General features: G+C 41.3%; 2 protein-coding genes and 1 long non-coding RNA gene across 5 annotated transcripts; 1 reads left to right on the top strand and 2 right to left on the bottom strand.

Moving 5' to 3' along the window:
* The first annotated feature begins 3,101 nt into the window (after positions 1 to 3,101).
* LOC132394237 (inorganic pyrophosphatase-like) lies at positions 3,102 to 239,223 on the top strand. The gene is made up of 11 exons (XM_059970116.1): positions 3,102 to 3,364; positions 188,356 to 188,420; positions 200,442 to 200,495; positions 203,223 to 203,342; positions 205,791 to 205,877; positions 208,233 to 208,359; positions 222,289 to 222,416; positions 224,855 to 224,940; positions 226,876 to 226,945; positions 231,356 to 231,395; positions 238,090 to 239,223. Exons 1-11 carry the CDS (start codon positions 3,217 to 3,219, stop codon positions 238,116 to 238,118), a joined length of 954 nt encoding a protein of 317 aa, XP_059826099.1. The 5' UTR covers positions 3,102 to 3,216; the 3' UTR covers positions 238,119 to 239,223.
* A 1,397-nt stretch (positions 239,224 to 240,620) lies between these two features.
* On the bottom strand, positions 240,621 to 418,367 carry LOC132394236 (methylcytosine dioxygenase TET2-like). 3 transcript variants are annotated; one of them, XR_009512229.1, is made up of 12 exons: positions 418,028 to 418,367; positions 417,665 to 417,718; positions 293,947 to 296,851; positions 289,170 to 289,260; positions 285,068 to 285,161; positions 280,527 to 280,735; positions 275,755 to 275,905; positions 275,001 to 275,090; positions 264,570 to 264,707; positions 261,039 to 261,399; positions 260,280 to 260,393; positions 244,305 to 244,426 (listed from the first exon to the last, which is right to left on the bottom strand). XR_009512229.1 is itself a non-coding variant. In XM_059970114.1 (11 exons), exons 3-11 carry the CDS (start codon positions 296,804 to 296,806, stop codon positions 243,213 to 243,215), a joined length of 5,208 nt encoding a protein of 1,735 aa, XP_059826097.1. In that variant the 5' UTR covers positions 296,807 to 296,851; positions 417,665 to 417,718; positions 418,028 to 418,367; the 3' UTR covers positions 240,621 to 243,212. The 3 variants fall into 3 exon arrangements, 2 of the variants coding, with proteins under 2 accessions (XP_059826097.1, XP_059826098.1); XM_059970114.1 differs by lacking the exon at positions 260,280 to 260,393 and having other exon boundaries at positions 240,621 to 244,426; XM_059970115.1 differs by lacking the exons at positions 260,280 to 260,393; positions 417,665 to 417,718 and having other exon boundaries at positions 240,621 to 244,426.
* A 13,045-nt stretch (positions 418,368 to 431,412) lies between these two features.
* LOC132393717 (uncharacterized) lies at positions 431,413 to 433,805 on the bottom strand. Its single transcript, XR_009512051.1, has 2 exons — positions 433,720 to 433,805; positions 431,413 to 431,851 (listed from the first exon to the last, which is right to left on the bottom strand). It is a non-coding gene; the product is annotated as an uncharacterized LOC132393717 (long non-coding RNA).
* Positions 433,806 to 473,288: the final 39,483 nt, after the last annotated feature.

Here is a 473,288-nt window from a genome sequence, read left to right as displayed (position 1 = left end):
CAGTTTCTTCCCCCAAGCTATCAGACCCCTCAATACCCAGAGCCTGGCCTGATACCTTGCCCTATTGTCCTGTTTATTACTTGTTGTAATGCCTCCACTCTTTTGTGCACTTTATTCAGTCCTGGGTAGGTCTGTAGTCTAGTGTAGTTGTTTTTTTTTCTCCATGTTTTGTTTTACATAGTTCAGTCTAGTTTCTCCATGTTTTGTTTTACATAGTTCAGTCTAGTTTTTGTACTGAGTCATGTAACACCATGGTCCTGAAAAACGTTGTCTCATTTTTACTATGCACTGTATCAGCAGTTATGGTCGAAATGACAATAAAAGTGACTTGTTGACTTGATCAGGTTGGAGGCTACCCAGACAGAATATAAGGTGTTGTTCCTCTGAAGACAGTGGAGGAGGACATGGATTGACATATCAGAATGGGATTGGGAACTGGAATTAAAATGGGTGGGCACTGGGAGATCCTGCTATTTCTAGTGGATGGAGCATAGGTGCTCAGCAAAACAGTCTCCCAATCTACGTTGGGTCTCACCGACATACAGGAGGTCACACTGGGACCCCAACAGACTCATAGGTGAGCTTCTAGAAATGTCACCATTCTCCATCCCCTTCTCCCTCTTTCACCTTACCTCCTTGCTTGCCCATTGCCTCTCTCCCCCTTTTCATTCTTCTATGGCCATCTGTTCTCTTCTATTGGACCTTCCCTTCTCCAGCCCTGTGTCTCACTCACCAATCAACTTCACAGCTTTCTTCACTCTCCCCAACCCCGGTTTCACCTCTCACCTTGTGTTTCTCTCCCCGCACCCCCCCCCCCTTTTAAATCCACTCCTCAGCTTTTTTTCTCCGGTCCTGCTGAAGGGTTTTGGCCCAAATCGTTGACTGTACTTTTTTCCACAGATGATGCCTGGCCTGCTGAGTTCCTCCAGCATTTCATGTGTGTTCTTGCACCATACTAGACAGTTTCTTATTCTAATTGTGTATTCTGTAATAATTATCTATAAATTATAAACAAGAGAAAATCTGCAGATGTTGAAAATCCGAGCAACACACACAAAATGCTGGAGGAACTCAGCAGGCCAGGCAGCATCAAGGGAACAGTCGACATTTTGGACTGAGACCCTGCGGCAGTTTATAAATTCTGGTTGATTTATGTTTTTGTGGGTGCTACTTCTAGCAGGGGCGCTGACAGAAATATTTCAAATGTCATTAGAAACAGGGATTGGCGTATTGCTCATGTGGTTCCATTGTTTAAAAAGGGTTCTAAGAGTAAACCTAGCAATTATAGGCCTGATGGTTTGATGTCAGTGGTGGGTAAATTAATGGAAAGTATTCTTAGAGATGGTATATATAATTATCTGGATAGACAGGGTCTGATTAGGAACAGTCAACATGAATTTGTGCCTGGAAGGTCATGTTTGACAAATCTTACTGAATTTTTTGAAGAGGTTACTAGGAAAGTTGACGAGGGTAAAGCAGTGGATGTTGTCTATATGGACTTCAGTAAGGCCTTTGACAAGGTTCCACGCGAAAGGTTAGTTAGGAAGGTTCAATTGTTGAGTATTAATATTGAAGTAGTAAAATGAATTCAACAGTGGCTGGATGGGAGACACCAGAGAGTAGTGGTGGATAACTGTTTGTCAGGTTGGAGGCTGGTGACTAGTGGTGTGCCTCAGAGATCTGTACTGGGTCCAATGTTGTTTGTCATATACATTAATGATCTGGATGATGGGGTGGTAAATTGGATTAGTAAATATGCAGATGATACTAAGATAGGTGGTGTTCTGGATAATGAAGTAGTTTTTCAAAGCTTGCAGAGAGATTTAGGCCAGTTAGAAGAGTGGACTGAAAGATGGCAGATGGAGTTTAATGCTGATAACTGTGAGGTGCTACATTTTGGTAGGACTAATCAAAATAGGACATACATGGTAAATGGTACGGCATTGAGGAATGCAGTAGAACAGAGTGATCTAGGAATAATAGTGCATAGTTCCCTGAAGGTAGAAACTCATGTGGATAGGGTGGTGAAGAAAGCTTTTGATATACTGGCCTTTATAAATCAGAGCATTGAGTATAGGAGTTGGAATGTAATGTTAAAATTGTACAAGGCATTAGTAAGGCTGAATTTGGAGTATTGTGTACAGTTCTGGTCACTGAATTATAGGAAAGATGTCAACAAAATAGAGAGAGTACAGTGGAGATTTACTAGAATGTTACCTGGGTTTCAGCACAGAAGTTACAGTTGAACAAGTTAGGTCTTCATTCCTTGGAGCGTAGAAGTTTGAGGGGGGACTTGATAGAGGTATTTAAAATTATGAGGGGGATAGATAGAGTTGACATGGATAGGCTTTTTCCATTGAGAGTAGCGGAGAATCAAACAAGAGGACACAAGTTGAAAGTTAAGGGGCAAAGTTTAAGGGTAACACGAGGGGGAACTTCTTTACTCAGAGAGTGGTAGCTGTGTGGAACGAGCTTCCAGTAGAAGTAGTAGAGGCAGGTTTGATTTCATCATTTAAAAAAAAATTGGATAGGTATATGGACAGGAAAGGAATGGGCTGAGTGTGGATCAGTGGGACTAGGTGAGAGTAAGCGTTCGGCATGGACTAGAAGGGCCGACATGGCCTGTTTCCATGCTGTAATTGTTATATGGTTACATGGTTATACTTACATGATACTATGTGCTGGGGATACCGCTTTAATTAAGTATTTCATTGCACCTGTGCATACACGTACTTGTGCATGACAATAAACTCGACTTTGATTTTGGTTTTACAGCACAGGATCCCTCGCCAGACAACAAAGCAGATGCTGCTGTCAATAGAGCGTAATACAAGTGAAATTGCCTGTTATGGATGGGCACCACCCTGACTGACATGCTCCTACCAATACCAACCAGTAAGGTTCAGGCAGGAAGTGGCTGCAGGCGCTCTCCGGCACTGGCCAGCAGGGGGCAGCAGAGGGCGGTCGGCCGCAGGCGCTCTCCGGCACTGGCCAGCAGGGGGAAGCAGAGGGCGGTCGGCCGCAGGCGCTCTCCGGCACTGGCCAGCAGGGGGCAGCAGAGGGTGGTTGGCCGCAGGGGCTCTCCGGCACTGGCCAGCAGGGGGCAGCAGAGGGCTCAGCCCGAGAGCGGCCGACCCTGGAAGGCAGGCTTGTACCGACGGGAGGAAAAGAGTTGCCGGCACCACCTTATCTCTGGAGATTTCTTCCGTTGCCGAGATGCAAAGTATTTTGCGCGCAGTTACCAATGCTTTCTCATTATTGCGTTTGGGTAGAAGGCAGGGAGTCGAGGCTGCGAGGATGCGGCATTGTTACAGCAAGGAAGAGCGCGGAGAACTTCACAGTCCCAGCTACCTCCTGTACCTGAGTGAGTGACCATTGGCCGCCCGGCAACCGGCCCTAGTAACCGACCCCAGCAACAGGCCTCTGACCCCGGCAACCGTCCCCAGCAACAGGCCTCTGCCCCCGGCAACCGGCCCTAGTAACCGTCCCCAGCAACAGGCCTCTCCCCCCGGCAACCGGCCCTAGTAACCGACCCCAGCAACAGGCCTCTGACCCCGGCAACCGTCCCCAGCAACAGGCCTCTGCCCCCGGCAACCGGCCCTAGTAACCGTCCCCAGCAACAGGCCTCTGACCCCGGCAACCGGCCCTAGTAACCGACCCCAGCAACAGGCCTCTGACCCCGGCAACCGGTCCTAGTAACCGACCCCAGCAACAGGCCTCTGACCCCGGCAACCGTCCCCAGCAACAGGCCTCTGACCCCGGCAACCGTCCCCAGCAACAGGCCTCTGCCCCCGGCAACCGGCCCTAGTAACCGTCCCCAGCAACAGGCCTCTGACCCCGGCAACCGGCCCTAGTAACCGACCCCAGCAACAGGCCTCTGACCCCGGCAACCGGCCCTAGTAACCGACCCCAGCAACAGGCCTCTGCCCCCGGCAACCGTCCCCAGCAACAGGCCTCTGCCCCCGGCAACCGGCCCTAGTAACCGACCCCAGCAACAGGCCTCTGACCCCGGCAACCGTCCCCAGCAACAGGCCTCTGCCCCCGGCAACCGGCCCTAGTAACCGTCCCCAGCAACAGGCCTCTGACCCCGGCAACCGGTCCTAGTAACCGACCCCAGCAACAGGCCTCTGACCCCGGCAACCGTCCCCAGCAACAGGCCTCTAACCCCGGCAACCGTCCCCAGCAACAGGCCTCTGCCCCCGGCAACCGGCCCTAGTAACCGTCCCCAGCAACAGGCCTCTGACCCCGGCAACCGGCCCTAGTAACCGACCCCAGCAACAGGCCTCTGACCCCGGCAACCGGCCCTAGTAACCGACCCCAGCAACAGGCCTCTGCCCCCGGCAACCGTCCCCAGCAACAGGCCTCTGCCCCCGGCAACCGGCCCTAGTAACCGACCCCAGCAACAGGCCTCTGACCCCGGCAACCGTCCCCAGCAACAGGCCTCTGCCCCCGGCAACCAGCCCTAGTAACCGACCCCAGCAACAGGCCTCTGACCCCGGCAACCGTCCCCAGCAACAGGCCTCTGCCCCCGGCAACCGGCCCTAGTAACCGTCCCCAGCAACAGGCCTCTGACCCCGGCAACCGGTCCTAGTAACCGACCCCAGCAACAGGCCTCTGACCCCGGCAACCGTCCCCAGCAACAGGCCTCTGACCCCGGCAACCGTCCCCAGCAACAGGCCTCTGCCCCCGGCAACCGGCCCTAGTAACCGTCCCCAGCAACAGGCCTCTGACCCCGGCAACCGGCCCTAGTAACCGACCCCAGCAACAGGCCTCTGACCCCGGCAACCGTCCCCAGCAACAGGCCTCTGCCCCCGGCAACCAGCCCTAGTAACCGACCCCAGCAACAGGCCTCTGACCCCGGCAACCGTCCCCAGCAACAGGCCTCTGCCCCCGGCAACCGGCCCTAGTAACCGTCCCCAGCAACAGGCCTCTGACCCCGGCAACCGGTCCTAGTAACCGACCCCAGCAACAGGCCTCTGACCCCGGCAACCGTCCCCAGCAACAGGCCTCTGACCCCGGCAACCGTCCCCAGCAACAGGCCTCTGCCCCCGGCAACCGGCCCTAGTAACCGTCCCCAGCAACAGGCCTCTGACCCCGGCAACCGGCCCTAGTAACCGACCCCAGCAACAGGCCTCTGCCCCCGGCAACCGTCCCCAGCAACAGGCCTCTGCCCCCGGCAACCGGCCCTAGTAACCGACCCCAGCAACAGGCCTCTGACCCCGGCAACCGTCCCCAGCAACAGGCCTCTGCCCCCGGCAACCAGCCCTAGTAACCGACCCCAGCAACAGGCCTCTGACCCCGGCAACCGTCCCCAGCAACAGGCCTCTGCCCCCGGCAACCGGCCCTAGTAACCGTCCCCAGCAGCAGGCCTCTGACCCCGGCAACCGGCCCTAGTAACCGACCCCAGCAACAGGCCTCTGACCCCGGCAACCGTCCCCAGCAACAGGCCTCTGCCCCCGGCAACCGGCCCTAGTAACCGACCCCAGCAACAGGCCTCTCCCCCCGGCAACCGGCCCTAGTAACCGACCCCAGCAACAGGCCTCTGCCCCCGGCAACCGTCCCCAGCAACAGGCCTCTGCCCCCGGCAACCGGCCCTAGTAACCGACCCCAGCAACAGGCCTCTGCCCCCGGCAACCGTCCCCAGCAACAGGCCTCTGCCCCCGGCAACCGGCCCTAGTAACCGACCCCAGCAACAGGCCTCTGACCCCGGCAACCATCCCCAGCAACAGGCCTCTGCCCCCGGCAACCGTCCCCAGCAACAGGCCTCTGCCCCCGGCAACTGGCCCTAGTAACCGACCCCAGCACCCATCTCTGGTGACCGTGTGCTGCCTGGTACTGGTACTACCCATGCACCAGAGCCTCCCCACCCCGTTCCATAGTGACAGAAAGTTTTCGCCATGGGACTGGCTGGGGTCAGTGCTCAACATTGCAGAAATAAATCACCACAGCACATAAAGCTAAGATCCGAGTCGGGATGAGTATAGAATGCTTTGATGGGCAGCACGAACATGGTGGGCTGAATGGCCACAGTCTGAAGTCAAAGAAAAGTTCAATATCATACACACAAATATACGAATGGACATGTGCAATGAAAAACTGAGCTGCAACAATATTATAAGATACTCCAGTCTGTCCACCATTTCATCATGGCTGATCCAATTTTCCTCTCAGCCCCAATCTCCTGCCTGCTCCCCATATCCCTTCAGTCCTGACCAATCAAGTATTGAACCTCTGTCAATTGAACATGTAATGATTTGGCCTCCACAATTCCCTGTGGCAAAGAATTCCACCAATTTACCACTCTCTGCCTAAAGAAGTTCATCCTCATCTCCATTCTAAAAGGATGCCCCCTATTCTGAGGCCATGTCCTCTGGTCCGAGACTCCCAACATAGGATACATCCTCTCCACATCCACTCTATCAAGGCCTTTCATCATTTGATAGTTTTCAATCAAATGGGACACCGGGACTGAGCGTAGGTGTTCAGCGAAACGGTCTCCCAGTCTGTGTCGGGTCTCACCAATATATAAAAGGACACACCGGGAGCACCAGGCGCAGTATACCACACCAGCCGACTCACAGGTGAAGTGTCACCTCGAAGGACTGTCTGGGGCCCTGAATGGTGGTGAGGGAGGAAGAGTAAGGGGAGGTGTAGCACTTGTTCCGCTTACAAGGATAAGTGCCAGGAGGGAGATCAGTGGGAAGGGACGGGGGAGACGAGTGGACAAGGGGGTCGCGTAGGGAGTGATCTCTGCGGAAAGCAGAAAACTTAAAACTGTGCCCTCTTGTGTTAGCCATTACAGCCCGGGGAAAAAGGTTCTCACTATCGACATAATCCTCATATACACCACCATCAGGTCACATCTCAACCTCTGTTGCTCCAAGGAGAAAAAGACATTTTTAAAAAAAAGTGAAATAGTCCTTCAGGACAACTCATCCATAGCGACTAAAGTGTTTCCCTGAACTAGTTCCATTTTCCCAGCTTGCTCCATAACGACCCCAAAGTGTCTCCCTGAACTAGTTCCATTTTCCCAGTTTGCTCCATAACGACCCCAGGAGTCTCCCTGAACTGGTTCCATTTTCCCAGTTTGCTCCATAATGACTAAAGTGTCTCCCTGAACCAGTTCCATTTTCCCAGTTTGCTCCATAACGACCCCAGGAGTCTCCCTGAACTGGTTCCATTTTCCCAGTTTGCTCCATAATGACTAAAGTGTCTCCCTAAACCAGTTCCATTTTCCCAGTTTGCTCCATAACGAACAGTGTCTCCCTGAACTCGTTCCATTTTCCCAGTTTGCTCCGTAACGACTAAAGTGTCTCCCTGAACTAGATCCATTTTTGAAATTTTGCTCCATAACGACCACAAAGTGTCTCGCTGACTGAGTACCATTTTCCCAGTTTGCTCCATAACGACCAAAGTGTCTCCCTGTACGAGTTCCATTTTCCCAGTTTGCTCCATAATGGCCAAAGTGTCTCCCTGCGCTACTTCCATTTTCCAAGTTGGCTCCATAACGACCCCAAAGTGTCTCCCTGAACTAGTTCCATTTTCCCAGTTAACTCCATAATGACCAAAGGGTCTCCCTGAACTAGTTCCATTTTCCCAGTTTACTCCATAACGACCCCAAAGTGTCTCCCTGACCAAGTTCCATTTTCCCAGTTTGCTCCATAACGACCAAAGTGTATCCCTGAACTAGTTCCATTTTACCACTATGCTCCATAACGACCAAAGTGTCTCCCTGAACTAGTTCCACTTTCCCAGTTTGCTCCATAACGACCAAAGTACTAGTTCCATTTTCCCAGTTTGCTCCATAACGATCAAAGTGTTTCACTGAACTAGTTCCATTTTCCCAGTTTACTCCATAATGACCAAAGTGTCTCCGTGAACTAGTTCCATTTTCCCAGTTTGCTTCATAACGACCAAAGTATCTCCCTGAACTAGTTCCATTTTCCCGGTTTACTCCATAATCACCAAAGTGTCTCCCTGAACTAGTTCCTTTTTACCAGTTTGCTCCATAACGACCAAAGTACTAGTTCCATTTTCCCAGTTTGCTCCATAACGACCAAAGTGTCTCCCTGAACTAGTTCCATTTTCCCAGTTTGCTTCATAATGAACAAAGTATCTCCATGAACTAGTTCCAATTTCCCAGTTTACTCCATAATCACCAAAGTGTCTCCCTGAACTAGTTCCATTTTCCCAGTTTGCTCCATAATCACCAAAGTGTCTCAATGAATTAGTTCCATTTTCCCAGTTTGCTCCATAAAGACCAAAGTGTCTCCCTGAAATAGTTCCATTTTCCCAGTTTGCTCCATAACGACCAAAGTGTCTCCCTGAACGAGTTTCTTTTTCCCAGTTTGCTCCATAACGACCAAAGTGTCTCCCTGAATTATTTCCATTTTCCCAGTTTGCTCCATATCAACCAAAAAGTGTCTCCCTGAACTAGTTCCATTTTCCCAGTTTGCTCCATAACGACCAAAGTCTCTCCCTGACTGAATTCCATTTTCCCAGTTTGCTCCATAATGACCAAAGTATCTCCATGAACTAGTTCCATTTTCCCAATTTACTCCATAATCACCAAAGCGTCTCTCTGAACTAGTTCCATTTTCCCAGTTTGCTCCATAATCACCAAAGTGCCTCAATGAATTAGTTCCATTTTCCCAGTTTGCTCCATAACGACCAAAGTGTCTCCCTGAACTAGTTCCACTTCACCACTTTGCTCCATAACGACCAAAGTGTCTCCCTGAACTAGTTCCATTTTCCCAGTTTGCTCCATAACGACCAAAGTGTCTCCCTAAACTATTTCCATTTTCCCAGTTTGCTCCATAACGACCAAAGTACTAGTTCCATTTTCCCAGTTTGCTCCATAACGACCAAAGTGTCTCCCTGAACTAGTTCCATTTTCCCAGTTTGCTTCATAACGACCAAAGTGTCTCCCTGAACGAGTTCCTTTTTCAAAGTTTGCTCCATAACGACCAAAGTACTAGTTCCTTTTCCCAGTCTGCTCCAAAACGACCAAAGTGTCTCCCTGAACTAGTTCCATTTTCCCAGTTTACTCCATAACAACCCCAAAGTGTCTCCCTGAACTAGTTCCATTTCACCACTTTGCTCCATAACGACCAATGGGTCTCCCTGAACTAGTTCCATTTTCCCAGTTTGCTCCATAACGACCAAAGTGTCTCCCTGAACTATTTCCATTTTCCCAGTTTACTCCATAACAACCCCAGTCTCCCTGAACTAGTTCCATTTTCACAGTTTGCTCCATAACGACCAAAGTCTCTCCCTGACTGAATTCCATTTTCCCAGTTTGCTCCATAATGACCAAAGTATCTCCATGAACTAGTTCCATTTTCCCAGTTTACTCCATAATCACCAAAGCGTCTCCCTGAACTAGTTCCATTTTCCCAGTTTGCTCCATAATCACCAAAGTGTCTCCCTGAACTAGTTCCATTTTCCCAGTTTGCTCCATAATCACCAAAGTGTCTCAATGAATTAGTTCCATTTTCCCAGTTTGCTCCATAAAGACCAAAGTGTCTCCCTGAAATAGTTCCATTTTCCCAGTTTGCTCCATAACGACCAAAGTGTCTCCCTGAACGAGTTTCTTTTTCCCAGTTTGCTCCATAACGACCAAAGTGTCTCCCTGAATTATTTCCATTTTCCCAGTTTGCTCCATATCAACCAAAAAGTGTCTCCCTGAACTAGTTCCATTTTCCCAGTTTGCTCCATAACGACCAAAGTCTCTCCCTGACTGAATTCCATTTTCCCAGTTTGCTCCATAATGACCAAAGTATCTCCATGAACTAGTTCCATTTTCCCAATTTACTCCATAATCACCAAAGCGTCTCTCTGAACTAGTTCCATTTTCCCAGTTTGCTCCATAATCACCAAAGTGCCTCAATGAATTAGTTCCATTTTCCCAGTTTGCTCCATAACGACCAAAGTGTCTCCCTGAACTAGTTCCACTTCACCACTTTGCTCCATAACGACCAAAGTGTCTCCCTGAACTAGTTCCATTTTCCCAGTTTGCTCCATAACGACCAAAGTGTCTCCCTAAACTATTTCCATTTTCCCAGTTTGCTCCATAACGACCAAAGTACTAGTTCCATTTTCCCAGTTTGCTCCATAACGACCAAAGTGTCTCCCTGAACTAGTTCCATTTTCCCAGTTTGCTTCATAACGACCAAAGTGTCTCCCTGAACGAGTTCCTTTTTCAAAGTTTGCTCCATAACGACCAAAGTACTAGTTCCTTTTCCCAGTCTGCTCCAAAACGACCAAAGTGTCTCCCTGAACTAGTTCCATTTTCCCAGTTTACTCCATAACAACCCCAAAGTGTCTCCCTGAACTAGTTCCATTTCACCACTTTGCTCCATAACGACCAATGGGTCTCCCTGAACTAGTTCCATTTTCCCAGTTTGCTCCATAACGACCAAAGTGTCTCCCTGAACTATTTCCATTTTCCCAGTTTACTCCATAACAACCCCAGTCTCCCTGAACTAGTTCCATTTTCCCAGTTTGCTCCATAACGACCAAAGTCTCTCCCTGACTGAATTCCATTTTCCCAGTTTGCTCCATAATGACCAAAGTATCTCCATGAACTAGTTCCATTTTCCCAGTTTACTCCATAATCACCAAAGCGTCTCCCTGAACTAGTTCCATTTTCCCAGTTTGCTCCATAATCACCAGTCTCAATGAATTAGTTCCATTTTCCCAGTTTGCTCCATAAAGACCAAAGTGTCTCCCTGAAATAGTTCCATTTTCCCAGTTTGCTCCATAACGACCAAAGTGTCTCCCTGAACGAGTTCCAATTTCCCAGTTTGCTCCATAACGACCAAAGTACTAGTTCCATTTTCCCATTTTGCTGCATAACGACCAAAGTGTCTCCCTGAACTAGTTCCACTTCACCACTTTGCTCCATAACGACCAAAGTGTCTCCCTGAACTAGTTCCATTTTCCCAGTTTGCTCCATAACGACCAAAGTGTCTCCCTAATCTATTTCCATTTTCCCAGTTTGCTCCATAACGACCAAAGTACTAGTTCCATTTTCCCAGTTTGCTCCATAACGACCAAAGTGTCTCCCTGAACTAGTTCCATTTTCCCAGTTTGCTTCATAACGACCAAAGTGTCTCCCTGAACGAGTTCCTTTTTCCCAATTTGCTCCATAACGACCAAAGTACTAGTTCCATTTCCCAGTTTGCTCCATAACGACCAAAGTGTCTCCCTGAACTATTTCCATTTTCCCAGTTTGCTGCATATTGACCAAAGTGTCTCCCTGAACTAGTTCCATTTTCCCAGTTTACTCCATAATCACCAAAGTGTCTCCCTGAACTAGTTCCATTTTCCCAATTTGTTCCATACCGACCAAAGTGTCTCCCTGAATGAGTTCCATTTTCCCAGGTTGCTCCATAACGACCAAAGTGTCTCCCTGAACTAGTTCCATTTTCCCAGTTTGCTCCATAACGACCAAAGTGTCTCCCTGAAATAGTTCCATTTTCCCAGTTTGCTCCATAACAACCCCAAAGTGTCTCCCTGAACTAGTTCCATTTTCCCAGTTTGCTCCATAACGACCAAAGTGTCTACCTGAACTAGTTCTATTTTCCCATTTTGCTCCATAACGACCCCAAAGTGTCTCCCTGACTGAATTCCATTTTCCCAGTTTGCTCCATAATGACCAAAATGTCTCCGTGAACGAGTTCCATTTTCCCAGTTTGTACCATAACGACCCCAAAGTGTCTCCCTGAACTAGTTCCATTTTCCCAGTTTGCTTCATAATGAACAAAGTATCTCCATGAACTGGTTCCATTTTCCCAGTTTACTCCATAACGACCAAAGTACTAGTTCCATTTTCCCAGTTTGCTCCATAACGACCAAAGTTTCTCCCTGAACTAGTTCCATTTTCCCAGTTTGCTCCATAACGACCAAAGTGTCTCCCTGAACTATTTCCATTTTCCCAGTTTGCTCCATAACAACCCCAAAGTGTCTCCCTGAACTAGTTCCATTTTCCCAGTTTGCTCCATAACAACCCCAAAGTGTCTCCCTGAACTAGTTCCATTTTCACAGTTTGCTCCATAACGACCAAAATCTCTCCCTGACTGAATTCCATTTTCCCAGTTTGCTCCATAACGACCAAAGTGTCTCCCTGAACGAGTTCCATTTTCCCAGTTTGCTCCATAAAGACCAAAGTGTCTCCCTGAAATAGTTCCATTTTCCCAGTTTGCTCCATAACGACCAAAGTGTCTCCCTGAACGAGTTCCATTTTCCCAGTTTGCTCCATAACGACCAAAGTACTAGTTCCATTTTCCCAGTTTGCTCCATAACGACCAAAGTGTCTCCCTGAACTAGGTCCATTTTCTCAGTTTACTCCATAACCACCAAAGTGTTTCCATGAACAAGTTCCATTTTCCCAGTTTGCACCATAACGACCCCAAAGTGTCTCCGTGAACTAGTTCCATTTTCCCAGTTTGCACCATAAGGACCCCAAAGTGTCTCCCTGAACTAGTTCCATTTTCCCAGTTTGCTCCATAACGACCAAAGTGTCTCCCTGAACTAGTTCCACTTCACCACTTTGCTCCATAACGACCAAAGTGTCTCCCTGAACTAGTTCCATTTTCCCAGTTTGCTCCATAACGACCAAAGTGTCTCCCTAAACTATTTCCATTTTCCCAGTTTGCTCCATAACGACCAAAGTACTAGTTCCATTTTCCCAGTTTGCTCCATAACGACCAAAGTGTCTCCCTGAACTAGTTCCATTTTCCCAGTTTGCTTCATAACGACCAAAGTGTCTCCCTGAACGAGTTCCTTTTTCCCAGTTTGCTCCATAACGACCAAAGTACTAGTTCCTTTTCCCAGTCTGCTCCAAAACGACCAAAGTGTCTCCCTGAACTAGTTCCATTTTCCCAGTTTACTCCATAACAACCCCAAAGTGTCTCCCTGAACTAGTTCCATTTCACCACTTTGCTCCATAACGACCAATGTGTCTCCCTGAACTAGTTCCATTTTCCCAGTTTGCTCCATAACGACCAAAGTGTCTCCCTGAACTATTTCCATTTTCCCAGTTTACTCCATAACAACCCCAGTCTCCCTGAACTAGTTCCATTTTCACAGTTTGCTCCATAACGACCAAAGTCTCTCCCTGACTGAATTCCATTTTCCCAGTTTGCTCCATAATGACCAAAGTATCTCCATGAACTAGTTCCATTTTCCCAGTTTACTCCATAATCACCAAAGCGTCTCCCTGAACTAGTTCCATTTTCCCAGTTTGCTCCATAATCACCAGTCTCAATGAATTAGTTCCATTTTCCCAGTTTGCTCCATAAAGACCAAAGTGTCTCCCTGAAATAGTTCCATTTTCCCAGTTTGCTCCATAACGACCAAAGTGTCTCCCTGAACGAGTTCCAATTTCCCAGTTTGCTCCATAACGACCAAAGTACTAGTTCCATTTTCCCATTTTGCTCCATAACGACCAAAGTGTCTCCCTGAACTAGTTCCACTTCACCACTTTGCTCCATAACGACCAAAGTGTCTCCCTGAACTAGTTCCATTTTCCCAGTTTGCTCCATAACGACCAAAGTGTCTCCCTAATGTATTTCCATTTTCCCAGTTTGCTCCATAACGACCAAAGTACTAGTTCCATTTTCCCAGTTTGCTCCATAACGACCAAAGTGTCTCCCTGAACTAGTTCCATTTTCCCAGTTTGCTTCATAACGACCAAAGTGTCTCCCTGAACGAGTTCCTTTTTCCCAATTTGCTCCATAACGACCAAAGTACTAGTTCCATTTCCCAGTTTGCTCCATAACGACCAAAGTGTCTCCCTGAACTAGTTCCACTTCACCACTTTGCTCCATAACGACCAAAGTGTCTCCCTGAACTAGTTCCATTTTCCCAGTTTGCTTCATAACGACCAAAGTGTCTCCCTGAACGAGTTCCTTTTTCCCAATTTGCTCCATAACGACCAAAGTACTAGTTCCATTTCCCAGTTTGCTCCATAACGACCAAAGTGTCTCCCTGAACTATTTCCATTTTCCCAGTTTGCTGCATATTGACCAAAGTGTCTCCCTGAACTAGTTCCATTTTCCCAGTTTACTCCATAATCACCAAAGTGTCTCCCTGAACTAGTTCCATTTTCCCAGTTTGTTCCATACCGACCAAAGTGTCTCCCTGAATGAGTTCCATTTTCCCAGTTTGCTCCATAACGACCAAAGTGTCTCCCTGAACTAGTTCCATTTTCCCAGTTTGCTCCATAACGACCAAAGTGTCTCCCTGAAATAGTTCCATTTTCCCAGTTTGCTCCATAACAAACAAAGGGTGTCCCTGAACTAGTTCCATTTTCCCAGTTTGCTCCATAACGACCAAAGTGTCTACCTGAACTAGTTCTATTTTCCCATTTTGCTCCATAACGACCCCAAAGTGTCTCCCTGACTGAATTCCATTTTCCCAGTTTGCTCCATAATGACCAAAATGTCTCCGTGAACGAGTTCCATTTTCCCAGTTTGTACCATAACGACCCCAAAGTGTCTCCCTGAACTAGTTCCATTTTCCCAGTTTGCTTCATAATGAACAAAGTATCTCCATGAACTGGTTCCATTTTCCCAGTTTACTCCATAACGACCAAAGTACTAGTTCCATTTTCCCAGTTTGCTCCATAACGACCAAAGTTTCTCCCTGAACTAGTTCCATTTTCCCAGTTTGCTCCATAACGACCAAAGTGTCTCCCTGAACTATTTCCATTTTCCCAGTTTGCTCCATAACAACCCCAAAGTGTCTCCCTGAACTAGTTCCATTTTCACAGTTTGCTCCATAACGACCAAAGTCTCTCCCTGACTGAATTCCATTTTCCCAGTTTGCTCCATAATGACCAAAATGTCTCCGTGAACGAGTTCCATTTTCCCAGTTTGTACCATAACGACCCCAAAGTGTCTCCCTGAACTAGTTCCATTTTCCCAGTTTGCTTCATAATGAACAAAGTATCTCCATGAACTAGTTCAATTTTCCCAGTTTGCTCCATAACAACCAAAGTGTCTCCCTGAACTAGTTCCATTTTCCCAGTTTGCTCCATAACGACCAAAGTCTCTCCCTGACTGAATTCCATTTTCCCAGTTTGCTCCATAATGACCAAAATGTTTCCGTGAACGAGTTCCATTTTCCCAATTTGCTCCATAACGACCAAAGTGTCTCCCTGAACTAGTTCCATTTGCCCAGTTTGCTCCATAACAACCCCAAAGTGTCTCCCTGAACTAGTTCCATTTTCCCAGTTTGCTCCATAACAACCCCAAAGTGTCTCCCTGAACTAGTTCCATTTTCACAGTTTGCTCCATAACGACCAAAGTCTCTCCCTGACTGAATTCCATTTTCCCAGTTTGCTCCATAATGACCAAAATGTCTCCGTGAACGAGTTCCATTTTCACAGTTTGTACCATAACGACCCCACAGTGTCTCCCTGAACTAGTTCCATTTTCCCAGTTTGCTTCATAATGAACAAAGTATCTCCATGAACTAATTCCATTTTCCCAGTTTACTCCATAATCACCAAAGTGTCTCCCTGAACTAGTTCCATTTTCCCAGTTTGCTCCATAATCACCAAAGTGTCTCAATGAATTAGTTCCATTTTCCCAGTTTGCTCCATAAAGACCAAAGTGTCTCCCTGAAATAGTTCCATTTTCCCAGTTTGCTCCATAACGACCAAAGTGTCTCCCTGAACTATTTCCATTTTCCCAGTTTGCTCCATATTGACCAAAGTGTCTGCCTGAACTGGTTCCATTTCATCACTTTGCTCCATAGTGACCAAAGTCTCTCCCTGACTGAATTCCATTTTCCCAGTTTGCTCCATAATGACCAAAATGTCTCCGTGAACGAGTTCCATTTTCTCAGTTTGTACCATAACGACCCCAAAGTGTCTCCCTGAACTAGTTCCATTTTCCCAGTTTGCTTCATAATGAACAAAGTATCTCCATGAACTAGTTCCATTTTCCCAGTTTACTCCATAATCACCAAAGTGACTCCCTGAACTAGTTCCATTTTCCCAGTTTGTACCATAACGACCCCAAAGTGTCTCCCTGAACTAGTTCCATTTTCCCAGTTTGCTTCATAATGAACAAAGTATCTCCATGAACTGGTTCCATTTTCCCAGCTTACTCCATAATCACCAAAGTGTCTCCCTGAACTAGTTCCATTTTCCCAGTTTGCTCCATAACGACCAAAGTACTAGTTCCATTTTCCCCGTTTGCTCCATAACGACCAAAGTGTCTCCCTGAACTAGTTCCATTTTCCCAGTTTGCTCCATAACGACCAAAGTGTCTCCCTGAACTATTTCCATTTTCCCAGTTTGCTCCATAACAACCCCAAAGTGTCTCCCTGAACTAGTTCCATTTTCACAGTTTGCTCCATAACGACCAAAGTCTCTCCCTGACTGAATTCCATTTTCCCAGTTTGCTCCATAATGAACAAAATGTCTCCGTGAACGAGTTCCATTTTCCCAGTTTGTACCATAACGACCCCAAAGTGTCTCCCTGAACTAGTTCCATTTTTCCAGTTTGCTTCATAATGAACAAAGTATCTCCATGAACTAGTTCCATTTTCCCACTTTACTCCATAATCACCAAAGTGTCTCCCTGAACTAGTTCCATTTTCCCAGTTTGCTCCATAATCACCAAAGTGTCTCAATGAATTAGTTCCATTTTCCCAGTTTGCTCCATAAAGACCAAAGTGTCTCCCTGAAATAGTTCCATTTTCCCAGTTTGCTCCATAACGATCAAAGTGTCTCCCTGAACTATTTCCATTTTCCCAGTTTGCTCCATATTGACCAAAGTGTCTCCCTGATCTGGTTCCATTTCACCACTTTGCTCCATAACAACCAAAGTGTCTCCCTGAACTAGTTCCATTTTCCCAGTTTGCTCCATAACGACCAAACTGTCTCCCTGAACTAGTTCCATTTTCCCAGTTTGCTCCATAACGACCAAAGTGTCTCCCTGAACTATTTACATTTTCCCAGTTTGCTCCATAACAACCCCAAAGTGTCTCCCTGAACTAGTTCCATTTTCACAGTTTGCTCCATAACGACCAAAGTCTCTCCCTCACTGAATTCCATTTTCCCAGTTTGCTCCATAATGACCAAAATGTCTCCGTGAACGAGTTCCATTTTCCCAGTTTGTACCATAACGACCCCAAAGTGTCTCCCTGAACTAGTTCCATTTTCCCAGTTTGCTTCATAATGAACAAACTATCTCCATGAACTAGTTCCATTTTCCCAGTTTACTCCATAATCACCAAAGTGTCTCCCTGAACTAGTTCCATTTTCCCAGTTTGCTCCATAATCACCAAAGTGTCTCAATGAATTAGTTCCATTTTCCCAGTTTGCTCCATAAAGACCAAAGTGTCTCCAAGAAATAGTTCCATTTTCCCAGTTTTCTCCATAACGACCAAAGTGTCTCCCTGAACTATTTCCATTTTCCCAGTTTGCTCCATATTGACCAAAGTGTCTCCCTGAACTGGTTCCATTTCACCACTTTGCTCCATAACGACCAAAGTGTCTCCCTGAACTAGTTCCATTTTCCCAGTTTGCTCCATAACAACCAAAGTGTCTCCCTGAACTATTTCCATTTTCCCAGTTTGCTCCATAACAACCCCAAAGTGTCTCCCTGAACTAGTTCCATTTTCCCAGTTTGCTCCATAACAACCCCAAAGTGTCTCCCTGAACTAGTTCCATTTTCACAGTTTGCTCCATAACGACCAAAATCTCTCCCTGACTGAATTCCATTTTCCCAGTTTGCTTCATAATGAACAAAGTATCTCCATGAACTAGTTCCATTTTCCCAGTTTGCTTCATAATGAACAAAGTATCTCCATGAACTGGTTCCATTTTCCCAGTTTACTCCATAATCACCAAAGTGTCTCCCTGAACTAGTTCCATTTTCCCAGTTTGCTCCATAACGACCAAAGTACTAGTTCCATTTTCCCAGTTTGCTCCATAACGACCAAAGTGTCTCCCTGAACTAGTTCCATTTTCCCAGTTTGCTCTATAACGACCAAGGTGTCTCCCTGAACTATTTCCATTTTCCCAGTTTGCTCCATAACAACCCCAAAGTGTCTCCCTGAACTAGTTCCATTTTCACAGTTTGCTCCATAACGACCAAAGTCTCTCCCTGACTGAATTCCATTTTCCCAGTTTGCTCCATAATGACCAAAATGTCTCCGTGAACGAGTTCCATTTTCCCAGTTTGTACCATAACGACCACAAAGTGTCTCCCTGAACTAGTTCCATTTTTCCAGTTTGCTTCATAATGAACAAAGTATCCCCATGAACTAGTTCCATTTTCCCACTTTACTCCATAATCACCAAAGTGTCTCCCTGAACTAGTTCCATTTTCCCAGTTTGCTCCATAATCACCAAAGTGTCTCAATGAATTAGTTCCATTTTCCCAGTTTGCTCCATAAAGACCAAAGTGTCTCCCTGAAATAGTTCCATTTTCCCAGTTTGCTCCATAACGACCAAAGTGTCTCCCTGAACTATTTCCATTTTCCCAGTTTGCTCCATATTGACCAAAGTGTCTCTCTGAACTGGTTCCATTTCACCACTTTGCTCCATAATGCCCAAAGTCTCTCCCTGACTGAATTCCATTTTCCCAGTTTGCTTCATAATGAACAAAGTATCTCCATGAACTAGTTCCATTTTCCCAGTTTACTCCATAATGACCAAAATGTCTCCGTGAACGAGTTCCATTTTCCCAGTTTGTACCATAATGACCCCAAAGTGTCTCCCTGAACTAGTTCCATTTTCCCAGTTTGCTTCATAATGAACAACGTATCTCCATGAACTGGTTCCATTTTCCCAGTTTACTCCATAATCACCAAAGTGTCTCCCTGAACTAGTTCCATTTTCCCAGTTTGCTCCATAACGACCAAAGTACTAGTTCCATTTTCCCAGTTTGCTCCATAACGACCAAAGTGTCTCCCTGAACTAGTTCCATTTTCCCAGTTTGCTCTATAACGACCAAGGTGTCTCCCTGAACTATTTCCATTTTCCCAGTTTGCTCCATAACAACCCCAAAGTGTCTCCCTGAACTAGTTCCATTTTCACAGTTTGCTCCATAACGACCAAAGTCTCTCCCTGACTGAATTCCATTTTCCCAGTTTGCTCCATAATGACCAAAATGTCTCCGTGAACGAGTTCCATTTTCCCAGTTTGTACCATAACGACCACAAAGTGTCTCCCTGAACTAGTTCCATTTTTCCAGTTTGCTTCATAATGAACAAAGTATCCCCATGAACTAGTTCCATTTTCCCACTTTACTCCATAATCACCAAAGTGTCTCCCTGAACTAGTTCCATTTTCCCAGTTTGCTCCATAATCACCAAAGTGTCTCAATGAATTAGTTCCATTTTCCCAGTTTGCTCCATAAAGACCAAAGTGTCTCCCTGAAATAGTTCCATTTTCCCAGTTTGCTCCATAACGACCAAAGTGTCTCCCTGAACTATTTCCATTTTCCCAGTTTGCTCCATATTGACCAAAGTGTCTCTCTGAACTGGTTCCATTTCACCACTTTGCTCCATAATGCCCAAAGTCTCTCCCTGACTGAATTCCATTTTCCCAGTTTGCTTCATAATGAACAAAGTATCTCCATGAACTAGTTCCATTTTCCCAGTTTACTCCATAATGACCAAAATGTCTCCGTGAACGAGTTCCATTTCCCCAGTTTGTACCATAATGACCCCAAAGTGTCTCCCTGAACTAGTTCCATTTTCCCAGTTTGCTTCATAATGAACAAAGTATCTCCATGAACTAGTTCCGTTTTCCCAGTTTACTCCATAATCACCAAAGTGTCTCCCTGAACTAGTTCCATTTTCCCAGTTTGCTCCATAATCACCAAAGTGTCTCAATGAATGAGTTCCATTTTCCCAGTTTGCTCCATAACGACCAAAGTGTCTCCCTGAACTAGTTCCATTTTCCCAGTTTGCTCCATAACGACCAAAGTGTCTCTCTGAACTATTTACATTTTCCCAGTTTGCTCCGTAACAACCCCAAAGTGTCTCCTTGAACTAGTTCCATTTTCACAGTTTGGTCCATAACGACCAAAGTCTCTCCCTGACTGAATTCCATTTTCCCACTTTGCTCCATAATGACCAAAGTCTCTCCCTGACTGAATTCCATTTTCCCAGTTTGCTCCATAATGACCAAAATGTCTCCGTGAACGAGTTCCATTTTCCCAGTTTGTACCATAACGACCCCAAAGTGTCTCCCTGAACTAGTTCCATTTTCCCAGTTTGCTTCATAATGAACAAAGTATCTCCATGAACTAGTTCCATTTTCCCAGTTTACTCCATAATCACCAAAGTGTCTCCCTGAACTAGTTCCATTTTCCCAGTTTGTACCATAACGACCCCAAAGTGTCTCCCTGAACTAGTTCCATTTTCCCAGTTTGCTTCATAATGAACAAAGTATCTCCATGAACTGGTTCCATTTTCCCAGTTTACTCCATAATCACCAAAGTGTCTCCCTGAACTAGGTCCATTTTCCCAGTTTGCTCCATAACGACCAAAGTACCAGTTCCATTTTCCCAGTTTGCTCCATAACGACCAAAGTGTCTCCCTGAACTAGTTCCATTTTCCCAGTTTGCTCCATAACGACCAAATTGTCTCCCTGAACTATTTCCATTTTCCCAGTTTGCTCCATAACAACCCCAAAGTTTCTCCCTGAACTAGTTCCATTTTCACAGTTTGCTCCATAACGACCAAAGTCTCTCCCTGACTGAATTCCATTTTCCCAGTTTGCTCCATAATGACCAAAATGTCTCCGTGAATGAGTTCCATTTTCCCAGTTTGTACCATAACGACCCCAAAGTGTCTCCCTGAACCAGTTCAATTTTCCCAGTTTGCTTCATAATGAACAAAGTATCTCCATGAACTAGTTCCATTTTCCCAGTTTACTCCATAATCACCAAAGTGTCTCCCTGAACTAGTTCCATTTTCCCAGTTTGCTCCATAATCACCAAAGTGTCTCAATGAATTAGTTCCATTTTCCCAGTTTGCTCCATAAAGACCAAAGTGTCTCCCTGAAATAGTTACATTTTCCCAGTTTGCTCCATAACGACCAAAGTGTCTCCCTGAACTATTTCCATTTTCCCAGTTTGCTCCATATTGACCAAAGTGTCTCCCTGAACTGGTTCCATTTCACCACTTTGCTCCATAACGACCAATGTGTCTCCCTGAAATAGTACCATTTTCCCAGTTTGCTCCATAACAACCAAAGTGTCTCCCTCAACTAGTTCCATTTTCCCAGTTTGCTCCATAACGACCAAAGTCTCTCCCTGACTGAATTCCATTTTCCCAGTTTGCTCCATAATGACCAAAATGTTTCCGTGAACGAGTTCCATTTTCCCAATTTGCTCCATAACGACCAAAGTGTCTCCCTGAACTAGTTCCATTTGCCCAGTTTGCTCCATAACAACCCCAAAGTGTCTCCCTGAACTAGTTCCATTTTCCCAGTTTGCTCCATAACAACCCCAAAGTGTCTCCCTGAACTAGTTCCATTTTCACAGTTTGCTCCATAACGACCAAAGTCTCTCCCTGACTGAATTCCATTTTCCCAGTTTGCTCCATAATGACCAAAATGTCTCCGTGAACGAGTTCCATTTTCACAGTTTGTACCATAACGACCCCACAGTGTCTCCCTGAACTAGTTCCATTTTCCCAGTTTGCTTCATAATGAACAAAGTATCTCCATGAACTAATTCCATTTTCCCAGTTTACTCCATAATCACCAAAGTGTCTCCCTGAACTAGTTCCATTTTCCCAGTTTGCTCCATAATCACCAAAGTGTCTCAATGAATTAGTTCCATTTTCCCAGTTTGCTCCATAAAGACCAAAGTGTCTCCCTGAAATAGTTCCATTTTCCCAGTTTGCTCCATAACGACCAAAGTGTCTCCCTGAACTATTTCCATTTTCCCAGTTTGCTCCATATTGACCAAAGTGTCTCCCTGAACTGGTTCCATTTCACCACTTTGCTCCATAGTGACCAAAGTCTCTCCCTGACTGAATTCCATTTTCCCAGTTTGCTCCATAATGACCAAAATGTCTCCGTGAACGAGTTCCATTTTCTCAGTTTGTACCATAACGACCCCAAAGTGTCTCCCTGAACTAGTTCCATTTTCCCAGTTTGCTTCATAATGAACAAAGTATCTCCATGAACTAGTTCCATTTTCCCAGTTTACTCCATAATCACCAAAGTGACTCCCTGAACTAGTTCCATTTTCCCAGTTTGTACCATAACGACCCCAAAGTGTCTCCCTGAACTAGTTCCATTTTCCCAGTTTGCTTCATAATGAACAAAGTATCTCCATGAACTGGTTCCATTTTCCCAGCTTACTCCATAATCACCAAAGTGTCTCCCTGAACTAGTTCCATTTTCCCAGTTTGCTCCATAACGACCAAAGTACTAGTTCCATTTTCCCCGTTTGCTCCATAACGACCAAAGTGTCTCCCTGAACTAGTTCCATTTTCCCAGTTTGCTCCATAACGACCAAAGTGTCTCCCTGAACTATTTACATTTTCCCAGTTTGCTCCATAACAACCCCAAAGTGTCTCCCTGAACTAGTTCCATTTTCACAGTTTGCTCCATAACGACCAAAGTCTCTCCCTCACTGAATTCCATTTTCCCAGTTTGCTCCATAATGACCAAAATGTCTCCGTGAACGAGTTCCATTTTCCCAGTTTGTACCATAACGACCCCAAAGTGTCTCCCTGAACTAGTTCCATTTTCCCAGTTTGCTTCATAATGAACAAACTATCTCCATGAACTAGTTCCATTTTCCCAGTTTACTCCATAATCACCAAAGTGTCTCCCTGAACTAGTTCCATTTTCCCAGTTTGCTCCATAATCACCAAAGTGTCTCAATGAATTAGTTCCATTTTCCCAGTTTGCTCCATAAAGACCAAAGTGTCTCCAAGAAATAGTTCCATTTTCCCAGTTTTCTCCATAACGACCAAAGTGTCTCCCTGAACTATTTCCATTTTCCCAGTTTGCTCCATATTGACCAAAGTGTCTCCCTGAACTGGTTCCATTTCACCACTTTGCTCCATAACGACCAAAGTGTCTCCCTGAACTAGTTCCATTTTCCCAGTTTGCTCCATAACAACCAAAGTGTCTCCCTGAACTATTTCCATTTTCCCAGTTTGCTCCATAACAACCCCAAAGTGTCTCCCTGAACTAGTTCCATTTTCCCAGTTTGCTCCATAACAACCCCAAAGTGTCTCCCTGAACTAGTTCCATTTTCACAGTTTGCTCCATAACGACCAAAATCTCTCCCTGACTGAATTCCATTTTCCCAGTTTGCTTCATAATGAACAAAGGATCTCCATGAACTAGTTCCATTTTCCCAGTTTGCTTCATAATGAACAAAGTATCTCCATGAACTGGTTCCATTTTCCCAGTTTACTCCATAATCACCAAAGTGTCTCCCTGAACTAGTTCCATTTTCCCAGTTTGCTCCATAACGACCAAAGTACTAGTTCCATTTTCCCCGTTTGCTCCATAACGACCAAAGTGTCTCCCTGAACTAGTTCCATTTTCCCAGTTTGCTCCATAACGACCAAAGTGTCTCCCTGAACTATTTCCATTTTCCCAGTTTGCTCCATAACAACCCCAAAGTGTCTCCCTGAACTAGTTCCATTTTCACAGTTTGCTCCATAACGACCAAAGTCTCTCCCTGACTGAATTCCATTTTGCCAGTTTGCTCCATAATGACCAAAATGTCTCCGTGAACGAGTTCCATTTTCCCAGTTTGTACCATAACGACCCCAAAGTGTCTCCCTGAACTAGTTCCATTTTTCCAGTTTGCTTCATAATGAACAAAGTATCTCCATGAACTAGTTCCATTTTCCCACTTTACTCCATAATCACCAAAGTGTCTCCCTGAACTAGTTCCATTTTCCCAGTTTGCTCCATAATCACCAAAGTGTCTCAATGAATTAGTTCCATTTTCCCAGTTTGCTCCATAAAGACCAAAGTGTCTCCCTGAAATAGTTCCATTTTCCCAGTTTGCTCCATATTGACCAAAGTGTCTCCCTGAACTGGTTACATTTCACCACTTTGCTCCATAGTGACCAAAGTCTCTCCCTGACTGAATTCCATTTTCCCAGTTTGCTCCATAATGACCAAAATGTCTCCGTGAACAAGTTCCATTTTCTCAGTTTATACCATAACGACCCCAAAGTGTCTCCCTGAACTAGTTCCATTTTCCCAGTTTGCTTCATAATGAACAAAGTATCTCCATGAACTAGTTCCATTTTCCCAGTTTACTCCATAATCACCAAAGTGACTCCCTGAACTAGTTCCATTTTCCCAGTTTGTACCATAACGACCCCAAAGTGTCTCCCTGAACTAGTTCCATTTTCCCAGTTTGCTTCATAATGAACAAAGTATCTCCATGAACTGGTTCCATTTTCCCAGCTTACTCCATAATCACCAAAGTGTCTCCCTGAACTATTTACATTTTCCCAGTTTGCTCCATAACGACCAAAGTGTCTCCCTGAACTATTTACATTTTCCCAGTTTGCTCCATAACAACCCCAAAGTGTCTCCCTGAACTAGTTCCATTTTCACAGTTTGCTCCATAACGACCAAAGTCTCTCCCTCACTGAATTCCATTTTCCCAGTTTGCTCCATAATGACCAAAATGTCTCCGTGAACGAGTTCCATTTTCCCAGTTTGTACCATAACGACCCCAAAGTGTCTCCCTGAACTAGTTCCATTTTCCCAGTTTGCTTCATAATGAACAAACTATCTCCATGAACTAGTTCCATTTTCCCAGTTTACTCCATAATCACCAAAGTGTCTCCCTGAACTAGTTCCATTTTCCCAGTTTGCTCCATAATCACCAAAGTGTCTCAATGAATTAGTTCCATTTTCCCAGTTTGCTCCATAAAGACCAAAGTGTCTCCAAGAAATAGTTCCATTTTCCCAGTTTTCTCCATAACGACCAAAGTGTCTCCCTGAACTATTTCCATTTTCCCAGTTTGCTCCATATTGACCAAAGTGTCTCCCTGAACTGGTTCCATTTCACCACTTTGCTCCATAACGACCAAAGTGTCTCCCTGAACTAGTTCCATTTTCCCAGTTTGCTCCATAACAACCAAAGTGTCTCCCTGAACTATTTCCATTTTCCCAGTTTGCTCCATAACAACCCCAAAGTGTCTCCCTGAACTAGTTCCATTTTCCCAGTTTGCTCCATAACAACCCCAAAGTGTCTCCCTGAACTAGTTCTATTTTCACAGTTTGCTCCATAACGACCAAAATCTCTCCCTGACTGAATTCCATTTTCCCAGTTTGCTTCATAATGAACAAAGTATCTCCATGAACTAGTTCCATTTTCCCAGTTTGCTTCATAATGAACAAAGTATCTCCATGAACTGGTTCCATTTTCCCAGTTTACTCCATAATCACCAAAGTGTCTCCCTGAACTAGTTCCATTTTCCCAGTTTGCTCCATAACGACCAAAGTACTAGTTCCATTTTCCCCGTTTGCTCCATAACGACCAAAGTGTCTCCCTGAACTAGTTCCATTTTCCCAGTTTGCTCCATAACGACCAAAGTGTCTCCCTGAACTATTTCCATTTTCCCAGTTTGCTCCATAACAACCCCAAAGTGTCTCCCTGAACTAGTTCCATTTTCACAGTTTGCTCCATAACGACCAAAGTCTCTCCCTGACTGAATTCCATTTTGCCAGTTTGCTCCATAATGACCAAAATGTCTCCGTGAACGAGTTCCATTTTCCCAGTTTGTACCATAACGACCCCAAAGTGTCTCCCTGAACTAGTTCCATTTTTCCAGTTTGCTTCATAATGAACAAAGTATCTCCATGAACTAGTTCCATTTTCCCACTTTACTCCATAATCACCAAAGTGTCTCCCTGAACTAGTTCCATTTTCCCAGTTTGCTCCATAATCACCAAAGTGTCTCAATGAATTAGTTCCATTTTCCCAGTTTGCTCCATAAAGACCAAAGTGTCTCCCTGAAATAGTTCCATTTTCCCAGTTTGCTCCATAACGACCAAAGTGTCTCCCTGAACTATTTCCATTTTCCCAGTTTGCTCCATATTGACCAAAGTGTCTCTCTGAACTGGTTCCATTTCACCACTTTGCTCCATAATGACCAAAGTCTCTCCCTGACTGAATTCCATTTTCCCAGTTTGCTTCATAATGAACAAAGTATCTCCATGAACTAGTTCCATTTTCCCAGTTTACTCCATAATGACCAAAATGTCTCCGTGAACGAGTTCCATTTTCCCAGTTTGTACCATAATGACCCCAAAGTGTCTCCCTGAACTAGTTCCATTTTCCCAGTTTGCTTCATAATGAACAAAGTATCTCCATGAACTACTTCCATTTTCCCAGTTTACTCCATAATCACCAAAGTGTCTCCCTGAACTAGTTCCATTTTCCCAGTTTGCTCCATAATCACCAAAGTGTCTCAATGAATGAGTTCCATTGTCCCAGTTTGCTCCATAAAGACCAAAGTCTCCCTGAAATAGTTCCATTTTCCCAGTTTGCTCCATAACGACCAAAGTGTCTCCCTGAACTATTTCCATTTTCCCAGTTTGCTCCATATTGACCAAAGTGTCTCCCTGAACTGGTTCCATTTCACCAGTTTGCTCCATAACGACCAAAGTGTCTCCCTGAACTAGTTCCATTTTCCCAGTTTGCTCCGTAACAACCCCAAAGTGTCTCCTTGAACTAGTTCCATTTTCACAGTTTGGTCCATAACGACCAAAGTCTCTCCCTGACTGAATTCCATTTTCCCAGTTTGCTCCATAATGACCAAAATGTCTCCGTGAACAAGTTCCATTTTCCCAGTTTGTACCATAATGACCCCAAAGTGTCTCCCTGAACTAGTTCCATTTTCCCAGTTTGCTTCATAATGAACAAAGTATCTCCATGAACTAGTTCCATTTTCCCAGTTTACTCCATAATCACCAAAGTGTCTCCCTGAACTAGTTCCATTTTCCCAGTTTGCTCCATAATCACCAAAGTGTCTCAATGAATTAGTTCCATTTTCCCAGTTTGCTCCATAAAGACCAAAGTGTCTCCCTGAAATAGTTCCATTTTCCCAGTTTGCTTAATAACGACCAAAGTGTCTCCCTGAACTATTTCCATTTTCCCAGCTTGCTCCATATTGACCAAAGTGTCTCCCTGAACTGGTTCCATTTCACCACTTTGCTCCATAATGACCAAAGTCTCTCCCTGACTGAATTCCATTTTCCCAGTTTGCTCCATAATGTCCAAAATGTCTCCGTGAACGAGTTCCATTTTCCCAGTTTGTACCATAACGACCCCAAAGTGTCTCCCTGAACTAGTTCCATTTTCCCAGTTTGCTTCATAATGAACAAAGTATCTCCATGAACTAGTTCCATTTTCCCAGTTTACTCCATAATCACCAAAGTGTCTCCCTGAACTAGTTCCATTTTCCCAGTTTGTACCATAACGACCCCAAAGTGTCTCCCTGAACTAGTTCCATTTTCCCAGTTTGCTTCATAATGAACAAAGTATCTCCATGAACTGGTTCCATTTTACCAGTTTACTCCATAATCACCAAAGTGTCTCCCTGAACTAGTTCCATTTTCCCAGTTTGCTCCATAACGACCAAAGTACTAGTTCCATTTTCCCAGTTTGCTCCATAACGACCAAAGTGTCTCCCTGAACTAGTTCCATTTTCCCAGTTTGCTCCATAACGACCAAATTGTCTCCCTGAACTATTTCCATTTTCCCAGTTTGCTCCATAACAACCCCAAAGTGTCTCCCTGAACTAGTTCCATTTTCACAGTTTGCTCCATAACGACCAAAGTCTCTCCCTGACTGAATTCCATTTTCCCAGTTTGCTCCATAATGACCAAAATGTCTCCGTGAACGAGTTCCATTTTCCCAGTTTGTAACATAACGACCCCAAAGTGTCTCCCTGAACTAGTTCCATTTTCCCAGTTTGCTTCATAATGAACAAAGTATCTCCATGAACTAGTTCCATTTTCGCAGTTTACTCCATAATCACCAAAGTGTCTCCCTGAACTAGTTCCATTTTCCCAGTTTGCTCCATAATCACCAAAGTGTCTCAATGAATTAGTTCCATTTTCCCAGTTTGCTCCATAAAGACCAAAGTGTCTCCCTGAAATAGTTACATTTTCCCAGTTTGCTCCATAACGACCAAAGTGTCTCCCTGAACTATTTCCATTTTCCCAGTTTGCTCCATATTGACCAAAGTGTCTCCCTGAACTGGTTCCATTTCACCACTTTGCTCCATAACGACCAATGTGTCTCCCTGAAATAGTACCATTTTCCCAGTTTGCTCCATAACAACCAAAGTGTCTCCCTGAACTAGTTCCATTTTCCCAGTTTGCTCCATAACGACCAAAGTCTCTCCCTGACTGAATTCCATTTTCCCAGTTTGCTCCATAATGACCAAAATGTTTCCGTGAACGAGTTCCATTTTCCCAGTTTGCTCCATAACGACCAAAGTGTCTCCCTGAACTAGTTCCATTTGCCCAGTTTGCTCCATAACAACCCCAAAGTGTCTCCCTGAACTAGTTCCATTTTCCCAGTTTGCTCCATATAACCCCAAAGTGTCTCCCTGAACTAGTTCCATTTTCACAGTTTGCTCCATAACGACCAAAGTCTCTCCCTGACTGAATTCCATTTTCCCAGTTTGCTCCATAATGACCAAAATGTCTCCGTGAACGAGTTCCATTTTCACAGTTTGTACCATAACGACCCCACAGTGTCTCCCTGAACTAGTTCCATTTTCCCAGTTTGCTTCATAATGAACAAAGTATCTCCATGAACTAATTCCATTTTCCCAGTTTACTCCATAATCACCAAAGTGTCTCCCTGAACTAGTTCCATTTTCCCAGTTTGCTCCATAATCACCAAAGTGTCTCAATGAATTAGTTCCATTTTCCCAGTTTGCTCCATAAAGACCAAAGTGTCTCCCTGAACTATTTCCATTTTCCCAGTTTGCTCCATATTGACCAAAGTGTCTCCCTGAACTGGTTCCATTTCACCACTTTGCTCCATAGTGACCAAAGTCTCTCCCTGACTGAATTCCATTTTCCCAGTTTGCTCCATAATGACCAAAATGTCTCCGTGAACGAGTTCCATTTTCTCAGTTTGTACCATAACGACCCCAAAGTGTCTCCCTGAACTAGTTCCATTTTCCCAGTTTGCTTCATAATGAACAAAGTATCTCCATGAACTAGTTCCATTTTCCCATTTTACTCCATAATCACCAAAGTGACTCCCTGAACTAGTTCCATTTTCCCAGTTTGTACCATAACGACCCCAAAGTGTCTCCCTGAACTAGTTCCATTTTCCCAGTTTGCTTCATAATGAACAAAGTATCTCCATGAACTGGTTCCATTTTCCCAGCTTACTCCATAATCACCAAAGTGTCTCCCTGAACTAGTTCCATTTTCCCAGTTTGCTCCATAACGACCAAAGTACTAGTTCCATTTTCCCCGTTTGCTCCATAACGACCAAAGTGTCTCCCTGAACTAGTTCCATTTTCCCAGTTTGCTCCATAACGACCAAAGTGTCTCCCTGAACTATTTACATTTTCCCAGTTTGCTCCATAACAACCCCAAAGTGTCTCCCTGAACTAGTTCCATTTTCACAGTTTGCTCCATAACGACCAAAGTCTCTCCCTGACTGAATTCCATTTTCCCAGTTTGCTCCATAATGAACAAAATGTCTCCGTGAACGAGTTCCATTTTCCCAGTTTGTACCATAACGACCCCAAAGTGTCTCCCTGAACTAGTTGCATTTTTCCAGTTTGCTTCATAATGAACAAAGTATCTCCATGAACTAGTTCCATTTTCCCACTTTACTCCATAATCACCAAAGTGTCTCCCTGAACTAGTTCCATTTTCCCAGTTTGCTCCATAATCACCAAAGTGTCTCAATGAATTAGTTCCATTTTCCCAGTTTGCTCCATAAAGACCAAAGTGTCTCCCTGAAATAGTTCCATTTTCCCAGTTTGCTCCATAACGATCAAAGTGTCTCCCTGAACTATTTCCATTTTCCCAGTTTGCTCCATATTGACCAAAGTGTCTCCCTGATCTGGTTCCATTTCACCACTTTGCTCCATAACAACCAAAGTGTCTCCCTGAACTAGTTCCATTTTCCCAGTTTGCTCCATAACGACCAAAGTGTCTCCCTGAACTAGTTCCATTTTCCCAGTTTGCTCCATAACGACCAAAGTGTCTCCCTGAACTATTTACATTTTCCCAGTTTGCTCCATAACAACCCCAAAGTGTCTCCCTGAACTAGTTCCATTTTCACAGTTTGCTCCATAATGACCAAAATGTCTCCGTGAACGAGTTCCATTTTCCCAGTTTGTACCATAACGACCCCAAAGTGTCTCCCTGAACTAGTTCCATTTTCCCAGTTTGCTTCATAATGAACAAACTATCTCCATGAACTAGTTCCATTTTCCCAGTTTACTCCATAATCACCAAAGTGTCTCCCTGAACTATTTCCATTTTCCCAGTTTGCTCCATATTGACCAAAGTGTCTCCCTGAACTGGTTCCATTTCACCACTTTGCTCCATAACGACCAAAGTGTCTCCCTGAACTGGTTCCATTTCACCACTTTGCTCCATAACGACCAAAGTGTCTCCCTGAACTAGTTCCATTTTCCCAGTTTGCTCCATAACAACCAAAGTGTCTCCCTGAACTATTTCCATTTTCCCAGTTTGCTCCATAACAACCCCAAAGTGTCTCCCTGAACTAGTTCCATTTTCCCAGTTTGCTCCTTAACGACCAAAGTCTCTCCCTGACTGAATTCCATTTTCTCAGTTTGCTCCATAATGACCAAAATGTCTCCGTGAACGAGTTCCATTTTCCCAGTTTGTACCATAACGACCCCAAAGTGTCTCCCTGAACTAGTTCCATTTTCCCAGTTTGCTTCATAATGAACAAAGTATCTCCATGAACTGGTTCCATTTTCCCAGTTTACTCCATAATCACCAAAGTGTCTCCCTGAACTAGTTCCATTTTCCCAGTTTGCTCCATAATCACCAAACTGTCTCAATGAATTAGTTCCATTTTCCCAGTTTGCTCCATAAAGACCAAAGTGTCTCCCTGAACTAGTTCCATTTTCCCAGTTTGCTCCATAACAACCAAAGTGTCTCCCTGAACTATTTCCATTTTCCCAGTTTGCTCCATAACAACCCCAAAGTGTCTCCCTGAACTAGTTCCATTTTCACAGTTTGCTCCATAACGACCAAAGTCTCTCCCTGACTGAATTCCATTTTCCCAGTTTGCTCCATAATGACCAAAATGTCTCCGTGAACGAGTTCCATTTTCCCAGTTTGTACCATAACGACCCCAAAGTGTCACCCTGAACTAGTTCCATTTTCCCAGTTTGCTTCATAATGAACAAAGTATCTCCATGAACTGGTTCCATTTTCCCAGTTTGCTCCATAATCACCAAAGTGTCTCAATGAATTAGTTCCATTTTCCCAGTTTGCTCCATAAAGACCAAAGTGTCTCCCTGAAATAATTCCATTTTCCCAGTTTGCTCCATAACGACCAAAGTGTCTCCCTGAACTATTTCCATTTTCCCAGTTTGCTCCATATTGACCAAAGTGTCTCCCTGAACTGGTTCCATTTCACCACTTTGCTCCATAACGACCAAAGTGTCTCCCTGAAGTAGTTCCATTTTCCCAGTTTGCTCCATAACAACCAAAGTGACTCCCTGAACTATTTCCATTTTCCCAGTTTGCTCCATAACAACCCCAAAGTGTCTCCCTGAACTAGTTCCATTTTCCCAGTTTGCTACATAACGACCAAAGTCTCTCCCTGACTGAATTCCATTTTCCCAGTTTGCTCCATAATGACCAAAATGTCTCCGTGAACGAGTTCCATTTTCCCAGTTTGTACCATAACGACCCCAAAGTGTCTCCCTGAACTAGTTCCATTTTCCCAGTTTGCTTCATAATGAACAAAGTATCTCCATGAACTGGTTCCATTTTCCCAGTTTACTCCATAATCACCAACGTGTCTCCCTGAACTAGTTCCATTTTCCCAGTTTGTCCCATAATCACCAAAGTGTCTCAATGAATTAGTTCCATTTTCCCAGTTTGCTCCATAATGACCAAAATGTCTCCGTGAACAAGTTCCATTTTCCCAGTTTGTACCATAACGACCCCAAAGTGTCTCCCTGAACTAGTTCCATTTTCCCAGTTTGCTTCATAATGAACAAAGTATCTCCATGAACTGGTTCCATTTTCCCAGTTTACTCCATAATCACCAAAGTGTCTCCCTGAACTAGTTCCATTTTCCCAGTTTGCTCCATAACGACCAAAGTGTCTCCCTGAACTAGTTCCATTTTCCCAGTTTGCTCCATAACGACCAAAGTATCTCCATGAACTATTTCCATTTTCCCAGTTTGCTCCATAACGACCAAAGTCTCTCTCTGACTGAATTCCATTTTCCCTGTTTGCTCCATAATGACCAAAATGTCTCCGTGAACGAGTTCCATTTTCCCAGTTTGTACCATAACGACCCCAAAGTGTCTCCCTGAATTAGTTCCATTTTCCCAGTTTGCTTCATAATGAACAAAGTATCTCCATGAACTAGTTCCATTTTCCCAGTTTACTCCATAATCACCAAAGTGTCTCCCTGAACTAGTTCCATTTTCCCAGTTTGCTACATAATCACCAAAGTGTCTCAATGAATTAGTTCCATTTTCCCAGTTTGCTCCATAAAGACCAAAGTGTCTCCCTGAAATAGTTCCATTTTCCCAGTTTGCTCCATAACGACCAAAGTGTCTCCCTGAACTATTTCCATTTTCCCAGTTTGCTCCATATTGACCAAAGTGTCTCCCTGAACTGGTTCCATTTCACCACTTTGCTCCATAACGACCAAAGTGTCTCCCTGAACTATTTCCATTTTCCCAATTTGCTCCATAACAACCCCAAAGTGTCTCCCTGAACTAGTTCCATTTTCCCAGTTTGCTCCATAACGACCAAAGTCTCTCCCTGACTGAATTCCATTTTCCCTGTTTGCTCCATAATGACCAAAATGTCTCCGTGAACGAGTTCCATTTTCCCAGTTTGTACCATAACGACCCCAAAGTGTCTCCCTGAACTAGTTCCATTTTCCCAGTTTGCTTCATAATGAACAAAGTATCTCCATGAACTGGTTCCATTTTCCCAATTTACTCCATAATCACCAAAGTGTCTCCCTGAACTAGTTCCATTTTCCCAATTTGCTCCATAACGACCAAAGTGTCTCCCTGAACGAGTTCCATTTTCCCAGTTTGCTCCATAACGACCAAAGTACTAGTTCCATTTTCCCAGTTTGCTCCATAACGACCAAAGTGTCTCCCTGAACTAGTTCCATTTTCCCAGTTTGCTCCATAACGACCAAAGTGTCTCCCTGAACTATTTCCATTTTCCCAGTTTGCTCCATAACGACCATAGTCTCTCCCTGACTGAATTCCATTTTCCCAATTTGCTTCATAATGAACAAAGTATCTCCATGAACTAGTTCCATTTTCCCAGTTTACTCCATAATCACCAAAGTGTCTCCCTGAACTAGTTCCATTTTCCCAGTTTGCTCCATAATCACCAAAGTGTCTCAATGAATTAGTTCCATTTTCCCAGTTTGCTCCATAAAGACCAAAGTGTCTCCCTGAACGAGTTCCTTTTTCCCAGTTTGCTCCATAACGACCAAAGTACTAGTTCCATTTTCCCAGTTTGCTCCATAACGAGCAAAGTGTCTCCCTGAACTAGTTCCATTTTCCCAGTTTGCTTCATAATGAACAAAGTATCTCCATGAACTAGTTCCATTTTCCCAGTTTACTCCATAATCACCAAAGTGTCTCCCTGAACTAGTTCCATTTTCCCAGTTTGCTCCATAATCACCAAAGTGTCTCAATGAATTAGTTCCATTTTCCCAGTTTGCTCCATAAAGACCAAAGTGTCTCCCTGAAATAGTTTCATTTTCCCAGTTTGCTCCATAACGACCAAAGTGTCTCCCTGAACGAGTTCCTTTTTCCCAGTTTGCTCCATAACGACCAAAGTACTAGTTCCATTTTCCCAGTTTGCTCCATAACGACCAAAGTGTCTCCCTGAACTAGTTCCATTTTCCCAGTTTGCTCCATAACGACCAAAGTGTCTCCCTGAACTATTTCCATTTTCCCAGTTTTCTCCATAACAACCCCAAAGTGTCTCCCTGAACTAGTTCCATTTTCCCAGTTTGCTCCATATCTACCAAAGTCTCTCCCTGACTGAATTCCATTTTCCCAGTTTGCTCCATAATGACCAAAATGTCTCCGTGAACGAGTTCCATTTTCCCAGTTTGTACCATAACGACCCCAAAGTGTCTCCCTGAACTAGTTCCATTTTCCCAGTTTGCTTCATAATGAACAATCTCCCTGAACTAGTTCCATTTTCCCAGTTTGCTCCATAACGACCAAAGTACTAGTTCCATTTTCCCAGTTTGCTCCATAACGACCAAATTGTCTCCCTGAACTATTTCCATTTTCCCAGTTTGCTCCATAACAACCCCAAAGTGTCTCCCTGAACTAGTTCCATTTTCACTGTTTGCTCCATAACGACCAAAGTCTCTCCCTGACTGAATTCCATTTTCCCAGTTTGCTCCATAATGACCAAAATGTCTCCGTGAACGAGTTCCATTTTCCCAGTTTGTACCATAACGACCCCAAAGTGTCTCCCTGAACTAGTTCCATTTTCCCAGTTTGCTTCATAATGAACAAAGTATCTCCATGAACTGGTTCCATTTTCCCAGTTTACTCCATAATCACCAAAGTGTCTCCCTGAACTAGTTCCATTTTCCCAGTTTGCTCCATAATCACCAAACTGTCTCAATGAATTAGTTCCATTTTCCCAGTTTGCTCCATAAAGACCAAAGTGTCTCCCTGAACTAGTTCCATTTTCCCAGTTTGCTCCATAACAACCAAAGTGTCTCCCTGAACTATTTCCATTTTCCCAGTTTGCTCCATAACAACCCCAAAGTGTCTCCCTGAACTAGTTCCATTTTCACAGTTTGCTCCATAACGACCAAAGTCTCTCCCTGACTGAATTCCATTTTCCCAGTTTGCTCCATAATGACCAAAATGTCTCCGTGAACGAGTTCCATTTTCCCAGTTTGTACCATAACGACCCCAAAGTGTCACCCTGAACTAGTTCCATTTTCCCAGTTTGCTTCATAATGAACAAAGTATCTCCATGAACTGGTTCCATTTTCCCAGTTTACTCCATAATCACCAAAGTGTCTCCCTGAACTAGTTCCATTTTCCCAGTTTGCTCCATAATCACCAAAGTGTCTCAATGAATTAGTTCCATTTTCCCAGTTTGCTCCATAAAGACCAAAGTGTCTCCCTGAAATAGTTCCATTTTCCCAGTTTACTCCATAACGACCAAAGTGTCTCCCTGAACTATTTCCATTTTCCCAGTTTGCTCCATATTGACCAAAGTGTCTCCCTGAACTGGTTCCATTTCACCACTTTGCTCCATAACGACCAAAGTGTCTCCCTGAACTAGTTCCATTTTCCCAGTTTGCTCCATAACAACCAAAGTGTCTCCCTGAACTATTTCCATTTTCCCAGTTTGCTCCATAACGACCAAAGTGTCTCCCTGAACTAGTTCCATTTTCCCAGTTTGCTACATAACGACCAAAGTCTCTCCCTGACTGAATTCCATTTTCCCAGTTTGCTCCATAATGACCAAAATGTCTCCGTGAACGAGTTCCATTTTCCCAGTTTGTACCATAACGACCCCAAAGTGTCTCCCTGAACTAGTTCCATTTTCCCAGTTTGCTTCATAATGAACAAAGTATCTCCATGAACTGGTTCCATTTTCCCAGTTTACTCCATAATCACCAACGTGTCTCCCTGAACTAGTTCCATTTTCCCAGTTTGCCCCATAATCACCAAAGTGTCTCAATGAATTAGTTCCATTTTCCCAGTTTGCTCCATAATGACCAAAATGTCTCCGTGAACAAGTTCCATTTTCCCAGTTTGTACCATAACGACCCCAAAGTGTCTCCCTGAACTAGTTCCATTTTCCCAGTTTGCTTCATAATGAACAAAGTATCTCCATGAACTGGTTCCATTTTCCCAGTTTACTCCATAATCACCAAAGTGTCTCCCTGAACTAGTTCCATTTTCCCAGTTTGCTCCATAACGACCAAAGTGTCTCCCTGAACTAGTTCCATTTTCCCAGTTTGCTCCATAACGACCAAAGTATCTCCATGAACTATTTCCATTTTCCCAGTTTGCTCCATAACGACCAAAGTCTCTCTCTGACTGAATTCCATTTTCCCAGTTTGCTCCATAATGACCATAATGTCTCCGTGAACGAGTTCCATTTTCCCAGTTTGTAGCATAACGACCCCAAAGTGTCTCCCTGAATTAGTTCCATTTTCCCAGTTTGCTTCATAATGAACAAAGTATCTCCATGAACTAGTTCCATTTTCCCAGTTTACTCCATAATCACCAAAGTGTCTCCCTGAACTAGTTCCATTTTCCCAGTTTGCTCCATAATCACCAAAGTGTCTCAATGAATTAGTTCCATTTTCCCAGTTTGCTCCATAAAGACCAAAGTGTCTCCCTGAAATAGTTCCATTTTCCCAGTTTGCTCCATAACGACCAAAGTGTCTCCCTGAACTATTTCCATTTTCCCAGTTTGCTCCATATTGACCAAAGTGTCTAACTGAACTGGTTCCATTTCACCACTTTGCTCCATAACGACCAAAGTGTCTCCCTGAACTATTTCCATTTTCCCAATTTGCTCCATAACAACCCCAAAGTGTCTCCCTGAACTAGTTCCATTTTCCCAGTTTGCTCCATAACGACCAAAGTCTCTCCCTGACTGAATTCCATTTTCCCTGTTTGCTCCATAATGACCAAAATGTCTCCGTGAACGAGTTCCATTTTTCCAGTTTGTACCATAACGACCCCAAAGTGTCTCCCTGAACTGGTTCCATTTTCCCAGTTTGCTTCATAATGAACAAAGTATCTCCATGAACTGGTTCCATTTTCCCAATGTACTCCATAATCACCAAAGTGTCTCCCTGAACTAGTTCCATTTTCCCAGTTTGCTCCATAACGACCAAAGTGTCTCCCTGAACGAGTTCCATTTTCCCAGTTTGCTCCATAACGACCAAAGTACTAGTTCCATTTTCTCAGTTTGCTCCATAACGACCAAAGTGTCTCCCTGAACTAGTTCCATTTTCCCAGTTTGCTCCATAACGACCAGTCTCCCTGAACTATTTCCATTTTCCCAGTTTGCTCCATAACGACCAAAGTCTCTCCCTGACTGAATTCCATTTTCCCAATTTGCTTCATAATGAACAAAGTATCTCCATGAACTAGTTCCATTTTCCCAGTTTACTCCATAACCACCAAAGTGTCTCCCTGAACTAGTTCCATTTTCCCAGTTTGCTCCATAATCACCAAAGTGTCTCAATGAATTAGTTCCATTTTCCCAGTTTGCTCCATAAAGACCAAAGTGTCTCCCTGAACGAGTTCCATTTTCCCAGTTTGCTCCATAACGACCAAAGTACTAGTTCCATTTTCCCAGTTTGCTCCATAACGAGCAAAGTGTCTCCCTGAACTAGTTCCATTTTCCCAGTTTGCTTCATAATGAACAAAGTATCTCCATGAACTAGTTCCATTTTCCCAGTTTACTCCATAATCACCAAAGTGTCTCCCTGAACTAGTTCCATTTTCCCAGTTTGCTCCATAATCACCAAAGTGTCTCAATGAATTAGTTCCATTTTCCCAGTTTGCTCCATAAAGACCAAAGTGTCTCCCTGAAATAGTTCCATTTTCCCAGTTTGCTCCATAACGACCAAAGTGTCTCCCTGAACGAGTTCCATTTTCCCAGTTTGCTCCATAACGACCAAAGTACTAGTTCCATTTTCCCAGTTTGCTGCATAACGACCAAAGTGTCTCCCTGAACTAGTTCCATTTTCCCAGTTTGCTCCATAACGACCAAAGTGTCTCCCTGAACTATTTCCATTTTCCCAGTTTTCTCCATAACAACCCCAAAGTGTCTCCCTGAACTAGTTCCATTTTCCCAGTTTGCTCCATATCTACCAAAGTCTCTCCCTGACTGAATTCCATTTTCCCAGTTTGCTCCATAATGACCAAAATGTCTCCGTGAACGAGTTCCATTTTCCCAGTTTGTACCATAACGAACTCAAAGTGTCTCCCTGAATTAGTTCCATTTTCCCAGTTTGCTTCAAAATGAACAAAGTATCTCCATGAACTAGTTCCATTTTCCCAGTTTACTCCATAATCACCAAAGTGTCTCAATGAATTAGTTCCATTTTCCCAGTTTGCTCCATAAAGACCAAAGTGTCTCCCTGAAATAGTTCCATTTTCCCAGTTTGCTCCATAACGACCAAAGTGTCTCCCTGAACTATTTCCATTTTCCCAGTTTGCTCCATATTGACCAAAGTGTCTCCCTGAACTGGTTCCATTTCACCACTTTGCTCCATAACGACCAAAGTGTCTCCCTGAACTAGTTCCATTTTCCCAGTTTGCTTCATAATGAACAAAGTATCTCCATGAACTGGTTCCATTTTCCCAGTTTACTCCATAATCACCAAAGTGTCTCCCTGAACTAGTTCCATTTTCCCAGTTTGCTCCATAACGACCAAAGTGTCTCCCTGAACTAGTTCCATTTTCCCAGTTTGCTCCATAACGACCAAAGTATCTCCATGAACTATTTCCATTTTCCCAGTTTGCTCCATAACGACCAAAGTCTCTCTCTGACTGAATTCCATTTTCCCTGTTTGCTCCATAATGACCAAAATGTCTCCGTGAACGAGTTCCATTTTCCCAGTTTGTACCATAACGACCCCAAAGTGTCTCCCTGAATTAGTTCCATTTTCCCAGTTTGCTTCATAATGAACAAAGTATCTCCATGAACTAGTTCCATTTTCCCAGTTTACTCCATAATCACCAAAGTGTCTCCCTGAACTAGTTCCATTTTCCCAGTTTGCTACATAATCACCAAAGTGTCTCAATGAATTAGTTCCATTTTCCCAGTTTGCTCCATAAAGACCAAAGTGTCTCCCTGAAATAGTTCCATTTTCCCAGTTTGCTCCATAACGACCAAAGTGTCTCCCTGAACTATTTCCATTTTCCCAGTTTGCTCCATATTGACCAAAGTGTCTCCCTGAACTGGTTCCATTTCACCACTTTGCTCCATAACGACCAAAGTGTCTCCCTGAACTATTTCCATTTTCCCAATTTGCTCCATAACAACCCCAAAGTGTCTCCCTGAACTAGTTCCATTTTCCCAGTTTGCTCCATAACGACCAAAGTCTCTCCCTGACTGAATTCCATTTTCCCTGTTTGCTCCATAATGACCAAAATGTCTCCGTGAACGAGTTCCATTTTCCCAGTTTGTACCATAACGACCCCAAAGTGTCTCCCTGAACTAGTTCCATTTTCCCAGTTTGCTTCATAATGAACAAAGTATCTCCATGAACTGGTTCCATTTTCCCAATTTACTCCATAATCACCAAAGTGTCTCCCTGAACTAGTTCCATTTTCCCAATTTGCTCCATAACGACCAAAGTGTCTCCCTGAACGAGTTCCATTTTCCCAGTTTGCTCCATAACGACCAAAGTACTAGTTCCATTTTCCCAGTTTGCTCCATAACGACCAAAGTGTCTCCCTGAACTAGTTCCATTTTCCCAGTTTGCTCCATAACGACCAAAGTGTCTCCCTGAACTATTTCCATTTTCCCAGTTTGCTCCATAACGACCATAGTCTCTCCCTGACTGAATTCCATTTTCCCAATTTGCTTCATAATGAACAAAGTATCTCCATGAACTAGTTCCATTTTCCCAGTTTACTCCATAATCACCAAAGTGTCTCCCTGAACTAGTTCCATTTTCCCAGTTTGCTCCATAATCACCAAAGTGTCTCAATGAATTAGTTCCATTTTCCCAGTTTGCTCCATAAAGACCAAAGTGTCTCCCTGAACGAGTTCCTTTTTCCCAGTTTGCTCCATAACGACCAAAGTACTAGTTCCATTTTCCCAGTTTGCTCCATAACGAGCAAAGTGTCTCCCTGAACTAGTTCCATTTTCCCAGTTTGCTTCATAATGAACAAAGTATCTCCATGAACTAGTTCCATTTTCCCAGTTTACTCCATAATCACCAAAGTGTCTCCCTGAACTAGTTCCATTTTCCCAGTTTGCTCCATAATCACCAAAGTGTCTCAATGAATTAGTTCCATTTTCCCAGTTTGCTCCATAAAGACCAAAGTGTCTCCCTGAAATAGTTTCATTTTCCCAGTTTGCTCCATAACGACCAAAGTGTCTCCCTGAACGAGTTCCTTTTTCCCAGTTTGCTCCATAACGACCAAAGTACTAGTTCCATTTTCCCAGTTTGCTCCATAACGACCAAAGTGTCTCCCTGAACTAGTTCCATTTTCCCAGTTTGCTCCATAACGACCAAAGTGTCTCCCTGAACTATTTCCATTTTCCCAGTTTTCTCCATAACAACCCCAAAGTGTCTCCCTGAACTAGTTCCATTTTCCCAGTTTGCTCCATATCTACCAAAGTCTCTCCCTGACTGAATTCCATTTTCCCAGTTTGCTCCATAATGACCAAAATGTCTCCGTGAACGAGTTCCATTTTCCCAGTTTGTACCATAACGACCCCAAAGTGTCTCCCTGAACTAGTTCCATTTTCCCAGTTTGCTTCATAATGAACAATCTCCCTGAACTAGTTCCATTTTCCCAGTTTGCTCCATAACGACCAAAGTACTAGTTCCATTTTCCCAGTTTGCTCCATAACGACCAAATTGTCTCCCTGAACTATTTCCATTTTCCCAGTTTGCTCCATAACAACCCCAAAGTGTCTCCCTGAACTAGTTCCATTTTCACTGTTTGCTCCATAACGACCAAAGTCTCTCCCTGACTGAATTCCATTTTCCCAGTTTGCTCCATAATGACCAAAATGTCTCCGTGAACGAGTTCCATTTTCCCAGTTTGTACCATAACGACCCCAAAGTGTCTCCCTGAACTAGTTCCATTTTCCCAGTTTGCTTCATAATGAACAAAGTATCTCCATGAACTGGTTCCATTTTCCCAGTTTACTCCATAATCACCAAAGTGTCTCCCTGAACTAGTTCCATTTTCCCAGTTTGCTCCATAATCACCAAACTGTCTCAATGAATTAGTTCCATTTTCCCAGTTTGCTCCATAAAGACCAAAGTGTCTCCCTGAACTAGTTCCATTTTCCCAGTTTGCTCCATAACAACCAAAGTGTCTCCCTGAACTATTTCCATTTTCCCAGTTTGCTCCATAACAACCCCAAAGTGTCTCCCTGAAATAGTTCCATTTTCACAGTTTGCTCCATAACGACCAAAGTCTCTCCCTGACTGAATTCCATTTTCCCAGTTTGCTCCATAATGACCAAAATGTCTCCGTGAACGAGTTCCATTTTCCCAGTTTGTACCATAACGACCCCAAAGTGTCACCCTGAACTAGTTCCATTTTCCCAGTTTGCTTCATAATGAACAAAGTATCTCCATGAACTGGTTCCATTTTCCCAGTTTACTCCATAATCACCAAAGTGTCTCCCTGAACTAGTTCCATTTTCCCAGTTTGCTCCATAATCACCAAAGTGTCTCAATGAATTAGTTCCATTTTCCCAGTTTGCTCCATAAAGACCAAAGTGTCTCCCTGAAATAGTTCCATTTTCCCAGTTTACTCCATAACGACCAAAGTGTCTCCCTGAACTATTTCCATTTTCCCAGTTTGCTCCATATTGACCAAAGTGTCTCCCTGAACTGGTTCCATTTCACCACTTTGCTCCATAACGACCAAAGTGTCTCCCTGAACTAGTTCCATTTTCCCAGTTTGCTCCATAACAACCAAAGTGTCTCCCTGAACTATTTCCATTTTCCCAGTTTGCTCCATAACGACCAAAGTGTCTCCCTGAACTAGTTCCATTTTCCCAGTTTGCTACATAACGACCAAAGTCTCTCCCTGACTGAATTCCATTTTCCCAGTTTGCTCCATAATGACCAAAATGTCTCCGTGAACGAGTTCCATTTTCCCAGTTTGTACCATAACGACCCCAAAGTGTCTCCCTGAACTAGTTCCATTTTCCCAGTTTGCTTCATAATGAACAAAGTATCTCCATGAACTGGTTCCATTTTCCCAGTTTACTCCATAATCACCAACGTGTCTCCCTGAACTAGTTCCATTTTCCCAGTTTGCCCCATAATCACCAAAGTGTCTCAATGAATTAGTTCCATTTTCCCAGTTTGCTCCATAATGACCAAAATGTCTCCGTGAACAAGTTCCATTTTCCCAGTTTGTACCATAACGACCCCAAAGTGTCTCCCTGAACTAGTTCCATTTTCCCAGTTTGCTTCATAATGAACAAAGTATCTCCATGAACTGGTTCCATTTTCCCAGTTTACTCCATAATCACCAAAGTGTCTCCCTGAACTAGTTCCATTTTCCCAGTTTGCTCCATAACGACCAAAGTGTCTCCCTGAACTAGTTCCATTTTCCCAGTTTGCTCCATAACGACCAAAGTATCTCCATGAACTATTTCCATTTTCCCAGTTTGCTCCATAACGACCAAAGTCTCTCTCTGACTGAATTCCATTTTCCCAGTTTGCTCCATAATGACCATAATGTCTCCGTGAACGAGTTCCATTTTCCCAGTTTGTAGCATAACGACCCCAAAGTGTCTCCCTGAATTAGTTCCATTTTCCCAGTTTGCTTCATAATGAACAAAGTATCTCCATGAACTAGTTCCATTTTCCCAGTTTACTCCATAATCACCAAAGTGTCTCCCTGAACTAGTTCCATTTTCCCAGTTTGCTCCATAATCACCAAAGTGTCTCAATGAATTAGTTCCATTTTCCCAGTTTGCTCCATAAAGACCAAAGTGTCTCCCTGAAATAGTTCCATTTTCCCAGTTTGCTCCATAACGACCAAAGTGTCTCCCTGAACTATTTCCATTTTCCCAGTTTGCTCCATATTGACCAAAGTGTCTAACTGAACTGGTTCCATTTCACCACTTTGCTCCATAACGACCAAAGTGTCTCCCTGAACTATTTCCATTTTCCCAATTTGCTCCATAACAACCCCAAAGTGTCTCCCTGAACTAGTTCCATTTTCCCAGTTTGCTCCATAACGACCAAAGTCTCTCCCTGACTGAATTCCATTTTCCCTGTTTGCTCCATAATGACCAAAATGTCTCCGTGAACGAGTTCCATTTTTCCAGTTTGTACCATAACGACCCCAAAGTGTCTCCCTGAACTGGTTCCATTTTCCCAGTTTGCTTCATAATGAACAAAGTATCTCCATGAACTGGTTCCATTTTCCCAATGTACTCCATAATCACCAAAGTGTCTCCCTGAACTAGTTCCATTTTCCCAGTTTGCTCCATAACGACCAAAGTGTCTCCCTGAACGAGTTCCATTTTCCCAGTTTGCTCCATAACGACCAAAGTACTAGTTCCATTTTCTCAGTTTGCTCCATAACGACCAAAGTGTCTCCCTGAACTAGTTCCATTTTCCCAGTTTGCTCCATAACGACCAGTCTCCCTGAACTATTTCCATTTTCCCAGTTTGCTCCATAACGACCAAAGTCTCTCCCTGACTGAATTCCATTTTCCCAATTTGCTTCATAATGAACAAAGTATCTCCATGAACTAGTTCCATTTTCCCAGTTTACTCCATAACCACCAAAGTGTCTCCCTGAACTAGTTCCATTTTCCCAGTTTGCTCCATAATCACCAAAGTGTCTCAATGAATTAGTTCCATTTTCCCAGTTTGCTCCATAAAGACCAAAGTGTCTCCCTGAACGAGTTCCATTTTCCCAGTTTGCTCCATAACGACCAAAGTACTAGTTCCATTTTCCCAGTTTGCTCCATAACGAGCAAAGTGTCTCCCTGAACTAGTTCCATTTTCCCAGTTTGCTTCATAATGAACAAAGTATCTCCATGAACTAGTTCCATTTTCCCAGTTTACTCCATAATCACCAAAGTGTCTCCCTGAACTAGTTCCATTTTCCCAGTTTGCTCCATAATCACCAAAGTGTCTCAATGAATTAGTTCCATTTTCCCAGTTTGCTCCATAAAGACCAAAGTGTCTCCCTGAAATAGTTCCATTTTCCCAGTTTGCTCCATAACGACCAAAGTGTCTCCCTGAACGAGTTCCATTTTCCCAGTTTGCTCCATAACGACCAAAGTACTAGTTCCATTTTCCCAGTTTGCTGCATAACGACCAAAGTGTCTCCCTGAACTAGTTCCATTTTCCCAGTTTGCTCCATAACGACCAAAGTGTCTCCCTGAACTATTTCCATTTTCCCAGTTTTCTCCATAACAACCCCAAAGTGTCTCCCTGAACTAGTTCCATTTTCCCAGTTTGCTCCATATCTACCAAAGTCTCTCCCTGACTGAATTCCATTTTCCCAGTTTGCTCCATAATGACCAAAATGTCTCCGTGAACGAGTTCCATTTTCCCAGTTTGTACCATAACGAACTCAAAGTGTCTCCCTGAATTAGTTCCATTTTCCCAGTTTGCTTCAAAATGAACAAAGTATCTCCATGAACTAGTTCCATTTTCCCAGTTTACTCCATAATCACCAAAGTGTCTCAATGAATTAGTTCCATTTTCCCAGTTTGCTCCATAAAGACCAAAGTGTCTCCCTGAAATAGTTCCATTTTCCCAGTTTGCTCCATAACGACCAAAGTGTCTCCCTGAACTATTTCCATTTTCCCAGTTTGCTCCATATTGACCAAAGTGTCTCCCTGAACTGGTTCCATTTCACCACTTTGCTCCATAACGACCAAAGTGTCTCCCTGAACTAGTTCCATTTTCCCAGTTTGCTTCATAATGAACAAAGTATCTCCATGAACTGGTTCCATTTTCCCAGTTTACTCCATAATCACCAAAGTGTCTCCCTGAACTAGTTCCATTTTCCCAGTTTGCTCCATAACGACCAAAGTGTCTCCCTGAACTAGTTCCATTTTCCCAGTTTGCTCCATAACGACCAAAGTATCTCCATGAACTATTTCCATTTTCCCAGTTTGCTCCATAACGACCAAAGTCTCTCTCTGACTGAATTCCATTTTCCCAGTTTGCTCCATAATGACCATAATGTCTCCGTGAACGAGTTCCATTTTCCCAGTTTGTACCATAACGAACTCAAAGTGTCTCCCTGAATTAGTTCCATTTTCCCAGTTTGCTTCAAAATGAACAAAGTATCTCCATGAACTAGTTCCATTTTCCCAGTTTACTCCATAATCACCAAAGTGTCTCAATGAATTAGTTCCATTTTCCCAGTTTGCTCCATAAAGACCAAAGTGTCTCCCTGAAATAGTTCCATTTTCCCAGTTTGCTCCATAACGACCAAAGTGTCTCCCTGAACTATTTCCATTTTCCCAGTTTGCTCCATATTGACCAAAGTGTCTCCCTGAACTGGTTCCATTTCACCACTTTGCTCCATAACGACCAAAGTGTCTCCCTGAACTAGTTCCATTTTCCCAGTTTGCTTCATAATGAACAAAGTATCTCCATGAACTGGTTCCATTTTCCCAGTTTACTCCATAATCACCAAAGTGTCTCCCTGAACTAGTTCCATTTTCCCAGTTTGCTCCATTACGACCAAAGTGTCTCCCTGAACTAGTTCCATTTTCCCAGTTTGCTCCATAAAGACCAAAGTGTCTCCCTGAACTAGTTCCATTTTCCCAGTTTGCTCCATAATGACCAAAGTGTCTCCCTGAACTATTTCCATTTTCCCAGTTTGCTCCATAACAACCCCAAAGTGTCTCCCTGAACTAGTTCCATTTTCCCAGTTTGCTCCATAACGACCAAAGTCTCTCCCTGACTGAATTCCATTTTCCCATTTTGCTCCATAATGACCAAAAGGTCTCCGTGAACGAGTTCCATTTTCCCAGTTTGTACCATAACGACCCCAAAGTGTCTCCCTGAACTAGTTCCATTTTCCCAGTTTGCTTCATAATGAACAAAGTATCTCCATGAACTGGTTCCATTTTCCCAGTTTACTCCATAATCACCAAAGTGTCTCCCTGAACTAGTTCCATTTTCCCAGTTTGCTCCATAATCACCAAAGTGTCTCAATGAATTAGTTCCATTTTCCCAGTTTGCTCCATAAAGACCAAAGTGTCTCCCTGAACTAGTTCCATTTTCCCAGTTTGCTCCATAAGAACCAAAGTGTCTCCCTGAACTATTTCCATTTTCCCAGTTTGCTCCATAACAACCCCAAAGTGTCTCCCTGAACTAGTTCCATTTTCACAGTTTGCTCCATAACGACCAAAGTCTCTCCCTGACTGAATTCCATTTTCCCAGTTTGCTCCATAATGACCAAAATGTCTCCGTGAACGAGTTCCATTTTCCCAGTTTGTACCATAACGACCCCAAAGTGTCACCCTGAACTAGTTCCATTTTCCCAGTTTGCTTCATAATGAACAAAGTATCTCCATGAACTGGTTCCATTTTCCCAGTTTACTCCATAATCACCAAATTGTCTCCCTGAACTAGTTCCATTTTCCCAGTTTGCTCCATAATCACCAAAGTGTCTCAATGAATTAGTTCCATTTTCCCAGTTTGCTCCATAAAGACCAAAGTGTCTCCCTGAAATAGTTCCATTTTCCCAGTTTGCTCCATAACGACCAAAGTGTCTCCCTGAACTATTTCCATTTTCCCAGTTTGCTCCATATTGACCAAAGTGTCTCCCTGAACTGGTTCCATTTCACCACTTTGCTCCATAACGACCAAAGTGTCTCCCTGAACTAGTTCCATTTTCCCAGTTTGCTCCATAACAACCAAAGTGTCTCCCTGAACTATTTCCATTTTCCCAGTTTGCTCCATAACAACCCCAAAGTGTCTCCCTGAACTAGTTCCATTTTCCCAGTTTGCTCCATAACGACCAAAGTCTCTCCCTGACTGAATTCCATTTTCCCAGTTTGCTCCATAATGACCAAAATGTCTCCGTGAACGAGTTCCATTTTCCCAGTTTGTACCATAACGACCCCAAAGTGTCTCCCTGAACTAGTTCCATTTTCCCAGTTTGCTTCATAATGAACAAAGTATCTCCATGAACTGGTTCCATTTTCCCAGTTTACTCCATAATCACCAACGTGTCTCCCTGAACTAGTTCCATTTTCCCAGTTTGCTCCATAATGACCAAAATGTCTCCGTGAACAAGTTCCATTTTCCCAGTTTGTACCATAACGACCCCAAAGTGTCTCCCTGAACTAGTTCCATTTTCCCAGTTTGCTTCATAATGAACAAAGTATCTCCATGAACTGGTTCCATTTTCCCAGTTTACTCCATAATCACCAAAGTGTCTCCCTGAACTAGTTCCATTTTCCCAGTTTGCTCCATAACGACCAAAGTGTCTCCCTGAACTAGTTCCATTTTCCCAGTTTGCTCCATAACAACCAAAGTATCTCCATGAACTATTTCCATTTTCCCAGTTTGCTCCATAACGACCAAAGTCTCTCTCTGACTGAATTCCATTTTCCCAGTTTGCTCCATAATGACCAAAATGTCTCCGTGAACGAGTTCCATTTTCCCAGTTTGTACCATAACGACCCCAAAGTGTCACCCTGAACTAGTTCCATTTTCCCAGTTTGCTTCATAATGAACAAAGTATCTCCATGAACTGGTTCCATTTTCCCAGTTTACTCCATAATCACCAAAGTGTCTCCCTGAACTAGTTCCATTTTCCCAGTTTGCTCCATAATCACCAAAGTGTCTCAATGAATTAGTTCCATTTTCCCAGTTTGCTCCATAAAGACCAAAGTGTCTCCCTGAAATAGTTCCATTTTCCCAGTTTGCTCCATAACGACCAAAGTGTCTCCCTGAACTATTTCCATTTTCCCAGTTTGCTCCATATTGACCAAAGTGTCTCCCTGAACTGGTTCCATTTCACCACTTTGCTCCATAACGACCAAAGTGTCTCCCTGAACTAGTTCCATTTTCCCAGTTTGCTCCATAACAACCAAAGTGTCTCCCTGAACTATTTCCATTTTCCCAGTTTGCTCCATAACAACCCCAAAGTGTCTCCCTGAACTAGTTCCATTTTCCCAGTTTGCTCCATAACGACCAAAGTCTCTCCCTGACTGAATTCCATTTTCCCAGTTTGCTCCATAATGACCAAAATGTCTCCGTGAACGAGTTCCATTTTCCCAGTTTGTACCATAACGACCCCAAAGTGTCTCCCTGAACTAGTTCCATTTTCCCAGTTTGCTTCATAATGAACAAAGTATCTCCATGAACTGGTTCCATTTTCCCAGTTTACTCCATAATCACCAACGTGTCTCCCTGAACTAGTTCCATTTTCCCAGTTTGCTCCATAATCACCAAAGTGTCTCAATGAATTAGTTCCATTTTCCCAGTTTGCTCCATAATGACCAAAATGTCTCCGTGAACAAGTTCCATTTTCCCAGTTTGTACCATAACGACCCCAAAGTGTCTCCCTGAACTAGTTCCATTTTCCCAGTTTGCTTCATAATGAACAAAGTATCTCCATGAACTGGTTCCATTTTCCCAGTTTACTCCATAATCACCAAAGTGTCTCCCTGAACTACTTCCATTTTCCCAGTTTGCTCCATAACGACCAAAGTGTCTCCCTGAACTAGTTCCATTTTCCCAGTTTGCTCCATAACAACCAAAGTATCTCCATGAACTATTTCCATTTTCCCAGTTTGCTCCATAACGACCAAAGTCTCTCTCTGACTGAATTCCATTTTCCCAGTTTGCTCCATAATGACCAAAATGTCTCCGTGAACGAGTTCCATTTTCCCAGTTTGTACCATAACGACCCCAAAGTGTCTCCCTGAATTAGTTCCATTTTCCCAGTTTGCTTCATAATGAACAAAGTATCTCCATGAACTAGTTCCATTTTCCCAGTTTACTCGATAATCACCAAAGTGTCTCCCTGAACTAGTTCCATTTTCCCAGTTTGCTCCATAATCACCAAAGTGTCTCAATGAATTAGTTCCATTTTCCCAGTTTGCTCCATAAAGACCAAAGTGTCTCCCTGAAATAGTTCCATTTTCCCAGTTTGCTCCATAACGACCAAAGTGTCTCCCTGAACTATTTCCATTTTCCCAGTTTGCTCCATATTGACCAAAGTGTCTCCCTGAACTGGTTCCATTTCACCACTTTGCTCCATAACGACCAAAGTGTCTCCCTGAACTATTTCCATTTTCCCAATTTGCTCCATAACAACCCCAAAGTGTCTCCCTGAACTAGTTCCATTTTCCCAGTTTGCTCCATAATGACCAAAGTCTCTCCCTGACTGAATTCCATTTTCCCTGTTTGCTCGATAATGACCAAAATGTCTCCGTGAACGAGTTCCATTTTCCCAGTTTGTACCATAACGACCCCAAAGTGTCTCCCTGAACTAGTTCCATTTTCCCAGTTTGCTTCATAATAAACAAAGTATCTCCATGAACTGGTTCCATTTTCCCAATTTACTCCATAATCACCAAAGTGTCTCCCTGAACTAGTTCCATTTTCCCAGTTTGCTCCATAACGACCAAAGTGTCTCCCTGAACGAGTTCCATTTTCCCAGTTTGCTCCATAACGACCAAAGTACTAGTTCCATTTTCCCAGTTTGCTCCATAACGACCAAAGTGTCTCCCTGAACTAGTTCCATTTTCCCAGTTTGCTCCATAACGACCAAAGTGTCTCCCTGAACTATTTCCATTTTCCCAGTTTGCTCCATAACGACCAAAGTCTCTCCCTGACTGAATTCCATTTTCCCAATTTGCTTCATAATGAACAAAGTATCTCCATGAACTAGTTCCATTTTCCCAGTTTACTCCATAATCACCAAAGTGTCTCCCTGAACTAGTTCCATTTTCCCAGTTTGCTCCATAATCACCAAAGTGTCTCAATGAATTAGTTCCATTTTCCCAGTTTGCTCCATAAAGACCAAAGTGTCTCCCTGAAATAGTTCCATTTTCCCAGTTTGCTCCATAACGACCAAAGTGTCACCCTGAACGAGTTCCTTTTTCCCAGTTTGCTCCATAGCGACCAAAGTACTAGTTCCATTTTCCCAGTTTGCTCCATAACGACCAAACTGTCTCCCTGAACTAGTTCCATTTTCCCAGTTTGCTCCATAACGACCAAAGTGTCTCCCTGAACTATTTCCATTTTCCCAGTTTTCTCCATAACAACCCCAAAGTGTCTCCCTGAACTAGTTCCATTTTCCCAGTTTGCTCCATATCTACCAAAGTCTCTCCCTGACTGAATTCCATTTTCCCAGTTTGCTCCATAATGACCAAAATGTCTCCGTGAACAAGTTCCATTTTCCCAGTTTGTACCATAACGAACTCAGTGTCTCCCTGAATTAGTTCCATTTTCCCAGTTTGCTTCAAAATGAACAAAGTATCTCCATGAACTAGTTCCATTTTCCCAGTTTACTCCATAATCACCAAAGTGTCTCAATGAATTAGTTCCATTTTCCCAGTTTGCTCCATAAAGACCAAAGTGTCTCCCTGAAATAGTTCCATTTTCCCAGTTTGCTCCATAACGACCAAAGTGTCTCCCTGAACTATTTCCATTTTCCCAGTTTGCTCCATATTGACCAAAGTGTCTCCCTGAACTGGTTCCATTTCACCACTTTGCTCCATAACGACCAAAGTGTCTCCCTGAACTAGTTCCATTTTCCCAGTTTGCTCCATAACGACCAAAGTGTCTCCCTGAACTATTTCCATTTTCCCAGTTTGCTCCATAACAACCCCAAAGTGTCTCCCTGAACTAGTTCCATTTTCCCAGTTTGCCTCATAACGACCAAAGTCTCTCCCTGACTGAATTCCATTTTCCCAGTTTGCTCCATAATGACCAAAATGTCTCCGTGAACGAGTTCCATTTTCCCAGTTTGTACCATAACGACCCCAAAGTGTCTCCCTGAACTAGTTCCATTTTCCCAGTTTGCTTCATAATGAACAAAGTATCTCCATGAACTGGTTCCATTTTCCCAGTTTACTCCATAATCACCAAAGTGTCTCCCTGAACTAGTTCCATTTTCCCAGTTTGCTCCATAACGACCAAAGTGTCTCCCTGAACCAGTTCCATTTTCCCAGTTTGCTCCATAACGACCGAAGTGTCTCCCTGAACTAGTTCCATTTTCCCAGTTTGCTCCATAACGACTAAAGTGTCTCCCTGAACTATTTCCATTTTCCCAGTTTGCTGCATAACAACCCCAAAGTGTCTCCCTGAACTAGTTGCATTTTCCCAGTTTGCTCCATAACGACCAAAGTCTCTCACCTACTGAATTCCATTTTCCCAGTTTGCTCCATAATGACCAAAATGTCTCCGTGAACTAGTTCCATTTTCCCAGTTTGTACCATAACGACCCCAAAGTGTCTCCCTGAACTAGTTCCATTTTCCCAGTTTGCTTCATAATGAACAAAGTATCTCCATGAACTGGTTCCATTTTCCCAGTTTACTCCATAATCACCAAAGTGTCTCCCTGAACTAGTTCCATTTTCCCAGTTTGCTCCATAATCACCAAAGTGTCTCAATGAATTAGTTCCATTTTCCCACTTTGCTCCATAACGACCAAAGTGTCTCCCTGAACGAGTTCCTTTTTCCCAGTTTGCTCCATAACGACCAATGTACTAGTTCCATTTTCCCAGTTTGTACCATAACGACCCCAAAGTGTCTCCCTGAACTAGTTCCATTTTCCCAGTTTGCTTCATAATGAACAAAGTATCTCCATGAACTGGTTCCATTTTCCCAGTTTACTCCATAATCACCAAAGTGTCTCCCTGAACTAGTTCCATTTTCCCAGTTTGCTCCATAATCACCAAAGTGTCTCAATGAATTAGCTCCATTTTCCCAGTTTGCTCCATAAAGACCAAAGTGTCTCCCTGAACTAGTTCCATTTTCCCAGTTGGCTCCATAACGAGCAAAGTGTCTCCCTGAACGAGTTCCATTTTCCCAGTTTGCTCCATAACGACCAAAGTACTAGTTCCTTTTTCCCAGTTTGCTCCATAACGACCAAAGTACTAGTTCCATTTTCCCAGTTTGCTCCATAACGACCAAAGTGTCTCCCTGAACTAGTTCCATTTTCCCAGTTTGCTCCATAACGACCAAAGTGTCTCCCTGAACTATTTCCATTTTCCCAGTTTGCTCCATTACAATCCCAAAGTGTCTCCCTGAACTAGTTCCATTTTCACAGTTTGCTCCTTAACGACCAAAGTCTCTCCCTGACTGAATTCCATTTTCCCAGTTTGCTCCATAATGACCAAAATGTCTCCGTGAACGAGTTCCATTTTCCCAGTTTGTACCATAACGACCCCAAAGTTTCTCCCTGAACTAGTTCCATTTTCCCAGTTTGCTCCATAATCACCAAAGTGTCTCAATGAATTAGTTCCATTTTCCCAGTTTGCTCCATAAAGACCAAAGTGTCTCCCTGAAATAGTTCCATTTTCCCAGTTTGCTCCATAACGACCAAAGTGTCTCCCTGAACTATTTCCATTTTCCCAGTTTGCTCCATATTGACCAAAGTGTCTCCCTGAACTGGTTCCATTTCACCACTTTGATCCATAACGACCAAAGTGTCTCCCTGAACTAGTTCCATTTTCCCAGTTTGCTCCATAACAACCAAAGTGTCTCCCTGAACTATTTCCATTTTCCCAGTTTGCTCCATAACAACCCCAAAGTGTCTCCCTGAACTAGTTCCATTTTCCCAGTTTGCTCCATAACGACCAAAGTCTCTCCCTGACTGAATTCCATTTTCCCAGTTTGCTCCATAATGACCAAAATGTCTCCGTGAACGAGTTCCATTTTCCCAGTTTGTACCATAACGACCCCAAAGTGTCACCCTGAACTAGTTCCATTTTCCCAGTTTGCTTCATAATGAACAAAGTATCTCCATGAACTGGTTCCATTTTCCCAGTTTACTCCATAATCACCAAAGTGTCTCCCTGAACTAGTTCCATTTTCCCAGTTTGCTCCATAATCACCAAAGTGTCTCAATGAATTAGTTCCATTTTCTCAGTTTGCTCCATAAAGACCAAAGTGTCTCCCTGAAATAGTTCCATTTTCCCAGTTTGCTCCATAACGACCAAAGTGTCTCCCTGAACGAGTTCCTTTTTCCCAGTTTGCTCCATAACGACCAAAGTACTAGTTCCATTTTCCCAGTTTGCTCCAAAACGACCAAAGTGTCTCCCTGAACTAGTTCCATTTCACCACTTTGTTCCATAACGACCAATGTGTCTCCCTGAACTAGTTCCATTTTCCCAGTTTGCTCCATAACGACCAAAGTGTCTCCCTGAACTATTTCCATTTTCCCAGTTTGCTCCATATTGATTAAAGTGTCTCTCTGAACTGGTTCCATTTCACCACTTTGCTCCATAACGACCAAAGTGTCTCCCTGAACTAGTTCCATTTTCCCAGTTTGCTCCATAACGACGAAAGTGTCTCCCTGAACTAGTTCCATTTTCCCAGTTTGCTCCATAACGACCAAAGTCTCTCCCTGACTGAATTCCATTTTCCCAGTTTGCTCCATAATCACCAAAGTGTCTCAATGAATTAGTTCCATTTTCCCAGTTTGCTCCATAAAGACCAAAGTGTCTCCCTGAAATAGTTCCATTTTCCCAGTTTGCTCCATAACGACCAAAGTGTCTCCCTGAACGAGTTCCTTTTTCCCAGTTTGCTCCATAACGACCAAAGTGTCTCCCTGAACTAGTTCCATTTTCCCAGTTTGCTCCATAACGACTAAAGTGTCTCCCTGAACTATTTCCATTTTCCCAGTTTGCTGCATAACAACCCCAAAGTGTCTCCCTGAACTAGTTCCATTTTCCCAGTTTGCTCCATAACGACCAAAGTCTCTCACCTACTGAATTCCATTTTCCCAGTTTGCTCCATAATGACCAAAATGTCTCCGTGAACTAGTTCCATTTTCCCAGTTTGTACCATAACGACCCCAAAGTGTCTCCCTGAACTAGTTCCATTTTCCCAGTTTGCTTCATAATGAACAAAGTATCTCCATGAACTGGTTCCATTTTCCCAGTTTACTCCATAATCACCAAAGTGTCTCCCTGAACTAGTTCCATTTTCCCAGTTTGCTCCATAATCACCAAAGTGTCTCAATGAATTAGTTCCATTTTCCCACTTTGCTCCATAACGACCAAAGTGTCTCCCTGAACGAGTTCCTTTTTCCCAGTTTGCTCCATAACGACCAATGTACTAGTTCCATTTTCCCAGTTTGTACCATAACGACCCCAACGTGTCTCCCTGAACTAGTTCCATTTTCCCAGTTTGCTTCATAATGAACAAAGTATCTCCATGAACTGGTTCCATTTTCCCAGTTTGCTCCATAATCACCAAAGTGTCTCAATGAATTAGCTCCATTTTCCCAGTTTGCTCCATAAACACCAAAGTGTCTCCCTGAACTAGTTCCATTTTCCCAGTTGGCTCCATAACGAGCAAAGTGTCTCCCTGAACGAGTTCCATTTTCCCAGTTTGCTCCATAACGACCAAAGTACTAGTTCCTTTTTCCCAGTTTGCTCCATAACGACCAAAGTACTAGTTCCATTTTCCCAGTTTGCTCCATAACGACCAAAGTGTCTCCCTGAACTAGTTCCATTTTCCCAGTTTGCTCCATAACGACCAAAGTGTCTCCCTGAACTATTTCCATTTTCCCAGTTTGCTCCATTACAATCCCAAAGTGTCTCCCTGAACTAGTTCCATTTTCACAGTTTGCTCCTTAACGACCAAAGTCTCTCCCTGACTGAATTCCATTTTCCCAGTTTGCTCCATAATGACCAAAATGTCTCCGTGAACGAGTTCCATTTTCCCAGTTTGTACCATAACGACCCCAAAGTGTCTCCCTGAACTAGTTCCATTTTCCCAGTTTGCTTCATAATGAACAAAGTATCTCCATGAACTGGTTCCATTTTCCCAGTTTACTCCATAATCACCAAAGTGTCTCCCTGAACTAGTTCCATTTTCCCAGTTTGCTCCATAACGACCAAAGTGTCTCCCTGAACTAGTTCCATTTTCCCAGTTTGCTCCATAATCACCAAAGTGTCTCCCTGAACTAGTTCCATTTTCCCAGTTTGCTCCATAATCACCAAAGTGTCTCAATGAATTAGTTCCATTTTCCCAGTTTGCTCCATAAAGACCAAAGTGTCTCCCTGAAATAGTTCCATTTTCCCAGTTTGCTCCATAACGACCAAAGTGTCTCCCTGAACTATTTCCATTTTCCCAGTTTGCTCCATATTGACCAAAGTGTCTCCCTGAACTGGTTCCATTTCACCTCTTTGATCCATAACGACCAAAGTGTCTCCCTGAACTAGTTCCAATTTCCCAGTTTGCTCCATAACAACCAAAGTGTCTCCCTGAACTATTTCCATTTTCCCAGTTTGCTCCATAACAACCCCAAAGTGTCTCCCTAAACTAGTTCCATTTTCCCAGTTTGCTCCATAACGACCAAAGTCTCTCCCTGACTGAATTCCATTTTCCCAGATTGCTCCATAATGACCAAAATGTCTCCGTGAACGAGTTCCATTTTCCCAGTTTGTACCATAACGACCCCAAAGTGTCACCCTGAACTAGTTCCATTTTCCCAGTTTGCTTCATAATGAATAAAGTATCTCCATGAACTGGTTCCATTTTCCCAGTTTACTCCATAATCACCAAAGTGTCTCAATGAATTAGTTCCATTTTCCCAGTTTGCTCCATAAAGACCAAAGTGTCTCCCTGAAATAGTTCCATTTTCCCAGTTTGCTCCATAATGACCAAAGTGTCTCTCTGAACGAGTTCCTTTTTCCCAGTTTGCTCCATAACGACCAAAGTACTAGTTCCATTTTCCCAGTTTGCTCCAAAACGACCAAAGTGTCTCCCTGAACTAGTTCCATTTTCCCAGTTTGCTGCATATTGACCAAAGTGTCTCCCTCAACTAGTTCCATTTCACCACTTTGTTCCATAACGACCAATGTGTCTCCCTGAACTAGTTCCATTTTCCCAGTTTGCTCCATAACGACCAAAGTGTCTCCCTGAACTATTTCCATTTTCCCAGTTTGCTCCATATTGACTAAAGTGTCTCTCTCAACTGGTTCCATTTCACCACTTTGCTGCATAACGACCAAAGTGTCTCCCTGAACTAGTTCCATTTTCCCAGTTTTCTCCATAATCACCAAAGTGTCTCAATGAATTAGTTCCATTTTCCCAGTTTGCTCCATAAAGACCAAAGTGTCTCCCTGAAATAGTTCCATTTTCCCAGTTTGCTCCATAACGACCAAAGTGTCTCCCTGAACGAGTTCCTTTTTCCCAGTTTGCTCCATAACGACCAAAGTACTAGTTCCATTTTCCCAGTTTGCTCCAAAACGACCAAAGTGTCTCCCGGAACTATTTCCATTTTCCCAGTTTGCTGCATATTGACCAAAGTGTCTCCCTGAACTAGTTCCATTTTCCCAGTTTGCTCCATAACGACCAAAGTCTCTCCCTGACTGAATTCCATTTTCCCAATTTGCTTCATAATGAACAAAGTATCTCCATGAACTAGTTCCATTTTCCCAGTTTACTCCATAATCACCAAAGTGTCTCCCTGAACTAGTTCCATTTTCCCAGTTTGCTCCATAATCACCAAAGTGTCTCAATGAATTAGTTCCATTTTCCCAGTTTGCACCATAAAGACCAAAGTGTCTCCCTGAAATAGTTCCATTTTCCCAGTTTGCTCCATAACGACCAAAGTGTCTCCCTGAACGAGTTCCTTTTTCCCAGTTTGCTCCATAACGACCAAAGTACTAGTTCCATTTTCCCAGTTTGCTCCATAACGAGCAAAGTGTCTCCCTGAACTAGTTCCATTTTCCCAGTTTGCTTCATAATGAACAAAGTATCTCCATGAAGTAGTTCCATTTTCCCAGTTTACTCCATAATCACCAAAGTGTCTCCCTGAACTAGTTCCATTTTCCCAGTTTGCTCCATAATCACCAAAGTGTCTCAATGAATTAGTTGCATTTTCCCAGTTTGCTCCATAAAGACCAAAGTGTCTCCCTGAAATAGTTCCATTTTCCCAGTTTGCTCCATAACGACCAAAGTGTCTCCCTGAACGAGTTCCTTTTTCCCAGTTTGCTCCATAACGACCAAAGTACTAGTTCCATTTTCCCAGTTTGCTCCAAAACGACCAAAGTGTCTCCCTGAACTAGTTCCATTTTCCCAGTTTGCTGCATATTGACCAAAGTGTCTCCCTCAACTAGTTCCATTTCACCACTTTGTTCCATAACGACCAAGGTGTCTCCCTGAACTAGTTCCATTTTCCCAGTTTGCTCCATAACGACCAAAGTCTCTCCCTGACTGAATTCCATTTTCCCAGTTTGCTCCATAATGACCAAAATGTCTCAGTGAACGAGTTCCATTTTCCCAGTTTGTACCACAACGACCCCAAACTGTCTCCCTGAACTAGTTCCATTTTCCCAGTTTGCTTCATAATGAACAAAGTATCTCCATGAACTGGTTCCATTTTCCCAGTTTACTCCATAATCACCAAAGTGTCTCCCTGAACTAGTTCCATTTTCCCAGTTTGCTCCATAATCACCAAAGTGTCTCAATGAATTAGTTCCATTTTCCCAGTTTGCACCATAAAGACCAAAGTGTCTCCCTGAAATAGTTCCATTTTCCCAGTTTGCTCCATAACGACCAAAGTGTCTCCCTGAACGAGTTCCTTTTTCCCAGTTTGCTCCATAACGACCAAAGTACTAGTTCCATTTTCCCAGTTTGCTCCATAACGAGCAAAGTGTCTCCCTGAACTAGTTCCATTTTCCCAGTTTGCTTCATAATGAACAAAGTATCTCCATGAACTAGTTCCATTTTCCCAGTTTACTCCATAATCACCAAAGTGTCTCCCTGAACTAGTTCCATTTTCCCAGTTTGCTCCATAATCACCAAAGTGTCTCAATGAATTAGTTCCATTTTCCCAGTTTGCTCCATAAAGACCAAAGTGTCTCCCTGAAATAGTTCCATTTTCCCAGTTTGCTCCATAACGACCAAAGTGTCTCCCTGAACGAGTTCCTTTTTCCCAGTTTGCTCCATAACGACCAAAGTACTAGTTCCATTTTCCCAGTTTGCTCCATAACGACCAAAGTGTCTCCCTGAACTAGTTCCATTTTCCCAGTTTGCTCCATAACGACCAAAGTCTCTCCCTGACTGAATTCCATTTTCCCAGTTTGCTCCATAATGACCAAAATGTCTCAGTGAACGAGTTCCATTTTCCCAGTTTGTACCATAACGACCCCAAACTGTCTCCCTGAACTAGTTCTATTTTCCCAGTTTGCTCCATAACGACCAAAGTGTCTCCCTGAACGAGTTCCATTTTCCCAGTTTGCTCCATAATCACCAAAGTGTCTCAATGAATTAGTTCCATTTTCCCAGTTTGCTCCATAAAGACCAAAGTGTCTCCCTGAAATAGTTCCATTTTCCCAGTTTGCTCCATAACGACCAAAGTGTCTCCCTGAACGAGTTCCTTTTTCCCAGTTTGCACCATAAAGACCAAAGTACTAGTTCCATTTTCCCAGTTTGCTCCATAACGACCAAAGTGTCTCCCTGAACTAGTTCCATTTTCCCAGTTTGCTTCATAATGAACAAAGTATCTCCATGAACTAGTTCCATTTTCCCAGTTTGCTCCATAATCACCAAAGTGTCTCAATGAATTAGTTCCATTTTCCCAGTTTGCTCCATAACAACCAAAGTATCTCCATGAACTAGTTCCATATTCCCAGTTTACTCCATAATCACCAAAGTGTCTCCCTGAACTAGTTCCATTTTCCAAGTTTGCTCCATAATCACCAAAGTGTCTCAATGAATTAGTTCCATTTTCCCAGTTTGCTCCATAAAGACCAAAGTGTCTCCATGAAATAGTTCCATTTTCCCAGTTTGCTCCATAACGACCAAAGTGTCCCCCTGAACTATTTCCATTTTCCCAGTTTGCTGCATATTGACCAAAGTGTCTCCCTGAACTGGTTCCATTTCACCACTTTGCTCCATAATGACCAAAGTCTCTCCCTGACTGAATTCCATTTTCCCAGTTTGCTCCATAATGACCAAAATGTCTCCGTGAACGAGTTCCATTTTCCCAGTTTGTACCATAACGACCCCAAAGTCTCTCCCTGAACTAGTTCCATTTTCCCAGTTTGCTTCATAATGAACAAAGTATCCCCATGAACTAGTTCCATTTTCCCAGTTTACTCCATAATCACCAAAGTGTCTCCCTGAACTAGTTCCATTTTCCCAGTTTGTACCATAGCGACCCCAAAGTGTCTCCCTGAACTAGTTCCATTTTCCCAGTTTGCTTCATAATGAACAAAGTATCTCCATGAACTGGTTCCATTTTCCCAGTTTACTCCATAATCACCAAAGTGTCTCCCTGAACTAGTTCCATTTTCCCAGTTTGCTCCATAACGACCAAAGTACTAGTTCCATTTTCCCAGTTTGCTCCATAACGACCAAAGTGTCTCCCTGAACTAGTTCCATTTTCCCAGTTTGCTCCATAACGACCAAATTGTCTCCCTGAACTATTTCCATTTTCCCAGTTTGCTCCATAACAACCCCAAAGTGTCTCCCTGAACTAGTTCCATTTTCACAGTTTGCTCCATAACGACCAAAGTCTCTCCCTGACTGAATTCCATTTTCCCAGTTTGCTCCATAATGACCAAAATGTCTCCGTGAACGAGTTCCATTTTCCCAGTTTGTACCATAACGACCCCAAAGTGTCTCCCTGAACTAGTTCCATTTTCCCAGTTTGCTTCATAATAAACAAAGTATCTCCATGAACTAGTTCCATTTTCCCAGTTTGCTCCATAATCACCAAAGTGTCTCAATGAATTAGTTCCATTTTCCCAGTTTGCTCCATAAAGACCAAAGTGTCTCCCTGAAATAGTTCCATTTTCCCAGTTTGCTCCATAACGACCAAAGTGTCTCCCTGAACTATTTCCATTTTCCCAGTTTGCTCCATATTGACCAAAGTGTCTCCCTGAACTGGTTCCATTTCACCACTTTGCTCCATAACGACCAAAGTGTCTCCCTGAAATAGTTCCATTTTCCCAGTTTGCTCCATAACAACCAAAGTGTCTCCCTGAACTAGTTCCATTTTCCCAGTTTGCTCCATAACAACCAAAGTGTCTCCCTGAACTATTTCCATTTTCCCAGTTTGCTCCATAACAACCTCAAAGTGTCTCCCTGAACTAGTTCCATTTTCCCAGTTTGCTCCATAACGAATAAAGTCTCTCCCTGACTGAATTCCATTTTCCCAGTTTGCTCCATAATGACCAAAATGTCTCCGTGAACGAGTTCCATTTCCCCAGTTTGTACCATAACGACCCCAAAGTGTCTCCCTGAACTAGTTCCATTTTCCCAGTTTGCTTCATAATGAACAAAGTATCTCCATGAACTGGTTCCATTTTCCCAGTTTACTCCATAATCACCAAAGTGTCTCCCTGAACTAGTTCCATTTTCCCAGTTTGCTCCATAATCACCAAAGTGTCTCAATGAATTAGTTCCATTTTCCCAGTTTGCTCCGTAACGACCAAAGTGTCTCCCTGAACTAGTTCCATTTTCCCAGTTTGCTCCATAATCACCAAAGTGTCTCAATGAATTAGTTCCATTTTCCCAGTTTGCTCCAAAATGACCAAAGTGTCTCCCTGAACTAGTTCCATTTTCCCAATTTGCTTCATAATGAATAAAGTATCTCCATGAACTAGTTCCATTTTCCCAGTGAACTCCATAATCACCAGTGTCTCCCTGAACTAGTTCCATTTTCCCAGTTTGCTCCATAATCACCAAAGTGTCTCCCTGAGCTAGTTCCATTTTCCCAGTTTGTACCATAACGACCCCAAAGTGTCTCCCTGAACTATTTCCATTTGCCCAGTTTGCTCCATAACAACCCCAAAGTGTCTCCCTGAACTAGTTCCATTTTCCCAGTTTGCTCCATAACAACCCCAAAGTGTCTCCCGGAACTAGTTCCATTTTCACAGTTTGCTCCATAACGACCAAAGTCTCTCCCTGACTGAATTCCATTTTCCCAGTTTGCTCCATAATGACCAAAATGTCTCCGTGAACGAGTTCCATTTTCCCAGTTTGTACCATAACGACCCCAAAGTGTCTCCCTGAACTAGTTCCATTTTCCCAGTTTGCTTCATAATGAACAAAGTATCTCCATGAACTAGTTCCATTTTCCCAGTTTACTCCATAATCACCAAAGTGTCTCCCTGAACTAGTTCCATTTTCCCAGTTTGCTCCATAATCACCAAAGTGTCTCAATGAATTAGTTCCATTTTCCCAGTTTGCTGCATAAAGACCAAAGTGTCTCCCTGAAATAGTTCCATTTTCCCAGTTTGCTCCATAACGACCAAAGTGTCTCCCTGAACTATTTCCACTTTTCCCAGTTTGCTCCATATTCACCAAAGTGTCTCCCTGAACTGGTTCCATTTCACCACTTTGCTCCATAGTGACCAAAGTCTCTCCCTGACTGAATTCCCTTTTCCCAGTTTGCTCCATAATGACCAAAATGTCTCCGTGAACGAGTTCCATTTTCCCAGTTTGTACCATAACGACCCCAAAGTGTCTCCCTGAACTAGTTCCATTTTCCCAGTTTGCTTCATAATAAACAAAGTATCTCCATGAACTAGTTCCATTTTCCCAGTTTGCTCCATAACGACCAAAGTGTCTCCCTGAACTATTTCCATTTTCCCAGTTTGCTCCATAACAACCCCAAAGTGTCTCCCTGAACTAGTTCCATTTTCACAGTTTGCTCCATAACGACCAAAGTCTCTCCCTAACTGAATTCCATTTTCCCAGTTTGCTCCATAATGACCAAAATGTCTCCGTGAACGAGTTCCATTTTCCCAGTTTGTACCATAACGACCCCAAAGTGTCTCCCTGAACTAGTTCCATTTTCCCAGTTTGCTTCATAATGAACAAAGTATCTCCATGAACTAGTTCCATTTTCCCAGTTTACTCCATAATCACCAAAGTGTCTCCCTGAACTGGTTCCATTTCACCACATTGCTCCATAACGACCAAAGTGTCTCCCTGAACTAGTTCCATTTTCCCAGTTTGCTCCATAACGACCAAAGTGTCTCCCTGAACTAGTTCCATTTTCCCAGTTTGCTCCATAACGACCAAAGTGTCTCCCTGAACTATTTCCATTTTCCCAGTTTGCTCCATAACAACCCCAAAGTGTCTCCCTGAACTAGTTCCATTTTCACAGTTTGCTCCATAACGACCAAAGTCTCTCCCTGACTGAATTCCATTTTCCCAGTTTGCTCCATAATGACCAAAATGTCTCCGTGAACGAGTTCCATTTTCCCAGTTTGTACCATAACGACCCCAAAGTGTCTCCCTGAACTAGTTCCATTTTCCCAGTTTTCTTCATAATGAACAAAGTATCTCCATGAACTAGTTCCATTTTCCCAGTTTGCTCCATAATCACCAAAGTGTCTCAATTAATTAGTTCCATTTTCCCAGTTTGCTCCATAAAGACCAAAGTGTCTCCCTGAACTATTTCCATTTTCCCAGTTTGCTGCATATTGACCAAAGTGTCTCCCTGAACTGGTTCCATTTCACCACTTTGCTCCATAATGACCAAAGTCTCTCCCTGACTGAATTCCATTTTCCCAGTTTGCTCCATAATGACCAAAATGTCTCCGTGAACGAGTTCCATTTTCCCAGTTTGTACCATAACGACCCCAAAGTGTCTCCCTGAACTAGTTCCATTTTCCCAGTTTGCTTCATAATCAACAAAGTATCTCCATGAACTAGTTCCATTTTCCCAGTTTACTCCATAATCACCAAAGTGTCTCCCTGAACTAGTTCCATTTTCCCAGTTTGTACCATAGCGACCCCAAAGTGTCTCCCTGAACTAGTTCCATTTTCCCAGTTTGCTTCATAATGAACAAAGTATCTCCATGAACTGGTTCCATTTTCCCAGTTTACTCCATAATCACCAAAGTGTCTCCCTGAACTAGTTCCATTTTCCCAGTTTGCTCCATAACGACCAAAGTACTAGTTCCATTTTCCCAGTTTGCTCCATAACGACCAAAGTGTCTCCCTGAACTAGTTCCATTTTCCCAGTTTGCTCCATAACGACCAAATTGTCTCCCTGAACTATTTCCATTTTCCCAGTTTGCTCCATAACAACCCCAAAGTGTCTCCCTGAACTAGTTCCATTTTCACAGTTTGCTCCATAACGACCAAAGTCTCTCCCTGAACTAGTTCCATTTTCCCAGTTTGCTCCATAATCACCAAAGTGTCTCAATGAATTAGTTCCATTTTCCCAGTTTGCTCCATAAAGACCAAAGTGTCTCCCTGAAATAGTTCCATTTTCCCAGTTTGCTCCATAACGACCAAAGTGTCTCCCTGAACGAGTTCCTTTTTCCTAGTTTGCTCCATAACGACCAAAGTACTAGTTCCTTTTTCCCAGTTTGCTCCGTAACGACCAAAGTGTCTCCCTGAACTAGTTCCATTTTCCCAGTTTGCTCCATAATCACCAAAGTGTCTCAATGAATTAGTTCCATTTTCCCAGTTAGCTCCAAAACGACCAAAGTGTCTCCCTGAACTAGTTCCATTTTCCCAATTTGCTTCATAATGAATAAAGTATCTCCATGAACTAGTTCCATTTTCCCAGTGAACTCCATAATCACCAGTGTCTCCCTGAACTAGTTCCATTTTCCCAGTTTGCTCCATAATCACCAAAGTGTCTCCCTGAACTAGTTCCATTTTCCCAGTTTGTACCATAACGACCCCAAAGTGTCTCCCTGAACTATTTCCATTTGCCCAGTTTGCTCCATAACAACCCCAAAGTGTCTCCCTGAACTAGTTCCATTTTCCCAGTTTGCTCCATAACAACCCCAAAGTCTCTCCCTGACTGAATTCCATTTTCCCAGTTTGCTCCATAATGACCAAAATGTCTCCATGAACGAGTTCCATTTTCCCAGTTTGTACCATAACGACCCCAAAGTGTCTCCCTGAACTAGTTCCATTTTCCCAGTTTTCTTCATAATGAACAAAGTATCTCCATGAACTAGTTCCATTTTCCCAGTTTACTCCATAATCACCAAAGTGTCTCCCTGAACTAGTTCCATTTTCCCAGTTTGCTCCATAATCACCAAAGTGTCTCAATGAATTAGTTCCATTTTCCCAGTTTGCTGCATAAAGACCAAAGTGTCTCCCTGAAATAGTTCCATTTTCCCAGTTTGCTCCATAACGACCAAAGTGTCTCCCTGAACTATTTCCATTTTCCCAGTTTGCTCCATATTCACCAAAGTGTCTCCCTGAACTGGTTCCATTTCACCACTTTGCTCCATAGTGACCAAAGTCTCTCCCTGACTGAATTCCATTTTCCCAGTTTGCTCCATAATGACCAAAATGTCTCCGTGAACGAGTTCCATTTTCCCAGTTTGTACCATAACGACCCCAAAGTGTCTCCCTGAACTAGTTCCATTTTCCCAGTTTGCTTCATAATAAACAAAGTATCTCCATGAACTAGTTCCATTTTCCCAGTTTACTCCATAATCACCAAAGTGTCTCCCTGAACTAGTTCCATTTTCCCAGTTTGTACCATAACGACCCCAAAGTGTCTCCCTGAACTAGTTCCATTTTCCCAGTTTGCTTCATAATGAACAAAGTATCTCCATGAAATTGTTCCATTTTCCCAGTTTACTCCATAATCACCAAAGTGTCTCCCTGAACTAGTTCCATTTTCCCAGTTTGCTCCATAACGACCAAAGTACTAGTTCCATTTTCCCCGTTTGCTCCATAACGACCAAAGTGTCTCCCTGAAATAGTTCCATATTCCCAGTTTGCTCCATAACGACCAAAGTGTCTCCCTGAACTATTTCCATTTTCCCAGTTTGCTCCATAACAACCCCAAAGTGTCTCCCTGAACTAGTTCCATTTTCCCAGTTTGCTCCATAACGACCAAAGTCTCTCCCTGACTGAATTCCATTTTCCCAGTTTGCACCATAATGACCAAAATGTCTCCGTGAACGAGTTCCATTTTCCCAGTTTGTACCATAACGACCCCAAAGTGTCTCCCTGAACTAGTTCCATTTTCCCAGTTTGCTTCATAATGAACAAAGTATCTCCATGAACTAGTTCCATTTTCCCAGTTTACTCCATAATCACCAAAGTGTCTCCCTGAACTAGTTCCATTTTCCCAGTTTGCTCCATAATCACCAAAGTGTCTCAATGAATTAGTTCCATTTTCCCAGTTTGCTCCATAAAGACCAAAGTGTCTCCCTGAAATAGTTCCATTTTCCCAGTTTGCTCCATAACGACCAAAGTGTCTCCCTGAACTATTTCCATTTCTCAGTTTGCTCCATATTGACCAAAGTATCTCCCTGAACTGGTTCCATTTCACCACATTGCTCCATAACGACCAAAGTGTCTCCCTGAACTAGTTCCATTTTCCCAGTTTGCTCCATAACGACCAAAGTGTCTCCCTGAACTAGTTCCATTTTCCCAGTTTGCTCCATAACGACCAAAGTGTCTCCCTGAACTATTTCCATTTTCCCAGTTTGCTCCATAACAACCCCAAAGTGTCTCCCTGAACTAGTTCCATTTTCACAGTTTGCTCCATAACGACCAAAGTCTCTCCCTGACTGAATTCCATTTTCCCGGTTTGCTCCATAATGACCAAAATGTCTCCGTGAACGAGTTCCATTTTCCCAGTTTGTACCATAACGACCCCAAAGTGTCTCCCTGAACTAGTTCCATTTTCCCAGTTTTCTTCATAATGAACAAAGTATCTCCATGAACTAGTTCCATTTTCCCAGTTTACTCCATAATCACCAAAGTGTCTCCCTGAACTAGTTCCATTTTCCCAGTTTGCTCCATAATCACCAAAGTGTCTCAATGAATTAGTTCCATTTTCCCAGTTTGCTCCATAAAGACCAAAGTGTCTCCCTGAACTATTTCCATTTTCCCAGTTTGCTGCATATTGACCAAAGTGTCTCCCTGAACTGGTTCCATTTCACCACTTTGCTCCATAATGACCAAAGTCTCTCCCTGACTGAATTCCATTTTCCCAGTTTGCTCCATAATGACCAAAATGTCTCCGTGAACGAGTTCCATTTTCCCAGTTTGTACCATAACGACCCCAAAGTGTCTCCCTGAACTAGTTCCATTTTCCCAGTTTGCTTCATAATGAACAAAGTATCTCCATGAACTAGTTCCATTTTCCCAGTTTACTCCATAATCACCAAAGTGTCTCCCTGAACTAGTTCCATTTTCCCAGTTTGCTCCATAACGACCAAAGTGTCTCCCTGAACTATTTCCATTTCTCAGTTTGCTCCATATTGACCAAAGTATCTCCCTGAACTGGTTCCATTTCACCACATTGCTCCATAACGACCAAAGTGTCTCCCTGAACTAGTTCCATTTTCCCAGTTTGCTCCATAACGACCAAAGTGTCTCCCTGAACTAGTTCCATTTTCCCAGTTTGCTCCATAACGACCAAAGTGTCTCCCTGAACTATTTCCATTTTCCCAGTTTGCTCCATAACAACCCCAAAGTGTCTCCCTGAACTAGTTCCATTTTCACAGTTTGCTCCATAACGACCAAAGTCTCTCCCTGACTGAATTCCATTTTCCCGGTTTGCTCCATAATGACCAAAATGTCTCCGTGAACGAGTTCCATTTTCCCAGTTTGTACCATAACGACCCCAAAGTGTCTCCCTGACTGAATTCCATTTTCCCGGTTTGCTCCATAATGACCAAAATGTCTCCGTGAACGAGTTCCATTTTCCCAGTTTGTACCATAACGACCCCAAAGTGTCTCCCTGAACTAGTTCCATTTTCCCAGTTTTCTTCATAATGAACAAAGTATCTCCATGAACTAGTTCCATTTTCCCAGTTTACTCCATAATCACCAAAGTGTCTCCCTGAACTAGTTCCATTTTCCCAGTTTGCTCCATAATCACCAAAGTGTCTCAATGAATTAGTTCCATTTTCCCAGTTTGCTCCATAAAGACCAAAGTGTCTCCCTGAACTATTTCCATTTTCCCAGTTTGCTGCATATTGACCAAAGTGTCTCCCTGAACTGGTTCCATTTCACCACTTTGCTCCATAATGACCAAAGTCTCTCCCTGACTGAATTCCATTTTCCCAGTTTGCTCCATAATGACCAAAATGTCTCCGTGAACGAGTTCCATTTTCCCAGTTTGTACCATAACGACCCCAAAGTGTCTCCCTGAACTAGTTCCATTTTCCCAGTTTGCTTCATAATGAACAAAGTATCTCCATGAACTAGTTCCATTTTCCCAGTTTACTCCATAATCACCAAAGTGTCTCCCTGAACTAGTTCCATTTTCCCAGTTTGTACCATAGCGACCCCAAAGTGTCTCCCTGAACTAGTTCCATTTTCCCAGTTTGCTTCATAATGAACAAAGTATCTCCATGAACTGGTTCCATTTTCCCAGTTTACACCATAATCACCAAAGTGTCTCCCTGAACTAGTTCCATTTTCCCAGTTTGCTCCATAACGACCAAAGTACTAGTTCCATTTTCCCAGTTTGCTCCATAACGACCAAAGTGTCTCCCTGAACTAGTTCCATTTTCCCAGTTTGCTCCATAACGACCAAATTGTCTCCCTGAACTATTTCCATTTTCCCAGTTTGCTCCATTACAACCCCAAAGTGTCACCCTGAACTAGTTCCATTTTCACAGTTTGCTCCATAACGACCAAAGTCTCTCCCTGACTGAATTCCATTTTCCCAGTTTGCTCCATAATGACCAAAATGTCTCCCTGAACTAGTTCCATTTTCCCAGTTTGCTCCATAACGACCAAAGTGTCTCCCTGAACTATTTCCATTTTCCCAGTTTGCTCCATAACAACCCCAAAGTGTCTCCCTGAACTAGTTCCATTTTCACAGTTTGCTCCATAACGACCAAAGTCTCTCCCTGACTGAATTCCATTTTCCCAGTTTGCTCCATAATGACCAAAATGTCTCCGTGAACGAGTTCCATTTTCCCAGTTTGTACCATAACGACCCCAAAGTGTCTCCCTGAACTAGTTCCATTTTCCCAGTTTTCTTCATAATGAACAAAGTATCTCCATGAACTAGTTCCATTTTCCCAGTTTACTCCATAATCACCAAAGTGTCTCCCTGAACTAGTTCCATTTTCCCAGTTTGCTCCATAATCACCAAAGTGTCTCAATGAATTAGTTCCATTTTCCCAGTTTGCTCCATAAAGACCAAAGTGTCTCCCTGAACTATTTCCATTTTCCCAGTTTGCTGCATATTGACCAAAGTGTCTCCCTGAACTGGTTCCATTTCACCACTTTGCTCCATAATGACCAAAGTCTCTCCCTGACTGAATTCCATTTTCCCAGTTTGCTCCATAATGACCAAAATGTCTCCGTGAACGAGTTCCATTTTCCCAGTTTATACCATAACGACCCCAAAGTGTCTCCCTGAACTAGTTCCATTTTCGCAGTTTGCTTCATAATGAACAAAGTATCTCCATGAACTAGTTCCATTTTCCCAGTTTACTCCATAATCACCAAAGTGTCTCCCTGAACTAGTTCCATTTTCCCAGTTTGTAGCATAGCGACCCCAAAGTGTCTCCCTGAACTAGTTCCATTTTCCCAGTTTGCTTCATAATGAACAAAGTATCTCCATGAACTGGTTCCATTTTCCCAGTTTACACCATAATCACCAAAGTGTCTCCCTGAACTAGTTCCATTTTCCCAGTTTGCTCCATAACGACCAAAGTACTAGTTCCTTTTTCCCAGTTTGCTCCGTAACGACCAAAGTGTCTCCCTGAACTAGTTCCATTTTCCCAGTTTGCTCCATAATCACCAAAGTGTCTCAATGAATTAGTTCCATTTTCCCAGTTAGCTCCAAAACGACCAAAGTGTCTCCCTGAACTAGTTCCATTTTCCCAATTTGCTTCATAATGAATAAAGTATCTCCATGAACTAGTTCCATTTTCCCAGTGAACTCCATAATCACCAGTGTCTCCCTGAACTAGTTCCATTTTCCCAGTTTGCTCCATAATCACCAAAGTGTCTCCCTGAACTAGTTCCATTTTCCCAGTTTGTACCATAACGACCCCAAAGTGTCTCCCTGAACTATTTCCATTTGCCCAGTTTGCTCCATAACAACCCCAAAGTGTCTCCCTGAACTAGTTCCATTTTCCCAGTTTGCTCCATAACAACCCCAAAGTCTCTCCCTGACTGAATTCCATTTTCCCAGTTTGCTCCATAATGACCAAAATGTCTCCATGAACGAGTTCCATTTTCCCAGTTTGTACCATAACGACCCCAAAGTGTCTCCCTGAACTAGTTCCATTTTCCCAGTTTTCTTCATAATGAACAAAGTATCTCCATGAACTAGTTCCATTTTCCCAGTTTACTCCATAATCACCAAAGTGTCTCCCTGAACTAGTTCCATTTTCCCAGTTTGCTCCATAATCACCAAAGTGTCTCAATGAATTAGTTCCATTTTCCCAGTTTGCTGCATAAAGACCAAAGTGTCTCCCTGAAATAGTTCCATTTTCCCAGTTTGCTCCATAACGACCAAAGTGTCTCCCTGAACTATTTCCATTTTCCCAGTTTGCTCCATATTCACCAAAGTGTCTCCCTGAACTGGTTCCATTTCACCACTTTGCTCCATAGTGACCAAAGTCTCTCCCTGACTGAATTCCATTTTCCCAGTTTGCTCCATAATGACCAAAATGTCTCCGTGAACGAGTTCCATTTTCCCAGTTTGTACCATAACGACCCCAAAGTGTCTCCCTGAACTAGTTCCATTTTCCCAGTTTGCTTCATAATAAACAAAGTATCTCCATCAACTAGTTCCATTTTCCCAGTTTACTCCATAATCACCAAAGTGTCTCCCTGAACTAGTTCCATTTTCCCAGTTTGTACCATAACGACCCCAAAGTGTCTCCCTGAACTAGTTCCATTTTCCCAGTTTGCTTCATAATGAACAAAGTATCTCCATGAAATTGTTCCATTTTCCCAGTTTACTCCATAATCACCAAAGTGTCTCCCTGAACTAGTTCCATTTTCCCAGTTTGCTCCATAACGACCAAAGTACTAGTTCCATTTTCCCCGTTTGCTCCATAACGACCAAAGTGTCTCCCTGAAATAGTTCCATATTCCCAGTTTGCTCCATAACGACCAAAGTGTCTCTCTGAACTATTTCCATTTTCCCAGTTTGCTCCATAACAACCCCAAAGTGTCTCCCTGAACTAGTTCCATTTTCCCAGTTTGCTCCATAACGACCAAAGTCTCTCCCTGACTGAATTCCATTTTCCCAGTTTGCACCATAATGACCAAAATGTCTCCGTGAACGAGTTCCATTTTCCCAGTTTGTACCATAACGACCCCAAAGTGTCTCCCTGAACTAGTTCCATTTTCCCAGTTTGCTTCATAATGAACAAAGTATCTCCATGAACTAGTTCCATTTTCCCAGTTTACTCCATAATCACCAAAGTGTCTCCCTGAACTAGTTCCATTTTCCCAGTTTGCTCCATAATCACCAAAGTGTCTCAATGAATTAGTTCCATTTTCCCAGTTTGCTCCATAAAGACCAAAGTGTCTCCCTGAAATAGTTCCATTTTCCCAGTTTGCTCCATAACGACCAAAGTGTCTCCCTGAACTATTTCCGTTTCTCAGTTTGCTCCATATTGACCAAAGTGTCTCCCTGAACTGGTTCCATTTCACCACGTTGCTCCATAACGACCAAAGTGTCTCCCTGAACTAGTTCCATTTTCCCAGTTTGCTCCATAACGACCAAAGTGTCTCCCTGAACTAGTTCCATTTTCCCAGTTTGCTCCATAACGACCAAAGTGTCTCCCTGAACTATTTCCATTTTCCCAGTTTGCTCCATAACAACCCCAAAGTGTCTCCCTGAACTAGTTCCATTTTCACAGTTTGCTCCATAACGACCAAAGTCTCTCCCTGACTGAATTCCATTTTCCCGGTTTGCTCCATAATGACCAAAATGTCTCCGTGAACGAGTTCCATTTTCCCAGTTTGTACCATAACGACCCCAAAGTGTCTCCCTGAACTAGTTCCATTTTCCCAGTTTTCTTCATAATGAACAAAGTATCTCCATGAACTAGTTCCATTTTCCCAGTTTACTCCATAATCACCAAAGTGTCTCCCTGAACTAGTTCCATTTTCCCAGTTTGCTCCATAATCACCAAAGTGTCTCAATGAATTAGTTCCATTTTCCCAGTTTGCTCCATAAAGACCAAAGTGTCTCCCTGAACTATTTCCATTTTCCCAGTTTGCTGCATATTGACCAAAGTGTCTCCCTGAACTGGTTCCATTTCACCACTTTGCTCCATAATGACCAAAGTCTCTCCCTGACTGAATTCCATTTTCCCAGTTTGCTCCATAATGACCAAAATGTCTCCGTGAACGAGTTCCATTTTCCCAGTTTGTACCATAACGACCCCAAAGTGTCTCCCTGAACTAGTTCCATTTTCGCAATTTGCTTCATAATGAACAAAGTATCTCCATGAACTAGTTCCATTTTCCCAGTTTACTCCATAATCACCAAAGTGTCTCCCTGAACTAGTTCCATTTTCCCAGTTTGTACCATAGCGACCCCAAAGTGTCTCCCTGAACTAGTTCCATTTTCCCAGTTTGCTTCATAATGAACAAAGTATCTCCATGAACTGGTTCCATTTTCCCAGTTTACACCATAATCACCAAAGTGTCTCCCTGAACTAGTTCCATTTTCCCAGTTTGCTCCATAACGACCAAAGTACTAGTTCCATTTTCCCAGTTTGCTCCATAACGACCAAAGTGTCTCCCTGAACTAGTTCCATTTTCCCAGTTTGCTCCATAACGACCAAATTGTCTCCCTGAACTATTTCCATTTTCCCAGTTTGCTCCATTACAACCCCAAAGTGTCACCCTGAACTAGTTCCATTTTCACAGTTTGCTCCATAACGACCAAAGTCTCTCCCTGACTGAATTCCATTTTCCCAGTTTGCTCCATAATGACCAAAATGTCTCGCTGAACTAGTTCCATTTTCCCAGTTTGCTCCATAACGACCAAAGTGTCTCCCTGAACTATTTCCATTTTCCCAGTTTGCTCCGTAACAACCCCAAAGTGTCTCCCTGAACTAGTTCCATTTTCACAGTTTGCTCCATAACGACCAAAGTCTCTCCCTGACTGAATTCCATTTTCCCAGTTTGCTCCATAATGACCAAAATGTCTCCGTGAACGAGTTCCATTTTCCCAGTTTGTACCATAACGACCCCAAAGTGTCTCCCTGAACTAGTTCCATTTTCCCAGTTTTCTTCATAATGAACAAAGTATCTCCATGAACTAGTTCCATTTTCCCAGTTTACTCCATAATCACCAAAGTGTCTCCCTGAACTAGTTCCATTTTCCCAGTTTGCTCCATAATCACCAAAGTGTCTCAATGAATTAGTTCCATTTTCCCAGTTTGCTCCATAAAGACCAAAGTGTCTCCCTGAACTATTTCCATTTTCCCAGTTTGCTGCATATTGACCAAAGTGTCTCCCTGAACTGGTTCCATTTCACCACTTTGCTCCATAATGACCAAAGTCTCTCCCTGACTGAATTCCATTTTCCCAGTTTGCTCCATAATGACCAAAATGTCTCCGTGAACGAGTTCCATTTTCCCAGTTTGTACCATAACGACCCCAAAGTGTCTCCCTGAACTAGTTCCATTTTCGCAGTTTGCTTCATAATGAACAAAGTATCTCCATGAACTAGTTCCATTTTCCCAGTTTACTCCATAATCACCAAAGTGTCTCCCTGAACTAGTTCCATTTTCCCAGTTTGTACCATAGCGACCCCAAAGTGTCTCCCTGAACTAGTTCCATTTTCCCAGTTTGCTTCATAATGAACAAAGTATCTCCATGAACTGGTTCCATTTTCCCAGTTTACACCATAATCACCAAAGTGTCTCCCTGAACTAGTTCCATTTTCCCAGTTTGCTCCATAACGACCAAAGTACTAGTTCCATTTTCCCAGTTTGCTCCATAACGACCAAAGTGTCTCCCTGAACTAGTTCCATTTTCCCAGTTTGTACCATAACGACCCCAAAGTGTCTCCCTGAACTAGTTCCATTTTCCCAGTTTGCTTCATAATAAACAAAGTATCTCCATGAACTAGTTCCATTTTCCCAGTTTACTCCATAATCACCAAAGTGTCTCCCTGAACTAGTTCCATTTTCCCAGTTTGTACCATAACGACCCCAAAGTGTCTCCCTGAACTAGTTCCATTTTCCCAGTTTGCTTCATAATGAACAAAGTATCTCCATGAACTAGTTCCATTTTCCCAGTTTACTCCATAATCACCAAAGTGTCTCCCTGAACTAGTTCCATTTTCCCAGTTTGCTCCATAACGACCAAAGTACTAGTTCCATTTTCCCCGTTTGCTCCATAACGACCAAAGTGTCTCCCTGAACTAGTTCCATTTTCCCAGTTTGCTCCATAACGACCAAAGTGTCTCCCTGAACTATTTCCATTTTCCCAGTTTGCTCCATAACAACCCCAAAGTGTCTCCCTGAACTAGTTCCATTTTCACAGTTTGCTCCATAACGACCAAAGTCTCTCCCTGACTGAATTCCATTTTCCCAGTTTGCTCCATAATGACCAAAATGTCTCCGTGAACGAGTTCCATTTTCCCTGTTTGTACCATAACGACCCCAAAGTGTCTCCCTGAACTAGTTCCATTTTCCCAGTTTGCTTCATAATGAACAAAGTATCTCCATGAACTAGTTCCATTTTCCCAGTTTACTCCATAATCACCAAAGTGTCTCCCTGAACTAGTTCCATTTTCCCAGTTTGCTCCATAATCACCAAAGTGTCTCAATGAATTAGTTCCATTTTCCCAGTTTGCTCCATAAAGACCAAAGTGTCTCCCTGAAATAGTTCCATTTTCCCAGTTTGCTCCATAACGACCAAAGTGTCTCCCTGAACTATTTCCATTTTCCCAGTTTGCTCCATATTGACCAAAGTGTCTCCCTGAACTGGTTCCATTTCACCACATTGCTCCATAACGACCAAAGTGTCTCCCTGAACTAGTTCCATTTTCCCAGTTTGCTCCATAATGACCAAAGTGTCTCCCTGAACTAGTTCCATTTTCCCAGTTTGCTCCATAACGACCAAAGTGTCTCCCTGAACTATTTCCATTTTCCCAGTTTGCTCCATAACAACCCCAAAGTGTCTCCCTGAACTAGTTCCATTTTCACAGTTTGCTCCATAACGACCAAAGTCTCTCCCTGACTGAATTCCATTTTCCCAGTTTGCTCCATAATGACCAAAATGTCTCCGTGAACGAGTTCCATTTTCCCAGTTTGTACCATAACGACCCCAAAGTGTCTCCCTGAACTAGTTCCATTTTCCCAGTTTTCTTCATAATGAACAAAGTATCTCCATGAACTAGTTCCATTTTCCCAGTTTACTCCATAATCACCAAAGTGTCTCCCTGAACTAGTTCCATTTTCCCAGTTTGCTCCATAATCACCAAAGTGTCTCAATGAATTAGATCCATTTTCCCAGTTTGCTCCATAAAGACCAAAGTGTCTCCCTGAACTATTTCCATTTTCCCAATTTGCTGCATATTGACCAAAGTGTCTCCCTGAACTGGTTCTATTTCACCACTTTGCTCCATAATGACCAAAGTCTCTCCCTGACTGAATTCCATTTTCCCAGTTTGCTCCATAATGACCAAAATGTCTCCGTGAACGAGTTCCATTTTCCCAGTTTGTACCATAACGACCCCAAAGTGTCTCCCTGAACTAGTTCCATTTTCGCAGTTTGCTTCATAATGAACAAAGTGTCTCCCTGAACTAGTTCCATTTTCCCAGTTTGTACCATAGCGACCCCAAAGTGTCTCCCTGAACTAGTTCCATTTTCCCAGTTTGCTTCATAATGAACAAAGTATCTCCATGAACTGGTTCCATTTTCCCAGTTTACACCATAATCACCAAAGTGTCTCCCTGAACTAGTTCCATTTTCCCAGTTTGCTCCATAACGACCAAAGTACTAGTTCCATTTTCCCAGTTTGCTCCATAACGACCAAAGTGTCTCCCTGAACTAGTTCCATTTTCCCAGTTTGCTCCATAACGACCAAATTGTCTCCCTGAACTATTTCCATTTTCCCAGTTTGCTCCATTACAACCCCAAAGTGTCTCCCTGAACTAGTTCCATTTTCACAGTTTGCTCCATAACGACCAAAGTCTCTCCCTGACTGAATTCCATTTTCCCAGTTTGCTCCATAATGACCAAAATGTCTCCCTGAACTAGTTCCATTTTCCCAGTTTGCTCCATAACGACCAAAGTGTCTCCCTGAACTATTTCCATTTTCCCAGTTTGCTCCATAACAACCCCAAAGTGTCTCCCTGAACTAGTTCCATTTTCACAGTTTGCTCCATAACGACCAAAGTCTCTCCCTGACTGAATTCCATTTTCCCAGTTTGCTCCATAATGACCAAAATGTCTCCGTGAACGAGTTCCATTTTCCCAGTTTGTACCATAACGACCCCAAAGTGTCTCCCTGAACTAGTTCCATTTTCCCAGTTTTCTTCATAATGAACAAAGTATCTCCATGAACTAGTTCCATTTTCCCAGTTTACTCCATAATCACCAAAGTGTCTCCCTGAACTAGTTCCATTTTCCCAGTTTGCTCCATAATCACCAAAGTGTCTCAATGAATTAGTTCCATTTTCCCAGTTTGCTCCATAAAGACCAAAGTGTCTCCCTGAACTATTTCCATTTTCCCAGTTTGCTGCATATTGACCAAAGTGTCTCCCTGAACTGGTTCCATTTCACCACTTTGCTCCATAATGACCAAAATGTCTCCGTGAACGAGTTCCATTTTCCCAGTTTGTACCATAACGACCCCAAAGTGTCTCCCTGAACTAGTTCCATTTTCGCAGTTTGCTTCATAATGAACAAAGTATCTCCATGAACTAGTTCCATTTTCCCAGTTTACTCCATAATCACCAAAGTGTCTCCCTGAACTAGTTCCATTTTCCCAGTTTGTACCATAGCGACCCCAAAGTGTCTCCCTGAACTAGTTCCATTTTCCCAGTTTGCTTCATAATGAACAAAGTATCTCCATGAACTGGTTCCATTTTCCCAGTTTACACCATAATCACCAAAGTGTCTCCCTGAACTAGTTCCATTTTCCCAGTTTGCTCCATAACGACCAAAGTACTAGTTCCATTTTCCCAGTTTGCTCCATAACGACCAAAGTGTCTCCCTGAACTAGTTCCATTTTCCCAGTTTGCTCCATAACGACCAAATTGTCTCCCTGAACTATTTCCATTTTCCCAGTTTGCTCCATTACAACCCCAAAGTGTCTCCCTGAACTAGTTCCATTTTCACAGTTTGCTCCATAACGACCAAAGTCTCTCCCTGACTGAATTCCATTTTCCCAGTTTGCTCCATAATGACCAAAATGTCTCCGTGAACGAGTTCCATTTTCCCAGTTTGTACCATAACGACCCCAAAGTGTCTCCCTGAACTAGTTCCATTTTCCCAGTTTGCTTCATAATGAACAAAGTATCTCCATGAACTAGTTCCATTTTCCCAGTTTACTCCATAATCACCAAAGTGTCTCCCTGAACTAGTTCCATTTTCCCAGTTTGCTCCATAATCACCAAAGTGTCTCAATGAATTAGTTCCATTTTCCCAGTTTGCTCCATAAAGACCAAAGTGACTCCCTGAAATAGTTCCATTTTCCCAGTTTGCTCCATAACGACCAAAGTGTCTCCCTGAACTATTTCCATTTTCCCAGTTTGCTCCATATTGACCAAAGTGTCTCCCTGAACTGGTTCCATTTCACCACTTTGCTCCGTAACGACCAAAGTGTCTCCCTGAAATAGTTCCATTTTCCCAGTTTGCTCCATAACAACCAAAGTGTCTCCCTGAACTAGTTCCATTTTCCCAGTTTGCTCCATAACAACCAAAGTGTCTCCCTGAACTATTTCCATTTTCCCAGTTTGCTCCATAACAACCCCAAAGTGTCTCCCTGAACTAGTTCCATTTTCCCAGTTTGCTCCATAACGAATAAAGTCTCTCCCTGACTGAATTCCATTTTCCCAGTTTGCTCCATAATGACCAAAATGTCTCCATGAACGAGTTCCATTTTCCCAGTTTGTACCATAACGACCCCAAAGTGTCGCCCTGAACTAGTTCCATTTTCCCAGTTTGCTTCATAATGAACAAAGTATCTCCCTGAACTAGTTCCATTTTCCCAGTTTGCTCCATAATCACCAAAGTGTCTCAATGAATTAGTTCCATTTTCCCAGTTTGCTCCATAAAGACCGAAGTGTCTCCCTGAAATAGTTCCATTTTCCCAGTTTGCTCCATAACGACCAAAGTGTCTCCCTGAACGAGTTCCTTTTTCCCAGTTTGCTCCATAACGACCAAAGTACTAGTTCCATTTTCCCAGTTTGCTCCGTAACGACCAAAGTGTCTCCCTGAACTAGTTCCATTTTCCCAGTTTGCTCCATAATCACCAAAGTGTCTCAATGAATTAGTTCCATTTTCCCAGTTTGCTCCAAAACGACCAAAGTGTCCCCCTGAACTATTTCCATTTTCCAAGTTTGCTGCATATTGACCAAAGTGTCTCCCTGAACTAGTTCCATTTCACCACTTTGCTCCATAACGACCAATGTGTCTCCCTGAACTAGTTCCATTTTCCCAGTTTGCTCCATAACGACCAAAGTGTCTCCCTGAACTATTTCCATTTTCCCAGTTTGCTCAATAACAACCCCAAAGTGTCTCCCTGAACTAGTTCCATTTTCCCAGTTTGCTCCATAACGACCAAAGTCTCTCCCTGACTGAATTCCATTTTCCCAATTTGCTTCATAATGAATAAAGTATCTCCATGAACTAGTTCCATTTTCCCAGTGAACTCCATAATCACCAGTGTCTCCCTGAACTAGTTCCATTTTCCCAGTTTGCTCCATAATCACCAAAGTGTCTCCCTGAACTAGTTCCATTTTCCCAGTTTGTACCATAACGACCCCAAAGTGTCTCCCTGAACTATTTCCATTTGCCCAGTTTGCTCCATAACAACCCCAAAGTGTCTCCATGAACTAGTTCCATTTTCCCAGTTTGCTCCATAACAACCCCAAAGTGTCTCCCTGAACTAGTTCCATTTTCACAGTTTGCTCCATAACGACCAAAGTCTCTCCCTGACTGAATTCCATTTTCCCAGTTTGCTCCATAATGACCAAAATGTCTCCGTGAACGAGTTCCATTTTCCCAGTTTGTACCATAACGACCCCAAAGTGTCTCCCTGAACTAGTTCCATTTTCCCAGTTTGCTTCATAATGAACAAAGTATCTCCATGAACTAGTTCCATTTTCCCAGTTTACTCCATAATCACCAAAGTGTCTCCCTGAACTAGTTCCATTTTCCCAGTTTGCTCCATAATCACCAAAGTGTCTCAATGAATTAGTTCCATTTTCCCAGTTTGCTGCATAAAGTCCAAAGTGTCTCCCTGAAATAGTTCCATTTTCCCAGTTTGCTCCATATTCACCAAAGTGTCTCCCTGAACTGGTTCCATTTCACCACTTTGCTCCATAGTGACCAAAGTCTCTCCCTGACTGAATTCCATTTTCCCAGTTTGCTCCATAATGACCAAAATGTCTCCGTGAACGAGTTCCATTTTCCCAGTTTGTACCATAACGACCCCAAAGAGTCTCCCTGAACTAGTTCCATTTTCCCAGTTTGCTTCATAATAAACAAAGTATCTCCATGAACTAGTTCCATTTTCCCAGTTTACTCCATAATCACCAAAGTGTCTCCCTGAACTAGTTCCATTTTCCCAGTTTGTACCATAACGACCCCAAAGTGTCTCCCTGAACTAGTTCCATTTTCCCAGTTTGCTTCATAATGAACAAAGTATCTCCATGAACTGGTTCCATTTTCCCAGTTTACTCCATAATCACCAAAGTGTCTCCCTGAACTAGTTCCATTTTCCCAGTTTGCTCCATAACGACCAAAGTACTAGTTCCATTTTCCCCGTTTGCTCCATAACGACCAAAGTGTCTCCCTGAACTAGTTCCATTTTCCCAGTTTGCTCCATAACGACCAATGTGTCTCCCTGAACTATTTCCATTTTCCCAGTTTGCTCCATAACAACCCCAAAGTGTCTCCCTGAACTAGTTCCATTTTCACAGTTTGCTCCATAACGACCAAAGTCTCTCCCTGACTGAATTCCATTTTCCCAGTTTGCTCCATAATGACCAAAATGTCTCCGTGAACGAGTTCCATTTTCCCAGTTTGTACCATAATGACCCCAAAGTGTCTCCCTGAACTAGTTCCATTTTCCCAGTTTGCTTCATAATGAACAAAGTATCTCCATGAACTAGTTCCATTTTCCCAGTTTACTCCATAATCACCAAAGTGTCTCCCTGAACTAGTTCCATTTTCCCAGTTTGCTCCATAATCACCAAAGTGTCTGAATGAATTAGTTCCATTTTCCCAGTTTGCTCCATAAAGACCAAAGTGTCTCCCTGAAATAGTTCCATTTTCCCAGTTTGCTCCATAACGACCAAAGTGTCTCCCTGAACTATTTCCATTTTCCCAGTTTGCTCCATATTGACCAAAGTGTCTCCCTGAACTGGTTCCATTTCACCACATTGCTCCATAACGACCAAAGTGTCTCCCTGAACTAGTTCCATTTTCCCAGTTTGCTCCATAACGACCAAAGTGTCTCCCTGAACTAGTTCCATTTTCCCAGTTTGCTCCATAACGACCAAAGTGTCTCCCTGAACTATTTCCATTTTCCCAGTTTGCTCCATAACAACCCCAAAGTGTCTCCCTGAACTAGTTCCATTTTCACAGTTTGCTCCATAACGACCAAAGTCTCTCCCTGACTGAATTCCATTTTCCCAGTTTGCTCCATAATGACCAAAATGTCTCCGTGAACGAGTTCCATTTTCCCAGTTTGTACCATAACGACCCCAAAGTGTCTCCCTGAACTAGTTCCATTTTCCCAGTATTCTTCATAATGAACAAAGTATCTCCATGAACTAGTTCCATTTTCCCAGTTTACTCCATAATCACCAAAGTGTCTCCCTGAACTAGTTCCATTTTCCCAGTTTGCTCCATAATCACCAAAGTGTCTGAATGAATTAGTTCCATTTTCCCAGTTTGCTCCATAAAGACCAAAGTGTCTCCCTGAAATAGTTCCATTTTCCCAGTTTGCTCCATAACGACCAAAGTGTCTCCCTGAACTATTTCCGTTTTCCCAGTTTGCTCCATATTGACCAAAGTGTCTCCCTGAACTGGTTCCATTTCACCACTTTGCTCCATAATGACCAAAGTCTCTCCCTGACTGAATTCCATTTTCCCAGTTTGCTCCATAATGACCAAAATGTCTCCGTGAACGAGTTCCATTTTCCCAGTTTGTACCATTACGACCCCAAAGTGTCTCCCTGAACTAGTTCCATTTTCCCAGTTTGCTCCATAACGACCAAATTGTCTCCCTGAACTATTTCCATTTTCCCAGTTTGCTCCATAACAACCCCAAAATGTCTCCCTGAACTAGTTCCATTTTCACAGTTTGCTCCATAACGACCAAAGTCTCTCCCTGACTGAATTCCATTTTCCCAGTTTGCTCCATAATGACCAAAATGTCTCCGTGAACGAGTTCCATTTTCCCAGTTTGTACCATAACGACCCCAAAGTGTCTCCCTGAACTAGTTCCATTTTCCCAGTTTGCTTCATAATGAACAAAGTATCTCCATGAACTAGTTCCATTTTCCCAGTTTACTCCATAATCACCAAAGTGTCTCCCTGAACTAGTTCCATTTTCCCAGTTTGCTCCATAATCACCAAAGTGTCTCAATGAATTAGTTCCATTTTCCCAGTTTGCTCCATAAAGACCAAAGTGTCTCCCTGAAATAGTTCCATTTTCCAAGTTTGCTCCATAACGACCAAAGTGTCTCCCTGAACTATTTCCATTTTCCCAGTTTGCTCCATATTGACCAAAGTGTCTCACTGAACTGGTTCCATTTCACCACTTTGCTCCATAACGACCAAAGTGTCTCCCTGAACTAGTTCCATTTTCCCAGTTTGCTCCATAACAACCAAAGTGTCTCCCTGAACTATTTCCATTTTCCCAGTTTGCTCCATAACAACCCCAAAGTGTCTCCCTGAACTAGTTCCATTTTCCCAGTTTGCTCCATAACGACCAGTCTATCCCTGACTGAATTCCATTTTCCCAGTTTGATCCATAATGACCAAAATGTCTCCGTGAACGAGTTCCATTTTCCCAGTTTGTACCATAACGACCCCAAAGTGTCTCCCTGAACTAGTTCCATTTTCCCAGTTTGCTTCATAATGAACAAAGTATCTCCATGAACTGGTTCCATTTTCCCAGTTTACTCCATAATCACCAAACTGTCTCCCTGAACGAGTTCCTTTTTCCCAGTTTGCTTCATAACGACCAAAGTGTCTCCCTGAACTAGTTCCATTTTCCCAGTTTGCTCCATAATCACCAAAGTGTCTCAATGAATTAGTTCCATTTTCCCAGTATCCTCCATAAAGACCAAAGTGTCTCCCTGAAATAGTTCCATTTTCCCAGTTTGCTCCATAACGACCAAAGTGTCTCCCTGAACGAGTTCCTTTTTCCCAGTTTGCTCCATAACGACCAAAGTACTAGTTCCATTTTCCCAGTTTGCTCCATATTGACCAAAGTGTCTCACTGAACTGGTTCCATTTCACCACTTTGCTCCATAACGACCAAAGTGTCTCCCTGAACTAGTTCCATTTTCCCAGTTTGCTCCATAACAACCAAAGTGTCTCCCTGAACTATTTCCATTTTCCCAGTTTGCTCCATAACAACCCCAAAGTGTCTCCCTGAACTAGTTCCATTTTCCCAGTTTGCTCCATAACGACCAGTCTATCCCTGACTGAATTCCATTTTCCCAGTTTGATCCATAATGACCAAAATGTCTCCGTGAACGAGTTCCATTTTCCCAGTTTGTACCATAACGACCCCAAAGTGTCTCCCTGAACTAGTTCCATTTTCCCAGTTTGCTTCATAATGAACAAAGTATCTCCATGAACTGGTTCCATTTTCCCAGTTTACTCCATAATCACCAAACTGTCTCCCTGAACGAGTTCCTTTTTCCCAGTTTGCTTCATAACGACCAAAGTGTCTCCCTGAACTAGTTCCATTTTCCCAGTTTGCTCCATAATCACCAAAGTGTCTCAATGAATTAGTTCCATTTTCCCAGTATCCTCCATAAAGACCAAAGTGTCTCCCTGAAATAGTTCCATTTTCCCAGTTTGCTCCATAACGACCAAAGTGTCTCCCTGAACGAGTTCCTTTTTCCCAGTTTGCTCCATAACGACCAAAGTACTAGTTCCATTTTCCCAGTTTGCTGCATATTGACCAAAGTGTCTCCCTGAACTAGTTCCATTTCACCACTTTGCTCCATAACGACCAAAGTGTCTCCCTGAACTAGTTCCATTTTCCCAGTTTGCTCCATAACGACCAAAGTGTCTCCCTGAACTATTTCCATTTTCCCAGTTTGCTCAATAACAACCCCAAAGTGTCTCCCTGAACTAGTTCCATTTTCCCAGTTTGCTCCATAACGACCAAAGTCTCTCCCTGACTGAATTCCATTTTCCCAATTTGCTTCATAATGAATAAAGTATCTCCATGAACTAGTTCCATTTTCCCAGTGAACTCCATAATCACCAGTGTCTCCCTGAACTAGTTCCATTTTCCCAGTTTCCTCCATAATCACCAAAGTGTCTCAATGAATTAGTTCCATTTTCCCAGTTTGCTCCATAATGACTAAAATGTCTCCGTGAACGAGTTCCATTTTCCCAGTTTGTACCATAACGACCCCAAAGTGTCTCCCTGAACTAGTTCCATTTTCCCAGTTTGCTTCATAATGAACAAAGTATCTCCATGAACTAGTTCCATTTTCCCAGTTTACTCCATAATCACCAAAATGTCTCCCTGAACTAGTTCCATTTTCCCAATTTGCTCCATAACGACCAAAGTACTAGTTCCATTTTCCCAGTTTGCTCCATAACGACCAAAGTGTCTCCCTGAACTAGTTCCATTTTCCCAGTTTGCTCCATAACGACCAAATTGTCTCCCTGAACTATTTCCATTTTCCCAGTTTGCTCCATAACAACCCCAAAGTGTCTCCCTGAAATAGTTCCATTTTCTCAGTTTGCTCCATAACGACCAAAGTGTCTCCCTGAACTATTTCCATTTTCCCAGTTTGCTCCATATTGACCAAAGTGTCTCCCTGAACTGGTTCCATTTCACCACTTTGCTCCATAACGACCAAAGTGTCTCCCTGAACTAGTTCCATTTTCCCAGTTTGCTCCATAACAACCAGTGTCTCCCTGAACTATTTCCATTTTCCCAGTATGCTCCATAACAACCCCAAAGTGTCTCCCTGAACTAGTTCCATTTTCCCAGTTTGCTCCATAACGACCAAAGTCTCTCCCTGACTGAATTCCATTTTCCCAGTTTGCTCCATAATGACCAAAATGTCTCCGTGAACGAGTTCCATTTTCCCAGTTTGTACCATAACGACCCCAAAGTGTCTCCCTGAACTAGTTCCATTTTCCCAGTTTGCTTCATAATGAACAAAGTATCTCCATGAACTGGTTCCATTTTCCCAGTTTACTCCATAATCACCAAAGTGTCTCCCTGAACTAGTACCATTTTCCCAGTTTGCTCCATAATCACCAAAGTGTCTCAATGAATTAGTTCCATTTTCCCAGTTTGCTCCATAAAGACCAAAGTGTCTCCCTGAAATAGTTCCATTTTCCCAGTTTGCTCCATAACGACCAAAGTGTCTCCCTGAACGAGTTACTTTTTCCCAGTTTGCTCCAAAACGACCAAAGTGTCTCCCTGAACTAGTTCCATTTTCCCAGTTTGCTCCATAATCACCAAAGTGTCTCAATGAATTAGTTCCATTTTCCCAGTTTCCTCCATAAAGACCTAAGTGTCTCCCTGAAATAGTTCCATTTTCCCAGTTTGCTCCATAACGACCAAAGTGTCTCCCTGAACGAGTTCCTTTTTCCCAGTTTGCTCCATAACGACCAAAGTACTAGTTCCATTTTCCCAGGTTGCTCCAAAACGACCAAAGTGTCCCCCTGAACTATTTCCATTTTCCCAGTTTGCTGCATATTGACCAAAGTGTCTCCCTGAACTAGTTCCATTTCACCACTTTGCTCCATAACGACCAATGTGTCTCCCTGAACTAGTTCCATTTTCCCAGTTTGCTCCATAACGACCAAAGTGTCTCCCTGAACTATTTCCATTTTCCCAGTTTGCTCAATAACAACCCCAAAGTGTCTCCCTGAACTAGTTCCATTTTCCCAGTTTGCTCCATAACGACCAAAATCTCATCCGTGACTGAATTCCATTTTCCCAATTTGCTTCATAATGAATAAAGTATCTCCATGAACTAGTTCCATTTTCCCAGTGAACTCCATAATCACCAGTGTCTCCCTGAACTAGTTCCATTTTCCCAGTTTCCTCCATAATCACCAAAGTGTCTCAATGAATTAGTTCCATTTTCCCAGTTTGCTCCATAATAACCAAAATGTCTCCGTGAACGAGTTCCATTTTCCCAGTTTGTACCATAACGACCCCAAAGTGTCTCCCTGAACTAGTTCCATTTTCCCAGTTTGCTTCATAATGAACAAAGTATCTCCATGAACTAGTTCCATTTTCCCAGTTTACTCCATAATCACCAAAGTGTCTCCCTGAACTAGTTCCATTTTCCCAGTTTGTACCATAACGACCCCAAAGTGTCTCCCTGAACTAGTTCCATTTTCCCAGTTTGCTTCATAATGAACAAAGTATCTCCATGAACTGGTTCCATTTTCCCAGTTTACTCCATAATCACCAAAGTGTCTCCCTGAACTAGTTCCATTTTCCCAGTTTGCTCCATAACGACCAAAGTACTAGTTCCATTTTCCCCGTTTGCTCCATAACGACCAAAGTGTCTCCCTGAACTAGTTCCATTTTCCCAGTTTGCTCCATAACGACCAAAGTACTCACTGAACTATTTCCATTTTCCCAGTTTGCTCCATAACAACCCCAAGGTGTCTCCCTGAACTAGTTCCATTTTCACAGTTTGCTCCATAACGACCAAAGTCTCTCCCTGACTGAATTCCATTTTCCCAGTTTGCTCCATAATGACCAAAATGTCTCCGTGAACGAGTTCCATTTTCCCAGTTTGTACCATAACGACCCCAAAGTGTCTCCCTAAACTAGTTCCATTTTCCCAGTTTGCTTCATAATAAACAAAGTATCTCCATGAACTAGTTCCATTTTCCCAGTTTACTCCATAATCACCAACGTGTCTCCCTGAACTAGTTCCATTTTCCCAGTTTGCTCCATAATCACCAAAGTGTCTCAATGAATTAGTTCCATTTTCCCAGTTTGCTCCATAAAGACCAAAGTGTCTCCCTGAAATAGTTCCATTTTCCCAGTTTGCTCCATAACGACCAAAGTGTCTCCCTGAACTATTTCCATTTTCCCAGTTTGCTCCATATTGACCAAAGTGTCTCCCTGAACTGGTTCCATTTCACCACATTGCTCCATAACGACCAAAGTGTCTCCCTGAACTAGTTCCATTTTCCCAGTTTGCTCCATAACGACCAAAGTGTCTCCCTGAACTAGTTCCATTTTCCCAGTTTGCTCCATAACGACCAAAGTGTCTCCCTGAACTATTTCCATTTTCCCAGTTTGCTCCATAACAACCCCAAAGTGTCTCCCTGAACTAGTTCCATTTTCACAGTTTGCTCCATAACGACCAAAGTCTCTCCCTGACTGAATTCCATTTTCCCAGTTTGCTCCATAATGACCAAAATGTCTCCGTGAACGAGTTCCATTTTCCCAGTTTGTACCATAACGACCCCAAAGTGTCTCCCTGAACTAGTTCCATTTTCCCAGTTTGCTTCATAATGAACAAAGTATCTCCATCAACTAGTTCCATTTTCCCAGTTTACTCCATAATCACCAAAGTGTCTCCCTGAACTAGTTCCATTTTCCCAGTTTCCTCCATAATCACCAATGTGTCTCAATGAATTAGTTCCATTTTCCCAGTTTGCTCCATAAAGACCAAAGTGTCTCCCTGAAATAGTTCCATTTTCCCAGTTTGCTCCATAACGACCAAAGTGTCTCCCTGAACTATTTCCATTTTCCCAGTTTGCTCCATATTCACCAAAGTGTCTCCCTGAACTGGTTCCATTTCACCACTTTGCTCCATAATGACCAAAGTCTCTCCCTGACTGAATTCCATTTTCCCAGTTTGCTCCATAACAACCCCAAAGTGTCTCCCTGAACTAGTTCCATTTTCACAGTTTGCTCCATAACGACCAAAGTCTCTCCCTGACTGAATTCCATTTTCCCAGTTTGCTCCATAATGACCAAAATGTCTCCGTGAACGAGTTCCATTTTCCCAGTTTGTACCATAACGACCCCAAAGTGTCTCCCTGAACTAGTTCCATTTTCCCAGTTTGCTTCATAATGAACAAAGTATCTCCATCAACTAGTTCCATTTTCCCAGTTTACTCCATAATCACCAAAGTGTCTCCCTGAACTAGTTCCATTTTCCCAGTTTGCTCCATAATCACCAATGTGTCTCAATGAATTAGTTCCATTTTCCCAGTTTGCTCCATAAAAACCAAAGTGTCTCCCTGAACTAGTTCCATTTTCCCAGTTTGCTCCATAACGACCAAAGTGTCTCCCTGAACTAGTTCCATTTTCCCAGTTTGCTCCATAACGACCAAATTGTCTCCCTGAACTATTTCCATTTTCCCAGTTTGCTCCATATTCACCAAAGTGTCTCCCTGAACTGGTTCCATTTCACCACTTTGCTCCATAATGACCAAAGTCTCTCCCTGACTGAATTCCATTTTCCCAGTTTGCTCCATAATGACCAAAATGTCTCCGTGAACGAGTTCCATTTTCCCAGTTTGTACCATAACGACCCCAAAGTGTCTCCCTGAACTAGTTCCATTTTCCCAGTTTGCTTCATAATGAACAAAGTATCTCCATGAACTTGTTCCATTTTCCCAGTTTACTCCATAATCACCAAAGTGTCTCCCTGAACTAGTTCCATTTTCCCAGTTTGTACCATAACAACCCCAAAGTGTCTCCCTGAACTAGTTCCATTTTCCCAGTTTGCTTCAAAATGAACAAAGTATCTCCATGAACTAGTTCCATTTTCCCAGTTTGCTCCATAACGACCAAAGTGTCTCCCTGAACTAGTTCCATTTTCCCAGTTTGCTCCATAACGACCAAATTGTCTCCCTGAACTATTTCCATTTTCCCAGTTTGCTCCATAACAACCCCAAAGTGTCTCCCTGAACTAGTTCCATTTTCACAGTTTGCTCCATAACGACCAAAGTCTCTCCCTGACTGAATTCCATTTTCCCAGTTTGCTCCATAATGACCAAAATGTCTCCGTGAACGAGTTCCATTTTCCCAGTTTGTACCATAACGACCCCAAAGTGTCTCCCTGAACTAGTTCCATTTTCCCAGTTTGCTTCATAATGAACAAAGTATCTCCATCAACTAGTTCCATTTTCCCAGTTTACTCCATAATCACCAAAGTGTCTCCCTGAACTAGTTCCATTTTCCCAGTTTCCTCCATAATCACCAATGTGTCTCAATGAATTAGTTCCATTTTCCCAGTTTGCTCCATAAAGACCAAAGTGTCTCCCTGAAATAGTTCCATTTTCCCAGTTTGCTCCATAACGACCAAAGTGTCTCCCTGAACTATTTCCATTTTCCCAGTTTGCTCCATATTCACCAAAGTGTCTCCCTGAACTGGTTCCATTTCACCACTTTGCTCCATAATGACCAAAGTCTCTCCCTGACTGAATTCCATTTTCCCAGTTTGCTCCATAACAACCCCAAAGTGTCTCCCTGAACTAGTTCCATTTTCACAGTTTGCTCCATAACGACCAAAGTCTCTCCCTGACTGAATTCCATTTTCCCAGTTTGCTCCATAATGACCAAAATGTCTCCGTGAACGAGTTCCATTTTCCCAGTTTGTACCATAACGACCCCAAAGTGTCTCCCTGAACTAGTTCCATTTTCCCAGTTTGCTTCATAATGAACAAAGTATCTCCATCAACTAGTTCCATTTTCCCAGTTTACTCCATAATCACCAAAGTGTCTCCCTGAACTAGTTCCATTTTCCCAGTTTGCTCCATAATCACCAATGTGTCTCAATGAATTAGTTCCATTTTCCCAGTTTGCTCCATAAAAACCAAAGTGTCTCCCTGAAATAGTTCCATTTTCCCAGTTTGCTCCATAACGACCAAAGTGTCTCCCTGAACTATTTCCATTTTCCCAGTTTGCTCCATATTCACCAAAGTGTCTCCCTGAACTGGTTCCATTTCACCACTTTGCTCCATAATGACCAAAGTCTCTCCCTGACTGAATTCCATTTTCCCAGTTTGCTCCATAATGACCAAAATGTCTCCGTGAACGAGTTCCATTTTCCCAGTTTGTACCATAACGACCCCAAAGTGTCTCCCTGAACTAGTTCCATTTTCCCAGTTTGCTTCATAATGAACAAAGTATCTCCATGAACTTGTTCCATTTTCCCAGTTTACTCCATAATCACCAAAGTGTCTCCCTGAACTAGTTCCATTTTCCCAGTTTGTACCATAACAACCCCAAAGTGTCTCCCTGAACTAGTTCCATTTTCCCAGTTTGCTTCAAAATGAACAAAGTATCTCCATGAACTGGTTCCATTTTCCCAGTTAACTCCATAATCACCAAAGTGTCTCCCTGAACTAGTTCCATTTTCCCAGTTTGCTCCATAACGACCAAAGTGTCTCCCTGAACTAGTTCCATTTTCCCAGTTTGCTCCATAACGACCAAATTGTCTCCCTGAACTATTTCCATTTTCGCAGTTTGCTCCATATTCACCAAAGTGTCTCCCTGAACTGGTTCCATTTCACCACTTTGCTCCATAATGACCAAAGTCTCTCCCTGACTGAATTCCATTTTCCCAGTTTGCTCCATAATGACCAAAATGTCTCCGTGAACGAGTTCCATTTTCCCAGTTTGTACCATAACGACCCCAAAGTGTCTCCCTGAACTAGTTCCATTTTCCCAGTTTGCTTCATAATGAACAAAGTATCTCCATGAACTTGTTCCATTTTCCCAGTTTACTCCATAATCACCAAAGTGTCTCCCTGAACTAGTTCCATTTTCCCAGTTTGTACCATAACAACCCCAAAGTGTCTCCCTGAACTAGTTCCATTTTCCCAGTTTGCTTCAAAATGAACAAAGTATCTCCATGAACTAGTTCCATTTTCCCAGTTTGCTCCATAACGACCAAAGTGTCTCCCTGAACTAGTTCCATTTTCCCAGTTTGCTCCATAACGACCAAATTGTCTCCCTGAACTATTTCCATTTTCCCAGTTTGCTCCATAACAACCCCAAAGTGTCTCCCTGAACTAGTTCCATTTTCACAGTTTGCTCCATAACGACCAAAGTCTCTCCCTGACTGAATTCCATTTTCCCAGTTTGCTCCATAATGAACAAAATGTCTCCGTGAACGAGTTCCATTTTCCCAGTTTGTACCATAACGACCCCAATGTGTCTCCCTGAACTAGTTCCATTTTCCCAGTTTGCTTCATAATGAACAAAGTATCTCCATGAACTGGTTCCATTTTCCCAGTTTACTCCATAATCACCAAAGTGTCTCCCTGAACTAGTTCCATTTTCCCAGTTTGCTCCATAATCACCAAAGTGTCTCAATGAATTAGTTCCATTTTCCCAGTTTCCTCCATAAAGACCAAAGTGTCTCCCTGAAATAGTTCCATTTTCCCAGTTTGCTCCATAACGACCAAAGTGTCTCCCTGAACGAGTTCCTTTTTCCCAGTTTGCTCCATAACGACCAAAGTACTAGTTCCATTTTCCCAGTTTGCTCCAAAACGACCAAAGTGTCCCCCTGAACTATTTCCATTTTCCCAGTTTGCTGCATATTGACCAAAGTGTCTCCCTGAACTAGTTCCATTTCACCACTTTGCTCCATAACGACCAATGTGTCTCCCTGAACTAGTTCCATTTTCCCAGTTTGCTCCATAACGACCAAAGTGTCTCCCTGAACTATTTCCATTTTCCAAGTTTGCTCAATAACAACCCCAAAGTGTCTCCCTGAACTAGTTCCATTTTCCCAGTTTGCTCCATAACGACCAAAGTCTCTCCCTGACTGAATTCCATTTTCCCAATTTGCTTCATAATGAATAAAGTATCTCCATGAACTAGTTCCATTTTCCCAGTGAACTCCATAATCACCAGTGTCTCCCTGAACTAGTTCCATTTTCCCAGTTTCCTCCATAATCACCAAAGTGTCTCAATGAATTAGTTCCATTTTCCCAGTTTGCTCCATAATGACCAAAATGTCTCCGTGAACGAGTTCCATTTTCCCAGTTTGTACCATAACGACCCCAAAGTGTCTCCCTGAACTAGTTCCATTTTCCCAGTTTGCTTCATAATGAACAAAGTATCTCCATGAACTTGTTCCATTTTCCCAGTTTACTCCATAATCACCAAAGTGTCTCCCTGAACTAGTTCCATTTTCCCAGTTTGTACCATAACGACCCCAAAGTGTCTCCCTGAACTAGTTCCATTTTCCCAGTTTGCTTCATAATGAACAAAGTATCACCATGAACTGGTTCCATTTTCCCAGTTTACTCCATAATCACCAAAGTGTCTCCCTGAACTAGTTCCATTTTCCCAGTTTGCTCCATAACGACCAAAGTGTCTCCCTGAACTATTTCCATTTTCCCTGTTTGCTCCATAACAACCCCAAGGTGTCTCCCTGAACTAGTTCCATTTTCACAGTTTGCTCCATAACGACCAAAGTCTCTCCCTGACTGAATTCCATTTTCCCAGTTTGCTCCATAATGACCAAAATGTCTCCGTGAACGAGTTCCATTTTCCCAGTTTGTACCATAACGACCCCAAAGTGTCTCCCTGAACTAGTTCCATTTTCCCAGTTTGCTTCATAATGAACAAAGTATCTCCATCAACTAGTTCCATTTTCCCAGTTTACTCCATAATCACCAAAGTGTCTCCCTGAACTAGTTCCATTTTCCCTGTTTGCTCCATAATCACCAATGTGTCTCAATGAATTAGTTCCATTTTCCCAGTTTGCTCCATAAAGACCAAAGTGTCTCCCTGAAATAGTTCCATTTTCCCAGTTTGCTCCATAACGACCAAAGTGTCTCCCTGAACTATTTCCATTTTCCCAGTTTGCTCCATATTGACCAAAGTGTCTCCCTGAACTGGTTCCATTTCACCACATTGCTCCATAACGACCAAAGTGTCTCCCTGAACTAGTTCCATTTTCCCAGTTTGCTCCATAATGACCAAAATGTCTCCGTGAACGAGTTCCATTTTCCCAGTTTGTACCATAACGACCCCAAAGTGTCTCCCTGAACTAGTTCCATTGTCCCAGTTTGCTTCATAATGAACAAAGTATCTCCATGAACTATTTCCATTTTCCCAGTTTGCTGCATATTGCCCAAAGTGTCTCCCTGAACTAGTTCCATTTCACCACTTTGCTCCATAACGACCAATGTGTCTCCCTGAACTAGTTCCATTTTCCCAGTTTGCTCCATAACGACCAAAGTGTCTCCCTGAACTATTTCCATTTTCCCAGTTTGCTCAATAACAACCCCAAAGTGTCTCCCTGAACTAGTTCCATTTTCCCAGTTTGCTCCATAACGACCAAAGTCTCTCCCTGACTGAATTCCATTTTCCCAATTTGCTTCATAATGAATAAAGTATCTCCATGAACTAGTTCCATTTTCCCAGTGAACTCCATAATCACCAGTGTCTCCCTGAACTAGTTCCATTTTCCCAGTTTCCTCCATAATCACCAAAGTGTCTCAATGAATTAGTTCCATTTTCCCAGTTTGCTCCATAATGACCAAAATGTCTCCGTGAACGAGTTCCATTTTCCCAGTTTGTACCATAACGACCCCAAAGTGTCTCCCTGAACTAGTTCCATTTTCCCAGTTTGCTTCATAATGAACAAAGTATCTCCATGAACTAGTTCCATTTTCCCAGTTTACTCCATAATCACCAAAGTGTCTCCCTGAACTAGTTCCATTTTCCCAGTTTGTACCATAACGACCCCAAAGTGTCTCCCTGAACTAGTTCCATTTTCCCAGTTTGCTTCATAATGAACAAAGTATCTCCATGAACTGGTTCCATTTTCCCAGTTTACTCCATAATCACCAAAGTGTCTCCCTGAACTAGTTCCATTTTCCCAGTTTGCTCCATAACGACCAAAGTGTCTCCCTGAACTATTTCCATTTTCCCAGTTTGCTCCATAACAACCCCAAGGTGTCTCCCTGAACTAGTTCCATTTTCACAGTTTGCTCCATAACGACCAAAGTCTCTCCCTGACTGAATTCCATTTTCCCAGTTTGCTCCATAATGACCAAAATGTCTCCGTGAACGAGTTCCATTTTCCCAGTTTGTACCATAACGACCCCAAAGTGTCTCCCTGAACTAGTTCCATTTTCCCAGTTTGCTTCATAATGAACAAAGTATCTCCATGAACTAGTTCCATTTTCCCAGTTTACTCCATAATCACCAAAGTGTCTCCCTGAACTAGTTCCATTTTCCCAGTTTGCTCCATAATCACCAAAGTGTCTCAATGAATTAGTTCCATTTTCCCAGTTTGCTCCATAAAGACCAAAGTGTCTCCCTGAAATAGTTCCATTTTCCCAGTTTGCTCCATAACGACCAAAGTGTCTCCCTGAACTATTTCCATTTTCCCAGTTTGCTCCATATTGACCAAAGTGTCTCCCTGAACTGGTTCCATTTCACCACATTGCTCCATAACGACCAAAGTGTCTCCCTGAACTAGTTCCATTTTCCCAGTTTGCTCCATAACGACCAAAGTGTCTCCCTGAACTAGTTCCATTTTCCCAGTTTGCTCCATAACGTCCAAAGTGTCTCCCTGAACTATTTCCATTTTCCCAGTTTGCTCCATAACAACCCCAAAGTGTCTCCCTGAACTAGTTCCATTTTCACAGTTTGCTCCATAACGACCAAAGTCTCTCCCTGACTGAATTCCATTTTCCCAGTTTGCTCCATAATGACCAAAATGTCTCCGTGAACGAGTTCCATTTTCCCAGTTTGTACCATAACGACCCCAAAGTGTCTCCCTGAACTAGTTCCATTTTCCCAGTTTGCTTCATAATGAACAAAGTATCTCCATGAACTAGTTCCATTTTCCCAGTTTACTCCATAATCACCAAAGTGTCTCCCTGAACTAGTTCCATTTTCCCAGTTTGCTCCATAATCACCAAAGTGTCTCAATGAATTAGTTCCATTTTCCCAGTTTGCTCCATAAAGACCAAAGTGTCTCCCTGAACTATTTCCATTTTCCAAGTTTGCTGCATATTGACCAAAGTGTCTCCCTGAACTAGTTCCATTTCACCACTTTGCTCCATAACGACCAATGTGTCTCCCTGAACTAGTTCCATTTTCCCAGTTTGCTCCATAACGACCAAAGTGTCTCCCTGAACTATTTCCATTTTCCCAGTTTGCTCAATAACAACCCCAAAGTGTCTCGCTGAACTAGTTCCATTTTCCCAGTTTGCTCCATAACGACCAAAGTCTCTCCCTGACTGAATTCCATTTTCCCAATTTGCTTCATAATGAATAAAGTATCTCCATGAACTAGTTCCATTTTCCCAGTTTGTTCCATAATCACCAAAGTGTCTCCCTGAACTAGTTCCATTTTCCCAGTTTGTACCATAACGACCCCAAAGTGTCTCCCTGAACTATTTCCATTTGCCCAGTTTGCTCCATAACAACCCCAAAGTGTCTCCCTGAACTAGTTCCATTTTCCCAGTTTGCTCCATAACAACCCCAAAGTGTCTCCCTGAACTAGTTCCATTTTCACAGTTTGCTCCATAACGACCAAAGTCTCTCCCTGACTGAATTCCATTTTCCCAGTTTGCTCCATAATGACCAAAATGTCTCCGTGAACGAGTTCCATTTTCCCAGTTTGTACCATAACGACCCCAAAGTGTCTCCCTGAACTAGTTCCATTTTCCCAGTTTGCTTCATAATGAACAAAGTATCTCCATGAACTAGTTCCATTTTCCCAGTTTACTCCATAATCACCAAAGTGTCTCCCTGAACTAGTTCCATTTTCCCAGTTTGCTCCATAATCAGCAAAGTGTCTCAATGAATTAGTTCCATTTTCCCAGTTTGCTACATAAAGACCAAAGTGTCTCACTGAAATAGTTCCATTTTCCCAGTTTGCTCCATAACGACCAAAGTGTCTCCCTGAACTATTTCCATTTTCCCAGTTTGCTCCATATTCACCAAAGTGTCTCCCTGAACTGGTTCCATTTCACCACTTTGCTCCATAGTGACGAAAGTCTCTGCCTGACTGAATTCCATTTTCCCAGTTTGCACCATAATGACCAAAATGTCTCCGTGAACGAGTTCCATTTTCCCAGTTTGTACCATAACGACCCCAAAGTGTCTCCCTGAACTAGTTCCATTTTCCCAGTTTGCTTCATAATGAACAAAGTATCTCCATGAACTAGTTCCATTTTCCCAGTTTACTCCATAATCACCAAAGTGTCTCGCTGAAATAGTTCCATTTTCCCAGTTTGCTCCATAACGACCAAAGTGTCTCCCTGAACTATTTCCATTTTCCCAGTTTGCTCCATATTGACCAAAGTGTCTCCCTGAACTGGTTCCATTTCACCACATTGCTCCATAACGACCAAAGTGTCTCCCTAAACTAGTTCCATTTTCCCAGTTTGCTTCATAATGAACAAAGTATCTCCATCAACTGGTTCCATTTTCCCAGTTTACTCCATAATCACCAAAGTGTCTCCCTGAACTAGTTCCATTTCACCACATTGCTCCACAACGACCAAAGTGTCTCCCTGAACTAGTTCCATTTTCCCTGTTTGTACCATAACGACCCCAAAGTGTCTCCCTGAACTAGTTCCATTTTCCCAGTTTGCTTCATAATGAACAAAGTATCTCCATGAACTGGTTCCATTTTCCCAGTTTACTCCATAATCACCAAAGTGTCTCCCTGAACTAGTTCCATTTCCCCAGTTTGCTCCATAACGACCAAAGTACTAGTTCCATTTTCCCCGTTTGCTCCATAACGACCAAAGTGTCTCCCTGAACTAGTTCCATTTTCCCAGTTTGCTCCATAACGACCAAAGTGTCTCCCTGAACTATTTCCATTTTCCCAGTTTGCTCCATAACAACCCCAAAGTGTCTCGCTGAATTAGTTCCATTTTCACAGTTTGCTCCATAACGACCAAAGTCTCTCCCTGACTGAATTCCATTTTCCCAGTTTGCTCCATAATGACCAAAATGTCTCCGTGAACGAGTTCCATTTTCCCAGTTTGTACCATAACGACCCCAAAGTGTCTCCCTGAACTAGTTCCATTTTCCCAGTTTGCTTCATAATGAACAAAGTATCTCCATGAACTAGTTCCATTTTCCCAGTTTACTCCATAATCACCAAAGTGTCTCCCTGAACTAGTTCCATTTTCCCAGTTTGCTCCATAATCACCAAAGTGTCTCAATGAATTAGTTCCATTTTCCCAGTTTGCTCCAAAACGACCAAAGTGTCTCCCTGAAATAGTTCCATTTTCCCAGTTTGCTCCATAACGACCAAAGTGCTTCCCTGAACTAGTTCCATTTTCACAGTTTGCTCCATAACGACCAAAGTCTCTCCCTGACTGAATTCCATTTTCCCAGTTTGCTCCATAATGACCAAAATGTCTCCGTGAACGAGTTCCATTTTCCCAGTTTGTACCATAACGACCCCAAAGTGTCTCCCTGAACTAGTTCCATTTTCCCAGTTTGCTTCATAATGAACAAAGTATCTCCATGAACTAGTTCCATTTTCCCAGTTTACTCCATAATCACCAAAGTGTCTCCCTGAACTAGTTCAATTTTCCCAGTTTGCTCCATAACGACCAAAGTGTCTCCCTGAACTAGTTCCATTTTCCCAGTTTGCTTCATAATGAACAAAGTATCTCCCTGAACTATTTCCATTTTCCCAGTTTGCTCCATATTGACCAAAGTGTCTCCCTGAACTGGTTCCATTTCACCACTTTGCTCCATAACGACCAAAGTGTCTCCCTGAACTAGTTCCATTTTCCCAGTTTGCTCCATAACAACCAAAGTGTCTCCCTGAACTATTTCCATTTTCCCAGTTTGCTCCATAACAACCCCAAAGTGTCTCCCTGAACTAGTTCCATTTTCCCAGTTTGCTCCTTAACGACCAAAGTCTCTCCCTGACTGAATTCCATTTTCCCAGTTTGCTCCATAATGACCAAAATGTCTCCGTGAATGAGTTCCATTTTCCCAGTTTGTACCATAACGACCCCAAAGTGTCTCCCTGAACTAGTTCCATTTTCCCAGTTTGCTTCATAATGAACAAAGTATCTCCATGAACTAGTTCCATTTTCCCAGTTTACTCCATAATCACCAAAGTGTCTCGCTGAAATAGTTCCATTTTCCCAGTTTGCTCCATAACGACCAAAGTGTCTCCCTGAACTATTTCCATTTTCCCAGTTTGCTCCATATTGACCAAAGTGTCTCCCTGAACTGGTTCCATTTCACCACATTGCTCCATAACGACCAAAGTGTCTCCCTGAACTAGTTCCATTTTCCCAGTTTGCTTCATAATGAACAAAGTATCTCCATCAACTGGTTCCATTTTCCCAGTTTACTCCATAATCACCAAAGTGTCTCCCTGAACTAGTTCCATTTCACCACATTGCTCCATAACGACCAAAGTGTCTCCCTGAACTAGTTCCATTTTCCCTGTTTGTACCATAACGACCCCAAAGTGTCTCCCTGAACTAGTTCCATTTTCCCAGTTTGCTCCATAACGACCAAAGTCTCTCCCTGACTGAATTCCATTTTCCCAGTTTGCTCCATAATGACCAAAATGTCTCCGTGAACGAGTTCCATTTTCCCAGTTTGTACCATAACGACCCCAAAGTGTCTCCCTGAACTAGTTCCATTTTCCCAGTTTGTACCATAACGACCCCAAAGTGTCTCCCTGAACTAGTTCCATTTTCCCAGTTTGCTTCATAATGAACAAAGTATCTCCATGAACTAGTTCCATTTTCCCAGTTTACTCCATAATCACCAAAGTGTCTCCCTGAACTAGTTCAATTTTCCCAGTTTGCTCCATAACGACCAAAGTGTCTCCCTGAACTAGTTCCATTTTCCCAGTTTGCTTCATAATGAACAAAGTATCTCCCTGAACTATTTCCATTTTCCCAGTTTGCTCCATATTGACCAAAGTGTCTCCCTGAACTGGTTCCATTTCACCACTTTGCTCCATAACGACCAAAGTGTCTCCCTGAACTAGTTCCATTTTCCCAGTTTGCTCCATAACAACCAAAGTGTCTCCCTGAACTATTTCCATTTTCCCAGTTTGCTCCATAACAACCCCAAAGTGTCTCCCTGAACTAGTTCCATTTTCCCAGTTTGCTCCTTAACGACCAAAGTCTCTCCCTGACTGATTTCCATTTTCCCAGTTTGCTCCATAATGACCAAAATGTCTCCGTGAACGAGTTCCATTTTCCCAGTTTGTACCATAACGACCCCAAAGTGTCTCCCTGAACTAGTTCCATTTTCCCAGTTTGCTTCATAATGAACAAAGTATCTCCATGAACTAGTTCCATTTTCCCAGTTTACTCCATAATCACCAAAGTGTCTCGCTGAAATAGTTCCATTTTCCCAGTTTGCTCCATAACGACCAAAGTGTCTCCCTGAACTATTTCCATTTTCCCAGTTTGCTCCATATTGACCAAAGTGTCTCCCTGAACTGGTTCCATTTTACCACATTGCTCCATAACGACCAAAGTGTCTCCCTGAACTAGTTCCATTTTCCCAGTTTGCTTCATAATGAACAAAGTATCTCCATCAACTGGTTCCATTTTCCCAGTTTACTCCATAATCACCAAAGTGTCTCCCTGAACTAGTTCCATTTCACCACATTGCTCCATAACGACCAAAGTGTCTCCCTGAACTAGTTCCATTTTCCCTGTTTGTACCATAACGACCCCAAAGTGTCTCCCTGAACTAGTTCCATTTTCCCAGTTTGCTTCATAATGAACAAAGTATCTCCATGAACTGGTTCCATTTTCCCAGTTTACTCCATAATCACCAAAGTGTCTCCCTGAACTAGTTCCATTTCCCCAGTTTGCTCCATAACGACCAAAGTACTAGTTCCATTTTCCCCGTTTGCTCCATAACGACCAAAGTGTCTCCCTGAACTAGTTCCATTTTCCCAGTTTGCTCCATAACGACCAAAGTGTCTCCCTGAACTATTTCCATTTTCCCAGTTTGCTCCATAACAACCCCAAAGTGTCTCGCTGAATTAGTTCCATTTTCACAGTTTGCTCCATAACGACCAAAGTCTCTCCCTGACTGAATTCCATTTTCCCAGTTTGCTCCATAATGACCAAAATGTCTCCGTGAACGAGTTCCATTTTCCCAGTTTGTACCATAACGACCCCAAAGTGTCTCCCTGAACTAGTTCCATTTTCCCAGTTTGCTTCATAATGAACAAAGTATCTCCATGAACTAGTTCCATTTTCCCAGTTTACTCCATAATCACCAAAGTGTCTCCCTGAACTAGTTCCATTTTCCCAGTTTGCTCCATAATCACCAAAGTGTCTCAATGAATTAGTTCCATTTTCCCAGTTTGCTCCAAAACGACCAAAGTGTCTCCCTGAAATAGTTCCATTTTCCCAGTTTGCTCCATAACGACCAAAGTGTCTCCCTGAACTATTTCCATTTTCCCAGTTTGCTCCATATTGACCAAAGTGTCTCCCTGAACTGGTTCCATTTCACCACTTTGCTCCATAATGACCAAAGTCTCTCCCTGACTGAATTCCATTTTCCCAGTTTGCTCCATAATGACCAAAATGTCTCCGTGAACGAGTTCCATTTTCCCAGTTTGCTCCATAACAACCCCAAAGTGTCTCCCTGAACTAGTTCCATTTTCCCAGTTTGCTCCATAACGACCAAAGTGCTTCCCTGAACTAGTTCCATTTTCACAGTTTGCTCCATAACGACCAAAGTCTCTCCCTGACTGAATTCCATTTTCCCAGTTTGCTCCATAATGACCAAAATGTCTCCGTGAACGAGTTCCATTTTCCCAGTTTGTACCATAACGACCCCAAAGTGTCTCCCTGAACTAGTTGCATTTTCCCAGTTTGCTTCATAATGAACAAAGTATCTCCATGAACTAGTTCCATTTTCCCAGTTTACTCCATAATCACCAAAGTGTCTCCCTGAACTAGTTCAATTTTCCCAGTTTGCTCCATAACGACCAAAGTGTCTCCCTGAACTAGTTCCATTTTCCCAGTTTGCTTCATAATGAACAAAGTATCTCCCTGAACTATTTCCATTTTCCCAGTTTGCTCCATATTGACCAAAGTGTCTCCCTGAACTGGTTCCATTTCACCACTTTGCTCCATAACGACCAAAGTGTCTCCCTGAACTAGTTCCATTTTCCCAGTTTGCTCCATAACAACCAAAGTGTCTCCCTGAACTATTTCCATTTTCCCAGTTTGCTCCATAACAACCCCAAAGTGTCTCCCTGAACTAGTTCCATTTTCCCAGTTTGCTCCTTAACGACCAAAGTCTCTCCCTGACTGAATTCCATTTTCCCAGTTTGCTCCATAATGACCAAAATGTCTCCGTGAACGAGTTCCATTTTCCCAGTTTGTACCATAACGACCCCAAAGTGTCTCCCTGAACTAGTTCCATTTTCCCAGTTTGCTTCATAATGAACAAAGTATCTCCATGAACTGGTTCCATTTTCCCAGTTTACTCCATAATCACCAAAGTGTCTCCCTGAACTAGTACCATTTTCCCAGTTTGCTCCATAATCACCAAAGTGTCTCAATGAATTAGTTCCATTTTCCCAGTTTGCTCCATAAAGACCAAAGTGTCTCCCTGAAATAGTTCCATTTTCCCAGTTTGCTCCATAACGACCAAAGTGTCTCCCTGAACGAGTTCCTTGTTCCCAGTTTGCTCCATAACGACCAAAGTACTAGTTCCATTTTCCCAGTTTGCTCCATAACGACCAAAGTGTCTCCCTGAACTAGTTCCATTTTCCCAGTTTTCTCCATAATCACCAAAGTGTCTCAATGAATTAGTTCCATTTTCCCAGTTTCCTCCATAAAGACCAAAGTGTCTCCCTGAAATAGTTCCATTTTCCCAGTTTGCTCCATAACGACCAAAGTGTCTCCCTGAACGAGTTCCTTTTTCCCAGTTTGCTCCATAACGACCAAAGTACTAGTTCCATTTTCCCAGTTTGCTCCAAAACGACCAAAGTGTCCCCCTGAACTATTTCCATTTTCCCAGTTTGCTGCATATTGACCAAAGTGTCTCCCTGAACTAGTTCCATTTCACCACTTTGCTCCATAACGACCAATGTGTCTCCCTGAACTAGTTCCATTTTCCCAGTTTGCTCCATAACGACCAAAGTGTCTCCCTGAACTATTTCCATTTTCCCAGTTTGCTCAATAACAACCCCAAAGTGTCTCCCTGAACTAGTTCCATTTTCCCTGTTTGCTCCATAACGACCAAAGTCTCTCCCTGACTGAATTCCATTTTCCCAGTTTGCTCCATAATGACCAAAATGTCTCCGTGAACGAGTTCTGTTTTCCCAGTTTGTACCATAACGACCCCAAAGTGTCTCCCTGAACTAGTTACATTTTCCCAGTTTGCTTCATAATGAACAAAGTCTCTCCCTGACTGAATTCCATTTTCCCAGTTTGCTCCATAATGACCAAAATGTCTCCGTGAACGAGTTCCATTTTCCCAGTTTGCTCCATAACAACCCCAAAGTGTCTCCCTGAACTAGTTCCATTTTCCCAGTTTGCTCCATAACGACCAAAGTGTTTCCCTGAACTAGTTCCATTTTCACAGTTTGCTCCATAACGACCAAAGTCTCTCCCTGACTGAATTCCATTTTCCCAGTTTGCTCCATAATGACCAAAATGTCTCCGTGAACGAGTTCCATTTTCCCAGTTTGTACCATAACGACCCCAAAGTGTCTCCCTGAACTACTTCCATTTTCCCAGTTTGCTTCATAATGAACAAAGTATCTCCATGAACTAGTTCCATTTTCCCAGTTTTCTCCATAATCACCAAAGTGTCTCCCTGAACTAGTTCAATTTTCCCAGTTTGCTCCATAACGACCAAAGTGTCTCCCTGAACTAGTTCCATTTTCCCAGTTTGCTTCATAATGAACAAAGTATCTCCCTGAACTATTTCCATTTTCCCAGTCTGCTCCATATTGACCAAAGTGTCTCCCTGAACTGGTTCCATTTCACCACTTTGCTCCATAACGACCAAAGTGTCTCCCTGAACTAGTTCCATTTTCCCAGTTTGCTCCATAACAACCAAAGTGTCTCCCTGAACTATTTCCATTTTCCCAGTTTGCTCCATAACAACCCCAAAGTGTCTCCCTGAACTAGTTCCATTTTCCCAGTTTGCTCCTTAACGACCAAAGTCTCTCCCTGACTGAATTCCATTTTCCCAGTTTGCTCCATAATGACCAAAATGTCTCCGTGAACGAGTTCCATTTTCCCAGTTTGTACCATAACGACCCCAAAGTGTCTCCCTGAACTAGTTCCATTTTCCCAGTTTGCTTCATAATGAACAAAGTATCTCCATGAACTGGTTCCATTTTCCCAGTTTACTCCATAATCACCAAAGTGTCTCCCTGAACTAGTACCATTTTCCCAGTTTGCTCCATAATCACCAAAGTGTCTCAATGAATTAGTTCCATTTTCCCAGTTTGCTCCATAAAGACCAAAGTGTCTCCCTGAAATAGTTCCATTTTCCCAGTTTGCTCCATAACGACCAAAGTGTCTCCCTGAACGAGTTCCTTTTTCCCAGTTTGCTCCATAACGACCAAAGTACTAGTTCCATTTTCCCAGTTTGCTCCATAACGACCAAAGTGTCTCCCTGAACTAGTTCCATTTTCCCAGTTTTCTCCATAATCACCAAAGTGTCTCAATGAATTAGTTCCATTTTCCCAGTTTCCTCCATAAAGACCAAAGTGTCTCCCTGAAATAGTTCCATTTTCCCAGTTTGCTCCATAACGACCAAAGTGTCTCCCTGAACTAGTTCCATTTTCCCAGTTTTCTCCATAATCACCAAAGTGTCTCAATGAATTAGTTCCATTTTCCCAGTTTCCTCCATAAAGACCAAAGTGTCTCCCTGAAATAGTTCCATTTTCCCAGTTTGCTCCATAACGACCAAAGTGTCTCCCTGAACGAGTTCCTTTTTCCCAGTTTGCTCCATAACGACCAAAGTACTAGTTCCATTTTCCTAGTTTGCTCCAAAACGACCAAAGTGTCCCCCTGAACTATTTCCATTTTCCCAGTTTGCTGCATATTGACCAAAGTGTCTCCCTGAACTAGTTCCATTTCACCACTTTGCTCCATAACGACCAATGTGTCTCCCTGAACTAGTTCCATTTTCCCAGTTTGCTCCATAACGACCAAAGTGTCTCCCTGAACTATTTCCATTTTCCCAGTTTGCTCAATAACAACCCCAAAGTGTCTCCCTGAACTAGTTCCATTTTCCCTGTTTGCTCCATAACGACCAAAGTCTCTCCCTGACTGAATTCCATTTTCCCAGTTTGCTCCATAATGACCAAAATGTCTCCGTGAACGAGTTCCGTTTTCCCAGTTTGTACCATAACGACCCCAAAGTGTCTCCCTGAACTAGTTCCATTTTCCCAGTTTGCTTCATAATGAACAAAGTCTCTCCCTGACTGAATTCCATTTTCCCAGTTTGCTCCATAATGACCAAAATGTCTCCGTGAACGAGTTCCATTTTCCCAGTTTGCTCCATAACAACCCCAAAGTGTCTCCCTGAACTAGTTCCATTTTCCCAGTTTGCTCCATAACGACCAAAGTGTTTCCCTGAACTAGTTCCATTTTCACAGTTTGCTCCATAACGACCAAAGTCTCTCCCTGACTGAATTCCATTTTCCCAGTTTGCTCCATAATGACCAAAATGTCTCCGTGAACGAGTTCCATTTTCCCAGTTTGTACCATAACGACCCCAAAGTGTCTCCCTGAACTAGTTCCATTTTCCCAGTTTGCTTCATAATGAACAAAGTATCTCCATGAACTAGTTCCATTTTCCCAGTTTACTCCATAATCACCAAAGTGTCTCCCTGAACTAGTTCAATTTTCCCAGTTTGCTCCATAACGACCAAAGTGTCTCCCTGAACTTGTTCCATTTTCCCAGTTTGCTTCATAATGAACAAAGTATCTCCCTGAACTATTTCCATTTTCCCAGTTTGCTCCATATTGACCAAAGTGTCTCCCTGAACTGGTTCCATTTCACCACTTTGCTCCATAACGACCAAAGTGTCTGCCTGAACTAGTTCCATTTTCCCAGTTTGCTCCATAACAACCAAAGTGTCTCCCTGAACTATTTCCATTTTCCCAGTTTGCTCCATAACAACCCCAAAGTGTCTCCCTGAACTAGTTCCATTTTCCCAGTTTGCTCCTTAACGACCAAAGTCTCTCCCTGACTGAATTCCATTTTCCCAGTTTGCTCCATAATGACCAAAATGTCTCCGTGAACGAGTTCCATTTTCCCAGTTTGTACCATAACGACCCCAAAGTGTCTCCCTGAACTAGTTCCATTTTCCCAGTTTGCTTCATAATGAACAAAGTATCTCCATGAACTGGTTCCATTTTCCCAGTTTACTCCATAATCACCAAAGTGTCTCCCTGAACTAGTACCATTTTCCCAGTTTGCTCCATAATCACCAAAGTGTCTCAATGAATTAGTTCCATTTTCCCAGTTTGCTCCATAAAGACCAAAGTGTCTCCCTGAAATAGTTCCATTTTCCCAGTTTGCTCCATAACGACCAAAGTGTCTCCCTGAACTAGTTCCATTTTCCCAGTTTTCTCCATAATCACCAAAGTGTCTCAATGAATTAGTTCCATTTTCCCAGTTTCCTCCATAAAGACCAAAGTGTCTCCCTGAAATAGTTCCATTTTCCCAGTTTGCTCCATAACGACCAAAGTGTCTCCCTGAACGAGTTCCTTTTTCCCAGTTTGCTCCATAACGACCAAAGTACTAGTTCCATTTTCCCAGTTTGCTCCAAAACGACCAAAGTGTCCCCCTGAACTATTTCCATTTTCCCAGTTTGCTGCATATTGACCAAAGTGTCTCCCTGAACTAGTTCCATTTCACCACTTTGCTCCATAACGACCAATGTGTCTCCCTGAACTAGTTCCATTTTCCCAGTTTGCTCCATAACGACCAAAGTGTCTCCCTGAACTATTTCCATTTTCCCAGTTTGCTCCATAACGACCAAAGTGTCTCCCTGAACTAGTTCCATTTTCCCAGTTTTCTCCATAATCACCAAAGTGTCTCAATGAATTAGTTCCATTTTCCCAGTTTCCTCCATAAAGACCAAAGTGTCTCCCTGAAATAGTTCCATTTTCCCAGTTTGCTCCATAACGACCAAAGTGTCTCCCTGAACGAGTTCCTTTTTCCCAGTTTGCTCCATAACGACCAAAGTACTAGTTCCATTTTCCCAGTTTGCTCCAAAACGACCAAAGTGTCCCCCTGAACTATTTCCATTTTCCCAGTTTGCTGCATATTGACCAAAGTGTCTCCCTGAACTAGTTCCATTTCACCACTTTGCTCCATAACGACCAATGTGTCTCCCTGAACTAGTTCCATTTTCCCAGTTTGCTCCATAACGACCAAAGTGTCTCCCTGAACTATTTCCATTTTCCCAGTTTGCTCAATAACAACCCCAAAGTGTCTCCCTGAACTAGTTCCATTTTCCCAGTTTGCTCCATAACGACCAAAGTCTCTCCCTGACTGAATTCCATTTTCCCAGTTTGCTCCATAACGACCCCAAAGTGTCTCCCTGAACTAGTTCCATTTTCCCAGTTTTCTCCATAATCACCAAAGTGTCTCAATGAATTAGTTCCATTTTCCCAGTTTCCTCCATAAAGACCAAAGTGTCTCCCTGAAATAGTTCCATTTTCCCAGTTTACTCCATAATCACCAAAGTGTCTCCCTGAACTAGTTCCATTTTCCCAGTTTGCTCCATAATCACCAAAGTGTCTCAATGAATTAGTTCCATTTTCCCAGTTTGCTCCATAAAGACCAAAGTGTCTCCCTGAAATAGTTCCATTTCACCGCTTGCTCCATAACGACCAAAGTGTCTCCCTGAACTAGTTCCATTTTCCCAGTTTGCTCCATAACGACCAAAGTGTCTCCCTGAACTATTTCCATTTTCCCAGTTTGCTCCATAACAACCCCAAAATGTCTCCCTGAACTAGTTCCATTTTCACAGTTTGCTCCATAACGACCAAAGTCTCTCCCTGACTGAATTCCATTTTCCCAGTTTGCTCCATAATCAGCAAAGTGTCTCAATGAATTAGTTCCATTTTCCCAGTTTGCTCCATAAAGACCAAAGTGTCTCCCTGAAATAGTTCCATTTTCCCAGTTTGCTCCATAACGACCAAAGTGTCTCCCTGAACTATTTCCATTTTCCCAGTTTGCCCCATATTGACCAAAGTGTCTCCCTGAACTGGATCCATTTCACCACTTTGCTCCATAATGACCAAAGTCTCTCCCTGACTGAATTCCATTTTCCCAGTTTGCTCCATAACAACCCCAAAGTGTCTCCCTGAACTAGTTCCATTTTCCCAGTTTGCTCCATAACGACCAAAGTGTTTCCCTGAACTAGTTCCATTTTCACAGTTTGCTCCATAACGACCAACGTCTCTCCCTGACTGAATTCCATTTTCCCAGTTTGCTCCATAATGACCAAAATGTCTCCGTGAACGAGTTCCATTTTCCCAGTTTGTACCATAACGACCCCAAAGTGTCTCCCTGAACTAGTTCCATTTTCCCAGTTTGCTTCATAATGAACAAAGTATCTCCATGAACTAGTTCCATTTTCCCAGTTTACTCCATAATCACCAAAGTGTCTCCCTGAACTAGTTCAATTTTCCCAGTTTGCTCCATAACGACCAAAGTGTCTCCCTGAACTAGTTCCATTTTCCCAGTTTGCTTCATAATGAACAAAGTATCTCCCTGAACTATTTCCATTTTCCCAGTTTGCTCCATATTGACCAAAGTGTCTCCCTGAACTAGTTCCATTTTCCCAGTTTGCTCCATAACAACCAAAGTGTCTCCCTGAACTATTTCCATTTTCCCAGTTTGCTCCATAACAACCCCAAAGTGTCTCCCTGAACTAGTTCCATTTTCCCAGTTTGCTCCTTAACGACCAAAGTCTCTCCCTGACTGAATTCCATTTTCCCAGTTTGCTCCATAATGACCAAAATGTCTCCGTGAACAAGTTCCATTTTCCCAGTTTGTACCTTAACGACCCCAAAGTGTCTCCCTGAACTAGTTCCATTTTCCCAGTTTGCTTCATAATGAACAAAGTATCTCCATGAACTGGTTCCATTTTCCCAGTTTACTCCATAATCACCAAAGTGTCTCCCTGAACTAGTACCATTTTCCCAGTTTGCTCCATAATCACCAAAGTGTCTCAATGAATTAGATCCATTTTCCCAGTTTGCTCCATAAAGACCAAAGTGTCTCCCTGAAATAGTTCCATTTTCCCAGTTTGCTCCATAACGACCAAAGTGTCTCCCTGAACGAGTTCCTTTTTCCCAGTTTGCTCCATAACGACCAAAGTACTAGTTCCATTTTCCCAGTTTGCTCCATAACGACCAAAGTGTCTCCCTGAACTAGTTCCATTTTCCCAGTTTTCTCCATAATCACCAAAGTGTCTCAATGAATTAGTTCCATTTTCCCAGTTTCCTCCATAAAGACCAAAGTGTCTCCCTGAAATAGTTCCATTTTCCCAGTTTGCTCCATAACGACCAAAGTGTCTCCCTGAACGAGTTCCTTTTTCCCAGTTTGCTCCATAACGACCAAAGTACTAGTTCCATTTTCCCAGTTTGCTCCAAAACGACCAAAGTGTCCCCCTGAACTATTTCCATTTTCCCAGTTTGCTGCATATTGACCAAAGTGTCTCCCTGAACTAGTTCCATTTCACCACTTTGCTCCATAACGACCAATGTGTCTCCCTGAACTAGTTCCATTTTCACAGTTTGCTCCATAACGACCAAAATGTCTCCGTGAACGAGTTCCATTTTCCCAGTTTGCTCCATAACAACCCCAAAGTGTCTCCCTGAACTAGTTCCATTTTCCCAGTTTGCTCCATAACGACCAAAGTGTTTCCCTGAACTAGTTCCATTTTCACAGTTTGCTCCATAACGACCAACGTCTCTCCCTGACTGAATTCCATTTTCCCAGTTTGCTCCATAATGACCAAAATGTCTCCGTGAACGAGTTCCATTTTCCCAGTTTGTACCATAACGACCCCAAAGTGTCTCCCTGAACTAGTTCCATTTTCCCAGTTTGCTTCATAATGAACAAAGTATCTCCATGAACTAGTTCCATTTTCCCAGTTTACTCCATAATCACCAAAGTGTCTCCCTGAACTAGTTCAATTTTCCCAGTTTGCTCCATAACGACCAAAGTGTCTCCCTGAACTAGTTCCATTTTCCCAGTTTGCTTCATAATGAACAAAGTATCTCCCTGAACTAGTTCCATTTCACCACTTTGCTCCATAACGACCAATGTGTCTCCCTGAACTAGTTCCATTTTCCCAGTTTGCTCCATAACGACCAAAGTGTCTCCCTGAACTATTTCCATTTTCCCAGTTTGCTCAATAACAACCCCAAAGTGTCTCCCTGAACTAGTTCCATTTTCCCAGTTTGCTCCATAACGACCAAAGTCTCTCCCTGACTGAATTCCATTTTCCCAATTTGCTTCATAATGAATAAAGTATCTCCATGAACTAGTTCCATTTTCCCAGTGAACTCCATAATCACCAGTGTCTCCCTGAACTAGTTCCATTTTCCCAGTTTCCTCCATAATCACCAAAGTGTCTCAATGAATTAGTTCCATTTTCCCAGTTTGCTCCATAATGACCAAAATGTCTCCGTGAACGAGTTCCATTTTCCCAGTTTGTACCATAACGACCCCAAAGTGTCTCCCTGAACTAGTTCCATTTTCCCAGTTTGCTTCATAATGAACAAAGTATCTCCATGAACTAGTTCCATTTTCCCAGTTTACTCCATAATCACCAAAGTGTCTCCCTGAACTAGTTCCATTTTCCCAGTTTGTACCATAACGACCCCAAAGTGTCTCCCTGAACTAGTTCCATTTTCCCAGTTTGCTTCATAATGAACAAAGTATCTCCATGAACTGGTTCCATTTTCCCAGTTTACTCCATAATCACCAAAGTGTCTCCCTGAACTAGTTCCATTTTCCCAGTTTGCTCCATAACGACCAAAGTACTAGTTCCATTTTCCCCGTTTGCTCCATAACGACCAAAGTGTCTCCCTGAACTAGTTCCATTTTCCCAGTTTGCTCCATAACGACCAAAGTGTCTCCCTGAACTATTTCCATTTTCCCAGTTTGCTCTATAACAACCCCAAGGTGTCTCCCTGAACTAGTTCCATTTTCACAGTTTGCTCCATAACGACCAAAGTCTCTCCCTGACTGAATTCCATTTTCCCAGTTTGCTCCAGAATGACCAAAATGTCTCCGTGAACGAGTTCCGTTTTCCCAGTTTGTACCATAACGACCCCAAAGTGTCTCCCTGAACTAGTTCCATTTTCCCAGTTTGCTTCATAATGAACAAAGTATCTCCATGAACTAGTTCCATTTTCCCAGTTTACTCCATAATCACCAAAGTGTCTCAATGAATTAGTTCCATTTTCCCAGTTTGCTCCATAAAGACCAAAGTGTCTCCCTGAAATAGTTCCATTTTCCCAGTTTGCTCCATAACGACCAAAGTGTCTCCCTGAACTATTTCCATTTTCCCAGTTTGCTCCATATTGACCAAAGTGTCTCCCTGAACTGGTTCCATTTCACCACATTGCTCCATAACGACCAAAGTGTCTCCCTGAACTAGTTCCATTTTCCCAGTTTGCTCCATAACGACCAAAGTGTCTCCCTGAACTAGTTCTATTTTCCCAGTTTGCTCCATAACGACCAAAGTGTCTCCCTGAACTATTTCCATTTTCCCAGTTTGCTCCATAACAACCCCAAAGTGTCTCCCTGAACTAGTTCCATTTTCACAATTTGCTCCATAACGACCAAAGTCTCTCCCTGACTGAATTCCATTTTCCCAGTTTGCTCCATAATGACCAAAATGTCTCCGTGAACGAGTTCCATTTTCCCAGTTTGTATCATAACGACCCCAAAGTGTCTCCCTGAACTAGTTCCATTTTCCCAGTTTGCTTCATAATGAACAAAGTATCTCCATGAACTAGTTCCATTTTCCCAGTTTACTCCATAATCACCAAAGTGTCTCCCTGAACTAGTTCCATTTTCCCAGTTTGCTTCATAATGAACAAAGTATCTCCATGAACTGGTTCCATTTTCCCAGTTTACTCCATAATCACCAAAGTGTCTCCCTGAACTAGTTCCATTTTCCCAGTTTGCTCCATAACGACCAAAGTGTCTCCCTGAACTAGTTCCATTTTCCCAGTTTGCACCATAACGACCAAAGTATCTCCATGAACTATTTCCATTTTCCCAGTTTGCTCCATAATGACCAAAATGTCTCCGTGAACTAGTTCCATTTTCCCAGTTTACTCCATAATCACCAAAGTGTATCCCTGAACTAGTTCCATTTTCCCAGTTTGCTCCATAATCACCAAATTGTCTCAATGAATTAGTTCCATTTTCCCAGTTTGCTCCATAAAGACCAAAGTGTCTCCCTGAAATAGTTCCATTTTCCCAGTTTGCTCCATAACGACCAAAGTGTCTCCCTGAACTATTTCCATTTTCCCAGTTTGCTCCATATTGACCAATGTGTCTCCCTGAACTGGTTCCATTTCACCACTTTGCTCCATAACGAGCAAAGTGTCTCCCTGAACTATTTCCATTTTCCCAATTTGCTCCATAACAACCCCAAAGTGTCTCCCTGAACTAGTTCCATTTTCCCAGTTTGCTCCATAACGACCAAAGTCTCTCCCTGACTGAATTCCATTTTCCCTGTTTGCTCCATAATGACCAAAATGTCTCCGTGAACGAGTTCCATTTTCCCAGTTTGTACCATAACGACCCCAAAGTGTCTCCCTGAACTAGTTCCATTTTCCCAGTTTGCTTCATAATGAACAAAGTATCTCCATGAACTGGTTCCATTTTCCCAATTTACTCCATAATCACCAAAGTGTCTCCCTGAACTAGTTCCATTTTCCCAATTTGCTCCATAACGACCAAAGTGTCTCCCTGAACGAGTTCCATTTTCCCAGTTTGCTCCATAACGACCAAACTACTAGTTCCATTTTCCCAGTTTGCTCCATAACGACCAAAGTGTCTCCCTGAACTATTTCCATTTTCCCAGTTTGCTCCATAACGACCAAAGTCTCTCCCTGACTGAATTCCATTTTCCCAATTTGCTTCATAATGAACAAAGTATCTCCATGAACTAGTTCCATTTTCCCAGTTTACTCCATAATCACCAAAGTGTCTCCCTGAACTAGTTCCATGTTCCCAGTTTGCTCCATAATCACCAAAGTGTCTCAATGAATTAGTTCCATTTTCCCAGTTTGCTCCATAAAGACCAAAGTGTCTCCCTGAACGAGTTCCTTTTTCCCAGTTTGCTCCATAATGACCAAAGTACTAGTTCCATTTTCCCAGTTTGCTCCATAACGAGCAAAGTGTCTCCCTGAACTAGTTCCATTTTCCCAGTTTGCTTCATAATGAACAAAGTATCTCCATGAACTAGTTCCATTTTCCCAGTTTACTCCATAATCACCAAAGTGTCTCCCTGAACTAGTTCCATTTTCCCAGTTTGCTCCATAATCACCAAAGTGTCTCAATGAATTAGTTCCATTTTCCCAGTTTGCTCCATAAAGACCAAAGTGTCTCCCTGAAATAGTTCCATTTTCCCAGTTTGCTCCATAACGACCAAAGTGTCTCCCTGAACGAGTTCCTTTTTCCCAGTTTGCTCCATAACGACCAAAGTACTAGTTCCATTTTCCCAGTTTGCTCCATAACGACCAAAGTGTCTCCCTTATCTAGTTCCATTTTCCCAGTTTGCTCCATAACGACCAAAGTGTCTCCCTGAACTATTTCCATTTTCCCAGTTTTCTCCATAACAACCCCAAAGTGTCTCCCTGAAATAGTTCCATTTTCCCAGTTTGCTCCATATCTACCAAAGTCTCTCCCTGACTGAATTCCATTTTCCCAGTTTGCTCCATAATGACCAAAATGTCTCCGTGAACGAGTTCCATTTTCCCAGTTTGTACCATAACGAACTCAAAGTGTCTCCCTGAATTAGTTCCATTTTCCCAGTTTGCTTCAAAATGAACAAAGTATCTCCATGAACTAGTTCCATTTTCCCAGTTTACTCCATAATCACCAAAGTGTCTCAATGAATTAGTTCCATTTTCCCAGTTTGCTCCATAAAGACCAAAGTGTCTCCCTGAAATAGTTCCATTTTCCCAGTTTGCTCCATAACGACCAAAGTGTCTCCCTGAACTATTTCCATTTTCCCAGTTTGCTCCATATTGACCAAAGTGTCTCCCTGAACTGGTTCCATTTCACCACTTTGCTCCATAACGACCAAAGTGTCTCCCTGAACTAGTTCCATTTTCCCAGTCTGCTCCATAACGACCAAAGTGTCTCCCTGAACTATTTCCATTTTCCCAGTTTGCTCCATAACAACCCCAAAGTGTCTCCCTGAACTAGTTCCATTTTCCCAGTTTGCTCCATAACGACCAAAGTCTCTCCCTGACTGAATTCCATTTTCCCAGTTTGCTCCATAATGACCAAAATGTCTCCGTGAACGAGTTCCATTTTCCCAGTTTGTACCATAACGACCCCAAAGTGTCTCCCTGAACTAGTTCCATTTTCCCAGTTTGCTTCATAATGAACAAAGTATCTCCATGAACTGGTTCCATTTTCCCAGTTTACTCCATAATCACCAAAGTGTCTCCCTGAACTAGTTCCATTTTCCCAGTTTGCTCCATAACGACCAAAGTGTCTCCCTGAACCAGTTCCATTTTCCCAGTTTGCTCCATAACGACCAAAGTGTCTCCCTGAACTAGTTCCATTTTCCCAGTTTGCTCCATAACGACTAAACTGTCTCCCTGAACTATTTCCATTTTCCCAGTTTGCTGCATAACAACCCCAAAGTGTCTCCCTGAACTAGTTCCATTTTCCCAGTTTGCTCCATAACGACCAGTCTCTCACCTACTGAATTCCATTTTCCCAGTTTGCTCCATAATGACCAAAATGTCTCCGTGAACTAGTTCCATTTTCCCAGTTTGTACCATAACGACCCCAAAGTGTCTCCCTGAACTAGTTCCATTTTCCCAGTTTGCTTCATAATGAACAAAGTATCTCCATGAACTGGTTCCATTTTCCCAGTTTACTCCATAATCACCAAAGTGTCTCCCTGAACTAGTTCCATTTTCCCAGTTTGCTCCATAATCACCAAAGTGTCTCAATGAATTAGTTCCATTTTCCCACTTTGCTCCATAACGACCAAAGTGTCTCCCTGAACGAGTTCCTTTTTCCCAGTTTGCTCCATAACGACCAATGTACTAGTTCCATTTTCCCAGTTTGTACCATAACGACCCCAATGTGTCTCCCTGAACTAGTTCCATTTTCCCAGTTTGCTTCATAATGAACAAAGTATCTCCATGAACTGGTTCCATTTTCCCAGTTTACTCCATAATCACCAAAGTGTCTCCCTGAACTAGTTCCATTTTCCCAGTTTGCTCCATAATCACCAAAGTGTCTCAATGAATTAGCTCCATTTTCCCAGTTTGCTCCATAAAGACCAAAGTGTCTCCCTGAACTAGTTCCATTTTCCCAGTTGGCTCCATAACGAGCAAAGTGTCTCCCTGAACGAGTTCCATTTTCCCAGTTTGCTCCATAACGACCAAAGTACTAGTTCCAATTTCCCAGTTTGCTCCATAACGACCAAAGTACTAGTTCCATTTTCCCAGTTTGCTCCATAAAGACCAAAGTGTCTCCCTGAACTAGTTCCATTTTCACAGTTTGCTCCTTAACGACCAAAGTCTCTCCCTGACTGAATTCCATTTTCCCAGTTTGCTCCATAATGACCAAAATGTCTCCGTGAACGAGTTCCATTTTCCCAGTTTGTACCATAACGACCCCAAAGTGTCTCCCTGAACTAGTTCCATTTTCCCAGTTTACTCCATAATCACCAAAGTTTCTCCCTGAACTAGTTCCATTTTCCCAGTTTGCTCCATAATCACCAAAGTGTCTCAATGAATTAGTTCCATTTTCCCAGTTTGCTCCATAAAGACCAAAGTGTCTCCCTGAAATAGTTCCATTTTCCCAGTTTGCTCCATAACGACCAAAGTGTCTCCCTGAACTATTTCCATTTTCCCAGTTTGCTCCATATTGACCAAAGTGTCTCCCTGAACTGGTTCCATTTCACCACTTTGATCCATAACGACCAAAGTGTCTCCTTGAACTAGTTCCATTTTCCCAGTTTGCTCCATAACAACCAAAGTGTCTCCCTGAACTATTTCCATTTTCCCAGTTTGCTCCATAACAACCCCAAAGTGTCACCCTGAACTAGTTCCATTTTCCCAGTTTGCTTCATAATGAACAAAGTATCTCCATGAACTGGTTCCATTTTCCCAGTTTACTCCATAATCACCAAAGTGTCTCCCTGAACGAGTTCCATTTTCCCAGTTTGCTCCATAACGACCAAAGTACTAGTTCCAATTTCCCAGTTTGCTCCATAACGACCAAAGTACTAGTTCCATTTTCCCAGTTTGCTCCATAAAGACCAAAGTGTCTCCCTGAACTAGTTCCATTTTCACAGTTTGCTCCTTAACGACCAAAGTCTCTCCCTGACTGAATTCCATTTTCCCAGTTTGCTCCATAATGACCAAAATGTCTCCGTGAACGAGTTCCATTTTCCCAGTTTGTACCATAACGACCCCAAAGTGTCTCCCTGAACTAGTTCCATTTTCCCAGTTTGCTACATAATGAACAAAGTATCTCCATGAACTAGTTCCATTTTCCCAGTTTACTCCATAATCACCAAAGTTTCTCCCTGAACTAGTTCCATTTTCCCAGTTTGCTCCATAATCACCAAAGTGTCTCAATGAATTAGTTCCATTTTCCCAGTTTGCTCCATAAAGACCAAAGTGTCTCCCTGAAATAGTTCCATTTTCCCAGTTTGCTCCATAACGACCAAAGTGTCTCCCTGAACTATTTCCATTTTCCCAGTTTGCTCCATATTGACCAAAGTGTCTCCCTGAACTGGTTCCATTTCACCACTTTGATCCATAACGACCAAAGTGTCTCCTTGAACTAGTTCCATTTTCCCAGTTTGCTCCATAACAACCAAAGTGTCTCCCTGAACTATTTCCATTTTCCCAGTTTGCTCCATAACAACCCCAAAGTGTCACCCTGAACTAGTTCCATTTTCCCAGTTTGCTTCATAATGAACAAAGTATCTCCATGAAATGGTTCCATTTTCCCAGTTTACTCCATAATCACCAAAGTGTCTCCCTGAACTAGTTCCATTTTCCCAGTTTGCTCCATAATCACCAAAGTGTCTCAATGAATTAGTTCCATTTTCCCAGTTTGCTCCATAAAGACCAAAGTGTCTCCCTGAAATAGTTCCATTTTCCCAGTTTGCTCCATAACGACCAAAGTGTCTCCCTGAACGAGTTCCTTTTTCCCAGTTTGCTCCATAACGACCAAAGTACTAGTTCCATTTTCCCAGTTTGCTCCAAAACGACCAAAGTGTCTCCCTGAACTAGTTCCATTTTCCCAGTTTGCTGCATATTGACCAAAGTGTCTCCCTCAACTAGTTCCATTTCACCACTTTGCTCCATAACGACCAATGTGTCTCCCTGAACTAGTTCCATTTTCACAGTTTGCTCCATAACGACCAAAATGTCTCCGTGAACGAGTTCCATTTTCCCAGTTTGCTCCATAACAACCCCAAAGTGTCTCCCTGAACTAGTTCCATTTTCCCAGTTTGCTCCATAACGACCAAAGTGTTTCCCTGAACTAGTTCCATTTTCACAGTTTGCTCCATAACGACCAACGTCTCTCCCTGACTGAATTCCATTTTCCCAGTTTGCTCCATAATGACCAAAATGTCTCCGTGAACGAGTTCCATTTTCCCAGTTTGTACCATAATGACCCCAAAGTGTCTCCCTGAACTAGTTCCATTTTCCCAGTTTGCTTCATAATGAACAAAGTATCTCCATGAACTAGTTCCATTTTCCCAGTTTACTCCATAATCACCAAAGTGTCTCCCTGAACTAGTTCAATTTTCCCAGTTTGCTCCATAACGACCAAAGTGTCTCCCTGAACTAGTTCCATTTTCCCAGTTTGCTTCATAATGAACAAAGTATCTCCCTGAACTATTTCCATTTTCCCAGTTTGCTCCATATTGACCAAAGTGTCTCCCTGAACTAGTTCCATTTTCCCAGTTTGCTCCATAACAACCAAAGTGTCTCCCTGAACTATTTCCATTTTCCCAGTTTGCTCCATAACAACCCCAAAGTGTCTCCCTGAACTAGTTCCATTTTCCCAGTTTGCTCCTTAACGACCAAAGTCTCTCCCTGACTGAATTCCATTTTCCCAGTTTGCTCCATAATGACCAAAATGTCTCCGTGAACAAGTTCCATTTTCCCTGTTTGTACCTTAACGACCCCAAAGTGTCTCCCTGAACTAGTTCCATTTTCCCAGTTTGCTTCATAATGAACAAAGTATCTCCATGAACTGGTTCCATTTTCCCAGTTTACTCCATAATCACCAAAGTGTCTCCCTGAACTAGTACCATTTTCCCAGTTTGCTCCATAATCACCAAAGTGTCTCAATGAATTAGTTCCATTTTCCCAGTTTGCTCCATAAAGACCAAAGTGTCTCCCTGAAATAGTTCCATTTTCCCAGTTTGCTCCATAACGACCAAAGTGTCTCCCTGAACGAGTTCCTTTTTCCCAGTTTGCTCCATAACGACCAAAGTACTAGTTCCATTTTCCCAGTTTGCTCCATAACGACCAAAGTGTCTCCCTGAACTAGTTCCATTTTCCCAGTTTTCTCCATAATCACCAAAGTGTCTCAATGAATTAGTTCCATTTTCCCAGTTTCCTCCATAAAGACCAAAGTGTCTCCCTGAAATAGTTCCATTTTCCCAGTTTGCTCCATAACGACCAAAGTGTCTCCCTGAACGAGTTCCTTTTTCCCTGTTTGCTCCATAACGACCAAAGTACTAGTTCCATTTTCCCAGTTTGCTCCAAAACGACCAAAGTGTCCCCCTGAACTATTTCCATTTTCCCAGTTTGCTGCATATTGACCAAAGTGTCTCCCTGAACTAGTTCCATTTCACCACTTTGCTCCATAACGACCAATGTGTCTCCCTTAACTAGTTCCATTTTCCCAGTTTGCTCCGTAACGACCAAAGTGTCTCCCTGAACTATTTCCATTTTCCCAGTTTGCTCAATAACAACCCCAAAGTGTCTCCCTGAACTAGTTCCATTTTCCCAGTTTGCTCCATAACGACCAAAGTCTCTCCCTGACTGAATTCCATTTTCCCAATTTGCTTCATAATGAATAAAGTATCTCCATGAACTAGTTCCATTTTCCCAGTGAACTCCATAATCACCAGTGTCTCCCTGAACTAGTTCCATTTTCCCAGTTTCCTCCATAATCACCAAAGTGTCTCAATGAATTAGTTCCATTTTCCCAGTTTGCTCCATAATGACCAAAATGTCTCCGTGAACGAGTTCCATTTTCCCAGTTTGTACCATAACGACCCCAAAGTGTCTCCCTGAACTAGTTCCATTTTCCCAGTTTGCTTCATAATGAACAAAGTATCTCCATGAACTAGTTCCATTTTCCCAGTTTACTCCATAATCACCAAAGTGTCTCCCTGAACTAGTTCCATTTTCCCAGTTTGCTCCATAACGACCAAAGTGTCTCCCTGAACGAGTTCCTTTTTCCCAGTTTGCTCCATAACGACCAAAGTACTAGTTCCATTTTCCCAGTTTGCTCCAAAACGACCAAAGTGTCCCCCTGAACTATTTCCATTTTCCCAGTTTGCTGCATATTGACCAAAGTGTCTCCCTGAACTAGTTCCATTTCACCACTTTGCTCCATAACGACCAATGTGTCTCCCTTAACTAGTTCCATTTTCCCAGTTTGCTCCATAACGACCAAAGTGTCTCCCTGAACTATTTCCATTTTCCCAGTTTGCTCAATAACAACCCCAAAGTGTCTCCCTGAACTAGTTCCATTTTCCCAGTTTGCTCCATAACGACCAAAGTCTCTCCCTGACTGAATTCCATTTTCCCAATTTGCTTCATAATGAATAAAGTATCTCCATGAACTAGTTCCATTTTCCCAGTGAACTCCATAATCACCAGTGTCTCCCTGAACTAGTTCCATTTTCCCAGTTTCCTCCATAATCACCAAAGTGTCTCAATGAATTAGTTCCATTTTCCCAGTTTGCTCCATAATGACCAAAATGTCTCCGTGAACGAGTTCCATTTTCCCAGTTTGTACCATAACGACCCCAAAGTGTCTCCCTGAACTAGTTCCATTTTCCCAGTTTGCTTCATAATGAACAAAGTATCTCCATGAACTAGTTCCATTTTCCCAGTTTACTCCATAATCACCAAAGTGTCTCCCTGAACTAGTTCCATTTTCCCAGTTTGTACCATAACGACCCCAAAGTGTCTCCCTGAACTAGTTCCATTTTCCCAGTTTGCTTCATAATGAACAAAGTATCTCCATGAACTGGTTCCATTTTCCCAGTTTACTCCATAATCACCAAAGTGTCTCCCTGAACTAGTTCCATTTTCCCAGTTTGCTCCATAACGACCAAAGTACTAGTTCCATTTTCCCCGTTTGCTCCATAACGACCAAAGTGTCTCCCTGAACTAGTTCCATTTTCCCAGTTTGCTCCATAACGACCAAAGTGTCTCCCTGAACTATTTCCATTTTCCCAGTTTGCTCTATAACAACCCCAAGGTGTCTCCCTGAACTAGTTCCATTTTCACAGTTTGCTCCATAACGACCAAAGTCTCTCCCTGACTGAATTCCATTTTCCCAGTTTGCTCCAGAATGACCAAAATGTCTCCGTGAACGAGTTCCGTTTTCCCAGTTTGTACCATAACGACCCCAAAGTGTCTCCATGAACTAGTTCCATTTTCCCAGTTTACTCCATAATCACCAAAGTGTCTCCCTGAACTAGTTCCATTTTCCCAGTTTGCTCCATAATCACCAAAGTGTCTCAATGAATTAGTTCCATTTTCCCAGTTTGCTCCATAAAGACCAAAGTGTCTCCCTGAAATAGTTCCATTTTCCCAGTTTGCTCCATATAGACCAAAGTGTCTCCCTGAACGAGTTCCTTTTTCCCAGTTTGCTCCATAATGACCAAAGTACTAGTTCCATTTTCCCAGTTTGCTCCATAACGACCAAAGTGTCTCCCTTATCTAGTTCCATTTTCCCAGTTTGCTCCATAACGACCAAAGTGTCTCCCTGAACTATTTCCATTTTCCCAGTTTTCTCCATAACAACCCCAAAGTGTCTCCCTGAAATAGTTCCATTTTCCCAGTTTGCTCCATATCTACCAAAGTCTCTCCCTGACTGAATTCCATTTTCCCAGTTTGCTCCATAATGACCAAAATGTCTCCGTGAACGAGTTCCATTTTCCCAGTTTGTACCATAACGAACTCAAAGTGTCTCCCTGAATTAGTTCCATTTTCCCAGTTTGCTTCAAAATGAACAAAGTATCTCCATGAACTAGTTCCATTTTCCCAGTTTACTCCATAATCACCAAAGTGTCTCAATGAATTAGTTCCATTTTCCCAGTTTGCTCCATAAAGACCAAAGTGTCTCCCTGAAATAGTTCCATTTTCCCAGTTTGCTCCATAACGACCAAAGTGTCTCCCTGAACTATTTCCATTTTCCCAGTTTGCTCCATATTGACCAAAGTGTCTCCCTGAACTGGTTCCATTTCACCACTTTGCTCCATAACGACCAAAGTGTCTCCCTGAACTAGTTCCATTTTCCCAGTCTGCTCCATAACGACCAAAGTGTCTCCCTGAACTATTTCCATTTTCCCAGTTTGCTCCATAACAACCCCAAAGTGTCTCCCTGAACTAGTTCCATTTTCCCAGTTTGCTCCATAACGACCAAAGTCTCTCCCTGACTGAATTCCATTTTCCCAGTTTGCTCCATAATGACCAAAATGTCTCCGTGAACGAGTTCCATTTTCCCAGTTTGTACCATAACGACCCCAAAGTGTCTCCCTGAACTAGTTCCATTTTCCCAGTTTGCTTCATAATGAACAAAGTATCTCCATGAACTGGTTCCATTTTCCCAGTTTACTCCATAATCACCAAAGTGTCTCCCTGAACTAGTTCCATTTTCCCAGTTTGCTCCATAACGACCAAAGTGTCTCCCTGAACCAGTTCCATTTTCCCAGTTTGCTCCATAACGACCAAAGTGTCTCCCTGAACTAGTTCCATTTTCCCAGTTTGCTCCATAACGACTAAACTGTCTCCCTGAACTATTTCCATTTTCCCAGTTTGCTGCATAACAACCCCAAAGTGTCTCCCTGAACTAGTTCCATTTTCCCAGTTTGCTCCATAACGACCAGTCTCTCACCTACTGAATTCCATTTTCCCAGTTTGCTCCATAATGACCAAAATGTCTCCGTGAACTAGTTCCATTTTCCCAGTTTGTACCATAACGACCCCAAAGTGTCTCCCTGAACTAGTTCCATTTTCCCAGTTTGCTTCATAATGAACAAAGTATCTCCATGAACTGGTTCCATTTTCCCAGTTTACTCCATAATCACCAAAGTGTCTCCCTGAACTAGTTCCATTTTCCCAGTTTGCTCCATAATCACCAAAGTGTCTCAATGAATTAGTTCCATTTTCCCACTTTGCTCCATAACGACCAAAGTGTCTCCCTGAACGAGTTCCTTTTTCCCAGTTTGCTCCATAACGACCAATGTACTAGTTCCATTTTCCCAGTTTGTACCATAACGACCCCAATGTGTCTCCCTGAACTAGTTCCATTTTCCCAGTTTGCTTCATAATGAACAAAGTATCTCCATGAACTGGTTCCATTTTCCCAGTTTACTCCATAATCACCAAAGTGTCTCCCTGAACTAGTTCCATTTTCCCAGTTTGCTCCATAATCACCAAAGTGTCTCAATGAATTAGCTCCATTTTCCCAGTTTGCTCCATAAAGACCAAAGTGTCTCCCTGAACTAGTTCCATTTTCCCAGTTGGCTCCATAACGAGCAAAGTGTCTCCCTGAACGAGTTCCATTTTCCCAGTTTGCTCCATTACGACCAAAGTACTAGTTCCAATTTCCCAGTTTGCTCCATAACGACCAAAGTACTAGTTCCATTTTCCCAGTTTGCTCCATAAAGACCAAAGTGTCTCCCTGAACTAGTTCCATTTTCACAGTTTGCTCCTTAACGACCAAAGTCTCTCCCTGACTGAATTCCATTTTCCCAGTTTGCTCCATAATGACCAAAATGTCTCCGTGAACGAGTTCCATTTTCCCAGTTTGTACCATAACGACCCCAAAGTGTCTCCCTGAACTAGTTCCATTTTCCCAGTTTGCTACATAATGAACAAAGTATCTCCATGAACTAGTTCCATTTTCCCAGTTTACTCCATAATCACCAAAGTTTCTCCCTGAACTAGTTCCATTTTCCCAGTTTGCTCCATAATCACCAAAGTGTCTCAATGAATTAGTTCCATTTTCCCAGTTTGCTCCATAAAGACCAAAGTGTCTCCCTGAAATAGTTCCATTTTCCCAGTTTGCTCCATAACGACCAAAGTGTCTCCCTGAACTATTTCCATTTTCCCAGTTTGCTCCATATTGACCAAAGTGTCTCCCTGAACTGGTTCCATTTCACCACTTTGATCCATAACGACCAAAGTGTCTCCTTGAACTAGTTCCATTTTCCCAGTTTGCTCCATAACAACCAAAGTGTCTCCCTGAACTATTTCCATTTTCCCAGTTTGCTCCATAACAACCCCAAAGTGTCACCCTGAACTAGTTCCATTTTCCCAGTTTGCTTCATAATGAACAAAGTATCTCCATGAACTGGTTCCATTTTCCCAGTTTACTCCATAATCACCAAAGTGTCTCCCTGAACGAGTTCCATTTTCCCAGTTTGCTCCATAACGACCAAAGTACTAGTTCCAATTTCCCAGTTTGCTCCATAACGACCAAAGTACTAGTTCCATTTTCCCAGTTTGCTCCATAAAGACCAAAGTGTCTCCCTGAACTAGTTCCATTTTCACAGTTTGCTCCTTAACGACCAAAGTCTCTCCCTGACTGAATTCCATTTTCCCAGTTTGCTCCATAATGACCAAAATGTCTCCGTGAACGAGTTCCATTTTCCCAGTTTGTACCATAACGACCCCAAAGTGTCTCCCTGAACTAGTTCCATTTTCCCAGTTTGCTACATAATGAACAAAGTATCTCCATGAACTAGTTCCATTTTCCCAGTTTACTCCATAATCACCAAAGTTTCTCCCTGAACTAGTTCCATTTTCCCAGTTTGCTCCATAACGACCAAAGTGTCTCCCTGAACTATTTCCATTTTCCCAGTTTGCTCCATATTGACCAAAGTGTCTCCCTGAACTGGTTCCATTTCACCACTTTGATCCATAACGACCAAAGTGTCTCCTTGAACTAGTTCCATTTTCCCAGTTTGCTCCATAACAACCAAAGTGTCTCCCTGAACTATTTCCATTTTCCCAGTTTGCTCCATAACAACCCCAAAGTGTCACCCTGAACTAGTTCCATTTTCCCAGTTTGCTTCATAATGAACAAAGTATCTCCATGAACTGGTTCCATTTTCCCAGTTTACTCCATAATCACCAAAGTGTCTCCCTGAACGAGTTCCATTTTCCCAGTTTGCTCCATAACGACCAAAGTACTAGTTCCAATTTCCCAGTTTGCTCCATAACGACCAAAGTACTAGTTCCATTTTCCCAGTTTGCTCCATAAAGACCAAAGTGTCTCCCTGAACTAGTTCCATTTTCACAGTTTGCTCCTTAACGACCAAAGTCTCTCCCTGACTGAATTCCATTTTCCCAGTTTGCTCCATAATGACCAAAATGTCTCCGTGAACGAGTTCCATTTTCCCAGTTTGTACCATAACGACCCCAAAGTGTCTCCCTGAACTAGTTCCATTTTCCCAGTTTGCTACATAATGAACAAAGTATCTCCATGAACTAGTTCCATTTTCCCAGTTTGCTCCATAATCACCAAAGTGTCTCAATGAATTAGTTCCATTTTCCCACTTTGCTCCATAACGACCAAAGTGTCTCCCTGAACGAGTTCCTTTTTCCCAGTTTGCTCCATAACGACCAATGTACTAGTTCCATTTTCCCAGTTTGTACCATAACGACCCCAATGTGTCTCCCTGAACTAGTTCCATTTTCCCAGTTTGCTTCATAATGAACAAAGTATCTCCATGAACTGGTTCCATTTTCCCAGTTTACTCCATAATCACCAAAGTGTCTCCCTGAACTAGTTCCATTTTCCCAGTTTGCTCCATAATCACCAAAGTGTCTCAATGAATTAGCTCCATTTTCCCAGTTTGCTCCATAAAGACCAAAGTGTCTCCCTGAAATAGTTCCATTTTCCCAGTTTGCTCCATAACGACCAAAGTGTCTCCCTGAACTATTTCCATTTTCCCAGTTTGCTCCATATTGACCAAAGTGTCTCCCTGAACTGGTTCCATTTCACCACTTTGATCCATAACGACCAAAGTGTCTCCTTGAACTAGTTCCATTTTCCCAGTTTGCTCCATAACAACCAAAGTGTCTCCCTGAACTATTTCCATTTTCCCAGTTTGCTCCATAACAACCCCAAAGTGTCACCCTGAACTAGTTCCATTTTCCCAGTTTGCTTCATAATGAACAAAGTATCTCCATGAACTGGTTCCATTTTCCCAGTTTACTCCATAATCACCAAAGTGTCTCCCTGAACTAGTTCCATTTTCCCAGTTTGCTCCATAATCACCAAAGTGTCTCAATGAATTAGTTCCATTTTCCCAGTTTGCTCCATAAAGACCAAAGTGTCTCCCTGAAATAGTTCCATTTTCCCAGTTTGCTCCATAACGACCAAAGTGTCTCCCTGAACGAGTTCCTTTTTCCCAGTTTGCTCCATAACGACCAAAGTACTAGTTCCATTTTCCCAGTTTGCTCCAAAACGACCAAAGTGTCTCCCTGAACTAGTTCCATTTTCCCAGTTTGCTGCATATTGACCAAAGTGTCTCCCTCAACTAGTTCCATTTCACCACTTTGCTCCATAACGACCAATGTGTCTCCCTGAACTAGTTCCATTTTCACAGTTTGCTCCATAACGACCAAAATGTCTCCGTGAACGAGTTCCATTTTCCCAGTTTGCTCCATAACAACCCCAAAGTGTCTCCCTGAACTAGTTCCATTTTCCCAGTTTGCTCCATAACGACCAAAGTGTTTCCCTGAACTAGTTCCATTTTCACAGTTTGCTCCATAACGACCAACGTCTCTCCCTGACTGAATTCCATTTTCCCAGTTTGCTCCATAATGACCAAAATGTCTCCGTGAACGAGTTCCATTTTCCCAGTTTGTACCATAATGACCCCAAAGTGTCTCCCTGAACTAGTTCCATTTTCCCAGTTTGCTTCATAATGAACAAAGTATCTCCATGAACTAGTTCCATTTTCCCAGTTTACTCCATAATCACCAAAGTGTCTCCCTGAACTAGTTCAATTTTCCCAGTTTGCTCCATAACGACCAAAGTGTCTCCCTGAACTAGTTCCATTTTCCCAGTTTGCTTCATAATGAACAAAGTATCTCCCTGAACTATTTCCATTTTCCCAGTTTGCTCCATATTGACCAAAGTGTCTCCCTGAACTAGTTCCATTTTCCCAGTTTGCTCCATAACAACCAAAGTGTCTCCCTGAACTATTTCCATTTTCCCAGTTTGCTCCATAACAACCCCAAAGTGTCTCCCTGAACTAGTTCCATTTTCCCAGTTTGCTCCTTAACGACCAAAGTCTCTCCCTGACTGAATTCCATTTTCCCAGTTTGCTCCATAATGACCAAAATGTCTCCGTGAACAAGTTCCATTTTCCCTGTTTGTACCTTAACGACCCCAAAGTGTCTCCCTGAACTAGTTCCATTTTCCCAGTTTGCTTCATAATGAACAAAGTATCTCCATGAACTGGTTCCATTTTCCCAGTTTACTCCATAATCACCAAAGTGTCTCCCTGAACTAGTACCATTTTCCCAGTTTGCTCCATAATCACCAAAGTGTCTCAATGAATTAGTTCCATTTTCCCAGTTTGCTCCATAAAGACCAAAGTGTCTCCCTGAAATAGTTCCATTTTCCCAGTTTGCTCCATAACGACCAAAGTGTCTCCCTGAACGAGTTCCTTTTTCCCAGTTTGCTCCATAACGACCAAAGTACTAGTTCCATTTTCCCAGTTTGCTCCATAACGACCAAAGTGTCTCCCTGAACTAGTTCCATTTTCCCAGTTTTCTCCATAATCACCAAAGTGTCTCAATGAATTAGTTCCATTTTCCCAGTTTCCTCCATAAAGACCAAAGTGTCTCCCTGAAATAGTTCCATTTTCCCAGTTTGCTCCATAACGACCAAAGTGTCTCCCTGAACGAGTTCCTTTTTCCCAGTTTGCTCCATAACGACCAAAGTACTAGTTCCATTTTCCCAGTTTGCTCCAAAACGACCAAAGTGTCCCCCTGAACTATTTCCATTTTCCCAGTTTGCTGCATATTGACCAAAGTGTCTCCCTGAACTAGTTCCATTTCACCACTTTGCTCCATAACGACCAATGTGTCTCCCTTAACTAGTTCCATTTTCCCAGTTTGCTCCATAACGACCAAAGTGTCTCCCTGAACTATTTCCATTTTCCCAGTTTGCTCAATAACAACCCCAAAGTGTCTCCCTGAACTAGTTCCATTTTCCCAGTTTGCTCCATAACGACCAAAGTCTCTCCCTGACTGAATTCCATTTTCCCAATTTGCTTCATAATGAATAAAGTATCTCCATGAACTAGTTCCATTTTCCCAGTGAACTCCATAATCACCAGTGTCTCCCTGAACTAGTTCCATTTTCCCAGTTTCCTCCATAATCACCAAAGTGTCTCAATGAATTAGTTCCATTTTCCCAGTTTGCTCCATAATGACCAAAATGTCTCCGTGAACGAGTTCCATTTTCCCAGTTTGTACCATAACGACCCCAAAGTGTCTCCCTGAACTAGTTCCATTTTCCCAGTTTGCTTCATAATGAACAAAGTATCTCCATGAACTAGTTCCATTTTCCCAGTTTACTCCATAATCACCAAAGTGTCTCCCTGAACTAGTTCCATTTTCCCAGTTTGCTCCATAACGACCAAAGTGTCTCCCTGAACGAGTTCCTTTTTCCCAGTTTGCTCCATAACGACCAAAGTACTAGTTCCATTTTCCCAGTTTGCTCCAAAACGACCAAAGTGTCCCCCTGAACTATTTCCATTTTCCCAGTTTGCTGCATATTGACCAAAGTGTCTCCCTGAACTAGTTCCATTTCACCACTTTGCTCCATAACGACCAATGTGTCTCCCTTAACTAGTTCCATTTTCCCAGTTTGCTCCATAACGACCAAAGTGTCTCCCTGAACTATTTCCATTTTCCCAGTTTGCTCAATAACAACCCCAAAGTGTCTCCCTGAACTAGTTCCATTTTCCCAGTTTGCTCCATAACGACCAAAGTCTCTCCCTGACTGAATTCCATTTTCCCAATTTGCTTCATAATGAATAAAGTATCTCCATGAACTAGTTCCATTTTCCCAGTGAACTCCATAATCACCAGTGTCTCCCTGAACTAGTTCCATTTTCCCAGTTTCCTCCATAATCACCAAAGTGTCTCAATGAATTAGTTCCATTTTCCCAGTTTGCTCCATAATGACCAAAATGTCTCCGTGAACGAGTTCCATTTTCCCAGTTTGTACCATAACGACCCCAAAGTGTCTCCCTGAACTAGTTCCATTTTCCCAGTTTGCTTCATAATGAACAAAGTATCTCCATGAACTAGTTCCATTTTCCCAGTTTACTCCATAATCACCAAAGTGTCTCCCTGAACTAGTTCCATTTTCCCAGTTTGTACCATAACGACCCCAAAGTGTCTCCCTGAACTAGTTCCATTTTCCCAGTTTGCTTCATAATGAACAAAGTATCTCCATGAACTGGTTCCATTTTCCCAGTTTACTCCATAATCACCAAAGTGTCTCCCTGAACTAGTTCCATTTTCCCAGTTTGCTCCATAACGACCAAAGTACTAGTTCCATTTTCCCCGTTTGCTCCATAACGACCAAAGTGTCTCCCTGAACTAGTTCCATTTTCCCAGTTTGCTCCATAACGACCAAAGTGTCTCCCTGAACTATTTCCATTTTCCCAGTTTGCTCTATAACAACCCCAAGGTGTCTCCCTGAACTAGTTCCATTTTCACAGTTTGCTCCATAACGACCAAAGTCTCTCCCTGACTGAATTCCATTTTCCCAGTTTGCTCCAGAATGACCAAAATGTCTCCGTGAACGAGTTCCGTTTTCCCAGTTTGTACCATAACGACCCCAAAGTGTCTCCATGAACTAGTTCCATTTTCCCAGTTTACTCCATAATCACCAAAGTGTCTCCCTGAACTAGTTCCATTTTCCCAGTTTGCTCCATAATCACCAAAGTGTCTCAATGAATTAGTTCCATTTTCCCAGTTTGCTCCATAAAGACCAAAGTGTCTCCCTGAAATAGTTCCATTTTCCCAGTTTGCTCCATATAGACCAAAGTGTCTCCCTGAACGAGTTCCTTTTTCCCAGTTTGCTCCATAATGACCAAAGTACTAGTTCCATTTTCCCAGTTTGCTCCATAACGACCAAAGTGTCTCCCTTATCTAGTTCCATTTTCCCAGTTTGCTCCATAACGACCAAAGTGTCTCCCTGAACTATTTCCATTTTCCCAGTTTTCTCCATAACAACCCCAAAGTGTCTCCCTGAAATAGTTCCATTTTCCCAGTTTGCTCCATATCTACCAAAGTCTCTCCCTGACTGAATTCCATTTTCCCAGTTTGCTCCATAATGACCAAAATGTCTCCGTGAACGAGTTCCATTTTCCCAGTTTGTACCATAACGAACTCAAAGTGTCTCCCTGAATTAGTTCCATTTTCCCAGTTTGCTTCAAAATGAACAAAGTATCTCCATGAACTAGTTCCATTTTCCCAGTTTACTCCATAATCACCAAAGTGTCTCAATGAATTAGTTCCATTTTACCAGTTTGCTCCATAAAGACCAAAGTGTCTCCCTGAAATAGTTCCATTTTCCCAGTTTGCTCCATAACGACCAAAGTGTCTCCCTGAACTATTTCCATTTTCCCAGTTTGCTCCATATTGACCAAAGTGTCTCCCTGAACTGGTTCCATTTCACCACTTTGCTCCATAACGACCAAAGTGTCTCCCTGAACTAGTTCCATTTTCCCAGTCTGCTCCATAACGACCAAAGTGTCTCCCTGAACTATTTCCATTTTCCCAGTTTGCTCCATAACAACCCCAAAGTGTCTCCCTGAACTAGTTCCATTTTCCCAGTTTGCTCCATAACGACCAAAGTCTCTCCCTGACTGAATTCCATTTTCCCAGTTTGCTCCATAATGACCAAAATGTCTCCGTGAACGAGTTCCATTTTCCCAGTTTGTACCATAACGACCCCAAAGTGTCTCCCTGAACTAGTTCCATTTTCCCAGTTTGCTTCATAATGAACAAAGTATCTCCATGAACTGGTTCCATTTTCCCAGTTTACTCCATAATCACCAAAGTGTCTCCCTGAACTAGTTCCATTTTCCCAGTTTGCTCCATAACGACCAAAGTGTCTCCCTGAACCAGTTCCATTTTCCCAGTTTGCTCCATAACGACCAAAGTGTCTCCCTGAACTAGTTCCATTTTCCCAGTTTGCTCCATAACGACTAAACTGTCTCCCTGAACTATTTCCATTTTCCCAGTTTGCTGCATAACAACCCCAAAGTGTCTCCCTGAACTAGTTCCATTTTCCCAGTTTGCTCCATAACGACCAGTCTCTCACCTACTGAATTCCATTTTCCCAGTTTGCTCCATAATGACCAAAATGTCTCCGTGAACTAGTTCCATTTTCCCAGTTTGTACCATAACGACCCCAAAGTGTCTCCCTGAACTAGTTCCATTTTCCCAGTTTGCTTCATAATGAACAAAGTATCTCCATGAACTGGTTCCATTTTCCCAGTTTACTCCATAATCACCAAAGTGTCTCCCTGAACTAGTTCCATTTTCCCAGTTTGCTCCATAATCACCAAAGTGTCTCAATGAATTAGTTCCATTTTCCCACTTTGCTCCATAACGACCAAAGTGTCTCCCTGAACGAGTTCCTTTTTCCCAGTTTGCTCCATAACGACCAATGTACTAGTTCCATTTTCCCAGTTTGTACCATAACGACCCCAATGTGTCTCCCTGAACTAGTTCCATTTTCCCAGTTTGCTTCATAATGAACAAAGTATCTCCATGAACTGGTTCCATTTTCCCAGTTTACTCCATAATCACCAAAGTGTCTCCCTGAACTAGTTCCATTTTCCCAGTTTGCTCCATAATCACCAAAGTGTCTCAATGAATTAGCTCCATTTTCCCAGTTTGCTCCATAAAGACCAAAGTGTCTCCCTGAACTAGTTCCATTTTCCCAGTTGGCTCCATAACGAGCAAAGTGTCTCCCTGAACGAGTTCCATTTTCCCAGTTTGCTCCATAACGACCAAAGTACTAGTTCCAATTTCCCAGTTTGCTCCATAACGACCAAAGTACTAGTTCCATTTTCCCAGTTTGCTCCATAAAGACCAAAGTGTCTCCCTGAACTAGTTCCATTTTCACAGTTTGCTCCTTAACGACCAAAGTCTCTCCCTGACTGAATTCCATTTTCCCAGTTTGCTCCATAATGACCAAAATGTCTCCGTGAACGAGTTCCATTTTCCCAGTTTGTACCATAACGACCCCAAAGTGTCTCCCTGAACTAGTTCCATTTTCCCAGTTTGCTACATAATGAACAAAGTATCTCCATGAACTAGTTCCATTTTCCCAGTTTACTCCATAATCACCAAAGTTTCTCCCTGAACTAGTTCCATTTTCCCAGTTTGCTCCATAATCACCAAAGTGTCTCAATGAATTAGTTCCATTTTCCCAGTTTGCTCCATAAAGACCAAAGTGTCTCCCTGAAATAGTTCCATTTTCCCAGTTTGCTCCATAACGACCAAAGTGTCTCCCTGAACTATTTCCATTTTCCCAGTTTGCTCCATATTGACCAAAGTGTCTCCCTGAACTGGTTCCATTTCACCACTTTGATCCATAACGACCAAAGTGTCTCCTTGAACTAGTTCCATTTTCCCAGTTTGCTCCATAACAACCAAAGTGTCTCCCTGAACTATTTCCATTTTCCCAGTTTGCTCCATAACAACCCCAAAGTGTCACCCTGAACTAGTTCCATTTTCCCAGTTTGCTTCATAATGAACAAAGTATCTCCATGAACTGGTTCCATTTTCCCAGTTTACTCCATAATCACCAAAGTGTCTCCCTGAACGAGTTCCATTTTCCCAGTTTGCTCCATAACGACCAAAGTACTAGTTCCAATTTCCCAGTTTGCTCCATAACGACCAAAGTACTAGTTCCATTTTCCCAGTTTGCTCCATAAAGACCAAAGTGTCTCCCTGAACTAGTTCCATTTTCACAGTTTGCTCCTTAACGACCAAAGTCTCTCCCTGACTGAATTCCATTTTCCCAGTTTGCTCCATAATGACCAAAATGTCTCCGTGAACGAGTTCCATTTTCCCAGTTTGTACCATAACGACCCCAAAGTGTCTCCCTGAACTAGTTCCATTTTCCCAGTTTGCTACATAATGAACAAAGTATCTCCATGAACTAGTTCCATTTTCCCAGTTTACTCCATAATCACCAAAGTTTCTCCCTGAACTAGTTCCATTTTCCCAGTTTGCTCCATAACGACCAAAGTGTCTCCCTGAACTATTTCCATTTTCCCAGTTTGCTCCATATTGACCAAAGTGTCTCCCTGAACTGGTTCCATTTCACCACTTTGATCCATAACGACCAAAGTGTCTCCTTGAACTAGTTCCATTTTCCCAGTTTGCTCCATAACAACCAAAGTGTCTCCCTGAACTATTTCCATTTTCCCAGTTTGCTCCATAACAACCCCAAAGTGTCACCCTGAACTAGTTCCATTTTCCCAGTTTGCTTCATAATGAACAAAGTATCTCCATGAACTGGTTCCATTTTCCCAGTTTACTCCATAATCACCAAAGTGTCTCCCTGAACGAGTTCCATTTTCCCAGTTTGCTCCATAACGACCAAAGTACTAGTTCCAATTTCCCAGTTTGCTCCATAACGACCAAAGTACTAGTTCCATTTTCCCAGTTTGCTCCATAAAGACCAAAGTGTCTCCCTGAACTAGTTCCATTTTCACAGTTTGCTCCTTAACGACCAAAGTCTCTCCCTGACTGAATTCCATTTTCCCAGTTTGCTCCATAATGACCAAAATGTCTCCGTGAACGAGTTCCATTTTCCCAGTTTGTACCATAACGACCCCAAAGTGTCTCCCTGAACTAGTTCCATTTTCCCAGTTTGCTACATAATGAACAAAGTATCTCCATGAACTAGTTCCATTTTCCCAGTTTGCTCCATAATCACCAAAGTGTCTCAATGAATTAGTTCCATTTTCCCACTTTGCTCCATAACGACCAAAGTGTCTCCCTGAACGAGTTCCTTTTTCCCAGTTTGCTCCATAACGACCAATGTACTAGTTCCATTTTCCCAGTTTGTACCATAACGACCCCAATGTGTCTCCCTGAACTAGTTCCATTTTCCCAGTTTGCTTCATAATGAACAAAGTATCTCCATGAACTGGTTCCATTTTCCCAGTTTACTCCATAATCACCAAAGTGTCTCCCTGAACTAGTTCCATTTTCCCAGTTTGCTCCATAATCACCAAAGTGTCTCAATGAATTAGCTCCATTTTCCCAGTTTGCTCCATAAAGACCAAAGTGTCTCCCTGAACTAGTTCCATTTTCCCAGTTGGCTCCATAACGAGCAATGTGTCTCCCTGAACGAGTTCCATTTTCCCAGTTTGCTCCATAACGACCAAAGTACTAGTTCCAATTTCCCAGTTTGCTCCATAACGACCAAAGTACTAGTTCCATTTTCCCAGTTTGCTCCATAAAGACCAAAGTGTCTCCCTGAACTAGTTCCATTTTCACAGTTTGCTCCTTAACGACCAAAGTCTCTCCCTGACTGAATTCCATTTTCCCAGTTTGCTCCATAATGACCAAAATGTCTCCGTGAACGAGTTCCATTTTCCCAGTTTGTACCATAACGACCCCAAAGTGTCTCCCTGAACTAGTTCCATTTTCCCAGTTTGCTACATAATGAACAAAGTATCTCCATGAACTAGTTCCATTTTCCCAGTTTACTCCATAATCACCAAAGTTTCTCCCTGAACTAGTTCCATTTTCCCAGTTTGCTCCATAATCACCAAAGTGTCTCAATGAATTAGTTCCATTTTCCCAGTTTGCTCCATAAAGACCAAAGTGTCTCCCTGAAATAGTTCCATTTTCCCAGTTTGCTCCATAACGACCAAAGTGTCTCCCTGAACTATTTCCATTTTCCCAGTTTGCTCCATATTGACCAAAGTGTCTCCCTGAACTGGTTCCATTTCACCACTTTGATTCATAACGACCAAAGTGTCTCCTTGAACTAGTTCCATTTTCCCAGTTTGCTCCATAACAACCAAAGTGTCTCCCTGAACTATTTCCATTTTCCCAGTTTGCTCCATAACAACCCCAAAGTGTCACCCTGAACTAGTTCCATTTTCCCAGTTTGCTTCATAATGAACAAAGTATCTCCATGAACTGGTTCCATTTTCCCAGTTTACTCCATAATCACCAAAGTGTCTCCCTGAACGAGTTCCATTTTCCCAGTTTGCTCCATAACGACCAAAGTACTAGTTCCAATTTCCCAGTTTGCTCCATAACGACCAAAGTACTAGTTCCATTTTCCCAGTTTGCTCCATAAAGACCAAAGTGTCTCCCTGAACTAGTTCCATTTTCACAGTTTGCTCCTTAACGACCAAAGTCTCTCCCTGACTGAATTCCATTTTCCCAGTTTGCTCCATAATCACCAAAGTGTCTCAATGAATTAGTTCCATTTTCCCAGTTTGCTCCATAAAGACCAAAGTGTCTCCCTGAAATAGTTCCATTTTCCCAGTTTGCTCCATAACGACCAAAGTGTCTCCCTGAACTATTTCCATTTTCCCAGTTTGCTCCATATTGACCAAAGTGTCTCCCTGAACTGGTTCCATTTCACCACTTTGATCCATAACGACCAAAGTGTCTCCTTGAACTAGTTCCAATTTCCCAGTTTGCTCCATAACAACCAAAGTGTCTCCCTGAACTATTTCCATTTTCCCAGTTTGCTCCATAACAACCCCAAAGTGTCACCCTGAACTTGTTCCATTTTCCCAGTTTGCTTCATAATGAACAAAGTATCTCCATGAACTGGTTCCATTTTCCCAGTTTACTCCATAATCACCAAAGTGTCTCCCTGAACGAGTTCCATTTTCCCAGTTTGCTCCATAACGACCAAAGTACTAGTTCCAATTTCCCAGTTTGCTCCATAACGACCAAAGTACTAGTTCCATTTTCCCAGTTTGCTCCATAAAGACCAAAGTGTCTCCCTGAACTAGTTCCATTTCACCACTTTGCTCCATAACGACCAATGTGTCTCCCTGAACTATTTCCATTTTCCCAGTTTGCTCCATATTGACCAAAGTGTCTCCCTGAACTGGTTCCATTTCACCACTTTGATTCATAACGACCAAAGTGTCTCCTTGAACTAGTTCCATTTTCCCAGTTTGCTCCATAACAACCAAAGTGTCTCCCTGAACTATTTCCATTTTCCCAGTTTGCTCCATAACAACCCCAAAGTGTCACCCTGAACTAGTTCCATTTTCCCAGTTTGCTTCATAATGAACAAAGTATCTCCATGAACTGGTTCCATTTTCCCAGTTTACTCCATAATCACCAAAGTGTCTCCCTGAACGAGTTCCATTTTCCCAGTTTGCTCCATAACGACCAAAGTACTAGTTCCAATTTCCCAGTTTGCTCCATAACGACCAAAGTACTAGTTCCATTTTCCCAGTTTGCTCCATAAAGACCAAAGTGTCTCCCTGAACTAGTTCCATTTTCACAGTTTGCTCCTTAACGACCAAAGTCTCTCCCTGACTGAATTCCATTTTCCCAGTTTGCTCCATAATCACCAAAGTGTCTCAATGAATTAGTTCCATTTTCCCAGTTTGCTCCATAAAGACCAAAGTGTCTCCCTGAAATAGTTCCATTTTCCCAGTTTGCTCCATAACGACCAAAGTGTCTCCCTGAACTATTTCCATTTTCCCAGTTTGCTCCATATTGACCAAAGTGTCTCCCTGAACTGGTTCCATTTCACCACTTTGATCCATAACGACCAAAGTGTCTCCTTGAACTAGTTCCAATTTCCCAGTTTGCTCCATAACAACCAAAGTGTCTCCCTGAACTATTTCCATTTTCCCAGTTTGCTCCATAACAACCCCAAAGTGTCACCCTGAACTTGTTCCATTTTCCCAGTTTGCTTCATAATGAACAAAGTATCTCCATGAACTGGTTCCATTTTCCCAGTTTACTCCATAATCACCAAAGTGTCTCCCTGAACGAGTTCCATTTTCCCAGTTTGCTCCATAACGACCAAAGTACTAGTTCCAATTTCCCAGTTTGCTCCATAACGACCAAAGTACTAGTTCCATTTTCCCAGTTTGCTCCATAAAGACCAAAGTGTCTCCCTGAACTAGTTCCATTTTCCCAGTTTGCTCCATAATGACCAAAATGTCTCCGTGAACGAGTTCCATTTTCCCAGTTTGTACCATAACGACCCCAAAGTGTCTCCCTGAACTAGTTCCATTTTCCCAGTTTGCTACATAATGAACAAAGTATCTCCATGAACTAGTTCCATTTTCCCAGTTTACTCCATAATCACCAAAGTTTCTCCCTGAACTAGTTCCATTTTCCCAGTTTGCTCCATAATCACCAAAGTGTCTCAATGAATTAGTTCCATTTTCCCAGTTTGCTCCATAAAGACCAAAGTGTCTCCCTGAAATAGTTCCATTTTCCCAGTTTGCTCCATAACGACCAAAGTGTCTCCCTGAACTATTTCCATTTTCCCAGTTTGCTCCATATTGGCCAAAGTGTCTCCCTGAACTGGTTCCATTTCACCACTTTGATCCATAACGACCAAAGTGTCTCCTTGAACTAGTTCCATTTTCCCAGTTTGCTCCATAACAACCAAAGTGTCTCCCTGAACTATTTCCATTTTCCCAGTTTGCTCCATAACAACCCCAAAGTGTCACCCTGAACTAGTTCCATTTTCCCAGTTTGCTTCATAATGAACAAAGTATCTCCATGAACTGGTTCCATTTTCCCAGTTTACTCCATAATCACCAAAGTGTCTCCCTGAACTAGTTCCATTTTCCCAGTTTGCTCCATAATCACCAAAGTGTCTCAATGAATTAGTTCCATTTTCCCAGTTTGCTCCATAAAGACCAAAGTGTCTCCCTGAAATAGTTCCATTTTCCCAGTTTGCTCCATAACGACCAAAGTGTCTCCCTGAACGAGTTCCTTTTTCCCAGTTTGCTCCATAACGACCAAAGTACTAGTTCCATTTTCCCAGTTTGCTCCAAAACGATCAAAGTGTCTCCCTGAACTAGTTCCATTTTCCCAGTTTGCTGCACATTGACCAAAGTGTCTCCCTCAACTAGTTCCATTTCACCACTTTGTTCCATAACGACCAATGTGTCTCCCTGAACTAGTTCCATTTTCCCAGTTTGCTCCATAACGACCAAAGTGTCTCCCTGAACTATTTCCATTTTCCCAGTTTTCTTCATAACGACCAAAGTGTCTCCCTGAACTAGTTCCATTTTCCCAGTTTGCTCCATAACGACGAAAGTGTCTCCCTGAACTAGTTCCATTTTCCCAGTTTGCTCCATAACGACCAAAGTCTCTCCCTGACTGAATTCCATTTTCCCAGTTTGCTCCGTAATCACCAGTGTCTCAATGAATTAGTTCCATTTTTCAGGTTTGCTCCATAAAGACCAAAGTGTCTCCCTGAAATAGTTCCATTTTCCCAGTTTGCTCCATAACGACCAAAGTGTCTCCCTGAACGAGTTCCTTTTTCCCAGTTTGCTCCATAACGACCAAAGTACTAGTTCCATTTTCCCAGTTTGCTCCAAAACGACCAAAGTGTCTCCCTGAACTATTTCCATTTTCCCAGTTTGCTGCATATTGACCAAAGTGTCTCCCTGAACAAGTTCCATTTTCCCAGTTTGCTCCATAACGACCAAAGTCTCTCCCTGACTGAATTCCATTTTCCCAATTTGCTTCATAATGAACAAAGTATCGCCATGAACTAGTTCCATTTTCCCAGTTTACTCCATAATCACCAAAGTGTCTCCCTGAACTAGTTCCATTTTCCCAGTATGCTCCATAATCACCAAAGTGTCTCAATGAATTAGTTCCATTTTCCCAGTTTGCACCATAAAGACCAAAGTGTCTCCCTGAAATAGTTCCATTTTCCCAGTTTGCTCCATAACGACCAAAGTGTCTCCCTGAACGAGTTCCTTTTTCCCAGTTTGCTCCATAACGACCAAAGTACTAGTTCCATTTTCCCAGTTTGCTCCATAACGAGCAAAGTGTCTCCCTGAACTAGTTCCATTTTCCCAGTTTGCTTCATAATGAACAAAGTATCTCCATGAACTAGTTCCATTTTCCCAGTTTACTCCATAATCACCAAAGTGTCTCCCTGAACTAGTTCCATTTTCCCAGTTTGCTCCATAATCACCAAAGTGTCTCAATGAATTAGTTCCATTTTCCCAGTTTGCTCCATAAAGACCAAAGTGTCTCCCTGAAATAGTTCCATTTTCCCAGTTTGCTCCATAACGACCAAAGTGTCTCCCTGAACGAGTTCCTTTTTCGCAGTTTGCTCCATAACGACCAAAGTACTAGTTCCATTTTCCCAGTTTGCTCCATAACGACCAAAGTGTCTCCCTGAACTAGTTCCATTTTCCCAGTTTGCTCCATAACGACCAAAGTCTCTCCCTGACTGAATTCCATTTTCCCAGTTTGCTCCATAATGACCAAAATGTCTCAGTGAACGAGTTCCATTTTCCCAGTTTGTACCATAACGACCCCAAACTGTCTCCCTGAACTAGTTCCATTTTCCCAGTTTGCTTCATAATGAACAAAGTATCTCCATGAACTAGTTCCATTTTCCCAGTTTGCTCCATAATGACCAAAATGTCTCCGTGAACGAGTTCCATTTTCCCAATTTGTACCATAACGAACTCAAAGTGTCTCCCTGAATTAGTTCCATTTTCCCAGTTTGCTTCAAAATGAACAAAGTATCTCCATGAACTATTTCCATTTTCACAGTTTGCTCCATATTGACCAAAGTGTCTCCCTGAACTGGTTCCATTTCACCACTTTGCTCCATAACGACCAAAGTGTCTCCCTGAACTAGTTCCATTTTCCCAGTTTGCTGCATAACGACCAAAGTGTCTCCCTGAACTATTTCCATTTTCCCAGTTTGCTCCATAACAACCCCAAAGTGTCTCCCTGAACTAGTTCCATTTTCCCAGTTTGCTCCATAACGACCAAAGTGTCTCCCTGAAATAGTTCCATTTTCCCAGTTTGTTCCATAACGACCAAAGTGTCTCCCTGAACTATTTCCATTTTCCCAGTTTGCTCCATATTGACCAAAGTGTCTCCCTGAACTGGTTCCATTTCACCACTTTGCTCCATAACGACCAAAGTGTCTCCCTGAACTAGTTCCATTTTCCCAGTTTGCTCCATAACGACCAAAGTCTCTCCCTGACTGAATTCCATTTTCCCAGTTTGCTCCATAATGACCAAAATGTCTCAGTGAACGAGTTCCATTTTCCCAGTTTGTACCATAACGACCCCAAACTGTCTCCCTGAACTAGTTCTATTTTCCCAGTTTGCTCCATAACGACCAAAGTGTCTCCCTGAACGAGTTCCATTTTCCCAGTTTGCTCCATAATCACCAAAGTGTCTCAATGAATTAGTTCCATTTTCCCAGTTTGCTCCATAAAGACCAAAGTGTCTCCCTGAAATAGTTCCATTTTCCCAGTTTGCTCCATAACGACCAAAGTGTCTCCCTGAACGAGTTCCTTTTTCCCAGTTTGCACCATAACGACCAAAGTACTAGTTCCATTTTCCAAGTTTGCTCCATAACGACCAAAGTGTCTCCCTGAACTAGTTCCATTTTCCCAGTTTGCTTCATAATGAACAAAGTATCTCCATGAACTAGTTCCATTTTCCCAGTTTGCTCCATAATCACCAAAGTGTCTCAATGAATTAGTTCCATTTTCCCAGTTTGCTCCATAAAGACCAAAGTGTCTCCCTGAAATAGTTCCATTTTCCCAGTTTGCTCCATAACGACCAAAGTGTCTCCCTGAACGAGTTCCTTTTTCCCAGTTTGCTCCATAACGACCAAAGTACTAGTTCCATTTTCCCAGTTTGCTCCAAAACGACCAAAGTGTCTCCCTGAACTAGTTCCATTTTCCCAGTTTGCTGCATATTGACCAAAGTGTCTCCCTGAACTAGTTCCATTTCACCACTTTGTTCCATAACGACCAATGTGTCTCCCTGAACTAGTTCCATTTTCCCAGTTTGCTCCATAACGACCAAAGTGTCTCCCTGAACTATTTCCATTTTCCCAGTTTGCTCCATATTGACTAAAGTGTCTCTCTGAACTGGTTCCATTTCACCACTTTGCTCCATAACGACCAAAGTGTCTCCCTGAACTAGTTCCATTTTCCCAGTTTGCTCCATAACGACGAAAGTGTCTCCCTGAACTAGTTCCATTTTCCCAGTTTGCTCCATAACGACCAAAGTCTCTCCCTGACTGAATTCCATTTTCCCAGTTTGCTCCATAATCACCAAAGTGTCTCAATGAATTAGTTCCATTTTCCCAGTTTGCTCCATAAAGACCAAAGTGTCTCCCTGAAATAGTTCCATTTTCCCAGTTTGCTCCATAACGACCAAAGTGTCTCCCTGAACGAGTTCCTTTTTCCCAGTTTGCTCCATAACGACCAAAGTACTAGTTCCATTTTCCCAGTTTGCTACATAACGAGCAAAGTGTCTCCCTGAACTAGTTCCATTTTCCCAGTTTGCTTCATAATGAACAAAGTATCTCCATGAACTAGTTCCATTTTCCCAGTTTACTCCATAATCACCAAAGTGTCTCCCTGAACTAGTTCCATTTTCCCAGTTTGCTCCATAATCACCAAAGTGTCTCAATGAATTAGTTCCATTTTCCCAGTTTGCTCCATAAAGACCAAAGTGTCTCCCTGAAATAGTTCCATTTTCCCAGTTTGCTCCATAACGACCAAAGTGTCTCCCTGAACGAGTTCCTTTTTCCCAGTTTGCTCCATAACGACCAAAGTACTAGTTCCATTTTCCCAGTTTGCTCCATAACGACCAAAGTGTCTCCCTGAACTAGTTCCATTTTCCCAGTTTGCTCCATTATGACCAAAATGTCTCCGTGAACGAGTTCCATTTTCCCAATTTGTACCATAACGAACTCAAAGTGTCTCCCTGAATTAGTTCCATTTTCCCAGTTTGCTTCAAAATGAACAAAGTATCTCCATGAACTAGTTCCATTTTCCCAGTTTACTCCATAATCACCAAAGTGTCTCAATGAATTAGTTCCATTTTCCCGGTTTGCTCCATAAAGACCAAAGTGTCTCCCTGAAATAGTTCCATTTTCCCAGTTTGCTCCATAACGACCAAAGTGTCTCCCTGAACTATTTCCATTTTCCCAGTTTGCTCCATATTGACCAAAGTGTCTCCCTGAACTGGTTCCATTTCACCACTTTGCTCCATAACGACCAAAGTGTCTCCCTGAACTAGTTCCATTTTCCCAGTTTGCTGCATAACGACCAAAGTGTCTCCCTGAACTATTTCCATTTTCCCAGTTTGCTCCATAACAACCCCAAAGTGTCTCCCTGAACTAGTTCCATTTTCCCAGTTTGCTCCATAACGACCAAAGTGTCTCCCTGAAATAGTTCCATTTTCCCTGTTTGTTCCATAACGACCAAAGTGTCTCCCTGAACTATTTCCATTTTCCCAGTTTGCTCCATATTGACCAAAGTGTCTCCCTGAACTGGTTCCATTTCACCACTTTGCTCCATAACGACCAAAGTGTCTCCCTGAACTAGTTCCATTTTCCCAGTTTGCTCCATAACGACCAAAGTCTCTCCCTGACTGAATTCCATTTTCCCAGTTTGCTCCATAATGACCAAAATGTCTCAGTGAACGAGTTCCATTTTCCCAGTTTGTACCATAACGACCCCAAACTGTCTCCCTGAACTAGTTCTATTTTCCCAGTTTGCTCCATAACGACCAAAGTGTCTCCCTGAACGAGTTCCATTTTCCCAGTTTGCTCCATAATCACCAAAGTGTCTCAATGAATTAGTTCCATTTTCCCAGTTTGCTCCATAAAGACCAAAGTGTCTCCCTGAAATAGTTCCATTTTCCCAGTTTGCTCCATAACGACCAAAGTGTCTCCCTGAACGAGTTCCTTTTTCCCAGTTTGCACCATAACGACCAAAGTACTAGTTCCATTTTCCCAGTTTGCTCCATAACGACCAAAGTGTCTCCCTGAACTAGTTCCATTTTCCCAGTTTGCTTCATAATGAACAAAGTATCTCCATGAACTAGTTCCATTTTCCCAGTTTGCTCCATAATTACCAAAGTGTCTCAATGAATTAGTTCCATTTTCCCAGTTTGCTCCATAAAGACCAAAGTGTCTCCCTGAAATAGTTCCATTTTCCCAGTTTGCTCCATAACGACCAAAGTGTCTCCCTGAACGAGTTCCTTTTTCCCAGTTTGCTCCATAACGACCAAAGTACTAGTTCCATTTTCCCAGTTTGCTCCAAAACGACCAAAGTGTCTCCCTGAACTAGTTCCATTTTCCCAGTTTGCTGCATATTGACCAAAGTGTCTCCCTGAACTAGTTCCATTTCACCACTTTGTTCCATAACGACCAATGTGTCTCCCTGAACTAGTTCCATTTTCCCAGTTTGCTCCATAACGACCAAAGTGTCTCCCTGAACTATTTCCATTTTCCCAGTTTGCTCCATATTGACTAAAGTGTCTCTCTAAACTGGTTCCATTTCACCACTTTGCTCCATAACGACCAAAGTGTCTCCCTGAACTAGTTCCATTTTCCCAGTTTGCTCCATAACGACGAATGTGTCTCCCTGAACTAGTTCCATTTTCCCAGTTTGCTCCATAACGACCAAAGTCTCTCCCTGACTGAATTCCATTTTCCCAGTTTGCTCCATAATCACCAAAGTGTCTCAATGAATTAGTTCCATTTTCCCAGTTTGCTCCATAAAGACCAAAGTGTCTCCCTGAAATAGTTCCATTTTCCCAGTTTGCTCCATAACGACCAAAGTGTCTCCCTGAACGAGTTCCTTTTTCCCAGTTTGCTCCATAACGACCAAAGTACTAGTTCCATTTTCCCAGTTTGCTCCATAACGAGCAAAGTGTCTCCCTGAACTAGTTCCATTTTCCCAGTTTGCTTCATAATGAACAAAGTATCTCCATGAACTAGTTCCATTTTCCCAGTTTACTCCATAATCACCAAAGTGTCTCCCTGAACTAGTTCCATTTTCCCAGTTTGCTCCATAATCACCAAAGTGTCTCAATGAATTAGTTCCATTTTCCCAGTTTGCTCCATAAAGACCAAAGTGTCTCCCTGAAATAGTTCCATTTTCCCAGTTTGCTCCATAACGACCAAAGTACTAGTTCCATTTTCCCAGTTTGCTCCATAACGACCAAAGTGTCTCCCTGAACTAGTTCCATTTTCCCAGTTTGCTCCAAAATGACCAAAATGTCTCCGTGAACGAGTTCCATTTTCCCAATTTGTACCATAACGAACTCAAAGTGTCACCCTGAATTAGTTCCATTTTCCCAGTTTGCTTCAAAATGAACAAAGTATCTCCATGAACTAGTTCCATTTTCCCAGTTTACTCCATAATCACCAAAGTGTCTCAATGAATTAGTTCCATTTTCCCAGTTTGCTCCATAAAGACCAAAGTGTCTCCCTGAAATAGTTCCATTTTCCCAGTTTGCTCCATAACGACCAAAGTGTCTCCCTGAACTATTTCCATTTTCCCAGTTTGCTCCATATTGACCAAAGTGTCTCCCTGAACTGGTTCCATTTCACCACTTTGCTCCATAACGACCAAAGTGTCTCCCTGAACTAGTTCCATTTTCCCAGTTTGCTGCATAACGACCAAAGTGTCTCCCTGAACTATTTCCATTTTCCCAGTTTGCTCCATAACAACCCCAAAGTGTCTCCCTGAACTAGTTCCATTTTCCCAGTTTGCTCCATAACGACCAAAGTGTCTCCCTGAAATAGTTCCATTTTCCCAGTTTGTTCCATAACGACCAAAGTGTCTCCCTGAACTATTTCCATTTTCCCAGTTTGCTCCATATTAACCAAAGTGTCTCCCTGAACTGGTTCCATTTCACCACTTTGCTCCATAACGACCAAAGTGTCTCCCTGAACTAGTTCCATTTTCCCAGTTTGCTCCATAACAACCCCGAAGTGTCTCCCTGAACTAGTTCCATTTTCCCAGTTTGCTCCATAACGACCAAAGTCTCTCCCTGACTGAATTCCATTTTCCCAGTTTGCTCCATAACGACCAAAGTGTCTCCCTGAACTATTTCCATTTTCCCAGTTTGCTCCATAACAACCCCAAAGTGTCTCCCTGAACTAGTTCCATTTTCCCAGTTTGCTCCATAACGACCAAAGTCTCTCCCTGACTGAATTCCATTTTCCCAGTTTGCTCCATAATGACCAAAATGTCTCCGTGAACGAGTTCCATTTTCCCAGTTTGTACCATAACGAACTCAAAGTGTCTCCCTGAATTAGTTCCATTTTCCCAGTTTGCTTCAAAATGAACAAAGTATCTCTATGAACTAGTTCCATTTTCCCAGTTTACTCCATAATCACCAAAGTGTCTGAATGAATTAGTTCCATTTTCCCAGTTTGCTCCATAAAGACCAAAGTGTCTCCCTGAACTAGTTCCATTTTCCCAGTTTGCTTCATAATGAACAAAGTATCTCCATGAACTAGTTCCATTTTCCCAGTTTACTCCATAATCACCAAAGTGTCTCCCTGAACTAGTTCCATTTTCCCAGTTTGCTCCATAATCACCAAAGTGTCTCAATGAATTAGTTCCATTTTCCCAGTTTGCTCCATAAAGACCAAAGTGTCTCCCTGAAATAGTTCCATTTTCCCAGTTTGCTCCATAACGACCAAAGTACTAGTTCCATTTTCCCAGTTTGCTCCATAACGACCAAAGTGTCTCCCTGAACTAGTTCCATTTTCCCAGTTTGCTCCAAAATGACTAAAATGTCTCCGTGAACGAGTTCCATTTTCCCAATTTGTACCATAACGAACTCAAAGTGTCACCCTGAATTAGTTCCATTTTCCCAGTTTGCTTCAAAATGAACAAAGTATCTCCATGAACTAGTTCCATTTTCCCAGTTTACTCCATAATCACCAAAGTGTCTCAATGAATTAGTTCCACTTTCCCAGTTTGCTCCATAAAGACCAAAGTGTCTCCCTGAAATAGTTCCATTTTCCCAGTTTGCTCCATAACGACCAAAGTGTCTCCCTGAACTATTTCCATTTTCCCAGTTTGCTCCATATTGACCAAAGTGTCTCCCTGAACTGGTTCCATTTCACCACTTTGCTCCATAACGACCAAAGTGTCTCCCTGAACTAGTTCCATTTTCCCAGTTTGCTGCATAACGACCAAAGTGTCTCCCTGAACTATTTCCATTTTCCCAGTTTGCTCCATAACAACCCCAAAGTGTCTCCCTGAACTAGTTCCATTTTCCCAGTTTGCTCCATAATCACCAAAGTGTCTCCCTGAAATAGTTCCATTTTCCCAGTTTGTTCCATAACGACCAAAGTGTCTCCCTGAACTATTTCCATTTTCCCAGTTTGCTCCATATTAACCAAAGTGTCTCCCTGAACTGGTTCCATTTCACCACTTTGCTCCATAACGACCAAAGTGTCTCTCTGAACTAGTTCCATTTTCCCAGCTTGCTCCATAACAACCCCGAAGTGTCTCCCTGAACTAGTTCCATTTTCCCAGTTTGCTCCATAACGACCAAAGTGTCTCCCTGAACTATTTCCATTTTCCCAGTTTGCTCCATAACAACCCCAAAGTGTCTCCCTGAACTAGTTCCATTTTCCCTGTTTGCTCCATAACGACCAAAGTCTCTCCCTGACTGAATTCCATTTTCCCAGTTTGCTCCATAATGACCAAAATGTCTCCGTGAACGAGTTCCATTTTCCCAGTTTGTACCATAACGAACTCAAAGTGTCTCCCTGAATTAGTTCCATTTTCCCAGTTTGCTTCAAAATGAACAAAGTATCTCTATGAACTAGTTCCATTTTCCCAGTTTACTCCATAATCACCAAAGTGTCTGAATGAATTAGTTCCATTTTCCCAGTTTGCTCCATAAAGACCAAAGTGTCTCCCTGAAATAGTTCCATTTTCCCAGTTTGCTCCATAACGACCAAAGTGTCTCCCTGAACTATTTCCATTTTCCCAGTTTGCTCCATATTGACCAAAGTGTCTCCCTGAACTGGTTCCATTTCACCACTTTGCTCCATAACGACCAAAGTGTCTCCCTGAACTATTTCCATTTTCCCAGTTTGCTCCATAACAACCCCAAAGTGTCTCCCTGAACTAGTTCCATTTTCCCAGTTTGCTCCATAACGACCAAAGTCTCTCCCTGACTGAATTCCATTTTCCCAGTTTGCTCCATAATGACCAAAATGTCTCCGTGAACGAGTTCCATTTTCCCAGTTTGTACCATAACGTCCCCAAAGTGTCTCCCTGAACTAGTTCCATTTTCCCAGTTTACTTCATAATGAACAAAGTATCTCCATGAACTGGTTCCAATTTCCCAGTTTACTCCATAATCACCAAAGTGTCTCCCTGAACTAGTTCCATTTTCCCAGTTTGCTCCATAACGACCAAAGTACTAGTTCCATTTTCCCAGTTTGCTCCATAACGACCAAAGTGTCTCCCTGAAATAGTTCCATTTTCCCAGTTTGCTCCATAACGACCAAAGTGTCTCCCTGAACTATTTCCATTTTCCCAGTTTGCTGCATAACAACCCCAAAGTGTCTCCCTGAACTAGTTCCATTTTCCCAGTTTGCTCCATAACGACCAAAGTCTCTCACCTACTGAATTCCATTTTCCCAGTTTGCTCCATAATGACCAAAATGTCTCCGTGAACGAGTTCCATTTTCCCAGTTTGTACCATAACGACCCCAAAGTGTCTCCCTGAACTAGTTCCATTTTCCCAGTTTGCTTCATAATGAACAAAGTATCTCCATGAACTGGTTCCATTTTCCCAGTTTACTCCATAATCACCAAAGTGTCTCCCTGAACTAGTTCCATTTTCCCAGTTTGCTCCATAATCACCAAAGTGTCTCAATGAATTAGTTCCATTTTCCCAGTTTGCTCCATAACGACCAAAGTGTCTCCCTGAACGAGTTCCTTTTTCCCAGTTTGCTCCATAACGACCAATGTACTCGTTCCATTTCCCCAGTTTGTACCATAACGACCCCAAAGTGTCTCCCTGAACTAGTTCCATTTTCCCAGTTTGCTTCATAATGAACAAAGTATCTCCATGAACTGGTTCCATTTTCCCAGTTTACTCCATAATCACCAAAGTGTCTCCCTGAACTAGTTCCATTTTCCCACTTTGCTCCATAATCACCAAAGTGTCTCAATGAATTAGTTCCATTTTCCCAGTTTGTTCCATAAAGACCAAAGTGTCTCCCTGAACTAGTTCCATTTTCCCAGTTTGCTCCATAACGAGCAAAGTGTCTCCCTGAACGAGTTCCATTTTCCCAGTTTGCTCCATAACGACCAAAGTACTAGTTCCATTTTCCCAGTTTGCTCCATAACAACCAAAGTGTCTCCCTGAACTATTTCCATTTTCCCAGTTTGCTCCATAACAACCCCAAAGTGTCTCCCTGAACTTGTTCCATTTTCCCAGTTTGCTCCATAACGACCAAAGTCTCTCCCTGACTGAATTCCATTTTCCCAGTTTGCTCCATAATGACCAAAATGTCTCCGTGAACGAGTTCCATTTTCCCAGTTTGTACCATAACGACCCCAAAGTGTCTCCCTGAACTAGTTCCATTTTCCCAGTTTGCTTCATAATGAACAAAGTATCTCTATGAACTGGTTCCATTTTCCCTGTTTACTCCATAATCACCAAAGTGTCTCCCTGAACTAGTTCCATTTTCCCAGTTTGCTCCATAATCACCAAAGTGTCTCAATGAATTAGTTCCATTTTCCCAGTTTGCTCCATAAAGACCAAAGTGTCTCCCTGAAATAGTTCCATTTTCCCAGTTTGCTCCATAACGACCAAAGTGTCTCCCTGAACGAGTTCCTTTTTCCCAGTTTGCACCATAACGACCAAAGTACTAGTTCCATTTTCCCAGTTTGCTCCATAACGACCAAAGTGTCTCCCTGAACTAGTTCCATTTTCCCAGTTTGCTTCATAATGAACAAAGTATCTCCATGAACTAGTTCCATTTTCCCAGTTTGCTCCATAATCACCAAAGTGTCTCAATGAAATAGTTCCATATTCCCAGTTTGCTCCATAACGACCAAAGTGTCTCCCTGAACTATTTCGATTTTCCCAGTTTTCTTCATAACGACCAAAGTATCTCCCTGAACTAGTTCCATTTCACCACTTTGCTCCATAACGACCAAAGTGTCTCCCTGAACTAGTTCCATTTTCCCAGTTTGCTCCATAACGACGAAAGTGTCTCCCTGAACTATTTCCATTTTCCCAGTTTGCTCCATATTCACTAAAGTGTCTCTCTGAACTGGTTCCATTTCACCACTTTGCTCCATAACGACCAAAGTGTCTCCCTGAACTAGTTCCATTTTCCCAGTTTGCTCCATATCGACGAAAGTGTCTCCCTGAACTAGTTCCATTTTCCCAGTTTGCTTCAAAATGAACAAAGTATCTCCATGAACTAGTTCCATTTTCCCAGTTTGCTCCATAATCACCAAGGTGTCTCAATGAATTAGTTCCATTTTCCCAGTTTGCTCCATAATCACCAAAGTGTCTCAATGAAATAGTTCCATATTCCCAGTTTGCTCCATAACGACCAAAGTGTCTCCCTGAACTAGTTCCATTTTCCCAGTTTGCTCCATAACGACGAAAGTGTCTCCCTGAACTAGTTCCATTTTCCCAGTTTGCTCCATAACGACCAAAGTCTCTCCCTGACTGAATTCCATTATCCCAGTTTGCTCCATAATCACCAAAGTGTCTCAATGAATTAGTTCCATTTTCCCAGTTTGCTCCATAATCACCAAATTGTCTCAATGAAATAGTTCCATATTCCCAGTTTGCTCCATAACGACCAAAGTGTCTCCCTGAACTAGTTCCATTTTCCCAGTTTGCTTCATAATGAACAAAGTATCTCCATGAACTAGTTCCATTTTCCCAGTTTGCTCCATAATCACCAAAGTGTCTCAATGAATTAGTTCCATTTTCCCAGTTTGCTCCAAAACGACCAAAGTGTCTCCCTGAACTATTTCCATTTTCCCAGTTTGCTGCATATTGACCAAAGTGTCTCCCTGAACTAGTTCCATTTCACCACTTTGCTCCATAACGACCAAAGTGTCTCCCTGAACTAGTTCCATTTCACCACTTTGCTCCATAACGACCAATGTGTCTCCCTGAACTAGTTCCATTTTCCCAGTTTGCTCCATAAAGACCAAAGTGTCTCCCTGAAATAGTTCCATTTTCCCAGTTTGCTCCATAACGACCAAAGTGTCTCCCTGAACGAGTTCCTTTTTCCCAGTTTGCACCATAACGACCAAAGTACTAGTTCCATTTTCCCAGTTTGCTCCATAACGACCAAAGTGTCTCCCTGAACTAGTTCCATTTTCCCAGTTTGCTTCATAATGAACAAAGTATCTCCATGAACTAGTTCCATTTTCCCAGTTTGCTCCATAATCACCAAAGTGTCTCAATGAATTAGTTCCATTTTCCCAGTTTGCTCCATAATCACCAAAGTGTCTCAATGAAATAGATCCATATTCCCAGTTTGCTCCATAACGACCAAAGTGTCTCCCTGAACTAGTTCCATTTTCCCAGTTTGCTTCATAATGAACAAAGTATCTCCATGAACTAGTTCCATTTTCCCAGTTTGCTCCATAATCACCAAAGTGTCTCAATGAATTAGTTCCATTTTCCCAGTTTGCTCCATAAAGACCAAAGTGTCTCCCTGAAATAGTTCCATTTTCCCAGTTTGCTCCATAACGACCAAAGTGTCTCCCTGAAGAGTTCCATTTTCCCAGTTTGCTCCAAAACGACCAAAGTGTCTCCCTGAACTGTTTCCATTTTCCCAGTTTGCTGCATATTGACCAAAGTGTCTCCCTGAACTAGTTCCATTTCACCACTTTGCTCCATAACGACCAATGTGTCTCCCTGAACTAGTTCCATTTTCCCAGTTTGCTCCATAACGACCAAAGTGTCTCCCTGAACTATTTCCATTTTCCCAGTTTGCTCCATATTGACTAAAGTGTCTCCCTGAACTGGTTCCATTTCACCACTTTGCTCCATAACGACCAAAGTGTCTCCCTGAACTAGTTCCATTTTCCCAGTTTGCTGCATAACGACCAAAGTGTCTCCCTGAACTATTTCCATTTTCCCAGTTTGCTCCATAACGACCAAAGTCTCTCCCTGACTGAATTCCATTTTCCCAGTTTGCTCCATAATGACCAAAATGTCTCCGTGAACGAGTTCCATTTTCCCAGTTTGTACCATAACGTCCCCAAAGTGTCTCCCTGAACTAGTTCCATTTTCCCAGTTTACTTCATAATGAACAAAGTATCTCCATGAACTTGTTCCATTTTCCCAGTTTACTCCATAATCACCAAAGTGTCTCCCTGAACTAGTTCCATTTTCCCAGTTTGCTCCATAACGACCAAAGTACTAGTTCCATTTTCCCAGTTTGCTCCATAACGACCAAAGTGTCTCCCTGAAATAGTTCCATTTTCCCAGTTTGCTCCATAACGACCAAAGTGTCTCCCTGAACTATTTCCATTTTCCCAGTTTGCTGCATAACAACCCCAAAGTGTCTCCCTGAACTAGTTCCATTTTCCCAGTTTGCTCCATAACGACCAAAGTCTCTCACCTACTGAATTCCATTTTCCCAGTTTGCTCCATAATGACCAAAATGTCTCCGTGAACGAGTTCCATTTTCCCAGTTTGTACCATAACGACCCCAAAGTGTCTCCCTGAACTAGTTCCATTTTCCCAGTTTGCTTCATAATGAACAAAGTATCTCCATGAACTGGTTCCATTTTCCCAGTTTACTCCATAATCACCAAAGTGTCTCCCTGAACTAGTTCCATTTTCCCAGTTTGCTCCATAATCACCAAAGTGTCTCAATGAATTAGTTCCATTTTCCCAGTTTGCTCCATAACGACCAAAGTGTCTCCCTGAACGAGTTCCTTTTTCCCAGTTTGCTCCATAACGACCAATGTACTCGTTCCATTTTCCCAGTTTGTACCATAACGACCCCAAAGTGTCTCCCTGAACTAGTTCCATTTTCCCAGTTTGCTTCATAATGAACAAAGTATCTCCATGAACTGGTTCCATTTTCCCAGTTTACTCCATAATCACCAAAGTGTCTCCCTGAACTAGTTCCATTTTCCCAGTTTGCTCCATAATCACCAAAGTGTCTCAATGAATTAGTTCCATTTTCCCAGTTTGTTCGATAAAGACCAAAGTGTCTCCCTGAACTAGTTCCATTTTCCCAGTTTGCTCCATAACGAGCAAAGTGTCTCCCTGAACGAGTTCCATTTTCCCAGTTTGCTCCATAACGACCAAAGTACTAGTTCCATTTTCCCAGTTTGCTCCATAACAACCAAAGTGTCTCCCTGAACTATTTCCATTTTCCCAGTTTGCTCCATAACAACCCCAAAGTGTCTCCCTGAACTAGTTCCATTTTCCCAGTTTGCTCCATAACGACCAAAGTCTCTCCCTGACTGAATTCCATTTTCCCAGTTTGCTCCATAATGACCAAAATGTCTCCGTGAACGAGTTCCATTTTCCCAGTTTGTACCATAACGACCCCAAAGTGTCTCCCTGAACTAGTTCCATTTTCCCAGTTTGCTTCATAATGAACAAAGTATCTCTATGAACTGGTTCCATTTTCCCTGTTTACTCCATAATCACCAAAGTGTCTCCCTGAACTAGTTCCATTTTCCCAGTTTGCTCCATAATCACCAAAGTGTCTCAATGAATTAGTTCCATTTTCCCAGTTTGCTCCATAAAGACCAAAGTGTCCCCCTGAAATAGTTCCATTTTCCCAGTTTGCTCCATAACGACCAAAGTGTCTCCCTGAACGAGTTCCTTTTTCCCAGTTTGCACCATAACGACCAAAGTACTAGTTCCATTTTCCCAGTTTGCTCCATAACGACCAAAGTGTCTCCCTGAACGAGTTCCTTTTTCCCAGTTTGCACCATAACGACCAAAGTACTAGTTCCATTTTCCCAGTTTGCTCCATAACGACCAAAGTGTCTCCCTGAACTAGTTCCATTTTCCCAGTTTGCTTCATAATGAACAAAGTATCTCCATGAACTAGTTCCATTTTCCCAGTTTGCTCCATAATCACCAAAGTGTCTCAATGAATTAGTTCCATTTTCCCAGTTTGCTCCATAAAGACCAAAGTGTCTCCCTGAAATAGTTCCATTTTCCCAGTTTGCTCCATAACGACCAAAGTGTCTCCCTGAAGAGTTCCATTTTCCCAGTTTGCTCCAAAACGACCAAAGTGTCTCCCTGAACTATTTCCATTTTCCCAGTTTGCTGCATATTGACCAAAGTGTCTCCCTGAACTAGTTCCATTTCACCACTTTGCTCCATAACGACCAATGTGTCTCCCTGAACTAGTTCCATTTTCCCAGTTTGCTCCATAACGACCAAAGTGTCTCCCTGAACGAGTTCCTTTTTCCCAGTTTGCACCATAACGACCAAAGTACTAGTTCCATTTTCCCAGTTTGCTCCATAACGACCAAAGTGTCTCCCTGAACTAGTTCCATTTTCCCAGTTTGCTTCATAATGAACAAAGTATCTCCATGAACTAGTTCCATTTTCCCAGTTTGCTCCATAATCACCAAAGTGTCTCAATGAATTAGTTCCATTTTCCCAGTTTGCTCCATAAAGACCAAAGTGTCTCCCTGAAATAGTTCCATTTTCCCAGTTTGCTCCATAACGACCAAAGTGTCTCCCTGAAGAGTTCCATTTTCCCAGTTTGCTCCAAAACGACCAAAGTGTCTCCCTGAACTATTTCCATTTTCCCAGTTTGCTGCATATTGACCAAAGTGTCTCCCTGAACTAGTTCCATTTCACCACTTTGCTCCATAACGACCAATGTGTCTCCCTGAACTAGTTCCATTTTCCCAGTTTGCTCCATAACGACCAAAGTGTCTCCCTGAACTATTTCCATTTTCCCAGTTTGCTCCATATTGACTAAAGTGTCTCTCTGAACTGGTTCCATTTCACCACTTTGCTCCATAACGACCAAAGTGTCTCCCTGAACTAGTTCCATTTTCCCAGTTTGCTCCATAACGACGAAAGTGTCTCCCTGAACTAGTTCCATTTTCCCAGTTTGCTCCATAACGACCAAAGTCTCTCCCTGACTGAATTCCATTTTCCCAGTTTGCTCCATAATCACCAAAGTGTCTCAATGAATTAGTTCCATTTTCCCAGTTTGCTCCATAACGACCAAAGTGTCTCCCTGAACGAGTTCCTTTTTCCCAGTTTGCTCCAAAACGACCAAAGTGTCTCCCTGAACTATTTCCATTTTCCCAGTTTGCTGCATATTGACCAAAGTGTCTCCCTGAACTAGTTCCATTTTCCCAGTTTGCTCCATAACGACCAAAGTCTCTCCCTGACTGAATTCCATTTTCCCAATTTGCTTCATAATGAACAAAGTATCTCCATGAATTAGTTCCATTTTCCCAGTTTGCTGCATATTGACCAAAGTGTCTCCCTGAACTAGTTCCATTTTCCCAGTTTGCTTCATAATGAACAAAGTATCTCCATGAACTGGTTCCATTTTCCCAGTTTACTCCATAATCACCAAAGTGTCTCCCTGAACTAGTTCCATTTTCCCAGTTTGCTCCATAATCACCAAAGTGTCTCAATGAACTAGTTCCATATTCCCAGTTTGCTCCATAACGACCAAAGTGTCTCCCTGAACTAGTTCCATTTTCCCAGTTTGCTTCATAATGAACAAAGTATCTCCATGAACTAGTTCCATTTTCCCAGTTTGCTCCATAATCACCAAAGTGTCTCAATGAATTAGTTCCATTTTCCCAGTTTGCTCCATAACGACCAAAGTGTCTCCCTGAACGAGTTCCTTTTTCCCAGTTTGCACCATAACGACCAAAGTACTAGTTCCATTTTCCCAGTTTGCTCCATAACGACCAAAGTGTCTCCCTGAACTAGTTCCATTTTCCCAGTTTGCTTCATAATGAACAAAGTATCTCCATGAACTAGTTCCATTTTCCCAGTTTGCTCCATAATCACCAAAGTGTCTCAATGAAATAGTTCCATATTCCCAGTTTGCTCCGTAACGACCAAAGTGTCTCCCTGAACTATTTCCATTTTCCCAGTTTTCTTCATAACGACCAAAGTGTCTCCCTGAACTAGTTCCATTTCACCACTTTGCTCCATAACGACCAAAGTGTCTCCCTGAACTAGTTCCATTTTCCCAGTTTGCTCCATAACGACGAAAGTGTCTCCCTGAACTATTTCCATTTTCCCAGTTTGCTCCATATTGACTAAAGTGTCTCTCTGAACTGGTTCCATTTCACCACTTTGCTCCATAACGACCAAAGTGTCTCCCTGAACTAGTTCCATTTTCCCAGTTTGCTCCATATCGACGAAAGTGTCTCCCTGAACTAGTTCCATTTTCCCAGTTTGCTTCAAAATGAACAAAGTATCTCCATGAACTAGTTCCATTTTCCCAGTTTGCTCCATAATCACCAAAGTGTCTCAATGAATTAGTTCCATTTTCCCAGTTTGCTCCATAATCACCAAAGTGTCTCAATGAAATAGTTCCATATTCCCAGTTTGCTCCATAACGACCAAAGTGTCTCCCTGAACTAGTTCCATTTTCCCAGTTTGCTTCATAATGAACAAAGTATCTCCATGAACTAGTTCCATTTTCCCAGTTTGCTCCATAATCACCAAAGTGTCTCTCTGAACTGGTTCCATTTCACCACTTTGCTCCATAACGACCAAAGTGTCTCCCTGAACTAGTTCCATTTTCCCAGTTTGCTCCATAACGACGAAAGTGTCTCCCTGAACTAGTTCCATTTTCCCAGTTTGCTCCATAACGACCAAAGTCTCTCCCTGACTGAATTCCATTTTCCCAGTTTGCTCCATAATCACCAAAGTGTCTCAATGAATTAGTTCCATTTTCCCAGTTTGCTCCATAATCACCAAAGTGTCTCAATGAAATAGTTCCATATTCCCAGTTTGCTCCATAACGACCAAAGTGTCTCCCTGAACTAGTTCCATTTTCCCAGTTTGCTTCATAATGAACAAAGTATCTCCATGAACTAGTTCCATTTTCCCAGTTTGCTCCATAATCACCAAAGTGTCTCAATGAATTAGTTCCATTTTCCCAGTTTGCTCCAAAACGACCAAAGTGTCTCCCTGAACTATTTCCATTTTCCCAGTTTGCTGCATATTGACCAAAGTGTCTCCCTGAACTAGTTCCATTTCACCACTTTGCTCCATAACGACCAAAGTGTCTCCCTGAACTAGTTCCATTTCACCACTTTGCTCCATAACGACCAATGTGTCTCCCTGAACTAGTTCCATTTTCCCAGTTTGCTCCATAAAGACCAAAGTGTCTCCCTGAAATAGTTCCATTTTCCCAGTTTGCTCCATAACGACCAAAGTGTCTCCCTGAACGAGTTCCTTTTTCCCAGTTTGCACCATAACGACCAAAGTACTAGTTCCATTTTCCCAGTTTGCTCCATAACGACCAAAGTGTCTCCCTGAACTAGTTCCATTTTCCCAGTTTGCTTCATAATGAACAAAGTATCTCCATGAACTAGTTCCATTTTCCCAGTTTGCTCCATAATCACCAAAGTGTCTCAATGAATTAGTTCCATTTTCCCAGTTTGCTCCATAATCACCAAAGTGTCTCAATGAAATAGATCCATATTCCCAGTTTGCTCCATAACGACCAAAGTGTCTCCCTGAACTAGTTCCATTTTCCCAGTTTGCTTCATAATGAACAAAGTATCTCCATGAACTAGTTCCATTTTCCCAGTTTGCTCCATAATCACCAAAGTGTCTCAATGAATTAGTTCCATTTTCCCAGTTTGCTCCATAAAGACCAAAGTGTCTCCCTGAAATAGTTCCATTTTCCCAGTTTGCTCCATAACGACCAAAGTGTCTCCCTGAAGAGTTCCATTTTCCCAGTTTGCTCCAAAACGACCAAAGTGTCTCCCTGAACTATTTCCATTTTCCCAGTTTGCTGCATATTGACCAAAGTGTCTCCCTGAACTAGTTCCATTTCACCACTTTGCTCCATAACGACCAATGTGTCTCCCTGAACTAGTTCCATTTTCCCAGTTTGCTCCATAACGACCAAAGTGTCTCCCTGAACTATTTCCATTTTCCCAGTTTGCTCCATATTGACTAAAGTGTCTCTCTGAACTGGTTCCATTTCACCACTTTGCTCCATAACGACCAAAGTGTCTCCCTGAACTAGTTCCATTTTCCCAGTTTGCTCCATAACGACGAAAGTGTCTCCCTGAACTAGTTCCATTTTCCCAGTTTGCTCCATAACGACCAAAGTCTCTCCCTGACTGAATTCCATTTTCCCAGTTTGCTCCATAATCACCAAAGTGTCTCAATGAATTAGTTCCATTTTCCCAGTTTGCTCCATAACGACCAAAGTGTCTCCCTGAACGAGTTCCTTTTTCCCAGTTTGCTCCAAAACGACCAAAGTGTCTCCCTGAACTATTTCCATTTTCCCAGTTTGCTGCATATTGACCAAAGTGTCTCCCTGAACTAGTTCCATTTTCCCAGTTTGCTCCATAACGACCAAAGTCTCTCCCTGACTGAATTCCATTTTCCCAATTTGCTTCATAATGAACAAAGTATCTCCATGAACTAGTTCCATTTTCCCAGTTTACTCCATAATCACCAAAGTGTCTCAATGAATTAGTTCCATTTTCCCAGTTTGCTGCATATTGACCAAAGTGTCTCCCTGAACTAGTTCCATTTTCCCAGTTTGCTTCATAATGAACAAAGTATCTCCATGAACTGGTTCCATTTTCCCAGTTTACTCCATAATCACCAAAGTGTCTCCCTGAACTAGTTCCATTTTCCCAGTTTGCTCCATAATCACCAAAGTGTCTCAATGAACTAGTTCCATATTCCCAGTTTGCTCCATAACGACCAAAGTGTCTCCCTGAACTAGTTCCATTTTCCCAGTTTGCTTCATAATGAACAAAGTATCTCCATGAACTAGTTCCATTTTCCCAGTTTGCTCCATAATCACCAAAGTGTCTCAATGAATTAGTTCCATTTTCCCAGTTTGCTCCATAAAGACCAAAGTGTCTCCCTGAAATAGTTCCATTTTCCCAGTTTGCTCCATAACGACCAAAGTGTCTCCCTGAAGAGTTCCATTTTCCCAGTTTGCTCCAAAACGACCAAAGTGTCTCCCTGAACTGTTTCCATTTTCCCAGTTTGCTGCATATTGACCAAAGTGTCTCCCTGAACTAGTTCCATTTCACCACTTTGCTCCATAACGACCAATGTGTCTCCCTGAACTAGTTCCATTTTCCCAGTTTGCTCCATAACGACCAAAGTGTCTCCCTGAACTATTTCCATTTTCCCAGTTTGCTCCATATTGACTAAAGTGTCTCCCTGAACTGGTTCCATTTCACCACTTTGCTCCATAACGACCAAAGTGTCTCCCTGAACTAGTTCCATTTTCCCAGTTTGCTGCATAACGACCAAAGTGTCTCCCTGAACTATTTCCATTTTCCCAGTTTGCTCCATAACGACCAAAGTCTCTCCCTGACTGAATTCCATTTTCCCAGTTTGCTCCATAATGACCAAAATGTCTCCGTGAACGAGTTCCATTTTCCCAGTTTGTACCATAACGTCCCCAAAGTGTCTCCCTGAACTAGTTCCATTTTCCCAGTTTACTTCATAATGAACAAAGTATCTCCATGAACTGGTTCCATTTTCCCAGTTTACTCCATAATCACCAAAGTGTCTCCCTGAACTAGTTCCATTTTCCCAGTTTGCTCCATAACGACCAAAGTACTAGTTCCATTTTCCCAGTTTGCTCCATAACGACGAAAGTGTCTCCCTGAAATAGTTCCATTTTCCCAGTTTGCTCCATAACGACCAAAGTGTCTCCCTGAACTACTTCCATTTTCCCAGTTTGCTGCATAACAACCCCAAAGTGTCTCCCTGAACTAGTTCCATTTTCCCAGTTTGCTCCATAACGACCAAAGTCTCTCACCTACTGAATTCCATTTTCCCAGTTTGCTCCATAATGACCAAAATGTCTCCGTGAACGAGTTCCATTTTCCCAGTTTGTACCATAACGACCCCAAAGTGTCTCCCTGAACTAGTTCCATTTTCCCAGTTTGCTTCATAATGAACAAAGTATCTCCATGAACTGGTTCCATTTTCCCAGTTTACTCCATAATCACCAAAGTGTCTCCCTGAACTAGTTCCATTTTCCCAGTTTGCTCCATAATCACCAAAGTGTCTCAATGAATTAGTTCCATTTTCCCAGTTTGCTCCATAACGACCAAAGTGTCTCCCTGAACGAGTTCCTTTTTCCCAGTTTGCTCCATAACGACCAATGTACTCGTTCCATTTTCCCAGTTTGTACCATAACGACCCCAAAGTGTCTCCCTGAACTAGTTCCATTTTCCCAGTTTGCTTCATAATGAACAAAGTATCTCCATGAACTGGTTCCATTTTCCCAGTTTACTCCATAATCACCAAAGTGTCTCCCTGAACTAGTTCCATTTTCCCAGTTTGCTCCATAATCACCAAAGTGTCTCAATGAATTAGTTCCATTTTCCCAGTTTGTTCCATAAAGACCAAAGTGTCTCCCTGAACTAGTTCCATTTTCCCAGTTTGCTCCATAACGAGCAAAGTGTCTCCCTGAATGAGTTCCATTTTCCCAGTTTGCTCCATAACGACCAAAGTACTAGTTCCATTTTCCCAGTTTGCTCCATAACAACCAAAGTGTCTCCCTGAACTATTTCCATTTTCCCAGTTTGCTCCATAACAACCCCAAAGTGTCTCCCTGAACTAGTTCCATTTTCCCAGTTTGCTCCATAACGACCAAAGTCTCTCCCTGACTGAATTCCATTTTCCCAGTTTGCTCCATAATGACCAAAATGTCTCCGTGAACGAGTTCCATTTTCCCAGTTTGTACCATAACGACCCCAAAGTGTCTCCCTGAACTAGTTCCATTTTCCCAGTTTGCTTCATAATGAACAAAGTATCTCTATGAACTGGTTCCATTTTCCCTGTTTACTCCATAATCACCAAAGTGTCTCCCTGAACTAGTTCCATTTTCCCAGTTTGCTCCATAATCACCAAAGTGTCTCAATGAATTAGTTCCATTTTCCCAGTTTGCTCCATAAAGACCAAAGTGTCCCCCTGAAATAGTTCCATTTTCCCAGTTTGCTCCATAACGACCAAAGTGTCTCCCTGAACGAGTTCCTTTTTCCCAGTTTGCACCATAACTACCAAAGTACTAGTTCCATTTTCCCAGTTTGCTCCATAACGACCAAAGTGTCTCCCTGAACTAGTTCCATTTTCCCAGTTTGCTTCATAATGAACAAAGTATCTCCATGAACTAGTTCCATTTTCCCAGTTTGCTCCATAATCACCAAAGTGTCTCAATGAAATAGTTCCATATTCCCAGTTTGCTCCATAACGACCAAAGTGTCTCCCTGAACTATTTCCATTTTCCCAGTTTTCTTCATAACGACCAAAGTGTCTCCCTGAACTAGTTCCATTTCACCACTTTGCTCCATAACGACCAAAGTGTCTCCCTGAACTAGTTCCATTTTCCCAGTTTGCTCCATAACGACGAAAGTGTCTCCCTGAACTATTTCCATTTTCCCAGTTTGCTCCATATTGACTAAAGTGTCTCTCTGAACTGGTTCCATTTCACCACTTTGCTCCATAACGACCAAAGTGTCTCCCTGAACTAGTTCCATTTTCCCAGTTTGCTCCATATCGACGAAAGTGTCTCCCTGAACTAGTTCCATTTTCCCAGTTTGCTTCAAAATGAACAAAGTATCTCCATGAACTAGTTCCATTTTCCCAGTTTGCTCCATAATCACCAAAGTGTCTCAATGAATTAGTTCCATTTTCCCAGTTTGCTCCATAATCACCAAAGTGTCTCAATGAAATAGTTCCATATTCCCAGTTTGCTCCATAACGACCAAAGTGTCTCCCTGAACTAGTTCCATTTTCCCAGTTTGCTTCATAATGAACAAAGTATCTCCATGAACTAGTTCCATTTTCCCAGTTTGCTCCATAATCACCAAAGTGTCTCTCTGAACTGGTTCCATTTCACCACTTTGCTCCATAACGACCAAAGTGTCTCCCTGAACTAGTTCCATTTTCCCAGTTTGCTCCATAACGACGAAAGTGTCTCCCTGAACTAGTTCCATTTTCCCAGTTTGCTCCATAACGACCAAAGTCTCTCCCTGACTGAATTCCATTTTCCCAGTTTGCTCCATAATCACCAAAGTGTCTCAATGAATTAGTTCCATTTTCCCAGTTTGCTCCATAATCACCAAAGTGTCTCAATGAAATAGTTCCATATTCCCAGTTTGCTCCATAACGACCAAAGTGTCTCCCTGAACTAGTTCCATTTTCCCAGTTTGCTTCATAATGAACAAAGTATCTCCATGAACTAGTTCCATTTTCCCAGTTTGCTCCATAATCACCAAAGTGTCTCAATGAATTAGTTCCATTTTCCCAGTTTGCTCCAAAACGACCAAAGTGTCTCCCTGAACTATTTCCATTTTCCCAGTTTGCTGCATATTGACCAAAGTGTCTCCCTGAACTAGTTCCATTTCACCACTTTGCTCCATAACGACCAAAGTGTCTCCCTGAACTAGTTCCATTTCACCACTTTGCTCCATAACGACCAATGTGTCTCCCTGAACTAGTTCCATTTTCCCAGTTTGCTCCATAAAGACCAAAGTGTCTCCCTGAAATAGTTCCATTTTCCCAGTTTGCTCCATAACGACCAAAGTGTCTCCCTGAACGAGTTCCTTTTTCCCAGTTTGCACCATAACGACCAAAGTACTAGTTCCATTTTCCCAGTTTGCTCCATAACGACCAAAGTGTCTCCCTGAACTAGTTCCATTTTCCCAGTTTGCTTCATAATGAACAAAGTATCTCCATGAACTAGTTCCATTTTCCCAGTTTGCTCCATAATCACCAAAGTGTCTCAATGAATTAGTTCCATTTTCCCTGTTTGCTCCATAATCACCAAAGTGTCTCAATGAAATAGATCCATATTCCCAGTTTGCTCCATAACGACCAAAGTGTCTCCCTGAACTAGTTCCATTTTCCCAGTTTGCTTCATAATGAACAAAGTATCTCCATGAACTAGTTCCATTTTCCCAGTTTGCTCCATAATCACCAAAGTGTCTCAATGAATTAGTTCCATTTTCCCAGTTTGCTCCATAAAGACCAAAGTGTCTCCCTGAAATAGTTCCATTTTCCCAGTTTGCTCCATAACGACCAAAGTGTCTCCCTGAAGAGTTCCATTTTCCCAGTTTGCTCCAAAACGACCAAAGTGTCTCCCTGAACTATTTCCATTTTCCCAGTTTGCTGCATATTGACCAAAGTGTCTCCCTGAACTAGTTCCATTTCACCACTTTGCTCCATAACGACCAATGTGTCTCCCTGAACTAGTTCCATTTTCCCAGTTTGCTCCATAACGACCAAAGTGTCTCCCTGAACTATTTCCATTTTCCCAGTTTGCTCCATATTGACTAAAGTGTCTCTCTGAACTGGTTCCATTTCACCACTTTGCTCCATAACGACCAAAGTGTCTCCCTGAACTAGTTCCATTTTCCCAGTTTGCTCCATAACGACGAAAGTGTCTCCCTGAACTAGTTCCATTTTCCCAGTTTGCTCCATAACGACCAAAGTCTCTCCCTGACTGAATTCCATTTTCCCAGTTTGCTCCATAATCACCAAAGTGTCTCAATGAATTAGTTCCATTTTCCCAGTTTGCTCCATAACGACCAAAGTGTCTCCCTGAACGAGTTCCTTTTTCCCAGTTTGCTCCAAAACGACCAAAGTGTCTCCCTGAACTATTTCCATTTTCCCAGTTTGCTGCATATTGACCAAAGTGTCTCCCTGAACTAGTTCCATTTTCCCAGTTTGCTCCATAACGACCAAAGTCTCTCCCTGACTGAATTCCATTTTCCCAATTTGCTTCATAATGAACAAAGTATCTCCATGAACTAGTTCCATTTTCCCAGTTTACTCCATAATCACCAAAGTGTCTCAATGAATTAGTTCCATTTTCCCAGTTTGCTGCATATTGACCAAAGTGTCTCCCTGAACTAGTTCCATTTTCCCAGTTTGCTTCATAATGAACAAAGTATCTCCATGAACTGGTTCCATTTTCCCAGTTTACTCCATAATCACCAAAGTGTCTCCCTGAACTAGTTCCATTTTCCCAGTTTGCTCCATAATCACCAAAGTGTCTCAATGAATTAGTTCCATTTTCCCAGTTTGCTCCATAAAGACCAAAGTGTCTCCCTGAAATAGTTCCATTTTCCCAGTTTGCTCCATAACGACCAAAGTGTCTCCCTGAACGAGTTCCTTTTTCCCAGTTTGCACCATAACGACCAAAGTACTAGTTCCATTTTCCCAGTTTGCTCCATAACGACCAAAGTGTCTCCCTGAACTAGTTCCATTTTCCCAGTTTGCTTCATAATGAACAAAGTATCTCCATGAACTAGTTCCATTTTCCCAGTTTGCTCCATAATCACCAGTGTCTCAATGAATTAGTTCCATTTTCCCAGTTTGCTCCATAATCACCAAAGTGTCTCAATGAAATAGTTCCATATTCCCAGTTTGCTCCATAACGACCAAAGTGTCTCCCTGAACTAGTTCCATTTTCCCAGTTTGCTCCATAACGACGAAAGTGTCTCCCTGAACTAGTTCCATTTTCCCAGTTTGCTCCATAACGACCAAAGTCTCTCCCTGACTGAATTCCATTTTCCCAGTTTGCTCCATAATCACCAAAGTGTCTCAATGAATTAGTTCCATTTTCCCAGTTTGCTCCATAAAGACCAAAGTGTCTCCCTGAAATAGTTCCATTTTCCCAGTTTGCTCCATAACGACCAAAGTGTCTCCCTGAACGAGTTCCTTTTTCCCAGTTTGCTCCATAACGACCAAAGTACTAGTTCCATTTTCCCAGTTTGCTCCAAAACGACCAAAGTGTCTCCCTGAACTATTTCCATTTTCCCAGTATGCTGCATATTGACCAAAGTGTCTCCCTGAACTAGTTCCATTTTCCCAGTTTGCTCCATAACGACCAAAGTCTCTCCCTGACTGAATTCCATTTTCCCAATTTGCTTCATAATGAACAAAGTATCTCCATGAACTAGTTCCATTTTCCCAGTTTACTCCATAATCACCAAAGTGTCTCAATGAATTAGTTCCATTTTCCCAGTTTGCTGCATATTGACCAAAGTGTCTCCCTGAACTAGTTCCATTTTCCCAGTTTGCTTCATAATGAACAAAGTATCTCCATGAACTGGTTCCATTTTCCCAGTTTACTCCATAATCACCAAAGTGTCTCCCTGAACTAGTTCCATTTTCCCAGTTTGCTCCATAATCACCAAAGTGTCTCAATGAATTAGTTCCATTTTCCCAGTTTGCTCCATCAAGACCAAAGTGTCTCCCTGAAATAGTTCCATTTTCCCAGTTTGCTCCATAACGACCAAAGTGTCTCCCTGAACGAGTTCCTTTTTCCCAGTTTGCACCATAACGACCAAAGTACTATTTCCATTTTCCCAGTTTGCTCCATAACGACCAAATTGTCTCCCTGAACTAGTTCCATTTTCCCAGTTTGCTTCATAATGAACAAAGTATCTCCATGAACTAGTTCCATTTTCCCAGTATGCTCCATAATCACCAAAGTGTCTCAATGAATTAGTTCCATTTTCCCAGTTTGCTCCATAATCACCAAAGTGTCTCAATGAAATAGTTCCATATTCCCAGTTTGCTCCATAACGACCAAAGTGTCTCCCTGAACTAGTTCCATTTTCCCAGTTTGCTTCATAATGAACAAAGTATCTCCATGAACTAGTTCCATTTTCCCAGTTTGCTCCATAATCACCAAAGTGTCTCAATGGATTAGTTCCATTTTCCCAGTTTGCTCCAAAACGACCAAAGTGTCTCCCTGAACTATTTCCATTTTCCCAGTTTGCTGCATATTGACCAAAGTGTCTCCCTGAACTAGTTCCATTTCACCACTTTGCTCCATAACGACCAATGTGTCTCCCTGAACTAGTTCCATTTTCCCAGTTTGCTCCATAACGACCAAAGTGTCTCCCTGAACTATTTCCATTTTCCCAGTTTGCTCCATATTGACTAAAGTGTCTCTCTGAACTGGTTCCATTTCACCACTTTGCTCCATAACGACCAAAGTGTCTCCCTGAACTAGTTCCATTTTCCCAGTTTGCTCCATAACGACGAAAGTGTCTCCCTGAACTAGTTCCATTTTCCCAGTTTGCTCCATAACGACCAAAGTCTCTCCCTGACTGAATTCCATTTTCCCAGTTTGCTCCATAATCACCAAAGTGTCTCAATGAATTAGTTCCATTTTCCCAGTTTGCTCCATAATCACCAAAGTGTCTCAATGAAATAGTTCCATATTCCCAGTTTGCTCCATAACGACCAAAGTGTCTCCCTGAACTAGTTCCATTTTCCCAGTTTGCTTCATAATGAACAAAGTATCTCCATGAACTAGTTCCATTTTCCCAGTTTGCTCCATAATCACCAAAGTGTCTCAATGAATTAGTTCCATTTTCCCAGTTTGCTCCATAAAGACCAAAGTGTCTCCCTGAAATAGTTCCATTTTCCCAGTTTGCTCCATAACGACCAAAGTGTCTCCCTGAAGAGTTCCATTTTCCCAGTTTGCTCCAAAACGACCAAAGTGTCTCCCTGAACTATTTCCATTTTCCCAGTTTGCTGCATATTGACCAAAGTGTCTCCCTGAACTAGTTCCATTTCACCACTTTGCTCCATAACGACCAATGTGTCTCCCTGAACTAGTTCCATTTTCCCAGTTTGCTCCATAACGACCAAACTGTCTCCCTGAACTATTTCCATTTTCCCAGTTTGCTCCATATTGACTAAAGTGTCTCTCTGAACTGGTTCCATTTCACCACTTTGCTCCATAACGACCAAAGTGTCTCCCTGAACTAGTTCCATTTTCCCAGTTTGCTCCATAACGACGAAAGTGTCTCCCTGAACTAGTTCCATTTTCCCAGTTTGCTCCATAACGACCAAAGTCTCTCCCTGACTGAATTCCATTTTCCCAGTTTGCTCCATAATCACCAAAGTGTCTCAATGAATTAGTTCTATTTTCCCAGTTTGCTGCATATTGACCAAAGTGTCTCCCTGAACTAGTTCCATTTTCCCAGTTTGCTCCATAACGACCAAAGTCTCTCCCTGACTGAATTCCATTTTCCCAGTTTACTCCATAATCACCAAAGTGTCTCAATGAATTAGTTCTATTTTCCCAGTTTGCTGCATATTGACCAAAGTGTCTCCCTGAACTAGTTCCATTTTCCCAGTTTGCTTCATAATGAACAAAGTATCTCCATGAACTGGTTCCATTTTCCCAGTTTACTCCATAATCACCAAAGTGTCTCCCTGAACTAGTTCCATTTTCCCAGTTTGCTCCATAATCACCAAAGTGTCTCAATGAATTAGTTCCATTTTCCCAGTTTGCTCCATAAAGACCAAAGTGTCTCCCTGAAATAGTTCCATTTTCCCAGTTTGCTCCATAACGACCAAAGTGTCTCCCTGAACGAGTTCCTTTTTCCCAGTTTGCACCATAACGACCAAAGTACTAGTTCCATTTTCCCAGTTTGCTCCATAACGACCAAAGTGTCTCCCTGAACTAGTTCCATTTTCCCAGTTTGCTTCATAATGAACAAAGTATCTCCATGAACTAGTTCCATTTTCCCAGTTTGCTCCATAATCACCAGTGTCTCAATGAATTAGTTCCATTTTCCCAGTTTGCTCCATAATCACCAAAGTGTCTCAATGAAATAGTTCCATATTCCCAGTTTGCTCCATAACGACCAAAGTGTCTCCCTGAACTAGTTCCATTTTCCCAGTTTGCTCCATAACGACGAAAGTGTCTCCCTGAACTAGTTCCATTTTCCCAGTTTGCTCCATAACGACCAAAGTCTCTCCCTGACTGAATTCCATTTTCCCAGTTTGCTCCATAATCACCAAAGTGTCTCAATGAATTAGTTCCATTTTCCCAGTTTGCTCCATAAAGACCAAAGTGTCTCCCTGAAATAGTTCCATTTTCCCAGTTTGCTCCATAACGACCAAAGTGTCTCCCTGAACGAGTTCCTTTTTCCCAGTTTGCTCCATAACGACCAAAGTACTAGTTCCATTTTCCCAGTTTGCTCCAAAACGACCAAAGTGTCTCCCTGAACTATTTCCATTTTCCCAGTATGCTGCATATTGACCAAAGTGTCTCCCTGAACTAGTTCCATTTTCCCAGTTTGCTCCATAACGACCAAAGTCTCTCCCTGACTGAATTCCATTTTCCCAATTTGCTTCATAATGAACAAAGTATCTCCATGAACTAGTTCCATTTTCCCAGTTTACTCCATAATCACCAAAGTGTCTCAATGAATTAGTTCCATTTTCCCAGTTTGCTGCATATTGACCAAAGTGTCTCCCTGAACTAGTTCCATTTTCCCAGTTTGCTTCATAATGAACAAAGTATCTCCATGAACTGGTTCCATTTTCCCAGTTTACTCCATAATCACCAAAGTGTCTCCCTGAACTAGTTCCATTTTCCCAGTTTGCTCCATAATCACCAAAGTGTCTCAATGAATTAGTTCCATTTTCCCAGTTTGCTCCATAAAGACCAAAGTGTCTCCCTGAAATAGTTCCATTTTCCCAGTTTGCTCCATAACGACCAAAGTGTCTCCCTGAACGAGTTCCTTTTTCCCAGTTTGCACCATAACGACCAAAGTACTAGTTCCATTTTCCCAGTTTGCTCCATAACGACCAAAGTGTCTCCCTGAACTAGTTCCATTTTCCCAGTTTGCTTCATAATGAACAAAGTATCTCCATGAACTAGTTCCATTTTCCCAGTATGCTCCATAATCACCAGTGTCTCAATGAATTAGTTCCATTTTCCCAGTTTGCTCCATAATCACCAAAGTGTCTCAATGAAATAGTTCCATATTCCCAGTTTGCTCCATAACGACCAAAGTGTCTCCCTGAACTAGTTCCATTTTCCCAGTTTGCTTCATAATGAACAAAGTATCTCCATGAACTAGTTCCATTTTCAAAGTTTGCTCCATAATCACCAAAGTGTCTCAATGAATTAGTTCCATTTTCCCAGTTTGCTCCAAAACGACCAAAGTGTCTCCCTGAACTATTTCCATTTTCCCAGTTTGCTGCATATTGACCAAAGTGTCTCCCTGAACTAGTTCCATTTCACCACTTTGCTCCATAACGACCAATGTGTCTCCCTGAACTAGTTCCATTTTCCCAGTTTGCTCCATAACGACCAAAGTGTCTCCCTGAACTATTTCCATTTTCCCAGTTTGCTCCATATTGACTAAAGTGTCTCTCTGAACTGGTTCCATTTCACCACTTTGCTCCATAACGACCAAAGTGTCTCCCTGAACTAGTTCCATTTTCCCAGTTTGCTCCATAACGACGAAAGTGTCTCCCTGAACTAGTTCCATTTTCCCAGTTTGCTCCATAACGACCAAAGTCTCTCCCTGACTGAATTCCATTTTCCCAGTTTGCTCCATAATCACCAAAGTGTCTCAATGAATTAGTTCCATTTTCCCAGTTTGCTCCATAATCACCAAAGTGTCTCAATGAAATAGTTCCATATTCCCAGTTTGCTCCATAACGACCAAAGTGTCTCCCTGAACTAGTTCCATTTTCCCAGTTTGCTTCATAATGAACAAAGTATCTCCATGAACTAGTTCCATTTTCCCAGTTTGCTCCATAATCACCAAAGTGTCTCAATGAATTAGTTCCATTTTCCCAGTTTGCTCCAAAACGACCAAAGTGTCTCCCTGAACTATTTCCATTTTCCCAGTTTGCTGCATATTGACCAAAGTGTCTCCCTGAACTAGTTCCATTTCACCACTTTGCTCCATAACGACCAAAGTGTCTCCCTGAACTAGTTCCATTTCACCACTTTGCTCCATAACGACCAATGTGTCTCCCTGAACTAGTTCCATTTTCCCAGTTTGCTCCATAATCACCAAAGTGTCTCAATGAATTAGTTCCATTTTCCCAGTTTGCTCCATAAAGACCAAAGTGTCTCCCTGAAATAGTTCCATTTTCCCAGTTTGCTCCATAACGACCAAAGTGTCTCCCTGAACGAGTTCCTTTTTCCCAGTTTGCACCATAACGACCAAAGTACTAGTTCCATTTCCCCAGTTTGCTCCATAACGACCAAAGTGTCTCCCTGAACTAGTTCCATTTTCCCAGTTTGCTTCATAATGAACAAAGTATCTCCATGAACTAGTTCCATTTTCCCAGTTTGCTCCATAATCACCAAAGTGTCTCAATGAATTAGTTCCATTTTCCCAGTTTGCTCCATAATCACCAAAGTGTCTCAATGAAATAGTTCCATATTCCCAGTTTGCTCCATAACGACCAAAGTGTCTCCCTGAACTAGTTCCATTTTCCCAGTTTGCTTCATAATGAACAAAGTATCTCCATGAACTAGTTCCATTTTCCCAGTTTGCTCCAAAACGACCAAAGTGTCTCCCTGAACTATTTCCATTTTCCCAGTTTGCTGCGTATTGACCAAAGTGTCTCCCTGAACTAGTTCCATTTCACCACTTTGCTCCATAACGACCAATGTGTCTCCCTGAACTAGTTCCATTTTCCCAGTTTGCTCCATAACGACCAAAGTGTCTCCCTGAACTATTTCCATTTTCCCAGTTTGCTCCATATTGACTAAAGTGTCTCTCTGAACTGGTTCCATTTCACCACTTTGCTCCATAACGACCAAAGTGTCTCCCTGAACTAGTTCCATTTTCCCAGTTTGCTCCATAACGACGAAAGTGTCTCCCTGAACTAGTTCCATTTTCCCAGTTTGCTCCATAACGACCAAAGTCTCTCCCTGACTGAATTCCATTTTCCCAGTTTGCTCCATAATCACCAAAGTGTCTCAATGAATTAGTTCCATTTTCCCAGTTTGCTCCATAAAGACCAAAGTGTCTCCCTGAAATAGTTCCATTTTCCCAGTTTGCTGCATATTGACCAAAGTGTCTCCCTGAACGAGTTCCTTTTTCCCAGTTTGCTCCATAATGACCAAAGTACTAGTTCCATTTTCCCAGTTTGCTCCAAAACGACCAAAGTGTCTCCCTGAACTATTTCCATTTTCCCAGTTTGCTGCATATTGACCAAAGTGTCTCCCTGAACTAGTTCCATTTTCCCAGTTTGCTCCATAACGACCAAAGTCTCTCCCTGACTGAATTCCATTTTCCCAATTTGCTTCATAATGAACAAAGTATCTCCATGAACTAGTTCCATTTTCCCAGTTTACTCCATAATCACCAAAGTGTCTCAATGAATTAGTTCCATTTTCCCAGTTTGCTGCATATTGACCAAAGTGTCTCCCTGAACTAGTTCCATTTTCCTAGTTTGCTTCATAATGAACAAAGTATCTCCATGAACTGGTTCCATTTTCCCAGTTTACTCCATAATCACCAAAGTGTCTCCCTGAACTAGTTCCATTTTCCCAGTTTGCTCCATAAAGACCAAAGTGTCTCCCTGAAATAGTTCCATTTTCCCAGTTTGCTCCATAACGACCAAAGTGTCTCCCTGAACGAGTTCCTTTTTCCCAGTTTGCACCATAACGACCAAAGTGTCTCCCTGAACGAGTTCCTTTTTCCCAGTTTGCACCATAACGACCAAAGTACTAGTTCCATTTTCCCAGTTTGCTCCATAACGACCAAAGTGTCTCCCTGAACTAGTTCCATTTTCCCAGTTTGCTTCATAATGAACAAAGTATCTCCATGAACTAGTTCCATTTTCCCAGTTTGCTCCAAAACGACCAAAGTGTCTCCCTGAACTATTTCCATTTTCCCAGTTTGCTGCATATTGACCAAAGTGTCTCCCTGAACTAGTTCCATTTCACCACTTTGCTCCATAACGACCAATGTGTCTCCCTGAACTAGTTCCATTTTCCCAGTTTGCTCCATAACGACCAAAGTGTCTCCCTGAACTATTTCCATTTTCCCAGTTTGCTCCATATTGACTAAAGTGTCTCTCTTAACTGGTTCCATTTCACCACTTTGCTCCATAACGACCAAAGTGTCTCCCTGAACTAGTTCCATTTTCCCAGTTTGCTCCATAACGACGAAAGTGTCTCCCTGAACTAGTTCCATTTTCCCAGTTTGCTTCATAATGAACAAAGTATCTCCATGAACTAGTTCCATTTTCCCAGTTTGCTCCATAATCAACAAAGTGTCTCAATGAAATAGTTCCATATTCCCAGTTTGCTCCATAACGACCAAAGTGTCTCCCTGAACTAGTTCCATTTTCCCAGTTTGCTTCATAATGAACAAAGTATCTCCATGAACTAGTTCCATTTTCCCAGTTTGCTCCATAATCACCAAAGTGTCTCAATGAATTAGTTCCATTTTCCCAGTTTGCTCCATAAAGACCAAAGTGTCTCCCTGAAATAGTTCCATTTTCCCAGTTTGCTCCATAAAGACCAAAGTGTTTCCCTGAAATAGTTCCATTTTCCCAGTTTGCTCCATAACGACCAAAGTGTCTCCCTGAACGAGTTCCTTTTTCCCAGTTTGCACCATAACGACCAAAGTACTAGTTCCATTTTCCCAGTTTGCTCCATAACGACCAAAGTGTCTCCCTGAACTAGTTCCATTTTCCCAGTTTGCTTCATAATGAACAAAGTATCTCCATGAACTAGTTCCATTTTCCCAGTATGCTCCATAATCACCAGTGTCTCAATGAATTAGTTCCATTTTCCCAGTTTGCTCCATAATCACCAAAGTGTCTCAATGAAATAGTTCCATATTCCCAGTTTGCTCCATAACGACCAAAGTGTCTCCCTGAACTAGTTCCATTTTCCCAGTTTGCTTCATAATGAACAAAGTATCTCCATGAACTAGTTCCATTTTCCCAGTTTGCTCCATAATCACCAAAGTGTCTCAATGAATTAGTTCCATTTTCCCAGTTTGCTCCAAAACGACCAAAGTGTCTCCCTGAACTATTTCCATTTTCCCAGTTTGCTGCATATTGACCAAAGTGTCTCCCTGAACTAGTTCCATTTCACCACTTTGCTCCATAACGACCAATGTGTCTCCCTGAACTAGTTCCATTTTCCCAGTTTGCTCCATAACGACCAAAGTGTCTCCCTGAACTATTTCCATTTTCCCAGTTTGCTCCATATTGACTAAAGTGTCTCTCTGAACTGGTTCCATTTCACCACTTTGCTCCATAACGACCAAAGTGTCTCCCTGAACTAGTTCCATTTTCCCAGTTTGCTCCATAACGACGAAAGTGTCTCCCTGAACTAGTTCCATTTTCCCAGTTTGCTCCATAACGACCAAAGTCTCTCCCTGACTGAATTCCATTTTCCCAGTTTGCTCCATAATCACCAAAGTGTCTCAATGAATTAGTTCCATTTTCCCAGTTTGCTCCATAATCACCAAAGTGTCTCAATGAAATAGTTCCATATTCCCAGTTTGCTCCATAACGACCAAAGTGTCTCCCTGAACTAGTTCCATTTTCCCAGTTTGCTTCATAATGAACAAAGTATCTCCATGAACTAGTTCCATTTTCCCAGCTTGCTCCATAATCACCAAAGTGTCTCAATGAATTAGTTCCATTTTCCCAGTTTGCTCCAAAACGACCAAAGTGTCTCCCTGAACTATTTCCATTTTCCCAGTTTGCTGCATATTGACCAAAGTGTCTCCCTGAACTAGTTCCATTTCACCACTTTGCTCCATAACGACCAAAGTGTCTCCCTGAACTAGTTCCATTTCACCACTTTGCTCCATAACGACCAATGTGTCTCCCTGAACTAGTTCCATTTTCCCAGTTTGCTCCATAATCACCAAAGTGTCTCAATGAATTAGTTCCATTTTCCCAGTTTGCTCCATAAAGACCAAAGTGTCTCCCTGAAATAGTTCCATTTTCCCAGTTTGCTCCATAACGACCAAAGTGTCTCCCTGAACGAGTTCCTTTTTCCCAGTTTGCACCATAACGACCAAAGTACTAGTTCCATTTCCCCAGTTTGCTCCATAACGACCAAAGTGTCTCCCTGAACTAGTTCCATTTTCCCAGTTTGCTTCATAATGAACAAAGTATCTCCATGAACTAGTTCCATTTTCCCAGTTTGCTCCATAATCACCAAAGTGTCTCAATGAATTAGTTCCATTTTCCCAGTTTGCTCCATAATCACCAAAGTGTCTCAATGAAATAGTTCCATATTCCCAGTTTGCTCCATAACGACCAAAGTGTCTCCCTGAACTAGTTCCATTTTCCCAGTTTGCTTCATAATGAACAAAGTATCTCCATGAACTAGTTCCATTTTCCCAGTTTGCTCCAAAACGACCAAAGTGTCTCCCTGAACTATTTCCATTTTCCCAGTTTGCTGCGTATTGACCAAAGTGTCTCCCTGAACTAGTTCCATTTCACCACTTTGCTCCATAACGACCAATGTGTCTCCCTGAACTAGTTCCATTTTCCCAGTTTGCTCCATAACGACCAAAGTGTCTCCCTGAACTATTTCCATTTTCCCAGTTTGCTCCATATTGACTAAAGTGTCTCTCTGAACTGGTTCCATTTCACCACTTTGCTCCATAACGACCAAAGTGTCTCCCTGAACTAGTTCCATTTTCCCAGTTTGCTCCATAACGACGAAAGTGTCTCCCTGAACTAGTTCCATTTTCCCAGTTTGCTCCATAACGACCAAAGTCTCTCCCTGACTGAATTCCATTTTCCCAGTTTGCTCCATAATCACCAAAGTGTCTCAATGAATTAGTTCCATTTTCCCAGTTTGCTCCATAAAGACCAAAGTGTCTCCCTGAAATAGTTCCATTTTCCCAGTTTGCTGCATATTGACCAAAGTGTCTCCCTGAACGAGTTCCTTTTTCCCAGTTTGCTCCATAATGACCAAAGTACTAGTTCCATTTTCCCAGTTTGCTCCAAAACGACCAAAGTGTCTCCCTGAACTATTTCCATTTTCCCAGTTTGCTGCATATTGACCAAAGTGTCTCCCTGAACTAGTTCCATTTTCCCAGTTTGCTCCATAACGACCAAAGTCTCTCCCTGACTGAATTCCATTTTCCCAATTTGCTTCATAATGAACAAAGTATCTCCATGAACTAGTTCCATTTTCCCAGTTTACTCCATAATCACCAAAGTGTCTCAATGAATTAGTTCCATTTTCCCAGTTTGCTGCATATTGACCAAAGTGTCTCCCTGAACTAGTTCCATTTTCCTAGTTTGCTTCATAATGAACAAAGTATCTCCATGAACTGGTTCCATTTTCCCAGTTTACTCCATAATCACCAAAGTGTCTCCCTGAACTAGTTCCATTTTCCCAGTTTGCTCCATAAAGACCAAAGTGTATCCCTGAAATAGTTCCATTTTCCCAGTTTGCTCCATAACGACCAAAGTGTCTCCCTGAACGAGTTCCTTTTTCCCAGTTTGCACCATAACGACCAAAGTGTCTCCCTGAACGAGTTCCTTTTTCCCAGTTTGCACCATAACGACCAAAGTACTAGTTCCATTTTCCCAGTTTGCTCCATAACGACCAAAGTGTCTCCCTGAACTAGTTCCATTTCACCACTTTGCTCCATAACGACCAATGTGTCTCCCTGAACTAGTTCCATTTTCCCAGTTTGCTCCATAACGACCAAAGTGTCTCCCTGAACTATTTCCATTTTCCCAGTTTGCTCCATATTGACTAAAGTGTCTCTCTTAACTGGTTCCATTTCACCACTTTGCTCCATAACGACCAAAGTGTCTCCCTGAACTAGTTCCATTTTCCCAGTTTGCTCCATAACGACGAAAGTGTCTCCCTGAACTAGTTCCATTTTCCCAGTTTGCTTCATAATGAACAAAGTATCTCCATGAACTAGTTCCATTTTCCCAGTTTGCTCCATAATCAACAAAGTGTCTCAATGAATTAGTTCCATTTTCCCAGTTTGCTCCATAATCACCAAAGTGTCTCAATGAAATAGTTCCATATTCCCAGTTTGCTCCATAACGACCAAAGTGTCTCCCTGAACTAGTTCCATTTTCCCAGTTTGCTTCATAATGAACAAAGTATCTCCATGAACTAGTTCCATTTTCTCAGTTTGCTCCATAATCACCAAAGTGTCTCAATGAATTAGTTCCATTTTCCCAGTTTGCTCCAAAACGACCAAAGTGTCTCCCTGAACTATTTCCATTTTCCCAGTTTGCTGCATATTGACCAAAGTGTCTCCCTGAACTAGTTCCATTTCACCACTTTGCTCCATAACGACCAATGTGTCTCCCTGAACTAGTTCCATTTACCCAGTTTGCTCCATAACGACCAAAGTGTCTCCCTGAACTAGTTCCATTTTCCCAGTTTGCTCCATAATCACCAGTGTCTCAATGAATTAGTTCCATTTTCCCAGTTTGCTCCAAAACGACCAAAGTGTCTCCCTGAACTATTTCCATTTTCCCAGTTTGCTGCATATTGACCAAAGTGTCTCCCTGAACTAGTTCCATTTCACCACTTTGCTCCATAACGACCAAAGTGTCTCCCTGAACTAGTTCCATTTCACCACTTTGCTCCATAACGACCAATGTGTCTCCCTGAACTAGTTCCATTTTCCCAGTTTGCTCCATAATCACCAAAGTGTCTCAATGAATTAGTTCCATTTTCCCAGTTTGCTCCATAAAGACCAAAGTGTCTCCCTGAAATAGTTCCATTTTCCCAGTTTGCTCCATAACGACCAAAGTGTCTCCCTGAACGAGTTCCTTTTTCCCAGTTTGCACCATAACGACCAAAGTACTAGTTCCATTTTCCCAGTTTGCTCCATAACGACCAAAGTGTCTCCCTGAACTAGTTCCATTTTCCCAGTTTGCTTCATAATGAACAAAGTATCTCCATGAACTAGTTCCATTTTCCCAGTTTGCTCCATAATCACCAAAGTGTCTCAATGAATTAGTTCCATTTTCCCAGTTTGCTCCATAATCACCAAAGTGTCTCAATGAAATAGTTCCATATTCCCAGTTTGCTCCATAACGACCAAAGTGTCTCCCTGAACTAGTTCCATTTTCCCAGTTTGCTTCATAATGAACAAAGTATCTCCATGAACTAGTTCCATTTTCCCAGTTTGCTCCAAAACGACCAAAGTGTTTCCCTGAACTATTTCCATTTTCCCAGTTTGCTGCGTATTGACCAAAGTGTCTCCCTGAACTTCTTCCATTTCACCACTTTGCTCCATAACGACCAATGTGTCTCCCTGAACTAGTTCCATTTTCCCAGTTTGCTCCATAACGACCAAAGTGTCTCCCTGAACTATTTCCATTTTCCCAGTTTGCTCCATAACGACGAAAGTGTCTCCCTGAACTAGTTCCATTTTCCCAGTTTGCTCCATAACGACCAAAGTGTCTCCCTGACTGAATTCCATTTTCCCAGTTTGCTCCATAATCACCAAAGTGTCTCAATGAATTAGTTCCATTTTCCCAGTTTGCTCCATAAAGACCAAAGTGTCTCCCTGAAATAGTTCCATTTTCCCAGTTTGCTGCATATTGACCAAAGTGTCTCCCTGAACGAGTTCCTTTTTCCCAGTTTGCTCCATAACGACCAAAGTACTAGTTCCATTTTCCCAGTTTGCTCCAAAACGACCAAAGTGTCTCCCTGAACTATTTCCATTTTCCCAGTTTGCTGCATATTGACCAAAGTGTCTCCCTGAACTAGTTCCATTTTCCCAGTTTGCTCCATAACGACCAAAGTCTCTCCCTGACTGAATTCCATTTTCCCAATTTGCTTCATAATGAACAAAGTATCTCCATGAACTAGTTCCATTTTCCCAGTTTACTCCATAATCACCAAAGTGTCTCAATGAATTAGTTCCATTTTCCCAGTTTGCTGCATATTGACCAAAGTGTCTCCCTGAACTAGTTCCATTTTCCTAGTTTGCTTCATAATGAACAAAGTATCTCCATGAACTGGTTCCATTTTCCCAGTTTACTCCATAATCACCAAAGTGTCTCCCTGAACTAGTTCCATTTTCCCAGTTTGCTCCATAAAGACCAAAGTGTCTCCCTGAAATAGTTCCATTTTCCCAGTTTGCTCCATAACGACCAAAGTGTCTCCCTGAACGAGTTCCTTTTTCCCAGTTTGCACCATAACGACCAAAGTGTCTCCCTGAACGAGTTCCTTTTTCCCAGTTTGCACCATAACGACCAAAGTACTAGTTCCATTTTCCCAGTTTGCTCCATAACGACCAAAGTGTCTCCCTGAACTAGTTCCATTTTCCCAGTTTGCTTCATAATGAACAAAGTATCTCCATGAACTAGTTCCATTTTCCCAGTTTGCTCCAAAACGACCAAAGTGTCTCCCTGAACTATTTCCATTTTCCCAGTTTGCTGCATATTGACCAAAGTGTCTCCCTGAACTAGTTCCATTTCACCACTTTGCTCCATAACGACCAATGTGTCTCCCTGAACTAGTTCCATTTTCCCAGTTTGCTCCATAACGACCAAAGTGTCTCCCTGAACTATTTCCATTTTCCCAGTTTGCTCCATATTGACTAAAGTGTCTCTCTTAACTGGTTCCATTTCACCACTTTGCTCCATAACGACCAAAGTGTCTCCCTGAACTAGTTCCATTTTCCCAGTTTGCTCCATAACGACGAAAGTGTCTCCCTGAACTAGTTCCATTTTCCCAGTTTGCTTCATAATGAACAAAGTATCTCCATGAACTAGTTCCATTTTCCCAGTTTGCTCCATAATCAACAGTGTCTCAATGAATTAGTTCCATTTTCCCAGTTTGCTCCATAATCACCAAAGTGTCTCAATGAAATAGTTCCATATTCCCAGTTTGCTCCATAACGACCAAAGTGTCTCCCTGAACTAGTTCCATTTTCCCAGTTTGCTTCATAATGAACAAAGTATCTCCATGAACTAGTTCCATTTTCTCAGTTTGCTCCATAATCACCAAAGTGTCTCAATGAATTAGTTCCATTTTCCCAGTTTGCTCCAAAACGACCAAAGTGTCTCCCTGAACTATTTCCATTTTCCCAGTTTGCTGCATATTGACCAAAGTGTCTCCCTGAACTAGTTCCATTTCACCACTTTGCTCCATAACGACCAATGTGTCTCCCTGAACTAGTTCCATTTACCCAGTTTGCTCCATAACGACCAAAGTGTCTCCCTGAACTATTTCCATTTTCCCAGTTTGCTCCATATTGACTAAAGTGTCTCTCTGAACTGGTTCCATTTCACCACTTTGCTCCATAACGACCAAAGTGTCTCCCTGAACTAGTTCCATTTTCCCAGTTTGCTCCATAACGACGAAAGTGTCTCCCTGAACTAGTTCCATTTTCCCAGTTTGCTCCATAACGACCAAAGTCTCTCCCTGACTGAATTCCATTTTCCCAGTTTGCTCCATAATCACCAAAGTGTCTCAATGAATTAGTTCCATTTTCCCAGTTTGCTCCATAATCACCAAAGTGTCTCAATGAAATAGTTCCATATTCCCAGTTTGCTCCATAACGACCAAAGTGTCTCCCTGAACTAGTTCCATTTTCCCAGTTTGCTTCATAATGAACAAAGTATCTCCATGAACTAGTTCCATTTTCCCAGTTTGCTCCATAATCACCAAAGTGTCTCAATGAATTAGTTCCATTTTCCCAGTTTGCTCCAAAACGACCAAAGTGTCTCCCTGAACTATTTCCATTTTCCCAGTTTGCTGCATATTGACCAAAGTGTCTCCCTGAACTAGTTCCATTTCACCACTTTGCTCCATAACGACCAATGTGTCTCCCTGAACTAGTTCCATTTTCCCAGTTTGCTCCATAATCACCAAAGTGTCTCAATGAATTAGTTCCATTTTCCCAGTTTGCTCCATAAAGACCAAAGTGTCTCCCTGAAATAGTTCCATTTTCCCAGTTTGCTCCATAACGACCAAAGTGTCTCCCTGAACGAGTTCCTTTTTCCCAGTTTGCACCATAACGACCAAAGTACTAGTTCCATTTTCCCAGTTTGCTCCATAACGACCAAAGTGTCTCCCTGAACTAGTTCCATTTTCCCAGTTTGCTTCATAATGAACAAAGTATCTCCATGAACTAGTTCCATTTTCCCAGTTTGCTCCATAATCACCAAAGTGTCACAATGAATTAGTTCCATTTTCCCAGTTTGCTCCATAATCACCAAAGTGTCTCAATGAAATAGTTCCATATTCCCAGTTTGCTCCATAACGACCAAAGTGTCTCCCTGAACTAGTTCCATTTTCCCAGTTTGCTTCATAATGAACAAAGTATCTCCATGAACTAGTTCCATTTTCCCAGTTTGCTCCATAATCACCAAAGTGTCTCAATGAATTAGTTCCATTTTCCCAGTTTGCTCCATAAAGACCAAAGTGTCTCCCTGAAATAGTTCCATTTTCCCAGTTTGCTCCATAATGACCAAAGTGTCTCCCTGAAGAGTTCCATTTTCCCAGTTTGCTCCAAAACGACCAAAGTGTCTCCCTGAACTATTTCCATTTTCCCAGTTTGCTGCATATTGACCAAAGTGTCTCCCTGAACTAGTTCCATTTCACCACTTTGCTCCATAACGACCAATGTGTCTCCCTGAACTAGTTCCATTTTCCCAGTTTGCTCCATAACGACCAAAGTGTCTCCCTGAACTATTTCCATTTTCCCAGTTTGCTCCATAACGACCAAAGTCTCTCCCTGACTGAATTCCATTTTCCCAGTTTGCTCCATGACGACCAAAGTACTAGTTCCATTTTCCCAGTTTGCTCCAAAACGACCAAAGTGTCTCCCTGAACTATTTCCATTTTCCCAGTTTGCTGCATATTGACCAAAGTGTCTCCCTGAACTAGTTCCATTTTCCCAGTTTGCTCCATAACGACCAAAGTCTCTCCCTGACTGAATTCCATTTTCCCAATTTGCTTCATAATGAACAAAGTATCTCCATGAACTAGTTCCATTTTCCCAGTTTGCTCCATAATCACCAAAGTGTCTCAATGAATTAGTTCCATTTTCCCAGTTTGCTCCATAAAGACCAAAGTGTCTCCCTGAACTAGTTCCATTTTCCCAGTTTGCTCCATAACGACCAAAGTCTCTCCCTGACTGAATTCCATTTTCCCAGTTTGCTCCATAATCACCAAAGTGTCTCAATGAATTAGTTCCATTTTCCCAGTTTGCTCCATAATCACCAAAGTGTCTCAATGAAATAGTTCCATATTCCCAGTTTGCTCCATAACGACCAAAGTGTCTCCCTGAACTATTTCCATTTTCCCAGTTTGCTCCATATTGACTAAAGTGTCTCTCTGAACTGGTTCCATTTCACCACTTTGCTCCATAACGACCAAAGTGTCTCCCTGAACTAGTTCCATTTTCCCAGTTTGCTCCATAACGACGAAAGTGTCTCCCTGAACTAGTTCCATTTTCCCAGTTTGCTTCATAATGAACAAAGTATCTCCATGAACTAGTTCCATTTTCCCAGTTTGCTCCATAATCAACAAAGTGTCTCAATGAATTAGTTCCATTTTCCCAGTTTGCTCCATAATCACCAAAGTGTCTCAATGAAATAGTTCCATATTCCCAGTTTGCTCCATAACGACCAAAGTGTCTCCCTGAACTAGTTCCATTTTCCCAGTTTGCTTCATAATGAACAAAGTATCTCCATGAACTAGTTCCATTTTCTCAGTTTGCTCCATAATCACCAAAGTGTCTCAATGAATTAGTTCCATTTTCCCAGTTTGCTCCAAAACGACCAAAGTGTCTCCCTGAACTATTTCCATTTTCCCAGTTTGCTGCATATTGACCAAAGTGTCTCCCTGAACTAGTTCCATTTCACCACTTTGCTCCATAACGACCAATGTGTCTCCCTGAACTAGTTCCATTTACCCAGTTTGCTCCATAACGACCAAAGTGTCTCCCTGAACTATTTCCATTTTCCCAGTTTGCTCCATATTGACTAAAGTGTCTCTCTGAACTGGTTCCATTTCACCACTTTGCTCCATAACGACCAAAGTGTCTCCCTGAACTAGTTCCATTTTCCCAGTTTGCTCCATAACGACGAAAGTGTCTCCCTGAACTAGTTCCATTTTCCCAGTTTGCTCCATAACGACCAAAGTCTCTCCCTGACTGAATTCCATTTTCCCAGTTTGCTCCATAATCACCAAAGTGTCTCAATGAATTAGTTCCATTTTCCCAGTTTGCTCCATAATCACCAAAGTGTCTCAATGAAATAGTTCCATATTCCCAGTTTGCTCCATAACGACCAAAGTGTCTCCCTGAACTAGTTCCATTTTCCCAGTTTGCTTCATAATGAACAAAGTGTCTCCCTGAACTATTTCCATTTTCCCAGTTTGCTGCATATTGACCAAAGTGTCTCCCTGAACTAGTTCCATTTCACCACTTTGCTCCATAACGACCAATGTGTCTCCCTGAACTAGTTCCATTTACCCAGTTTGCTCCATAACGACCAAAGTGTCTCCCTGAACTATTTCCATTTTCCCAGTTTGCTCCATATTGACTAAAGTGTCTCTCTGAACTGGTTCCATTTCACCACTTTGCTCCATAACGACCAAAGTGTCTCCCTGAACTAGTTCCATTTTCCCAGTTTGCTCCATAACGACGAAAGTGTCTCCCTGAACTAGTTCCATTTTCCCAGTTTGCTCCATAACGACCAAAGTCTCTCCCTGACTGAATTCCATTTTCCCAGTTTGCTCCATAATCACCAAAGTGTCTCAATGAATTAGTTCCATTTTCCCAGTTTGCTCCATAATCACCAAAGTGTCTCAATGAAATAGTTCCATATTCCCAGTTTGCTCCATAACGACCAAAGTGTCTCCCTGAACTAGTTCCATTTTCCCAGTTTGCTTCATAATGAACAAAGTATCTCCATGAACTAGTTCCATTTTCCCAGTTTGCTCCATAATCACCAAAGTGTCTCAATGAATTAGTTCCATTTTCCCAGTTTGCTCCAAAACGACCAAAGTGTCTCCCTGAACTATTTCCATTTTCCCAGTTTGCTGCATATTGACCAAAGTGTCTCCCTGAACTAGTTCCATTTCACCACTTTGCTCCATAACGACCAATGTGTCTCCCTGAACTAGTTCCATTTTCCCAGTTTGCTCCATAATCACCAAAGTGTCTCAATGAATTAGTTCCATTTTCCCAGTTTGCTCCATAAAGACCAAAGTGTCTCCCTGAAATAGTTCCATTTTCCCAGTTTGCTCCATAACGACCAAAGTGTCTCCCTGAACGAGTTCCTTTTTCCCAGTTTGCACCATAACGACCAAAGTACTAGTTCCATTTTCCCAGTTTGCTCCATAACGACCAAAGTGTCTCCCTGAACTAGTTCCATTTTCCCAGTTTGCTTCATAATGAACAAAGTATCTCCATGAACTAGTTCCATTTTCCCAGTTTGCTCCATAATCACCAAAGTGTCTCAATGAATTAGTTCCATTTTCCCAGTTTGCTCCATAATCACCAAAGTGTCTCAATGAAATAGTTCCATATTCCCAGTTTGCTCCATAACGACCAAAGTGTCTCCCTGAACTAGTTCCATTTTCCCAGTTTGCTTCATAATGAACAAAGTATCTCCATGAACTAGTTCCATTTTCCCAGTTTGCTCCATAATCACCAAAGTGTCTCAATGAATTAGTTCCATTTTCCCAGTTTGCTCCATAAAGACCAAAGTGTCTCCCTGAAATAGTTCCATTTTCCCAGTTTGCTCCATAACGACCAAAGTGTCTCCCTGAAGAATTCCATTTTCCCAGTTTGCTCCAAAACGACCAAAGTGTCTCCCTGAACTATTTCCATTTTCCCAGTTTGCTGCATATTGACCAAAGTGTCTCCCTGAACTAGTTCCATTTCACCACTTTGCTCCATAACGACCAATGTGTCTCCCTGAACTAGTTCCATTTTCCCAGTTTGCTCCATAACGACCAAAGTGTCTCCCTGAACTATTTCCATTTTCCCAGTTTGCTCCATAACGACCAAAGTCTCTCCCTGACTGAATTCCATTTTCCCAGTTTGCTCCATAACGACCAAAGTACTAGTTCCATTTTCCCAGTTTGCTCCAAAACGACCAAAGTGTCTCCCTGAACTATTTCCATTTTCCCAGTTTGCTGCATATTGACCAAAGTGTCTCCCTGAACTAGTTCCATTTTCCCAGTTTGCTCCATAACGACCAAAGTCTCTCCCTGACTGAATTCCATTTTCCCAATTTGCTTCATAATGAACAAAGTATCTCCATGAACTAGTTCCATTTTCCCAGTTTGCTCCATAATCACCAAAGTGTCTCCCTGAAATAGTTCCATTTTCCCAGTTTGCTCCATAACGACCAAAGTGTCTCCCTGAACGAGTTCCTTTTTCCCAGTTTGCTCCATAACGACCAAAGTACTAGTTCCATTTTCCCAGTTTGCTCCATAACGAGCAAAGTGTCTCCCTGAACTAGTTCCATTTTCCCAGTGTGCTTCATAATGAACAAAGTATCTCCATGAACTAGTTCCATTTTCCCAGTTTACTCCATAATCACCAAAGTGTCTCCCTGAACTAGTTCCATTTTCCCAGTTTGCTCCATAATCACCAAAGTGTCTCAATGAATTAGTTCCATTTTCCCAGTTTGCTCCATAAAGACCAAAGTGTCTCCCTGAAATAGTTCCATTTTCCCAGTTTGCTCCATAACGACCAAAGTGTCTCCCTGAACGAGTTCCTTTTTCCCAGTTTGCTCCATAACGACCAAAGTACTAGTTCCATTTTCCCAGTTTGCTCCATAACGACCAAAGTGTCTCGCTGAACTATTTCCATTTTCCCAGTTTACTTCATAACGACCCGAAAGTGTCTCCCTGAACTAGTTTGATTTTCCCTGTTTGCACCATAACGACCCCAAAGTGTGTCCCTGAACCAGTTCCGTTTTCCCAGTTTGCTCCATAACAACCCCAAAGTGTCTCCCTGAACCAGTTCCGTTTTCCCAGTTTGCTCCATAACGATCAAAGTGTCTCCCTGAACCAGTTCCGTTTTCCCAGTTTGCTCCATAACGACCCCAAATTGTCTCCCTGAACTAGTTCCATTTTCCATTTTATCCAACATATAATCCTCCATAACTTTCGCCACCTCCTACGTGACCCCACCACCAGCCACATCTCCCCCTCCCCCCCACTTACAGCTTTCCACAGGGATCACTCCCTTCGTGACTCCCTTGTCCGTTCATCCCTCTCGTCCCTCCCCACCAACCTCCCTCCAGGCACTCATCGCTGCAAACAGAGGAAGTGCTACACCTGCCCCCACTCTTCTTCCCTCACCACCATCCTCCGCCCCAGACAGTCATTTTAGGTTTGGTACGACTACAGCTGCGGTACCACTTCACCTGCGAGTCAACTGTGGTGATATCTTGTACCCGGTGCTCCCGACGTGGCCATTTATGCATTGGGGAGACCCACCGCAGACTGGGAGACCGTTTCACTGATCACTGGCGCTCAGTCCTCCAGCAGTGGCGGGATCTCCCAGTGGCCACACACTTCAGTTCCACAGACCACTCCCACTCCGTCATGTCTGTCCATGGCCTCCTCTGCTGTCAAGATGATGCCACAGGCAGGTCGATGGAGCAATACCTTATCTCCCGCATTGGTAGCCTCCTACCTGCCGGAATCAACATTCAACTCACAGACCTCCGTTGATACCCCTGCCCCCCTTACCCCCATTCCTATCTATTATTTTAGTCTGGTTCTCTTCCTCTCTCTTTTTTCCCCCCTCACTATAATGTCCCCCCAGCCCTACCTTTCTCTTGTATTTCACATAATTCTCCACCTTCCCACTAGACTATTTCCCTCCAGCCTATCACTTCCTAGCTCTCTACTTCATCCCTCCCCGCACTTCTTATCCCCCCTCGACCATTGCATGTTACTTCACTCCTGATGAAGGGTTTCGGCCCGAAACATCGTCGCTACCTCCTCCCATAGATGCTGTCTGGCCTGCTGAGTTCTGTCAAAATTTTGAGTTTTTATTCCATTTTCCCAGTTTGCTCCATAACGACCAAAGCATCTCCCTGAACTAGTTCCATTTTCCCAGTTTGCTCCATAACGACCAAAGTGTCTCCCTGAACCAGTTCCATTTTCCCAGTTTGCTCCATAAGGACCAAAGTGTCTCCCTGAACTAGTTCCATTTTCCCAGTTTGCTCCATAACGACCAAAGTGTCTCCCTGAACTAGTTCCATTTTCCCAGTTTGCTCCGTAACGACCAAAGTGTCTCCCTGAACTAGTTCCATTTTCCCAGTTTGCTCCATAACGACCAAAGTGTCTCCCTGAACTAGTTCCATTTTCCCAGTTTGCTCCATAACGACCCCAAAGTGTCTCCCTGAACCAGTTCCATTTTCCCAGTTTGCACCATAACGACCAAAGTGTCTCCCTGAACTAGTTCCATTTTCCCAGTTTGCTCCATAACGACCAAAGTGTCTCCCTGAACTAGTTCCATTTTCCCAGTTTGCTCCATAACGACCTCAAAGTGTCTCCCTGAACCAGTTCCATTTTCCCAGTTTGCTCCATAACGACCCCAAAGTGTCTCCCTGAACTGGTTCGATTTTCCATTTTATCCAACGTATAATCCTCCGTAACTTTCGCCACCTCCTACGTGATCCCACCACCAGCCACATCTCCCCCTCCCCCCCACTTTCAGCTTTCCGCAGGGATCACTCCCTACGTGTCTCCCTTGTCCATTCATCCCTCCCATCCCTCCCCACCAACCTTCCTCCGGGCACTCATCACTGCAAACAGAGGAAGTGCTACTCCTGCCCCCACTCTTCTTCCCTCATCACCATCCTCGGCCCCCGACAGTCATTTCAGGTGAGGTACGACTACAGCTGCGGTACCACTTCACATGCGAGTCAACTGGGGTGATATATTGTACCCGGTGCTCCCGATGTGGCCATTTATGCATTGGGGAGACCCTCCGCAGACTGGGAGACCGTTTCACTGATGACTGATGCTCAGTCCTCCAGCAGTGGCGGGATCTCCCAGTGGCCACACACTTCAATTCCACCGACCACTCCCACTCCGTCATGTCTGTCCATGGCCTCCTCTACTGTCAAGATGAGGCCACAGGCAGGTCTATGGTCCAATACCTTATCTCCCGCATAGGTAGCCTCCTACCTGACGGCATGAACATTCAACTCACAGACCTCCGTTGATACCCCTGCCCCCCTTACCCCCATCCCAATCTATTATTTTAGTCTGGTTCTCTTCCTCTCTCTTTTTTCCCCCCTCACTGTAATCTCCCCCGAGCCCTACCTTTCTCTTGTATTTCACATAATTCTTCACCTTCCCTCTAGCCCATTTCCCTCCATCCTATCACTTCCTAGCTCTCTACTTCATCCCTCCCCCCACTTCTTATCCCCTCTCGACCATTGCATGTTACTTCACTCCTGATGAAGGGTTTCGGCCCAAAATCTCGTCACTACCTCCTCCCATAGATGCTGTCTGGCCTGCTGGGTTCTGTCAACATTTTGAGTTTTTATTCCATTTTCCCAGTTTGCTCCATAACGACCAAATTGTCTCTCTGAACGAGTTGCATTTTCCCAGTTTGCTCCATGACGACCAAAGTGTCATCCTGACTGAGTTCCATTTTCCCATTTTGCTCCGTAACGACCAAAGTGTCTCCCTGAACCAGTTCCATTTTCCCAGTTTGCTCCATAACGACCAAAATGTCTCCCTGAACTAGTTCCATTTTCCCAGTTTGCTCGATAACGACCAAAGTGTCTCCCTGAACAAGTTCCATTTGCCCAGTTTACTCCATAACGACCAAAGTGTCTCCCTGAACTAGTTCCATTTTCCCCGTTTGCTCCATAACGACCAAAGTGTCTCCCTGAACTAGTTCCATTTTCCCAGTTTGCTCCATTATGACCCCAAAGTGTCTCCCTGAACCAGTTCCATTTTTCCAGTTTGCTCCATAACGACCAAAGTCTCTCCCTGACTGAATTCCATTTTCCCAGTTTGCTCCATAACGACCAAAGTACTAGTTCCATTTTCCCAGTTTGCTCCAAAACGACCAAAGTGTCTCCCTGAACTATTTCCATTTTCCCAGTTTGCTGCATATTGACCAAAGTGTCTCCCTGAACTAGTTCCATTTTCCCAGTTTGCTCCATAACGACCAAAGTCTCTCCCTGACTGAATTCCATTTTCCCAATTTGCTTCATAATGAACAAAGTATCTCCATGAACTAGTTCCATTTTCCCAGTTTGCTCCATAATCACCAAAGTGTCTCCCTGAAATAGTTCCATTTTCCCAGTTTGCTCCATAACGACCAAAGTGTCTCCCTGAACGAGTTCCTTTTTCCCAGTTTGCTCCATAACGACCAAAGTACTAGTTCCATTTTCCCAGTTTGCTCCATAACGAGCAAAGTGTCTCCCTGAACTAGTTCCATTTTCCCAGTGTGCTTCATAATGAACAAAGTATCTCCATGAACTAGTTCCATTTTCCCAGTTTACTCCATAATCACCAAAGTGTCTCCCTGAACTAGTTCCATTTTCCCAGTTTGCTCCATAATCACCAAAGTGTCTCAATGAATTAGTTCCATTTTCCCAGTTTGCTCCATAAAGACCAAAGTGTCTCCCTGAAATAGTTCCATTTTCCCAGTTTGCTCCATAACGACCAAAGTGTCTCCCTGAACGAGTTCCTTTTTCCCAGTTTGCTCCATAACGACCAAAGTACTAGTTCCATTTTCCCAGTTTGCTCCATAACGACCAAAGTGTCTCGCTGAACTATTTCCATTTTCCCAGTTTACTTCATAACGACCCGAAAGTGTCTCCCTGAACTAGTTTGATTTTCCCTGTTTGCACCATAACGACCCCAAAGTGTGTCCCTGAACCAGTTCCGTTTTCCCAGTTTGCTCCATAACAACCCCAAAGTGTCTCCCTGAACCAGTTCCGTTTTCCCAGTTTGCTCCATAACGATCAAAGTGTCTCCCTGAACCAGTTCCGTTTTCCCAGTTTGCTCCATAACGACCCCAAATTGTCTCCCTGAACTAGTTCCATTTTCCATTTTATCCAACATATAATCCTCCATAACTTTCGCCACCTCCTACGTGACCCCACCACCAGCCACATCTCCCCCTCCCCCCCACTTACAGCTTTCCACAGGGATCACTCCCTTCGTGACTCCCTTGTCCGTTCATCCCTCTCGTCCCTCCCCACCAACCTCCCTCCAGGCACTCATCGCTGCAAACAGAGGAAGTGCTACACCTGCCCCCACTCTTCTTCCCTCACCACCATCCTCCGCCCCAGACAGTCATTTTAGGTTTGGTACGACTACAGCTGCGGTACCACTTCACCTGCGAGTCAACTGTGGTGATATCTTGTACCCGGTGCTCCCGACGTGGCCATTTATGCATTGGGGAGACCCACCGCAGACTGGGAGACCGTTTCACTGATCACTGGCGCTCAGTCCTCCAGCAGTGGCGGGATCTCCCAGTGGCCACACACTTCAGTTCCACAGACCACTCCCACTCCGTCATGTCTGTCCATGGCCTCCTCTGCTGTCAAGATGATGCCACAGGCAGGTCGATGGAGCAATACCTTATCTCCCGCATTGGTAGCCTCCTACCTGCCGGAATCAACATTCAACTCACAGACCTCCGTTGATACCCCTGCCCCCCTTACCCCCATTCCTATCTATTATTTTAGTCTGGTTCTCTTCCTCTCTCTTTTTTCCCCCCTCACTATAATGTCCCCCCAGCCCTACCTTTCTCTTGTATTTCACATAATTCTCCACCTTCCCACTAGACTATTTCCCTCCAGCCTATCACTTCCTAGCTCTCTACTTCATCCCTCCCCGCACTTCTTATCCCCCCTCGACCATTGCATGTTACTTCACTCCTGATGAAGGGTTTCGGCCCGAAACATCGTCGCTACCTCCTCCCATAGATGCTGTCTGGCCTGCTGAGTTCTGTCAAAATTTTGAGTTTTTATTCCATTTTCCCAGTTTGCTCCATAACGACCAAAGCATCTCCCTGAACTAGTTCCATTTTCCCAGTTTGCTCCATAACGACCAAAGTGTCTCCCTGAACCAGTTCCATTTTCCCAGTTTGCTCCATAAGGACCAAAGTGTCTCCCTGAACTAGTTCCATTTTCCCAGTTTGCTCCATAACGACCAAAGTGTCTCCCTGAACTAGTTCCATTTTCCCAGTTTGCTCCGTAACGACCAAAGTGTCTCCCTGAACTAGTTCCATTTTCCCAGTTTGCTCCATAACGACCAAAGTGTCTCCCTGAACTAGTTCCATTTTCCCAGTTTGCTCCATAACGACCCCAAAGTGTCTCCCTGAACCAGTTCCATTTTCCCAGTTTGCACCATAACGACCAAAGTGTCTCCCTGAACTAGTTCCATTTTCCCAGTTTGCTCCATAACGACCAAAGTGTCTCCCTGAACTAGTTCCATTTTCCCAGTTTGCTCCATAACGACCCCAAAGTGTCTCCCTGAACCAGTTCCATTTTCCCAGTTTGCTCCATAACGACCCCAAAGTGTCTCCCTGAACTGGTTCGATTTTCCATTTTATCCAACGTATAATCCTCCGTAACTTTCGCCACCTCCTACGTGATCCCACCACCAGCCACATCTCCCCCTCCCCCCCACTTTCAGCTTTCCGCAGGGATCACTCCCTACGTGTCTCCCTTGTCCATTCATCCCTCCCATCCCTCCCCACCAACCTTCCTCCGGGCACTCATCACTGCAAACAGAGGAAGTGCTACTCCTGCCCCCACTCTTCTTCCCTCATCACCATCCTCGGCCCCCGACAGTCATTTCAGGTGAGGTACGACTACAGCTGCGGTACCACTTCACATGCGAGTCAACTGGGGTGATATATTGTACCCGGTGCTCCCGATGTGGCCATTTATGCATTGGGGAGACCCTCCGCAGACTGGGAGACCGTTTCACTGATGACTGATGCTCAGTCCTCCAGCAGTGGCGGGATCTCCCAGTGGCCACACACTTCAATTCCACCGACCACTCCCACTCCGTCATGTCTGTCCATGGCCTCCTCTACTGTCAAGATGAGGCCACAGGCAGGTCTATGGTCCAATACCTTATCTCCCGCATAGGTAGCCTCCTACCTGACGGCATGAACATTCAACTCACAGACCTCCGTTGATACCCCTGCCCCCCTTACCCCCATCCCAATCTATTATTTTAGTCTGGTTCTCTTCCTCTCTCTTTTTTCCCCCCTCACTGTAATCTCCCCCGAGCCCTACCTTTCTCTTGTATTTCACATAATTCTTCACCTTCCCTCTAGCCCATTTCCCTCCATCCTATCACTTCCTAGCTCTCTACTTCATCCCTCCCCCCACTTCTTATCCCCTCTCGACCATTGCATGTTACTTCACTCCTGATGAAGGGTTTCGGCCCAAAATCTCGTCACTACCTCCTCCCATAGATGCTGTCTGGCCTGCTGGGTTCTGTCAACATTTTGAGTTTTTATTCCATTTTCCCAGTTTGCTCCATAACGACCAAATTGTCTCTCTGAACGAGTTGCATTTTCCCAGTTTGCTCCATGACGACCAAAGTGTCATCCTGACTGAGTTCCATTTTCCCATTTTGCTCCGTAACGACCAAAGTGTCTCCCTGAACCAGTTCCATTTTCCCAGTTTGCTCCATAACGACCAAAATGTCTCCCTGAACTAGTTCCATTTTCCCAGTTTGCTCGATAACGACCAAAGTGTCTCCCTGAACAAGTTCCATTTGCCCAGTTTACTCCATAACGACCAAAGTGTCTCCCTGAACTAGTTCCATTTTCCCCGTTTGCTCCATAACGACCAAAGTGTCTCCCTGAACTAGTTCCATTTTCCCAGTTTGCTCCATTATGACCCCAAAGTGTCTCCCTGAACCAGTTCCATTTTTCCAGTTTGCTCCATAACGACCAAAGTGTCTCCCTGAACTTGTTCCATTTTCTCAGTTTGCTCCATAATGACCAAAGTGTCTCCCTGAACAAGTTCCATTTTCCCAATTTGCTCCATAATGACCAAAGCATCTCCCTGAACTAGTTCCATTTTCCCAGTTTGCTCCATACGTCACAAATCCTTTCCTGTCCATTGAACTGTTGAAGCTAGGTAATCTGTAACCAGCTTTGAAGAGGAGTGGGTCACTAAGTATTTTTTAAATGGGATGAGTTTTTTCTGACCGCTGCCCCACTCTAGCCTCGGCAGAATTGTTTCTCACCTTAAAGTTTTACTTGTTATTTCTAATGGATTATATTCGGTAGCATTGGGATCTGTAAATTTCAATGAAATGTGTAAAATTGAGGGCTGCAGATTTGTTAATTAGGAAGAACTTGTATTCCTTGGCAAGGGGAACTAATTAACAAATCTAGAATCCTCAATTTTATGTATTTCATTGAAATTTACAGAATTATATGTCAGGTATGGTCTTCATAACCTGACTTGGATAAATGTGTAACTGATTATTTCCTTCCATTTGCAGAGAACTCTGATGGTAAATACATTTCGCCTTTTCATGATATTCCACTACATGATGTTTTTAACAAGGTAAATAGTACAAGAGTGCTTTTGCTATGCTGTAGTCCAACATTGTATACAAGGGGTGATTGATAAGTTTGTGGCCCATGGTAGAAGGAGATGAGTTATACAGCTCTCGTTACAGGCACATGCAGGTCAACTCTTTGAGTGATTATGGAGAAAGTTTGAAGTTAATAACTCAACTCCTTCTACCTTAGGCCACAAACTTATCTATCACCCCTCGTAGAACTTAGAACTCGTAAGAGCCACTATTTTGAACAAAGCAAATACGAGAATGCAGCTGGAAATGTGACAAAACAATCTACATTTATTTCAACAAATGTTTGACTAAACAGTGATCAACTGTTGAGGCTTCACTCTGATGGTCTGCAGTCCAGCTTTCAACCATTTTCTGAATTATATGGTCCAAAACTGGCACCTTTTAAAGTATGAAGCTAACTTTATTACACATTCTATCAGGTCACTTTTACAACTGCTAAAATAAAATATTTCCTCCCCAGTGTCATAATTCATGTATGTTTTCCACTGGCTATTGCAAGTTAGCATTCTAATTCAGTAAGTCCACTGAATTGTACTAATTACCCTTGTTGCTACAGCAAGGCAAAAGTTTAGATGGAACTTAGAAGCCAACAATCAGGAGCCCCAATAGATTTTTACTGATAGACGGTAAATGAGTCCTCCTATGTTAGCTTATCTCACCATGGAGAAGATCTTACTTTAACATCAGGCCATGCCAATGATAATTGTAGAACTGACACATTGCCCTCGTGTCAACTGGATTATGTGCTGAAATCATTGAAATTTAGTTAGAGTGAAGTCATCAAAACCTGCAGCAACTTTGTAAATGTTTTAACCCTTGGTAATTTCCAAGGTAGGGACATGTTTGGCACACTTTGTGGGTCAAAGGGCCTGTATTGTGCAGTAGGTTTTCTGTTTTTATATTGAAATAAATGTAGATTGTTTTGTCACATTTCCAGCTGCATTCTCATATTTGCTTTGTTCAAAATAGTGGCTCTAAAGCTGTAATGTGAAATTTACTAGGCAAGGAAGCAGCTGCTAGTTTATTGAGTTTCTAAGGTTCTGTAAGATCTCTAGCGATTAGATTAAAGCAGAACCTTGAGAAGCATTCTAGCTGAGGGTAAGTAAGACCCTCCACAGCAGAGACTGATACAATTTGGCGCCAGCATTGTTACAGGAGTTGCCAATCAGCATTGAACAATGTAAGACTGCCTTAGCAACTGTCCCTAAAGCAGTCCTAGCTGAGGGTTCGGAGGAGGGCTTGCAGTAAAAGTATTACAGTAAACTATAAGCAAGATACAGTGAATACAATATACAAGATACAGTTAATGCAATTTAAACAATTTTTTCTCAAATTGATGGAAGAGAATGTATGACTAAAAGCACTGAAAAAAGCTTCAATAAAAGTTACAAACACAATCCCAAGCAGTTGTTATTTCCTGATGTTATCAATCTGCTCTGTAAACCCAGCAGGTCGCACTTCAGTCAGCTTCCTCATGCTAACTGACCAATGAGCTCTCACTGGTCTTAACTTGCAGCCGCTCCTGCTCCACACCAGATGGCACTACAAAACAATCATACACCCATGCACAACAGGTAGAAAGCTGAAGGCTCACTCCCCAGAGAGAGAGTTCTGTTTCAAGTTCTTGGGTGCAAATATCAAAGATTTGTCCTGGTCCAGCAATGTGGACACTATGACCAGAAAAAACACATCAACACCTCTAGTTTCTCAGCAAGTGAAGGAAATCTGCCATGTGCCTGTGAATTCTGAACAATTTTTACAATGCATTATCAAAAGCATCTTATTCAGATACATCACAGCTTGAAATGGCAACTGATCTATGCAAAACTGCAAAAAGTTGTGAATGTAGCTTATTCGATCTTACAAACCACCTTCCCCTCCATTCACTCCATGTACACTTCCTACTGCCTTGGAAAGCAACTAACGTTATCAAGGACCTATCCCATTCTGGTCATTCTCTCCTCTGCTGTTGAGCAGAAGGTAATGGGAGCACAAATCACTGGACTCAAGGACAACTTCTGTTCCACTATCATTAGCAGACCTCTCATATTGCTCAAAGATGAAATTGAGCTGCCAATCTACCTCTCTATGATCTTTTCATTTTATTTATCAACCTGTCTTCTTCATAGCTAGAGCACTATATGATGCACTTTGTATGGAGAGAATGCAGGTACAGGGTTCTGAGTTGGATGATTAGCCATGATCATACTGAATGGTGGTGCATGCTCGAAGGGCTGAATGGCCTACTCCTGCACCTATTTTCTATGTTTCTACTACTTTGATGCAATTATATATGGCATGATCTGTCTGGAGCAAAAAACCTTTTCACTGTATCTTAGTGCATGTGACAATAACATTTCAATGCCATTGATATAACTAATGTTACTTTCATTATGAATCATTTCTTGAAATATTGGGTCCATTTGTTCCTTAATCACCTCTAACTCTTTCTCCAATTCCAACTCCAGGCCTTTCAAGCCACTTGCTGTTTCCACTTTGTCACTGTCCACCACCCCTGCTTGCTTTGGAGTTCAGACAGCGAGCACGATCGCAGATCCCTGCTTATTTCCCTCTCTGAGGAAATGGAAAGAAAGGGAAATGAGAGGGAAAAGTGGAATATTGCAGACTTTTGAATTATGAAACAAACAAGCATTGTAACTTAAGAGAACTCCTCATTGGCATAGAAGGTAATTGATAAATTTAACCTGTGTTGTGGAATATGCAGTTTTTGGCTTTCATTTTCTAAATGGATAGAGCTTGGCAAACTGTTGGAAGAGCAGATATTGAAAGCTAGTGCATAGGTAGAAAAAATAATCAGAAGAGCTTATGTCTTATTACTTTTATCCTTAAAGAACTGGAATATAGGGAGGAAATGTCTGTAACATTTTAATGCAACTTATCTAGCATACTGCATCAGTGAGATATTTTGGACATTGTGCTTTGGGAAAGAGATTTAAAGTGATGAAAAGGATGTAAAGGATATGCATTGGGATACCATTGTTCCAGATAGGAGGTACCTGGAATGAATGGGCATCGTTTCAAAACTGAAGGAAAACCATTTAACATTGAAATTGGGGAGTTAATCTTTGACACAGTAGATAGTGCGACTCTCTTCCTTAAATGTTCCAGTTGCTAATGGTCAGTTCAACTTTTCAAGCTCCAAGATTGTTTGATGTATTTTCCATTGCACAAGTGGAAAGCAGAACTATAATTGTTACTCCAGATCTGATGCAGCACAAACAAACACAGTAAGATAAAGAATGCAAAACAGAAGACAGCTTATATCCATAGATTGATTGCATGTCCATAAAGTGGTGCAAGGTACCATAAGGTGACTGACAGGAAAGATAAAGTAGTGGTAGTGAGGAATTCAAAGAGTTGGGTTGGTGGGTGCAGGCATTGATCAGCTTTATTGCTTGAGGAAAGTAACTATTTTTGCTGTGTAGACTCCTCTCTAATGGGAGTGGGACTAACTGTGATCAGGGTAGGTGAGATTTTTTATGATGTTGCTGGCCTTTTTCAGGCACCTTTCTGTTTATTTGTACTTTATGGTGGGTATTGTGTACCTGTGAAATGTTGGGCAGTTTTGACCATCCGTTGTAGAGTCTTCCTGTCCACTGCAGTGTAGTTTCCATACCAGGCAGTGATGCAGCATGGTAGGATGCTCTCCACTGCGCATAGAACCATAGAACATTACAGCACAGAAACAGGCCTTTTGGCTCTTCTTGGCTGTGCCAAACCATTTTCTGCTTAGTCCCACTGACCTGCACCCGGGCCATATTCCTCCAAACCCCTCTCATCCATATACCTGTTCAAGTTTTTCTTAAATGTCAAAAGTGAGCCCGCATTCACCACTTCATCTGGCAGCCCATTCCACACTTCCACCACGCTCTTTGTGAAGAAGACCCCCAATGTTCCCTTTAAACTTTTCCCCCTTCACCCTTAACCCATGACCTCCCCTAGCCTCAGTGGAAAAAGCCTGCTTGCATTCACTCTATCTATACCCATCATAATTTTATACACCTCTTTCAAATCACCCCTCATTCTCCTACGCTCCAGGGAATAAAGTCCTAACCTATTGAACCTTTCTCTGTAACTCACTTTCTCAAGTCCAGGTTACATCCTTGTAAACCTTCTCTGCACTCTTTCAACCTTATTAATATCCTTCCTGTAATTAGGTGACCAAAACTGCACACAATACTCCAAATTCGGTCTCACCAATGTCTTCTACAACCTCACCATTACATTCCAACTCTTATTCTCAATACTTTGATTTATAAAGGCCAATGTACCAAAGCTCTCTTTACGACCCTGTCTACCTGTGATGCCACTTTTAGGGAATTATGTATCTGTACTCCCAGATCCCTCTGTTCTACTGCACTCCTCAGTGTCCTACCATTTACCTTGTATGTTCTACCTTGGTTTGACCTTCCGAAGTACAATACTTCACACTTGTCTGCATTAAACTCCATCTGCCATTTTTCAGCCCATTGCTCCAACTGGTCCAAATCCCTCTGCAAGCTTTGAAAACCTTCCTCACTGTCCACTACACCTCCAGTCTTTGTATCATCAGCAAATTTGCTGATCCAGTTTGCCACATTATCATCCAGATCATTGATATAGATGACGAATAACAATGGACCCAGCACTGATCCCTGTGGCACACCACTAGTCACAGGCCTCCACTCAGAGTAGAAATCCTCCACTACCACTCTCTGGTTTCTTCCATTGAGCCAATGTCTAATTCAATTTACTTCCTCTCCATGTATACCTAGCATCTGAATCTTCCTAACTAACCTCCCATGCGGGATCTTGTCAAAGGCCTTACTGAAGTCCATGTGGACAACATCCACTGCCTTCCCTTCATCCACTTTCCTGGTAACTTCCCCAAAAAACTCTAATAGATTGGTTAAACATGACCTACCACGCACAAAGCCATGCTGACTTTTTCTAATAAGTCCCTGTCTATCCAAATACTTGTAGATCCTATCTCTTAGTATTCCTTCCAATAATTTACCTGCTACTGATGTCAAACTTACCGGCCTATAATTTCCCAGCTTACTTCTTGAGCTTTTTTAAAACAACGGAACTACATGAGCTATCCTCCGATCCTCTGGCACCTGACCCGTGGACATTGACATTTTAAATATTACTGCTAGGGCCCCTGCAATTTCAACACTAGTCTCCTTCAAGGTCTGAGGGAATACCCTGTCAGGTCCTGTGGATTTATCTACTCTGATTTGCCTTAAGACAGCAAGCACCTCCTCCTCTTTAATCTGTATAAGTTCCATGACCTCCCTACTTGTTTGCTTTGTTTCCATACACTCCATTCCAGTTTCCTTAGTAAATACAGTTGCAAAAAACCCATTTAACATCTCTCCCATTTCTTTTGGTTCCATACATAGCCAACCATTCTGATCTTCAAGAGGGCTAATTTTATCCCTTACTATCCTTTTGCTCTTAACATTACCTGCAGAAGCTCTTAGGATTACCCTTCACCCCGACTGCCAAAGCAACCTCATGTCTTCTTTTAGCTTTCCTGGTTTCTTTCTTAAGTATTTTCTTACTCTTTTTATATTCCTCAAGCATCTTATTTCCTCCCTGTTGCCTGTATGTTATACATCTCTCTCTTCTTCTTTATCAGAGTTCCAATATCCCTCGAGAACCAAGGTTCCTTATTCTTATTCATTTTTCCTTTAACCCTGACAGGAACATACAAACTGTGCACTCTCAAAATTTCTCCTTTGAAGGCCTCGCACTTACCAATCACATCCTTGCCAGAGAACAACCTGTCCCAATCTACGTTTTTTAGATCCTTTCTCATTTCTTCAAATTTGGCCTTTTTCTAGTTTAGTACTTCAACCCGAGGACCAGATCTATCTTTATCCATGATCAAGTTGAAACTAATAACGTTATGATCACTGGAACCAAAGTGTTCCCCTACACACACTTCCGTCACCTACCCTAACTCATTTCCTAATAGGAGATCTAATATTGCATCCTCCCTAGTTGGTACATCTATATATTGATTTAGAAAACTTTCCTGAACACACTTCACAAACTCTAACCCATCTAGACCTTTAACACTATGGGAGTCCCAGTTGATGTGTGGAAAATTAAAACCCTACAATCACAACTTTCTGTTTCCTGCAGTTGTCTGTTATCTCTCTGCAGATTTGCTCCTCCAATTCTTGCTGACTATTGGGTGGTCTATAATACAACCCTATTAATGTGGTCATACCTTTCCTATTTCTCAGCTCCACCCATATGGTCTCAGTAGACAAACCCTCTAATCTGTCCTGCCGAAGCACTGCTGTAATATTTTCCCTGATTAGCAAAGCCACCCCCCCACCCTTCATCCCTCTGCCCCTATCACATCTGAAACATTGGAACCCTGGAACATTGAGCTGCCAGTCCTGCCAAGTTTCAGTAATTGCTATGATGTCATAATTCCATGTGTCAATCCAGGCCTTCAGCTCGTCTGCCTTTCCCACAATACTCCTCGCATTGAAATATACACACCTCAGAAGATTATTATCAGGACTCACAACCTTACTTTTTGTCACTTTGCACAAACTACTAACATCATTTATTTTTACCCCTGTTTCACTATCTACTCTGGTACTCTGGTTCCCATCCCCCTGCATATCTAGGTTAAACCCTCCCCAATAACACTAGCAAACCTCCCTGAAAGTATATTGGTCCCCCTGTAGTTCAGGAGCAACCCGCCTCTCTTGTATAGGTCCCACCTGCCCCAGAAGAGGTCCCAGTGATCTATAAATCTGAAACCCTGCCCTCTGCATCAGTTTCTCAGCCAAGTGTTCATCTGCCAGAGACCCTCACTGGCACGTGGCACAGGCAGCAATCCGGAGATTACTACCCTCGAGGTCCTGTTTTTCAACTTCCTACCAAGCTCTCTGTACTCACTCTTCAGGACCTCCAGACTCTTTCTACCAATGTCATTGGTACTGATGTGTACCACGACATCCAGCTGATCTCCTTCCCACTTCAGAATGCTGTGCACGTGATCAGAGACATCCCTGACCCTGGCACCTGGGAGGCAACAAACCATCCGGGAGTCCCTGTCACTGCCACAGAATCTCCTGTCTGTACCCCCGACTATGGAGTTCCCTATCACTACCGCTCTCCTCTTCTTCCCCCCTCCCTTCTGCACTGCAGAACCAGACTCAGTGCCAGAGATCCAGCTGCCACAGCTTGTCCCAGGTAAGCCACCCCCCCTCCCAACAGTACCCAAATTGGTATACTTGTTCTGGAGGGGAAAGGCCACAGGGGAACCCTGCACTACCTGCCCTTTCCCCTTCCCTCACCTGACGGTAGCCCAATTACCTGTGCCTTGTTCCTTAGGTGTAACTATCTCCCGGAAGCTACTATCTATAAACTGCTCATTCTCCTGAATGATCTGGAGGGCATCCAGCTCCAGCTCCAGTTCCCTAACGCAGTCTGTTAGGAGCTGCAGCTGGATGCACTTACTGCAGGTATCGTTGTCAGGGAGACCTCCAGTCAGGGAGACTTCCCACATCCTGCAAGAGGAGCATTCCAACATCTTGCCTGGCATATTCTCTAGTCTGAACAAAAAAAAAAGAAGAAAAACAGAAACTTACCAGAACCTACCCTCGCCGAAGCCTGATTGAGCCAAAGCTGTCCCACTTCGACTCAGTCCACTCCAACGATGGCCGCTGTATATGGCGGTCTTTCTTTTAAATCTAGGCACGCTACTTCACGCGCCTGCGCAGTCTAGCTTCTTTTCCCCGATCAGTTAAACAAAAGAAAAACGACCTTCCCTCAGTGATGCTTCAGTCTTCCACTCTCAGCCTCTTGCTTCGATTACATCTGAAGATGGTCATGAGTACTTACATGAATTACATGACCATGAATTTGACAGTTTTATTCAATGGGTTTATTGGGATGTGGACTAGAGAGGGGTTATGAATTTGAGTTTCAATTGGTCATGAGTAGCGGAACAGACTCAGCAAGCTGAATGATCTTCTCATTTCTTTGTTTTTGTCATTCGTTTATTGGGAAGATTGGAAAATGGAAATACATTGTTAAAAGATCATTGAATGTGTGTCCATAAAAATTCAGCATTAGGGCTGGGTTGCAGCTGGGTGAAGTGCCCAGCACCATGCAGGTGAAGCAACAGTTTAGTTGTACTACTTACAATATAATGTACTCCATTCAGTGCTCATGATGTGGTCTCCTGGCCACTGGAGAAACATCAAATGGGTGACCATTTTGGAAAGCTTCTCCATTCAGTCTGCAAATGCAAATCCAAATTTCCCGTGCCTGTCATTTTAATTCTCCATTTGTTCCTAACCCAATCTGTCTTTCTTTGGCTTCTTACCTTCTCCCTCTCACCACCCCCCCCCATTAATCCAACTTAAACTCACCGAACACCATCGCATCTTCTGACTTAGCATATTAGCACCCCAGAGTTCAACCATGAGTTCACAATTTTAGATAACTAGCCTTTCCAGTTTGTTTGAAAGATCATCAGACTGTAACGTTACTCTGGTTTTCCTTCTTCCACCGATGCTATCTGGCATGTTGAATATTTCCAACATATTCTGTTTTTATTTCTGACTTCCAGTGTCTACCATGTTTTTGCCTTTTTAATTTTAAAATTAGGCTAGGTCATCAGTAGCTTAAATTCCATCTGATTTAATAATTTCCGTGATTGTGATGGAGTAGAACAATGGAGTGCAACCAGTGAAGGAGCTGAATCGTTGATATTAATTGTGGAATTTCTGTTTGGAAGGGCACATCCTAGGAAATCCTGAAATTGCTGTCAATTTCATGGAGCACTGATGACAAAAATATCAGTTTTGCAAACATTACTATTACGACATCCAGCCCAGATGTCCGTGGATGCAGTAGTCAGACACAATGATGCAATTCAGTGATATCTCGCCTCACCTCGTCTTATTCTTCATAAGCTACTTCTGCTTCAAGAATGGTCCATCATATTAAATCCACCATCCTGCCCTTTTCCCATAGCTGTGTATATTGTTCCATTTCAAATATTTAATCAGATTTGTTTTGAAAGTACCATTGAATTGTACTCACCAATCTTTGAGACAGTGACGTTATGAGAGATTATAAGTAAATCTGGCTTCTTGTACCCCTCTACCTATTTTACCTCATTGATTGTAATTGTGCCTTCCAACACAGAGGTCTAAATTCTGGAATTTTCTCAGTACATTAGTCCATTCCTCCACTTCCTCCAGCTTTAAGGTATTTATGCAATTTTGCCGCTTTGATTTTTTTTTTGTTTAGCTTTCCTGTTGTCCCCTTTTTGACCACTTGTCAATCCCACTCCTGATTTTTCACTCCCTCTATCATCCCCACTCCCACTCTCCTCCCTCTCCTATCTCCCAACCTGTTCCCCTAATTTCCATTAATACAGGGTACTTAGGGATAAAGTCATTTTTGTTATCACTTCCACAACATTCAATGTACTGTAGTATATAAATTTGGTCCAGAATTATACTTAAAGGCCATCTTTGCTTTTTTTTAAGCCACATGTGGTATGTTTTGGATGTGTTGGTTTATCAGATAATATCTATTTTTATTTACTTTTGTTGTAGATATTTTAAAGTATCCTGCCATAATGCACCAATCATGAACCACAATTCTCAAAATTTCAACTTTGATTGTGGTACGGGATGCATAAAATGAAGAAGAGTATTGACATTGCTCAAATGCATGGCTGAGGAAATGGTGCAGGAGGCAGAGGTTCAGATTTCTGGGGCATTGGGATCTCTTTTGGGGAAGGTACGACCTGTACAAAGGGGACAGGTTACGCTTGAAGCCAGGGAGGTCCAATATCCTTGTGGGCAGGTTTGCTAGAGCTGTTCAGGAGTGTTTAAACTTATATGGCAGAGGGATGGGAACTGGAGTGATAGTGCTGAGGATGAGATAGTTGGTTTACAAACAGGGGCAGTGTGTATTTAGACTGCTAGCAAGGAGAAGCTGATCATAGGCAAAAAGGCAGTCAACAGTATGAGTTGCAAAACAAAAGGAGAACTAAGTTGAAAAGGGTGATGAATACAGAAATATAGAAGGTGTTATATTTGAATGCTTACAGCGTACAGAATAAGGTACACTGTAGCACAGTTACAGATTGGCAGCTATGATGTTAAGGGCATTACTGAGTCGCTGCTAGAAGAAGATTATAGCTGGGAGCTTAATGTCCAAGGATACACATGGTATCAAAAGGACAGGCAGGAAGGCAGATGGTGTGGTGTGGCTCTCCTGGCAAAAGAAACACGAAATCAAATCTTTAGAAAGAGATGACATAGATTCGGAAGGTGTTGAATCATTGTGGGTTGAGCAAAGGACTGCCAGGGTAAAAGGACCCTGATGGGAGTTATATACAGACCTCCCCCCCCCACCCCACCAACAAACTATAGTAAGGATGTGGTCTACAGATTACAATGGGAGACTGAAAGTGCACGCCAAAAGGGCAATGTTACAATAGTCATGGGGGATTTCAATATGGAGGTAAATTGGGAAAATCAGGTTGGTACTAAGGTCCCAAAAGGGGAATTTTCTAGAGTGCCTACAAAATGGCTTTTTAGAGCAGCTTATGGTTGAGCCCACTAGGGGATCAGCTTTTCTGGATTGGGCGCTATGTAGTAACCAGAATTGATTAGAGAGCTTAAAGTAAAAGAACCTCAACTTAGTTTTCAAGGGATATTGGAAACTTGGTTAGGAAAAAGAGCATGGAGTAAATGAGGTGCTCAAGGAATATAAAGAATGCAAGAAGAATCTTAAGAAAGAAATTAGAAAAGCTAAAAGAAGATACGAAGTTGCTTTGGCAAGTAAGGTGAAAATAAATCCAAAGGGTTTCTACAGTTATATTAATAACAAAAGGATAGTTAGGGATAAAATTGGTCCCTGAGAGAATCAGAGTGGACAGCTATGTGTGGAGCCGAAAGAGATGTGGGAGATTTTGAACAATTTCTTTTCTTCAGTATTCACTAAGGAGAAGGATATCAAATTGTGTAAGGTAAGGGAAACAAGTAGGGAAGTTATGGAAACTATGATGATTAAAGAGGAGGAAGTACTGGTGCTTTTAAGGAACATAAAAGTGGATAAATCTCCGGATCCTGACAAGATATTCCCTGGGACCTTGAGGGAAGTTAGTGTCGAAATAGCAGGGGCTCTGACAGAAATATTTCAAATGTCATTAGAAACGGGGATGGTGCCGGAAGATTGGCGTATTGCTCATGTGGTTCCGTTGTTTAAAAAGGGTTCTAAGAGTAAACCTAGCAATTATAGGCCTGTCGGTGGTGGATAAATTGATGGAAAGTATTCTTAGAGATGGTATATATAATTATCTGGATAGACAGAGTCTGATTAGGAACAATCAACGTGGATTTGTGCGTGGAAGGTCATGTTTGACAAATCTTATTGAATTTTTTGAAGCAAATGTACACAAATTTAGAATTTGATGGCTGCAACACTCAACAAAAGTTGGGACAGAGTTAAAATAAGATTGAAAAGTCATATGACTTTTATAGTCATATGAAGAGCGTTTGATAGCTCTGGGCCTCTATTCACTGGGATTCAGAAGAATGACCTCATTGAAACCTATAGAATGTTGAAAGACCCTCAGTAGGGTGGATTTGGAGAGGATGCTTCCTTGAGTCTAAGACCAGAAAAAACAGCCTCAGAATAGTAGGCAGCTTTTTAGAACAGAGATGAAGAAATTCTTAAGCTAGTGAGTTGTGAATCTGTGGAATTCTTTGCCACAGACTGCTGTGGAGGCCAAGTCAAAGGGTATATTTAAGACAGAGATTGATAGATTTTTGATTATTCAGGGCATGTAACGAAATGGGAAGAAGGCAGGAGAATGGGGCTGACAGGGAAAATGGATCAGCCATGATGAAATTGCACTGCAGGATCGATGAGCCAAATGACCTAATTCTGCTTCTATGTCTTATGGTCTTGTATTATATTCTTCATAGGCCCTCTTTAATATGGTTGTGGAAGTACCACGTTGGACAAATGCCAAAATGGAGGTGAGTTATTGTGGGGGACAAGCCTTATTCTTAATGCAATAGCTGTTAATGAGTTATATAAACTGTTGTTAATTTCAATAACTCAGGAAAACTCTATGAGAAAACTGAACCAATAATGGTGTGTAATAACAGAATTGCCCAAACTTGGCTATTTGGCAACAGTGTATGATCCACTGTTTTCAAAGAGCAATCAAATGAGCCTTTTTCCCATTGCCTTGTAAAAATCATTCCTTTAAGTACTTTCCTTTTGAAAATTACTAATAAATCTGTTTTACCATTCTTTGAAGTGGTGTCTAAATGGCAAGAGATCAATGGGCTCTGAGATTCACTGGGTGTCTAATTGAGGGATCTAATTGTGAAAGCCTACTGCGGGTACAGAAAGTAATTTAGAACCCCAACAGAACATTGTTTTTTATTATGTTCATTGAATGTAAAGATAGGGGAGCAACACTTCAATTATGTAAGACAATGGTGAAAACATATCTAGAGGACTGCCATATAGCATTGATCTCCTTCTATAAGGAAATATGTAAAGGCATTAGAAACAGTCCAGAGGAGACCAACAAAACACTTATTTGGTTGTTTTATGAGGAAAGATTGAAGAGGGTAGGATTTTATCTGCTGAAATTTGGAAAAGTGGAAGGCAAATTGATTAAGACTATTTTAATCAATGCTGAGGGATTTTAACATCATAGATTAACAATGTTTTCTCTTGTATCAACATCTATAAATAAAGGTATTTTTAAACAGCTGAATAGCATGCAACTTTTTGTCAGACATTTTAAGCCTTTGATACTTGCTTCCTCAAAAACATTGGAAGCAGAGTCTTTGAATATTTTTAAGGGAGACGTAGATAGGTTCTTAATAAGCAAGATTAGATGAGATTACAGAGCTGAAATTACAGTTAGATCAGCCATAATATTGAATGGCAGAGCAGTCTCAAAGGGCTGCATTGCCTACTCCAGTTCTAAATTCATATGTCCTGAACCGTAAATGAATTTCTCCTTTTTTTCACCAACTTCCTACGCTCACACCCATTTGTATTCTTTGCTTCTTTATCAATCATTAGCTTACAAAATGAAATTCTCAATTGAAATAAAATTTTGAAATAGAGACTTTCTTGAAATTAGTAGTTAATGTAGTTTAAAATGAGTAAAGAGAAAGCCCAAGTAGGCTTACAATTTGTCCCTTCTTTTCCTGGGCATCCATTCCTGATGGAGTATCTTTATACCATTCTCAACGTCACAATATGGGAAATCAGGCAGCAATTTCCAACAACGACTTTAGACCGAACATCAAAATTGTGATTTAAGTAACTGACTGTGGAATGATTGTTGATGACAGACAAGGTGGTTTGAGTATCTAAGAAACTGCTGATCGCCTGGGATTTTTACACTTAACAGTCTCTAGGGTTCATAGAGAGTGGTATGAAAGAAACAGAAGTATCCCCTGAGCGGCAGTTCTCCGGGTGAAAATGCGAGAGGTCAGAGGCGAACAGCCAGACTGGTTCAAGCTGATGGGAGTGCAACGGTCCTGAGGACTTGTGGAAACTGTGTGGTGGTTTCTTTTGAACTTAGAGTCTTTTAACATCTTTAGACTATTTTTACTGTGCCCATAGTCTGTTTTTTTTTCAATTATGCTATTGTTTGCACTGTTATAACTATATGTTGTAACTATGTGGTTTTGTGCAGGTCTGGTAGCTTTAGTTTTTGGTCTTGTTTTGTCTGGTGGCTTTGGAGCTCCTTTCCAGGGAACGCACTAAGATGGTAGTCCGATAATTAATATGCAGCAGCCTCTCCAGACTCTGGATTGGGGATTGCCAAACGTTATGTGGATTTTCAGGTGTAGTCTGTTTTGTCATGTGCTTTTGTGATATCATTCTGGAGGAACGTTGTCTCATTTTTTAACTGCTTTGCATTTGTGGTTTCTAATTGACAATAAACTGAATCTGAATTTGAAATAACCAAAGTGGAGCATCTCTGAATGCACAACAGATCGAACCTTGAAGTGGATGGGCTAGAGCAACAGAAGACCATGAGCATACACTCATTAGGTATCTGCTGTACCTAATGAAGTACGCATAGAATGTATACCAGCCAGGCTACTGGGGAGAACTGGTGATATCACCAGTGAGTTTGTTTCCCCCCTTTGATACAGTAAGTGTGAGAATATTACACAGAGCTCCCTACACAAAGATTCTTTTAAATGATCATTTAGCTCTTCATGTGACCTTCAAATTTCCCTCTTATGTATTAAAAATGGAAAAAATCGACTAACAGCTGTTTCAGAGACAATATTGGAATTGTTCTAGACTGTTCCTCAGTCTACTGTTTATGCGAGCATGGGATTTTTCTCAGAGTTTTTGAGTTTCTCATGGTGGCCTCTGGTAACATAGTTTTTCATTGGATAATTCAAAAAAGTCAGAAAATACAGGTGTGCTGTTACATAGTATGTTACATGTTGCAGGACATGCACAGCCTCTCTCACTCAGTAATGCCATTTTGAGATCTAGGCACTCAAAGTCCTGCACACGATGTTAAGCAGAAGAGCAGCTAATCTATTTTGGTGATGTTGGTTAGCCAGGATTTGGGTAACTTTTTTAACGAGTACCCTGGGAACTATCTTGGCAGCTTAAGAGAAAGAATCATAAAAATTGTTTACTAATTTTGGTTTTTCCCTGGAGGACTTCTCTCATTGTGCAGCTGTAACATTATATATTTTTTTCAGATTGCTACAAAATTGCCTCTGAACCCGATCAAACAGGATATAAAAAAAGGAAAAGTACGTTATGTAGCCAATATCTTTCCTCACAAGGGCTATATCTGGAACTATGGAGCATTACCACAGGTGAAGTTTTTGAAACTTAGTTTGTGATAATAACTTCCATTACTTATTTAAAGTAATTTTGTTTAAGTACCTTAGAATAAATTCTTCAGCTGGTGTGAAATTGAAGATTAACACATGCTCAGTTTTGACCTTTAATCATGTGTGTTGTAGTTCTCCCAAGCTGTCCCTGGTTAAACACAAGGAATGGGATGGGCGAGTAGAGGGGAGAGAGAAACATAGAATCTTTGCACTTTTGTGCTTGATATTTTTCAGTGATCCTTGGTGTAAATCCATTTATGTTACTCCTATTGACCATTTGGTGGTCAAATCATAGTCGTAGGGTTTAACAGAGAAGAAAGAGGCCTTTCAGACCAATCAGTACCCAGCTTCACTAATCCCATTTGCCTGCACGTGGTCGCTAGCTTTCTTTGCCATGACAATTCATGTCCACTCCCTCAAATATTTCTAGTCACAAGATATTCAGGGGATATCAAAGGAGTGCGAGTGGCAATATTGATGGAGGAGAAATTATAGTACTAATGTTGAAGAACCACCAAGGGCCAAATCTATCATGTAGGATGCCAACCTGTAGGAAACATACTGAGCAAATTTGTGGAGAAACTACAGAGATATGCAAGCAACTTTTAGCTATGCAAATACAGACTGGGAAACTAACAACATAAGGGTCAATGAGGGAGAGAACTCACTGGAATGCCTTCCGGGGACCTGTCTTGAGCATTCTATTTCTGGTTTGATAACAAAAGCAGCAATGCTGGTCTAGGTTCCGGGAAATGAGCCAGGCAATGTACAAGCATTTATCACTGTGTCAATATCTAGCGAAAGGATGTATGTAGATCTCTCTACGATAAAAATAGTCTGTTAAAAATAGATCTGGATTGGATAAGCAAGTATAAAAGTTAAGGACACACAGGAGACTTCAGATGCTGGAAAATGGAGCAAAAAATCTGCTGGAGGAGCTCAGCGGATCAGGCAGAATGTATTGGGGGAAATGGATAGTCAATGTTTCTGGCCAAGACCTTTCTGGTGTAGTCATTTTCGGAGGAGGAAAGAAACAGGAGGGTGTTGAAATAAAGGCAGTTTTTTGTACAAGAAAGCAATTGGCTAACATGGACTGGGAAAATAGATTAAAGGATAAGCTATTAAATCAACAGCGACATGACATTTAAGGAGCAGTTTTATAAATTCAAATGAATAGTACTGTGATGAGAAAAAGAGGCTTTACGGGAAGGATGCATCATCATTCAATAAGTAAGGGAATTGCCCTTTGATGAAGGCACTTGCATTGTGCTGATTGATAGGAAGATTCCAGGATTTGGATCCAGTGACAAGGAAGGACTGCTAGTATTTCTCCATATCAAGATGGGGAGCCATGAGGAGAGGAAACTGCAGATGCTGCCAATGTCTTTCAAAGATAGTCGGTTAGCAAGATGTGATGAGAATAGAAAGGGAGGCTGAATGGGCAGAAAGATCATAATGAGGGAGAATATCACTTTATCCACTCTGGAAATTTTAAAGTTAAAAGTAAATGTATTACCAAAGTACATATTATTTACCATATGCTACCTTGAGAATCATTTTCCTGCAGGTAGTTATGGAAAAAAAAGAAATATAACAGAATTTTACAAAGACTGATTGGCACAGTAGTGCAGTGGTAGTACAATGCTTCAAAGCACTAGCAATCACCGATTGGGTTTCAATTTGCCCAATGTTTAAAAGGAATTTGTCCATTCTACTGATGACTCTGTGGGTTTCCTCCGGGTGCTCCAGTTTCTTCCCACATTCCAAAAAGATGTACTGATTAAAATTAGTAAGGTATGGGCATACTGTGTTTGGCACACAGAGTATGGTGACACTTGTGGGCTGTTGCCAGCATATCCCTGGACTATGTTGGTTGTTAACACAAATGGTACATTTCACTGTGCTTGGCAATGTTTTGATGTGCATATGACAAATTACACTAATCTTTAATCTCTTAAAACAACTAATGTGCAAAAGAAGGCATACTAAATGACAATAATACTGAGAACATAACTGTAAAAAGACCTTGAAAGTGAATCTGTAGGAGTAGAATCAGTTCAGAGTGCTGGTGAGTGTAGTTTTCCATGCCAGTTCAGGAGCCTGATGGTTAGAGTAATAACTGTTTCCGAACCTGAAGAAGAATGAGTAACACAATGCTGCAGTCCAAAGGGACCCTGTGCCCTATAGTACCTGAAATTCTAAAAGGCATTACACTGGACCAGCAGATAGTTAGAAGACCGAATAGCATATGACCTTTTGCTCCCTTTTTCTTAAGTTATACATGCATAATGCATAAATCTTTCTATGGTGATTTCTCACACTTGGTACCTTCATAGCCTAATTTTTAGTGTGGGTGCAATCACCTTGGAAAGAGTGAGAGCTTGTTTGATGTAAATATTTAATAATCGAGTGTTTTTATTATTTCTGCAGACTTGGGAAGATCCCTGTTACAAAGATCCCAGTACAAATTTTTGTGGAGATAATGATCCACTTGATGTCTGTGACATTGGGTCAAAGGTTAGTTGTTCAACCAATTCGTTTCTTGACCTAACTGACTCCCAGTAATCATGCTGGACAGATGCTTTGAATGGGATTATTAGCAGCCAGGTAAAACAGAATGACCAGGTTGTTTCGCTAACTGGTTAGCTGGAAGATAACCAAGAGCAAATGAAGGCATTCTCACTTCCAAATCAAAAAGTCTCACTGCCAGCACTATAGCATGAGAGATCGTAGATCATGGAACCTGGTTACTGTTTTGGGTCAACGCCCTGCATCAACATTAAAGAGGTTAGAGGGAAATGGCCAGTATAAATGTGTGAGAAGGAGGGATGATAGGTGATTTGTGGAACTTGGTTAGGAGTGGGGAAGGTTGATGAGCAGATGAAGACAGCTAGGAGAGGTGGAGGGGGGAGTTTAGATACAGCAACTGCTGAGTGATAGGTGGAAATGAATAAGACTAAAAGTGGGGAGAGGAGAGAGGATGGGAAGGTAGAGACAGAGACTGGAAAATGAAAGTGGAAACAGAAAAGGGAGAGATTATGAGCAGTTGGATCCAGCTTGTGGAGGGAATAGGTAAGCTAAGGCAAGGGGAAAAATCCCAGATGGATAGGTGTGTGAGTGATAGGTAGATGAAACTCAGTGTGGGGGGAGAGAAAAGGTGAACAAAGGGAGAGAGAACTGAGTTAGACCAGCAGGAGTGGAATACAAGTGTGGGCTTCTTTCTAGGTGGTGTACCATGCAGAACCTTAACAAAAGTGTTATTGAAATCCATATATACTACATCTGTTGCCTTCTCCTAATCAACCTTCCTCATCACTTCATCAAAATTCCCCAATCAAATTCTCAAGACAAGGTCTCCCATGCATTAAGCCATGTTGTTTATTGCTAATCAAGTGTAAGTATCTCTTATCCCTCAGAATGCTTCCCAGTAACATAGCTACCAAAGATGTTAGGATGACAGGTCTAGGTAAAGCAAAACATTTGCTGTCCTCCAGCCTTCTAGCACCTCACGAGGGTATTGTGATATTGTAGCTATCTCAGTGAGGGCTCCCACAATTTCTTCTCTAGCTTTCCATAGTGTTTTTGGATAAACCTCATCTGGAACTAGAAATCTGCCAACTTTCATAACCATGACATATACAGCACCTCTTCTACTGTATTATGGACTGCTTCTAGAACTTTTCCATTCTCCAGAGTAAAAGCAGAGGAGAAATAATCATTGAGAACTCTGCCTGTTTCCAGCAGTCTATGCATAGATTTCAGTCTATGTTTTGAGAGGTCCTATTCTTTCCTTACTCACTCTTTTTTTCTTAATGTACTTAAGAAATCTCAAAGGAGTCTCCTTAATTTTCTCTGCCAAGGCCATCTTTCTTGAAGTATACTCCAGCATCTTCTATCAGAATCAGGTTTATTAACACTGACGTCATGAAATTTATTGTTTAGTGCCAGCAGTATAGGTCAAGACAAACTGAGGAACTTCAAGCTGCTCACCCTATCTGCTGCTAATCTCTCAAGAAAGATTGGTGTGTGTTCTCCCAACTTCCCCTTCCTGAAGTCCACAATCAATTCCTTGGTCTTGCTGACGTTGAGTGTAAGCTTGGTCTTGCAACATCACTCAACCAGGCAATCTATCTTGCTCCTGTATGCCTCCTCGTCACCATCTGAAGTTCTGCCAGCAGCAGTGGTGTCATCTAGAAAATTTATTGATAGCGTTTGAGCTGTGCTTAGCCATACAAGCATGAGTGTAGAATGGAGCAGTGGGCTAAACATGTATCCTTGAGGCACAGTTGTGTTGCTTGTCTGTGAAGAAGAGATGTTGTTATTGATCCAAACTGATTATAGTCTACTGATGAGGAAATAACAAGGCTCAGGTTTTGAAGCTTGTTGATTAGTGCTGAGGGGATGATGGTATTGGTATATATCTCTAGTGATTTACTTGATTCCAGCTGCTTGTATCCGATCCAAGCAGCCTTTTACTTGACCCAAATTACAATATTCCTTAAAATCCAGGGTTCCTAACTTCCACAGCTTCAACTTTTGTTTTAACAGGAATATGTATTCCTTGAACTCTTGCTTTCTCACTTTTAAGAACTTCCCACCTGCCAGAGGTCCTTTTGCCCACAAATAGTCTAGCCAAATCAACCTTTGTCAGTCCTAATATGATCTTCATGTATGTGGGACTGGGATAGACTATGGTGTAATCTATAAAATATCCAGAAGACTTAACTAGCAATTAAATAAACAAATGGAACTAACAAAATTTGTAGATTAAATGAGTCATAGGCTATATATTGATTCTCAAAATTTTTGAACTAATTTCAATTATCGCAAATATGAACTTTCAACTTTTGCATATTCCACTTTTGTTTCTAGGTATGTTCTTGCGGTGATGTTATTCAGATAAAAGTGCTGGGAGCTTTAGCTCTTATTGATGAAGGAGAAATGGACTGGAAAATCATTGCTATCAACAAGGAGGACCCAGATGCACAGATGATTAATGGCAAGTTCATCTAGTCTACAATGTTTGTTAAATTGCATTTACCTTTAACAGCCAGGGATTTTTATAAATGACCTGGATGAGGAAGTGGAGGGATGGGTTAGTAAGTTTGCACAAAGTTGACACAAAGGGAGATGTTGTGGATAGTGTGGAGGCCTGTCAGAGCTTACAGTGGGACATTGATAGGACGCAAAACTGGGCTGAGGAGTGGCAGATGGAGTTCAACTCAGATAAGTGTGAAATGGTTCATTTTGGTAGGTCAAATATGATGGCAGAATGGTAAGACTCTTGGCAGTGTGGAGGATCAGAGGGATTTTGGGGTTCAAGTCCATAGAATGCTCAAAGCAGCTGCGCAGGTTGACTCTGTGGTTAAGAAGATGTACGGTGTATTGGCTTTCATCAATCATGGAATTGAATTTAGGAGCCGAGAGGTAATGTTGCAGCTATGTAGGACCCTGGTCAGACCCCACTTGGAGTACTGTGCTCAGTTCTGGTCACCTCACTACAGGAAGGATGTGGAAGCCATAGAAAGGGTGCAGAGGAGATTTTCAAGGATGTTGCCTGGATTGGGGAGCATGCCTTATGAGAATAGATTGAGTGAACTCGGCCTTTTCTCCTTGGAGCGAAGGAGGGTGAGAGGTGACCTGATAGAGGTGTACAAGATGATGAGAGGCATTGATCATGTGGATAGTCAGAGGGCTGAAATGGTTGCCCCAAGAGGACACAGGTTTAAGGTGCTGGGGGGTAGGTACAGAGGATATGTCAGGGCTAAGTTTTTTACTCAGAGAGTGGTGAGTGTGTGGAATGGGCTGCCGGCAACGGTAGTGGAGGCAGATACGATAAGTCTTTTAAGAGGCTTCTAGATAGGTACATGGAGCATAGTAAAATAGAGGGCTATAAGTAAGCCTAATAATTTCTAAGGTAGGGACACGTTCGGCACAATTTTGTGGGCCAAAGGGCCTGTATTGTGCTGTAGGTTTTCTATGTTTCTATAATTTTCTTGTCTCTGGATAGATTTCCAGGTGGCTTCAAGATGGTAACTGGAGACAGGAAGTTTCAAAGGAACTAACTTCACTGAGACATTTCTGTCCTGGGAGCCAAACCAGCCATTTTTCTAATACTCCCATGTACTTTAGTGATTAATTACCCACTCATTCATGACAGGATAGAGACAAGCAACAGTTCTTTATTTTCAACTGCGATTGAGATTTTCTCAAAAATTTAGGATGTTCCCTTAATGAATTTATTGTCTGAAGAATAACATTAAGTTACCTAGTTTCAATCCTTTCCATTAGTGTCTAGCACAACAAAGCTGTAAATAACAAGCAAGGACTGTTCTAGAAACCAGTTTCTCAGATGTGTCAAATAAAATCAGGATGTTTCAAAACCACATACAAAATCCTACCTAAAGATAAAGGGCAAAATCATTTTGGTTTGAAAGGTAAAAGGCCATGCAAATTTATTTCAATTATGACGAAAGTGGTTATACCCTGAAAGGTTATCGACCTAACCTCTTTCCAAAGGTGCTCGGACCTAATGATTAGTTTTTTTTCCTCTTCCTTATTTTATCTGAGACTAGGAGTTTTTTTCAATAATATATAATCTATTGGGCTATCCAATGTTGACAATTAACCCAATTTTTGAGGAAGCCTCAGAAATACTCCCCTTTGAAGTGGTTACCGCAACCAAGACAAGTGTGTGTACTGAGTAAACCATCTATAGTATATATTAAAGTGCTAGTTGACCTTCCAGTCAGATCCTTCCTGCATAGTTGGAACATCCGTCTCAATGCACATTGCCCCTGGGATGATTGCACTGCAGGGAGACAGTCATTCACCTCTTTGTGTGCTTAGTTTGCAAAGAGGGTGTGGAGAAGGCTGCAAGGGTCCTTGAATTTGAATTTGAATTGACTTTATTACTTGCATCCTTCATATACATGAGGAGTAAAAATCTTTATGTTACATCTCTGTTCAAATGTGCAATATGCAATTATAGTAATTTATAATATTATGTCCAACGGGATAGTCAATATAACATAGAAATACAGTTGATCAGCATGAATTAAGCAGCCTGTTGGTCCTGGCTTTTAAGCTGTGGTACAATTTCCCGGATGGTAGCAGCTGTAACAGTTTGTTGTTAGGGTGACTTGAATCTCCAATGATCCTTTGAGTCCTTGTTACATGCCTGACTTTGTAAATGTCCTGAGTAGTAGGAAGTTCACATCTACAGATGTGCTGGACTGTCTGCACTACTCTCTGCAGTGATGTTACAAGTTGTTCTAAGCAGCTGTGTGACAGAGAACTGTCTGATCTGCAGGCTGTTCCAAGGGACACACACAAATACAGACTTCAAGTATTGCTGGAAGATCATCAGCTTGGTGGAAGACACCCTGTGTTCTGCCTGAAACTTGTTGGCCTGCCAGTAGTTCGAGGTGTCCATAGAGGAATGCTGCCAACAGGTACATTCCAGACTGCAGGAGTATATGCTGAAGGATGCACTGAATTTGATGCAGTCAGTGCAAAGGCTCGGTCTAGAGCACTCCCACTATTGGGACAGCGAGGAGCTGGGCCAGGTGGGAAAGCCCCTTAAATATTCTCTTAGCATATTACTCCAGAGGGCTATATGAGTGGCAATCGTACTATCAATTTTAAAAATGTAACATCACTATTTAATGCATTGTCCATGATGAAAAGGCTTGGCACAGTGTATTCTTGTGTTATTATGAATGAAGTTTATTTTGTATAAATAAAATACATCAAAAAACTAAACAACAGAAGGTCACAGAGTCATAAAGCATGGAAGTATCCCATTCACTCCAACATATCTCTGCCAACCATGTTAATACACTGAATCACATCTTTAGCCTTCAATGCCTAGGCAATTCAAGCTACTCATGTAGACACTTTGTTAATGCTGTCACAGACTCTGCTTTCACCACTCTCTCCTGCAGTGTGTTCTACTCTAGGTACCATTCTTTGGCTGGAAAATATTTCTTCTCAACTTCCCAGTAAATCTTACTCCCTTACCTAAATATGTCTTCTACCTTTATTCACCACTAATAAGAGGAAAAGATTCTTGTGTCTACCATATCTACACTGCTAATAATTTCATATACCCCAGTCTTAATCTCCTCCACTCCAGGGAAAACAGATCTAGCATCTTCAATCTCCTCTCACTTCATCCTGATGAATCTCCTCTGCATCTTCTCCGGTGCTCTCTCATCCTTCGTACAGTGTGGTGTCCAGAGTTATACACAGTACTGCATCTGAGGTTTGACCGTTGTTTTATAAAATTAGAGAATAACTTCCCTACGCTTGTATTCAGTGCCACATTTAAAGGAGGCCAGGATCCCATGTGATTTCTTAATCATGTTATCTATCTGTACTGCCATTTTCAAGGATCTTCGGACTTGTAACCAAGATCACTCTGTTGCTCACTGCTCCCACCAACGCTACCATTCATGCTTTTTGCCCTATGCTCATTATAACTCCCAGAAGGTATCTTCTCACATTTAACTGGATTAAGCCCCATCTGCCACTCCTCAGTTCACCTCACCAACACATTGATAGTATTCTGTAGCCTAAGACTACCTCCCACACTCTCAGCAGCTCCACCAATCTTAGTGTCATTTATAAATTTACTGTATCTGAATCATTTATGCATATTTCAATCAGACAGTGGCCCAGCACCAATCCGTATGGAACACCACTGGTTACAGGCCTCCTATCACAAAAGCAATCCGCTACCATCATACACTCTCTCCAATTTGCTAACTCTCACTGGATCCAATAGACCCTAAATGCTTGGACTATTCTCCCATGTGGGATCTTCCAGAAAATCTTAAATAGATCCTCGTAGACCATGTATACTGCACTGCCTTCATTTACACATTTTGTTTTGTCCTCAAGAAATCCTGTCAGGTTGTTCAGATAAAGCTTGCACTAGCCAAAACCCTTTCTGGCTATCTCTGACAAGTCTTTGTCTTTTGTGTGTTCTTAATCCTGTCCCTCAGGATTACTTCCAATAACTTCCCTACCACTGATGTCAGGCTCGCAGGCTGCTGCCCTTCTTGAAAAGGGAGACTGCCTTTGTCATTCTCCAGTCATTTGTTAAACATTTCCAGTCAAATCCCAGAAATCTTCCTTTGTCTCCCATAACTGCCTTGAATAAATCTCTATTAATTTTTCATTCAACTTATTTTCTGGGCTAAGGTGAGGGTGGAGTTGAGTGGAGGTAGCAGGGCTGCAGACTCCATGAATAATGAAACAAACCATAAGTACTGTTCCAGATTATGGCCACTTGTTTGGCTAGTAGCTTTAAGATCCGGCTGAGCTATCTTACACCTTATCACCATCTGCTGTTCTTTCTGATCTGCACAGATTGTGGTCTTCCAGTGAGGAAGTCAAGGATCTAGTTGCAGAAGGAGGTACAGGGGCATAGGTTTTGGAGTTTTTTGATAGAAACTGTAGGAACTATAGGAATATTTGTGTTAAATGCTGAACTGTAGTCATTAAACAGTAGCCTGACTTAAGTAGCAAACATGAGGAAATCTGCAGATGCTGGAAATTCAAACAACACACACAAAATGCTGGTGGAACACAGCAGGCCAGGCAGCATCTATAAGGAGAAGCACTGTCGACGTTTCGGGCCGAGACCCTTCGTCAGGACTAACTTTCAGGCCCGAAACGTCGACAGTGCTTCTCCTTATAGATGCTGCCTAGCCTGCTGTGTTCCACCAGCATTTTGTGTGTGTTGCCTGACTTAAGTATTGGTATTACCCAGGTGATCCAGGGTGACGTGACGATCCAATGAAATTGTATCTACTGTAAATCAAAAGATATGGAAGTAGAATTTGGACATTTGGCCCATTAAGTCTGCTCCACCATTTCATCATGGTTGATTCATTTCCCTCTCAGACATATTCTCCTGCCTTCTTCCTGTATCTCTGCATGCTCCAACTAATCAGGAAACTATCAATCTCTGCCTTAAATTTACCCAATGACTAGGCCAGGGGTCGGCAACGTTTACCACTGAAAGAGCCAATATGGACCCATTTCCCACAGAAAAGAAAACACTGGGAGCCACAAAACCCGTTTGACATTTAAAATGAAATAACACTGCATACAATGGTTTTTTTTGCCTTTATGCTATGTATAAGCAAACTATAATGTGTTGCATTTATGAAATTGATGAACTCCTGCAGAGAAAACGAAATTACATTTCTGCATGCAACAAAAACATTTTGAACTCTGAAAAAAAGACGTTGGGTTGAAGGTTACTCCATAGTTAGCCTACCTTGGATCGAAGAATTAAAAGAAAGCGCGCACTGGCGGGTGTCAGGCATTGGCAGTGGTGATGTATATTAATAGCGATAAAAAAACACGTTGTAGCGGTGTGCTACACGCAGCGCTAAAATAAAGACACTGCAGTCAAAGATAACTTTATTCGAACTTAACAGCCTTGCTTTAAAGCCTCCCTCAACCCGTCCCTGTGGGCGCGGATGCTCCAAAAGACACGTACTCACAAACCCCCGTAGGCTATCTCCCTTAGCCGGAACCGTGGCTAATTGTGAGCCGGTTCGGATGTGCCAGGAAATGGGGTCTCCACAACGTTTTATTTAGATTGTACAAGATCACCATAATCTTCAAATTTCGAATTACATTTCAAAAACTAACAAACCACAGGGAGTCGCAGCACAGAGATAAAAGAGCCGCATGTGGCTCCAGAGCCACGGGTTGCCGACCCCTGGACTAGGCCTTCACAATTTACCTTTGGCAACAAATTACACAGATTCACCTCTGGCTAAAGAAATTCCTGTCTACCTCTGTTCTAAATGAATGTCCCACTGTTCTCAGGCTGTCTCCTCCAGTCATAGACTCACCCACAATAGGAACCATCCTCTCCACATCCTCTCTGTCAAGATCTTTCAATATTTGATAGGTTTCAATGAGATCCCCCCCTCATTCCTCTGAATTCCAGTGAGTACAGGCCCAGAGACATCAAATGTTCCTCATATGATAAGCCTTTGAATCCCAGAATAATTTTTGTGGAACTTCTTTGAACCCTCTCTAATGCCAGCACATCCTTTCTTTGATAAGCAGATCAAAACTGCTCACCATTGCCTTATAAAGCCTCAACATTACATGCTTACTTTCATATTCTAGTGCCCTCAAAATAAATGCTAACAACATATTTGCCTTCCTCACCACGGACTGAACCTGCAAATTAACCTTCACAGGGCTCCCAAGTCCTTTTGCACCTCAGGTTTTTGAAGTTTTGCTCCATTTAGAAAATTGTCTACGCTTTTATTTCTGCTATCAAAGTGCATGAGCATATGCTTCCCACGACTGTATTCCATCTGCTGCTTCTCCAAGTACATAACATCCACCAATTCTCCTTTGTCTATTCTGATTGTTAGTTCTTCACAGGATTCCATCAGATCCATCTGGTAAGAGTTTCCCTTAAGGAAACCACACCGACTACAGCCCATCTTATCCGTACCCCAATCCATGTACCCCAAAACCACATCCTTAACAATTCACTCCAATATCTTTCCAATCACTGAGTTCAGACAACCTGGCCTAAAAATTTCCTTTTTTCGGCCTCTCTCCCTTCTTGAGTGGAGTGACATTTGCAATTTTGCAGTCCTCTGCAGGATCTATTGATTTTGAAATATCATTACTAATGCCTCCACAATCTCTTCAGCCACCTCTTTCGGAATCCTGAGGTGTAGGCCTTCTTTGTCCAGGTGACTTTTCTACCTTAAGACCTTTCAGTTTGCCAGGCACCTTCTCCCAAGTAATGGCAACTTCACACGCTTCTGCTCCCTGATACTCTCGAACTTCTGACATATTGCTAATGTTTTCCACAGTGAAGACTGATGCAAAATACTTACTCAGTTCATCCGCCATTTTTTTGTCCTCCATTGCTACCTCTCTAGCATTATTTTCCAGCAGTCTGTTATCTATTTGTGCCTCTATTTTACACTTTATATATCTGAAGAAGTGTTTGGTATCCTCTTTAATATTATTTGTTTGCTTATCTTGGTTTACCATTTCTTTTCTTCTTTATGACATTTTTAGTTGCCTTCTGTTGGTTGTTAAAAGCTTCCAAACACATAACTAATTTCATTATATATCCACTCTTTGGATTTTATGTTAGTTTTGACTTCTCTTGTCAGCCACAGTTCTGTCATCTACCCTTAAGAATACTTTTTTCCTTTGGGATGTCTATCCTGTACCTTCGTAAATGCTTCCAGAAACTCCAGCCATTGCTGCTCTGCCGTCATTCCTGCTAGTGTTCCCTTCCTATCAGTTTTGGCCAGCACCTCTCTCATGTCTCTGTAATTCCTGTTCCTCCACTGTAATACTGATACATCTGACTTTGGCCTCTCTTTCTCAAATTGCATGGCAAATTCTATCATGATCACTGTTCTTCTAAGTGTTCCTGTACCTTAAGCTCTCTGATCAATTCCAGTTCATTGCACAACACCCAATCCAGAATAGCTGATCCCCTAATGGACTCAAACATGAGCTGCTCTAAAAAGCCATCTCATTGGCATTCTATAAACTCCTCCTCGTAGGATCCAGCAACAATCAGATTTTCCCAATCAGTATATGGAAAACCCCCATTACTATCGAAATATTACCCTTTTGACATGCATTTTCTATCTCCCGTTGTAATTTGAAGCCCTCATCTTTGCTACTGTTTGGAGATCTGTATATAACTCCCATCAGGGTCTTTTTACCCTTGCAGTTTCTTAGCTCAGCTCTACCCACAATGATTCTGCACCTTCTGATCCTTTGTCACCCCTTTCTAATGATTGATTTAGTTTATTACCAACTAACCACAACACCCCTTCAGTATACCTGCTTGCCCTTTCAATACAATATGTATCCTTAGGTGTTTACCTCCCAGGTATAATTTTCTTTCAGCTACCATTCAGTAATGCCCACAAAGTCATACATACCAATCTATAGCTGTGTGACAAGTTCATCTTCCTTATTCTATAGCATGCATTCAAATATAACAACTTCAGTCCTGTATTCATCACCTTTTTTGATTTTGTCCTCCTTTTACATTGCAACTCATCCCTTTGACTGCAATTTTGCACTATCATCAACCTCTCCTTGCTAGCAGTCTCACTAAGCGCTGCCTCTGTTTGTAAACCAACTAGCCCACCCCAGCCCTGTTTCTCTGGTTCCCATCCCACTGCTAAATTCGTACAAACCCTCCCAAGCAGCTTTTGCAAACCTGCGTGCAAGCATATTAGTCCTCTTCAGTTTCAGGTGGAGCCCATCCCTTTTGTACAGGTCATACCTTCCCCAGAAGAGATCCAGTGATCCATGAATTTGAAACCTGTTCCCTGCACCAGTTGCTCAATTGCACATTCATCTGCCAAATCATTCTATTTTTACCTTCCTGGCAGAAGTAGCAATCCAGAGATTACTGCCCTGGAGATCCTGCTCTTCAGCATTCTGCAGAAAGTTGTAAACTTGGGCACCTCCATCATGGGCACTAGCCTCCCTAGCATCCAGGACATCAAAAAGTTGGCATCCAACATTAGGACTTCATTCACCCAGGACGTACCCTCTTCTCCTTGCTACCATCAGAGAGGAGATACAGGAGCCTGAAGGCGTGCACACAATGATTCAGGAACAGCTTCTTCCCACTGCCATCAGATTTCTGAATGGGCATTCACCTCCGTACCTCCGTACACTGCTGCCGCATATCAACAGTGATGTTGAAACTGATTCTGATTCAGAATGTGTACTCTGCAAAGGGTAGGTTATCTTCTGATTTTTTGCATAACACAAATTGGGATCATTGAGACTTTTATGGTTTTAAATTCCTGATGAGTCACAAATATTTCTTCATTCTCTTCTAATGTGCAAGGAACTGTATAACATGGTGATCATTTTGGATACTGTTCCTTTAGGGAGTAACTGCATAGTACTGTGTTGTATTAGATCTTCAGGAAATGAATACAGTAATAAGTAGGATGTAGACAAGTATCCATCTGTGCTGGGTTGAGCGTCAAGCTAGTAACTTGGCCTTGTAAAAGCGGACAAATGCTAAAGAAATGGCAAGGTTGCTGTCTGATCCACCATAAGGCATGGAGAGGAGAAAAAAGCCAAGTGTAAAATGTTTTCAATAGTTGGCTCTTTGCATTACTTTCCATATGTTGTGGTGCCCTGACACTTAGAGACCGAGCAGCATTTGCCAAACCCTTCAGATTGCTGTGTGTGTCTCAACAGTATTCTTCGTGAGCTACACAAAGAAGTCTGTATAACTACTGGGAGAATGTCACACACATGTTGTGTAATGCACATGGTTATTGTGTGTTCAGCTGTTGCCAAGCACAACTGCCCTTCAAAGCTTATATTGTCTAAATGATCTTGAGGTTTAATTGCATCTATGGTAGATGGCTGAACTGAAGGCAGTATTTAATCTGAAAGTCTTCAAATTTATGCCAAAGGCTGTTATATAATTTTATCAAATTCTAACTACAGTAGCAACTTGCACTTATATTGTGCTTTCCAATCAGGATTAGCACATCAAAACTGCTTCAGCATTCAGTAAGAACCTTGCTGATTTGATTGCAATCTTGACTCTCCATTTCTGTTTACCTATAGTAATCTCTCACTCAGTTTATCAAGAATTTATCTACGTACCTATCTCTTAAAATATTTGAAAACTTTACTTCCACCACATTTTGAGGGAATTCCAATAACTTGTGACCCTCAGTGACAAAAAAAAAAGTTGCCTAATCTCTGCCATAAATGGGTGACCTTTTTAAGTCAAGTCAAGTCACTTTTTATTGTCATTTCGACCATAACTGCTGGTACAGTACACAGTAAAAACGAGACAATGTTTTTCAGGACCGTGGTGCTATCTGAAACAGCACAAAAACTACACTGGACTGCAGACCTACCCAGGACTGCATAAAATGCACAAAACAGTGCAGGCATTACAATAAATAATAAACAAGACAATAGGCACAGTAGAGGGCAGTAAGTTGATGTCAGTCCAGGCTCTGAGTATTGAGGAGTCTGATGGCTTGAGGGAAGAAACTGTTACATAGTCTGGTCGTGAGAGCCTGAATGCTTCGGTGCCTTTTCCTGGATGGCAGGAGGGAGAGGAGTTTGTATGAGGGGTGCTTGGGGTCCTTCATAATGCAGTTTCCTTTGCAGATACAGTGTGTAGTGTAAATGTCTGTAATGGTGGGAAGAGAGACCCCGATGATCATCTCAGCTGACCTCACTATCCGCCGCAGGGTCTTGCAATCTGAGATGGTGCAATTTCCAAACCAGGCAGTGATGCAGCTGCTCAGAATGCTGTCAATACAACCCCTGTAGCATGTGATGAGGATGGGGGGTGGGAGATGGACTTTCCTCAGCCTTCACAAAAAGTAGAGGCGCTGCTGGGCTTTCTTTGATATGGACCTGGTGTTGAGGGACCGGGTGAACACCAAGAAATTTGGTGCTGTTAACGATCTCTACCGGGGAGCCGTCGAGGTTCAGCGGGGAGTGGTCGCTCCATGCCCTCCTGAAGTCAACAACCATCTCTTTTGTTTTGTTCACATTCAGAGACAGGTTGTTGGCTCTGCACCAGTCCATTAGCCACTGCACCTCCTCTCTGTAAGCTGACTGGTTGTTCTTGCTGATGAGACCCACCACGGTCGTGTCATCGGCGAACTTGATGATGTGGTTTGAGCTGTGTGTTGCAGCACAGTCATGGGTCAGCAGAGTGAACAGCAGTGGACTGAGCACACAGCCCTGGGGGGCCCCCATGCTCAGTGTGATGGTGTTGGAGATGCTGTTCCCGATCTGGACTGACTGGGGTCTCCCAGTCAGGAAGTCTAGTATTCACTTGCAGAGTGAGGTGTTCAGGCCCAGTAGGCTCAGCTTTCCAGTCAGTTTCTGAGGGATGATTGTGCTGAATGCTGAACTAATGTCTATGAACAGCATTTGAATGTATGTGAATTTTTGTCCTGGTGGGTTAGGGCCAGGTGGAGGATGTTGGCAATGGCGTCATCTGTTGAGCGGTTGAGATGGTACGCGAACTACAGGAATCCAGTGAGAGGAGCAGCAGGGTCTTGATATTCCTCATGATGAGCCTCTCGAAACACTTCATGATGATAGATGTGAGTGCAACGGGATGGTAGTCATTGAGGCAGGACACTGAAGACTTCTTTGGCAGCCTTGATGCACGTTGGAATGATGGCGCTGCTCAGGGAGATGTTGAAGATGTCAGTGAGAACATCTGCTCGCTGGTCTGCACATCCTATGAGCACTCTACCAGGAATGTTTCTTGGGGGGGGGGGGGTGGTAAGCGGCATCCTGACTTAAGGCACAAGACCTGACCGACCGTGTCAATTCACTGCCATCATCAACATCTGGTAGGCGTTCCCAGTTTCTGACGATTATTTTAATTCAGCCCCGTTAATGCTGGATAAATACAAACGGCACAATCTCTACATCTGAAGGTGGTGAAATCTTGAATTCTAATCCTGCTAAGAAACAGAAACACAAAGTATGTCAATACAATGTTGCTTAACTGGAGTATGGTTTCATTCTGTTCCTATCAGATCAGCAACACTCTGTGTGTCTGATTTGTAATACTGTATTGTCTAATGAAGCCTGAAACCATCAAGATTGCAGGAACACTTCTGTAAAAGACACCCTGAAAAGGCTACTTATGGTGTTACTCAGTTCCAGAAGATGAGAGCATTACACACTCGAGTCAATGACCTTGATAGTGGTCTTGTTGTTTCTTAAAAACATTTCCAAAATGACAGCAAAGTGTGGAAAATCTCATACAATTGGTGAAAGATCTGCTGTATCAGAAGTGATCACTGCTGTTCTCAAAATGGACACCAGTATTTTAAAATCAATTCCTCTGAGTAATAACTCTGTAGCTCGTAGTATTGACAAAATGAGTAAAGACATTGAGTATCAACAATGTACAGAGCTACAAAAAACAGAATTTGGGATACAACTGGGTGAGTCAACTGTATGAGACAATGAGGCATTGCTGATGGTATATGTACAGTTTATCAAAACTGAAAAGTTTTATGGAAAGATTCTCTTTTGTAAAAATATCAACCGAGAATCAATCTATGACGAGCTCAAAATATATATTGAGGATAAAAGTATTCCAATTAAGAACATGATTTCTTGTGCAATAGGTGGAGTGCCATATATGACAGGTCACCATGCTGGTTTAGTGGCATTTATGAGAAAAGAAATTCCGAGTCTGTTTGCAATCCATTGTGTAATTCATCGTCAACATCTCACAGCCAAAAACCTCAACCAACGACTTTTTTCAAGCATGACTTGCAATATCTGTTATCAACAAAGTTAAAGCTCATCCATTAAATAGCAGAATATTTCACCAGTTATGCCAGGAGAATGAAGAGTTTAAACACTTGCTTCTTCACACTGAAGTGGGTTGGCTGTCAAAAGGCAGCTGCTTAAAATGTTTCTTTGATCTTTTTGACACTGGTTGAATTTTTGCTCAAAGTTGACAGGAGCTTGGGAAACAAGATTGAACTTTTACATAGAGACGTGGCATGACAAAATGAACTTTCTAAATATGAAACTGCAGGCTGAGAATTTAAATTTAATCTAGGCAAAAAGTGCAGTGCTCACTTTTATCAGAAAAATGGAAATATATAAGCAAAAGATTGGGAGAAGAATGTTCTCAGAGTTTCTCTGCGTGGAAAGTATGGCACTCCCTTTCAAAGCTGGTGATTTGCAAGAATACTTCTTTCACCTGCGGTCATTGAAGAAGGATTTTCAGAATCAATTCAAGGATTTGAACGATCTGGATATTCCGGACTGGGTAATTAACCCATTTCTTGCAAGGTGGAAGAACAGGAAGAGAGCTTGCAAGAAGAAATGATCAAAATTCAAAATGATGAAGAAACAAAAGTGCTCTTCAAAATTGTTGGCTTTTGTGGTATGCAGGTACGCTGTCATACAAAGTTTCCTTGTCTTTGGAGAAGAGCCAAACGGCTCCTCATTGCATTTCCATCCTCCAACTTTGATGAAAGAGGCTTCAGTGCAGTGAACCACATACTCACAAAAACAGAAACCACTTGTACGTTGTTATTTGTGGGGACTTAAGACCTTTGCTGTCACAACTTGAACCAGATATTTCTAGTTTTGCTCAAGGATCACATTGATATTGAAGCTGCTGTACAGTGCACAGGTACTGTGTAAGCTAGGTTTAAAGACAAATAAAAATTTAAAGCAGAATCATTTTTCTCAAGTTAGCATATGGTAGCTATGTTCTTACACTGTGGGGGTACTGGGAGGTATATTGTGCCGAAGAAGGGTGATTGTATGAAAATGTTTTGGGGAGGGGGGGGTGTCGGGCTAAAAAAAGGTTGGGAAACACTGCTCTAGCCTAATCACAGGACAATTACAATGACCAATCATCCTATTAACTGGTATATCCGGGGAGGATGTACATGTTCCTTACAGACAGCGTTGGAGTAGAATTCTGAACTCTGACAACCCGAGCTGTAATAACATTGCACCAACTGCTATACTACCGTGACACCCCAAATATCCTCTCAGTCTTTTTGTACAGATTGGTGAGTTACATAAAAGTGAGCCTAGTACTAGATCGTGCAATGTTGGGTTCTTTAATTCCCATCAAGACAAGGAAATCCATGTGTGCATACATAATTTGGTATATACCGCCATGATTACTTACGAAGTGTGTGCTTTAGTGAAATGCTCCATGTATATAAACTCAATAATAAGTGGGGCAGCAAACCCTGCTTACACAAAGTATGGGTCTTTTGTTATACGGCATTAGATTTTGTTAATTTATTAAAGCTATTGTTTGTATCAACTTTATTTCTATTGTTCTGAAGTGGATGTTTTTTAAACTCATGAATTCTGCATTTATAACTCATAGATATCGATGATGTCAGGAGATACAAGCCTGGCTACTTGGAGGCCACAGTTAATTGGTTTAAATTGTACAAGGTTCCTGATGGAAAACTAGAAAACAAGTTGGGTTTCAATGGAGAATTCAAAGACCGGGTACGTTTTGCATTGAAGGTGGTATGTATTGAATCTTCTGTTACATGGCTGAATCATTTTCTATCAGCAAGTATTTCAGACTATGATTTAGACTTTATGTGTTCTTTAATCTTCTCTCAAAATGTGGTGTAAAATTCTTTCCAGTAATTTGTTGTTCAATGGAAAACGGAAATCTTGAAGAGGGTAGATAAATACAAGTTTTCTCAGCTGAGATTTCTTGACACGTGTAGATGATGTTACAGAATGTCATAATATAGTCTATAGGAATACGAACTCCACTCCACACCCCCGTCACCATCTTGAAGGTTACCTGTAACATGTTAAGGAAGTTTTATATGTGCATTAATAGTTACATTGCACTGCATCTACTTGAAAGAGTAATCACTCTTGATGTGCAGCAGATCTCTCGGTCTTTTGCATCTGTGTTCCTTCTATTTACACTGTATTCAATTCAGTTCACACTTTTAACGTTAAATGAAATAATAGTCAAGCTGACTTAGTCAGCTTCTTCATTCTGTTGTAATGTGAAATATGCAAAGTCCCAGAATTAATCAAGGTTGCTTTGTTGAAACAGTGAGTCTGTCCATTAAGGGCAATGTAATGTTGTTCCATTTCAATAAGTTCTCTTACTTGGTAAGCAGAATAGTCTCTCTATGTCCAGTGCAGACACTCCCTCTACTCTCTTGTTTTTCCAAATTTCTTGCAGAAGTTTGTTTACTGGTCAGTTTCATAACAGCCATGCTTTTCTCAAAAGCAGGATACCTATAACTTTCTGTTATATCTAACACCTAATTCATAGTTTTCCACCCTGGCTCCGCTCCTCTCCACATCCCACCAGCTTCTAGATCCCACCTTGTCAAGAACAGAATCTGTAAACCTGACTTGATAGTGGTTTGTGCTGAGCTTATTGCAGCAGCCAATGAAGAATGTCAAACTATCTTTGGTTACGTACTATAACATTAAGTTTCTATACCCCATCTGAACTTGTAAGCTGTACTGCCTCACCAATTTTAACACAAGCTTTGATCTTTAAGCATGTTATATAACATTTAACCAGGGTGAAAATCAAACCAAGTTCAAGAATGTGACCATATTAATGCAAGTTAAAATATCATGACTTCTCAAAAAATGTTTTTATTGTGTGCCCTTAATATCAAAATAATAAATCTGCTATTTCTTATACATAAAATTCATTTTTGCATGATTGATTGTGATTGCTATCATTTTACAGTTGCTTAGCAACAATTACGATATATGATACACTTGGAAGCAGCTGAAGTTTGCCAGATGTCAGTTACTCTGTTAACAATGTCAACTCATGCACTGCGGCCATTTTCACAAATTACAAACCAAGTTGCTGTATTAAGGTGCGATCTATGACCTTCATTTATTCAGAGCAGTTCCTGTTTAACAGAATGAAAAAGAATGAACTCTAATCTCTAGGCATTAGAACTACAGTATATATGTTCTGAGAAGTCTCTCTCAAAATTCTCACAGTTGTTTCCAAAAATGTACATGGCTTTGCCGCTGGAAATCCCTCTAATTTCTTCAAGCTCCAAAATCCTCTAAGCTATCTGTACTCTAATTCTGGCCTCCTGCAAACCTGTAGTTGTCCCACTGTTGATTATTGTTGTTCTAGAATTCCTGTCCTGAATCTTACTACCTCTCATTCCATATATAAGAAATACCTTAAAACATTTAGCACTGTGAAAAAGTTTCAGTCACTTCTATAAAGCCTTTTGCACAATACTGTCAATGTGGAGCAGAGAGCGAGTTGGTAAATCTGGTGGGACTAAAGAATGTTGGGAATGGTGAGGGTGGAGCGCTGCTGGAGGGGTGTGCAGCAGGTTGCAGGGAATGAGTGCAGACACCCAACCCTGAGACTCTAGGCAAGCTCATTTAATTCCAAACAATTGTTTTATTAATTGTTACAGTATGACTCTCCAGTGCTTCCTGCTCCCCCCCTGCCCACCGATGATTACACTCTCCTTTCCTCTTTTCCCAACCATAATGCCCCTCTCCCTGCCCCCATCCCACTCTCAGTCCACAATAGAGATCCATACAGTGTCAGAATGAGGTTTATCATCGCTCACATATGTCATGAAATTTGTTTTTTTTGTAGCAGTACAGTGCAATACATAGAATTCCTCTCTGTATGTCTTGGTATTCATTTTTGGTTGCATACCTCTTAGAAGCATGTCAATGTTTTTTATTGCTTCATTCAATATGCCTTATGATGAAACACTAGCATTTTTATTGTCGTTGAAAATATTGTAAACCCACTTCTGCATCTGATCTTTTCTTTGAACTTTCCCTTCAATGTTAAACTAAAATATTAAATAAAGCAACATAAAATACCATGCACAAGCAACTCAAAACTGGAGTTTTACTTTTTTACCACCCTTCAACATTCAGTATATGTTTGTATTTATTTGCAGGATTTTGCACTTGGAGTCATTGAATCTACACATCAATCTTGGTGCTCCATAATCTACAACAAGACGGATGGAAGTGATATTATATGGTGAGATTTGGTAATGCTTAACCTAATACTTCTATGTCATAAGTATTTTAAAGTTTTAAATGAGCCTTAAGAAAATGTTGAGTTTAACTCTATGAAGGCACATCAAAGGAAGTAAATTGACTGATTACTTTTTAGTCAGAGATTGACTAATGGAATTATCCTTCATTCATCCTGGGAAGGTAGTGATAAAGTTGAGCTTGATACAACATGAAGTAGTTGAGATGATCGGCATTGTTGATTTGCTAGGGGTAGTGCAGAGGGAGTCTGGATATTTATACAGGAAGGGCAAAGTGAAATCAAGGGTAGATGAAGGTTACTGTGATATATACTTCATCTTCGGGGTGAATGGGTTGTTTCATACCAGTTCATGTCAAATCCTTCCTTTTGTAGCCTATCTTTTCACTGACTAATCAAAATAGGTCTACAACAGGTGTAATCTCACTGGCTTTCCACTCCGCCTTGGACCAGCTCTACAACAGTAGTAACTATGCTGGGTTGCTGGTTATTGATTACAGCTCAGCATTCAACACCATCATACCCTCAGTACTAATCTGGGCTTCTGAACCTGCATCTGCAGATGGATCCTTGACTTTCTCAGTAAGAAGCCACAGTCAGTGCGGATCCTCAGGGATGGGTGCTGCTCTATTCTCCCTACACCATGGCTGTGCAGAACTCAAATGCTGTCTATAAATTTGCTGATGACACAACCGTTGTCATCAGAATCTCAGATAGTGATGAGGAGGTATACAGGAGTGAGATCAGTTAGCTGGCTGTATGGTGATACATCATCAGTAAGACCTAGGAATTGATTGTGGGCTTCAGGATGTGGAAGTCAGGAAAACGCACAGCAGTCCTCATCGAGGGCTCAACAATGGAAATGAATGAGCAGTTTCAAGTTCCTGGGTGTCAACATCTCTGAAGATTTATCCTGGGCCCAACATATTGATGCAATTACAAAGAAGTTACACCAGTGGCTATATTTTATTAGGAGTATGAAGAGATTTGGTATATTGCCAAAGACTCTGGTAGCAAACTTCTATAGATGTACTGTGGAGAGCATTCTAACTGGTTTCATCACTGTTTGGTACGAAGGGCCAAAGTATGGGATCAGAAGGTTGTAAACTCAACTAGCTCCAACATAGCCAGTAGCCTTCCCACCATTAATGATATCTTCAAAAGATAATGACTCAAAAAGGCAGCATCCAACATTAAGGATCCCCACCACCCAGGACAAACGTAATACCAATGCTCCCATAAGGGAGAAGATGAAACCGCAAACTCAGTGATTTAGAACAGATTTCTGAATGGTCCATGAACACTACCTCTCCACTTTTGTTCTGTTTTTCTACTACTTATTTATGTTTATATGTATTGCGTATTGTAACTTATAGTATTTTATGCACTATATTGCTGCTACAAAACAATGGATTTCATGACGTATGTCAGTGTTAAACCTGATTCTATTTCTGAATCTGACTAGCCTTGGATAAAGATGTGGATTTAGTTACATAATGTTATTAATCATTACAGTGGATGTCCCTGTATGTTATGGTTTCTGTTACCATTTTTCAGGTTACTTTTCTTTACTAGTGTAATGAGCAATGCAAGATACTTAATGTATTTGTTTTAAATTTGACCATTTGAAATTTGCATTAGCGAGGTGAAAATTATTCACTTATTGTATGCTCCACAAAATGTTGTAAAATTAATCCTGTTTAATTGTCTCAGCTCTGTCTTTAACTGTTATTTTTTTTAAACTTTTTTTACTGAGTTTTCAAATAATTACAGAAATAAAAGAAAATAAATGAGAGAAAAAAATATATATACCCTACCCCCTCCCCTTAACCCCTCCCCCTAACATCCCTTCTTTAACTGTTATTGTTTGAATTATAGTTTGCAACGTTTGTAATCATTTGATTTTTTTCCTAACCTCAGCAAAAACGTATCAATCAGTGACAGTCCCTTCTATTGTAGTCACGAAGAAGCAGAATCACTTGTGCATTCAGTAGGTAACCTCTTTTTACAAATACAGTAAACTAATATTGTACATTTCGAATGGATAATTCTTGACTTTTGTTTTAGCAATTGTAGATGGAGAACTAAGGTCCCAGGTTGTCCAAGAAATTGAATTTGTGAACAACAGAGGGTGAATGGGGAGCTGATGGATGTATATAAAATTATGACAGCACAAAGTGGACTCTCAGAGTTATTTTCTCAGTGTAGAAATGTTAAATACTGGAGGGAATAGTTTTAAGTTGGGGGGAGTTTAAAAAAGATTTATGAGGCAGGTTTTTTTATACAATGAATGGGCGGTGTCTGGAACAAACAGGCCTCCAAGAGGGATGATGAAAACTGATAAGATAGCAACATTTAAAAGGCATGGAATGGAGGGATCTGGACCTTGTGCAGGCAGATGTTCAGTTTAAACTGGCATCATAATGGCAGACATGGTGGGCTATAGGGCTTGTTTCTGTTCTGTATATTCTGTAACCTCCTGAGCATTTAGCCTTCATTGGCTGAATTTTAGAAGTTTTTGGTTCTTGTAGAAGCAGGCTTACATAAGGGTTGAGATGATGTTGATTTGCTCCATATGAATTCATCGTTCTGTTATACTGCCAGAAAACAGGATAAGAGATATATTCCCAGTCACAATCTATCAAGTCTCCATGGATCCCATGTAACTTAATCTTCTGGACTAGCCTTCCATGGGAGAACCTTGTTGATAGCTTTAATTAAAGTTCATGTGTTTAGCATCCACATCCTCCCTTCATCAATCATCTTCACCTCTTCAAAAACTCCAGGTTTGGAAGACAAGATCTCCCCCAACAAAAGCCATTGTGACTGTCCTTACTAAGTCTATGCTTTTCCAAATATGAGGTGCTTCTATCTCTAAGAATCCTCTTCAGTAATCTCTCTGTCACTGGTATAAGGCTCACTGGTCTTTTGTTTCATGGTCATTCTCCAGTCTTCTGGGACTTCACCTGTGGTTAGAAATTATATAAAGATCTCTGTCAAGGCCACAGAAATTTCCTCTTGCCTCTCTCAATACATCCCATCAGGCCCTATGGACTGAACTTTGTTATTGGTTAAGAGCTTCAACACTTTCTCCTTCTTGATGTGAAACAAGCCTTAGGATATCTCCCTGATACATCTCCCTAATTTTGCTTTCCTCCATGTCCTCTTTGGTGAATATACCAACCCAAGATACTCACATAGTAACTTGTCCACTTCTAGCTTCAGTAATGAATTCCCTCCTTTGCCCTTGAATGGTCCTACTCTTTCACTAGCTTACCCACATATTATTAACAGATTTTAAAAAATGCCTTTGGCTTCGCTTTAATCCTACTCGTTAAGAAAAACCACTTTTGGTTCCCCAGGTACTCTGTTTAAGTTCTCTTACTTCTTTTATATTCCTCTAAAGTCCTGTCCAATTTCGCTTTCCTAAAACTTATGTATGCTTCCTTTTGCATTTTGACTATACTTGCAACATTTGTTATCATCCATGATTCCTGAACCTTGCAATCCTCGTCCTTTGGCTTAATAGGAACTTGTTGGTCTTGAATTCTGAACAGCTAGCCATTAATATCTAACACATTAGATGTAGCCTTGCCCACTTACAGTTGCTCCTAAACTTCTTTCCCCAGTTTCTGCCTAATACTGTTGTAATTAGCCTTTCACCTGAGGCCCTCTCTTATCTTTATCCATAATTATCTGAAAACTTAAAACTTGTGGTCACCACTCCCAAAATGCCCTCTGCTTTTGTGCAAAATCTAGTGTTTACGAGTTGTGGGAAATGTAGTTTCAGAATATATGAGATACTTTACAAATCGTAGCTGAGAGTATTGGAACCAGCCTTCAGTTTGCCCTTCATTGTTGCGCCAAGGTGATCACTGAAGCTCACAATACAAAGAAGATTGTACATCCTCCCAGGAGAATTGACCATATAAACGATGGAATTTAAGTCTCCCTTATGCTGGCTGCCATTGATAGCTTACACTTTGTTTTGCAAGCACCATTTGTCATTTGAGGTTTCTGCAACAGAAAGGGATTCTAGTCCCTGAACTAACTCCATGCTGATTTATCCATGCCCATCATCCCTGCAGCAGGTGTTATAACTATTTTCTTGCTGTCTGATATGCTATCAGTTTTCTACCCACCATGACTGAGCAAAAATTATTTACTGAGGAGGGAGGACTGTCGCAGACACCATAGCTAATGTGTTACCATATGTGTGGGCAGTGTTCAAACAATGAGGCCACGATGCTGCACTAAATATGGCAGAGAAGGCTATTGACCTGTCAAGTTATTGTTTTGTCAGTTTGATATCCCTGGAGGATTCTGGTAGATAGTGGAGATTTGTACTATCCCTTGTAGAATGGCAAGGCTTTGCAGAGATTTCTTTTGGTACTTAATATAAGGTGTCAAATACAGTGGAGCAGAATGCTGACTCTGTCAGTATCTGAAATAAATGTACCTAGGACATTACTGACTCAATGGAACTTACTGCAGATATTCTGTGGGGTTGATCATTGCCAATAAACTGTGAAGGAACAATGTCAGAAAGGCTGTGTCTTCACAAACTGCCAGAGAACTCCTGATGGGAGTTAACAAAACAGACCATTCTCAAGACTTAGCATCTTTTGGCTGTTTGATTAAAAAATTGGATTGGATTGAATAATGCTCTAAGAACCACAATGAAGTATACCTGCAGCCATGACAAATTTTCAAGCTCTTCACTGGATTACAAGATGTGGTGTGACTATCTGTCGGAGTCAAGGGAGGAGATTGCTGAGCCTCTGGTGATGATCTTTGCATCATCAATGGGGACGAGAGAGGTTCTGGTGGATTGGAGGGTTGTGGATGTTTTTCCCTTATTCAAGAAAGAGAGTGGAGATAGCCCAGGAAATTATAGACCAGTGAGTCTTACTTCAATCAATTATTTGGAGAGGCATAATATGATTATGAATAGTCTGCATGGCTTTGTCAAGGGCAGGTTGTGCGTTACACGCCTGATTGAATTTTTTGAGGATGTGACTAAACACATTGATGAAGGAAGAGCATTAGATGTAGTGTATATGGATTTCAGCAAGGCACTTGATAAGGTACCCATGAAAGGCTTATTGAGAAAGTAAGGAGGCATGGGATCCAAGGGGACATTGTTTTGTGGATCTAGAACTGGCTTGCCCACAGAAGGCAAAGAGTGGTTATAGACGGGTCATATTCTGCATGGAGGTCAGTCATCAGTGGGGTGCCTCAGGGATCTGTTCTGGGGCCCTTACTCTTTGTGATTTTTATAAATGACGAATGAGGAAGTGGAGGGATGGGTTAGTAAGTTTGCTGATGACACGAAGGTCGGGGGTGTTGTGGATAGTGTGGAGGACTGTCAGAGGTTACAGCAGGACATTGATAGGATGCAAAACTGGGCTGAGAAGTGGCAGATGGAGTTCAACCCAGATAAATGTGAAGTGATTCATTTTGGTAGGTCAAATATGATGGCAGAATATAGTATTAATGGTAAGACTCTTGGCAGTGTGGAGGATCAGTGGGATCTTGGGGTCTGAATCTATAGGATACTCAAAGCAGCTGCACAGGTTGACTCTGTGGTTGAGAAGGCTTACAGTGTATTGGCCTTCATCAATCATGATATTGAATTTAGGAGTCCAGAAGTAATGTTGTAGCTATATAGGACCCTGGTCAGACCCCACTTGGAGTACTGTGCTCAGCTCTGGTCGTCTCAGTACAGGAAGGATGTGGAAGCCATAGAAAGTGTGCAGAGGAGATTTACAAGGATGTTGCCTGGATTGGGGAGCATGCCTTATGAAGACAGGTTGAGTGAACTCGGCCTTTTCTCCTTGGGGTGATGGAGGATGACCCAATCCACACGATCCAATGTCCGAAAGGCTGCATCTTCAAAAACTGCAGCCTGATAGAGGTTTATAAGATCCTGGGAGGCATTGATCGTGTGGATAGTCAGAGGCTTTTTCTCAGGGCTGAAATGGCTGCCACAAGAGTGCACAGGTTTAAGGTGCTTGGGAGTAGGTACAGAGGAGATTCCGGGGTAAGTTTTTTTACACAGAGTGGTGAGTGCATGGAATGGGCTGTTGGCAACGGTGGTGGAGGCGGATACGATAGGGTCTTTTAAGAGACTTTTGGATAGGTACACGAAACTTAGAAAAATAGAAGGCTGTGGGTAACCCTGGTAATTTCTAAGGTAGGGACATGTTCAGCACAACTTTGTGGGCCAAAGGGCCTGTATTGTGCTGTAGGTTTTCTATGTTTCTATCTTTATTCAGCTGATAGTTTTATTCAATTTTCTTTGTGCAATAGATATTCATTAAAGATTACAGAGCCAGTTCAGCTGTAAACTGGGTTGATATGTGCAGAAAGGTAATAATAAATGTATTTTGTTTTATAGGCACCGAAATATGTTGAACGAAACCCCATCCCAGATGAAGGTATGAACCCAATAAAGAGTTCTCAGTAAATTTACTGTATCTTGGAAGCAAGCACATGTTTTCTTGGAGCAAACAGTTTGTTCTTTTGTTCAGCAAAGGGCACATTTTGACTTTGGCTATGTATTTAGCTATGTATGAGAAATCAAGGGATTCATGGTTAGTACAGGAGGGTAGCTCTGAAGCAAGAGAACAAGTCAGGGTGTTATTGAAGGTGGCATCTGCATAAGGAGTCAAATGGCATCCTCTTCTATTTCTTTCTTCTATCTGATGGTCAGCAGCCTGCATAGAGTAAAACAGTATGGTAACAGCCCTTCAGACCTACTGTCGTCCATGCCGACGACAGTAACCTTGCTAAAAATTCCAGTTGCCTGCATTCAGCCTACAACCCTGTAAGCCCTTCTTCTCTATGCACCTACCCAAATGCCTCTTAACTTTTGCAATTGCACTGCCTCAATCACTTGCTCTCGCAGCACATTCCAGGTACTCACTATCCTCAGCTCTTTTTTTGAATCTCCTCTTTTTTACCTTGTATCTGTGCTCACTAGCTTTGAAGTCCCCAGTCCTTGAGTAAAGACTTTATCCATACCCTTCATGATATTATTAACTTCTATAAAGGTCACCCCTTATTTTTCTGTGCTCCATGGAGTAAAGGTCCAATGTGCCACCAAAATATAGATCCTCTCAAAATCTCTTCTTCGCCCTCTCCAGCTTGGCAACATCTTCAATATAACCAGGTTGCCAAAGCTGTACATAGTGCAGCCTCACTTTTGACTGATACAATTCTCGGTACTCCTAAACTGATGAAGGACAGCATGCTAAATGCCTTCTCTACGCCACCCTGTCCACTTCTGTTGCTGCTTTCAGGGAACTGTGCACTTGCACTCCCAGGTTCTCTGTTCCACAACATTCATCGGTTCCCTGCCATTCACTGTAAAAATCCTACCTTGGTTGATTGTACAAAGTGCATCACCTCAGAATTAACTAAGTTGAAATCCATTTGCCATTCCCTAGTCCATCTCCGTAACTGATCACGATCTCTGCATTTGATTGTTATCTGCTTCACTATCAATTAGACTACCTAATTCACTATCATTAGCAAACCTGCTAATTGTGTTATGTACATTCATGCCCAGATAATTTGCAGAAGTAATAACAGAGGCCCCAGCACCAGCTGCTGGGCACCCCACTTATCACAGGCTTCTAGTCTGTGAATTGATCTGTCTGCTTTCTATTATCAAGGTCCTCCTGAATTCCAAGCAACCTAACTTCCAAATCAGCCTGCAATGTAGGACCTTGTCAAAGCCCTTACTAAAGTCTATATAGACTATATCCACTTCCCTATGTTCATCTCTATCTCCTTAGTTACCGCTTCAAAAAAACCTTCAAAAGATTCATCGGACATAACCTCCCACACACAAAACCAGACTGATTATTCCTGTTCAGGCCTTGATTATCCAATTGATGGTAGATCTTGTCCTTCAAAATCCCCTCCAGTAACATTCCTGCAACTGAAGCCAGGCTCACTGACTTGAAGCTCCCTGGTCTGTCCTTGCTAACCTTCTTAAACAATAGAACAATATTACTCACCTCCAGTTTTCTTGAACTTTGTCAGTGTCTAATGACGAAGCAAGTATGTCTACAAGGGCCTATGTAATTTCTTCCCTGGACTCGCATATGGTGTGAGGGTGCACTTGGTCCGAACCTAGGCATTTGCCCAACTTAATGCACTTTTAAGTCTCCAGATTCCTCCTTCCAAAGAACCATAGAACACTACAGCACAGTACAGGCCCTTCAGCCCTCCATGTTGTGCCGACCCATATAATCCTTAAAAAAAAGTACTAAACCCACACTACCCCATAACCCTCCATTTTTCTTTCATCCATGTGCCTGTCCAAGAGGCTCTTAAATACCCCTAATGTTTTAGCCTCCACCACCATCCCTGGCAAGTCATTCCAGGCACTCACAACCCACTGTAAAAAACTTACCCCTGATGTCTCCCCTAAACATCCCTCCCTTAATTTTGTACATATGCCCTCTGGTGTTTGCTATTGATGCCCTGGGAAACAGATACTGACTATCCACCCTATCTATTCCTCTCATAATCTTGCAGACCTCTATCAAGTCCCCTCTCATTCTTCTACGTTCCAAAGAGAAAAGTCCCAGCTCTGCTAATCTTGCTTCATATGACTTGTTCTCCAATCTCCTTCCTTGTAACTGGCATATAATGCAAGACTTCACTACTTATTAAGCTGATTTTTTTGGCGTCCATATTATTCTTCTTAGTGAACATCAGGGAGAAAAAGACATAAAAATTCTTGTCCATCTACTGCAGCTCCATGTGTAGACAGCTCTGATGGTCTTTAAAAGGAGTTGGTGTCTCACGAAAGAACTTTAGCAGTTACATGAAAACAAACCAATACTGCTAAGAGACTGAGTATGGGAGTCAACACTGTATGACATGTTTCCAAAATAACTAAGTTCCAAGTCAACAAAGATCCTTTATTATGAAACCCGCAAAGACAAATGATTTAATAGCAAAATAACAAAATAAACGATGTAAGTAGTCAACAAAAAAAATCACCCCGTGACTCACTCCCTCTCAACCACACTAAACGAAGACAAAGCATGAATACGCAACTAAATTAATTTGTTTCTACCACGCCCCAAACTACATGACAAATTACCTATAATAAACAACACAAAGTACAATGCAGACAGACAGAAACTAGATACATGGCTCCCTCAAGAACCTTTTATTATTAATATAACTGAAGAACCAATTATTCAAATAAAGAACTATACATATTTCAACTGGTAAATCAGGTACAAATACTTAAAATGCTTTTAATTTAAGATAATTTAACTTGATATTTACTTCTGAAGATACAGGGGCAAGAAAATAAATATAGAACGTACAAGGATGTTACGCACTGTCATGGAGGGTCATGGGGAATATTAACACAGGTTTTGACCCCAGACTAAATGCCTGTTGCTGTGCTGTAATTTTGCGAAACACCAAGAGGCTGCCAGGCTTTCTCTCTCCCTGTACCTTTGGACCCATTCAGTTTTTCTTTCCACTTGTTACCTTCTGTTTCACTTGCCCACTCACCTGTCCATGTTTGTAGTCAGTAGCACTTGGGCAATTATTAAGGGCGGAGAATATTTGATTCAGGCAGGAGGGAGACATCAGTCCCATAACGAAATGCCGGGGACAATGCCATGGACCTAGAAGAGGCAGCATTTGTGCTTCCTATCCATATGCTGGTTTTCCTTCAATGCATGTTGGGCCAGTTGAGTTGAGGATGGAAATGACATCGATGAAAACCAGGATGTGTGGGTCAGTAAGTTTGAAGAAGATACAAGATTGGTGGTGTAATGGATAGTGTTGAAGGTTACCAAAGAACACAACAGGATATATATCAGATACAGATATAGGAAGAGAAATAGCACATGAAGTTTAATCTGGGGTAAGTATGAGATCCAATACAAAGGGACAGTATACAGTTAATGACAAGACCCATACAGAGAGATCTTGGGGGACCAAGTCCACAGCTCTCTCAAAGTAGCTGCAAAAATTGATAGGGTGATTAAAAAATATGGTATACCTGCCTTATTAGTAAAGAGTCAAGCTAGAGAGGGTGCAGAAACAATTTACAAGGTTGCTGCCTAGACTAGAGGGCAGGAGTTACAGAGTGTTTGGCCACATACGTCTTTATTCCTTGTAACATTGGTGAATGAGAGGTGATCTCATTGAAAAAGTTTATAAAAATCATGAGAGATATGAATAAATTGGACAGCCTTAATCTTTTCTCCATGGCTTGTGGAATCCAAACTAACAGTGAAGAGATACAAGATAAAAGGGGAGAGATTTAAAGGACCTGACAGATGGGTACTCATTATGAGTACCCATAATGAGCTGTCAGAATTGGTTGAGGTGGGTGCAATTGTAGCATTTAAGAGATTTTTGAATTGGAACGAGGAGGTGAGGTACTTGCAGAGTTATGGGCCAAGCAAGGCAACTGGAATTATCATGGATGAAGCTGTGGGTGCCATACAGCAATTGGGCCTGAGGACCTGCTTCCATGCTGAGTGAACCTGACAAAGCTGGGATTTATGTTTTGGTACCAATGCATTATGTGGCCTGCTGTAAAGTAAGAAGAAGAAAGAATGGATATGGTGGTGAAGTAACTAAGGCAAGCAGTTTACATTGGAAAAACATTTCATGAAGGATGACTTACAGTAAAAGAGAGCATGAGCAGAAGATAGCATTTGAACTGGCTTTGTATCTTTTCACCAACCTGGTCTACAGTCCAAATCCTTGACAGGTGGTGAAAGCAAATCTAATAATAACTCTGAAGAAGCAAATAATCTGCTATCGTGCTATTTGGAAATCTCCAGTGTTTGGGATCTATCTCCTGTGGTACTGTGTCACAGCCCTCTCACTCCCCAAACCCGGTTCCCGCTGCCCTTCACTCCCCAAATGCGATTCCCACACCCCAAACTTTGTTCCTGCTCCCCTACACTCCCCAAACCTGCTCCCCTTCAATCCCCACCCCAGTTCCCTTTCTCCTTCACTCCACAAACCTAGTACCTGCTCCAAATCTCTCCCCAAATTCTGCACCCCCTTTCCTTACACCACCAGCTCCAGTTCCTGCTCCCCTTCACTCCACAACCCCGGTTCCCACTCTCCTTCACTCCTCAACCCAGGTTCTCACTCCCCCTCACTCCTGAACCCTGGTTCCCACTCCCCCCTCCTCAACCCCAGTTCCCACTCCCCTTCACTACTCAATCCCGGTTCCCACTCCCCTTCACTCCTCAACTTCAGTTCCCACTCCCCCTCACTCCTCAACCCTGGTTCCCACTCCCCTTCACTCCTCAACCCTGGTTTCCACTCCCTCTCACTCACGCACTCCGGTTTCCATTCCCCCTCACTCGTCAACTCCGGTTCCCACTCCCCTTCACTCCTCAACTCCAGTTCCCACTCCCCATCACTCAACTCTAGTTCCCACTTCCCCTCACTCCCCAACCACAGTTCCCACTCCCCCTCACTCCCCAACCCCGGTTCCCACTCCCCCTCACTCCTCCACCCTGGTTTCCACTCCCCCTCACTCCCCACTCCCCATCACTCTCCCAGTCTGGTTTCCGGTCCCCCTCACTCCTCAACCCCAGTTCCCACTTCCCTTCACTTCCCAACCCTGGTTCCCACTCCCCCCTCACTCCTTAACCCCGATTCCCACTCCCCTTCACTCCTCAACCCCGGTTCCCATTCCCCTTCACTCCTCAACCCCAGTTCTCACTCCCCCTCACTCAAGCCTGGTTCCCATTCCCCCTCACTCCTCAACTCCAGTTCCCACTCCCCCTCACTCCTCAACCCCGGTTCCCACTCACCTTCACTCCTCAACATTGGTTCCCACTCTGCTTCAGTTCCCCAATCCTTGTTCCTGCTCCCCTTCACTCCCCACCCGTTTCCTGTACTCATTTGAAAGTTATGAGATTCATTGCATTGTTGTTTAAAAAAGGTTGTTTATTTTTGACAATGCACATTCCTATCATTCATTTTTTTTTGCAGTATATTAAACAATCACCCCATTATTTTGAAAATATTCTGATATGACTGATAAAATTCTGGATGTGTTCAATATCAGTGATTTACTATAAATAGAAGTTTGAAAAGGAAACATGCAATTTTCTGATGTAATTATAAGGTGAAATTACCTCACTGTCTCTTTCAAACAGACACTTTGAGCCATTGTTATCCAGGATGATTGTAAGATTCTAGTCAGAACTTGACTGCTGCAAACTTTCCTGATTTGGTGAATCAAGGAGCTTCCTTACCTAATGGTTTAATTCCAAACTTGGATAAACATCACAACTGTTTACTTATATAAATGGAAGTGGGCACTCCATACCTTGTCTGGGTTTGCTTGATTTCCAGCTAAGATTTTTTTGTAAGGGGGTGTTGAATCCAACATCCACATTTAGTATTTCTAATCTGCACTCAGTGCCCAGTGCACCTGATGAAGTGACCACAGTGGAGAAACCCATTGTCGTCTTCTGCTGCTGTAGGCAATCCACATCATTGTTTGAAGTGTTGTGCATTCAGAGATGGTCAACTGCAGACTACAGCTGTAAAGTGTGGTTATTTGAGTTACTGTGCCTTCCTGTCAGGTTGAAACAGGCTTGCCATTTTCCTTTGGCCTCTCTCGTTAACCAGGCATTTTCACACCTACAGAAATGAACTCTAGAGGTGTGTGTGAAAGTCCCAGATCAGACCAGATCAAACCATTGTCCAGTACCAACAATTATTCCATGGTCAAAGTCATTCAGACCCCGATTCTTCCCCATTCTGATGTTTGGTGTGAACAACTGAACCCCTTAACCCTGCGTGCTTTTATGCATTGAGTTTCTGCCACTTGATTGGCTGATTAGCAGGTGTACCTAATAAAGTGGCCAATGAATGTATAAATTTGTTTGCATTAAACAAAGGTGTTTTTTTTAACAATCATTTAATTGCAACAAATGGTTCCAGAGTTGTGAGGTCATGATGTTGAAAAGAGGTGTCAAGAAGTCAAGAGGATTCACTTGGCTGTTTTTCTGTTATTCTAAAATGGCTTCCTTTATCCTCACAGATAAACAGGTACAACTGGTATTGGTACAATTGTTCTTACGCTAGTTTTTCCCCCTCTTTCTGCAGTGGACAACTGGCACTTCCTCGACAAGTAAACATTGACCATATTACCATATGAAAGAACATAAACTGTTTTTCTTTTGCAAATAATTTGAAGTATTTGGAAGCAGAAATTCCTGAAATCAACAATGAAGATTATAGACATAAATGGCCTCAACAGTCAGCCATTATTTTGTATTTGATGAACAAATCTTGCTCATGTCAGCTTCTAAGAGATGTATTGACCAGCTCATATTTGTCAAAAATAGATTTATCTTTTTAATCTTTCAGTGTTATAATTATTTTTGTTACTGGTTTATGCAATGTATTGTTACATTTTGCAAATAAAAAAATGCACCCTGATTCACTTTCCATTGTCCTTGTCAAAAGCTGCATTTAGAATAGCTTTTGTCTCTAGGTAGTAGTCATTTATAAGTTCTAACTAATGCTGTATATCGGCGCCCTCAGGAAACTGCTTTTCAATGATTTTATGCCCGTTATCAGAAAACTTCAAAAATTGATGTGTATGCAGTTTGTTTCATGCCCATTCTAAAATCAATACCTAAGAATTATGGACAGTCTTTTCCATTTTGCCTCACAGTTGCCAGCGATTTAACCATGGAAGAGAACCTCTCTTCCTAGATTGCTAATCTGTTCCTAGTCCTGATGTTAAAAATAATCACATTACATCAAAAGGTCTGAGGTAACATTCACTTTGTGCAGAAGTGTATGATAGAAGCTATCAGGTTAACTGCCTGCCACGTTTTTCTTCAAATGTTCATTTTCATTGAAGTCAATATAAATTAAAATTTGGAGAGATTCATAATGGCAATTTGCCCAATATCCCTGATTTATACATTACCCATGATACCTGAAATATTCTCGGGTGTCTAGGAACAGAATAAGAATGTAAAATAAAGGTATTATTGTCATGTTATACTGTACCATCAATAATTATATTTTAATTTACTTTCTTCTGTGAATATCCTTGCTTTGGAAATAAGTGTACATTACTCAAAGTTTGTTTAAATTTAAATATCTCTTATTTAACAAGAGAAATGCTTAGTATACTGGAGTATTTCTCATTAAATAAGAGCTATAAAAGTTGTCACATTTTGTACTCTACCAAAGATCACACAATAAAGGATGTTTATTTCTATTGTACAACTTCGTGCATTTAATCATTTTTGTGGAAGCACTGTTTCCTTACATCTTGATTGAAGCAAAGGCACTTCCATTTCCTACAATGACTAAATAATTCTTGGATCATGCCAGGACTCAATGTTTTAGAATGATTTTCAATGAGTAAGTTGCCAATAAGATTTGTAAATGAGAACAAAATTCATTTTCTGATGTTCCTTAAGATCAAAACCACTAACCTTTTAATCATTCATTACTATTAATGGACCAGCTATGCATCAACTGGATGCTGGAACTTTTATTCTTGTTACTGCATCACCTATATCCCATTATGATTGAAAAGCATAATGCACTAATTGTAGTCAACATTATTTTGAATATGGGTTCCCAACCTGGCTTCTACAGACCTCTCAATTAACAGTATAAAGAAAGTTGGGAACCCTGATTTAGAAGACAAGACATAATGAATAGGAGGAATTGACTAAGCCTTTGCTGGTCATCAGTGATTAATGTTGCATATAGTGAGCATGGAGAATATCAATAAATTTAGGTACAGAGTCCAGATTTTGACCTGAATGAAGAGGCTTGCCAAGCCAGTATCATGTGAGCATATAGCTGGTTAAATATTAAATGCCATCAGCACACAACTGGCACTACCATGACTGTTAGCTAACAAAATCATGGGTTGCGTGTTTAGGTGCTGTGGGATATCAGAAACTTGAGGGAGACTGGCAAAAATTGGAGTAGAGAGTTGATGAGAGACAGAGGGTGAAGCAGTTGGTGTTTGAAGGAATCATTGCTGAAACATCTGACTGCCATCATGTAAACAAATACTGAAAATTACTTTATGGAAAGCAGACAGTTCCAAGTTACTTAGTACCAAGTCTAATCCTGGTTCTTTCTGGGCAAAGCAATACATGCAAATAAGATGTCCTTATTTATGAGGCTTGGACACTGCAAGCCTCTTTTTCCACTTCATTAATGGGTTACACAACAAAGAAATCACTACAGAGGCAATACATAACTTTTTGGATAGGGCCAGATTTTTTTTTAAAGAGTGCAATTCTTGCAAGATATTTAAGATAACTTCTTATAAGAGTGGAAGACTGAGGTTGATTATTTTTAAAACTAATTTTAGTTTATGCTAGAAAAGAAGCCACATGGTGCAGTTCAAGCCTGAAGTTCTGAAAGGTGTCATCATAGCAAAGCCTCAGTGGAAACTGTTAGCATCTAAAATAAGCTTATAAATGGCAAGCACTCAGTTCACCTCACAAGGAACTGCCACTGTTAGTATTGGGCTGGATTCTGTGAAGCTTGAGATGACAGGTCAAAGACGTGCAGGCAGTACTCATTTCTATAGCACTTATTGACCTGCACAACAGTTCCCTTTGCAAAATAAACACACACCTCAGTATGACTGCATTAAATAAATATAAATTTTATTAAAAAGACCCACATCTCAGCATTATCAGGAATGATATAATAAACAGCTTTCAAATAACTTTCCGCTTTTAGTACATTACTTACAGTATTTATAACCAGCTTCCTTTTTCTTTTTCAACATACCCAATTTACCAGTAAAGAGCAAAGCTAAAGTAAATACAGAATAGAATGAAGTGCACACCAAAACTGATTTTTAGTGTCAAATTCAACTAAGTATCTTACACTTGAGTATATATTGACCTCTGACTTGAGAAGTAAACAACATATACTGCTGTGCATCAATCAAACTGAAATTAAATTCAAGTAATGTCAACACCACTCTGAAGCTTCTTCAAGTATGGCTAGCACGAACCCAATAATCTATGCATGCACTTTACTTCCAGACATGTTGCTACTGAAGCTGGGCCCTGTACAAGTGGCACAAGTTCATTCATTCATATGAGACACTAATCTGACCCCCTACCACCATGAAAATAACAAATCTCAATTTTTCCTTCCCTTATATCAGCTCAGTGCATACATCATTCAAATTCTTCAAGGAAAAAGAACTATTACTTTCTTGCTTAGGTTAAAAACAAAACCATTGCTTCATAAACACTCAATTTAGAAGCATCAAGTACATGTAAAATGACTATACATGTAAAATCCAAATAGGGATTAAACAAAATGAAGGAATCCCTGAAAAATAAAACAAGGGGTAATATTAAAACACGTGTGAAGTATTGGCAAAAGGAGAATAAAAGAATTGTAATATTCCCTGATCATCTTGTAGAACAAAAGCTTGAGTTTCAAGTTATCAAGTATCAAAATGGAAAAAGAAGTTTGTCAAAAAGACTATTTAAATTAAACAATGATGGTGTACAAAATACTATTGACTACTGAAACACCATTTTCCTATTGCCCAGTACAAGAGCTGAGGTATATGACAAGAAAGAACATCTCCAACCCCCTTTACACTCCCTACACTCACATTTTAACTGTAGCAGATTGAGTAGCACCAGTCTGAAAAAAGCTTAAAAGAAGTATTATGAAAATATTACAGTACTAAAATAGTAAAAGAATTAAGTAAAAAAATTCTGTTTACAAATTAATTTACTGTACAGTTTTGATTTTTTTGTTTTTTTATATTTTCATATTTACATATTAATGATTTTAACATTTCCACAGCAAGCCAGCTGCCTGATTTTGCCATTTGTGATACAACTAACCCTGTTTTCTTCTTTCTTGGTATGTTATCAATTCTCTCCCCTAATAACTCTGCTTATATCGCAACTGTAAAAACATCACAAAACATTGGCATTTCATTGTAAATCAAACCTATGAGCGAATATATAATTCATTTATATAGTTTTAATTGGTCTAAGATAACCATAGTACTTCTGTCTAAAACATGCTGTGGGATAGGTGTTAATATGAAAGCCCAGAATCTAAAAAATGCACCATAACCATGATTTTGTATGTACTTCTGTATTTTAACAGAACAAATATAGCTGCATATTGTACGCAAGCACCAGAATCAGTGTTTTATGTGGCATTCTTTTATGGTTTTTCACTGTGTCCAGTAAATCCCAAACTGTAAGGTAATCTATGACACTGAAAGGGTATTCACGTAGCCTATATCTGACTTATGGCTAGGATAGTATAAAGTACTTTGACAATCTTTTATTTTACAGTATATTTCTTTAGCGCCTTAGTACTCTATCACCCTTCAAGATGTCAATGCTTAAAATATTCAAAGTGCTTTTTGGAACACCAAAGTCTTACAAAATATTTCATGAGATTAATTGAGGATTACTACAGAATCAGAATTCATTGACCCTCCAAAGTACTTTACTACATTTTAAATGTAGACTTCTGATTTATCAATACAGATGTAGCTTTAAGTTAAAAGGCCTATACGTGATGAGAGGACAACTCAGTATCAATTAATCAACTGAAAAATGTTAATAATTATGAAACCATTAAAATGGCATTTGAAATTTACATTAAAGATGTTAAAAATCCTCTAAATATAGCACCATGATGATCAAGTGTTTTGTAGCACCATGATTTTTCAAACTTCTCAGTGTTTTTTTCCTGATTAATCAATTTCAGCTGTATGAGCTGACTGTTCTCAGCAATCAAAACTACATGATGGAAATGTCTAGTTATCAAACATTGCCCTGGTAATAGTATAAACACTCAGCACCAGAGGAGTGGGTTCTGTTTCCTGTCCTGTTTCCTAGGAATAGGCTCATTAATGACATTAGAGGTCACTTGTGTCTAGCATAAATACTTAGTTTAAATTAATTTACAGAAAGGCCCTGTATGTATCCATATTCTAGAATAATGTTCTGATACAACAGTTTTTGCATAGGACACTTTTCAGCTTGGTCCTTTCTGTGAGCACTCGTTAAAATTTGAACCAGGATACAAGGCAAGTGTTTTTTTTTAGCCTGTCTCTAATTGCTGGTGTTTTATTTCTTTTGCCAGTGCTGAATCAAACACTGCTTCTTCCCCACAGGGTATAGCACAGCTGCCTTGCCAAATGCTAGACAGAAAATGAGGTAACCCAGGTGAGTATGAAGCTATATCCAACGATTATAAGGCCCTGTAACCCGTGTGAAGGCATATGGGAATGCTGTAGTTACTGAGTTGGTTGTGAATGTCATAGTCCTTTGCGCAAGAGTCCTCATAAAACGTATTTGTGGTGGTTCTATGGGTTCATGTGATTCTGCAGCCTCTCGTTTTGCTTTTTTGCTGTAAGATTTGCTAGGCACATAATCCAAACCAAGTCTCTCGGCCTCTTCTTCTCGCTCTCTGGCTTTATCAGCCATCTTGGCCTCCCACAGTGCTAATCCATGTTTTGGCTCATTCATACTTTTGTGTTGATAAAATACAAGGGATATCCTTGTTGGATGGTTTCTGTTAGGGTTTTTCAGTGGGGTTGTTGCATGTAGTTCACGTTTTGCACACTCAATAAGAATAGATCCATGGCATGGTGCCACTGCGACCCCTCCAATGTCTTTATCTAAGAAGTTATGTTCGCTGTCAGACCAAACCTCCTGATGCTCTTCTGGAGCAGCTGCGTTACTTTGTGGAAGTGTGTGAGAGGTGTTTTCTGGGACTTTGTGATTGACAGTTGCAAGCATCTCTGCTTGTGAAGTTTTAGCCACATTATAATTATTTGTTGGAGGAAGTCTTGAAGTACCATTAGCACCGAGCATATTAAGTTCATTTTCTTTATTTTCTATTTGGAAAGAACTAGCAGGCTGCTGGTCACTGGACCGGTATGAGCTGACATAGGAAGGGCACTGGCTGCTATGAGCGACTGCAGGATGATCTGAAGTCTGTTGATTCACATTGGACACTGGTTTAGAAGCAGGTTCTGTAGGTTGGGGCTCATTTTGAGAAGGATCAGAATGGGGATTACTCCTGATTTGTTGGATGTTTGCTATTCTGCTGTCAATCTGGCAATCATTGTAGCCATTAACTGGCACACCATAATCAGTATAATTACAAAATCTGCTCAGACACATCTGATTATTGCTGAGCCTGTAGGAATTTGAAAACTGCTGATAGAGAGTCTGAATTGGTGGCAGGGTTAATTTGTTCATTGGAACTTGGTAACGGTACGTGTCCATATGATGTGCAACTGAGGGATAGTGAGATCCCATATAATGGTGGAAGTTGTCAATAGATGAGCTTCCATTACACTGGTAACCTGGGTAAGTGCTTGGTTGCGCAGATTGGTAGATATTGGGTACTGTTTGTTGTTGAGAAGCTGGCGGAACAGTGTAACCTGCAGTCAAAATAAAACAGTAGAAATTCAGAAACTAGGCAAAAATAAAATACTGATTTTATGCAGATATTGAAAACCTGAAACTAACAGAAAAGTTTGGAAATACTCAGCAAGTCATCTGTGGCAAGCAAAGTTTGAGTTGGTGTTTCATCGAAATATAACTAGAAATATAACAGATTTTAAACAAGAGGGATGCATGGGAAGTGGGGATTTAAATATAAAAGCAATGAAGAATGATGTGAAAAGGGGACATCCAATTAACTTCACTTGTTCTTCATTGGGAAGCTGTTATTGTAATCTGACCAATTCATGCAGACACATGGCAGCTTTACAGTGTCAGCTTACCTTACTGACTTTCACCTGTCTACTGATTTTATGTTCTATTTATCTCATAACTTAACTGTAAACTGAACTCAAACTGAGCACAATGTTAAAATCACCTGACTATGTATGTCTTCTCCCAACTCTTTTCACATCTAATTGAAACATTCACAAAAATCACTTAATTCCTTCTTAAAAATAAGTCATGATGAAAATAAAAGTGTCTCATAATTTGTATTGGAACAATAATCTCAGCAATTATATCAGCACCAGTATCCAGAAGCACAATGAATTAGATGAATGAAAGACTATCTGTGAAGTATTTTGACACTGTACTCTTGGTTCATTTGTTTGGGTGGCACACTGGCATAGTGGTTAGCACAAACCAGGTTCAATTCCCAACCATATAATCATATAACAATTACAGCACGGAAACAGGCCATCTCGTCCCTTTTAGTCTGTGTAGAAGACTTAATCTCACCTAGTCCCACTGACCCGCACTCAGCCCATAACCCTCCATTCCTTTCCTGTCCATATACCTATCCAATTTTTCTCTTAATGACAAAATCGAACCTGCCTCTACCACTTCTACTGGAAGCTCGTTCCACACTGCTACCACTCTCTGAGTAAAGAAGTTCCTCCTCGTGTTACCCCTAAACTTTTGTCCCTTAGCCATAGCCTGTAAGGAGTTTGTACGTTCTCCCATGACCACGTGGGTTTCCTCGGGGTGCTCCGGTTCGGTTTCCTCCCACAGCCCAAAAGACATGTCATTGTAAATTGTCCCATGGTTAGGCTAGGTTTAAATCGGAGGTTGCTGGGCGATCCAGCTTGAAGGGCTTATTCCACACTGTATCTCAATCAGTCAATCACTTAATTTCCAGCTGTGCCTAGCCAAAAATGCCAGGAGAATGGTTTATTTTGGGATGATCATCCTCACAGATGCCAGTGCAAACACAAAGGAACAGGCAACGTTGCAGCTGTAGTACTGAAGACTTTTTATCAGAACCACTTAATCTTTTAAAAAGATTTTTTATTAGAAACATAGAAAACCTATAGCACAATACAGGTCCTTCAGCCCACAATGCTGTGCTGAACATGTACCTACTTTAGAAGTTACCTAGGGTTACCCATAGCCCTCTATTATTATGAGTTAGGTTTAAAGAATTGAGGGGCAGCACTGCACGTCATGTGCCAAATTTTGTGTGTGCTATCTTGGGTTCATCTCTTTCTACACATTCACAGATGTATGGCCAGATTCTGTTCTGATCTATACAATTTTGCAGATGATATCAGTGTGTGTCTCAAATAATGATAACTTATAGAGTTCAGGAAGGAGTGTCAAGACAAGGAGTTAGCCTGGAGACAGTGTAGAGACAAGGAGTTAGCCTGGAGACAGTGTAGAGACAAGGAGTTAGCCTGGAGACATAGTGTAGAGACAAGGAGTTAGCCTGGAGACAGTGTAGAGACAAGGAGTTAGCCTGGAGACATAGTGTAGAGACAAGGAGTTAGCCTGGAGACAGTGTAGAGACAAGGAGTTAGCCTGGAGACATAGTGTAGAGACAAGGAGTTAGCCTGGAGACATAGTGTCGAGACAACCCTCAATGACAGTAATACTAAAAACTTGGTGATTGGCTTCTGGGAGGGTGTGAGTGCAATGCACACTCTCCTGTTTACATCAATGATGTTCAGGTCAAGACAGTTTTGAGCTTCAAACTCCTAGGAGAGAACATCACCAATAACCTGTGCCGGTCCAACCACATGGATGGTGGCTAAGAAGGCTTCCCAACTCCTCTACTTCCTCAGGAGGCTGAAGAAATTTGGCACATCCACTTTGACCCTCACCACTTTTTAATCCATGGACCACAGAATGCAGCCCATCCAGATACTCTCTTATTCAGCAGGCCAACTGCGTTCCACCTGGCGGCCTGCTGTGTTCCACCAGCATTTTGTGTGTGTTGCTTGAAATCCCAGCATCTGCAGATTTCCTTGTGTTTACTGATTCTTATTGCTACCTCAGTAAAACAGTCAGAGTAGTCAAAGGCCACAGCCACCCTGGACATTCTCACTTCTCTGCCATCCCATGGCACAGACGTGTGCCTAAAAATAGGTACCAGCAGGCTCAAGATAGCTTCTACCCCCTTCTATAAGATTATCGAATTGTTCCCTAAAGCACTAGATGAGCTCTTGATCTCACAATCTTCCTCATTATGGCCTTGCCATCTGCTAGCACTACACTTACTCTGTACCGTAACACTTTATTCTGCTTTCTATTTGTGTTTTACTTTGTACTACCTCAAGGCACTGATGTAATGAAATGATCCGTATGGATGGTATGCAAGACAAGTTTTTCACTGTACCTTGATACTTGTGACACTAATAAACCCACTTACTCCCGTACCTCCAGACTCTTAATCTCTACCATCAAGGAGGGTCGAACAGCAGGCACAAGGGAACATCACCAGGTTCCCTTTCAAGCACCACACCAAATAGACTTGGGAACATAGCAGCATTTGTTGTTGTACTAGATCCTGCAATTCCTTACCCAAATGCACAGATGAAGCACCTTCAGAAAAATGACTCCTGTCATTCAATAAGGCGGCTAGACACCACTTTCTCAAGGGCAGCTACACATCACAATAACTGATGCCTTTGCCAACGATGCCCACATCCCAACTCATGAATAAATGAAATACCAACATTATCCTGTCATCAATTCTAAATATGGCATGCTTTGGAAATAATTGATGACAAAGTCTATTATACAAGAACCAGAACTGCCAGACTGGGTAACAGCTTCTTCCCTCAGGTTGTAAGCCTAATGAATACCCTGCCACCAACGAGGCCTCTTCACTGGGACAGCAAGCTACTCCCATTACTGCTTATGACATGTATTTTTAATTATGTTTCATTCATTCATTTATATTGTAATATTTTGGTCTATGTGTTGTATGTGGCATATGTTCTGTGGGTGCACTGTGATCCAGAGGAACATTGTTTCCTTTGCTTGTATTAGTACAGTCAAGTGACAATAAACTTAAACTTGAGCTTGAAGGATTGATAAAAGAAAAAGGAAGGCATGTGACTGGTACAGACAATTGGAATCTGGTGAGTCTTGTGAGAATTGTAGAGAAGACTAAGAAAGGAATTAGGAGGGCAAAGAGGAGCCAAGACATATCCTTGGCAAGTTAGATTAAGAAGAATCCCAAGATATTCTGTAAGTATATCAGGAGCTGGAGGGTAGTGAGTGAGTTCCCTTAGAGACCAAGTGGCAATATTTGTGTGGAACCAGGGATATGAATGAGGATTTAATGAATTCTTCTCATTGGTAGTCAACAGTCATCATAGGGCAAAGGCTTATTCCAGTGTTGTACTGTTTTACGTTCTATGGGTGATGGTGAGTTCAAGGAGGGTATGTTGATATTTTGCAGTATTCAGTGTTAGATGTTTTAGAATACACAAGGGATGATCAGTCCACAGGGCCACAAGATCTATCCTAGAATGCCAGGGTGAGACACTGCAGCCCTGATGGAGATATTTGCATTTTTTTTAGCCACAAATAAGATGGCAGAATATTGGAGGGTGGTTAATGCTGTGCTAGATTTAAGAAGGGTTCGGGCGCATAGAATATGAGTGTCTGTGTCAGAGCCCTGCACAAGACTGGAGAAAGAAAATAAAAGTAGATTCAGGTAAGGCTGATCCTTTTGGACAGTGCAGGCAAGGGAAGAAACTCACTTGCAAATAGAAGAAGGGTTGGATCAAGTGGAGCAACCATTGTTTGAGTGAGCCAATGATAAGCGTGTGAAGACTTTGGCTTAACGGGCTTTGGCGTGAACAGGCAAAGGCACGTTTAAGAAAGAGGTAAGCCTTGTTTTTAGTACAGAATAGTCAGGATGGAATGTTCCTCCTGTCAGATGTGGGAATCACTGACTGACCAGGTCAAAGAATTGGAGCTGGAGTTGGATATACTCAAAATCATTTGGGAGCCTGAAGATATTATAGACAAGACTTTTAAAGAAGTGGTCACAGGCTTCAGACATAGGTAGGAGAGCTAAGGTTCCCCTGTGGCCATTCCCCTCATCAACAAGCATACCTCTTTGGATACTGCTGGGGGAGTGAACCATCAGATTGTGGCAGCAGCAGCCAGGCTGGTGGCACTGTGGCCGGCTCTGATCCTCAGCAGGGAAGGGTAAAATCAGACAGTACAGTAGTTAGAGGTGACTTAATAGTTAGGGGGACAGAAAGGAGATTCTGTGGCTGCAAAAGAGACATCAGGATGGTGTGTTGCCTTCTGGGTGGTAGGATCCATTATGTATTGCAGTGGCTACAGGATATTCTCAAGCAGGGAGGGGGATCAGCCAGAGGTCATAGTGCACATGACATAGGCAGAAAAGGGGAAGAGGTCCTACGCAGTGAGTTTATAGAGTTAGGAAAGAGGCAGAAGAGAAGGACCTCCAAGGTTGTAATCTTGAATTACTCCCTGTGCCACAGGCTAGTGCAGGTAAGAATGGGGGTATCAGGAATAGTATTGAAAGGCAGTATGATGGGTCAGGTAGTTTGCAGTGTGTATATTTTAATACGAGGAGTATTATGGGTAAAGGGGATGAACTTCAAGCATGGATCAGTACATGGAACTACAATATTATGGCCATTACTGAAACTTGGTTGAGAGAGGGGCAGGAATGGATGATTAATATACCAGGTTTTTGAAGTTTTAGAAAAGATAGAGGTGGAGGTAAAAGGGGTGGCGGAAGAGTAGCACTACCAATCTGGGACAATATTACATCTGCACTCAGGAAACATAATGGAGCAGTCAGACTGAGTCTGTTTGGGAACTCAGGAATAGGAAGGGTGCAATCACACTGTTGGGATCGTACTAAAGGCCCCCTAATAGCCACCAGGACATTGGGGAACAAATATGTAATTAGGTTAAGGGAATGTGTAAAAATAATTGAGTTGTTTATCATGGGGGAATTTCAATTTCCCTAATATAAACTGGGACCTTCTTAGTTTATGGGGTTTAGAAAGGGCTGAATTTGATAAGAGTATCCAGGAAGGTTTCTTAATTCAATATGTGGATCATTCAGCAAGAGGAGAGGCAGTACTGCACGTGGAGCTGTGTAATTAGCCTAGCCAGCTGACTGACCTTTCAATGGGTGAAAAGTTAGGGAACAGTGACCACAACTTCTTAATTTACAGGATAGGTATAGATAAGGATAGGTGTGGTCATTGTGGGAGAATTTTAAATTGAAGAGGGGCAAATTAGGAGGGCATTAGGCAGGAACCAAGAAGCGCTAATTGGGAACACCTTTTCTCTGGGAAGTCCCAATCAGACATGTGGAGGTTGCTTAAAGATCATTTGCAGAGTACAGGTAAAGAATGTTCCTGTTAGAAGGAAGGACAGAGATGGAAAGATGACAGAACCTTTGAGGTCCAGAAAGCTGATGGATAAAAGAGGAAAAGTATGTAAAGTTTTGTAAGTTAGGATTAAACAAAGCACATGAGGAGTACAAAATAGTCATTAAAGAACTAAAGAAAGAAATTAGGAAGCCAGGAAGGGCCATAAAAAGTAGGATTTAGGTGAATTCCAAAGCATTCTATAAATACAAGAGGATATCTAGGTTGAGAATGGGACCACTCAAGGATAAAGAGAGGAACATTTACTGGGATGTAGCGAAAGTAAGTGAGGTACTTAATGAGTACTTTGCTTCAGTGTTTACCAAGGAAAACGATATGGAGGACTAGGAGATCAGTGCTGAGTGTATAAATACATTTGGGTGTTTAGGTGTCAAGGAGGAAGAAATGTTGGGCCTCCTAATGAGTATTAAGGTAGATAAATCCACAGGGCCAGATAGGATTTACCGTGGGTTATTAATGGAGACAAGTGATGAGATTTCTGGACCCTTGACCAGTATCTTTGTGTCCCAGAGCACAGGAGAGTGGCTGATGTTGTACCTCTATTTAAGAAGGAAACAAGGGAAAATCCTGGGAACTCTCAACCAGCGAGTCTCATGTCAGATGTAGGGAAATTGCTGGAGAAAATTCTTGGGGATAGGATGCATGAGCATTTGGAAACCCGTGGCCTAACTAGGGAGAGCCAGCATAGCTTTGTGCGTGCAGGTTGTTCCTTACCAACAACTAAATTTTTTTGACAAGGTTATGAGAAAGATTGATGAGGGTAGGGCAGTAGATGTTGTCTATGTGGTTTTTAGTAAGGCATTTGAAAATGTCCCTCATGCGAGATTGATCCATAAGATTAAGATGTATGGGGCCCATGACAAATTGGCTGTTGGATTCAGAACTGACTTGCTCATGGAAGGCAGAGGGTGGTTGAAGAGACTTATTTGAGCTGGAGATCTGTAATTAGTAGAGTTCCACTTGGATCTGTGCTGGAACCTCAGCTCTTTGTGATGTATATAAATAACCTGGATGAAATGTGGATGGGTGGATTAGTAAGTTTGTGGATGATACCAAGATTAGTGGAGTTGTAGACAGTGTAGAAGACTTAACAATGTTGCTGAGCAGAGAGATCTTAGGATTCAAGTTAATATTTCCTTGAAAGGGCTGCACAGGTTGATAGGGTGGTTAAGAAGGATTGTGGAATGTTTGCTTTTATTAGTCGAGGCACTGAGTTCAAAAGTCAGGAGGTCATGTTGCAACTTTATAAAGCTCTGGTTAGGTCACATTTGTCGTATTGCATACAGTTCTGGTTGCCCAATCTCGAAAGGATGTCGAGGCTTTGGAGGGGGTGCAGAAGAGGTTTACCAGGATGCTGCCTGGTTTAGAGTGTATGTGCTATCATGAGAGGCCGGGTAAACTTGGGTTGTTTTCTCTTGATTGATGGAGGCTGAAAGGAGATTTACAGGCTTACAAGATTAAGACAGGCATAGGTAGAGTGGACAGAGAGTATCTGTTTCCCAGGGTTGAAATGTCTAATACCAGAAGGCATGCATTGAAGGTGGGAGGGCGTAGGTTCAGGGGGGATGTGAGGAGTACGTTTTTAACTAAGAAAGTGGTAGATCCTGGAATGCGCTGCCTGGTACGGTGGTAGTAGCAAATACATTAGAGGCTTTTAAGCGATGTTTGGATAGGCACACAGATGTAAGGAAGATGGAGGGATATGGGCACAGTGTAGAAGGGATTAGTGTTTGGGTTGCAGCTTGCTTACTATTTTTGACTAAATCTGTAAAATTCCCCTTCATCCAGTGTTTCTGAGCCTTGCCATGCTTGCCTTTCTTCCTCACAGGAGTATGCTGAGCAGCTCACTGTGACTCCCACATATCAGACCTGGACTTACCAATAAGGGCTGCTCCCAATCTACTCTCCACAGTTTTAGCCTAATCCAGTTATAATTAACCTGGTCCCATTTAAAATAAAACACTTTCACCCAAAGACCATAAGACATATGAGCAGAATTAGGCTATTCCATCATGGCTGATCCCAGATCCCACTCATGCCTTCTCACCATAACTTTTGATGCCTTGACCAATCAAGAAACTATCAACTTTCACTTTAAATATACCCATGCTCTTTGCCTCCACAGCTGTCTGTGGCAGAGCATTCCACAGATCCACTACTCACTGGCTAAAAAAAAAATCCTTCTTACTTCCATTCTAAAGGGTCGCCCCTCAATTTTGTGGCTGTGCCCTCTAGTTCTGGACACCCCACCATCTTCTCCACATCCTTTCAACATTCGGTAGTTTTCAATGAGATCCCCCTGCAATCTTCTAAATTCCAGCAAGTACAAGCCCAGTGTGTTGTCATTGGAGTGAATACAGGCCTAGCGTGTTGTCATTGTGCAGATAGTGTGTTGTCCAGAAGAGGTTCACGAGGATGATTGCGAGAATGAACAGGCTAACTTATGAGGAGTGTTTGGCAGCTTTGGGCTCATACTCACTGGGGGGATCTCGTTGAACCCTACTGAATGTTGAAAGCACTAGATAGCAAGGTTGAGTGGGATCCGGGATCAGCCATGATGGAATAGTGAAGCAGACTCAATGGGCTGAAAGGCCTAATTCTGCTCTAGGTCTTAAAAGCTGCTAAACACTCATATGTTAACCCCTTCATTCCTGGAATCATCATTGTGAACCTCCTCTGGACTCTCTCCAGTGACAACACATCCTCTCTGAGATATGGGGCCCAAAGCTGTTGACAATATTCCAAATGCAGCCTGACTAGTGTCTTATAAAGCCTCAGCATTAACTCCTTGTTTTTATATTCTATTCCCTAAGTCCCTTTGCAACTCCAATGGTTGAACTTTCTCCCTATTTAGATAATAGCCTGCACTTTTATTCCTTTTACCAAAATGCATTAACATACATTTACCAACACTGTATTCTATCTACCACTTTTTTGCTGATTCTTCCAATTTGTCCAAGTCCTTTTGCACTCGCATTGCTTCCTCAGCACTACCTAACCCTCCAGCTATCTTTGTATCATCCGCAAACTGTGCCACAAAGCCATCGATTCCATTATCTAAATCATTGACAAATAATGTGAAAAGTAGTGGTCCTAATACTGAACCCTGAGGAACACCACTAGTCACTGGCAGCCAACCAGAAAAGACCCATTTTATTCCCACTCACTGCCTCCTGCCTGTCAGCCATTCCTCTATCCATTCCAGTAGCTTTTCTGTAACACCATAGGATTTTATCTTGTTAAACAACCTCAAGTGTGGCACCTTATCAAATGCCTTCTCAAAATCTAAGTAAATGACACCCACTGCCTCTCCTTTGTCCTGCTTGTTACTTCCTTGAAGAACTCTAACAGATTTGTCAGCAAGATTTCCCTTTACAGAAACCATGCCGACTTTGATTTATTTTATCATTAGTCTCCAAGTACACTGAAACTTCGTCATTAATAATGGACTCCCAACACTTTCCCAACCGCTGAGGTTAGGCTAACTGGCCCATAATTCCCCTTCTTTTACCTTCCTCCCTTCTTAAAGAGTGGGGCGATATTTGTAATTTTCCAGTTCTCCGGAATCATGCCACAATCAAGTGATTCTTGAAGGATCATGACTAATGCATCCGTTATCTCTTCAGCAACTTCTCTCAGGACTCTGGGATGTAGTCCACTTAACAAGGGCTGATTTATTTTCCCTCTCAACCTCATCTGCCTGCCTTCTCCCTGTAACATTTCACACCCATACTAATCAAGAACCTATCAAACTCTGTTTTAAATATACCAAATGACCTGGCATCCACAGATGTCTGTGGCAATGAGTTCCACAGATTCACCACCCTCTGGCTGAAGAAATTCCTCATCATCTCTGTTCTAAAAGGGCAGCCTTCAAATGTGAGCTTGTGTCCTCTGGTGCTAGATACACTACAATTAGTGGATACATCTTCTCCACGTCCACTCTGTCTAGGCTTTACAATATTTGGTAGGTTTCAGTGAGATTTACCCTCATTCTTGTAAACGTCAGTGAGTACAGAGCCATCAAATGCTCCCTTATGTCAACTCTCTCATTCACAGGATCATTCTCATAAGCCTCCTTTGGATCCTCTCCAATGCCAGCTCATAGTTTCTTAAATATGGGACCCAGAACTATAATCAGAATATTCCATATGCAGTCTGACCAGTGCCTTATAAAGCCTCAGCCTTACACCCTTGTTTTCATAGTCTAATCATAGATTAGTAGGTTACAGATGACATCAAAACTTGTGGTGCTGTGAATGATGAGGAAGTTGGTGTAAAGCCACAAGAGGATATCATCAGATGGAAAGTTGAGCTGAGTATCGGCAGATGCAATTTAGTCTCGAGTGCAAGGTGATGCATTTTATGGAAGTCAAATAGGTATAGTGATAAATTTTAGCCTGCTAAGGAATGCTGATGAACAAAGAATTTGGATTAAAATTGCCAGCTCACTGAAAATGGCAATAAAGGTAGATAGGGTTGTGTAGAAGGCACACAGCATACTTCTGAAACACAAGTCGTACAAACAAGCTGGATGAACTCAGCAGGTCGGGCAGCATCTGTTGAAAGAAGCAGTGAACGTTTTGGGTCGAGACCTTTCGTCAGGACTAAAGAAGGAGGGGGCAGGGGCCCTATAAAGAAGGTGGAGGGAGGGTGGAAAACCAATCAGAGGAAAGATCAAGGGGTGGGGGAGGGGAAGCAGGGAGGGGATAGGCGGGGGAGGTGAAGAAGAAATCTAAGGGGAAAGTGCTATGGGTAGTAGAAGGCAGAGTCATGAGAGGTGATAGGCAGCTAGAAGAGGAGACAGAGTGAATGTGGGATGGAGGAAGGGAGAGGGAGGGAATTACCGGAAGTTGGAGAACTCGATGTTCATACCAAGGGGCTGGAGACTACCCAGACGGTATATGAGATGTTGTTCCTCCAACCGGAGTTTGGCCTCATCATGGCAGTAGAGGAGGCCATGTATGGACATATCCGAATGGGAACATGAAGGAGAGTTGAAGTGAGTGGCAACCGGGAGATCCTGTCTGTTGTGGTGGGCAGAGCGTAGGTGAAACACAAAATGTATGAATTGGGACTTCACGTTGCAATTTTACAAAACTCTGGTTAGATTATCAGAATATTTTTGCACAGAAAATGATCGATATCTGGAGCTTCCTGTCATGGAAGGTGGCAGAATAATTTACAAGGCATTTAGGTTGGCACTTAAATAGGCAAGGCATGACTGGAAAGTGGACAAGCTGGAATAGTGTAAGTGGCAAAATGCTCAACATGGCTGTGATGAGCAAATGGGCCTATTCCTGTACGACTCAGTAAGTCCAAGACCAGCAGCTATTGGAAGAGGAATTAGTTCCAGTTTAGACTCCTTGGGTTTGAACTGTAGGGTGATTTGATTTTATAGTATCAGAGAATGGTTACAGAATAGTAAACCTAACATACTGCCATTTCCATTTGGTTTCATACAAGAAAAATCTACTACTGCCTGTGTCGAGTGGTTTTACCTTATGTTGTTCTTGGTTGTTTTAGCAATCCTCTTTATCCTGTATCTACTGATTATATACCCTGCTGTTAATGAGTACAACTTCTTTCCACCTACTCCATCTATATGCTTTATGATTTTAGGTCTCTTCACATTACAGCCTTCCCTGCTCCAGGGAGAACATTTTTTAGGATAATTTCATTAAGTCTTTTCTGCTGTCTCTCTAAAGTGTTTCTTAAAATCTGCTCTGTCAATTTTAGTCCCACTTTAAAGCCACGTTGATTTATTTTAATTAGGCTCTTCCAATCCAGACATTCCTCAAGTTTTTGCCTGATAACCAATTGATTACTAAACACAGAATGAAGGAAAGTAAGTCTATTTAGACAGATTGGTGCCCTTTTTGAACAGGGGTTCAACCACTATAATTGGTCATTTTTGACCTCATAAGTCTTTGACATTGTCATTTAAAGGGCTGTAGATCATTCATCTCAAACTTGGCTACCACAGAAATTTGACTCCACCTCACATCTGCTAACACAACAAACTGTGGTTTTAAACAATATCACAATCCCAGTGCAGACTAGGGTCAAGAAAGGCTGTATTGCTACCCCAACACTTTTCTCAACTGTATGATAATAGGTGATTTTAACTTTCCACATATTGACTGAGAGTGCAAAATGTCTAGATGGGATAGAGTTTGTCAAATGTGTTCAGGAAAGTTTCCTTAATCGGTACACAGAAGTCCCAACTAGAGCAAGTGTGATACCAGATCTCCTACTAGGGAATAAGACACACACAAAATACTGGAGGAACTCAGCAGGGCAGGCAGCATCTATGGAAAAAAGGCCAAATCTCTTCGTCAAGACTGGAGAAAAAAAAAAGCTGAGGAATAGATTTAAAAGGCGGGGGGGGGGGGGGGGAGAGAGAAACAGGTAAATAGGTGAAACTTGAAGGGGGAGGGATGAAGTAAAGGGCTGGGAAGTTGGTGAAAGAGTCAGAAGGCCATGGAAGAAAGAAAATGGAGGGAGGAGCACCAGAGGGAACGGATGGGTAGGCAAGGAGATAAAGTGAGGGAGGGAAAAGTTGGGAAATGGTGAAGGCGGGGGGTTGTTGGGAGGCATTATCAGAAGTTTGAGAAATCGATGTTCATGCCATCAGGTTGGAAGCTATGCAAACAGAATATATGGTACTGTTCCTCCAACCTAAATGAGACCTCAGCACAATAGTGGAGGAGGCCATGGATAGACATATAGAAATGGGAAGTGGAATTAAAATGGGTGGCCACTGAGAGATTCTGCTTGTTCTGGTGGATGGAGCATAGATACCTGGCGAAGCGGTCTCCTAATCTACGTTAGGTCTCTACATTATACAGGAGGCCACACCAGGAACACTGAACACAGTACATGACCCAATAGACTCACGGGTGAAATGTCACCTCACCTGGAAGGACTGTTTAGGGCCCTGAATGGTAGTGAGGGAGGAGCTGTAGGGGCAGGTGTGGCACTTGTTCTGCTTGCAAGGATAAAAAGATAAGTGCCAAGAGGGATATCAGTGGGAGGGATGATTGGACAACAGAGTCACGTAGGGAGTGATCCCTGTGGAAAGCAGTAAGTGTGTGGATAGGTGAGGAGGGAGGGAAAGCTGTGCTTGGTGGTGGGATCCTGTTGGACGTGGTGGAAATTTCAGAGAATTATGTGCTGGATGTGGAGGCTGGTGGCATGGTAGGTGAGGACACGAGGAACCCTATGTGTTCTCCTATTAGGGAATGAGACAAGGCAGGGGATAGAAGTTTGTGTAGGGGGACTCTTTGCACCTAGTGACCACAATCTCATTAGTTTCAAGGTGATTATGGAAAAAATGTCAGGTCTGCAGGTTCAGACTGTAAACTGAAAGGCCAATTCTGATGGCATTAGAAACAATCTGGCAAAAATGGATGCTTCTGGCAAAGGTGCACTTGGTAAGTGGGAGACTTCAAAAGTAAAACTTTGAGAGTACAAACCTTATGTGTTCCTGTCAGAATAAAAGGCAAGATTAACAAGTTTAGGGAACCTTGATTTTTACGAAATATTGAGGCTCTGCTTAAGAAAAAGGAGGTGCATGGCAGGTATAAGCAAGTAGGAACAAATGAGGTACTTATGGAGTATAAAAAATGCACCAGAACACTTAAGAAAGAAATCAGGAGGGCTAAAAGAAGGCATGAGGTTGCTCCAGCAGACAAGATGAAGGGGAATCGGAAGGGATTCTACAGGTATGTTAAGAGCAAAAGGATTATAAAATTGACCCTCTGAAAGATCAGAATGGTAATCTATGCACGGAGCGAAAAGAGATGGGGGAGATGTTAAGTGTATTTTTTTGCATCTATATTTACTCAGGAGATGGACACAGAGTCTACAGAAATGAGGCAAAGCAGCATTGAGTTCATGTACTCTGTACAAATTACAGAGGAGGTGGTGTTTGCTGTCTTGAGGCAGATTAGGGTAGACAAGGTATTCCCTCAGATCCTGTGCAGAAATTGTTGGGGCCCCAGCAGAGCTATCTAAGACATCCTTAGCAACAGGTGGGGTACAGGAGGGTTGGAGGACAGCTAATGTTCTTCCACTGTTTAGGAAAGGCTCTAAAAATAAACCAGGAAATTATAGGCCACTGAGCCTGTCATCAGTAGTGGAAAAGTTACTGGAAGGTATTCTAAGAGACTACATATATGAGTATTTGGAAAGACATGGATTGATTAGGGATAGTCAGCTTGGGTTTTTGTGTGGTAGGTCACACCTCATCAATGGTATACAGCAAGCATTCTCAACCTGGGTCCATGGATTCCTTGCTTAATGGTATTCATCCATGGCATAACAAAGGTTGGGAACCCTTTCGAGGAAGTTACCATGAAAATTGATGAAGACAAAGTAGTGGATGTTGTCAGCAAGGCAGCTGACAAGGTCCTGCACGGAAGATTGATTAAGAAGATTCAGTCGCTCAGCATTCAAGATGAGGTAGTATACTGGATTAGACATTAGCTTTGTGGAAGATGCCAGGGAGTGGTGGTAGAGGGTTGCCTCTCTGACTGGAGGCCTGTGACTAGTGGAGTGCCGCAGGGATCGGTGCTGCGTCTGTTGCTTGTCATTTATATCAATGATCTGGCTGACAATGTGGTTAACTGGATCAGCATATTTGCGGATGAAATCAAGATTTGGGGGTGAGTAGACAATCAAAGGTTGCAGCAAGATCTGGGCCAGCTGGAAAAATGGGCTGAAAAATCGCAGATGGAATTTAACGCAGACAAGTGTGAGGCATTTTGTGTAGTGGAACAAAGGGATCTGGGAATACTGTACAGGTCCATAATTCATTGAAAATTGCATCATTGGAAGATAGGGTCATAAAGAAAGCTTGGGACGTTGGCTTTCATAGATCAAATTACTGAGTACAGAAGATAGGATGTTATGTTGAAGTTTTATAAGACATTGGTGAGGCTTAATTTGGAGTACTGTGTGCAGTTTTCTTTAGGTTAGTTGTAAACAAAGGCTGAAAGAATGCTGCTAGGACTGAAGGACCTGAATTACAAGTAAAGATTGAATAGGCTAGAACTTTATTCCCTGGAATGTAGAAATTTAAGGGAAGATTTGATAGAGGGTATAGATTGGGTACATGCAAGTAGGCTTTTTCACTGACGTTGTGTGAGACTACAATTAGAGGTCACAGATTAAGGATAAAAGGTGACACGTTTAAGGGGAACATGAGGGGGAACTTTTTTAGCCGGAGGTGGTGAGAGTGTGTGAAGCAAGCTGCTAGTGCAAGTGGTGAACACAATTTCAATTTTAATGTTTAAGGGAAGTTTGGATCAGTACATAGATCAAAGGGGTATAGAGGGTTATGGTCTGGGTGCAGGTCGATGGGACTAGGCAGTTTGAATGGTTCGGGGTGGACTAGATGGGCCGAAGGGCCTATTTCTGTGTTGTAGTTTTCTATGACTATGCAGCTCACCAAGCTTTCCACCATACTGAAGATTCTAATAGAATAGGAAACCATACAACCGACATAGCCTCCACTCTAGAACCAAGAATATTGCATCCTTAACCATCAACCTATCATCACAAATCAGGCTTGTGCGAGTGTACACTGGAAGATCAAGCTTCCAGTTATAATCAAGTTTGCAGATGACATGAAAATGGCTGGTGTTATAGTGAGGAGAACTGTCTTAGGCTACAGCATAACATTCATTCATTAGAAATTTGGGCGGAGCAATGATAGATGAAGTTTACTCCTGATAAGTGCAAGCCAATGTATTTTGGGGTGTCACAGAAGTGTCGGACATAAATAGTAAACTAAAGGAATGATGTGATTGTCCTGGAGAGGGTACCGGGATTGGAGCATCTCAGTTATAGGGAGGAACTGGATTAAATCAAATTCTTGAACCAGGTTCCCTGCTCCCTGTTCTCTCATGACAAGTGATTACTAGGAGAATGGATGAAGCCATTCAAGAATACTCTCAAAATCTCTTTGAAAAAAATATAACCTTCTCACCCCGTTCAAAATGGAGAAGGAAAACTTGGTATTTGCATAAACTTGAATCTCATCAATAGGAATTCAGCGAAACTCAGCGAAAAGGGTGTAAGAAGTGCATCACTTCACAAACTACCCACCCACCTCTCGCACTCCTCCTCTCCTCGGCAGAGTCAGGCCCATTAGATTAGCCCTATGAGCTACCTCAGAACCCACTGAACTAGCGTGGAGAGAGTCATCCTTAATCCTGAGGAACTGCTGAGAAAAGAAGCAGAAGGATAAAAATAATAAATAAGCAATAATATTTCCAATTTACTAGTCACTTCCAGGATAAAGATCAGCCAGGATAGTGTGTTGTGTGACTTTTTTAAATATTTATCCAAGAGAGCAAAGTAATCTTAAGTTTCATGTCATCCGAAGACCAGAGCATTGTCATTTACCAATACCCTGTACAGTGCTGATCACTTGAATTCATGGCTTTGACTTATTACGAGCTCTCTATTAATCTCTCATTCTGATCTCTATCTGATTTATGATTCATTCTATTCCTCTTACAGCTCCCTTAGACCCATTCTGTTTCAGAAGGAGCCATTGCCAGTTGCATCACTCAATCTCTCTTGACCTTCATTCCATCCTTTGCTCTCTCTACTCCTGCCTCTCCACTTCTTCAACGTAATATTAGTTTTAATTAGAACTATTTCCCTGTTCTGATTAAGGCCATAAACCTGAAATATTAACTCTGTTTCTACCTCCACAGATAATGCCGCATTTACTTTAGCATTTCCTGGTTTTGTTCCAATCAAACATCTGGCTGTCAAATGGGAGATGAGGGCAGCTGATGTTTAAACTACTGATTCAGCAGGATGTTGAAGGTGTGGCTACAAGTTCAAGAACTGGTTTTACCTAATTTACTTGGCAACTGCTGTTTGAAAGCTGTGTTTTCTGAGCTGGCCTGATGTGACCGTGCTGTCGTTGAATGACTCTTCTCAGCTTTTGCAGTGTTGTTTTCCTGATTCAAGAGCCGCCCAGCCTTCCTGGATTCCTTCTTCTGCCTTCCAGACTTGGCTGGACGAGCCAACATTCTCACCACACGACGAAAAGAGGTCAGCACTTGAATAGCACCTTGCTTGATCTTTTCTTCTTGACCTTCCACACTACCAAACTCATCAGTAGAAGAAATTTTGTACAAAGGCAGCACATGAAGCTGTTCATCCTCTGGAATTTGGCCAATAACTCGATTGTCCTCTTTGGTAAGTGTGCAAACCTAAGTATACCAATGAAAGAAAATTTATTCAATATATATTTTTCAATAAATTAGCTGAACTTAAATCATGCAAGGCACATATGCAAAAAGAATCTGGGTTTCACAGTGGAAAAGTCTGACAGTATCCCTCCATACACCTCCGATCCATGTACCTGTCCAAGTTTTTCTTAATTGTTAAAGGTGAGCCCACATTTACCACTTCATCTGGCAGCTCGTTCCACACTCCCACCACTCTCTGTGTTAAAAAGCCCCCCTCCCAATGTTCCCTTTAAACCTTTCCCCATTCACCCTTAATCCAAGTCCTCTCTTTTTTTTCTCCCCCTAGCTTCAGTGGAAAAAGCCTGCTTACATTCACTCTATCTATACCCATCATAATTTTATATACCTCTATCAAATTTCCCCTCATTCTTCAACACTCCAGGGAATAAAGTCCTAACCTATTCAACCTTTCTCTGTATCTCAGTTTCTCAAGTCCCGGCAACATCCTTGTAAACTTCCTCTGCACTCTTTCAACCTTATTAATAACCTTCCTGTAATTCGGTGACCAAAACTGCACACAATACTCCAAATTTGGCCTCACCAATGCCTTATACAACCTCACCAGAACATTTCAATTCTTATACTCAATACTTTGATTTAAGACCAACATACCAAAAACTCTCTTTACAACCCTATCTACCTGTGACGCCACATTTAGGGAATTTTGTATCTATATTCCCAGATCCCTCTGTTCTACTGCACTCCTCAGTGCCCTACCATTTACCTTGTATGTTCTACCTTGGTTTTTCCTTCCAAAGTGCAATATCTCACACTTGTCTATATTAAACTCCATCTGCCATTTTTCAGTCCATTTTTCCAGCTGGTCTAAATCCCTCTGCAAGCTTTGAAAACCTTCCTCACTGTCCACTACACCTCTAATCTTTGTATCATCAACAAATTTGCTGATCCAATTTACCACATTATCATCCAGATCATTCTGTTGCAGCTTCTATGAGATTACATGACAAGGAACTTTGGTTTTATATATTTTTTGCACAAGTAGATTCAAATGAGTTCATACAATTGAAACAACCACAAAATTTAACAACATGGCAGAGTTCTGATCAATGATAACACAGCAACAATTTAGGTAACTCTGCTCTGGGGGAAGTTGTAGCATTTGTTACCTTCCTCATAACAGCACTGGCAAGCAGCAGAAAATATCAATTAGAAATTATTTACATCCTCCTTTAACATTCTCTCACCTGAAAACATCCTCGTCTGTAACATCAATAATAACTAGTATTTATAGAGCACTCTTAAATACAGCAAAACACTTCACAGTTGCTCTATCAGAGATAACCTGACACATTAGATTTCTGAGGAATCATTAAAGAGAAGGGTAGGAATGAGCATCACAGAGGAGGAAAGATCTTTGATGAGTTTTATGGAAGAGATTTCAGAGCTTAAGACAGATGCATCAGTGCTGGAACAACTGAACTGAAGGATGATCCTGGAGTGAGACCAGGCTGCAGACATTGCTTGATTGGGAACCAGCGGTAGTTAGCAAGAACAAGAATAACTGCTGAAGAGAAAATTATGTAAACTAGTGCTCCAGTACGATAGGGAGGACAGCCAAGAATATGTTGTACAGTCAGCTTAAAATGCCCAGTTTAATTAAATGCACATTTGGGATTTCAGTACACTGGAACTGAGCATTGTGACAAAGGTACAGACTGGCTATCCTAACAGAGTTGAGGCATAGTTCAGTACTAGGGCACATTATTCCCAGTTTGTGTGTGGACTGGCTCAGTTTCATACAGATGCCAGGCAATGAGTCAAAATCTCTGCCTTAGGAATATGGACCAGAGACAATGTTTCTGAGATAGCCAAATACTCAGTCGGTCAAAATGTCTACCAATACAGTATAATAGGGAACTTGAATTAAGGCAGGTCTTTGAAGACAAGGGCATGTGGAGAGGTGTGGGCGTGTGGAATGCAGAATAGTATATGGCCTGGAGCAATGCAGATATCTGGATATTGAATATACTTCACTTGGTACAGAAGGTTGCACAAGTGCAGATGTTTGGATTGCAGTCTGTGTTTAGACAGATCCCAGTGTCCGAATAGGTGCAGATGTCTGAACTGTTGCCAATGTTTATCTTTATCCATTTATCTGATGGTGTTTATGTTTATGTAGGGGTATTTGTGTTGCTGCAAGTTTTAAGAGTAGGCAAATTGATTGTTGGTGCAGATGACTGGTTGCTGGTGACTGTGTTGTGTGTTGCTGATGATATTTGTATTAGTGTGGGAGTTTGGCTAATGCAGATTATCTGAAGTGGCGCCAGTTATTGTCTCAGTTGGGTATTTGTCCTTATTGAAAGTTTTGGGCTGCTGTAGATGCTTTTGTTGGTGCAGGGGACACGGATGATTAGCTTGTTGTTGGTGACTGCTGGGGCAGGAAGTTACATCCATTCTAGCTGTTTTGATTATTGCAGATTTTTGGATTGATGCCGGAGTTAAGACTGGTGTAGGTGTCTGAACTGGCAGAGTCCATGCTACCATCAAACACCCATTTACACTAATCCCACACAAACACATTCCCATCCTCTTCCCAAGTACATCCACACACCCAGCTCTTTTGGAATTTGGGAGGGAAGTGGAGCACTGGATAAAACACCCACAAAGGAAGAACGTCACGGTAGCCTGGTGGTTCCAGAGTTTGGTATTCAATTCCAGTGCTGTTCTGCAAGGAGTATCCCTATGCCCTCCCTGAGGAAGGCGTGATTTCCGCCCACAGACCAAAGAAGTACCGAGTAAGTTAGCTGGCCATTGAAAATTGTCCTGTGATTAGGTTAGGGTCAGGGCGGCAGGACTCAAAGGGTCAGAAAGGCCTACTTCCCGCTGTGTCACTGTTGGGTAAGATGCGGGTGAAAGTGCTGGTTTTGCTGAAGATGTTTGTGTCAGTAAAGGTGCTTAACATGCTACAAGGTGATTCAGTGTTGGGAAAATGATCAAATTGGATCTGGCTGATTCATCTCTTTGTTCAATAATGATGCAGCTGATTGGTTTCATAAATGTTCGCATTACATGATGGTAAACTGAATGTGCCAGGTTTGATTGCAAGCCAATGAATTGCATGTGAACATTGTAGGAGCTCTCCTATAGTCAAGAGCAGGATTAGTACATACCACAGTGCTACCGTTCTGCATGTTATGCAAATCTCTGTGAGCATGGGCACAAAAATCAACACAAGCAGTCACTCCTGAGAATGGGTGGCCCTCTGCTTGGCCAAGACGACAATCTGGTGCTCGCTGTTCAAATTCCACCTACAAATTTTAAAAAATCAAGCATTAGTCTTCAGCAATTAAACACTATTACATCGAGTGAAACTTCCCCACCATAGTTCCATTTGTAATTCTCCATGGTTATATTGGCTGGTAGCAACATCAGCAATACGTTGCACAAGAGGTGGTGTAGAACAGCAAAAGTGACTTTCATTATGGCCTGGAACTGACGATATTCTTATTTCAGAAAAACAGACAAGTTTGTTTTCATTGATCCAGCTACAGGTTTCTATAAATGCACAACTCTGAACTCACTGGAGCATGTGCCAATTAGAACACATTGCCTTTCATTAAAAACTGGGAATGAGTTGCTTAAAAAATCCAGAATCCTGAAGCTCCTGCTCAGGAATGTGCCTCTACTTTTTGGCTCCATTGATACGTATGTACATAAGGTCCTTCTGGTGCTTTAAGTGGGACATTATACTGTGGGAGGGAGCTGGCCATTTGATATCGCTCCTTCTCCTGCAATTGAAAGCAGTAATCACCAGGAACTATGAAAACACAATAAGACTGGAACACCAACATAATTTCCAGTAGAAGAAGGTATTGCATAAGGTACCAAATTAAACCAATTAATCTGTGGTCTGAGACTGGATAGACCTAATATGACGGGCACTTTGAGCAATTAGGTTTTCTCTCTGCTATAAATGTAGACTCAGTCAATCCAGACAACCAGATTTTTTTCTTTTCTAAGCTACATTTCTACCATTTTTGTTGTGTGAAAAAGTTAATAAACTTACAGGTTGAAGTAGGAAAATGACATAGAAATCAAGTTATTATTTTATTGCAATTTCCAAAAACAAAAGTTGACCATAGGTAAGCAGCGCAAATTTCAAACGATTATTGTGGTCAGATCCAGAAACTCTTAAAACTGCCTGACGAGAGAAGACAGTACAGCTTTCAACTGCTCCCTAGAGATCTGTCTTTGCCCCCACCTGTCTCATTTATCTCATTCACACACTGTGCTTTGGCAACGTCTGAAATCAAAGCATTACTTGTCACTCCTGTACCAATGACCCCACATCTACCTCACCCACCTTCCAACTGCTGCTCTCCGATTTATCAAATTGTTTAACTACAATTTTCCTGGAAATCCTGGCTGCTAGGTGATGTATTTGGTCCCCACTATAAACCATTCAGAAGAAATTGATTCCAACCTTCACCCAGCTCTCACTGAGACTCAACCAAACTGTTCATAACCCTATCATATCTGAGCCACCGATTTCATCCTCTGTGGCAATTTCAGAGTCTGTTCCTGCCTCAGCTCATTAGCTGCTGAAACAATCATCCACTTGTTCTCTACCTCTATTCCAATGCACCCCTGGCTTGCTCTCTATTTCTACCGATACACTTGAGGTCACTGAAAACACCACTTAATTCCAAGATGCTCCGATCATTCATCATCCCTGGATTTGCTGACCTATGCTGTCTCCTGGATAAGGACCGTCTCATTTTTAGAATTCCCTTTGTTTGCAAATCCCTTTACAGTCTCGCCCCTTCATGCATTCTTTTTAATTTACTCTGGCCCTGTAACCTTGTAAGTATATTGGCATTCCACATTGTTCAACTCAGAAGAAACTTTTCCTCCAGTTCCTAACTTTCCTGCTTCAACCAAAATCTTGATAATTTGACTCTACTATCTCCTCTGGCAGCAAGTTGGAGAAATCAACCACTCTCTGTGTATGCAACTTAACCTTCAGATCTCCCTTAAAAAAAGATTCCTTCCCCCTTATCTTATTCCTGTTATAAAGAACTGCCTTGGATCATCTCTCAGCCTCTCATTCCAGGTTAAACAAACCCAACCTACCTAGTCTCTTTGTAACTACTCAATTCTAGCCAATATCCAGATGAATCTCCTCTGCACTCCCATCACAGCAACTGTAGTAGTGTGACAATCAGAACTCCACACAATACTCCAAGTGTGGTCTAACAAAATTTTTATAAAGTTGCAACACAAGGTAACCACTTGAATATTCTAAGACCCAGTCTATGCAGTTAAGCATACTATACGATTTCTTCATTGCCCTATCTACTTATGTTGCCCATGCTCATGGAACAATGGACTTGAACCCCAAGGTCACTCTTTTCACCAACATTCATTACTATTCATTGCATGCCCTAACTTACACCTTGAACATTCTTTAAACAAAGTCAAAGACACGCATGAAGAATGTATCTAAGGATTTTATGCCAATACATTGCCCAATTTTAGCAGATTGTTGTTTATGTGAATTAAGCCTCAAGTGCCATCCAGTCTCATGTATCAAGTTCTTATACCTGCCTCTCCCATAGCTGAGAACTTACCCTGTTTAATGATCCTATAAACTTCTTGGTCAGCTGACCATGATGTCTTCCAGGTTATTGATTCCAAATTGGTGTATACAGAAACACAACACTTACAAAAAGCTGTAGAGTTTGCACCAATGTCTCTAAGGTCTGCCAAATTCATAAGTTATTAGAAAATCAGTTAAGTCTGGAAAATTTGTAAGTTACGACGTGTCTAAGTGACTTTTCATGATTCTAAATTCAATACCTCCTTTGACTGCAGCACTGGGCGTTCCAGCTACCAAAACCAATTTCAGCAGTCAATCCATTCCATGATGTCATTACTTACCTGGCTTTAATGGAACCATATTTTATTGGCTCATCTTAGAAACAGAAAACCTACAGCACAATACAGGTCCTTCAGCCCATGATGCTGTGTCGAACTTGTACTTACTTTACAAATTACCTAGGGTTATCCATAGCCCTCTATTCTTCTAAACTTCATGTACCTATCCAGGAGTCTCTTAAAAGATCCTATCATATCCGCCTCCACCACTGTCGACAGCAGCCCATTCCACGCACTCACTACTCTCTGCGTAAAAATCTTGTCCCTGACATCTCCTCTGTACCTACTTCCAAGCACCTTAAAACTGTATCCTCTCATGTTAGTCATTTCAGTCCTGGGAAACAGCCTCTGACTACTGACGTGATCAATGCCTCTCATCATCTTATACACCTCTGTCAGGTCACCTCTCATCCTCCTTTGCTCCAAGGAGAAAGGCCGAGTTCACTCAACCTATTCTCATAAGGCATGCTGCCCAATCCAGGCAACATCCTTGTAAATCTCCTCTGCACCATTTCTATAGTTTTCACATCCTTCCTGCAGTGAGGCGACCAGAACTGAGCACAGTACTCCAGGTGGGGTCTGACCAGGTCCTATAAAGCTGTAACATTACCTTTCAGCTCTTAAACTCAATCCCACGATTGATGAAGGCTAATGCACCGTATACCTTCTTAACCACACAGTCAACCTGTGTAGCAGCTTTGAGTGTCCTATGGACTCAGACACTGATCCCTCTGATTCTCCACACTGCCATTAATGGTAAGAGTCTTACCATTAATACTATATTCTGCCATCATACTTCATGTGCCACTTCTCAGCCCAGTTTTGCATTCTATCGATGTCCAGCTGTAACCTTTGACAGCCCTCCACACTATCCACAACACCCCTAACCTTTTTGTCATCAGCAAATTTACTAACTCAACCCACCACTTCGTCATCCAGGTCATTTGAAAAAATTATGAAGAAAAGGGGTCCCAGAACAGATCCCTGAGGCACCCCATTGGTGACCGACCTCCATGCAGAATATGACCCATCTACAACCACTCTTTGCCTTCTGTGGGCAAGCCAATTCTGAATCCTGTATTCTGGTCTTGTATCAATAATATTACTGACTGCACGACACCATATGGAATCTTTTTAATATTACAATTAAAATCACTCTCATTCTATGCTTTTGGCAGAAACTCAAAAAGAGGTTGTATGGAAGTCTGCAACTACACAGGCCATGCAAGCAATCATCCACTTCACAATGGTGCAGCAGGGGTCAGCTGATCCTGTTCACAGTTTAAGTAGGAGTGCCAAGGAACAGCAGAATAGATGGCAGGAAACGCCATTTAATAATTACACAGTTGTCCCATATTCCTAAGAACATGTTGCCAGGCACCTTGACTGATGTAGAACTATTGCAGCAGATCCAGGTCCTTGCTTACTTAGTCTTGCGTTTCTTCTGGCTATGACCAACCTGTCAAAGTACTTCATCACAGTAGATGTGACTGCCACTGGTGAGGCTGTTCATCCTGTTCTTCTTGGGGACTAGTATGACTGATGCCTTTTTGAAGCAGGTGAGAGATTGAAGATGTCATTGAGCACTCCTGCTAGTCGGTTGGCACAGGTTTTCAGAGCCCTACCAGGAACAATATTGGGGCCTGACATCTTGTAGGGGTTCACCCTCCTGAAAAATATTCTGACGTCTGCCTCTGAGATAGAGGTCATAGGGTTGCCAGATCCTGCAAGGATTCACAAAAGCGTAGCTTTTCAAAGTGTACATAAAAGGTACAGCACTCATCTGGGACTGAAGCATCTCAGCCATTCACAACATTACGATTTTGCCTTGGAGGAAGTAGTGGTCTAGAAACCTTGCCAGAGCTGCCTTGTATCCAATTCCATCTCTTCCTTCAATCAGAATTGTTTTTTCACTTTTACAGGTTATACTTGGACTTCTTGTATAGTTCTGGTTTACTAGTTTTGAATGCCAGCAGACTGCAGATCTCCCGGTTGAGCCTTAGTTTTTTGTTTGAGTATGTCCAGTTTGTTCTAGAAGGCACACATTTATCCACACAGACCTTAATGATGTCGTTGACAACTGTGGCATATTCATTCAGGTTTGAAGACAGATACCTGAATATTGTGCGGTCCTGTAAGTGCTCCTACACATCCTTGACCATCATTTGTGTGCTCACCACTGGTGCTGTGGTCCTCAGTCTCTACCTGTAAGCAGGAGTAAATGTACAGAAAGGTGATGGGGCTTGCCACATGGTGCTGTAACAGTAGTCAAGTGTGTTGACCCATCTGGTTCCACAGGTGATCAGAGACTTCTTCAAGTTGACCTTGCTGAAATTGCACAGGGTGATCAGGAAGTTATCAGGGTGATGCTGATCATGGTGTTCTGCTCCTCCAGTACCAGCCTGACAGTAAAATGTACACTGCTACCACAATCATGGCAGAAAACTCGGCAGATGTGAACACTAGATATTCCATGTCATGTGAACAGGACCGAGATGTCTGTGCACCACAATGAGTTAACATTGAAGCAGACACTGTACCTTTAAGAGACTCCACTCTCCCGTTGATGTGGTGGATGGTGAACTCCTCAGGCTGCAGTGCTGCATCCGAAACAGTACGTCAGCCATATTTCCATGAAGTTCCTGATGTCCCTCTGGTAGTCTTCTGTTTTACTGTCCAGAGACTGTACGTTTGCCAGCAAGATAGTAGGAAGTGGAGATCCAAGGGCTCTGCATTTCAATCTTACTTGCAAACCAACACACTTTCTGTGTTGCTTTTCTCTTAAAGGGAACTTGCACTCACTCCATGTCTGCAGTCCGGGTACTGCCGGTTTTGACGAGGAGATGCATGATGGCTCCTCTGCATCTTTACCTTCCTTCCCCATGTGCTGTATATGCACTTACCTCTGAAGTTCATCTATTGAGTGCAAGGCTTTGCACTATTCAGAATACAATCATAAGCTGAAGGCACAGCAATGGTGCCAACATTTTCTTCTGCTTCTCTGCTTCATCTTGGTCATTAAGATCCTTCTTTAACCTCATGAAAATGCAGCAAAGGTGTTAAAATGGCAGCAGTTGACAGCAACACCACCAATCTAATCACACTGTTAGCTGCTCTCTTCAACAGCCAGCCAGCAAGGTCACTCAAAGAGAGTAAGGACATTTCTTAAATATGCAGACTGGATCCCACCTAAAATTTTACTCAAAAATCTATTTGATGATGAGCCAATGAAGATAATGCATCTGAGTCGGATGTTGTTTCGAAGCAACCACGATGCCGGAGGAACTCAATGTGCGAGGCAGATTCCGCGTAGGGAAATGGACAGTTGGCATTTTGAGTGAAGACCCTTCATCTAGACTGAAAGATCGGGGGAGGTAGCCAGTATAAAGAGATGAGGGTAAGTAACAGAACAAGAGACAGCCTTGTGAATGTGCAGAGAATGGACCTTGTGCAGGCAAAGGGAACTAGTTTAGTTTGGCATTTAATTAGTTCAAAGGACTGCTCCTGTACTGTCCTATATTCTAAGACCTGACAGGTGATAGGTAGGTCCAGGTGAGAAGGGTGATAGGCAGACTGTTGCTGGGAAATAATAGTTGGAGGTAACAAAGGGCTGGAGATGGAATCTGACGGTAAATGAAGGTGGAGCATGGAACCAAATACAGGAGGCAGGGTGGGTAGATGGGAATAGTTTGGGGCTGGGACCCGGTGACAGGAATGTTTAGGTGATGGGCACATGGAGTGGATGGAGGAGGGGAGAGTAAAAGGATGATGGGGGACTGGGCTAGGTGTAGGGGGAACTGAGTAGATCAGGCGGAGAGAATGAAGAGACTAAGGGAGGGAATAAGGAGATAGAGGGAGGGCAGTTTACCTGAAATTGGAGAAATTTATCTTGGGCACTAGAGGAACTAGAGCCCACCCTCCTCACCACCTGCTGCATCTCACAATAGGGCTCTGGGCTTTCTCTGAGGAAGATTTCCTGGTATCTCCCCTGACCAAATTACATTCCTGATTTGCTTATCCATGTAGCTGACTTCTGGGAAAGATCTAACTGGATCACCACTGGTACCATTTTGTCTCACTATGACTATCTAGTGCTTCTGGTCTGGTTTGCACAGGTGAAAGTTGGGTCAGGTGTAAAAATATCCAGGGTCTCAACTAATGGATGGGCCAACAGTTTCCCAGTCTGAGCTCAGACCCAAACCTCCACAATTACTTTGCCTCATCTCTTTATACTGGCTACTGAGGGCAATGTATTCATGCCAAGCATTAACCTTCCAATCAGTTTTCCTCTGGAAAGATAAGGCCATCCTCAGTGAGTGCACCCCCGATAGTTTGAAATTTGGAGACACAGCATCTGTAATACTCATGGAAGCCAGGGAAAAGATGATCTCGGGCTGATGCTTAATGGCAAAGTGTATACAAATTACTATGCTTCAAGTTTTGGAGAGGCTGCAAAATTGGTGCATTTTTTTTAAAAACTGTGCCAGTGATATCTGCCAACCTCGCCATGGTGTTAGTGTCACACGTGGCTATTCTTGAATAAACCTTTCCTCATATCCGCAATGCTGCCTACAGGTGGCTGGAAGGTGAAAACTTCTATGTGGGAGTCATCATTACTGCCAAAGCACTTCCAAATGAGGTGAAGGAGGAAATAATAATAAGCACTTTATTGATCCCAAGTGGGAAATCGTTTTGTTACAGCAGCAACATTTAAAAACACACTTAGCAATAATGAATAATAATAATAATAATAATAATAAATATAATAATATTAATAATAAAGTACAGAATAATAATACACAATAATTTATCAATGTACAATACTGTGCAATAATAGTGTACGATATAAATAAAACAAAGATTATTGGACTATGATGGGCGTTCTCCTGTTGCACAAAGATGAACCATTGTATATACTTATTGCATTTGGTAGGAAAGATTTTCTGTAACGATCCGTGTGACGGTGCAGCTGAATGAGTCTGTTCGAAAGGGTGATCCACTGCTTATTCAGTAGGTCATGGAGAGGATGTGCCAGATTGTCCATAACGGATAACAGTTTGTTTAGTGACCCCCTCTCCTCCACCAACTCAAAAGAGTCCAGGTTGCAGCCAAGGAAGGATCCAGCCTTTCTGATGAGTGTATTTAGTCTTTTTGCATCACCAGCACTGATGCTGCTCTTCTAACATAAAACCACAAAGAAACTGGTAAAAGATCTCCAATATCCAGCTACACTCATTGAAGGATCTCATCTGCCTTAGAAAATAGAGTCTGCTCATCCCCTTCCTGTAAACAGCTTTGTTGGTTTTCCAGTCAAGTCCAGTGTCAAGGTGAACACCCACCGCAAATTCTTCTCCCAGAATGTGTGCAGGGCTCGTCATTGTCCTCTTCCTCCTAAAATCAATCACCATCTCCCTGGTTTTGGCCACATTCAGGAGCAGGTGATTCCTCCCACACTACTCCACAAACTTGTCCCCCAGTCTTCTATACTCTGACTCCTGCCCATCTCTGATACACCCAACCACCGCAGAGTCATCAGAGAACTTCACAGATTTGTACTGAGAGCCGGAGGTGTACAGTGTGACAGAAATGGAGACAGGACAGTCCCTTGTGACACTCCAGTGCCCCTCACCAGCATCTCAGACAGAGAACTACCCAGCCGTACAAACTGGGGTCTATCTGTCAGGTAGTCAGTAATCCAGGAGATAGTGGATTTATCTATGCCCACCCTTTGCAGCTTCTCACTCAGAAGAAGTGGCTGGATTGTATTGAATGCACCAGAGAAATTAAAAATTGTGGTTCTCACAATGCCACCAGCATCATCCAGGTGGGAGTGAGGTCTCTGCAACAGATAGATAGATGATGACATCGTCCACTCCTACATGAGGTTGGTAGGCAATCTGTAGAGGGTCCAATAAAGATCTCACCTGTGGTCCAAGGTAAGTCAGGACCAGCCTCTCCAGCACCATCACGAGATGTCTTCCATAGCACTGGTATCTTTTCCTGACTCAGACTCAGATTGTAAAGTTGCCGCAAAATACCAGACTGCTGGCTTGCACAGGCCTTCACTACCCTGGGGCTGATACCGTCCAGTCCAGCAGCTTTGCCTTGATGTAGTCTCTCAGCTGTCTCTTAACCTGACCTGCAGTCACGGGAAGGTGGGGGAGGGTGGTCATCCCCATGAAGGCAGGATACTCCAAGGTTGGGGAATTTGGAACACAAGCACTCACCAGAGGGGAGGGAAGGGTGGAGGGAGAAGGTTTGGGGACAGGGAGGGTGTGTGGTCTGGGCAAGTGGGGGAGGGGACACCAGGAGGTTTCGTACTGAAACAAGTTCAATTTGTTGGCCCTATCCAGGCAGCCCTCGATCTTCCTTTCCTTAACCTCGAAGCCAGTGATCCACTTCATGCCCAAACACACGTCCCTTTAGCTTCCTCTTTGCACTCCCTCAGCTTTGCCTCAGTTCACTCAGTACTCATCTACCTCCAGACCTGAAGACTTTCTTCTTCATATTCAAAAGTCCTTTCAGGTCACTGGTGATCCAGGGATTGTTGTTGGGGAAGCAGCATACAGTCCCGGCTGGCAATTTGGTGTTCTCACAGAGTTTGATAAAGTCTGTGATACAATCAGTCATTTGGTTAATGTCCTCCCTGTGTGGTTCACATAACACATCCCAGATCATCCTCTCAAAGCATTCCTGCAGTGTCTCATTAACACCTTGAGTCTACCTTCTTACAATCCTTGTTGACACAGGCTACCTCTAGACTAGAGGCACGTACCTGGGTTGGCAGGACAAGGTTGTCATCGGATCTGCCAGGTGGGGGAAGGACAGCGGCCCTGTATGTGTCCTTTATATTTGCGTACAGAAGGTCTGGTGTTCTGTTGTCATGTGGGGCAGCTGACATATTGATAAAAATTAAACGTTCACCTTTCTCAGTCTTCTCCACTTTAATCCACAATAAGCAACATAAACTGATGCATCAAACACTACATACCTGGAACATGATTAGACAAAACAAAATATCCCATTCAGATAGATGAATCTCTTTGCCGTTCTAAATGAAGTCTTCTGGTCCACAGGACTTAGTTCAGAAAAGGAGGGCAATACAGCCTCTGTAGCCTGTTGTGCTATTCGTGTACTGTATCACCATATTTTTGGCTTGACTCCATTTCCCTTAATAATCTTTTTCAATCAATCTGCCTTGTAATATTTATTCAACTACAACAGCATGCATGCTGACAGTTCCATTGTCTTTTATGTGGTGACATTTGTCTCTAACTTTTAAGAACTACTAAAATTTACTTCTTTAAATCCTTAAACATAATCAAGCACACACAAGTTAATTCAGGCTTCAGGCAATTATGTAAAATTGATAAGATTCATTCAGTCACCTAAAATACAGTTAAATCAATAGATATTGTTCATTGTACACCAGCATCGAGTGTAAATGAATCCCTACATTACAAAAATATGTATTCCTAATGAATTTCCCTACATCATTAATTTTGACAGCTATCTGCCACCCTGAAACAAAGAGCATTTTTAACTAAACTCAACCTTTTGAGATTCAAAGTCAACATCATGACCTTCCATTGTTTAATTGGGTACTGATACTTCTGTCTTATTATCCAAAAGAGCAGTAAAAAGAAAACTAAACAACCACTCACTTGATTATTGAATGCATCTGGGGCAAGCTTCTTGTAAATAGGTGCCAATAAACTAGCTAGGTTTTGCAGATTTGCCTCCAGCTTCTCCTCCTAAAAGAAAAGGCAACAGATTAAACCACTGGAAGATTTAAGTCAGCACTTTACGGAAATACAGCACTCCCATTGGAAGCAACCCAAGGATTTTGGATGTAGAAATATAAGGGGTATTTACAGTTTGCTAAGTATATCATGCAACAAATTACACCATTAAAATGCTTCTTGTTTCATGGTTGAAGAATTAAAACTGATAAATAAATCTAGTAAAATGCTTTCCATTATCAGAACTATCTTTATGCCGGTCAGTAAGTTGGTCTTAAGAAGACAAGTGAGTTTTGCAAAAATGCATCAACAAGAGCATGATCACCTCAAGCACTGGAATTCTCCAGAGTGGGCTTCAACTGCTGCAACTTCTAACTAAATCTTTACAAGTCTGAAGCCAGAGTTGGTTTCTACCATGAAGCTTTGAATGTTTTCTCTCTCTGTGGCCTTATCTGCTCATCAGCACAAACTGTGGACAAACAAAACATGCTTCTTTTTCAACCCCATAAAGCTGTGTTCATCACTTGCTGCAACACTCTGCTGGTGAGCACAAGGCATAATGCCTGCATCTGCAAAAGCAGAATTCACCAAAATTCTGCTCTCCATGTGTCACGATCAGAAGAAGCCTCACAAAAAGATCAACTGCAGTGAGGAAGCACACCTAGTGACCACCCACCTCTTTGGGATCATCACCAAGCAGCTTGAACTTCCTGGGGGCTTTACTTCTTGCAAACTTACACCCATTATAGTACATACTCCAGGAGCAACCAAAGGAAAACGAGGCTCCACAAGTGTCTTGATCCAGCCCTTGGCAAGCACATGTTCGCCTGCATAGAAAAGTCAGAGTTAATCTTGTTCCCTATGCATTTGACTTCATCATTTAAAATGTTTACATTATGTACCAACATTGATTTGTATTAAGACTCATTGACTGACATCTGGTCAATATCCTAGTTAACATCCTTCGCAGGTGCACTTCACATGAACTAGATGACCTCCCCTCATTGAACACACCAAACCTGCATCTTCAAGAAAGCACTTCACTGTCATTCAATGAAGACACATGCCAGGTTCTCATGGATTACTAACAACAGCCTTACTTACATCACACACATCAAGAGTGAATAACTTAAACACCGCCTACCTGGGTAACCATTAACTGAATATGCCAAAGACCTTGAATTTGAATGTTTTTAAGACTGATTCCAAAACCTAGGAGCTTCAAACACCAAATCATGAGGAGTGGCACATCTGACCCACCAGCTGCCTTTTCTGCATAGTACACCTTGCACTGTGTTCTGTCCATGAATATTCACATGTCCCATTTGCTGAACAGGAGGCCTGACCCCTCAAAACATGACCTGAAAATTTAGTCAATGTCTATTGAGACATAATCTCAGGCCACAGGAAGCTATATGAGTATCACTGCTCTTATAAAGTACAGGAGGCTAGCTCAATACTTCAAGCTGCAACCAAACTGGGTCCCTAAAATGTTCATAAATTGACATTTGCTAGTCTCTTGCCTTCCTCTCTGCTTCTGCAAAGTTGAATCATTCAGTTTCTCATGTTTTTGAGAAAAGTTAGTAATTTATTCCTAAGGATAGAACTTATCTAAGCAAACTCTCTCTAATCCTTAGGATGTTCCAGCATGTTATTATTACTCAAAGGATATCTGTTTAAAGTCATTCATTTTGGCTAATTTGGCTTCCTTATATATTTTGAGGATATGGTTATCACAAAAAAGGCTGGTATTTTACTGCCCCATCACTAATTACTCTCAAGAAGAGACACTTCCTTGTAACCATTGACCAGTACGAAGGGAAGAACTCTTTTGTCATTCTTTTATTAATGTTGTGTGATCTTTGAGCCAAATAACAGTGAAGTGCTCCCTGCCAGAGGAAGGATTGATGAGTTTTGCTGGCAGATACAAGTTGGTTGGGTTTGTATTGGAGGTCTTCTGTAAACATGACCAAAGTGTTTTATGTTAGAAACTTGTAAAGCTTTAACCTGTGCTATCAGTTAATTGTAGAATCCCAATGTTTAGACTAAATTCCTGAATAACTTAATGAGCCTTAGTCATCATGATAATGGCACTCTTATCTGCAAGATGTTAATCTACTTTCAAAGTCCAAGTTACAAGAATTGAAAGCTAGTAGCATTTTCACATTGAAGATTTACTATACAAGTTATATGCTGAGACTTCTGTTTACTCAAACATTCTCAAATGTTTTTCCTTCGGGAGATTTAAATGCTGAAACTCTCTGTGGTGTAATCATAACTTTGGAGATGAGTTCCATGTTATAGTCAACAATTAAGTTAATAGGTGCAATAAAACCTCCCTTTTCAAAATGTTAAATTCAGTAGGTTTATGTATACCCTCTCAACACAGGAACACAGGAACGCAGGAACGGTTCTGCCTGCAGAAAAATATCATATAGAAAGTCCATATGACCCCTAAATTTTAGAAGTAAACTTGTTCACTTCACAAAACCGCCTTGCTTAAATTGCAACTGAACTTTTGAATGAAAAGGAGGCCTTGAAGGGCTGCTCCTGTTAGTGCCAGAGAGATGGAATGCGAATCAGCCTGATATTTCAACCTGACATTCGCGTGTTAGGCTTACTGAGAGTTCAGAAACAGGCCTGGTTTTATCCAGCAAAACTATAATTATCTTCTTCAATCCCCAGAAATATAAAAGTTGAAAATCAAATCCAACCAGAGGAATACTGGAATGATGTTAATAGGAAAATGGCTGAGAATTGTTTCTTTGGGGGGGAAAGGAGGCTTTGGCCCTTTCCATCAGAGCTCACAGCCTCTGGTGTATTTATAAGGCTCTGACCTCCCATTCTGATGAGCAAAGTGTCTTTGCCCTTAAAATTTGGCAGATGACAGATGGGGGGTGGAATTAACATCCTTAGACATCAATGGAAAGACTTGGAAATTCCCGCCTCACTGTTTGTCAATTATTGAAGCATTTCAAGGAGCACATGTACATTGTTCTTAATTGTGGATCAGATCAGTAAAGAAACCGGTCTTTTTTTTCTTAAATATGCTTATTGGAAGGATCAATCTGTAAAATCACTCAGATGCTCAGACTCTTAAAAGGCATATTAACTTCTGTTTGCTGAGTGTTCTGATAAGGTAATCACTGGAAGAGCAAGGCAAAAGTGACAGGTGTCTTCTCTTAAGCAAACTGCGAACAGTTTTATAGGAGACTTACAAAGTAACATATGCAAAGCAAACATCTTATAAAGTGGGTGTTCCCATCATAGAGCTTTGAATTGATAAATCTGGTGGTTATGTCCTTACAACTAAATGACAGCCAACAGAATTAATAACATGAAAGTTGTATGCTGCTGAATTGTCAGTACGCAGCCACATCACAGATTTCTAGTTCCAGACCATATCAACAGAATATATGCTACATTCCACAAGGGATCTAGAGCTGGGGACAAGATTCAAGTGCAATCAATTTGGAAATCCAAAAGCCTAAACGTATACAAAGTCAAATAATTCAGGTCCTCTCTCCATCTTCTATGATTTTGCTCTCCAGTCTCTGTGTTTCCCTCTTTCCCCATCAACTTCCTTCTTTCACTACTGCCATTCTACTATTATGCTTTACTTCCAAGTCCTTCTCCACATCATTCCTGCATTCTTCCAACTCTTCCCATTTTGCCATCTTCCTCATCATTCCCTTGTACAACCCACTTTCTAATCTTTTTCTCTTTCTCATTTCCTCCCTGAATTCTGCATCATGTTCCCCACCTCTTGAAGAAAAGGCAAAGGAATCCTTTGCCCTTTCTATGAACTAGATTTCAAAGGCAATTTGAAATATAAAATCCTGCGTTAGACTGAGCAGAAGGTACCTATCAGGGAAGATAGTGATTCTTGCCTGTTGCAGATTCACTTAAGGACTGAAGATGAACTCGTCAACTTGGGACCATTTTTTGACTCTGAGGTTTCTGGGTGGGGTAAAGCAACCGTTGCACTGAATATGATACAAGGGCTCATCCTTGAACAATCCTGTATATATCATAAGATCACAAGTCATAGGGGCAGAATTAGGCCATTCAGTGCATCGAATCTGCTCTGAAATTCCAAAATGGCTGATTTATTATCCCTCTCAACCCTACTCCCCTGCCTTCTTCTGGTAACCTTTGAAACTATATCACCCTCCGCTTTAAATATACTCAATGACTTGACCTCCACAGCTTTCTGTGGCAATGAATTCCACAGTTTCACCACCCTCTGGCTAAAGAAACTGCTTCTCATCTATGTTCTAAAGGGACATACTTGTATTATGGGGCTGTGCCACCAGTCCTTAATTCCAGCATAATAGGAAACATCCTCTCAAACTATCTAGGCCTTTCAATATTTGATAGGTTTCAATGAGATTCCCCCCCCCCCACCCACCCCACCTTATTCCTCTGAAGTCCAACAAATACAGGCCCAGAGCTATCACTCCCGGGGTCACCCTCATGAACCTCCTTTGGATCCTCTATTGTGTGAGTTGCAGAGAACTATGCTCCAATGGGATGTGTTGAACGATATCAATCAAATGATTAAAAGCCTGCTATTTATATTCAGGGTGAGACAAGGGCCAAAGTTATATCAGTCCTGACTATATTAATTGAAAATAATATGGATCCATGGCCCACTGATTTTCCATCCTATTGCTCTTGCTGACAGTGAATTACTACAGTCTCCACAACATTCAGGGAAGTACCAGTCTTTGCATTACATGTAATTAAAGTGTGACCCTTTATACAAAGATTACACCACAATTCTGCCATCCACTTGCACATCACATGTAGGAGGGGATGGATTCCACAAACTAGCAGTAGCAATGGGCACACTTCGGGACACCGTAATCCAACAATGCACCTTGACAGGAGCACTTGTCCCACTGCAATATAAAATTCAATCCTTCCTTCTGGCATTGTACTGTGTTCAGTGATGCCACACTTGGAACCTTGCCCAAAAGTGCACATGGGTCCTGAAGGTAGAACACTATAGCACTAAGAGTTGTGACACACTGCACTTTTACATTCTTAACTTCATGATTTTGTAGCAAATCAATGCCACAATTCTTGAAACACATGAAGTGCTGTACAATTTATGTTGCATTCACTTGTGCTGGGGAATAGAACCCATTCTATACAAGGCACTTAGTATCAGCTTTGAAACTACACCCTGAACAGTCAAACAAATCCCCCTCAACTCTTGATAACACCTTGAGTCCAACTATGACTGCTTTTCATAATGAAACCTGTATTAGGTAGAACTCCTCTTTCCACACTAGATCCAAACAGTCAGCTGGCGGAGTAGTCATTTAGCTCATTTCCCAGAGGTAAAAGACTAGCCGCTTGGCTCTGCTCTGCTTTGATCCATCTAAAATTAATACTGTGCAGTGAAGATAAACATGAGACTGAAGAATGCTGTGTTCCTACTCTTCATTTAGTGCACATCTGCGGCTGGTCAGGGCGCCATGTCTCCTCAGAGTGTCTGTGAGCTCCACATACAGTCTGTCAGCAAGTGGCAGTGGGATTCCTTCCCACACCAGGATCAGGACAATGAGCACTGCAGTGTCGCACGAGTGGCCAGCTCGCTCCCGGACCAGGCACAGCAACTTCTCTTCGACACAACTTCGGCGAAGCACCTGTCAACAGAGAAAGGAGCCATGACCGCAAGTTCAAACAATCATTTTTCTTTTGTTTAGAAACATAAGATTCTGTGATCAGGGGGATTCAGTCCCATGTTTAATTAGATCATTACTGATTTGGATCTTAACTCCACCCATCCATCTCAATTTTAAGTTCCAATTTCAGTTTCGGTGATAATTCTCTAATGCTATTGGACCAACTGGGCAACAGTTTCAATTAAATGTGAAACACTTAAAGACAAATGTGGAGAAGAGCAAGAGAATTATTTACTACAGTGGGTTTATACACATTTAATGTATTCCCTGAAATCTAATAGAAAGTTTCAAATAAAATTGATATACATGTGTAAAGGGATATGTGCAGTGATTTGGAGAAAGAGTGGGACACTAGGACTAACCGGATAGCATTTTGAAATTCCACGGCTGATGGACTTAACGGCTTCTGTGATTCTGTGGATTAATACTACTTTCCTTTCTACTATAGATTTAGGGATTATTTCTCTTAATGTTACTGATTAAATTTTAAATGTATTTGGTATGAATAATACATTCCTTGGAAAAAAATGATTAAAATGTATTCAAGCTGTTAAATTTAAAAAAAAACAATCAAGAAGAGGGCGGGGTGGAGATATGTCTCTACCAAAGGAGGTAGAAGGTGCTCTTTTCCTCCACTAGCCCGCAGGTCACCCTTGGGCAAGATGTAGCACTCCTACGCCTCCAATCAGGGTCACATGAATCCATGGGATTCAGTGCTGAATGGTCGTATGAGCAGCTGGTGAATATCACAAGTCCAGGTTATGTGACCACTGACGACAGGCAGACAATCTCTGCAGGGTACTGATAATGGCTGGGGTCATCTGTCTTGTAAAGACACTGCCCAGAAGAAGGCAATGGCACTTCTGTAGAAGAATTTGCCAAGGACAATCATGGTCATGAAAAGATCATGATCGCCTATGTTAAAGACATGGTACATAACAAATGAACAATACACCCAAGAGCCAAAGAACGGCTGGGTTAGCTGTAACGATGCATTCTGCACTTCAATCAAAATGTTTAAATCCAGAGGAGTGTGTATTGGGTCAGACCCATACTGAAGTCGAGAGAAAGGATAAAAGCAGCAGATTCAGGGAAGGCCGGTCTTTTTATACTGCACAGTTGTGGTAGGTGTTTGCATCAGAGGCCTAAACTCAACTGTAACTAAAGCAAGGGTAGGTTCAAGTGCAGCTGCCATTATTTGAGTGATTCCATGTGACTGTTAAGGCTTTGGCTTAACGGGCTTTGGCGACAGAAGATGGTGGCACAGTTAAGAAGAGGCAAGCCTTTTTTTTTAGTTCAGTCAGAGGGTAGGTATTGAAGGTGAGAGGAGGTAGGTAGGTTCAAGGGACATGTGAGGGGTAAGTTTTTTTACTCAAAGAGTTGTGGATGTCTGGAATGCATTTCCTGGTACGGTGGTAGAGGCAAATACATTAAAGCTTTTAAGAGATGTTTGGATAGGCACATGGATGTTACAAAGACGGAGGGATATGGACATGGTAGGTAGCACCATGGGATTAGTGCTTGGATGTTTTTGATTTGCTTTTCACCTGTTCTGGCACAGTATGAGGGCTGAATGGCCTGTTCCCGTGGGGTACTACTCTATGTTCTACGTTCAGGGGGGATTTATATTCTGAAGGACTTGGACAGAAGTGCCTTGGTTAACGCCAAGTCATTGGATTCAACATCTATACCTTTTCCAGGGATCCGACATGTTTGAAATAGGGAAAGGTGACAAATTACTTCCAAGATGCCCTAACTCGGTTGAAGCTGTGCTACCTCGATGTGAGATTCAACACTGAAATATGCAGAACGGTATTTGCTGTTTGGAGGTGGAGCTAAACGGCGACTGCTTGCATCTTCAGAAACAGCTCTATATCCATCTCTAATATCTTTATTTTTCCCTTTCAGGGTTCCTTTGACCTGGAGTTACACACTGACTATGGTCCTTTGTGGGAATGGATTCCGCTGTTGGGGTTTCACAATCGGCTGTTGTTGCTTGGCATGCCACAGGCTCAGCCTAAAGTCAGGCTCAACTTTGGAGGCTTAGGATCAGAGCTCTGGAGATGGGCAGATTGAAGGTCGCTGTCATGGCAGGATCATCAGGGGAGTCGGAATATCTACGACTGTGTGTCCAGATCTTTGGGCACAGAGCTCAAAAAAAGTGACCTAACAGACCTTTAACATCATAAACCAGCAAGTTGTTTGTTATGTCTCTCCGCTCACTGGGAAAATGGAGACATCTCTTTCTGCCTTATTGGGGGGAGAGAGCCTGTGGTATGTTGAATACTGGGTGAAACACATAGTCTTTGGGGTAACTGCAAGTCTGTGTCTTTGTATATTGTATACATTTCTCTGGCATTAAATGGACGTTTGAAACCTCTGAAACTTTGAACAGGCCTTTGAAACCCACCACAGAACATTGGGGTTACTGCCTAATAATCACTCCTGCACTGAAAATTTTACTTTCACTTTTACTTGAGCTCAACCACTCAGAGTCCAATATTTATACCCATCTCATTATCTCACTTTGAATATGTGACTTGACATTGAATTTAATAGCTTAATTGGTTCTGACTGTACGCTATTCACGAACAAGTTTTCAGAGACACGTCGTATTCAGGAGAGAGTACCAGACATTATTTTGCTGGGTGACAGAGACTTGTAGGCAAAAGCCCATGGAAGCCAATTAGAAAGTTTGAGTGTAACATACAGGGAAATTATTGATGAAGATTCTTAGGGATAAAATCTACTTCAATCTAGGAGAAGCATAGACTTACTTGCAATAGATAACATGGCTTTGTGCCAGGGAGGCTATGCCTTACAAATGATTAAGTTGTCTTGAGGAGTTGACGAAGATGATTGATAGAGTTAGGGCAGTGGATGCTGTACTGTATACTTGGACTTTAGTAAAGCACTGAACAAGGTCCCTCGTGGAAGGTTGATCCATGGAGACTTGCTAGCTTGGATTCAAACCTGGCTTGACCACAGAAGAAAAAGAGTAGTGGTGGAGGGGTGCTATTGTGACTGGAATTCTGAGTACTGGTGTCCTGCTCGGATCAATGCTAGGACCACTATTGTTTGTGAGATATCATTTACTAACTTTGAGATACATCATGGTAACAGGCCATCCTGGCCCAATGAGCCTATGCCGCCTAATTACACCAAAGTGACCAATTAATCTTTGGAGCGTAGAAGGAAACCAGAGTACCTGGAAGCCGACACAGTGACAAGGAGAATGTACAAACTCCCTACAGTGATGGAACTGAAACCAAGTCACTGGTGTTATACTAACTTCTACACTACCCCATTGCTCCTAACAAATGCTTTGGATGAAAATGTAAGTGGGCAGAGTTATGAGTAGTGAGAAAGGTTGTTAAAGGACTCAGCAGGATATAGAGCAGTTAGAAATTTGAGTGCAGATGTACAGATGGAGTTTAGTCCAGAGATGTGCAAGGTGTTGCCCTCTGAGAGGTCAGTATACTTTCCTCTTTTGGGAGAGAAGTTTAAAGTAAATAGCAGAATCTAGGGACATTGGTTTACAAAAGGATCTTGGGGTGAAAGTGCAACACAAGTAGATAAGAGTGGTAAAGGCAGCACGGTGCCTCATGGTGTCAGATATAAAAGTACGGACAACATCTTGCAGTTGTATAAAACTTTAGTTAGACCACATCTGCAGTGCTGTGAGTACTTCTAGTTGCCTCATTATAGTAAGCTGTAGAGGCTTTGATTAGGATGCAGAAAAGATTCACAGCATCAACTTTAAAAAGTTGGACAAACTTGGATTGTTTTCTCAGAAGTGTCAGAGGCTGAGAGGCAACCTGATTGAAGTACAGTAAGTAAAATAATGAGAGTTATAGATAAGGTAGACAGTGAGAATTTCCCCCTCCCCAGGATAAACATGTCAAATACTAGAGGGAATAGCTTTAAGAAGAAAGTTTTAAAAGATTTATGAAGTAGATGCAGAATACAGCGACTGGTGGATGTCTAGATACACTGTCAGTGAAAGTAGGGAAAGCACACTGGACAGCAAAGTTTAAAAGTCACACTGAACAGTCAGGAAATGGAGGAATATGAGCCATGTGGAGAAAGAAGAAATTAATTTGGATTAACATTATGGTCAACACAGATATCACTGACCAAAGGGCTTGCTTCTGTACAATAGTGTTTTATGATCAACAGCACTTGCATTGTATGTTTGTCTTTTCCCAAAAATCCAAATTGATTCTAAAGAACCAAGTGCAAATCAATGTAATGGCCATCTTTTTAGATTGTGGAAATAAAATTAAAACTCACCCATTTTGCAATAGGGCATCCTTGACTGCTTTTTCCCTCCTTGCCAGTGTAAATAATTTTCTCGATTCTTATAGCACTGCCTTTCTTGCTAAACCTGAGAGAAGCAAATGCATTAACAAGACTGTTACTCTCAGTCATAAGACTAAAAACAGTTATAAAAAAAAGAGCATAACCAATATTCTCACAGGCAGGTTTGTTAGAACTGTTGGGGAGGGTTTAAACTAACCTGGCTGTGGGGCGGGAACTGGAATGAATGGACTCAGGAAAGGATGGATGGTAAAAAAGTAAAGATATTGTGTAGTCAGATTGTCAAAGGACAGGCAGGAGATGGGACTTAGTTGCAGTCAACAGGCTGAGTATCAAATCATTAGCAATGCAGAATCAGAAAGGATAGCAAATCAAGGTGTTGTATCTAAATGCGCACAGTGTAAGAAATAATGTGGACGATCTTGTTGCATTATTACAGATTGCCAGGTATGATGTTGTGGCCATCACTGAATCATAGCTGAAGGATGGTTGTAGTTGGGAGCTGAATGTTCAAGGCTACACGTTACATCTGAGAGATAGGAAGGTAGGCAGAGGGGGTGGTGTGGCTCTACTGGTAAAGAATGGCATCAAATCAGTAGAAAAATGTGACATAGGATCAGGAGACATTGAATCCTTGTGGGCTGAGTTAAGAAACTGCAAAGGTAAAAGGATATTGATGTCAATTATATACAGGTCTCTCAACAGTGGCTGGGAGGTGAATCACAGATTACAACAGGAAATAGAAAAGGCGAGTCAAAAGGGCAACGTTATTGTAGTCATGGGAAATTTTAACATGCAGGTCAATTGGTTAAATCAGGCTGGTGATGGATCTCAAGAGAGTGAGTTTGTTGAATGCTGAAGAGATTGCTTCTTAGAGCAGTTTGTCGTTGAGCCTACTAGGGGATCAGCTATACTGGATTAGGTGTTATGTAATGAACAGGATAGATTAGGGAGTTTAAGATAAAAGAACCCATAGGAACCAATGATCACAGTATGATTGTGTTCAGCTTGAAATTTGAGAGGGAGAAAGTAAAGTCTGATGTGGCAGTATTTCAGTGGAGTAAGGGAAATTACAGTGATATGAGAGAGGAGTTGGCCAAAGTAAATTGGAAGGAGATGCTGGCAGGGATGTCAGCAGAGCAGCAATGGCATGAGTTTCTGGGAAAAATGAGGAAGTTGCAGGACATGTATACTCCAAAAAAAGAGTAAATACTCAAATAGTACAACTGAGGCCAACAAAGGAAGTCAAAGCTATTGTAAAAGTAAAAGAAAGGGCATACAACAAAGCAAAAATTAGTGGGAAGATAGAGGAAATTAGTGGGAAATTTTAAAAAACCTACAGGGAGCAACTAAAAAAATTATTAGAAGGGTAAAGGGCAAGCTAGAAAATAATATCTAAGTGGATAGTAAAAGATTTTTCAAGTATGTTAAAAATAAAAGAGAAATGAGAGTGGATATAGGACCGCTAGAAAATGAGGCAGGAGAAATAATAATGGGGGACAAGGAGATGGCTGATAAATACTAAATGAGTATTTTGTATCAGTCTTTACTGTGGAAGATACGAGCAGTATGCATGACACTGTAGTATGTGAAGGAAGAAAAGTGGGTGCAGTTACTGTTACAAGAGAGAAAGTGCTCAAAAAGCTTAAAGACCTAAAGATACATAAGTCACCCAGACCAGAGGAACTGCACCCTAGGGTTCTGAAAGAGGTAGCGTTAGAGATTCTGGCAACATTAGAAATAATCTTTCAAAAATCATTGGACTCTAGCATGGTGCCAGAGGACTGAAAAATTGCAAATGTTACTCCACTCTTTAAGAAAGGAGGAAGGCAGCAGAAGGGAAATTATAGACCAGTTAGCCTGATCTCAGTGGTTGGGAAGATGTTGGAGTCAAATGTTGAGGATGAGGTGATGGAGTACTCAGTGACACAGGACAAGATGGCACAAAGTCAGCATGTTTCCTTTCAGGGAAAATCCAGCCTAACAAACCTGTTGGAATTCTTTGAGGAGATTCCAAGAAGGATAGGTAAAGGGGGATACAATGGATGTTGTATATTTGGACTTTCTGAAGGCCTTTGACAAGCTGCCACACAGGAGGCTGCTTAACAAGAGCTCATGGTATTACAGGAATGTTAAATGATGAGATCATTGACTGATTGGCAGGAGGCAGCGAGTGGGAATAAAAGGATCCTTTTCTGGTTGGCTGCCAGTGACTAGTGGTGTTCTGCAAGGGGGGGGCGGTGTTGGGACTACTTCTTTTTATGGTGTATATAAATGATTTGGATGATGGAATAGATGGCTTTGTTGCCAAGTTTACAGATGATACAAAGATTGGTGCAGGGGCAGGTAGTGTTGAGGAAACAGGTAGGATGCAGAAGGACTTAGATTAGAAGAATGGGCAAGGTATCGGCAAATGAAATGCGATGTTGGAAAGTGCATGGTCATGGTAGTAGAAATAAATGTGCAGACTATTTTCTAAACAGAGAAAAAATCCTGGAATCTGAGATGCAGAGGGACTTGGGAATCCTTGTGCAGAACACCCTGAAGGTTAATTTGCAGGTTGAGTCAGTGGTGAGGAAGGCAAATGCCATGTTGGCATTTATTTCAAGAGGTCTAGGATACAAGAGTAAGGATGTGATACTGAGGCTTTATAAGGCACTGGTGAGGCCTCACTTTGAGTACTGTGAACAGTTTTGGACCCTCCATATTAGAAAAGATTAGATGGCATTGGAGAGAGTACAGAGGAGGTTCACAAGGATGATTCCAGGATTGCAGGAATGAAAGAACGAGGAATGTTTGATGGCTTTGGGTCTGTAATCACTGGAATTCAGAAGGATGAGGGGGGATCTCATTGAAACTTTCAAATGTTGAAAGGCCTAGACAGAGTGAAAGGATATTTCCTATGGTGGGAGAGTATAGGACAAGAGGTCATAGCCTCAGGACAGAGGTGCACCCTTTCAAAACAGAGATGTGGAAAAATATCTTTATCCACAGGGTAGTGAATTTGTGGCATTTGTTGCCACATGCAGCTGTGGAGGCCAGGTCATTGGGCATGTTTAAGGCAGAGATTGATAGGTTCTTGATTGGACATTGCATCAAAGGTTACAGGGAGAAGGCAAGGAACTGGGGTTGGGGAGGAGATGGCAAAAAAGTATCAGCCATGATTGAATGGCACAGCAGAGACAATGGGCCAGATAACCTAATTCTGCTCCTATATCTTATGGTCTTACAACGTTTGATTTCTGATTTCCTTTAAGACAATCCAGTAAAATCATAAACAGTTTCAAAAATGAACTCTTCTCAGGCATCCAGCCAGGTACAGGTAACAATTTTAGCCAATATTTCCATGACAAACTTTGCCATTTTCATCAGGGATGATGCCTGGATATGTCTAGTCTGGTGGTATTTATACTCCCTTAGTCCATCCCTCTTGATTGGTTAGTCCTTATCCAATCAGGTTTCCACTGTCCCATCTTGTTTACAATTGGATTCCAGTTCTTTCTTAGAGCAAGACCTTCGTCTTTGTTAAAATTCTTTTCCTCTAGTTTTATTTCAATGGCTTCCTTCATGAAGCAGTCCCAAAAGTCAATGGCGTGGCACAGAAGACTTGTGCCATCGATGTCAATCCTATAGTCGTTGTGAATGCATTGACCATTGCGAAGAGTTGAGTTACCAGCTTAGTCCATTTGACGCACCAGGTCTGTGCATCGCAGGATCCATTTGTTTAATGTTACTATGTATTATTTAAATTCCACTAAATACAGGAAATAAATGTGCAAGTAGAATTCTTACTGAATGTACAGTGTTCCTGGTCACATTTATTTTTAATTGTTTTTGGTATACTAATTCTGCACTTTTTCTTCAGGGAGGTAATTCTTAAGAACAGACCTTTCCCTAATTTCTAGCCCCACAAACTTCAAATATTTAGTCAACAAGGAGAGAAGTTCAATAAGGCCTACAAGTTCTTAGATTGAACATTAAATCTGCAAACGTGAATTACAAAAAAAATAGATTAACAAAAATCATATCACAGATTGCTTTATTACAGAGATCAAAGATATCAATATAAGTATACCTATTTTCCATTAGCTCTCGAATCTGAGCAATATCACGGCCTGCTCCAAGGTGTGTATAGTAAGGGCCTTCATCTTTTTCACTAATTTGCTCTGTTGATTCAAAATGAAAAGAAACTAACATTAAGCCATTAACTTATTTTACTAACAAGAAAATGTTTACATTGATAGGAGTAATTAATATAAATCAACAAAATTACAGAAAAAATTGACTGATAATTACAAATCGTTTGTGCATAATTGGGAACAGAGACAGGAAAAGGAGACACTGCCTCCTGCATCACATCATGCAGTCCAGGATCTGGGTTCACTGAGGCACAAGGTTATGAGTCGTACAGTGGAGAAGGTTTGTTAAACTGAGGTTTCAGCACTCCTCTCACTTCAACACAGAAGTTTCCTCTAACCTGACTGAAAGAGCAGGGACATTCCCCTCACTGCATTATTATCGGGGGAACAAACTTTTTTATTTTATTTAGAGAAACAGGTCCTTCTGGCCACCCAACTATTAACCCTAATCTCAGGACAATTTACAGTGACCAATTAACCTACTATCTGGTACATCTTTGAACTATGGGAGAAAACCAGAGTACCTGAAAGAATCCCCATCGATCATGGGGAGAACATACAATCTCCTTGCAGATGGCGCTGGAATGGAACCCCCTACTCCCATGTCCCAAGATACTACTGTGAAAGGGTCTCAATCCAAAACATGGGCTGTTTATTCTTCTTCATAGACCCTGCCTGACCTGCTGAGTTCTTCCAGCAATTTGTATGTGTTGCTCTCTGATCTTTACTATTGGCAGAAATTTTGGCCACCATGCCAAAATGCCTACATACAAATCAGCTGTTAAAATGCATTATCCCTCATTTGGATCCTACATGACAATAATTTCACATAGTCAAAGTGCTAGTGATCAAAGATCAACGTCCCCAGGACATTAATCTCATTGCGCTGGGATTGTGCTGTTGATATATTGCCTGCAATGCTTCCCTATAGCAACTACTTGTCAAAAATACTTCAGTGGCTGTGAACTGTTTCGGATAAGTCAAGTCAACTTTTATTGTCATTTCGACCATAGCTGCTGGTACAGTGCATAGTAAAAATGAGATAACATTTTTCAGGACCATGGTTTACATGACACAGCACAAAAACTAGACTGAACTACATAATAAAAAAAAACAGAGAAAGCTAAGAGATTCTGCAGATGCTGGAAATCCAGAGTAACAAATACAGTGTGCTGGAAGAACTAAGCAGGTCAGGCAGCATCTATGCAAAGAGGAGAACAGTCAATATTTTGGGCCAAACCCTTCATCAGGAAATTTTAGGATGCCTTGTGATGTGCTCACCGGTTAGAGAAATAATTAAGAAAGTTCAGATGAATTGACGCAGTAATTCAAAATAAAGAGACTTTTGATCCCCTAGCATGACATTTAATCCCCCCAATGTAAAGAGATACTGTAAACATGCATACACAAGAATCACATTTATTTTGTGGTTTTTCTACTACAACATAACAGTCTTTTAAATCACATGCAAGCCATTAAAACTTCTCATGATGTAATGTTTGGATAAGAGCCAAAATGCCTAAACCTTATTTCATTGACATGGTTGCCAGAAATTATTCCTGGCAGATGAATAGTTCACTCCAGCTAAAATCCAGAAACCTGATGTGACCTTGGCAATGGAATACACCAACATGGCAATTGATTTACTATTATGCCAGGACTTCTAGTGATTTGAAATTTCACCATGCATTGATTACAAAGCTAAGGAGCTATATTAGCCACAGTTTTAAGAGATGTATAACAAGTTCATCAAGTGGTTAACTTCAATCTATGGTCTTAGCAACAAGGAAGCTACTGGCCTGGAAAAATAGAATGCTTAGCAAAGATACTGCTCAACTCATTCTCCAAAGAAGAATGAAGGCTTCAGGGATATAGAAAAAGAATTGGACAATTATAATGCGGACAAGTGTGATGTCATTATTTCACAGAAAAAGCATAAAAACCATCATTGGTGAGAGATATTCAGAGGGATCTGGGTTTCCTTGTACATAAATCACTGATAGTTAACAAGCAGATACAAGAAGCAACTAGGAAGGCAAACAATATGTTGCAAATTAAAACAGTAAATGTTGGCAGAACTCAATTGGTCATGCAGCCTCTATGAAAGAAGAAACTAACTTTCAATTTGAAGATCCTCCATCAGAACTGGAGAGAAAATAAGTTAGTATTTCTCTGCTTTCCAATTCTAGATTTTTTAAGTGAAAGTTTAACTATTTCTCTTTAGTGTTTATTGTTCTAGAGTAGTGTTTCATCCAATGAGTTTGTGGCTTTGGCTGGTACTCTATTGGGGGTGCACTTCTGACAGTGACTCTCTAATTGGGTAAGTCTCCAATGCTAATGCAGTTTTCTGCTGTGCCTCTGACAGATCTGTATTTTCACATCTTTGGAGCAACTTTCTGAGGATTTGACATGGCATGACTTTAGAAACTTCTTTCATCATCAGAAACTTCTTTACCTCCATCACCTCCTAAGCACTACAAGCTACAGAATCCAAGATCCTGTGACTGGAGATATTCTTGAATTGGCCTGCATTCTTCTTCGAATTTCCTTTCTGTTTTGGTTCTGAAACCTATAATAAGTGGCATGCTGGTTGCTGCTCCGAATTTTTTCACTATTGCTTGTTCTGCCCTTCATTCATCCTCGCCCTGTTCTATGTCACAGGAACCACACTGAAATATTACAGCCACTGGAGTGGGCTCGTGTAGACTCCCACAGCCTCTTTATGTTACATTTGACTTGTGGAAACAATCTCACACAAAAAAATATGTGAATATGACCTAATAAAATAAGTACTTCATAATGGCAATCCTCCTTTGGTATGTTTGTAGTTCAATTTCTGCACTAATTGACTATTTAGACAATTTAGCAGCATGGCATCTTTCCTGTTTGCAGATCCCCAGGTTCTTGAGTAACTTGTCCACCCTCCCTCTGTACATAAATTCCTTCATCTATCTATTTTTCCACACTGCATGCTGGATCTCCTGTTCAATAGTGGGAAATGAAACTTTAGCCTACCGGTGATCACTTCCATATTACTCCTGTTCCTACCTGCACTTAGTCCCAGAATTCAGTGTTCCCAAATCTTAATGTGAATGATTCTAGAATTCATCTTAAACCCTAGCAGAATCATCACCAAAATTCAAACAGCCCCAACCTCCATGCACTTAATACTACAACACCTATTCATTCCTCAGCTATAGGTATTTTCCAAATTCCACCATTCCGTGAATACCCTGTATTCATTCCCCAAATTCCATCAGTCCCAGTCCTCAAAAACGCTCAATTCAAAAACTCATCCACTCCCATTCCACACCTACCCCTATTCCTAAATTCTACTCCTCTTCCTGACTGTAGTCATTTGCAGATGGCTATTATTCCCATTCTTTGACAACCATCAATCCTGCAGTCCAAGATCATGGTTCCTCACTGTACTCATTCCTGGAATCTCACCACACACATTCTGAGAATCCTATGACTTCCATTCTTCACTAAACTTATTCCCAAAATTTCACTGTTCACATTACTCACTTGCCACAAGACCCAATACCCCACCATTTGTGTTTCTACTGTAAGTTTTAGTGGAGGCAACTCAATACAAATACAATTAATCTGAATCAGAATTTGAATGTATTTTAGAACCTGATATTCTGTGTACACTAGACAAACATCCATGAGTGAAGACAATTGGAACACCTTTTCAGGATGAGATCCCCATCTTCTATGCCTAATGATTCTAGGAACTCTTGTTGTTTTGCTCTGCAGTAGTAGGCCATGAAGAAAGAATCTCCCAAGATATCAAAATATGTTTGATTTTCCTTTTCTTTGGTGTTTACTACTTTATACCACTGCTTCTGAAAACTAAATAGATTAATACCTGATACTAGAAACTAGCATTCAAGATAGAATCAAGTTTGGATATTTACTTCTCAAACAAAAAGAAAATTAAAATGCTGCAATTCATAAATATTTGTCACATTTTTTTCCAGATTAGGATGCTTTTAACCATAAGTAAATTACATTGATCAAATTTGTATCAGGGCAAGCCTGAAGTTTCCTTGTATTTACCGCTTCAAAGGTGGTTAAACAGCTCTGCAATCACTAGGCTCTAACCCTGCACAATTCTGTGGAAGGAGAGTTTGAAAGCAGTCTGGCTGAGTGTGCAAAACTCCACAGGTACATGATTCTGTGGACCTGTAGAACTGAGGATGCAAGGTTCCGATGCTACACAGTTAGCTAGTGCACAGATCTGTGGTTATGCAGGGTTATGTGTGTGGTCTGTGGCTTATAGGTTTGGGAATAGCACTTTGGATACATTGTTCTGCAAATGGCTTTCTGTGTGAATGATACACTTTATGTTATCAAGGAAGGTATAGATGGAGATCTGTAATACTAGCCACAATTTTCCAATCTTTGTGAGAATTAGAGAGCTGGAGAGTTCAGGTCAAGTTCAACGTTAGGGAGGCTGTGAGGAACAGGAGAAAATTGACATTAACTCTAGGATAAAAGTGAGGCCAAAATAGAAATGTAAGGGAAGTACCATGCATGAAGAACTTCAATTGTTCTATTTCTGATAAGGAAACAGAAATGCTAGAGCTGAGCTATACACTGGATGTTGCATACATGGATCTTTAAAATCCCACACAACATGTATGCTACAAAAACTGAAACAAAATAGGATAAATGTACATTGGAAAGCAGGGTGACATTACTTACCAACACAGCTACATGCAGGGACATCAAACTGTGTCTTTTTCGGGGTATCCAATAAGCTTTTAATAGGAGTGTCTAAAAGTTTCATGGGTGACTCTAAAAAATTACTCAGAGTAGATCCTGGTCGTTTTTTTGTTGGTGTGGCCTCTGTGGAAGAGCTGGTTTGTTGAGCAGAGGGACAGTCGCCGCCCATATCAGACTCAAAATCTGCAGTAGCAGACAAAATGGTGAGTGGCCCTGTAGTTTCGACCTTCACTTGCTTGGGCGACTTGACACTTGACTGCTGTTCAAAAGGGAAGGAGAGGTGGTACTCTTTGAAGCGCTGCTCCAGTGCCTCAATGATGCTTCTTTCTTGTCTTTGCCGGTCACAGCTGAATTGTCGGCTTTGTTGTTTAATAACATTCACTACTTCAGCTTCATTTTTCAGTTGGGCGCTGGAGAGTAGCGGTGAAGGGCCTGTAGGAGATTCTTTTTCGGTCTTAATCACTTTATTAAGTCCTTTGAAATCTTGAATTTTTTGTTGGTGTAGTCTTATTTGACTGTCTTCCTGTGGCAATAAATGGGATTTAAGTGCTGCGATTGTTTGAACATTGTCTTCCTTCTGAACGGATGGAGATTGATTTTGGAGCATGTGCAAGGAGACTGGGTGCGAGTGAGAGACGGAATAATCCTGCGCAGTTCTGAGGGCAGAGTGTTTCTGGAGTTCAGCTTGCACCTGTGGGTGTCGGTGATGGATCGGTAGCTGTTGGGTTTGCTGGATAACAGATGTGTGATGGACTTGTTGCTTTGGATTCTGAGCTTGAACTGGCTCCTGCTGGGTGTGTTGATCTTGTGGTAAATCAGTGCCTTTGCTTAGCAGCAGAAAACCTTGGCTCACACTGCTTTCTGCCCTGTACAGTCTTGTTCCCTCTGGGCTAGTCTGCTTGTCCTCACAGTAAGGCAGAAGGACCTTGTTTGACTGAGACTCATTTAGTTTTCTCTGAGCCGGACTTTGGGTATTCTGAGGCTGGCTGTGGTGTTTCTGCATTGGATGGGCCTGTCGCTCACTCGACGTCCCCACTGGGATTTGCAATTTGACGAGCTCCACTTGCTTTAAGCCAGCACCAGGCTGTGGTCTGCCGCCACTCTGGTAAATGTGGTTGGAAACTGGCGCCATGTGTCCAGGAACAGGGCCAAGCTGTGACCGTTGGGTTTGATGCTCCTGCGGCCAAGGGTGGGAAGCAGGGGCTAACCCCGCCACTCCCCGCTGCAGACAGGGATTCACCAGCAGCGTGTCCGACGGTCGGGGCACAGATTGGGGATGGTCCGGGGCCATGCCTGGCAGCAGTGATGTCCTTACGGCCGGGGTGTCCGCCTTAGCAGGGAGCAGGTGCTGCGGAGCTGACTCCGGCTGGTACACCTGCCCCGGGGGCTCTGGCACCGCCTGCTGCCCTTCGCCCTTCAAGTCCTCCGTCCCCTCCTGTGTAGGCCCCTGGATCGGGGCAGCCCCTCGGTGCTGCTGAGCAGGCGGGACATTGGTCTGCTGCCCAGGGTTGCCCCAGACTCGAATCTTCTCCTTCTCCAGTTGCAGAGGTGGCTGGGTGTCAGCCAACGTCTGTAGAGTCGGCCCCCCACCTCGACCACTGCCGTGCAGCCGAGCAAAGCCCCCACCCTCAGCCAGACTGTACTGTTCCTGCTCCCCGCAGGATGGCTGGGGCCTTACTGTCTGCAGCAGCCCCACAGCCTCAGCCTGTCGCGGAGAATGCCTGCTGCCCGCCATCTCCGGTGGGCCGGGATTGTTGGGAGGGAAGCTGAGCCCTGCTGCTATTTGTGACGAAGTGTGGGATGGACCAGTAGCACCAGTCCAAGCAATCATGTCAGAGTCAGTGTTGGAGGTCCTGGTGAAGCCTGCAGAGCCTGGGCCGTCAGTGGGTAGATGCTTCTGCCCTTCCTGGTTCATGGTCGCCACTACCTGCTGAAGCTGTTGCTTAATCTGCCCTTCTGCTTTTGGCAAATATACCCCTGGCATCACCAGGAAGCTGCTGCCCCTCCCCCAGGCATAAACTTCTGTACTGACTCCAGCTGAGGCTGGTGGTGGTGCAGAGGGGGAGCTCCCACGGGACAGTGAGGTATGTGAGGGAGCTGTATTCTGAGATATTCTGGTGTATTCACGGGATGCAGCAGTAAAAAAGTACTCTGGGTAGCCTGGAGTCAGCACCCGGGGACCATCCTGCTGGATGTTTGTGGAAGATGTGGAACTTATAGCACCGTTTGCAATTGGCACCTGGTTGATTTCAAAGCAGGGGAGAACGTCTCCATTTTTGTAACTGTCAACTTGCTTGATAACCTTCCTTTTTGACTGTGGTTGGAGGCATCCGGAAGCTTCACTGTCAGGAGCAGGAGGCTTGCTCATATCTCCCGGTGAATTCCGCCCATCAGTCTCACAAAGTACACCCTTTTCCCAAATGCACCTTTTCACTTTGACCTCTTGATTCTCTATGTCCACATCCTGTCCATTTGTCTCTTCAACCAACTTCATTTTCTTGCATTGCTGAAGTCCACACAAAGAAAATTCACTGAGAGCATGCTTAATGCCATTCTGCACATTCTTGGAGGCTCTTAGCGTTTCTCGCTGATCCTCAAGATTCTGGGAGTTTCCTTCCTGTTCCTGTGCAAGGCTCTCAATGTAGCTGCTTTTCACACTGTTCCATTTGCAATCTCCATTGACTTGGTGTGGCTCAATTTCTGGTTGTTGGTGTAACTCACTCACAGTTTCACCCTTCACTGACAGGGCTTCAGCTGGACACCCTGGGGAGTAGCAACGGATCGTTAGCACTGGACTCAGTCTCTTGTCCTCGTCATGACCGGCTCTTTCCTGTTCCATCTGGTCTGCTTGAGGGCCATCCACAAGGTTACCAACTGAACGTATCTGAAAGAGGAGAAATGCTTTTTAACATAACAAAACAGCAGATAATATTCCAGAAATTGTATCTCAATTGTTTTTCACACATTGTGACACAGGTGTCAAGTTTAGTATATTATTATTACATTAGAAATTCATTATAGTTTAATATTCCCCTCACAACTGCTTGTGGAAATGTTCAAGCCCCAAGAAACACAGAGCAAACAAAGAGCACAATCTCAATAAACTCCTCCACACACTAAATAAGTTTAAGTTGTGCATTTTTGAAACTTTCACTTCTCTCATTTACTTTACCAGAAAAATTATACAAGGAAAAAACAAAACAAAATTCACTGGTGAATTTTCTGTTTCTATACTCTTATGGCGCATACTTGCATACTGGGACATAGTTCAACATTCTTGCAAGTGAGACAATACCAGTGGTTGCTGAACATTTTGAGCAAGTTAGTGTTTGTAATTGCTCAGATGCATGGGTGGTCCAGTAACACACTGGCTTTAAAAATAATCAGCAGTGTCATCCACAAAGAGTAGAAAAAGCTTACTAGGGCCCTGATGTAAGCAAACAAGAAACATAAGGGTTTTCTGAGTGAAACTACATTCTCTGCAAGAGTGGGGAATGCCCAGTAGAGCACAATGTTGTGCACAGATACGCAAGTAGGAGGCTCTGTGATAGTTTTAAGCTATCAGTCTAGGCCTGAGTTGCCATCAGATGATAGATATGAAGGCCAGTGCCTGATATAAAGAACAGCCCGAGATCTATCACCTAACCATGGATCTACTGTGAGCGTGACTACTGAAAAAGTAATGTCCTTGAATTTCTGTTCTGTTCAAATTCTAATTACCCGGTTATCAGACAATTCACAAGTGCGTCAGGCTTCCCTCTATCACTGCATCGCTTTCACAAACTTTTATTGTCAATTTACATGATTTCCCTTCATCTTCCCTTTACCAATTTTATACCTCCTGGTGTTTTAATTTGGATATCAAAAATCCACTTCATCTTTGGTAGAGGCTTCAGGAATCATAATCAAGTCATAACCTGCACTCACTAAATGGAGGTTTGCTTCATTTCGCCCAATCTTTAATCACAACTACTACCATCACACTGATATGCACCACTGCTCATTGTTCTTTTCCTCTTCAAGTCTTTCCACTTGCCTATCATACTGCTATCCAGTGATAATTCCTGATAAATAGAGGATTGATTTATCTTAGCTACGAGCTTGTTGCACCCTCTTTAAAGAGATAAAGGAACAATGAAAGCCTGGTACAGTATTTTTATATAGGTCTCAGTAGTAACTCATGCTTCAAGGTCAAAGCATATATTCAAAGCTGCTATTCTAAAACAGTAGCAAAGGGGTGCTGATGGTGTTTTCAGATTAGACTGTGAGAAGAAGGTCCATCTGCCACCTCTATTGGATATAAAACATTTCACAGCACACTTCCAAAAAAAAACAGGGCAGTGTAAGCCAGTATTTATAATTTTTTTTAAAAACAGCCATTTGGGCACTGGTGTTTTTAGGAATAAGCAACATGAAGATGGTCTGACTCATCTCCATACTACATTAGTAATTACGGTTAATAAGTTTGTTGTTAGCTGTTAAGGGGATTCATAACTTGGATGCACAGGTTTCCTCCAAGTTCTCCAGTTTCTTCTAACATTCCAAAGATGTTCTGGTTGGTAGGTTAATATAACCATAAGACCTTAAGATAGAGGGGTAGAATTAGGTAAGTCTGCTTCAAGATGTCATCTTGGCTGATCCACTTCTCTTTCAGCCCCAGTCTTCTGCCCCGTGACCCTTCATGCCATGACTAATAAGAATCTATCACCCACTTCCTTCAATACACCTGAGAACGTGGCCTCCACAGCTGCCAGATTTACCACTAAAGGAATTCCCCATATCCATTCTAAAGGTTAGGCCCCTCCATTCTGAGACTGTGTCCTCTAGTCTCAGACTCTCCCATCAGGGAAACATTCTCTCCACATCAACTCTGTCAAGCCTTTCACAATTTGGTAGGTTTGAATTAGCTCCCCCCACCCCATTCTTCTGAATTCTTGGGAATACAGGCTCAAAGCCACCAAACACTCTTCACATGGCAAACCATTGAATCATGGAATCATTTTTGTGAACCTCCTTCAAACCCTCTCCAGTTTCAGCACATCCATCCTAAGAGGCCCAAAACTGCTCACAATACTCTAAGTGAGGTCTCAACAGCACTTTTATATTCTAGTCCTCTTGCAATGAATGCTAACATTGCATTTGCCTTCCTTACCACAGACTCAGCCTGCAAATTAACCTTTAGGGAATCCTGTACAAGGACTCCCAACTCCCTTTGCACTTCAGTGTTTTTGTGTTTTCTCCCTGTTTAGTCGACCCTGACCCTTTCATTTCTTCTACAAAGCGAATGACCACAAACTTCCCAACACTGTATTCCATCTGCCACTTCTTTGCCTGTTCTGCTAATCTAAGTTCTTCTCTAGCCTCTCTACTTCCTCAAAACTACCTGTCCCTCCACCTATCTTCATATCACCTGCAAACTTTACAACAAAGGCTTTAATTCCATCATCCAAAACATATGACATCAAAAAAACGGTTCCAACACAGAACCCTGTGGAACACCACTAATCATCAGCAGCCAATCAGAAAAGGCTCCCGTTATTCCCACTCTTTGTCTCCTGCTAGTCAACCACTGCTTTATCCACGCTACAATCCTTCCTGTAATGCTATGGGCTCATAGCTTGTTAAGCAGTCTCTGGTCCAGGTGACTTATCTACCTTCAGACCTTTCAGTTTCCCAAGAACCTTCTCTGGTGACAAAAGGTTGTACAGGAGCAAGATATACCAGTCAGCTGAGTGGAGTCATAGTAACAACCTGGCACTCAACATCAGCAAGACCAAAGAGATGACTGTGAACTTCATAAAGGGTAAGATGAGGGAACACAAACCAATCCTCAGAGAGGGATCAGAAGTGGAGAGAGTGAGCAATTTCAAGTCTCTGAATGTCAATATCTCTGAAGAACTAATCTGGATGCAACATATTAATGCAGCTATAAAGAAGGCAAGACAGCAGTTATATTTCATTAAGAGTTTGAGAAAATTTGGTTTGTCAGCTAAAACACTTGAAAATTTCTACAAATGTACCGTGGAAAGCGCTCTGACTGACTGCATCACCATTTGGTACGGAGAACGGTGGGGGGGTGGTACTGCACAAGATCAAAATGTTGCAGAAACTAGTAAAAATAGTCAGCTCTATCATGAGTATCAGCTTCCATACTATCCAATTCATTTTCAAAGAGCAGTGCCTTAGGAAGGTGGCATCCGTCATAGGACACGCCCTCTTCACATTCTTACTACTGGGAAGGAGATTCAAAAGCCTGAAGACTACACTCAGCAATTCAGGTTCCCCTCTGCCATCCAATATCTAAATGGACATTGAATCCATGAACACTACCTCATTACTTTTTTATTTTATGTTATTTTGCACCACTTATTTTAATTTAACTATTTAATAGACAAATATATACTTAATATAACTCTGTTTTCTTTTCTCTCTTTATTTATCATGCATTTCATTGTACTGTTGTTGTAAAGTTAACAATTCCCATGAGATATGCCAGAGATATTCAATCCGATTCTAGTAATGGTAACTTCACACACTTCATGACCCCTGATAACAGAAACTTCCACCATACTACTAGTGTCTTCCACAGTGAAGACTGATGCAAAATACTTATTCAGTTCATCTGCCATTTCCCTGTATCTCATCATTCTCTCTCCAGCATCATTTTCCAGTGGTCTGATGCCCACTCTCGCCTTTCTTTTATACTTTATGTATCTGAAGAAACTTTTGGTATCCTCTTTAATATTGTTGGATATCTCATTTTCATATTCTAACTTCTTAATTACTTTTTAGTTGCCTTCTGATGGTTTTTAAAAGCTTCCCAATCCTCTAACTTCCCACTAATTTTTGCTTTATTATATACCCTCTCTTTGGCTTTTATGTTGGCTTTGACTTCCCTTGTTAGCCAGTTATGTCATATATCATTTAGAATCCTTCTTCCTCTGTGAGATGTATATATCCTGTGCCTTCCGAATTGCTTCCAGAAATTCCAGCCATTGCTACTCTGCTGTCATCCCTGCCAGTGTTTTTTTTTATCAATCAGTTCTGGCCAACTCCACTCTCATGCCACTGTAATTCCCTTTACTCCACTGTAATACCGATACATTTGACATTAGTTCTCCTTTTCAAATTTCAGGGTGAATTTGATCATATTATGATCACCTCCCCTAAGGGTTCTTTCACTTTAAGCTCTCTAATCAATTCTGGTTCATTGCACAGCACCAATGCAGAAGAGCTGATCCTTTATTGGGCTCAATGAGCTGCTCTGAAAAGCCATCTCAAAGGCATTCTGGAAATTCCCCCTCTTGGAATCTTGCACCAACCTGATTTTTCCAATTTCCCTGCATATTGAAGTCCCCCATTGTAACATTGCCCTTTTGGTATGCATTTTCTATCTCCCAATGTAATTTGTAGACCACATCCTTACTACTGATTGAGAGTTTGTCTACAACTCCCATCAGGGTCATTTTAGCTTTGCAGTTCCTTAGTTCTATCCACGATGATTTAACACCTTCTGACCCTTGGTCACCTCTTTCTAATGATTTCATTTAATTTTCTTTACCAACAGAGCAACGCCACCCTCTCTGCCTTCCTTCCTGTTTTTCGATACATTGTGCATCCTTGGGCATTAAACTCCCAGCTATACCATACAGCCATGGTTCGGTGAGACATACAACATCATACATGCCAATCTAACTGTGCTGCAAGTTCATCTACCTTACTCCTTATTCTGCATGCATTCAAATATAGCAACTTCAGTCCTGTATTCACCCTTTTCGATTTTGTCCACCTTTTACGTTGCAACTCATCCTGTTGCCAGCAATTTTACCCCATCAACAGCCTCTCCTCACTACACATTGCCTCTGTTTATAAACCAGCTACCTCATCTTCAGCACTATTATCTGTCTTTCCTTTTATTACTTTTTGAATTGAAATAAGCAGCTCAGGACATTCGTTGCACCATGCTCAACCTTTTGATTAACTTTGTCTGAAGTCTTACCAACATCTGCCTCCACAACCTCTCCACTAATTGTTCTGGCAATCTGGTTCTCATCCCCTGCTACTCTAGTTTAAACTTCACCATGCAGCATTAACAAGTCTTACTGCTAGGACTATCAGTCTCCCTCCAGTTCAAGTGCAAACTGTCCCTTCTGTAAAGGTTCCATCTTCCCTATAAGAGAGCCCAATGATCCAAAAATCTTATTCCCTCCCTCTTACATCAACTCCTTTGCTATGTATTAATCTATAATCTTCCTAGTTCTGGTCCAAAATTACTCACAATCTTCCAAGTGAGGCCTCACGAATGCCTTATAAAGCCTCAACATCTTTGTTTTTACATTCTAATCCTCTTGAAATGAATGATAACATTGCATTTGCCTTCCTCATCAGAGTAAGCCTGCAAACTAGCCTTTAGGGAAATCTGGCACAAGGACCCCCAAGTTCCTTTGCACCTTAGATCTTTGCATTTTCTATCCACTTAGAAAATGGTCTGTGCTTTTATTTCTTCCCGACACTGTATTCCATTTGTCACTTCACTCATTCTCCCAATCTGTCCCCGTCCTTCTGCAACTTCTCCACACAACCTGTCTCTCCACTATCTTTGTATTGTCCACAAAGCAATCAATGCTGTCACCCAAATAATTGGTTGTTGTGAATTGTCCTTTGATTAGGCTAGGGTTAAATCGGTGGGTTGCTGGGTGGTACGGCTCATTGGGCAGAAGGGCCTGTTCCACACTGTATCTCTAAATAAATAACAAATAAACTTGACATGTTTTACCTGCTGTCTGATAGAGATGAAGTAAAACCTTCAGATCTTACATGGAGGAAATTTAAAGAAAATATGTAGTAATTCAAAAGAAACCGAGCTATGAAACTTCAATGTCTTAGGCCTTGATCCTTTATTAGAAACTGTAAGTGGCATGTATACTGGAGAAAAACAATGGCTCAAGTTCCCCTTCTACTCACCATAATTTCTAAGTGTATTAAGGAAACACATGTATACCAAATATATTTACAGTGGCTATGCAAAAGTGTGAAAACAAGATGTTGTGTAAGCTCTGCCAATTATTATTTCATTGTGGAAAGGACATTTTGAGCAGTTATCTTAAAGCATCTCTTGTAAATATTAATGCTTGCTGCAAAATTTAAAACCCAAGAGCTTGGAAATTTTCCCAACATACTCCTGTAACTTTCAAAGGACACCAATTAAAGTTTCAGAAATCATAAAAACACAATTGCACTAACCTCACACCAAAATTACAGAGTGAGATGTGGGGATGCTTGTGGAATTGAGGTCGTTATGTCATTTACCCTCTGACATTTCAAGGTCAGACATTAGATAAGTATACTTTAGAAACTACATGTATAGAATCAATGTTAAGTGAAAAGCAGCTCATAGTCACTCTGTCCCTTAAGAAAACACAAAGGTTTCTATATATATATCAAAAAAAAACTTTTGAAGTAGCATCACTGTTACTCCAAACACAAGTGCGGAACCAATCTAACAAAATTCCACAAGCATGAAATTTTGATGGAAGACCAGTTTGATTTTGCTCGGAATGTTTGGGGGTAAATATCTTTCATGGCACCAAAAAGCTTCTTTCTCCTTCAGTGAGGTTAATAAACTCATTGCAGATACATTTTTCAGTTTACATCTTACCTCCAACGAACTAGTGGCTCACTGAAGTGTCAGTTTTGTATAGAAATGCCAGCTCAGGCTTGGGTTCAATTGCTTCCAACATGGAAGTGGGATAGCTAACACTGAAACATGTTAGTGCCCCTGCTAAACAGAAATGTGTGTTGGGAATTCTGGTCCATTTCAGGCAGAATGGTTTTCCATCCATTCAATTTCACAACAAATGGTATAAGCTATCAATGCAGATGGCTTTCTTTTCTTCTTGCAATATTTTTATTCAGAAGAAAAAAAAAACAAGATTTACAGAATGCAACGCATAGATACGTCACAACATAACTTGTGCACATTCATATATTGTAATAAAATTGATTAAAATGTTATAGCATAACACATAAAGGTATACCACTCTGTAATCAAAAATTTAAAGTCAAACATCATAGAAGAAATTTTTAAAATTTTTTAAAAAGTCAACCCCTTACCAACTACCAAAGAAAAAAGCTGATGGATGATAATGGATAACTAGAAAAAAAGACATATTCGTTTAAGAAGAGAAGATAAAAATATACATAAAAGACTGTGCACTGTTAAACCTTATAAATTGGAAAAGTAATTTAGGAAAGGTCCCCAGATATCATAAAAGATTGTTTAAAATTTAAGACTGAGCAGCAGATCTTTTCTAAATTTAAATAAGACATAATATCACGTAGCCATTGAAGATGTGTAGGAGGGGTAGACTCCTTCCATTTAAACAAGATTGCTCTTCATGCTAAAAGGGAGGTAAAAATTACAACCTGTAGTTTAGAAGTATTTAAAGTTATATCTTTATTTGCATTAATACCAAACAAGGCAGTAAGGGGATTTGGGTCAAATTGGACCCTAAAAAGTTGTGAGAAGGTATGAAATACTTACCGCCAAAACTTTTCAATTTTAGGGCAAAACCAAAACATATGAATTGAAGAGGCATCAGCAGAGTTGCATTTATTACAAAGTGGAGAAACATTTGGGTAAAAACTGGACAGCTTCTGTTTAGAAATGTAAGCTCTATGAACCACTTTAAATTGTAGAAGAGAATGACGAGCACAGAAAGATGATTTATTAACCCGTTTAAGAATTTTATTCCATCTAGCATCAGAAATCTGACAATTTAGGTCATCCTCCCAAGCTTTTTTTATTTTATCTAAAAAGTCTTGTCTAGAATCAAGCAACAAGTTATAGATACCAGTAATAGAACCATTAACAAAAGATTTTAAATTTAAAAGATCGTCCAGTAAATTTTTATCAGGAGCTATAGGAAAAATAGTTAAAAGGAAACGCAGAAAATCTCTAATTTGAAGGTACCTGTAAAAATGTGTTTTTGGGAGTGCAAATTTATTTGACAATTGGTCAAATGAAGCAAGTGATCCTGAGATAAACAAGTCCCAAAAACACTTAATACCTAGTTCATCCCAATCTTTAAAGACTTTATCAGTCATGGAAGGGATAAAAAAAATAATTAAGGAGAATGGGAGATGATAATGAAAAATTCGCTAAACCAAAAACTTTCCTAAATTGAGCCCAAATCCTTAAAGTTTGCTTAACAATTATGTTATCTGTTATTTTATTTGCTGAAAAAGAGTATGATCCAAGAAGAGAGACAATAGAGGAATTTTTTACAGAATTAACTTCTAAGGAGACCCATGATGGGCGATCTTTACGATAAATAGGACCATGTGGTGAACTACATATACCTGTCTGGACACGCACCCCCCCCCCCCCACTGACTGCTCCTGTGGCTCCTTCCACGGACCCCGGTATAAAGGCGATTGGAGACACAGCCCTGGCCTCAGTCTCCAGGATGCAGTGTGGTGGTCAATTGCTGCTTGTCCTTTCTTCCAGCCAATAAAAGCCTATATCTCGCCTCACATCTCCGAGAGTTATTGATGGTGCATCAGACCAGAAAGTAATATTCCTTATATTGGCAGCCCAATAGTAAAACCTAAAATTGGGTAGGGCTAGTCCACCCATCTCTTTATTTCTTTGTAGGTAAACTTTACTTAAACGAACTTGTTTATTATTCCAAATATAAGATGTTAAAATTGAATCTAAAGAATCAAAGTAGATCTTAGAAATAAAAATAAGTAAGGCCTGAAAAAGATATAAAAATTTAGGAAGAATCTTCATTTTAATCAAATTAATTCGGCCAATTAGGTATAAAGAAAGAGGAGACCATTTAGAACGCGTCTTTTTCACATAATTCAGTAAGGGGTTTAAGTTTTCTTTAAATAAATTCTTGAAGTTTTTAGTAATTGTTACATCTAGATATGTAAATTGACTTGTAACAACTTGGAACGGAAATTTGACATTTGATGACATTAGGTCATTTAAAGAAAATAGCTCACTTTTATGTAGCTTATATCCTGAAAAAGAACTAAACTGGGAAATTAAAGAAAGAACCACAGGTAAAGAAGTTTCAGTGTTGGAGATGAAAAGTAAAATATCATCAGCGTATAATGAAATTTTATGAGTCATACCTTCCCTTAGTATACCAGAAATGTCCTTAGATTCTCAAAATGCTATTGTTAAGGGATTTATAGCTAAAGCAGAAAGTAAAGGACTAAGTGGGCAACCTTGTCTAGTTCCCCGCTGTAATTTAAAGGGCTTAGAAATTTGGGAGTTAGTAATAACCTGAGCGGAAGGAGACAAGTAGATTAATTTAACCCAATGAATAAAATTAGGCCTAAAATTAAACTTCTCTAAGGTCTTAAAAAGATAATTCCACTCAATCCTATCGAAGGCTCTTTCTGCATCTATATTTTTTTGGATGGTGAATATATCACATTCAATAACCAACATATATTAAAAGGTGAGTAACGATTTTTAATAAATCCTGTCTGGTCATGTGATATAATAGATGGTAAAATATTTTCAAGTCTTCGAGCTAAGATTTTGGATAAAATTTTCGCATCAACATTTAATAAAGAAATCGGTCTGTATGAAGAACATTCAGCTGGATTTTTTTTAAGAATAAGAGAAATAAAAGCTTCATAAAAAGATTGAGGGAGTTTACCTGATTTAAAGGACTCTGATAAAACAGAGGATAAATAAGGTGTAAGTAACGTAGCAAAAGTTTTGTAAAACTCCCCAGGAAAGCCATCAGGTCCTGGGGTCTTACCAGAATGTAAAGCACGTATAGCCTCAGCCACTTCTTCATTGGAAATAGGCTGATCTAACTGTGTTAGACTATCAGCAGACAATGTAGGAATGTTGATATTACTGAAAAAAGCATTCATATAGGTATCATCTGAAGAAGAGTCAGACTGATAAAACTTAAGGTAAAAGTCTTTGAATACATTGTTAATTTCAGAATGGTCGGATGTCTTAGTTCCATTATCTTTAAAAATTTCTGTGATTTGACGATTAACTGTAAAAGATTTTAAGCAATTGGCTAATAAACTACCAGTTCTATCCCTGTGAATGTAAAATTGAGTTTTATCTCTCAACAGCTGTCGTTCAATTGGGTAAGTTAGCAGAAGATTATACTTGGATTGGATTTCAATACGCTTATTATATATACTTGGATCTGGAGATAGGGCATACTTTCGATCAAGATCTTTTAATATCGCTGCTAGGTCAGACCTTTCTTTGTCAGCTTTTTTCTTTATATAGGTAGAGTAAAAGATAATTTCTCCATGAATATATGCTTTAAAAGTATCCCAGACTATATTACCAGCAGTATCTCCTTTAAAATTTTCTTTAAAATAAAGTAACATGGTTTTCCAAAAACTTTAGAAAATTTTTATCAGATAACAATAAGTTAAAACGCCAACTTCTATTTGGTACAGAGTAAACAGGTAATCTTAAAGCCAGAAGCACAGGTGGATGACCAGACAAAGCAATCTCTTTATAATCACAGGATCGTACTAGTGGAAGCAAGTTTCTATCTATAAAAAAGTTGTCAATCCAAGAGTACATATGGTGAACCTGAAAGAAATATGAATATTCCTTTTCTTGAGGGTGTAAAAAACGCCACATGTCAAGAATACCACATTGAAATAAAAAAGATTTAAAAAGTAGGGTTGATTTATTAGTGACAGGGGTTTTACTTGAAGAGTGGTCTAATATAGTGTCAAGCCAAAAATTAAAATCCCCACCCATCACTAAGAAATACCGATTCAAATCAGGCAGAAAAGAGAAAAGACGTTTAAAGAACAAGGAGTCATCTGTATTTGGAGCATATCCATTCGCAAGTACGATTAGTTTATTCTCAAGACTACCCAAAACAATAACAAAGCACCCATTTGTATCAGAAATTACATTATGTTGAATAAAGGATACACCCTGATCAAACAGGATAGAGACGCCTCTCCAACTAGATTGAGGGGGTGAGTGAAAATGTATACCCTTCTATCCTTTGAAAGAATGTGAAATATCATCTTTACGAATGTAGGTTTCTTGGAGAAAGATTATACAAGTTTTAAGTTTCCAGATATAAGAGAAAATCTTATTTCGTTTAACAGGGTTATTTAGACCTTTCACATTAAAACTGAGTATATTAATAAAAGAATCCATCAAGTATCCTTTAGTAATGTATAAAAGATAATCACAGACATGTAGATAGTGAATAAATAAAACAGTAAGAACATCCAATCAGCTTTCTGAAAGAACCCATTTCCCCCCTCCCTCCCCCCAAAGAGAGAAATCAGCCAAGGGAGGCTGAAGACTAATTCTAACGTTCCCAACCCAAAACTCCGTTGGCTCCAGAAAATATATATGTATAGCTGTGCTGAATAAATGATTGTAAATATATATATATACATATACAAAAACAAAATATCAAAGTAAATAAGTTTGCTATTTACAAAAAAAAACACCATGGGAAAATATAAGTATTAATCTCGGTAAAAAGAAAAGACAGATAAGGAAAATCGAATAAGGAAAATCAATAAGTAAAACAACATATACTCGCGAGTGCAAAAAAAAGGAGTAAAGAAACAAATATAAAATAATTAGAAAGGGAAGCGGTTTAGATAGCTTCCTACGTGACTAATTTAAGGCATTCAAGGGAGAAAAAAAAACCAAACTGACAAAATCGCAAAATAATGAAAAAACCAAAAACCAGCAATAAGAAATATAGAATATTGTATACTATTGAAAAACAGTAAAAGACCAAAAGGTGTATAAATAATCAAAAGATAGGAAAAATCTGAGTGAATTTAAGGTAAAGCAAAACACCCTAGTTTCATTCCTCAGTAATTACTACATGTACACCCTACATAATTACTTTCAGTTAAATTACTAAAAGGGAGGTAAAAATCAACATAACACTGACAGAATATAACGTATTGTTTAAAAAGAGCTGTGAAGAAGTAACATTAGAGGACCCATATAAAGGCGGAAAACAGTAAAAGAGAAAATGGATGCAGTCTGCCAGCATATTTTGCATATTTTGAAAGATAACAAGGCGCCAGTTACTTAATCAAACAAATGATTAAGGCTTCGTAAAACCAAGAAACCTTGTTATCAACAAAGCACCAATTACTTGATTGAACACCTGAAATTAAAACATTTAGCATAAAGCAACTCAAGGTTGAATTTAAGCATGGAGACTATATTAAAATTTCTTAGCTTCTTCAGGCTTCATAAACCAAGAAACCTTGTTATCAGAAGTAGTAACCTTGAGTTTACACGATCTCTGAGAGAAAGGCGACAGCCAAGCTTAAAAAGATCAGACATGACCTCTTTAAAAGCCTGTCCAGCTCTTAGAACTTCCGGTGGATAATCTTGAACGATCCGAAACTGTTGATCATGAAATTGTAATATACATTTCTTCCTTGATTCACGAAGGATCTGTTCTTTAATCTGATAGTCATAAAAGCGAATGATAATAGAGCGAGGTTTGGCAGGATCCCAATTAGGCGGGGTAACTCAGTGAACGCACTCAAATTTTGGTAGCTCCGATAATATATCGGGGAATAAATCTTTCAGCATTTGAGCACAAAAATCGATAGGATGATTACCCTCCGGTTTTTCAGGAAGCCCAAGAATTCTGATATGGCACCTTCGATTCCTGATCTCCAAATATGTAAGTTTTTTCAGTAACGCGTCAAATTTTTAAAGTTGTTCCTTAGAAATTTTCTTGAAACCTTCGATATCCTTCTGCAACACTGGCAGAGATTCTTTGTGTTGCTTAGTACGAATTTCATGGTCATTCACAGTCTGTTGTATACTTCCAAGTTTCCGATTAAGCGTTTTCAGTTCAGAATTAACCAGGTCAAAGGAATTCTGTAACAAATCAAACTTGGATTCCAAGTCATCCAGTTTATCCAATTTTTAGAGTTTCTCTGACATTTGTTGAAACATTTCAGTCAAAGTCTCTAAAGTAGCCTCTTTTTTTTTTGAGTGTTTTCTACTCATGGTGCTCTCACTGAGATAGGTTTAAACAGCAAAGTAAGCGAATAATTCGGAGCACATAGCTACTGCAATCTACTCCATTACAGCCACCAGAAGCTTTTGATGGCTGATATTCACATTCAAATTCCTGACTTTGTTTTGGTCACATATAGCTTTGCTCCAATCACTCGTGGAACATTTCTCCTCAAAGGACTTCTAACTGCTAAGACAGTCTGTAATATTGTAATCCAAGTGGCGGGAAGATGGCGCTTGTTCACACTCTGAGTGCAGCATTCTATAATTTCCACTATAGCAAGTGGGACACACTTGCAAGTAGTGCAAAATATAACCTTTGCACTATTCAGTTTGCTTTTTCAGTTCAAAATACCAGTGGGCACTGGTTACTGTCTGTGTTCTCCCTTCTAAAATAAAATCATTTCTGTTTTCCTTTTCAAACTAAAATAATTCCACACCTGTAGAACCCACCTGATGCTGGGCCATGCTGACTCCAGGTAGTTTGTAGCTTCAGTAGAAAAAAAGTGACCTATGCATCTCTAGGTGTTAGTTTCTGTGCAAAGGCATTTCTCCTGAATCAGGTGGTTGCTTTGGAGATCTACTGCTAAGCTTCTGTTAAAGTGAAGACCATGTTTTTGGTGTTAACTTTTTGAGTTAGCTTATTGGAAGGAGTTAATCTGGATTATTTTAGGAGACAAATCTGAATTATTAGAAAGGGTGGATCCAAATTATTAGAATGGATGAGAATTAAGAGTCAGATAATAATCTGCTGTGTTTATGCCTGATTTAAATCTGCTAGAGTTGAGCAGGCTTTAAATGACTCGCTGTTGGACTCCATGACAGTTTTTTAATGCAAAAGGTGAATCTGAGGTATCTTCAAGCGCTGGATTTGAACTGTTGTATCTGATTTACAACAATTATTACACCAATTTATGTTTATTGTTGCAAAAATATTCTAAAGCAGTTTATGGGAGTATTATTGAACAAAAAAGCGTCAAACCATATGGGGGCAATGAACAAAAGGCTCTTTAAGGAGATTGGTTTTAAAGTCCAGATCAACGGATGAGGAAGAAGTGGTACTGAAGATGAGAAGTATGGGAGGGATTTCCAGAGTCTTGAGACTTGACAAATGAAAACTTAATTGACTATATTGGAAAAATTAAATTCAGGTATGCTTAAGAGCTGGAATTGAAGTACAAATATTTTGAAGACTGAACTGAAGTTAAGGAGAGGGAGGGGTTGAGCTGGAGCAATTTGACAAAAAGAACAGTTTTAAAATAGTTGTTTTGCTTAAGAGGAAACCTATGTGGGTTTCAGTGGCAGTAAAAACTGTGACATAGTTGGAATGGGATAATTTTAAACTCAAAACATGGCACGGTACAGGCCCTTCTGCCCATAATGTTGTGCCAACTTTTTAACCTATTCTAAGATCAATCTAACCCTTCCCTCCCACATTGACTCCAATTTTCTATCATCCATATGCTTCTCTTGGAGTCTCATAAATGTTCCTAATCTTTCTGCCTCTATGACCATCGCTGGCAGCACATTCCATGCATCAACTACCTCTGAAGTCCCCCCCCCCCATACATTCTTCAAATCACTTTAAAATTATGTCCCCTTGTATTAGCCATTTCCACACTGGGGAAAAAGTCTCTGGCTATCCACTCGATATAGAACATAAAATAGTACAGCACAGGAAAAGGCTAGTCAGCCAATAAACTTGTGCCAAACCAAATAAAAATCTAATCAAAAACACACAAATACTAATCCCTCCATCTTCCTCATACTTATGTACCTATCCAAAAGTCTCTTAAAAACCTCTAATGTATTTGCCTATACCACCATACCAGACAGCATATTCCAGGTATCCACTATGCTCTGAGTGAAAAACATACTCCTCACATCCCTACCCCCTCTCACCTTCAATGTATACCCTCTGGTATTAGATATCTAAACCCTGGGAAACAGATACTCTCTGCCCACTCTGTCTATGCCTCTCATAATCTTGTAAACTTCTATCAGATCTTCTCTCGGCTTCTGGCGCTCCAGAGAAAGCAACCCTAGTTAATCCAGCCTCCCGTGACAGCACATGTCCTCAAACAAGGCAGCATCTTGGTAAAACTGTTCTGCACCCTCTCCAAAACCTTAACCTCCTTCCTTTAGAGAGGCAACTAGTATTTGCAATACTCCAAATATGGCCAAGCAGTTTTAAAAGGTTGCAACATAACTTTCTGACATTTTGAACTCAATGCCTTGACTAATAAAAGTAATCAATCCATAAGCCTTCCACTTATGTTGCCACTTTCAACGAGCTATGAACTTGGATCACAAGATCTGTTTGTTCAGCAACACTGTAAAGACCTTGCTCTTTGCAGTTACTGTCTCCTTGCATTTGCCCTACCAAGGGGCGACACCACACATTTATCTGGGTTAAATTTTATCTGCCATTTCTCAGCCCATATCTGCAACTGATCTATATCATGCTATATTCTACACTATCCACAGCTCCACCAATCTTGGTATTATCAATAAATTTACTAACTTACCCATCTAATTTTCATCCAGGTCATTTATATACATCACAAACAGCAGAGGTTCCAGCACAGATCCCTGTGGAGTTCCCATGACAGACTTTGTCAAATGCTTACTAAAATCCATTTAGACAACATCCACTGCCCTACCCTCATCAATCTCTCTAGTCAACTTCACAAAAAACTCTAAAAAGTTGGTAAGGCATGACCTGCCAAACACAAAGCCATACTGACTCTCCTTAATTAGACCATGGGTTTCCAAATGCTCATATATCCTATCCCTAACAATTTTCTCCAGCAATTTCCCTAAAAATGACATGAGACTCACTGGTCTATAGTTTCCAGGATATTCATTTGTTCCCTTCTTGAATATGTTACGAACCCCATAACTGGGTCACTTACCAGCAAAGATAGAGAGGTCCGTTGAAGTCTGATGGTACTATTTTTAACAGTATTTATTGATAAAGAGACACAAAAATAAGATCAATGCAAACATACAGGTAATATACGTCATCAATACTAAATCTAAAAGCGCGGGTATAATAATAATCAATAAGAAATAGCTCTATCGTTGTCGAGGGGATAATGTGTCGTCTGACGGAAATATAAAAGTCACTATGAGTTCGTACAAGCTGCAGCGTTTTGGGGTTGAGAGAGAGACGGGTTAAACTTGCCCAGTTCTTTTATGATGCCAATCCTTCGAGTCGTGGAGAGTTGATTTCCCCGTTGTTAGCTAAAAGCCGTTTTTCCGTGGTAAGGGCACCGGTTCCGGGGCAAATGGAACCGAACGCACGTGGCCTCCCCACCGGCTTCCGCTGTTACGGGATCGCTAGCGTTTCTTCTGGTGCATCTGAGGGGCTGTTCCCACAGACCCTCTTTTATCCTGACTCACATGGTCTCAGATGTCAATCAGGTTGGGGGTGATACAATCCCTCCTTCAACCAGCCCACTTTGCCTGAGGGCTTCCACATAGCACAGTATTGCAATACACAAGTTCGTCTTCAAGAGACAATGGCTGTGTCCCGTAGCTTTATATCACCGGGGGAGCGAGACATTCCGCACGTCTCTCTCTCATTTCCTGGGTCTCCTGACCCAAATCAATAGTGATCTTGCGATTCTCACAAAAGAGGGGGCTACCCCGCACCCTTTGTCCCCTCAGAGCTGTGGTACATTCATAACAGATAAAAGTACATTAACCACTCGCCAGTCCTCCAGGATATTGCCTGTGGCTAGAAAGGACACGAAAAACACACAAAATGCTGGAGGAACTCAGCAGACCACAAAGATACTGGTCAGGGGCCCAGCAATCTCATCCCTTGCCTCCTTCAATAGCCTGGGCAAATCCCATCAGGCCCTGGGGACTTATCAACACTAATACTCATTAGGAAGTCCAACACTTCCTCCTCCTTGATCTCTAAACACACTGATGCATTTATACACTAAGCACTGATCTCCTGGTACTCCATATCCTTTTCACTGGTAAATACTGAAGTACAATACTCATTAAGTACTACACTCACATTCTCTGCATGCAAGCAAATATTTCCTCCTTTATCCTTGAGTGGTCCCACCCTCTCCCTAGTTATCCTCTTCCTCTTGATGTATGTGTAGAATGCCTTGGGATTCACTTTAATCCTATTTGCCAAGGACTTGTCATGGTTCCTGCTGGCCTTTCTAATTCCCTTCTTTAGTTCTTTTCTGGCTTCATTATCTCTTCATGTGCTTTGATTGATCCTGACTTACAAAACTTTATGTGCTTTTCCTTTTTCTTCTTGACTAAATTCATCACCTCTGTAAGTATCCAAGCTTCTCTTATCTTTCCATCCCTGTCCTTCCTTCTAACAGGAACATACCTTTCCTGTATGCTGTGCAATTTATCTTTAAACACATGTCTGATACGGAGTTGCAGGGAAAAACATCCTCCCAATTACCACTTCTTAGTTCCTGCCTAATACCCTCATAATTTGCCCTACTTAAATTTAAGACTCTCCCACATGGACCATACCTATCCTTACCTATATCTATCCTGTGGTCACTGTTACCTAACTGAAAGGTCAATCACCTGGCTAGGCTCATCATCAATCAACACCAGGCCCAGTGGACTGTCCACATATTGAATTAAGAAACCTTCCTGGATACACTTAACATATTCAGCCCCATCTGAACTCCTTATACTAAAAAGATGCCAATTTATATAAGGGAAGTTGAAATCCCCCATGACAACAGGCCTATCATTTTTATACATTTCCTTAATCTATTTACATATCTGTTCCTCAATCTGATTGCACCCATCCAATTCCTGAGTTACACCCAAACTCAGCATCTGACCCCTCCACTATGTCTCCTCTGAGTGCAGCTGTAATGTTGTCCCTGATTAGTAGTGCAACTCCCAGCCCTTCCTTTTATGTCCTTCTCTACCTTTTCTAAAACTTCGAAAACCTGGTACATTAATCACCCCACCCCTCTCTCAAACAAGTTTCAGTAATGGCCACAATATCGTAGTTCCATGTACTGATCCATGCTTGAAGAGTTTATGACTTGTGCTATTTCAGAACCATTTGCTTTATGATGCATGTGACCACAGCATTGTTTGTTGCACAAAGTGCTAATCATATTTAATGTTGCCAAATTATATTTTTAAAAGTTCCTAATAATCTACAAAGGAGTTAATAGCATCTTGTTCAACTGTGCCAAGTTATGTTTTACTTCAGCCAAACTAATTGAAGTCCAGTCTTCCTCATTCATCACATTTCAATGGACGCAATGAAGAAATTTGGCTTTGTTCACTTGAAAAAAAAACAGCATCGTAATTTCAGCTACATGTTGTTCTTGGATGGCACAGGTTAAAATTCCACCTTCCTGCCTATCTGAGCCAAGTACTATAGTAGAAACTGAAAAGGAACTTGGCCTGTAATCATAGTAGAAAAAAAAAATCAAGCTCCTTTCAAGGAGTCACTGTCTCAACACTTGCAAGAGGATCCCTGCTGTCCAAATTTGTGTTGGATCATGAAATGTCAAGGAAATCTCGTCTGAATAGTTCAGATTCTTAGCCTGTATCTCAAACAGATCATGGGTGATTGGCATGTCAGAACACTTTAGCTATGTTTGGGCCACATACTTTCATATACCTACCCAAAAAAAAACCTGGCTTGATCTCGGAACCAACAGTTGTTTTGAAATCCACATACCTTTTTGTTTTATCTCAACTTTTATTCCTTTTACTAGACTTTTGGCTCAATAAATCTGCACCAGGGTTCACTGCAGTTCATCCACTTAATCCCACTCTGCTGTTCAACTGATTCCTTCTTTTATCTATCTCTTGTTGCAAATATAACAAGCTTTTTTAATTTTTGGATGTGATTCATCAAGCATCTGATCATTTTGTTAGTACATTGGGAAACCAGTAAATATACTCACATTTAGACCATAAGACATAGCAGCAGAATTTGGCCATTCATCCCATCAAGTCTGCTCCACCACTCTATCATGGCTGATCCCAGATCCCTCTCAACCTCATATACCTGCCTTCTCGTCGTATCCTTTGATGCTCTGACCGATCAGGAAATGATCAACTTCTGTCTTAATTGTACCCACAGACTTGGCCTCCACCAGTCTGTGACAGAGCATTCCAGATTCACTGCTCTCTGGCTAAAAAAAACTCCTCCTTACCTCTGTTCTAAAAAGTCACCCTCAATATTGAGGCTGTGACCTCTTGTTCTGGATACCCCACCATAGGAAGCATCCTCTCCACATTCACCCTATCTCGTCCTTTCAATCAGATCCCCCAGTGAATACAAGCCCAAATATGTCAAATGTTCCTATGTTAACCCCTTCATTTCCAGAATCATCCTCATGAACCTTTTCTGGACTCTCTCCAATGACAGCATATCCCTTTTGAGATATGGGGCTCAAATCTATCAACAACACTCCAAGTGTGACCTGACTAGGACCCTACAAAGCCTCCGCATTATCTCCTTGCTTTTATATTCTATTCCCCTTGAAATAAATGCCAACATTGCATTTGCCTCCTTTACTACAGACTCATCCTGTGAATTAGCCTCCTAGGACTATTACACGAGAACTTCTAAATCCCTCTGCACCTATGATGTTTGAACCTTCTCCCCATTTAGTAGTCCACACTTTTGTTCCTTTTACCAAAATGCATTATCATAAATTTCCCAACACTGTATCCCATCTGTCATATTTTTGCCCATTCTTCCAATTTGTCCAAGTCCTGCTGCAATTGCATTGCTTCCTCAGAACTACCTACCCCTCCACCCATCTTCGTATCATCCACAAACTTTGCAACAAATATTCATCAATTACATTATCCAAATCATTGACAAACAACATGAAAGGTAACAGTCTCAACACCGACCCCTGAGGAACACCACTAGTCACTGGCAGCCAACCAGAAAAGGTCCTTTTTATTCCCATTTGCAGCCTCCTGCCTGTCAGCCATTCCCTGATCCATGCCAGTATCTCTCCTGTAACACCACAGGATTTTATCTTGTTAGTAGTCTCATGTGTGGCATTTTATCAAATGCCTTCTGAAAATCCAAGTAAATGGCATCCATTGCCTCTCCTTTGTCCACACTGCTTGTTACTTCCTCTAAGAATTAACAGATTTGTCAGGCAAGACTTCCCTTGACAGAGACCATGCTGACTTTGACTTATTTTATCATCAGTCTCCAAGTTCTCCGAAGCCTCATCCTTAATAATAGTCCCCAGCACTTTCCCGACCCCTGAGGTTAGGCTAACTGGCCTATAATTTCCTTCCTTTTGCCTTCCTCCCTTCTTAAAGAGTGGCATGCCATTTGCAATCTTTCAATCTGCCAAGACCATGCCAGAATCAAGTGATTCACAGAAACATAGAAGAATAGGAAACCTACAGCACAATACAGGCCCTTTGGCCTACAAAGCTGTGCCGAGCATGTCCTTACCTTAGAAATTACCCAAGGTTACCCATAGCCCTCTATTTTTCTAAGCTCCATGTACCTATCCAGGAGTCTCTTAAAAGACCCTATCATATCCGCCTCCACCACCGTCATCAGCAGCCCATTCCACACACTCACCACTCTCTGCATAAAAAATTTACCCCTGACATCTCCTCTGTACCTACTTCCAAAAGCACCTTAAAACTGTGCCCTCTCGTGCTGGCCATTTCAGCCTTGGGAAAAAGCCTCATCATCTTATACACCTCTATCAGGTCACCTCTCATCTTCCATCACTCCAAGAAGAAAAGGTCAAGTTCACTCAACCTGTTCTCATAAGGCATGCTGCCCAATCCAGGCAACATCTTTGTAAATCTCCTCGGCACCCTTTCTATGGTTTCCACATCCTTCCTGTAGTGAGGTGACCAGAACTGAGCACAGTACTCCAAGTGGGGTCTGACCAGGGCCCTATATAACTGCAACATTACCTCTTGGTCCTTAAACTCAATCCCATGATTGATGAAGGCCAATATACAGTACGCCTTCTTTTTCTTTTTTTAAGCTTTTTTTTTATTGTATTTCAAGTAGTTACAAAATAAAAGTATGGAAAAAAATGTATATTACCCATCCCCCCTGCCCTTAACCCCTCCCCCCTAGCATCCCTATAGAAAAAAAAGAGGAAGAAAGAAAGAAAAAAAAGCAAGAAAGAGTGCCTGGATGTCGGAAGATCTCCACATGCTCCATGGAGTTCATAATAACTTTAGTATATATATTTATTTCTTTCCCCAAATAACCAATTATTTCATCTTCGGAGCACCTATATATTTAATCCTGTCTTTTGTAAATAAGGGCGCCAAATTTTCAAAAATGTTTCATATTTATCTCTTAAATTATAAGTAATTTTTTCAAGTGGAATACAGCTATAAATTTCTTTCTTCCAATGATCTATACTTAAATATGTATCCGATTTCCAAGTATCTGCAATAGACTTTTTGGCTACTGCCAATGCAATTTTTATAAATTCTTTCTGATATTTATTCAATTTGGGTATCGGTTTTATCCCTTCAATATCATCTAGTAAAAATAATATTGGATTATGTGGAAGTTGTATTCCAATAATTTGTTCCAAAAAAACTCTTAAATTTGTCCAAAAGGATTGAATTTTAGAACAAGACCAAGTAGAATATAAAAAAGCACCAATTTCTTGGTTACATCGGAAACATTGATCAGATAAATTTGGGTTTAATTTATTTATTTTTTGTGGTGTAATATATAATTGATGTAAAAAGTTATATTGCACTAATCTTAACTGGACATTTATTGTATTTGTCATACTCTCAAGACATAGTCTTGACCAATTTTTTTCTTCAATTTTAATATTCAAGTCACTTTCCCATTTTTGTCTTGACTTATGGACTCCTTGTTTAATTGCCTGTTTTTGAATCAAACTATACATACAATACATGAATTTTTTAATCTTTCCTTTTTGAATTAAAGTTTCTATTTCATTAGATTTTGGCAATAACATTGTTTGACCTAATTTTTCTCTTAAATAAGCCCTTAGTTGAAAGTAACAAAAAAGTGTTGTTTGATACTTTATATTTATTCTTTAATTGATCAAATGACATTAATATACCTCCTTCAAAACAATCACCTATATATCTAATCCCTTTTTGAAACCAATTATATAAAAGTTGATTATCCATTGTAAAAGGAATAAGTCTATTTTGAATTAATAAGGATTTCTAATAAGGATTTCTTTATCTCGTCAACATTTATCTTATTCCGTAAGTCAATCAAATGTTTTAATATAGGAGATTCTTTCTTTTCCCGTATCCATTTAGATTCCCATTTATATATAAAATCTTCTGGTATATTTTCTCCTATCTTATCTAACTCTATTCTAATCCATGCCGGTTTGTCTTTCTCAAAAAAAGATGCAATAAATCTAAGTTGATTTGCTTTATAATAATTCTTAAAATTTGGAAGTTGTAACCCTCCTAGATCAAATTTCCATGTCAATTTTTCCAACGATATTCTTGACATCTTTCCTTTCCAAAGAAACTTCCTCACATATTTATTTAACTCTTGAAAAAACTTTTGGGGTATTTGTATTGGGAGTGATTGAAATAAGTATTGTAATCTAGGAAATATATTCATTTTTATGGTATTTACTCTACCTACTAATGTTATTGGTAATACCATCCATTTATCAAGATCTTCTTGAATTTTTTTCAATAGTGGTAAGTAATTTAATTTATATAAATTCTTTATATCATTATCAACTCTTATACCTAAATATTTTATACCATTTGCCGGCCATCTAAATTGGGTTATTAATCGACATTGACTATAATCTCCTTTAGTAAGAGGTAAAATTTCACTTTTATCCCAATTTATTTTATAACCTGATATTTTCCCATATTCTTCTAATCTATAGGATAATTTACGTAACGAGTGTAATGGGTTTGTTAGATAAAGCAGAACATCATCAGCAAATAAGTTAATCTTGTATTCTTCCTGATTAACTCTAAAACCCTTAATATCTGGATCCATTCTAATTAATTCAGCTAATGGCTCTATCGCCAACACAAATAAAGCAGGTGATAATGGACAACCTTGCCTAGTTGACCTTGTTATCTGAAATGGTGTTGAAACTTGACCATTTGTCAATACTTTAGCTTTGGGATTAGTATTTAAGGTTTTAATCCATTTTATAAAAGATACTACTAATCCATATTTTTCCAATACCTTAAATAAAAAATCCCATTCCAATCTATCAAATGCTTTTTCTGCATCTAAAGCAACTGCCACGCTCATTTCTTCCCTCTTTTGTGCCAAATAAATTATGCTAAGTAACCAAGTTACATTATCAGCCGATTGTCTATTTTTAATAAATCCTGTTTGATCCATATGTACTAATTTTGGTAAGTATTTAGATAATCTGTTAGATAAGATTTTTGCTATTATTTTATAATCAGTGTTTAATAAAGAAATAGGTCTATATGATGCTGGCTTTAAAAGATCTCCATCTTTTTTTGGCAATACTATTAGAATAGCTGTTGAAAAAGATTCTGGAAGTTTATGCGTTCTTTCCGCTTGATGATTTAACTCCATAAAAGGAGGAATTAATAAATCTTTAAACTTTTTATAAAATTCAGGCGGAAAACCATCTTCACCTGGAGATTTATTACTTTGAAGTGATCCTAGGGCTTCTTTGACTTTCAATGTAAAAGGCATATCTAATCCCTTCTGTTCTTCCGTATTTAATTTTGGAAGAGTTATTTGTGATAAAAAATCTTTCTATCTTGATATTATCATTTTGTGATTCTGATTTATACAACTCAGAATAAAAATTCTTAAAAGTTTCATTTATTTCTAAAGGTTTATAAGTAGTTTTATTTACTCTTGTTCGAATTGCATTTATTGCTTTAGAAGTCTGGTCTGTTTTTAACTGCCATGCAAGGGCCTTATGTGATCTTTCACCTAGTTCATAATATCTCTGTTTAGTTCTCATAATTGCTTTTTCTGTTTGATATGTCTGGAGTGTATTATATTGTAACTTCTTATTAATAAGATGTCTTCATTTTTCTTCTGTCATATTTCTTTGAGATTCTTTCTCATTTTGTAATCTCTTTTTCCAATTGATCTATTTCTATCATATATTCCTTCTTAATTTTAGAAGTATAACTTATTATCTGACCTCTCAAGTATGCCTTCGTTGCTTCCCACAATATGAATTTATCATCAACTGAATGTGAATTTGTATCTAAAAAGAACTGAATCTGCTTTTTCATAAAATCACAAAAATCTTGACATTTTAGTAACATTGAATTAAATCTCCATCTATAAATTGATTCCTCTTTATCTGTCATTATCATTATCAAAGGAGAATGATCTGACAATATTCTCACTTTATATTCCACATTTTTCACTCTATCTTGAATATTCGTTGATAATAGGAAAAAATCTATCCTTGGATATGTTTTATGTCTATTTGAATAAAATGAGTAATCTCTTTCTTTTGGATTAATTCTTCTCCATATATCAATCAAGTTTAAATCTTCCATCAATGATAGAGTTAATTTTACTACTTTTGATTTTGTGACCACCTTTGTTGATCTATCTAAAACTGGATCTAGACAAAAGTTAAAATCTCCACCTATTAATATTTTGGCTAACGCACATGACAAAATCAAAAAGACCTCTTGCATAAATTTTACATCATTTTCATTTGGTGCATAAATATTCATAAGAGTCCATAGTTCCGAAAAAATTTGACAATGTATAATTACGTATCTCCCCGCCGAATCAATTATTACGGTTTGTATTTTAATTGGTAAATATTTATTAACCAAAATTGCAACTCCTCTTGCCTTTGAATTAAATGAAGCTGCAATAACATTTCCAACCCAGTCTCTTTTTAATTTCTGATGTTCTTTATCTGTTAAACATGTTTCTTGTAAAAAAGCTATATCTGTTTTCATTTTTTTTAATGTACGTTAGAATTCTTTTTCTTTTTACCGGTCCATTAAGCCCATTAACATTAAAACTTTAAAAATTCAGTAAATTAGTCATTATTTTTAATTATATTACTCCAAGCTATAATAATACCTAATCTTTCAACTTTCTTGGTATCTTGGGAAATCTTTCTAAAATTCTCCATGTTGCTATGTGTGTCCCCACCAATCATCCAGGCAAAAAGAATAGAAGAAAAAATAGAATATAAAGAAAAAACAAAATACCCCCCTACTAATGTTGTGAAAGAAAAAAAAACACAACATTACCCCCCTCTATTGTATGGGTCATGGCAATCGCCATGGTTACACACGTGAATCCCGTAGTAACCGATTCAAAGCACCCCAGCCCCCCCGCAACATAAAAAAGTATATACATAAGAAAAAGAAGACTATTCTCAATTAGAGTTTCTAAAATTTTACTTTTCTTCCCTATATTATCCTTAAATGTCCATCACTTCTGTTCACTGTCTCTGTCTTCATCTTTAATCCATTACGTTTGGAAGTCTCTACGTATAATTAGCCACTAGATGGAAGTTCTTGTGTGAACACCTCCGCTTCTCGATAATCGGAAAAAAATCTTCTTTTTCCCTCCTTCAAAAAAATTATCAATGTTGCTGGGTGACGCATTATAAATTTATAACCTTTTTCCCATAAGCCTTTTTTCGCTGGGTTAAATTCCTTCTTTCTCTTCAAAAGGTTATAACTTATATCAGGATAAAAAAGAACTGGTTTCTCTGCTATCATCAATGGACCCTTTCTATTTTTGGCACATTGGGCAGCCGCCTTCAGGATCTTTTCTTTATCTTGGTATCTTAAGCATTTTATCAACATTGATCGTGGATTTTGATCAGAATGAGGTCTTGGTCTTAATGTTCTGTGAGCCCTTTCTATCTCAATTGGAGTTTCTCCTTCCATTTCCAATTTTTCAGGGATCCATTTTTGAAAAAAAACTTATTGGATCATCACCTTCTTCATCTTCTTTAAGTCCAACAATTTTAATATTATTTCGTCTACTAAAATTTTCAAGCTTATCAATTTTTTCCATAAATTGTTTTCTTTCTGATGTCCAAGCAGTATTCTCATTTTCCATTTTGTTCATTCTTTCAATCGTCTTCTGTTGTAGTCTCCAAGTCTATAATTCTCTTTTCCATTTTTTCCTGTCTCTTTGTCATTTTATCAAACATAATCTTCATATTTATCATTTTTTCTTTGATTACTTTTTGATTACTTTTAATTACTTTTAATGCACCTAATTTACACATTATTTGCCTCAAAGTATTTTCTATATTTCCAGAAGAACTCTTTTATCTCCATATCCGTCTGATCTTTCCAGAGAATCTGACTCTCCCTCAGATTCACTTTCACTTTAGGTTGCAGTCGTAACTGGGCTTTGTAGTTTTGGTTGTTCCCGTTTGCGCATGCTCCTTGCTTCATGCTTGCGTAGTTCTTGGTGGTCTTTTCCTTTAGGAATGTCCGATGTTGCCACAGCTTCCTGTTCTGTATCGCCGGTGGTATAATGTAAGTGGGCCTTGGTTCTGCTCCAAGTTGCGTTGTCTTCCCGGTAGTGGTTTTCTTCATCTTCTGTTTTTGAGGCATAGCTTAAAACAATCCGGAGTAGTTTATAAGTAACTTTTAGAAAGTATTGACTAACTTTTCTTCACTTAAACATTAATTTATTGATTTTTTACAGGAGAGCTGTGTTCCAGCGTCTCGATCCTACGTCATCACGTGACGTCCCCACAGTACGCCTTCTTAACCACAGAGTCAACCTATGAACTCAGACCGTAAGATCCATCTGATCCTCCACACTGCCAAGAGTCTTACCGTTAATACTATATTCTGCCATCATATTTGACCTACCAAAATTAACCACCTCACACTTATCTGGGGTGAACTCCATCTGCCATTTCTCAGCCCAGTTTTGCATCCTATCAATGTTCCGCTATAACCTCTGACAGCCCTCCACACTATCCACAATACCCCAACCATTGTGTCATCAGCAAATTTACTAACCCATCTCTCCACTTACTTATCCAGGTCATTTATAAAAATCACGAAAAGTAGAGGTCCCAGAACAGATCTCTGAGGTACACCACTGGTCACTGCTACTCTTTGCCTTCTGTGAGCAAGCCAGTTCTGGATCCACAAAGCAATGTCCCATTGGATCCCATGCCTCCTTACTTACTCAATAAGCCTTGCATGGGTACCTTATCAAATGCCTTGCTGAAAACCATATAAACTACATCTACTGCTCTAACTTCATCAATGTGTTTAGACACATCCTCAGAAAATTCAATTAGGCTCATAAGGCATAGAAACATAGAAAACCTACAGCACACTTCAGGATATATACTTTGGCATATTTCCAAAGTGCTTTCTGAAAATCCATATGATGTAAACATTGCTATACTCTGCCACAACCAATTGGTCACATTAGCTGGCCACTTGGTAAAGAAAATCTATTATGTCTAGCAGACAGAACTGCCCTTAATAACTCTACTGCCTGTCCTCAACTAAGTCATGTGTTTTTTAAGCAATGCTAACTTTATTGTCAAATTAAACAGTCTGAGAAATATGAAAAGATGCAAAAAAATGGTTTTCCTTCCAATACTTCAGTACATAGAAATTGAAGTTCTAAAAACATGCCTCTAGCCTCACCAATTCTAAGTAACAATTTTTGAGCCATTGGAGAACTGATGTTTAATTTCTGAGGATCTATCTTATTTATTCCATAAAATACTGCAAAATCTTCAAGATTATCTAATAACTGTGCAAATTGAACAGAAATTGAAAACACAAATCATTGATCTGCACCCATGAGAATAATTCTGAAGCATAGATAAAAACTACTGGAAATTCCTATGATGTTTCTGAAAAAGGTGCGCATGTGCTGGTAAGTACTGGTTTTACTCCTTGGTGAGTAAGAATGATGTTATTTTAACTGTGACTTCCTGTTACAGGAACGATGTGTTATTAGTCTTTTCCATTACCACAGCAGATACCATCTATAGCCATAGTTGCAATTTATGAATTTACGCTAAAGAAATGGTAAATATTAATTGATTGTCCAACTATAAAATATGCACGTGATCAAAACTGCAACTCCCTCTGCAGATGCAGCATAATTCATGACAATAGTTTGAAGAATTGGAGAGTTCCTCCAAATGTCAGTCTTACTACACAGAATCAGATCCTTCAGTTACCATGTACATGCCACCTATTTACCAACACTTGCTTGGTAATCCTCTGTGTGTTGCTAATTCACATTCTCATCCAGATACCTTCCCAATATTGTGTGAGTATCTGTCTCCACAACCATCTCAGACAGCGCATTCCAACCAATAGCTGAAAATTCCTCACTCCCTCAGATTTTCTCTAATTCCTCATCTTAAACCTACACCCTCTGGTTTTATACATCTGCATTATGGAGACAAATTTCTCACCATTAATTGTCTATGACACTCAAATTTTTTATAGCTCTATTAGGCCCCACCTTTGCCTCCTCCACTCCAAGGAAAACAAAAAAACAAACCCAGTATTTTCAGTCTCTCCATATAACAGGCAACATCAAATTAACCCTCATTTGAATACTCTCCAGTAAAATATAGAGTGGCAACTGGAACTGCACACAATATTCTAGTTGTTGACTAACCAAACTTTGCACAATGCTCTTACATTCTATGCTCTGGCTGATCAAGGCTGCCACCACCTACATACCTAAAGCTACCTATGCTGCCTTCATGAATATATACATCAAGATCCTTCTGTTCCTCAGTACTTCCTATGGTCCTGCCATTTCTAACTTATGCCCTACCCCAATTACACTGTTTACACTGCATCATTTTACACATGTTGGTATTAAATTCCATCTGCTAGTCTATCTGTCCAATTTTGTCCTGGTCAATAGTTTGCTCTTACCCATCAAACATTCAGGGGTGTTAGATATGGAGTGGCGTAAAAATCATTCCATCAAAAATGCTCCAGGGCAGGTAAATGAATCCTATAGATTTAATTTTAGTCCATCTTTGTGCTGTTTCTTCAAGGACTCCAAATACAATGTTGTATAGAATAAAAGTTATACTTGAATGTTATTACTATTTACTAGAATGTTACCTAGGTTCCAGCACCTAAGTTACAGGGAATGATTGAAGAAGTCTTTATTCTTTGGAGCATAGAAGGTTGAGGGGGGACTTGATAGAGGTATTTAAAATTATGAGGGGGATAGATAGAGTTGACGTGGATAGGCTTTTTCCATTGAGAGTAGGGGAGATTCAAACAAGAGGACATGAGTTGAGAGTTAGGGGGCAAAAGATTAAGGGTAACAGGAGGGGGAATTTCTTTACAGAGAGTGGTAGCTGTGTGAAACAAGCTTCCAGTAGAAGTAGTAGAGGCAGGTTTAGTATTGTCATTTAAAGTAAAATTGGATAGGTATATGGACAGGAAAGGAATGGAGGGTTATGGGCTGAGTGCGGGTCAGTGGGACTAGGTGAGTAAGCTAGAAGGGCCAAGATGGCCTGTTTCCATGCTGTAATTGTTATATGGTTATATTATACGGTTGTGTTGACCAGTTAAATCCGACCATAAACAGGGCGACTTAATTCCGTACAATAATGTTTTTCCTATTCAGATCAAACACTCACAGTTCAAGAACACTGCGGTTAGAAGCATACCAACCCAATTCTCTGGGAATAGATACAACCCTCCAACATAAAAACAAAACATTGAGGGGATGCGAAGAGATTTAGAGAGAGTGGATTGGGTCAAGTTGTTTTATGGGAAGGATGTAATAGAGAAATGGAGGTCATTTAAGGGTGAAATTATGAGGGTACAGAATCTTTATGTTCCTGTTAGGGTGAAAGGAAAGGTTAAAGGTTTGAGAGCACCATGGTTTTCAAGGGATATTAGAAATTTGGTTCAGAAAAAGAGGGATGTCTACAATAGATATAGGCAGCATGGAGTAAAGGAATTGCTCGAGGAATATAAAGAATGTAAAAGGAATCTTAAGAAAGAGATTTGAAAAGCTAAAAGAAGATACGAGGTTGGTTTGGCAAATAAGGTGAAAGTAAATCCGAAAGGTTTCTACAGTTATATTAAAAGCAAGAGGATAGTGAGGGATAAAATTGGCCCCTTAGAGAATCAGAGTGGTCAGCTATGTGTGGAACCGAAGGAGATGGGAGAGATTTTGAATGATTTCTTCTCTTCTGTATTCACTAAGGAGAAGGATATTGAATTGTCTAAGGTGTGGGAAACAAGTAAGGAAGTTATGGAACCTATGACAATTAAAGAGGTGGAGGTACTGGCGCTTTTAAGAAATTTAAAAGTGGATAAATCTCCGGGTCCTGACAGGATATTCCCCAGGACCTTGAGGGAAGTTTGTGTAGAAATAGCAGGAGCTCTGACGGAGATCTTTAATATGTCATTAGAAACGGGGATTGTGCCGGAGGATTGGCGTATTGCTCATGTGGTTCCATTGTTTAAAAAGGGTTCTAGAAGGAAGCCTAGCAATTATAGACCTGTCAGTTTGACATCAGTGGTGGGTAAATTAATGGAAAGTATTCTTAGAGATAGTATTAATAATTATCTGGATAGACGGGATCTGATTAGAAGTAGCCAGCATGGATTTGTGCGTGGAAGGTCATGTTTGACAAACCTTATTGAATTTTTTGAAGAAGTTACGAGGAATGTTGACGAGGGTAAGGCAGTGGATGTAGTCTATATGGACTTCAGCAAAGCCTTTGACAAAGTTCCACATGGAAGGTTAGTTAAGAAGGTTCAGTCGTTAGGTATTAATGCTGGAGTAATAAAATGGATTCAACAGTGGCTAGATGGGAGATGCCAGAGAGTAGTGGTGGATAATTGTTTATCGGGATGGAGGCCGGTGACTAGCGGGGTGCCTCAGGGATCTGTTTTGGGCCCAATGTTGTTTGTAGTATACATAAATGATCTGGATGATGGGGTGGTAAATTGGATTAGTAAGTATGCCGATGATACTAAGGTAGGAGGTGTTATGGATAATGAGGTGGATTTTCAAAGCTTGCAGGGAGATTTATGCCAGTTAGAAGAATGGGCTGAACGTTGGCAGATGGAGTTTAATGCTGAGAAGTGTGTGGTTCTACATTTTGGCAAGAATAATCCAAATAGAACATACAGAGTAAATGGTAGGGCATTGAGGAATGCAGAGGAACAGAGAGATCTAGGAATAACTGTGCATAGTTCCCTGAAAGTGGAGTCTCATGTAGATAGGGTGGTGAAGAGGGCTTTTGGAATACTGTCCTTTATAAATCAAAGCATTGAGTACAGAAGTTGGGATGTAATGCTAAAGTTGTACAAGGCATTGGTAAGGCCAAATTTGGAATATTGTGTGCAGTTCTGGTCACCGAATTATAGGAAAGATATCAATAAATTAGAGAGAGTGCAGAGACGATTTACTAGGATGTTACCTGGGTTTCAGCAATTAAGTTACAGAGAAAGGTTGAACAAGTTAGGTCTCTATTCATTGGAGCGTAGAAGGTTGAGGGGGGATTTGATCGAGGTATTTAAAATTTTGAGAGGGATAGATAGAGTTGACGTGAACAGGCTGTTTCCATTGAGAGTAGGGGAGATTCAAACTAGATGACATGATTTGAGAGTTAGGGGGCAGAAGTTTAAGGGAAACACGAGGGGGTATTTCTTTACTCAAAGAGTGATAGCTGTGTGGAATGAGCTTCCTGTAGAAGCAGTAGAGGCCAGTTCAGTTGTGTCATTTAAGGTAAAATTGGATAGGTATATGGACAGGAAAGGAGTGGAGGGTTATGGGCTGAGTGTGGGTAGGTGGGACTAGGTGAGATTAAGGGTTTGGCACGGACTAGGAGGGCCAAGATGGCCTGTTTTATATGGTTATATGGTTGTTATATGGTTATATGGTTAATAACAGCTGTGAATGCTCATTAGATTGGGCTACATCTGTGGAAACTGAACTGATGTTTCAGATCAAAGACCCTTTTTGACACAATGTAGACAAGTCAATGAGGAAAGGTGCATTGAATCTTGTTTTGTGGAATGTAACTAGTCAGGTAGGGAGAATATCAGTAGGGGAACTTATAGAAGTAGTGACCATAACTTGATGCATTTTGGAATAGTCATGGAAAAAATAGGGATCGACTAGGAATAAAGGTCTTGTATGTTATATGTGAAACAGACCAAACCTTGCTGGGAAGTGGTACTATTACACCAAACTTCCTCATTTACCCTGCAAGGATTAGGATGTTTATGATTTCAATAAAACTGATATTCCCAAACCTGTTCAACAATTTCCACCAGAAATGGCCCGTCTCTGCTCAGATGTTAGAATCCTAATGGAGTCTACTTGCAGAATGTAGAAACTACAACTCCACTCATTGAACCTGCACTAGGTCAGACCTGGCACAGAACACCTAGACTGCTTATTTGAATGGAGAGGGATGAATACCAATGAGAAAGCTAAATATAAGATCATTTAAGATATCAGCTACCTGGATTATTCCTCTTCCCACCCTGTCTCTTGCAAAAATGCTATTCCCTTCTCACAATTCCTCTGTGTCCGCAGCATCTGCTCTCAGGATGAGGCTTTTTATTCCAGGACGAAGGAGATGTCTTCCTTTTTTAAACAAAGGGGCTTCCCTTCGTCCACCATCAACTCTGCTCTCAAACGCATCTCTACCATTTCCCGCACATCTGCCCTCACCCATCCACCCGCCACCCCACTCGGGATAGGGTTCCCCTTGTCCTTACCTACCACCCCACCAGCCTCCAGGTCCAACATATAATTCTCCGTAACTTCCGCCACCTTCAATGGGATCCCACTACCAAACACATTTTTCCCTCCCCCCCCCCTGCTTTTCTCAGGGATCGCTCCCTACACGACTCCCTTGTCTACTCGTCCCACCCCCCATCCCTTCTCACCGATCTCCCTCCTGGCACTTATCCTTGTAAACGGAACAAGTGCTACACCTGCCCTTACACTTCCTCCCTCAACACCATTCAGGGCCACAGACAGTCCTTCCAGGTGAGGCGACACTTCACCTGTGAGTCGGCTGGTGTGGTATACTGCGTCCGGTGCTCCCGGTGTGGCCTTTTATATATTGGTGAGACCCGACGCAGACTGGGAGACCGTTTCGCCGAACACCTACACTCAGTCCACCAGAAAAAGCAGGATCTCCCAGTGGCCACACATTTTAATTCCACGTCCCATTCCCATTCTGATATGTCTATCCATGGCCTCCTCTACTGTCAAAATGAATCCAGACTCAGGTTGGAGGAACAACACCTTATATACCGGCTGGGTAGCCTCCAACCTGATGGCATGAACATTGACTTCCCTAACTTCCGTTAATGTCCCTCCTCCTCTTCTTACCCCATCCCTGACATATTTAGTTGTTTGCCTGTTCTCCATCTCTCTCTGGTGCTCCCCCCTTCTTTCTTTCTCCTGAGGCCTCCCGTCCCATGATACTTTCCCTTCTCCAGCTCTGTATCACTTTCACCAATCACCTTTCCAGCTCTTAGCTTCATCCCTCCGGTCTTCTCCTATCATTTTGCATTTATCCCTCCCCCCCCACTACTTTCAAATATCTTACAATCTTTCCTCTCGGTTAGTCCTGATGAAGGGTCTCGGCCCGAAATGTCAACAGTGCTTCTCCTTATAGATGCAGCCTGGCCTGCTATGTTCCACCAGCATTTTGTATGTGTTGTTATAAGATTATTTGCTTATTCTGAATCAATTGAATTTGCTTCAATTTTTTTAAAATAACTTTGTTGTGTATATTATTATTATTATTATTATTTATTTTTAATTGTTTAACTTGACTTTTTGAAGTACTTTTGAATGCTACAGTCTTTCAAAATAAATCCAGCTTTGGCAATAAGCAAAGCCTGGAAACACAGTTTACCGAGCTGTCAAAGTCTGATTCAACTGTTTCATGAACATTGTTCCGTATCACACCTGCAAAAATAATTTATTAAAACTTGCACAAGGCTGTGGCCTTACTATTTTGTATCAGGATAGATTGGGCAGATCCAACTAATTTCATCTATAGCTGGTGTGAATGTAACTGGAAGGCTTGGGCAGGTTCAGCCCCAGTTGCTCTCCCTCTGCCCTGCCCTAACAGATATTCTTGGGTAAGATAAAGTACAATATTGTTAAGGATAGGATATTGCTATTTCTGACAGGTTCCACCTAACACTCTCAGGTCAATTGCACAGTATGGTAAAGAGTAAAGCTTCTTCCACACTGTCCCAGCAAACAGTCACAGGACAGGTACAAAGTAGATTAAATGCTGACTAAATCACTCTTTTGCAGTGCCCTATTATGCAGTGCCAGGTTATACCCACTTGAAATATCCCATACCATCAGTTACATAACTGCCAAAGTTACACTTCACTTGCTTTGTTGTAGGAACTGAGCTGAAAATTACAAAAAGGGCTGAATGGTCAACTCCCGCTGCCTCTTATGTTCTTAACAAAAATAACCCATTTAATTTCACATCACACACTACAAATTCAGAGATTTTTATTACATCAGTATAAAGATAATTGGAATTCAATTTTTAGAGATGGATGTAATACTTAACCCACTGAACCATCTTGATCCTGGAGAATTGAAAGCTGTAACTGAATTTATTTCCATTGCTCTTTCAGGGAGTTCATTCTAGGTCATCTCGACTCATCAGAGAAAAAAAATTGTCCTCAATTTCCCCCCATTCTTTGCCAAGAATCTGTATGCTCTAATTACCAACCACACTTTCAGTGGAAATAGCTTTAACTTTTAACCCTATCAAAACTTTTCACTTTTCTGAACTACACTCTTAAATCTTCCTTTAAATTATAATTTTTCACCATTTTTGGGCAATTCTTGCCCCCGCATTACTACAGATCCATATTCTGGTGAATCTCCTCTTCTGCACGCACTCAAAGCAATTCCCATTTGTTAAATATAAAAGTTTAAACAGAATTACACATCTGTAACCATTTCCCCCTCTTCCCATACTTTTACTAAATTCATTTTCCACTTACTTATGACAGTGTGTTTTCAGAGTTCTTCCAAGTTGTGTACAGTTAAGAGTTCCAGCTGAGGCTTAGCAGTGTAAATAGCAGCTGATTACAATCTGAACCAGGCCTGATCGCTCATGGTGTAGATGTAACCCATGAAAACTCTTGTAATAGGAACTGCCATTTCACTCAGCAGAATAATGGATTGGAACTAAACATGCACCAACAAGCAGTCAAGAGATAGTCATACACAGACACAGCAATGTAAAACAAAACCATTTTCTGATCTTTGGCTTAAATATTGAGGAAATGTAAAGAAAAACTTAAGGCAGGGCCACACTTACAAGAGCTCAGCAATGATTTACAATCTAAATACTGTACATATATGTTTTGCCTTACTGACTTACTAATACAAAAAATGCAGATATAAATCCCAAAAACACCAATGTGATGATAATACTAGATTATACTAGCTTGGGGATATACTTTGTCAATAATACCAGGAGAATTCTGCAGCTCTTCTGAGGAAAAGTAAAGGTTCAACAGCACCTGGTGTTGAAGGAAGCATATACACTCAGTGGCCACTTCATTAGGTAAAGTAGCGTACCTAATCAAGTGACCACAGCAGTGGAACCCCATGTGGTCTTTTGCTGCTGTAGCCTATCCACTTCAATGTTCCACATATCAGGTATTCAGAAATGCTCTTCTGCGCATCACTGGTGTAACACAAGATTACTTGAGTTACTGTTGCGTTCCTGTCACTTTGAACCTGTCTGGCCATTCTGCTCAACTGCCACACACTGGATTTTTTTTTGTTTTTAGCACCATTCTCTGTAAATACTAGAGTCTATTTTGTGTAAAAGTCCCAGGAAGTCAGCAGTTTCTGAGATACTCAAACAATCCTGTCTGGCACCAACAATCATTCCATGGTCTAAGTCACATAGATCACGCTTCTTCCCAATTCTGATTTTAGTCGAAACAACATATGTATGGAGTTGCTGCCACATGATTAGCTGATTAGATATTTGCACGGGGTGGAGTTTCAAGATGGCGACGTAAGCATCTGCCTTTTAGGCGCTCTTTATTTTTTTAACTATAATCACCCTTTAATTAGACCTTTTCGAACTTAATCATATGAGTTGCTACCTTTGATTGACCCTTTTTTCCTAAAATAATAGTTGATCTAATCTTGTCAAACCTAAAATGGCTACAAGTAAGAAATCGGCTAAGGATCCTTTATCCATCGACGCAATTGTTGGTCTTTTGGACACTAAACTGGATGTTAAATTTGCGGCTATGGAAAGTAAATTGGACAATAAACTGGATGCTAAATTTGCGGCTCTGGAAGGCAGACTAGAAGGTAAATTGGACAGTAAACTGTTAAGTTTGGAAAGGAGGATTACTTCGAGAATATCTGATCTTGAAGGAGTTGTTAAATCGCTTGAAACTAAGTTTCAGTCGCAGGCGTTAGAGGTTCAACAGCATGGAATTAAGATCACGACTCTTGAACAATCAATTTGTGAAAAAGCACGTACAATTGAAGTGTTAGAGAAGAAGATAGAGTCGACTGCTAAAACTTTAGATCAGTACAAGTTTAAAATTACTGATCTTGAAAATCGTTCTCGCAGACAGAATTTGCGCATCATCGGAATTCCCGAAAAAGTTGAGTCCGGTGATTTAACTGAATTTTTCTCTAAATTACTGTGGGAAATTTTCGGTGGTGAAGGTTTGAAAAATGAACCTGTTATTGACCGCGCTCATAGAGTTGCGAGGTTTTCGTCTGTGTCTGATAAACCACGAGCGGTGATTGTTCGCCTTCATTATCCTCGTGAGAAAGAGCTTCTAATTCGATTAGCTCGTAAAAAAGGTATGATCTCCTACAGAAATTATTCATTTCGAATAGTTGAAGACTATTCGTATGAAGTTATGAAAGCCAGGATCGCTTTTAAACCAGTGATGGCAGAGATTCATTCGTTTGGTTTTAAACAAGCTTTAATGTATCCAGCGAAACTTAGAATGGTGCTGCCCGACAACAGTCTACACTTTTTTATCACTCCTGAAGAAGCGAAGAAATTTGTTGAAGAATATCGATCCTCTAGTGCAACTTGAACTATGAGTTACATTGAAGATTTTTTTTTGGAGAGAGGATGTTATTTCATTTTAAGTTTTAACCCTGGAAGTTGGGTTATAACTTCTTATTTTGAACTATGGGTCTGGGTCTTTTTTTTTACCATTATTATTGCTTATAGATGCTGTTTTAATCTTTATAATATCCTTTTTTTTATATACGTTTGTATTTTGTAATAATGAATTATTTTTTTCAAAATGTCGTTTCTTCTTCCCATAAGTCTTTACTTTTTATAAGCGTTTATTTGCTTGCCTGTATTCAGAAATGGAACAAAGGTTTTGAATTCTTTTTCTTTAGTTTTTTTTTAAATATGTTGTAGTGTCTATTAAATCTTTTTTTTTATATAAAAATATTCTATTTTGATAACTTTTTTTTACTATATTTTCTCATTAGATTGCTGAATTTATATTCATATTTTGTAATATGGCTTTCTCAAAATGTCGTTTCTTCTTCCCATAAGTCTTGGCTTGTGAAACGTCATCTTTGTATCTGAATATGGAAATTCTTTTTTAAAGGTGTATCACATTTTTAAACTTTAATGTGCATTTTTTTTTTATTAATGATCTTTCTGGTTTTACTATTTTAGTTTTTTTTTGATTTGTCTGATATGGGTGTGTATGTGTATGTGTATGTATATATATATATATATATGTAGGTATATATATATATATATATTTTTTTTTGCAACTCTATATTTTAATTGGGGTGTTATATAGTTTTTTCTTAAAAAATTTTCTTATGGAGCTGCCATCTTGAAATGGGGGTAATATTAGTATTAGTTTATGCGCCTGCCGCTTGGCTTTCTTTCAAAGGGTGGGGGGAGGGGGGAGGGATCTTTTTTCATGCTTTTGCTTTTTATTTTTTTGCTTTTAGTTTATGGGCTGACTTTAAATTGTTAATATTGTTGAGGTGTCAGGATCTCCGGTTGCTCCTGAATCAATTTTCCTTCTTCCTAAATTGTGGGTTATGTGTTTTTTTAACCTTTTATGATACACACAATTAATATTGGTATGATGGATAAATCTATTAACTTTATCTCGTGGAATACTAATGGTTTAAATCATCCGATTAAACGTAAAAAAATATTTAAAGTATTCCATAGATTGAACGCTAATATTATTTTTGCACAGGAGACCCACATTAGGAGGGAGGATAATCAACGTTTTTTTAGGTTCTGGAAAGGTCAACAATTTCACTCAAATTGTACCGCTAAAATTAGGGGTGTGTCTATTTTTATAGACGCCTCAATTTCGTTTACACATTATGAAATTATTTCTGATCCACAGGGTAGATTTTTGTTGATAACTGGTTCACTTTTTAATCGGAAAGTTGTTTTAGTTAATATTTATGCTCCAAACTTTGATTGTCCTGAATTTTTTAAACGGTTATTTACTTCTCTTCCTAATTTGAATGAATATATGTTGATTATGGGTGGAGACTTTAATTGTTGTTTGAATCCTTCGATGGATAGATCTAAACCTATTCGAACTCTTCCGAATAGATCAGCTTTACTTATTAATTCTTTTATGGTTGATTCTGGAATTACTGAAATATGGCGGTTTTTGAACCCTAAAGGTAAAGAATTTTCATTTTTTTCACATGTATATCATAGTTATTCTAGAATTGATTACTTTCTTATTGATCATCGTTTATTAACAGATGTTATTGATTGTAAATACGATTCTATTGCTATTTCGGATCATGCGCCTCTGAAGTTATCTATCAAGATTTCGGATTCTTCTATCAATACTAGATCTTGGAGACTTAATGCTACTTTACTTCAAGATCCAGAATTTATTACCTTCATAAAACAACAAATTGACTTATTTTTTTCAACAAACTATAATGAAGAGATTGATAAAGGAATACTTTGGGACTCTTTCAAGGCTTTTATTCGTGGACAAATTATTTCATATTCCGCTGGTAAAAGAAAACAAAGATATTCAGATATAGCTTTATTGGTGGATAAAATTAAAGAAATTGATAAGATTTATTCCGTTACTCCTACCAAAGAACTTTATAAGAAGAGAGTTGAGCTTCAAATGGAACATAGTTTATTATTATCTTCTTCAATTGAGAATCAATTAATTAAGACTAGGGCTCAATTTTATATTCATAGTGATCGAACTGGTAAATTGTTAGCTAATCAATTAAAAGCTATTTCGACTAAGCGACAAATTATTAAAATTCGTAAACAAGACGGTAATTTAACTACTGATTATAAAGAAATCAATAACACTTTTCAAGATTTTTATAAATCTTTATATCAATCAGAATTTGACGGTGACCGGTTTATGATGGATAATTTTTTTAATAATTTGAATATTCCTAAACTGATAGATGAAGATTGTAGCTTGCTTGATGCTCCTATTTCTATGGATGAAATAAGAGAGGCTATCTCATCAATGAATTCAGGGAAAGCTCCTGGTCCTGATGGTTTTATTGTAGAATTTTTTAAAACTTTTTCTTTATTGCTTTCTCCTTGGCTATGTGAAATCTTTAATGATGCGTTTGTTAAGAAGAGATTACCTCAATCGTTTTATGAAGCTACTATCTCTCTAATTCTTAAAAAAGATAAAGATCCTACCTTATGTGCATCTTATCGCCCTATATCATTATTAAATGTAGACTCTAAGATTCTTACAAAAATTTTAGCCATTAGATTAGAAAAGGTATTACCACAGATTATTTCAGAAGATCAAACTGGTTTTATTAGGAATCGATATTCCTTTTTTAATATTAGAAAATTGATTAACATAATTTATACTTCATCACCTACAACCCCAGAATGTGTTATCTCATTAGATGCTGAAAAAGCCTTTGATAGAGTTGAATGGACATATTTATTTAATGCATTGAGAAACTTTAATTTTAGTCCTAATTTTATATCATGGATTAAATTAATATATTATAAACCTGTTGCTTCTGTTCTTACAAATAATTATAGATCCTCTTTTTTTCAATTATCTCGTGGTACGAGACAAGGTTGTCCTTTAAGTCCTTTACTATTTAATATTGCATTAGAACCTTTAGCTATTGCTATTCGTGAGTCTCCTAATATTTTTGGTATCACCCGTAATGAGAAGTTATACAAATTATCGCTTTATGCTGATGATTTGTTGTTATATATTTCTAATCCTAGTAGGTCTATTCCTGCTATTTTATCCTTGTTGGCTCAATTTGGTAGTTTTTCTGGTTATAAGTTAAACTTAGATAAGAGTGAGTTATTCCCTTTAAACGCGCAAACTTTATTGAGTGATAGGATGCCATTTAAAGTTGTTACTGATAACTTTATCTATTTAGGTATAAAAATTACCAAGAAATATAAAGATTTATTTGGACTGAATTTTTTACCTATGCTTCATCAAATTCAGCAACTTACTACTAGATGGTCTCCCTTATTTTTATCATTAGTTGGTCGGATTAATGCTATTAAAATGATGATTTTACCGAAATTTTTATATTTATTCCAAGCTTTACCAATTTTTATTCCTAAATCTTTTTTTGATAATATTGATTCAAAGATTTCCTCATTTGTTTGGCAAAATAAAAATCCTAGGTTAAGCAAAAGGCAATTACAAAAGTCTAAAAAAGATGGTGGTCTAGCTTTACCTAACTTTAGATTTTATTATTGGGCGAATAATATTCGTAACCTAATGTACTGGAAACTAGATTTGGATTCACCTGTGTGCCCACAGTGGGTAAATTTGGAATGTAGTGAGGTTAAGGGATATTCTATATTTTCCGTTCTTGGTTCTTTTCTTCCTATTGATTTAGCCAAATTCAATAAACAGATATCTAACCCTGTTGTTAAACATACACTACGAATTTGGTTTCAATTTCGCAAATTCTTTAATCTGAAAAACTTTGCTTTGGACAGCCCTATTTTATGTAATTTTTTTTTTAAACCTTCATTGACAGATCAAGCTTTTAGTATATGGAAAAGGAAAGGTATAAAATGTTTTCGTGATCTTTTTTTTGAAGGTACTTTGATGTCCTTTGATCAACTATCCAACAAATTTGAATTACCTAAATCTAATTTTTTTAGATACTTACAAATTAGAAATTTCTTACATAAAATTCTTCCATCTTTTCCTAATTCAACTCCATCGGATTTTTCAGATTTGATTTTTACTTTTAATCCTTGTCAGAAGGGATTAGTAGCTTTTATTTATAACATGATTATGAAGATACAGCCAGAAATATCGGATAGAATTAGACAAGAATGGGAAAAAGAACTTCGATGTAATATATCAACAGATAAATGGGAAAAAATTTTACAAATGGTTAATTCCTCCTCTATTTGTGCTAAACATGCTTTAATACAATTTAAAATTGTACATAGAGCTTATATGTCTAAAGATAAACTTGCCCGATTTTATTCGCATATCAATCCTCAATGTGACAGATGTCACTTAGAAGTGGCTTCATTGACTCACATGTTTTGGACATGTCCCACTTTACATAACTATTGGAAGGACATTTTTGATGTCATTTCCTCAGTATGGAATATCGATTTACAACCCCATTTTATTACTGCAATTTTCGGTATACCAAATGAAGATGGCAATCAACTTTCCCCTTCAATCAGACGAATGATTGCCTTTGTAACATTAATTGCCAGAAAGTCTATATTACAAAACTGGAAAGAAGTAAATCCTCCTACTACATTTCAGTGGTTCTCCCAAACTATTTCTTATTTGAGTTTGGAAAAAATCAGAAGCACTATCTTTGATTCTTCAATTAAATTTGAAGAAACCTGGGGACCATTTATTCGACACTTTCATATGAATTAATTTGGCTTATTTCAGATCCTTTTCTCTACTTATACTTGTTCAGGTATGGAGTTCTGGAGTTCTTTTCTTGACACCTTTATATATTTATAAAGTGTTATTATTGCCCATGTTAGTGTTAGTTTAGTATTTTTTTTTCATTATATATTTTTTCTCATATATAATTTCAATTTTTTTTTTCTCTTTTTTCGACGATTTTTTTTGTTTTTCATATATATTTACATAGACTTGATTGATTTATGCACCTTTTGTTGATGGATGTTTTAATAGGATATTATTATCCTATTACTAATGTAATCTCAAGTTTATTGAATCTGTAATCTATTCATTATTTTGTGTTGTTTTTTTTTATATATGAAATTTAATAAAAAGATTGAAAAAGAAAAAGAAAGAAAGATATTTGCACTAACAAGCAGGTATACAGATGTACTAATAAAGAATTTCATGTCCTTACACAATCAAATACTGCAGCTGAATGTCATCGAGCTCTTTGAATTATCTAATTAACAACATTCAACTATGGTGTTAACCATTCCCTTTCAATCATTGCTCTTTTGTAAATAGCTATTTCTCATGGATGTTTGCGTAGACAAATATTTCAGACAGAATACTGTATACATTCTCTGATAATAAATGCAACCATTTTAACTATTGAATGCTTCCATGGCCTTCTCAAGCTGAGCATTGTCAATTTTAATCATCTAATTTGTTTACATCATCTGTGACTGTATTACCAATTTCCTTCAGTCTCTGTCTCCGGCTGCTGATCTGTTGATAGAAAATATTCCTCCTTATTTATTAAAAGCTGTCCTGATAATCAACATCTCTAGATTGCCTTCACAGCTCTAACAACTTCAAACTTTGTGTGCTGGTTTTTTTGGCTGGTTTCTAAGCTTTGATTTATCTAGTAAGTTTGAAATAATACCTTGGATTTTGAAGACTTTCACATTAACATATAAAGTACATTCTGGTTAACTGGATCACTGGTTAACTGGGGCAGCTGCTTATTTGGAACAACAGAAACTAACAGAGAAATTAACTGGGATTCCTTCTGTTTATTTCGGACTCTGCTGCTTCAGTGGGACAGGAAACTGTTGCTGAACAATGTCTAACTTGCACCAGTTACATGCACTCGTGTCACCACTGGATACTTATAGCAAACAAAATAGCATCAGTTTCATGCGTTTGTATTCAAAAGTGTTTTTCTCATTGATAGTTGGCAAAAAATAAGCAGTAGGACAATTCAGAACAGTTTTGCTTACTGCAGTATTCAGGCTTGGGAGATGTGAGTGAATGGCAGTGAGGATGTGGAAACCATAGAAAAGGTGCAGAGATTTACAAGGATGTTGCCTGGATTGGAGAGCATGCCTTATGAGAAAAGATTGAGTGAACTCAGCCTTTTCTCCTTGGAGCAACAGAGGATGAGAGGTGTACAAGACATTGAGAGGCATTGATTGTGTGAATAGTCAGAGGCTTTTCCCCAGGGCTGAATTGGCTAGCACGAGAGCGCATAGTTTCAAGGTGCTTGGAAGTAGGTACAGAGGAGATGTCAGAGTTAAGTTTTTTTTTAAAAACGCAAGTGATGAATGCATTGAATGGGCTGCCGGTGGTGGTGGTGGAGGCGGAAACGATAAGGTCTTTTAAGAGAATCTGGATGGATCATAGAGCTTAGAAAAATAGAGGGCTATGTGTGAAGCCTAGGTAGTTCTAAGGTAGGGACATGTTTGTCACAACTTTGTGGGAAGATCGGCCTATAATGTGCTGTAGGTTTTCTATGTTTCAATGTAAAATGGAACGATTTCACTACTTCAACAAGGTAGGAGATACAAAGAATTTGAAAGTATCAACAATTATTTTGAATGTGACAATGAAAATGAAGATTTGGAGGACACCATTGTCAAAAGCATTGATTAAAGGTAGTCCATTATCTGCACAAAGTGTCCACTCTGATTTTGTTCATACATAGTCAATCAAAAAAAATACAGTAGCATGCATTGGATGAATTCCCCTGCCAATACCTACTAGGAATTAATTCCATTTTATAGTACTGTAGTAAAATTAATAGTGTTCTCATTTGTTCTGTATTTCATTTAAATACATAAATTGTTTCTCAGTTAAACAGTTATCTTTTTTTGTACCTTTTTATCTATTTCCATGAAACTTTGGCTAATTGGGGCAACTACTTATATGGGCCAAAATGCACTGCTCCCAATGTGTCCCAATTAACTGGAATGCACTGTATCTAAAAGAACTAGTTGTACCCTTGCACACTGGGAAATTGTACTACACACTTCCCTCCATACTGACAAAACTTCCCATTTCTCATTCCTATTCCTCATCTATTTCCTATCCAAATATTCACTCCTCTTTAATCCCCTGGGCTTTGGTTTTACTGACAGGCATATTTTGTGGCAATTTGCAAACCATGCATTTCCTGGTGAAAATGTGGATATGCTTCCTTCCTGTTAAATTGAAATCTTAGTAAAATGGAAATGGAACATGGGCTTACACTCATACTAGATTTTTCTAGTCTGACATTTCTGAACACAAGACTTATTGCTTAAAATGCAAAAGACTGCACATTTTAAATAAAACAGAAAATTTTGGAGATACTCAGCAGGCCAGTAGCCTCTAAAGAAAGAGAAACCGAGTTAACCTTTCAGGTCATGTTTTCCGTTCCTACCTTTTTGCTGATTAGCTTCCAACAGACTCCAATGTTTCCAGCTGGCTCAGAGGACAATGAGCGGTAACCTTTCTTGTGATGTCTTCTAATTTAATTTTTTTTTTAAAAAAAGGTAAAATAATTGTTCCAAACCAACCAATGTCAGCAATAGTCAAATGTTAGCTCTGTTTCTCTACATATGTTGCCTGGACCTCAGAGCTTTAAGCAGCATCTGTTTTTGTTTATGCTTGATTGTTCATGCTACAATTGATATTCTTATGAATACTTCTTATGAGGGTACTTCATCAAAATCATTCACAGAATATGCTAGAGAAACTCAGCATACCAAGTAACATCTTTGAGCTGAGATCCTACATCAGTCTCGGCCATCTGAGCTGAGTTCTTCCAGCATTTTGCATGTGTTACTCCTGATTTCCAAGAACTCTAGAATCTTGTGGTTATCAAAATAACTTGTTTTTTTATTATACACATTAGTATCTAGGGCTTCCCCTGATAAAGTAATGTTACTACAGCAAAAGTAGATGTGCTGTTCACATCGCTGGTACAGGAATTACTGTAACTGAATATTCCCCGTTCCCAGATTGGCATACTGGATTTCTGCAGATATATCTTTAAGGTTTATACACACAGCACCAAAACTGATCGTACCAGTTCTACCTGCAAAAGAAAGTTTGGTCTTTTATGATGGCAACAGACTAAAAGGAAATTAGCATGTCAGCAGGATGTTAACAGCATCCTTGCAATGTGAAATACATTAATTAAGACATCAGAGCAAAATCATGCCATTTGGCTCACTGGGTCTGCTCCAACATTCCATCACAGCTGATATACTTTCCTTCTTATCCCTATCCTCCTGGCTTCTCCCTGTAACCAGGAACCATTCAAACTTTGCTTTAAACATGTCCAATGACTTGGCCTCCACTGCCATCTGCAGTAATAAATTCCAGAAATTCACCACCCTCTGGAGAAAGGCATTCCTTTTCATCTCTGTCCCGCTCTTCCGAGGCTGTGCCCTCTGTCCTAGACTCACCTTCTATAAGAAACATCCTCTCTACATCCACCCTATCTAGGCCTTCCAATATTTGATAGGTTTCAATGAGATTCCTCTCTTATTCTTTTAAACTCCAACAAGACCCAGTGCCATTAAACACTCCTCATACGTCAACTGTTTCATTCCCAGAATCATTCTTATGAACCTCCTCTAGACTCTTTCCAATGCCAGCACATCTTTTCTTAATTAACAGGCCCAAAACTGCTCACAATACTCCAAGTGCAGCCTGCCAATGCCCAATAACATTTAGTATCACATCCTTACTCATATATTCTAGTCCTTTTGAAATTAATGCTAACATTGTTTCCTTACTACCAATTCAATCTGCAAGTTAAACCTGCACAAGTATTCCAAGTCATTTTACAGCTCTGACTTCAGGATTTTTTCCCTATTTAAAAAAATAACCTATGCCTTTATTTCTTCTTCCAAAGTGTACACTTTATTCCACCTGCCACATCTTTGCCCATTCCCCAAATCTGTTAAAGAGTCCTTCTGCAGACACTGCTTCTTCAAAACTACCTGCCCCTCCACCTATCTTTGTATCAACTGCTTCTCTTAGCAGACAAAGGGTCATCACAATAAATAGATGGTAGGCAGAAGGGGGGGGGTGGGGGTGGAGACTCTAACCCAGGCTGAAATACAGAGGGAAGAAACTCCCTCTACTCAGCAGCATTTTCACAAATGTGCAGTCGCTGAAGAACAAAATTGAGGACTTGAAGGCAAGATTGCTCTATCAAAGAGAAATGAGAGATTGTTGCGTTCTATGCTCAAATGAGACATGGCTTACTCCGAGAAGAGGTGATCAGACCTGAATGCTTCTGAATTCAAAGAATGGACCAAACTGCTGATTCAGAAGAGGCAAAATGTGGTGGAGGTGTGTGTTTCATGATAAACACTCGGTGCTCCGACGTGACGGTTTTGTCGAACCCATGTTCCCGACCTAGAGCAACTGTGTCAAATAGCATCTGTCATATTTACCCAGGGAGTTCTCCATAATCCTGACCACAGATAACATACCAACAGTGGCCAAATATATTCAAGCGCTTGAAATACTGTATGATGCCTGCTTCAAACAAGAAATAGCCCATCCCAAAACCTTTCAAATCATAGTCAAGGTCTTCAACCTAGCTTGTTTGAAGAAAACCTTGCCCAGTTACCACCAGCATATAACCTGTAGCACCAGAGGTCCCAACACGCTAGACCACTGTTATACTAAGATAAGGGTTGCCTACCGTTCCATGTCCTGATTGCACTTCCATAAATCTGATTCCCTGGCTGTCCTCCTCTTACCAGCATACAGGCAGAGGTCAAGAGCAAATCACCAGATATTAGGACCACAAAGAGGTGGTCCTGGGAGGTAGAGGAGTAGACTCATCAGAGACTCATGACTCAAAGACTCAGAGGATCTGAATGAGTGCACCACAGTTGTCAAGGACGTATAAAAACAATCAAACAAAAGTGTCCCCACAAAATCATTCAGAGTCTTTACCCAACCAAAAGCTCTGGATGAACCACGAGATCCACATCTGCTAAGGACTAGATAAGATAAATTCTAGTCTGGTGACTGAGGTTACAAGAGGCTCAATCTCCAGAAAGCCATCTCAAGGGCAAAGTGGTAATTCTGGACTAAACCTGAATCAACAAAGGATGCCAACAGTTGTGGCAGGTCTTGAAAACTATCAATTCTTATAAAATAAAATCAAGTGGCATAGGGAACAACGGGGCTTCATTTCCAGATGAGCTCAATTACTTCTGTGCTTGTTTTGACCATCAAACTTGGAGGAACTATCACAAATTCCCACAGCCCTCAATGATCTTGTGATTTTAGTCTCTGAGGCCAACACACGAGCAGCCTTCAGGAGGGTGAACCCATGAAAAGCATTTGGACCAGATGGGGTACCAGGCCAAGTACTAAAGACCTGTACTGATCAACTGGCTGAAGTGCTTACTGAGATCTTTAACCTCTCACTTTGGCAGTCTTTGAGTTACCCATCTGCTTCAATTATACCACTGCCTAAGACAAACGTAGTGACCTAATTCAGTGACTATCGTCCAGTAGCATTTAGTCCAGAGTGATGAAGTCTTCTGAGAGTTTGGAGATGAAACATATCATCTTATGAGAAGCGACTTGGATCCACTCCAACAGATCCACAGCAGATACCATCTCATTGGCTTTTCACTCAACCCTGGAACATCAGGATCCTCTTTACTGACTACAACTCATCCCCTCAAAACTAATCAATAAGCTTCAAGACCTTGGCATCAATACCTCCTTGTGCAATTGGATCTTTGATTTCCGCACCTGCAAAAACATCAACATGATAATGATCAGATAAACTTTATATTAGCTTAGGGATACGCTTTGTCAATAATACTAGGAGAATTCTGCAGCTCTTTTGAAGAAATACAAAGGTTTGGATTGCAACAGCATCTCTTCTATGATCTCCATCAGCACAGGTGCACCACCAGGCTGTGTGCTTAGACCCCTGCTCTACTCACTTTACACTTACAGCTGTGTAGCTCAGCACAGATTCAATGTCATATTCAAGTTTGCTGATAACACCATTGGTGTAGGTCAAATCAAAGGTGGTGTCTAATCAGGTTATGGGAGGGAGACTGAAAATCTGGCTCAGTGGTTCATAACAACCACCTCTCACTCAATGTCAGCAAGACCAAGGAACTGATTACTGTCTTCAGGAGGAAACCAAAGGAAAACAAGCCAGTCCTCACCAGAGGATCAGAGGTAGAGAAGGTCAGCAACTGTAAATTCCTCTGTGTTATTATTTTGGAGGACCTGTCATAGGTGTAGCACACAAATGCAATTACGAAGAAAGCATAATAGTTTCCTTACTTCCTTAGGAGTTTGTGAAGACTTGGCATGACAGCTAAAGTTTGACAAACTACTATAGATGTATAGTGGAATACCAATGCCCTTGAATGGAAAATCCTACAAAAGGTAGTGGATATGGCCCAGTCTATCACTGGTAAAGTCCTCTTGACCATTGAGCACATCTACACAAAGTGTTGTCACAAAAAAGCAGCATCCATCATCAGGAAATCCAACCATCCAGGACATGCTCTCTTCTCACTGCTGCCATTAGGAAGAAAACAGAAGATCCTTAGGACTCATAATATCAGGTTCAGGAACAGTTATTATCCCTCAACCATCAGGCTCTTGAATCAAAGGGGAAAACTTCACTCACCCTATCACTGAAATGTACCCACAATCTATGGACTCACTTTCAACGACTCTTCATCTCATGATGTTAATATTCATTGCTCATTTATTTATTATTATTTCTTTGTTTGTATTTGTGTAGTCTGTTGTCTTTTGGACTGATTGAATGCCCAAGCTGGTGTGGTCTTTCATCGATTCTATTATGGTTATTCTTCTATCGTGGATTTATTCAGTATTCATGCAAGAAAACAAATCTCAGGATTGTATATGGTGACATACATGTACTTTGATGATAAAATTACTTTGATTTTCAAATAATATTGGTTCCCCCTCAGGTTCAGGTGTAACACCGTGGAATTTAAAGTTGCTCACCCATTCCACTTCTGACTCTCCAATGACATTCTCCTATCACTATCGCTCTGCCTGAATTTAGCCCTCCCTACTGAGCCTCAGTACCACTAACTTGGCTGCTGCTGATACCTTACTCTGGGTATACAGGTTGTTGCGGGGAACAACCACAGAGGAACCCTGCACTGCAGCTTACCTCCTGGTGGTCACCCATTTCAATCTGAAGCCTGCATTCTGGTGTGACAACTCAGTAAAAGTCATCTGTGAAATTTTCAGCCTCCTAGATAGTCCTGAGTACATCTAGCTCCAGCTCCAGTTCTGTTAGTTACCCTAAAATCCCACATCTCACAGGAGGAGCATTCTACTGCCTGAAATTCCACCCTACCTACACCTACACTTGTTACTCCTATAACTTCTCAAAGTTTTGGCCTGCACCTGTTATTGTCCAAGCCTGTTGAGCCAAAGCCTGGCCACTCCAACAATGGCAGCTCTGCTTAAATTTCGTGTCTTTGTTTTGGGCCTTGCTAAATGACTATTAATCCAAGCAGTCTCTTGCTCCACAGACAAGTTCCAACTAGCCTCACTCACTTTCACTTCACTTTAAAAACCTGGCATGTAAAGTCCACAAGGAACAGTCTACAACTCACTCCACAGACAAGTCCCTACATGCCCTACTTGCTTTTTAAAACGGGTACCTATAGTCCACAAGGAAGTGTCTCCAACATGAAGGCAGTAACTTCATGACTCCACTGACTGATTCCATTCACCTGAAGGACAAACTGCATCAGATTTGAATTTATCATTTTGTTATGGAGCAACGTCGGTAGAAGCACCATAGTGTGAGTGAACAGGGTTAGAGTGGGGAATGGAGACTTTGACCAAAGAGGCTTCAGCTAGAAGAGATAGAGGACAAAGTGAGTTTCCAGTAAGTTTCTTTCTTTCTTTACAATTGTAATAGGTAGAGCCAGTAGGAATGGAACCCAGGACAGTGATATGTTCCTTTTGCACAATGTGGGAAGTTAGGCAGACTGCCAGTGTCCCTAATGACTACATCTGCAAGATGCACATCCAGCTGCAGCTCCTTACAGACCACGTTAAGGAACTGGAGCTGCATCATTCAACAGAATGAAGAGATGATATGACAGGAGGTACAAGGAGGCAGTCACACCAAGTTGTAAGAAGCAGGTAGCTTGCTGACTTTCAGGAGAAAGAGAATAGGCAGACAGTGCAAGAGTACCCCTGTGGCTGCTCCCCTTAATAACAAGTGTACTATTATGGATACAGACTGGGGGAGGAGGGCAGAAACAAAATACTGGTGAAAACTGCAGGGACCACACTTCTAGCACTCAATCTGACTTTATGGCTCAAAAGGAAAGCAGGGTAGAAGAGGTGAGCGATGGTGATAGGAGATTCAATAGTTAGGAGAATAGACAGGAGATTTTGTGGACATGTAAGAGACTCCCAGATGATATGTTACATCCCAGGGCTAGGGACGCCTGAGAATAAGTTCACAGTGTTCTTAAGGGGGAGAGTGAGTAGCTGCAAGTAGTGGAAGCAATGACATAGCTAGGAAAATAAGGGCCTGTTGAGAGAATATAAGGATTTAAGAAGGAAGCTAAAATGCAATCTCATGAGCAGTAATCTCTGGATTTCTGCCTGTGCCATGCGTCACCAATGAGGGTTAGAAGAGGATGACAAAGTTGATGAATGTGTGGCAGGGGGACCGGTTTTCAGAATTGTGTATATGTACAGGCAGCAAACAAAACAAAGAATTCAACTACTGCATATCTTTTATTAATGAAACTTGGTGTAAAATTTATGGTAAATGATCACTGCAGACAATGACGAGGTGAGAGAAGGCAAGGCTGCATCGAGAATCGAAGGGAGGCCAAGGCATATTCAAGGCAAAGTCAGGCAAGTGGTGCAGAGGACAGGCAGGTTCAAGGCCCATCCACCTAAACCGAGAGCGAGATTTGATCGATCTAAGTGCCAGGCTAATTCAGAAAGGTCAGGCTCGGGCAAAAACATGGCAGCTGCTCTGGGCTTCATGTCTATGAACTCAATAACCTTCTTAATGCTATTTGTGTACTTCTATTGTTTGCACAATTTGTTTTTTTGTCTCTCTGAACATTAGGTGTTTGACAAGGTTGTAAAGTATACCTACTTGACAATAGATGCACTTTGAACTTTAAACTAGGTTGGCAGGCGATGGAAACTGGAGTGATAGATCAGATAATGGAACATTTGGTGGAAAGGTAGATGAAGTATGCAGAGAGACTGTGAGGAAGGATAAGCAGTAGATAGGGCATACATAGAATTAGCTAATCAGGTTAAGTGTTCACTTTAATGTGAGAAGTATCAGGAACTTAGAGCATGGAAGTACGATGTTGTGGCCATTACAGTGTCTTGGCTGTCACAAGAGTAAGCTGTGGGCTGTTCTGCAGTTTAACTGTTTCAGAATTGACAGGGAGGAGGTAAAAGAGGTGGGGGAACTGCTTTGCTAATCAGGGATAATATCATAGCTACAGAAAAGGGGAATGCTGTTGATGGTCGGTCTACTGTGGGTGGAAGTCGTTATATAACGTTGTGGCCATCTCTGAAACTTGGCTAAAGGATGGCTGCCATTGCAAGTTGAATGTCCAAGGATATTCGGTGTATCAGAAAGAAAGGTTAGTAGGCAGAGAGAGTGATGTGGCCCTGTGTATAAGAATTAGTATTAAATCATTATGAAAGGAATGGCATAGGATTGGAAGGTGTAGAGTCTCTATGGGTTGAGTTAAGAAATGGCAAGGCTAAGAGGACCCTAAATGGCAGTTGTATACAGGCACAACAACAGGGATGTGGATTACAAATTAGAACAGAAGATAGAAAAGGCATGTCACAAGGGCAATGTCAGACAGACAGACATACTTTATTGATCCCGAGGGAAATTGGGTTTCGTTACAGTCGCACCAACCAAGAATAGTGTAGAAATATAGCAATATAAAACCATAAATTATAATAAGTAAATTATTCCAAGTGGAAATAAGTCCAGGACCAGCCTATTGGTTCAGTGTGTCTGCCAGTACAAGGCAGGAGTTGTAAAGTTTGACGGCCACAGGCAGGAATGACTTCCTATGATGCTCTGTGTTGCATCTCAGTGGAATGAGTCTCTGGCTGAATGTACTTCTGTGCCTAACCAATACATTATGGAGTGCATGGGAGGCATTGTCCAAGATGGCATGCAACTTGGACAGCATCCTCTTTTCAGGCACCACCATCAGAGAGTCCAGTTCCACCCCCACAACATCATTGGCCTTATGAATGAGTTTGTTGATTCTGTTGGTATCTGCTACCCTCAGCCTGCTGCCCCAGCACACAACAGCAAACATGATAGCAGTGGCCACCATAGACTCGTAGAACATCCTCAGCATCATCCAGCAGATGTTGAAGGACCTCAGTCTCCTCAAGAAGTAGAGACAGCTCTGACCCTTCTTGTAGACAGCTTCAGTATTCTTTAACCAGTCCAGTTTATTGTCAATTCGTATCCCCAGGTATTTGTAATCCTCCACCATGTCCACACTGACCCCTTGGATGTAAACAGGTCACCGGTGCCTTAGCCCTCCTCAGGTCCACCACCACAAGCTCCTTAGTCTTTTTCACATTAAACTGCAGATGATTCTGCTCACACCATGTGACACATCATGGTAATCATTAGGGATTTTAACAAGAAAGTGGATTGGGAAAACCAAGCCAATACTGGACTTCAGGAGAGAAAATTTGTAGAATGCCTAAGGGATGACTTTTTAGAACAGCTTGTTGTTGAGCCCACTAGGGGATCAGCTGTGCTGGACTGGGTGTTGTGCAATGATCTGGAGGTGATAAGAGAGCTTAAGGTTAAGGAACAATTAGGGAACAGTGATCACAATATGATCAAGTTCACTTTGAAATTTGAGAAGGAGAAACTAAATTCCAATGTGTCGGTATTTCAGTGGAAAAAAGAAATTACAATGGCATGAGAGGGGAACTGGGCAAGGTTGACTGGAAAGGGACACTAGCAGGAAGGACAACAGAGCAGAAATGGCTGGAGTTTTTGCAAAAGATGAGGGACAGTGCAAGACAGATATATTCCAAATAAGACATTTTCAAATGGAAGTAGGACACTACCGTGGCTGACAAGTGAAGTCAGAGCCAAACTAAAAGCAAAAGTACAAGGAAGCTAAAGCTAGTGGGAAGACAGAAGATTGAGAAGAGCTTTTAAAATCTTGCAGATGAAAACTAAGGAGGAAAAGATGAATTATGAAATTCATGAAAGGAAGCTGGCAACTAGTATAGACAAAAGCTTTTTTTTAAGTATTTAAAGGGTAAAAGAGTTGAGGGTAGATATAGGACCAATAGAAAATGATGCTGGAGATATTGTAGTGAGACACACAGAGATGGCCGAGGAAGTGAATGCGTAGTTTGAATCAGTCTTCACAGTGGAAGATATCTGCAGTATACTGGACATTTAAGACTGTCAGGGAAGTGAAGTTTGTGCAGTGAAAATTCTGACTGAGAAGGTGCTCAGGAAGCTTAATGGTCTGAGGGTGGATAAATCTCCTGGACCTGATGGAATGCACCCTCGGGTTCTGAAGGAAATAGCTAGAGAAACTGCAGAGGCATTAACAAAGATTTTTCAAGAACGATAGATTCTGGCATTGTACTGGATGACTGGAAAATTGCAAATGTTTCTCTGCTATATAAGTAGGGCGAGAGGCAGCAGAAAGGAAACTATAGAGCTGTTGGCCTGACATCAGTGGTTGGGAAGTTGTTGGAATTGATTGCTAGGGATGAGATTATGGAGTACGTGGAGGCACATGACAAGATAGGCCAAAGCCAGCATGGTTTCCTGAAAGGAAGATCCTGCCTGACTAATCTACTGCAATTTTTTGAGGAAATTACAAGCAGCATAGACAAAGGAGATTCAGTAATTGTGTTGTACTTGGATTTTCAGAAGGCTTTTCACAAAGTGCTGCACGAGGCTGCTTAGCAAGATAAGAGCCCATGTTGGGACTGCTGCTTTTTACTATCTATGTCAATTATTTGGACTATGGGATTAATGGATTTGTGGCTAAATTTGCCACTGATACAAAGATAGGTGGAGGAGCGGGCAGTGCTAAGGAAACAGTGTTTGGATGGGGAGAAAATTCAAAATGCACAGATACAAAGGGACTTAGGAGTCCTTGCGCAGGATACCCTAAAGGTTAACCTTCAGGTTGAGTCAGTGGTGAAGAAGGCAAATGCAGTGTTGGTATTCAGTGTTGTAGAATATAAGAGCAGGGATGCGATGTTGAGTCTCTATAAGGCACTCATGAGATCACACTTGCAGTATTGGGTGCAGTTTTTGGGCTCCTGATTTTAGAAAGAATGTACTGATATTGGAGAGGGTTCAGAGAAGATTCATGAGAATGATTCCAGGAATGAAAGGGTTACCATATGAGGAACGTCTGGCAGCTCTTCCATGGAGTTCAGGAGAATGGGGGGGGGGGGGGGTCTCATAGAAACATTCCAAATGTTAAAAGGCCTGAACAGATAAGATATGGCAAAGTTATTTCCCATGGTAGGGGAGTCTTGGACAAGGGGGCACAACTTCAGGATTGAAGAACGTCCATTTAGAACAGAGAGCCAGAGAAATTACTTTAGTCAGAGGGTGGTAAATCTGTGGAGTTTGTCAGCACAAGCGGCTGTGAGGGCTGTATTTAAGGCAGAGGTAGGTTCTTGATTAGCCAGGGCATCAAGAGATATGGGAACAAGGTAGGGGGAGTGGGGATGACTGGAAGAATTGGATTAGCCCATGATTGAATGGCGGAGCAGACGCGATGGGTCAAATGGCCTACTTCTGCTCTTATATCTTATGGTTTTAAGTCAGAAACAGGAAGGCAGTAAGGACCATTGGGATATTCAATAGTAATTCCCCCCCCCCCCCCCCCGCAGGACACCAAGGAGCAGATGAGGAGGCAGATTTTGAAAAGGTGGAAAAATAACAGTGTTGTTGTCATGGGACTCTTCAACTTCCCTAAAATTGATTTGTACCTCTTTAGCTCAAGAGGTTTAGGTGGGGCAGAATTTGTTATGTGTGTCCATAAGCCATAGCAGCAGAATTAAGCCTTTTGGCTCATCAACTCTTCTCCACCATTCCATCAAGGCTGATTTATTATTCCTTTCACTCCTACTCTCCCATTGGGGGCGGGGGTGGGCAGCAAGAAGGAAATGAAAAATAAAATCAAGCTGTGCTAATATTTACGGGTAGATAACTGATACAGACTGAGAAATCAAACTAATTAAGAGCTCTGATATTCAGTATTAAGTGCAGAGAGCAGCAATGTGCCCAAATTGGAAATGAGTTGCTGTTCCTCATGCTCGTATTGGGCTTTACTGTGACTGTACAGGAGACCACAGACCAATAGCTCAAAATGGAAATGGGATGAGGAATTAAAGTGGCAGACACTAAAATGGTTAGAATGGGGAAGAAGGAAAGCTGGGTCCTCTACTTTTCAGCTTTGGCAATGACTCTCTGACCTGAAATATTCACCTTCTCTCTTGCCATAGAGATGCAGCCTGATTGCCAGGGAGTTCTAGAATTTCTTTTTTTTTTAAAGATTTCCAGCATCTGTATTTTTTTAATTTCCAAATGCAGTGCTGGTACAGGTGTCATTGAGCTGCATTGTCATTCCCTGTGTTAGTACAGCCAACCATGGGACATGATTACACAAATTGATGACGTATCAGGTACATGCACTGCAGCATGTAAAAAGACTCAATTTGGTCTGAAATGGACAGCATGATAGAGTTTAATTACAACCTTCAAAGTGCTCTCTGGCAGGCATCACCATTTTATTGCAAATTAATCCTTTCATTGTAAAGATCAAAATTCTTTCACTATCTTAGTCATGATTAATCCCTTCAAATGTATAGCAAACCTATAGAACAGTAATGAAACAAGATCAATGAACAAACTATGCAAGTACAAATATAAATAAATAGCAATAATTAAGAAAAGCATGAATTAATAAGATAAAGTCCTTGAAGTGAGACCATCGGTTGTATGAACACCAGAAACAGAATGAGTGTATTTAACCTTTCGTTCAAGAGTCTCATGGTTGAGGAGTAGTAACGTATTCTTGAACCTGGCGGTGAGAGTCCGGAGACTCTTGTACATGGCTTGGGGAGTAACAGATGGGCGCTGCTTTTCTATGGCAATATTTCATATAAATGTGCTCAATAGCTGGGAGGGCTTTACCCATTAAGTACTGGGCCAAATCCACTATCTTTGTAGGATTCTCTGTTCAAAGACATTGGTGTCCCTGTATAAGGCCATAATGCAGCCAGTTAGTACACTTTCCACCACACATCTATAGAAGTTTGTCAAGGTTTTTGATGACAGGCTGAACCTCTGCAGACTCCTGAGGAAGTAGAGGGGCTGTTGTGCTTTCTTTGCAATTACATTTATATGATGGGTCCAGAACAGGTCCTCTGAGATAGTGACATTTGGGAAATTAAAGTTAATGACCCGCTCCACCTCTGATCCTCCAATGATTACTAGCTCAAGGACCTCTGGTTTCCCTCTTTTGAAGTCCATTGTCAGTTCCTTGGTGTTGCATTGTTATCAATTCAGGTGCTTTCAAAGCTTTGAATATGCTTGATTCTTTCTCTCTATTTCTTGTGACCAGTACATTCATTATCACAACAACAAATTCCATCATCTCATGTGCCTCAGTTTACTTCTTTGCCCAGATTGTATAGTGACAGTGAAACTGCCGCCATTTCGCATCCATAGGGGAGAAAATGCCCAAAATTATGCACATTTGTAGTTTATCAAGGAAGTGGTAAAATTACTGACAAGTGATTCAGCTCAAACCTGCAGGGTTTGCTGTTTTGCATCTTATTTCTAAATTAAGAGAAATAAAATGAATTGACATGAACTTAAGGTACTTCCCGAACTAGCCTCATTGCAAAACACCCCTACACAATATGCTGTTGTATAACGTCTGGGAGCTTTAAAAATGCAGGTTAAACCACAAGTTTATATGTCAATACCAATTTCCTAAGTGATGATACTTTTAGAGTATTTTCTTTCTTTATTAAATATGTTTATTTATAATATTTCAGACTATCACAATCTAGTCTATGTGCATCAATCTTTGGATAATTAAGCAGTGTTTCTACACTTAAAAATATTGCGAAGTTATGTTTGTTTCTGTCATGTAACAATGCTGAACAACTCATTCATGCCTTTATTTTGATCAGATTAGATTTACTGCAATGCACTACTTACTGGCCTTCCAAAGCAAACTATTGTCAAACTTCAACTCAGTGTGAATGCTGCTGCTGAACTTTTAACCAAATCCAGGATGGGGAAACACATCACCCATCCTAACTACGCTGCATTAGCTTCCTCTATCTTTAAGAATTGATTTTCAAACTCTCTTTACCTGTGTTTAAAGCTCTGAATGATCTGAGACCAGAGTGCGTCACAGAATCACTTTCATTTTATCAGAATCAAATTTAATATCACTGACTTAAGTTGTGAAATTTGTTAAGCTTGCAGCAGCAGTACAATAAAATATATGACAAATATAAAGAAAAAACTGAGTTACATTAAGTATATATATGCCTATTAAATTGTAAGTTAAAATAAGTAGTGCAAAATAACAAATTAAAAAGTGAGGTAGCATTCGTGGATTGAATGTCCATTATAATCCTGCTCCAGCTCTCAGGTTTCTTCTGACTGTCTCCTAAGTTAAACAATCTCTGTTAAGCAGTAACTGACAGGTCAGCATTTTTAAACTACGCTCCTAAACAGTGGAACTTAATATCTAAAACTATAAGGGATGCAGACTCAGGGTTGGTGGGATTACTCTATCTGTGTTGCGGGGTTACAAGTTCACAGGCTCCTTAAGAGAATAAAGTTCTTGGAAGTTCATGCTGACATGGTCAATGCACTCTTCCTCAACCCACTGACAGTTGAGGCAGGTGGTTTGCTATAACTTTCCCAGGTAGCTTTCCTCGTCCTCCTGCTCCTGTTGCCAGTCAGTCTGTGCCTCTCGTGTCCAGGCTTGATGTTGCTCTGCCATTAGGAAGATCGCTGCCTTCATATCACTGGATTATGCGGAGTTCAGCAGGCAGTGGTGTCGATTCTCTGCCAGGTGTATACTGCAGGATGCCCCAGACAGCTGAAAGCATTTGAACAGTAACACTGATGATTCTCACTGTACTGAAGCTCAGCAGCTGTAGAACTGAGAACTGGAATGAAGGAGGATGGCCCATATCCCCTGGAATCAGCACAGGCTGAACAAAAGATTTGTGCCACATTAAGATGGCTTTATCACCTGTCCTCCTGGAAAATAGAACACCATGAAGACCTGACCACCATGGTAATGAAAAGCTTTCTCAGTGAGAAAGCTTTGAGAAGCCCCAATGACCATCAGTGCAGTCCATGGCTGACCTACTCTCAGCAGTGCTCAAAAACCACATTGCCTAAGACCACTTACTTATCAACGATTCTATCTTCAAACATGGGTCTTGGGTGACCTCTCTGATGCTGTAGCAAGCAGCACACTCAGAGAGACATGGCAAAGTCTGCTACATTCTCTTAGAACGATCCTGTGCAAGGAAGTTAGGAGTTGATGGAATGAGCTGACTGTCTAGGCTAGTGGCTTTGTCTTCTTGCACATATCTCATTGATGTGAAACTTGAAAAGTATTTGAACTTGCAAAATACACTCAATGGCCACTTTATTAGGTGCACCTGCTTGTTAATGCAAATATCTAAACAGCCAATCATGTGGCAACAACTCAATGCAGAAAAGTATAGAAACATGGTCAATTGGTTCAGTTGTTGTTCAGACCAAATATCAGAAAGGGGAAGAAATATGATCCAAGTGACTTTGATTGTGGAATGATTGCTGGTGCAAAAAAAAAATCCATTGAGCAGCAGGTCTGTGGGCAAACAGACTTTGATAATGAGAGAAGTCACAGGAAAATGGCCAGGAAGACAGGTTCAAACTGACAGTAACTCAAATAACCACAGGAGTGGTGTGCAGATTAGATTCCCTGAATGGAGAACACATTAACCCTGGGCTACAGCAACAGCAGACCATGGATATACTCAGTGACCACTTCATTAGCTACAGGAAGCTTTCACTCAGTAGGTGCCTGCATCACTGATAAAAATAATATAATAAAAGTAAACTTCATTATATAGTGAATTTTACCTTTTTTTTAAAAAAATGATGATTTCTGGTGCTAATTTTTCAGGCCAGTGAGGACCAAACAGCTGAAAAGATTTTGTAAAGGTATTGGGAACGATTCACTGGCTCCTGACCATGGAATATTAATTTACAGGGTTGAATGCGAGGCATATTATTGGCTTCATTCCTGCTTTGTCTACGCATGTTGGTACACTCAACTTTCATATCTGCAACGGTTTCCCATTTTATGAGCGAAGATGATGTAACTGTGATGCTCAAGTTATGACTGATATGGCACAAGTCAAACACAAATGTGTACATGTAGGGCTGGAACTTTCCACACTCTTACCATGAGCCCACACAAGGAACAAATGCTGGAAGATCATACACCTACAGATTGGCTCCCAATTTTCAGCTATTAATGTTAATAGCCTAAATGCCAACAGCTGAGACATATACAGTCCATATCTATGCATAATTTCACTAATGAAACATATGGTGTTCACTTTGAATCTTCAGTTTTTAATTTAGGTAAAGTCTGTACAGATTGGAGATACTAATAGAAACATGAAACTTTAGAAACTGGGGTTAGATGAGCTGGTGAGTACGTCAGAGTGCGGTGAGGTAATAAAGGGGTTGGTAGTGGTGAAATGATTACGGATTCGAGTGCCTGGTGGGAAGTGAGGCATTCAGAGAATGGCAAGGTTTTGAGGGATTGTAATAACAGGCATGGTGTGTTGATAAAGGGTCATGGTCACAGTGAAGTAACAAGGAGGGTATGGTGTTAGAAAGGTAATGAGGATAATGAAGTATTGGTAGCGTTGTCATATGTACCGAGATACAGGAAGCTTTTATTTGCATGCCACCCTGTCAAATCATGCCAAAAACAAATATATCGAAGGAAAACAGTGTATAGAATAGGGTTGCAGAACATTGTTGGTAACTCTTATAGTCTTAGAATTGAGATTTAAAGGAGAATGGCAATAAACCCAATGAGTGGAACTGCTCAGGGCTTAATCACAGATCACAGTCACCATCCTCCAGAGTTACTGTTACTGACTGAGTGGCAGCTCAGAGATCTAATACGAGACAAATTGAACCCCGACCTTTAAATGGCAGTTTACTCAGCTTCTGGGTTTGGTGGGATGCGCAGACCAATTTAGTGGACAAGCTAGAGGGATATCTGTATGGAAATATTTTAATATGATCCAGCTAGATTTGAAAAGGACAGATTCTGTTTTATAAAGCATTTTGATCTTTTAAGAAAGAAACACAAATAGTTCCAGTAATACATTTGTTCTTGGGCCAGAGAACTTCTGAAACTACTTTGCATACAAGCTACAAACAATAGAAAATCTCCAGATGCTGGAAATCCGAGCAACACACACAAAATGCCCAAAACGTCAACTGTACTTTTCCCCCCATAGATGCTGCCTGGCCTGCTGAGTTCCTCCAGCATTTTGCAAATGACAAATGAAGTTTATTTAACAACTAAGAGTATCAGTGAGAATTTGATTGTTTCACTTACATGGCAACTTTTTCTGTAAGCTCCCAAACTCTTATTTCTAATGTTTCTAAAATATGCCTACATTATGTGACTCTTGAAAGCAAGTTCTGGAAATGGTACTGAAAGTTAGGAACTACAAGATTCCTGCCAGTATACACTGGCTGGAATTACACACTGGTAATAGTGCTTTGATTATCTGCACCAAATCTAGATGTATGGAGGATGAAGCCTACAAGTTCAGCTATTTCAGAAGCAAAGATGAGTAGGTGGCTGAACAGTGTTGAAAATGGAGCACGTGCTGGTCCACCATGAGACAAATGGCAGGGTTTATATGTTGGATAAAGTAACACATTAGCACAGAAGTCACGGTAATATGCTTAAAATCTAGCCATCATGTAGACATCATTTAAAACATTTCCAGAATATCTGGTGATGTAATGCCTTAAGTCAACGACGTACAGCTCAGAGCTCACTTGGGTTTAAAAACAGACATATAAAGCACATCAGATTTGATGGAAATGGAGGAGATTTACAAGAGTGCCAAGAATAAGGAACATTAGTTGTGAAGAGAGATTAAAAGCTCTGGATATTCCTCCTAGAACAGGAGATGTTGAGAGGAGATTTATCATGTGTTGAAAATTATGAAAGCCTATAATTGAGTAAAATCATTTCCACTGGCAGAAGGATTAATAACCCAAAAACATGGATTTAAAATAAATCACAAAAAAGTATCAAGATGAAGAGAGACTTTAGTTTTACTAAGAAAGTTATGATAAACTTGAATACACTTCCTGAAACCAACTAATATATTAACTTTATATATGTTTGCTAATTAAGTAAAAATGATGGGACTATGGGGAAAGCAAGGGGAGTGGAACTAATTTGATAACGTGACTTACTCCACTATTTTGTGCAAGACTTGAACCCACAAGCTTCTGACTCACTGGCAAGTGTGCCACTCATGGGTCAGGACTGATTTAGGTTTGGCCTGCGACAAGGCGACAACAAGGCTTTTTGGATTACTGCAACATCCACTAATTCCCAATTTCAGCAGCAAATGGAAGTAAAATACCAAGTACAAATTCTTAAAATAACTGCTTAAAGAAACCATTTCTCTGAGCCTTTGCTGAATGAAACAATACACAGCATGAATAGCAGAGTAGTGTTCAAGTCAAAGCACACACGATCAGATTCACTTTTCTAATTTTGTTGCCTATATTACAGTTTTACCTTGCTACAAGGTTGACACCAGCAATTCCCCTGTGTTGCTTTGGCTGGAACTGCATGGAAATGACTAATACTGCAGCAAGGCCTGATACAGCTGCACCTTTCTGGTCCATGAGCTCTGGCTAGCTTCACGTTCCTGCATCTAAACATAAAGCATTGTTGGCAGCTGTCAACCTTGTTTACCAGTTCAATTGGAGTAGGCAGACAGAACTAGAAATTCATTGCTCTTGTTTTTATTAAACATGTTAGGCTTCAGGAAAAAAAGCACACCTAAGAAATTACACATGGAGTTGGGCCAGCAACAAATGTCCCTTCAAGAGTATTTGTCCTACTGAATTCTTTTTTGTTGTTCCCAAGTGTTTCTTGTCTGGCCTCTTACCTTGAAACCTCCACAAATTCCTGTCATCCAAGAACACTGTTGCCTGCGTTCTAATTCATACCAACTTCCATTCACCTACTATCCTTCGAATCACGATCAACTGAAATTTAAAATTTTCTTTTTTGTATTCAGGTATTTTTTCAACCCTTCAAGATGCAAGCACTTTTTCAGTTGTCTTCAGTGTGCTCCTGACTTACATCGCTTCAACTAGTCTTATCCTCCTCGTTTTTCTTTCTTGGTCTGACTCTTAAGTGATATTCAACTACAAGTTGTTGCCAGCCATAAGAAAGCAATTCTGTGTGCAATAGGGATCAAAGAGCAATATTTTCTTGTGGCTTCCTTTTCTTCCGACAGACTAACATATCCGATTACAATGTCTAATATTTTGATTTGATCCTGCTTGTGAAAATCATTACTCACTGGGAGCTCAGATAAAAACTTGAGAGATATTACATATATAGTGTTACAGTACAGAGTAAGGAGAATTTTTTCCAGATTTTGCAGTCCAGCAGCAATCAGCTGGAAATCTGGATTCCATTGTACTTGACCAATGTTATAGCAAAGGAGTAACAATGTCTATGAAGAAATGACCTCCCCTCCACTATTGATGCTGTCTTCACCCACATCTCCTCCATTTCAGGTCCATCTTCCTGGCACCCTATCAGCCTCTGCAACTTCTGGGACCTCCAAATGGATCCTACCACTAAACATACGGTTAGCTTCCCCCCCCCACCCCCGCTTTCTGCAGAGATCATTCCCTTTGCGATTTCCTTGTCCATTCATCCCTCCCAGCACTTATCCCTGCAAGTGGTCAAACTGCTACACCTTCTTATTCACCTCCTCCCTCACCTCCATTCAGGGCCCCAAACAATCCCTCCAGGTGAGGAAACACTTCCCTTGCAAATCTGCTGGGGTTGTCTATTGTACCAACTGCTCCCAATGCGGCCTTCTCTAACTGGTGACACCCATCATAAACTGGGGGGACCGCTTTGTTAAGTGCCTCTGCAACATCTGCCACAAGAGGGACTTCCCAGTGGCCAAACATTTTAATTTCAATTCCCATACTTAGACGTCAGTCCTTGGCCTTTTCTTGTGCCAAAAAGAGGCCACCAGCAACACTTTATATTTTATCTGGGTAGCCTCCAACCTGATGGCATGAATATCGATTTCTCCTTCTGGTAAATTAATTCCCTCTCCTTCCTCTATTCTCACCTGCCTATCACTTCCCTCTGGGTCCCCTCCTCCTTTCCTTTCACTTGTGGTCCACTCACCTCTCCTCTCAGTTTCCTTCTTCTCCAGCACTTTACTTTTCCCACCAACCTGGCTTCACCCATCACCTTCCAACTAGCCTCCTCCTTCCCCTTCCCTCTTCCTTCTCAGTCCTGAAGAAGGGTCTTGGCACAAAACATCAACTATCTATTCATTTCCATAGATGCTGCCTGACCTGCTGAGTTCCTCTAGCATTGTGTGTGTGGCTGAGAAATTGATTTACATAGTCGGAAAAAACATTGATCAGTTAATAGAATTTATGACAAATGTTCCCTCTGGACAATAACCACTGTGGAAGTATTAATTCAGAAAAGTTACTCTGACATGCCTACTCCAAGGAAAAGAATAAAACAAAACAAAAAAAGAGCAAAATAACCAAAAATGATAATGGAGTACTTGAAATAAACTGGCAACTGAAAGTAATTAAACCCAATCCACCAACGAGGAAAACTACAACTACTGTGTCAGCGGGTGGGGGTTTGTAAATGTAACGGTGTTTGCTGGTCTCTGGCTTCCTATGCCAGTTGCAAAATTGAGTTGGCAGTGGGCAAATACAGGAGTTCTAACTTACCAAATATTGGCAACAACTCGCCATGCATTTTCATCCCAACTCTGATTTACAGCTGGAGATTCATTGCAAATTCTTTCTCCTTTCTTTCTTTTTTTTTTAAAGTATTCAAGCTGCCCCCCCCCCCCCCCCCTCAGTGGCTGTAGCAGGACAAGGACCATCTGGGAACAGTCATGTTGCTGATGCTTTCATCAGCACAAAGTAAAACTAGAAATACCTTCTACAGTAATGATTGAGAATGTCCATGACCCTCTTTACAGTAATATGAAGGAGACCCATTTACATGACCTCAAAGATTAAAGAGTTCAATGGGCACACGAGGCTGTCAAATATCTAAGCCTGTTTACTATTACATCCTGTCTATAGGTAGTAGAAAAAATTCAGTGTATTTACAGCTGCCACAATTAGTATATTCAGAATATGTCTTTTAAGAGATGGTGACTTGTGTAACAACAGATAAGATCTGCCTTCATCACTTCAGGTAAAATGAAACAGACACAACTTGGTTAGCCACAACCGGCAGGCGATCAAGGCATAACTTAAAGCATCAAGAACAACCAGCAGACCAACACAATATGGATGTGCTGTGAAGTTCAGGTTTGATTTGAATAGCAATGTTTTTATTCAAAGGCTTTCAACTTCAATTCAAGATCAACTGAACGGACACACAGTGCAATGCAAAGTTTGGGCACCCCGGTCAAAATTTCTGTTACTGTGAATAGTTAAGTGAGTAGAAGATGAACTGATCTTCAAAAGTCATAAAGTTAAAGATGAAACATTCTTTTCAACATTTTAAGCAAGATTAGTGTACTATTTTTGTTTTGCACAATTTTCTAGTGGAAAAAAAAGGAAAGGAGCACCTTGCAAAAGTTTGGGCACCCCAAGAGATTTGAGCTCTCAGATAACTTTTACCAAGGTCTCAGACCTTAATTAGCTTGTTAGGGCTATGGCTTGTTCACAGTCATTGTTAGGAAAGGTCAGGTGATGCAAATTTCAAAGCTTTATAAATACCCTGACGCCTCAAACCTTGTCCCAACAATCAGCAGCCATGGGCTCCTCTAAGCAGCTGCCTAGCATTCTGAAAATTAAAATAAATGATGCCCACAAAGCAGAAGGCTATAAGAAGATAGCAAAGTGTTTTCAGGTAGCTATTTCAGTTCTCAATGTAATTAAGAAATTACAATGAACAGGAACGGTGGTCAAGTTGAGGTCTGGAAGACCAAGAAAACTTTCCGAGAGAACTGCTTGTAGGATTGCTAGAAAGACAAATCAAAACCCCTGTTTGACTGCAAGAGTCCTTCAGGAAGATTTAGCAGACTCTGGAGTGGTGGTGCACTGTTGTACTGTGCAGCGACACCTGCACAAATATGACCTTCATGGAAGAGTCATCAGAAAAAAACCTCTCCTGCGTCCTCACCACAAAATTCAGTCAGAAGTTTGCAAAGGAACATCTAAACAAGCCTGATGCATTTTGGAAACAGGTCCTGTGGACTGATGAAGTTAAAATAGAACATTTTAGCCGGAATGAGCAAAGGTATGTTTGGAGAAGAAAGGGTTCGGAATTTCATGAAAAGAACACCTCTCCAACTGTTAAGCACGGGGGTGGATCAATCATGCTTTGGGCTTGTGTTGCAGCCAATAGCACAGGGAACATTTCACTGGTACAGGGAAGAATGAATTCAATTAAATACCAGCAAATTCTGGAAGAAAACATCACACCGTCTGTAAAAAAGCTGAAGATGAAAAGATGAATAGAGGATGGCTTCTACAACAGGATAATGATCCTAAACACACCTCAAAATCCACAATGGAGTACCTCGAGGCACAAGCTGAAGGTTTTGCCATGGCCTTCATAGTCCCCTGACCTAAACATCATCGAAAATCTGCGGATAGACCTCAAAAGAGCAGTACATGCAAGACGGCCCAAAAATCTCACAGCCTTTTGCAAGGAAGAATGAGTGAAAATCCCCCAAACAAGAATTGAAAGACTCTTAGCTGGCTACAGAAAGCATTTACAATCTGTGATACTTGCCAAAGCAGGTGCTACTAAGTACGGACCATGTAGGGTGCCCAAACTTTTGCTTCGGGCCCTTTTACTTTTTTATTTTGAAACTGTTAAAAGATGGAAATAAAGAAGTAATCTTGCTTAAAATATTAAAGAAATGTGTCATCTTTAACTTTATGGCATAAGCCTTTTGGAAATCAGGTCATCTTTTACTCGCTTGGCTATTCACAGTAACAGAAATTTTGACTAGGGGTGCCCAAACTTTTGCATACCACTCTGAGAGACTTTCAGGATGGCATCTTGTAGTTCAGTACAACTTCGCTGTAACAACTGAAAATCCCAATCTTGAACATACTCAGTAATTGAGTCTCTACTTCCCTCTAGGGCACTGAATTTCAAAGATTCACCACCCTCTTGGTGAAGAAATTTCTTCTCGTCTGAATGGGGAATCTATCTCCTAGTTCTAGACAGCTGAACCAGGGACAACACAACCTCCAACTACCCTGCAAACCATGTAATATTTTGTATGTCTCAACAGGGTTAATCCTCATTTGATAGCACCTTGCATTCATATTGTCTTGATGTACTTATGCACAGATTGATCTGTCTGGATGGCAGGCTTTTCACTACATTTTAATACATGTGACAATAATAAACCAATTATCATTTTCTAAACATTTGAATGATTAGGTCAAATTGGCTTAATGTTTCCTGGTAGGAGAAGCACCTCCACACATTCACCTCTCCTTGCTAATTGCAGCAATCCATTTGGTGAAGCTTTATTGCACTCTCACTGTTACATGTACATGATTCCCAAGGAACTCGTGGCATAGGATGAGCTGCATCCTTTCATAGCAAATGCAAACATTCAAATTAGTGCCTCCTGCAAGGTGACCAATGGCGTACGTATCATCACTTTCTCCAGTTCCCATTCTTCATCTGAATACAATAGTAGTGAATCAGAAACCAGGACTCACACAAAAAGTTAATAAAGTGAATGGCCAAAACAAATTTCGAAGTTAATAATTGACCAACACAAACTCAGCTGCAACACCACTTTTAGTATTTAGCAATTCACCAAGTTTATTAACCAGTTCACCAGATTATTAACCAATAGAATCTGGAAGTTTGACTCTTCAGAAAATTGCATTGTATGTTTTAATACTTGCAACACTTAACATGTGCCCAGACGCCAGAACAAGAAGTATTTATGCATACAAAATAAATTAACCTCCAGCACGGGTATAAAGAATCACCTACAAGTAGATATGCTCTGAAAGCTAAAAATTAGATCAATACAGCCAAAAATAAACAGAAATATTTGCAAGTTAATGAATAAAAGTGAGTAAAAATATAGGGAACACACACAAAATGCAGATGGAATGAAGAAGGCCAGGCAGCATCTATAGGGAGAAGCACTGTTGACGTTTTGGGCCGAGACCCTTCGTCAGGGAGCTAGGCAAAAAGCTGAAAAGCAGGATCTCCAGGATAGAAATCTCGAGAATGCAGCCTGTGCCACGTGCCAGGATAATTTGGCAGATTAATGCATGGCTGAGGAATTGGTGCAGGGGGCAGGAGTTCAGATTTCTGGATCATTGGGATCTCTCTCTTCTTGGGAAGGTGACCTGTACAAAAAGGCAGGCTTACACCAAAACCCAGGGGAGCAAGTTTACTACAGCTGTTGGGGAAGATATAAACTATTTGGCAGGGGGATGGGAACCGGAGTTATAGGGCTGAGAATGGGTTGGTGTACAAATAGATGTAGTGTGTAATGAGAAGGACAAGCAGATGATATAGAGGTGACATAGGATCAGAAGATGTAGAATATTTCTGGGAAGAATTAAAGAACTGTAAAGGAACTGCAAAAGACCCTGAAGAGAGTTATAAACAGTTGCCAGGATGTTGAATACAAATTGCAACAGGAGATTGAAAACGCATGTAATATGAACAATGTTATGATTGCCATGGGGGATTTCAATGTGCAGGTAGATTGGGAAAATCAGGTTGTTGCTGGACCCCAAGAGGGAATTCGTAGAACGCCTATGAGATGGCTTATTAGAGCAGCTAGTGGTTGAGCCCACTAGGGGAAAGACAATTCGGGACTGAGTGATGTTTAAGAAATGAGATTTCATGAGGGAGATGAGGATAAAAGTAACCCTTAGGAAACAGTGATCATAATATGATAATATTCAACCTGCAGATGAAGAGGGAGAAGTTAACATCAGACATATCAGTATTCCAGTGGAGCAAAAGGGAATTAAAGGCATCAGAGAACAGCTGGCCAAATCTGACTGGAAGAAGACACTAGCAGGGATGATGGCAGTACAGCAATAGCTGGAGTTTCCAGGAGCAATGTGGAAGGCGCAGGACATAATCATCCCAAACTAGTAGTATTCTAAAGAGAGGATGAGGCAACCGTGGCGGACAAAGGAAGTGAAAGACAGCATCAAAGGAAAAGAGAGGGCATATAAAATTACTGCAGTTAGAGAATTTGGAAGCTTTTAAAAACCAACAGAAAGCAACTAAAGAAGCCATAAGAGGAAAAAAAAAGGGAAAAAATGAAACATGAACGTAAGCTAGTCAGTCAATAATATTAAAAAGCATATCAAAAGTTTTTTCAGATATATGAAAAGTAAAAGAGGCAAGAGTGGATATCAAACAGCTGGAAAATTATGTTGGAGAGGTAGTAATGGGGGACAAAAAATGGCAAAGGAACTTTTAAGTATTTTAAGTCTTCACTGTGGGAGACGCTAGCAGTATGCCAAAAATTCATAGAAACATAGAAAACGTACTGCACAATACAGTCCCTTCTGCCCACAAAGCTGTGCCGAACATGTCCCTACCTTAGAACTACCTAGGCTTTACCCATAGCCCTCTATTTTTCTAACCTCCATGTAGCCATCCAGAAGTCTCTTAAAAGACCCTATCGCTTCTGCCTCCACCACCACCGCTGGCAGCCCATTCCATGCACTCACCACTCTCTGCGTAAAATACTTACACCTGACATCTCTGTACCTACTTCCAAGCACCTTAAAACTATGCCCTTTCACATTAGCCATTTCAGCCCGGGGGAAGAGACATGCGAAGAGGACGTTGACATGCGAAGAGGACGTTGACATGTGAAGAGGACGTTAGGAGAATACAGGGAGACTTGGATAGGCTGAGTAAGTGGGCAGATACTTGGCAGATGTCATTCAATGTGAATAAATGTGAAGTTATCCACTTTGGAAGCTGGAACAAGAGGGCAGAGTATTGTCTGAACGGTGTCGAGTTAGATAAGGGAGAAATGCTAGGAGTCCTAGTTCACCAGTCAATGAAGGTGAATGAGCAAGTGCAACAGGCAGTGAAGAGGGCAAATGGAATGTTGGCCTTTGTTACAAGGGGAATTGAATACAAGAGCAAGGATGTTCTTTTGCATTTGTACAGGGCCCTGGTGAGACCACACCTGGAATATTGTGTACAGTTTTGGTCTCCAGGTTTAAGGAAGGACATTCTGGCAATTGAGGAAGTGCAGCGTAGATTCACTAGGTTGATTCCTGGGATGGCAGGGCTGTCTTACGCAGAGAGATTGGAGAGATTGGGCTTGTACACGCTGGAATTGAGGAGATTGAGAGGGGATCTGATTGAAACGTTTAAGATAATTAAAGGATTTGATAGGATTGAGGCAGGAAATATGTTCCAGATGTTGGGAGAGTCCAGTACCAGAGGGCATGGATTGAGAATAAGAGGTCAGTTATTTAAAACAGAGTTGAGGAAGAGCTTCTTCTCCCAGAGAGTTGTGGAGGTATGGAATGCACTGCCTCGGAAGACGGTGGAGGCCAATTCTCTGGATGCTTTCCAGAAGGAGCTGGATAGATATCTGATGGATAGGGGAATCAAGGGATATGGGGACAAGGCAGGGACTGGGTATTGATAGTGAATGATCAGCCATGATCTCAGAATGGCGGTGCAGACTCGAGGGGCCGAATGGTCTACTTCTGCACCTACTGTCTATTGTCTATTGAAATGCTTCTGACTATCCACGCGATCAATGCCTCTCATCATCTTGTACATCTCAATCAAGTCAGCTCTAATCCTCCGTCACTCCAAGGAGAAAAGACTGAGTTCATTCAACCTATTTTCATAAGGCATGCTCCTCAATCCAGGCAACATCCTTGCAAATCTCCTTTGCACCCTTTCTATGGCTTCCACATCCTTCCTGTAGTGAGGTGACCAGAAATGAGCACAGTATTCCAAGTGGGGTCTGACCAGGGTCCTATATAACTGCAACATTACCTCTTGGCTCTTAAACTCAATCCCACAATTGATGAAGGCCAATGCACCGTATGCCTTCTTAACCACAGAGTCAACTTGCACAGCAGCTTTGAACATCCTATGGACTCAGACCCAAAGATTCCTCTGATCCTCCACACTTCCAAGAGTCTTACCATTAATACTACATTCTGCCATCATATTTGACCTACCAAAATGAACCACCTCACACTTATCTGGGTTGAACTCCATCTGTCACTTTTCAGCCCAGTTTTGCATCCTATCAATGTCCCGCTGTAACCTCTGACAGCCCTCCACACTATCCACAACACCCGCAACCTTTGCGTCATCAGCAAATTTACTTAAGCATCCCTCCACTTCCTCATCCAAGTCATTTATAAAAATAACAAAGAGTAGGGGTCCTAGAACAGATCTTTGAGGCACACCATTGGACACCGGCCTTTATGACCCGTCCACAACCACTCTTTGCCTTAGGAAGGTGCTTGAGAAGCTGAAAGCTCGGGGTATAGATAAGTCACCTGGACCAGATGAACAACTCCTCAGGATTCTGAAAGAGCTAGTGGAAGAGATTGTAGAGACATTAGTAATGATCTTTCAAAAATCACTAGAAAGAGACTGCAGGACTAGAAAATTGCAAATGTCACTCCACTCTTTAAAAAGGGAGGGATGCAGAAGAAAGTATAGACCAATTAGCCTGACTCCAGTGGTTGGGATAGTGTTGGAGTCTACTATTAAGGATGAGGTTTCAAGGCATTTGGAGGCATATGATAAAATAGGCCAAAGTCACCATGATTTCCTTGAGGGGAAATCTTGCCTGACAAATATGTTGGAATTCTTTAAGGCATTATAGACAAAAGAGAGTCAATGAATGTTGTTTTTCAGAACACCTTTTGACAGGGTGCCACATGAGGCTACTTAACAAAATAAGAGCCCATGGTATTACAGGAAAGATATTAACATGGATAGAAGATTGGCTGACTGGCAGGTGACCTTTTCTCATTAGCTGCCAATGACTAGTGATGTTCCACAGGAACTGGTGTTGGGACCGCTTCTTTTCACATTACATGGCAATGATTTGGATGATGGAGTTGATAGCTTTGTTGCTAAGTTTGCAGACTATAAAAAGATAGGTGGAAGGATAGGTAGCATTGAAGAAGTAGGGAGTCTGCAGAAGGACTTAGATTGGTAGAATGGACAAAGTGGCAAATGGAATATAGTGTAGGAAGTGTGTGGTCATGCACTTTGGTAGAAGAAATAAAGGCTTACAATATTTTGAAAATTCAAATATCTGAGGTGCAGAGAGACTTGGGAGTCCTCATGCAGGATTTGCTTAAGGCTAACTTTCAGATTGAGTTAGTGGTAAGAAAGGCAAATGCAATGCTAGCATTCATTTCAAGAGGACTAGAATATAAATGCAAGGATGTAATGCTGAGGCTTTACAAGACACTGGTAATGCCTCACTTAAGAGTATTGTGAGCTTTAGGCCCCTTATCGAAGAAGAGTTCTGGCATTTGAGAGTGTCCAGGGGAGATTCTCAAAACTGATTCTGGAAATGAAAGGGTTAACACATGAGGAGTGTACGATGGCTCTGACTCGCTGGAACTAAGAAGAATGAGCGGAGATCTCACTGTAACCGATCAAACATTGAACGGCCTAGATGGAGTAGATGCAGGGAGGCTGCTTCCTGTAGTGAGTGAGTTTAGGACCTGAAGGCACAGCTCAAAATACCGGAATAGAGGTTGTCCATTTAGTACAGAGAGGAGGACGAATTTCTTTAGCTAGAGGGTAGTGAATCTTTATAATTCATTACCACAAGACAGTTGTGGAGGACAAGTCATTGACTGTATTTAAAAAAGAGGTTAACAGGTTCTTAATTTGTTAAAGTGGTAAAAGGTTTCAGAAAGAAGGCAGGAGAATGGGATTCAGAGGATAATAAATCTTTCTTTCTTTCTTTTTCAATCTTTTTATTATTTTTTATAAAAAAAGTAACATAGTATTATATTAAATAGGCTATAAATACATTAGACTTAGAATTAAATTAGTAACAAGATAACAATATCTTATTAAGCTATCAGCAAAAAAAGATCGTACAATAATCAATCTAATCTATATTGATTATACATGAAAAAGATTAAAAATAACCATCAAATACAAGAAAAAATGTATATTTAAAGAAATAAAAAAAATAAACCTAAACTAACATGGGCAATAATAATAGTTTACATGTATATGATAGTGTCAGAAAGCTCCGGAACGCCATACCAGAACAAGAATAAAAAGAGTAAAGGTCTGGAAGAAGCCAAATTAATTCATATGAAAGTGTCAAATGAACGGTCCCCAAGTTTCTTCAAATTTAATTGATGAATCAAAAACAGTACTTCTAATTTTTTCTAAACTTAAACAAGAAATAGTTTGAGAGAACCACTGAAATGTGGTAGGAGGATTTACTTCTTTCCAATTTTGTAATATAGATCTCCTGGCCATTAATGTTACAAAGGCAATCATTCGTCTAATTGAAGGGGAGAATCGACAATCATCTTCATTTGGTATACCAAAAATTACAGTGATAAAATGAGGTTGTAAATCAATATTCCAAATTGAGGAAATGGTAGCAAATATGTCCTTCCAATAATTATGTAAGGTAGGACATGACCAAAACATGTGGGTCAATGAAGCCACATCTAAATGACATCTGTCACATTGAGGATTAACATGAGAATAAAACCGAGCAAATTTATCTTTAGACATATGAGCTCTATGTACGACCTTAAATTGTATTAGAGCATGTTTAGCACATATAGAAGAAGAATTAACCATTTGTAAAATTTTTTCCCATTTTTCCATTGATATATTGTATTGAAGTTCTTTTTCCCATTCCTGTTTAATTCTGCCCGATACCTCTGGTTGTATCTTCATAATCATATTATAAATAAGAGCCACTAATCCCTTCTGACAGGGATTTAAAGTAAAAATCATATCTGAAAAATCTATCAAAGTTGAATTAGGAAAGGATGGTAAAACTTTATACAAAAAATTTCTAATTTGTAACTATCTAAAAAATTAGATTTAGGTAACTTGAATTTGTTAGAAAGTTGATCAAAAGACATCAAACTACCTTCAGAGAAAAGATCACAAAAGCATATTATACCTTTCCTTTTCCATATGCTAAAAGCTTGATCTGTTAAAGAAGGTTTAAAGAAAAAATTAAGAAAGCTAGGGCTATCAAGAACGAAGTTTTTCAGAGTAAAAAACTTATGAAATTGAAACCAAATTCGTAATGTATGTTTGACAATAGGGTTAGATATCTGTTTATTAAGTTTAACTAAATCAACAGGGAGAGAGGAACCAAGAACAGAAAATAAAGAATATCCTTGTGCATCATTACATTCTAAATTTACCCACTGTGGGCACAATGGTAAATCTAAATCTAGTTTCCAATATATTAAATTTCGAATATTATTCGCCCAATAGTAAAATCTAAAATTAGGTAAAGCTAAACCACCATCTTTTTTAGATTTCAAACTGTCTTTTACTTAATCTAGGGTTTTTATTTTGCCACACAAATGAGGAAATTTTTGAATCAATGCTGTCAAAAAAAGACTTAGGAATAAAAATTGGTAAGGCTTGAAATAAATATAAAAATTTCGGTAAAATCATCATTTTAACAGCATTGATCCGACCAACCAATGATAAGGATAAAGGAGACCATCTAGTAGTAAGTTATTGAATTTGATGAAGCATAGGTAAAAAATTCAATCTGAATAAATCTTTATATTTCTTGGTAATTTTTATACCTAGATAAATAAAATTGTCAGTAACAACTTTAAATGGTATCCTGTCATTCAGTAAAGTTTGTGCATTTAAAGGGAATAGTTCACTCTTATCCAAATTTAGTTTGTAACCAGAAAAACTACCAAATTGAACCAACAAGGATAGAATAGCGGGAATAGATCTATCAGGATCAGAAATATATAACAACAAGTCATCAGCATAGAGTGATAACTTGTATAATTTCTCATTACGGGAAATACCAAAAATATTAGGAGATTCACGAATAGCAATGGCTAAAGGTTCTAATGCAATATTAAATAATAAAGGACTTAAGGGACAACCTTGTCTCGTACCACGAGATAATTGGAAAAAAGAGGATCTATAATTATTCGTAAGAACAGAAGCAACAGGTTTATAATATATTAATTTAATCCATGATATCAAATTAGAACTAAAATTAAAATTTTTCAAGGCATTAAGTAAGTATGTCCATTCAACTCTATCAAAAGCTTTTTCAGCTAATGAAATAACACATTCTGGGGTTGTGGGTGAGGAAGTATAAATTATATTAATCAATTTTCTAACATTAAAAAAGTAATATCGGTTCCTAATGAAACCAGTTTGATCTCCTGAAATAATCTGTGATAGTACCTTTTCTAACCTAATAGCTAAAATTTTTGTAAGAATCTTAGAGTCTACATTTAGTAACGATATAGGGCGATAAGATGCACATAAAGTAGGATCCTTATCTTTTTTAAGAATTAAAGAAATAGTAGCTTCATAAAAAGACTGGGGTAGTGTCTTCTTAATGAATGCATCATTAAAGATTTCACATAGCCAAGGGGAAAGCAAAGAAGAAAAAGTTTTTAAAAATTCTATAATATAGCCATCGGGACCAGGAGCTTTCCATGAATTCATCGATAAGATAGCCTCTCCTACTTCAGCCATAGAAATAGGAGCATCAAATAAACCTCGATCTTCATCTGTCAGTTTGGGAATATTCAAATTGTTAAAAAAATTATCCATCATAGACAGATCGCCATCAAATTCTGATTGATATAAAGATTTATAAAAATCTTGGAAAGTATTACTGATTTCTTTATGATCAGTAGTCAGATTACCGTCTTATTTACGAATTTTAATAATTTGTCGCTTAGTCGAAATAGCTTTTAATTGATTAGCTAACAATTTACCAGTTCGATCACTATGAATATAAAATTGAGCCCTGGTCTTAATTAATTGATTCTCAATTGAAGAAGATAATAGCAAGCTATGTTCCATTTGAAGCTCAACTCTCTTCTTATAAAGTTCCTTGGTAGGAGTCACGGAATAAATCTTATCAATTTCTTTAATTTTATTCACCAATAAAGCTATATCTAAATATCTTTGTTTTCTTTTACCAGCAGAATATGAGATAATTTGTCCACGAATAAAACCCTTAAAAGAGTCCCAAAGTATTCCTCTGTCAATTCCTTCGGTATAGTTTGTTGAAAAAAATAAGTCAATTTGCTGTTTTATGAAGGTAATAAATTCTGGATCTTGAAGCAAAGTAGCGTTGAGTCTCCAAGATCTAGTATTAATGGAAGAGTCCGAAATCTTGATAGATAACTTCAAAGGTGCATGATCCGAAATAGCAATAGAATCATATTTACAATCAGTAACGTCTGTTAATAAACGATGATCAATAAGGAAATAATCAATTCTAGAATAACTATGATATACATGTGAAAAAAACGACAATTCTTTATCTTTAGGGTTCAAAAACCGCCATATTTCAGTAATTCCCGAATCAACCATAAAAGAGTTAATAAGTAAAGCTGATCTATTTGGAAGAGTTCGAATAGGTTTAGATCTATCCATCAAAGGATTCAAACAACAATTGAAATCTCCACCCATTATCAACATATATTCATTTAGATTAGGAACGGCAGTAAATAAATGTTTAAAAAATTCAGGGCAGTCAAAGTTTGGAGCATAAATATTAACTAGAGCCACTTTTCGGTTAAAAAGTGAACCAGTAATCAACAAGAATCTGCCCTGTCGATCAGATATAATTTCACGATGTATAAACGAAATTGAGGGGTCTATAAAAATAGACACACCCCTAATTTTGGCAGTACAATTCGAATGAAATTGTTGACCTTCCAGAACCTAAAAAAGTGTTGATTATCCTCCCTCCTAATATGGGTCTCCAGTACAAAGATAATATTAGCATTTAGTCTATGAAATACTTTAAATATTTTTTTACATTTAATCGGATGATTTAAACCATTAGTATTCCAAGAAATAAAATTAATAGACTTATCCATCATGCCAATATTAGTTGTATATAACATAAAAGGTTAAAAAGACACATAACCCATAATTCAGGAAGAAGGAAAAATGATTCAGGAGCAACCGGAGAGCATGACACCTCACCAATATTAATAATTTAAAGTCGGCCCATGAACTAAAAGCAAAAAAATAAAAAGCAAAAGCGTGAAAAAAGATCCCTACCCCTCCCCCCACCCCTCGAAAGAAAGCCAAGCGGCAGGCGCACGAACTAATACTAATATTACCTCCATTTCAAGATGGCAGCTCCATGAAAAGATTTTAAAAAACTATGTAACACCCAGATTTAAATATAGGGTTGCAAAAAGAGAATATATATCAGTCAGAATGAAAAAAAATTAAAATAATAAAGCAAACGATCATTAATAAAAAAGTATAAACATTAAAATTTGAAAGTGTAATATACCTTTAAAAAGAAATTCCATATTCAAATACAAGAAAAATGACGTTTCAAAAGCAAAGACTTATAGGAAGAAGAAACGACATTTTGAAAAAACCATATTACAAAATATAAATGTAATTTCAGCAATCTATTAAAAAATTTAATAAAAGTTATCAAAATAGGATTAAAAAAAGGATTTAATAGACACTACAATATAAAAGAAAGTCCAAAAAATCCAAAACATTCATCCCATTTCCAAAATAAATCAGCCATGATGGAATGGCTAAGCAGACTCGATATACTGAACAGCCTAATTCTGATCCTGTGTCTTATCGTCTTATAAAAGACAGAAGCAAAAAAAAAAATGCCGCTAAATATTATACTGACCCTTTAAAAGGTACTGATGAAAATATTACATTGTCACAAGAAAATGATCTCATTCACTTGCAACTGCCTCAATATGCAAGATCCAGACCTATTTTATGTTGGCAACCTCATTAAAACATTTTTATTAAATATCCTTAGCTAGCTGTATCACATCATTGGCAGGGATCTAAATGAAGATGCTTGAGTGTTCCTGCTGAATGCAGGTACAGGGATTGGAGTGGCCACATCACGACAGTGGAGGAGGTCATGGATAGACGTATCGGAATGGGAAGTGGAATTGAAATGGGTGGCTACTGGGAGCTCACACTCCTTCTGGCGGAAGAAGAAGAGGAATCTTCCAGAGGCCACCCATTTTAATTCCATTTCCCATTCCTATTCCAATATGTCAGGCCATGGTCTCCTCCATTGTCATGATGAGGCCACACTTAAGTTGGACGAACAACATCTTGTATTCCTTTTGGGTAGCCTCTAACCTGATGGCATGAACATTGATTTTTGAACTTTCAGTAATACCCCTCCCCCCTTCACCCCCCTCACCTCATCTCCTTACCTGCCCTTCGCCTCCCTCTGGTGCTCCTCCCCCTTCTTCCAAGGCCTTCTGTCCTCTCCTATTAGATTCTCCAGAGAGAGAGAGAGAGAGAGAGAGAGAGAGAGAGAGAGAGAGAGAGAGAGAGAGAGAGAGAGAGAGAGAGAGAGAGTCTCTCTCTCTCTCTCCCCCTCTCCCCCCCCCCCAGCTCTTTACTTCATTCCTCCCCTCCTGGTTTCACCTATCATCTTGTGTTTCTCTCTCCCCTCCTCCCACTTTTCAAATCTACTCATCTATTTTTTTCCTCCTGCCGAAAGGTCTTGGCCAGAAACGCCGACTGTACTTTTTTTCCAGAGATGCTACCTGGCCTGCTGAATTCCTCCAGTATTTTGAGTGTGAAGTTTAAGAAGGACCAAGTTAACCAGGCAACACAGAGATAAATATGACAAGGATGGCAGAAACAGGACTGTAGGTGTTATACTTGAATGCATGCAGTATGTGAAATAAGATAGATGATCTTGTAGCATGATTTGAGATTGGTCATTGTGACGAATGTTCCACTTACCAAGAGAGTTCTCCTCCGTGTTCCTGACCACAGTTTACCTATTATCAAAGGCCGACATTCAGCATGCACTTGAGATATTCAGTGTTGCCATCAGCAAAGAAGAAAGAGCCAATACCTTTCAAATTATCGTTGGGGACTTCATTCAGGCTTGTTTGAAGAAATGTCTGCCCAATTATTATAACCATATAACCTGTAGCTCCAGAGGTCCCAACACATTCAACCACTGCTATACTATCATTAGGATGCCTACCATTCCACGCCCAGACCTCACTTCCAGAAATCTGATCACTTGGCTGTATTTTTACTTGCAAACAGGCAGAGGCTGAACAGCAAGGTTCCAGAGATAAGACCAACAAAGTAGCAGCAGCATGAAGCACAGTAGCAGCTATGGAATTGCTTTGAGTCGGTGGACTGGGTTGTGTTCAAGGACTCAAAGGATCTGAATCAATACACCATGGTTGTTCCAGACTTCATAAAAACAGGTAGATGAGCATGTTCCCACAAAATCATTCAGAATCTTCACCAAACAGAAACCCTGGATGAACCATGAGATCTGCAGCTGGTGAGGTGCAGATCAGTGGCACTCAGGTCTGGCAACCAAATAAGAGGTCCAGGTATGATCTCCAAAAACCATCTCATGGGAGAAGTGCCAGTTCCAGACCAAAATTGAGCCACTGAAAGATGATCGACAGCTAAGTCAGGGCTTGACTGCTATTACCACTTACAAATTGAAATCAAGCGACATAGGGACAACAAGGTTTTGTTCCCAGATAAGCTCAATGCCTTCTATGGCCGCTTTGACCATCAAAACATGGAGGAACCTTCATGGATTCCTATAGCCCCAAATGATCCTGTGATTTCAATCTCTGAGACCAACCTGAGAGCATCCTTCAGGAGGGTGAATTCACAGAAAACAATTGGTCTAGAAGGGGTACCGGGATGAGGACTAAAGCCCTGTGCTGATCAACTAGCTAGAATGTTCATCAATATCTTTAACCTCTTGCTTCATCAGTTCGAGGTATCCACCTACTTCAAGCAGGCTTCAATTATACAGGTGCTCAAGAAGAACGTGGTAACCTGCCTCAATGACTAATGTCCAATAGTACTTACAGCCACTGTATGAAGTGTTTTGAAAGGCTAGTAATGAAACATCAACTCCTGGCTGAGAAGCAACTTGGATCAACTCCAATTTGCTGTGGAACTGTAGTGACGATAGGCAGACACCACTTCATTGGCTCTTCACTCAATGCCGAACATCCGTACAGCAAAGATGCATGCATCAGGAAGCTCTTTGTCAATTGAAATTCAATACTATCATAGCCTCAAAACTAATCAATAAGCTTCAAGACCTTGGCCTCAATAACTCCTTGTGCAATTGGATCCTTGATTTCCTCACCTGTAGACCCCAGTCAGTTTGTATGGCAACATCTCCTCCACAATCTCCATTAGCACTAGTGTACCACAAGGCTGTGTGCTTAGCCCTCTGCTCTACTCACTTTATACTTATGACTGTGAGGCTAAGCACAGTTCCAATACTATATTTAAGTTTGCTGACAACTTCACTGTCGTTGGCCAAATCAAGATGGTGCTGAATCAGCATACAGGATGGAGATTGAAAATGTGATTGTGTGGTGCCATGACAACAACATTGCACTCAATGTCAGCAAGACAAAGGAGCTGCTTAGTGACCTCAGGAGAAGGAAACCAGAGATCCATGAGCCAGTCTTGATTGTGGGATCAGAGGTGGAGAGGGTCAGCAATTTTAAATTCCTGTGTCATCATTTCAGATGGGCCCAGCGTGTAAACACCATCATGGAGAAAGCACGACAGCACCTCTACTTCCTTAGAAGTTTGTGAAGATTTGGCATATTAAGCTTTCACAAGCTTCTATAGATGCATGTTGACTGGCTGCATCAGAGCCTGGTATGAAAACAACAATGTCCTTGTAAGGAAAAGCCTACTAAAACTACTGGATACAGCCCAGTCCATCAGTGAGCACTTTCACAGGAAAGCAGTATCCATCTTCAAGGACCCCCATCATCCAGGCCGTGCTCTCTTCTTGCTGCTGCCATCATGAGTCTCAGGACCCACACCACCAGGTTCAGGAACAGTTATTTCTCCTCAAGCATCAGGCTCTTACACCAGAGGGGATAACTTCACTCACCCCATCACTGAACTGTTCCCACAACCTAAGGACTCATTTTCAAGGATGCTTCATCTCATGTTCGACATTTATTGCTTAGGCACTCAACCGCTACTCCTTCAAGCCTATCTGTGGAACAGCTTAATTTCTACCGTTAATGTCTCTCTTTTACCTTTTCAAGGTGGATGGAATTCTGTCAAAAGGATCCTGACCTGGAGCTACACTCAAACTTCAGTTCCTTACAGCAGTGGGACCCACTCCTGGTGGGTCGTGACCAGCCTTTTCTCAATGCTCCAAGGACACGGCTTTGAGGACAAGCACATCTCCAAGGTTCTGAAGCTTTGCAGCTCTGAGGCTGAGCCGATTCTATGCTGGTGCCACGGCTGAAGCGTCACAGGAGAAAATGCAACACTGGGAACAGCAGATCAGCTGTCAGGGGCTCTGTACTCTCACATACCCCCTCTCTTTCTCTTGTTGGTGGGGAGAGTTTGTTGCCAATTCTCAAGTTGGAGAACTCAGTGGGAGGAGGGGTGTGGAGAGAATTGATGCAGCAGACTGCTACACCTTAATCAGTAAGTTGTTTGTCTCTGTTGGTGTCCCCTGTCACTGTGAAAGGGTGACACCTCCCTGTCCCTTTATTGGAAGAGAGAGAGAACCAGTGATATGTCAAATTGTCAGTTGAACGATTAGTTTTGTTTGTTCTGCAGATCATGGTCTTTCTTGGGGGCTTTGTGCGAGCTTGCTTGGTGAGTGGAGGGTGCTGAGCTTTTTTTTTGCTAAAGTAAGTGAGGGAGGGCCATTGCTCTGCTGTTGCTTGTGCGTGGGAGGGGGAGTGAGGGGCTTTAGGGTTTTAGCGTTTTTACCACCACTCATTCTTTGAGGCACTCTTCTATTTTTGTGGAGAACAAGAATTTCAGGTTGTTTGTTGTATACTTTTGCTGATATTAAATGGAACTACTTAACAATTGAAGTATTATTTAATCATCATTATTATTTTCTTTTGTATTTGCACAATTTGTTGTCTTTGGTACGTAGCTTGGTATCCATTCTGCTGGGTGTGGTCTTTCATTGATTCTATTGTGTTTCTTGAACTTACTGTGCTTATTAAGACAATGCCAGCAACCAACGGCCATGTCCTGCAGACAGTTCACAAAACTACTGCTACTTCTCCTTTTTAACTATACCCCTAATCAGATCGGATTTACTTTTGGATAATGTGTTTTTGAGCTGACTGAGTGATCTGGTGCTTTTACTGTCTCTGGCATATTCAGCATGGTTGAGAACGAGGCCTAATGGTGGAGTGCGAACCCATGATCTGCCCTATTACTCAGCAACTTCACCAATTCAACCACCGAACAAGCTTGAACCCAATGAGGAAGGACCATCTGCCTGCGCTTGACTGGTTTCCCTCTCCGCTACTGGAGGAGGGTGCAGTTGTCTTGTGGCGTCAGCAAGGTTTGTGTGTTGGACTCATTTTTAGAGGGCTTCGCATTTCATGTTTTATGTCTTTAATGGTTTCTTGTTACACCTTTCTTCATTGCTATTTTGCGCAATTTTAATCAGGGCACTTAAACATGGACTGGCTCTGCGGCCTGCAGTCAACCAATGAACCAAACTGAAACTTTCTAGACTGTTTCAAGAACTCTGCAGTTTGATGTTTAATATTCTGTGTGCTATTCACTTGTGCTTTGCCATTTGTGCAATTTGTTCTTTTTTTGGCAGGTTGCCATTTTCTTTGAATAGGCTCCATATTCTGCCCTTGTTTCATGGCTGGCTGTGGGAAGACAAATCTCAGGGTTGTATACTCCATATATACTTTAATAATAAATGTTCTTTGAATCTTTACCTTGATGCTTGCAAGAAGGGTTGGATATGGTGGCATATACTATATGTACTATGATTATAAATTCACTTTGAACTTTTGAAAGATGATCACAGCTGGGAGCTCAACATCCAAGAATAAACATCGTAGGTAGATGGGCAGAGGGGCCTGGGTAGCTTTGTTAGTAAACCAAAAATGAAATCAAATCCTTAAACAGGTGACATAGGATCGGGAAATGTAGAATCTTTGTGGGTAGAGTTAAGAAACTGCGAGGATACAAAGACTGATAGGAGTTATAAACAGACTTCCAATTAGTAGTCAGGATGTAGGGTGCAATTACAATTGGAGACAGAAAAGACATGTAAAAAAAAGGGCAAGGTTTTCGTGGTATGTATTCTCTATATTCAATCATCCATTCTCGTATCCAACTACGTTGTCAACTACAGGCAGACCCCAGGTTACGAACGAGATCCGTTCCTGAGTCTGTCTTTAAGTCGAATTTGTAGGTAAGTCGGAAATGTACATACGGTTCTTATTTAACATCAGTCAAATATTTGTCTTAGTATACAGTATATGTTTTATCTTTCTATGCAGAGCATTTTTTTTTCTCATCATAAATGGCCTTGTAGCAGCTGAGGCCCTTGGTAACTGTACAGTAAACTTTGGTGAACCTCTCTGCATCAGGATCTTGCTCCTCTAACTTCGCCATCCTTGCTTCAATGAGACGAGAGGCTTCAGCTAACTCTTTTGTCAAACACTTTTTCGGTTCTGGAGTTTATAGATCCCAGCCATCTTCCTCAAATGCCATCATCATTTTTTCCTTATAAAATTGTACCAATCGTTGACTGACTGTATCCTAACGCTTTTCCAATGACTGATGGCATTTCACCTCTTTCCAATCACTTTATCATTTCCACTTTATTTTCAATCGTGATCATCTTCCTTTGATGCATCACAAGCACTTGCATTGGATTTACGCTTTGGAGGCATGGTTACCAGGGTAAATAAGAGAAAAATTTAAGCCAAGAACCAAGTTACACACGCAACACAGTGTTAACGGCAACGTGACCTGACTTAAAATGGCGGACGGCGTTCTCCTTCCTCGAACCAACGAACTACTGAAGCCACACAATGTTTTCATGAGCATCACAAAGTAGTGCATACATTAGTTATTACAAGTCATTGTATTTAACCCAAATTTTTAATATAACTTTATGGCAGTTCATTCATGAGTACAAGTTGTCCATAAGTCGACGTCCATAACCCAGGGTCTGCCTGTACTAGCATTTACCTTTGCGTCCAATCAGCTTATGACCACACCCATTCATCTCAGCATCCAAAAACCATTGATATCTAATCACCTATGTCTCTATCCAATCAGCCACTCCCACGCCCAATGTGTCCTGATGAAGGGTCTCGGCCTGAAACTTCAACTGAAATAGCAGAGGGACTAATGAATACTTTCAGTATTCACTATAGAAAGAGTTTTATTGGAACAAATTATTGGAACACAACTTCCACATAATCCAATATTATTTTTATTAGGCGATATCGAAGGGATAAAATCGAAACCCAAATTGAATAAATATCCGGAAGAATTTATAAAAATTGCACTGGCAGTAGCCAAAAAGGCTATTGAAGTTACTTGGAAATCGGATGCACACTTAAGTATAGATCGTTGGAAGAATGAAATTTCCAGCTGTATTCCACTTGAAAAAATTACTTATAATTTAAGAGATAAATATGAAACATTTTTGAAAATTTGGCGCCCTTTTTTACAAAAGACAGGATTAAATATATAGGTGCTCCGAAGATAAAATAATTGGTTATTTGGGGAAAGAAATAAATATACATATTAAAGTTATTACGAACTCCATGGAGCATGTGGGGATCTTCCAATATCCAGGCACTCTTTCTTCTTTTTTCTTTCTTTTTCCTATAGGGTTGTTAGGGGGGAGGGGGAAAGGGTATATATATTTTTTTAAACATATTTTCTTTTTCTTTCTGTATTTGAAAACCCAATAAAAAAGTTTAATAAAAAAAGTATTCACTTTGGAAAAGGATCTTGGCGATTGTAGAGATGACTTGCAGTGGACTGAAAAGCATGAGAATGATAATAAAGAGGATATACTGGAGCTTTTGGAAAGCATCAAGTTGGATAAATCACCGGGACCAGACGGGATGTACCCCAGGCCACTGTGGGAAGCGAGGGAGGAGATTGCTGAGCCTCTGGCAATGATCTTTGCATCATCAATGAGAATGGTAGAGGTTCCGGAAGATTGAAGGGTTGCAGATGTTTTCCTTTATTCAAGAAAGGGAGTCGAGATATCCCAGGAAATTACAGGCCAGTGAGTCTTACTTCAGTGGTTGGTAAATTGATGGAGCAGATCCTGAGAGGCAGGATTTATGAACATTTGGAGAGGTATAATATAATCAGGAATAGTCAGCATGGCTTTGTCAAAGGCAGGTTGTGCCTTACCAGCCTGATTGAATTTCTTGAGGATGTGACTAAGCACATTGATTAAGGTAGAGCAGTAAATGTATATGGATTTCAGCAAGGCATTTGATAAGGTGCCCCATGCAAGACTTATTGAGAAAGTAAGCATGCATGAGATCCAAGGGGACATTGCTTTATGGATACAGAACTGGCTTGCCCACAGAAGGCAAAGGGTGGTTGTAGACGGGTCATATTCTGCAGTGGTCTGCCTCAGGGATCTGTTCTGGGACCCCTACTCTTTGTGATTTTTATTAATGACCTGGATGGAGGGTTGGGTTAGTAAATTTGCTGATCACACAAAGGTTGGGTGTGTTGTGGATAGTGTGGAGGGCTGTCAGCGGGACATTGATAGGATGCAAAACTGGGCTGAGAAGTGGCAGATGGAGTTCAACCCAGATAAGTGTGAGGTGGTTCTTTTTGGTAGTTCAAATATGATGGCAGAATATAGCATTAATGGTAAGACTTTGGCAGTGTGGAGGATCAGAGGGATCTCGGGGTCTGAATCCATACGACACTCAAAGCTGCTACGCAGGTTGATTCTGTGGTTAAGGTGCATTGGCCTTTCTCAATCGTGGGATTGAGTTTAAGAGCTGAGAGGTAACGTTACAGCTATATAGGCCCCTGGTCAGACCTAATAGGAGTACTGTGCTCAGTTCTGGTTGCCTCACTACAGGAAGGATGTGGAAACCATAGAAAAGGTGCAGAGGAGATTTACAAGGATGTTGCCTGGATTGGGGAGGATGCCTTATGAGAACAGGTTGAGTGAGCTCAGTCTTTTCTCCTTGGAGCGATGGAGAATGAGAGGTGTACATGACAATGAGAGGCATTGATTGTGTGGATAGTCAGAGGCTTTTCCCCAGGGCTGAATTGGCTAGCACAAGAGGGCATAGTTTTAAGGTGCTTGGTACAGAGGATATGTCAGGGGTAAGTTTTTTTTTAAAACGCAGAGTGGTGAGTGCGTGGAATGGGCTGCCGGTGGTGGTGGAAACGAGGGTCTTTTAAGAGACTCCTGGACAGGTACATGGAGCTTAGAAAAACAGAGGGCTATGGGTAAAGCCTAGGTAGTTTTAAGGTAAGGACATGTTCAGCAGTTTTGTGAGCTGAAGGGCCTGTATTGTGCTGTATGTTTTCTATGTTTCTACACTCTTTTCCATTGACACTGTCTGGCCTGCTGAGTTCCTCCAGCATTTTGTGTGTGTTGCTTGGATTTCCAGCATCTGCAGATTCTCTCATTTGTGATTGGCCCCAACTATCAGTTATTACTACATTTCAACCATTTGTCCTCAACCAACAATCATCTTCACAACCAATGCAGTCACTTCATCCATGTCCACACCTCAAATGGCACTTTCTCATTCAATCAACACACAAAATGCTGGAGGAACTTCGCAGGCCAGGTAACATCTATGGAAAAAAGTACAGTGGACGTTTGCGAAACCCTTTTGCAGGACTGGAGAAAAAGCTGAGGAACAGATTTGAAAGGTTGGGGAGGGGAGAGAGAACCAGCATGTGATAGGTGAAACCTGCAGGGGGAAGATGTAATGTAAACAGCTGGGAAGTTGATTGGTGAGAGAGACAGAAGGCCATGCAAGAAAGAAAAAGGGGGAAAGAGTACGACAGGAAAGCGATGGGCGGGCAAGGAGATGAGGTGAGAGAGAGAGAGAGAGAGAGAAAAGGATGGGAAGTGGAGAAGGAGGGGGGGATGGGGTGGGATGGGGGGACATTACCAGAGTTTGAGAAATCGATGTTGATGCCATCAGGTCAGAGGCTACCCAAACGGAATACAAGGTGTTGTTCCTCCAACATAAGTGAGGCCTCAACATGACAGTAGAGGCGGCCATGAATGGACACATCCAAATAGGAATGGGAAGTGGAATTAAAATAGGTGGCCACTGGGAGATCCCCTTGTTCTGGTGGACAGAGCGTAGATACGTGGCAAAGCAATCTCCCAATCTATGTTGGATCTCACTGATGTACAGGAGCACCAAACACAGCAAGTGACCCCAACAGACTCATGGGTGAAGTGTTGCCTCACCTGGAAGGGCCATTTAGGGCTCTGAATGGAGGTGGTGTAGGGGCAGGTGTAGCACTTGTGCTGCTTGCAAGGATAAGTGCCAGGAGGGAGATCAGTGGGGAGGAACGAATGGATAAGGAAGTTGCATAAAACAGAAAGTGGGGGCTGGGAGAGATGTGCTTGGTGATGGGATCTCATTGGAGGTAGCAAAAGTTTTGAAGAACAATGTGCTGCACGTCGAGGCTGGTAAGGTGGAGGGAGGATGGGTTAAGAGCAGACATGCGTGAAACGGAAGCGATGTGGTCAAGGGCAGCATTGATAGTGGAGGAAGGGAAGCCCCTTTCTTCAAAAAAGGAGGACATCTCCTTCAAAACATCCATTCAATCATCCCTTTCCTCACACAGCCAGCCATTTCACTCAAAGAATAACTGCTAGACCCAATCAGCCATTTCTGTATAGACCTCCTCTGCGGGTCAGATAGGAATGGCCAATCAATGTAAGCATGCAAGCATTAGATACCCATTAAAACAAGTCTGATACCTACAAACGTTTTATTCTGTCAACACCAAGTAATTAAATGAGAAGACGAAATGCCATCAACACTTCTGTCTCGGCAGCATCTCTGCTCTCACCCTTTGCTCATTCTGAATTGGAAAAAGTCACGGCAATACAAATCCTCACCCTCCAGCCCACTAGCCTTCATATTCAACTAGTCATCCTTTATAATCTCAAGCTCCAAAATTCAACACATTTTCTTCCTTTCTCCATTCAGCATTTAAAAGGGATTATTCCCTTGACAACTTCTTTGTCAAATCTTCTAACCCCACCAACTAGTTCTCATCTTACAACACTTTCATAAGCAAGCGCAGGAGATGCCGCACTTCCCTCATCCCAACAAATCAAGTGCTTCTTCCAGTCTGGTGCACTGCATTCAGTGTTCACCTCTACACTAGAGAAACTAAACGCGGATGGATAATCAGTATGCAGAGCGCACATATTCAGTCCACAGTAATGAAACCACGCTTCTCCATCTCACTCTGACCTATCCATTTATTTTGCCAAAGTTATAATGAGACAAAATAAGGCATCATCTTTTGAATTGGCATAATGCAGCCTTCTAGATTCAACATTCTAGATTCCCTAGCTTGAGATAACATGCCTTCTCTATCAATTTCAAAACTGACTATTTGTGCTCCAAATCCTCCACCTGCGACACCGGCTCAGATTTTCTTTCACCACTTGTAGAGCCTGACCTGCTGGGCATTTGCCACAGCTATTTGCTATTTGGAACACATCACGTAGAAAAAGGATCATAATTACCTTCTTTCACCATTAACCCATTTGACAGGACAACTCATCCCAATGGCAAGTCTAGCCTCACCCTATTTCATTTACAGTAAACCTTCTGTCCAATCCATGCATCCTACAAATTTCTCCATTGCTTACAGCCACATTTTAATCAGTCTGACAAAGAGTCTTTGACCCTAAATCTGTCTTTGTTACCCTTTCCATACATGTTGCCTGACCTGCTGAATGTTTCCATCATTTTCTGTCTTACTGCATCATCAATTCAATAGGAAAACAAAATGGCATCAAACTTAAAACTTGGAAAACTTCATCACTGGAGATATCAACCAGATAGTTGCATAAATCTAAATGGTAAACATCACATCACTAGATGAACCAAATAGCTAAAACACATCACTGTGTAAATTCAGTGCATTCAAGCATTTCCTTCAGTGCTGGTGCAGAGGCTCATGGTTCGAGTCATGTACAAAATGTCAACCTGGTATCAGCTGAAGATACAAAAGCAGATAATGTCTGCATAAGTAGTGGTGAAGAAGTAAGAAGTCAGAAGTCCTTAAGTTTGTTCTGCCACTCTTTTTCCACAACTGTCCTAATACCATTGTCACTTATAAAATATTGGAAAATAAACACTTTTATTCGTTAGAAATAAAAGTTTTGCCTTTTTAAACTGGTTTTGTTGAAGCCAATTATGGAGATATTTTAATCTCCCTCAAATATGCAATCTACCGAACTCACTGAGAATGAGATTACACAGTTCAAAGATTTAGTAAACTTCAAATTGTAGCCTACAAAATGTCAAGCTTACCATTTGTACTGAAACATGAAATCTGCCTTGTTTGAAATGGATTATAAAAAAATTGATTCTCATTGAAAGTTTAATGTGCTTGCATCATGCTTCTGTACATTTTCAAGGATCCCACAAGACTCCGATTGCTCACATTATATCAACACATTTTTGTTTTAATTGTTAAATAAATGTTTGTCCCACATAAATGCCAAGACTGTAGGTCAAGTACAATGCGCAATGTAGCAACAGTAATATCCTGTTGTTCCTCACACCACACTATCAGATAACTTATGCTGTTGGGGAGTGCCTCCTTTGCTCAGGTCAAAATGTTGTATCTGTTTCAAAAAGTATCAATTCCTTTGATTTCATAATTTGCTTAGTAAGCAAAAAAATGCATTTTTTTCCCCTATTGTGTTTTTGGATACATTTTAGATAAAATTATTCCAGTACATAATTTCAGTTTGAAGGTCTGAATGTCCTCATTCAACCTGCCTGCATATTATTTTCTGCTACTCATAACCCTCAGGCTTGGGCGAGTGCTGGCTGCATGTCAAAATTCCAACATTATATTGAAGCAGTCATTGAGTTTTTAAAAGTCATAACATGAACTTGTGCAGTGTGTTTTACAAAACACACGGCAGTGAAGTGCTTCTGAAGTGTAGTTACTGCTGTGACATCATAAATGCAGCCAAACAGAAACAGAGCAAATTCACACTTTCAGCCAAATGGCTGAGAGAGCTAGTGGCAAGGACAACAAAGATCCACAGCATCTTTCAACTATCCCAGAGAGTAAATCGTCTGTGGCAACCTCAGCACAGCAATTTGTCAACTCTGCACGGGACTATTTTAATGCTCATAGTCCACAGTCAGAAGTACATTTGATATAATAGTGTAGTTTGCAAAGGGCAGTTTGTAAATATCATTTTGTTGAAACCTTGTAGTTACATACAAACCCAAGCCTTACAGAGCACACCTCCTCTGTCCAAACTTTACAATTCATCCCTTACTGTACAGGGAACACTGCCCACTACCTATTACCCATCCCCGCCTGTATAGTACATAATACCCATCCCCTGCTGTCCATTGTCTATCTTCACTGCCGATTTTCTATTGCTCATTCTGTAGTGCCAATTCAGCACTCTGCTTCCCATCCATCCTTTTGACGTGCAATCCCAGTCCTACTGTCCATGTTCAACTTTCCATCACACAATCTCAATCATTGCCTACTGTTAATCATTAATTATTCTTCCCATTGTCCACCTTCTACCACATTTCTCATCCTCCACCTCCCAGTCCCAATGACCTTCTGCTGCTTGCCCTGTGCTAGTATTTATCACCTATTACCCATCCACCAGTGTCCTCCACACCTATAAATGCTGAAGTACACATGCTACACCATCCTTCCCACACAATCGATAACCTACCAACACCTCTACTGCCATTCTCTACTGATATAGAAGAGTTACAGAATGCTACAGCATCGAAACCCCACAGAACCTCTCTTAAACAATGGAACAATGTTAGCTATCCTTAAATACTATCCTTCGATCCATCAGCACCTCACCGGAAACTAAGAACATTCTGAATATCTCTGCTGGGGCCCTGCACTAACCTTCCACAAGGTCTGAGGGAGCACCTTGTCAGGGCTTGGGGATTCATCCACTCTAATTTGCCTCAAGACAGCAAACACCTTCTGTCTCAGCCTGACCCAAACCCACACTTGCCAGATCCTTTCTGATACCATCAAAATTGGCATTTCTACAATTTAGAATCTGAACCCAAACACCAGACCTATCCTCTTCCATAATTTTCCTGGCACTAATGGCAAGTGCTCCCCTACACAAACTTCAGTCAACTGCCTTGATAGGACATCTGGGTTTACACTTGGCCTACTAAGGAAACTTTCCTGAACACATTTGACAAACTCTATCTCATCTAGTCCTTTTACAGTACGGAAATCCCAGTCAATATGTGGAAAATTAAAATCACCTAGTGTCACAACCTTATGTTTCTCCCAACAGTCTGTCATCTCTCTACAAATTTGTATCTCTAAATCCTGCTGACTGTTGGGTGGTCTATAATTTAGTCCATTAACTTGGTCATCTCTTTCTTATTCCTCAATTCCACCTATATAGCCTCAGTAGACAAGCTCGCCAGCCTGTCCTGACTACGCACTGCTGTGGCACGTTCCCTGAAGAGTAACACTTTCCATCTCCCTTTCACTCCTCCCAGTCTATCATGTCAAAAACAACAGAGCCCTGGGACACTGAGCTGCCAATTAACCTAATATGCAACCAAGTCTCACTAATGGCTACAGTGCCATAATTCCACGTGCTGAACCATGAACCAAGCTCATTCACCTTTTCTACAAAGCTCCTTGCATTGAAATATACAGAACTCAGAATATTAGTCCCACCATGCTCAACCTGGCTTTGTACGTAGGCTTAGCAACAACTTTTCCCACTGCCACTCCACTATTTGTTCTGGTGCTTGGGATCCCATCCCCTGTAACTCTAATTTAAATACCATCACCCAGGCCCCCCCCCATAAACAGTAGTACACCTTCCTGTAAAGGAAATTAGTCAAATTAGTCCCCCAGTTCAGGCAAGTACTCTGTCCTGTCCATACAGTTTCCACCATCCCTGGAAGAGAACCCAATGATCCAAAAATATGAAACCCTCCCTCCTGCACTAACTCCTTAGCTATATGTTAAACTGCATGATTTTCCTATTTCTGGCTCACTAGCATGTGGCATGAGAAGCAGTCCTGAGAGCACAACCTTGGAGGGCCTGTCCTTTAACTTAGCACCAAACTCCCTGACTCACTTTGCAGGACCTCGTCACCAATCCTACCCATGTCATTGGTACTGATGTGGACCATGACCTCTGGCTGATCACCTTCCACTTAAAAATGTTGTGGATTCAATACAAGATATGTTTGACTGTGGCACCCGGAAGGCAATATACTATCCAGGAATCTTGTTCTCCACAACAGAACCTCCTGTCTGTTCCCCTAACTATTGAATCCACCATCACTACAGCTCACCTTTTGCTTTGAGCCACAGAGCCAGAACCGGTGCCAAAGGCCTGACCAGTGTGGCTTCCCTCTGCATGGTCGTTCCATCACCTCCCGACAAAAGTATCCAAAGCAGTATACCTGTTAATAGAGGGGAACAGCCACAGGAGTACTCTGTACTGCATGCCCATTCCCTTTTCCCATCCTGGTGATCCCCCAGTTACCCATGTCCTACCCCCTGGGGGTAACTACCTCCTTGTACTGCCTGTCAATTCCCTCAGCCTCCACGGTTCACTCAGTTCCAGCTTCATATCCTTACCCAGCTTTGTAAGAAGCTGCAACTGGATGCACTGGAGGTCTCTCTGCCTTCCCACATCTCCCACTATCCTGTCTAGCATCCTCACTACTCCATGCAATAACAAAGAAAGAGAATTTTTTAAAAAAAAATCTACTTACAGCCTCCGTTCTCCTTGCTGAAAACACTTATGAGCAAAAATATCTTACCTGCCTTCCCCCACCCCGCATTAACACCGGCCACTTTGCTTAAACCTAACATCCTTTTAATTGGCCCTTGCAGAGTCCAATTACACACAAATCTAACTTCTGCAAGGGAACTATGGTGCACAGAATGCCCTGACTGCCCTCACTAGCTTCTTTTGAGATCTTTCTTCCACTTCAGACAACACAACATCTCCAAGGCAATGGTGTACAGTATGTCCTGCCTGTCTGCCCCTGCTCGCTTCTTTTGAAATTTCTCTCCAACTACGCACATTCCAATGTCTCCGAAGTGCAGAGAGTACTACCCATCCCCATGTCCACACCCAAATTTCCATCCTTTAAGGTCTACTCTCCATTGTTCTTCCTCATTACGAACTCTCTCTACCTTACACTGACCATTTACTATCCTTGCTACAGTACAGTCCATGCTACAAGGTCCATCCTCAATTCTGCATCTCTTCCATACCCTCAGTTTCCTATCATCCACATGTAAAGCTTACTGCCATTGTCCATCCCTTATTATCCATAAGTAACCACAACACACCATTCATCCCTTAAGATGCATCCCCTACTGCCCATTCTATACTGTGTTCCTCTTAATGCCCATCTATCAATAAACGATCAATGCAGTCTCATGTTATTCATTCACTAATATCCATCATCTAATGCCCAGAACCACTTCTCCATCTGCTATTATTCGTCCCCATTCTCCACTGTGCTTTCCTTCATGTGCAGCTCCTGCTGCTTATTCTCCATTGATCATTAACAACTTCTAGTTTCAACTGTCTATCCATTAATGACCATCAACTACCTATCCACTTCTTGCTTTTCTATTTTTCATCCTCTTCACTCCTCTTCTACTCTCCAACTATCTATCCCTGACTTTCCATCTCTGACATTCCATCTATTACCATCCATCATCCACGGTCCATTCACTTTTCTCTGTCCTCCACAATTGTCATCTGGTGTCTGTTAATGCCCATCATCTACTGACAATCTCTATTATCTTGTCTATATTACTGTGAATCTTTATTTAACAACGTCTTCATCTTTATGCTCTAAAGACCATGTCTTCACTCGGAATTTTCCATAGTCTATTTTTCAGCCATAATTTCTACTCGTGATTTTACTCACCATTCACAATCATCCACCCCATTCTAACTACTCCTTACTGCATCAGCCTACTGCACATCAACTGCTGACCTTCCTGTTATTTCTTCCACTTCTTCCAACCATCATCACCTCACCATTGCTTTTCACAGCATTTCCCCATCCCATCATAACTCCAGTATTGCAGAACGAGTTATTCCCTAATTTCAGCTGATGCCTATGCCAGCGTCTCCTTTTAAATCCTGCAAGACCAAGGAGATGGTGGTGGACTTTAGGAGACCTAGGCCTCATATGGAGCCAGAGATCATTAATGGAGAATGTGTGGAGCAGGTTAAGACCTACAAGTATCTGGGAGTGCAGTTAGACGAGAAGCTAGACTGGACTGCCAACACAGATGCCCTGTGCAGGAAAGCACAGAGTCGACTGTACTTCCTCAGAAGGCTGGCGTCATTCAATGTTTGTAGTGAGATGCTGAAGATGTTCTATCGGTCAGTTGTGGAGAGTGCCTTCTTCTTTGTGGTGGCATACTGGGGAGGCAGCATTAAGAAGAGGGCCGCCTCACGTCTTAATAAGCTGGTAAGGAAGGCGGGCTCTGTCGTGGGCACAGAACTGGAGAATATGACATCGGTGGCAGAGCGGAGGGCACTGAGTAGGCTACGGTCAATCATGGAAATCCCTGAACATCCTATGCACAGCATCATCCAGAGACAGAGAAGTAGCTTCAGCGGCAGGTTGCTGTCAATACAATGCTCCTCAGACAGGATGAAGAGATTATTACTCCCCAACGCCATTCGGCTCTACAATTCAACCACCAGGGGCAAGACATGTTAAAGTGCCGGGGTTAGGACTGAGCTTAAGTTAACACTCAATGCATTTTAGTAAACTATTTAAGAACTTTTTAAAAGCTATTTATTAATGCTTTTTGGGAGGGTGATTTTAGATGCATATCATATTTATACTGAGTTAAATACTGTATGTAATTAGTTTTGCTACAATAAGTGTATGGGACACTGGAAAAATGTTGAATTTTTCCTTGGGGATAAATAAAGTATCTATCTATGTAAGACAACATTAAGCTTCTGAGTTGAAAACAAAGGACATTTTATATTTGGTAAAAGATGGTGATCAGGAACAGCACATGCATCTTAAAAGGGATGCCAGTAAATTGTAAATGAAGATATGGAAATTATGAACATTTTAAATAAAAACTGTTTATTATAGTGGAAGAAGATAGAGCAGCAGACATCCCAAGATAGTTCTTCACATCAGGAGCAGCTTTTCAACAAAATTATATATTTTATATATTTCCCTTATTAATGTAATTAAAGAATATTGAAGCAGGTGACTGCCATGCAAGTATCTTACAGGAGACTGGTGAGAAGCTTGCAAATGCTTTAACTTTAATCTTCCCAAGCTCTCTCTCAATTCAGAACTAATTAATATAATTGAAAGAATGAATATCACAGTACAAACATTAAACCATTAAGATGGCTCTACCAATCACATACAACAGCTCACTAGTAGTCCAAAAGGCAAGAAATTCAACTAAAAACATTACTTCAGAAAAGGTATTATTAGTAAATTGTAATAAATTATCACAAGTAATGAAGAGGCAAGCAAAGGCGAAGCAAATTTGTGTACTGAACCTGCTGGTATGTTGCCGAACTGACACAGATGGAGTGAGCCATTCAGAGAGGAGAAGTCAAAGCAAAGAAGTTCTAATGCCTGTACAACTGGTCCAGGAGCGAAGTCGAATTGCTCTGAGTGCCCAGCCGACTTGTCGAAATTGAAAGTGGCTTCGGGCTGGGCAGCAAGATCTGGGGCCGGACAAGTCACTGGTTTTGGAGCTTTTCGCGGTAGTGGTGCCCAGGTCCTAGTGAGAGGTGCTATATGCAGTTTAGATAATTTAAAGACATACTGGAAAGACAGGGCATTCAGATCGGAGGCAAGAGCTGATTTCACTCACTCTTCCCTCTCTCTCTCTCTCTCTCTATGGCATTGAAACTATAAAGGTTGACCTGGCAGCTGTGCTCTGCTAATATAATGGACTGGTACCAAGGCTTGGGCCCACCCTGGGCTGCTCCAGGGTTCGGATCTAGAAACATAGAAAACCTACAGCACAATACAGGCCCTTTGGCCCACAAAGTTGTGCCGAACATGTCCCTACTTTAGAAATTACTAGGGTTACCCATAGCCCTCTATTTTTCTAAGCTCCAAGTACCTATCCAGGAGTCTCTTTAAAGACCCCATCATATTCACCTCCACCACTATTGATGGCAGCCTATTCCACACACTCACCACTCTTGTAAAAAAACTTACCCCTGACATCTCTTCTGTACCTACTCCCCAGCATCTTAAACCTATGTCCTCTTGCAGCAGCCATTTCAGCCCTGGGAAAAAGCCTCTGACTATCCACACTATCAATGCCTCTCATCATCTTATACACCTCTATCAGGTCACCTCTCATCCTCCGTCACTTCAAGGAGAAAGGCCGAGTCCACTCAATCTATTCTCAGAAGGCATGCTCCCCTATCCAGGCAACATCCTTGTGAATCTCCTCTGCACCCTTTCTATGGCTTCCACATCCTTCCTGTAGTGAGGTGACCAGAACTGAGTGCAGTACTCCAAGTGTGGTCTGACCAGGGTCCTATATAGCTGCAACATTACCTCTTGGCTCCTAAATGCAATTCCACAATTGATGAAGGCCAATACACCGTACGCCTTCTTAACCACACAGTCAACCTGCACAGCTGCTTTGAGCATCGTATGGACTCTGACCCCAAGATCCCTCTGATCCTCCAAGCTGCCAAGAGTCTTACCATTAATGCTATATTCTGCCATCATATTTGACCTTCCAAAACGAACCACTTCACACTTATCTGGGTTGAACTCCATCTGCCACTTCTCAGCCCAGTTTTGCATCCTATCAATGTCCCTGCTTCAACCTCTGACAGCCCCCTACACTATCCACAACACCTCCAACCTTTGTGTCATCAGCAAACTTACTAACCCATTCCTCCACTTCCTCATCCAGGTCACTTATAAAAATCATGAAGAGTAAGGGTCTCAGAACCGATCCCTGAGGCACACCACTGGTCGCTGACCTCCATACAGGAATATGACCCATCTACAACCATGCATTGCCTTCTATGGGCAAGTCAGTTCTGGATCCACAAAGCAATGACCCCCTGGATCCCATGCCTCCTTACTTTCTCAATAAGCATTGCATGGGATACTTTATCAAATGCCTTGCTGAAATCCATATACACTACATCTACTGCTCTTCCTTCATCTATGTGTTTAGTCACATCCTCAAAAAATTCAATCAGTTTCATAAGGTGTGACCTGCCCTTGACAAAGCCATGCTGACTATTCCTAATCATATTATGCTTCTCCAAATGTTCATAAATCCTGCCTCTCAGGATCTTCTCCATCAATTTACCAACCACTGAAGTAAGACTCACTGGTCTATAATTTCCTGGGCCCTTTCTTGAATAAGGGAACAACATTCGCAACCCTCCAACCCTTCAAAACCTCTCCCGCCCACATTAATGTTGCAAAGATCATCGGCAGAGGCTCAGCTATCTCCTCCCTCGCCTCCCACGGTAGCCTGAGGTACATCTCATCTGTTCCCTGCGACTTATCCAACTTGATGCTTTCCAAAAGCTCCAGCACATCTTCTTTCTTAATATCTACATGCTCAAGCTTTTCAGTCCACTGCAAGTCATCGCTACAATCACTAAAATCCTTTTCCATAGTGAATACTGAAGTATTAAGTATCTCTGCTATTTCCTCCGGTTCCAAACACACTTTCCCACTATCACACTTGATAGGTCCTATTCTTTCATATCTTATCCTCTTGCCCTTCACATAGTTGTAGAATGCTTTGGGGTTTTCCTTAATCCTGCCTGCCAAGGTCTTCTCATGGCCCTTTCTGACTCTAATTTCCTTCTTGAGCTCCTTCCTGTTAACTTTATAATCTTCTCAATCTGAAACATTACCTAGCTCTCTGAATCATTCGTAAGCATTTCTTTTCTTCTTGACTAGATTTACTGCAGCCTTTGTATACCACCATAACTTCTCTGTCTCATTGGAACGTACCTATACAGAACTCTACACAAGTATCCCCTGAACCTTTGGATCCAAGGGTTAGTTTTGGTTCAGAGTGCTGTTGTTCACCTCTGTTGTTTGCATGATTTGTGTTTCTCTCCCTTTCTCTCCACATCAGCTGCCGGTCTTTATTTTTTTAAATGGATTTTTTTTGGATTTCTTGTTTTTTTAACTGCCTGTAAGCAAACAAATCTCAAGGCTGTATCATTTAAAGATCCTTTGATAATAAATGGACTTTGAAATCATTGAAATCTTTGAAATTTTAAATACAAGTAATGATGAAAAAGATTCTAGGTATGTCGTTATTGCAGTACCGTACACATGTCTCATCTCAAATCTCAGGCACACTACTAAAAATAACACACTATATTCACATCCTTCTCAAGATGAACTAAAGAACTTTGCAGCTAATCAAATCAGTTTGACTGTTGAAATGTATAAAGTGTGGCAACCTGTAAGGAGATAGCAGGCTTCCAAAAACAATTGTATGATAATCACCACATAATCTGATCGTTTCTCTCAACAATCATCCACATTGCAATCACATTTCTGCCAACTAACCAAATACTAGAAACTAGAATCAGGGCATTGACCACAGTTAAAAGTAAGTGTTTCTGGTCTCTATATGCAAACTTCCTGGCCTTTAATGGATTTAGTAATCCAAATTCATGTACTTAATGATTCTTCAGGAACTCTCTAAACAGATCTACCACTATCTCCATGCCGTGGAAAACCACATGGAAACTGAGCACAGAGAGATGAAAATTGTGCCTCACACATTGCAAATAACAGCAGAAAAGATGAGAAACTAAAAATCTCTCTAATGGAAAGTGGGTACAGTTCAAAGTACAAGTAGAAGGAAAACACATTTTGTCACTGTGAATAAATACTGCTCAACTTAAGTCTATAGGGGAACAGAATTAAATACTCCAAATGAAAACTAATTTAACAATATCAATAATAGCTGTTTTTTCTATTTAGTTTCAAAAACAAATCCCTTGTTTATTGGATACCAAACATAATCATGATTCACAATTGGAATTCCACAAATCTCAAACAATCAGCAATAGCTCAGTGATAACATGCTCAACAATCAGAAACTGTGAGTTTAAGCCATTTCCAGTGACTTGAACACAAACTTCTAGGCTAATGCTTTGATGCAGTGCTGAAGAAAGTCACATTGTTAGATCAGTACTGATCTTTTTGATCAATACAGATCCCTCAGGTAGATGGCAAAAAAAAAATCATGGTCCTCCTTTGAAAGGGAGAGGAGTGATCCTTGCTTTCATGGCACAATAGAAGGTAAATTCCCACATTAACTACTGAATATCTGGTTCCTATGGGGTTATAAATATCAAACTGCATTAAAGAGGTGCCAAACAGATCACTGCCGAGATTTGCTATTAATCAACATTATGAGATAGAAAAAGAGAGTAAGTTTACTGATGAGGGAAAAAAAACATTAAAAAAAGCTGTGAGAAGTTGCAACAATGGTGCAATGAAATGTAGTCAGTTTAAGGAATTGGGCTAGAAGATAGCTTTTGGAATGAGAAGTTCTGCATTTTAGCAGTAGAGATTGAAAAATAATCTGTTATAAATGGAAAAGCCTATCAAATGTCAGTGCTTCAGTTCTTTTTTTAAAAAACTTACTTACAGGAACAGGGAATTGCTCACAACTCCAGCATTTATTACCCATTTCTAGTTGCTCTTCAAAAGTTGGTACAGAGTTGCTACAGTCCTCTACTGAAGGTACTCTGAATATGCAGTAATGTGGGGATCTAGATCTAGAGAACGAAGGACTCACAATATGTTCCCAAATCAGATTAATGGGCAACTTGAGAGAGTCTGCAGAAGGTGGTGTTCCCATCATTTGCTTTTTTCATCCCTCTTGTTGTATTGCTGTGGGTTTGTGAGGTGCTACAAGAAAACAGGGGCAGAAGCAGGCCACCTAGCCCACCATGCCTGCCATGCTATTCAATATTATTATGGCTGATCTATGTTGGGCCCAGCTTCACATCTGGAACCCAGTTCTCTGGTCCACATTTGGACCTAGATCTTCATAAGGTCTGGAGCAAGCTGGTCCTGACAAAATCCAAATTGTGTACTGGTACAATGCTTATTTGGTAAGCAGATGCACGTAACGCTGTCAATGACTCCTTCCATAACTTTGCTGATGATTGGCAATGTCATGAAACACAAAAAAACTAACTTGAAGGTACATCTGCAAGTGCTGGAGAAATTCAGGAGGAAAAGAGTCCTGATGAAAGGTCTTGGCCTGAAACGTCGACTGTACTCTTTTCCATAGATGCTACCTGACCTGCTGAGTTCCTCCAGCTTGTGGTGTGTATTGCTTGGATTTCCAGCAACTGCAGATTTTTCTTTTGTTTATGAAGGTACATCCATTAACTTCAAAACATTATCAAAAGAGACTACAAACAATAGTTAGGGAAATACTTCCCTAACTTTAAAAGGCACCATAGCTGGGACTTCTCTAACTGTAAAGGGACCTCTTTGAGACCATAGCTGAAATACTGGATGCAGTAAATGAAATGGGAAAACATGCTTGGAATTACATTTCTTCTCAAGTCATTCTGAAGTACTTTAGTTTTGAAAAATTCTCAAAGTATGTTCACTATTGTAATGTAGAAAGCATGACAGTCTATTTGAAAATGTATCAGGAAGAGTAGGGTCAGCACTCTAGGATTCACTTCCCTTCAATGAAATCAAAGTTGATTTTCAGTCTCAGTGCAAGTCTCCAATTCCTTTAAATATCGGTCATTCTTGACTAGAATGACCAATCCTCCTAACAATCTCTCCTGTGAATTTTTGTTACCAACCTTTCAGGAAAAGTATATCCTCCACTCAGATGGAATAGTGCGCCAAGCTTGAGTACATAGTCAGAGAAATAGAATTAGTGACAAGGAAATCAAAGCTGCAATGGGACTAGAAGGTAACAACTTTGAACTTCTCCATTAGCGCTGGGCTGCTAATAATTAAAGTTCAAAAATGAAGCTTTATTTCTCAACAAGCACCTTCTTAGCTATAAAACTGTACCACTGTTATCAGGATCAATTATCTATCAGCATTGTAATCCTCAAGTAAACCTAGTTAAGTAGATACAATGGATTCTGGTTGATTGGGATACACTGGGACCAGTACATTTTGGTCCAACTAGCCAAAGTTAAAAAGATATAAAAACAAACTACCATTTAACTGAGTAACAAATTATATATTTAAATGAAATACAAAATAAATTAGACCACCACCAAGACTATATAGTACTATAACTGTGTATTAGCTCCTTATAATTATCAGAGTAATTCATCCAGTGTACACTGCCATGTTATTGACTGTAAATGAATAAAAACAGTGCAGATAATGGACTGCGTTCAAACAATGCTTTCAATGACTGCATCTTCCAAATCTTCATTTTCATTGTAACTTTCCAGATGATTGTCATTTTTACTCCCGGCTGTTTCTGGCATCTCCAACCTGAATGCTTGAAACTGTTTAAATAATTCATTATTAGTTATATGTCTAAATAAATTGTACACATCATCACGCTACCATGTGATATGTCTGCGCCTCGCTTACAGTAAACACCAAGTTTGACTCATTTTGGACTTGAGAATTCCTTTGACTCAGTTCAATGTTTTGGAGTTACAGAAACATAACAAATATCACTGCCTTTTGAATAAAAACAGAAGAGATGCTATTTAAAAACTGTTCACACTAAGCACAGAGTAGCGTCTAACGGACACATGATGTGCACGAAACTGACACTAGTTAGTTCCCTTACTCTCAAATCTCTTACTATCTTTCCTTTCAGTTAGTCCTGATGAAGGGTCTTGGCCTGAAACGTCGACAGTGCTTCTCCCTATAGAAGCTGCCTGGCCTGCTGTGTTCCACCAGCATTTTGTGTGTGTTGTTTGAATTTCCAGCATCTGCAGATTTCCTCATGTTTGCTAGTTAGAATCTGTTTGGCAACAGTCTTTGTCCCAATTATGCAGCATGGTGTCCCAAATAAATGAAGTGAACCCTGGCTACTTTCTTGATTTGTTTTTGTTGTTTTAAGAGCTGCCCAAATAAGTGGCTGCCCCATTTAACCGGAATCCACTGTATTCTGCAAAATGTCTTTTTTTTGTTCTGCTTGATACAATTTACAATTCTACAATTTCAAACTGATTTTTAGAGCATTACTGATTCATAACCAGACATGTTGCAACTGGTAGAGAGCTTGCAGCAAATTTTGCAACTCCCAATCTGGTTACCCAAGGTAAAGGAGAATATCTCCACACACATGGAGGATGATACTAGAAGGAGAATGAAATCCTGCCTCTTCCCATTGTAGCTACTGAAATGATTCTACAGGGAGGGAAGAGAACAAAGAGTGAGCATGCTAGCAGAATAATGTACCATTTCAAAAATCTGTGTGGTTCTGGTTCACTAGGAAATTCACCTTTGTTAGGTGCTGAAGAAGGATCTCAACCCAAAATGTCAACTGCTTATTCACTTCCATTGATGCTGCCTGATCTGCCGAGTTCCTCCAGCATCTTGTGTATGTTGTGCTAGGTTGAATTGTGTTTTAACGTGAAATTTTCTCTTGAGTGAATGTATCTTAAAGATATTGCAAGTATAACATTACTAACTTATTGAAAGTAGGGTATAGCTTCAAATATTCCAAACTAAATTTAAATGTTGACACAACACCCACAAAATGCTGATGGAACACAGCAGGCCAGGCAGCATCTATAGGGAGAAGCGCTGTCGACATTTCGGGCCGAGACCCTTCGTCAGGGCTAACTGAAAGGAAAGATGTTGACCTCACTTTATCAGTTTGGTTATCGTTACGTGGATAGAAATTATCTTCCAATATTTTCCCCATCAGAATAGCATTTTCTTTCAGCCTAATTAATAGGCTTCCTCTTGACAACAGTTCTCTTTATGAAAGGTCCTCTCTGTCTGAGCATGGTTTAAATCACTGGCAGTTAAAAACTTCATGAGGAGATTTTTTTTTAAAGAAGGTTTTTGCTTTACCTGCGCCCTCGTCTGTGTTTTTAGTCCTTTGTAAAGAAAACACCTTCACAGTAATGAACCTATTCCACTTGTTGTATTGACACTTTGATCAGAATAAATGTTTGTTCAACTTGTATTCATGTCAGGTTAAAGCAGATCTCCTGCCATGGCTATTAGCTTATGGGAGTCCTGTAAATTATAAACTTTAACAAGCCAACCTAGTCTTGTAAAAGCCATCTCAAGAAATAATCCCATTAGATTAAAATAACAATTTCAATTCTAAAAATGAGAGAGCAAGAACAAAGGTCAAGACCTTCAATGTAGGCATCACCAGTATTTGCACAGGCCTTACATAGTCTATACCAAAGTTGAGTTTCAAAACAAGGGGAGAGAGAGCAAGCGAGAAAAATGACTAAACTAACAATGAATTCCACAATAGCTGAGCAAGTAGAAATGTTTATCATGAATAAAAAGAAAAAAGCACAAGTCCTTCTTCCATTCAGTATCTTGAGAGCTGTATAACTGTAAATTGTTAGCATGTAAACAGACTATTCAGCCCACATCTATGCCCACCAATGAGCACTCATCCATATTCCAGTACTGACTCTTTAGCCTTCAATGCCTCGACAATTTACGTGCTCAAATATATTGCTGCTGGAAGAATTACGAGCCCTGGAGTCATTAAGTTATACAGCACAGAAACTGATCCTTCAGCATGCCATGTATATATTGATCTCTTTGCCCATCGATGCTAATTTTACAATGAGGAAATTGAATATCACTAGACATAACAGTGCAAAGAAAATAATGTTAAATGTGTATAGCACACAAGAACGATACCTATAAATATCTCAGGCAATTCCAGAAAAGAATGGTGTACTTTGACTACTCAGTATTGTCTGAAGTCAATGTGATGGTCATTTCTGTACACTACTACATCCCTCCTCCAGCTTGGGAAACAAAACTAATTCCTTCTACTAATATTAGTTGATGGAAAAGAATTTCCCTGTTCTTCTTGATTAGCTGCTCAGTCCTAACTTAACCCTCATTCTTTCTCCACAGATACCTACTCAAAGGCACTCAAGAATCCCAATCAGAAAATATTTTATTTTTACTTTGAAGAGAACATTCATGGAGATGGGAATATAAAGGCCATGTCCATAAATAGAGTCAAGAAAAAAAAGTGACCCAACCGATGAGACACAAAATTTTCTTATTTCCTTATCTCCACTATGATAACTTTACCATCTAGAACAAGTGTATCATTACATACATTCCAGTTTAATAGCCTGATTCTTCCCGGACCCTATCACATCAAAGTAATGAGTGAAATTAAAGCAGGTTCTAATACTGTGACATGTTAAACATTAGGACACCGAAAAGCACAGTTCAGCTAAAATGCCAAGATATTGAATTCTGTTTGTTCTAATAGCTTCAGAGAGTTGAAATTCGCCCTTCCTCAAGTGAAAGCTCTTGGGAATTCTGAAAGTAAATGCTGTAAACATAAATACATGGAACAAGTTTGGCTCACTGCCTGACTTTGACGAACACCTTCCATTGATGTTAATGTCAGCACAACTGGTAAAGCAAAGCAGACAGCTAACACTTGCTAAAACTTACACAGAAAGACCAGAATTTTACTCCTTGTTGTTGGCAAGCAGTTACATAGAAGACTGTTTTCAAAGCATATAATAGGGAATTTTTTTTTAAAAATACATACACACACACACACACACACACACAGAATTTATATTATTTTTAAATTCACTTTGGAGCACATGCCTATTGTTGAAGAAATGTTCAAGGTACATTGAAAACACAGGCAGGGAGACAACAGTCTTCTTAGGGGCAGAGACAGGAAGCCATTCATTCAATTAGGTTATGGCTAACCTCTAACTTATGCCTACTACTACTTTTGCACCTGTCTTCCCTAAAACTACCAAAAACAATGGATTACTTTCTTATAAGTTCTATCTGCCCAAAATCCAGACATATATGACAGGGAATTCCAGTTAATCACCGCTTTTTCAATAAGTTCTTCCTGATGTCAATTGTGTAACACACAGCTGTAATTTTAAGACTCTGCTCTCTTATTCTGGGCTTACCCTATTCCCTACCTCACCAGCAAGGAAATAATTTCTCTTTACCTATTCCAGCATATCTGTTAATAATGCAATATTAATTGTGAAGAATGATAACCAGCAGGGTCATCTTCTCAGTGACTGAGGCAAAACCCAATTCAAGAGACCTTTGAACACTCTAGGTTGTAATCAACTACCCTGGCACAGACTGGGAGTCCTCATTCGTGATCATCCTGTCTAGCCAAGCCATGGAAGAAACAAGCTAGTATTTTCCTATTTGCCCTGCAAGGACAAATATATATTTAAAGATATTAGGTTGCACATTCAAATCAGTCATTCTTCTCTCAAAGGCCATGGTCTCTTCCTCAAACAATGGTGAAAACAAGAGTTTAAAAAAATATATTATGAGAAAGAAGCCAGGAGTTTGAGCAGGATATGAATGTGTGCAAATTTCTTATTCAGATATACTGCTAAATATGACCTGCCTGGTTGAATCATCACCTGGTATGGCAATTCAATTCAAATCGGAGTCAACTCGTAAGAAGTTGGCAAGAGTAGTGGACTCGGCCCAATGCATCCCTTCCTACCTTTGCCAGTATCTGCATGATGCACTTGCCTCAAGCACTGATATCTATCAAAGATCTCCACCATCTGGGCCATGCCATCTTCTCACAGCTACCGTCTGGCAGAAGAGGCACAAAAACCTGAAGTCCCACACCATCCAGTTCAAGAACAGCTCCTTCCCTTCAACCATTTAATTCCTTGAACCAACTTGCAGAAGCCTAATCACTATCCAATATAGCAACAGAAGGACCACTAACCACTTTGGTCTAAAATGGGATTTCTCTTGTTCTAATGGTGTCTTTTCTTCTAATTTTGTAAAATTTATGCTGTTAATTTCTGTTTTTCTTGTGAATGTTTGTATCTGATGTTGTGTGCCTATGATACTGGTGAAAGTAATTTTTCACTCTACTTGTGCACGCACATACCTCTGTGTAAACGAAACTAATGCAGAGTAAAGGTTTAAAATAAGATCAGTGCAATCTTAGCATCAGAGCAGGGACGAGGGCATTAGTGCCCTACTCCTGTTTTGAAGTTTTATTTCCGTGCAGCATTCATTTTAAAACTGGGAATTTCCCTGCAAATGCTCCTAAGCTGCAGCTCTTTTTAGATTTAGCACAGCAGTCACCAACGATGAGTCACCAGCCTTTACTGAAGCAATTCTTGGCAGCGTCACCATGCACCTGGCACCCTGAGAACTATGCCCAGGGGATGAGCACTACTGGTGCATCTCAAATCAAAAGTGCTTCCAGTAAACCATGTGCACAATAGCGCTTGGCCATGCCAGATAACATTACAGGCCTCGGTTTTTGCCTGGTTATATAAACCAAGTAGAACTAAAAGCAAATCTGGTGAAGCCCTGCTGCTGAAAAGGGAGTTGATCTCCTTTCAGAATTAAGGCAGCAAAACCTTACTACCAGTTCCCAGGTCTTTGCCGTAATATCCACCTCCTGAAAGTTTTTTCCCCTTTTTTTAAAAAAAAAGTGATTCTGAACATGAATGTCAGTAAGACCAAAGAACTAATTGTGGACTTGAGTCCTCAAAGAGGGATCAGAAATGGAAGGAGAGAGCAATTTCAAGTTCCTGAGTGTCAATATCTCTGAGGACCTAACCTGGAGTCAAACTTTCGATGCAGCTACAAAGGCGGCACAACAGCAGCTATATTTCACTGGGAGTTTGAGGAAATTTGTTATGTCACCAGAGACACTTAAATTTCTTCAGATATGCTATGGAAAACATTCTAACTGGCTGCATCACTGTCTGGTATGGGGACACTACGTTACAGAGTCAAAGTAAGCTGCAGAGAGTTGTAAAATTAGTCAGCTCCAGCATGGGCACTAGACTATCCAGGACTTCTTTGAGGAGCAATGCCTCAAAAAGGCTGCATTCATAATTAAGGACCCCCATCACCCAGCTCATGCCCTGTTCTCATTGCTATCATAAAGGAAGGAGGAACAGAAGCCTGAAGGCACACACTCAACGATTCAGAAACAGCTTCTTTCCCTCTGCCATCTGATTTCTGAATGGACATTGAACCCATGAACAATAATTCATTATATTGTTATTGTTGCACTACTTAATATATTACCTACATATCTCTAGAATGAAAATATATATTTATACACACACACGCTGTAATTCATGGGCTTTTTTCCCCTATGTACTTCAATGTACTGCTGGGTGCAAAGACAACAAATTTCACGACATACGCCAGTGATATTAAACCTGATTCTGATTGTGAAGTAAGATACTTCATTTCTTGAATTATGCATTCAAGAAATTCAATCCAGAAGCTGCCAGATTGTGGTTCAGACCACAGTAAATGTGGCCAACCTCCCAGGATTTCACTCCATAATACTAAAACACCAGAGAGAAGAAATCAAAACAGGTCAGCCCGAACGAGCAGGCCTTATAGATAGGCAGCAGGGCTGGAGCTACTGAGCAGAGTGATACGCCAAGCCTAGTAGATCGATACAAAGGTTTCTATGTCTAGAGCTTCATATGCAAAGATTAAGATGCCATAGATATGATGCTTGTTTCCCAAGATTTCACACAGCTAGTAGTAAAGCCTGATGGGAATAAACCGTATGTACAAAGCAGCACAGCTTTCAAGCTCTGTTACAGACACTAAACTGGAAATTACTTTACAAAGGGTGCAAAAGCATTTAGCATTATGAGTGGCCTTCAGAGTCAAACATTCTCCTCTGGCTTGACTACACTGGGAGTCCTTAATACTAGTAAAAGGTGCAAAAAACTTTGTAGCACTGTCACTGCTCCCATTGACTGGTCCAGAAATTATAAATCTAAAAAAGATGCATACCTCAGCTAAAGCAGATATTAAAAAGTTCCTCCACTAAATGTTGAACTAAGATAGTAGATTAACTGTTTTTGATTAGCTCTCGTACTACTACATCTGTTATTGTTAATTCACTGCTAATGAATTTGCACTTCATGCCACTGATATCTGAACATAGTGAGCGGGCCATGAATTCTGGCTGAACTCTTTGAAATATGGCAACAGAAACGGGCCAAGCATCGTTTATAATTCTACAGTACTTCTTAGTCTAACTACATATTTTCTCCCACCCCATCTTCCAGATCTCTCTGAAATCATCTTCAGACTGACTTTGATACACTCACTGCTCAAAGCAAAATATTTCAACCACAGCACATTACCATAAGTTCCATATTCTCACCCTTCCCAGAAGCAATTCATCATCTGATGTTGGCTATTTCACACTTGCACAGGTCTCATCCACCGGATGAAAACTCCCCAAGCTGTATGTGGGGCAAACTAACTGCCACTGAGCCTGCTGATAACATGGCTTGTGAGGAGCACACTAATTCCAGCAATTTACTAAAATCACACTGTCGTCCACTACCACAGCTTTGAACGCACTTCATAACCGCAGATGCACAAAATTAGAAATAAAGTGAATTTCTACAAAGCGATATTTAACTAGGAAGGTGACTTCATTAACCAGGAGTGACAAAACTGGGAGTGGATTGTGGAAATCAGATCACATAACATTTTGATTACAGGATATTCTAATCATACCATGGATATTAATTGATTAAAACTCAAGAGCTCACATCTATGAATCTTCTGGCAGATATGGAAGAGTAGAACATACTTAAACTTCTCCCACTCAAATAACTGCACTGTGGCACTGATGCAACGTAGCCTTAGCAAAGTGTGGTGACAAATCTTAAGTGAAGCCAAGTTCAAGCAACTGATGTTCACATAGTTTGTTGTAAAACTTTTAGAGTAATCATATTCTGTTTTTATGATCATTCCTTGCCTCTAATCTCCAGCCTTCTGTAGGTCTTGTCCACCTGTTCACAAACATTAAGAATAATTTCATTTCTCTCCACAAAATCCAAGGAGGAGTTTGAATTATGGTCCCTTCATTTGATACTCCAGACCCTGACAAAATAATTTGGCAAAACATATTTGTAGCTAAGAGCTGATTGGTCTGCTAAGCGTAAACTTCTGCATGTCCTATCTAAGACGTATAATGATATCATTTATCTGTAAACACATTTCTTGCACTCACAAGACACTACTTAACTTTCCCTCATGTCATACACATAAAAGCAACAGCAGGTTCAGTTAGCTAGGTGTTTTCGACTCTGGCACATTCTTTACAATGCTGAGGTCTCAGATGATGGGCCATCTTGACTCAGATCATTTTTGACCTGTGTATCCTCCTCAATAGTTAGTTTTATGTCCAACTAGTCTAACACCATTATCACATTTTCTCAATGCTCTTCTATGCCTCTTGCTGAAACTAGTCAACATGGATATTTCTGACCTTTCCTTCTTTATGTTCTTTAGTACCATTTATTCATAACACCATATGACCTCTTTGTGCCTTAATCATTTACTCACACTTCTAGAAATTATTCTCTTTGCCTTTTCCTAATAATTTGCTAAGATGGAGAGCAAAATGTTTTTATTTTAACTGCCATCTCCTGCACCCTTTTGAACTCTGCACTCCATCAACAGCTCTGCTGGGGTGAATCTAATGCTAGAATGTGGTGTGTCCAATACTTGAAAAGGAAGTTAACTAAATGTTGATTCATGGTTAAAATTGAATCTTGGGAAAAAATGTCCCCTGCCCCCCCCTCAAGTGTTCTTCCTTAAGAACACTTACAGACAAATGTGTGTGTGTGTATCTGTCTGTGTCGGTATACGTATTGTGCCCCTCAAAGTCTCCAAATAGAGGAGAGGTGGAATGAAGCCCATTGTTTGGTTTCAACATTTCAAATATACCCAATTTTGGAAAAATCAGTCTATTCTTAAAATTTATATTCTATATTCTGTGTTATCCCCTAAGTGAACTACAGAATTAGTGCCAATATAGTCTTCAAAACTGTTGCTGCAGTTGTTTTTTTTAAAGCAATGCAAGCTCTTGTAAGTGATTTCAGCCCACTTTAATGCCCTTGGAGTTTCTTTAGTGGTTTCATTCTCCACTCTCGACAAACTTTAGAGACATGACCAACACACAGTGCCTATAAAAAGTATTCACCCCCCCCCCACCCCCCGGCAGAAGTTTACATGCTTTATAACACTGAATTGCAGTGGATTTAATTTGGCTTTTTTGAAACTGATAAACGTAAAGAAACTCTTTCGTATCAAAGTGAAAACAGATATCTACAAAGTGATCTCTACAAACATATCTACAAAACATAAATAATTGATTGCATAACTATTCACTTTTCTTTAATAATTCTTTAATATTTAACACTAAATCACCACTGGTGCAGCCAATTGGCTTTAGAACTCACATAATTAGTTAAAAGATCTCTGTGCAGTCAAGGTGTTTCAAATGACTATAGTAAAAATACACCTGTAGCTAGAAGGTCCAACTCCGGGTGAGTATCCTGGCAAAGACTACACCATGAAGACAAAAGAAACTCTGAAAAGGTTACTGAAAAGAACAAGTCAGGAGATGAATACAAGACAATTTCCAAGTCACTGAAAACCCCTTGGAGTACAGTTAAGTCTATCAAGAAATGGAAAGAACATGGCGCTACTGTAAATCTGCCTAGATCAGGCAGTCCTCAAAAACTATGCGATTATGCAAGAAGGGGACTAGTGAGGGAAGCCACCTAGAGGCTTTTGACAACTCTGGAGGGCTTATAAGCTTCAGTGGCTAAGATGGGAGAGACTGTGCATACCACAACTGTTGCCCAGGTGCTTCACTAGTCGCAGCTTTATGGGAGAGTGGCAAAGAGAAAGCCACTGTCGGAAAAGAAACTTAGGAAACCTTGGGCAGAGTTTGCCAGAAGGCATGTGGGATACTCTGAAGTCAGCTGGAAGGTTCTATCATCTGATGAAACCAAAATTGAGCCACTTGGCCAACAGACTAAACGCTATGTTTGGTGTAAGCTGAACACCACACAGCATGGTGGTGGATGTTTCACTGCTGCAGGCTCTGGAAAGCTTGTGAAGGTAGAGGGCAAAATGAATGCAGCAAAATACAGGGAAATCCTGGAGGAAAATCTGATGCAGTCTGTAAGAGAACTACAACTTGGGAGAAGATTTCTTTTCCAGCAAGACAATGACCCCAAGCATAAAGCCAAAACCACATAGGAATGGCTTAAAAACAAACAAAGTTAATGTCCTGGAGCGACTCCAGACCTCAATCCAATTGAAAAGAACTTGAAAGGGGCTGTTCACCCACAATCCCTATGCAATCTGACAGAGATTGAGCAGTTTTGTAATGAAGCATTTTGTAAAGAAAAATTGCAGTGTCCAGATGTGCAAAGCTGATAGAGACCTATCCACACAGACTCAAGACTGTAACTGCTGCCAAAGGTGCATCTACTAAATACTGACTAGAAGGGGGTGAATACTAATATGACCAATTATTTTGTGTTTTGTATTTATAATTAATTTAGATCATTTTGTAGAGATCTTTCTTTGTTGATCACTGTCAAAAAAAAAGCCAAGTTAAATCCACTGTGATTCAATGTGGTAAAACAATAAAACATGAAAACTTCCAGGGATGAGGGGTGGTGAATACTTTTTATAGGCACTGTATGAAGCTGGAAATCCCTTTGAGCTTATAATTGAAGAATGTTCTAAACATAACTTGTCTAAAGATAAAATTCTGTGCATGACGTGAGGTGGAGGGGCATAGGGTTTCTTCTTCAGAAATCCATGATTAATGCACAACTCCTTTTTTTATTCTAAAGTGGATTGCACATCCAAATTAGAATTTGTCCAACCTTCAAGTGATGCTCATGGAATTCCATCATGACTGATTTATTATCGCTTTCAACCCCATTCCCCTGCCTACTTCCCATAACCTGTTATACTGATTAATCACAAAGCTATCAACCTCCACCTTAAAAGATATACATGACTTGATCTGCACAGATGTCTGTGGCAGTGAATTTCACAGATTCACTACCCTCTGGTTAAATAAATTCTTCATTTTGTTCCAAATGGATGCCCCTCAATTCTGAGCTTGTGTCCTCTCATCCTAGACTTCTCCACTGTAGGAAACATCCTCTCCACATCCACTTTATCTAAAACTTTCAATATTCAATTGATTTCAATGAGCTTCCCCCCCCCCCCCACCCACCATTCATCTAAACTCCAGTGAGCACAGGCCTAGAGCCATCAAATGCTCCTCATATGTTAGCCTTTTCATCCTCATGAATCTCCTCTGGACCCTCTCCAATGTGAATACATCTTTTCTTAAGCAAGGGGCCCAAAACTGCTCACATACTCCAAATGGCATTAGACCAATGTCTTTTAAAGCTTCAGTGTTACATTCTTGCTTTATATTCTGGTCCTCTCAAAATGAATGCTAACAATGCATCTGCCTTGCTGCATAAGGATTTCCATCCCTCCGCACCTCTGACTGTTGAATTTTCTATCCATTTAAAAAATAGTCCATGCCTTTACTCCTTGTGCCAAAGTGCAAGAAGACCATGCACTTCCCTATATTAAATTCCAACTTCCACCTTTTTGCCCATTCCTTCAATCTGTTTAAGTCCTCTGCAGACTCCTAGCTTCATCCCACTACCTACCTTTCCACCTATCTTCATATCATCCACAAGCTTGGCAGCAGAGCCATCAATTCTTTCATCCAAATCACTGGCATACAATGTGAAAAGTGGTCCCCACACCAACCCATAGCACACCACTAGTCATCAGCAGACAATCAGAAAAGACCCACTTTATTCCCACTCTTTGCCTCCTTCCAGTTAGCCAATCTTCCATCCATGCTAGTATCTTTCCCATAATATCATGTGAAAATACAAGTAAACAACATCCACTGACTTACCTGTCTATCCTGCCTGTTAATTCCTCAAAGAATTCCAACAGATTTGTCAGGCAAGCTTTCCCCTTAAATAAACTGTGCTGACTTTGGCCTATTTTATCATGTGCCTCCAAGTACCCAGAAACCTCATCCATAATAATTGACTCCAAAGTCTTCCCAACCACTGAAGTCAGCCTTACTGGCCAACAATTTCCTTTCTTCTACCCCTTCCCTTCTTAAAGAGTGGAGTGACATTTGCAATTTTCCAGTCCTCCCAAATCTGATAAATTCCAGAATTTATTGATTCTTGAAAGATCATTACTAATTCTTCCACAAGCTCTTTAACTACCTTTCAGATCCCTGAGATATGTCACTTAGTCCATTTGGCCTAAATGATTTATCTACCTTTATGGCTTTCTGCCTCCCAAGCACCTTCTCCATAGTAACAGCAACAACACTCACTTCTGCCCCCCTAACACTCTTACCTTTCTGGCATTCTGCTAATGTCTTCCACAGTGAAGACTAATGCAAAATATTTATTATGTTTCTCCACTGATACTTTGTCCCCCATTACTACTTGTCCAGTGTCATTTTCAAGCGTTCCAATATCCATTCTCGTCTTTCTATTCTTCATTTATCTAATAAAAATCTTATTGCATCCTCTTTTATATTATCAGTTACCATACCTTCAATTTTCATCTTTTCTCTCTATGATTTTTTAGTTGCCTTTGGTTGGTTTTTAAAACCATCCCATTAAATTTTGCTGTATTATATGCCCTTCAAGATGAAGCCACACTCAGGTTGGAGGAACAACATCTTATATAGCACTGGGTAGCCTCCAACCTGATGGCATGAACATTGACTACTCTAAGTTCCATTAATGCCCCTCCTCCCCTTCTTACCCCATCCCTGATTTATTTAGTTTTTTTTCCCCTCTACCCATCACTCTGCCTGTTCTCCATCTCCCTCTGGTGCTCCCCTCCCCCTTTCTTTCTCCTTAGGCCTCCCGCCCCATGATCCTTTCCCTTCTCCAGCTCTGTATCACTTTCACCAATCACCTTTCCAGCTCTTAGCTTCACCCCACCCCCTCCAGTCTTCTCCTATCATTTCGCATTTTCCCCTCCCCCCACTACTTTCAAATCTCTTACTATCTTTTCTTTCAGTTAGTCCTGATGAAGGGTCTCGGCCTGAAACGTCAACAGTGCTTCTCCCTATAGATGCTGCCTGGCCTGCTGCGTTCCACCAGCATTGTGTGTGTGTTGCCCTTTCTTTTGCTTTATTTTTAAATATCTTTTTGTTCCCTTGTCAGCTACAGTTGCCCAAGCCTTCCTTTAGAGTATTTCTTCCTCTTTCGAGTGCATCTTTCCTGCACGTTCTGAATTTCTCCCAGCCACTGCTGTTCTGTCATCCCTGCTAGTGTCCCCTTCCAATCAACTTAAGCCTGTGCCTCTCTCCTGCTTTTGTAATTCCCTTTACTCTAATGGTAATAATGACATTTGATTTTATCTTCTCCTTCTTGAACTGCAGAGTGAATTCCATTATATTATGATCCCTATGTCCTAAGGGTTCATTTACCTTAAGTTTCCCTATCAAATCTGGGTCAGTGCATAATACCTAATCCAGAATTGCCATTCTAAAGTGCTCAACCACAAGCTGCTCTAGAAAGCCATCTTGTAGGCATTCTACAAATTCCCTCTTGGCACTAAGCAGACTGAAATTCCCCATGATTATCGCAACATTGCCATTTTGGAGTGCCTCTTCAACCTCATGTTGCAATTTGGAGACCAAGTCTTTATGTATATTTAAGGCTTTAAGGGGAACAGGCACAGGAGTGCTCTGCACTGGCTGTCTATTCCTTTTCCTCTCCTGACATTTACCCAGCTACCTCCCTCCTGCAGCTTAGAGGTGACTACCTCTCTGTAGCTCCTACCTATCATCTTTTTCTCCCCCCATATGAGCCAAAGATCATCAAGCTGTAGCTCCAGTTCCTTAACACGATCGGTAAGGAGCTGCAGCTTGGTGCATTTTGTGCAGATGTAGTTATCAGGGAGACTGCAGGGGTCTCAAATTTTCCATATCTTATGCAAGGAACACTGCCTCCAGGTTCATTCTCAGTGCACTAGTTATGTACAAATAGAAAAAAAAGTTACAGGAATCTTTCTTACTTATTTACTTAGAACTGCTACTTGTGCTTGTCCAAGCTTGTTCTTGCCTAAACCTGGTGAGCCAAAGCGGGACCACTCCGACAATGGCCGCTCCACTTACAACTCTTTTTTTTAAATTGGCACTATGCTGATTTCTGCTCACTGAAAGAAAGTTGAAAGCTCCCGAGCTCTTTTTAAACTTCATGCTGCATCGCCAACGTACAACCTCATGCTGGTTTCAGCCCACAGAAAACATTTCCCAGTAATGCCTGTTGCTCTGTATAGGCAGTTAGAACTAATAACATATCCAGTCACTGGCCAACATAATACAATGCACAACATTGACCATTGCACCTTGAGTACTTCATCTAATAATGTTATGATCCTAACTGCACTTTCTGTCAGAGGTTGATGCTACCTCGACTGATGATAAAACCAAGATGTACTATTGTACTACTACAGCTTGATCACTTACAGGCAATTTTATCTTGAAATCTTGCTGCTTCCTGCCCTTTCTGCCAGTGGCTAGATACTACACAGGTCTACTTCAAAATTAGTATTGATATTATTCAAAGTCTTTCCATATTTTCCTGAATAAATTTCTTCTCTCTAAATGGAGTCACCATGGTAACAAGTCTACTTAGATATTCTGCTTGGACCAACAAGTCATCACCACACATCCTTTCTTCTGGTATGACCAAAACTTTTCCTCAAAACAGCAGTGATCAGCTGCCTTTGCAATAGCAACAAAAATTGGTGCCACTTACATGCACCTTAACTGACCTTTTTTCAGGCATGTTATCTCAGTGTTGCCTTCTGACCATAAATGAATACCATTTTGTGCCTGATGGACATTTCTGTTGCCATTTCTATCAAAACTGCAGATTTTCATGGCAGATTGAACTTTTAGATGTTTAAACAACCAGAACTGAATCTGTTTGACAATTATATCAAATACAAACTTATCTTGCCACACGTTGGTTTAGGAATTCACCCAAGATGCAACATCTGGATAAACCCTCAAAGTACCAGGTATGTTGCTATTTTGCTCCACTTCTCATCTGTACAATAACACTACACTGAAAACTTATCTTTCCTATACACACTCCTGCAGGTTTAATTCCTTGTAACAAACTTTGTTCTCTGTTCTAAAGACTACCACTGCTTGTTTCTTCCTGCACTTATCATTGCCTGGCAGATTTACCATTTCACTTGTACACAGAGATTTCACTACTGTGCCATTTCCTTTCCCTAACTAGTCTTCAGATCCTTCGGTCAGTGGTAGTAATCACTAATTGCAATAGAATCTTTCAAGTGTTTCTTAAGATCACCCTTCTCTTCTGCAGTGCATTGAGATCAATTGTTTAACCTATCTTTAATTGTCATTTGTAGTATATTTGAACATGGTCTGTGAACCAGATTTGTAGATCTGATAAGCACCATCTATAATGACATCCAGGAGTTTAAAACCATGCAGACTACACATGGCCCCTATGTGACATGAGCTGTCTGTAGGTCATTAACACATATCATAAGCAAATATACCACACTGTACTTTGGGGAAATGAGTTCCTTCTTAGCTGCAATTGGCCTACTTTTTTGTCCAAGATTTAAAATCTGTTTCCAGCAAAGATTCATATGAGAGTTCATGGGGAAAAAAATCAAAGGGGTACAGGCTGAGCAGCAGCAGCTCGGTGAATGTATATAGTCAGCCAACACAAAAGATTATCCATGCTTATTCAGTCCAAATACAGCTCCTCCATTCCCAGAGACATGCTGGTGAGCAGGACAACAAAGTGACAGCCACCACACAGCCATGCAGTGTTCACAGATTCACTGCTGTTGTATTCCCCACACCTACAACCACCTTAAGTGCCAAAAGAATGCCGTGGGAGATTAATTTGATTTGCTTGGGGTCATTTTCCCTCCCATCTGGGCAATCATCTGGCAAAAGCATGATCTTCCTGGTTTATAAATTCCATCAGACTTTCGTTGCAACAACATTCATTGGTTGCATATTTGATTCTGAATTAAAGATAAACATTTACCCTGAAAATCTCCTTGCAATACTGTATCATTAGAGATGCCAGCTTTCTATAAGACTTTAAACTGATGCTTGATCTGCCAGTTAAATAAATGCAAAAGCTCCCATAACACTATTTTTGAAGTTGGTAAAGAAGTTTCTATGCTAAAATCAATCTCCCAGCTAAAATCGTTGAAAACATCTTGGTACACTCATTTTTATTTGCTGTTGTGACATTTTCTTCATGAACTAGATGAAAATTTCCTATATCAACCCTTCAAAGTTAATCCTTCAAATACACCTCACTAGCTAAGATACAATAAGATATCCCAAAGGTTCAAAGCCAGAACAAATTGCAATTAGCAAGGTGGCTGCAGAGCAGTCTGGCAGCAAGCCATAGCAATGAAATAGACCTAGTTTAAAAAAAATGGATTGATCAAATGAGGAAGTTTTATCTACATTTAAATAAGTGGGAAAAAAGGAAAAATTAAAAAGACTGAGTAAGGAAGAAAGAACAGTGCTGAGGGACTGGATAGAAAAGAGAGCTAATACTAACAGTCATATTTAATTAGTACTAAACACTTACTCCTAGTTCATAGCTGTTTGACACTGTCCATGGATGGGCTCAGAGTGCACTATGAAGAATGCCTGTCGTGAGATACATTCATGGCTCTTTCCCACTGCTGAGTGGAATGGGAACTTTAGTGCTACACACCTCATGTTCATACTTACAGCTGTTATTCAATAACGTCTTGAAAATTCTCTTGTCAAAACAAACACCAAGCACTTGCTATTTCTGCATTCTTTCACCAAGACGCCTATTGATACCCATTTGAAATAGTATTAGTCTTTATTTTAACATGAATGGATGGTTTAGTACTCAGCATTATAGTACAGAGAGGAGGGTACAAGACAATAATCTGTGTATAAAACTTCATCGTGATCATCCCGGGCAAAACTTTTAACTAATTATTTATTGACATATAATGCAGAGTAGGCCCTTCCAAACCTTCAAGCCACACCTGCCTAGGTAATCCCTTAATTAAATCCTGGCCTGATCACAGGACAACTTACAATAGCCAATTAACCTACCAAATGGTACATCTTTGGAAGATGGGAGGAAACCGGAGCACCTGGAGAAAACCAAGGTGGTCATGGGGTGAACGTGACCACCCCATGGTGGCAGGCAACAATGGGAATTGAACCCAGATTGCCTGTATTGTTAACCACTGTGCTACCAGTGTAAAGGACAAAGTCTGTAGCATCAAAAAATGAACCATTACATATTATACTCCATAATTTGTTTTAACATACTTCATCACACTTTCATGTAATCCACCATGAGCTGCTTACTTACAGCAACTGGTACTCACCTCTCTCATAACTTCGCTAAAGATCCACGTTACAAGTTCAAATTTCTCACCCCAGCATCAAAGAATGATAGCAGCACTATTTAAAACATACTTTCTGTTTACAATTACTGTGCTGTTTCTGAATGCTTGCTGTGCACAAATTGGTTGCTTTATTTGCAAAAATCAAAGTTCCAATTCTACTTTTACTTAACATGGTGGAGAGTGTTTTACAGGGAAAAAATATTTATTTGCTTCCAGTCAGGGTTGTGACATGGTGCATCTGAAATCACAATATAATAAAGCACCTTGAGGTTCCACTGTACTTCACTGTCTATGAATTGCTATCAAAATGGAAAACCCACTCAACTTATGTAAACAACTTCTTAAAGGGGAAAAAATCCTGTTTAAAACAGCAGCACTTTTGGCTCAAGTGACCAGATTCCCTTGCCACAGTAACATCATTTTCTAATAAATACAAGCAAATATCATTACAGCTCAAAGAATTAGCTGTTTATCAAATGGCCAGCTCTGCATATCTCATTATATCTTACTGTTATAGAAGGCTTCATTATACAACAGATATGTTACCTGGGTTTCAGCACCTAAGTTACAGGGAAAGATTGAACAAGTTAGTTCTCTATTCTTTGGAGCGTAGAAGGTTGAGGGGGGACTTGATAGAGGTATTTAAAATTATGAGGGGGATAGAGAGAGTTGAAATGGATAGGCTTTTTCCATTGAGAGTAGGGGAGATTCAAACAAGAGGACATGAGGGGGCAAAAGTTTAAGGGTAACATGAGGGGAAATTTCTTTACTCAGAGAGTGGTAGCTGTGTGGAATGAGCTTCCAGTAGAAGTGGTAGAGGCAGGTTCAGTATTGCCATTTAAAGTAAAATTGGATAGGTATATGGACAGGAAAGGAATGGAGGGTTATGGGCTGAGTGCGGGCCAGTGTGACTAGGTGAGAGTAAATGTTCGGCACGGACTAGAAGGGCCGAGGTGGCCTGTTTCCGTGCTGTAATTGTTATATGGTTATTATATTAAAGTTACATTTTGCATCTGGGCAAAGAGACTTGAAGCATTTTCTATTTTTTTTCCATATTATTGAAGAACTTTAAAAACTATGATTCTGAATTTTGCCTTTACAAGAGGTGCAGTGAGTGCTCCTTAAGTTACTTTTTCCTCTACAGTGCAGGTGCTTTAATCCAATTTAAACAAACTCAGAGGTGGGCAACTCAAAAACCTGGTTCGATATAATCCTCATTTCCATGCTATGTTTTACATGTGCCGGTTTGCTGCAAGTTTGGTACTTGTTGTATCAGTTAACTCTATCCCTGTGCTTCTTCATTTCAACCACACGGCTTCATTCACTTCATTCTGACATCAACACACCACCTTCTTGACAAATTTCACAATTTACACAACTAATTCCAAATTTGAAGTGAAAGCTGAATCTGGAGAATACACAATTCAAATACACAAAATACATGTTTTATTCATGTGCTACAAACATTCAAGGAGGCAATTAAAATGCTAATCCTAATGGCTATTTATCCTTCTCAATAAGCTAAAAACAACTGATAGTGACTTGTTTGCTGGGGCAGTGGAGGAATTTCATACTGTATAACAAAAAACTTCCATTCACTGAAAAAGGCTCCTTTTTACATTCCCTTTTGGGTATTTTGCTGCAACCCCCCCCCCCCCTTTCGAAAACTGACCTTTTCTGCCCATTTACTACTCATTCTCAATTTAATTAAGATACAGCATGCAGATGCCAGTCCACACTATGATATACGGGCAATGAGACATCTTAAAACCCTTCCAAAACAGTATATACACACACATGACCAGGCAGTTTAGCAAGACAGCAGCACCCTACTGCAGCATGAAAATTCCAGTTTACAAGCAGTCCTTTGCCATGGCTGTGTGCAACCGTTATCAGTCTGTGGCACTGATATTAGCAACACAGGGCTTTTTGGAAATTGCCAGTTGCTGAGAGACTGGGGAGCGTACTAAAAATCTCCCTCTGGTCTAATGGTGCAACAGGATTATATTTTGTTTCCCTTGCTGCCTCTGACCTTGCAGTCCTTGAGATCTTTCGTTACTTCTGCTTTTATGTCTAATTGACAGTCATTAAACAAACGAAAAATAAACCAAAAAAGGTCAAAGTAATCAGTACATAACAACCAGCATCTTATCTGTATCATTTTAAATTCCTTTATTTAATTAAACTTTACTTTCACAGCATTTGGGAGGAATGGTTTCACTGTAAACATCACAAATGACAATTTTAAGAAAAAATATTAATTGGTGTTATTGAGTTTAACAACACACATCAGGGAGGTGTAAACACAGTACCTGTTCCACGGTACCACTATCCCTTTACTGTGCTCTGACAAAAACAATTCAAACCTAAAAGAGGAAAAAAATCTACATAAGGATAAAACTGATCACGTAAGTTTTCCTTAGCTTAAAATGAAACATATCACATGATGAAAGCAGTCCACAATATTACAAATAAGTTAATTTCAAATATATCAAAATGCAAATACTGCATTAGTATTTTTAATCAAAGTAATATTGTCAGCCATGTTGGAGAAGCTTTGACTAATTTTCTGCACACCCCCACCTTTTCCCTTCTTTCATGACATCGTGCAAAGTAATTTTTTTATATACTCCTACTTCAAAGAAAACAGCAAAATACGAAACGTAAGATCTTACTGGTACATAAAGATCGCTTGAGTGTCAGTATGTCCCTCAGCGCCGCAGAAATCCAGCAAAGTGCAATCTCTCCCCTTTCAAACAAATCCTAACGGGCAGCCATCTTGCTTCCTTCTGCTCCTCTACGAACGCAGACTAGCCTCCGCATCAGTATTCAGATGACGGTCTGACATCTATTATCATCGACAACGAAACCCCAATGTTGCTCTACCCCGGCTCCAAGTGTGGACGTGACTAGCATGTGCTTCATCCAGTGAAGACACTGTCAGGAAGATAGCTTTGCTTGTTTGGGTAGTTGTAAATCATTTCCCCACCAGGTCCTTAAACACAAAGGACCTATGATTTCTAACTGCACAATAGTGAGCACTCGTCAGGTTGAAATGAAATCCTGGAGTGGATCGGCGCGGAGAAGGAGTGCTCGCTGCTTCTATTGCCACACGCAACTCTCATCAGTCACCCATAGCCAGGTTTCTCAGGCTAATAAAACATATCATTTAACTGACTGCCACTCATTAATAGTTTTAAGGTTTTCCAGAACACCCTGTTTCTTTCTTAATAACCTTTTTGCCATCGTCTTTCACTACTTCTAAAATTCCTACCTAATTTCCAGTAGGTCAAATGAATGAACTCAGTGACTGCAGGCATGTGTCAGTGTTCCAGCAATACAGATTCAACCCTAAAGCACATATGTGGACCTGCTGAATAAATGGTGCAAATGCGTACACTATCCAACCATCACCTACTGATCATATGCCAATCATATACCTCCCATTTAGCACCTTGAAATTTGCTGCTATTTCTCTGAAAACTGAATGCATGTTTATATTTCATAAATAAAAACAAATATTAGTGTGTGCTTTTTTCCCCATTTAAGTGTTCATGTGTTAACACAAGTCTCATGTTGATGCTGCCTTTACTTTTCTTTGCTCTAAGAGAACAGGTGGTTTATATCAGGCCATAATCTGCTCAGCCTGAGTTCTGGCACAGCTTTATACTGTGCCTTGCTGCCTTCTTGCTCCTTATCCCACCAAACCAGTGTGACATTTGTTGACTCTGAATGGAGTGCACCACCCCCATCAGCTAACTGGAGAGAGAGTGCTCCAAGCAAAATGGAGATTTTGTCCATGTAGAGTGGGGGATGGGAAATGCTTTCTAACTTTCTGAAGCTCTTTTCTCTGACTTTAAATTACAGGGTTAATCTATAAGGCAAGGCACAACACATGTCAATTTGATTTAGTTTTAAAGGGCACTCTATTTAAAAAGAACAGATGCATCTCCCTCACAAAAATCTCTTACAAGATTTCACAAAGAGAATCAAACACAATACACCCTTATTGCCTGGTAGACTGCACTGAAAGACAACTTCTGAACCAAACATGAAATCAAACTTCATTTGCAAAAGTAGAAAATTTCAATAAGATAAACTTCACATTCTCAATTTCAAAAGGGTGACATTTATTGACAGCTTCTGAATGTAAATTTACATATCTATTACACCCTGGCAGAAAGCTTCCATGACACTATTTTTGAAGATGTTAAAGGTGTTTCTATGCAGTTTAATTGGTAGACTTTAATCTTACAATATTGGTTGCATATTTTTTGACTGATAATGGAGAAACAAATATTTGTTGATCTTGATTAGAGTACAATCTCAGTGTATTCCTCTTTTACACAAGCCCCCTCCAACACACCATTCCACCTTCTCTATTTTGTCATGAAACCCACAAGCCAATAAACAAAAATTCAGAAAGGATTTAAGAAATCCAAACAGCTAATTTAATTGCTAAAGTCCTCCCTCCCCATTCTGTCATGAGAGCTCCCCTGTCATTGGTTACCTTACATTAGTTTTTAAGCCACTGAACAAATCAGGAAAATCTGTTTCAGATTCATGACACATGGGCAATTGTCTTAAAACAAGTGTTAAATCAAAAAACAATTCTAATGATTTAATGGCTGCAAGAAGCTGGTGCTCTTTCTTTACTAGAGGGGGAGTTGAAGCAATGATGGCAGCAATATAATTATTTATTTTCATGGAAAAATAATTTAGTCACAGTAAATGTGGGAGAGCTACATTTAATGATTAGCATATAAGGTCTGTTTATGGTCTTCTCTATTGCTGTGATGAGGCCAACCTCAGGTTAGAGCAGTAACACCGCATATTCCATCTGGGTAGCTTAATATGGTTACAAATGTGGCAGCTCAACAGGATGTGGGTTCATCAGTAGGGTCAAAAGCATGGAGGAGTGATGTGTGAAAGTGTGTAAAGGCTGAAAGAGTGATGGATTCACAAGCATTCAGAATATAGGACCCCATTACCCAACATATGCCCTCTTCTCATTGCTACCATCAGGGAGGTACAGGAGCCTGAAGGCACATAATCAATGCTTTAGGGACAACTTCTTCCCTTCTGCCATCAGATTTATGAATGGACATTGAACCCATGAACAATCCCTCACTACTTTTTTGAACTACTTTCTTAACATATATAAGATTGCTCAAGAATACTTTACAAGTAGTCGTTTCAAAACAGAATCTTGTCAAGTTACTTCTTGGTGATTTGGAGTGGATGTGAAATTAGTGTCAAAACACTGGGAATGACAACCCAAAACATTGGTTGGATAAATGGACTGTGAGAATGTTTTGATGAGATAAACTCTTGGAAAAATGGAGGAGTTTAGGGAGGGATTTTAATTACAATGGTGGAGAAATATTCACTAATGATGAAGAAAAGAAATCAGGCATGTGTCAGACTCAGTGAGAACCTGGAGGAAACTGTAGGGAAAAAGAGGAATGAGGCTTGAAGTGGCCAATGAGGACATGTAGGTCAGTAAGGATAAGTCTAGTATGGGCAACATGATGAGATGGAATTGGTTTGGGGCAGTACTGGAACAAGATGAGTAAACTGGGCAATGAAAAATAAATACTGGAATCACTGAGCATACTTTAACATAATTAGCGAAGGGAAATATGGCTTTGCTATTAATGGCAGAGGCTGTGTTTTTCATGCAATATAAATCTCAATGGTAAGGTTATAAAAGCACATTGAAACAAGCTTGGGAACCAAAGCAAGTAGGTTATTACTTTATCATATATCCCCATGGTTATATGCATTTCAAAGCCTTTACAATTCATAAAAAATATCCTTTAGATAGCTTTACTACTGAATATAGTTATTCTCTGTTGTGATTGAAATGAGTCTGTACAGTTTTTATTGGGATCTGGGCATTGTTAGGAAGGCCATCCTTTTTTTCCCATTGCTAACTGTCCCAGAAAATGTGATGTTACGTAAGCATGGTTGTCGTAGTCCTCCCCACAGTGCTGTTGGACAGGGCATTCCTGGATTTCAACCCAGTAATGAAACAGTAATGGTATATTTCCATATCTGGATGGTGTGCAGTTTGGAAGGAAACAACAAAGTGGTGGCATTCCCACGTACTTGCTTCTCTTCTCCTTTTTGATAGTAGATGTCTCTAAAGGTATCCTTTAAGATGTCTATACTAGAGAATGTGGTAATGTCAGTTAAATATCAAGAAGAAGTGGTCAGATGCTCTCTTGTTGAAGATGATCAATGACTGATGCTTTTGTGGTACAAACGTTATGTGAAACCTATCAGTCAGCACATGAACAATGTGTAGGTCTTGATGCATACAGGTATAAGTTGCTTCATTTGCTGAAGAACTGACAATAGGATTGAATGTTTTACTATCATCAATGAACAGGCTCAATTGTGGCCTCATGCTGGAAGGAAAATTATTGATGAAGAAGCTGAAGCTGATTGGGCCTAATAAATACCTGCCCCAAGGAACTCATGTTCTGCTGTTATGAAGCTTGCATGACTGATCAACCCACTTTCCTTTATGTTGAGCATGATTGTCAATACCTTTCCTTATTTGTTCATGACTGAGAGTAATTGGGCATAATTAGCCAGGTTTGGCTATCATGGGCAGATATATCTACCAAAATAGAATGTGGATGAAACATATCCCTCACATTGATTTAATCAGTAAGTGCCACAATTCAATTTTGACAGGTATATTATTCAAAACTTAACCAGCTGTATGTCTGAGGTAGTGCTCCCAAACCAGGTAGAAATTGTTGAACCCAGACTACATTCTGTATCATTGCAACTTTCAGTCTCCTTCCAGGTATTGCTCAATATGGCAGAGCACAGAGTCATCAACTGAGTAAGTTGCCTTTCAGAGATAGTTAGGTTCTTGATTAGCCAGGGCATCAAAGGGTATGGAGTGAAAGCAGAGGTGTGGGAATGACTGGAAAAATTGGATCAGCCCGTGATTGAATGGTGGAGCAGACTCGATTGGCTGAATGGCCTACTTTTGCTCTATATTTTATGGTCTTATGCCTTTAGCAGATGGTTTCTTGCTCATGTTTGACCTGATAAAATTTGGTTTCTGGGGTCTAGTGTCAATATCGACAATTCCCAGGTCTATTCCCTGCTTCTTGTACACTGCAGTGCTGCCCCCTCTCCTACCTGTGACAGCGGATATATCAGGACCTGTGATGGTAGTGTTTTGCCCATTGTCTCTATCAGCTAATTCTGAGAGGACGACAACATCAGTCATTCACTTGCTTAGTCTGCAAGACAGCTCTCCTGATTGAGACCCTAGTCCCTTGCTGTTAGTACAGAGGGATTGCAAGGTTAACTGCACTGGCTGCCAAACACTTTTCAACAAGTCCAGAGCATCTCAAAGAACAATGTTGCCAAGGAGTGCTTTTGCATGGAAGGAGGGATGTGAGGGATACATGGCATTCAATTATCCATGAAGGATTCTTAAAAAGCAAAGTGTGAGATGACCATTTCCACCTGTTTTCCTGTGTTAGATATTGGCCAGGATACCATAGAGCTAAAGCATTCATACAACCTATATTGAATGTAATCAATAGTAAACCAGAAATAATGTGATGCTAGCAAATATACTGACACTAGTTATTCATACAAATGTGATCTGGACCAATAGGTTTTCAGCTTATGTGTTGAAATATATGTAATTGCAATAATCACTTATTTTCCTGATTTTAAGCATGATATCTCTGGTTGATTGTTTAGGAGGAAGATCAATTTTATCTTACACATTATGATTTGACTTGATTCAGTCATGTTCATTTTCGCAAGGTGCCATAGGTACAACTTGCTGGTTGAACAGTAGATTGCCATCTAGTGTTGGCAATTAATTTGCGGTTGCATCGGTCAAAAAATGGCAGAGTAGCAATATAACGCCATTACCTCCATTTGTACACTTACATTCACCTCACAGATGGGAAAGGTAAAGATCTTACTGCAGAAAGAATACATCAACTCAACAAGAATACAAAAAATACTGCTCAATTATTGCCAGGTACAAGTTTGTATTTGTGAGTCTGTGGTCTCCATGGCAAATCTGTATTACTGTAGTTGTGAGTCTGCGACCACCATGGCAATTCTGTATTACTGTAGTTGTGAGTCTGCGATCACCATGGCAAATCTGAATGTACTGTAGTTGTGAGTCTGTGATCACCATGGCAAATCTGTATTACTGTAGTTGTGAGTCTGCGACCATCCTGGCAATTTTGTATGACTGTAGTTGTGAGTCTGTGGTCTCCATGGCAAATCTGTATTACTGTAGTTGTGAGTCTGCGACCACCATGGCAAATCTGTATTACTGTAGTTATGAGTCTGTGATCACCATAGCAAATCTGTATTACTGTAGTTGTGAGTCTGTGATCACCATGGCAATTCTGTATTACTGTAGTTGTGAGTCTGTGATCGCCATGGCAAAACTGTATGACTGTAGTTGTGAGTCTGTGATCACCATAGCAAATCTGTATTACTGTAGTTGTGAGTCTGTGATCACCATGGCAAATCTGTATTACTGTAGTTGTGAGTCTGCGATCGCCATGGCAAATCTGTATTACTGTAGTTGTGAGTCTGTGATCACCATGGCAATTCTGTATTACTGTAGTTATGAGTCTGTGATCTCCATTGCGATTCTGAATGTAGTGCAGTTCTGAATCTGTGGTCACCATGCCAGTTCTGTATTACTGTAGAAATACAGTACAGCACACCTTGGTAAGACAGCATACACCAAGCTGAGACAGTCTGCAATGTGGTGAGGCTGCATAAACTTTAGTGATGCAGTTTATGCAATGTTGACAGTTTATTCATCATATTAAGGCTGAATGCACTATGGTGTAGTAGTGTGAAATGCATTGGGTAAATGTGAACTGTGGTGAGACTTTGTGCATTGTGTTGACAATGTATTCTATAGTGAAGTGTGCGTTATAGTAATGCAGCACATTCTGTGGTGAAAATCATCTCAGAGAATATCAGTGCCAAGAAGTACCTTGGTCACGTTGTCAGTTCAGCATCGTGGGGATGCGTACAAAAAGAACAGAGAGCAATACAGCACAGTACAAGCCATTCGGCCCACAATGTTGTGCCGACCCTTAAACTCTGCCCCCCCCCCCATATAACCCTCCACCTTAAGTTCCTCCATATACCTGTCTAGTATTCTCTAGGCAGACACTTGGCACACTAGAGTGACGAACAAACTGCTGGAGCAACTCAGCAGGTCAAACAACTTTAGTGAAGTCAAAGTCATTCTTCTGCCTCCACTCACACTGCCAGACCCACTAATCTCCTCCTGCAGTTTGTTTGTTGCTCCAGATTCTGGTATTTGCAGTTCCTTGTGTCTTCACACAAAGGTGAAACTGGGTGTACTGATCAGATCTTATTCACTGTGATAATTATCCAACCATTAGACCATTAAATATAGGAGCAGAAGTAGGTTATTCAGTCCATCAAGTCTGCTCCAATACATTGGATCATGGGCTGATCCAATTCTTGCAGCCATCCCCACTCCCTGCCTTCACCCCATACCCCTTGATGCCCTGCCTAATCAGGAACCTATCTATCTTTGCCTTAAATACACCCAATGACTTGTGGCAACAAACTCCACAGATTTACTGCCCTCTGACTAAAGTAATTTCTCCGCATCTCAGTTCTAAATGGACATCCTTCAATCCTGAAGTCATGCCCTCTTGTCCTAGAATCCTCTACCATGGGAAATAACTTTGCCATATCTAATCTGTTCAGGCCTTTTAACATTCAGAATGTTTCTATGAGATCCCCCCTCATTCTCCTGAACTCCATGGAATACAGCCCAAGAGCTGCCAGACATTCCTCATATGGTAACCCTATCATTCCTGGAATCATTCTTGTGAATCTTCTTTGAACCCTCTCCAATGTCAGTATATCCTTTCTAAAATAAGGAGCCCAAAACTGCACACAATACTCCAAGTGTGGTCTCACGAGTGCCTTATAGAGCTTCAACATCACATCCCTGCTTTTATATTCTATACCTCCAGAAATGAATGCCAACATTGCATTCGCCTTCTTCACAACCAACTCAACCTGGAAGTTAACCTTTAGGGTAGCTTGCCCAAGGACTCCCAAGTCCCTTTGTATCTCAGCATTTTGAATTCTCTCCCCATCTAAATAATAGTCTGCTCATTTATTTCTTCCACCAAAGTGCATGACCATACAATTTCCAACATTGTATTTCATTTGCCACTTCTTTGCCCATTCCCCTAAACTATCTAAGTCTCTCTGCAGGCTCTCTGTTTCCTCAGCACTATCCCCTCCTCCACCTATCTTTGTATCATTGGCAAATTTAGCTACAAATTCATTAATCCCGTCGTCCAAATCATTGACATATATCATAAAAAGCAACGGTCCCAACACTGACCCCAGTGGAACTCCACTGGTAACCGGCAGCCAGCCAGAATAGGATCCCTTTATTCCCACTCTCTGTTTTCTGCCAACCAGCCAATGCTCCACCCATGCTAGTATCTTCCCTGTAATTCCATGGGCTCTTATCTTGCTAAGCAGCCTCATGTGCGCCACCTTGTCAAAGGCCTTCTGAATATCCAAGTCCACCACATCTACTGCAGAGGCCCCTCCAGAGATGATGGTAATGCAACCAGTTAGATTCCTCTCCATGCTACATCTGTAGAAATTTATGAGAGTCTTTGGTGACACACCAAATCTCCTTAAACTCCTTATGAAATATAGCTGCCCTCTTTGTAACTGCACCAATATTTTGGGCCCAGGATAGATCTTCAGAGATGCTGACACCCAGGAACTTGAAACTGTTCACTACTGCTGATCCCTCATTAAGGGCTTGCATGTGTTCTCTCAACTTCCCTTCCTGAAGTCCATAATCAATTCCTTGCTCTTACCAACACTGAGTGAAAGGTTGTTGCTATGACACCACTCAACCAGCTGATCTATCTCACTGCTGTATGCCTCCTCATCACCATCTGAAATTCTGCCAATGATAGTTGTATTATTGGCAGATTTATAAATGGCATTTGAACTGCGCTTAGCCACACAGTCCTGGGAATAAGAGAGTAGAGCAGTGGGCTAAGCATGCATCCAGCCTTGAGGTGCACCAGTATTGTCAGCGAGGAGATGTTATTTCCAATCCACACTGACTGTGGTCTCCCGATGAGAAAATAATGGATCTAGTTGCAGAGGAAGGTACAGAGACCAAGATTTAATGCAGAGGATATGACAGTGTTGAACACCAAACAGCATCCTGATATAGATATTGTTGTTGTCCAAGTGATCAAAGGCTGAATGGAGAGCCAAGGAGTTTGAATCTACTGTAGACCTATTGTGGCGATAGGCAAATTGCAGCAGGTCCAGGTCCTTGACAGGAATCGGTTCTGGCCATGACCAGCCTCTCAAAGCACTTCATCGGCTGTGAGTGCAACTGGGTTACAGTCATTCAAACAACTCACCCTGCTCTTCTTGGACATTGGCATGTCATCCCCTTTTTGAAGCAGTTGGGAGATTGGAGATGCCCTTGAACACACCCACTAATTAGTTGGCACAGTTTTTCTGTGGTCTACCAGGTACACCATCAGGAACTAGAACCTTACGAGGGTTCATCCACATGAAAGATATTCTAACCTTGGACTCTGAGACAGAGATCACTGCAAGGATTTGCACGGGTGTAATTTTATTCTCCCTTTCAAAGCATGCATAAAAGGCATTGAGCTCATCTGAGGGTTAAGCAGAAGAACCATTCATGATATGAGGTTTCACCTTATAGGAAGTAAAGGCCTATAAATCTGTTAGAATTGACATGCATCCAATTCTGTCTTGAGCTTCAATTAGAATAGATTTTTTCCCTCATAAGATAGCCTTCCATAGGTCGTACCTGGACTTCTTGCATAGTTCAGGATCACCAGTCTTGAACGTCACAGATCTAGCCCTCAGCAGACTATGAATGTCCTGGTTTATCCATGGCTTTTGATTTGGGTACATCTGGTATGTTCTCGAACTCTCATCCACATAGGTCTTGATGAGGTCAGTGACAATTGTCAATTATTCATTTGAATTCAGCCAACCAATTCAAAGCAGTCCTGTAAACTATCCTCCACCTCCTTTGACTATAGCTTTGTGGTCCTCACCATTGGTACTTCAGTGTGATGGTAGAGGATTTTTTTTGTTTATAACTGGATGCTGGTGACTAGTGGTATTCCACAGATCAGTGCTAGGACACTTACTGTTTTTAAAATATGTGAATGATTTAGATGTTGATGTAGATAGCATGATCAGTAACTTCACAGATTGGTAGATTTATTGATAGTTTGGAGGGTTGTTCCAGGCCACAGAATGATATACACTTCATGATCATTTTATTAGGTACTCCTGTACACCTGCTCTTTAATGCAAATATCTAATCAGTCAATCATGTGGCAGCAACTCAATGCATAAAAGCATGGTCAAGAGGTTCAGTTCTGGATCAGACCAAGCATCACGATGGGGAAGAAATGTAATTTAAGTGACTTTGACCATGGAATAATTGTTAGTGCCAGATGGGGTGGTTTGAGTATCTCAGAAACCTCTTGGGACTTTCATGCACAGAAGTCTCTAGAGTGCACAGTGAATGTTGCAAAAATTAAAAAAAATTCAGTGAGCAGCAGTCTGTGGGTGAGAATGCCTTGTTAATGAGAGGTTAGAGGAGAATGAGTAGACTGGTTGAAGTTGGTAGGAAGGCAACAGTAACTCAAATAACTATGCATTACAACAGTGGTGTGCAGAAGAGCATTGCTGAATGTACAACATGTTGAACTTTAGAATGGATGGGCTACAGCAGCAGAAGACCATGTAGATCCAATCAGTGGCCACTTTATTAGGTACAGGGGGATACCAGCCCTTAGGACATTGAATGTAAGAGCACGAAAGTTGTGTTCTACCTTATAAAATTTTGCTCAGACCTCAGCAGATGATGGCATCCATTTCAAGATGCCATACAATAGGAAAGATGAGAACGGGCTAGAGAGTGTTCAGATTAGATTCATCAAGATGTTTGAAATGGAACATCTTAGTTATGAGGAGAGACTGGAGAGTCCAGGTCTGCTTTCTCTGGAGAGAAGCAAGAGGGGACTTGATTGAGGTCTATAAATTTATGAGTGGTATAGATAGGACTGATTGCAGAAACAATTTCCTCTTATCAGAGCAAAATAAATTAGAGGATAATTAGAGGTTTCTGGTGAGGGCTACAAGATTTAGAAGGAATTTAAAGGTGGTTAAACATCTGGAAACATTGATCTGGAACAGAGGAAAGTAGATTAATTAAGGCATGGTAATATGGATTTGTTAAATCATGGTTAACCAATGACTAAATTGTTGGGTGAAGTTGAAGTAAGTGATGAAGGTAGTGCTATCAATGTCGCATACACTGACTTAACAAAAGTCTTCTGGAGAGTGCCCCATTACAGAATCATCAGCAAAGTTGAGCACATGACAGCATAGATACAACGTAGGCTCAGTGTCAGAGGCTGGTTATTAAACTGAACTGGTGGGCATTGTGGATCATAGAGTTGATATTTCCAGGGCTATTAATTTATCTTCTACATTAGTGGCTTTGACTCGGGTGAAAAACCTCAATTTCTAAATTAGCCAATAATACCAAACTTGGTAGCATTGTGAATTGCAAAGAGGGTGAAGATAGATTACAGAAGGATATGAACAAGATGACGGAATAGGAAGACATGAGTCAAAGGACGTTTCATATGGATAAATGTGACGTGATTAATTTTGATATGAAGACTGAAGAGTCAGAATATAGAAAAAAGGATGCCGTTCTAAAGGTAGTGCAGCAGAGGGACGTGGGATGATGGATGCACAAGTCATTGAAAGTGGGACAGGGAAGGTTGAGGGTTTGGTTCATAAGCCATACACAATCTTGGGATTTATCAATAGAGTATTACAGTTGCAAGGTCTGACTGACCCTTTATGAAACACCAGTCCAGCCTTAACCAGAATATTGTGTTCAAATTCTGCATGGACTATATTGGGATTGTGTACACTATGCTGGAAATGTGTACATAGTATTAGGACGGCATGAACCATGTTGGGATGATATAAGAGATGCTGAGGCAATGGTGCACTCTCGTCGAACGTGAGCACAGTGCTGTGACTGCATGCAGAATTAGGCACTGTGCTGGAAGCTGAGTCAATATGAACTGTGATGAGACTCTTTACTGTGGCCCATGTTGGCATTCGTGATAGATAATGAACTCTGAGATGGGACATCATGGACCATGGTGAGATACTATATTCTCTGATGAGATTGTGCAATTTACTGAGATGGTGTGCACTGTGTTGAGGCACTATACACTATGTTCATTCAGCATAAGTAATAGTGAATTGTACATTAAGTTGGGACATTCTCCATTTTGGTGAGACTGTGCAGTGTGGAGTGCTGAGTGCTGCTTTGAGAAAAATGCATGGTGTTTATCAAGAAGAACTGGTCCATCACCACACAACATGGTGAGAAAGTTTGAAATGTGGTGAAAATGTGCAGACTTTAGTTATATTATTTGAATTACGGTAGGAGTGTAGTCACTTTCATGTTCTCTGCAAGTTGGTCAGACAGTATGCACTGTGATGGGGCATCATTCACAGTGGAGAGAAGGTGTGTCATTTGTCTTTGACAAAGATATTCATCATGTTGTTCCCAATGACCGGTTGAATGACACCCTAAGTATCCTATTTGCATTTGTTAATGAGGATATATTCTAAAGAATAATTAATTTTCTGACATCTATTTGGCAAACAAGAACTGACAAGATCATTGACAAAGAAAGAACATGGAAAGAATTATACACACGGTGGATACCAATAAGTGTGACCATAACTTATTCAACGTTTCTATTGAGAATGATTGATTGGTTCTTCCTATCCACATGAAAAGCTGTTATCTAAACCACTGTTTTGAATGACCTTCTTTATATACACCTGTTGGTTACATTCAAATAGGAAGTTTTATTTATTCTGAGCCAAAATGTCTTGAGCATTTCATTATACTCAGAGAAGTTAAGTAGATGTACCACATTTATACACATAGCCAACTCAGCTGAGTACTTACAGGGCTTGAAACACACATGAGAAGATGCTGTGATGACCTCGCACATGGCAACCAAATAAGTGGTTGAATATATAGTTCACTTGAGAATTCTTTTCCCGTTTATTCTGTTTGTTTTTATGGTAATTGGGTGGTAGCAATTATCATCTGGGAACATGCATGTGGGAAATGTGTGGGAATTCTAGTCTAAAGTCCATTCCAAGTTATTAATGGGCAGGCACTAGTGGAAAGTCTGAAGTTACTAACAAGGTTATTAATACGCAGACACCAGTGGAAGGACTGCTTCAAGGAAAGTTTGGCAGAGCTCACTGCAAGCTTGAAGTCCAGACAAACACAATCAAATCCCAACTCTGCTGGTTATCACAGCATCCTAGTCTCAGTATGTACAGCTGCCTCCTGTGTTGGCACTTCTAAGAAATACTAGATTGGTGTAGAGAACTGAAACCATGACCTCTGTGGAATAACCAGTGGGGGGGGGGGGTGTTGGAAAATATAATTTCCCTTGCCTCCAAGCCCCATCCTCCCTCCACAATTACTTGACAAATAACTGACTACAATTAGTTTTTTCACTGAACTTCCAAATTGTCTTTGTGTAAATGTTCGAGGGTATGCTTGCAGTTGTGTGCGAGCCATAAACATTAACTTGTGACGTCTCACCTAATTTATTCTGTCTGAGGATCACGTTGGCCAAATCTGAACTTTGACACCAACACTTGCTCCTAAAACACAATTCTAAGCATTGTAACTTTAGGGAGACTGATCTTTGTAACCCAGCCTGCAAAAGCTAGGCAACTCCTTACTATTGACTGTTTGCTAAGTTGACCCTTTTTTATTTGGCCTATTTGTCATTACTCAATGTACCAAATCAGAATAACAAGAACAGGAATCGCTAATGTAAAATCATAGAGCAATGTAGCAATGAAAGAGACTGGTGATTATGCCACTTCGAAAGGGTTATCCAGTTAATTTTATGGATATGAGATCAAAAGCAATAGAATCCGGAGGAACATGCACAAAATGCTGGAGAAACTCAGCAGGTCAGGCAGCATCTATGGAAATAAATAAACTGTCAATGTTTTCGGCTGAAATCCTTCATCAGAGGCAGAAAGAGGCCATTTCCCCCCTCATTCCTGTTAAGACTGTGGCTGGTCTTTTATTAGAGACTATCTTCCTGCATTAATCCAACATTCCTGGATTCCCTTTACGATTCAGTCATCTTGGAATGCCATTGCAAAGTTTAAGTTCTCCTTAATTGTTCACAGAATTCTGTAGCAGTAGCTAGATGTTCAAATTTCAAAGTTGAGTTTACTGTTGTAGATTTATGCACAGGTGCAATTAAAAGCTTCCTTGCCGCATCATCACAGGCACCTTGCATTTGTCACACAATCTGCATAAAAACCAAAAACATAAATTATACTAAGTGTGTACAAGAGTGAATGCAATCAGAACAAAAAATGTCCAGTGTAGTGCAGTGATCAAAGTGGTCATAGTCTAAGGTATTGATTAGTTGTGTAGGTTGGTTTAAGAACCAAGTGACTGAAAGGAAGTAACTGTTGTTGAGTTCAGTGGTGTGGGACCTGAGGCTTCTGTATCTCCTGTCCAACAGAAGCTGTGAGAACATGACATGGCCTGGATGGTGGGGTCTTTGTGAGGCTACAGCTCATGTAGATACTACCAATGGTGGGAAGAGATGTGCCCATGATGTACTGGGCTGAATCTACTACTCTCTGCAGCTTCTTGCATTCCTGCACATTCGATATCGTACTAGACAATGATGCAACAAGCCTGCATATATTCAACAGTATAAGGTACCCCATGCAAGGCTTATTAAGAAAGTAAGGAGACATGAGATCCAAGGGGATATTGATTTGTGGATCCAGAACTGGCTTTCCCACAGAAGGCAAAGAGTGGTTGTAGACGGGTCATATTCTGCATGGAGGTCGGTGACCAGCGTTGTGCCTCAGGGATCTGTTCTGGGACCCCTACTCTTCGTGATTTTCACTTGGGTGAGGAAGTGGAAGGATGGGTTAGTAAATTTGCTGATGACAAAAAAATTGGGGTTGTTGTGGATAGTGTGGAGGGCTGTCAGAGGTTACAACAGGACATTGATAGGATGCAAAACTGGGCTGAGAAGTGACAGATGGAGTTCAACCCAGATAAATGTGAGGTGGTTCATTTTGGTAGGTCAAAAATGAAGACAGAATATAGTATTAATGGTAAGACTTTTGGCAGTGTGGAGGATCAGAGGGATCCTGGGGTTTGAGTCCATAGGACACTCAAAGCTGCTATGTAGGTTGACTCTGTGGTTAAGAAGGCATATGATGCATTGGCCTTCATCAACTGTGGGATTGACTTTAAAAGCCGAGAGGTAATATTGCAGCTATATAGGACCCTGGTCAGACCCCATTTGGAGTACTGTGCTCAATTCTGGTCACCTCACTACAGGAAGGATATGGAAGCCATAGAAAGGGTGCAGAGGAGATTTACAAGGATGTTGCCTGGATTGGGGAGCATGCCTTAGGTTGAGCGAACTCGGCCTTTTCTCCTTGAAGTGAGGGAAGATGAGAGGTGACCTGATAGAGGTGTATAAGATGATGAGAGGCATTGATCATGTGGATAGTCAAAGGCTTATTCCCAGGACTGAAATGGCTAGCACAAGAGGGCATAGTTTTAAGGTGCTTGAAAGTAGGCACAGAGGAGATGTCAGGGTTAAATTAAATTTTTTACTCAGAGAGTGGAGAGTGCGTGGAATGGGCTGCCGATGGTGGTGGTGGAGGCAGAAATGACAGGGTCTTTTAAGAGATTCCTGGATAGGTACATGGAGCTTAGATAAATAGAGGGCTATGGGTAAGGACATGTTCGGCACAGCTTTGTGGGCCGAATTAAGGTAAAGAAAACATAATTTGGATACATTTAATTTTACGAGATATTTTCAAGGACTTTGGAATGGTTGTTCTTCTTCACTCAGAGAGTTATGAGAGCGTGGAATGAGCTGCCAGCACAAGTGGTGCATGCAAGTTCTATTAAATGGACGGTAGGGGTATGGACAGCTGTGATCCCAGTGCTCATCAATGGGAGAAGGTTGCGTAAATGGCTTGGCACCGACTACATGGGCTGAAAGGTCTGTTTCTGTGCTGTACTTTTCTGTGATTCTGTGGTTGCCAATACCTGTAGCAGTAGTGATAACTTAGTATGCTTGTGTGAGGTTATTTAATGATGGTAGGGCCTTGTGTAACATATCAAACTTTATATTACTGTTCTTTCCCAGATTGATTGAAGCTCATTTCAGACTTTGTCTTTGCAGGAGTGTTTGCTGCTCACCACGTTATTTCAATAAATCTGGAGAGTGAATTACAGTAGTAGATAAAATTTAGAACAACGTTGGCAAAAAAAGCTCAGTATTTGCTTTTCCACATAGCTAACTATAATCAACAACCATAGGAATTGATCCATAAAGATTACTGCCCAAAGTTCTGAATTTCTTCATTTATTCATATTCTCTCCAGTATAACTGTCTAAATTCCACGTTTTTACTGCTTGGGAAATTTAGATTGCAGCTGTTCTTTTCAATATCATAAAAGGGAGCCCTCATTATTCTTTCATGTCCTGGTCTTAACATTCTGAAAGGGACATGAGAATGTATGGTATATAGCCAAAAAAGTAGATATTTTTCAAAACAGTTCTTTTGACTTGTTAGAGTGTAATATTCTTAATTATTTATTTAATTTAGGCTAGGATGTTTAAGAATTTATTTGATAATTAATATTTGTCATGCAAACTCATAATGGGAATGCTTTATCTTTATAAGCTCATCAGTACAAACTTTGGAATTGCAAAATCGACACCATATATTTAACTTAACTTTCTCTGCTCCGAACAACCTTGATTTCTCCAGTCTCTTCACACAACTGAATCCAGTCATGTCTAGTCACAGTTCTGCTAAATCTCCTTTGCTCCCTCTCCAAGGGCTTGACATCCTATATAAGCGTCAGTGCATAAAATTAGATGCAGTACTTTAGCCGGAGTGTGGAATGTGTGAAATGGCATTTTGTAACAGATGCGCGTTTGAGTACATGACATTCACAAGGAACAAGCCCCAATGTTCTCTTTTTACTTGAATGAAGTTAAGCAAAGTCCAATGAAAATTATATCACCAGCAGAAAATATAAATCAGGAATGGTTTTTCCACAAGTTAGTGGATCATTGACAAGAACAATTATCAGAAGAATGAAAGGAAATTAAAAGGAATTTTTTCATGTAGAGGGTAATTAGATGTAGGATAGTGTACCACAATGGGCATTGATCTCGTTTATTAAATGGAATTTAAATTTTATGAAACAAGAATAGTGAACTTTAGTAATCATAGTAAAGGAACAATACACAAAATGACCTCCTAGAATTAATGAGAATGGAACCACCATATTAAGGGCTATTAAAGTATTGTGCACAGAAGATACATGTAAATTGTTTAAAATTGAATACATATTGAACACAGTATTGACCAAAAAGGAAGACATCAAGTAGGAAATTCAAATAGAAATAGTGATAAATTATCTGTTTCTGTAAATGTTGTTACATTTTATGGAAATAAAGAGCAAAAAGGAACAGGAAGGAAAGCAAAATAGAAGAAATAAAGGATTGAGAGTGAGAGAGGGATGACAAGAAATGAACGAAAAAGAGAAAAAGAGAGAAAAGGCAGCATCTATGGAGAAGAGTGAACAGTTGCTTTGGGCCAATACCCCTCTATTGGTCTCGGCCCAGAACATTTATTGTTTATTCTTTTTCATAGATGCTGCCTGGCCTGCTGCATTCTTCCAGCACTTTGTGTGTGTAACAAAGATTAGCAGGAGTGCTGGCAGGTCAACCCCTTTTTTCCTATTCCTATGAAATCTCCAGGAGGGACAAAGGTTCCTCAGACTGTGTGCTTAAAGATGTATTAAGCCAGAGAGACAAATAGCAGTATTTCCTTTCAAACTGAGAAGTCAAGGGCTGTGGCATAGACCATGAAAAGAAGTTAAATATTAAAAATGAGGAAGTAACACTAGAAAGGAAATTGCAATGATGTAAGTTCACATGATAAAGTGACAAGCCATAGTTGTTAACTGCCAAACTGACCTCCAACAGAAATTGTACTAGATAATGATTTGTTGGGCAAGTGAGAAAGATTGCACTGAATTCCAATGTATTAATGTTTATATTTCAATTTTGAATTTTTTGGGGTTTGTTGTATACCAGTCCTGAATGAGAAAGATAAACACAAGGGATTTCTACAGAAGCTGGAAATTTTGAGCAACACACATATAGTGCTGGAGGAAATCGACAAGTCAGGCGGCGTCTATGGTGGGGAATAAAACATCAATGTTTTCAATCAAGCTTCTTAATCAGGACTGGAAAAGAAAGGGGAAGAGCCAGAATAAGAATTTTGGGGGGAGGGAGGGGAAGGAGTACAAGCTGGCAGGCGATAGGCAATTTCAGGTGAGGTTTCTCTCTCACCCCTTCTCTTCTTCTCACTTAACCATCATCTTCTCTTTCTTCCATGGTTCAATGTCTTCTCCATCATATTATTTCTTCTTCAGCCCTTTGCCTCTTCCACCTATCACCACCCAGCTTCTTACTTCATCCCCACCCTCTACCCATTCACCTTCCCCCTCACCTGATCTCAGCTATCATCTGCCATCTTATACTCTTTCCCTTCCACCAACCCTCCCCACCCCAACTCCACTGAATAATTCTGGCTTCTTCCCCCTTTCTTTCCAGTCCTAGTGAAGGGTGTCAAGAACCTACTTTCAGCCGTAGATGCTGCCAGATATGCTGTGTTCCTCCAGCACTTTATGTACGTTGCTGAATGAGAAAGAACAAGTTTTTCAAGGCTCACAATTTTGCCTGAGGTTATTTTTTTGATATATTTGACTTGGAATCTTGCCATCTGCAAATATCTCTGTTTGCATGTGATCAGTAAACCATTGTATACTTGGGCAAAAATCATTCTTTATTGCCAAAATTTGATTCTGAAATATTTCTGAAACTCTTTACTACTTTGGAGAGTTTGCAAGTGCCCACTAAACCAATGGTTTGCCTGCCATTTTGAGCAGAGTTGAATTTGTAGTCTTTAACCTTCCCTAAGTGAAACGAGCTGTATTTCCTGTCTGGGCAATGAAAAGGATTGTAGGAGAGTTCGGCAATCTGAGGTGTAGAAGGTTATTCAAATGAAGGTGGAGCAAAACACAGTCTGAGGTGTAGAGGCTGTTCTTTGCAAACTGGTCTTCAATGCTTGCCTAGAGCAAGGGCTATCTTCTTCTCATTGATGAAATTGAAACTGGAAGGAAAAATCTGGCTATTGTTATCTGCACAGAACTAAAACATAGGTAAAACTAGAAATGAGACTCTTTTTAAATAAAATGGATCATTTTCTGAGATAGGTGCTAATGGCAGGAGTCTTGCTTCCTGGTCACATAAACAGCATAACTTTGAACTTGTCACAGCACCTGCGTTGCCAGTTCTAATCTATTAGCTAACAATTAATTATTTCATTCAGTTAGCTATTTTCTTTTTTTTTATTTTACCACTTGTTCTGGAGCATTTTTATAGAGATGTAATAGTTCCGGAGAACGAAAATAGTCTTTGGCCTAACTCATCCATGGCAACCAGGATATCTATCTAAGCCAGACCCATTTGCCTATGTTTGGGTCACATCCCTCTAACTTTTTTCTACCCATATCCCTGTTTAAATGTCTTTTAAATGTTATACTTATCACTTCCTCTGGCAATGTGTCCATATACCCATCATATTCTGTCTGAAAAAACTTCTTCTCAAATCCTCTTTAAATTTTTCCCCTTTCACCTTAAATCGGTGCCCCTAACCCTGGAAAAGATGATAATGCCATTCACTTTTTCTATGTCCCCCATGAAAAAAAACTCTATCTGGTCACACCTCAGCCTGCTACACCCCAGCCTCTGCACTGCTCTTTATAACTCAAGCCTTCTAGTCCTGGTAACATCCTCACAAACATTCTCTCTACCCTTTCCAGCTTAATAACAGTCCCTTCTCATAGCTAGGGACTGGAATCACACTCAATACTCCGAGTGTGCCCTTAACAATGTCTTGATGTCTGAACACTTGTACTCAGTGCCCTGATGGATGAAGGCCAAACATTTTCTTCGTCCTCCCTGTCTACCTTCACCACCCTATTTTAAGCCTTAATTACAGAATAGATCTTTGTCCTTTACTAGACACTCACCAAAGAGTTAGATACTTTCTCCAACTTCCAGCAATCAGTTGAAAGCATATACTTATAAAGCAAAAGATTGGGGGAGAAGTATAGAAACTCACTAGTTATTTACCTTCAGCTCTTCAACTTACACCAATATCGTATCAAACTAGTGATAGTATTGAGTTGTTCATATTACCTACAGCTCACTGATTGTTTCCCAGACACACTGCCCATGTACAAGATACTTACAAAATCCCACATCTCAAAGATCACCATACTCAATAGAAAAAAGATTTAAAATGAAAATGAAACAATTAAAGAATATTCTCAAAATGTTCTTTAGAATGTGAAACATGCCTGCTGATTCATGGAAGTTCATGACCCATAAGCACTGAGAAGGAAGTAAAAACATTTAGGATGGTGCAGAGAATTTTGAGCCCCTGTCAGGTGCACATGGAAACACAGCAAATATACTGAAGGAGTGCACCACCTCCCAACCAATCTACCCACCTGCTGCTCAAGTATCTTCTGTTTTACCTGAAGCAGAGACCTCAAGTCCCTCGTTGGCCTCATCAGTCACCCGAGCCACAACAATCCTCAATCCCAAAAGATGGTCTCAAAGAATGACATAAATACCTGGAGCAAGAAACAATTTGCTGGAGGAACTCAGCAAGTCAAGCAGCAAGTGTGGGGGGGAAGGGAATTTCTTATGTTTCAGGTTGAGACCCTGTATTAGGGCTGAGAGTGCAGAGGGGAGATAGCCAGTATAAGATGGACGTGTGGGTGTGAGGATGTGAGATGGAGACGGTGGACTGATGAGTGGTGATGGACGATGGATAGACGGAGCTACAGAATGAGGGGGAGCAGAAAGAGTGGGGCTGGAAGACAGGCAGGTAGGTGATGGGTGGAAGCGTTCAAAGAGGAAAGAAAGCAAAGGACCAGGGGTGAAGATGGAGCCATTGGCTGTAGGGTGATAATAAATAGGTTAAAAATGGGAACAATTTATAGGGAGGCGAATGGCAGATAGAAGTAGATGTGGGAGGAGATTTGATGGGTGAAATGTTTATATAGTAACTGAATGGAAACAGGAAAGGGCAATGGAAATAGGCGATGAGGGACAGGGACAAAAATGGGTCGAATGCAAGGAAAGAGAAGGGGTGAAAACACAGGAGAGAAGGGTTACCTATAATAATGTGAAAGCAAATAGAAATATGAAAGCTGATGAAGTTCAATTAAATCAGAATATCCTATTTTAACATGGTAACATGTTGAAATCTGCTTCCAGGGTTTGCGTCTCTTTCATGATGGACTCTAATATTGGCTATTTAAAGGGCCAATCCAGAGAAAGAACTTGGGTGATCTAGGAGTTGAATAAAGAGATACCATGATTGAGTCAGGATGGAGAAGCTGTATGCTTCCATTTATATAGTTTGCAGCGAGGAGGAGGAAAGAATGAGTTCTTTCCTCCATTGTAAAGAGATACCAACTGTTGATATAAAGAAAAGGTGAGGTGGTTAGAAGGTGGAAAATTTCCCCACAGCTGGGTCCAGCACATATTTGTGAGCCAACTGTCAGGAAATGTGAGCACTATTGCAGATTGGCTTGCCTTACTTTGGGTCTAAAGTTGGTTTAGTGAGAGAAGGCACACAGTGAAGGTGGAGGATTGATCCTATAACTAGAAACCTGTGGTCAGTGATGTACCACAGGGATTGGTGCTGGGATATTACACATTATATATATATAGCCAAGTTGTTGTACTTTGGGAGGATTATCAAAGGTAGGACATTCACAAAGAATGATAAAGAACTTTAAATTATTGAGGAGCAGATGGATGATGGTGTACAAGTCTAAAGATCCCCAAGGATGGCAGCACAGATGTTGGAGAAAGCATACAGGGCTTTTGACTTCACAGCTGGAACATAGGATATAAGAACAGAAGAGTATGTACAACCCATTTTGTTTAGGCCATGGCTGCAGTACTTAGTCCTGTTCTGTCATCCAATAGATAAGATATGATTACAACGGAGGAGTTGTGGAGTTTCACCAGGATGTTAGATTACATCACAGAATGTTTCAGTCATAAGGAGAGACTGGATAGAATGGGTTTGGTTTCCTTGGAGCAGATAAGACAGAGGAGGACTTGATAGAGATATATTTAGGGTGGAGAGTAAGAGACATTTCTGCTTAGCAGGAAGTGTAGAGTTAGGCTAAGGATGAAAGGTCCAGGTGAATCCGAGGAAGAGCATTTCACCCTGAGAGTTGTTGGAATCTAGAGAACACTATCTGAGGGATTGGTGGAGGCAGAAACTCTCAGCTATTTAAGAAATGTCTAGATGAGCACTTGACAATGCACTAAAGGCATAGTGTTGGTATGTGTGTGTGTATGTATATATATAAAGTGGTGTAAAAAAAGTAGTGAGGTAATGTGTGTAGAGAGGTTCAATGCCCATTCAGAATTCTGATGGCAGAGGGGAAGAAGCTGTTTCTGAATCATTGATTGTGTGTCTTCAGGCTCCTGAACCCTCTCCATGATGGTAACAATGAAAAGAGGGTGTGTCTTGGTTGATGAGGGTCCTTAATGATAGATGCCATCTTTTTGAAGATGTCTTGGATGGGGAGGTTCGTCTATCTACGATACATCTGTAGAAATTTGTGAGTGTCTTTGGTGAGATACCAAATCTCCTCTAACTCCTCAAGAGATATAGTCATTATCATGCCTTTTTGTAGCTGTATTAATATGTTGTGACCAGGTTAGATCCTCAGAAATGTCGCCATCCTGGAATTAGAAACTGCTCATCCTTTCAATTTTTGATCTTTCTACGGAACTGGTGTGTTCCCTGGTATAACTCTTTCTGAAGTCCACAATCACTTCTTTGGTTTTAGTGTAAAGTTGTTGCTGTGACACCACTCAACTAGCTGATATATCCCCTCCGCCTTCTCATCACCATCTGAAATTCTGCCAACAATAGTTGTAGATTTTATATTTACCATTTGAACTATGCCTAGTCACACAGCCATGGGTGCAGAGAGTGTAAAGCAGTGAGCTAAGCATATATTCTTAAGGTGTGGCAGTCTTGATGATGAGCAAGATGGAGATGTTATTTCTAATCCACACGGACTGTTCTCCCAGTGAGGAAGTTGAGGATGCAATTGCAGAAGGAGGTACAGGGGCCAGGATTTTGGAGTTTTTTTTTATCAGATCTGAAGGAACAATTGTGTTAAATGATGATCTATAGTCAATAAACAACAGGCTCACCTAGGTATTGGTATTGTCCAGATGAACCAAGGCCATGTGAAGAGCCAAAGAAATCACATCTGCTGTAGACCTATTGTGGTGAAAGGCAAATTTTAGTGGGTCCAACTCCTTGCTGAGGCAGGAGTTGATTCTAACTATCACTGTAGATGTGAGTGCTATTGGACAATAGCTCATGCTTCTCTTCTTGAGCACTGGTATATCTGTTGCCCTTTTACAGTTGATGGGACCTTCTGAGTGTAGCAATGAAAGATTGGAAATGTCTTTGAACACACCTGTAGTTGGTTGGCACAGGTTTTCAGAGCCGACCAGGAACTCCATTGAGGCCTGTCACCTTGCAAAGGTTCATCCTCTTGAAAGATGATCTGCCGTCAGCCTCTGAGACACAGGTCACAGAGTCAACAGACGCTGTACGGATCCTCATAACTGTAGTTTTATTCTCCCTTTCAAAGCCTGTAAAAACGGTGATAAGCTCATCTGATAGTGAAGCATCACTGCCATTCACGATGTTAGGTTTTGCTTTGTAGGAGGTACTGGCCTGCAAACCCTGCCAGAGCGGATGTGTATCTGATTCTGCATCTAAGCTCAATCTTAATTGTTCTTTTGCTCTTGAAATACTCCTCCATAAATCATACCTGGCCTTCTTGCTCACCAAATTTGAATGTCACAGACCTAGACTATCAATCTCCTGGTTTATCCACAGCTTTTGATTTGGGCACACACTCATCCACAGAGGTTTTAATGACAGTTGTGGCATCCTCCTTCAGACTGAATGGTTGAATAGTTAAGCTGTTGAATGTTATCCATAGGGAAGGGGCAAATTAAGGACAGCTTGCAAAAAGGAATTGTTTTTTCCCAACTGATGTGTATTTATTATTTCAGTAATATTTGTGTATTATGGTATATAAATTGTTTGATTAAGCATTCTTTATTGTTTATATAATTCATTATGGGTTACATATAGAAGTACATGTGTCATTACACCACCACCGTCATAAGTGTGCACTTCGTTTAAAGTAAAAACAAAGTTAGAAATGTTATTCCCAGCTCCTGCTTTTATTTTGATTAATTTTATGTTTTGGAGTTACAAAATGTAACAGTGGCAATGAGGAAGTTTTAAATGTACCCAAGATGAATACCTACCTGTTGAAGCATAGCGAGATGTTTGAACTTTTAAAAAATGTAGCGCGTACTTCTTCAGGAAGTGACAACGGTGACTGAGTTAAAAAAGGGCAGGAAACAGATAAATTCTTGAGTTCAAATACAGTGAGTACCTGGTGATGATGATCATAAATTAAAAAAGAATTAGAAAGATAGACACTTTCAATTGCACAAGAGATAACTGGATATTGTATACTTAGCAAATTGAGCAGTATTTTAAAGCAAATGGAATAGCCAATGAGAAGTGATTTCCAGTATTGCTGAGTGCATTGTGTGGAAGAGCATACAGTTTGCTTAGAAGTTTGACTGCTCCAACCAAATCAGCTGAAATAAGCTTTGCTGATATAATGATAGTAATGGAAGAATATTTAGAATGCAGAATGATTTAGGTTCCATAAGTGGAATCAAGTGGAATGGGAGTCCATTTCAGTGAACGTAGGTGAATGGAAGAAATTGTCTGAGCATTGTTAATTCAGTGATGAGCTTAATGATGCTTGTTTAAAAGGAGAGCTTCGTGGGTGCTCTTTGTCATTCAAGCGGAACAATAAGAGGCGGGAGTAGCACAGAGATGAGTAACTAAAAGTACCGAAGGGACAAGCAGAGTGGCCATTGTTGGGAGTGGACCAGTGGTGAGAGTGGGTCAGGCTTTGGCTCACAAGAGGCTTCTGCTCTAGGCATTAGCTCTAGGTAAGTTGTCCAGGAAAGTCTCCCTTTTTTCTTACTGTGTCATGGGTACTTGGTGTAGTTTAAATGCCCATTATGTGTTCTTCATGCCGAATGATGGAGACCTGGAAGACCCAGGCTCTCCTAGGAAACCACATCTGTGTGGATTGCAACCAGCTGCAGCTCCTTGAAGACCATGTTAGGGATCTGGAGCAGTAGCTGAGTGACCTTTGGCTTGTGCGGGAAAGTGAGGAGATAATTGATCAGGATTACAGGAAGTAGACACCCCTAAGTTGTAGGAGGCAGGTAGCTGGGTGCCTGTCAGGAGAAGGAATAGGATGGTGAATAGACAGTTAGCACAGAGCTCCCTGTGGCCATTCCCCTCAGCAATAAATATACTATTTTGGATACTATTATGGGAGATGACCTCCTAGGGAAATGTTACAGAGACCAGGTTATTGACACTGAGCATGGGTCTGTGGTGCAGAAGAGGGGAGCAGTGATGGGGTCTCAGTAGTCAGATAGGAGATTCTGTAGACATGATGGTATATTGCCTTCCAGGTGCCAGGGTCATAGTCATCATGGATCGAGTCCACAGCATTTTGGAGGGGGAGGGGGAGCAGCTAGATGACAATACATATTGGTAGGAAGGAAAAGCAAAGAGGTCCCGAAGAGAGAATTTAGAGAGCCAGGCTGAAAGCTGAGAAGCAGAACCTCCGGCTTAGTAATTTCTGGTTGCTGTGCCAGTGAGGGTAGAAACAGGATGATTTGGCAAATTAATGTGTGGTTGGGAAGCTGATGCAGAGGTCAAGGCTTCAGGTACCTGGATCATTGGGATCTCTTCTGAGGGAGGTGCTGGTGGTGGTTGGCATCTGTCTATCTTGAAGGACAATGGGTGATGATCATCAGCATCTTTACAAGCCTGGGCAGAGGGTATGGAGATCCTGAGATGCCCAGTCATCAAGATCCTCTCTTGGCCTCAGTGGTGTAGTCCAAAGGAAAGCTTATGAAGCAATATATTTGGCTCCAGTTTGGTTGCAGGAGCTGGCTGAAGGATGTTCAATGACATTCAGCTGCTGTAGGGCCTCCACTCCGGATTTGCTGTTTGGGTTTACTCCTATTGCCTTCATCTCCCATAGCTGGGAACCTGGTTCATGAGCACCAGGGCATGTCCACACTCTGGTGGGCCTATATGCTACCTGTGCAGGGGCCAGACCCCCTCCTCACCTGCTACAGTTCAGCCTGAGTCTGAAAAGAGTTCAGTTTTCATGTGTCGTCAGTGAGGAGGCATGACATGAGGCTTGTTGCTGGGGGGGGGGGGGGGTGGGGGTGGGGGGAGCTGTGTACTGGTAGGGAGAGACTTACTTATTCATCTCTTCTTTTCACAAGACTTCTGGCTAGCGGTGGAAGCTGAAAGTGAAAGTAACAAGTATTACCCACTACACTACCACACAAGATGCATCACAACAACCATTGAAACTTTTTGAATGTTGAAGGCCTAGACAGAATAGATGTGGAAAGGATGTTTCCCAAGAGGGCACAGCCTCAGGATAGAGGGACATCCATTTAAAAAAAACAGGGATGCGGAGAAATTTATTTAGCCAGAGAGTGGTAGCTGCGGAGGCCAAGTCGTTGGGTGTATTTAAGGCGGAGATTGATAGGTATGAAGGGCATGAAGGGATATGGGGAGAAGACCTGGGAGTGGAGCTGAGGAGGGAAAAAAGTATCAGCCATGGTAGAATGGCAAAGCAGACTCAATGGGCTAAATGGCTCAATTTTGCTCCTATGTCTTATGGTTTTATGGTCTGAGAGATCACTTAGTTTGTGAAATCTGACAAGAAAGTGTTCAAAAGCTGTTCCTAACTGAAGCACACTTACATTTAAAAGAGCAGTTGAAATCACTGTATCAATGGAAACAGACAGACAGACGTGCAATTGAGTTGCAGTCTGGAATGAAAGACAGTATGAACAAAGTTGCAATTTCTAAACAGGAACTGCCCTGTCCAAACAAATTATGTTACTGTTGTGACAGGGGCTCACACACATCAGACCAATGCAGCTTTAAAGGTGAAACTTGCAGAAAATGCAACAAAGTAGGACACAGACAATGAGCATATCCGGCACATAAAAGTAAATGGACTGCACAGGGAAGAGAAACAGCTAAAATTTCAAGCTGCAATTTCAAAATGTTGTTGATGAGAGCGACACAGGACTGTATAGCCTTGAGATTTATAATGTGAAAACAAACAAGAGACGAGCAATGTTTCATAAACCAGAAGTGAACAGAAAATTGATTAATTAAAATGGAATTGGATACTGGCTCAGCTGTTTCAGTCATTGCACAAAATGAATTTGAATAGCATTTTAAAGATACTGAACTGAAGCCTGCAGACATCTAACAAAGAACTTACACTGGAGAAAAGGCAACACTTGTGGGAATGACATTTGTAACAGCGACATACCAACCAATAAGCCACATTAGGCTTGTATATGGTAAAAACAGGAAAGCCAGCCTTGGGGCTTGTGATTGGCTGAGACAACAATGACTGCAGTGGAGACTTGTTCATCATTTGCATGCTATATCCACTGCAACAGAATCAACCGAAAGCAAATTAAGATAGATACTGGATGATGTCACAGCAGCATTCAAGACTGGCACTGGAAAACTCAAACATATTATCGGTAAAATAGTGTTAAATGAAAATGCTAAACACAAGTTTTGCAAAGCTTGTCTGGTTTCTTATACCATCAGTGATAAAGCAGTCAGTGAGCTAAATCACCTGGAGGCTGAAGAATCTCTTTCCAAGACTGAGTGGAACCCATGGGCAATGCCAGTGGTCACAGAAGCAAAGAAGAATGTGTCTGTCAGGATCTGTGACAATTTTAAGGTCACCATCAACCCAGTACTGAATAGAGAATACCTTTGCAAGCCTTTCTGGAGGGAAACACTTCAGCATAGTGGACTAGGTCTACCTACAGATGCAGATGGAAGAAGAATTCAAAGTGTTTCTCACTATAAACACTCACTATAAAGGTCTTCATCTCTACAGCAAGCTTATTTTTGGAGCATCTGCACCTGCACTCTGTCAGAAAGCTCTGGACCAGATACTGCAGGGCTGCCCAGGCACTCAGTGACATCATTGTTACCAGTAAGGATGATAAAGTTGTGACTGGTGCACTTCTTCTGCCACTTATCTAGGGCTTCATTGTCCTCCCTATACACAACCCAACATTCTCAATAACATCCCAAGTGTATCTTTTCCACTTTGAGCAGACTTGGACTGGGGATTCCCAGGAGTCACTGGCAACAGAAAATCTGTAGATGCTGGAAATCCAGGTAACACCACACAAAATTCTGGAAGAACTCAGCAGGCCAGGCAGCATCTATGGAAAAGAATACAGTCAACGTTTTGGGCTGAGACCCTTTGGCAGGACTAGAGAAAAAAAAGTTGAGAAGTGGATTTAAAAAGTGAGGGGAGGGGAGAGAGAAACACCAGGTGATAGGAGAAACCTGGAGGGGGAAGGATGAAGTAAAGAGCTGGGAAGTTGATTGGTGAAAGAGACAGAAGGCTATGGAAGAAAGAAAAGGGGGAGGAGCACCAAACGGAGGTTGTTGAGCAGGTAAGGAGATAAGGTGAGAGAGGGAAAAGGAGTTGGGAAATGGTGAAGGAGAGTGGAGTGGGGGTCATCACTGGGAGTTTGAGAAATCGATGTTCATGCCATCAGGTTGGAGACCACACAGACAAAATATAAGGTGTTGTTCCTCTGAGCTGAGTGTGACCTCATCATGACAGTAGAGGAGGCCATGGATGGACATATCGGAATGGGAATGGGAAGTGGAATTGAAATAAGTGGCCACTGGGAGATTCCACTTGTTCTGGCAGATGGAGCATGAGTGCTCAGCCCAATCTATGTCGGGTCTCACCAATATACAGGAGGCCACACTGGGAGCACCAGACATGATATAAGATGCCAACAGACTCACAAGTGAAGTGTCACCTCACCTGGAAGGACTGTTTAGGGCCCTGAATGATAGTGAGGGAGAAGCTGTAGGACTTGTTCCACTTGCAAGGATTAGTGCCAGGAGGGAGATTAGTTGGAGGGATAAATGGACAAGGAAGTCGCATAGGGAGTGATCCCTGCAGAAAGGGTGGGGGTGGTGGAGGGAAAGGTGTGTTTGGTGGTGGGATGCTGCTGGATATGGCGAACGTTATGGATGTGTATGTGTATGTATGTGTCGGATACAGAGGCTGGTGGGGTGGTAGGTGAGGACAAGAGGAACCCTATGCCTGGTAGGTTGGCTGCAGAATGGGTTAAAAGCAGACATGTGTGAAATGGAAGAGGTGTGGTTGAGGGCAGTGTTGATGGTGATAGAATCTCCTTTCTTCTAGAATGAAAAGCCTTGTGTCTTCTCTCCTCTCCCCACCCCCCCCCCCCACCTTTTAAATCTACTCAGCTTTTTCTCTCCAGTCCAGCTGAAGGGTTTTGGCAGAAACGTCGACTGTACTCTTTTCCATAGATGTTGCCTGACTGGCTGAGTTCCTCCAACATCTTGTGTGTGTTGCCTGGATTCCCAAGAATCATTAGGGATGTTATACATCCTAATTTTTTTCTCTCACCATAGGTATTTTCCCTTCTCACAGAGCTTGGAAAAGCGTACTTGTTTTGAGAGTCTGCTGTCAGGTTTGGGAATCATGCTCCCAGTTAGTAACTCATCCCAACACTAAACTGATCCCACGCCAACAATGTTAAAAGACACGATCAGTTAGATCTATCTGAATAGCAGGATCATCTAGAGGGGCTGAATGGCCTAAACCTATCCAACTTTGTATGGCTGTTCTAACATAATATCCAGGCTATGGAAAGTATCAAGAACACGCAAACAGTACTAGAAATGGAAAGCTTTGCTTTAGTTTTAATGCAGGCTGAGTTGATTAAGCAACAAGCTATAAATCTAAGCTCATTAGCAAAAGGACAAAGGAAGTTGTTAGGAAACTATTTTCACACCGAGAATCATTAAGAAGTAAATACCTGACAAATTGTATCTTGAGAAGATTAGATTACACTAATGGTCATTTACAGATTGATTAGTAACTGCAGGGGAATCCGATCAGCATTTCTGGGCATGATTCACCTCAGCATAATTGATGGTTAACCAGTGTCCTTGACATAATTAATTCAAAGTTCAAAGTCAACTTATTATCAAAGTATATAAATGTTACCACTAACTACACTGAGATTCATCTTCTTGTGGTCATTCACAGTCAATACAAAGAAACACATTAGAATTAATGAAAAACCACACACAGCAAAGATGGACAAACGACCAATGTGCAAAAGACAACAAACTGTGCAAGTTCAAAAATAAAAAAACCCAAGTAATAATGATAAATAAACAACCAATAATAATTGCGGACATGATGCTACAAAGGTTGGGGGTGTTGTGGATAGTGAGGAGGGCTGTCAGAGGTTACAGTGGGACATTGATCGGATGCAAAACTGGGCTGAGAAGTGGCAGATGGAGTTCAACCCAGATAAGTGTGAGGTGGTTCATTTTGGTAGGTCAAATATAATGGCAGAATGTAGTATTAATGGTAAGACTTTTGGCAGTGTGGAGGATCAGAGGGATCAGTGTCTGAGTCCATAGGACACACAAGGCTGCTGTGCAGGTTGACTCTGTGGTTAAGAAGGCATACAGTGCATTGGCTTTCATCAATCGTGGGATTGAGTTTAAGAGCTGAGAGGTAATGCTGCAGCTATATCGGACCCTGGTCAGACTCCACTCGGAGTACTGTGCTCAGTTCTGGTCACCTCACTACAGGAAGGATGTGGAAACCATAGAAAGGGTGCAGAGGAGATTTACAAGGATGTTGCCTGGACTGGGGAGCATGCCTTATGAGAATAGATTGAATGAACTTGACCTTTTCTCCTTGGAGCGATGGAGGATGAGAGCTGACCTGATAGAGGTGTATAAGATGATGAAAGGCATTGATTGTGTGGATAGTCAGAGGCTTTTTCCCAGGGCTGAAATGGCTAACATGAGAGGGCACAGTTTTAAGGTGCTTGGAAGTAGGTACAGAGGAGATGACAGGAGTAAGTTTTTTACTCAGAGAGTAGTGAGTGCATGGAATGGGCTGCCAGCGACAGTAGTGGAGGTGGATAAGAGACTCCCGGGTAGGTACATGGAGCTTAGAAAAATAGAGGGCTATGGGTAACCCTAGCTAATTTCTAAGGTAAGGACACGTTCATCACTGCTTTGTAGGCCAAAGGGTCTGCAGTAGGTTTTCTATGTTTCTACGAATTGAAGATGCTTGAAAGTGATTCCATAGGTCGTGGGATCAACTCAGTGTTGAGGTGAGTTATTAATTGAGAACATGAATCACAAGTCTAACAATGGACTCCCAAGACAAGGACACCCATCCAAGCTCTATGGCGACAGGAAAATACTTATGAGAGAAAAGGGGATATGTAACATCCCTATTGACTCTTGTGTATCTCCAGTCGAAGACTGCTTGAAGTGGAGGAGGTGCATTTGGGATGATATTGAGAAACTTGGAGTCGTGCATTGGGAGGACAATGGGTAGGTGGGAGAAGAAATGCACCAGTTCACAAATTATCCACCATCTGCACCGAAGTTCTGCTCACATGTGGAAGAATCTACAGTTCTCACATTAGTCACCTCAGAACTCATAAAGCCAAGTGTAAACAAGTCTTTCTCAATCGCTGGAGATTGCTGAAGAAGAAGGAATCATAGTTCACCAGTTTAAGCATTTTTTTTCGTAGGTTAGTTGAAAGTTTATGGTAGAGTGAAGGAAAGGTTACATATTGCAGATATCTGTGGCCTACAAGCCTGGCCCATGGATCAGCTTTGGGGTTGGGGATAGTCACATGTAGTGCAGGAATCTGTTGGGCCAGTGGGAATGTGTCCTACCCCACTGGGTGGAGGGGCACTTTTCCTCTCATCAGTGAGCACCTTTTATGCCACTAACTCTAGCTCACAAAGCAAGTGATCAGAAGTGCTAACTCACTTCCCAACTGCAATGACAAGCCAGCTGCTAGCTCTGCTTTCAAGTCCCAATGGCAAGTGTTTGGGACTGCTTCAGTGAATAAATTTGCTATTTTTCACATTAATTTGGCTCATTTTACTAATTTTCTTCAAGGGCTGAAATGCGGCTCAAGTTTAGTGCACTGTTTCACTGGTTATAGCTTTTTGATTACCCTGTCCAGCTCTATGCTTGAGGAAAGTCACGGTGAGCAGCGATTTAAAAAAAATGAGGCCAAGTTTGAAGAAACTGGAGAAAGTGGGCTTCTTCCTCATGTATCAGAGCGGAGATTTAATACGTGTTCAAAATAATGATCAGTTTTAAAGGAGCATTTCTTTGCTTTTGGGTTAGTATTGTTTAGATTAGTTTTTTTGAGGGGGGTACATATTATTTTCTTTTTCTTTTTTCTTTTTGGATATGTTAATCCTTTTTTCTATGTATACTTTCTATGTATGTACTTGAACAATTTTGGGAGGTTTATTACCTTTGTGTTAACTGAATATATATTTATATATGTTAACCATGAACAATGTAATCCCAATAATTGTGTAGCAATATTATGTTATATCCACTATCTTGATATTAATAAAAAGATTGGAAAAGAAAGAAAGTTTTATAGGGGCATTTCACCTATGATAATTGAGTAGAGAGGCTAATTTTGTTTTCACTGGAGTCGATGAGATTAAAAGGAGACGTGATTGAGATATACTCTAGTACATTTTGAGAGGTACAGACAGGGCTGATTGCAGTAAACTATTCCCCATACCAGGGGTAGGTAGCACCAGAGGCTCAGGGGTAAGAGATTTTAGAGGGGATTTGGAATACACCACCAGAGAGAATAATCAAAACAGAGTCACCGACAGTGGTAAGATGCACCAAAACAAAGAGTTCAATTGGTTAGGTGTAGAGGATCATGGCCCAAGTGCAGAAAGATGAGAGTGATACACATGGGTGCCCACAGAGCAGCATAACTGTGGTGGGCCGATTGGCTGCTTTCATGCTGTATGGCTCTGTGACAAAGAGAATCATTGACAAGGATACAAATTTATGATGGGGGTACAATAATCAGAGTAGAGATGAGGAGAAATATTATGAGTTATTATGATCTGTTAGTCACAGCAAATAAAGTAGCCAGGTCTCATTGAACAGGAACTTTTGAAAGGGTTTGGATAGTTACCTGAAAATGAAAATGTTGCAGAATACAAATGCTGGGGAGAGGAACAAGTTGGATACAACCATGCTTTCAGATAAACCAGACTAGGTTATTAAAATTCAAGGATCTAATTTGTCAACTGATCTGTGCTGGCCTCCATAGAAGAGTTCTTTATTGATCTATATATGACAAGCTATGGATACTTAAAGTTAACATAAATCAGCATGATATTTTGCAAGAAGTTTAGTATCAGTAGAAATGTGATTACCTTGGAACAAGCTACTTACACAAAAGTGGCTGGATGGATAATGTTACTCTTTCAATGATCAATCTAATTGAGAATGCCTGATGACTTTGCAAGGAGCTGAATCTGGCCTATGCACATCAACGTCATGACCTTCTACAGTAGAGAGCATCCTAACATCCATCTTAACTGTGTGGTATGGAAACTGCACTGCGGCAGGCTGAAGGGCTCTGCAACAGGTAGTTAAAGCTGCCCAATGCACCACCAACACTAGCTTGCCACCAGCAAGGACATAAATGTGGAAGCATACTGGAAAAAAGTGCCGATATCATGAAGGGTCCTACACATCTTGCTTATGGACTGTTTGCCTCACCCATCAGAGGCTACACAGGACCATTCCAGGACCACTGGACTCAAAAACAACGACTTCCCCGAAGTCAACAAACTAATTAACACCGCCAGCCATCAACACACCCCACCTCTACTATATCTACATCTGCCACTCCCCTCAGCACACTCTACACCTCATATGTGCACCAACACTGTGATTCCACATGCCCTGCTGCCACCTATAAGAGTTCCTCTTGCCAAGAGTCACTTTGTCACTTCATCATTTCCTGTCAGAGTCACCTGATGTTCAGTTACCTCTGCACGGAAAGTCACTTTATCTACAGACCATCAGTCTATGTATATAAATATATAGCCACACTCAAACAGTCACATATACATTGGTTTCATATTTATATTCATTGTGTTTTTATTGTGTTCTTTATACTTATTGTGTTTTTTATGCTGCATCAGATCCTGGGTGACAATCATTTTGTTCATTAGATCCTGGGTAATGATCATTTTGTTCTCCTTTACACTCGTGTACTGAAGAATGACATTAAACTATCGTGAATCTTCAACCAAATGTTATCAACTCTGGTATGGTCTAATGCAATATTCCTAATGTTAACCTAGAATATTGTTGGTGTTTTTTTTCCCTTTATGTTCAGTTGTGGAAAGTTTATAATCAGGTGAGTGAAAGTTAACACGATATATTGACAAATTTGTGCGTCATGTTACAAATAAATGTGCAAATGGGAATGGTGGAAACTTAGCATATCCACATAATGTTCCAGCAGTGACTTAATAAGGAAGTCAATATCACAAGTGGCAACAAGTGAAATTCTGAAACCGTTTTTAGAAGGAACTTAGAATGTGGCTGAGGACAGATCGATCAGTAAGCTGTTTGAAACATGATTGAATAACTGCCATGAGTTCACATTTGTTGATTCAGTAATGTGAATTAATTGCCAAGCTACAGCAGTTGAAAATGAAGATATGTGAGATGCAGCAGCAAAGGAGAAGCAGAAAGCAGCTTACAAACAGCCTTTGCCTGCAGTAGAGTATAAAAAATCTTTCTGCAAGTCTCTTTTCTTCAGGAGCTGAAGAGATCAAGAATTTGAGGTGATAATATTAAAGGATCTGTTCTTTATGTCAATTCCAGAATGATCCCTATCGAGATCTAATTGAAACTAATCCAAGAACTAATTGAAAGAAAAACATGGGAGCCAGGAATACATTTCTATTTAATCTCTCTTTAATGAGGAACTCATATATGACATGGTGGCATAATGATGTATGTCATTCACATGCTTTTACATATAACCTGTAATGAATTATGGAAATAACAAAGAATACTTAATCAAATAATATATTTACAATATTACTAAAATATTAAATACACCATAGAATGTTTACTGAGACAAGACAACAGTGACAACAGTTGACTGAGTGACAGCTTTTCACTCCTGTACTTGCCAGGCAGTCCTATCATTTTCCGCAAAGCTGAATGTTTCATGAAGCCTCTAATATTGCCATTGCAATGGAACAATTGTCTTTCAGCAAAGACCACTCCTTCACTGCCAACTGGGCATGGGTGGTGAATTTGAATTTGTTAACTGCAGTGACTCTTTCAGTGAGGAAACACAAGGAAATCTGCAGATGCTGGAAATTCAAACAACACACACAAAATGTTGGTGGAACACAGCAGGCCAGGCAGCATCTATAAGGAGAAGCACTGGCGGCTCAGCTTTGCTTGGTTCATCTAAGTGCCAGTGTTTTGAAGAACTAAGTATCACAAGGCCAGCGAGAGGCACCAGGATCTGTGGTATGTTCTCCATTTCATTTTCTGAGAATCAGCTGACTCTTTCAAAGATAGATTGCCTATCAATTGCACAACTCACGCCTGATTCTTGCTTTTGCTGATTCTTGTTTTGAATGCCTTGACTTTAAACCATTCCACTAACCTACCCCATGACACTTCCCTCAGCGTTTTCTGATCGTTCAATCCCTCCATCTAACAACTAGTAACAAAACCATGAAGCAGCTCAGGATGGGACAGCCCACTGATCACAGGTTGGATTACAAGGAGTCCAGACCTTGGGCTAGCTCATAAGAGTTGGGGAAGTGGCTAGGACTAGGACTGGGGTTGAAATAATTATCATGTAGTTGTGACAGGGGTTGGGTTTGGCTCAGCTGAGGAAGATTGAGAACACACTCAACAGAAAAACTTAAAGAACACTTACTTGGATCAAAGACAATATCAAAGTCATTCCAGAGGCCCAGTCAGTGTTGGGAGCAGAGCACTGAAGAGGTTACATGCAGGTCGGCGAAGCTTGTGTAAAAGGAGAGCTTCGCGGGTGTTAGGACATTTTAGATGTTCAATCAGTATTGGGAGAAGAGCACTGCAAATTAAATAAAAGTACAGAAGGGGCAAGTGGGGCAGCCATTGTCAAAAGTAGGCCAGCAGTGAGAGTAGGAGTGTCAGGCTTTGACTCAAGACGCTTTGACAAGAAGAGGCTGAGGTAAGAAGTGTAGGTGCTTTCCTTTAGTTATGGTTGCCCATTGTACAGTGCAGGCAGAATGGCAGATATGGCAGTGGAATTCTCCTCCTGTAGGATGTGGGAATTCGTGGAACCTGATAGTCTCCTTGATTACTATGTCTGTGGGAAGTGCAGCCAACTCCAGCTCCTGAAAGACCACGTTAGGGAGCTGGAGCTGGAGATGAATAAACTTAGGAACATCCGGTAGGCAGAGCAACTGATAGATATAACTTTTGAGCAAGTGGTTACACCCAGTGTAGAACCCTGGGGAGTAGCTGTGTGAACACTGAGAGAGGTAAAGGGAGGAGGAAGTCAGTGCAGGGTCCCCCTGTGGCCATCCCCCTCAGTAACAGGTATAACCCTTTGGATACTGCTGAGGGGGATGACCTATCTGGAAAAGGCAGCAGCAGCCAAACCAATAGCACTGTGGTCAGCTCTGAGCCTCAGAAGGGTAGGGTGAAGTCAAGCGAAGCGATAGTCAAGGGGGACGCGATAGTTAGGGAGACCGATAGGAGGTTCTGTGGCAACAAAAGAGACGCCAGGATAGTGTGTTGCCTCTCAGGTGCAAGGGTCCAGGACGTCTCTGAGCGGTTGAAGAATATTCTTGAAGGGGAACTGCCAGAAGTTGTGGTACATGTTGGTACCAATGACATAAGGCAGGAGAGGGGTGGAGGTCCTGTGCAATAAGTTTAGGGATTTAGGAAGGAGGCTAAAGAGCTGGGCCTCCAAGGTGGTAATCTCCAGATTACTCCCAGTGCCATGAGCTGGTGAAGGTCAGACAGGAAGATAGCACAGATGAATGAGTGGCTAAGGAGATGGTGCAGGGGGTAGTGTTTCAAGTTCTTGGAACATTGGAACCTTTTCTGGAGAAGGAGTGACCTGTACAAGTGGGACATGTTGCACCTAAATTGGAGGGGAAGCAGTATCCTGGGATGGAGGTTTACTAAGAATGCAAGCAGGCTTTTTCCATTGAGGCTAGGGGAGAGAAAAACCAGAGGTCATGGGTTAAGGGTGAAGGGGGAAAAGTTTAAAGGGAACATTGGGGGGGGGGGGCTTCTTCACACAGAGAGTGGTGGGAGTGTGGAATGAGCTGCCAGATTAAGTGGTAAATGCGAGCTCACTTTTAACATTTAAGAAAAACTTGGACAGGTACATGGATGAGAGGGGTATGGAGGGATATGGGCCGGGTGCAGGTCAGTGGGACTAGGCAGAAAAATGGTTCGGCACAGCCAAGAAGGGCCAAAAGGCCTGTTTCTGTGCTGTAATGTTCTATGTTCTAATGCTACTGAGGAGGGTTTAAACTAGATTTTCAGTGAGGTGGGAACTGAAGTCCAGAGGCAGAAGATGGAGTGACTGGCACACAAGTAGGGAGTTTTGGAGGAAGGATAGGCAGATGATAGAGCAAAGATACACTCAGCCTGATGGTTTGAGATGTCTATTTTAATGCAAGGAGTGTCATAAACAAGGTGGATGCACTTAGAGCGTGGATCAGTACGTGGAACTATGATGTTATGACCATTACAGAGACCTGGATGACCCAGGGGCAGGAATGATTGCTGAGTGTGCTGGGCTTTAGATGTGTCAGAAAGGACAGGGAGGGAGGCAAAAAAGGTGGGGAAATGGCACTGCTGATCAGAGGTAGTGTCACGGCTGCAGAAAAGGAGGAAGACATGGAGGGATTGTCTACGGAGTCTCTGTGGGTGGAAGTTAGAAACAGGAAGGGGTCAATAACTCTACTGGGTGTTTTTTAAAGTCCCCCAATAGTAACAGAGACTTCAAGAAGCAGATAGGGAAGCAGATTCTGGAACGGTGCAATAATAATAGGGTTGTTATGATGGGTGATTTTAACTTTCCTAATATTGACTAGCAGCTTCTTAGATCAAGGGGTTTAGATGGGGTGAAGTTCGTTAGATGTGTTCAGGAAGGTTTCCTGATGCAATATGTAGATAAGCCTGCAAGAGGAGAGGCTGTACTTGATCTGGTATTGGGAAATCAACCTGGTCAGGTGTCAGGTCTCTCAGTGGGAGAGTATTTTGCACATAGTGATGTGAACTCTATCTCCTTCACCATGCGCTGGAGAGGGATAGGATAATTTGGAAAAACATTTAATTGGGGTAGGGGGAAATATGATGCTATTAGGCAGGAACTTGGGAACATAAATTGGGAGCAGATGTTCTTAAAGAAGTGCATGGCAGAAATGTGGCAAATGTTCAGGGAACATTTGCATGGAGTTCTGCAGAGTTATGTTCCATTGAGACAGGGAAAGGATGGTAGAGTTAAAGAACCATGATGTACAAAGGATGCAGGAAATCTAAGGAAAGAAGTGAAAAGCTTACAAAGTTTCAAGAAACTAGGTACTGTTAGAGCTCTAGAAAATTACAAGGGTGTCAGGAAGAAACTCAAGAATGAAATTAGGAGAGCTAGAAGGGACCATGGGAACGCCTTGGTGAGTAGGTTTAAGTGAAACCTATATATAGCTGTAATATGGCTTCCTACCACTAATAGTCTGTGATCCGACTAATGCCATGAGCCTCCGTTACCACCCTTGCCTACTTCCAGAAAGATTCATGCTGTTAAGGGTCTTGCCATTAACTGTATATTTTCACCTTACATTTGTCCCGAAGTGCCACACCACACACTTGTATGGATTAAGAGCCACCTGCCAATTCTCCACTGATAACTGTAACTGATCCAAATCCTGCCATTTAATTTGAGAACTTCTATCATTGTCCACAACTTCACCAATCTTCATATTGTTTGCAAACTTATGAATCAATTTCATAATTGATTCAACAGTGGCTAGATGGGAGATGCCAGAGAGTGGATTCAACAGTGGCTAGATGGGAGATGCCAGAGAGTAGTGGTGGATAATTGTTTATCGGGATGGAGGCCGGTGACTAGCGGGGTGCCTCAGGGATCTGTTTTGGGCCCAATGTTGTTTGTAATATACATAAATGATCTGGATGATGGGGTGGTAAATTGCATTAGTAAGTATGCCGATGATACTAAGGTAGGAGGTGTTGTGGATAATGAGGTGGATTTTCAAAGCTTGCAGGGAGATTTATGCCAGTTAGAAGAATGGGCTGAACGTTGGCAGATGGAGTTTAATGCTGAGAAGTGTGAGGTTCTACATTTTGGCAGGAATAATCCAAATAGAACATACAGAGTAAATGGTAGGGCATTGAGGAATGCAGAGGAACAGAGAGATCTAGGAATAACTGTGCATAGTTCCCTGAAAGTGGAGTCTCATGTAGATAGGGTGGTGAAGAGGGCTTTTGGAACGCTGGCCTTTATAAATCAAAGCATTGAATACAGAAGTTGGGATGTAATGCTAAAGTTGTACAAGGCATTGGTAAGGCCAAATTTGGAATATTGTGTGCAGTTCTGGTCACCGAATTATAGGAAAGATATCAATAAATTAGAGAGAGTGCAGAGACGATTTACTAGGATGTTACCTGGGTTTCAGCAATTAAGTTACAGAGAAAGGTTGAACAAGTTAGGTCTCTATTCATTGGAGCGTAGAAGGTTGAGGGGGGATTTGATCGAGGTATTTAAAATTTTGAGAGGGATAGATAGAGTTGACGTGAACAGGCTGTTTCCATTGAGAGTAGGGGAGATTCAAACTAGAGGACATGATTTGAGAGTTAGGGGGCAGAAGTTTAAGGGAAACACGAGGGGGTATTTCTTTACTCAAAGAGTGATAGCTGTGTGGAATGAGCTTCCTGTAGAAGTAGTAGAGGCCAGTTCAGTTGTGTCATTTAAGGTAAAATTGGATAGGTATATGGACAGGAAAGGAGTGGAGGGTTATGGGCTGAGTGCGGGTAGGTGGGACTAGGTGAGATTAAGGGTTCGGCATGGACTAGGAGGGCCAAGATGGCCTGTTTCCATGCTGTGATTGTTATATGGTTATATGGTTATATAATTTATTTATATTTTCATCTAGGTTATTTACATATATCATAAGCAATAGAAATCCCAGCACTGATCCCCACAGGACATCACTGGTCACAAACTTCCACCCAGAATGACACCCATCCGCCACTATCCTCTGTCTGCTGAGGGCGAGACAGTTATGAATCCAAACTACCATGTTACCAAAGTTCAAAATTCAAAGCAAATTTAATTTCAAAGAACAAGGGCTGGTTCTTGGACCTCTGTCTTCTTTCTGTAGTTGATAAATAGCTCTTTGGTTTTACTGACTTTGAATAAGGGATTGTTGCTGTGGTATCATTCAGCCTGATTTTCAATCTCCCTCCTAAACCATTCCTGATTCATCAGCCAACTTAAATATGACATTGGAGCTATACTTTGCCACACAATCACAGTCTAAAGATCCTCAGATCCTCAGGGATCTGTACTGGGTCCAATGTTGTTTGTCATATACATTAACGATCTGGATGATGGGGTGGTAAATTGGATTAGTAAGTATGCAGATGATACTAAGATAGGTGGCGTTGTGGATAATGAAGTAGGTTTTCAAAGCTTGAAGAGAGATTTAGGCCAGTTAGAAGAATGGGCTGAATGATGGCAGATGGAGTTTAATGCTGATAAGTGTGAGGTGCTACATTTTGGTAGGACTAATCAAAATAGGACATACATGGTAAATGATAGTGCATTGAAGAATGCAGTAGAACAGAGTGATCTAGGAATAATGGTGCATAGTTCCCTGAAGGTGGAATCTCATGTGGATAGGGTGGTGAAGAAAGCTTTTGGTATGCTGGCCTATATAAATCAGAGCATTGGGTATAGGAGTTGGGATGTAATGTTAAAATTGTACAAGGCACTGGTAAGGCCAAATTTGGAGTATTGTGTACAGTTCTGGTCACCAAATTATAGGAAAGATGTCAACAAAATAGAAAGAGTACAGAGAAAATTTACTAGAATGTTACCTGGGTTTCAGCACCTAAGTTACAGAGAAAAGTTGAACAAATTAGGTCTTTATTCTTTGGAGTGTAGAAGGTTGAGGGGGGACTTTATAGAGGTATTTAAAATTATGAGAGGGATAGATAGAGTTGACGTGGATAGGCTTTTTCCATTGAGAGTAGGGGAGATTAGTGGTAACACAAGGGTGAATTTCTTTATTCAGAGAGTGATAGCTGTGTGGAACGAGCTTCTGGTAGAAGTGGTAGAGGCAGGTTCGGTATTGTCATTTAAAGTAAAATTAGATTGGTATATGGACAGGAAAGGAATGGAGGGTTAAGTGCTGAGTGCAGGTCGGTGGGACTAGGTGAGAGTAAGCATTCAGCACGGACTAGAAGGGCTAAGATGGCCTGTTTCCGTGCTGTAGTTGTTATATGGTTAAAGTGAGTAGAGCGGGGGCTAAGCACGCAGCGTTGTGGTGCTCTTGAGCTGATGGTGACTGTGTTGCCAGTCTGTACAGACTGGGCTCTGCAAGTGATGAAATCGAGGATCCAGTTGTAGAGGAAGGTATTGAGGCCTAGATCTTGGAGCATAATGATCAGTTTCAAGGGGTGATGGTGTTAAATACTGAACTACAGTCAATGAACTCATCCTGTTGTATGCATCTTCAATGCCAAGATGTTCCAGAGCAGAGTGAAGGACCAACGAAAAGGCATCAGTTGTTGACCTGTTGTGGCAGAAGGCAAATTGAAATGGATACAGGTCACTCCTCAGGCAGAAGTTCACGTATACATGGATGCATGTACCTCAGTCTTCTGGACATTGTCAAATGCTGTACTAAAGTTTATATGGACAGCATTTTTTTTCAATATGGCACTGAGCTGTAGTGGCAGCTTGTTGCATTTTGTTGCTGTGTTTTTACAGTTTTTTATTTTATTTTTACATGTTCTTGTGTGTCATTTGGGATTATTGTGTGCCTGGACCATTTGTGATGGCTGCCTTATGTTTGGAGCGAAGGTTGTGTTTATTCCAGAGACCAGCTGATTGAGCTGTGTGAACCGACAGTATGGAAGCCGGAGTATGGGAGCCTGGGAGGCAACACCAAGGCTGCGGTGCCAGAGCCAAGGTCAAAGCTAAGAGACAGAAATACCAGCTTTCTGTCCCCGCGATCATCAAGGGGAATGTGAGATCCTGGGGAAATAAGATGGCCGAGCTTGGTGCACTGATTAAAACCCAAAGGCAATACCGGGAATGAAGTGCTTTGTGCTTAACTGAGACCTGGTGACATGTGCAATTTCTGGATCATTGTGCATACAAACCCAGCTTCAAGACCGCCCGAATGGCCAAAGACGGTACACTGAGCGGTAAGAAGAAGGGAGCAGGGATTGCGGTGTTAATGCTTGAAAGGTGGTGATACTGTAAAGGAATGTTTATGAAGACCAGACATTTAGTTATTTACACTCAGCCATCAGCTAACGCGAATGTAGTGTGCAATGCTATTCAAACTCAATATCCCAATGTTTTTGTGGCACTTACTGGGGATTTTAATCATTTCTCTGAGCGGTAAGAAGAAGGGAGGAGGAATTGCAGTGTTTGTGAATGAAAGATGGTGTAGTCCTGGGCATGTTACTGTAAAAGAACGGTTAGGTAGACGAGACTTTGAGCTCTTAGCCATTGGGATATGACTGTATTATATGCCTTGGGAATTCTCATCCGCAGTTTTACTTGTCATTAACATTTATCCATTGACTGACGTGTAGCATGCGATGCTATTCTTTTGACCAAGGCCAATTGCCCTCACATCTTGTGATGAAGGTGCTGGAGAGTCTGTTCCTGACTTATCTTCGACCATGGGTGACATCTTGCTAGAATGCAAATTCAATATCTCAGTGCTTTTGTGGGTGTTATTGGGGATTTTAATCATGTTTCTCTCAAGGCAACAATGCCAATTTTTATCAATATGTCAGCTGCCCCACATGACAACAGAACACCAGACCTTCTGTACGCAAATATAAAGGACACATACAGGGCCGCTGTCCTTCCCCCACCTGGCAGATCCGATGACAACCTTGTCCTGCCAACCCAGGTACGTGCCTCTAGTCTAGAGGTAGCCTGTGTCAACAAGGATTGTAAGAAAGTAGACTCAAGGTGTTAATGAGACACTGCAGGAATGCTTTGAGAGGATGATCTGGGATGTGTTATGTGAACCACACAGGGAGGACATTAACCAAATGACTGATTGTATCACAGACTTTATCAAATTCTGTGAGAACACTATCTTGCCAGCCGGGACTCTATGCTGCTTCCCCAACAACAATCCCTGGATCACCAGTGACCTGAAAGGACTTTTGAATATGAAGAAGAAAGTCTTCAGGTCTGGAGGTAGACGAGTACTGAGTGAACTGAGGCAAAGCTGAGGGTGCAAAGAGGAAGCTAAAGGGACGTGTGTTTGGGCATGAAGTGGATCACTGGCTTCGAGGTTAAGGAAAGGAAGATCGAGGGCTGCCTGGATAGGGCCAACAAATTGAACTTGTTTTCAACAGTTTCAGTACGAAACCTCCTGGTGTCCCCTCCCCCACTTGCCCAGACCACACACCCTCCCTGTCCCCAAACCTTCTCCCTCCACCCTTCCCTCCCCTCTGGTGAGTGCTTGTGTTCCAAATTCCCCAACCTTGGAGTATCCTGCCTTCATGGGGATGACCACCCTCCCCCACCTTCCCGTGACTGCAGGTCAGGTTAAGAGACAGCTGACAGACTACATCAAGGCAAAGCTGCTGGACTGGACGGTATCAGCCCCAGGGTAGTGAAGGCCTGTGCAAGCCAGCAGTCTGGTATTTTGCGGCACCTTTACAATCTGAGTCTGAGTCAGGAAAAGATACCAGTGCTATGGAAGACATCTTGCTTGGTTCCTGTACCCAAGAAAGCAACTCCATCTGAACTTAGTGACTACAGATTAATTGCCCTCACATCTCATGTGATGACAGTGCTGGAGAGGCTGGACCACAGGTGAGATCTTTATTGGACCCTCTACAGATTGCCTACCAACCTCATGTGGGAGTGGACGATGTCATCATCTATCTATCTGTTGCAGAGACCTCACTCCCACCTGGATGATGCTGGTGGCATTGTGAGAACCACAATTTTTAATTTCTCTAGTGCATTCAATACAATCCAGCCACTTCTTCTGAGCGAGAAGCTGCAAAGGGTGGGCGTAGACAAATCCACTATCTCCTGGATTACTGACTACCTGACGGATAGACCCCAGTTTGTACGGCTGGGTAGTTCTCTGTCTGAGATGCTGGTGAGGGGCACTAGAGTGTCACAAGGGACTGTCCTGTCTCCATTTCTGTCACACTGTACACCTCAGACTGTCAGTACAGATCTGAGTCTTGTCACTTGTAGAAGTTCTCTGATGGCTCTGTGGTGGTTGGGTGTATCAGAGATGGGCAGGAGTCGGAAAACAGAGCACTGGCAGACAAGTTTGGTGTGGGAGAAATCACTTGCTCCTGAATATGGACAAAACCAGGGAAATGGTGATTGATTTTAGAAGGAAGAGGACTGTGACGAGCCCTGTACACATTCTGGGAGAAGTTATTGCAGTGGTGGAGTACAAATACTTGGGTGTTCACCTCAACAACAGACATGACTGGAAAACCAACAAAGCTGTTTACAGGAAGGGGATGAGCAGACTCTATTTTCTAAGGCAGATGAGAGCCTTCAATGTGTGTAGCTGGATATTGGAGATCTTTTACCAGTTTCTTTGTGGCTTTATGTTAGAAGAGCAGCATCAGTGCTGGTGATGCAAAAAGACTAAATAAACTCATCAGAAAGGCTGGATCCTTCCTTGGCTACAACCCGGACTCTTTTGAGTTGGTGGAGGAGAGGGGGTCACTAAACAAACTGTTATCCGTTATGGACAATCTGGCACATCCTCTCCATGACCTACTGAATAAGCAGTAGATCACCCTTTCGAACAGACTCATTCAGCTGCACTGTCACACGGATCGTTACAGAAAATCTTTTCGACCAAATGTAATTAGCACATACAACAGTTCATCTCTGTGCAACAGGAGAACACCCATCATAGTCCAATAATCTTTCTTTTATTATATTGTATTTTATTATTCTGTTCTATAGTATTAGTTAAGTCTGTACACTGCGAAGTGTGTTTTTAAATGTTGTTGCTGTAACAAAAGAATTTCCCACTCAGGATCAATAAAGTACTATTATTATTTTTATTATCCGCTGCTCTACCCTCACTAATCATCCTTGTCACCACCTCAAAAAAACACAATCAAAAAGTTACCTGCCATGCAGAAAGCCATGTTGACTGACCCTAACTGTGCTTTCCAAATTCTATCCCGAACAATCCTTTCCAGTAGCTTCCCTACCACTGATCTGAGGCTCATTGGCCTATACTTTCCAAAATTATCTCTATCTCCCTTCTTGACAAAGGAAATAGCACAGGTATGTAAATGGCACAGAAAGAAAGGTTAGTACTGTATAATATTCTGAAGCGTGTAGGTTTAGAATTAGAAAGGTGAATGTCCCTTGATCTCAATGGAGTTAATGCAGCTCAACGTGCTCAGTGTTTGAAAAGGAAGATCATTTTTATAGCCTGTCATTTTAAAGAAACTTTATTCCTTGGCCTGGATATGTGGCTGTCTGAGATCTTCACCGAGGATCTTCACTCCATCCGCTATAGCTATCTGGGCCTCCTAGTTGTCAGCTATTTTATTCTCATACTGGTATATCTGTCCTTGGTCTCCTATCTTGCCAGGCTGATGCTAAACACAAATGAGAGGTTCTGCTTAGGCAGTCTCCAAACTGGCAGCATGAACAATGAATTCTCTAACTTCCATAACTGCTCCCTCTCTCTCCTCCTGGTCCACTCTGCCCATCATCCTCTGTCTTTGCCACCCATGCCCCCACCCTCTTCATCTGCCCATCACCCACACACTGCTTCTGCCAGTTCAGCTCTCCACCTCTCTCCATTTATTTCATGTTGCACCTTCCTCTCCTCATCGCCTTGCAGCTTCCGTTGCCATTCCCACTATCCCCTCTTCCCCCTCAGCCTCCAGCCTTCCTTTCTTGGGTACATCCATCACTGCGAGCTCTTGCTCCCCTTTCCCCTCCACCTTTCACACTGTCCATAGACCCCCGCACGTCCATAGACAGACACACACACACGCACGCTCGCACGCACGCACGCACGCCCACACACACGCACACAAAATCCGGTTTATTATCACCGGCATATGATGTGAAATTTGTTAACTTAGCAGCAGCAGTTCAATGCAATACATAATACAGAAGAAAGAAAAAAAAATGCAAAACCAAAAATAATATATATAAAAAAGTGAGGTTGTGATCGTGGGTTCAATGTCCATTTAGGAATTTGATGGCAGAGGGGAAGAAGCTGTTCCTGAATCGCTGAGTGTGTGCCTTCAGGCTTCTGTACCTCCTACCCGATGGTAACAGTGAGAAAAGGGCATGCCCTGGGTGCTGGAGGTCCTTAATAATGGAAGCTGCCTTTCTGGGACACCATTCATTGAAGATGTCCTGGATACTTCATAGGCTAGTACCCAAGATGGAGCTGACTAGATTTACAGCCTTCTTTTAGTCCTGTGCAGTAGCCACCCACCCCCACCCCTCCCCATACCAGACAGTGATGCAGCCTGTTTGCCTGTGATACGCATGCATACACATACAGGCCCCCCCTCACACACAGACCCGCAAGCATACACACCCACACACACACATACGGACTAACACTCAAGCATACATGCATACACACCAACATATACAGACACATACACACACAAACACAGACACAGTCTGACACACACACACAAATACACAGACACACACACAGGTGCATACCTGCATACATACACATATACAGATTCCCCCACACACTCTTACAGACACACATGCACATACAAATGGACGCACCTTGAGAGAAATACTAGTTAGTACCAAATTATGGGCAGCGCCCAACTGTGAGATGGGAAACTGCAGGACATGCATATAGCAGTGAATCTCAAAAAGCATACACAACAGAGATAGAGCAGAGGATAACGTGTGAACAGAAGAATTTAATATATGCAATCCAGTGTAAATGATGCCATATTATATACCTAGGGGAGACAGGCAACACCTTAAGATCCAGACTCACAGGGCATCTCAGTAATATAAACCAGAAACCAGAACAGACCAGTTAGTAGGCACTTGGAAATCCTGGGCCTGGAAACTGACATAAACTGGTCAAATCTTCAAAGAAAAATAGCTGAGAAGAGGTGGATTGAAACACTACAGATACTGTATATTCCCCAAATGGCCTAAACGAGGCCTAAAAAGCTAGGCCAGAAAGTAAAATATTGTGTCAAGCATTTGGTCCATAATGACAGATGAGGAAGCTCTTTAACTCAACAAAGGTTTTTATTATGGTAAACACAAAACAGACCGGGCACCATGACCTGGAGAGAAAACCCAACCAGTCTCAGACTGACAGGGGAGATGACCATCACACACCCCGGTTACAGTTAGGGTGACCCACAAATACCCAAGCAAATAGCTATATAACCCAAGCTGAAATGTAACAAGAAATGAACTGGAACTTCCCACCATAATTCCACAAGCGCATTTTAACACAAGAATAGTAAACAGTAATATCACGAGAGGAAATGACCACATTAATAGGGTTGTATTATAGACCACCCAATAGTCAGCGAGAATTGGAGGAGCAAATCTGCAGAGAGATCGCAGACAACTGCAAGAGACAGAAAGTTGTGATTGTAGGGGATTTTAATTTTCCACACATTGATTGGGACTCCCATACTGTTAAAGGTCTAGATGGGTTAGAGTTTGTGAAATGTGTTCAGGAAAGTTTTCTAAATCAATATATAGATGTACCAACTAGGGAGGATGCAATATTAGATCTCCTCTTAGGAAATGAGTTAGGGTAGGTGACGGAAGTGTGAGTAGGGGAACACTTTGGTTCTAGTGATCATAACTTCATTAGTTTCAATTTGATCATGGATAAAGATAAACCTGGTCTTTGAGTTGAAGTTCTAAACTGGAAAAAGGCCAAATTTGAAGAAATGAGAATCAGAATCAGAATCAGACTTTAATCGCCAAGTACCTGTGCACATACAAGGAATTTACTTCCGGCAGATATTCTCTCTCTGCTCATAACAATAATAATGATAAATATAAATGAAAATATAGATTATACACACAAGTAGTGCGATCCAAGTAATAGTTAGCCGACAGTTAACCGGCAGTTAACTGTTCAGCAAAGTGACCGCAGTAGGGAAAAAACTTCTCCAGTGCCTATTAGTCTTAGTCTGGAGGGATCTGAAGCACCTACCAGACGGAAGCAGTTCAAACAGTCCATGCGCAGGATGGAAGGAATCCTTTATGATGTTCCCCGTCCTCTTCTTCATCCTGGAAGAGTACAGGAAGAAAGAATCTAAAAAGCATGGATTGGGACAGGTTGTTCTCTGGCAAGGATGTGATTGGTAAGTGGGAGGCCTTCAAAGGAGAAATTTTGAGAGTGCAGAGTTTGTATGTTCCTGTCAGGATTAAAGGCAAAGTGAATAAGGATAAGGAACCTTGATTCTCGAGGGATATTGGAACTCTGATAAAGAAGAAGAGAGAGATGTATAACATGTATAGGCAACAGGGAGGAAATAAGATGCTTGAGGAGTATAAAAAGAGTAAGAAAATACTTAAGAAAGAAACCAGGAGGGCTAAAAGAAGACATGAGGTTGCTTTGGCAGTCAGGGTGAAGGATAATCCAAAGAGCTTCTACAGGTATGTTAAGAGCAAAAGGATAGTAAGGGATAAAATTGGTCCTCTTGAAGATCAGAGTGGTCGGCTGTGTATAGAAACAAAAGAAATGGGAGCGATATTAAATAGTTTTTTTGCATCTGTATTTACTAAGGAAACTGGAATGGAGTCTATGGAAACAAGGCAAACAAGTAGGGAGGTCTTGGAACTTATTGAAGAGGAGGAGGTGCTTGCTGTCTTGAGGCAAATCAGAGTAGATAAATCCACAGGACCTGACAGAGTATTCCCTCAGACCTTGAAGGAGACTAGTGTTGAAATTGCAGGGGCCCTGGTAGATATATTTAAAATGTCGGTATCTGCGGGTGAGGTGCCGGAGGATTGGAGGATAGCTCATGTAGTTCCGTTGTTTAAAAAAGGCTCAAAAAGTAAGCTGGGAAATTATAGGCTGGTAAGTTTGACATTGGTAGTAGGTAAATTATTGGAAGGAATACTAAGAGATAGGATCTACAAGTATTTGGATAGACAGGGACTTATTAGAAAAAGTCAACATGGCTTTGTGCGAGGTAGGTCATGTTTAACCAATCTATTAGAGTTTTTCAAGGAAGTTACCAGGGAAGTGGATGAAGGGAAGGCAGTGGATGTTGTATACATGGACTTCAGTAAGGCCTTTGACAAGGTCCTGCATGGGAGGTTAGTTAGGAAGATTCAGTCGCTAGGTATACATGGAGAGGTAGTAAATTGAATTAGACATTGGCTCAATGGAAGAAGCCAGAGAGTGGTAGTGGAGGATTGCTACTCTGAGTGGAGGCCTGTGACTAGTGGTGTGCCACAGGGATCAGTGCTGGGTCCATTGTTATTTGTTATCTATATCAATGATCTGGATGATAATGTGGCAAATTGGATCAGCAAATTTGCTGATGATACAAAGATTGGAGGTGTAGTGGACAGTGAGGAAGGTTTTCAAAGCTTGCAGAGGGATTTGAACCAGTTGGAGGAATGGGCAGAAAAATGGCAGATGGAGTTTAATGCAGACAAGTGTGAGGTATTGTACTTCAGAAGGTCAAACCAAGGTAGAACATAGAAGGTAAATGGTAGGACACGGAGGAGTGCAGTAGAACAGAGGGATCTGGGAGTACAGATACATAATTCCCTAAAAGTGGTGTCACAAGTAGATAGGGTTGTAAAGAGAGCTTTTGGTACATTGGTCTTTATAAATCAAAGTATTGAGTATAAGAGTTGGAATGTTATGGTGAGGTTGTATAAGACATTGGTGAGACCGAATTTGGAGTATTGTGTGCAGTTTTGGTCACCTAATTACAGGAAGGATATTAATAAGGTTGAAAGAGTGCAGAGAAGGTTTACAAGGATGTTGTCGGGACTTGAGAATCTGAGTTACAGAGAAAGGTTGAATAGGTTAGGACTTTATTCCCTGGACCGTAGGAGAATGAGGGGTGATTTGATAGAGGTGTATAAAATTATGATGGGTGTCGATAGGGTGAATGCAAGCAGCCTTTTTCCACTGAGGCCACGGAGAAAAAACCCAGAGGTCATGGGTTAAGGGTGAAGGGGTAAAAGTTTAAAGGGAACATTGGGGGGGGCTTCTTCACACAGAGAGTGGTGGAAGTGTGGAATGAGCTGCCAGATGAAGTGGTGAATGTGGGCTCACTTTTGACATTTAAGAAAAACTTGGACAGGTACATGGATGAGAGGGGTTTGGAAGGATATGGCCCAGGTACAGGTCAGTGGGACTAAGCAGAAAAATGGTTTGGCACAGCCAAGATGGGCCAAAAGGCCTGTTTCTGTGCTGTAATGTTCTATGGTTCTATCAAACCAGAACAGGCCAATTAGTAGGCACTTCCTGCAGCATGGAATCTACTTGGAAATCCTGGGCCTGGAAGATAGCAGAGAGGAGGTGGATTGAAACACTACAGATGTATTCTCTGAATGGCCTAAATGAAGCCTAAAAAGTTAGGCCAGAAAGTAAAATATACTCACTAAGGGGCCAACACTGGACCCAATAATTAAACCTAAAAATTGTTATTAGAATTAGAAAACCAGAGCAGGTAGGAAGAGGAGGATCCCCTTCAATCACCACCAGAAACAAAACCCTCTCTTGAGGCATTACTTTTTGGGGAATTTGGTTTAGTTCTGAGGCCTAGTTGTTCGACTCTATTTCCTCTTCCTCACATGAACAGTGATGAAATGCATGGAGAGGTTGGTCATGACTAGACTGAACTCCTGCCTCAGCAAGGACCTGGACCCATTGCAATTTGCCTATCGTCACAATAGGTCAACGGCAGACGCAATCTCCATGGCTCTTCACATGGCTTTAGACCACCTAGACAACACAAACACCTACGTCAAGATGTTGTTCATTGACTATAGCTCGCATTTAAACCCATCAATCCCACAATCTTGATTGAGAAGTTAAAGAACCTGGGCCTCTTTACCTCCCTCTGCAATTGGATCCTCAATTTCCTAACCAGAAGACCACAGTCTGTGCAGATTGGTGATAACATATCTTCCTCACTGACAATCAACACTGGCGCACCTCAGGGGTGTGTGCTTAGCCCATTGCTCTACTCTTTATATACCCATGACTGTGTGACTAGACATAGCTCAAATACCATCTATAAATTTGCTGACGATACAACCATTGTTGGTAGAATCTCAGATGGTGATGAGAGGGTGTACAGGAGTGAGATATGCCAACTAGTGCCGCAGCAACAACCTGGCACTCAATGACAGTAAGCCGAAAGAGCTGACTGTGGACTTCAGGAAGGGTCAGATGAAGGAACACATACTAATCCTCACAGAGGGATCAGAAGTGGAGAGAGTGCGCAGTTTCAAGTCCTTGGGTGTCAAGATCTCTGAGGATCTAACCTGGTCCCAACATATTGATGTAGTTATAAATAAGGCAAGACAGTGGCTATACCTCATTAGGAGTTTGAAGAGATTTGGCATGTCAACAAATACACTCAAAAACTTCTATAGACGAATTGTGGAGAACATTCTGAGAGGCTGCATCACTGTCTAATATGGAGGGGCTACTGCACAGGACCCAAAGAAGCTGCAGAGGGTTGTAAAAGTACCCAGGACATCTTTAGGAAGTGGTGTCTCAGAAAGACAGTGTCCATTATTAAAGACCTCCAGCACCCAGGGCATGCCCTTCTCTCACTGTTACCATCAGGTAGGAGATACAGAAGCCTGAAGGCACACACTCAGTGATTCAGGAACAGCTTCTTCCCCTCTGTCATCCGATTCCTAAATGGACATTGAATCTTTGGACACTACCTCACTTTTTTTAATATACAGTATTTCTGCTTTTTGCACGTTTTAAAAAATCTATTCAATATACGTATACAGAAATAAACCTGATTCTGATCCACACACACACACGCACACGAGCACACACACACACACACACACACAGACGCACAAACACACACACACACACACACACACACACACACAGCCGCACAAGCACACACACAGACGCACAAACACACACACACACACACACACACACACACACACACATACACACACACACACACACACACACACACACACACACACACACACACATACACACACACACACACACACACACACACACACAGCCGCACAAGCACACACACAGACGCACAAACACACACACACACACACACACACACACACACACACATCACATATTTAAGTCACACACATGCATACAGACCCACGCACACAATATAACTCTCTAAATATCGAGACAATCTTGTTTACTTGTAAAGGTTAAGTGATTTTTTTAATGCCTACTAGGCCACAGATGGCTAACAAACTGAGGTTTTTAACATAGTCCAATTTTCTACACAAAGTGTTATAAATTGTTCATATAAATATTTGACAATTGTTACAAATCTGTAGTGAAAAAGATACAAAAGCAATTTTTGCTATTTCAGCTTCTATCATTGAAATGTAAAATGTTTAAGAGACTAATTAAAAGTGTGCTAAGAAGCAGGCATGTGTCTGTGAGGATCCTTCATTACCCCTGACAGCCCAGCCTGCCTGTGAGATCATCACAGCTGGGACGAGAGATACAGCTTAACTTGCACCTGTCGGGAAACAGCATTACAAAGAGTAAGTTCAAGCTGCAGCAACTCAGGCAGCTTTGTGGGAAGCTTTCTTTGATAACTTCTATAAGTTTAATTGTTTTTCCATTTGACCACAAAACCCAGAGTCTTTAGATATGATCTTCACCACATTGCCATACCCAGTAACATTAAAGATGTGTAGTAATGTGGACCATTTCCCTTACCTCGGGAGCCACCTCTCAGCAAATCAGACATTAATGATGACCATCACCTTCAAAAGATTCATTACCTTCTGCAGGAAATTCATACAATCTTCATTTTTAAGTGAACACCCCCTAATCTGCAACCGTGTCTACAAATTTGAGATTCTCCCATTAGTGGAAACATCTCAGCATCTCCTCTGTCTTGCCCCTTGGGTATTTTGTACATTTCAACATGATCACTCCTCATTCTCCTAAACCTTCAGTTATGATGGGACAACCATCCAAACAAGCACACCCTCTGAGCAAAGAAGATCCCTTTCAGGTTCCGTTAAATATTTGACCTTTCACCCTTACTCTAGTTCTAGTGCCGTCCAACTTCAGTGGCAAAATTCTGCTTGAATTTACCCTTCCTATACCCCTCATAGTTTTAAGTACCTCTATCAAATATCCCGTCATTCTTCAACGCTCTTGGGAATAAAATCCTACCCTCTCAACCTTTCTCAATACCTCAGGTTTTCAAGTTTGGGTAACATCCCTGTAAATTTTCTCTGTAATCTTTCAAATTTATTGATAACTTTCATGTAGGTGACCAGAACTACGCATTATACTCCAAATTTGGTATCAACAATGTCTTATTCAACGTCAACATAACATCTCAACTCCTGTACGCAATAATTTGACTTATGAAGGCCAGTGTGCTAAAAGCTCTTCCTATGACCTTATGCCACTTTTAAGGAATCATGGATCAATAATCCCAGATCCCTGTATTCATCCTGAATGCCAAGCACCTGAACCTCTGGACTATTTTCCCCTGTGGGATTTTGTCAAAGGCCTTGCTGAAGACCATGTAGACCATGGGTTCCCAAACTCTTTATATTATGCACCATTACGAGGGGTCCACAGACACTAGGTTAGGAATCCCTGATGCAGACAATGGTCACTGCCTTTCCTTCATCAACTTTCCTTGTAACCTCCTCAAAAAACTTTATAAGATTGGTTAGACATGACCTACCATGTAGTCTATCCCTAATAAAACCCAACCTATCCAAGTACTTATATATCTGGCCCCTTAGAATACATTCAGTAACTTTCCCACAGCTGATGTCATGCTCATTGGCCTGTAACTTTACAACTTATTCTCCATTCTCTGGTCCTCTGGCATGTCAGCCATGTTTTAAATACCTCAGGTAGAGCCCCTGCAATTTCTGCACCAGCCTCTCACAAGGTCCAAGGGGACAGCTCAACAAGCCCTGAGGACTTATCACCATAATTTGTCTCAGGACAGCAAATACATTGTCTTCTGTAATTTGTATATGGTCCATTACCTCATTACTGTTTTGCCTCCATTCCACAGACTTGGTGACCATTTTCAAAGTAAAACAAATTTATTTAAGATCTTCCCCATCTCTTTTGGGCCCATGCATAGATGACCACATTGATCTTCAAGTGAACCAGTTTTGTCCCCTGCTCTTAACATCTGTAGAAGCCCAAAGGGTTCTCCTTCACCTTAAGAGGTACAAAAAGGCTGGATGAACTCAGCAGGTCAGGCAGCATCAGTGGAAAGGAGAAGGGATTTGACCCGAAACGTTGACTGCTCCTTCCAACGCCTTGATTTGACCACAGCATCTGTAGTGTACTTTGTGTCTCTTTCGCCTTGTCTGCCAGAGAAGCATCATGCCTTCTTTTAGCCCTCCAGGTTTCTCTCATAAAAGCTCTCTTGTATTTATTAAACTCGTCAAGCACCTCATTGGTTGCTTGCTGCTATGCACCTCATTCTTCTTCTTAATCAATATCTCTAGAAAACCAAGCTTCCCTTAATCTGTTAGCTTTACCTTTTAGTCTGTTACAGAAGTGGACTAGATGACACTTTTCCACATTAAATTCTTTTTGTCAAACTATGACCTGCTCACTCAGCGTATCTTTGTCCCCTAATATCATCATTGCAGCATGCTCTCCCATCTTTCTGCTAGTTATCAGCAAACATCAATACTGTGCGTTCCTCCTTATCATTAATATAAATTGTAAACATCCGAAGGATATGAATTCATCCCTTCATGCACATCCTTCCTGTTGAAAAAGTTATTATTCTCTGTTTTTTATGTGGTAATCCTTTCTAACCCATTGCCTCTAATTACCACCTTGTGCTCTTACCGTTGCCAGAACAATATCCCATTTGCCTGTCAGCCTGAGGATCTTTGCCCCTGTTTTTCACCTCATATCAGTTAATTCTGCTTGGTTAGATAAATGCGCATAGTGGCTGTATCAGTGTGCTGGTAACCTAACGCCTGGATTC

The sequence above is a fragment of the Hypanus sabinus genome, chromosome 5, assembly GCF_030144855.1.
Source record: "Hypanus sabinus isolate sHypSab1 chromosome 5, sHypSab1.hap1, whole genome shotgun sequence".
Classification (NCBI taxonomy): domain Eukaryota; kingdom Metazoa; phylum Chordata; class Chondrichthyes; order Myliobatiformes; family Dasyatidae; genus Hypanus; species Hypanus sabinus.
The sequence above is the reverse complement of the archived record's forward strand: the minus strand, read 5'-3'. Positions and strand labels throughout refer to the sequence as shown.

Coding starts and splice junctions, on each gene's coding strand:
- LOC132394237 (XM_059970116.1), top strand. CDS start 3,217: ATGCAAAGTATTTTGCGCGCAGTTACCAATGCTTTCTCATTATTGCGT. Junction 222,417..224,854: donor ATGGAGAATTCAAAGACCGG/GTACGTTTTGCA, acceptor ATTTATTTGCAG/GATTTTGCACTTGGAGTCAT. Junction 226,946..231,355: donor CAGAATCACTTGTGCATTCA/GTAGGTAACCTC, acceptor TTTGTTTTATAG/GCACCGAAATATGTTGAACG.
- LOC132394236 (XM_059970114.1), bottom strand. CDS start 296,806: ATGGAACAGGAAAGAGCCGGTCATGACGAGGACAAGAGACTGAGTCCA. Junction 275,091..275,754: donor TTGGTGATGATCCCAAAGAG/GTGGGTGGTCAC, acceptor CTTTTCTTTTAG/GAGGAGAAGCTGGAGGCAAA. Junction 244,427..261,038: donor GCAGTTGCCAAGTAAATTAG/GTAAAACCAGTT, acceptor TTTTGACTGCAG/GTTACACTGTTCCGCCAGCT.